Source organism: Ochotona princeps, chromosome 14 (assembly GCF_030435755.1).
Source record: "Ochotona princeps isolate mOchPri1 chromosome 14, mOchPri1.hap1, whole genome shotgun sequence".
In the NCBI taxonomy this organism is placed as follows: domain Eukaryota; kingdom Metazoa; phylum Chordata; class Mammalia; order Lagomorpha; family Ochotonidae; genus Ochotona; species Ochotona princeps.
The window spans coordinates 32,457,717-32,909,102 of NC_080845.1; the positions used below are offsets into that span (position 1 = coordinate 32,457,717).

The following is a 451,386-nucleotide window of genomic DNA, read 5'->3' on the forward strand; positions in this document are numbered from 1 at the left end:
GTGCAGTATGGTGGCACTGTAAGCTCTGGGATCCCATGAGGGCTTCCCAGTTGGACTGCTAGTTGTTGAGGTGTGACCTGCTGTCTCCAGGATAATGGATGGAATGAAAGTAAGCAGCCACATCCTTTCCAAAGATCTCTATCTGCTGCCTCGGGAAATGGGGAATGATGGTCTGCAGGCTAAGGGAGAATGGCTGAGGATCCCAGCATGTCTTCCCTCCCTTCTGGGGGTCTTCAGTAGGAAGGGATTGAGGGGAGAGTTGGAGAGGGGAGGCCTTTGGAGTTAGGAGGCCCAAGCCAATTTAGGGAGATCAGGAGTTATGTATAATTCTCTACTTCCTGCTTGCTCCTCAAGCCAATGCAGTGTGGCTGTGGCTTCTCCCCCCATCACCGTTCAGAAAAGGTTATGCCGGGCTTGGCAGCGTGGCCTAGTGGCTAAGGTCCTTGCCTTGATCCCATATGGCTGCTGGTTCTAATCCTGGCAGCTCCACTTCCTCTCTATCTCTCCTCCTCTCAGTATATCTGACTTTGTAATAAAAATAAAAATAAATCTTTAAAAAAAAAAAAAAAAAGGTTATGCCTTGGACAGCAGGACATGGAGACAGCTCTTAGAGCTAGTTGGATTGTGAATGGGTGGAGAGCAGAGTGAGAGCGTAAGAGGGCTTTCTGCCTTGTTTCGATTTTTAAATATACTAGCAGCGACTTGAGCATGTTTGTAGGTGGTTGGAGGAAGCCAAAAGGGAAAGATGAAAGCAGCAGAGTGGTTAATTATTGCAGGAGGTGGAAGCAGTGGGGTCCCAGAGAGCAGAGGAGAGCTAATTACTACAGCAGGAGGGAAGGAGTTGAGCATGGGTGTAAGGGCAGAGAGGGGTGGAGTTAAAGACAGGGCATGAGGGAGTTCAGAAGGCTATTGTTCGGGTGTAGTGGGTTAAGCCACTGCCTGCGAGTCTAGCATCCCATAAAGTACTGGCTCACAAACAAGGTAGCCTAGAATAGTAGAATGTATTGCCTCTATTCTAGAGTCTAAAATCAAGGTGTTGGCAGGGCCACTTGAAACGTGTGGAACTCCTTCCTTGCCTCTTTCCAGCTTCTAGAGGTTTGCCAGTTCTTGGTTTGTCAAGGAATTTGCACTGTCTTGATGTGGCGTTTTCCCTGCCTGTCCTCACAAGTCTTCCCTTTGTGTCTGCCTCTGTCCAACTTTTGCCTTTTGGAAGGACACCAGGGCCTAGTGAGGTGGCTCACATCCTCGCCTTGTATGCACCGGGATCCCATATGGACTCTGGTTTGTGTCCCGGCAGCTCCACTTCCCATCCAGCTCCCTGCTTGTGGCCTGGGAAAGCAGTCGAGGACAGGCCAAAGTCTTCGGGGGAGATGCAGAAGAAGCTCCTTGCTCCTGGCTTCAGATCACTTTAGCTCTAGCTATTGCGGCCACTTGGAGAGTGAACAAGCAGATGGAAGATCCTTCTGTCTACCTCTCCTCTCTGTAAATCTGACTTTCCAATTGCATGTAAAGAAGAGACACCAGTCATGACATCCTGTCCTAATGGCCTTCTTTTGATTGGATTGCTTAGGTAAAAACCCCATTTCCAACTAAAGCCACACTCTTGGTGTGGCATTAGGGTGTCCACATGTCTTTCTGGGCGGTAGAGACACGATTTGATCCATGACAGTGGCTAAAAGATAGGATGGAGGAGTCAGCAGGATTAAGAGGAGCATAAGATAGCTGGAAGAAAAGTCATTGAAAAGGAAGATGAGTTACAGGCAATAGAGGTGGCATACAGCCACTTCCTGCTTGTTACAGGGTTGAAATGGGGACCACCTCAGAATGTAGTCTGCAGTTACATGCCTCCCGTGTCCAAGTGACCACCAAGTCCTGCTAAGTTTGCATCCTGGGTCTCTTCCCAGTTCACTCGTGTCCCACATCTTGAAGTCTCCTCACTTATGGTACCCCTGCTTCCCCATGTGTACTCTGAGCTCACCCCAACCCACTGGCTGTTCCCTGTTTAGGATGTTCCTCCCTCAGACTCCTGCATGCTTACCTCCCTTCCTCCTTTAAGACTTTGCTCAATTGGCTAATTAGCTAATCCTCCCCTTGAAAGGATCAGGATCCCAAATGGGTGCCAGTTGTGTCCTGGCTGCTCCACTTCCCATCCAGCTCCCTGCTTATGGCCTGGGAAAGCAGTCAAGGATGGTCCAAAGCCTTGGCACCCTGTATTCACATGGGAGATCTGGAAGAAGCTCCTGGCACCTGGCTTTGGTTCAGCTCAGTTCAGGCAATTTGGGGAGTGAACTGTGGCTCTCCCACACGGGTGCAGGGTCCCAAGGCTTTGGGCCGTCCTCGACTGCTTTCCCAGGCCACAAGCAGGGAGCTGGATGGGAAGTGAGACTGCCAGCATTAGAACCCATGCCCATATGGGATCCTAGGGAGTGTAAGGCGACGACTTCAGCCGCTAGGTTACCATGCTGGGCCCAAAATAAAATAAAAAAGACTTTGCTCAAATGTCACCTTCATAAGCCATACTCTTGCCACTTCATTTAAAATTTGCAGTGCAGGGCCTGGTGCAGTAGCCTAGTGGCGAAAGTCCTCACCTTGCACATGCCAGGATCCCATATGGGCGCTGGTTCTAATCCCCGGTGGCCCCACTTTGAAGATCTTCCTCTCTGTCTCTCCTCCTCTCTGTGTATCTGACTTTCCAATAAAAATAAATAAACCTAATATATATATATATAATAAGTCTTTAAAAAATTTGCTGTACAGCACTAATTTTAAAAGATTTATTTACTTGGCCAGAGGCGAGCCGAGGGCTGCGGGAGAGGACGTCTAGCTCGGATCCCGAACCCAGTCCGCCATGTGCCCATGGCTCATGGCGGGCTGGGCCCGGACATGCCTGGGTGCGGCCTGCTTCCTTCTGGGGTGAGTACGCCGAGGGGGGAGGCCTCCGTGACTGGGCATGTCCGGGACCCACCCAACACCCTCATTGGGTGGTGGGTGAACGGGATTGGGGAGGGGCGCAACCTCGGGCCTGCAGGATTTAACTTCCGGCTGCCAGAGGCGAGCCGAGGGCTGCGGGAGAGGACGTCTAGCTCGGATCCCGAACCCAGTCCGCCATGTGCCCATGGCTCATGGCGGGCTGGGCCCGGACATGCCTGGGTGCGGCCTGCTTCCTTTTGGGGTGAGTACGCCGAGGGGGGAGGCCTCCGTGACTGGGCATGTCCGGGACCCACCCAACACCCTCATTGGGTGGTGGGTGAACGGGATTGGGGAGGGGCGCAACCTCGGGCCTGCAGGATTTAACTTCCGGCTGCCAGAGGCGAGCCGAGGGCTGCGGGAGAGGACGTCTAGCTCGGATCCCGAACCCAGTCCGCCATGTGCCCATGGCTCATGGCGGGCTGGGCCCGGACATGCCTGGGTGCGGCCTGCTTCCTTCTGGGGTGAGTACGCCGAGGGGGGAGGCCTCCGTGACTGGGCATGTCCGGGACCCACCCAACACCCTCATTGGGTGGTGGGTGAACGGGATTGGGGAGGGGGGCAACCTCGGGCCTGCAGGATTTAACTTCCGGCTGCCAGAGGCGAGCCGAGGGCTGCGGGAGAGGACGTCTAGCTCGGATCCCGAACCCAGTCCGCCATGTGCCCATGGCTCATGGCGGGCTGGGCCCGGACATGCCTGGGTGCGGCCTGCTTCCTTCTGGGGTGAGTACGCCGAGGGGGGAGGCCTCCGTGACTGGGCATGTCCGGGACCCACCCAACACCCTCATTGGGTGGTGGGTGAACGGGATTGGGGAGGGGCGCAACCTCGGGCCTGCAGGATTTAACTTCCGGCTGCCAGAGGCGAGCCGAGGGCTGCGGGAGAGGACGTCTAGCTCGGATCCCGAACCCAGTCCGCCATGTGCCCATGGCTCATGGCGGGCTGGGCCCGGACATGCCTGGGTGCGGCCTGCTTCCTTCTGGGGTGAGTACGCCGAGGGGGGAGGCCTCCGTGACTGGGCATGTCCGGGACCCACCCAACACCCTCATTGGGTGGTGGGTGAACGGGATTGGGGAGGGGCGCAACCTCGGGCCTGCAGGATTTAACTTCCGGCTGCCAGAGGCGAGCCGAGGGCTGCGGGAGAGGACGTCTAGCTCGGATCCCGAACCCAGTCCGCCATGTGCCCATGGCTCATGGCGGGCTGGGCCCGGACATGCCTGGGTGCGGCCTGCTTCCTTCTGGGGTGAGTACGCCGAGGGGGGAGGCCTCCGTGACTGGGCATGTCCGGGACCCACCCAACACCCTCATTGGGTGGTGGGTGAACGGGATTGGGGAGGGGCGCAACCTCGGGCCTGCAGGATTTAACTTCCGGCTGCCAGAGGCGAGCCGAGGGCTGCGGGAGAGGACGTCTAGCTCGGATCCCGAACCCAGTCCGCCATGTGCCCATGGCTCATGGCGGGCTGGGCCCGGACATGCCTGGGTGCGGCCTGCTTCCTTCTGGGGTGAGTACGCCGAGGGGGGAGGCCTCCGTGACTGGGCATGTCCGGGACCCACCCAACACCCTCATTGGGTGGTGGGTGAACGGGATTGGGGAGGGGCGCAACCTCGGGCCTGCAGGATTTAACTTCCGGCTGCCAGAGGCGAGCCGAGGGCTGCGGGAGAGGACGTCTAGCTCGGATCCCGAACCCAGTCCGCCATGTGCCCATGGCTCATGGCGGGCTGGGCCAGGGCGGCCAGTGCGCCATTTGGCGCCAGGCTGTGCCTAATGGCCGCCCGGCCGGGGAGCTCTGGGGTATTGGACATCTGAATCGCTGCTGAGATAGCTCTAGAGTGACCCCACTGTTTCTGGGATCTGAGTCAATCCTAAAGATTCCCAATGCCAGTAACTCTTCCTTTGAAGAACTTCCAATCCCTTAACAATGCTGAGCTTTGAACACCTATCAAGTAAAAGATAAGCTCCGACTTGTGTAGCAGGCTGGCACCTAATGGTCTTCGGAGCAACCACGTGCAGGTGTGTGATTTACAGCTAGGAACGGTCCCAATCTGGGAAGCCACAGCTGGGATGAGGTTCCCACCAAGGGGTGTATGTGCTGGAATGGGGGCTGCGTTCTATCTAGGAAACATTTGCAGTCACCCGAGGCACTAGTGTGGGCTGGGATTGGATGCACCAGGCCGGTTCAGATCCCAGCACCATCTGGTGTTATGGAGAAACAGGGTAGATGTGGGACTGACTAGGCTGGGTCTCAATCCCCTTCTGAGCCATGTGTGAGCTGTATGTGGGTATGGACGAGCCATGGCTGGGCTGAAACATCCAACAACAAGAGTCAGAATGGGGTGAAAGCCAGCCAGGAAAAGCCACTGTTCCTGCTAGGACAGGAGGTGAACTGAGTAGGGTTGGCTCAAGAACCCCCTGGCAAGCGCAAAATCTGGCATTGGGAGGGGTTCTGATGGAGGAGCCTGGGCAACTCCTCTGGCAGGACACAGTCCCTGCAGGTAAGCGCGAGAAGCATGATTGGAAACAGCCCAGAATAGGCCATGGAAAGTTTCCCACTGGCATGCATTCGGCATGGGTCAGGAGCAGGCCAGGCTGAATCAGTTCATGTCATCCTCTGGCAAATCCGATCACCAGAACAGAGTGTGGAATGGGCCGGGTTTGGTTGCGACAAAACCAGTACACATTCTGGAACGCCAGGGCGTGGTTGCCTGTACTGGATATGAATGCAACACCCATCCAGCACACGTGAGATCCAGGAAGGGAGGGGCAGAGCTGGCGGGGGGGTTAAGGGGCTGGTCCCCTCGCTGGACAACCACTCCCACTGGAGAGTGTTGGCTGGGATAGAGACAGACACGACTAAGCAAGGCTACAACACCTGTGCGCTGCATGTGGACAAGATCAGGGCCACAGCATCAGCTGGCAGAAGCTGGCACTGGGGACTAATTCTGTCGAGTCAAATCACAGGACCACCTAAAGAGTGCATAAACCGGGACAGAGAGACCTGGGAGGGAAAAAGTGGGTTCCCCCTTCTTGGGTCACTATTCCCGTGGGAGGGCATGAAAACTAGGACGGGGGCTGGGATGGCTAGACAGAGGCACTCAACAACATCTGTGAGGGCTGGATGGTTGAGTCGATTAGATAGAACTAAGCTTTAATACCCATTGACAAGTACCAGAGCCAAATGGGATGGGGGACAGACTGGTCTTCTGCTACACAAATTGGCAAACCAGGGTAGGGGGCAGGCTTGGTGGGGGTTATTGTGGGTCGCCCCGACTAGGCTGCAGCTCCCACTGGTTGATGTAAGGGCCGAACCAGACTGGACTGCAACACCCATTGGTTCCAGTGCAACTCGGGACTGAAAACAGAACCAACACAGCAATTGCAACCACCAGCTGATCAGGGTGATGGACTGTGCCGGGCCCTGTGCTTGCTAGAACATACAAGAATCTGGTCTGGGAATACCTCAAAGTATCTTTGGAGATCTCCCCACTTGAACTGCTGGACTCAGAATTCTAACCAAGAAAAGACAGAAGACAGAATAGGACAATCATTCATCTCAGCTACATGTTGGCAGCGAAATATGGGACAAATGGAGACTTCATGATGGACCATATCAATCAGTGGACCACCTCATCGAGCGAAACTGGCAGTGACTCATAACTGGAGAACTATTAACTCCACTTGAGCACATATCTCAGAGCATGCCCCACATATGGGACTTGGGGTGGGCGGGAAACCGGGTGGGGCTTCTCCCTCAATATCCCCTTTTACTTCAGATACATGATGGAAACAATATGGACATAATAGCATTGCCCACCTCCCTATCCCCCTGAACCTTTTTTTTTTTTTTTTTTTTTTTTCCCTTCTCTTTCTTGATTTTCCTTCAACTATAGTTAACTATGTAAAGATTGTCAACAACAATACAATAAAATGGATTATATAAAAAAAAAAAAAAAAAAAAAAAAAAAAGATTTATTTACTTATTTGAAAGGCGGAGTGACAGAAGGAGAGACAGATCTTTCATCTTCTGGCTCACTCCCCAAATACCCACAACAGTTGGGCGAGGCCAGGTTGAAGCCAGGAATGAGGACCTTCATCCCAGTGTTCCATGTGAGTTGCTGAAACTCAAGTACTTGGGCCATTGTCCATTGCCTCCCAGGTGCATTAGGAGGAAACGATCTGAAACAGAGTGGCCAGGAACCGAACCAGGCATTTAGAAATGGGATACAAGTCCCTCAGCAGAACTGAGGTGTGTCAGGCCGGGCTAGACTCCGGAACCCGCTGGTGCTCTCAAGAGCCTGGGTGAGTGTAGGCCAGTCAGGCAAGGCCATTGTACCTGCCAGGACAGGAGGTGAGCCAAGGACCCATTGGTGTGAGCGAGATCTGCCACTGGGAAGTGACCTGGTAGAGGAGCTTGGGGAACTCCTCTGTCAGGACGCAGTCCCTGCATGTGAGCGCAAGAACCAAGGCTGGGAGCATCCCAGCCCAGGCCAGGTTATAGTACCTGCCAACATACATGTGGGTCAGGTCGGGGGCCAGGCTGGGCCAGTTCATAACATCCACTGGCAGATAGATGTGAGAATGAGGATGGGGTGCAGGACGGGCCAGGTTGGGCCGCAACACGAGCCATTTCACGTTAGGGCCAGGACTGGGGGCAGTTCAGGCTGGGGTAGGCTGCAGCAGCCACCAGCATGAGCTGGAATTGGTAACAGGCTACAGCATCCACTGGTAAATGCTGAGGTGAGGCGAGCCATGCCAGACTGTGCCATAGCACCCACCAGCACACGTAAGACCTTGGGGGTGGGAGCAGTGAGCCTGGTAAGATGTTAGTGAGGACTCATCTGCTAGGCCATTGCTCCTGCTGGTGAGGTAGAACTGGGACCTGGGGCCGGCCAGGTTAGGCAGGGCTGCAACACCTGTTGGCCTGCATGTGAACTGGGTTGGGGGAGAGCCAGGCTGGGCTAAGCAGCTGTATTCACTGGTGCATGCATGACCCAGAGTGTATACAGGTTGGTTGGGATTTGCTGCAGCATAAGCTGGAAAGTGCTGGGCATTGAGGCAAATCCTATTAGGCTAGACCTCGGAACACCTGGGAAGTGCAAGATCCAGGGCTAGTAGGGAAACTGTGGGCACCTCTCTGATGGGCTGCAGCTCCCACAAGAGAACCAGGGCTGGGGGTGGCCTTGGCTGAACAGGCAGTAACACCTACCAGCGTAAGTGTAGGCTGGACAATGGAGTTGGTTGGGCTGAGCTAGACTGCAACACCCGTTGGTATGTACAAAAGCCAAATGGGATGTGGGACAGACCAGACCAGTCTGTTGTACATACTGGCATGTGCAGGAACCAGGGCTGGGGGAGGCCCAGTGGGGTTTTAAAGGTTGCTCCGACTAGGCTGCAGTTCCTGCTGGTATGCATGAGGGCTGAGTGTGTGGTGGGCATGGTTGGGCTGGGCTGCAGCCTCCACTGGTTTAAGAGATGGGGCTGGACCAGTACAGTAGCCTAGCGGCTAAAGGCCTTACCTTGCACGGGCCAGAATCCCGTATTGGCACCAGTTTGTGTCTCGGTGGCCCTGCTTTCCATCCAGCTCCCTGCCTGTGGCCTGGGATTGCAGTTGAGGACAGCCCAAAGCCTTGGGAACCTGCACCTGCAAGGGAGACCCAGAGGAAGCTTCTGGCTCCTGACTTTGGATTGTCTCAGCTCCAGCCATTGCGGCCACTTGGGGATTAAGTCAGCAGGCAGAAGATCTTTGTCTCTCCTCTTTGTATACCTGACTTTGCAATAAAAAATAAATAAGAAAGAGAGATGGGGCTGGAGACAGAACTGACTGGGTGACTACAACCAGTAGTGTGTATAGGCTGATGTGGGTGGTGGATTGACCCAGCCTCCATACTGCCGATGACACCTAGGAGTTGGGTCTGGGGTTGCCTCTGGTGAGGTTTCTTTGGGGACCCCCTAAACTGGACCTCTGGACTCCAACCATAGAGAGAATCACAGGATTTGTGGTCTGACCATGGAGTGCATGTTTCAGAACTAGGCCTCCTCAGTTGCTGAAGACAATGCAGTGGACAGCATGCCAAGACGCACATGGAGGACATGGCAGTCTATTGGGGCCTGCAGAGGACATCTAGTATCATAGCACAGGATGGAGGGCAGGACAACTCTCCCAGCCAAGTGTTGACAGCAAGTATCTGGGTGAATGGAGATTCTAAGGTGGATTGTGTCAGCCAATGGACCTTGAAAGGAATTCCTCATTCTTGGAGCAATGAAATCAACAGCATTTCAGAAAAATCAAAACCATTTGAGCAGTCGGGATACGGTTCTCGGTGTCCATACTGACAATCCTCGATGAAGTATCCATTACTTCTGTGGCAGAAGCACTTGGGAGGCCTCCGGGAGTCTCCGGGACGAGGATACAGACCTCCTTTCATCCTCCTGTTCCACCCCGAGATCCCCTCCTGCTCTGTACACACAACCTCCTTTTAAGAGGGTGTCAGGGTTGTTCTTGGATCCCACCACAAGTTTCTGTGGTTTTTCTAGTGTCTAAGGCCGTTAAGAATTTGTTATGTATAAATAATAAGTTACACTTAAAGTCTTCCTCAAACATTCTAAGAAGATGGAGAATTTCTACGCACCATATCCCGACTGCCAGGAGATCACAGGGAATGTGAATACCCTCGGAGGCCGAGAACTCTGGTTCAGTCATTTCCAATTGGATTTCCCACACAGGATGGTAGGAGTCCAAAACCCTCCGATGTCTGGTGACATCGGAGCTATAGCCAGGAACCCCGGGTGGCACTCAGAGATAAAAGGATTGTAAATTTCATTCTGGACTCAGGAGAGGAACTTTCTCTGGAACTTTCTCCTTATCTAGTTCCAGCCTTCGCTCCCAGCCCCAAAATTAGTTCATAGACAGAGACTAATAAAGGTGAGCTGGTTGATAATCACTCAGCTTGTACCTTACTGATCAGGCTTCCCATTTGGCTTTTCAGAAAAACAGAGACACTGATACAGAAAGTCGGGAACAGCCAGGGAAAAGGCCAACTAGCCTATAATCGCTCAGCCTGTACTTACTGGTCAGGCTCCCTATTTGCTTCTCCCGGACTTTACTAGGTAGGATGTAGAGTTAAATTCTTCCTCACTCACTAGGTTGTTAGGGATTTCCCTGCCTACCTGCCTAAAACTTGTCTATTCTTCAATTGTTAAAATGCAAAGTTCTGCAAAACTGTGCTTAATCACTTCATACTGCAAAGTTTAAATTGTGGCTTAATTTTTTCCCAAAAAACTTTATCAATAAAAAACAAACAAACAAAAACCACTTGAGCAGTACCCTCAGAGCATGCCTCCACATCAGGGACCCCAGGATGACATTGGGTGGCCATCCTCCATTCCCAGGTGTTGATGAGGTTAGAAAGCTGGGTACAGCTTCTCCCCTTCTCTTCCCCTCCCCCCAGATACAGAAAGAAGAAAAAGAAAATTTGGAAGCAATGGTCTCATCTACTTTCCCCTAATCCTCAACCCTTTCCACCCTAATCAGTGGTCCACATGGGCATGCACCCTTCTCAACAATGTAAACATCATCAAAAATAATTTTTTTAAAAAATGGAATATAGGTGTCTCAGGCTGAGGTTTAACTGCTGCACCAAATACTGGCCGCCACGGGATAACCTTAAAGTACCCTCTGGCTTGGCCTGACGAGGTGGCCTAGTGGGTAAAATCCTTGCCTTGAATGCGCCAGAATCCCATATGGACGCTGGTTCTAATCCCAGCAGCACTGCTCCCCAACCAGCTCCCTGCCTGTGGCCTGGGAAAGCAATGGAGGATGGCCCAGAGCCTTGGGACCCTGCGCTTGCATGGGAGACCCAGAGGAGGCTTCTGGCTCCTGGCCATTGTGTTCATTTGGGGAGTGAATAATCGGATGGAAGATCTTCCTCTCTGTCTCTCCTCCTCTCTATATATCTGACTTTCCAGTGGAAATGAATAGATATTTAAAAAAAAAAAGTGCTCTCTTAGCAGGTGTCTCTATCTTAGTACACCTTTGGCCTGTCTCAACCCTAGATTCTATGCTTTAGCTAATTTTTGTTAAAGATTTATTTATTTTTATTGCAAAGTCAGATATACAGAGAGGAGGAGAGACAGAGGAAGATCTTCCGTCCAATGGTTCACTCCCCAAGTGACCACAATGGCTGGTGCTGCACCAATCCAAAGCCAGGAGCCAGGAACATCCTCCAGGTCTCCCATGTGGGTGCAGGGTCCTAAAGCTTTGGGCCATCCTCGGCTGCTTTCCCAGGCCACAAGCATGGAGCTGGATGGGAAGTGGAGCTGCCGGGATTAGAACCGGCACCCATATGAGATCCCGGGCGTGTTCAGGGTGAGGACTTTAGCCGCTAGGCCGTGCTGCTGGGCCTGTTTTAGCTAATTTTATTGACCAAATTGTCAATAAAGACATATCTGAACTACACTAAGGCCTCACATTTCCCAAGCATTGCTACATTTTCTGTCTCTAAGTTTTTACTCTTGCCATCATGTCTGATGAGAAATCATCAGTAATGTTCGAAGAATAGCTATGTTGGTCTCTGAGCACAGGCTTGCCTCTAGAACATCTACTAGTTGCCTGGATCTCCGTCAGGCCTTATTTTCTTCCCATGCTGATCTTTATTATGGAGTAGCCAGGTTCTGGTTACAATTCTGGATCTGGCCACAAGGTGGCAGAGTTTACAAAGAGATTGCTCATCCTTTCCATTTTCTGGATCTGGGCACCTGCCCGTGATACCCAAGCTAGGGAAGTGCATTCTAGACTTGAAATTTGGCCCTCAGAGGTCTCTGTGACCTCTCTGTTATTCAACAGACAGCCACTGGTCATCCACGGTGTAGCAAATGCAGTCGCTGGCCTTGGAGCCTCCAACCCCATGAGTCCTATAGCCTCATATATGAATGGGCAATTTCACTGTGGTGTGATAAGCTGCACATTCATGCCTGCAGCAGTTCAGAGTGCCTAGTGCAGCCTTCAGGGGAAAGCAAGGCTTCCAAGAGCAGCAGGGAGGGGTGACTATTTAGCACAGCAGTTGAAATGCTGCTTGGAACACCTGTCTCCCGTACAGAATACCTGGTTAAGTCCTGACTCCCTTGCTTCCATTGCAGCTTTCTGCTGATGCAAACCTTGGGAGGCAGCAGGTGACGGCTCCAGTGCTTGAGCCTCTGCCATCCACAATGAGACACCAAGGTAGTGTTCTGGGTGTCTGGCTTTGCCCTCATCCAGTCCTAGCTCTTGGAGGCATTTGTGCAATGACCCAGTAGAGGGAAGATGTGTGTGTGTGAAACAAAATAAAAGTGATCAAATAAAAGAGGAAGAGAATCCTGAAGAACAATTAGCTAGGAGAGAAGTGGAAGGGACATTGCGGGTGAAGGGTGAGCCAAGGCATGGATATGAGAAGCAGCATGAAGCTTTGGGCAGAAAGTTTGAGGAATGGGACTCAGGTGTGAGTGGGGGTTGGGCTGGAAGGCCTGGGTGCCTGGAGAGAGAGCTTGGACTGGAGGGTGATGGAGCGTCACTGAAGGCCCTAAGGAGAGAGTGATGTAGAGCATTGATTGTGTTTTATGGAATGAACTTTGGCAGCTTCGGTGGGGAGAGTGCACTGGGAGCACAGCAGGGTGGAAAGAACAGAGAGGAGGCTAGTTTAGGGTTGCAGTAGGGAGAGGGTAAGGCCGATAAATAGCACAGGCCCTGGATGGCGCCTCCCAACCCCCAGCACATGTGGGCATGCAACACTTAGCACTCCAAAAGGATCCTTGGCCACATGAACCACCCCTGCCTCCTCTGGTCTGGGGGTTCCTTTTGGTCCTATTCTGGCTCCTCTGGTGATCCTGGGTGGAACCTGGCTCATTAATTAGTTTTCCATATGGAGGTCACCATGTTTGAGGCTCCTCTCTGTTGGCCTAATACCCCAGCCTGTCTCAGGGTGAACCTTTTATGAAACCAAAGAGAAGAGTGAGACTAAGAGGCCTCCTCCACCAGGATGACCAATATTGCCTGCTGTCTCCTGCCGACCCTGGCAGTCTGTGTGTGTGTGTACCATTGGCAGGACCACATCCCTGGAAGATAGAGGGGTATAGCCAGAAGAAAGGTCTGGAGGTAGGAAACACGCAGTAGTCTTGGGGGCACGGGAGGGGATGTTGTCAGCAGGTTCAGGTCATGGCTTTGCAAGGCCACACCTGTAGCCATGGCCATTTACAGAAGGCAGAAGCACCCTACACCAGGCTTTATGCAAGGATTGGGAGAGTCACCTTCATTCGATTCTCATGAATATGCACAGAAACCTGTTGAATTATGCAGCTAGAAAGGATGTAAATGTGTATGCAAATGTGGTGCTGCCCTCCTTGTTGCTATGGAAACCAGATACTAGCAAGGGGAGGGCCACAGCCTGGGGAGACCTGGAGCCTCTGGTCTGTTGCCCGCGATTCCCACTCCTGATGTTTTGATCTCTTCCTTTGCCTCACTCTGTCTTTGTCTTCCTCTCTATGTCCCCATGGCCGGCTTCGCTTTCGCCCCACCTCTGGCTCTCTTGATCTTGCTGTCATTGTCTTCCTATGTGTCTTCTCCATCTCAGTCTCCAGCTGTGTGCGTTTTTTTTTTTTTTTTCATCTTTTGGCTCCCGTCCCTGAGTTCCTGTGCCCATCTCTATCTATCTGAGTGCCTGAGATGCTGCATTTCTCAGACTTCACATCGTCCCTATCTCTGAGTCTGTGTCTCTGGCATTTCCTCTCTCTTGGTTTCTCTCCTGGTTCTCCTTTTCTCTGCTGCTCTGCTTCTGTCCCCAAACTAGCCTCAGTCTGACAGGAGGGACAGGAAGCTGCACATCTGTCCCTGCCCAATGGGATGCCCCATCCCTGAGTACAGCTGCCCACATAAAACCCTGCTTCGGGTCTGACCCCTGTCATGATGTTGGCACAGGATCCCCCTGACAGGCCCGGGCTGGAGGCCAGGCCACGAGGACTCCCAACCCAGGCCCTGTGTGTGGTTTGATTGGCCTGGCGGTTTTGCCTTCTCTGGGTCTATAGTCCCAGGCCCTTACTTCCTTGGAGCTAGAGGGTACTTTGGGGTGCTGATGTTGTTGGGAAGAGAGAAATGAGGGGGCAGTCTCAGTTGCTCACCTATTTGGCCCTCTGCCCAAGAGCTGACATGAAGATCTGGCTAGGGCCCAGCTGTGGGGGCGTCCAGGGCTAGTTGAGACCCATCCTGGCCTCCCGAGAAGACTTCACAGAGTCAAACCGCAGCTTCTGTAGAGTCTCTCCACATTGCTGCCTGCTAGGCCTCAGCCTGTCATGTCTTTGCTCGGGGCCTCTGTTTACCCCTCCTTCATTTGACTCATTTCATTTATATATATATACACATATATATATGAATATACATATATAATTTTTTTCATTTGAAAGGCAGAGTTAGAAAGAGAATCTTTCATCCACTGGTTCACCCCCTAAATGGCTACAATGGCCAAAGCTAGACCAGGCCAAAACCAGGAGCCAAGAGCTTCATCTAGTGCAGGGGTCGAAGCACTTGGAGCATATTCTGTTGCTTTTCCAGGTGCATCAGCAAGGAGCTGAACCAGAAATGGAGCATGCAGGTCTCAGACCAGCAGCCATATGGGATGCCAGCTTTGTAGAATGCAGCTTAACAGTTATGTCACAACACCAGTCTCCCAGCCCCCATTTGGTTCACCTTTTAAATGTTATTTTCTTCTTCTTGAAAACAGAACCAGAGAATCAGAAATTGATCTTCCATTTGCTGATTTCCAACCATGTCTCCCATTTGGGTAACAGGGACTCAAGCACTCAAGGCATCATTCACAGACCCCTGGGATGCATCAGGTAGGAGCTGGATTTGAAGTGGAGCAGCTGGAAGCTTGCATGGATAACCCACTGCACCACAATGCTGGCCTCTTATATTGCATGAACACTTATTCTATACCATGCCCCATGGGTCCACTACGACATAGAAATGACATTGGGGCTTCTTGTGTCCTTTTCCTCTCACCCTAAAAAGGAGCCATTTGGCTCTTTAACCATCCCTCACCCCTGCCACACACACACACACACACACCCCTACTTTTGCTTTGGGATGCAGGCTTATACATCTACCAAAGTTGCAGATCAAAATTGAGGGATATACCCATGAAGACGGACACAAGGGAACCAGGCCTGTGGAGGCAATGTATCTGCAGTCAAGGCTTGGGACAGAGCATGGGAAGCTGAGCGGGCCTTGAGGGGAGGCTGAGCCCTGAGGAAGCCACGCTATGGGGAGGTCCTGGGTTTTGGGCAGGATGCCTTACCTCCAGGCAGGCACAGTCATGGGGGATCTGGCCTGGGCCCAGGTGTGGAGGCGGCTGAAACCGTCAAGACAAGTCCCCCTCTCCGCAACATAACAGTAGACCAAGCCCCCAGCTCTCCCACCCTCCTCCCTGACACCCAGGAAGAGCCAGAGACACAGTAGTCTCCCCCACTGACTGTGATTCACTCTGTGTTCAGGCCTAAGGGGGAGCCTGCTGCCTGCCAGGAACTTTATTTTGGAAGTAAAAATCCCCGGACACCCTCATCTCCTCGTCATCGTGCCAGGGGATGGAAACAGGGGCAGTGAGGCTGGCTGGAGAGCTGGGAGACAGGTGATGGGAATAGAAACATGGGGAGAAAGACAGTGACAGAGAAGACCTGGAGACACGGATTGGGGCTAAGCCAACAGAAGCATGTGAGGGGAACTTTAGTGCCTACCAGACCTAGTGCTAAGCGCTTGACTGAATTATCTCATTTAATTTAATCTTCACAACACTCTTAAGAAACAGGCATGATTATGATCCCATTTCACTCCTGAGGTAATTAAGGCCCCATTTGATTTCTGAGGTAATTGAGACATTAGGTCACTTGCCTCAGGCCACAAAGCCAGTAAAGTGTGGGGTGGGGGTTTGGTAGTTGCACCCCTCGGTTGGCAGAGCCAGATCCAGAGAGAGAAGGAGACAGGCCAAGGGACAGATTCTCACACCAGCAATCTTGGGGAATCTGGAAATCCTGGGATTCGTGGGCCTTCCCCTCAGGCTGATGGAAGTATGGTTTCTGGTTCTTTCCATCAGAGACTTGGAGTTGGGGAAGGCTTGATTATTAGAGTAAGAAGAGACATGGAAGGGATGGAAAGGGAACCAGACCATGGAAGTTCTCTCTTTCTCTTTTTTTGTTTATTTTCTTTCTCTCTCTCTTAAGATTTATTTATTTATTTATTTTTATTGGAAAGGCAGATATACAGAGAGAAGGAGAGACAGAGAGACCTTCCATCCTGCTGCTCCACTCCCAAATAGCTGCAATGGCAAGAGCTGAGCCAATCTGAAGCCACAAACTTTTTCCTGGTCTCCCATGTGGGTGCAGGCCATCCTCCATTGCTGTCCCAGGCAATAAACAGGGAACCACATGGGAAGTGGAGCAACCAGGACACGAACCAGTATCTACATTGGAGGCTGGCGCTTGGAGGCAGAGGGTTAGCCAGTTGAGTCGCAGCACTGGTCCTCATGGGATTCCTTGTGTGACCTTTCTCTTCATACTACCCTGGTGTGCAGCTATTCTGTTCCTACTTCTGATCTTACCAGTCAAACTCTCTCTCTTCTTCCCAAATCCCCTGTGCACACCCCAGCTTTATTTATTGGCTTGTTGATTTGAAAGACAAAAAAAGCTGCCCCCACCACTAGCTCACTCCCTAAATGGACACACCTAATGGTGCTGGGCCAGGTCAAAACCAGGAGCACAGAGCACCATCTGGGTCTCCCAGGTGGGCATCAGTGGCTCAAGTACCTGAGTACCTTCTGCTGCTCTCCTGGTTGTATCATCAGGGAGCTGGATGGGAAGCAGAGCAGCTGTGACTTGAACATGCTGTGCCACAACACTGGCTCTGGGACCCAGGCTTTCAGACAGTCTTCCGTTGAGTACCTCCTGGTTGGTAGACACACCCGAATCATACTTTAGTTTCCCTTTTTCTCTTTCACTCTCAAAATCTGCTTTTCAGAGTTGCACATTAAGTCACCCCTCAAGACATCACATCCCAGTACTGGAGTGCCTAGTTCAAGTTCTGGTTCCTTTGCTTCTGATCCAGCTTCCTATCAATACATCCTGGGAGGCAGCAGGCAACACTCAAGTCCTTGGGTCCCTGCCACCCACATAGGAGACTTGAATGGAGTTGCAGTCTGGCTCAACCCTTGGCTGTTGCAAGTATTTGGGAGAATCAGCCGAAAGATGGGAGAAATACTTCTATGACTATCTTTACAATCAAATGAAACAATTTTTTAAGAGAGCAATTCTTCCTATTGTCTAAACAATTTCACTCCTCCTAGGCTAGGTTCAGCCAAAAGGGGACTGACACTAAAAGTTGGGATGCTTCAGTATCCACTGAGTTTTGTCTGAGCTCAGAGAAGTGGTCCCTGAAGGCTGGAGCTGGGTGCCTTCTGCTTGGAGGCCCCTTTTCATTGGTGTGTGTGTGTGGGTGGGGAAAGTCGGTGGTCCAGCGGGTTGGGGGCCTGGGAGAACTAAGCTGTCAGCAGCAGGGAGGATGGGGTGAGAAGGAAACCAGGAGCCCTCCTGGGGGAGCTGGGGAGTCAGCGTTATGGTTTCTAATGTCTTAGTCCTGGTTTTAATTACCCCCAATGTCCCTAGAGTTCCTGACCACCACATGCTCCCCAGCTTGAGGAAGAGTCAGGAGGTCTCCCGGGAAGATCAGAAACCAGGAGATGAGGGATGCAAGCCTAGGGGCCTTGGCAGGAGCTTTCTCATTCTCTTCTGCACTGCACTTGTCTAACAGAAACAGCCTCCCCTTCTTCCCCTCCTGGAGACCAAGCAGGGCTGAGGGAGGGGGACCACGGAGAGGCCGAGAAAGGAAGGGTCTATACTCTGTTCACAGATCCCCAAAGAGGAGTCTCCAGCTGTCAGCTTTCCAGGCCCAGGCTTGTCCTACTGTGGCCTCCCCTGTCCCCCCAAATCCTGGCTGCTAAAAACCCCAGGAATTTTTCCTGGCCCACCAGCATCTCTTTGGCCTCATGACAAACCTGCCTTCTGGCTCTCCTGCCTCTGGGACCACCAAACCTTCACTGTTTGTTCTGGGAACCCCTCATTTTCCCTGTCTTTTCATCCTTGTTCCCAGCATTGCAGCCCCAATACCCACCCCTCACACCCTGCTTATCACATCCTCTCCTGGAGGTCTCTGACCTGTCTCACCGACTGCCCAGGGCTGTCTGGGGCTCTGATGCATGCCCACACTGCCACAGAGAGCCAGCCACAGTTAGAAAGCCCTGAGCACTTTGGGAAGGAGTCTGCAACCCACCGCACTCCCCAGCCCTGACAACCAGCCAACCAGGCAAATCTCTGTTGTTTGCAGATTTCTCTGTTGTTTGCAGATTCCTCTAGCTGCCTACCTTGCCCTCCCTCCCAGCTGTCAGCTCACAGATCCTTCAACTGCACATGTCAAACTCCTCCCCAGTCCCTGGCTTGGTGAATGACACCATTATCTCCCGGCATCCCATGCCAAGAACCTGGGAGTCGCCTGTGCTTTTGTACATAATGTTCCCTTTGGGTCTGGCACACAGTAGGTGCTAATACATGGCTGTTGAGCTGAGTGTTGGTCAATGCTGTCTCTTGAACTCCCCTTCTGTTTCTCTGTAACTCGTTGCCTTTGATATTCAATCTCCAAATATTTGATTTTTCTCTGTCTTCCCAATCACCACAGTTGAGTTTCGAGGGTGGGGGGGAGGGAGGTGGGAGGGAACTGGGGCCTGTTTTCTTCCTTTCCCTGTAACTCAGTGAATCACAGACTAACCAGAAATGGAGCCTGGAACATGAAGCAACAGAAAGAATCCTGGGACATGGCCCTCGGCTCTTCTTGGAAATCCCAACCCTGTTATCAAGAAGGCAGTTCCACAACAGCAGAGGCCAAGGTGAGATTCTGAGTTGGCACTAGAAGGGGACAAGCCTCCGAGGACAGACTCCTCCTCCAGGAAGAATGGGGAGCGGGATCCGCGCCTGCTGGAGTGGGGAGGCAGGGAGGGACTTGGTGCTTCTGAGCAGGAATGAGTTTCACGCAAATTTTTGTAAAATGAAAAATCACATCTGTGATTTTGCAAGTCTGTGCCTCTGCTCTCTCCCTCAAACACACACAGTCCCCTTTCCCTGAGTTCCCCCCACCCTCCCTGCCCTTCTCTCCCCTACCCTGCCTGGATCTCCCATCCCCCTCTGTGCCTACTTGCTTCTCCTTTGCACCAGACCCTGTGTGTGTGAGGTCACATGAGGCTCCTCCATTCTGTCTTCTCTCCAACTGCCTCGCCTTGTCCCAGGTCAGGCTAAGGGTCCCTCCGTGAGTCTCTGCAGTACCTCCTGTCTGGCTACCCCACCTTCAGCCAGTCTTCCTCTCTGATCTCTACCCAGCAGTCCCCGTAAACCCAGTCACACTCACAATGCTGAAGTCCTTCCAGCGCCTCCACATCCTGGGCACCAAAGGCATTCAGAACATTGTCTCTGAGAGGTGTGGGCCACCTCAGTCTGCCTTCTCAGTCTCTGCTTAGCCCCTTTTTGGTCCCATTTAGCTGTGCTCCTCCTTACCCCAATGGTCTGGAGCTCCGGTTTACTGCCCACGTCAAACTTGCCCTATTTCCTTGCTTGCCTCATTCGTCTTTAGCATTTATTTAAATTTATTTAAAATGTTCAGAACACCTGATCTTTTTTTCCCATAAAAATTTTATTTATTTATTTATTTATTTTGAAAGCATTAATAAAGAGAGAGTGACAGAAAGAGACAGAAATCTCTTTGCTACTTCACTCCCCAGATGACTGCAATGGCTAGGGCTGGGCCAGGCCAGGCCAAACCTGGGAGCCAGGGCTTCATCTGCATCTCCCATGTGGGTGATCGGGGGCCAGCTACTTGGGCCATCAGCCACTGCTTTTATTAGACCATCAGCAGGGAGCCAGATGGGAACTGAAACAGCCAGGACATGAACCAGCACCCATATGATGGCATAGTAGCTGGCCCTCAGAGCACCAGTTCTATGCCAGGCCTGGCTTTGAGTGCATGGAGCTGGAGGCCACAGGGCTGCCCTCCCCGAAGCTTCCAGGCACCACCGCAGCCATGAGGTGAGCAAGCGTTATGCTGACTATTGTGAGTAACAAGATGCTGGCACTCTGTTGGGGACCCAGAGGCTCAGGGCAGGCACCCTCCCCACCCCCCAGGAGACATCTAGGCTGTTGCCTCTGGCCTGAGGGGACTGGGACTGTCACATCGACAAACCATATAATCATCTGCTTTGTTCACTATCCCTCATCCCTGACTAGAGGGCAGGGGACTCATAAACACTTTTTTTTTTTGAAAGCAAAAAGTCAACAATAAAGTATTACAAACTTGAATTTTAGTTTTGCCTGTTCTTGAGCTTTATATACATGAAATCATACAGTATATCTGCTTGTTTCCCCCTTTGCTCATTTTATCTGTGACTTACCCACATTGCTGTGTGCAGCTGCTGTTGGTTCTTTTTCATCACATTTGATTTGTTTCTATTAGTCATTTCCAGTTTGAGGATATTATGAACAAAGCTGCTGCAAGCACTCTTGGTGGGCATATTGGATCCTTGTTTGGGGGTGTATAATGAATGGCATCATTGGGTCCTGGGACCCGTAGTTGATCCTGCCTGACGGTGTTCCATAGTGATGGCACCAACCCATGCAGTAGTGGCAGTGTCTGCAGGTTCAGCTTAGAAGGGCGGGGACTCCCCCCCACCCCCCTGGGTCACCAACACCAGGCATGGAGCAGGCACTCAGGAAGTCCTGCTCTGGTCCTGTCACTCACTTGCTGTGTGGCTCTGGGCAGGTGGCTTCCCTTCTCTGGGCTGTTTCTCTGCTCATAGCACAAAGGAACCGACACTAAAGGGTTGGCCTTCTGGTGCCAGCTGTGTACTATGAAAGCTGGACACCAGTTTACTAATTTATTCTGCTTATATTGATTGAGGATGGCATTTATTAGGTGACCGGGTGGTGAAGGTAGGATCTTGTGACATACCGCTGACAACCTCTCTCAGGTCATGCAGGGCCAGAGGTCACTGCCCATCTTCGTCCCCAAGGCATCCTCCTGCAGCCCGCCACTCCTCCTCCATCTGTCCAGCCCTGACCCTAGGGGGAGGGGGTCTGGACTGAGCCTGTGGATGGAAAATATGATTAATAATCAAAAAAACATCCAAGAGGAAGAGACCAGGAAAACAACTTGGGGAAGGCTCCTTGCCCAGGGGAGGGGGGCCATGTCCTGGGCCTCGGGACAGCTCCGGCCGCCCTCCCGCCGCCCTTTCTGGGAAGCTGCCACAGGAGTGGGTAATTTTAGCCAAAAGTGGAAAAAAGAAAAAAAAGAAGAAGAAGCCATCCTAATTATTTGTGAGAAAAGATGCCCCTTCCTAATGTAGGTTGTGCTTTACCTTAGGGACCTCCCTTCAGTGTTACCCCCTCTTCCTAGTGGTCTCTGTGCTTGGTCAGCCTGGGCAGGGGGCGCATGGAGACACTGGATTGGGGGCAGAGGAGGAATTTCAACATGAAATGTTTTGTTCATTAACAGAGAACACAAGGGGGAAATTCCCTCTCTGCTTGAGCCTGGGCAGCCCAAGCGGACACTCAATAGCTATTGTGAAAAATCCAGCCTGGGCTGCAGAATGGAGTGGGGAGTTTATTGGGGGAGTGTGTGTGGGGAGGGGAGAATGCTCTCTCCCCCCCCAGACTTCTGACTTCCAGGGGGCTTCCTGAACCTTAATCCTTTCCTTCTTTCAGGGATTTGCTTCTTAATGCCTCAAGTTGCCCTCAGACTTCCTTCTTAGCAAAACTGGAGAAACTGGGATTACACTGGAGTTGGAACTTCCCCCCTGAGGAGGAAGAAATTATATCAAAAGGAAGAAGGGGGAGGTATCTTGGCCCCACTGAGTAATCCTGAATGCTGATAGAACATGCTGGCAATGATGGGCAGGTAGGTAGCAGATCCGAGGGGGGCTTGAAGCAGTGTTGAAAGCTCCTCTATCAGGGGGGATTTAAAGGGCCTGTTGAGGGGGAAGTAGCACCAAAGAATTGGAGAGGTTGAATTCCTCAGTTTTGACCTTAGCTCTCCCCCATTCTCCTCCACCTTTAGGGAATCTTTGCCCTTTCCTGGCGCTGGAGGTTGGAAGGGTCAGGGCCCAGGCGTGGGTCCAGATGATAGAATTCCAGGTCTGCAGAAGGAGGGTGTCGCCCTGGGTCCCAGGAGCCATCCCAGGACTCTGCTGGGAGCTATCTCAGAATTGGGGGGAGGGGCGCACGGTGAGTGCTCCCTGGGAAGCGGGGTTGGAGCCTGAGTGTGGGATCGGGAGGGGGTGTGTGTGCTCGGGCTCCCCCTCCCTGCTGGGCCCGGGGCAGTGTCGGGATCGGGTTTCTCGGCGCCTGGAGCCTCTGCGAGGCCGAGGCCGAGCTGTTCCCGGGCCCCGGCCAAGCCGCCCCGGGCGCTGGCACTGCGCAAGGAAGCAGGGGGGTGAGGGGGAGCGAGGGAGGTTGTGAGGGCGTTTACGTAACCGCCTCCCGGAGCCCGCCCCGACCCGCCAAACCCCACTGTGATTGAGAGCGTGTGCGACTGCCGGCGTGTGCCCGGGGTGACACGCGTCGTGCGTGGCTGTGTATATGTGACTGTGGAAGTGTGATTATAGGACTCAGTCCCGCTCCCTGGGGACGTATGGCTCCCGACCCAGCCGGTGACCCTGAGTGTGGTAGGGTCGCATATACCTGTTTCACTCTCTGAGAGACTGGCTGTGGGATTTTTCTCTGCCCTTCCGGTTGGTCCTTGTAAGTCAGACATGGAGCTTGCCAGCCTGCTTGTAACTGAAACTTTTTGATAGCAAGGCGGGTTAGATGGCACTCAGCGCCATTCCCTGTGGTTGGAGGGTCTCTCCTCCCTTAGAAAGAAATCAGGGAGAATGAGGGAGAGGACTCTTATTACTGGCTCTTATTATTACTGACACCTGTGTGTGGGGCAGGAGGAGGGACTTAGGGAGCAGGTGGTCCAGGTTTAGGACACCTGCTAGGGCGGAGGTGGAACCTCAAGCCTCCGCCAGATGCCCCTTTCACAGTGGGTGTAAACTTCCCCAAACTCAAAGTCAAAGAGAACGTTCCCCCAGTTTCTCCCCAAGGGTTTTAAGGCTTTCCAAAAGAAATCCCCATCACTGACAGGACGCAGGCCCTGACTTGGGGGTGCTACTTCCTGCGGCTCCCTCATGGGAGACCAGTACAGTACGCTGAGGCGAGAGGCTGAGGAGAGGGGGGCTTGCGTCATGAAAGAGGGGGCTGGACAGGCCAGGAATTGGGGCACCCACTAAAGGTGAAGAGGAGAGAGGGAGTCAGATCCTGTAGGATTTGAAGCGGCTGCTAAGAAGCCCAAGCTTTGCATCTCAGGCGGTGGGGAGCAGCAGGAACTGTTCCCACCCCACTCGGACCCTCACGAGTTAGCGGAGCCCAGATGGCAGGAAAATCGTGGCTGGGCCGGCGGGCGGGTAGGGTGGAGCATTGGTGTGGAGAGGACAGCACCCTGGGTTCTGGGTTCTGGCGAAGGGTTCGGCCAGGAGCGGGAGCGGCGGCCGGCGCCTGCGAGGAAACGCACGTCCCTCGGCCCCCGCCAGGTGTCGCTGCGGCCTCGGGGAAGCGCGAGAGGCGGCCGCGTCCCTGCGCCAGGAGGCGCTCCCGACGGGCAGACCCCTGGCCCGGTGCGACGAGCGCCTCCTCCCTCCAACCCGTGGCCGCCCTTGTGGCACACACGCCCTTATGGCACACACGCACACACACCGTCTCCTGGGCTTCCCCGGCTGTGGCCCCCTGCCCCCGTGGACCGTGACACTGCCGACGGCAGCCTCCGCGTCCCCTGGGAATGAGGGGACGTTGGTCTCTGGTGGGACGCCCCACTGCTCTCAACATGCGAGGAGACTGAGCCTGGGACACTGGGGCAGGCGGCGGCCAAGTCAGAAGCTCCGCCAACCTCGACGCCAGTCTCTCCCTGGCCGGTCAGGTGCGCGCTGCCCCAGGAGGGACGGTCCCTTGAGCACCTTGTCCAGACCTCGCTCCGGCGCAAGAGGAGGGGCAACCCCTGTCCCCCGGCCTCTCTCATCCCCACTACCCCAGATTCTGTCGTCGCGCCGGTCGGAGATTTCCACCGCGCTACTCTGAGCCGGGTCCTCGGCCTGCAGAGAGGCCAAGCAGCGGACATCTCCCGAGGTGGGCCGTGCACGGGACCGCAGCTGGGCACAACTGTCCCTGTGTGTGCGTCCCTAAACCCCAGTCCATCCTCCTCCTAGCTTCAGCCCTGGCTGACCCCTCCTGGTTACACGGAGGGCATTCCTTGGCCACGGAAGTGAAAGTGAAAAACCAGGACAGGGGCGGGAAGGAGGTTTTCTCCTCCGCCACGGGAGTCCCCGAGGCATTTGTTGGGAAAGGGCCCGGGCGCTCTAGGAGACCTGCTCTGGAAGGGTGTGAGGAAACGCTGACAAACGTCTCCCCTCCCCTTCCCTCGCCCGCAGCTCTAGAGCGGTTCCCTGCAGGGCCAAGGCGCGGGGATTATGGGTCAAAGGTCAGGTGAAAAATTCAAGGGGTGGACCTCTGGTTCCCTGCTTTTGGCATTCCTCCTGTGGGCTGCGCTCTCGCCTGGTCGCAGAAGTTGGTCAGGTTGCCTGACCTTCGTCTCCCATCTTGTAGCCAGACGGAGGCCCCGGGCATGAAGTGACCCCCGCCTCCCGCGCAGGGCTCTCAGAGGCCCGAGCTGCTGAAGGAAAGTTGCAGCAGTGAAGCTCCAGCGTCCAGTTCGCCAAGGGGGTTGCCCCGCGCTCTGGAGCTGCTGTCCGGGCAGGGAGGGCTCTCGGTCATCCCTGTGGCCGTTTCTCCCCAGGCCGTGGGTCCCCAGGGGCTGAGAAAGGAGATCGTAGTGGCGGTGGTGTCATCACAGACATGGTGGGAATGGAGAGCCTGAGCTCCCAGCCTGGTCCATCCCCGACCCTGGAAGCGCGAAGTCCCCTTTCCCCCTGCGCAAGGGGTTTATCTATTGGTGACTGGAAGGGTTGGGATTGGCGGTGGAGGGGGGGTTTGGGTCGTTGCTGGGGGGGAGGGGCAGTAGGAATAGGGGCGGAGCCCGCTAGCGTCTTCTCCCCAAAGTGGGGGTTGAGGGGGTCTTGACTCGCGCTTCTCTCCCGGTGATAACCGAGGGAAGGTTCCCGAGAGTTGGCCTCCCCGGTTGTGTCGGGGAGTCAGTGTAAAACAGCGAGGGCCTAAACATGCAGCAGTGTGCGCAGCGGAGACCTGGCCAAGGCGGAGTGAGAGAGTGTGAAAGGAGAGAGATCCCCGGGGGTGGGTGCGCGCCCAGCTGCCCTAGAGGACGGGGTGGAGTGGGTGTGTGTGTTGGGGGTGTGTGTGTGCGCGTGTTTGTGAGACCCGCCACCGGGACTAAGCTTGAAGTACCAGGGCCACAGCCGTCTGCAGGACGCGCTCGAGAAAGGGCGAACGCGCGGTGGCCACGCGTGCCAGTGCGGGCGAATGTGCCAGCGGGGAGTGGAGGGGGGAGCGCGCGTGCCTGCGTGGTGTGTGACTGGGGACTCAAGGCCTGCGCAGGGCAAGCGTGTCCCCGAGAGCGGGTGGCGCGTGCCAGGCTCGCGGGCCTGCCAAGGCGGGGGCGCGCAGGGGGCCGTGGCGGGGAGGGGTCGTGGCGCGCGGCCGCGAAGGCGCGGGGAGACAAGGCAAGAGGGGGAGGGGAGCGAGGGCGCGCGCGGCCGAGCGGGCGCCCGCGGTCACATGGGCGAAGGAAGGAGGGAGGGAGCGCGCGAGGGAGGGAGGAGGATGGGGGGGTTAAAGCCGCCGAGCGCCGAGGAGCCGGTGCAGAGCGGGCGGCGGCAGCGGCAGCGGAGGCGGCGGCTCCAGCCGGCGCGGCGCGGGGCTCGGCTGTGGGATCCGCCAGCAGTGCGAGCTCCGCGCTCCCTGCCTCGTTCCCTGCCGGGGGCGGTTGATCGAAGGGCGCGGCGCGGAGCCCGGGTGGCCCGAGGGCGCGGTGAGTACCCCCGTGGCGGACCGCGCGCGCGGCCGGACTCTCGAACCCTGGTGGACCTACGGACCTGGGGCCCTCGTGCACGCGGGAAGAGTGAGGGGACACACGTGGGCCTGCAGCCGGGGGAGACAGGAAAGTTCACGAGAAACTTTGCCAGCAAACTCGGGGGGCAGGGGCGCAGGAGAAGCGACCCCCCACGTCTGGGCGCGCCAGAGGTTGGGCGTGGTGGTGGTGGTGGTGGTGGGGCCGGACAATCGGTTGGAGGGAGGTGGCCAGTCGGCTAGTCCTAGTGTTCCTGTTCTCTTCACCCCTTAGCCGCACCGCGCAGGGTCTGGGAAAATTCCTGGGCTTGGGGCGGGAAGAGGGGGTGGTCTCAGTGGGGCCCCCCTATACGCCCAACGGTGGCTCTTTCCTGAGCAGAAATCTGGACTTCAAAGCGCTCCAGGGTGTGCACGGACCTTGCGCGTCTGCCAGTGCATGTGTGTCCGTGTGAATACGCGTGTGTGTGTCGGCATGAGCCTGCCTGGGTTTTTCTCGTGGGTCGGCCTGGATGTATCTCCATGCCACGACTCTCCTCCAGAGAGTGTGACTCTTAAGTCCTGGTTTGTGTAAGTCCGCCTGTGATATCTTCCCAAGTGTCTCTTTGTGAGTGTGCCCGTGGCTTTCTCCTCTAGTGCGGCTCTCGGCAGCCTAGCCAGCCTGGGTGTCCCTATGCCCCTACAAGTAGTGTGTCTCCCCGCGCCTGGGGGCTGGGCCCCAGGGAGGTCACCAGACGGACACTTCTCCAGCTGGCTCCTCTCGCCTCGCCTCTTCTGAGCCTCTCTTCTCCAGCGTCTTGCTTGCTTGCCTGTTCGCTTCCCGTGGCCCCCTCCCCCCCCCCAGTAGCTTCAGGCAAGCAGGACTATTTCACGCCTTGTTGAAAATTCTGGATTTTCCTTCTCATTCCGTCTCGTCTCTCTTTTGAGGAGCATCTGTGTGTGGCTGTGTGACTGGCAGCTTGTCTGCAACCCTGTGTGTGTCTGCATGCCGTTGTAGGAGTGTGTCTGGAGCATAAGTTCTTTCGCCTGTGATATTGGGGCATTTGTTGGGTTTGTGTCACTTGAGTGACACTCAGTTGGTAAGCATCCGGAATGCTAGGTGTGCTTGTGCCTTTGCAATTGTTGTGTGTCCCAGACACTGGATGTGTTCTTGTGTGTCTAATTTTGAGTGTGATGGTGTGCCATTGCATGGTGGGGGTGGGGTTCCTCCAACTAGATATTCCCAGGGATGGGAGATTTGGGGAGTCGTGGAGGGTCTGTGTCTCCAGGTCTGCACTGTCACAATCCACACAAATCCTCTCAGTTGGCTTCTGGGGCTCCTGATCAGGACTGGTTGGGTGGAGCTGAGGTTCTCACTCTGACTCTGGCTGAATCCCTGAGCCTGCAGAAAAGTGGGAGCTTAAAGTTCACTCAAAGGGGGCTCCGGGAGTGGCACTCAGATTCACACTGGGACACTTCAACTCATTCTGGGGGCTTGGGGTGTGCACTCCCGTGGGCTCACACTCAGGGTGATAGAAGAGTGGGATTGCCACTCAGTCACGCTTAGACGCTGGGGTTCCTCCAGTCCTGAGGTTTGTACAGGCTCACCCTGGGAGCAGGCAGGCTCACATTTCTACCCTGTTAGCTCATCGATTTACACTGAGGCTTAGAGTTCATGCGCAGAATCTCACAGTGGTCCTAGGACTCACACTTGGGTCACGGAAAGACTAGGTACTCACACCAGGACCTCCATGGGAACCTTTAGGATTCACACAGCACATGGGGGCTCTTGTCAGACTCACTGCCGTTTCAGAGCGGGTGCTCCCAGTTAGATTCCATGCTGGGGGTCATGTACAGATTCAACAGGGACCCTGTAACTCACTCAGATTCATACCAGGATCTTAGGGCTCATACTTAGATTCATGTGGCAGTACTGGGGGTCAGGTTCCCCTGGGGAACCTAGAGCTCTCACTTAGACCACCTCAGACTCACACAAGACACTGCAGCTCCCACTCTGATTCACGCTGGATCCCAGAACTAATTCACAGGCTCTCGTGAAGACTCAGGCTCATCTCCATCCTGGGATCATTGAAGGGGTGCCTGGGAGCCCACAGTCAGAAAAGGCCCCAGGAGTCACACCTCAGCTTACACTCAAAATGTCCTAAAGCCAGGTGTACACTGGAGCTCTAAAGGGGTACAGGGACTCATAGGGGCTCCTGATCTTCACCCCTCAGCCCGGGTACTCACATTTACATCAGATGACACTGCCGCTTGGCACTTGAGGTAAACTCACACTTTCATCCCTAGACTTGCGTTAAGACCCACACTCAGGATAACTGAGATAAAGACTAGAGAGAGACCTAAGTCCTCCAAAGTTGGGGGTGGGGATACACACACCTGGTCACGCCCCTCACTCAGATTCTTCCTGACTTGCCTTGCACAAGGAGGCTGGGCTGCTGGTGGAAAGATCTAGGTAAGTTGTTGATGACATGAGCCCTTAGAGTCTTCCATGTGCTACAGACATGCACATCCCCTCTACAGATTTGTGGACACTTTCTGTAGCATGGAGTGCCAGGTGTGGGGAAAGAAGAGTCATGTCCTCCCAGAACATCTCCTCCCAGCAGGGTCCCTGCCATCCTTAGGGTGAGGGAAGGTATGAAGGCTGCCCTGGCTCCAGTGATCACTCCAGAGTACTGAATCTGGGGCTGTAAGAGAGATGGAAGCCTTAAATCTGTGGGGAGAAGGTAGACTGGAGTGGGCCCCCTGTCTCTTCTCTGCCTAGTCTGGAGAGGGCTAAGGGTTAAGTTCTCGCCCACAGTGTCTTCTTATTCTGTCTCATGTGCATGCTCAAGGCTCCCTGGTCTGCTCTCTTCAAGCAATAGCCCATGGGTGGGGGTGGGGGCTGGGCTGCAGTCAGCCCTGGGCCTCCACCTGCCATGGAGACAAAGCCCTCTTTTGGGGGAGACCAGTGGATGGGGCCATGGCAGGTACACACTGTTCCTTCACCATGGTCCTCCCAGTGGAGTCACGGCCCTGCAGCAACTCCCATGCTGAGTTGCCTGGGCTGGAGCTGCTCTCAGTCCCTGAAGGGGGCACATGCTCTGCAGTCCCCCTATGGGGGTAGGGGGCTTGGGGAGGCATGCGCCCTGCTCTCTGCCCCCCCATGGCGAGTTGAAGTGTAAATGAATCGGAAACATATGGAGTGGATTTTCTTTGAAATGCAGATGGGTTGGTGGGGGGACCATGTGTGCCTGGTTTGGGGGGTCCTGGAGAGCAAGGAAGCTGAGAAGAGAGAGCTGACCCCTCCTACAGACCCACCATGGGGTGTGGGAGTGAGGAAGACCTCAGCTGTGTAAACTCCTGTGGCCCTGGGTGACCACACCCGCACCTGGCTCCCAGCTTCCTGTGGGGAGGGCTGGGGAGGCAAGTGGTCCCTGTGGGTGGAGAGTGCTGAGGTCATCCTCCTGCTGTACCTCTGCAAAGGGCAAAGAGAGCCCAGGAGCACAGGGCTGTGCTGGGTTGGAGGTCACCAGAGCCCTGAGCTGAGGACAACAGCAATGGAAAGAGAAGCTAAAGCAGAGGTGGGGGAGCAAGTCAGACCCTGCTGCTTCCAGGAGCCAGTTCCCAGAGGCTGGGGCTCCAGAGCTGTAGTAGGAGAGATTGAAGTTAGACTGGTGGTGACCTGCAGGCAGAGCAGGGGTCCGTCTGGCGTTTAGGAATGGACCAAAGAGTCCCCACTTTGTGCGGGGATGGGTTTTTTCAGACCCTGGGCACTCAGAATGCTGCAGCATGTCCTGCCTATTAGAATAGGCCCTGCACGACAGGCAACAGTATTGCAGAGTAATTCCTTCCAAGCCCTGTGGCAGCCAGGGCCTGGGTCTGCCTTGGTCACCCCTGTGTTCCTGCCTCTGGCGCATGTTTGGTATGCAACAAGAGGGGAATGTTGAGGGAATTGCACTTCTTTTTCTCTCCTGTCTCCTTTTGGGCACGCCTGTGTTCCTGTCTGCCTGCCCTCAGCAGGGTAGTTAGGAGATTCTGGGGAGTACACACAGGACAAGGAAACACTTTTGGGTTTGTGGCTTGAGACCCACCATGCCCTGGCTATACACCCCTGAGTGGTATGCAGGAGCCCTGAATGGTATGCAGATTACACTACAGGAATCACTTCCCTCCACTAAGGGAAGGGGTGCAGGGGTAAGAGTCTTGGAGAAGGTTTAGATGAGAGCAGACTGGGAAAGAACTATCATCTAGAATCTCTGACAGAGGTCAGAGGTCACTGGCATCTCGCAGCCGCAGGCTTTTGCAGCAGGTGGTATGAGCCTTTATTCCCCAGGTAAATGTGCCTGGGACCCTTGCTGTCCCTTGGCTTGGTCCCTTGGTCTGTAGCCGAGGGAATGCTGCCCGTCTCCGAGGCTCTGTAGCTGCTGCGGTTATTAATGACTGGCTGAGAACGTGGGGTTCAGATCCTAAAAATACTCTGTCCTGCCCAGTAGTAAATGTGGGTAAATGCAGCAGTGGCTGCATCTTGGAGGGACAGAGACACATAGATGTACCAGGAGCTGGAAGAGACTGGGAGAGCATGTGAGCCTGGGGAAACTGAGGAAGCAGGGATGGGAGAAGAGTCACTTCAGTGGTGTCAGTTAGTCACATTACAGCAACATTTGGCGTAACGTTATCCCATGCTGCAGAACATTTCCTTCTTCTAGTCTGGCAAGATTTCCCCATATCAATCCTATAAGTCAAGCCCTTCAGTAGGAGCCCTTTCAGTCCAGCTTCAGGATGTCCCTGAGAAGTGTGTGGCAAAGACAACAAAACCTCCCCTAAGTCCCCTTTTCTACACCGCAGGCCCAGCCCTGTCTCCTCAGAGCCAGCCCTTCCTTGCAGCCGGAATCCAAGCCCCTTTTGTAGTGGCCCCCATCTCACTCCTGATTCTCAGGCCTTTGTGTAAGGCCCCCTGCCCTAAAGGAAGAGAGCTGCACGGTGGTCCCAAAAAGGCCAGAGAAGCCCAGAGTCAGAGGGCAGATGCCACATGACCTTGGCCTGCAAGCTGACCTTTGTGGGCCCCTCCATGAAATCGTGGGATGCGGGTGGGGGGCTGGCTGGGCCCCGGCCCAGGCCTGGAGAGAAGGCGGTTTTGGCACCCATCCAGGCCCCTGACGTCAATGACTCTCCAAATAATGGAATCAATATTGGGGGTGGGGGGTGCAAGCGTGAACCAGGCCCCAGCGATTAGAAACAGATCAGCGCAAACCCGCAGCTGATTCTGATAGAGCTGCCTTGGAGTGCTAGGGTGGGAGGGCTGGAAGGAACTGAACCTGGGGGGTGGCTCAGGAATGAAAAGGCGGGGCCATCCAGTGTCCAGGGCTTGAGAGTGTAAAAGTAGGAAGGACCACAGGCTTCCAGGGATCAGAAGGATGAAGTGGAGACCCTTCACCCCTTTGAGTCTCTGGGGTTCCAAGGCTAGGTGACATTTATGGCTGGAGATTTCTTGCAGCAGCCAGTGAGAGGAGAAGAGTGAGCCAGGCAGGTTCATCTTCCTGCATCCAGACCTAGGCCCCTGGGCCATGTCAGGAGTCACAGTTACAGCTAGTTAACAGGGGAGAGAACTCTGAGTTGAGACCTAAGTGAGCTGACCGTGGCTTGGGCAGGGTTAATCCGAAATAGAGACATGGGGTGTCCCTGCTCAGACTGGGATTTTGGCCTCCTCCATCAGCTCACAATCTGTCAACCTCGGAGAAGGCAGCAGGTGAGGATGGAAGGGGCCGTAAGGTCCATGGGGGGCTAGTCTGGCGGCAGCTGACACAAAACAGGAAGAAGGACTCGGGGAGCGGCTGTAATTACGGGACATTTATTATTAATCAGATGAAATTGCTGGAAGCAGCTGGTGTAATGTACGTAGCGATATAGACTCTGCATGCTTCCCCCAACACACATGCACACATACACATGCCACATAGCCCGAGCCTTGCTTGCCAAGGTCAGATGGGACTACCTGTGTCTCTGTGCATCTCGGGGTAGATCTGTTCTTATAGACCAGCTGCCCACCCCTGCCTTTATGGTCTCCTTTCCTGATGATTTCTGTCATGCTTTGCCTTGATGTGTGTCTCTCCATCTCTGTCTTTTCTTCTGTCTTCCTCTTTTTGGGCCCGTCTGGATGTGTCAGCCAGCTTGGTTCTAACAGGTTAATTCTGGGATCTTGCCACCTGGGCAGTGTTGTCTTGACTCTGGGCAGGACTGGGTGATGTGGAGTCCCTGTCTCCTGTGTACAGATTTAAGCGCCTACTCACACATTTGCTAGATGCCCTTGGGACCTGCTTTGGGGGAGGGCCACTGGAGCCGGAGGATGTCCTGGAGACTTGCAGGAGGTGAGGAGTCTGACGAGTGGTGTTTTTCAGGACAGCCCTTGTTTCAGTGCTAACCCCCTTCCTAACTATAACTTGCGTAGCTTTGGGCAAGCTGCTTTGGTTTGTGAACCTTGGTTTCCTCATCCATAAAGCAGATGAACACTGGATTACCTCCAGAGGTGTTTGTGAAGATGCCATAGCAAACTGTAAGGTAAATGGTTATGAGAGCTGATCAAGGGTCTGGAAAGAGTGCTGGCAATCTACTATTTCAGTTGGCAAAGGCCCTGTGCAGGTGGGTGAGACATCTGCCAAGGCAGGCTGTTGTAGCTGGAGAATTTGGGAGCTAGATAGGGACTTCCATCTAGGTTCTGTACTTGATCAGCTCTAGAGTCTTGGACAAGTGACTTATCCTCTTTGAATCTTTGTTTTCTTAACTGTCAAATGGGAAGACTATTGGGTACCTATTTCATGGAGAAGTCATGAAGATTACATGAAGTAATGCATGTGAAGTGCCCAACACATTTCCTGGCACCTGGCAGGTGCTCAGGATACTAGTGACAAGGGAGAGCATGCTATGATGGTGAATGTGGATGTCATGCTGTGACATTTTCTGTGTGTGTGTACAAAATGTGTATGCTGTGGGGGCACTGCGTCTGACAATTGGTTGTGTGAAGGTTTGGAGTTGTCTTTGGGTGGTGTCAAGCCTCGGTCTTCTGGCTTCCCCTTTGTTCCAGTGGTTTCACAGATGAGGTTCGTGGCGGGATGCTGCAGGAAGTCTGTGTTGCTCTAACATTCATGTGCTGCCTGCTTCGGTATCCCCTTCTCACAGTGTGGTTGTGAGTCTGAAATGAGCTTTGAGTTGGACTGAGGATTGTGGCTCCTCTGTGACCTCTAATTTGTGCCCTTTGCCCTTCTAGAATTCAGCCTTGGCACATCCTGCTGTCCCCTTGGTTTTGGAAGTCCCAGGAAGAGTTTGGTCTGGAGGAGGAGGAAGAGGAGGAGGAGGAGGGCATTGATGCACTTGGTGCAGCCAGTGGTGAAGAGGTAGGTAAAGGGGGGCCCCAACAGGTCCCAGGACAGCAGACAAGCTATCCTGGAGCTGTAGATGTTAGGGGTGTGATTGAAGAGGACCCAAGAGCATGCTGTTCTTTCAAAAAAATTATATTTATTTATTTATTTATTTTTCTTGAAAGACATGGAGAAAGAACTATATAAAGAAACAGAAAAGGATCTTCCCTTCACTGGTTCCCTTCCCAGATGCCTGCAACAGCCTAGGCTGAACCAGACCAAAACCAGGAGCCAAGAATTTAATCCTGGTCTCCCACAGGGGTGGCAGGGATCCAAGTACTTGAGCCTAGCAAGTGCTGTCTCCCAGGGTGTGCTTTCAGAGGAAGCTGGACCAGAAGTAGAGTGGCTGGGATTTGAACCAGGCACTGTCATCCAGGATGTGGGCATGCTGAGTGGCAGCTAAATGTTTGCCCCAAATGCCTGTCCTCAGGTCCCTTCCTTCTGTCCAGTTGTTCCTTTCCTGAGGTTTTAGTGTCAGCCTGGCTGGGTCTTTTTTTAATGTCCCCATGACAGATCCAGAGAAGGGAAGAGACTCGCCCATGGTCACACAGGCAAGGGCAAAACTGAGACAGGAATCAGAGTTGTAGGATGAACAGGGTTGAATCCCAGATGTTATGAGTATGTTTCCATTTTAGTGTCCTCAGCTTCCCTCTCTGTCCCCAAAACAGCTCTCTGGCTTGATTGGGGGAGCAGCTGGGCTTGGAGGAGATGGGATAGGGGGTCAGAAGGTCCAGAATCTTCTGGGGCCAGCTGTGGGGCTGAGCCTGACTCTCACAGTCTCTCATTCAGGCCAGGCAAGGCCCCTGGATTGGCAGCCCCGGGGGTGGGGGCATCCAAGGAATCGAGGCACTGGAGCGGAACGGAAGGGTCTATTGTCCAAAACCCGCCAGAGGCCCACAAAGGCCGCCGGGCTTTTCATCTTTGCTCCCAAGCAGACTGGCCATTTTCCTGGCCTGGGGGCCCTGTGGTGGGGGGGCACTAACCCTTCTGAACTAGGACTGGGGCATTACAGAGGGTGCAGTAGTGTACCCCTGGCTAGCACTTGGCCATCAAAAGGGCTTAGGATGGAGTTGGGGCCCAGGAGAGGAGAAAGGAAGGTGTGAGGTGGAGGGTTGAGCTTTCCACCTCAGGGTCGCCTGAGGATCCAAGGGCAGAGAGTGAGCTGTCTGCCAGAGGTTCAGGTTAGCGTGAGGGCTAGGGGATGAACAAGAGGCACACCTCAGGGGAGTCTGATGGCTTGTGAGGAAAGCGGGATGTTGAGCTGTGAGGTCACCTAATCCTCCACTTTCATTGGGAATTCTGTAGGGAACTGGGACAGAAGGCTGGAGAAGTGAGGCCAGGACAAGGAAAGAGAATGAGCTCTCTGCAGCAAGAGGGATGGGGACCAGACAGCAGGAAGGACTTCCTGCCAGGGAACAGTAGCTCAGATGCCCTGACCCTGTCCCTGGGGAGCTCAGAGGAACGCAGAGAGCAGGGCAGCTGGAGAACACCTAAGGGGCTTGGGGCTGAGATGGCTTCCGTGGGGGCCCTCGGAAGAGGAGGCCCAGGAGGGAGGACTTGGCTGTTTTATCCATCCTCCCCTGGCAGCATCTCCAGCCCCACTATATTAAAACAAAACAAAACAAAAAACAAAAAAACAAAAAAACAAAACAAAACAAACCAGCTTTTTAATTTAACAAAGTGGATGAAAAACTGTTTTTAGAAATAAAAGATACCTGCTGTCTCCCAAGCTAGTGCTCGGCCCTTGCTGAGAAGCGTGCTCTGGGTATATCCCGCTGCTTGCCTGGCCTCGGCCTCTCTCCTTCTGATGGTTTCAGCCCCTCGCCCCCTCAGCCTCCGTCCCTCTGCCTCTGCCTCCTCCTGGGTCTCTCTCTTCCGGTTCATCTCTGTCTCCCAGCCTGTCTCAGTCTCTGTTGTCTCCCTCCACCCCCCCTCTCCCCCAACCCTAGCTCTAAATGGGTCTATTTAAAACGCCCGATGCTGCCAAGTCAGAAAAGCGTCTCCTGATAAAGCGCATTAGGCGGAGGGAGGGAGGGAGGAGGAGGGAGGAGGGAGCGGCGGGCGGATTGATCCAAGCCGTAACCCCATTAATCAGGCAGCATGGATCCCCCTCCCTCCCCCAACTTCAGCCCCTCTGAGCTAAAAGCCCCTGAAATATTTATCACCCCTCCCCCATGGGGCAAAGGGAGGGGTGTGTGGTCCTTGGTGTGAGCATCCCTTGCTGCCTCATGCCCCCTTCCCACTGGGGGGGGGGGTCGGTGGGGGTACCTGGGCATGCGTGAGCACACCTGTCAGGCCCAGGGCCCATCAGGGCAGCCTGGTCACGTGGGCAGTCCTCAGGGACTCCAGGGGTCTGGCCTGGCTCACGTTTGTCTTGAGGAGGGAGCTTGGCCACGCAGAATGAGAGGAGACCTCGAGCTTGCCTGGAGGTCCTCATTCCTTCACCCCCACACCCCTGCCTCCGGAGAGTATTACTCTATCTTTCTTTGAGGGCAGATCTAAATCCCCAGCACAGGAAACAACTGAAATTTGGTGGGGGGTGGGAAAAGGGGTGCTCGGAGGGACCTGCAAGGCCACTTGAAGCTCTCCCTTTATTCTCAGAGGGGGGTTGGAGGCCTGGGTATCCCAAAACTTCAGGAAGGCAACCAGGACTAGGGGGAAGTGGAGAGTCCCCATTGCCCCAGAGTGCAGAGACAGGATCGCACTTGGCACCGCTGCCTGATACTCCCAGGCAGCCGAGGTCAGCCCCTGAGACTGGCAGTTGTCTGCGGGGGGGCGGGGGTGGGTGGGGAGGTGGAGTTTGAGGGGTTGACTCTGGGCAACTTCACCTTGGGCGGGGGAGGGAAGCCCTGGCCACCTGTGGGTGTGAGAATGGGCTCGAACCTGGGCGCCGGAGGGTCCCTTCCCCCGCCCCTCCCCCAACATCAAGTGCCACATCTCCTCCTGACTCAGACAATTAGATTCAAAGGATGACCTCACTGCATGCCGTCCCTCACTCGCTCCCTCGGCTCACTAGCTCCGCTCGCTCTGCTCGCTCGTTCGCTCGCTTGCGGCGCGCTCCTTCCTCCCCTCCTCCCGGCCCACTCGCCACCTCGCCCGCGGCTCTTGGCCCGCGTCGCTCACGGTCGGGCCCGGCCCCTTGCCTGCCCACCCGGGACTCTCTCGGTGGGGGTGGGGGTAGGGGCTGCTCCGGCCCCAGCCCCCCGCCCCCGAGCCCCCGGGCATCCGATGCCTGCGGACGGCCAGGCGGATCCACGGAGCGCCGGAGGCATCGACGGGGCGCCTGCGCGGGGACCCAGGTCAGTGGCCGTGTGGTCGTAGGGCCAGAAGACTTGTCACCCCCCGCTGCCGCCGCCCACAGACGCGCCCGCTCACCCGCCTCGGCGCTTCCCGCTCCTTTCTCGGCCCCCGCCCCCCGCGGCTGCTCGGCTTGCTCCCTCTGCCAAGCGCGCTCGCTTGCTCGCTCTCTCTCTCTCTCTCTCTCTCTCTCTCTCTCTCTCTCTCTCTCTCTCTCTCTCTCTCCAGCCCCTCTGCCTCTGCAGCCGGTGGGAGGGACTGGGACTTCCTGAGGTCCCTGGGCCCCTTGGCAGCAGTCGAACCAGGCCTCTGACATGGGAGGGGTCTGTGGGGAATGGGAGGCCCCTCCCTGGGTGGGTGTAGGGGGGACATCTAGACAGGGGGCTGAAGGGAGATGAGCTCTGCTATCTTTCCTTTCTCACATCCAGTGGGCCTCTTGCTGGCCTCATTAGTCCACACCTTCTAGCTGACTTGAGTCCCCACTGCCCGCCCAGGTCCAGTGGGCTCCACAGCCTACCTCCACTGGGGTCCTGTCACCTGGCTTCTTTTAACTTCCTACTACTCTGTTTTGTCTCCCTGCATGCCTGCTTTCTGTAAGTCACTGTCCCCTGGTATGGTGGGGCTGTCCCTGCCTGACATCCTTAGGTCCGGCTGCCTGGTATTGTTCACATGCTTGGCTTCCACCCAGCCACACACATCAGGGCTTCTCTTAGAATGCGGGGTGGTGGGGTGGGAGGGCTCTACCTGGAATGGCAAGTGTTGTTCCCATGCCAGCCCAGCTTGGATTCCAGTCTGCCTGGAAAGGCCCACTCAGCCTGGGAGTCTGGAAGGAGCAGGGCAGGCTCAAGGGCTCCAGGACACTTTGGGACCCTTGGCCTCTGTGCTCAGTTTAGGGGAGCCCCCTCTCCACCTGCTGTTCTCCTGTCCGTCGGCCTGTTGTTGGGCATCTATCGCTACCTCTCTTTGGGACTGACAGTGATGACAAGGCTTTGGCAGGGGCTGGAGGGGATATTGAAGTCAAAACTCCACCTCTTTCTTCTCCCCTGCCTGTTCAGAGCCAGTGTTGACATCTGGACATCCTATGGATGGTGGTGGACACAGAGAGGCTTCTGAGAGGCCTGGGGTCACACAGCACAGGGCTGTTTGTGGGGAACTGTTGCCTGTCCTCCTCATACTGGAGAAGGGTCCTGGGAAGTGGGCTGTTTTCAAGGCTCACTGGCTCCTGCTGCTACTAGAGCCGTCATCTCTCACCCAGGGGCTTCCTCACCCCTGCTGCCTGGCCTGGATTTGCCTTCATACCTTAATGCTGTTGAAAGCAGTGTTAGGGGAAGAAGGAGCCGCCTGGGGAATTAGCCTCTGGTTTTTTACTTTCTAGGCACTGGCAAAGTTCCTCTTTTCCTTCCTGTCTAAGGCCACCTTGGACTTTCTCTCCCTCCCCCTAAGCCCAGCTAGGCCACCTGAGGTCTGAGGATGGATCTGGGGTCTTTCCCATTGCTGGGTATGGGGGTGTGGGGTGTGACAAGCCAAGGGTGACTGGGAGACTCTGTTTCTGGAGGGGTACAGCGGCGTCTGTGGAAGGCGGACTAGTCAGAGTGTGAAATGGTATCCATATGTGAGGCCGTGACTATTCTCTGTGTGTGTGTCACTGAAACTGTAATGTGTGTGTGTGTGTGTGTGTGTGTGCGCGCGTATGCACCCCAATGTACAGGAGCCTGTAGTAGTGGATATCTACATGCAAGGCTGTTGAAGCTGTCTGGGTGGTGTATGTCGGGACAGGGGGCTTAGGGACGAGATTTGCTGGGTACTAGTGAAAGCTCAAGTGTGTGTATCCTCAGAGCACTGGGTCCTGTGTGTGTGTGTGTGTGAGCACGCACTCATGCCTGTGTTTTCCCATCAGGAACAGATTGCTCTGGCTTCCCCCTGTGAGGAGGGGAGGAAGCCGGAGGAAAGATGGCTTGCTCTGGCCCAGCAGACCAGACAGTTCCTTAGAAGTAGTGTGTGCAGTGTGCACACGTGTTAGGGGGCAGAGCGAAAAGAGCACTGTTCATGAAACCATGCAAGCTTCTGCTCCCCATACTCAGCTCTGTTAGAAAGACCATCTTTAGTTCTGTTCTTTTCTTTTTCTTTTCTTTTTTTCACAAACCAATGCCTCACATGCATGGCTACCCGCCCCCCACAAAGTGTACTGGTGCACGTTCACGTGTGTGTATGTGAGAGAGAGAGAATAAGAGAGAGAGAGCAAGAGAGAGTGAGAGAGAGTGAGAGAGAGCTTGCATGTATGGGTCTCTGTGTGTCTGCACCAGAGTGGTGATGGGGCCAGGGCTGGGGTGGTGAGAGATGCCTAGGGACACAGACCTTTGTCCCAGCTGCCAAATCTGATGAGCTATTAGGCCCATCCTTCTGGTCCTGTTGTGGGCTCTGCCTTGCAAGCTTCTGCCTCTCCCTGCATCTGCTGTTGGCCTTTCCATGGCTCCCACCCCCACTGCTGCCCCAGGAGAGGGAAGTCATTTAGCACTGTTGCTCTGCTCACCCCCAGCTTTCCTGAAGTTCTTCTGGCAGTCTAACCTCCTCCTGTTGCAGCATTTGGTCCTTCCAAAGAGGGGAAGCACCTGTTTGCCCAAAGACTTAATCTGACTGGTGGATGGGGGCCTTTCTTGCTCTCTAGGGAGTCCTGATTCTTCTGGAACCTGGAGGAGCTTCTGGACTGGTGTTGGCTGAGTGGGGGGAAGGTGAGAGATTTGGCATTCGTGCCTCAGATTCTGAGGCTGTCCAGAGCCCAAGCATTCAAAGGGAGAATGTAAACTTACATATGCCCTTTCCTGCTCTCTATTCAGGGGGCAGGAGCAGAAGAGTTAGGTAGGAGGAACCTTAGGTCCTCTGCATCTAGAGGGCTGCCTGAGCACAGCACACTTAATGTGCATCCACAAGGCCAGGCCCTTGGTGAAGGTCTCTGTGGAGCAGGCCTGGCCTGTGGAGCAGGCGGGCTGGTGGGATGGATTCCCAGCTTCGCAGGATACCTCTGCAGGCTGCCAGGCCAGGCCCATCATAGGAGGGCCTGAGGCTCCCCTCCAGCAACATGCCGGCACACACGTGCAGCAGGGCACGCATATGCTGATCTTAGGGTCCCTGTAGTACAAGAGGCTGGGGGTGGGGGTTTTGAACACTCCGAGTCCAGGCTGCTGCCAAATTCCATCAGACTCTCATCTACCTCCCACCCCCCACCAGGCCCCTGCAGCACATGCAGGCTGCGGAGGTCACAACAGCAGGTGTGGATACCCCTCTTCCACCTCACACACATTGGGCCGCCTCCTTTTCCATAGCCTCAGCCAGCAGCTCTAGCTGGAGGACCATTCCCATTGGCTCCTCCCAGCCTCTCTCCCACTGGAGCTCAGCTTGTGCCATCCCCTTCTTGGTTGCGGGGAGGGCCTATGCTGGGGTGAGATCCTTCTTCCCTGGGCATTGAGACTTGCCTCTGTGGAGGGTGACAATTAGAGACCCAGGAGGAGAAAAGTCTTGAATCTTATACCCAGATACAGCGTCTGAGTACTGTGCCACTTGAGGGGCTGGCTGGGAAGCCAAGAGCTTAGAGAACAAGAAGGTCTGGCCTTGGGGGTGGGATGAGACAGGAAGGACAAGAGACTGAGAAATGAGGCAGGGAGACATCACAGGGAGTGGGAGTCTGCCCCTTGTGGCTAGTCTCAGCCCCTGACCTGGCCTACTTGGGGGTGGTCTGCTGGCCCAGCTGCCAGGGGCCAGCACCCCCCCCTTCAGCTGGATTCCCCGATCCCCAGCCTTTGGACTCAGGCCTCTGTCCCATCCCCCTCGCTGTCCGGGCTGTCTAGGCCTGCAGGGATCTGAGGACCTCCTCAGCCTCAGATCCTCCCCGCTGCCTGGAGCTTCCAGTCAGCCCTGACTGCCTACAGCAGGCTGATCTCAGTCAGTACTGTCCTTTCCTTGTGCCCATGTCTACCCTGTTGTATGTCATTGGCTTTCTCAACCTCCAAGTGTGTGTGACTCTTCTTGACTCCAACTTGGCACCTCTGCAGGTCGAAGGCCTCTCTGTTCCTACTGCTCAGTCCTAGGCGCTTGCTTCACTCCCAGGGATGGGCCCTTTCTGGGTGCTATTGGGGGAGGAGGAGAAGGGCAGGAAGCCCCAAGATACAGGGCATCTTTCCTCCCCACCCTTCATTGTCAGATTCTGCAGTCTGGAATTGCCAGGAGAGCCTGTTAGCAATGGGGAGTTGTGGACCCTACATTGAGCCAGATGCCCTCTAGTATCCAGCCCCACCCCCAGTCCCAATGATGGGGCCTTAGTTCCCAACCTTGGAGATGGAGTAGCCTTGCTTGAGGTCACTATACCAGACCTCCCACTCATTGGTTGTCCAGGCCAGATTGAGACTTCCCCACTGTCTGCTCACTTTGGCAACCTCAGAACGTAGTGTTGCAGGTCAGTGCTCACACAGTTACAGCTGAGACCCAGCTGGGGTGCTCATAGCCCCCACCCCTCATCTGGCTGGTCATCCCTGCACAGCATAAGCTACTGCTGCTGATTCTGCAGGAAATCAGTAGAGGCTGTCCAGCAATCACATTTCCTCCCAGGTTCTTCCCTAACAGGGATGGGGGATGAGGAAGCAGGACAATGGGACGTGGCTATGGCAGAGAGAGGTCTTGGGCCCTGGGTTCTGCAGTGGGCTGTGAATGGAGCCTGTCATTGTGTCTGTCACTGTTACTGATGAAGAGGGCTGGCCTCTCTGGGTGTATGACTCTACAGAGGTGTTATTTCCATGTGACTGTTACTAAGTCTCAGCATCCCTTTGTCACTGTGCTGATGTCACCGTCAGTGTTACTCTTTGTAACCATTGGTTTCATTGCATCTTTGAGGTGTTGGTCACAGGTCAACAGGTGTCACTGCCCTGATGGTAGACATCATTGTATTTGACTGCCAGCCACTGTATCATTCTTTGTGGTGACTGTCAAGATCCCTCCGTGTCACTCTTAATGGTGTCACTGTGTCATTTTTACTGGGGGTTCTTCTCATTGTGTGGTGGTGTCTGTGTCACTTTGGGGCAAGATGTTGGGGCCCTAGGTTTGTGTGGCCAAGACATACGTGTGTGTAACAGTTGATACCAGTGTTTCATGTCAGGAGAGGTGCCAGGCCCTGGTGCCAAAGGGCTGTCTGGGCCCCTTTCTTGCTTGTGAGGCCCCCCTCTATTCCCATCTCGCTCTGCGACTGACCTCTTCCAGCAGGGAGCCCGGGGCCCATTTGCATAGCCCTCATCTGGGCGGCTTTGGCAATTATCCTCCAAATCTAACCCACAGCCATGGGGTGTGGACTTGGAAAATTCCTGGGAAAGATGCTCTTTGCCCTGGGATGGGAGGTGTGAGGTAAACTAGGGCCTGCAGAGTGAGGGAAGTGGGTCCAGCTGGAACTTGGAGGAAGCGGGGGCGGGGGCAGTAGAGCTGTTCTGGGGATTTCTGACTCTGCAGAGTGCTCAGGTAGGGGTGGGGTTCTAGTGCGCCCTTGTCCCCTTGGAGCCAGGCTGCTGGATGGCTGGGAGAGTACTTCTGCCCCAGGAAGGCCCTGCTGTGGTCTCTGCCTGGGTCAGTGCTGCTACATCGGCCACCATCCTCTCTCCTGTCCACCCTGTGGTGCTCTGCTTTTATGGAGCTGCTGCCATGGTCTGTCATTCTCTCTGGGGCTGTCCCTTCTCCTGCCCTTGAGTGTCTTCTATAAGCCTCATCTTTCTCCTCTGACTCTCCTTGTCCCCCTAGGTGTCCCCCCTCCCCTTGTCTTTCCGTTTTCTGGGTGCCCCTGACCCTGTAGTGTCTGTCTTGCCACCCCACCCCCACTCTCTGCAGCACTTGCTGGTGCTCAGCAGCACCCGTCTCCCATGGCTGCAGCCCCGTTGGCCCAGGGCCCGGCCCTTACAGTAACTCATCGGGCTGATGGAGACGACTTTGATGAAGAAGCATCCCTTCCCCCCACGGCGGCCTGAGAGCACACACGCATGCATGCATGCGTGTGTGTGTATGCATGTGTGTGTGTTTGTGTGTGTGTGTGTGTGTGTGTGTGCACGTCTGTGTGCACTTGAGTCACCCTGTGAAGGGTGACTGGCCATCTTCTCCACCCTCACCTGACTGAGACCAGAAAGGAGCTGGGAGCAGGGGGTCATCCTGTTATCCGCGTGACATTCCTGTTTGTGATCTAACCTCCATCGACTCTGTCTGCTTGTGCCTGGTTTCTGTTCCTGCTCCCATGTAGTGGGCAGTGGACCTGGCATGGAGACTCTTCCTGACTGAGGAGAAAGGCATTGACAGAAGGCGCAGATGGTAAGGGAGGATCTAAGGGCCACCAACAGGGCTGGGGTGGGGAGCAGGTTGGCCTGCCGTGGCCTCTTGTCTCACTTTTCCTGAACTGAGCAGCAGCTCTGAATTCGTGCACTTTTGTGTTCACTTCCTGGCTTGTTGGATGACTTAGGACTAAGGACGTTGTTTTAGCTGCTTAGACCTGAAGAAGGGGGGTGTTAGCTGAAGATGAGTAAATAGCCATGCTTCATCTGTATGAGCCAGGCCAAGTAGTAGCTCCAGCTTGAGAAGGGTGGTAGAGGTCACACGGGACAGAAAGAGGAGAGCTGTGCCAGGGAGGGGCACCCAGAGCACTTATGGCTGTGACAGGGAGGGAGGAAAGAAGATGTGGGTGAGGGGACTTTCCTGGAGAGGTCAAGTGTAGCAAAGGGTAGGCAAGAGCTCTCTCCCACAGAGGAGTCCCACCCCCACCCCCAGCCACCCCCAGCTGCTACAGGCTGACACCCACCTCCAGGTTCCCCCACCGTTGCTGCTGCTTGCTGCTGCTTCTGCACTCTTTCTGGCACTTTCTCCGGGTGTATCTGGCAGCGCTTCTCGGCCGGTGTCTCTGGCTGTGTGTCTGGCAGGGTGTGTGACTGCGTCTGACGGTGCCTCTGGCAGCATGCTCTGTGCTGTGGATACTTCCTGACTGCGCATCTGGCTGTGGCTCTGGCTGTTTGTCTGGGTGGGTGCCTGTTTGTGTCAATCCATTTCTCTGCAGCTCCTTTGCTTGTGTGTCAGACAGTGTCTCAGGCGCTCTCCTGACAGTGTCTCCGGCTCTCAGGCTCTGTCGCCAGTGGGTCCGCTGCTTGCGCTGCCTGTTCCTCCTCCAGCAGAAAATCTGCCTGCCTCTGGCTGAGCCTTCTGTGGGGTTTCTGGCAGGTCCCCTGGTTGTGTCAGCTGTGCTCTTAACCATTTCCCTGGCTGGTTATCTGCTTCTGTCTGCCTGTTCCCTTGGCTTTGTTCCATGGTTCCTGTAGCACTCCCTAGGGAAACTGTTTCTTTGGAGTTCTTTCTTGTTGTTTGGGGCTGTGTGTTTATGATGGTGGTCCTGGGTGGGTGTATGGTGGTGTCCTCCTTGTCTCTCTGTGAATCTCTTCTTCAGTGGGACAGTTTCTCTCCCCCTTCGGATAGAGAGATCATTACATTGGGTGTCTGTTGTCCAGGTCACAGTTGCTCGCCTGCCTACAGGTGTGCGTGTGTGCTGGGGTAGAGGGTTAGAGCAGTCAGACCCACCCTAGGAAGCTGGACACTGGGCAGGTGCCCCCAGGTGTACCCTGGTTTCTGGGGACGTATCCTGAATGTGTGTGCTCACGTGGGGACTCTGGTGCACACCTGCCGGCCTTGGGATCCAAAGCCCTTGTAGGCATTGGGCTGGGATCCCAACAAGGACATATGTGAAAATCTCAATGTTTCCTTGGTCAGTAGTGCACAGTGCAGCAAAAGTCAGCTCTAACCTTGGAGCCCTGCTACTCTCAGTTCCCCAGAGTCTGTGGCCAAGCTCATGGCATGGTTGGTGGGGGACAGATGACCATCCAAGGGGCTCCTGGGGTCCAGGTTTCAGGCTCTGCCCTCAGGAGCATGGCAGGGGGCCTTTATTCAAGGTAATTTGGGGAAGTACAGACCTCCAATTACCCTTTCAGTTTGTGATGTTTATAGCTAATTAGCCAACCTCACCAGGAAAGTTGTTGTTTTAGAAAAATGACCCTGGCATTGCCAACGTTCTATAACTCATCTGTGCCTGACTGCACTGCAGCCAGCAGTGTTATCGAACAGAAAACCACCGTAGGTTGCCTTCTACCGTCATAGCAACCTTTTGCCTACAATGCCAATAACGTTACTTTCTGTTGCTTCAAGGAGGATCCTGAGCCCCATTAAGAAGGGCATTTGGGGTTAAGGTGCAATGACCTTAGGGATGGGATTTCCCAGTCTTGCCTGAGAATGGGGTATGGTGGGGAGTGTCCTCTCCAGGAGATCTCTGCCTAGGCCCATGCCACTCCTCCCCCACCTGTTTCTCCCATTTCTTCCAACAGATGGCTGCTCCTGTCCCGTGGGCCTGCTGTGCTGTGCTTGCTGCTGCCGCTGCTGTTGTCTACACCCAAAGACATAGTCCACAGGGTGAGTGCTGGGGCAGATGCCCGCCAACCCCCTTCCCAGAGCCTGCGACGAATCCGCGACACACAGCTGCACGTTGACACGGTCACACAGGAACACCCAGAGGGATGTGGGGTCTTGTGCTGCCAATTTGCAGGGTAACCCCCTGGTGTCCCAGACCGTGTCCTCCAGAATCACATTCCTGGGTGGTTACATGCTGATTGTCAGGTCTCCAGTTTGGATGATCTGTCTCCCTTCTCACTGGGCTGCTGGGACATGAGTTGGAGAGGGACTCATGTCCGATATCTGGGTGAAAGGGGATCTTCTTCTGGGGGGTTGATAGGAAAGTGGCTGGAGGCACAACAGGTAGGATTGCTGGTCACCTTCTACTTTCAACCTTCTCCTGGGGGGAGAGAGGAACAGAGATAGTGCACAGAGAACAGGTTAGGAGACAGGCAGAGGGACGAGTTGGAGGCAGGGATGGTGCCCTAAGGAAGGGGACATGTCATTTAGCACTCAGGGGCCAGCAAGTCCTTCCCAGGACCCACAGGACAAGCAGCAGTGCCCCTGCTGAGGAAACAGGTGCCCCCTCAGCTTGGTCATCAGCACAACTCAGATAGCCACATCAGTGGAAACTCTGAACTTGAAGCTTGCCTCAAATGAGTCTACCTGAACTGACCCACTTGGACAAAGCCTGCACGTGGGGCTGGGCAGAGGCAGCAAGGGTGGGGGCATCTCTGGAGCCCAGGCACAGAGCAGACCCTGATGGCTCTGCCACCCTCAAGAGCTGTGGGTTCAAAGAGGGCAGTAGGGCTGTGCTTCTCAGCCTGCTCTGCATGAGACCAGTAGCCCCAGAGAGAGCCTGACTGGCCCCAGGACTGCCAGGGTGGGCTCTGCCAATGTGTGCAGAGGTATCTGTCTTGTCCCTACAGATAGGGTCACATGTGACCAAGGTCCTGGGCAGACACATGGCTACATATCCGAGAGTCTGGAACTGTGTCCCATGCTGGTGAGCATGGGCTGTTTGGTTGTCTTTCTCTGTGGAGCTGGACTCTTGTGCTTCAGGCTCTCCCTCATTTGTGTTAGTATCTCTGTCCCATCTGTGCATTTGTGTCCCTGTTAAAACTGTTTCTGTGTGAGAGACCTGTCCCCACGTGTCACCATGCCTCTGGATGACAATGCTCCTGTGTCTGCCTGTGATTTTTTTTAAATAAAGACCTATGTATTTGAAATGCAGAGTACATAGATAAAGAGAGACCCTGCATTGGCTGGTTCACTCACCAGATGGCTGCCGTAACTGGAGCTGCGCCAGTCTGAAGTGAGGAGCCTGGAGCTTCTTGCAGGTCTCCCACATAGGTGGCAGGGTCCCAAGCATTTCAGCTATCTCCTGCTGCTTTCCCAGGTGCATTCGTAGGGAACTGGTTTGGAAGTGGAACAGCCAGGACTTGAACCTGTGCTGCAATATGGAATGCTGGTGTTACAAGTACTGGCTTAACTTGCCGCACCACAGTGTTGGCCCCATGCCTATGTTCTTGCATCAGATATTACCGTTCCTGAAATGGGGCAGTGTCCCTGGGTAGCTGGGAACTCATGTGTGACCATAACCTTGTGGATTACTAACTTGTGTGTGCATCTTCATCCCCATCCTCTTGTGTGTGTGTGTGTGTGTGTGTGTGTGTGTGTGTGTGACAATGTGAAGTTGCTTAGGATGGAGGGGGGGTTGGCTTCCGGCATGTGGTCCCCATGTGAGTCTGTGTGCAGGTGTGAGGGAGCTGTCAGCTCTGTCCCTCTGTGTTCTCCATGTCCATGACCTCATCCTGTCTCTGTCTCTCATCCTGGCTTCTAACAACCTTTTCACAGCTGATTCCTTTGGAGCATTTGTCACCGCGTCAGGGCCAAGAACCCCATCCTCCCCCTGCTGCTTGATTTAATTTTTGAAATGGACAGCACATCAGTAGGGGCACCCACGGGGCGGGAGGAGAGCTGTCCGAGACAAAGGATTAAATCATCGCCATCTTTGGCACAGTTGCATGCATGGCTCTGTGTCTGTATGTTGCGTTGCTGTTGTGGTGCTGTGTGATTGTCGTACTGTACTGTCCCCCCCTTCTGCCTTTGCATGTGGCCTCTCGTAGTCCTCTGTCATTGCGTGGTCATTTCTGTCTTCCTGGCCTGCCCTCAAATCCTTGGTTTGTCACTGTCGTCAGGTTGTGTTTCCGTTTCCTCTGTGAGGCAGACAAGGTGAAGTGGGGGAAGTGTGAGCCCATGGCCACCGTGTTTGTGGTGTGGCTGGCTGACCCTTGCCTCATCTTGTGGCTGTACCTGTCCCCAGTACTGAGGGCCATGCTGGGCCCATGTTCCTGCTGAGCTGCTATTGGTCAGCACTGATGCGTTGCCTCCGGGACCACGATGGCCACGCCCCCTCCCCAACGGTCAGTTTTCAGCCTCTTCCTCAGGCAGCTGGATGCATTCTCTGCTGGGGTGGGGGCGGGGGTGTGCAGGGAGAGAAAGGGGGGCTTGGCATGGTTCCTGGAAGCTCCAGGTTTTTGGAAGGAGGTTGGAGGGGGGCTCCATGGCTGGAGCTGGTGGACTGGGACAGCAGTGAGAGTGGGGGGGCTCAATGGCCTGAGCCTTGGACACTGGGGCCTCTTGGTCAGGGGGAGGCCTCCATTCAGTCTCTGGTCCAGCCTCACAGCTGTGGCCTCCAAGGCCCCCAGCCACCGCCCTTCCGCCCGTTCATCCTCTGTTCGGCTGGTCCCAGGCCCCACAGCCGAGTGGTCAGGGCTGGCCGGGTTTCCTGCCTCCTCTCCGCCAACAGGACTGAGAGGCGCAGAGAGGGGCAGGACAAGCGGAGGCTCCGAGAGCGACCCTGGCACAGGACGGACACATGTTGCAGCGCCGCGGAGGGGCTGCACCTGGGGAAATCAGTGTCCTGTGTTGGGGCGGGTCCCTACCTTCCCACCCCCTCCCCACAAGCCTAGTGGTGTTAACAAGTCTAATTAAGAGGCCACTGGCCCAACTTAATTGGCTCGTTAACAGGAATTGCTTCTGAAAATCCCCCACCTCAGCGGGGTGGCTCTATGGAGGGGACGTGAGCAAGTGTTAACGAGGAATCCTGCAGCCACCGCTCCCCCTCTCCCCAACCACCACGACTGCCCCTCCCCCGCCGCTCGTCCCCTCCCGCCAGCCCGCGCTCGCTCCACTGATCTGGCTGGGACAGGGGAAGCATCTGTCCCCAGGCTCAGGGGGCAGGACCAAGCGGGGAAGGGGGGCTGTCCTGAGATTCCGATCTCCCTGGCTTTGTCAGCCTGCTGCTCCGAGGCCCCGCCGCTGCCGTTCTCTCACGGCGCCGCCTCCCCCCACCTAGCGCTGCCTCCCGACAGGTGCTCCTTCCGCCCTTCCATCCCCAGTCTCCTGGGCTCCGTCCATCACGCCTGGGTTGCTGAGGCCAAGGCTGGCCTTTGCTTTTGGCTCTGACAGGCCCCTCCTGGGGGCAGGAGAGGAATGGTTAGAAGTGCTCACTCAGTCCCAGCGCCAAGCCCCCCAGGCCCTAAGCAGTTCCTGTCACAGAGTTGACAGCTGCCAGGAGCTCCCTAGGTGTCCTGACCTGCCTGTTCCCCCTCCCCCCTGCTGCTGTTCAAACCTGGATAGCTTTGAGGTGGGACTCTGGGCGCGGGAGAGGGGGGTGAATGGGTAGATTTGGGGCGAGGAGGAGGGTCAGGAAGAGAGAGAGGGGGAGATAGAGACACAGCAGCAGAAGAGGTTGTAGGGGAGAGAGGAGGAGGCCCTTTGCACCCACTTGCCTGGGTAACAGATGTCAGGGACTGGGGCTGGGACTGTTGGTAGCAAGAGGTTAGGGTCATGGGGGTCAGGCAGACTTTTTAAAGGACCAAGGGACTGGAAGTGAGCTGGGTTTTCAGAAAAAACTGAGTCTTCCGAGCATTACACAAACTGCCTCTCCCTGCCCCTCGCCAACCTCCCGTACAGTTGCCCACTGATATCGATATACACATGTGTATACAGACATAGAGATGTACCCACGCACTTGCAAAGCCACAGAGAGGTTTTGCACACACACACTCTCCATCTCACACAGCCTCACACCAAACCTCTCACCTGCACTCCTCACCCGTGCGCCCTCACAGGCTATCATCCACTCATCCACTCACTTTGGGGTGCTGGACAGAGCAATAACCTGTTACTTTTTTCCCTGTGTGCTCTCTGCCCCCCTCCCCTCCAGAGGCACCCCATGTGCAGTATGAGCGCCTGGGCTCAGACGTGACTCTGCCGTGCGGGACAGCCAACTGGGATGCAGCTGTGACTTGGCGAGTGAATGGCACAGACCTGGCTCCTGACCTGCTCAACGGCTCCCAGCTCGTGCTCCGTGGCCTGGAACTGGGCCACAGTGGCCTGTATGCCTGCTTCCACCGTGACTCCTGGCATCTCCGCCACCAAGTCCTGCTGCACATAGGCTGTAAGTGTTGTCCTCACTCCTCTTGCCACCTCACTCCTCCCTAATGCCCAGAACCCCGGCTCACATCATGTCGTCTTCCTGTTGGGGGACAGGGAGTGAGGAGGACAGCCTGACACTTTGCCCTCTCATTCTATTGTGGGCTTGTTCTTCTGATATCCCCAAGAGCAATCTTGCTCGCTTGAGTCCAGACTCTTGGACATTTGGCTGATGCATTTGGGATCCTGAAATCTCATCTCCTGTGACAAAATGGGCAGAGGAGGTTGGCAAGTCATGAACCACTTGGGGCAGGGGTGGGGAGGAATCCTAGGACCAGGGCTCTGGAGTGGACTCACTGTGTCTTCCTTCCCCAGGGGCTGGCCAGAGGGAAATGAGGGGATAGCAGATATGGTTATGCAGGTAGGGAAATGGGCATGAGGGGGTGGGGAGGAAGAAGGGCCTGGAATAGGAGACACAAGGGGACTTGGAGAACTCAGAATTTGCACTGGAGCAACTCCACTAAAGCTGAGTGTGGCTCTTGACTTCAGAGGTTGGAACTGGTGTCAAGGATGGAAGGAGGAGTTGAGGGAAGTGGGGTCAGGGTTGGGAGGAAGATTGGTTTCCCAGTGTGCAGAGGGGGATAAGGTTGGACCTGCAGTACTGATGGTGGATTAGGGAGTGGGGGTTCAGGAAGTGGAGTGGTAGAGATCAAGATAGCTGGAGGTTTCCCTGGCTGCAGCCCCAGGAGAAAGGGGAAGGAAAAGGAAAATGTGTTTGGGTAATATCTTCCTTTGAGTCCAATCCCAAGATGAAAACTGACATGCAAGTGGTCTCTGACCAGCAGTGGAGGCACCACAGGGAATAGGAAAGTGACACAGGAAAGGTAGAAGAGTAAGCTATCCAGACAGTACCTCTGGGCAGCTGGGGTCACCACCCAAGGAACTCTGGGTGCACATGCAGAACACACACCTCACAGTTCCCCAGCCTAAGCATGAGGGATCTGGATGTTTATACACAAACCATTGCCCCTCATTGGCTGAGGGATTCTCCTGGGATGGGGGTGGAGGAACTTTAATTCCCCAGCAGTTTTGGCCTGATGCCTCAGCAAGCGCAGCAGGCTTGGTGGCCAAAGAAAGCTCTTAGGCAAATAACTGCAGAAGTTGGCAGTGAGCAGAGAGAGAGAGAGGTGTGGGTGAGGGAGCTGCAGCTCCATGGACATCTGCTGCTACAGACAGGCGGGATTGGGGTCCTCAGGGGACAACTGGGGGCTGAAGCCTGGCAGCCAGCGGACCCCAAGGGCCGAGCAGCAGGGAGGCCTGTGCACGGGATGGGAATCTCAGCAGGTGTGTGTGGGGGGGATGTCAGCATGAAGGCTATGAAAAGTGGGGACATGGGCACGGGAGAGAAAAGTGGACCCAGGACGTGCAAGGGGTGGAAGGAGAGCCAGGAGCTACAAAAAAAGGAGAAAGTGGATTGAGCAGGAAGGAACAGGGAAGAGCAGGTGAGGTCTGGAGAAGTCAGGATGATGAGGTCTTTGTCAGAAGCACCCACCAACACAATGAATACAGTTGAGTTTTCTTCTCTCCTGAGCCAGATTCAAGCATCTTAGGCCTCTTTCCAAATGGTTGATTCACACGGTTGCTTAAGAATGGTCAGTGGGGCTGACGGAGGTTATGACAATGTATTTTGGGTGGGTTGGGACCTTTCCTCCCATTGTATTCAAAACTGGAGCGATGGCTTTCAAAACGTGACATTTTAGCTGCAAGGGTGGAGTGACCCCTTTTGGCCATCTTGAGAAATGCAGGACCAGCTTGACAATCCTCCCTGATCGCACCAGAGTTGGTCTGAACGGCAGCTCCTCAGCCTAGCCCTGGGAAAAAGTCCATTCCCGGTGTGTTGCCAAGAAAGGACGAGGCCATCCTATCAGCAGTCACACATACCCCTGCCTCAGGATGGGAAAAGCTGGCAGAGATGGCTTTGCCTTGGTGAACCCAGCCGCCCCCAATACCTTCCTCAGACACGATGGTTCTTTGAGAGGTCACAGAAGAGGAACTGGGTTTTAAAGAACCGTCTAGTTTGTAGCCTCCGGACATGGCCGCAGCTAATCAGGGCCCAGTTCTTTCATCTCCGGTGCTCACCGCTCCCCAGGCCCTGCCTATCAGAGGAGAGCTGGCCCTGAACTGGTTATAGTGTTAGTATCAGATACTTATCTCTCATTGCCCTATTTCCTTCTAAGGACCTGGTCAAGGAACAGGGGATATTCATCTTGATTGTCTCCGTCACTTTGTATTAGTCACAAGAGGCTGGGTTTGGCAACACTCAATATCATATTATCCTTCCTGCCAGCTCTCAGAGAGAAGCACAACGTTATCCCTGACATGTGGGTCGTTCAAACACAAAATTATTTACTATTTACCCTAAACATGTCAAAGTGTTAGGCCTCTATTCCCAGGGAAGCCTGATCCTAACAGTGTGCTGCCGAAAGTCTCCTTAACCAGGCCAGGCCGCCTTCCTCCAGCTCCACCTTCCTGCCCCCAGGTGGACGCTCACAGGCAGAGCACTGGGGACCCTCACCTAAGATGATGTAGGGAAATGGGGTTGCAGAGTCCCCTTTAAGTAACACTCTTTTGCACTCATTTTGCATTCTGATTTTCAGCTAAAACAGACTTAATTTTAACAGTTTCTTGTCCAGCTTTAATTTTTCTTTTCAAATTTGATTCATCAGGATGCCAGACCCTGTGGTTCAGCACTGCTTTCCACTCCTCAGCCCTGTTTGGCTAGGAAGGTAGGAATGATGAGAGCCAGAGAGAGAGAAAAAGCATGAGCAGTGATAAAAGATGTCTGGGGGAAAAATCATGAGTGGGAGGCCAGAGGGGAGTCCTGGATTGGTTTAACTCCAAGGATGCCACAAGGTAAGGTAGAGACCAACTCTGGACCTCAAGTGCAGGGCAGGAGGAGGAGCGTGGGTGGGGCATGGGCTGGGCTGCCGCGGAAGGGTCACCCCGCCCTGTCCTGGCCTGATCTGGCCTGGCTCAGGGTGTGGGCAGCCTGCCCCCCTCCTCCCTGGACCGGCGGGCAGGCCTCGTGCGTGCCGGGGGCTCTGGCCCAGGCGGGCTGGCGAGATGAGAGGAAAAACATGCGGTTTGGTGGGCTGGACATGGAAAAACAAGCCAATTAGGAAGAAAACAAACAAATCCCGGGCCAGCGGGGGCACACGCACTCACGCACATGCACACACAGCGCCGCGTGGGACCTGGCGCCACCCTGCTGAGGGCCTGTCCCCATGAAGGGGCACCTAGGAGCACAGCACACGCCCCCAGGAGTAAGGGCAGGGTATGCATGCCTACCAGCATTAGCTCGCACGTCTCCGGAAGCTGACCTCACACGCACGGGGTCGGCCTCGTGCCGGGAGCACCTTTCCACACTCACGGTTTGGAATGGTCTCTCCGGCTGAAGCCCTGTGACACGCCCCGTGTGTTATGCACGTGTTCTTCGCGGGCCTTCTACACACAAGGGTGCGTTTGCACGCACGCTCTCGGGACCCAGGCCACACACCTCACATGTAGAGACGATGTGGAGATAGAATGCTTCACCCTGAGTTCCATGCAGTGTCCAGCTCCATGGCCACCTGGGGGCCACAGCTGCACAGGAGACCTCTCAGTCACATATACACACAGCCTCATGATCGCGGTATCTTCAAAACTCTTGTTCTTCCTGGCTCACAGCCCGCCTCCCAACCCCACACTGTCCCGCAATCTCACACTCGGCCTTTCCCAGCACCCCCACCTCCAACCACCCGGCCCCTCAGCTGGGCTCCAGCTGCAGCAAGTCACTCCTTTTCTTCCTTGTCTTTGTTTTTCTTTCCTCCTTTTCCCTCTGAGAAACCTGGTCCCTGTCAGGAAACCCAAGCCTTCCCTGCTCAGGGCCCAGGGCCAGGCAGGAGTAGCCAGATGATAGACAAAACCGTCGCCCAGCCTCCTGGCTGCCCGTGACCTGCCCAGAGAGGGGAACGGCTTTGAGCTGGGGGAAGACTTGCCCAGAGGCTAGTCTGGGGGTGGGGTGGGCAGTGGACAGAGGAGATTGGCTAGTAGATGTAAAGGCCAGCCTGGGGAGGGGGCCGGGCAGCCAGTGCCATGGCCCACACTGCCCTCCCAAGTGTCCTGGGCACCAGGGAACTGACTTGGCAGACTTCAGTGCCCCCTCCACCCGCCTAGCACCCTTCTCCTTTGAAGCTGGGGCGGCGGGGCGGGAGGGGGGGTAGCGGCAGGAGGGGGGAGTGGAGGCTTCTCAGCCGACCTTGGAATGTCCTTTCCTCCCGGAGTGCCTGCCAACTCTGGCCTGGCCCACAGGCCCCCAGAAGGCACTTCCTGTGTCCTTGGCCACCCCCCACCCTACCTCCACGCAGAGCTGCACACCCATGGGCCATCAGGGAAGGGATACTAAAGGCACACGAGACGAACGTGGAAGAGACGCATGATGAACAACGGAGCCTGGAAGGCTGCCCAGGGCAGACCAGCGATGATGGTGGGCAGAATGCAGGCTTGCCTCTGTGTGATCACAGCTGGACGCTGGCTGTCCCCTGCAGGCATAGGGCATGTAGCCGCCACTGCCCCCAACATTGCCCACTCTTCCAACAAACTCATCTCTTCTACTGCAGAGCAGATCTGGGTACTGGGCATTTTGCCCTGGGCTCCTCTACAGCTTCACCCTAACCACACAGACACAGGCTGAGCACACACAATCACACAGAGCCACTCACGGTCACGTGCACACTGTGGCCAGCAGCCCGCGGTCCCTTGTGTGTCACCATGGCCACTGTACAAGCATAGACATGCACTCCATTACGCTGTCCCTGGCTTGCTGAGCTGCCCCCTCCCACTTCCTGTCCACCTGTCAGGCTGAGGGTGGGGGCCAGAAGGGGGGAGGGAGGCACAGGAGGGAGGTGTCAGTGTCCCTGGAGCCCTGGACGGACATTCCTTGCTTGGGTCAGATCACAGAAACTGCCTCCTTCCAGGAACCTGAGCCGCCTGTCCTCACGCCTTGCCCAATGCCTGGGGGGTGAGACAGCTGGACTAAGTGCTCACAGCAGCAAAAAAGAATGTGGTTAGACAGCAGAGAGTACTATGTGCACATGTGGTGATGGTAGTGGGTAACCCTCTCCCAGGGTTTGGCTCTAACTGCCTGGTTGTATGACCTCAGGCAGCCCGCTTCCCCCATCCCTCTTGGGACCTTCTTATTTCAGAGTTAAGGCAGCTGCTGACCAGGTAAAGGGCTTCTTCAAGGGTGTGTGGTGGAAGCTGAGGGCTGGAACAGTACGGAGAGCTATCCCAAGAGAGCAGGTGCTTCCTCCCCACAGGCACTTGGATACACAGAGTTGCACACCATGTGGCACTGAGAGCCTAACACAGACCTACAGTCCTCACATCCTCATGGAAGCGTCCCTGTATCCCCAGCCATCAGCCCGGTGGCCTGCTGACAGGCATGTAACCTACATGCTCGTGCATGCAGGCACCTGTGCGTGTGTACATGTGCTTAAGCGGCTGCCTGGTATTGCTGTCCTGCGTAGCCACCTGGCCCACCCTGCGGAAAGAAAGGCAGGGTGCCTCTACTCCAGAAAGTGCATCCTGCTCACCTCCAGCAACCAGAGGACTGGTTCAAGATGGGTCTCTTCGCTCAGCCTTCCGCTGGGGGTGGACACAATGAGGCAGGAGATGAGGCCGATCCCCCAGACATTGCCTCCATCCCGTGATTGATGAGCTGAGGCCCGCAGCCCCCTGCTCCCCACAGTTCCTGCCTCCACCAAGCAGGTGGGGGGGCTCCCTCCCCACACAGCCCTTGTTTTCCTTTAATTAAACATCTGGCTCTCTGTGGCCTGGGAAGCCTCAGACCCTCGCTGACAGCACCCCCCTCCCAACCTTTGGCATCCATGATGGGTTGAGGAGGGAGAGCCAGGGCTTGGGGGCCCACCTGTCTCCACACTAGTGCAGGCGGCCAGCGGCGCCAATACCACTCTGACCCTGCTCTCCTCACCCCCAGTGCCGCCGCGAGAGCCCGTGCTCAGCTGTCGCTCCAACACCTACCCCAAAGGTTTCTACTGCAGCTGGCATCTGCCCACCCCCACCTACATCCCCAACACCTTCAACGTGACTGTGTTGTGAGTAGCTGCATCTGTGACCCAGGTCTGGCCCCGACCTCTAACCCCCCTCCAACCCTTCCTCCCACCCACCACATACCTTGAGTCTACGCCCCAGTCTAGCCTTGGGCTTGACCTTCCCGCCACCTCTGTCCTGCCTGACCCTTGTTGGTAATGGTACCTGGGTCTCACCTCTTCCCAGGCATGGCTCCAAAATCATGGTCTGCGAGAAGGACCCGACCCTCAAGAACCGTTGCCACATCCGCTACATGCACCTGTTCTCCACCATCAAGTACAAGGTCTCAATAAGTGTCAGCAATGCACTGGGCCACAATGCCACAGCGATCACATTCGATGAGTTCACTATTGGTGCGTATGGTAGGGGGAGCCCTGCTGCGTCCTCTAGTAGGGATGTGTGCATTGGCAAGGATGTTCACATGTGTGCACATGTATCCCAGCACATACGTACATTAACATGTATATAATATGTGCCCCTCCAGACCTGGTATATGTGCACCTGTGACTATCAAAGTGAATGTCCTCTACCTACAGGTCTGAGGGACCTCTCCAGCAGCTCTGGCTATCATGTCTCTGGCTCCTAAAGCACGCAGCAGTGGAAGGGGGGGCAGGTTGGGCCAGACCCTTACGCAGCTGCAGCCTCCAACTTCCAACCCCCTCCCCCCGCCACTAATGGCTTCCTTACGGCCTGTGATGAATGAGGTGTCAGAACAGGAGACAGGACTGGGACAGATACCTCCCTCACCCTGACTCCCCATCCCAGCCAGACCCTCTGCCTGCTCCTATTCAAGGCAGACCTTCTGCCTGCTCCTGTCCCGTGCCAGCCAGACCCTCTGCCTGCTCCTATTCAAGGCAGACCTTCTGCCTGCTCCTGTCCCATGCCAGCCAGACCCTCTGCCTGTTCCTATTCAAGGCAGAGCTTCTGCCTGCTCCTGTCCCATGCCAGCCAGACCCTCTGCCTGCTCCTATTCAAGGCAGACCTTCTGCCTGCTCCTGTCCCATGCCAGCCAGACCCTCTGCCTGTTCCTATTCAAGGCAGACCTTCTGCCTGCTCCTGTCCCATGCCAGCCAGACCCTCTGCCTGCTCCTATTCAAGGCAGACCTTCTGCCTGCTCCTGTCCCATGCCAGCCAGACCCTCTGCCTGTTCCTATTCAAGGCAGACCTTCTGCCTGCTCCTGTCCCATGCCAGCCAGACCCTCTGCCTGCTCCTATTCAAGGCAGACCTTCTGCCTGCTCCTGTCCCATGCCAGCCAGACCCTCTGCCTGCTCCTATTCAAGGCAGACCTTCTGCCTGCTCCTGTCCCATGCCAGCCAGTCCTGCCTGCTCTTGCTCCACCCAGCCAAACCCTCTGATGCTCTCTACCCCACTGCAGGCAGACTGCCTACCTTCCTTGACTCCAGTCCTTTAGCTGGACCTTCCACCTGCCCCTGTCCCGTCCTCAGCCTCCCGACCCCCAGCTGGATCCCCAGGCAGACTTTTGTACATCAGTTGCACCCTTAGGTGTTCCTGCCACATTCCCAGCCTGCTCCTCACCCAGCTCTGTAACATCTGTGGGATTTTAACCTTAGCCCATAGAGTAGCTTCAAACCCAGACTCTTCCAGAGGAGGCTGTATCCCAGTTTGGAAATGGAAAAACTGAGTGAAAAAAAGCAGGCTTGTGTGTGTGTGTGTGTGTGTGTGTGATGCTGACACAGGAGGGGAGTGTCCAGGTGATGATGGCGCTGACAGTGGAGGCATTGCAGGGGCTTAGCTGTTGGATGCTGCTCATCGTGAAGAGAGGATGGGGATGGTAGGGTGACATTTGAGATGTCAAAAGCCTCAGTGACTTAGTGACAGCCTTCATGATGTTGGAGGTGTCATGGGCAGGCAGACGTAATGAGGTGGTTGTTAAAATAGTGGCTGCCCAAACTGACAGCAGAGAAGAGGAACAGCAGCCACCTTGATGGTAACAGCGGTTGGGTAATCTGAAGAGGTCAGCATGGGTGGTCAGGGTTGACTGAGTGGGGTTTTTCCCGGAGACGGGTGGTGACAAAGCTCTGTGTCCCAAACAGTGAAGCCTGACCCTCCGGAGAAAGTGGTGGCCCGTCCGGTGCCCAGCAACCCCCGGCGGCTGGAGGTGACCTGGCAGACCCCCTCCACATGGCCTGACCCCGAGTCCTTCCCTCTCAAGTTCTTTCTGCGCTACCGGCCCCTCATCCTGGACCAGTGGCAACATGTGAGTGCCCCACCCTGCCCAGACCACGAGGGCCCGCAGCAGAGTCACGTGGCACGAGGGGCACCTATATTCCTGGTGGGCCTGGTAGCTGTTGGAGAGGCACTGCGGAGAGAGAAGGGACCAGGGTCCCCGGGAGCATGGGTGATACTGAGTGAGGTGTTCTGAGATGGGTTGGGGCAGTGAGAACGCATGTGTCTTAGTGACTGTCCGGGGAGGCAGAGAACAACGCTGGGAGATGGGAAAAGGCAGACAGCATTTGCCTTCCCTGAATTCTGCTCTCAGCATCTCCCTCCTGATATCAGCCTGCACTATACCCAGCGGGCAGCACAGTCCTGAGGACTCACAGATAAATAAGGCTCCAGGGGGGGTCAGGAGCAGGAGGCAAGCTTAAGCCAGGCCAAGGAAGTGAGTCTGGGCCATGACTAACATCAGGGCTCAGCTTAAGGGTCATTTTAAAGTGGTGCGTCCAGCAGTAGCCAGGGCTGAAAACTGAGTGGTGATCGAAGCTAGGCGTGGGCTTGGGCCATGTCTGGATGATGATCAAGCCACCGCAGAGGACTCTGGGGAGCACCCAGGAGCTTGGAACCCACTTTGGGGTTCTTCTATATCCAGAGCGCCGTGCCCCTGGGGCTGGAGGGACTCTGAGCTGGCCGTGAGGCCTGCGGTTAAGGGTGGGGCTGTGAGACTGTTCCCAGGGGTCAGCCAGTATCCCCCCAGCTCCAGCTCTGTCTGCACCCCCTGCCCCAGCCCAGTCTGCCCTTTAATGTGCGTAATTCGATTCCTGGGTGCCTGTCTAGGTTGCAGGCCTGGCCCCCACCAAGGCCACTCACTCACACGCTCACATGTTCCCTGACAGAGTCCGGAGTCCCTCCCGCCTGGCTAGCTGCCCGCGCCTAATGCATTGCTAATAACCAGGGTCTCGTTTCACAAGTCCCCCTCCCCCGCTAACGAGCTACAGGCAGCAGCCCTGCGCGTTGCGGCGCACACGCCTTGCAGTGGACCTGGCACACTGCCCACCACACACACACACACACACACACATACACACACACACGAACATGTATGCACACAAGTGGCTTCCAGCAGGAACTCTTCCATGCCTGCACACAACGAACATGCCAAGACCACACACTGGCCGGCATGCAAGGGCAAGAACTGACCACATGGTGACGTGAGCGGTGCAAAGCGTGTGTGGCCCCGTGGCAAGGCCATGCATGGCCTGTGGTACATGCTAGCCCACTCCCTGTCTTGCCCATGTCAGGGATGGCTGGATTTACATCTCTTTTCAACTGGAGCTATGCTCTGAATGGAGTCAGTCCTCCCCTATCCTTGACGTCTCAGAGACAGGCAGGTGTACAATTGGGAGGGGGTGGCATGTGGAAGGCAGAGCAGAGAGAAACATCACTTAGATTTTCAGGAGGAAAATGCACACATCAGGAATTGCAAAAAAGCAAGGGCTCAAGAAGGGCTAGCAAGGGCTGACTCAGCATGTATGGACAAGGGGGAGGTGAGGACTGGGACTCAGCCTGGGTTTCCTGAGGCCTGGAGGATGTGTCTGACACCTGCTGCGGCTGACTGTATAGGGATCTGCAGGGCGAGATGGCTGTCTGCACCTAGGGAGTCCCTGCCAGTCAAGGAGCCCTTCTCTTAAGGGCGGATTAAGGGATCAGTGGCAACCCTGCAAGAATGGTCCCAGCGGGCAGGTGTGGAGCCTGGTGGCTAAGCCGCCACACTCTACATCCGAGCACCTGGCTGCCCTGGCACTTGACTTTAGCTTCCTGATAAAGCAGACCCTTGAAGGCAGCAGTGATGGCTCCAGAAACCAGGTTCCTGCCACCCACATGGGAGGTTCAGAACGTGTTCCTGATTTCCAACTTTGGCTCTAGCCCAGCCCCAGCCATGGTGGGCATTTGAGGAGTGAGCCAGGCAATGGGAGCTATTACATTCTCCCATCTGCATTTCCATGTTTGTCTCACTTTGTATCTCTCTGCTTGTCCAATAAATAAATGAAACATTTCAAAGAGAAGAAAAAAACCTGGTCCAGGTCTAGTGCAGATGATTGAGCTCTCGGGCCATATTCCCAGAAGGACAGGACCTGCTGTGATCCCACCAGTGAGGTGGCAAATTGATCTGCTGCCTGTGGCTCTGTGTTCCTCAAAGTCTTGCAAGCTGCAGTCCAATGGGAAGCAGAAGGGGTTGTAGGAGCTGGGGGCTTCTCAGCGTAGGGGATCTGAGCAGAACAGAACGTCCCTCACCACCATCCCAACCTAGATCAGTGTCCCTCACCACCATCCTTGGTCATTGTCTCCTGCATCTGAGCCACAGACTCAGCAGGAACTACAGGAGCTGCCTGCTCTACTTGAACCCAGCCAAGTGTGTACAAGTGCACACACATGCACGCACACACATGGCCCATCAGGTCAGGTAGCCCAGATCCGTTTTCTTGGCAAGCGGTAGGGAGAATCAGAAAAAGGACCCAAAAAGATCCTGAAGCCAGACACAGACCAGAGCGGCCCCCTCCTCCGCCCCTGCCGGCTGCCCCTGTTTACGAGGCGGCTTAATGAGGCAGCGGGTGCCGCTGAGATGAACCAGAGCCCAGCCTGGGCCTGGGAGGGATGCCGGACAGGCAGGCTGGCCTGGAGGTTCTGGGATGGGTGTGTGTTGGGGGGGAGCGGAGCAGAACAGCAAGATGAGGCCAGCTCAGCGGGGGTGGGGTAGCGATGCCTCCAGGAGGAAATGGAGCAGCTGTCCATTGTTTTGCCATTCAAGAGGCAGACTAGGTGCCACGGGGGGGGGGGGGGACAGCTGGCATGACCCGGTGGCTCTACAGGGCTTCTGGATACCTGAGCCCAGGGCTGGAACTCAAGAAAATGACGGTGCTGGCTGAAGCCATTCAGGTGCTCTCCCTATGCAGTAATCATGGTGACGCTAAGACATGACTACTGCGGTTGAGGCCTTTTTACAGATGAACACGGCAGGGCTCCGGGAGGTCCAGTCACTTGGTCATGGCACTAGAAGGGCGGAGTCAGCATTTGAATTAGGGCCGTCACCCAGCTCCAGTGTCCTGGCTGGTCGCAATAGAGGAGTGTTGGTCCTGCCTGCCTCATCCTGTGACTGGTCACCTTCCAGCTGGGCCTGTGGGAGTTGTGAGAGAACTAGGGTCACAGTAGAGGCCTAGGCATGGAGTTAATTCAACTCCCTGTCCCCTGTAGCACTGCCACTGTTCTTTTTAAAGATTTATTGAAAGGCAGAGCTAGAGAGAGAGACACAGAGAGATCTTCCATCCACTGGTTCACTCCTCTAATGACTGTAGCAGCTGGAGCTCTGAGCCAATCCAAAACCAGGAGCCAGGAGCTTCCTCTGGGTCTCCTATGTAGGCAAAGGATCCCAAATACTTGGGCAATCCTCTGCTACTTTTCCAGGTGCATTAGCAGGGAGCTGGACTGGCTCTGCTAGCAGAGGCTTAAGCTACTACATGGTACCTGCCCTGCCACTCTTCTTATATAAATATGAATATAAATATAAAATAAATATAAATATAAATATATATATTTTAAACTTTGAACTTTTGAATTTTGTGGTACAATTTATTTTTTTATTTTTAAAAAAGATTTCTTTATTTTTATTGGAAAGGCAGATATACAGAGTGGAGGAGAGACAGAGAGGAAGATCTTCCGTCCGATGGTTCACACCCCAAGTGACCGCAATGGCTGGAGCTGAGCCAATCCAAAGCCAGGAGCTCTTCCAGGTCTCCCACGTGGGTGCAGGGTCCCAAGGCTTTGGGCCGTCCTCGACTGTGTTCCCAGGCCACAAGCAGGGAGCTGGATGGGAAGCAGGGCCACCGGGATTAGAACCGGCGACCAAATGGGATACTGGCGCGTGCAAGGCGAGGACTTTAACCACTATGCTATTACACCAGGCCCTTGTGGTACAATTTCATATAGACTGGGATCCCCCCTAAATTCCCACCCCCTAATAAATTTTCCCTATGTTGCTACAATAGTATGGTCCTTCATAAGGAGTCATAATTCCATCAATCTCTTATTTAAGTGTGCCCTGACATTGCTGCTACAGACAATGTCAGACAGTCCAGCATCCCATTGTCTACACATTTCCAACACTTTCACTGGGAATCCATCTTTTGTTTGGAATCTGCTACTCTTCTTAAAGATTATTGCTCTTCAGCTGGGACAGGGTCTCCCAGAGATGTCCACCCCGCAACACCAGGGAAGCTGTTGCTCCCTCCAGGCTGTCTTCACTTCCCTTTCCCTGAGGGAATCTCTGCCCCTCCCGTGGTCTGGCTGCAGGTGGAGCTATCAGATGGCACCACGCACACCATCACAGATGCCTATGCCGGCAAGGAGTACATCATCCAGGTGGCGGCCAAGGACAATGAGATCGGGACGTGGAGTGACTGGAGCGTGGCTGCCCATGCCACGCCCTGGACCGAGGAACCACGCCACCTCACCACTGAGGCTCAGGCTCCGGGTGAGCCTTTGCCCCTTGCACTCTCGCCTGCTCCCTGCACCTCCCCTGGGGAGGCTGCACTGCCTCTGTTTGTATGGACCCCGCTATTTCCGAACCCTTGCTAACTGGATGCCCTTGGCAGGGGTTGCTGGGTGTGGAGGGATTATCCATGAGCCTTGGGAAGCAGGATCCACTTGCTGGGGGTGGGGAGCAGGGCACATTTGAGAGAGAAGTTGTGTATGCTGGGGCTGCCTGACACAGGAAGCAGGCCTGGGGGTGGTGGGACCTTGTGAAGGCTCCTCTGAGTCGGGCCTCACCCCTGGTCCTGCCCTGAGTTTCCCCCATGCTCCCCAGAGACCACGACCAGCACGACCAGCTCATTGGTACCCCTGCCCACCACGAAGATCTGTGACCCCGGGGATCCGGGCAGCGGCGGAGGACCTTCAGCACCCCTCCTGGTCAGCGTCCCTGTCACTCTGGCCCTGGCTGCCGCTGCTGCCACTGCCAACAGTCTCCTGATTTGGTGGGTGACGTGGGCAGGGCTGGAGTACAGGGGTGGGCCCAGGGCAACCCTCTGCACCTCTGGGCCCCATCCCTCATAGCCCTGTCCTGTTTCCTCCCAGAGCCGGCATCTGTCTGTCTGTCCATCCGTCCGTCCCATGAGGGCCTGCCAGAGCACCCGCCAAGGAGCAGGAGGCCAGAGCTGAGCCCGCACACCCGGCTCCTGTTTTGCACATGGGCAGGAGGACCTCTGGCATTCTCTTCAGACACAATTTGTAGAGACCCCAGCAGGCCCAGGCCTGCCACCCCTCCCTGTCCCCCAACTTCAGCCTCACCCCCACTACGCCAGCCCATCTCCCTCCCTCGCAGGAGCAGGGCTATGCAGCTAACCCACCCACCAAAGACCCCCTTCAACCCTGCCCCCTTGGGCTGGAACCCTCCAATGCCAGCGATTCCCAGGAACCCTCTGGGGGGCTTGAGGGGAGCCCCTCACACCCACAGTCACCACATCTCCTGTCTGTCCCCAGGGTCTTTGTGGCCACCATCAGATGATAAGCTCCTGACGCTGGGGGAGGGGGGCAGCCACCCCTCTCCATCCCCTCCCCTGCGCCCACACTTTTCAGTCCCCCTCCCACTTCTGCCCCGTTTTGTACGTCCCCTCCCTGACCCTGCTCTGCCCTACAGTATTTAATGCCCCGGTCGGTCCCTTCTAGTCTGACTCAGTGGTAACTTGCTGTATTTGAATTTTTTATAGATGTATATACGGGGGGAGGGGGGTTCTCATTAAACGTCACCATTTCATGAGTCCTTGGAGCAGACCCTACTTCTCCTCTCAGGACCCCTCCCTGCACAGGGCCTGGAGGAGTGAAGGTGCTAGGGTGGGGCTGGGAAACATTGTCACTTTCCTGAAGGTTCATCTGGGAGTTTTCTACCTGGGGGGTGAGGGGTGCAAGGCTTCCCTGGGGCCAGGGTGGAGATGTGTGATGTGAGGGACAGAGACCTTTCAAAGGTCATTTCCGGAGCCGCCTCCCTGGAGTACTGGGGCCCGAGATCCACCCCAGGAGCAGAGATGGGAGAAGATGTGGCCAGACCTTATCCTTGGAATAGAGGGGTGTGCTGGCCTGCATGCAAGTGTGCATGTGTGCCTGTGAGACCCCTCATGGCCAGGAGGCACAGTCCAGGTGTGCTAGCAGCTCGGGCCAAGGGCTCAGGGTACAGAGTATGCGGTCCTGGGCAAGCAGAGGGGCTGCCTGGAGGAGGACAAGAGATGAAGCACTGGAATTATGGAGTGCAATGTGATGTGGAGCCAGAGAGGGCAGGGCTCTGGTTGTCCAAGGCGCTTAGTCCCGGCTTCAGCTCCTCACCCAGCTCCTCACCCAGCTGGGAGTTCCATCCTCCCACTAGAGCACCAGGATCCCTCTGACCTTTCAGAGTTGGTCTGAGGGCCTCCCTGGGCCCCAGCCCTGCCTCACCACCACCTAGGTGTCACCTGACTGAGGTTCCTTAACTGAAAATGCCTGGGGCTGGGGCCAAGCTGGCAGACTCCCTGCCTGAGGATGTGGGTGAGAGGGTAGGGCAGAGTCCCAACCTGGGGAGCCAGGCCTGGCCTCACTCTGAGTGCCTGGAGCCAGACGCAAAAGAGCAGTGCAGAGATAGCCGGGTGCAGCCCAATTGCACATGGACACATTCACGTGCCTGTGGCAGGTGCTGCGCTGACCCAACAGCCACCAGCCACTCATCACACCCACTCCTGACTCAGACCCTCTGACCTGGTTCAAAGGATACATGCCGGGCTCGGCAGCGTGGCCTAGTGGCTAAGGTCCTCGCCTTGATCCCATATGGCTGCTGGTTCTAATCCCAGTAGCTCCACTTCCTCTCTATCTCTCCTCCTCTCAGTATATCTGACTTTGTAATAAAAATAAAATAAATCTTAAAAAAAAAAAAAAGGATACATGCCTTCCACATGGCATCATGCCCCTGGAAGTGGTTCACGGGCCTCAAGTACTGATGCGTCAAGCCCAGGTGAGGGGTTCCAGAGGGAGGTGGCTGACTCTCTTTTAGGTCACAGGGGCTTGCTAGGTGGGAAACAAGTGGCAGGTCTGTGGCATTGGGAGCTAAAGAGCCTCGGTGTGCAGGTTCAGGCTGCCTATACCTGCCCTGTCCCCCGAGCCCCCGGGCGTACCTCTGTTTGTTCCCCAGGTTCAGCAGGGGTAGAGGGAGTAGGGTTTGCCAGGGTTGTGGGAGCGGGGAGTCAGTGCTGCCAGCCCCTACCAAGGCTAGAATTCTTCTTGGGTTGTGTCAAGTCCTCCACCCTTCCCCATCCTTACAGAGGGTGTGCTGAAGTTAGGGGGTCTCTGTGCTAACTTCCTTCCCTGAGAGCCTTGGTCAGTTCTGACCCACCCACTGCCCACCCAGAGTTTGGGCATCAGCAATCTGGCCTCCATTAGCAACATGGGAAAGCAATTATGTGGGGCCTAGGGAGGAGGGAGCTGCTGGAGCCTTAAGAGGCTGATGGAGGAGGCAGGGGATGAGGGCATCTCCCTGCTCCCCATCCCAAGCCCAGGGCAGCTGCCAAGGCCCAGTCACCACTTCTTCACTGGGCTGGGCGAGTCCTGCTCCCCTCTCAGGGTTGTGGCCGTTGCCTGACATTGCCTTACTCCAGTCCCGTCCTTCCATAGCTGCTTCCCGTGCTGGTGTTGGGAAGATCCCAGTTCTGGAGTCACAGCAGACCTTGAAGAAAAACTGTGCAGGGGCAGTTTGGATCCCAGCCTTGAGGTGCACAGGTTGCCCAGCCTTCTAAGCCATTGGCTGTTTGCTCCCCCAAGGCTGCTCTCGGAATGCTCCCTCCATGGTGGCATGGTTCCATACAATCTTGGACTCTTCTCTTCCAGTCTCGCTCGGCCTGTATCTCCATCTCCAGCTCTGCTTCTCCTATCTGTCTCTCCTGGCTCTGCCAAATCCTTCTTTTCCGTTGCTTCCTTCTGTGTGTACCCGCCCAGGGGCCAGACCTTGGCCTGTGGCCGCTGCTCGGCTCTGGCCTGAGCCTGAGGCTGTCCTGGTTTCTGCTGCCCCCTCTCGGCCACCCGCCTGCCCGTCATTCCTGCTCCCAGGCTGGTGGACAAGCAGGATAAGGACACAATGAATCCCTGCAGGTGGGCAGAACCAGGGATCCTGGTTGGGGCGGCGGCAGGAGAAGGGGTGTTGAAGGTAGGGCGGCTTCAGGCCCCTAGGGGCATCTGGGCCATGGGTTCACTCCCTCTAGGACTGGGACTCAGGGTTCATTTCCACACTGAATACTTGGCTTCTACCCCCCAGCTCTGTTCCCTGTACCTGTGCCTCTTTATCGCCTGAAGTACCCCTGTGCACCAGATCCACAGCCTGGAGCCACTGGACCCTGGCAGGCTGACAGACTGAGAGGGCCTACGTGACAGGATTGGTCTCAGGACACTCTTCTGTCCACAAGCCCTAGCCCAATAGCACTGGTCTGAAGGGAGAGGCCAGTGGGGGGACATCTGAGGGACGGCTGCTCTGATGTGGGCTGGTTGGAGAGGCTGTCCTCAACTAGAAGCTGTGTGTGTGTGTGTGTGTGTGTGTGTGTGTGTGTGTGTCTGTAGGGGTGGGCAGGGACAAGGCCAAGAAGGGACAAGTTTGGATTGGGTCCTTTCTGGGGCAGTGGCCTGGGGAGTGACCGCCAGGGGGCAGGGCAGGTTCTCAGGAGTCAGAGGCAACGGCCCCAGGATGGGAGTGAGCAGCCAGGCTTCCCAGTTTGCACCTGCTGCTGCCCACCATGAAATTCCCTGGGAGTCTAGATGTGGGAACAAAGTGTTTGGGTCACTTCCAAGGGCAGCCCCTGTGGCAGGCTTCGTGCCTGAGCCCCACACACAACCCCTCCAGCTGCTCACCTGCTTCTCCAGCTGGCACTGCTCCTATGATCTCCCCTCCCCCACCCCACCCGCTGGTCTTGGGTACCTGTGCTTGAGCCTTCTCGCTTCCACGTGCTGGTTCACACTGAGCTTCGTCTAGCTGTGAAGCACGCTGGAAATGTGAATTACTCACTGCTCACGGCTGCTTTACTGAGGCCTGGTTCTATGGACCCTGTGACATCCCACAGACTTGAAGGTGCAGGGGGGCGGGGTCACCCAGGGCAGGAAGGAGGGGAATCTGAGGGCAGGAGTGGAGGGAGGCAAGACAAGGCACAGGTGGATTCTGGGTTAGAATGACCAAGTGACGCCATCACAGAATTACACCATCCCCGCCCCATGCTGCCCCCCACTATCAATGCCAACAGAAGCCAAAACAGTCAAAATAAAAAACATTGCCACAAGTGCTCTCAGACCAACCAGACAAGGAAATCTTGTTCATAAATGTGAACTAGGACGGCCAAAGGAAGCGAATCTCTACAGTGAAGGTCTGGATGCAAGGAGCAAGCAGTTCAGCTCCTATCCTGTCTTAAAAGTAGCTCTGAGAAAAAGCGTGCCCCAAAATGAGAAGATATCTTGAACAATATCCCAAATATCTTGCACAGGCGGAGAAGTACACCCCTGGGGTGTTTGGGCTTAAGCCCTCAGCAGAAGCAAGAAGAGCTGGGCATGTTCTGGGGTGTGGGTCATGAAGCTACCAGGGATGAGCTGCATTCACTGCCCCCCAGCCCCCGAAATTGGAGCAAGATGTCGGCAGGCTGTGGGAGCAGGGCGCGCATTCGGACTCCTGCAGGCAGCCCCAGTCAAGCTGTTCTCAGGTCACCACGTGGCAGCAGTAGGGCTTGAAAACAAGAGCTACAGCTTCTAGGGGAGACAGTGGTCCAGATGAGCGGGAAGCACCCACCCAGGTGAGACAGGGAGGGCCGGCCGGTTCCACGTGAGCCATAGAGGACAGAAGTGGGAGGAGAGGAAGTGGCCCTGGCCTCTGGACACACAAACCACAGCCAAAATGCAGGCAGGAAGCACAGAAGGAGGAAAAGCAGGTAGAGAGGTACAGAAGGATGAGCACCTCAATGTGGAAGGCACACAAGCCAAGGACTCTGTGAGACCTTATAGCGTCAACAGGACAAAGAATGATCAGAAAGATAAAACAGCAGAAGAAGAGCAAGGGAGAGATGGGAGAACACAGGGAAACGAACTGAGGACCAGACTAATACCTAACAGGTGCTGTGAACACCCCAGAAGCAGCAGTGCCCAGCACAGACAGAGCTGCACAGCCTGCGGCGTTGTGCAGGAGACGTTAGAGAGGCTGAGAGTGCATGTAGCAGAGAAAGATAAAGTTGTTAAAGCAATTAGGGAGCTCATGGCGAGCGAGGACAAAGACCGGCTGTGTTAGCATTAGCTCTTTGCAGCCCTAAAGTAGAAACTCAAACTAAGAAGCTACTAAAGCATGAAATTAAAATAAAATAAAATAAAATAAAATAAAATAAGAAAAAGAAACACCTTTCTTGGGAATAAGGAAAGAAATGAATGTTCACATCATATACCAGAAAACTGACATTGAACCACCAGCACTAAGCCATACTGAAGGATCCAGCACCGTGGTATATCAGATTAAGCCTCTGCCTGAGGTGCTGGCATCACATATGGATGCCAGGTTGAGTCTGGGCTGCTCCATTTTCAATCCAGCCCCCTACTATGCACCTAGGAAAGCAGTGGAGGATGGATACATGCTTGGGCCCCTGCACCCACACAGGAGAGCCAGGAGAAGCTCCTGGCTTACAGCTTCAGACTGGTCCAGCTCTGGCCATTGAGGGAAGGAACTTAGGGAAGGAATCAGTGGCTGGAAGTTCTCTCTGTGTCTGTCTCTTTTTCTCACTCTGTAAGTCTTCCTTTCACATAAATATAAACTTCTTTTTTCCAGGAAAAGGACATACAACAGTGTGGTGCTATGCCGCAGTGTGTTAAACACAACTTGGGACTCCTACATCCGTATCAGAGCACTCCTGGCTCCTCCGCTTCCAGTGCAGCTTCCCGCTGTTGCACCCTGGAGGCAGCACATGATTCTGGTGCCTGGGCTCCTGCCACCAGCGTAAGGGACCCCAGTGGATTTCCCAGCCCCTGACTCCAGCCTGGCCTAGCTCTGGCTGTTGTAGATGGTTAGGAAGTGAACCAGTGCATGGAAGATTTCTTTTTATTTCTCTCTTTCTCGTGGGTGCAGTCAGTCTTTCTGTTACTCTGCCTTTCTTTTTTTTTTTTTAAAGATTTATTTTTATTGGAAAGCCGGATATACAGAGAGGAGGAGAGACAGAGAGGAAGATCTTCCGTCCGATGATTCACTCCCCAAGTGAGCCGCAACGGCCGGTGCGCGCCGATCCGAAGCCAGGAACCAGGAACCTCCTCCAGGTCTCCCACCCAGGTGCAGGGTCCCAAAGCTTTGGGCCGTCCTCAACTGCTCTCCCAGGCCACAAGCAGGGAGCTGGATGGGAAGTGGAGCTGCCGGGATTAGAACCGGCGCCCATATGGGATCCCGGACGTTCAAAGCGAGGACTTTAGCTGCTAGGCCACGCTGCCGGGCCCTCACTCTGCCTTTCAATGAGATGGAAATAAACATTAAACAAGATGTTGATTTAGTTACCAAACTCTGATGATAAAGGCAACATATTTCAGGCATTTCAGCAGTAAACATATCACGGGGGGGGGGGGGGTGGTCATAGAGTCAATCTGGTCTTCACCCACTCCAGGGTGATATCTGATGAGGCTAACACAGCTAACAGCGTCAAGCATGCCACCCCAATCACAGCCAACAGGGTGGCTGATCTCAGTCGCAGATTTTGGGGAGATAGAAAACTCATGAACCTTTCTAGAGAGAACGACTTGGGGACAAAATCCAGCCAGCCTGGGAATTAATCAAAACCAGGAGTCGTGTTAAAAGGACTAGTGGTGACATTAATTCCATTTAGGTTAAGATCCAACTGTGGGAATTTCAGTTGCCGAACAGAATGTAAATATTATAAAACCTGATAAAACAACATTGGCTGCAGAATCCAGGGTGGAGAAGACAGCAGAAGCACTGATCACATTTGCTTTCATCGTTCAGCCTCAAATAACAGCACAGAAACCCAAAACAGGATGGTGGAGATCCTACTCCAACCTCTTAATCGAAACCATTTTTCTAGACTTCAGAGAGGTCTTCCAGAACTACCTATTTGTTGAGATGAAGAACTATCTAGCTGCAAGTCAACTATTTCTTCATTTCTTCACTTCAGTGTCTCTTCTCTCTATTAAATGCAAGCAAAAGTACATTTTCTACTTGTGGTGGTGGTGGTGAAAAAAATCGTTCCTATATTATGTCCTATTAGGATGTAAAAAATAGTCCTACTCTTACATATTCTTTCTACCTGTCTGGGGGAAGCTTTCTCTCTCTCAGGATTTATTCATTTTTATTGGAAAGGCAGCTCTTTACAAAGAGAAGGAGAGACAGAGAAAAAGATCTTCCATCCACTGGTTCACTCCCCAAATGACCACAATGGCCAGAGCTGAGCTATTCCAGAGTCAGGAGCTTCTTCTGGGCGTTTCATGCAGGTGCAGGATCCCAAGGCTTTGGGCCGTCCTTTACTGCTTTCCCAGGGCACAAGCAGGGAGCTGGATGGAAGTGGAGCAGCCTGAACATTAACCAGTGCCCATATGGGTTCCCAGTGCTTGCAAGATTTAGCCAATTGAGCCATCGCGCTGGGCCCTGGGGCTCCCTTTACACCTCTCTCTCTCAATACTTCCTTCTCTATATTTGTATATACTTACCAAATGTGATACAGAGCACTTCTGGGTGGTGATATTTCTGAATGATTTCTTATATTTCTCTTTGTATACTGTTGCATGGCTTAAAATTTTTAAAATTAAGCATGTATTTCTAGTTCTGTTATTTATTTTTACTTAAAAGGCAGCAAGATACCAAAAGAGATAGAGACATAGAGAAAACTTCCATCTACTAGTCATGTCCCAAATGCCAGCAATAGCTGGGGCTGAGCCAGGCCAGGGCCAGACTCAGAATCCCAGAGTGTAACAGTCTCCTACATGGGTGGCAGGGACCTAAATGCCTGGGCCATCACCCCCTCAGGGGGTACATTAATAGGATGCTGGAATCCGAAGCGGAGTGGAGATGTGAACCAGGCACTCTAGTGTGAGTGCTTCCCAGGCACTTGCCTTAACTGCTGTGCAGAACCCTCATCTTCAATCTGCTGTAAAACACCTGTCTGTCACACAGGCCCAAGGCAAAGAACTCCTCAGAGTCCTCAGCTTCAATCTAGGGATGACCAATAATAAGCCCCCTCCCTTGGGGTGCCCTGAGGAATAGTCAATCACATATTCATATCCTGGTCCTCAAAACCTGTGGATTTCAATTTTCATGGTCAAAGAAACCCAAAAAGGTACCTGGCAATGTGATTAAATCAAGGCTCTTGAATGGGAGCAGGCCAGACTAAGCCAGGACTACAACACCTGTGGGCCTCATGCGGACTAGATCAGGGAAAAGCCAGGCTGGGCTGACTGTTCCTACTGGTGCAAACTAAAATTAGAGTGGGTGAGGGTTGGTTGGGCTTAGCGGCAGCATCAGTTGGCAGAAGCTGGAACTAGGGTCTAATTCTGTCAAGTTAAACCACAGAACCACCTGCAGAGTGCATAATCCGGGAGTGGGAGTGGCCTGGGAGGGAAATAGTGGGCTCCTCCCTCTTGGGTTACCACTACCACAGCAGAGCACGAAAACTAGGACAGGAGCTGGGGTGGCTAGACATAGAGACACCCAACAACATCCGTGAGGGCTGTTTAGATGGAACTAGGCTTTAATACCCATTGACATGTATGAGAGCCGAACGGGATGGGGGACAGATTGGACTAGTCTGCTGCACATACTGGCAAACCAGGGTAGGGGGCGGGCCTGGTGGGGGTTATTGTGGGTCACTTTGACTGGGTTGCAGCTCCCACTGGTTTATTTGAGGGCTGAGTGTATGCTGGGCAGAGTCAGGCTGGACTGCAACACCCATTGGTTTCAGTGGAAGTCAGGGCTGAAAACAGAATTAACCAACCCAGCAATTGCAACCACCAGCTGATTGGGGCGATGGACTGTGCTTGGCCCTGTACTTACAAGTACATACAAGAATCTGGTTTGGGAACACCTCAGACAAAGTTTTTTTTGGGATCTCCCCAATAACTGCCAGACTCAGAACCCTAACCATGAAAAAACAGAGGACAGAACAAGTCAATCAACCACCTCAGCTATATGTTGGCAGTGAAAAACTGGGCAAATGGAGACTCTAAGATGGACTTTGTGAATCAGGGGATTCTTCAATGACCTCATTGTGCTTGGAGTGGTGAGATTGGCAGCGATTCATAACTGGTGATCTATCAAAACCACTTGAGCAAGACCCTCGGAGCATGCCCCACATCAGGGACCTGGGGTGGGTGGGAGACTGAGTAGGGCTCCTCCCCTTAATATCCCCCTTTACCTCAGATACATGAAGGAAACAATATGGAAATAATAGTCTTACCAACTTTCCTGTAGCCCTTGAACCTTTTTACCCTAATTAACTATTTAAAGATTGTTAAAAATATAATTTAAAAAATGGAAAAAGTTAAATCAAGGCTCTTGAGATGAGGAGATTATCCTGGATTATCTGGGTGAGCCTGATGCAATCTCCATGCATATGATAGGAATAAGGGAGGTGGCCGGGATTAGGGAGACACACAGAGAGAGAGAGAGAGGGAAGGCAGTGGGATGATGGCAGCAAAGGTGGGCGTGAGGCACCTGGACGATGGAGTGATGGTCCACAAGTCAAAGGGTACTGGCAGCCCCTGGAAGATAAAATGGCAAGAAACAGATTTCCCTGTCAGGGCTTGTGGTGAACCTAGCCCTGCTGACACCTTGACCTTGACACAACAAAGCTGACTGCAAACCTCTGACCTGCAGACAGAGAGCCCAAATCTGTGTGGTTCGACACCACAAAGTTCATGGCCTCATGTTCCAGTAACCACGGGACACTAATGCAAGCTCTGCCTAAGTTCCAGCTATTCTCCCATATGTCTTCCATTCTATCAACTCCTACTTGTTTGACTTAAATTTTCCTTAAAGATTTATTTTTTTTATTGGAAAGTCAGATTCACAGAAAGAAGATCTTCTATCTGTTGGTTCACTACTCAAGTGGCTGCAACAGCTGGAGCTGAGCCAATCTGAAGCCAGGAGCTAGGAGCTTCTTCAAGGTCTCCCACGTTAGTGCAGGGTCCCAAGGCTTTGGGCCATCCTCTACAGCTTTCCCAGGTCACAAGCAGGGAGCTGGATGGGAAGTGGAACAGCCAGGATTAGAGCTGGTGCCCATATGGGATTCTGGCACATGCAAGGTGAGTATTTTAACTGCTAGGCCTTTGCACCTGGCTCTGACTTAATTTTTTTTTTTATTTGTCTGAAAGGCAGAGACAGAAAGCTAGCCAGCCAACCAGAGCTTGCCTATCTGCAAGTTCACTGCCCAAAAGCCTGCAATAGTTAGGGCTGGACCAGGCAGAGGCTGGTAGCCTACTGCCTCCTAAGTATACATTAGCAGGAAACTGGAATTGGAAGTAGAGCTGAGACTCAAACACAGGCCCTGCGATAGGAGCTGTGGGCATCCCAAGTGAGATCTTTTTTTTTTTTTAATTGATTTATTTTATTGGAAAGGAAGCTTTATAGAGAGGAGAGACTGAAGAACCTAGATGTTTTCTGCCTTTTGTAATTCCCGCCTTAATGGCTTGGCTGGGGGCCGTGTGAACTCCAGGCATGATAGTCTACGTGACACCAGGTGACACCCGGCAGGACACCTGGCAGGTCACGTAGGCAGGGCACTCCTCAAAAAGGAGGTATTTGGTGTTTGATAAGATTCACCACCCTATAGTTCATAGATTTTTACTTTTTGAAAGTTGCTTGCTTCAAACCCACCAATAGAAGCCTGCTAAATCATGACTGTATAATTAATAGCCTGAAATGTATAAGAACCACTGGTCTGTTCAACCGGGCCCTCTCTGGCTTGCACTCTCTCTCTTTTTTGTCCTCCCTGCGGATCCTGTAGCAGCCCAGGCTGCGGCTGCCCCTTCCCAGCCCAGCCCTGCTGGGCTGGGAGAGGTGGCTGGGAGACCTAGGCTAACCTGAATAAACCACCTTTATGCCTTAGCACCAACTTCAGACTTGATGATTTTCTGGGGATATCAAAATCCGGCACAACAAGACAGAGAAAGATCTTCCATCCACTGGTTCACTCTCCAAATGGCCACAATGGCCAGAGGTGAACCAATCCAAAGACAGGAGGCAGGAACTTCTTCCAGGTGTCCCACGTGGGTGCAGGGTCCCAAGGACTTGGGCCATCCTTACTGCTTTCCCAGGGCATAAGCAGGGAGATGAATTGAGTGTGGAACAGCCAGGACATGAACCAGTTCCCTCATATGGGATGTGAATGTTTGCAGGTGGAGGATTAGCCTGTGCCGGCCCCTTAAGTGAAATCATAACCAACTGTCTACCCCGGGGGCCAGGATCATGGCTTAGCTTGTAGTGCCAGCATCCCATAGAAGTGTCTGGTAGAGTCCCAAATATTGTGCTTCCAATCCAGTTCATTCTTAAGTCCTTGGGCCCCTGATGCTTACGTGAGAGACCTGGATGGAACTGCTGTACATCCCTACAAGACTTGCCGCTTAAAGTGATGGTTGCTCAAACAGAGGGCCTTTGTGAGGCCTGTGTGAGGGCAGGGCAGGGCCCCCTCTTCATCTCTGACTTTCTCCAGTCATTGGACCCAAAACAAATTTAAACTTTAAAAAAAAAAAATGTGCTTGGGCCCAGCGGGCGGCGTGGCCTAGCAGCTAAAGTCCTCACCTTGAAAGCCCTGGGATCCCTTATGGGCGCCAGTTCTAATCCCGGAAGCTCCACTTCCCATCCAGCTCCCTGCTTGTGGCCTGGGAAAGCAGTTGAGGACGGCCCAATGCGTTGGGACCCTGCACCCATGTGGGAGACCCGGAAGAGGTTCCAGGTTCCCGGCTTCGGATCAGCGCGCATCGGCCCGTTGCGGCTCACTTGGGGAGTGAATCATCGGACGGAAGATCTTCCTCTCTGTCTCTCCTCCTCTCTGTGTATATCTGGCTGTAATAAAATGAATAAATCTTTAAAAAAATGTGCTTATTTTCATTTTATTCGAAAGTTCAAGGGAAATAGACTAGAAAGAGACCTTCCATCAGCTGGTTCCCTCCCTCAATGCCTGCGACAGCCAGGTCTAGGCCAGGCAGAAGCTGGAAAGCCTGAAAGCCCATCAGGTCTCCCACTTGCATGGCAAGGACCCAAGTCCTTGAGCCTTCACCTACGGCCTCATCAGGTGCACATTGGCAGAAAGCTTGTTCAGAAGCGGAGTATGGGATGGTGGCGCCACAGCTGGAGGCTTGGCCCTGGCTCTATCATGGGATTTCTGCCCTCAAGGGTGTTGGCACACCAGGATAACTTCCTGATGGATCTTAAAGTGCCGGCGCACTCCTTCCTATCCTGTTCCATGTAGAAGGCTTGGCCTTTGTTCTCTATCTCCTGTCGGGAGGACCTCAGGCTCAAGGCTGTGGTTAACCAGCTGCAGACGTGTCCCTGACTCTGGCCTACAGGAAGCCTGTGCTTCCCTTGAGGGGATGATGCTACAGAGAGGAGAGAGGTGGCAAAGTAAACAGCAGGGCTCCCCCAGCAGAGGGGCTCTGAGCTCGCAGGGCTAACAAGGATCCGCAGTGCTCTCTTATGGTGTTCCAGCAGGTTAGGACCACATGAACCAGTGTCAAACCCCTGGGTCACTGGTGCTCGCACTGTGGCCTAGTGGGTAAAGCTCCTTGCAGCACCGGCATCTCATGGGGGTGCTGGTTTGAGTCCCGGCTGCTCCACTTCCAATTCAATTCCCTGCTAATGGCCTGGGAAAGCAGCAGAGGATGGCCCAAGTGCTTGGGCTCCTGTACTCACATGGGAGACCCAGAAGCTCCTGGCTTCTGGCTTTGGATCAGCCTGGCTCTGGCCATTTAGGGAGTGAACTGGTGGAAGGAAGAGCTCTCTGTCTTTCCCTCTTTCTATAACTCTGTCTTTCAAAAAAAATTCCCAAGGCCCCATGCATAATTGAGGAGAGTGAGGTGAAGTCGGGGGTGGGGGCAGTGACCTTCCTACTTTCTGCCTGCTCCAGCGACTGCGTTAAGGGAAAAAGAGCCATCTTCTGCTGAGCTTGGATTTGTTATTATTTTTAGCATGGGAAGTGTATGTTTCTGCGGCTTCAGTGCACTCTTACTGCTGCCCAGTCACTTACACAGTTTCTATAAGCTGGAAAACATGGCACACCAACACTGCCGGGGTCCCTGGAGACATGTGTGAGCTACAGCAGTGGCGCTGGGGCTGTGGGGAGGACGGGGCTGGGGGGTGAGGAGGGAGGGGACTGCTGCGGCCCAAAGAGGAGGGCTGGGGAAGGGGGAGGAGGAGGGAGGGTACCAGGACTGCAGCGGTCTTCTGTGTTCTGCTGTGGGCGGGCTGGAAGCTGGGGCCCCGGGGAGCTGCGGGGTCCTCGTGAACCTCCTGTTTGGAAAGGCTGCTCCGGAAGCCACACACGTGAGGATCATGAGGGAAGAGAATGCAGAAAGCCTGTGGTGGCTGACAGTATGAGCAGGAAGAGGGAGGCTGGGAAGGAAGGTCTGAGAGCAGGCTCAGGCTACAGCCAGGCACAGGAGGATCTGCCCCCCCTGCATACAGAGTAGCCAGATGCAGACACGTCAGGTGTGAGGTGTTAGGGGCATGCCTGGTAGAGGGTATCCGGTCAATAGTGGGGATAGTGCTGTGGCTTAGTGGCTAAAGCTATCACCGGCAGTGCCAGCTTTCCATAAGGGCACTGGTTCAGGTCCCTGCTGTGCCACTTCTGATTCAGCTCCCTGCTAACATTCCTGGGAGGGCAGCTAAGATGACTCCAAGTCCTTGGGCTCCTGCACCTGTGTGGGAGAGCAGGAAGATGCTCCTGGCTCCTACTTTAGACCAACTCAGCTCTAGTTATTGCGGCCATTTGGGGAATAAACCAGTGGATGAACATTCTCTCTTTAAGTTTGCCTTTCAAATAAAAGAATAAATATTAAGGGGGTGTGTATGTGTGCGTGTGTGTATGTGTGTGTGTTTTAAGAGAAAGAATGGGGCCCGGTGCAATAGCGTAGTAGTTAAAGTCCTCGCCTTGCATGTGCTGGGATCCCATATGGTCGCCGGTTCTAATCCCGGCAGCCCTGCTTCCCATCCAGCTCCCTGCTTGTGACCTGGGAAAGCAGTCAAGGACGGCCCAAAGTCTTGGGACCCTGCACCCGCGTGGGAGACCCAGAAGAGCTCCTGGCTTTGGATCAGCATAGCACTGGCTGTTAGGGTCACTTGGGGAGTGAATCATTGGATGGAAGATCTTCCTCTCTGTCTCTCCTCCTCTCTGTATATCTGCCTTTCCAATAAAAATAAATAAAATCTTAAAAAAAAAAAGAAAGAGAAAGAATGACTGATATTAAAAAACTTGGGCTTCTGTTGATCTTGGGACAAGTCAATGAATCTCTCTGCTGCCTTGATTCTTTCAGTGGGAAGAGGATGCTGCTACGTACCCCACATGGTTGTGGGGACGGATTTACCAAGCTGATATATGTGAGGAAATCAGCACAGGGCCTGGCGTGTTGTAAACACCCATCAATCTTAGCTTTTTATAACAGCAGGAGCAACAGCAGGAGCAACAGCAACAACCGTCTGGAGCCTGGGAGGGAGGTCTGTCTGGCTTAGAGTCAAAACACCGTCCATAGCAGAAAGGGCACCGAGGCCCCAAGTGAGGATAGAGTGGGGACAGAGAGCACAGCCTGTCCAGAACACCATGGAAGCACATGAGCCCTGAGCCAGCCGAGAGCAACAGCATGAACTTGGTTCAGACCCAGACCCTCCCACTTGTGGTGAGGGAGCCTTCGGCAAAGCCCTGGGGTGGCCCTGAGCTTTGGTTTCCTGTCTGCATCTGGAGCTGTCTAGCAGCCAGGTGAGGGCTCTCTATAACGAGCTTGAAATCCCGACCCAGGCTGGGTGCGGAATAAACAAGTGCAGTTGTCTCGGGAGGAAGGATAGATGCTTGCAGCAAGGAGCTTCCTCCAGCCTGCCAACCACTCCACAAAGATCAGGACTGGTAAGTCTTCATTGGATGTGACAAAGAGGTGAATGTGACCTTGGTGAGCCAGCTTCGGCACTGGTGGTGTGAGAGGATTGGCAGCAGCTGAGGAGGCTGCGGGTGGGGGTGCAGGAATGGCACTGAGAACTGAGGTGCCGGCTTGCAGAGTTGAGGACAGAGCAGGTGAGTGAGGGACAGAGAGGCGTTGTTCTGAGTTGGGGAAATCAGAGCCCCGACTGCCTAGGTGATGGTGGTGCCCTGTCCCTGCTGCTGCCCAGCCAGGACCGGCTCAAGCCCTGAAACTCTTTGTTCCCTACACAAGGCCTTTCTGTCCCAGCCCTGTCCCAGGTCCCTCAGCGCTCCCTAGGCCACGACCTGGGTTACCCAACACCGAGGTCAGCAACCTCCTCTCTCTGCCCTATTTTCCAGTGTGGCCTGGGAATGGTGGAAATGGTTCACACCTTATTCCAAGGCTTTCCCTTCTGTCTCTGTCTCCCAGGGGAGATGGGCAAGGACAATAATCCGAGCTATCAGTTATGTCCTTTCTCCTCATGTCTTCCATGTTAACCAGGTCCACGTGAGAAACAAACAAACAAACAAACAAACAAACAAAGCTTCCTCTGACTGCTCACCATTTTGTGTCTCTTCCCCTTCCTACTAATTTGTGCGGTCACTTCTGGGAAAATTTCCCTTAAAGACCACTAAAATCCGGTATCCAGCCCAACTCCATTTCCTCTTCTCCACTGGAACTTCTCGCTACAGTGAGGTAGTCCCTAGGTGTGGCTTTGGGATGGGCTGAAGGAAGAAGGGCTGAAGGATAAGTTGATCACCACAGGCCAGTGGCTTAGTCGATCATGCCTGTGTGACGGAGCCTCCATCAAAACGCCAAAGGACAGCATCTGGAGAGCTTCCAGACAGCTGGACACGTGACCTGGAGCTCCCTGGAGGCTGGCACTCCTGGAAAAATGAGGGAAGCTTCGTGCCCCTCCCACCCGCCTCGCCCTCTTCCGCTCTTCATCTGGTGTTTGTCGTTGTACTTTGCACTCTTCGTCATGGGTCATAAAATGGGAGAGTCCGTGTTCTCAGAACCCTGTAGGGTGCACTAGCAAATTCATCAGTCCCTAAGGAGGGGATGTGGGAGACCCTGTCTACAGCCAGCTGACCTGAAGCACAGGCGGGACCATCTGGACCTTACAATCGACATTGCGAGTCCGGGAAAGGGAAGGCTTGGAGACCGGTGGAATCTGACCCTGCAGGGGGATGGTGTCAACCCTGAATCAGGTTAGAGGACACCAGAAGAATCAGTTGCTTGCTTGCTACCGGGGAGATGTCCCGCACCTCTCGGGTTGAATGTTTTGCTGAGAGCAAAAAAAAAAAAAAAAAAAAAGAGAGATTTTATGTCCCTACACACCAAGATAACCAACAATCCCTGCTCTTAAATCCAGTGGTTCAGTTTCGGTAAGCTAGTGGACTTATTATTTTAAAGGTTTTTGATTGGAGTCCACATCATGGTTTGTCATGTAAAGCTGTCACTCGCAGCACCAGCAAACCATATGGGCACCAGTTTGACACCAGGCTTTTTCACTTCCAATCCAGCTCCCTGCTTGTGACCTGGGAAAGCAGCAGATGATGACCCAAGTCCTTGGGCCTCTGCACCCACTTGGGAGACCCAGAAGAAGTTCCTGGCTTTGGCTTGACCCAACCCTGGCTGTTACAGCCCACTTGGGGAGTGAACCACTATCCCTCCCTTGCTTCTTGAACTTTCTTTTAAAAAATGTATTTTATTTGAAACAGTTATAGGGAGACAGAGCAAGAGCAAGAGATAGGAAGAATCTTCCATTTATTGCTTTACTCCCCAAAGAGCCTTGAGAGCTGACCTGGCTGAGGCTGAAGTCAGGAGCCCAGAACTTCTTCTGGGTCTCCCATGTGGCCACAGAGGTCTAAACACTTGGTCGTCTCCTGTTGTCTTCCCAGGTACATAGCCGGGAGTTGGGTCAGAAATGGAGCAGCCAAGACTTGAACCAGTGCCTGTATGAATGCCAGTATTGCAGGTGGTAGCTTTAACTGCTGCGTCATAAGGCCAGTCCTTCAAACCTCTGTCCTTTCTGAACTTCCCTGAATAGTCCCCTTTGGTTTTCCCTCCACCTGTGACAGACCCTTCCTTTATACTTTGTAGACTTATGTTTCCCCTCTGAATTCCTAAAAGTCCTTCGTTAACTGTAAGCAAAGAGGAGACAGATGCTTTGTTACCATGTGCACTGGAAGCTCTTGGAGCAAGACAAAAGGAGGGAGCGAGGAGCAGGAGAGAAAGACTTGCAGAAAGAAAGGATAGAGTGAGAGAAAAAAAGAAGGATAAATGGTGAAGAGTCTTGATGAGTTTCTCCCCCATTGCACAGGCAGATTTACACTGAGAAGGAAAGACTAAAAGTTCTTTCAAAGCTGGCTCACTCCCCAAGTGACTGCAAAGGCTGGAGCTGAGTTAATCCGAAGCCAGGAGCCAGGAGTTTCATTAGAGTCTCCCACATGGATGCAGGGTCCCAAGGCTTTGGGCTGTCCTTGACTTCTTTCCCAGGTCACGAGCAGGGAGCTGGCTGAGAAGTAAAACAGCCAGGATAGGAACTGGTGCCCATATTTCAGTTTTCTGAAAACCAATCTCCATTTTGCTTACTAGTTCAAGTTAGGTTTTTGTGACTTGTGACAAGGCGGTGACCTAGTGCAGTAGCCTAGTAGCTAAGGTCCTTGCCTTGCACGCACCGGGATCCCATATGGGCACCGGTTCCATCCAGCTTCCTGCTTGTGGCCTGGGAAAGCAGTAGAGAATGGCCCAAAGCCTTGGGACCCTGCACCTGTGTGGGAGACCCGGAAGAAGCTCCTGGCTTTGGATCGGCTCAGCTCTGGCCATCGCAGCCACTTGGGGAGTGAATCAGCGGACGGAAGATCTTCCGAAGAGGGTGGGAAGCAGCATCCCACACAGCCATGTCCAGCTGCTGTTCAGAAGCAGTTACTCGCTGCTGTATGAGGTGGCTCACTAACACAGACATTGAGCTCCCAGCAATTGAGACAGAGAGGTGCCTGAAGGCTCAGAGGAACTGGGGAGGCCTTCCTGATGCTCCCACCCCTCCAGGTACACAGGGTGACACCGCCCATTGTGAGGGATCCTGGGGTGAAATGGAGTGAGCGAGGCGAGGGCCCTGGAGGAGAGAGGTTCCCAGCCCCACCAGAAGAGCCTGTAGTTTCCTATGAAGCCACAAGGCAACCTCAGAGGGACAGGGAGGCCCCTGCTCCTGGTGTGGCAGGGCAAAGCCATTCCAAAGGCATGTTCAGGTGCTAGATCTTCATGCCAAACCTAGAGATCCAGAGCATGGCTCAGGGCCAGAGTTGTGGCAGAGTGGGTTAGGCCGCTTGTATGGGATGCCTTGCTTCTAGTCTCAGCTGCTCCAGCTCCCCACTCATGCACCTGAGAAAGCAGAGGAAAATGGACCAAGTGCTTGGGCCCCTGCACCCACATGGGAGACCAGGAAGAAGCTCCTTGTTCCTGGCTTTGGCCTGGCCCAGCCCTCACTATTCCAGCCATCGGGGGACTGAATAAGCAGGTGATTCTCCCTCTCTTTGGAAACCTTTCAAATAAGTGAATAAATCTTGAAAAAAAGCACCATGCTCCCAAATCCTGGAATTCATTATGATAGAACAAACCTGCTGTGTTCATGGAGGCCCTGAAGCTTTAAAGTAGTTTTTTTTCATATTGAAAAATATCTATTTTAAAATCTAGCCTGGGGCCTAGCGGCTAAAGTCCTCGCCTTAAACGCCCTGGTATCCCTTATGGGCGCCAGTTCTAATCCCGGAAGCTCCACTTCCCATCCAGCTCCCTGCTTGTGGCCTGGGAAAGCAGTCGAGGACGGCCCAAAGCTTTGGAACCCTGCACCTGGGTGGGAGACCCGGAAGAGGTTCCTGGTTCCTGGCTTCGAATCAGCGCGCACCGGCCGTTGCGGCTCACTTGGGGAGTGAATCATCGGACGGAAGATCTTCCTCTCTGTCTCTCCTCCTCTGTGTATATCTGGCTTTGTAATAAAAGTAAATAAATCTTTAAAAAAAAAAATCTAGCCTGCCCAGTTTAGAAGTTAGAATGAAAATTCCAGCATCCGTTGTAGCTTGTTCCTCACCCTTGTGAGACCTCCATTGGGAAGAGAGCACCACGGGTGAGGTTGACATCTCCATAATTCACCCAGGTGAGGTTCTGCTCGCCTCTTGTGTCCTCAGGGGATCGTGCTGCCCTTGATGCTAGCTGTAACCACAACTCTTAATGTGGTCAGTGCAGTGTGAGCCCAGGCCAGTGGATGCTGCTTCCCACTCTCTTCACCAGCTACAGCATACCCTGGTAGCATGTTGTCAGGAGGGACCTAGCCAGCCAGGCTCCTCGTCTCTCACCTGCTCTTCACATGGGAACTCAATTAGGAGCAAGAGACACATGTTTGTTATTTTAAGCCTGGATGATCTGGAGGTGGGTTGCTAGTTGACCAAGATAGGTAGAAGGCAAATTGGAGGCGGGGGTAAGCATGATGGCTCAATCAGCAATCTTCCCACTTCAAGCACTGCCATCCCATATAGATGCTAGTTCATGTTTTAGCTGCTCCACTTTCCATCCAACTCTCTGCTTGTAGCCTGGGAAAGCAGTCTAGGATGGCCCAGAGCCTTGGGACCCTGTACGTACATCAGAGACCCCAAAACTTCCTGCTCCTGGCTTCTGATTGGCTCCTGGATTCCAATTGGCTCAGCTCCAGTGTTGCAGCTACTTGGGGAGTGAACTGGCAGATGCAAGATCTTTTTCTCTGTATCTCCTTCTCTCTGTCAAACTGCCTTTCCATTAAGAATAAGTAAATCTTAAAAAAAAAAAAAAAGAAAGAAAGCGGGTTGGACACAGGGCTTTTCTTTATACTGTTGCCGGTGGCACCACAAAGGTCCAACTTTTGGGGGTAGAGGCGGCAGACTGTTGGCTGCCAGTCCATAGAAGTAGCACCGAGCTTGTCAAGCTGGCAGCCAGACTGAACCCTTGGTTCTCCCTGTGATCCTGGCCTCTTCACCAGGTTGCTGGTGTAGTCTGAGCATTGTTTCTAGAAGCCTTGGGTTCATTGCTTCTGCTTTCCTAACAACTTTAAGCTAAACAGTCTCCTTTAGCAAATTCCCTACCCACTTCAACAATCCAGAGTTTGGATTCTATTATTTATCAAATAGAACCCTGACTGATAACATTACTACAGGAGGCACGTCAGTTTATGAACAACCTGGGCAGGAGTGGGGATGGGAAACAGGCTAAAAATGATCATGTGCCATTCCTCTTACAAGATACATCCTGATTTTGGAGTTTAACCTGGGGAAAAAATATACTTGGAATCAATGAAAGATGGTATTGGCACATGGGAGTCCCCCAAATGAAATTGACAGGCAGCTGATCATGGTTTTACTACACTTGATCTTAGCCAAAAGGCCGAGAAGCTGATCGTGGTTTTAAAAGAATTGTCTTACCTATATTTTGTGTGTGTGTGTGTGTGTGTGTGTGTGTGTAGCAGGAGAATCCCAGCCCCAGTCCTCATAACACAGAGAGTTTTGCTCAGGCCCAGGATAACACTAAGCACCACGAAGTGTGGCACCCATCAGGATTGTGCCACACAGACAAATCCTCCACAAGAGCCATCTCAGAATCCCAGGCGGGAGACTCCATATAAATGGCAAAGCCAGATTGGCTGACCCAGCCAAAGAAGTCAGTCAACAAACAGAGGCCATGCGATTTTCTAGTCCCATTGTGTTGTTATTTGTGAGCAAACTCAGATGGTACTGTGAATTAGTGACCAATTTTCTGTATTTCCTTTTCACTCCATTTTGTTTTCCATTTCTTTCTTCTGTAAATACCAAGACTTTTGCGGGGCGATGCTGTGGCATGGTGCATTGGGCCTCTGTGACGCTGGCATTCCATCTGAGTACTAATTCAGGTCCCAGCAGCTCTGCTTCTGATCCAGCTCCCTGCTAATAATGTGCAGCAAAACACGGCCAAGTCCTCAGGCCCCTACACCCACATGGGAGACCCAGAAGCACATGGCTTTGGATCAGCCCAGTTCTAACCTTTGTGGCCATACGGGGAGTGATTCAACAGACAGAAGATCTTTCTGTCTCTTCTCTCTCTGTAAATCTACCTTTTGAAATAAAAATAAATATAACATATATATTTTTTAAAGAAACAAGACTCTTCTTTTTGGAGGAGGTCCCCTTGAAAAGGTGGTACAAAGGCAACTGAAAGGTAATGAAGAGTTAAGCCACCACTTGCAACACAGCATCCCACATGGACACCACATGGTCCTTTTGTGGCCACTTGCAGAGCGAACCATCAATGAGATCTGTCTCTCCTTGTAACTCTGCCTTCAAAATAAATATTTTTAAAAGATAATGGAATTTTTGGAAACCGTGCCCACATCTGCCCAGAGAAGGGCTGCTTGAAGAACAGAAGGCCTGCTTGAGGAAGAGGAGTCACCTGTGACAGAAGTTCCAGTAAGCATCTGACAGCATGGAGTCTGGAGTTCCAGACACATGCCAAGGCTGCATTTGGAAATTCTGGAATCCTTCAGGTTCTCCTGTCAGGGGTGTGACTGACCACAGGGCAGATGTTGAGTGAGATGAGAAGATTGGCCCAGATCAGGATTTAGGAATCAGCAGCTGCTGAGGGTGAGGGAGAGGAAGGCCATCCTTACCGCTGGCCCCTCTCCATGCTGCTGTCCATGGCAGTGACCAGGCTGGATGGAGTCAGGCCCTCATCATGGACCAGGGCTCCAGCGGGGGCTCCCCACTCCCTTCCTCTTTAGCTTTCCCCAGGGCACAGCAAGCCTGCCACCTGCGCCCGCTGGGAACTCCATACTTCGTGATCAGGGAACTTGGTGTGGCTGAGTGAATTTTCCCACCTCCCAAGGTGGGGGTGGGGATGTGGGCTCAACTGCAAACTCTTTCTAGCGGGTTTGCAGAGCAGCACACCTAAGTGGCAAGATGGGTGGGCCGGGCTACAGGAGGCTTCTCCTCTCAAGAGTGCGGACCCACACAGCCCCCTCCTTGAGAAGATGGACCCAAATACGGCAAGGTGGTCTCCTTGCGAGGGGCGGGCAGAGACCTCGGGCTTCCCTCAAGTGTTGGGTGCGCAGTTTTTCCAGATACTCCTGCAGGAAGATAGGCTTCGCCCCAGCCCTATCCGCTCTCCGGAGATGGATCTGCACAAAGTAGCCCCTTCAGCATCCCTCCCTCCCCGCCCCGCCCTAGCACAAGGGGGTGGGCCCGTCCCACCCCCAGCGCAGAGCCAATGGCGCCACAGCCCAGCGTGGCCAGCCAATCGCACGGCGGCAGCAGCGCGGGGTGGCGGCGGAGGGGACAGTCCCGCCCCGCACGGGGCCGCAGGCGACCGGCCACCAGGGAGGCGGGGCTCGCCGCTCCTTTCCGCTGCTGGCCGAGCCCAGCCGAGCTCTGCCGAGCGCCGCCGACCGGCCGCCGAGCCCGCCCGAGCGCAGCCGAGCCCCGCGCCCGCTCCCGCCGCTCCCGCCGCCGCCGCCCGAGCCAGCGGCCGCGCGGCCGCGGAGGAGGAGGAGGAGGCGCCCGCCCCAGGAGGAGGAGGAGGTGCCGGCTCGCCGCAGACCGCCCGCGGCAGAGGCCGCCCCGGTCGCGGCGCGGCGGGAGCGGCCGGCGGAGGCTGCGCGGCCGAGGGGGAGGGCCGGCGAGGCTTGGGGGGGTTGGCGGTGGTGGAGGAGCGGACGTCGCCTCTGCCCGCCTGCTGCCTCGCGCTGCCCCCCTGGCCGCAGGTGCCGGAGCATCCCGCTGCCCCGGAGCCTCCCGCGGGCGCGCTCCGGGCTCATCCCAGGTAAGGGGTGGAGAGATGGTGGTGGTAATGGGGCTGGCGGGGTGGGATCTCCCCCGCGGGCGCGGGGAACCGAGACCCAGAGGCGGAGATCAGAGAGGTGCACACCCACACGGAGGCAGAGATGGGCTGGGGAGACACACACACACACACACACACACACACACTCAGGAGCCCATAGACCCAGACCCACAGCGGAGGGGGAGGCACGTCCATGGGTACAGAGGGACACCCAGCCGGGCAGAGATGCATACCACCCAGGGATTGAGAAAGACACTCAGGAGATGGGGACACAGGGAGACACATCCAGAGGTGGGTATGCAGAGGCAGAAGCCGGCAGAGTAGGACACACACACCTGACCCAGCCTGTCCAAGTCCCTCAGGGAGGTGCACCGGGGTAGACAGCCTTGGCGCCACAGACCCCACACATGCCTGCTGGGGCCTCCACAAAGTTGTCTCTGTGTGATCTGGCACCTGGGGATGTCTCCTGGCTGGAGTTGAAAGAGAGAAAGGTGTCCAGGCCACACAGAAGCTGGACACACTCCTTCCTCCTCCTGAGGCTTTGGGCTGCCTCAGTGCCACCCACCAACAGAGTGCTTTGGAGGGCGCTGCCAAGCCCTGGATGGGCAGGTGTCTGGAGCCATGCCTGGGGCTGTGGGTGCAGGTTCTGCTGGGACCCAAGAGATAGCAGGGGTCTGGGAGCTGGGGTGGGAGGAATCTGCTTCCTACCTGTCTTCCAGGCCTTGCCGCACCCTACCCACATACTCACCAAGCTGTCCTTTGGTCTGACCACTTCCACACACAGGCTTGGGACCACAGGGAGACATCTCCAGGGGGCAGGAACCCCCGAGGGCGCTCGACAGGACAGCCTCCTTGGAAGGCCGGCCACCCTGCGGTCCCACCTCGGCATGGGCCTGGCCATCAAGGCAGCTCAGCTGTCTGTGCTGGTCTGAGAGGGGGGCGGGGCGCTGCCCGTCATGGGGGCAGCCATCTCCCAGGGGGCCCTCATCGCCATCGTCTGCAACGGCCTGGTTGGCTTCCTGCTGCTGCTACTCTGGGTCATCCTCTGCTGGGCCTGCCACTCCCGCTCCGCCGACGTCGACTCCCTCTCCGAGTCCAGTCCCAACTCCAGCCCGGGCCCCTGCCCTGAGAAGGCACCTCCGCCCCAGAAGCCGAGCCATGAAGGCAGCTACCTGCTGCAGCCCTGAAGGTCCCCAACCTGGCCTGGAACCTAAGCCCGCCCACCTGAGAGCCTGGAAACCAGGATTCCAGAGGCCAGCCTGTTCTGAGCTGGACCCAATAGTCTAGCCAAGCCCTGGCTACAAGACTGGCTCAGGAGGTCCTAGGAGATGGGCCTGGGCTGGGGGTTCCTGTGTTGATGCTAGGACCAGGGCCATCTGGACTCTGCTTCATCCCCAGGGCTGGCGGCTGGGTTGGTCCTTGCCCGGGGGCATGAGCACCTCTAGCCTTCTGGGTTTGGGAAGCAAACTGGAGCCCGTGGCTATAATAGGAGGGTGTCTAGGCTGGGCCCCTCTCCTGGTCCTCCCACTGTTTGCTGGATAATAAATGGAACTATGGCTCTACACTGAGACTTTCTCCTCTTCCTCAGGGCCCTGTGGTAGCAAAATTAAAGGGCTGGGTGGGCTTCCAGATACAGGTTTATTTGTGCAGAGTAAGGCAGTGGTGGTGGTGGTAAAGGTCTGGGGTCAGGGGCTGGGTCCTTAAGGAACAGAATGAGAAGGGCAGATGCTAGGACTGGGATAGAGGGTGGGGGCACATGGTGGGTGCCAAGGCCCAGCTGAGGGGCAGCCCAGGGTCAGGCACCAGGAGGATCAAGTTCAACAACTGGGATTGGGACACGGCCAGGCCCTCAGCTCTTAGTTTTGACTTCCCTCACCAGGTTCAGCAGTTTGTCCAGTTTTGCAATCTCCACAGCTGGACCCTTCTGCACCTCCTGCCCTTTCTTTTCCTGAGGACAGGACACAGACGAAGGAGAGATGGTGTAGGTCAGACAGCCACTTCCTCTGCCCAGCCTGCCCCCACTGTGTCACTTCTTCCCTCTGCCCTAACCTGGGTGACACAGGGACCGACCCAGATGAGGGCCTGTGAGAAGGCGTCCAGCTCTGCCTCCGCACCTTGTGTGGACATGGTCTTGATACCAGCACAAGTGAAACAAGGCATCCATCCCCTGACCTTCACCGACACTGGCCTTGCAGGCCAGGGGGAGCTGCAGCTCTGGGGAGGGGAGGGCCTAACTTGGTCCTGAACTGACTCTTACCACCAAACAGGTAATAGGTGTGCGCTTGGGAGCAGGTGTGCACGAAGCCACAGGTGCCCTCACCTAGTATTTGACTTAGTATGTTCTTGTTGGGCTGGGAACGGGGGGGTGTCATTCAGGGGCAGGCCTGCTATGTCATGGAGACAGAAGGCATAAGGGCTCCTGGGCATGCAGGTAGGCTGACATCCCTTGGGTCTTCAGATGCCCCTGTCTGGGACTGTCTCAGAGGAGCAAATGCCTTACTGTTTCTTACAGAAGCACTCAAAGGCTTCCCTGGTTGAATTGGGCCCTGAGTGAGGCCATTGGGAGGCTGGGCTGCACAGGGGGTGTGGTCTGTGCTAGTGCAGTCTGAGCAGCTGTTATTTTCTGTCTTTCCTCCACTTTTAGGCCTCCAACCTCGCAGCCACCTGTGCCCACTGCTCACTGGCACTGCTCCAGCCTGGCCTGCTGAGGCGCCCAGCCTGGCCTGTGCAATGGGAGAAAGAGTCCAGGGCCATCAGGCACCTTCCTGGCCCCATCCTGGCTACTGATGCTGGGCAGAACTGAGACTTTCTTTTGAGAACAGGATTTGAACACACCTGTCCCTGAATCTCTCTTCCCAGTTCCCCGCAGCAGATACACAGAATGGCATCTTTTTCTCTCCGCTCCCCATCCCCCCATTATATTCCATTTCTCTTCTTGGTCTCCTCTTGTCCCCAGGGAGTTGAGCGGGGGGATCCTGGGTTTTAGTTCAGCTGCAATGTCAGTTCCCCTACAAGGCTTTGGGTGAGTCCCTTGTTTTTCTGAGCATTGGGTCCCCATCCAGATGGTAGTTAGGAAAAGTCAGTCCCTGACCTGTGACTTGTTGGGCTTTGACACCAATCACTGGATACTCCTTGGGCAGGGAGTCCAGCCCCTGTAGGTAGGCCCTCTTGAGAAAGGCTGCAGGGACTTCTTTTTGCATGAATCAACCTGGCTACTGCGAGGGTCAGATTAGCAGTCTCCCAGGAATCTCTAGTTCACCCACATACCAGCCCCCTGCTGTTTTCTGCTCAGGATTCCCAGAGCCCCAGGTGCCCGTGCTGACAGGGGCTGGGGCTGAGGGTCCATAGATGCACAGAACTCAGCTCTCTTAGCCACGATGGGCCCTTGTGTGGAGAGAGTTGGAGTACCTGCCTGCCCGGGTCAGGGTGAGTATGCCAAGGCAGGCTCCCACTCATGCCTACCACACTCCTGGTGTCACTTTTCCCCAAAGAGTGACCGTCATTCTCCCCAGAGAGTTGTCCAGCTCTGCCAGCTTCAGCCTGCTGGTCTCTCTCCTTTATTAAATGAAGACCAGATCCCATCTGTTTCACAAATTGTGCTGCCTCTTTCCCTCTTCTTGAGGCCAAACGAGCTGGGCTCAGCAAAGAGATTCAGACCACGCCCGGCACCGCCACCCGCCAAGCCCCGCCACAGCCTCTGGGCCACAGCTGCAGGCGCTTAGCAGCCTTCCGAATATTTATAGCCAAGTCCACCCCCTCCCCCAGCTGGCTACAATTAGAGGCCCGGCCAAACTCCCAGTCCTTGTCTCCCTGGCCCATGGTGGGAAATCAACCAAACCCCACCAGGAGGATGGTGCGGCAGTCCATCTTGGTAGGGACACAGTAGGAAGAAGTCAGTAGTTGATAGAAACAGGCCCTTGCCCTTGTCTTAAACTGTAGCAAGTGCCTCAAATTGCAACCAGGAGGATCAGTCATCAGGGCAACTTGGCCTGGCTCTGATCCTGGCCCAGAACCTAATAGAAAACAAAGCGCCATTTCTACTCAGCTCCACAACTGAGCTCTGGGTTCCAAGGCCTAAGCTGTGAGGTGTGGGTTCTGGGCCAGGTCTAGTCTTGGAAGGCATGGCTCTGGATGCCAGGGCCTATATTTGGGGTCCTTGGGCTCTGAGCAGGGTCTGCTGAATACCCCCTGCCAACCCTGCAAACAGGAGCCAGAGCTCAGAAGGAGAACAGCTGACCTAGTTACCACCATCCTCACGGCTCATTTCTTTTTCTCCTATGTGGCTCCATAGCTCCCAGCTTGGGGACTACTGGGGCTAAAACCCTGTGTGAGCCTGCAACAAAACATTAGCTCAGTTCACTGCCTGGGGGCGGAGGCTTGTAGTGCCCATAGCATCCTCCACTCCCAATAAGCCCATATTACTTCTATATGCACCTGCTTCAGGGCACCTGCTCCCTGATTATCTCCATCAGCTCCACCTCCAGGTGACACAGGTACACTCCATGAAGTGAAACAACTGATTGCCCTGATTGCCGTTTCTTCACAAACCTGCTTTCTTCCCAAGTCCCTCATCTGCCCAGTGACACCATCTTTACCCTTGAGTCTGGGTCTTCCACGCCAAACTCCCAATGCTCATACCTTTGGCATCTTGCGCAAGTTGGGTGAGAGCTTGAGGCAGGTGACATGGCCACGGTCATCGCCCACGATGATGATGGGATGGATGGGGTTGAATTGCACGTGGGTGATCTTGTTTTTCTTTTTGGCCACCACGGGTTGGTTGCATATGGCCTCATATTTGTTGATGGCCAGGTCAAACACGTGGACCTACATCAAGACCACTGTTAGTGTGCCCAAGACCCCTGTTCCCAGCTGAACCAGTCCCTGTACATTCTGGAGACACTACAGGAGGCTGTTAGATGGCATACTGCAGCTGGAGGCATCAGCAAGGGGAATTTCATGTCTGTTTCTGCTGTGGTTGACGGAGTTACAATAAATAAAAGTCTAAGGGGAAGTTCTTAAGCCTATACCGAATTAACAACAATAGCAGCTACTGCTTATTGTGGATTTACTGTATTCCACACTCTTGAGAAGGCACATTGCATGGTTGTATCCCTTCGGTGGTTCTGTTACTATCCCCATCTTTTAAGTTTAAGTTAGAGGCTCAGTTAGTGAGTGGCGAAGCCAGCGAATGCAGTATGCCACTTACTATATACCACAGGCCTGGATGCCGCTTGCTCTGGAGGTGCTCAATGGACAGGGGATCTTGTCTTTGGTGCCCCCGATCCAGGCTCTGACCTGGACAACTTGGTCAGCCCACTAACCGGTTGGCTACAATCCATCCCTCATTGTCTCTTGGTACCATAAATACAATCCCACCTCCTTGCTCTCCTAGTCTGCCTTCAATCCTGACCCCAATCTTCACATGGCTGGCCTCTTCCCATCTTACCTCTCATCCTGAATGTCGTCTTCCAGAAAGCCTTCCCTGACCATTCAACCCACAGAACATGCAGTCCTTTTCTTTCCCTCTCTTTCCTGTGAAAGCTTTACTGAGATAGAACTCACCTACTAGAAAATTCACCTATTTAGAACACACACACATCCTGGTTTTTGGTATAATCACATATATGCAACCACCTCCATAACTGATTTTAGAACATTTTCGTCACATCAAGGAGAATCCTCGTGTCCAGCCACCCCCATTTCTCCTCAACCTCCTTCAGGCTTAGGTAACAACCACAGGTCTACCTTCTGTCTTGATCAGTGGCCTATTTTGGACCCATCAAGTAGATGGAATCTTTTAGTGTGTGAGGTTTGTAACTGACTTCTGCTGAGCTGTGTGCCCATCCAGGTGGTAGCACAGGACGGTGCTTCACGCCTTGGCACTGCTAAGTAGCCATCTTTTTGGCTGTGCTACACTTTCTTCAGCCATATATCACATGATGGACCCTGCATCTTTTTTTCCCCGCCCGTTGGTTATCAGGATAAGGTTGTTATGAATACATGTGTCATGCATCACTTTCGGTTCATCCTCTTTCTAGCATTTAACATGATGGGAATTTTGTTTGCTGCCTTTTTTCCTCCTGGCCTTCACTCTCATTCCCTAAGATAGATATCTGCCTTCCCTCCTCAGGGTTTCATGGGATGACTCATTGTTCTGCAGAATGGGGTCTTGGGTAGCCTGGCCTTGATGCTCCCACCTCTTCCCCACCTGCCCTGGATGCCATGGGTGCATACTGAAGACACCCCACCCTGTCTCCAGCAGAGCCTCAGCTGGTGTCATGAAGGGGTTCTCACCTTCCCGTCTGTGGTGACTGCCGCGAACACAGTGGAAGAGTATGGTGCCCAGGCTACATCGCCTACGGCAGAGTTGAGGTCATAGATGAACATCGGGGTTCTGTAGTGGGAGAGGGGTGGGTGGGAAGTGCCTGACTTAGGGCTCACTGTGCCAAGGTCCCAGGGCAAGCCCTTGGGCAGGGTGGGCTCCTCACTTGATCGTGTGGTCCCAAATCTTCACCGTCCAGTCAGAGCTGCAAGACATGAAGACCTTGGTGTGGTAGGGGTTCCAAGTCACAGCATCCACTGCCATGTTGTGGGCGTCATAGGTGTCAAGGAACTGGCTGGAGTAGGATTTAGAACACTGGTGCCAGGAGAGAGCGGGGGCGGGGGCGGGGGCGGGGAGGGGGAGAAAAGTCAGCAGGGAGAAGGCAGTTGGCTTCCAGTACCTCCCCAAGGGCTCTGTAGCATGAGAACCTGCCTGTCCCACAGCACTGTCACAGCACAGCTGGCCCCCCTGCTGGCTGCTTTTCCCAATTAGCACTAAATAGAAATGGAGGGCTTAGGGGGCTGGTATGGTTAAGGTTGGGCAGGGGCGCCTTCCAGGAGGGTAGCATCCCAGGCCAGGGTCCTATCATGGCCCAGACATCATCCTGGCAACTGTGATACACATCCCAGCTGGTCCAGGGAAGAGCAGGTGCAGAGCTGGGAGAAGACACTGATCTCCATGTGTCCCCTGTTCAGTCTCCTGTCAGGACCAGCAGGCTCTACTCTCCCTCCCTCCAGAGAGGGACTGCCTAGTCTCTCCTTCCCTCTGGCCTCTCTTCTCTGGGCTGCCTGCGGCTGGGAGGGCCGAAATGGGGGGTGGGGACCTCTTTTGCATTCAGCCCAGCTCTGTCTGGGCCTCTGGGGCTCCCAGGAGGCTGCCTGTAATTAACATTCTGAGTCTCTGAGCCTAAGAAAAGCCTGCAGCAGGGCTATTTCTGGATGGATGGCGTTTGGAAGGATGTTCACCTACTAACACTGAGACCTTGCAGAAGGTAGCCACAAGGCTCCATCCTGCCGGCTGGGATACACCCGCTAGTCACATATAAACATGCTTGTTACTGGCCTTCAAAGCTCAGCTTCAATTTCCAGTCTCCTCTGGGAAGCCTTCCAGGACTGTCCCAACATCCCCAGCCCGACTCCCACCTCTACCTTCACTCCTAGGAAGGGACAGCCCAGAGAGAAAGAGGCCGGGCTGGGTGGGTCACCCTCTGGATGCTCCATCCCCTTTCCTGCCTGTGGCCCCTCAGTTAAAGAAATGCATTCTTCTCTCCTGTGCAGCCTTCCAGAAGGGATGGACCCTGAGATCAGTGGCCAACAAGAAGTTCCCAGGATGCTCGGGTTGAGCTGGCCCCAAGGAGCTGGCACAGGGCAGACCTGCCTCACCTTGTAGATCTTCCCCTCCTCCGTGCCCACTAGGAACATGTAGTCAATCTCTTTGTGAAAGTCAAAGGCGGTGCCACAGCCTAGAGAGAGGGGGAGGGGAGAGAGTGGCCTTGGCCCAGCTCTGAGAGGGAGGCTCCTAGCACCTCCCCCTACCCTCTTGGCGGCAGCAGGGCTTGGCCAGGCCCGCTCCCTGGGCCTCGGTGCAGGACAGACAGAACCTGGGCCCCTGGAAGGGCTGGAGCTGGGCCAGACACTTGGGACTCTGCAAATGGCTAGGGTTTCTGCAGATGGGAATGGGGGAGTTGGGGGAGGCTGGGTAAACAAGGAAGGGATTGAGTTAAACAGGGTCAGGGTCAGGGTAAACAGGGACGGGGTCTGCAAACAGGGATATGGGCTGTGCAAACAGGGAGAGTGTCTGCATAAACAGGGTAGGAATAGAGTAAACAGGGACCCGATCTGCATAAACAGGGCTGGATCTGCAGAGCAGCACCTGACCTGCATACACAGGAACAGGGGCTACAGACTGGGACAGCAGGGCCCGGATTTCCCGTCACCACCTATCCAGGTTCTGGCAGTGGTACAAGTAGGGATGAGGGCCACCTGCGCCGTGAGAGTCCCCCATCTTGGCACGGAGGGCCTGAATGACCTGCCAGTCATGGGACTGAGTGGGCTGGGGCTCCTACCCACTGTGTACAGCGGCAACCCCTCAGGCAGTTCCGAAGTGCTGCCTTCCACCTTCAGCTTGATGACATCCGTGTGGACCAGCTCACTCTACAGTCACAGAGGGTAGGGTGGAGGTGGGGATGCACTGTATCAGCGGGGCTGAAGACTGCCTTCTGCCACTCCCCACCCACCCATCTGGGCCCCTCTTTGGCAGCCAGCTACCTTTACGAGTGTCCAAGACACGATTCTGCCATCAGAAGACACCGAGAAGAAGTTGAGGTTGTGGTCCATGTCGTCCTTCTGCCACTTGACCTGGAACGTTCCAGACTGTGAAGTATGGGCTGGGAGCTTGCCGGGACATCCCCAAGTGCCCCTCTGAGGCTTGGAAGCAAATTCCATGAGCCCATTCTTCTGAAGCATAGGATTTGTGCTCTCCACCCCTCTTGCATCTCCGAACCTCTCAGGCCAAGGCAGGGTCTCACTCAAATCCACAGCCTATGGCCAGAGGAGTAAGCAGGTGGATGTGGGCTTAACCTTACGCCAAGATACCCAGTAAGGACAGGACCCCTCAGCCAGCTTCCCCATTTACAAAACAGGAGGAGTAACCGCACGGGTGTGTTGATGAACCAATGAGATAATCTATGTGATGTCTCCAACACTGCCACAACATTGCCTGTACTGAGTGTGCAATAAGTGTTAGCTGACGTCCTCATTATTCTCATCATCCCGGCACTCTAGGAGCCAAGGTTCTATGAGGCCTTTTCCTGGTTACTAGGGGGCGGGGGATTGGGGAGGGAAGGGAATCATGAGAAGACACCCACCCCCTTCCCCTGTCCGCTGGGCTTGGCCCTTCTCCAGGCAGTGCCTTGTCTGTTCCCACCTTCGCTTTGTTGCCCCTGGCCCCTACTCCCAGGATCTTGCTCCCCCAACCCCAGATTTGAGTAGCATTTCCCCATCTGCAGATCGGGGTTAATTAGCCTGCCCCGCCCGTCTTCTCAGGGCTGGAAGCAAACATATGGGAAAGTGTTTTGGAGACAGAGCTGTTGTCTTACGAAGATGACACGCTTGAGGCTCAAGTTTCTATTGCCAGATGTGGAGGCCTGGCCAAGCCATGTCCCAGAGAGCTGGGGAGGGGCCGGGTGCCCAGAGCTTTCCATCCTCTAGCTCTCTCCAGGCCGCCCGTGCAGGGACCACTGTCCTGGCCCCTCCCCTTGTCACAAACAGAGGCTTCCACTCAATCCCCCTGCAAGGGATGCCAGGAACCCAGTGCTGTTGCTTGTAACCGCAGCTGTCACCATGGCTGCTGGGGGGAGTGCAGAGAGGGGAGTACCTCTTCCCAGACCCATGGCCAGGCCCCCAGAAATAAGGGCCGCCCACAGCTTGCCTGGATGGCCTCCTCCGTTGTCCCTTTCACTGGGGGCAGAGGATGGGGGGAAGGACCCCCATGTAACAGGCAGACCCAGGTCAGCAGATCCTGATTCTGGGACGACACCTGCTTCTGCGGGAAGGTGGTCCTTTTAAAGTGAGGAGGGGACAAGGGCTGTCAAAGGGCAGGCTGGAAGAGGCACTGGGGAGCTGCAAAGGGAAGTGTTTAATGAGCAGATGCCGGCACTCATGGAAATTGTATTTCACACCACGCTTAACAGCCTGATGTCCAGCAGGGAGTGGTGTGTGACTGTGTGCATGTGTAAGTGTGTGAGTCACATGGGCGCTTCTGCAGTGGGTGGCTAGGAAGCAAATGGGAGAGGATGCTAAGTGGGCTCCAGCAAATGCATGAATGCCCACAGTATAAGTGGTAGGGGAGGAGGTGGAGCCCACTTAACTGATTCCTCCTCTTCTGTCTTACGTGATTAAGGCAGTCTGCCTAACCCCAGTCTCTGTTCATACGTCCTTCCAGCTGCCTTCTTGGGATTGGATGTGTATACACACACAACCTTCACAGGCTGTTGCCGGTTGAGGTTTCACAGTCAGGCCTGAACAGGCCAGGCTACACAGGCCAGCTCCCCGGGAAAGTGGCCTGTGATGTGGGACAAGAGCCCAGTGTTCTTAGAACAGAAAGTTCTCTCCTTGGCTCCAAAACCTTCCATGGCTCCCAACTGCCAACAAACTCCTTCTGCCCTGGCTGGCCAAGTGAGATCCAAAAGATCACTTAAAAGAAGGACCTCTCAGGGCCGCTGTAATAGCTCAACTGGCTAATCCTCCACTTGCAAGCACCAGGATCCATGTGGATGCTGTTTCATGTCCCAGCTGCTCCATTTCCCATCCAGCTCCCTGCCTGTGGCCTGGAAATGCAGTGGAGGATGGTCCAAAGCCTTGGAATCCTGCACCCATGTGGGAGACCAAGAAGAAGCTCCTGGCTCCTGGCTTCAGATCAGCTGATGGGGCAATTTGGGGAGGGAACCTGCAGATGGAAGATCTTTCTGTCTCTGCCTCTTTCTGAAAAAAAAAAAATCTGCCTTTCCAATCAAAATAAATAAATCTAAAAAAAGAAGGACCTTGATTCTGACCTTCCCTGTCATCTCAGTGGTTCTCCTTCCAACAGGTGCATCTGCCTGAGAATACCTCTCTCTGGCGGCTGTCCTTCAGATTTCTCCCCTTGACTTCTGGGCCAGACATGTTCGTCATCTGCCATTTCCAGTGCAAGGCCTCCTGGGCACCCTGGAGCGAGGCAGCATGGCCACTTCCTTTTCCCTGTGTCCAATCAACCATTTCCTTCTATTGATTCCACTGCCACAACAGCTCTTGGCTCTGTCTTCTCATTTCTCTTCCACTGCCCCCACACAAGCTCAGACCTCAGTGTTTCTCCTGCTGCAAGCAGAGGATTCCTCTAAGACACAAGCAGACCTATACCATGCTCCTGCTTCAGACTCTCTGGTGGCTGGGCAGAGATTCTCACACCATGCTTAGAGGATATCTTAAGAGCTTTGAGGAGGTGCTGGAGGTGAGGGAGGGCATAGCAGGAGGAGTACTGGGGGAGCCTTAAGCAAGCACAGTGGCTCCACACTTCGTTTAAAACCACTGACCTACAAAGTGATGTACAAGCACACTCATCAAGGGGCGCCTGTTCTTTCACAGTCTGCTCCCCTCCGCTTGTCTCTCCCAGGGCATGGCTTCCCACTGGGCACTCTGCTTGATGACCCGGGTCACTGCACACTTCTGGCTACTCAGCACTTCCGCATCCCTTGCAATGCAGCACAGGCCCTGCTTCCTCTAGAAAGCTTCCTCCCGTCCCAGCACCAGGGCCTGAGTGCATTTCCTTTTTTTCTTGTAGCACTTAGGATCTCCTGGCCCTGTCCTGGTCAGCAGTCCCAGAGATGAGCCAACAGCGGGCACGTGCAGGGCGGAGTCACTGACCACATGAATGAACCAACAGACAAAAGAGTCGAAGGCGGTGGGGTGGGGGGTGGGGAGGGCGGAAAGACGGAAACAGCTCTCCTTGGGGGCTGACAGTCAGTGCCTGGGGTGGGTGTCCAGGTGGCTCAGAACACTTAGGGCAGGAGCAGGCAGGGATGCTGGGCCTGCCCACAGATCCTGTTAGCACAGGAGGACAGAGAAAGAGCAGAAGCCAGCCCCAGTGCTGCCTGATAAGCCCCGAGATCTGGGCAACTGGAGGCCAAAATGTGTCCTTAAATCCTCCCAGTTCTTCCCAGAATGGGCATATGCACAGCCTCGGGAGGAAGGGGAGAAGGAAGAGGAACAGCTCTGGAACATCGTGAGGCAGGGGCCTGCAGAGCCAGAGCTAAGAAACCCTTTGAGAGTGCAGCTGTGAAATCTACTCCCCAGAAAAGAAGAGGGGAGATCCAGAGTCAGTTGCAGTTTAGCCCCAAAGTCAAGGTGGTGGTTCCAGGTTGATCTGCCTTGGGCAGGGCCTGCACACCACTCTAGGCTCGTTTGGAGCAGCTACAGAGAGGCTAAGGACAGATCTCACCAGACAGCAGGCAACTGGCTGGGAGTTCTCCCCTGATTCAGCCCAGATGGCAGGGAAGAGCCTCTTCAGGGAGTTGAGGAAACTTGCAGACCAGGCTCTGGAGTTTCTAACACATTCAGGTGTAGCCTGAAGGCCTGGAGGTATCCAGCTGGAGCCGGTGAGTTACTGATGGTCGCCCCCATGAGATCCCTGGGGGCAGTGGGAATCTCTCCCCACCTCCTGGTTCTTACCTTCTGCTCTTCTCTGCCTCTTCTCACACCCAACTCCCTTGGTTGCTAAGCTGGCACCTTGTCCAGCCCCGGCCCCTTGCCTCCCAGACTGGCATCTCCCATCGTGGGTCTGGGCCTGACCTGCCATACGGGGTCCGTGTGCTTGCCAGACTTGGCTGAGCTGCGGAAGCAGGGCTGGGAGTGGGGCTTCTTGAGGTTGTAAATGGCCACGTTGCCGTCATAGTGACCCACCACTACGAGGTAGGGGTGGTCCATGTGCATGTCGAGACACATGATGCCGCTTTCGCTGCTGAAGATGTATTCGGGGAAGCTGGGGTTCTTCATGCTGTGGAGCAGCAGCATGCCTCGGCTCTGCTTCATGAAGTCATCTGTTGGGGAGAAGATGGGGGCAGGGTGGCTCTGGGCTGAAGACTCTTGGGCCCCGGGGGCTGAGGAAGCCCTCTACCCTGCCCCAATCCCAGCCGATGAACAAGCCCAGCCCTTCTCTGACATCACAGGGGTTTCTGCTTTCTGCGACTCCATCTGTGAAATGGGATTGGGAGAGTCAGCCTCCCCCTTCTCAAGGCCCATGGGAGGCTCCAACAACCCCTGAGATGGTGAGCAGGTGCACCCGAAGGGCAGATAGCCTTTCTCCCTTTTTTCTTCTTGGGGTGCAGGTTCCAAGAGCCGCTGAGTGCAGCCTGGGTGTGGTGCTGTGGGAAGGCACAGTTCCCTCAGCTGGGGGCTCACATGCCCCATCCCAGAAGCCGATAGGCACCCTGGGAGACACCTGCAGAGTGTCCATCATGTGCTCTGACCGCCTTCAGGCCCCTCACTCCCCAACCTGGCAAAGGACAGGTGTTCAACTTGAATCGACACAGAATTTCAAACCAGCCTCCAGTGAGCATCCTCCCATACCTCCTGTCTCCACAGACTCCAGTCACAGTTCCTGCTCTAGCTCTGGGCCAGCCAACCACTGCGTGAGGATGCCCACAGTCATCCTTGGCCTGGGCACAGCTTTTGATGATTGTCAACAGACCTCTTAGCAGAGGTTTTGAGCTCCCTTGGGACAGCACACACATCCCCTCCCCTTGCCGACCCCTACCCTGGCTGCCACCCAAGATAGAGCCTCTTGCTCTAACTTTACACACACTTGGCAGACAGGTGGTCACCAGATAAAACATAGCCCCGGCCCACAAGTCCAACTCCTTCCTTCCCTCTGTTCCAGTCCTTCCTTCCCCTTCTTCCAACCTACAAGAGCCAGTGCTGGAGAGGAGGAAGGTTCGGACAGTTCAGGGGTTTTTGGCCCTTTAATATGAGGGTCCTCTTCTTGGACCTCCCTGCTAAAAGGACAGCTCCTCTCTCACTGGCATCTGCAAGGTGTGGGACCTCGTGATAAAGTGGCCTCCCTGGGATCCCCCTGGGAGGCAGCCTAATGTGACTAATTTTTCTAAGTCATTCTCTATCTTATTCTAAGGCTTCACCTTTTTTCAGGAGAATTACGTGACTGAGTAGGGGTTGGGAACCATATGGGCTTTCTGCAAGAGTTCTATTACCATCACATCCCAGGCACCACCATCCTAGACGCTTGGCAAAGACCATGCTGTGTCCTGACCAGTAGCAGGTTTCCACTACGAGCCAGGCTGGCCTTAGAAGGCTGGGCGCCGGTGCCATGGTATAGTGGGTTGGGCCTCCACCTGTGGCACTGGCATCCCATAGGGGTGCCAGTACATGTCCTGGCTGTTTCAGTTTGATCCAGCTCCCTGCTGGAGTCTGGGAAAGCAGTGGAGGATGGTTTAAGTCCTTGGCCCCTGCACCCATGTGTGATACCCAGGGGAAACCCCTGGCTTCTTTCTTCAGATTGGCCCAATTTTAACCATTGCAGTCACTTGGGGAGTGAACCAGCAGAGGGAATCTCTCCCCCTGTAACTCCACTTTTTTTTTTTTTAAGAAGGGTTCTGCTGGAAGCTGGCATTCTCACCTCTTCTTCACAGGAACCCACCTACCATGGCAGGCACTAATCTTCACCAGCTTTGAGATGCCAGCCAAGAGCCCTGCCCTGAACACTGACAAGGGAGGCCACACACACAAGGAGTGGGCTGACATGCATGGAAGGTGCCAGGTCCAGTTTGAGCCACGTGATGACTCTGGAAGGAAACTGTTCCTGCTGTGAAGAATGGGAGATTGTCAGCAAAGAGGAGAAGCTTGTGGGGCTTCCTGATCCCCTAGGGCTGAAACTGCGTGGGCCTGCGACTGGCTCCATCTCAAAGCCAGTATGGACCTGACCTTAAGGTGGGTGAGGCGGAGCTGCCTGTTATCTCGCTCTGTGCAGCTCCAGGGAAAGAGCTTACTAAACAGAGCAAGCAAAGAAGGACAGGGGCTTGAATAGAGCAAGTGTGACCATCCCTTTAGTTTGTTTCGTTTACTAAGCAAGTCTGAGCACTTGATTTAGGTTCCCTCCTGGGCACAGGACCCTGCAATGTCATCAACAGCCAGGCCAGAGACTTGGATGCTCCTGAGTTCAATCTGTCCTCGATGTTAGTCCAGACCCACAGAGGGGAAATGGGTTATCCACCGAGTGGATGACTGGGCAATGGGTGCTCAGACCAAGAACTCAGATGCTCTCCTAGTGTCCCACAGGGCCAACGTGCACATGACCCTCACGCTTGGCTCTTGGCTGTGGCACAGGATCCAGCCCTCTGATGCCCAGCAGTTGTGACCCACTTTGTCTGGACAAACTCTAAGCACCCTGTGCCCCCGTATGCCTCACCAGGCATTATCAGGGACATCAGGAAAGCAGTGGCTGGCTCAGCACTGAGGCTCACGGCCTCCTGATTTTACGGCTGGGACTGCCAGGCCCAGAGAAGAGCCAGGGTGTGCACCGAGGTGCACTAGGCTCATCACGAGGTGTTGGACACATCCAGTGGAAATTGTCCTACTCTGGTCATGACACGAATCCCATCCTATGTTGAGGTGTGAAAGAGAAGGGGAGGAAGTATTATACTTAGTGTGATGGTCGGGACTGGCAGAACCAACGTAAGTTCTCTAGGCTGTGGACTAGAGAGTGGGTATGAGACTGGCCAGTCAAGCATGAGAAAAAGAATGTGCAGAGCAAAGCACAGATTTCACAAGAGTACAGAGTGACCAGTCAAGCTCCAGACCCAAGACATCACCTTCTCCCCTGGCTGTGCAAATGTGGGCAATAAGCCCACTGCCCTAATCCTGAGTTATCATTCTTTATTGCTTGCAGCCAAAAGAACCCTCCTGGATACCAAAATCATAGTTGCTATTTGTGACTAGGCACTATGTGTTTCCTGACTTCTAATTCAGGGCTCATTTTTTTCAAACCAGGGAAATAGAAAAAACAAACCAAACCAAACAACAACAAAAAACCCTCATTTAACTGCATCTTACTCTATGAATTTCTCGTCTCTGACTCCAGTGACCCCCATAAGACCTTGGTATTCTGGTCTCCGAGTACACCCAGTGTGACACTACACTGCAGTCCCAGTGTGACAGCGTCACCTTATTTTCCGGGGTCCTAAAAAGACCCCCTCCTATTGAGACCCACGGACTAGTATTGCCCAGGCTCATCTCGGGTGACATCACTGCCTAGGCCTCCAGCTTTCTTAGGATGATGTCACCAAGCAGGTGAGAAGCAACCTGATGATATCACTGCTTAAGCCCTCCAGCGGGGTGACATCACTAACAAGTCATCAGCAGCCCCTGGAAGCACAAAGGCTGGAGGCCACCCCAGCTTCCCAGTGTAGAGCCGTTCCCAGGGAGTGAGTGCTGGAATCCCATCAGGCTCAAAACTTCCAGAGCTTTGCATTCCCAGCTCTGTGTGTGGTTTGCACTGAATTCCCCTAACTCCATCCTCCTTTGTATGAAAGAGCCCAAGCTGGGGACTAGTGAAGGAATTTGAGGGTTCTCTGGGCTGCAGGTTTCTGTCAGTGGCTGTAATAGTGGGAAGAAGAAAATGGAGGGAGAGGGTTGTTGGCTGGGATGAGTGCCGCTCTCCTACTTGGTGCTTTTGCGAGCTGCCTCCTTCAGCTGCACTGAATTCCCTTTCACTGTGTGGACTACTAGCCCGTGGGAGCCTTTTGCAGGAGGCCTGCTCAGCCATTCGGCCACCTGGACTGTTTCCAGTGTGAGCCTCCTTGTTGGGCAGGCGTTCTTTCCCTCGGCCTCCCACACAAGATGTTGGGAGCCTGGCCTGGTGTGGCTCCCCGCGGGCTTCTCTCTCTGCGGATGGGCTTGCCTGCTGCTGCCCCTGCCCTGCAGGGTGATCTCTAAGCCCTCCCTTACTCTCACCTTCAGTGATCCACCAGAATCTGCGGGAGGAGAATTGACCCCACCCATGCAACAAGTGGGGTCTGAACTGGCACTTCTAAGAAAGCCTTGCAAGGGCTGTGTATGTGTGTGTGTGTGGGGTGTCACAGAGATGGCAAAGGCTTCACTCTACCATGGACTGAAGCTGTGCAGGCCTGTGGCTTCCCCTTCCAGAGCCCTGAAGCAACAGTGCCCAGTAAGGGACAAAGATTGATGTCTTCTGGAACTGGCAACAGTCAGCAAGGGGCCTAAGCTCCACAACCTTCACCCCTACAAGGTCATGACAGGACTGGATCACAGTGGGAACATGGGGGTGCCACTCTGGAGCATTCTACATGTTAGGAGAACCCTGGGCTCCTGGCTCAGCAGTTCAGGAAATGCCAGGCAAGGAGAGGGCATGTTGGGGCAGGAGACTAAAGCCAGGTCGGCAGTCAGGAGGAAGTAGGTGCCAGGCTGCCATGACAAGGGTAGCAAGCCAGCCTTGAACAGCAGGCTTCCTCTCTTGCTGTGGCATCCTAAATGAGTCCAGCCCAGGACCTGCTCCAAGGCAGCAGCTGTTTAATCACTTCCTTATTCAGTCATGCAAGAGGCACTTGGTGGGGGCATGTGGTAGGCAGAATAACGCCCCCCCCTCACCAAAACATCCACATCCTAATCCCCAGAACCTATAAATATGTCACTTTGCATGGCCAAGAGACTTTGTAGAGGCGATTAAGTTAAAGACCTTGAGATGGGGGGGATTATGTTGGATTATCTGAGTGGACTCCATGTAAGCACAAGGGTTCTTATAAGGAAAAAGAGGGAAGCAGAGGAGTCGGAGAAGGAGATGTGACGACAGGAGCAGATGTCAGCATGATGCGATTGGTGGCTGGAAGGGGGCCACAAGCCATGGAATGTGGGCAGCCTCTCCAAGCTGGAACAGGATAGGAAAACAGATGCCCTCCCTTCCTCCTTCCCCGGAGCAACCGGAAGGATCGAGGCCCCTGCTGACACCAGACTGCAGCTCAGTGAAACCCATGCTGGACTTTTGACCTCTGGAACTCTAAGAGGTTTGGGCATATTGTTTGTGGTAATTTTTGACAGCAGCGATCACACACTAATATGGTAGGCACTCCAAGAGGATTGACCCACACTCCACTTTTCCCAATCAGAGAGAGAGAGAGGGAGTGGTTCCCTTGGATGTTCTTCTTTCGTCCCCTGGGATGGTGTGGAAGCAGGCTCCTCTAGAAGTCAGGGAGATGGACTGTTGGATTCTATGACCCTCAGCTCCTCTGATGACCACAAGGAAATCTTCCTTTAGTTTCCCATATCCAACTTTGCCACTGATTCTGCCTGCCTTGAAGGCCAGGGAAGCAGCCCAGGTCTGCCCTGCCAAGGACTTGGGTTGCTAGAGGGCTCCAACGTCTTGTACTGTCTCGGGGCCATGGTGCCCAGTCGAGTTCAGTCCCCCAGGCTGATGGGCTTATCCAGGCGCTCTCATTCAATTAGAGCTCATATTTAAACAGTGTGGGAAATAAGAGCAAGGCCTGGGAGACAGAATACATCAAGCAGGACATTTAATTTGATTTAGGGAAAATGAGGCAAACATTTGAGAACCTAAATAACTAACCAGTAATTAAACTAACAACGGGAATGCTCTCGCACTTCAACCCAGCAAGCTCAGTGGCCTTTATGGACTGTATTTACAAAGAGACCTGACAACATAATTAGTCCTGTAAATTTTACACAGCCTGCAGCCGACGGGTGATGGATTTTGTGTGTGGAGGATGAACGGGAAGAAATGAGGTGGATGAATTTCCATTTTCAGCAAATGAAATTAACACTGCTTAATTAGTGAAGCTGACAAATAAATGATCAGGAGAGATTTAAACCCCCTAAAAATGTCATCTCTGGCCTAAGAAAGTGGCTCGGGGACCAGGCAAGGTGTGGTGGGACAGTGCGGAATGGGTTTGGAACTGGGAATTCAGGTCCTACCCTTGGACCCTTCTGAGGGGAGCTGGGACATGGTTTGACAGTGGGACGACACGATACCTGGCTCCCTGCCCCTCCAGTCCGTGGCCCAGTAGGCAGCTTCCTGTCCCCTTGCCCGCGGCGCCCTCCTTGACGGGTGGCTGGAGTCTCCACTTCTCTGTTGTGAACCGAACAATGAGCTGCTGACCCCAGTGTGCCCTAGAAGTCCCAAGGCCACCTCTTGTGTGGACTGAGCCTCCCCACCCCCATGTTTCTCCACCTGCTTTCACCTGCTGACAGCCTCTTTTTCCACTCTGGAACAGGGAGCCTGGCTGTGGGGCTCATCCAGGTCTGTGCCCTTTAAGTAGCCTGACATGCCCACCACCTGATACCCAGCAGCCACGGAGGAGAGGAAGTGTGAATGCTTTGCGCACCGTGGCAGGCAACTGCGTAGACTCACTTTTCCCCACCTGCTTGCTGCTGGACTGGCTCCAGACAACAGGGGTTGGCCCCAGGCCTGCCTGAGGTACATGCCTACCCCTGCCAAAGCTTTATGGTACCAGGTCACAGAATAGACAACCTAGAAATTGCAGGTAAAAGGTTCACGAGGTTTGGATTGAGCTCACCAGTGCCAAACCCAGCAACAAATCCCAGTTCTCACGGCAGTGTTTGCTTTTGTGAAGCAAATTCCTGAATATGAGAAGTCAGGATATGGGAGCGTCTGTGACCGATTCTGGCGAGGTCGGGCTGCTTCTCACAGTGACCCTTTCTGGCAACTAGGGTGCCCTCTGCCTACCTTTTTCTTTACTACAGAGGCACTGGGTACCCACAAGCATGGGACTTTCAGAGGTGACCTTGTGAGGCCTTTCTGAGTCTCAGACCGGCTTGGCTCTGCTCAGGCCTCTGCAGGTGGCCCTAGAGAATAGATGTTTGCCGGAAAGCAGGCCAACCAGTCCCATGCCAGGGACAGCAGCAGCAGCAGTAGCAAATATCGCTGCTATTGGCACGAGGCCCTGCTCACCCAGAGACATTTCTGCAAAAGCAGGGAGGGGGGCTGCTGGGGCACCTGGGAGAGCTGCAGGGCCACCTGGGAGGACACGACGGGACAGCCAGCAGGTGTTCCTGCAGCTTACCTGCACAGTTGCTTCCTCTGTCCCAGGGTGCCTTGCAGTCCCCCTGTGACAGAGCCTGGCGGGCTGTCAGCCTCTTTACATCCAGGTTTGGAGATGCTCCTGGCCCCAGGTACACATATACGGAGTGACCCTCGAGGAGTAGCTAATTGTGGGCACTACTCGGGCAATAGGACAAAGAGACTCTTCCTGGGTATGGAGGCTGTGGGGCTTGGGCAAGCTGAGATCGTGACCTTGTGGACCCTGTCCTGACATGTGACTCTGGCCAGCTGACCCCGCTTCTGCCCCTGGGTGGGAGGCTGATGGAGCTAGAACCCGTAGCCACTTCCTTCTCCTCTCACTTTCTAGGGGAGCCCCATGCCCCCACCTCTGTCCAGGGCAATGAGCCCAGGCTGTCAACAGTCTCGTGAGGGTCCCCGCCTGCTCCTGGGAGGGCCTGCCCGCTGCCCCCAGGCCCCGGTCCAGACCCAGTAGCTGCAGCAGAGGGAGGAATGTGCTTGGTCCCTGCCAGAGAGGGCGGTGTTTGCCACTTGGCAACTGCCCACTCTCACGAGTGGGGACACAAAGCAGGCATTTAGGGCATCCTCAAAGGCCGCCCAGAACCACAAGACCGGGAGCAGCTCCAAGGCCTCCTTCCTGAGAGGAATGACAAGCACGGGCTCCTCCTGGCCTGCCCCTATCTCCCTCCCCTCAGCCAAAAAACGGGGTGAGACAGGCGCGCTCCAAGGGGGCAGGGCCTGGGAGCTTGTGTGCCTGCCAGCCCGCAGCAGCTTGAGAATGGAAAGGTTTTATTGTCGGAGAAGCCGAGCCTCCCCGCGGCAGAAGCTGGTAGCTGGGTGGGCAGCGGCGGTTCCCGTGAGGTGCAGGGCCCTCTCCAGTCAGCCAGTGGAGCCAGAGCGTCAGGTCCAGCACAGCGGGAGGGGCTTCTTCTGGGCAGAGGGGCGAGAAGGGAAGGCAAATAGCCTGATAGACTCACTGCGTGGGCTGCCTCACTGCCGCAGCTTCAGGTGCACAGTGGTCCCCCCAGGGTGGCAGGGGGACCCAGAAATGAAATTTAAAGCCCATTCCACCCCACCCAGCTCCAGGGCTCAATCTAGAAGCCCTGATGAAGAGGCAGGGAGCAGCCACCAGGTCCTCTGCACAGCTGTGGGTGACATCCTGCCATTTGTCCTATGGGAGACCTGTACCAGGCTCCCAGCCAGCATCCGGGCCTCTAGCCCCAAGCACCCCATTCCTGCATGGGCCTGCTGTCTGCCCTTCTGTTCTTTCAGGGGCTGCCCCCTTGGAGGAGATGCCAGGATTCTTGGGGACGGCTTACTCAGCCTTCTGAGGGTCTTCCCCGGCCCCCTAGCCAGCATCATTTCCTGTCACATTTTTCCTGCCCAGGCCACCCCCTCTACCATCAGTGTTCTGCAACTTCCCCCTCACCCCCATCCTTCTCCACTGCATAATACATTAAGGTCCAGTTGGCACATTCAGCTTGGTACATTCGTTTGCCCAGCCACAACTGTCGGTCTGACTGTGGATCTTCCCCCACTGGACTGGGAGGCCCCTGAGGGCCATCCGTGACTGTGCCCTTCTCTGTGTGTGTCTCATGTCTTGGCGTAGGTTTCTGCTAAGGAAGGTGGTCACTTACAGGAGCCATGTCCCACTGCAAACAGATCCTTGTACTTCGGATTCCTGCAAAAAGAAATATGAACATCTTGGCACAGGCAGTGGTTACAGTCTGCCCACAGGCCTAGGTCTTCCCATGGGCACAGGTGCCTAATTATGTAGAAGATGAAAACATTCATGGTTCACAAACTGGTAGACTTAGGCTGATCTTGAAACCCTCCAGGAATTCTCCCCACACTCCTGGTTCTCCCCCATACCTCCATGTGTCACCCTCAAAGTGGTTCAGTGCAGTATAAGGGTCTAACTATTTCAGAGCCTGGGATGCCCCCGGCACCGTGGGACTCAGTCTCTGTTGTAATGCCTATACTCACCAGCAGAGGGCGGTGACGGCCAGGTGCTTGGCTTTGTCGTTCTGGAATTTCCAAAGCGGCAGCAGGGTGCCTTCCTGGTCCCGGTATTCATCAGCTGCGTCCTCGTAGTACTTAAAATCTTAAACACACAGACAGAATCAGGTCACCTCACTGGGGGTGAGGGTAGGTGGGTGGTGAGGGGCTGTGTGCCACATGAGGACAAACCCAAGTCCACAAACCACGGCGCTGTCTTGGCCTCATCCAGCAAAACGCCTGACCTCTCGTATTTGAATGGAAATAATGTAGTGCCTGCCTGGAAGCAAGGTTGCCAGTGTGTACTAGTTACTATACGCAGAGCGCATGGGGAAACGTCTCGTGCTTAGCAGGCTGTCCGCTGTGGTCACTGTCGTCGTTGGAGGTGAACGACCATGGAGTGGCCTTGTCTGCATGTCCGGCAGTACTGAACTCCCAGATTTGCATTCCTTGTGCCCAGGAGTCCCCCCACCCCCTGCACTCCAAAAGCTCAGATTTTGGGGGTGCAGCTGCCAGGCGCCCATTATTAGTTACATTTCTTGTGCTCCTGAGTTCCAAAAATGCAGCCCAGCTTCCTATCTACTGCTGAACCTCACTGAAACAACGCTGCATGGATTCTCCGTGGGTTCCCTGAACCCAACCTCATGCGTGCCTCCCTGCCTCCCGCTTCCTCCAAACTGGGGAAAGCCTCATCCATCTATTTGTCTACAGCAGACACCTGGGTAATCCTTGACTGATTTCCCTTCCCCACCTACCCCCATCCGTCATTTCTCTTATTTTCCTTCTGGTTGTCTTTCTAATCCACTGACTTCTCTCAAAACCCACAGCTACTGCCTAGGCTGATGCCCCAATATCTCAGCTGGGCTGTCAGAGCATTCTTCTCACTGTTCTTCCTGCCTTGAGCCACTCCTCCTTCAGCCCACGTTTTGCAGAGCTACCAGTGAGGACATAGGATCTTACCGAGCCCCTGCCTCAGCCCCCTGAAGTCCCCGCAGGCTCAGGGTCATTGCTGCTATATCATTTCTAACTCTGTCCATGTGCCTTCCACATCACATTGCGCCAGTGAGTCCAGCTGGGGTGTGTGTGTGTGTGCGTGTTTCTGTGCGCTTTTCCATGCCCACAATGTCCTGCACTTTCTGAAAAATCGCTGCTTATTCCAGATTAAAATCAGACTCCTCCGTGTTCTGTAAGATCTTGGTTTTCTTTGGAAGAGAGTTCCTTTCTTCCTTAATCCCAGCCCTGGTTTTCCTCTACCAAGACATCTCTCACACTGTATAGCCTCTGTTTCTCCTTTGTCCCATCTCTCACCAGACAGCTAACTCTCACAGAACAAGATATCTGTTATGTATTCATTTTCTGGATCCTCCACGTCTAGCACAGGGCCAACTCCAATGCAGACACTCAATGACTGCAATGAAATTGATCAGCAGAAGTCAAACAGTTCTTTGGTGGCCTTTCCAACCAAGGGTAACCAATTAGAAAATGAATCTTCTCATTCAACATGGTCAAGGACAGGCCCAGGCAGTTCCTCAGCCTCTCTCACAATGCCCCATACCTTGAGGTCGCCAGGCTACATTCAAACCTCAAAAAAAAAAAAACAAGGTCTCAGAACAAAATAAATAAACAAAGGATCCAATCCATCAGAGAAAACGTAAGCCATGATCACTTCGGAGTTTCCCAAGCTGGGGTGCTCTTTGAACATACCTCATTTCAGAGAGGAGGTTAATTCTGGGGTGCTCTTTGAACATACCTCATTTCAGAGAGGAGGTTAATTGGTAACACTTCTCTATTTTCCCTTCTCCTCCATGACTACACTCTCCCAAAGGGAAAAGAGTAAGCAATTAAACAAATCAAAGTTCAATGCATTTTTATGTGACTGCGTTCTTATAAATGAAAGTAGTTCACTCAGGCCAGCTTCTCTATGGATATTAATCAGGTTTGCAGCCCTTTGGTGGGCCACTTGCAGAAGCTGAGTTTCAGGAAGCCAAGCTGTGTGAGTGACAAATTCATTCATAGCTGCTGTGTACTTTGACAGCTTTGAAAAGCACTCAAGGTCGTTTTCTGGGCTGAATGATAACGAGGGGGGCTTGTTGAGGCTGCTGGTCTTGGCAGCCCTGGTTTCTATGTCCCATGGGTGAGCAATGAGCATCAAGTAACCAAGAAGGGCCCTAGGCTGTCAGCAAAGGAGACCAGCCAGCAGCCAGGAGCTGCCAACTCCGGGGAGGCAGCTGCTCCAAATAAATACACAACCTCTTAGGGAAAAACAAGCCACTTGGGAATGTGCTGCTCATGCCATGGGAAGGATTGCATTTCCCTGGCACTGTCAAAGACACGAGAATTTCCCAGGCCCCTCAGATTGAAGCATCTCTGAATCAATCTCTTTCTTCACCTCATCACTAATTAATCAGCAGGATAGATGTATTATTGAGTGTGTTCATTTGAACAACGTTTGAAAAGGTCTCTTCCAGCTCGCTGCCTTTGCAGCCAGTCTGCTGGTGAAGCGCTCAGGTCACGGAGCCAAGGGGCCCCCGCGTTCGAGTCCGGTCCCGCCACTCACAACCCCTGCTGGCTGTGGCTCTGAATGAGCAGCGGCATCTCTGCCTGAAGTTTCTCATCTATGAAATAAGGATCATAATGATATTCACCTCACAGCGTGGCTGTTGAGAAGAAATAAAATGCCCGGCACACAGGCCATTCCCAGTGAAGCCTGGCGCTTGTTTTTCATTAACATGACTGTCCCCCTCTCCTTTTTTTCAATCCTCTATGACGCAAGCAGGGGCAGGTGTGGCAAGGCCCATTGCACCACACAGCCAAACCTTGGCTTCTCCTCTGTCCTTTACTCTGCCCGATTGCATCCTCCTCCAACCTGACTCTCCTGGAGCTGTGTCCCTGCTCTGGAAAGCTTTACTATTCCTGACTCATCTACAGAGAAAACTCACAATTCCCTGCCTGCCATTCAAGGCCCTTGATTAGCTGGTTCCCACTGCTTCTCTAGTTTGAACTCTCAGAACTTTCCGACAAGGCCCTAGTCTGGGTCAAGGAGCTTGCTGTTCCTTGTCCACAGAAGCCATTCCTATTGGTTTTCGCCACAGGGTCAAGGATGGTGTTGTCTTGTGACCAGAATGCTCTCCTCTGCTCTCCTGTTGCTGAAACCCTTTCCATCCTGTGGGAGCTAGTTTCTAAAACCCTTTCTTTAGTGCGTACCTTTATCTCTCAATTTTCCTTCTTCCCTTCTTAAAGATCTTCAGGGAAGTTTCCATCCATCCTGCACATTCTTGCACTGACAGTATGCCCCTGCCTCAAAGCCAGACAGAGCAGTGGACGGAAGCAAGAAGCTCAGATCCTGGTTTTGGGTTACCTCTGCCACTCATTAGCCAGCCAGCCAGGTGATCGGTGGCCTTGGCCTTAGCCAAGTGTAAAATAGAGGGAACCATTTCTACACCGTTTCCCAGGACTGCTGAGAAGATGCCTTTGGGCCATTAAGACACAGGTATTTTTTGCCACCCTGTTACCAGATCTCATCACTAACATCCAGTGCTGCTTCTGTCATCATTCACAGCTGACCCGCGTAACTCCTGTCCTCCCAGTGACTCAGTGATGTCTTTTTCTTTCATTCCACTTACAGGACATAACTTGAGATCCTCAGGCACCAATCTTTCCTGAGGGATTTTTTTTTTTTTTTGGTAATATGGGGAATGATAGTGGTTGCCAGTACCTCAAATCTCACCTTGAGCGATGTCATCATATGTATTCTGATTGACCATGCGCTCCACAATTTTAGCAGCTTGAGTCACTTTGGTGATGTCGTCTGTCTGTAGGGAGGAAACAGAAGTCACAGGTCCTCAAAAGGCTGTATGCCTTCTAGCCACCGTCCAGACCTGCAGGTCATTTAGCAATGTGTTCCTGACACTGTCCACTCCAGAGAACTCTGCATGTCTCAAGGCTTACCTCCCCGCCACCCATTGCTTCCCAGGAACCCCATCTCACAAGTGACACAGGAGCCCTGAGCTGACATACCTAGAGCCGGGGCAGAGCTTACTTCCTGCTCTTTCACCCTGACCTTATTTAGGAGAAGGTGTGTTTCCGAGCACAAATGGGCACTGAACACGCCCAGGAAGAGGACTGGAGGGGAGAGCATATGCAGGCAGACTGCAGGTTTCACTGGCTGAGGATACAGAGGCTCTACCAGCTTGAAGATTAAGGCCTGACAGATCTCATGACACAACTCCCTAGCTGCCAACCCCCAACCCCTCTTCTCTAGTTACAGACAGAGGAAAACACAGAGGCCCAGAGAGGGAGACAGATGTTCATACACACGGAGTATGAGGCACAACTGTGATTCCCAACCCCACAACCCTACCTTGCCCACTTCTCAGACCAAAGAGAAGGCAACAAGTTTCACATGAGGAAAAAGAACTGATTTTGCACCCCCAAAAGCAGTATTTTTATTCTGTGAAATGCCACAGATCCACAAGAGAAACCACATGGCTGGTAAGTCAGGGAACAGAGAATTAGAGGCTAGCAAGAAAGACCCTTAGAGTTCAGGGCAGGTGGTAGGCATAAACTGGTTGAGCGAGAAGAACGCTCTCCTCCCTGCTCCCTCCCCATCTCCCCTCTCAAAGGGGTCCAAGCCAGAAGTGGCACTGACAGGAAGTGCTGAAAACGATGGGTTCTAGAAGCACACAGACACGCATTCCTATTATATTTCACTGACTAGGAGCCCGGTGGCAACCTTGAGCAAGTGACTTGAGGAGTCCTCGTGAACATGGTGGGGCAGTTAATGGCATCCAACTCACAGGATCACTGTGAGGAGTAAATGATTCGCACATGCTAAACTACTTAACCCAGTTCTCTGTGGTGTCAGAGGAAACACATAGACCAATGAGGAGGGAGGGGCTTGTAAAGCCACATCTGGGCAACGGCCCTGTGAGGGTCTTTCCCACACCTCAAACTCACTCTGAGGGTATCTCAGAAACCTGACCAGCAGCATGTTCATTGGACAAGTACAGCCACAGTCCCCAGGACTCCTTACCTAGTCCAGAGTCCATGCCTCACTTTAGGGTTCCAGGACCCAGGCTGGCCAGTGATCATGCTGGGGGCTAGCAAGGACTCAGGAGTGCTGGTCCATGGAATAACAGAGACATGCTTCCTATTTGTTCTGCCTAGTGAGGCTTGTAGGAGAGCTGGCTGGGGAATTTACCTAGGGTGGGAATGGGATGTGAAGATAAGGCCCGACTTCCCTGGGCAAGGGCTCATGGTTCTCTTGAGAGTGACAGGCTTTTCTGTCTTTTCAGTCCTTGGATTTATCTGTGCCTGAATTTTCAGGGCCAAGAGGCAGGCCAGAGATGACCACAGGCACCATAAATACTAGATACATAGATGTGGCCATGCTGGAATGGGTTTTCCATGAAGAATTGTGTAGGAATCACTGTAAAGGTCATGATTAGAGGGTTCCCTGGAAGTATTGGTAGGTCAAGTTAGATATTCAGCGCAGGAGTTAGAGTGATGCAATTGCAAGGAATCACCATAGGGAGGGTGGGCCACCACAGGGAGACGATGAATGACATTTGAAAAGTTTGGGTCAGGATCCAGACGTGCAGTGTGGAAATCAGAGTGAGTCTGGGAATGGGGTGGGAGTGACAAGGTCCGCGGGAAGCTGGAGGCTGGTTTCAGCACCTCGGAGAGCTCCCAGGTCGGCTCACAGGAAAATTATTCTGATCCATTCCAGGATGGAAGCCAGATACAATTAAAAGGGAGTTCTGCTTTATTTTTGAATGTTTATTTCAGGAATAGGGTATGAGAGTGAAAGGAATACTAATGACTAGAAAGCTTTATCATCTGCTATCTCACTCCCACAATGGCCAGCTGAGGTCAGGCTGAAACAGAAAGGCAATAACGCAATTCAGGTCTCCTACTTGGGAGACTCAGTCACTGGAGCCATCATCTGCCTCCCAAAGTGTGCATTAGCAGAAGCTGGAGTAGGAAATGGAACTGAGTTCTGAAACCAGGCACTCTGATAGGGGATGTGTGTAAACCAATAGGCACCCACCCTTCTGCTTTCTTTCTAAACTGTGTCCACTTCTGCTCACTTCTCTGTTCCATGACCCGAAAATGTTAGAAGTGTGAGGATCCCCTGCTCTGGGTTAGTATAAACTGTACTAATTTTGTTTCTCTCACTCACTGAGCATGATCACTGGCCAGCCTGGGTCCTGGAACCCTAAAGTGAGGCATGGACTCTGGACTAGGTAAGGAGTCCTGGGGACTGTGGCTGTACTTGTCCAATGAACATGCTGCTGGTCAGGTTTCTGAGATACCCTCAGAGTGAGTTTGAGGTGTGGGAAAGACCCTCACAGGGCCGTTGCCCAGATGTGGCTTTACAAGCCCCTCCCTCCTCATTGGTCTATGTGTTTCCTCTGACACCACAGAGAACTGGGTTAAGTAGTTTAGCATGTGCGAATCATTTACTCCTCACAGTGATCCTGTGAGTTGGATGCCATTAACTGCCCCACCATGTTCACGAGGACTCCTCAAGTCACTTGCTCAAGGTTGCCACCGGGCTCCTAGTCAGTGAAATATAATAGGAATGCGTGTCTGTGTGCTTCTAGAACCCATCGTTTTCAGCACTTCCTGTCAGTGCCACTTCTGGCTTGGACCCCTTTGAGAGGGGAGATGGGGAGGGAGCAGGGAGGAGAGCGTTCTTCTCGCTCAACCAGTTTATGCCTACCACCTGCCCTGAACTCTAAGGGTCTTTCTTGCTAGCCTCTAATTCTCTGTTCCCTGACTTACCAGCCATGTGGTTTCTCTTGTGGATCTGTGGCATTTCACAGAATAAAAATACTGCTTTTGGGGGTGCAAAATCAGTTCTTTTTCCTCATGTGAAACTTGTTGCCTTCTCTTTGGTCTGAGAAGTGGGCAAGGTAGGGTTGTGGGGTTGGGAATCACAGTTGTGCCTCATACTCCGTGTGTATGAACATCTGTCTCCCTCTCTGGGCCTCTGTGTGCAATGGCAGAGGCCGTTGTGAAGATGTTACAGCTCTCCTCACATTTACACTCACCCCGAGAAAATAACTATTTCTACCTCAACATTAGCCTTCCTTTTAAGCACCTGAGACACCCTCCCCAAGAGTCAGGCTTCTGTTTTGTTCGATGTTCTGGGACAGAGTTGTACCGACTGCACCAGACCTGGGACTCCAAGGATGTCAGCTTCCTCATGGCCATCTTCTCTGTTTTTTTAGCCACTGGGGTTTTTGCTTTCTCCTTCTCTTTGGTCTTCTCCTGTTTCTCAAGTTCCTCCATGTAGGCATCATAGATCTCCCACTAAATGAGAATGGGATGAGAGGGGTCATTACAGGGCACATGCCTCACTCAGCCTGATCCTCTTCTGCTTTTTGGGGCTTGAGAAGTTGGCCATGTTAACACCTGGCACAAGCCTCCATGACACCCTCTCTTTGCCCATTGTAACCATATACTCAGGGTCCATTTTCTTTTCTTTTTTTTTTTTTTTAAAGATTTGTATTTATTTGTATTGGAAAGGCAGATATACAGAGAGGAGGAGAAATAGAGAGGAAGATCTTCCGTCTGATGACTCACTCCCCAAGCAGCTGCAACAGCTGGAGCTGAGACAATCTGAAGCCAGGAGCCTCTTCTAGGTCTCCCATGTGGGTGCAGGGTCCCAAACTTTTGGGTCGTCCTCGACCACTTACCCAGTCTACAAGCAGGGAGCTGAATGGGAAGTGGAGCAGCCAGGATTAGAACTGGCGCCCAAATGGGATCCCGGGGCGTTCATGACGAGGACTTTAGCCAGTACGCTATCATGCTGGGCCCTCAGGGTCCATTTTCCTTGTTAGCTTTCAGATCTGCAGCATGAATGAAAGCAGGCAGTGGACATCTCTGGAATGGATTTATTCACCCTGAGGCTCATTGGATAGAGACAACATAGTGCTAGCTTGAGACCCCAACCAGACAGAACAAATGGGCAAGCATCAGTCTAGCTCACATTTTTGTTGATGATATATAGAATCCTGAATTGGGAACTTTTAAAATGGGTTTTTTTCCCCCAATGGAAAGAGAGTAAATATAATGGATCAGACTGCCTAGCTACAGCATTGACCACACCCTGGCACTAGAGGGAGATAAACAAAATGTAAAGGAAGGGCCTGGCGTGGTAGCCTAGAGGCTAAAGTTTTGCCTTGCACACACCAGGATCCCATATGGGCACCAGTTCTAATCTCGGCAGCCCCGCTTCCCATCCAGCTCCCTGCTTGTGGCCTGGGAAAGCAGTCGAAGATGACCCAAAGCCTTGGGACCCTGCACCGTGTAGGAGAACCAGAAGAAGCTCCTGGCTCCTAGTTTTGGATCGGCTCAGCTCTGGCTGTTGTGGCCACTTGGGCAGTCAATCATTAGGTGGAAGATCTTCTTCTCCCTTTCCTCTCTGTGTATCTGACTGTGCAATAAAAATAAATAAATCCTTTTTAAAAATGTAAAGGAAGCCCCAGGATGTCCCCAAAAGAAGTGGCAGGGTTCTAAGACCTAGTAAATGTCCCTGTGTCACTGTTCCCCAGAGCTGAGCAGTCACTGCCACCTGGAGGCCAGATAGGCATACCTTTCATTTAACAGTTGGCCCGCAGGCCAGAGCTCCCCACTGAAAACTATTACCATTACCTCATTTGGAGTCCTTTAACAACCCTGTGAAATAGCTTGCCATCTTCCTTAGGAAAAGAAACAGGAGCATTAAAGGTGACATGACTTTCCCAAGATCCTATAACAAGAACAGCACAGTTGGACCTGTGCTAAGGTCTCCTGATACCATAATCTGCCCAAGTCAGCATGGCCATCCAAGAAGAATTCATGGGGAGAAAGGAGGATCGACAGGAACATGGCAGCTTCTGGGAGGTCAGGGTCAGCATGCAAGTCCATCAGAGTCAACCACAGGCTCCAAAGACTCCATAAACCGATGCTCTCCCTGGGTCCTGGAAGAAGCTTCAGAAACCATTCCTGCTTCCAGCTAGGACAGCCTTGCTATAGGGATAGGGTGCATGTGGCTGGGCTTGAGCTCACTGGGTATAGCCCCCCTCATCTCATGGGTCTGGTGTTCAAAGGTTGGCTTGCACAGGACCATGAGCAAGGGAGGGCAAACTACCAGAGGAATTCTCGACCAAGCTCTTTTCTTTTGCTATTGAATGAGACAAGGCTGCATTGGAGAGATGAGGCAGGAGTAGGGTGGGGAGATGCATTGATAGGCTTCAGGCTGGCCCAGGTTCTTACCTGATTGGCTGTAGCTGAAAAGTTTGTCCTGGGAGGAGGCTCCATCTGGCATTCTCGATTCTAGAGGGCAATGGCAACAGGAAATTCCACAGAAAGCCCTCAATTCCTTCTCACTTAACTCAACAGGACATCTTTAGCAGTATTTTGGTGGAGCTGAGGGAGGTGCCAGACAGAGAGCTGGGGAAAGTAAAGAGGGGCCTGGGCAGAGGACCAAAGATGCATTCAAAGCCCACAGTAGGGGCAGTGAGCCCGATTGTGCCAATCTTAGCCAAGGTAAGTCGGGAGGTAAGCAGATCTGTAAGAAGGTAGACTCATAGGCAACTTCCAGATGCAAGGCATAGAGGTAAGCCTCTGATAGGCCATTGAGCTCATGTCCATCACCCTGAGAAGGCTTCTCCCTAATGCTAAGGTATCTGGCACCACCAAGGGAGTACACCTCTTCCCTATTGCATGTAGCCCAGATTACAATCTAAGGATCACAGGGATGATCTACTGCCAGAAGCTCACTCTGGCAACCCGCCCGACCCCCCATCATCAGTAGATTCATTTCTGTAGAACACTGCCCTCAGGAGGGCTATTCTCGCACCTGAAACCCTGAGAGTCTCTCTTGGCCTTGTTCTTGAGATCTTCCATACATATGTGCCAGAAAATCCTTACAGCTCTTTTCCAGTGGGACTACCAGAGACCACCTGGCTCCACCCAGGTCTACCTGGGTCCTAGGCCACCTCAAACTTGTGGTATACTGTGACTCCCTCTCATCTTTCTTGGACTTGATTTCTATTGCACCTTCAAAGCTCAGGTCAAGTTCCAGCCTCCTGCTGGAGTTTTGGGGACTCTACCCTCCTGGTCACTACCTCTGAATTCTTGCCTTGTTGGTTTATAGGAATCTGAATGCATGCTCCCAGATGTCCTTGAACAGCTGTGACATCTTCCCTGACACTCCTGCCAGAAAGAGGGCTAAGAAGTGAAGAGATTGGAGAGAGGAGGTGCAAGGAGCTGCCCTACCCGGAGAGGGTTGTTGAAGGTCTGTGAGGCCCTCTCACTGAAGTTGAATTGGTTAGTGAGTTTTCGCTCCTTGGGCTGCTTAGTAGTTACCAATTCTTCAGTCACGTTTTCAAGTGCCTGTGAATAATAATAATAAAAAAATAGAGAATGAGAACTCAGCTGTGAGAAGGAGGTGGTGGGGAATTGGGACTGACCAGGGGTAGACAGGGAGTCAAATCCTGGGACAAGGTAAAGGGGGAAGCCAGTGATGCTGCCAGATGTCTTGGCACCAGCGGCCTCTAACTTCTTGCCATGAGCCTCCTCCATCTCACCTTGAGTCACTCTGAAGCCTCCACCCATGGCTAGAGCCAGAAGAGGGAAGGATGGAGAATAAAGGCATCCTATACCTCAGTTGCAGCCATATCTGTTTGACTTCCAGCTTCAGCCTCGGCCTCTTTGGGTTCTTCATCTTCTTCAAGGTTTTCCGTCTCTGAGAGTGTCACTCTGGCAGATTCCACAGACCCTTGGTAGGATATTGTCAATGAGCTCAAGGTCCAGGCTGTCTTTCCCAAGCCACAGCAGCAAGGGCTTTTTTGGTTCCTGCTTTTCGGACCCTGCTTGTCCTGGGGTGTGTGTGTGTGTGTGTGTGTGTGTGTGTGTGTGTGTGTGTGTGTGTATGCTGCTGGTGGGGTTCTTCTTAGGCAGAGTATTATGGGTTGGCTCCCAGATAAGCCAAAGGACTTTGAACAAGTGGAAACTCTGAAGAGTTCTGGTTTAGGGGGCTACTCCTTCTAGTGAACAGAGAAAAAACCCAGGCTTTGGGCTGATGCTGCAGGCTGACCCACATCCTACCTGCTGCCCGCTCAGCGCGGTAGTTCTGTCGCCGTCCTTCATCTGAGTCCTTGGGAATCAGGTTCCCAACCTGGCTGAAGTGGATCGCCAGTTGATTCACAAAGCCAATAAGTTTATATGTGCCTTCCTAAAAAAGGAGGGGTGGGAGAAGTGTTGGAGTCAGACCATACTCTAGAATCTGAATGCAGTTTGCTTTTCTTCTGCCAGCGACTGACTGTTCATCCCAGTGTAAAAAAGGAAATATAGGGTCCATTGCATCAGCCCAGCAGCTTAATCCTTGCCGAGGTCCCATATGGGAGCCAGTTTGTTTTCCAGCTGCTCCACTTCCCATCCAGCTCCCTGTCCGTGGCCTGGGAAAGCAGTAGAAGATGACCCAAAGCCTTGGACTCTGAACCCATGTGAGAGGCCCAGAAGGAGCTCCTGGCTCCTAGCTTCGAATTGGCACTGGCTGTTGAAGCCACCTGGGGAGTAAACCAGTGGATGTAAATCTCTGTCTTTCCTTCTCTATGTAAATCTACCTTTCCAAGAAAAATAAATAAATCTTTAAAAAAATTAGAATGGGCCAAATCCTCAGCTGAACTGAAATTTTCACTCCTTTTCAGTTTGTCTTACATTTGTGTTAAAGATTATTTTATTTGAAAGACAGATACAGAGAGAGAGAGAGAAATATTGTATTCATTGGTTCACTCTTCAAAGGGGCAAAACATGCAGGTCTAGGCCAGGCTGAAGCCTGAAGTCAGGAACCCCACCTTGATCTCCCACAGATGGCAGGGACCCAGGTACTTGAGCCATTATCTGTGGTCATTCTAACCTCATCAACAGCAAAGTGGACAGAAAAGCTGGGACTCAAACCAGCACTTGGATATGGGACACTGACCTCCTAAGCAGTGGCTTTATCCATGGTGACATGACCCTGGTCCCTCATAGCATTTCAACTTAGAGAGAATCAAAGAATCCAAATATTTTTAAAAGTTCCTATGAAAGATTTAGTTCTCAATTCCTCCCCCTTCCAACCTGGAGCAGTTCCAGATGTATCGATTACCTTGTCGCCTACATCCGTGCCAAGGGACACCATTTACCTCCCTTGGCACAGATGTTAGGCTAGTCAGACACACTCATCCAACACACCTGGGGTGGGGCTGGCCCTCTCTCGTCTGTCCTCAGTAGAAGCCAGAGCTGCCTAGACTCTCAGAGACAACCAATCCCCAGGTCTCCTGTCCCAGAAAAGAAACCACAGAGATTCTGATAAGTTTCTGGGTTGGCACTAGGCCAGGTCATGCAGCAAATGAGAAGCCAGACTGGGTTCAACGCCCAGGTAGCTTTGGTCATTCATTCTTCAACGAACAATATCTGAATAATGTGACAAGTATCATTCAGGTCCTGAGCAAAAACCTGACACTACCCTGGCTTTCACAGCACCATCATCAGGTTCCTCTAGGCTGCTTCCTTGTAGATCAGTATCCTGGCAAAAACTAAAACTGACTTTGAAATCAGTGGTTCCTTCCTGGGTTTCAAACAGTTCTACCTAAAGCTTTTCAAGTCATATAGAGGGCAGTTAAACTTGGATAGCACACCGGAGTGAGCTTCCAGTAGAGGTGGGCTGGAGGGATGACTCTCACATAGTCCACATCACCACAAAATCCTTCCTCTCGCCACCTCCGCTGGATGAGGACAAGGGACGCTGCAGGGATCAGCAGCATGGTCTTTGGTGGAGGCACACAGAACTGGGGGGTGAATGATTATTTTTCTCCTCATTACCTGTATGCTGGGCTTTGCCACTCTAATTTCTTCATCAACTAAGGAAAGATAATCACATCTAGCTTTCAAGATAGTTGTAAATATTGAACATATGAAAAACAACCTAGTAACACAGTAGTTGATGCACACAGGTGCTCACTATCAGGACCTGATAAAAATTGCAACTGTTATAATGATGGTAGTTTCACAGAATGAATTCTCTGGAGTTGCCATTTGAGATTTCGCCTTCATCCTCTCCCAGGCAGTTCACTGGAACCTTGATCTTGAGTTTGAGAATAGAATTCAGACCCCATGGCTTTGGTGAAAGGAGGGGAGGCATGCTCAGACCAGAACCAGCTGCTTCCCCACTCCAGCACATCAAAGCCAAGTGGCTGGTTTTTTTGTAAGGTTCATTTATTTATTATTTGAAAGGTAGAGTTATATATAGAAAAGGAGAAACAGATAGAGATCTTCCATCTGCTGGTTCATTCCCCAAATAGCTGCAATGGCGGGAGCTGAACCGATCAGAAGCTGAGAACCAAGAGCTTCTTCAGGATATCGTACGTGGGTGCAGGGGTCCAAGGATTTGTACTATCATAAGCTGCTTTTCCAGGCAATAAGTAGGGAGCTGAATCAATCAGAAGTGGAGCAGCTGGGACAGGAAATGGTGCCCATGTATGATGCTAGTAATGCAGGTGGAGGCTTAGCCTTCTATGCCATGGCACTGCCTGCAAAGTGGCACTTTGGAGGATCGCTCAGGAACAATAGATGGTAATAAGCTCTAGAGGAGAATGCCAGATGGGCCTGGGAGGCGCTTTGAAGCTTGAGGAAGGTAAGTATTCCTGGGTGCTTGTGGCTATACAGCCAAGGCCATTTGACTCAGAGGATGGGTGAGAAGATTGCGCTAAAATGCAAAGCAGCACCAAGCCTGGGCCAATGGTCTGCCTCTGGGACAGGAGCTCTGTCTGAGAGATTCTCAGGTTTCAGAAGGACAGAAGCTGCACTCCAGCATCATCAGAGAGGGTAAAAGAACAACTTCAGGGCCCGGCACAATGGCTCAGTGACTAAATCCTTGTCTTGCAGGCACCAGGATCCCATATGGGAGCCGGTTTGTTTCTTCCATACATGAGAGACTCAGAAGCTCCTGGCTTCGATTGGCTCAGCTCTGGCCATTGTGGCCACTTGGGGAGTGAACCAGTGGATGTAAGATCTTTCTCTCTGTCTCTCCTCTTTATAAATCTGCCTTTCCAATAAAAATAAATCTTCAAAAAGAAAAAAGGGAAACTTCCCTGTGACTTAATAAAAAAATATTTCTTTCTTTTTTTTTTTTTTTTTTTGAAAGTCAAATTTACAGACAGAAGGAGATACAGAGAGAAGGATTTTCTATCTGCTGCTTCATTCCCTAAGTGGCTGCAATAGCAGGAGCTGAGCTGATTCGAAGCTAGGAACCAGGAGCTTCTTCTGGGTCTCCTATGCAGGTGCAGAGTCCCAAGGCCATCTTAGACTGCTTTCCCAGGCCACAGGCAGGGAGCTGGATGGGATACGGGCCTTCCGGGATCAGAACCGGCACCCATATGGGACCCCAGCGCTTTAAAGGTTAGGACTTTAACCACTACACTATCGCGCCAGGCCCGTTTTCCAGATGTTTTAAAATTTATGCTGTGGGCTTCCATAACACATGTATTCAAACATTTTTAAAGAAGTGATATAATGTTGAAATATCAAATTACTTGAAACCTTGCTTTGAATTCAGGCTGTGTGACTTTTCAGTTTGTTTTTAACTTAACCTTTCTTTCCATCAAATGAAGATAAGTTTCTGTATAGAAGAAAGATGAGTATTAATGGTGAAGTCCTGAGTGAAAGATCTCACATAGTGTCTGACACTGGTACACAGGAAACATAAAACAATTGGGTCTCAAACTAATGAAATACAAGCACACCTAATGAAATAAAAGATCACCCCTACTTTAAGTCAAAATGTGTTCAGAAGCTCCTACCCTCAGGAATTGACCTTGCTATGACTTAACAGTGTTGTCCCACATAAAAATACGTCACATACATGTTTACCAAGTGGGACTTCACATGTGTCCTAAAGGAAAGCCCTGTGGGTTCCCTACCTGCCTGGCTGTAATATCAAGACACTGAAAAAGGCCAGTGTTGTAGTGCATCAGGTTAAGCTACTGCATGTGACACTGGCACCCCGACATACTGGAGCACTTATCTGAGTCCTGGCTGATCTGCTTCTGATCTAGCTTCCTACCAAAGCACACCCTTGTAGGGAACAGGTGGTGTTTCACGTATTTGGGTCTTTGTCAGCCACATGGGAGACCCAGATTCCTGGTCTCCAGCTTTGATCTGGTCCAGCGCTGGCTGCTACAGCCATGTCAAGAGTGAACAAGTAGATGGAAGATTCTGAGTGTGTGTGTGTGTCTCCCTTTCTCAGTCACTCTCTCTAATAAATAGATAAATAAAACCTTAAAATAAAAGAAACATTGACATAAGAACTTTCTCCCAGTCAGGCATGCCAGGCAGCAGACCAACTCTTCTTGTCTAAACAAAGTTTTGTATTCTACCTAAGTATCTTGTGAGAGGCAAAGACTCAACAGTTTGTGTTTGTTTATGTTCTATGAGAGTATGTCAAAAAATTTCCAAAAAAAAAGTTTACAGAATATGGAACTGAGGGATATTACACTTAAAAATTCTCTATGGAAGCTAGTGCAAAGGCTCACTTGGCTAATCCTTTTCCTTCTAGCCCTAATTTCCATATGAGCACCAGTTTGATCCCGGCTGCTCCGCTTCCCTTACAGCTCCCTGCTTGTAGCCTGAGAAAGCAGTGGAGGATGGCCCAAAACCTTGGGACCTTGCACTCACATGGGAGACCCAGAAGAAACTCCTGGCTCCTAGCTCCTGGCTTCAGCTCAGCTCAATCCGGCCATTGTGGCCACTTAGGGAGTGAACCAGCACTTGAAAGATCTCTCTTGGTCTCTCCTTCTCACTGTAAATCTGTCTTTCCAATATAAATAAATAAATATTTTTAAAGTTTCTCTGTGAACTTTCTGAAGTTTTTTTTTTTTCACACAATTCATTCCAAGATTCTTGGGAAGGGTGGCTTTTCAAACCCGCTAAGACACTGTAATTAATAAGGCTTCAATAGAGGCAAGGAAGTTTCAAAAATCTTTGAAAAAAAAAAAAAGAACTGGATTTTGGCCAAGGACATCAATTCGAAAGTAATCTCTAGAATAGCTGAGAGATTTTCCCAATGTAGCGAGTCACTGGTGCTCCAAGAGATACTCAGGGCTCTGCCCAAGAACACTTACTTTGAAGTTGTACCTGACAATGTTCTGGGGTGCATGTGGGTTATTGGCTGTCAAGATCCGGGTGAACTCCTCCTTTAGCTCCTGAGGGACATAGGTAACAAGAGGGTTATACATGAATCCCCATGAAGTATAGGCGGACAACCCCTCTCAACTCCCTCTGCACCAAGGCCTATCACACCCAGGTCCTGGGCAGCTCTTAATATGTGTTACGTGTTACGTAAGAGCGCATCAGTGAAGCCACAGGCTCTAGAAGGAACAAGGATGGAGCTGCTCGCTCACCGCATCAGTCAACTCCAGCCGGTCAGGGGGCCTAACTGTGGCCTTGGACTGGTTCCAGTCATCTTGCCCTTCTGCTACTTCGGTTCCTGAATCTTCATCCTGAACAGAAAACTCACATGAGGGACAGGGTGCCTGATCTACTTGTAAAAGTAAGCAGTGCTAACAGAAATTCCCTTCATTAGGATCCTCCCCCAAGCCAAGCTCCACCTCTGTACATGGATACAGAAAGTACAACAGACTGCAAGTGCAGGAGTCCAAAGCAGCTGCTCAGGCCGTAGCTCTCACAGCTGGAAGCCTGCAGCCATCTCTGGACTTCTGGGGGCCCAGACTTAGTTGCAACACTGTGCTGGGCCTTTGGACCCAGGAGTGAGGCCAGAAGAACTGGTCCTTTCTACTTACTTCTGTGAAGCACAGAAGTCAAGGTCCAGGACCGGCTAGCTGCCAAAGGCAGGTCTCAACGCAAAGTTGCATAGACATCAGGAAATGATGCCAAGCTGTTCCTTAAACTACGTCAACACTATTTAATCTTTTAACTTGCAAAATATATATTTTATCTATCACTTTAAGGTTATTCTCAAGGTAACCTTCTCTGTACTTGGTTATTTTAAGCTTCACGTTCTCATTATGTCTATGGAGCAAAAAAAAAAAAAAAAGTGAGGATACAAGTTACAAGTTTTATCTTTTCCTGATATATATAAATACCTTGTCAAAGTGGCCTACGGCATTTAAAAAATGTTTATCATCATTAGCAATCAAAACTCTGTAAAATTAAGAGTATTATTATTTTTTTCAGTACAAAACTAGAAAACAACCAATCCAAAGAGTTAGCACACAGTAATGGTGAGGCTTTGGCAAAATGAAGACTCATAAATGAGTATAACTTGCCAAACAGCAATTTGGAAATATTTGTCAGAGCCTAGTAATTGTTTATAGTGTCTAGTTCAAGTTTCTATGCACAGGAATTTATATTAAAGAAATAACCAAAATGTGCCCAAACTTTTAAGCGTATGAAAGCTTGTTAGAGGATTGACCATAATAATGAAAAAGAGGAAATATCTAAATATTCAACAGTGTTATATGTGTGAACAAATTATGGTATGGCCTTAAGGAACATATGGTAATATATTAGGTCGTAATTTCAAATGATGCTATAAAAGCGTATGAATTAGCAATGAAAGACACTCTAATATTTTATGTGAAAAACAGGCTATAAAACAGCATATAACTATTTGATTCCATTTTAAAATAAACACATGCAATTATTATACAGAATATATAACATCTTAATTAAGAGGCAGTAGGTTTAAGGGTAATTTTAATGTTTTTCTTTGCACTTGCTTGATTTTTCTAAAAATATGTAGGTCACATTTTCAACAGAAAACAAAAAAAAGGTCTATTCACGTCCTGCTAAGAGAATATGGTGGTCTTGGCACTTACTCTCTTCCTGGCTCCTCTGCCCACGGTGATGCTCTGAAAGAGAAAGATACACAAAGTGAGGCCTATGCAAACTGACGTGAGGATCGGCGTGTACTGCATGATGGGGGGCGGGAGTGGTTTCCACCCAGGGGACCTTGCAGACAAGAAGATGGCTTTTTCCCAAGTCTCAGAAACACTCTGAGTGGCAATATGGGCTCCTTAGCATGGTCCAGGGGTTCCTGTGTCTGAGGTAACCCCGTTTCCGCATCAGAGGGACTAACCTAAGAGCAGCAACCACGTAACTGAGCACTGGGAGTGTCTCATTTGCAATCAGAACAGTAAATATTTTGAGAGCGTTTCTTAACTCCACAACTCTGCACTAGGCCATAGTGGGCTCTCAAATTCAGACTACATGCATGCACAGGTGTTTGGGATTAATATAAGCTTCTTAGTTGCAGGTACTTCATTTTCTTTGTACATTATTGCATCCTTAGACAGGTGTGAGGAACCTCTTTCTCTGCCAAGGGTCATTTGGATATTTATAACATCATTCACGGGCCATATGCAATTATCAATTTAACAATCAGCATGTAGTAGATGTGTTGAATTTTGAGTTCCACCTGTAGTTGCCTTGGCAAAGCCAAGTCAAATGATTTCACCGGCTTTTTACAGCCTGAGGTCAGACATTCTCCACACTGGAATTCCAGAACATAGTAGGTGTTCAAAAATACTTACTGAATAAATGAGCGAATACTATCAAGGCCTTTTAGTCCTCATGACCCTAGGAAAAGTGTTTTGTAGTCTCTGGGCGCCAGTTTCGATGTCAATAAAAAGCACAGAATTGGTTATGTTGACCTGACCATTCTGACATGCTCAAATTTTGTATTCCCAAGAGCAGCATGCTCAAGTCAATTTGACAGGCATTTGTGGAGCATCCATGCATCAGTGGGACAAAGACAAAGAAAGGTGTGGTCCTCCCTAGTTTGCTTGGAGTCTGTGGAGGACAGATGTGTGACCAGCACTCATCACTCACTCAGCATATATTCCTTCCAAAGTCTACTGTGCAAGTAAAGAGATTTGTGTGCAGGGTGCTCAGGGGTACATGGGGACACTTATTCAGCTTGGGGGCACATGGGAAAGGCAGCCAAAAGCAGCCAGGTGTCAAAGAACGAAAGGCATGCTTTGTTAGCACGAAGAAAATGTTTTCTGAAGGAGAAAAAAGCATGCAACTTGACTGAAAGAAACTGGTCACTAAGACAGCAGAGTCATCAAACACACAAAACTCCCACTGTGGATGTACAGAACAACAGGTGTTGCTGATGGAGTTAGGAAGATCAGCATGGGCTGATGGTATGAGAGAGGGGCTCTTGGAAGAAGCAGGCCTAGACCCCCCAAGCGAGGGGCTGAGGCAGCCGAGGAGGAGCCAAAGGGAAGGTAGAGGCCACATGGTGCATTAGAAAGAGACTTCTGCTTGTTGGTCTCTCACCGACCACCTGCGTCATCCTGGGATAAGACTCTGTCTCCCATAAGCAAAATGGAGGGGTTAGACAAGACCAGCTCTTAGATGACAGGAAAGATTAGAAATGGCAGAAGGGAGGAAGGGGATTGCAGGGGAAAAGAGAAAAGAAAGTCTTGTGGGTTGGGATTGTTGCAGGCAGGCCAGGCAGCAGGAGTCGGGTTTCTGCCAGGTTGCCAAGGTTTCCGCTGATGGGAACCCTTCTCTGAGGCTGAGCCACATGAGCCCAGAAAGCACTTTCCTTTGAAGAGCCTCTGCTCCCTAAGGTAACGGGTTGGAAGCATCACAAAGTCCAACAGCTTTCCGGGCCACAACAGAGCCCTGGGAGAGCCAATCACAACCCAAACCACCAGCCTTAAATAGAAAATGAGATCCAGTTACTCCTGCCCCCTGTAAATATGTCTGTAAAACATTTATCTGGCAATAAAAGAACTGACAAGGCAATTTGAGTGTAATTGTTTTTGGCAGTTGGAAATATTTCAATTAACACACTATAAAAGCCACACTATAATAAATGCAAAACAGGCCAATGAAATCAGCCACAGCCCTGACTTCCCAACCATGGCAAAGGAGATTGAATGTCAGGCTGCCACTTTGGGCCCTTGGTCTTGCAGAAGGAGAAGCCCGAGATAGACAAGCCTGAATTCCTGAAAAGCTTTAGATTGTTCCTCTCAGAAGCCACCAAACCACAGAAGAAGAAGGCCCAAACTCACATCCCTGGCCCTCCATTACATGGCTGTAAGTTTCCATCCCTGCTTGTGCTCCTACCTCTCATGTGTTAGGACTCTGAGCTGTGATGCACTGGACTACTAGTCCCTGAGCCCATGCTGTGCCTTGCCATCTTTCCAATTTTGCTTTTCCGATTCCTCCTTCCAGGAATGCCTTCTTTCAATTTCCCCTTCCTTGTCACAGGTATCTCCGCCCAACAGAACTCTACCAAACCAGCCTCTGCTAGTCCTTTAGCTCCTCCTGTCGTATTACCACCTTTCTCCTAGAACCCTCTGTGATGTATTTCTTCTCTTTGATCAAGGTTCCCTTTTCCCCTTCCATCATCAGCATGTGCACTGGCTGTTGTGGCCTGAATGAATAACTATATCTGGAAACACTATGCTGTGTCTGGGTTTTGGTCTACAGGAGGGGATGGTGTTATCAAGTAACACAGAACTGCAGTGCACATGGGAGGTGGTTAGGTAATGCCAGCAAGGGAGACTCACCATTGTTATGCTGTTGACCTAAGATTCTCTTTTCTTGAATAGGTCACACCATTTAGCCAAGGGAAAATGCCTATGAAGGCGTGAGGCAGCAAGGGGATACCAAAAAGGACTGCCACGGTGATTACTCGGGTAACTGATTTTCCAGTATGAACTCCTATACAACACAACATTTTCCTGTATTCATTGCCACACATTTTTGTGTGTGCATCCCAAGAGAGGGAGTTGCTTTATTCGTTCTTAGTGCATCATCTGCTTCTTTCCCAAGTGTATCAGCAGGGAGCAGGACTGGAAGTAGAGCAGCCAGGATTTGAACCGGCATCAATGCCAGCTCCCTGGATAATTTTTATAAGGGATGATCCTCCTTTCTGGCTTAGCCCCACCTTCAGAACTCTCCCTTTCTATAAGGGCAACCATTCGCAAGCTGTCCTGGACACTTGAAGAAGTCAAAGGGCAGAGAGTGGATTCCAAATAACTCTGGAAAGGGAGGATCGAACAGAGAGTGAGCTGGTTGACAAGAAACTTATGTCTGTATAACAGTGGTATCCAAAGAGCAGATGCTTCAAGTCTGTTAGTCTGGCACCATTTACAGAAGAGACAGAGAATAGGCAGAGACCAGCTGGCCACCATCACCATTCCTTGTGGCTAGTGAGCACTCACTAGTGGCTAAGCACTATGTAGTCATTGCATAGGCATTACATTACATACATAGGCATTACATAGTCAACATCCCCACTCTGCACAGTCTCCCTGCAAAGCAGGTGCAACTGACCATATTACAAAGAGAAAGATACTGAGATTTGTTCAGATCAAATAATACAATCAATAGCAAGTTGCTCTAAAGCAAAAATTCCTTGGTCAGTGTAAAGAGATGATGACTGCCTTCTACTGGGCAACATGGTAACACTTAGATTTATTTTGATTTATGATCCACTAAACTATGTAAGGGATCTATTTGTCCACGGAGCATATTTTAGGAATAAATATTTAGGAAGATGAGACATTCTTAAGTTGTTCCCTATCCTGAAGATGCAATATATTTTTTTAAAGATTTATTTATTTTTATTGCAAAGTCAGATATACAGAGAGGAAGAGAGACAGAGAGGAAGATCTTCTGTCCGATGATTCACTCCCCAAGTGAGCGCAACGGCTGGTGCAGTGCCAATCCGAAACTGGAGCCAGGAACCTCCTCCAGGTCTCCCACACGGGTGCAGGGAGCTGGATGGGAAGTGGAGCCACCGGGAATAGAATCAGCACCCATAAGGGATCCTGGCACGTTCAAGGCGAGGACTTTGTCCGCTAAGCCAAAGCGCCAGGCCCAGATGCAATACTTTTTAAAAACGAGTTTGTGGGGGCCAGCATTTTGACTTAACAAGTAGAGCTGCCGCCTACAATGTTGGCTCCCACATGGGTGGCCAGGGTCCAAGTACTTGAGCCATCTCCTGCTGTTTTCCCAGGTGCATCGGCAGAGAGCTGAATCAGAAGCCGGGCAGCCAGGACTCAAAACAAGCACTTCTGTACAGGATGCCAGTGTCCCAAGTGGTGATTTCACTTACTGTGCCACAACACGGGCTCAGTGTTCTTATCTTTAAAAGACAGTGGCTGAAGTACTCGCCTCACATGTGCCAGGATTCCATATGGCTGCCGGTTCTAATTCCAGCAGCTTCAGTTCCCATCCAGCTCCCTCCTTGTGGCCTGGGAAAGTGGTAGAGGATGGCCCAAAGCCTTGGGGCCTTGTACCCATGTGGGAGACCAGAAGAAGCTCCAGGCTCCTGGCTTCAGATTGGCTCAGTTCCAGCCATTGTAGCCGCATAGGGAGAGAATCAACAGAAGAAGGATCTTCCTCTCTGTCTCTCCTGCTCTCTGTGTATCTGACTTTCCAATAAAAGAATTTTTTTAAAAATCTTAAAAAAAAATCTCGGGCCCAGTGCAATGGGTCAGTAGCTAAATCCTTGCCTTGCACACCCCAGGATCCCATATGGGTGCCAGGGCTTTGGGCCAGAATTCATGCCCAGTGATTGATGGTTGGCAGCACTGCATTCCCTTTGATATGTCCTGTTGTGCCCTCAGCCACACAGAGACTATGTGACTCTTTGCTGTCAAGAAACACCTGCCCTAGAGATGACTTGCTTCCCTAAAGCATTCCGTGTAGAAATGTGACTTCCTAGAAATGGGGGTTCTTCAAAGCACAAAATCTACAAACATTTCATCCCCCTTTCTGCGGCCCAAGAGACTTTGTTTACCAACTCAGTAGTCTTGGTCCTTATTTTAAAACTCACTAACAGGTTTCCATTAAGCCTAACTGAAACACAATCCCTCACCAGCTTGCAGTTTCTATTTCTAAAAGAGGAGCTCTAGGTCCCATAGGACCAGCAATTCACCCACACATCTTCCTCTGGCTCCACTGAATGCACTTAAATCCATGAACCTAGGACAGCGCCTAAAGCACACAGAAGGAACATAATATGTGAGTATGGTAAAGTCATCTCAAAATCTTAAGGGTAACAGGCACTGTCATACATTGTTGTGGGAGTGCCAAGGGATGCAACTTCTTTTTTTGCAGAGTATTTTGACAATGTACACTGAGATGTAAATTGTATATACTCCTCAATGTGGCATCTCTTTGTTCTTGAATTTTTCCTAGAGAAACACATTTGCCTGAGATATATATACAAAACTGCAGCATTACTTATAACATTTTAAAATTTTTTTATTGGAAAGTCACATATACAGAGAGAATGAGAGACAGAGAGATCTTCCATTTGCTGATTCACTCCCTAAGTGGCTGCAATGGTTGGGAGCTGCGCCGATCTGAAGCCAGGAGTCCAGAACCTCTTCCGGGTCTCCCACGCAGATGCAGGATCCCAGGCATTGGGCCGTCCTCGACTGCTTTCCCAGGCCACAAGCAAGGAGCTGGATGGGAAGTGGGGCTGCTGGGATTAGAACTGGCGCCCATATGGGATCCTGGCACGTTCAAGGCAAGGACTTTAGACTCTAGGCTACTGCACTGGGCCCTACTTATAACTTAAAAAAAAAAAAAAAAAGATTTATTTATTGGCCGTTGTGGTCACTTGGGGAGTGACTCATTGGACAGATCTTCCTCTCTGTCTCTCCTCCTCTGTATATCTGCCTTTCCAATAAAAATAAATAAATCTTCAAACAAACAAACAACAGCTACAACGACCGGGGCTGATCCAGGCCAAAGCCAGGAGTCCGGGACTCGATTTGCATCTCCCACATGGGTGGAGGAGCCCCAGGTACTTGGGCCATTTTCTTCTGCCTTCCTATGTTAGCATTAAGTTGGATCAGAAGTAGAGCAATCAAGACTCAGACTGCTTTTCTGATATGGTATATGGTCACTTAACCCACTATGCCACAATGCTGACTGTGGGGAAAATGTCTTAATAATAATAATAAAAAGATTTATTTATTGAAAGGAAGAAAGAGAGAAGAGAGAGATTTTCCATTGGTTGGTTCACTTCCCAAATGCCCATTGAATCAGGGCTGGGTCAGACAGACGCCAGAAGCCTAGCAATCCATGAAGGTCACCCTCACGGGTGTTAAGAACCTCAGTACTAGGGCCGTTTGCTGCCTTCCCAGATGCATTAGCACGAAGCAGACTGGAAGCAGAATACTGGGACTCCGACTGGACACTCTGGTGTGGGATGTGTAATGTCCCAAACAGTGGCTAAACCTGCTTGAACCGCAATGCCTGCTTCCGTAATGTTTTTTCCCCCTTTTTTAGAATGCATTTTTTAAATTGGAAAGTCAGATTTACAGAGAGAAGGAGATACAGAGAGAAAGATCTTCTGTACACTGGTTCACTTCCCAAGTGGCCGCAACGGCCAGAGCTGAGCCGATCAGAAACCAGGAGCCAAGAGCCAGGAGCTGTTTCTAGGTCTCCCATGCAGGTGCAGGGTCCCAAGGCTTTGGGCCATCCTCTACTCTTTCCAGGCCATAAGCAGGGAGCTAGAAAGGAAGTAGAGCGGCTGGGATACGAATCAGTGCCCATGTGGGATCCTGGCGCACACAAAGCAAGGATTTTAGGCACCTGGTTATCATGTTGGGTCTTGTAGTAGTTTTTAACTGTAAAAAAATTAAACATTCATCAATAGAAGCCTAGTTACACAAGGAAAATATTATAGTAATTCAGTGGGATATTATGCACGCATTAAAAACAATGTCTTGTGTAATGCAGTGACAATGGTTAGTCACAATGTATTGCTTTCTTTAAAAATTGCTCAGAATAGATTTTAAGTGTTCTCATCTCAAAAAAGGATAAATATGCGAAGTAATGTATGTGTTAATTAACTCAATTTAGCACTCCACAATGTATACATATTTCAACATGTTGCACATTTTAAATATATACAATTATTGTCAAAAAGTAAATTTATAAAACAGTATAGTATTGGAAAAAAACAACAAAAATAGAAAGAATGAAGTAAATCCTTTGTACATGTTATTGAAGGCTCTCCAAGCTATACTGTTAAGTAAAAAAGGCAATTTATAGGAGTAGATGATCCATTGCCTAGTTTAAGAAAATGCATGCAAGTGTATTTGCATGGACGTAAACTATTAATTGAAGAATACATAGAATCTGTTAATGGTGGCTTTATACAAGCAGTGTACCAGGGAATTGTGGAGATAGGGAGTTATGCTCATTGCAATGTTTTTAGTATGTTTAATGTGGATGCACATTACTTTTATAATTTAGAGTACTCATCAAGAACTTAAAAATCAACAAATAGAACCCAACACTATGTTATAGCTGGCAAAGCTGCCACTTGCGGTTCTACCAGTTCAAAACCAGGCTGCTCCACTTACAATCTAGCTCCCTGCTATTATGCCTGGAAAAGCAGCAGAAGGTGACCCAAGTACTTGGGCCCCTAAATCCACGTGAGAGTCCTGGAAAAGCTCCTGGCTCCTGACTTTGGCCTGATTCAGCTCTGTCCCTTGCAACCATTTGGAGAGTGAGCCAACAGATGAAAGATCTCTCTCTCTCTTTATGTCTCTCTATAACTCTGTTTTTCCAATAAGCAATCTTTTTAAAAATCAAAAATTAAAGGTTTCCCTTGTTGCTGCAATGTTAGCACAATACTCTTAATGTAGGAAAAGGAGATACAAGATCAGCCCCATGCCTACCTGGAAATCCAAGAAGGCAGAGCCAACTTTAGGGAGCCCTTCCCAGATAAGGCTGTGGGAAGCAAGACAGCATAGGTTTTAAGAACTGGAGTCCCCTAGAGTAAGCCCTGGCTAATCTATGGGCTCTGTTATAAAGTTTTTGTGAGCACTTGGCCAAGGTATCTGGTCTCAAACCCTCACTCTCTTATCTGTAAAGTAGAATTACTTTGAGGATAAAAGAAGCAATGCATGAAGAGCACTAATTCAGAACTCAGTACACAATCAGCCTAAAGTACCAAGGCAATGTAGGAGTTGTGGCAGTCACTATTTCATTATTCCACATGGGCTGTCATGCAAGACAAGTGCATTCTATTCTGAGGTAATATAAGAAATAATTGAAAATGTGTTGCCCAAGTCCAAGAAAGTCCCTATCAGAAAGTAGCCTATAGCTCTTCAGGGTGTCACAGCAGAGGGATGACAATAAAGTGTTTTCTAGTTGCATATCATCTTTCAGGTTACATTATTTTTTTGAGTACATTATCTCATTTGACCCTTGTAACAATGATTTTGAGAGATGTTGAACTTCAAGTCATTTCTTAATGTTGAGCTACCTAGGTGTTCTTGAGATAAACTCCTTTGTTCTGATACATTATTCTTTTTTATATGGCACTGGAACATATTTTATATTTTATTTAATGATGTTTTGCATTTGTTTCTATGAAGGATATCAGTCTGTCATTTTCTTTATGTATACTAGCTTTGATTTTTGTATCAGGGTTATGCTAACATAAGATGAGTTGAAAATCATTCTATTATCTCTATTTCCTGAAAATTGCAATATTGGTATCATTTAGTCCTTGCACATTTGATACAACTCATTAGTAAAATTATTTCTTCTGGGGATTCTTTGCAGAAAATTTTTAAGATTTATTTATGTTGTGTGGGTGTGCAAATTTTTTTTAAAGATTTATTTATTTTTATTAGAAAGTCAGAATTACAGAGAGAAGGAGAGACACAGATCTTCTGTCTGATCATTCATTTCCCAAACGCATGTAATGGCCGGAGCTGAGCCAATCTAAAGCCAGGAGCCAGGAGCTTCTTCCTGGTCTCCCACATGGGTGCAGGGTCCCAAGGCCTTGGGCAATCCTCTACTGCCCTCCCAGGCTACAAGCAGGGATCTTGTGAAGTCTCTCAGTTGAGTTGGCTGTTGCTCCAGTCTAAGTCTTTTCACACACTGCCCCATGTTCCACATTGAGCTCTAGGGAAACTATGCTGCCAGAGAAGCTCGGTGGGTTCTTTCCTTAGCTTAACATAGTAATAACAAGGAACCCATTGAAGACAGAGAAGTTTTATTTACAAAGTGATCAGATGAATCTAGAAAGAAGAGGCAAGAGGAAAGCACCTCACAAGAGAGAGCTGGGAGTGGGGTGCCTCTTGAAAGGAGACAGGGAGAGACACCCTTAAGATTTATTTATTTATTTATTTATTTATTTATTTATTTATTTATTTATTTTGGAAAGGCAAATTTATATAGAGAAGGAAATTCTAGAAAGACCTTCATTCCTCAAATGGCCACAATGGCCAGAGCTGAGCTGATCAGAAATCAGGAGCCAGAAGCTTCTGGAACTCCCATGCAGATGCAGGGTCCCAAGGCTTTGGGCCATCCTCTATGGCTTTGCCAGGCCACCAGCAGGGAGCTGGATGGGAAGTGGAACAGCCAGGACACAAATCCGTGCCCATATGGGATCTTTGCATACACAAGGCAAGGATTTAGCCAGTGAGTCATCGCACCAGGCCCATGTGGGAATGTTTTTAATCATAAAGTTGTTTAGTAGGTATGGGATATTTTTTACTTTTTCCTGTGTCAGTTAAGATAAAAGTTTTTTTTGAGAAAAGTATTGCATCTAAGTTGACAAATTTCTTGGAATAAGGTTGTTTATAATATATCCCTGGTATTAAAAAAAAGTAAACTACCTTAGTACTATTTCTATCCTATAGAAATAGTACTATCCTATAACAACATCTCAGTTTTTATTTTTGTTACTGGGGTTTTTTCTCTTATTTTGATAAGCCTAGATTTTATCAATTTCATCATGCTTCAAGAACAAACTTATGAGGCCAGTGTTGTGGCACAGATGGTTAAGTATTAGCCTGCAATGCTGGATGGGCACTAATTCAAGTCCTGCCTGCTCCACTTCTAATCCAGCCTCTGCAAATGCGCCTTGGAGAGCAGCAGAAAATGATCCAAGCGTTTTGGGCCCCTGCTACCTACATGGGAGACCTGGATGAAGCTCCTGGCTCTCACTATGCCACAATAGTGGCTGCCCCACCACAAGTTTTCTTCATTTCTAACAAGCATCTAAAGCCAATGCTTAAGCATATCATTGGCAGCACCTCTATAATTTGTGATACACACATTTTCATCACAATTCAAATTAAAATATTTTCTAATTTCCTCTGTGATATTTTTAACCAATGATGTTAGAAGTAAGTTCTTTAATTAAAAAAAGATTTATTTATTTATTTTTAAGATTTTATTTATTTTTATTACAAAGTCAGATATACAGAGAGGAGGAGAGACAGAGAGGAAGCTCTTCCATCCAATGATTCACTCCCTAAGTGAGCGCAATGGCCGGTGCTGTGCCAATCCGAAGCCGGGAACCTGGAACTTCTTCCAGGTCTCCCACGTAGGTGCAGGGCCTACGTAAGTTTTGGGCCGTCCTCGACTGCTTTCCCAGGCCACAAGCAGGGAGCTGGATGGGAAGTGGAGCTGCCGGGACATGAACGGCCGCCCATATGGAATCCTGGCACTTGGAGATGGAGGATTAGTCAGTTGAGTGAATCAGCAGATGGAGGATCTTCCTCTCTGTCTCTCCTTCTTTCTGTATATCTTACTTTCCAATAAAAATAAAATAAGTCTTTAAAAAAAAAAATCACTGTCACTGTAGAACCTCTATTTCCCTTTAAGTTCTGCCAGTTGACTCAGAGACCTGAAAGTTTATTAATAGATCCATAGACTTTGTAACCTTGTGTCTCCCTCTTGAACTTACTTTTTGTCATTATAAATGGCCACCATTTTTCTATGAAATAATAAGGCCTTAAAGATTACTTCGTCTAACAACGGCAGCCACCTAGATTTCATATGCTTATTTCTTACATGGTACAGTTTTTCCATTCTCTCATTTTAAATGTTTCTGCATCTCTAAACTGTATCTAATATAGGCAACATCTAGTTGGAGCTTGCTTCAGCCTGATAAACTCTGCCTCTTGTGGAGATATTGATATTGTTGTGTTTATCATATTGCTCTTTGTTTTCTATTTTTCTCCCCTCTGCTTTTGTTCCTCTATTCTGGGTAAAGTGATTTTTTTTCATATTTCATTTTATTTTCTCTATTTGTTTGCTGTGCTTTTCTGTAGCACACACATGAGTGTGTGTTTGATCTCTTGTTTACCATATGTATCCACTGTTCTACCACTTCATATTTTACAATGTAATAACTTTCTGTTTTGCTTTGGCTGTAATTACCTTATAGCATCATAATTTCATTTGCCAACACTATCTCGTCCTTTGTTTTATTGTTGTCAAATATTTTATTTCTATATTCATTGTAACCTCCATTTGATAACGATACTGTTTTAGAAGAAAAAAAATTAGTCTTTTGTCTTTGCCCAATTATTGCATTACTAATATTTTTTGGTCTTTCCCATAGATAAAATTTCTACCAGATATAATTTTCTCTGAAACTGAAGAACTTCCCTCAGTATTCCCTACAGTGAAGATATGACCGTGATTGTCCGCACACTAGTTTTCTGAAAACATATTTATTTCACTCTCCTTTTAAAAAAGATTTATGTGTTTTTTGGCAGAGTTTAGAGATAGAGTGCTTCCATCTGCTGGTTCACTCCTTAAATAGCTGTAACAGCCAGGGCCGGGCTCTGCTGAAGCCAGGAGCAAGGACCTTCTTCCAAAACTCCCACATAGATGGTAAGGGCCTATGTACTTGGGCAATCATCCACTGCTTTTCTTACGCAACAAGCAGGGAGCTGGATCAGAACTGGAACAGCCAGGACTCAATCCGGTACCTATATGGGATGCCAGCATTATAGGTAGCAGCTTAACATGCGATTTTTTTTGGTGATTTAAATACGCCATTTAATTTTCTTTTGGTCTGTTGTCATTTATGGTAAGTCAACCATAATTCAAACCACTGTTCCTCTATATGCAAGGTGTTACTTTTCTCTATAAGATCTTTTTCTCTCATATTTTTGGCCTTCTATAGTTTGATTACTAGAGGACCAGATTTGATTTTATTTATATTTATTGTGTTTGAAAATCACTGATCTTCTAATTATCCTACATGCTTTCCATCAAGTTTGGGAAAATTGGAATCATTATTTCTTCAAACATTTTTCTTTTCCCTTTTCCTTCTGATATTCCAACTATATATATCTTCCAAACATATGGATGATATATTTCAACAGATAACTGTGCTTCTCTTATTTAAAAAAAAACTTGTTTCTCTTATTCAGATTGAATCATTTCTATGGATCCATCTTTACATTCAGCAGTTAGACCCATCCAATGACCTCTTCATTTCTGATATTGTATTTTTCTATTGTTTCCATTTTTTGCCTAGACTCCCCATCTGTCCATCAAAATATGTTCTTTAAATTCATAAATATATTTATAACAGCTGATAAATTTAATATCTAGGTTATCTTACTGTTACTATTATCCTTTCCGATTTTCCCAAGCCATCCTGGGAGATAGACATTTGGCACAGCAGTTAAGATGCTACTTGGAAATGTCTGCATCCCATCCTGGAGGTCTCCTGCTCACACAAATAAGAGAGGTGGAAGGTGCAGGTACAAATGGAGCCACATCATTCAAGTGGGACACTTGGATTGGGTTCTGTTTCCTGGCTTTGGCCTGGCCTAGGCTGAGCTACTGCAGGCATTTGAAGAATAGACCAGTAGATGAAAGATCTTTCTTTATTTCTCTACTTATCAAATAAAGAAAAATGAAATTTCCCCCAAGCAGACAGAGAGCGTAAATACACGGCTTATGTTGGGTGTTTTCCTTCCTATAGGAATCACTGACCTGTGCTGTCTACTGACTGATACCTAAACCAATTGGCTCATCTATTTTATCCAGGTTTGCAGTTTTTCACAGTTAGAGGGCAAGTCCAATATTAACTATCTCCCTTCATGGCCAGAATGTATGGCCCCTACATCAATGTCTTTAAGACTTGTATGCAAAGTATACTGTATTTTAAAATTCATTGCAGAAACATGCTATTTTAAAAATCTTACAATAAAGGCTTTTGTAAAGAAAAAAAAGACAGAAACTTTTGTAATGTAAATATTAGTTCTGAATGAAAGCATTGGACTGGAAGAAATCTGAGGCCCCTTTTCTGTACAATCATGAGAAAGAGATTTACCAGAATGAATGTGGAAGTTACTTCAGAGTAAAGCAAGTAATATCACGCCCTGGAGGAGACAAGGAAAAAGAGTATCTCCTCTTTGGAGACATTGCTCTGCTCACCTTCGGCTGCTGGGAGAGCCATAGGATCTTGTCTCTCACTGACCTAGCCTACCACAAACATATGTGCTACTGGCAATCAGACTCCCTCTATGAAAGTTTGGATTAGGGCAACAAAGTACACCAGTAGCTAAATGGAAACACTGATGGAAATGCTTGGGCCCAGCGACGTGGCCTAGTGGCTAAAGTCCTTGCCTTGAAAGCCCCGGGATCCCATATGGGCGCCGATTCTAATCCCCGCAGCTCCACTTCCCATCCAGCTCCCTGCTTGTGGCCTGGGAAAGCAGTTGAGGACGGCCCAATGCATTGGGACCCTGCACCCACGTGGGAGACCTGGAAGAGGTTCCTGGTTCCCGGCATCGGATTGGCGCGCACCGGCCGTTGCGGCTCACTTGGGGAGTGAAACATCGGATGGAAGATCTTCCTCTCTGTCTCTCCTCCTCTCTGTATATCCGGCTTTCCAATAATAATAAAAAATCTTAAAAAAAAAAAAAAAAAGAAACGCTTGTGGAGGGGGTGAGAGGTCAGAGTAGCTATGGTGTGCTAGAAACACACTAAAGTCATTAGGAAAACTGGTTGGCAAGGAAATGAGAATAGTGGGCGAAACATAATTGCTAAGAGAGGTGCAGAATTCATGAGAAATAAAGGAGAAATTAGCTGATCCCAACATCAGCATCGGAACCAATAGCTTTACAATTTCAATTCTAGGCTACCTCAAGAGTTCCAACACCACCTACAACTCCCCTCCCTGCCTTCACCGACATATACACCTTTCTCCTTCTCCCAGTCTCCTTTATTTGAAGCAATTTAAGTGAACCTCTATTTTTTTTTTTTTTGTTTTGTTTTGTTTTGTTTTGCAGCTTAAAATCTATGTGTTCTAGGAGTGGTTACTGTGGTGCAGCAAGTTAAGCTGCCACTTGCAATGCTGGCATTTCATGCTGAAGTGCTGGTTTCAGTTCTGACTACTCTGTTTCTGATCTAGATCCCTGTTAATGAACCTGGAAAGTTGAGGCTAATGGCTCAAGTACCTGAGTTCCTACCATCTGTGTGAAAGACCTGGATGGAAATTCTGGCTCCTGACTTCAGCCTGGTCCAGCCCTGGTTGTTGTGACCGTTTGGGGAGTGAAGGTGGGTAGATGGATCTCTCTCTCTCCCCGTTTCAAATAAATAAATAAATAAATAAATAAATAAACAAATAAATAATTTTTTTTTTACAAAAGGTAACATATATGTGCCTCATATATGCCAGTCCCATAAAGGGCAGGAAGACAAGACTTGGGTATTCCAGGCAGAAGGAATAAAACCATTGACAAAGGACAGAAGACAGGTGTCCATCTAAGGACCGGCAAACTGTTTTATCCAGTTTGTCCCTAAACAAGCTTTGAAGCTGAATACATGACACATTGAAAAATTAAGTGAAAATGGGTGTGTGAAGAAAAAAGATAAAATTAGAAAGCAAGGTTAACACCAAGGATAGGGCCCCTACCTAATTAACAGAGAGAACCTGCTTGGACTAGGGCGGGAGCACAAGCTGGTTTTCTGCTGGCCCAGAGGTCAGTACTAAAGCACATACCTTCCAGCATTCAACCAATTCGTTTAGTCACTGTTCACCTACCCAGTATTGATTTAACAACTATTACGTGTCAATCTCTAGGAAGACAGCTAAATAAAAAGCAACATTGAGTTGATTCCCACAGGCAGGGTTCTCAAATACAGGGGGTGAGATAGAAGGAGGACATAGCCCACAGTACAACCCAGAATCCAGACACTCCGTGAGTAGGACAAAGTGCTGTGGCACTCATAGCAGAAAACACTAAAGCTTGATCAACAGCTGTGTCCACCGCTTGCTTCTTAACACGCAGCTCTGTCAGTGCTCGCTGGCTGGGAAGACTGAACACTCCACAGAAATTCCTAACTGGCAGGAAACAATTTCATGTGGCTTGCTCACAGCTGGAGCCAGAGAATCAACATCACTCTTCAGCATCAGCTTGCAGGCTGCAAAGCCCAGTGATAAGCACAAGAGCCCTCTGCCATGATTTTTCAAGTACCTGGCATGTACCATGCTCTAACAATGTGCGGGGCTCCATAGTACACAGGGGAGGAGAGCAAATTCTGGCTTCAAATGCTCACAGCTGTTTCATAATCTGATAATTGTGCATGACAAACCTCAGACCATAACTCTGAAAATAGCATGACTGTAATCATAACAAAATGGAACAGCCATTGGCAAAATTTGTTTTCTAGTTATCACTTCCAGAAGGAATTCCATAACACTATTAGGGGAAGAGAAGAGAAAAACGCTCTCAACTTCCAGCCACTAAACCTCACAGTTATCATCATCTGCATCTATACTTTTCCTTCTGTGTTACAAAGTATTTCTCCTTCTGTCCGCAGCTTATCCAACCCACCTCCTCAGAGACTTGACTGTAATCACTATTGAATCTTTCCTTAATCTTCATCTTCTCTCTCCATTCAGACTTCTTTCCCTTTGGCATTTAATAATACAGTCAAGTTTTCCTTTCACTTAAAAAAAAAATTCTTGCCAATATAGTCTTAACTGCTCTCTTAGCTCAAGTCAGTCTAGTTTTTTGTTTTGTTTTGTTTTTATCCCTGAAATATATCTTTCTACATTCCCTAATGATATCTTACTGTTTCTTATTCTCCATTTTGGATTCTTCCTTTGTCCAAACCTCAAATGCTTATGTTCCTCCCAGAAATTGTCCCTGATTCTCCTGAAATAAAGTGCTAGCATCCCCTTCCCTGATCCCACATGCTTTCATAGGATTAACTTTTGCTAGTTTCCCTACCACATTCTATCATTTATTCAACAATCATTCATTGACTGCTTCTAACATCGTAGTTACCGTGTTTGAAGTTAAGACTATGGGGCTCATAAACTAATATGATAAACTACCATGATTAATAATAATCATCAAATATTTACATGTGGTAAATATCGGCACTGAAGTGCGGTGGGTTAAGTTGGGACCTGTCACGCAGGCATCCCACGTGAATGCCAGTTCAAGACCAGGCTGCTTCATTTCCAATCTAGTTCCCTGCTAATGGCATGGGAAAAGCAGCTGGAGATGGCTCAAGTGTTTGGGCGCCATGGGTGACTCAGATGAAACTCCTGGCTCCTGGCTTTAGCTTGGCTCAGCATTGGCTGTTGTCAACATCTGGAAAGTGAACCAGTAAATGGAAGCTTCTTTCTCTCTTTCTCTCTCTCTCTCTCTCTCTCTCTCTCTCTCTCTCTGTCTCTCTCTCTTTCTCTATCCCTACCCCCGCCCTTTCTCTCTGGAACTTTGACCTTCAAAAATAAATAAACAAACCTTTAAAAAATATGTATCATGAAAAATGTGACATCTACTTTCATATAAACTAAAACTGAGAATAACTCTCCATAGCAGACCAGGATATTAAAAAAAAGAAAAGAACTGAAACATTTGTCCCACCCATGTGCTTCCATACTTCTACCCTCCCCACTCCAATCAGAGGCCCACGTGCACATGCATCCCTCCCAACTATGTAAATGATCTTAAAAATTAAATTCTTAAAGCTAAGAATAACAAATTTAAAATATTCACACACATAAATGAATAATCACAAATGAGACTGATGCTTGCTATGGAAGAAAGGAACACAGAGCAATGAGACTGTATAACAGAGGAACTTTAACACTAAGTTCAGTAACAGGACAGGAGGCATTGGAACAGCTTGTGGGGACTAATGCTGTGGCTGAAATGTTAGCAGCGAGAGTATGTATGAAAGAGAATGCAGAGGGTGTCCCAGAAAGAGGAAACAGCACACAGAAGAAAACCACAGCAAGAGGGGGACGGTAATGCAAGTTTTTGAGACCAAGGCAGATCTTAGCCCACAACCTGCAGAGTTATAAAAAAAAAAAAAAAAAAAAAGCTAGTTTCTATCTTAAGAACAATGAAGCCATAAAAAGGCTCTGAATGGAAGATGGCCTAATCAGATCAAGAGTTTAAAAAGATCAGTGATGCTGCACTGTACAGAATGGATTGGAAAAGGCAAGAATAGGTGAAGGGAATTCCTGTTACAGGACTTCCACAGCATTCTAGGTGAGAGATGATTATAAGCTGTGCTAGGGAGGCAGCAGTGAATAAGAAAGAAAAATTAATTTGAGAGATATTTAAGAGGTAAAGTGATGAAAGATCATAAGGATGACACTGAGGTAAAAGGTCACAAAAGCAAGGTTCTCTTATTTGGGAATATAAAAGCATGTCAACTGGCCAGTGTCATGGCTCAACAGGCTTATCCTCGACCCTGTGGTGCTGGCATGCCATATGAGCACTGGTTGATGTCCTGGCTATTTCGCTTCTGTTCCAACTCCATGCTTATTGGCCTAGGAAAGCAGCAGACGATGGCTTAAGTCCTTGGGACCCTGAACCCACATGGAAGGCCCAGAAGAAGCTCTTGGCTCCCAGTTTCAGACCAGCTCAGCTCTGGCCATTGCAGCTATTTTTTGAGTGACTCAAAAGATTGAAGACCTTCTCTTTCTATTTTGCCTTCTCTGTGTAATTTTGCTTCTCAAATAAAAATAAATAACTCTTTGAAATAACTCTTTAAAAACAAAGCAAGTCAGCTTCCCCACATTCTGCTCATGTTTTATGCTATCTTCTGTGGCTCCCAGGCCCGATGCCACATTCAGAATCTCTGAATTACATTGAACTTTGTTTTCACCTTGCACCCAAGCGTGTCCCCTGCCCTGAATATAAGTCACCCTTCACTTAGAACAATATTTAGATTGTACCAGAGGGGCCTCTTGAGAGACTATAAAATGATCCACAATGTAAATCTTTGCTTTGTTGTTGTTATAGGCAACTGACGCAAAATTCCTGACTTTGATTTTTCTTTCATGTTAACCAACTGAGTTATAAAAGGGTACTAAAATTTGTTAGTCATAAACTAAAATTAGCTTTTAACTGGAATTCACAGAAGACTCTAATTCGGTTTTCTACTAAGAAGTCTGGCTGCCAGGCAATGTTTGGCAATGCTGCAAAGTCCCTCCTGCATATGCACACATGCAGCCAACTGGCATTCTCACAGTTGTCAGAAAGGAAAGGACACTTCGCTATTGGGGTATTACCAGCGAGGTTTGGAGCTTGTCATGCTTTATGGTGCCTGACATTCATGCACTTTAATTCTAAATTATGATTCATGGTGTTCCATGATGACCAATGTAATATGCCATGGGTTATTTGATTAACTCTACATGGTAAAGGGATGCCCCTCTCTGACCTTATCTCCTGCCACTTTCCTCTCCCTTCCTTGCTGGTCTACAGGATGTGTAGCAGGCTTCCATCTCAGGCACTTTACATGTGCTTTGCCATCTGTCTGAAATGTGCCTGCCACCAACCTGTCCCCATCCTCCCCCACTCTAGATCTTGAATAGCTCTCATTTCTTTTTAAGGTTTATTTATTTACTTGAAAGTCAGAGTTACAGAGAGACAAAGAAAGACTCCTTCCAAGAGGCAACAACGGCTAGGATTCAGCCAAGAGTGGAAGCTAAGAGGCTGGAACCCCATTGAGGTCTCCTACATGGGTAGCAGGGGCCCAAGCTGTCTTCCTGGGTGCATTGACATGGAGCTGGAGCAAAACAAGACAGACAGGACCCAAACTGGTGCTCATACGGGATGCTGGCTTCACAGGTGGCAGCTTACCTTGCTATTCCACAAAACTGGTTCCTAACTCCCACATTTCTTTCAAATCTTTGCTCAAATTCACTTATGTGATACCTCCCCTCGACCTCTGTTGCAGTCATAATCTTTTGCTTCCCTGAAGTTTCTAGTCCACTTCCCTGATTTATTTTTCTCTTTGGCATTTACCACCATCTGATAAACTCGGTTTTGAATTGTTTACTGACAGTTAAACTCCAAGTAAAAGATAAGCTTAAGGAAAGAAAGCATTTTAATTTTATCTCTTACTCTACCACCAATATCTAGAATGATGTCTGGCACAGAGTAGGTACTTGCATATAATTAGTAAGTTAGAAGCAGCCATCTGGCCTGGAGGTTAAGAAGTATTGAAGCACTGCTTGAGTCCGTTTCATTACCAATTTCAGCTTCCTGCTAGTGCGGACCCTGGGAGGAGGCAGGGAATAGCTCCAGGTATCGGCTCCCTGCCACCCTTGTGGGACATCTGGATTGTGTTCCCAGCTCCTGGTGTCAGCCTGTCCAGCCCCAGCCACTGCAGGCATTTGAAGAAGGAGCCAACAAGTGTGAGTTCTTTGTCTGCTAGTCTCTGTCTCTCTGCTACTCAAATAAACATTTTCTAAAACTAACTATTAAACTAGAATAAAAATTTACATCATCCATATTTTGTGTCTTACAGTCTCTAACACTTACTTAGCTTTTTATGCATGGACATATGTGGTTAACTTGAGTCATTCATAGCCCTATTAGCTGTGATATAAGCACAGACTAAGGAAAACATATTTATACGGTGACATTTCCTAAGCATCACTCTCCACTAGGAGCCTCATCCCAGGCTTACTGCTTTCTATCCTTTGAACTCACTCAGATGAAAATTTGCAAAGAAAAGCTCATTGCATTCAGAATTCAAATTTAATTCATTTTCTTAGAATTTAATATAACTCAAGCATTGTGCTAGGCATGAGAGAACCAATGATGAACCAGCAGGCATGATCCCTGCCATAACAGAGTTTATAGTCTGGGGGGATATCATCCTTTCTTGCTCCCGAAGAGGGCCTGAATCCCTTGGAGGAGAATATGAAAGCCAGCTGAGACCGGAAGTCTAAATAGCAGATGAAGGGGGCAGTTGCAGTAGAGGGGAATACAGCAGGTGGCAGTGAACAGAAAAGATGGTACCAGGCAGCTTCAAAGGCCCAGAGGAGAAGACGAATGTGGCCATCACTTTCCAGAAAGTGAAGGCAGCCGGGTGTGTTGCAGTTGTGCAAGCCTCATAGGACCTACACTCAAACAGGAAGGAGGAAAAGGCTAGACAACAGGACCATGTAGTCCATTCCAAGAAAGCTGGATTTGGGGGATTTTATTCTGAGAAAAACAGGGTGCTACCATGATGCCCAATCAATGAGTTACAAAAACAAACGGAATTTAAGCTCCCGTCTGTTCCCTAAGAAACTTAATCCTGGTCTTCCCTCACCACTGCAGGCCTCCTTCCTGAAGCTTTTCTATTGGTCCAACCTGCAGTCCTCCCTCCCTTTCAGCCCTAGGATCCCTTTTCTTTGTTCTGTCTTCATCATTAAGCAGAATTCCCAGAGGACAGGGACAATGTCTCAAACATCTCTAGGACATCACATACTTGCTTAGCAATGACCCAACCTGGACTTTATGGGGACTACAGGGTGATGCATACAGCAACCTCACACAACCCAGCCTTTTCTCACACCCCCATGTACCAACACTTATTTTGATAAATATTTTGTACTAAAACAACTGCTGCCTCCTGGGGATAGTGCTGATGTGCAGCAGATCCCCAGCTTCTCTGCTTCCTGCCTGCTATCCTCTGTCTCAGTGCCACCAGTCTCTGATATTTTCCCCTCCAAGTATAATGAAACTCATCCCCAGGCTTGTTCAAGCTGCAAGCTGACAGAAAAGACAAACGTGATCTGGTGATCTGGTGACAGAAAGCAGATCAGTGGTTCCCGGAGTCAGTGGGGCAGGAGGTAGGGAGAAATGATCATGATGAGGCAGAGCAAGGGAAAGGGAGAAATGACCATGATGAGGCATAAGGAATTTCTTGAGCTAGAGAAAGTACCCTGCACCTTGATTGTGCTGGTGGTTCACAGGTGTGTACACATTCGTTAAAAATTCTCAACCCATATAATTAAAATGGCCCATTTTATTGTATGTAAACCAAATCTGAATGATGTTGATCCACAAACAGGCTGCCAGAGTGGTTGTGTAGCCCAGCACTTAGGATGCTAGTTAGGACCTTGCATCTTAGAGTGGGAATTGTGGTACAATATATTAAGCCATGGCTTGGGAAACCCACATCTCCTCTTGGAAAGCCAGTTCAAATCTAGGCTACTCTGCTTCCATCCATCTTCCTGCTAATGCATCCTGGGAGGTAGGTGATGATAGCTCAAGTTCTTGGGACAATGCCACCCACATGGAAGACCTGGATGGAGTTCCTAGCTGCTGGCCAAAGTCTGACCCAGCCCTGGCTATTGTGAATAAATGAGGAGTGAACCAGTGATGGATGGCCTCTCTCGCTCTTTTTCTTTCTGTCTTTCAAATAAACATTAAAAAAAAAAAAAGAAAGAAAATTCTAGCTGTTATTAAAAAAATAAAAAACCAAACCCTTGCATCTCACATCAGAACACTTGGATTCAACATCAGTTCTAGCTCATGACTCCAGCTTCCCACTAATGTGTATGTCCCCTGAGAGGGAGCAGATGATGGCTCAAGTGGTTGGGTCCCTGACACCCTCAAGGGAGACCTGGATTGAATTTCTGCCTCCCATCTTCCAATGGCTCAGTCCAAGCTGTTTCAAGGCATTTGGGGAATAAACCAGTGGATGACAGTTTCTCTCTCTCTCTCCTCCTTCTCTCTCTGTGTGTCTCTTAAATAAATTAATAAATAAAATCTTTAAAACTGCTTGCCAGTTAAAGCTCAATATGCAGGAGCACCGCACATGAGTTTCAAACCACAGCTCAACCCCAACCTGAAACTAGGGCATAGCCATGAAGGAACAGCTAGCTGCCTCCCTGTGCCTGCAGAGATCCAAAAATGAGGTCTGTCTGCTACAGAAGGTTAAGTGCAAGAAGCAGAGATGCCAAGGCTGACATGAAGGAGGTCAGATCAAAACACAGGAACCTCAAAACAATTAAAAGCAAAGTTTACTTTGGTGCCAAATTTTGAAATCCCTACATAGGTTTTCTTTCTTTCTTTTTTTTTTTTTATAATACACATTTTCCATGAACTTTTTCAAGAACCCCCTCACAAACCGAGTCATAAACAGAATGGGCACAGATTTGCTCTCCAAACTTCAATATACCTAGCCTTGAGTGAGACAAACATAAAATAACAGAAGCCTTCCTTATTTTATAGAATGTGAAATTGCACCTTAGCCCTAGCGTAGTCATTCATAAATGTTTTGGGAAATCTGGTTCCTGAGGAACCAATGGAATCACCACAGAGAGTTTCTCAAGCAGCTGCTACCTGCCCTTCTACAATGATGCGGGGGAGGAAAGTGAAACTCTGGGCTTGGGAACTCTTGGGCTTCCTGTGAGAAGAGACACTGCCTGGCCAGGTGGCAAGAAGCATATAATGTTCACAGCGCTGAATGAATCACAAGAGTAGACTTCCCTGGGCCAGGAAAGACATACAAGGCAAACTGTTGAAACAGTTGGGGGCCTGCCTGTGTTTGCATTGTGTTGTTTGTGAGGGAGGGTCTCTCTCCTTTCTTGACTCTCTTCACAGCTCTCCTAGCACTGAAAAGCCAAACCCAGCTCCTGCACAGGACCTGCTCGGTGTTCCTCGCACAATTTCCTTGCATTTCCTTTTTGGACTCCCAAATGGGCAAGACCTGGATCCCCACTTGGCCCAGCGCTGGATACACAGATACCTCCTCTGAAACAGGAATCTGAGGGCAATGAGGAATAGACCGGAGGAAAGGAGAGGTGGGGGCTGAGAATGGGCCGCTCGGGTGGTTTTGTGGACTGAATAATGGGAATAGTAAAGGCACAGGGAGACTAAAAACCATGCGTTGAGGCAGTACGGGACAGGAGGCCAGGATTAATGGCAGAGAGCAAGACAGGGTCAGAGGTCAGTGAGAGCTTGGGCTAGGGTTCAGGGGGAAAGAAAATTGGGGTTCAACAGAGGAAATAAGAGCAGGTCTGTTGCAACAAAAGTCAGTGGTCACTAGGAGATCACTGAAGGCAAAGGTTAAAGTTCATCAAGAGAGGGCAAGTGAGGGTGTGAGTTACCTGCCTACGAGGCTGTTTTGGGGGCATCTTGACAGAAGCCAGGAGTGCCGCAACCCTTGGAGAACCTACAAAACACTCCTTCGCCTGACCACACGCAGGAAATCCGGACTCTCTTACAGTTCAATTCCCAGTCGCAGGGGTTCTTTGGGGACAGCGCCTGTCGTTTGGGTCCCGGTGCCCTTGTAGGACAGAATCAGCTCCTCCCTGACGCGGTTACCCAGCAACCGACCGGCAGCCAAGGCGCAGGCGCTTGTGGCTCCCCCTTTCGGTCCGTGAAGGAGGCGGGGCTGGGCCCGCGGGGACCCGCCTGCCCCGCTAGGCCCCGCCCCTGCAGGAATAACGCGTCGGATGGCTGCGCGCCTTTAGCACAGCGTGTGGGCAGGACCAAGGCGCTCAGATGCCGCCTCCTCATGAATAATGCAGGCGCCGGGCGGTGTCCCGGACCCGGAAGTGGAGTTGCCGAGTCACCGCAGTGGCTGAGTTGCTGACAGGAGGCGGCGGCGGAGGAGGAGGCGAGGCTGGACCTGCGGCTCGGCCTGGCCACGGCCGCGCCAGAGCTCGGCAAGCCCACCGAGCCACGCCGGCCTCACATCCTCCTGCCCCCCGCTTCTCTCTCCATCTGCCTGGTCGCCTGCCCGCCCGACTCGTCCGCGGCGGCGGCCTAACCTGCAGTCTCTGCCGGGCTCCTGGGGCCGCCGCCCCGTGCGGTCCCCTCGGCGTACCCGGCCGCGCCCGGCCCCCCGGCCCGCTCTCCCGCCGGCACCATGATGGAGGAGATCGACCGGTTCCAGGTGCCCACCGCGCACTCGGAGATGCAGCCGCTGGTGAGGGGGCGGGCGGCGGGCAGGCCCGGGCCGGGAGGGGATGCCGCCGGAGGGGGAGGAAGGAAATGAGGCCGTGGGGAGGATTGTGTGGAGCGGGCGTCGTCAGATGGGGCAGAGAGAACCCCGAAAACGCCTGGCCGGGGAAGGGAACTTGCAAGACAAGAAAATTGTGGGAGAATTAACCGAGTGGGAGCCGAGAGACCTGGAAGGGTGGAGCGCGTCGTGGCGGAGGCAGAACACTCCTGTCGGGTGGATGGAGGGGGGCACAATGGTGCCCGCCGCTAGCGGAGGTCCACCGCGGGCATGGCAGGGGTGCTGTCAGAGGGCACCACGGGCTGCAAAGCACAGGGGTTGGGGTGAGAGATGAGAAGGCCTTTAGCCCCAGAGGCCTGCCTGTGATGCTCTGGGCGGAGGAGGAGGAGCCATCAGGTTTTTAGGAGAAGGGCCTGCCCAGCGGTCGGCTGTGTAAGGACAGGAACGCACAGCCGAGGCCCGAGCCTGGTGGATGCAGGGGGTCAGTGCAGGACGTGGGAAGCGTCTTTTTCTCCGGAGAGGAGCCCAGGTAGACTAGGTTGAGGGAGTGAGTGGCTGTGCCGTGGAGGATCAGGGGCGCGCATGAGAGCGCTCTGGAACCGCCGGGAGAGGAGGTGGGGCCAGGCAGGAGCCGCACCGACTCGGAAGAGCCCCCATCCTTTCTAGGCCTACGTGCTTGCCCTAGTCAGCCAGGACGCGGATCCTGCCGCCTGTCCGCGGTCCCCGAGGCAAGGGAGGAATGATGTCATCGCTGCCAGCTCGGAGGGGATGGAAGGGGGAGGGCTACGCGGGTGCAAGGGAGGCCAGGCCTAAGGGAGACCATACCTGCAGGCCGCTGCCCCAGAGCTACTTGACTGATTGGTTTGCCCAGCCGCAGGGTGGGCGATGGCTGAGGCCCAACCATGTGATACCCAGATGGGAGAAAGAAAGCAGGAGGGCCCAGGTTGTTCAGACTCTTTCCTCAGCCGGAGCAGGCCTGGAACCTGAAGGTGTGGATGTCCTGTTGTCTGAGCGCTGCACTAGTGGAGTTCAGCTCTGAAAGTACTGAAGCTCCAGAGCTCCCTAGGTGTCCTTTCTCTGTCCATGTTAGGTGGTGGGGCCAGGAGCAGCTTCTAAAATCGTGAGGCCTGCAGCCTCCTGGCTGGCATTTGTACTTTGTGGCTTCCTGGGCAAATTAGCTAAGCAATACAATAGCCAGCATGAGTTGTATCAGGGACCAGTGAGTATCTCTATACCAGTATCTCTATACTGGGGATGGAAGGGTGAATCACTCACTAATGCTCACCTAGCCAAAGATGAATGGCTCTTCTTCCCTTTTTATGACCACCTAGAGAGCTCTAGAAATCAAAATACAGACATTTTATGGAAGTGCACATTATTAAAATAAGGAGCGCACTACTGTAGGACTTTTTTCTAGCATGATGCTGTTGTTGGATTACTTGAGAGTCATAAAATTCTGTAGACAAATCTGTCCCGTGAGCTTGAAGAAGGGCTTTGGGCTGGGTTCAGAGACCTGTCCTGTCTGGTTTCTCCATCCAGCCAACCTGACTTGTCACACTAGATAACCCTTTCAGTTCCAAACAGCTCATCAAGAACCTAAAGAGAGGGTGAGTGTGAGTCAGGAGAAGGCATACTAGTTGGTTTTTGTCTCTGCAGTGGGATTCCTGCAAAAGGAGACAACTGGCCAAAGAAGAGGGAGAAGAATCAGGGCCCTCAGGCTCTCACTTGTCCTCTGTGCCTCTGTTATTACCTGAAGTTCTTCCTAGTGATTTGGTTTGGAAGAGGACTTCTGAGCTGCTCCTGGTCTGAGTAGCCCTGAAGTAGAGATGCTTGTGGTGAGGAGGCCCTTATGAGAACAGCCCCTTTCCCCAAGGGCTAAAGTAGCCCTGGTCTGCTGGTCTGCAAGGCTATCTTTGTTAAAGTTGAGGGAAAAGTTTTTTTTTTTTTAATTACCACATGCTCATTACCTATCTGATGGTCATAAACATTATCCTGCCTTTTTTTAAAGATTGATTTACTTTTATTAGAAAGACAGGTTTACAGACAGAAAGATCTTCCATATGCTGGTTCACTCCCTAAGTGGCCGCAATGGCTGGAGCTGAGCTGTTCCAAAGCCAGGAGCCTCTTTTGGGTCTCCCATGTGGGTGCAGGGTCCCAAGGCTCTGGGCCATCCTCTGCTGCTTTCCCAGGCCACCAACAGGGAGCTGGAGGGGAAGTGGAGCAGCCAGGATACAAAGTGGCACCCAAATGGGATCCCAGTGCTTGGAGGTGGAGGTTTAGCCAATTGTGCTATCATGCTGGGCCCTATCCTGCTTCTTGACCTCTGTCTCTAGGTTGTAGTCTAGAGACATCCCCAAAACTGCGTAAACGTCTTGCATATTATTAAGATCAGGGACTTGAGAGATGAAGAAGGCATATCATTGAGGAGAAGGGCAGAAAAAAAGAGAAAGATAGCTCTTTATCTCCCTCACTTTCCTTTCCAAAGAATGTCAGCGGAGACCTGATACTTTCAGTTCAGGGAAATGATTCCCAAATGATTTTTGGGCATCTGTTCTGTGCCAGACTCTACCTTTGTCCTTAGAAGCGCAGTGGTTAGCACCACAGGCACAGATGTGGCCCTGCCCTAGAGCACAGAGTCCAGCGAAAGTTGTTTCTCTTGCTCTTTGCCTCAGTAGGGGCAGAGGAAGGGATGCCTCCTTCAGCCTCTATGGAAACAGACATGCTAGCATCAACATTATTGCCCACTTTAGGACCACGGTTTTATTTTGTTTTTTAGATTTATTTATTTGTTATTTTTATTTGAGAGGCAGATTTTACAGAGAGAAGGGTCTTTTCATCTAATGGTTCATTCCCCAAATGGCCAGGACTTAAGCCATTCTCTGCTGCCTTCCCAGATCATAAATAGGGAACTAGATGGGAAGTGGAGCTGCCAGGATATGAACCACTTCCAGCACCACAGCAGAGGCTCAGCCCACTATGGATCAAGTTGTATGGATAGAGGCCTGTCATTTGGGCCTCATCATCAAATAACCCTCTCCTATACCTGATGGTGGGAAGAACCCAAAGGATAATTCACACTTGAAAATATAAGCTGTAAGCATTCTTCTTCTTCTTATTATTATTATTAATCTTGAAACAAAACTTAAAAGAGGTCCAAGGGAGTGGCAGGAGCTGAGTGAGGAGGCGCAGGCAGCAGAAATGGGTGTTTCCAAGGTGCTAATTTAAGCCCTGCTTCTCAGCCAGTGGGAGGAAGAGGAAGAGATCCCTGCCTTGTTGCTGCTGCTGCTGCTGATGCTGCCACAGCTGCATGGAGCCTCCGCTCTGAAGTGGGAGTTTGCCTGAGGAGAGTGGCTATCCTGCTTTCCCCCATCACACCAATTATTTAATTGGCCTGGCTGCATCTCAGCAGCTGAACCAAACCTGAACGTGTCCCTGAGAGCTCCCCAGGGTCTCTTCCTGTCTCCTTGTCAAAAGGAAGGAGAACTCCTCTGGAACAGTTATTCCCAGGGCTCCGTTCTTGCCTGCTGGGTCTAGGCAATCCTGAATGTTTCTGAGCACAGATTCTCCTAAAGAAACTATCAGCAAAGGGTGCACTTCGTGTGTTAACTCTGTGTATGATCCATCCATTTTACTGCTCTAGGGAAGCTCATAGCTGCCAAAGGCTCTGGTAGCAGTTGGGATGGGTTTAGACTATTGTATGTATGAGTAACAGGGATAGGCTCTCTACCACTATTGTCTGTCTGCTTGGCTGATGGGTATAGACACACAGTCTGTCTTTTCTTCAGCTGCAGTCGGAGAGCAAAAGGTTTGCTGCAAGAAAAACAAATGGAGCTTTTAAGCACTTAATTGGTAACACTCTGCCTCCTGTACTGTTAGAGGCCAAAGAGACTTAAAAATGGCATATGGCAACAGATGGGGTCTCAGCACACTTGAGAGAAGTGCTAGTCTGGCCTTACTGATCACAGATTATCCATTAACTGATTTTGTTTACTTCATAATCATTTGCTGTGCATCTACTCATGTCCAGGTACTGTAAGGATATAGAGACAAAAGGAAATCTCTTCCAGTAGATAGCCAGGAGAAGGAAGGGATCAAACAATTACTAGAATGGTCTTAGATGTGTCAGAAAAGCGTATACATCAGTGGAGGGTGTTACTGAGAAAAAGTGATATCTTCCTTGGGAGAAAATGAGGCATGCCAAGGTTTGATTCCTTGTACTACACAAGATTGGAAAGGAGTTTTACTCCTAGATTCTGACATAGGGCTGGTATAGGGCTGGTCAATGAGTGGGCCAAAGCAGCTTTTGAAAATGGCAGAGAGCAATAAAGATACCAAGTAACTACCATAAAAATTGGCCTACATGGACTCTGTGGTCTGAGTACCTTTAGGGTGCTTCTTGTAGTCAAATGACTTCAATATACTGTGGATTCTCCTCATGGGTCCATCGGCTTGTAAGCCAGTGGTATTTCTCAGGCTCCTTTCTATTTTACAAATTGAAGATCAGGTTTGCTCAGGCCTTCAGCTCTTCACTACTCACCTGCTCATCCAGCAGATACCGTGTAAGAAATCACCAGAGCTATAGAAATCTGGAATAAGCTGAGTTACTACAGGGTAAGAAAAGCAAGAACCAGGTCCTGTATGGCCAGAAGAAGACAAGAGGATGACTAATCAAGTGGTCAGGGAAGGCTTCACAGAAGAGACATTGCTGCACTGGTTCTCAGAGGAAGATTGAAAATTTATAGACTGGTCAAAATGAGGCAAGGGAGATAATTCCAGACAAAGGGCATGGGAGAAGAAACAAAAGGATTCAGTTGGGGTGGCTGGAAATTAAGGAAATAATACAATCATATTTGACTTTGGTTGTCGTGTTATGGTGACTGGGGGATTGGGGAAAGTGGGATTACACATTGGAAGATTAACACAGAAGTGGATACAGTAATCCAGGCAAGGATAATGAAGGCCTCCATTAAAGCAGAAGTTAGGCAGGGGGGCAGCTAGAAACAGATACTAGTAAAGTGGAACAGGCAGGAAATGGTATAATACCTGCTTGATTAAGACATGGAGAATCAAGGATGTCTTCCAGCTTTCTGATGCAAACATCTGGATGGAAGAGGGGAACTTCATAAGACTTTAGAAACACATGTACCTCTTAGTCTCAAAGACTGCTGCTTATGACAGAGGAGTCGCTTTTCTTTTGCTCTACTACTGAAGCTGTATTCTTACGGTATTAGGGAACTCAGGATTCCTAGAAAATCAAAGGTCAGAATGGCATTAGCCCTACACTTTCAAAAGGGCTGCTGAGAAATGTGCCACTTCTCAGCGAATGCCTTCTACCTGCTTCCTGCTTTGATGAATATAACAGAATTTAAGGCAACAAGGAGCCTTGGTAAGTTTTTATTGTTGTTTCCTGCAGCACTTGGATGAAAGAAAAATAAAATTTCTTGTTGTCTGAGTGTTTTATGTTGTAGTTTCTGATCTGGTCTTTTGCCAGCTGATCAAGCTATGGGTTTTATTTTTAACTGACTAGCTGGTCCTTTCACTGATTTTTTTTTCTAGAATGGATATGTGTGTTACTGCATCATCTCCAAGTTAGAATGAAGAAAGAACATGCACCTCACTTTACTTTTATCAACCCTAAATGCTGCACTTGGGGTAAAATCCTGGGCACAGCTTCTTTCCAGAAAAGTATTCCAAAGGAGCAAGCTTTTGGGGTGAAATCACTCAGAAATGCCTTGGTTTCTCAGACCCCTAATACACCCTCTGCAGGTGCTTCATGGTAAGCTGGGGTTCAGGCTGCCTCACTCCCAGGCATCGGCTATCCATTGCCCTGGACTTCCTAATAGTCCAAAATGGAAAAAGGAAAAAAAAAAAAAAAAAAAAAAGAGCATCAGCCTTCTTCTCTTGAACCTGATTAGCCTCAGAGACCCTGCCCCCTTCCCTTTTTACAAGGGCAGGCAGAGACATGGATCTGGAAAAGGATCATGGGAAGCAGTTTCTTGGGCTCAGCTGCTTGTGTTTTCCAACAGGCTTTGGGAGAAAAGGCACAGGGAGCCCAAGAGGAGGTGAGGGGAAAAGGAGAATCGGATTAGTACCTAGAGGTGCACCACTTGATACCTACATACCCAAAGGCACTAGTTGAAGGAAGTAAGAGGTGTGGCTAGGCAGGGTCTCAAGTCATTGTTCCCTAAGGAAGGAGATTGGTGGGAAATCTGATTTTCTGGATCAGAGAAAGGAAGGAAGGAAGGCGACAGAGCTGAGAGCTGTTCTGGATCTGGCTGTGCTCTGGAGTTTACAAGCTACTGCATGACCCCAAGGCCTCTCTGGGACAGCTGAATGAACTCCTGGGCTGCAGGGGAGACTCTGCAGTGGGGAAAGTCAAATTGGGAGGCCCAGAGGGTCTGGCTCAGGGGAGGGGTGGACTCTAGCCTGCAGGAGTTTCTCTCAGTGTTTGACATTCTTAGGAACCAGTTCAAGCACTATGTACTTGTATTTGTTGTTATTCAAAGATGTTAAATTCAGAATCAGACTGTTGTGATGATTGAGGATCCATTTCACATTTCTGTGATAAAAGTGACTACAAGAGTGTGTGCATCCGTAAGAAGGGATTTACAGACCTAAAGAGTGTTCTGGTGACTGTTCCAACCCAAGGCCACATGCAGGCATAAACAAGTCCAGCTACTTTTTTTTTCACTTATTGTTTTACTACCTGCCTGGTTATGCCTGTTTTGGAATCCAGATGCTTGGCTGTCATAAACAGAGTCCTCTCCATTTATTCAGAGCAATAATACCTCAAGGGGTACTTTTGCTAAAATTTATTAGCTATATGCAAACTATGGATTGAGAACCATGTATATTCTATAATATGCCTAAATATAATTATGTAAATCTATAAATCATTTATAGTTTCCATATTAATTCCCAATTTTATCATTTTAAAGGAGTTATAAGGATGTAAGTTATAAGGATGTAACTCCTTTGTAAGTTATAATGGTGAAGCCATTAGCCAAACATGGTTTAGGTCAGGATTTCTTATATATACTATTGGAAATATTGATCCTTTGGGATATTTCATGGAAGCGGAGGCTCCACAGATAAATTCCTTTGGGAAACACCATATACTGTATATCCCATCATAATGTCCAACAGCATGTTAAAAGACTGAGAAATCCTTCTATAAAGAAACCTTTTCAATTAAGCTCAACTCAGTATTTCCCAAGCTTGTCTAGCTATAGAAATTTCTTTCATGTTACATACATCTCTTGACATCCTACAAAACAATTATATTTTGTGGAGTACTCCTTGGGAGACTGTCTTATAAATTAGTCTCTGTTCTGATCCAGACTAAATTATATTTTTTTCCAGTTCTTTTGAACCTCTTTTATAATCCACTTCATTTTGTCCCATGCTAACCTCTAATGAGATGTTGCTGATTTGTTTCAGAGTCTGAACTTGTCATGAGGAGTAAGTTCTTAATGAACTTTGGCTAGATGCAGAAGCAAATACTAAATGCCTTATTTTTCTCATGGTATTTTATAAGTTTTACTTTTCTCATGCGCTTCTACCAAATATTGGTTTGGTACTTAACTTCTCTTTGATTTGACAGCTCTATGGAAGTATAATTCATATGTTGTATATTTTATTTAGTCCTGGAGTAGTTACTCCATACCCTAGTTCTATTTCTCTTTTTTAACTGCTCTTTTGCGTTTTGCCAAGCAGTAGAGAGAATACAAAATATTGTAATCCACATATATTGTTATAAAGAAATCTAATCACAACTGGGAATTATTATTTTTTTTCTTATTTATTTGAGAGACAGAGATCTTTCATCTGTTGTTTTATTCCCCAAATGTCTATAATGACTGGGGCTGAGCCAAGTCAAAGCCAGGAGCTGGAACTCCGTCTGGGTCTCTCATTTGAGTAGCAGGAACCCAAACAATTGAGCTCTTACCTGCTGCTTCCCAGGATGTGCATTAACAGAAAGCTAGACTCTTAAGTAGAGTTAGGACTCTAATATGTGATGTAGGCAACCAAACTGTTGCAGTAAACACCTATTCCTCAACTGGGATTTAAGATGAAAAATAGATTTGAAGCTTATAAGATGTCTCAATATTTTGTCTGCAGTATCATTGAATACCCTAACTATTCACAAAAGTTCAAGAGGCATTCTTACACAATCATTTTATATCTTCCTACTCCATAAGGCTACATAAAGCCTAGATGATAAGCAGGTTTCATCCCTTATATTAGTGCCCATTGGTCAGTAGCATCTGCCTGGAGCATTGGGTTAAAAAAAGTAATATAGTTGACTTTCTGTGTCTGCCATGGTCCATCTATGTCTTCCATATTGAACCTAGGACATCTTCGCAGCCCTGAATCATCGTGGTTATCTGGGTAAAGAAATTAGGAAAAGTACACTCTTGGGGATTTAGCCAGCTCAGCAATTTATTTCACAAAACAGCTGGAGTATTTTGTGTTGTTTTAAATGTTAATTTATTCTTATAAAATAAAGGCAGGGAGACACACATAGAGAGACAGAGACAAGAATATTCCATTTGCTGGTTCACTCCCCATTTGTCTGCAACAGCCAGGATTGAGCCAGGCCAAAGCCAGGAGCTTAGAACTCAATCTGCCTTTCTCACATGAGTGGCAGGAACCCAAGTGCTTGAACTATCACCTGTTGCCTTCCAAGATGCATTAACAGGAAGCTAAGTCAGAAGCAAAGCAGCCAGGACTTGAGCCAGATACTCTAGTGTGAGATGCAGGCATTCCAAGTGGCAACTTACCTGTTGTGCCAAATGCCTGCCTCCGAGCTGCAAACTCATGATATGGCTCCTTAAAAAAAATTAATGTTGAAAATTTATCTTTCCTACCCTGGTCTTTAGTATTCTTTTTTGCATTATGAATTAATATAAAGTTAATAGTCCTTTGAAAATAAATGAGTTAGGTGAGAGAGGGTAGCCTTGATTCTGCTGAGTAGGTAGGAGAGAAGAGGCAGATTCAGAAAGCGATCTCATGAATATCATATGAGCAGTTGGCCATGCTTAAAATGAAACTGTAAGCCCTTGACCAAAGGAGCAAGAAGGACTATGCTGAGAAAAGGCTCTTGAACCAGTAGTTACTGGAGATACTTTGCCCATCCGGGCTGAATTGACCATGTTGCCTTTCTCTTACCATTTTCTTGAAGACTGATTTCCAAATCTCTTGCTATACTGGCAGACACTTCCAAGTTTCTCACACCTTTCCGTGTGATGTCACCAGCACAGATTACTGTGGCGCTGCCACTGCCCATAATATTCCTAGTATATACTGTTATTGTCACTGGAGATTTTATGATTCTAATAGCTATACCTGATGTTAGATGAGTTCAGAATGTTTATAAAATAGGGTGGCCCCTTGCTTTATCACTGTAAAATCAAGGCAAGAATCTGAAATCACAGCTTGATCTAGGCTGGTGTCAGTATGGGTAAAGATCCACTGGGACTAATGAGATAATGATTTTTTTCTTTTTCTCACATTTTTTTATTGATTATATTGCATTATGTGACACAGTTTTATAGGCACTGGGATTCCCCCCACCCTTCTCCACCCCCTCCCCCATGGTGGATTTCTCCACCTTGTTACATTACCACAGTTCAAATTCAGTTGAGATTCTTTCATTGCAAGCATCTACTGAGCATAAAGTCCAGCATCTTATTGTCCAGATAAGTTCAACGGTTTCTTGGGGAGACCATCTCTGGTCTGAAGGTAGAGCCGGCAGAGTATCATCCCGATCAATTAAAAGCCCCGACATTACATCAGTAACAATTTATAACGTTATGAAATTAGTTGACATGGTATTGAGTAACCAATATGTTAAAAGAGAGAGAGAAAAAAAAGAAAGAATGCAAGTTCTGAACCACAACCTGTGACTTCTACATTGACATTTCAATTATTAGTTTATATACAACCAGGTTCTATATACCTTAAAATGGCTATAGATTACTATTCAGCTGTCTCATGTCTATTTTAATTTTAGTGTTTAGCAGTTTATAGCGTTGAAGCATGATTTTTCTGAACCTGGCTGTTTTTCGGGTAGTCTAACTCTATAACTCTAACAAGACATATGTCAGCAGTTTAGGTGAACAGTTTTAGGAGGGGTGTACAGAGAAATCTTCAACACCCTAGTGAGGAGTAACTAATCTTTGTGTCCCACCCAGTGAGGTAGAAGTGCCTCCACGCCGACTGTTTCCTGTCTGTTTCTAAGCTTTCCTTGTTGTTCTTTGTCTATCTAGTCTAGTTTTTTGTTTGTTTGTTTGTTTGTTTTGAGGGGTTTCTGGAGCGATCCTGATGGTCATTACGAGAGAGAGTGGGGACCCAAAGTCGGAACCAGGCAAGGACCAGAGAAAACTCCTCTCCCTAATCCCAAAGGAAGTTTACTGTTCTTCTGTTTCTGTGGAGCGCTCAGTGCTCCTGGTTGTCATTCCGATGACCTTGGATCCTGCAAGGCAGGATTTGGGCTTCTTCCATCCCATGAGGTAGATCCAAATGGGGGTGGGTGACATCAGAGTTCTTGGCCTCTGAAGGCACTCCATTTCCCCGCGGTCTGCTTGGCAGTTGGAATGTAGTCCTTGGTGCTCGTACTGATAGTCCTTGGTGAGGAACTGGGAGTCTTCAGGGTTGGGATACAAGCCTCCTCCTGTCTGCCTGCTCCACTCTGGGGTCGCCCCCTGCTCTATGCATATGACCTGCTGTTAACAGGTTGTTAGGATTGCTCCTGATTCCCCCCATGAGATGATGATTTCATAGTTATTATCAACTGTATCCCATGTGTGTAACCTAAACTAATTCTCAGGAAAGTAGCTGGCTGGGGAAGGTGGTGCATCAGGTTAACCTGTCACTTGGGATGCCTTCATCCCACATCTAAGTGCCTGAAATCAATTACCTATATTTCTGATCTTTCTTCCTGCTAATACATACCCTGAGAGGCATTAGATAATGGCTCAAGTACTTGGGTCTCCGCCACCTACCTGAGAAATTTGGGCTGAATTTCAGATTCCTACCTTCGACCTGGCCCAGCCCCAGCGGTTGTAGGCTGTGATTGGGTAGGCTAGAGTAAACCTTCAAAGATAGCTATCCTTTGTGTGGACAAAAAATTTAATGTAAGCCCACACTGTATAACAGTACTACCCAGAAATGCTAATGTCCTGCTGGGCTGCATTCACAGAGGTATGGAGTTCAGATCCTAGGAGATCATAACTCAACTCTGCCCCGTTCTGTATCATTTGGACTATCTGAAGTCCTGCTTTCTATGATGATATCGTTAATTCGAGAGAGGGAGTGACTGGAATTATTAAAGGAGTCCAATTGTTATCATGTGAGAAAAGTTGGAAGAACCAAGGCTTTCAGTCAGAGAATAGACGCTCTCAGAGGTTAGGAAAGGAAATAAAGTAAAACTTTGTGTTGCTAGTGGTTCCCAGTGGGTGGGAGTGTGTACATACTCTTGCCTCCCATTCTCTGTGATGGCATTCTTAAACTGGGCCATCAGCCAGGGCACCTGGAAGACACATCACTGTTTGCAAAATGCCTCCTTTTTAAAAAAAACAAAAACAAAAACAAAAACAAAATAGGAGCTAAGAAGAATATTGTAGTAATAATATGTGTAAGATAAGTATGTTCAAAAAAATTCCATTGTGGAACTTAGTATGGACAGTTGTTTCCTAGTTTTTGATTAGTGTGTTTTTTAATCTCTTTTTAGTGGGTATAGCTACCTTCACCTCTTCTGGCCAGAGCTGGGCCAGGCCGAAACCAGGAGCCTGGAGGTTTTTCCAGGTATCCCATGTGGGCTGTCACAAAAATGCCATTTTCTTCATGCAACCCATTCTTTTCTTCAGTGAGAGTTAAACTCTCTGCTTCTCTTCCCTGTGGCTCAAATCTGTTGTTTTTGTGTAAAGTTTATGGGTTCAGTTGTCTTATTCTTAAATTCCCTTTTAAGGGGCACCAAGCCACCTTGAGAAGTAGATTAGGAAAAATCTCTTCCCATTTGATAGATGTGCAGGCAGACCAGAGAAGTAGACTTATTCATTACTCTGCTGGAGGTTGGCACAGCCAAGACTGCAACCCAAGGATCCTGTGAAGTCTCTTTCACAGCTTGGGTCCTAATTCTTCTGCATTGAGCTTAAACTGCTCCACTGGTTTTGAGGCATCTGCACTGATCTTTTGCCCCTAACAGCTGATCATATTTTCTACTATTCATGCCAACTTTCTTTTTTAGTGGGTATAGCTACCTTCACCTCTTCTCATAGCTTGAAGCCTCCTCTCTTATAAATACCCCTTCTTCAAGAAGGCCTCCCCGAATTCTCAACCAATCTCAAAACCTCTATTGCTTCCATAGTATAACCTGATACTATAGTATTGTGATAATAAAGTATCCATTTTAATGTGTTGAGAGTCTTGTCACCCAGCTCTGCTTTGATCTCTTTGGCAGATAACTTCTGCCTCCAGAAGTTTTATTCTGGTGAAGAATAGACTTGGTTCTTGTGCAACAGAGCTATAGCAGAATATGGCTGGCCTCTTTAAGGATGAGTAAGAATGGATATAAGGTGATTCTTTGTGATTTATTTATTTTTTTATTTATTTAAAGATTTATTTATTTTTATTGGAAAGTCAGATTTACAGATAGGAGAGACAGCAAGAAAGATCCTCCATCCACTGGTTCATTCCCCAAGTGGCCATAATGGCTGCAACTGAGCCAATCTGAAGCCAGGAGCCAGGAACTTCTTCTGACCTCCCACACTGGTGTAGAGTCCCAAGGCTCTGGGCCATCTACTGCTTTTCCATGCTACAATTAGGGAGCAGGATGGGAAGTGAAACAGCTGGGACACACACTGGTGCCCAGCACATGCAAGGCAAGGTCTTTAGTCGCCAGGCTACTGTGCCAGGCCCTATGTCTTATTTTCTTTTTTCTTTTTAAAATTTATTTTAAGGGCAGAGTTACAGAGAGAGGAGGAGAGCCACGTGGGAGTGGTGAGGGTTAGAGAGAGAAGGGAAGAACAACAGAGGGAAGAGAGATAGATCTTCTACCTGTTAGTGCATTCCCCAAATGGCCACAACGGCCAGAGCTGGGCCAGGCCAAAACCAGGAGCCTGGAGGTTCTTCCAGGTATCCCATGTGGATGTAAAGCCCCAGGCAGTTGAGCCATCTTCTGCCTTCTCAGGCACATTAGCAGGGAGCTGAATTGGAAGTGAAGCAGCCTGGTGTTGAATTGGTGCCTGTATGGAATGCTGGAATTGCAAAAAGAGGCTTAACTTACTATGCCGCAATACCAGTCCTGAAGAGATGACTCTGAAGAGGAAGGTTGAGCAGGTAGGATTTGGTGGGTGGATAGCAAGAACATGTTGGGAGAGTTGTGAGAGCTTAATGGAATATAGAGTTTGGGGCATACTATGTTCATTATTTCATAGACATATTTGAAGCATTTGCTGTATACCAGGCACTGTGCTAGACACAAGAATACAATGATGAATAAGGCAGACATAATTCCTTACATTTATAAGCTGACAGTCTAGTGGGAGAGACAGATACTAACCAAATAAAGCACACAACAAAATTATTAAAAATCATTAACAAGTGATAGAAAAGACAAGAACAAGGTGGCATGAGAGGGAGTCATAAATTGTCCTTTCATATTTAATTAAAGATGTCAGGTAAGCTTCCTGTGAGTAATTCATGCTTGAGCTCAGACCACAGAACGAGAAGGGCCTTTTGTGCTCTGACAAAGAGTCGCTTGCTTCGTGCTCCCCGGGGTGCAGGAGCTGCTAGCTGAATCAGTGGTCTGATTCCCTCACTGTTTGACCTTTCTTCATCCTCTTCATTAGCAGCATAGGTAGATTTTCAGCACTGAAGACCAATCCAATCCCTCTCCTGTTGGTAACAGAGTTGATAACTGTGCTGCCAGCTTTGTTGTTGGGCTGGAGAAGCTATTAATAGAGTTCTGATCTTTAATATTTAATGAGAACAAAACTTAGCTCTGCTGATGAAAAGCTCCTACCTGAGTCTTTTAACACTGTATGCTCACACTCATCCTCCTGGAGATTTAAAAAATATATATGTCTGGAAATCTTAGAGGGAGGGAGGCGGGCCAGTGTGGATGTCATATTCTTGGTATATCAGGTGTGGAATTCACGTTCCATTTACCATGAAAAACAAGTGCTACCAGTCATTCTGTCAGCAGGCAGGCCCGCCCATGGCAGGAAGACCAGTAGCCACAATGGCATGCAGATTGCAACAGCTGGTGAGACAGGCCTCCACTTAGATGCCTGTAAATCCTGAAGCTGTTCCATAAGGATTTTTAGCTCTCCCAGAGTCCACTCTGCTCTCAGCTGGCCTGCTGCTGCCAGCCCTGGCTTGGAGAAGATCAGAGACTCAGAGAAAGGCCAGGTGAGGGTAATTTTGTAGGGAAGCTGTGGTGGCTAGGGACTGGGGGAGCAGAGGGAGAATAATGTGAAGTCAGGGAGGGAACTCAAGCCAGGAGAGTGATGTTTAAGGTAACAAACCGTGTTACCAAAGGAAACTGGTCAGAAGCCAAGATTAGACCACCTGTCAGCCTCCCTGACAACTCACCAATATAACCTCATGTTTCACATCCTTCCAGCAGAGAGGCATTCTCTGGAAACTCCCACAAGAAGAATTGGTTTGAGTGTCCTTGTGGTGGAGACATCAGGATGAGCTGGTGAAGGGTACAGGCCTCATGGCTTTCTGTGTGTAGTGCTGGTAGGAAATCGGCTGAATACATCCAACTATCATGTTTGCCATGACGTCTGGCCAGCCTCCTACCCCTTTTCAGACTGTAAAATCAATGAGATATGTGTGTGAAAATGATCTTAAATTACTGTATCATTTCTTGCCTGAAGGTTGATCATGATAAAAGAGTTGTTGAAAGAGTCCTTGGCCTCCTTGACAGGACTTGGGTGAGGCTAAGCTAGAAACATAAAGTGGCTGATGCTCCCATTGATCTCCAGAGGAACTTCCCGTTGAGTGAGCCTGGGCTGGGGGAGTGGTAGAGTTCTGTGGGTGCCCTGTCCCTCCATGCCTTGGTGGAATGGAACTTTCCTGAAGAGCCCCCCATTCCCTATTGATGATGGTGGAGGGTGTCCTACTGCTATTTCAGTTTCTAAAAGTCAACTTTCAGGCTCAAGAAACATTTAGAAAGGTCTCCCCTCATCAATTGGCTGAAACAAGAGGCATTTCCGCTGAAACAAGAGGCATTTCTACTCTGCTGATTTCATATTTTTAAAGTATCTTGTCACAAAAAAACTTCAAATACGTACAAAGAAAAAGGTAAAATTGACCCCCTAATACTCATCACCCAGCTACAAACAATCCTAACATAAGGCTCCTCTTGTTTCACTGAGTTATTTTGAATAATTATTTCATCAGTAACATCCTGATGTGGTTCTCTAAGGAAAGGTTATCATGTTGGCTTGGGGCCAGCATGATGGCTCAACCAGTGAATCTTCCACCTTACATTGCCAGCATCCCTTATGGGTGCCAGTTCATGTCCCAGCTGCTCCACTTCCCATGCAGCTCCATGCTTATTACCTAGGAAGGCAGTGGAGGATGGCCCAAAACCTTGGGATCCTATACCCATGTGGAAGACTTCCCTCTGTAGATCTACTTTATGTAAGCTCAATACCATCATACCTAAAGATAACTCCGTAACATCCTAAAAATTTTAGTTGGTCTGTTTGCTTCTGATTTATATAATACATCTAGTTGCCATATCTCTTTTCATTGGTAGTCCTTCCTACTACATTTTCTTTTCTTACAATGTGTGTATGTGTGTGTACCATCTTTTTGGCTAGTAAATGGTATTTTATTGTTGTTGTTTGAAAAAGCTGAGTATACAAAGAGATTGGGGGAGAGAGAGAGAGAGAGAGAGATCTATATGTTGGCTCACTCCCCAGAAGGTCACAACAGCTAGGGCCGAGCCAGGCCGAAACCAGGAACCTGGAATTCCATCCAGGTCTGTTTTGGGTGACAGGGGCCAAGTACATGGACCTCATGCACTACCTTTCTGGGTACCTTAGCAAACCAATGCCTAGATAGGGTATGCTACTGTTACAGAACATATCTCCCTGAGCCATAGCATTGGCCCCTGGATTTTGTTGAGTGTGTGTGTATTTGAATTCTATTCTGTCTTCTGTATTCCTTCAAACTAGTAATTCAGTCTCAAAGTTTGATTGGAATTGATTCAACTCTTTGTGAAGAATACTTCTGAGAGGTGTTTGTGCTTCCTAGGGTGTGATGTATGTTTAATCTGGAAGAACGTTGATGTGTTTGTTCTACTTGTGTGATATCTAGATTGATTGGTGAGTGGGATAGTTGGCTTCATCTTTCCATTACAAAGGTTCCCCTTCAGCCTTACACCTAATGTTCTTAGTGGCCCTTGACGTTCATTGCTCCAAATGATGATTTCATCTGGAATTTCCTTCACATTTGTGCAGCATAAGAACCCCTGTTAGGGCCCGGTGCAGTAGTCTAGCAGCTAAAGTCCTTGCCTTGTACGCACTAGGATCCCATATGGGCACCGGTTTGTATCCCATTGCCCTGCTTCCCATCCACTACCTGCTTGTGGCCTGGGAAAGCAGTTGAGGACAGTCCAAAGCCTTGGGACCCTGCACCCGCGTGGGAGACCCAGAAGTTCTTAGCTCCTGGCTTTGGATCGTCTCAGCTCCAGGCATTATGGCTGCTTGGGGAGTGAATTATCGGACAGAAGATCTTCCTCTCTGTCTCTCCTCCTCTCTGTACATCTGACTTTCCATGAAAATAAGTCAATCTTTCCATTAAAAAAAAGGAAGGAAGGAAGGAAGAAAAGAAAAGAACCCCTGTTAATTCTCTGCCTTCATTCCCCTCAGGTATAACCTGATTCCTGGCCTCTTCTTTAGGCCTACTTTTCCAGCTACTGCCCTTATCCCACACCATCATTTCCTCATCAACCCAAGATGCCCTAGAGTGTCTTTAGACCACAGGTATCTGTCTGTGATTAGCTGAGGCTATATGATCTCTGAGGGGATTGTGCTCACGGAGATTGTCTTCCCGCTGACAACACTACCTTCCTCCATGAAGGTCCTGGGTCTTGACCCATCCTCAGGAATGAAGTAGCTCTAGTTTTTCCTTCCTCTGGGAGAGCTCAGCAGGGCCTGAGTTTATTTTTCCTTCCCAGCCTTTTCTGACAGCCTCCTTCCATGTTGAGCAGGGTCATTCTCACTCATTTCCTGAAACTTACTGCCCCAGCCAGGGTCTTGGCAGAGGCCCAAGCCTGGTTTCCTGTTTAGCTGTAAATTAGGCTGGGAGGGATTAGCAGGATAGCATGGGCAGTTCTAGAACTCTTAGGTCCTTTTTTTCCCAGCAAAGTTGAAAAACCTTTGAGGGAGACATTTTGGAACAGTGAGTTAAGTAATTTTTTGTGTTACTAGTATCATGAATCGAAGAGTTCAAGTCCCAGTCACTCCACTTCCAGCTTCCTGCTAATGCATCTGGGAAGGCAGCAGAAGATAGCCTGAGTTTTGGGGCCCCTACCACCCATGTGGCAAACCAGGAAGGTGTTCCAGGCTCCAAATGTCATCCTGGTCCAGACCTGGCTATTGTGGCCATTTAGGGAGAGAACCAGTAGATGGAAGATCTCTCTCCCTCTCTCTCTCTGCCACTCTGCTTTTCAAACAAATAACTCTCTAAAATATAAAAGCATCTCTATGAGGGCTGGAACATAGTTTTCACTTCTGGTAATGTAGCATTTCTGTGCTGCTTCAGGATTTCCACGTCTAGTTTTTCTTCTCACAGAGGAGAGCCTGTAGAGACGGCATATGTGTGGCCTATACAAACAATGCTGTGTGTGCCATGAGCACTGTGAGCCAGCTACCCAAGAAATAAACAGAAGTTGCAAACCTGTACTCACCTCAGAGCCTTCCTCTGCCCACAGGAGTCCTGCACCTCTAAGAGCTGTCGGTCAGTTGGTCATCGTCTCATATCCGGGTCTCACAGCCTGGGTGCCCCATGCGCATTCCTCTTTATGTCTGGTGCTTTCCTGGGCCTCATTTTGTTGTGAATAGGCACCTGTTGCCATATAGCAGAGACCTGGTGTAGGCCCTTGCAATAACAGCCTCCACTTACTCTTAATACTGAAATCCTTAGGATGACCTACAAAGCTATGTGGTCTGGCTCCTGTCTTCCACTCCCCTCCCCATCACTACATCTGGCCTCAATGCCTTTTCCTCTATTTTTCTAATTTTCCAGACTCCCTTTTTCAGGACATTTGCACTTAATATTCTTGTTGCCTGGAATACTTTTTCTGTACTTCCAGCCTTTTGTTGTTGTTGGTGGTGGTGGTTGACACTGACTCTTAGCTCAGCTATAATTTTGTCACAGAAGACCTCCTCCATCCCTATACTTGATTGCAGCCCTCTTCTTACTGTATCTTTAACATTTATAGTTTTCGGGCCTGGCACGATATCTTAGTGGTTTAAGTTCTCGCCTTGAACGTGCCGGGATTCCATCTGGTTGCCAGTTCTAATCCCGGCAGCCCTGCTTCCCATCCAGCTCCCTGCTTGTGGCCTGGGAAAGCAGTGGAGAAAGGCCCAAAGCCTTGGGACCCTGCACCCACATGGGAGACCCAGAGGAAGCTCCTGGCTTTGGACTGGCTCATCTCCAGCCGTTGCCGCCACTTGGGGAGTGAACCATTGGGTGGAAGATCTTCCTCTCTGTCTCTCTTCCTCTCTGTATATCTGACTTTCCAATAAAAATAAATAAATAAATTTTAAAAACACATAATTTTACATTTGTATGTATAGTTATTCTATTCTCTTAGTATAGATCCTGCTGAAGGCTGTGTCAGGAAAACAAGACCGTATCTGTTTTTACTTCCCACTAGTTCTCCTGAGCCTTGTAAGGTGCGTTTCACATAATAGTAACTCACTACAATATGGTGAATGTATGCGTACGTGAATGGATTTAATTAATTCAGACCTATATTACTTGGTGACCCTATAGCACACCCATCATAAGTAACCAAGCACCCTGCAGATAGATGTTAAATTCTGCTATTCATGAGTACTTATTACCTTTCTGCCATACAACCTTTCATTTAATTCTGTCAGTTCTATAAAGGTATCATACCCTTCCACTACAGAGAGGATAAGTGAGACCAAGGTCAGACGGCTAATAAATGGCTAATAGGTGTGTAATTGAAGCCCATACTTTTAACTATGACACTATACTGCCCCCTTTTGGTTTTTCAGAGAGTTGTCACAGTGCTCTGGTTAATTTCAACTGTAAATCGTAACTGAAAGCCCCAAGAAGCCATGATTCAGTTTCTACCTCTGATTCTAGGCCAAGATGTGGAAAAGATACTGGGAATGAAATTCAGTCGGGACTCTGCAGTGTCCTAAGGTGCATTTCTTTCAAGGATTGCCTCCCCATCCGTTTTCTGTGGACACTTTATAGCCTTCCGGTCATCATGTAGTGTACTGTTTTCAGGGAAGAAAGGCTGCTGTTCAAAGTGGCCTGATCAGCAGTGTCCTGGTGAGTAAGCATGGCCTGATTCAGATCCTAGTGATGATAATTGAGAGGGAAAGAGTACTTTGTGTTTCCTAGTGATTTAGTCACTAAAGATGGAATCTGGAAATTAGGAAGTTCAGACCCAGGAAGAGGGCAACATCTCTTGCTATTGATTTGCAAAGCTCAAGTTTGTCAACATCCTAAGGTGTATGTGTGTGTGTGTGTGTGTGTGTGTGTGTGTGTGTGAGAGAGAGAGAGAGAGAGAGAGATAGAGAGAGAGAGAGAGAAATTAGGACTAATGAATGTCTTAGGCTAAATCCAAGCTAAGCAAATGAAGAGAGAGCAGCATAAAACCAGAAACAGCTACCATTTGCTGTATGTACAAGGTATGCTGTAAAGCATTTGGCATACATCTTTTTATTTTATTCTAACATTTTTCCTTGCAAATTTATATTATGTCCATAAAAGGAAAAAGAACATTTTGAGAATGTTTAACATAGTAACCAATTAACTTGTTTTTTTTTTTTTTAAAGAAGGACAAACATTTGTTGCAGTGACTAAGTGAAACACCTGCATCCTGTGTCAGAGTGCCTGGTTTGAGCCCCAGCTATTCCACTTCCTGTCTACTTTCTGGCCAGTGTGCACCTTAGGAGGCAGCAGATGGTGGCTCAAGTCCTTGGTTTCCTGTCACAGATTAAGTTCCAGATTCCTGGCTTTGGCCTGTCAGGGCCTTGACTGTTGCCAACATTTGAGAGAACTAAACAGGCAGATGGCAAATCTCTGTCTAAAAATAAATAGTACTACAGAGATCAGACACACAAAGTATACTTAAGAGGCGCCAAAACTGTGGTGGAGTAGATAAAACCACCACCTATGGCACCAGCATCTCATATAGGTGTTAGTTCAAATGGCTGTTCCATTTCCAAACCCAGCTCCCTGCTAATGTGCCTGGAAAAGCAATGCAGAATGGCCCAAGTCCTTGAGCCCCAGCACCCATGTCTCTCCCTCCCTCTTTCTGTAGTTCTCTGTTTCATATAAGTAAAACAAATCTTTTTTTTTTTTTTTTAAGTGTACTGAGGATGCCGTTTTTTTTCCCCCAGACAGGGGGAGATAGAGGGAGAAAGAGAGAGACAGATCTTTCACGCACTGGCTCACTCCCCAAATGGTCCCAACTGGTGGGGATGGGCCAGGCCAATGCCAGGAACCTAGAATTCCAAACTGGTCTCCCTCATGGGTGATAGGGGCCCAAGTAGTTGGACCATCTTCCATTACTTTCCCAGTCACATTAGTAGGGAACTGGATTGGAAATGGAACAGTGGAGGCTCAAACCGATGTTCATGTGGGTTGTTGGCATCACAGGCAATAGCTTAGCCTGTTGCACCATGTTGCTGGCCCCAAGGGACACCAATCTTAAAAACAAAAAAGTGGAAGAAAGGTAACTTTCCAAAGGCCGAACAACCAGCTGGTTTTAGGAGGAATACGAGTAAGCCCACGCCTAGTTGGTGAGACTACACATGGTCATAGCCTCTCAACATGTCTCAAAACATCGTGTGTGCATGCCCATGGGCTCCCGCCTCAGCAGTTCCACTTCAAGAGATTTATTGAAGAAATAGACAAATATTTGAAGACTTTATTTTACTCAATATTATGATATTATAAAATATACAGTAGCTGCAACATTACAATAGTGAGAAAAAGAAAAGGCAGTGGGGCCCAGCACAGTAGCCTATCAGCTAGAGTCCTTGCCTTGAACGTGCCAGTATCCCCTATGGGTGCCAGTTCTAATCCTAGTGGCCCTACTTCCCATCCAGCTCCGTACTTGTGGCCTGGGAAAGCAGTCGAGGACGGCCCCAAAGCCTTGGGACCCTGCACCCGCATAGGAGACCCAGAAGAAGTTCCTGGCTCCTGGCTTCGGATTAGCTCAGCTCTGGTCATTGCGGTCACTTGGGAAGTGAATCAGCAGATGGAAGATCTGTCTGTCCTTCTCTGTATATCTGGTTTTCCAATAAAAATAAATAAATCTTTTTAAAAAATGTACAACCTAAACCTCCCTCTGTGGGGATTGACTACATAAAACATGGCTCGTCCATCCCGTAGTGTACGCATAATCAGGGTCTTAAGAGAAGGAGGTAAAATGTAACATAAAGTAACATGAAAAGATATTCATGATGTGTCATTTATTGTGGCAAAATACATATAACATGAAAGTTACCATTGTAAAATACACATGAGATATAGATAATCTGGTTCCATCTACATGTGTTTAACTTTAAATGTATGATTATACATTTTAAAAGTCTGGAACTATGAAATAAAGTGGAAACACCTCGAGTTACAAGATAACTTCCACAGTCTTTTTTATTAACCTCTATGTTTTTGAATTTGTTATTGCAAACTGCTACTATTACCTTTTTCTGTTTTTTTTTCCCCATTTTGGGCTACATACCATCCAAAATCATACCCTTTCCACTGAATCACACCTTCCAAGGTAACAGAGCATTGACCTCACAATTCCTGTATTTTTCAGGCAGGTTGTGCATACCAACAAATTCGTAAGACAAACCAAGCATGGAAATGCTGCCAGATGCCTGTGTGTTGTATGTCTGGTCAATCTTGTTCCTGTTGAGCACTCCCAGCTTGTACCTACCACTTTACTCACATCTTCTCACTTCCTCCTCCCATTTGGCAAAGCCCTGTTGCTTTCAGGAGGAAGGGCGTTTCTTTGGAAGCAGAAAGCCATCAGCATCAAATAGGTAACCTGTTTCTCACTGTCTGTTGAGGGATCACCTATGGTTGTACCATCATAAAGAGAAGGTAGATTTATTCTCACTTCCCTCAAGGTGAAGCCAGGCTGTGTTATGAATGGTTCTCTTTGGCCTGTGACCTCCTTCCTATTAGGGTTGCCACTTGTCACTGAGGTTTCAGGACCTTTTTATGTGAGAACATAGCAAAGGGGCCAGGAAGCCTGTAGCCTAGACCAGGCTAAGGAACATCAGAAGAATGGCTCAACTTTACAGGGTTTCAGATTTTTTTTCTATGAAGTTTGAATAAATAATACTGTTTCTCTCTCTTAGGATTGTCATGTTAAATAAAATTATGAGGAAAGAACTTTGAAAGTCTAAGTTATAACACCAATCTAAAGATTTACATTTTTTAATTTGACCTCTTCTAATGTATATAAGTAATTTCTATTTGAAGTGGGAAATGGAGGTCTGGAGTTTAAGACATGTCAGAGCTGCAGATACAGGTTTGTGAGTAAAACTCAAAGCAGTGTTACTTAACATAGTAAATAAATATGTGGAAAAAGAGTATCTAGTATAGATCACAAAAGGATAAAGTATGTGGGGGAGGAGGTGATCAAAATAGCTAAGGAAAAATATGGTTTTGTAAAGGCCAAGGGAAAAGCTTCCAGAAAGAGTTGGTGAGCATTATCCAATGATATCAAAAGCTAATGCAAGATCACCTAAGGAAAAAACAAACAAACAAACAAACAAACCCTGTATCTTCACTAGGAGTTCAGTGCTGACCTCAGAGAGAACAGCATTAGTAGAGCAGGTAAGAAGTAGGCCTGGTAGACATAGGAATCAAAGTTCTAGGACTTGGGCCAGCATCATGGCACAGCAGGTTAATCCATTGCCTACAATTACCAGCATTCCGTATCTGAGCACCAATTCAAGACCCAGCTGCTCCACTTCCCATCCAGCTCCCTGCTGATGCACCTGTGAAAGCAGCAGAGGATGGCCCACGTAACTGATCCCACCCATGTGGGAGACCTGGATAAAGTTCCAAACTCCTTGCTTCAGCCTCACCCAACCCTAGGTATTCTGGCAATTTAAGCAATCAACTAGCAGATGGAAGATCTCTTTTTTTCCCCTTCTGTCTCTGCTTTTCTCTGTTGCTGTGCCTTCAAATAAAAACTTAAAAGTAAGTATATGTGTGTGTGTGTGTGTGTGTGTGTGTGTGTGTATATATATATATATTTTTTTTTTTTTTTTAATTTCCAGGACTCAGTGTAAGCCAGCTTGTGAAAATCAGACAAATGGATTTATATAAAGAGCCCTTGAAGGGCACTGGGACACTCCTAGTTACAGAGGCACAAGTGAAAGCCAAAGTGAGTGGGCCCAAGGCCTCAGGCCCAAACCTCAAGATGAAAGAATTTTGACCACAGAGAAGCCCCTTCTATGTCCTGGCTGTGGCTGCAGATTTCACACTGAAAATGAGCATCCCTACATCAAGAAGTGTGTTTTTCCTTCCATAGTAACAAGACCAGTTTATTATCCCCAATTCCCAGCTTGTCCCCACTGTGCACTAAAAAGGCCAAACCGGAAATGAAATCAACTAAACTTACTCAGCTCTTTTTATCTGAGGTGAAAAATAAAATGTGTTTTTGAAAAATTATTGATTTATTTGAAAGGCAGAGTTGCAGGGGGTGGTAGAAGAGAGAAAAAATCTTTCATCTATTGTTCTGCTCACAATGGATAAGGCAGGGCCAGGATAAACCCAGGAGCAAGTCTCCCATGTGAATGCTAGGGCCCAAGCACTTGGGACAACTGCTGTTACTGTCCCAGGTATATGAGCTGGGAGCTAATTCACAAGTAGTTCCAACTGGTACCCTTATGGAATGCCATTGTTGTAGATGGCAGGTGGCAGCTTAACTCACTGCATCACAATGCCTGGACCCTAAAGTGTGTTTTCTAAAATAGGCATCAAATAGTATTAGCATGGTTTCTATGTGGATGTGTGTAGGTGTAATAAAACATATGCTTACCATATGTGTATGCTTTCCTCACTCTTAATCATGGCAGGGATTGTGGTAAACACAATATGTGTATTATCTCATTTAATCTTCACAATGGGTCCCTCTGGGGCAGATTATTATTTTCCTCATGTTTAAGATGAAAACGCCAGAATTCATAAGAATTGTGTCACAGTAATTATGCATTTGCTGTGACTTTAATAAGAAGCTAAATTATCAATAAATTCTTTTTTAAGAAGATGAAAAGCTGGCACCTAGTGAGGTTATGAACTTGACTGAGATTATACGAATAAGTTAATGGCAGAGGTATGACTTAATTCCAAAACCAGCAACTTTTTTTATTTTATTTTTGATGATGTTTACATAGTTGATCAGGGAGGGACGGATCAAGGGTTAGGGGAAAGTAGATTTTTTTTCTTTAATATTTTATTGTTATTGGAAAGCCGGATATACAGAGAGGAGGAGAGACAGAGAGGAAGATCTTCCATCCGATGTTTCACTCCCCAAGTGAGCTGCAACGGGCCGGTACTGCGCCGATCCGATGCCGGAACCAGGAACCTCTTCTGGGTCTCCCACGCGGGTGCAGGGTCCCAAAGCTTTGGGCCGTCCTCTCCTGCCTTTCCCAGGCCACAAGCAGGGAGCTGGATGGGAAGTGGAGCTGCCGGGATTAGAACCGGCGCCCATATGGGATCCCGGGGCTTTCAAGGCGAGGACTTTAGCCGCTAGGCCACGCCGCCAGGCCCAGGGGAAAGTAGATTAAACCATTGCTTTCAAAGTTTCTTTTTCTTCCTCCTGTATCTGAGGGAAGTGGGAGACAAGTGGAGAAGCTGAATCCAGCCTCTCAATCACCACAGTACTGGGATTGGGGAATGGCCACCTGATACCAACATAGGGTTCCCGATGTGGAGCATGTTCTACTTAAGGGCTTTCGATGATTCTGAAATGCTGTCGATCTCACTGACCCAAGGATGAGGAAATCCTTCTAAGGTCCATAATCCACCTTAGAGTCTCCATTTGCCCGTTTACTGTCCTCATGTGGCTGGGGTAGTTGTTCAATTTGTTCTGTCCTGCTTCCTCTGCTAAGGTACCAGATGTCCTCTGCAGGCCCCAATGGACTGCCATATTCTCCAAGCACATCTGGGCATGCCGTCCACTGCTGCATCTTTTCCACTGAGGAGGTCCAGTTTTGATACATATACTCTACAGTCAGTCCACTAATCCTGCAATTCTCCCCACGATTCAGTTGGAGGGAATCCCATAGAGACCTTATCCGAGGTGATTCCAGACCTGACTCTTGTATGTGCTTGCCAGTACAGGATCTGGCTCAGTCTGTCACCCACATCAGCCTACACATACACTGGTAATTGTAATCAGTTCTGACTCCAGCCCCATCTCATACGCAAACCAATGGATGCTGTGGCCTAGACCAACCCAGCCCACTACACATTCAGCCCTCACACACCAGTAGGAACTGCAGCCTAGTCAGAGTTATCCCCATAACCCCCACCAGACCTACCCCCAGCTCTGGTTGCTGCACATGCCAGTATGTGCAGCAGACTGGTGCAGTTTGTCCCACATTCCATTCAACACTCGTGTGCATCAGTGGGTGTTGGAGCCTAGTTCAACCCAACTGATCCCATAATCCACAATTTTTCTGCTGGTGGGTGCCACCGTCTGTCTAGCCAGGCCCTTCCCCAGCCCTGGTTCTCATGCTCACCAGTTGTAGTTGCAGTCCATCACAGAGATGCCTACAGTTTCCCTATGGGCCCACTCCCATTCCTAGATCTTGCACTATCCAGATGGTTCTACAGTCTAGCTTGACAGGATTTGCCCCTAGTGCCAGTATTTGTCAGCCGATGTTGCAGTAAAGCCCAACCAGCCTGCACTTACTCTGGATCATGTGTGCACTAGTGGATACAGTCAGTTAGCCCAGCCTGGCTGTCTCCCTAACCCAGTTCACATGTAGGCCAACAGGTGTTGTAACCTTGCACAGCCTGGTCTGCCCCTAGTCTCAATTCTCATGCTTACCAGTGGGATCAGTGGCCCAGTAGGGGAGCCTGTGTCACCCCACTACCAGGCTTGCACCACTCCCATCAGGTTTCATATGTACTGATGGGTGCTGCGGCCCATCTGCCATGGCTCACCTTTGGCGTTTGCCAGTGGGTGCCATAACCTGGCCTGGCCCAGTCTGCATCCGATTCCAAGTCATTCTGGTGGGTGCTGCTGCATACCCCGGGCCAGTCAGCCCCCAATCCCAGCTCTAATGTGGACTGGCTGGTGCTGTGGGCCAAACCATCCTGTCCTGCACCTGTTTCTCATATCTGCTAGTCGGTATTATGAACTGGCATATACATATGCCACAGGTACTGTAACCTGGCCTGGTCTGGGCTGCTCCCTGCCTTAGTTCTTGCACTCATCTGCAGGGACTGTGTCATGACAGAGGAGTTCCCCAACCTCCTCTATCAGGTTTCTTCCCAGTGGTAGATCTCCCACACACTGATGGGTCCTTGGCCCAGCCTGACTTAGACCACCTTCTGTCTTGGCAGGAACAGTGGCCTTGCTCAACCATCCCACACCCATTCCAGTTCTTACTACTGAGTGTTACAGCCAAGCCACACCTGGTCCACACCCAGACCCAGCTCTTACTTCGTTCAGTGGGAGCTGAGACCTAGCCCAGCCCATCCTATAACCATCCGGGTTCTCACAAGCACTGGTGGGTTTATTTATTTTTATTGGAAAGTCAAGATCTACAGAGAGAAGAAGAGACAGAGAAAAATCTTCCATCACTCTAGTTCACTCCCCAGGTAGCCACAGTGGCTGGAGCTGAGCCAACCCGAAGCCAGGCGCCGGGACCCTCTTTCAGGTTTCCCATGCGGGTACAGGTTCCTAAGGCTTTGGGCTATCCTTCACTGCTTTCCCAGACCATGTGCAGGGAGCTGGACAGGAAGTGGAGCAGCCCAGACCCAAACCAATGTCCATGTGGGTTGCTGGTACTGAAAGGAAAAGGATCAGCCAGTTAAACTATCACGCTTGGCCCACCTGCAGTTGTCATGAATGGACCAAGCAAAATGATTTTGCAGGCCTTATGTACCCAACAGGCCATATGTTCCCCACCCCCGTTCTCTAGATGGCACAATTAAAGCTGATTTTTTTTTCTTATTTTGTGTTTGTCTGGACTTTTTATAGTGACTTAGTATTCCTCTTGACTGTAGACAAATAATTATTTTACTTCATTATTATTTGGTGTTCTTTGACAGATTTCTGTAATATCTATGATGGGAATAAAGCAGGCACATTCTGCTCAAGTGTAGACAAAAGAGACGCTATCTTCACTGTACCAGTACAGGTTCTGCAGTGACAGGATGACAATCTGAAATGTGTGAATGAGTGAGTGTTCCTGTATGTTCAGTGGCCACTGAAAGATGAGCTGGTGAGCTGAGGATGCACCATATGGAGAACTCTCTTCCTCCCCTATGCCCACTTTGTCTCTGAGCGAGACACATTTTGTCCTGAAGTTGGCCTGTTTTGTCCTTTGCTTCTGGAGGGGACCAGGATATATTTTTTTCACATTCTTGTAAAAATCTGGCCAGGGAGCAGGCTACCGGCACAAAGCTGCAGCTGTAGGGAGTGATTGGAGTCATGTTGGAGTTACTTCAGTCCATGAGGCCACAGGTTCAAGCAAATAGTTGGTATCAGCATTGAGCAGAAGTGAGCAAGTGGCATTTAAGGTCAACTTTAGTCAGCAAGTGAATTTCTTTTCCGGAGCCTCCAGTTCAGAACCCTGGATAGCTCTCAAAAATCCTTCCCTGCCAGTTCTGAAAGGCCTGGATGCCAGGGTCTTACAGCCCTGTGCTTATTTCATTTTGAATAGCTTTTCTACACATGTCTCTAGCCTCTTCTCTTTGTAAGACTATCCCTGTGGGTCCAGGGATTCTCCCCTTTATTCCTCTCCTTTCCCTTCCCTACTTCCCCCAGCACATGTCTAGGCTGACTGATTGCTCCGTTGAGGTCTCTACCTCTCTGAAGATAAAGTAAGCTCGCAAGACAATCGTATAATATTCTAAGATATCCTTGATCAGAGCCCAACATTCTAACACCTCAGGGTTACAGAACTCTTGGTGGGAGGGTAAAATCAGAAGTATTAAAGGGCTTTTGTCATCACGCCTACACCTTCCTGTTCACTGGGGAATGGAGAACGTGAGAGAAAGAAAACTAAGTAGACAAATGGAAAAGTTTTCAACATTTCAAGAAGGAGTCTTTCAGGACCTTCGGCCTGGCAGAAGGAACACACTTGATTTAAATACACGTTTCTTAGGAGGAGAGTAATGACCTGGAGTGTGGGGGGGGGTATAGAAGTAGAAGCATGAATGAAATGAGCAGGGACTCATACGCTGCCAACCTTCCATAGCCACGCACATATACCTAGAGCACATGAGCAGAGGAAAGTTAAGTAAACACTGTAGAGGGATTTCCTCTCCAATTCCCCAAGGCAGATAGCGGGAGAGGTTGTGTGAGGACTCCAGAAGGATAGAAAAAAATCACAATCATCTACCTGGGATGAGATTTTCTGGTTTCAAGTGCCTTCTTCACCTCCAGGTCTCTTCCATGGCTAAGTGAATCAGAGCCAGCACATGTTCTCACTTAGTGAAGAAGGAAATCAAGTAAATTGTCCTGGAAGAGACTGGATGAAAGCACTCAGGATCCTGTACCTCCCAACCAGCCCTACTCCGAATCTTGTGCGAGGTCCTCTTCTTTTAAGACCTTGTTTTGATCACTTCTAGGTTCCTGAGTCCCTTATTAGATAAAGGAACTGTCTCACCCAACATTGATTTCAAACATTACACTACCAAGAACTTCTGGGTCAAAGAGACTGCTACTAAATAGTGAAGTCCCTGGAGAATAGGTACAGCTCTCATTCTTGGAATCACCAGTCATCATGGGAGCGAGAAGGGCATGGAGAAAAAACAAAATGGTGTTTGCTGAGTCATGAGTCAACCTGGCAGTTTGGGCTGGAAAAACTAGGGATGCTCCCATCCCATCTGAAGAGATGTTGTTGAACAGCACTTCCGGAGATGGGACCATTGAGGGTGCACTAATTAATATTTGGATTAAAATGCTCAGAGCCAGCATTGGGATGCAACAGGTTAAACTACTGCTTGAAATGCCAACATTTTACATTAGAGTGCTGGTTCAAATCCTTGCTACTCTACTTCCAGTCTAGCTGCCTGTTAATGTGCCTCAGAAGCAACATAGGATGGTCCATGTATCTAGGAGTTCCTGGATCTTGGCTTTGGCCTGGCCTAGCCCCGGGTCTTGTGGCCATTTGGAAAGTGAACCAGCATGTGAAAGATTCTCTCTCTCTTTTCCAACCCCTTCTCTGTCTCTCAGCTTTTCAAGTAAATACATAAATTTTTTTTTTTAAAAAAGAAAAGAATGCTTTGAGAATCCAGGCTGTCTCTCAGGCAGACTCTACTATTGTTTCTGGAAACTGCGTACTCCAGCTTGCAGCAGAGGCCCTTACGATGATTAAGCACAGGCTCTCTCAACACACAAGAATGCCCGAAGAAGAAAAAGGAATGGATGAGGGCTTTGCCAGATCCCAAGAGGTTTGTTTGTGTTGATTTTTGTTCCAGTAGAACAGACCTAATCTCAGCCACAGCGTGCTCAGTGTGTTTTCAGGGGCAAAGTCACCGCTGTTTGCCTTCTTCCCACAGATGCCCTGTAGTCACTGTTTTCTTTAGGAGTCATGATTATGTGACCACAAACCTAACTAAATTGAATACAATCCTGAGCATTCAGAAGAAACAATACAGGACTCAGGGGGAGGGTGCAGCTGGCTAGAAAGAAGGGCTTGTGAATTCTAACCCCAGGGCTGCCATCTGGCATTGACCTGGGACACCTCATTTACTCTCTGCCCAAAGAGGCTGTTTCTGGGATCTGAGGACCTGAATAAAAACAGACCAGGATCTCAAAGAGAGTGAAATAACCTGTCTAGACTCTGAAAATCAGACGGCTCACAGGCAAACTGGAATGCATTCACAGGCCCTGCTCTCTGGCTAGAGGTAGTGGTTACTGTTCCAGGAGATTTGTGTTTTCCTTTAATGCCTCCTTATCCAGCTCCTAAGCATTCCCATTCATTGGGTGAGTTCACTGCTTGTTCACTACAGTTGCAAGTCCCAGGTTATCAGAAAGTAGTTTGAACAAAGAGTTCGATCAGCCCCATCCCTCACTGAATTCCAAGCTGGTTGCCAATTCCTGTAAAACTCCATGATAAAAATTGGGCCATAATCCTTTGGTTGTGGCAGTATAAATCTGTGCAAGCAAGTAACTGACACCAGCTCTAAAATGACAGATCGTTGCAACTTGTGGTCAGTTCCCAGGAGAAGTAGGCCTGCGGCTGAGTTGCTGCTTTGGCCATGGACTTGAAGTTGGACTTAACTAGGCCAAGGCCTCAAATGAGCGAGTAAGTGAGAGTTTTGAGGGACTTCTGCTTTGGCTCTTCTCCATAGTAAATCTTTGAAAGGCAACCTTTGAACTCCTGGCCAGAGAGTTACATAGAAGCATTCCAAAAAAGATACATCTGTTTGGGACATCAGCTGACACAGCCTCCCCTAGGCCACCAGCCTTTTTCCACCTCTCTGTTGCAGATCCTTTAGTTGGCTATTTACCAGGAAAGGTTTGGCTACTGTTGAATTACAACCCTTCACTTTCTGTGCCAGGTGCTAGGATAAGACAGTGACAATATCCCTGGTTCCTACCTTCATGTTCATTTGTTTTTAAAATTAGTCAAGTTATTAGTTAAATAAAATTTGGTTAGTATATGAATAAATGTTTGGGGTGGGACATAAACAGGGACTGTGTGAGTATAGAGGAATCTAACCTAGTTTAGTGTTTCTGGAAGCTTCTTTTAACAGGTGATGAGTAAGCCAAGGCCTTGAAGGATGATCTAACCAGAAGAGAAACAGAGATAGGAAGGATTTTCACACTCCATTGAGAACAAAAAAGACCAGTGATGCAAACTAATGACTGGGGTAGAGTGGCACAAGATGAGGTTAAGGAGATAGAGTGGAATACAACTGCTCTTTTGACCCATTCTTAGTGTGATCTAAATAATTCTCTTATTTTTTTAAGATTTATTTTTTTAAATTTTCATTACAAAGTCTCATATACAGAGAGGAGGAGAGACAGAGAGGAAGATCTTCCGTCTGATAATTCACTCCCCAAGTGACCACAACGGCCGTTGCTGCGCCGATCCGAAGCCAGGAGCCAGGAATTTCTTTCCAGGTCTCCCATGCGGGTGCAGGGTCCCAAGGCTTTGGGCCTTCCTCTACTGCTTTCCCAGGCCACAAGCAGGGAGCTGGATAGGAAGTGGAGCTGCTGGGATTAGAACCGGCGCCCATATGGGATCCCGGGGCATTCAAGGTGAGGACTTTAGCCGGTAGGCCACGCCGCCAGGCCCCTCTTATTTTTTTTTTTAAAAGTACTGATTGAGACCCATCCAAACTGCTGTGGCTTGCCCTGGGGTAAATTGATTCCTATTTTATACTCAGACTCTCATAGGAGTTTTTAGATATAGGTGCTTCCAGCTGCAGTTTGGTAATCACACCCAGCAGCACAGCTAAGAGGAGGGAGGTGAGAGGACGCCAGAAACTCTGGCACTTTCTCTACATAGCCCTTCTGTATGTTTTTCCATTGCTTTGAACTGCTTATTAATACATGACAGAAGCCGCTTTCCTATTTATATGATTCCATAGGGAATTCCATATGACCCCCAGCCTCCTGAGGTGGATTTAAACAAAAAAAAAAAAGTCAGATTTTAAGATTTTATACTTGGATTTCAGACACTAAATTACATTACTACCTCCGGTGAGACGGCGCCATTGCCTGTTCCTATCTACATGCTCCAGGCACCATGGGGCTGATAACATCAGCATGTGGAAGCAGCTCGATCCAGACCATTTGCAGCTGGCTGGAGCTCGGCCAGACATGGTGGTGGTGGGGGTGAGGATGTAGAATTCTCTGAGTCCGGAGCAGCTGGATTCTGGCATCCAGGATTTTGGGGTTCTTTCCCTAGATCATCATTTCTCATATCTAAAATGGGAAAACTCACCTCTGTCCCATCTAAATGAGCTGAATTACTACCCTAAACATCAGAATAGGATAAAATGACTAATGATCCAGCATTTAGGAGGTTTTCATTGGAGTGGAAAACAGAGGGAGTGGGAGAATACAAGTCATAATATGAAAAGGAAGATTCCTATCGCCTATAAAATTAGGTATACATTTAAAAGCCAAAGAACCTTTGAAAATGGCTACTGTGTGCTTCCCTGAAACCCAGATGTGAAGGCTCTGTTACTAACCCTCTGACAGCCATAGTTGTGGAGTGAATGAAGTAACACTATTGTTCCCCTACAAGGGAACACAGGAACTTTGGAGTTTTCCTTCTAATTGTAACCAATATTTAACTCTATAGAACAAGCATTCCTTTCATAGCAAAAAAAAAGTTTCAGCTTATTGGGTTATTTCAAATGTACCAAATAGCACAAAGCATTCATTCAACTCTGGCAACATTTACAGACCTAGTTTTGTAAATAGTGCAACACAGGCTGTTCGTGCCCAAAACACGTCTATCTCAAAAATGCAGTAGGTCCCCAAAATCTGTGTTTTGGGAGAAGTTAGTATGACCTCATTGAGGTTAGCAGTCCTGTGCCCTGTGTAAACCTGGATTTCCTATATCTCACTGCCCTGCCTGCACACCCATAGGGTTCAGTCTTGAGAAGTAGGGGACAGAGCAAAGATCTACCCCCCACCAACTTTAATTGCATTTTTAAAAATACCCTGGGTAAATAAAGTTGACATTGTAAAAACAAAAACAAACAAACAAAAAAAAAACATTGGAATCCACCATTGGCGAAATAAAGTTGAAATTGTTTTAAAAAGGGGAGGGGGGCACCGGCACAGTGGCCTAGAGGCTAAAGTTCTCGCCTTGCACATGCTGGGATCCTGTATGGGCGCCAGTTCTAATCCTGGCAGCCCTGCTTCCCACCCAGTTCCCTGCTTGTGGCCTGGGAAAGCAGTAGAGGACGGCCCAATGCATTGGGACACTGCACCCGCGTGGGAGACCCGGAGGAGGTTCCTGGTTCCTGGCTTCGGATTGGCGCGCACCGGCCCGTTGCGGCTCACTTGGGGAGTGAATCATCGGGTGGAAGATCTTCCTCTCTGTCTCTCCTCCTCTGTGTATATCTGGCTGTAATAAAATGAATAAATCTTTAAAAAAAAATAATCACTTTACTCAATTTGTCTAGACATATTGTCACTAAGCTGCATGCCTCCACTCTACCCAGGGTATATATTTTGGAAAGTCAGATATACAGAGAAGAGGAGAGACAAAGAGCAAGATCCTCCATCCAATGATTCACTCCCCAAGTGACTGCAACGGCTGGAGCTGAGCCAATCCAAAGCCAGGAGTCAGGAACTTCTTCCGGGTCTCTCATGCAGGTGCAGGGTCCCAAGGCTTTTGGCAGTCCTCGACTGCTTTCCCATGCCACAAGCAGGGAGCTGGATGGGAAGTGGAGCTGCCGGGATTAGAACCAGCGCCCATATGGGATCCCGGGGCTTTCAAGGCGAGGACTTTAGCCGGTAGGCCACGCCGCCGGGCCCAAGTGATTATTTTTATAATCGTTTTGTTGAAGGTTATTATTGAAGGTTTTAAAATTGAAAAATACTGATTACCGCACAGCAGATACAGGTTCCAAAGTTGAGCCATCATCCGGATGATATTCCAAATTCAGAAAGAATTTCGGTACAGTACAGGCGCACGCGCACACACACACACACACACACATACAAACTCACTGAAGCCTACTCTTGCTTCTGTTCTCTGTATTGTTTGATGGCATCACAATTCACCTACTCATATATATCAGGAGAAAACCCAGGAATCATCCTTGCCTAAGTCTCTTCCCTCCAACCAAAACTGAATCACATTTGTACATGTTGCTTTTCTGCTTTGTTCCAGTACCACAAACACTGCTATATCCAAGCTTGGATCACCTCTTGGAATGAGACTGATTCTCATCTGGTCTCTCTGTCTCCATTTTCATCATTCCGGCCCATTCTCTTGGTACAACTCCTGGAGTGATATATCTTTATAAATGTGACTATGGGCTCCTGATTATTTTCAGTTAGAGTGCAAAACCTTCAAAGTAAAAACATCCTTCATAATTTTTAGAATTTCTCCCATTCTTGTGTCAATACCTGCCCCCATTATCCCCTAATATTGAAATGCTAGCAAAATTGAGCTGTTCTTTTTGCCTGCTACCTAATCGTGTGCATCTGCCTCCCCATTTCTTTCTCTGTCTAGTTCACTTCTATTTCTTACTTATGCTCCATGCTTCAGTAACTCATTAGGGTGGGGTAGGTGCTTCTAGCCTGTACACTTAACCACAGTTTTACAAATCTGTCACAATGCTTAGACTATTGTTAAAATGATCTGCTTATCCATTTGCCTCACTCACTGACCCATTATGCACTAGTGCTTCTTGGGCAGGGACCATATCATGTTATCTTTATCTATCCAATATCCAACACCATGCCTAAAATACAGATACTCCTAAAATGTGGGACGAGAACTGAATTTGGTGAACTGAGTTTTCCTGCACTGCTCTCTGCTCTTCTCTCTTGGACATCTCAGTGTCAATTCCCAGTGCTTTGTTTTCTTGCTGCTGGCCCTACTCCCATCCACCCCCCCACCCGGTCTTCTTCAGTTACTGACTGCTTCAGCAGCTCCATTATGCACCAGAAAGCATCCATGTCATTTTCTGAAGACGGGCTTCAAGCATGTGCTGAGCAAGCACTGGAGATATGGCTGGACCTGGATACCAGCCTTCCAGGTGACCACATTGAAAAACCACAGTCCCATGTAAGTTCCGGTGTGTTGGTCATCATAAGCTGTTATCTGATGTCTCTGAGAAGAGACTGGAGTATCACATATGAGCCAATTAGGTTCAATTCACCTTCAAGGTATGATTTCAAAAGTATTATCTTAGAGGCTGGCTTGGTAATATAGCAGGCTAAGCCTCTATCTGCAACACTGACATCCCATGTGACTACCACTCGAGTTCCAGTCTAGCTCCCTGCTTACAGCCTGGGAAGGCAGCAGAACCTGATCCCAAGTCCTTGGGACCCTGCACCCATGTGGAAGAAAAGAAACTCCTGATTCCTGGCTTTAGAACACTCCAGCTCAGGCCGTTGTCGCCATTTAGGGGATGACCAGCAGATGGAAGATATCTCTCTCTCCCTTCTTCCCTCCTTCCTTCTCTCTCTCTCTCTCTGGAACTCTGCCTTTCCAATAAAAATAAATAAATATTTTAAAATATATTGCCTTTAACAATCTACTCCAGTTGGGGGGGGGGGCAGGGAGATGGATTAAATGAGATGAAATAAGATAAAAGTGCCTAGCACCATGGATGAATAGCAAGTTAGCAAGTCTTCAAGAAATATTAACTAAACAGCTGGATGAATTGCAGAAAAATCACATCCTGAGGTTTGAGCAATCCTTCCTTCTCCTCTCCTCCCAAATGATTGTCCCCTCCTGGCACCAAGACTAACCAGGTTCGAGCCAGTGGACAAGGCTCTTTAGGGATGGCATAGGCTTGGCCTAGAGTCCTGTTATTCCAAGTGTGGTCCAAGTTAACAGCACTGGTATCAAGGACATGCAGACCTCACGCTAACCTGCACTCAAAATCCTCATGTGATTTGTATGCACACTAATGCTTTAGATGCTCTAAACTCAGCAGGAGTCAGCTATGCTTGTGTGTCTGAGCTGTCTGGAAGAGGGGAAACCTGTCCAGGTGGGGAAGGACCATGGCAGGGGCATGAAGTTAGTGTTTCCCAGAGGTGTGTGGGTTGCAGAGATACAGTGAAGCTTTTTGGGAGGATGTTTGGTTATTTGTTTTAGGGCCCCTTCCTGTAGAGTCCTTAAGCTTGAGATTGAATCGCCTTGAGTTAGTCAGTGTCACTGCACCAGCGAAGAAGAAATGGTAGACAGCGAAAGGGTCTCTACTATCTTGAACAAACTTTCCAGAAGGGACCCCAGAAAATCTAACTTAGTAATTGAGTATCATTTTCATTGAGATGTGCATGACAAGGAACTGTCTAGCTTTAAAATTTACCTTGAGCTTGTACTAGGCTGAAACCTCTCTTCTCCTTCCTCTACCCCCAACTGCTGCGCACTTGAACTTCAGAGACTCGGAAGGAGAGCCCCCATAGCCTTTGTGGAATTAACCCTCTTCTTTCTCTTCTCTGACTTCCTTCACTCCAGACCAGGCTCAGAATATTTCATAGCTTTCGTAGAAAACCAAAACCCCCCACAGCTTCATGAACCAGTGCAGGCCAGCCTCAGTTCCTTGAGTCATTGTCTGTTGACATTTCTCCTTTGCTTTTCTGCCATGTGCTGAGCTGTGAGGGATCAGTCTCAAGGACACACCCATATTGATTCCTAAGCAATTGTCAGCACCCACATCCTTATCTTGAGGAACTAGAATCCACTTCCTGGAAGAAAATGGAAATGTCCTCTGGACCATGCGCCCTAAATTTGTTAGCATTGACTATCTAGTTCCTGGTTTCCTGTCTTCTAAGGGGGCACCCCAGAAACTCAACCAAAAATCTCCAGCCCTTCCTGGTCCTCTCATCCTAGACTCATTGCCCCTTTCTCAAAAAACAAACAAACAACAACAACAAAAAACCTCATCTCCAATGTCTGTGTTAAATGAACCTGAATGAAAAAAAGAGAAAAACTGTTTCCCTTCCATTGCCCACCGTTCACCTCATCTTCTGCTTGCTGGTCCATTTTTCGTGTTTTATCATGATAAATAATATACAACCTAAAATTTACCGTTTTAGTCATTGTTGATCTTTTTAAAAAAGATTTATTTATTTTTATTGCAAAGTCAGATATACAGAGAGGAAGATCTTCTGTCGATGATTCATTCCCCAAATGACCACAATGGACGGTCTGTACCAATCCAAAGCCAGGAGCCAGGAACTTCCTCCAGGTCTCCCATGCGTGTGCAGGGTCCCAAGGCTTTGGGCCGTCCTCAACTGCTTTCCCAGGCCACAAGCAGGGAACTGGATGGGAAGTGGAGCTGCTGGGATTAGAACTGGCGACCATATGGGATCCCAGCGCATTGAAGGTGAGGACCTTAGCCGCTAGGCCACCTCACCAGGCCCTGTTGATCTATTTTTAAAGAACTTCACAGGTTTACCCCTTTCCCTATTAAATGAAGTAGCCTTTCTCTAAAGAGTCTTGAAATGGGGGCAAATGTGTAGTAATCTGAAGCTCAAAGATCTTACAGGTCACAAATTTATGTAGGCCAAGATATGTGTCTTTAGCTGGCCCAAGGAGCTTCCTCAACATCTGGCTCAGGGGATGGGGGTCAGGAGTTAGGCCAAGTTTCTCAGGATGAACCAAAGCAATTCACTTTCCGACTTTGCCTCATACCTTCTGACTCATGATGCTTGTCCTCTCAACCTTTATATACAAGCTACTCCAGTCAGTGGTAAGATATTTATCCATTATCCCAAATAAAGTCTTTTGGTCCCAGAGCTCCCAGGTGAATGGAACTGGGGATGAAGAGCAGAGCATAAACTTAGGACAAGAATCAGAGATAAGGATAAGAATTAGGGAAAGGAAACAGAATTTTAAGTCTTTAACTCTGGCTCTCTGTTTAGAAAAAACAAATCCAGCTCTTTACAATTTCACTACTTGCTTCATATCTTTTATCATGCTTTTCTCTCCCTGTTTCTGAAAACCAAATAGCAGGTAAGGGAGTAGGGCCTGCCACCCCAGTTGGAAAAATGCTATTTTGGTTCATTCTTCCAGCCAAAGAGCAGGAAAGACATTCTGTGAGGTTTGTTTCCTAACTGCAGTTATAGTCACAGTCCCTATAGCTGACATGCTGGCACAGGTGAGGACTGGTTAAAGTAGGGTGGCCAGCTGCAAGACTGTAAATTACCTCCTGTTGTTCTTCACTGGTATCCTCAAGTCAGGAGTATTTTGTCTGGCAGGTGATTCCCAGAGGAAATCCTGTTCTTTGAGAGAAGCTTCCCCAGAGGGAATCAGGTAAATGAGGACGGGAGCAGAACTGTCTTGGAAGATAATGGATAGCTGTGATGACCCCAAAATACCCTGGCACACAGTGAAAAATAAAATATTAAAACCTAGTTCATGGCTGGAGGTATTGTAAATTGGAACAATCCTTTGGGATTGCTTTTTTGAAAGCAGTTTGACAAAACATATCAAGATTCTTAAAAGCATTCGTGGTTTTTGACCCAATAATTCCAGTTTGTTTAGAAAGTGATCCTAAATGTGAATTTATATGAATTTCAATGTAGCATTATTCATAATAGTGAAAAATTGCAAACCTGAATGCCAAAAATAAGTGAATAGCTACAGAGTCACTGTATATTTTGGATATTATACAAAAAAAACCATGTAGGAATACAGAGAACTAATAATGTCCTGATGCTAATTTTTAAAATACAAAATAACTGTGGTTTCTTTAAAGATTTATTTTTTTCTATTGGAAAGTCAGATATATGAAGAGGAAGAGAGACAGAGAAGAAAATCTTCTGTTCACTGATTCCTTCCCCAAGTGGCCGCGACAGCCAAAGCTGAGCCAGGAGCTTCTTCCAGGTCTCCCATGTAGGTGCAGAGTCCCAAGGCTTTGGGCTGTCCTCGACTGCTTTCCTAGGCCACAAGCAGGGAGCTGCATGGGAAGCAAGGGTGCCAGGACAAACCAGCGCCCATAAGGAATCCCGGCATGTGCAAGGCAAGGACTTTAGCCACTGGGTTACTACACCAGGCCTGATAACTGTGTTCTGGGGTCAAATCCAGAAGCCAAGAGCTCCAGCTAAATCTCCTATGTGGGTGGTATCGACACAAGTACTTGAGCTATCACCTGCTTATGCATTCCAGGTTATGCATTAACAGGAAGTGGGAGTGGGACTAAAATCGAGGCACTCTGAAATGGTTGCTGTTGAAATCCCAAGCAGCAACTTAACCCACTGCACCACAGCACCTGTACTGTGAACTTTGCTTCTCTTGTGCTTGCTTCTTTCTGAACAATAGCTTTATTCTTATTTCCTTGCCCAGTGGCTTTCTCTGCTGCCTATATCCTTGAGCTTTACATTTCTTGGTCCCATTTCACAGTTTGAGGGAGACTCTGACTGGCTTATATTCAAAGACCACAGAAAACCTGGATGGTTCCAATGAGGATGGAAGCCACACCAGCTCCCTGTGCAAAGATGTACTGCTACAGTATGTCCAAATGACTCAGATATACCAGAACATCAACAGAGCTTACCTCAAGATGATGAACCTAAAGATTAATTTTTTTTTCTTTTCTTTTTTTTTTCTTTTTATTACAAAGTCAGATATACCGAGAGGAGGAGAGACAGAGAGGAAGTGGAGCTGCCGGGATTAGAACCAGCGGCCATATGGGATCAAGGCGAGGACCTTAGCCACCAGGCCACACTGCCGAGCCCGAGATTAATTTTAATATGTTATTCTATAATAGAAAAATCTATTAAACTTACGATGGCTACAGTTGTTACCAGGCTTGGGGTCAGCAACATTCTATTTCATTTTGGTTTGCCCCAGTACAGACACCATCAAGATACTAAGGCTTGGTAGTGCTTGTTTTTGAATTCTGTCCTCACAGCTATTTAAGATAACAGGAAATCCTCAGCTTCTCTCAGGACCAGCATCAGTTCCCAAGCTGTAGCTTTAGCATGAGAATCTCACTTCTTTCTTTTGAACCTCACTTTCTTCAAGATGTATAAAGAGTGCTCTCCTCGCCTGCATTCTTTTTTTTTTAAAGATTTATTTATTTTATTACAAAGTCAGATATACAGAGGAGGAGAGACAGAGAGGAAGATCTTCCGTCCGATGATTCACTCCCTAAGTGAGCTGCAACGGACCGATGCGCGCCAATCCGATGCCGGGAACCAAGAACCTCTTCCGGGTCTCCCACGTGGGTGCAGCGTCCCAATGCATTGGGCCGTCCTCGACTGCTTTCCCAGGCCACAAGCAGGGAGCTGGATGGGAAGTGGAGCCGCCGAGATTAGAACCGGCGCCCATATGGGATCCCGGACGTTCAAAGCGAGGACTTTAGCTGCTGGGCCACGCCGCCGGGCCCTCACCTGCATTCTATAGCCAGCTTGTAGTCCGGAGCTGGAAAAACAGTGGACATTTGATGGATTGTATTTGAATGGAGCTGTTTCGTAAAGAAAAACAAGATTTGGATGATTTAGATTAAAAGAGGCTTCCCTGGGCTAACCAGAACCCTTTGTTCGCTCTAATTTCATTTCACTTTTCTGCTCTTCTGTTATTCTTTCCTTCCTTGTAAATGTCACTAACATTTGGAGAAATTATTTCCCTTGTGTTTCCCTCTTTCTCCTGCAGATTTCTCCCAATACCTTACCTCTATGATAAATCTTTGTCTTCCCCTTTAAGTGGGACCCCTAAGCATCTTAGCATCCCAAAAGGATAGACATCCTAGCCAATTTCTTGGGACTATAGGCAACTCCTGGAGAAGGAGAGAGGGGGGAGTAAAAGGATATGACCAATGAATGTATTGAGGTATAACTTCAGATCATGCCACAAAGTAAGACCTGTTATTGGCCAGATAGTTCGGATGTTGAAGTGTGGAGCAAAAAATAATTTTCCAAACCATGAGAACCCAATGAAGTTGGATTGCATTTGTTGACTCCCCCTCTAAATGTGATATCTAAACATACTTATTTCCACCCACTGCCAACAGCTGTTTTGAGGAAGTGACTTAGAGAACCACAGCGTCAGGGAGTCTCTGAGGTGATCCCGGACAAATTCTGGCAAGAAACAGCTGGTCTTAAATGCCCCATCTTGCTAGGTTCACTTACCAGAAATCCCTTAGCTCACCTGGTTTCCTGTTTCTTTATAAGCAATGTCGTTCTGGGCCCTGCTTTTGTCTGTTTCGCTTGCTTCCTAATTTCATCCAAATACAGATATGACTCTGTTCTAAACGTAACAGAGACACTCCCCAACTCACCATTGCTTCCCCATCTCCCCCTAAAACTAGAAGAAAATCCGTGTGTGTTGTGTGAAGAAAAGTTAGATGTCAGTATGAGCACTTTACCTCTTCCTACCTCTCTCTAAATCGAGCCCTATGATCAAATTTCTGATATATAGTACCTGGAGAGGGGACAAAGATTGTCTTCCCCTATAGGAAAGCTAAAATCAAGTCAGGTTAGTACCCTGAATCATCCATGCTTAGTATGCAAAAAAAAAGGGGGGGGGGGGCAGGATTATTCAGCACCACGGAGAGCACCTCTCATCCTTATTACTAGATCATGAGCAGGTGAAAATTAAGGATACAACACATAGTCCAGACGGCCTAATCTCCTTCCACTCAGCCACAAAATATCCCCTTTGCTAATAAACTCCCTTAGATTCTGCCCATCTTTCCATTTCTACGTTATCTGTTTTTGCCACGTACTCATCTCCTTTCCATTTTACTAAAACTCTATCCACTAGTTAAAGGTTCTGGATCTACCTTTGATTTTTCAAAAGCTATGTTTCATCAAGCATTTTCTATCCATGTCCATTCCCCTTAGTCTAGCAGAGTGATCATATAATCCCTGCTCAAAATAAATCCTACAACTATAAAGTTCCCTCTGGTTGTTATCCAATTTTTTTTTCTTCCTTTCTCAGTCTAGCTCCTCAAAAGAATAATCTATATACAACATCTCCACTTTCTTCTATTTCCCATAACTCTATTGAAAGCTTGTCACTGTTGCTACCCTCCAACTAAAACTGTTCACTGAAGCTACTTATGATTTCCTTATGTCTAGGTTTTGTCTCTATCTTATAAACTGATCTGCTTCTTTAATTAACATTGGTGATTTTTTACACCTTGAAACTCTATTTGAAAAGTGTTATCAGTTTTGTTCCTCTCCACTCATCCCCTAAGGTTGAATGTTCCCCAAGGTTCCATTGTTGGTTCCTGTCTTTCTTCACCCTCATTCTCTTTCAGAAGGCTTATTTTCCTGTGTGATGTCCCTTAATATAAACCCACACCTCTTTCCAGAACACACAAAACATAAATCTACTAACTGGTGATATCATTTGGATATCCAAAAGACACTTAAACACTCAACATTCCCAAAATGAACTAACTGTGTAGCTGTGACTTTTATTGCATTTTTAAGGAAAGTAATTAGCACTCCTTTCCCGAATACTCCAGACAGAAAATTTGGAAAATCTGGACTCTTCCATTTATATTTTGTCTCTTAAGTCTGACAGATATATCCTCTTTAGCATCCTCCTTTCTGTCCTTTTTTGTTTTGCTTCTGTGTGGTTTAGGTCCCTGATATCTTTTACTAACACTTTTAGTAGTTCCTAGGTATCTTCATCTCCAGCCCCATTCATTTCCTACACACCTTCAAAATGGCTACCAAAGGGTCTTTCTCCATTTCCAGTCTGATCATGCTACTTTGTTGGTTCCCCCAACACCTTTTAAGTAAAAAAAGTTACAAAAATAAATTTAAAAATCAAAGCTCACCTCCTACCATGATCTCAACCCCCATGAAACTACCAACTTGATTTCCTAACATTTTTATCATATCTTTTAGTCTTCAATGGTGCTAAAAATCTCATTGTTCCTTGAAGGTTGTGTGCTAATTTTATACTTCTGAGCATTTGCACATGTTCCCTGACTAACTTTAAATCTGCCTGTTAAACTACCTGATGTTTAAGATCTTTTCAAGTGTATTTTCTGACCAACTTCATTTTGTCCCTCCACCTCTACTTTTTATGGTTCATGTTACCTTTATTGGTAATTATTAGGGGTTCCTTCAAAATAGGCTGTTTTCTGTTAATCTTTTTAAGTTCCAGACCTACCACTTTTTAAATACGTGAGAGAAATGTAGCATTACAGAGTAAGGAAAGAAGGATAAAGGATGCCCCTGCCAGGCCTCTCCCCAGCCTGTGGAGGGAACATGTATTTATTTATTTAAAAGGCAGGATTATAGAGAGAGAAGAAAGAGACATGGGAGGGAGGAAGGGAGAGGGAAAGAAGGGAGAGAGAGCCTTCATCTGCTGGTTTACTTCCCAAATGTCTACAATGGCTAAGGCTACAGCAAACTGAAGCTAAGAGCCTGTAACTCCTTCCAGATCTCCCACAAGGGTTCTGAAGCACTGGCTGGCTTTTTTCATTTTGAAAAAGAAGGGTTAGGGCTGGCATTATTATATAGTGGATTAAGCTGGCTCCCACAACACCAGCATCCCATATTACAGTGCTGTTTCAAGTCCTGGCTGCTTCACTTCTGATCCTTCCTCATGTGTGCCTGGGAAAATAGTGGAAGATGGCCCCTGTTACCTGTATGGAATCCTTGGATGGAGTTACAGGCTTTTGGCTTTGATCTGGCCCTACCCCAGCCATTGTGGCTGTTTGATGATGAACCAGTGAATAGAAGATCTCTATGTGTTTCCTTCTCTATCTGTTACTCTGCCTTTTAAATAAATAATAAAACATATTTTTTTAAAGAATGGATTAATAAATTGGTATTGGTTGAAGTTAGTGATGAGTACCAAAATCTCACATTGTTTTCTGTGTTTTCCATAATAAAAAAAAATTTTTAAAGACCAAAATCTTATGGAAAGGCTGATAATCTTGTGGAAGTAAAATAATGGTAGATTATCTACTGACTGAAAGGAAGCCAATCCCACTTATTGTTGCTCCACTTGCACTAAACCTTGCCAAAGACACAGGATTCAGAGAACACAATTAACATAATTCAATGAAAATCACTGGATCAGACTAACTCTAAAGAATCTCAACTTTGGCCCTCCTATAGCCTTACTGGCTTCACACTGGCCATTAACTTACATATATTCTACACCAGAAACAGTGAACCTAGGCTGTTCTTCACCTCCACAGTCTTTGGAGAATGTGTGTAAATGATTGCAGAGGTAAGGGTTACTATTGGAGTTGCATTTCAATGTCTGTCTCTGCTGAGTGTTTATTAATAATCTTGTTAAACTTCACTCTACTTCCCAAATCTGGCTAATGCCTGTGTGATGTCCTTGGGGAACATTTTAAATTCTCCTTAATTTCTTGATCCAGGCGTTTCTGCCTGGATTCCTCTCTGGTACTTCTCTGCATGAATATTTTATATTTAATTTCCCTGGCTACATCTCCATGTTATAGTCATGGTACATTGGCTGTTTCTCAGGGAAGACATACAGGAAGCCCAAAGTTAAAGATTTGCATTTGTAGGCACAGTGACAGATTTCTGGGAGACAGTTAGCAAGATAGTAAAGTTTAGTGAAAGAGAATCTACACTGCAGTCCAGGAAGGCATCCTAGCCAATAATTGAGAGCCAGTGTGAGACATCTTTGTGCTTTACCACTGAGATGACCTTCTATGGTAAACACAATGATGAAGGGAGGTACTGAATGGTGGTCCTTACATGAGACCTCTCAGCCTAGGGCTTTGCACCTTCAGATTGTCTCAAAAGATCTGATACTTTGACTCAACAGCAAACATCATGAGGAACTGCCCAGCGCAGGCCCCAAGGACCACATAGGTACTGGTGACAGGTGTTGGTCAGCAGCTTCCCAGGCCCTGTCCCTTCCTGTTCAGTCTACACTGTTAGCAGTGACAGACACCCAGCCTGAGAAAACAAACTCTGATGAACTCATTTACACTGAGAAGTGAACAATTAGCCCAAAATGTCTCAGGGTTCATGTTTTCAAAAATTAGCCAGTGAGGTTTAACATTCCATGTGATGCATGGGGTAGAAGGGGGACAGAGGAGATACATAATTGGAAGTCAGTGTAAAAATGTCACTCCAAGCTATAAGAGACATCAGGGTCCCCCAAGGAGAGAGGTGGACTGAGGGCAGAGCCCTGCAGAGGAGACAAATAGATGTGGAAGGACACAGCAATGAAGGTCAAACAAGCAAGAGATGAACCAAGTGAGCACAGTGTCCTGCAAGCCAGGAGAGGGAACCAATCCCAAACGGGCATGGCATGTGTGACTTCTGACGAACAGCACAGAAAGAGTGAAGAAATGTGATGAGGGAGCTGGAAATGTGCCAGTGCTTACCTGGTAGGATCCCCCCGCCCCTGCGTACTTATGGGCTTTGCCCTTAGAAAGCCCTCGGACTGCTCAAGGAATGAATCCTCCTTGTAGCCAGAAGTGGAAGCCAGAGCTCTTGTGTCAGGTCTCCACTCCCCATGTACAAAGAAACCCCCAAGGGCCCATACCTACAAGGCTGCAGGGAAGAGGTGCTGTCTGTAAGGGGTCTTCCCAGGGAGCTGCTATGCCAGGGATGAGGAAGGATTGGAAAGCCTATGGCATGGAAAGTTGCCTGAGATGCAGACTCTGTGGTGTCTGAGCTTTCTGAGGATAGCTTCCAGGCTCCATGCCCCTCCACCATAGCTAGGGATTTGGATCAGGGCAGGGAGGGATACTGGTTTGGCCCTAAGGATCCTGCAAACCCCTGTGGCAAGGTACACTGGACAACCTGGAAGAATACAGACAAGGCCAGGATCTCTCTCCCCAATATTCTAGACTTTGCCCTTTCCCCTTAGAGACAAAAACATGTTTTTATCCCCTCTGTCTCATTTTAAAGGATAAATAGAAGTCACCCTAAGGATTAAATGAGGATACTCCAAAGATGTATGGAAAATGAAATTAAAAGATATCTTTATTTGTGGCAAATATGTAGCACAGCAGTTAAGTCATCACTTATGATGCCCACATCCCATATCAGAGTGCCTGGCTTCCTGCTGGTATGCACCCCGGGAGGCAATAATGTATGACCCAAGTACTCTGCCACCCAAATGGGACTCCTGGACAGAGTTCCAGCCTTCTGGCTATGTCCTGGTCCAGGCCTGGCTGCTGCAGGCATTTGAGGAGTGACTCAGTTGATGACAGATCTCTTTCTATCTGCCTTTTAAGTACAAATCAAAAAAAGCTTAAATATGTTTATTATAGTAAAAATGAAATCTATGAATAATTGTTTAATAATACACATTTTTTCATTAGCTTTTTGAAGACCCTTTATACATCCTTCCCTTGCGGTCACCAGCATTACTCAAATCCCTGGACCTGACATTGTGAGGCAAGCCCTGGAATATTCTACCTGTTGATCTGTCTATTCTCTGCACCCCCAGAGGGAGTGCAGGCAGCAGCTTGGAATGCCCTTTGTAATATCTGTCCCTTAGGCTGCAGGCCCAGGTCAAAATCCAAAGATGGCAGCACCCATGTCAACAGTGGGCCCCAAGTTTCTCAGCAGAATGTGGGTCACTCAGCCCCTTCCAACTGACAGGAGGCAAGGTGAGCCAGGGCTCTAGATGTTTTAGCAGAGGAGAACATTCCGGATTCCATGGCAAGGCCAGTAAGTAGCACAGGGCCAGGTTAATTAGGAAGATAATGAGGGAGATGACAAAGGCTGCAAACCCTGAAAAACACACAGGATGTTTTCCTACTTTCCTGGTCAACTGTGGTACCAAGTATTTTCCACTCTGGGCAACATAGGACAGAACTGTCTGCCTACTGATTTGTCTTCTCACCTACCATACCCAACTAACCCCTCAAGTGTTCCCAATGGCTGCATCCTTAAAATCTGGCCTAGGTTGACCAGTTAGTTCTCCAGATCCTAGAAAGGGACCTGTCCAGAAATGGATGGACTTGGGGGTGGCGAGGGGGAAGAAGGGAGACAGACAGACAGACAGACATTGCAGGGAGAACTTACTCTGATCTTAATCCAGACTTAAACTCACAGGAATTTAGAAAGACTTTTCCAACAAAATGCCTGAGGAGTAGGACTACAAGTGTGGAATTTTGAGAAAGAAACCATTGTAGGCTTTCTGGAGGAGGCTGGATCACACAGGGCTTTTGTTGACAGACACTCGGTTGTAAATGACACCAAGATCCTTGGCTCTGCCACCAAACTCAGCATCTGTCCCATGATGGGTAGGGTTGGCCTCTCCCCTCCCCGGATGTCTGGCCTGCTGCCAGGGAAAGTGCGTCCAGAAGCCCTTGAGGGGTAAGAGTAGCCCTTCATGTACTCACTTCCCAACAGCTCCCCGTCTGTCTGCTTTCTCCCCACAGGACCCAACCGCAACCTCCATCTCAGACGGAGACTGTGACGCCCGCGAGGGTGAGTCAGTAGCCCTGAATTACAAACCATTCCCGCTTCAAATATAGCTGGGTGAGTGTGTCCCGGGGGTGACAGAGACTGTGGGGAGTGGACAAGCAAGGTGCTGTGGGCTAGCTGTGCCACGAGGTGCCACAGTTAAACCAACTCATGCTATATGATTCCAAGACTGAAGCCACCAGGACCTTAGCACTGTCAGACACCTTGTCTCCTGCAAGGTGAAGAGGGCAGAACTCTGGGAGATATCTCTGAAGCCAAGAAGGCTCTAGGTATTCCTGGGAATAGCCGCAGGGGTAAAAGCATGGAACCCACAAGAGAGGACTGTGAATCATGCCAAGAGAAGGCTGCGTAAAGGTGGAGTGTCAGTTGCTGTGCCAAGGAGACAGAAAGAAAGATTTCCAAAGCCTAGATCTGGGAACTTGATTGGCTTCTGTTTGAAGGCAGAGGTTTGGGGGGGAGTGGCAGGGAGGGGGTCTTTCCCTTATTTTCTTAAGAAACCCAATGTTTCCCTGCCTTCCCAGGTCATCTTAATCTTACAAGCATTATCTCACACCCACTGCAAATCCAGTTTACTGCCCACCCTTAGAGTTGTTCTCCTTACCTCCTCCTACCCTCAACACTGCCCCTTCCCCTCCAGGGAAGAAGTTTCAGGGCTCCAAGACTGCCATATAAAACTTTGACCAAGAAAATACTAGTTTCATGAAGCGAAATTATAGCAGAGCATACACAAGGAAGAGTTTGCCCCCAAAACAGGTCATCACTATCTTGCACAACTCCTCCACCTTCCCACTCACCTTGAACTCCAGCTGTACACCCCACTGCCCCTCGCCTCAGTCCCAAGGGCTTTGCCCTGCTGCTGTAAAGCCTTCTGCCTGTGAGGCTGCCAGGTCTCCTTTTCCAAGTCCTGGTCTTTTGTTGAATTTTTTTTAACCTTGCTTCTTTCCTGGCAGACCACATCCAGAGAGCCCCTCAAGCTGTCTTGCCAAACAAAAGAACAACTCTCTCAGTGGAATTGCTTCATTCTCCTAGCATATCAGGCTAACACTAAAACCAGTTTCATTTGTTATGTTTAAGAAAGCAAGTATTTTAACTAAAATGAACTCTCTTCTACTCTTCCCCCATCACATTCTCCCCTGCCCCGAGATGATCATTCTAAGCTTTTGTAGTTTTATTCTGTGCTTTAACATAAGTGGTACCATATTGCACATGTTTCCTGAAACTTGTCCTTCCCGCTTTAATGTCTTGCTACTGCTTCCAATGTCATTATATAGAGAGTGACTTCATTCTTTTAAATGGTTGTATAATAGTCCATAGTCTTGGGTTTGCCAGTTTATTGTTTGCATCTCTTTACCATTTCAAACAATTCCAGCATGCTTTTAAAATAACTTTTCCTCCCTCATTATATTACCACAAAGTTCATGAAAATTCACAAATTTGTCCCAGTTGCATGAGGGGAAAAAAATCACCACTAGGAACTTAAAAGCAAATTGCACCCCCTAGAGGCTAGAAGTGGTAATGACAGCGGCTTCTTGCTAGGAAGAGCTTGGGAAACAGCTGAAGGTATCAAATGCAGAGAGGGAAAAGAAACATGGTGAGAGTTGGCGATGAGCAATCCAGATACATGGAGCTCAGGAGAAGTTTCAAAGTGAGTCACAATGACTGTTAAGGCTCTTCTCATCCTGTACTGTGAGCCACATGTTTATTCTATGAAACAGCTTTCACCCTGCTGTGCCTCTCAGCCCACCAACCCCTTCCCCTAAATCTAGGCTTTACTTGAGATGAGTGGGAAGAGGCAGATGGGCCTCCTCTCGAACCCAGCTATTGCTTTTAAGAGTGGCATACTCCAGGAAGCATGTCACTTGGTGGCCAGCCCTGTGAGCTGGCAGGCTCTGCAGGATAGGAGGAATTTGAAAGCATCACTTGGGCCATGCCAGCTAAATAGACTCTCAGCCTCCTACCCACTTCCCTGTCAGCCCTCCAACCTCTCCCGCTCTGCAGCCTTCAGCGGCCCCACCTTTCTCCTGCTGTCTGCATTAATCCCAAATGTCTGGCTCGCAGGGCCTTCCTGCTCTGGGCTGGTAGCCAAAGGGAGTCTCTGGCCCCAGAACACAGTCCCGACATGTGATTTATGACACAGCATTTGCTAAATCAGGAATGGAATAGATGGCTCTTACTTTGTCCAACCTGCCCTCTCTCTTTATTCGCCGCTGCATTCTGTGTCAGTGCATACTTTGGCTCTCTCACTCCATCGCTCCTCTCCTAGCTCACGGTGTCACCAAAAGGAGGCCCTCCCTGATTACTCAGGCTGCTTTGTGAGTTCCCTTTCCACCCTTTCCTTGGTGTCAAGCACAGGCTAGTCATCCCACATGGGAGGAAGAAGACTGGGGTCGGCTTCCTGCTTTTACCTCCCACCATATCCCTCAGGCTGCTCAGGGCCAGTACTGTCTCCCTCAGCAGCAGGAGCCCGGAGTTGCGATCCCTGCTACAGACTCTAGAGGAGCATGGGGTTTCCCAGTGGAGGCCCAGCCCAGGCTGCCCTGAACGGTAAGGCAGGGTGGCCCTGGGAGCAGGACATAGCTTCCTTCCCCTATTCCCCTACAGAGAAGCAGCGGGAACTGGCCCGGAAGGGCTCCCTGAAGAACGGCAGCATGGGCAGCCCTGTCAACCAACAACCCAAGAAAAACAATGTCATGGCCCGGACAAGGTAGAGGCCCTCTAACTCCCAGGGACCTGCCAACCCCACACTCTCTGATGACACCCCATCCCTTCCAACCTGCCCCCTTTTCCCTCCCTCCACATGCCCAGTTCCTCCCTGAGAGGAAAGGCTCTCCCCAGGATCTAAGGTACAGAGGGAGGGAGAGAAAGAGAGAGGGAGAGAAAGAGAAGCAGTGGGCCGGGTCCTAGCCTGATCCCCTGCCAGGTTTGTGTGCTCCGGTCACCATGCCAACTCCCAGAATTCCTCACCCAGGCTGGTCGTCCCCAATAAAGGCTACTCCTCACTCGACCAGAGCCCAGATGAGAAGCCACTGGTAGCCCTTGACACAGACAGGTGAGTATGGAGACTGGGGGTGTGGTGGGGGTGGGAGATGGTGTAGCAAGCTGTAGGAGCCCATGGAAGCACAAGGGGTCTCTAACCGTCTGTAACAGGCCACACCTGTTACACGGTCAGAATTGTAGGATCTCTCAACCAGGAACTCTCCGAGGATGAGTTCTCCAGGGAGTGGAATTTGGGAAAAAAAAAAAAAAGCATAGGCAATGGGGACAGAGGGAGGAAAGGGGAACCTGGGCAGTCTGCTGCCCTCCTTGAACAGCTGATCCTAAATGAGTTGTGATGTTGCCTCTGGACAGCAGAGGCAGCAGTGAGTGCCCAGTCCCCTCTAAGGAATGAGTGAGGCCAGAAATCGGGAAAAGCAAAAACAATCAGAGTGATGTGACCCTAGAAAAAAGGAAAGGAGTGAAGACAAAAACAGCCTTTAAGAAGAAAATTTAGGGTGGCAATTTATTTAGAAATTTATTTAGAAAGGTCAGGCTAGAGAATCTCATTTTTTAAAAAAAAAAAACTGCATTTGCATGGCAAGCACAGGCTTTATTTCGGTCGCACTGTTTATTTGGAACGTGAGCCTTGGGAGGGATATTGAGGGATGGTGGGGGTGGGCGGACAGAGTTTTCTAACTTGGCTGAATTACTTCTTCTTACCTTCTTTCCTCCATGGCCAGCGATGATGACTTTGACATGTCCAGATACTCCTCCTCTGGCTACTCCTCTGCTGAGGTGAGGCCCCACTCCCTCCCACCCTACACACCACCGCCATCAAGGAGCCCAATGCCAAATCACACCCAGAGAGGGCTCTCAGGGGCGGGGTCACTGGGTTAGGGGAAGGGGCTTGAGATTGGACTGGGGCTGCTGGGATCCTGACAGAAGCTGACCTGAAGTAGGGCCTCCCACCCCCAACATAATCAGAGATGAGAGACAGACTAGAATGGGAAGGGACCCTGTATGCAGTGGGGCGGGGCCGCACGAGGAGAGACGGTTAAGGAGCAAGGCCTGCACAAGGGAGGCACCCTGAAATGGCAGAGTGACCTTGGCTGGGTTAGGGCTGCCTCGGGCCGGCTCTGGGGGATGTCTCCTGGCTGCCCCGAGCCTGACCTCCCTCCCCTTTGTCTACAGCAGATCAACCAAGATTTGAACATCCAGCTGCTGAAGGACGGCTACCGGTTAGACGAGATCCCTGACGACGAGGACCTGGACCTCATCCCCCCCAAGTCCGTGAACCCCACCTGCATGTGCTGCCAGGCCACGTCCTCCACCGCCTGCCACATTCAGTAGCGGGGCGGCTCGCCGCGGCGCCAGGGGCGGGGCCGACGCGGGTCAGGCTTGGACGTGGCAGGGGCCGACCCCTCCCTGCGGTCCATCCGCCTGCCCCCCGCCCCGCGCCCCAACAGCCGCCAGCCTCGTAACAGTCATTGCTTCCTCCTATGGTAGGACGTGTACCTCTGTGTGTTCATGGAGCCGGAGAAACCAAAACCGGGTCTCTCTCCACCCGGGGGGCTGAGGAGGGGTGGGGGCTGTTTGTTCAGTAACTTGGGGATCTTCACTCAGCCAGCTGCCTCCCTTCCCAAGGCTGCAGTCTGGTGGCGAGGGATGGGGGGACCATGGACAGCAGGGAGGCCAACAGTACTGAGCAGGAGAAGGAGTCACCAGGCTATGGGGCTTGTCCCCACCCCTGCGAAGCCATGAGTCTCCCAGCCCGGCTCTGAGGGAGAAGGCCAGAGGCAGCGGGGGACAGCACCTCAGTGCACCTCCACACGCCCCTGCCGGCCTGCGTACCTGTATGGATTTTCCCCTCCTCTGCAGATGGAAAGTCAGGCAAAGCTGCCCCAATGGGATACTGCCCCACTCATCAGATCACTGCCTCCCTCCTCGTTCTCTTTGCTCCATTCCCCCCTCCCTGCCTTCCTTGCTGTCTGTGGGGGGGAGGGTAAGTCAGCTTTGGAAGCTGGAGTGTCCAGTTCTCTGACCTGTTCTCACTGGCCCCTGCCCCTTCATCTGTCTTTGCTCAATGCTGTCCCCTTTCCGCGCTCCCAGCCCCATTCTTCCGTTTATTTTCTCTGTCCCAGGCAGGAGTCAGGGAGTAAGGCCAGCTTCCAGTGTTCCGTTCTCTCCCCAGATCTGCGAGGTTCCCAGGGAAGAGTCTTCAAGGAACAAGCTTAGAGTGTAATGGGCTGAGTGGTTGAATGTCTATGGGAGGGAGCACTTGGCAGTGTGTGGGTGGCTGACTGGCTGGCGGGGGCTGGCAGAGTGTGTGTGTCTGCCTTGGACTTGGCTCTCCAGGTGTCGGTTCCTGTTGTAGCTGTGGGAGACTGGCCTGGGGAAGTAACGGTGCAGCCTCTCTAGAGTGAGGCAAGCTGCTGGGTAGAGCCCTGAGAGGCCTGGCTTGGCAGTCAGAAGCCTGGGTTCGGACCCTAACACTGGCACCTCCCTGTGATCTTCAACAAGTCCCCTTGCTTTCTTTGGGGCGTAAGTCTCCTCCACTCTAAAACGAGCAGCCTGGAAATTGTCTTTAGGGTCTTTTATAATCTGAAGGAATGTCTACAAAGGGATCCCTGTGGAGAAGTTCAGGAAGTTCTGTGTCTTTGGGTACACCTAGGGGACACCCTTCCCCCTGCCCCCGTATGGAGTCTGTATGGAAAAGGGAAGCTACAGTTCCTGTCAAGATTGCATCTAGGTTCATGTGGCTGTTTGAAAATACGTATGTGTGTGTGAGGGTGTGAGTCTTCTCTTGTGTGGAGTGGCCTGACGGGATGTCTGGGTTGGAATGTGTGCGTCGCTGCTTCCATTGCTGTTCCGACTGATAGGAAAGCTGACAAGGATGAGACAAAGAGGTGAGCAGAGCCTGGCCTTGGGACTGGACGATGCAGACCTGCCCCCATGCCAGGAAAAGCGAAAATACAGACAGCCTAAGCTGACTCAAGTTGGTGAGCCCACATGCCAAGGTCTGAAAACCCCCTCCCACAGACACCACTCGCATGCTGTGGGCTGCAGTGCACGCACCCATAGGCCATTTTCTAGATACCAGGCCTGGGAGGAGGGAGTGAGAGTGCTAGCTTAGAAAGGGTAGCATCTCTCCCCATGGCACCCAGGAACTGTTAGCTAACTCCTCCAACCCAGCCCTACCTCCTGTGGTCTAGGGACCCTGGATGATGAGAAAATGCCAAAGCAAGGCAAGGACAGAGAAGGTAAATACAGAACCCATAAGACCCATACCTGCCCACATCTGAACCCTTCTCTCCCACCCTGGTAACACTTCTACTGCCTGTTCAAGCTCCCCAGCCCTGGGAAAGCAGGAAAAGCTCCCTCCCCAAACAACATACAGATCCCTGGCAGGCAAGGTCTTCTGATGGAGGCTGTAATAGTGAGGCCAAGAGGGTAGGGACCTAGCGGCAGCAGCAGCTTCTGGGTGGAAGGAAAGCCCGTGGCTCCCTCCTTCTCTGTCTGGGAGGCTGAAGAGGAGGAACCAAGGCCTCAGCTTGCCCCCTGCCACCCTTCCCTGTTGTAGATTCTGCCTTAACACCCCCTCTACCCTCAGCTGTGGCTACCACCCAGCCAGGTTTCTCCGTGCCCACTAATTTATTTCCAGGAAGGTGTGTGGAAGACATGAGCCGTGTATAATATTTTTTTTAACATTTCCATTGCAGTATTGACCATCATCCTTGGTTGTGTATCGTGTAACACAAATAACGATATTAAAAGCATCAAACAAGCTAGCCTCAGCTCCCTACCTGGGGTATGGGCAAAGGGCAGGGGAGCTGGGAAGGGGAGCAAACCAATCCTCCGGATGTACATACCACATCACCTCCAACCCACTGGTTCCCAGAGGTGCCACTAAACCTGTGTGACCCGGGTTAAGTCACAACCTCTTAGAACCTCTTCCTCTTCAGAGAAGTCTACAAGGTTTCCAGAGGCCTGCTGGACTCTTGGAAATTGAGCTCTTGTGAGAGACTTGAGGCAGGAAGGGGCCAGGAAGAGGGAGGAAATTGGACCTCCTGCCCAGGGATGGGGGCTAGGCCGGGTGATATCATAATGGGCAGTGCCCAGCTGGGAGGGGGAAGCAGGGCGGGGTGTGAGATGGAAGACTGTGGGAGAGGAAAGCTGAAGAATCCTCCACAGGAGGGGGTCACAGCAGCTAGGGCACCTGCCAGGCTGGAGGTGTGGGGGAAGAGGTGGTCACTGATGCCCAGCAAGAGCCCTTGGTAGGTAGAGCCCACTGCAGAATCTCCAAGACACCACCATGTACCTCTTCTCCCGGAAGACCAAGACCCCCATCAGCACCTACACTGACTCCTACAGGGCCCCTACATCCATCAAGGAGGTCTATAAGGACCCACCTCTGTGGGCCTGGGAGGCTAACAAATTTGTGACCAGGGTAAGTGGAGGTTTGCGGAGGGGCAGGCCAGAATCTGTGGCCACTTGTAACTGCATGACCAGCAATATGAGGTTGTTGTATGTTTGTTTGTCAATATTTGTAGCTTTGTATTTGTGTTTTTACTTCATTCACCTAGGCATGGACTTCACAATGATATATAAAATAATACAAGATCTTGACCTCATAGAATGACATCAGGGCAAGAGGTAGGGAGAGATAAACAAGAAATACGAATTTTTTAATCATCCAAATGCTACAAAGAAAATAGACTAATAGAAAGAGCTACTTAGAGAGGCCATGCAAGGCCTCTTCTTCTCAAGATGACATTGACTTGCTGCTAGAAAGATGAGAGAGAACTAATCACTTGAAGAGCTGCAAGTCCGCTGGTGATTAGAAAGGCTAGAAAATATCCTACAGGAATGCCTTTATGCATGCATATCACAATATCCAGGGATCTGCGTGTCTGTGCCTTAAGATGGATGACTAGGAGGGTCTGTGCAGCTTTCACAAAAAGAGGACATCTGGGATGTCTGTGACTGCCTAAGTCCATCTGGGTATACCAGTAACAAAGCTCTGCTGAGTATCTTCTTGCATAAGGATGCCAAAAGGAAGGACCACAGCCTTCTTCTATGGAGGATGAACAAACAAGTGAACAAAGAACGGTCCCCAGGATGGAGCAGACCCCAACAGTGGCAAGGGCTAAGAGGCTAGCCAGAAGAGGGAGCGCTCTACAGAGCTGAAGTGCAGGCCTACACAGCGACCCAGCAGAGGAGGCTTCCCGCAAAACCAAGTGGGCAGAGAAGGCAGGCTGGAGTGAGGAGTGGGTGGGGCAAGGTGAGGATTTAGCCACAGAACCATCACTCCAGGCCCAGGAAAGAATTTTTTTATGTATTTATTTATTCAAGCACCAGGATCCCGTATGGGTACTGGCTTGTGTCTCAATTGTTCCACTTCCTATCCAGTTCCCTGCTTGTGGCCTGGGAAAGCAGCAGAGGGTGGTCCAGTCTTGGGACCCTACTCCCACATGGGAAACCTGGAAGAAGCTCCTGGCTCCTGGCTTCACATGGGCTCAGCTCCAGTTGTTGTGGCTACTTGGAGAGTGAACCAGTGGATGGAAAGTTTTTCTCTGTTTCTGTGGATCTGCTTTTCCAATAAAAATAATCTTTGGAAAGATTTACAGAGAGAAAGAGACAAAGAAAGACCTTCCATCCACTGGCTCACTCTTTAAATAGCCAATCCAAAGCCAGGTACCAGGAGCCTGCTCCAAGTCTTCCATGCAGGTGCAGGTCCCAAGGACTTGGGCCATCCTCCATTGCCTTCTCAGACCCCAAGCAAGGAGATGGGTGGGAGGTGGAGCTGCCAGGACATGAACCAGCGCCCATATTGGATGTTGGCACTTGTAGGTAGAAGATTAGCATGCAGAGCCACAGCACCAACCCCCATGAAAGAAAAGAATTAAAGATCACAAATCTTGCTTTCTGTCTGGAGATTAAGAAGAGAGGGAAGGATTACTCCTGGGTTCTGGCCACTGGAGGTATGATACTGATACCTACTGAGATTTGGCATACAAGATTAGAGATTTGGAGTTCATTTAAGGAGAAAAACATTTGAGGATCTTAAGGAAAATACATGGGCGGTTAAATCCACTTACCTGAGGCAAAGGAAAGCGATCTGAAACACAGATACAAAGTGGTTGTTGAAGCAATAGGAGTGGATGAGATTGTCAAAAAAGAGTGAGAAAATGACCAAAGACAGAACTTTGGAAAATATAATTTTTAAGAAAGGCCACTTTTAATGAAAGAAACCAGAGAATTATGTTCAAAGATATAAAAAGACAATAAAAGAAACAGCTAGTAAAGACAGCATTATTATTATTAAGATTTATTTATTTTTATTGGAAAATTAGATTTACAGAGGAGAGACAGAAAGATCCTTCCACTGATTCACTGCCCAAGTGACTGCAAAGGCCAGAGCTGAGCTAATCTGAAACAAGGAGCCAAGAGCTTCTTCTCCATCACAGGTGCAGGGTCCCAAGGCTCTGGGCCGCACTTTACTGCTTTCCCAGGCCACAAGCAGGAAGCTGGATGGGAAGTAGGGCTGCCAGGACATGAACCAATGCCAACATGGGATCCCAGTATATGCAAGACAAGTATTTAGCCACTAGGCCATCATGCCAGGCCCAGCATTGTTATTTTTAAAGATTTATTTTTTGAGAGGCAGAGTGAAAGGGCTGGGGTAGAGGAGAATGCAAGAAGAGATTATGTTGTACACTAGTTCATCTCCGCTAACTTCTGCAGCAACCAGGACTGGGCCAGGCCAAAACCAGCATCCCAAAACTTGGTCCAGGTCTCCCACAAGCAGCAGCCCAAGTGCTTGACACATCTTCTGCTTTCGCAGGCACATTAGCAAGGAGCTGGATCAGAAACGGAGCTCGGCGGCGTGGCCTAGCGGCTAAAGTCCTCGCCTTGAAAGCCCCGGGATCCCATATGGGCGCCGGTTCTAATCCCGGCAGCTCCACTTCCCATCCAGCTCCCTGCTTGTGGCCTGGGAAAGCAGTCGAGGACGGCCCAATGCATTGGGACCCTGCACCCGCGTGGGAGACCCGGAAGAGGTTCCAGGTTCCCGGCTTCGGATCGGCACGTATTGGCCCGTTGCGGCTCACTTGGGGAGTGAATCATCGGACGGAAGATCTTCCTGTCTCTCCTCCTCTGTGTATATCTGGCTGTAATAAAATGAATAAATCTTTAAAAAAAAAAAAAAAAGAAACGGAGCAACCAGGACTTAAACTGGCTCAGCTATGGGATGCCACTGTAACACTCAGTAGCTTAAGCCTATGCATCAATAGATAGAGGTTGGTGTCAAGTGTTGCTGACACAAAAAGGGACTTCTTGGATGGTGTAACACCCTTGGTAACCTGACCAGACAACGTCAATGCCTGGACAGCAGTGAAAGGTAGGTAGCAGAGAGATTATGAATGCAGGAAAGATTTCTGTTCTGCCTTACGGTGGTTGAGAAATGCTACAGGGCACTTCTACTCCAAAACAACTAAATATTACATAAACATAAAATTGTATTTTGTTTTGGACTTCCATGGTGGTGAGTGGTAAGTATAATTACAAGACCAGTTTGCTTCAAGGTCAGTGCCCATATCAGCACTACAAGCAGAAGTGGTTGCCTTCAACTGGCTGAAGTGTAGGGGAATTAAATCTGGAAATTCCAAACTGGATCAAAAAGTTCAATGTCTCTGGCTCTTTCTCTGTCACACACACAGGAGATTAAATGTCTGTGGTGATGGCAGATTGCCTCGGTGTAGGTTCCTAGGCAACCTTCAGAGTAAGATCAAGCAAATGTGAGCTTGAAATAAATTGAAGAAAATAAAACACCATATTACTGAATTAGTGGAACCAACACACTTAAAAACCCCAAGGACTTCAGACATCAATATTAGCAGTTAACAGAAAATATGATTTTTTTAAAATGTGAAATTGGTTTTAAGCAAAAAATAAATTTTAAATGAGCAAATTAAAAAAAAACTTTGAAATGAAAAATATGTAAAGATCAAAGCTTCAATAAATGAGTTAAAAAGCAGACCAAACATGGCTGGAAAATATTAATGAAATGAAACATAAATTGAGAGAACTTCCTCAGATACAGCAGAGACAAACTGGAAAATATATATTTTAAGAAACTACTATGAAAGACAGAATGAAAGGTTCCCCACATATGTAATTGGAGTCCTGGAAGGAGAAAAGTGAGAGAAAAGGCATTCTCTAAGGATAAAAGGGCTCAAAATTTTCCAGAACCAATGAAATATATGAATCCACAGATACGGAAAAAAGAAAAGAAATTCCCCGGTTAAGTATCGCACAGCGAAACTGCAGAACACTCATTAAGAAATTACCTTGAGGGCCCGGCGGCATGGCCTAGCGGCTAAAGTCCTCGCCCTGAAAGCCCTGGGGTCCCATATGGGCGCCACTTCTAATCCCGGCAGCTCCACTTCCCATCCAGCTCCCTGCTTGTGGCCTGGGAAAGCAGTCGAGGACGGCCCAATGCATTGGGACCCTGCACCCGCGTGGGAGACCCGGAAGAGGTTCCTGGTTCCCGGCATCGGATCGGCGCGCATCAGCCCGTTGCGGCTCACTTGGGGAGTGAATCATCGGACGGAAGATCTTCCTCTCTGTCTCTCCTCCTCTCTGTATATCTGGCTGTAATAAAAAAAAAAAATTACCTTGAAAGCAAAAAAAGAAAATATTTTCAAGGTGTCATCCTTTCAAGAAAAAGAAAAAATGCAAATACATTTTCAGGCAAACAAAAACTGAAATGTTGACACAATTAGATCTAAAGGGACTTTTAAGGATATACTTAAGGGAGAAGAAAAATAGTCATGTAAGGAAAGCCTGGGCTGCAAGAATGAATGGGGAGAAACTGATGACAGACTCAGGTAAATTTCAGAAAATCTTATTAAAAATGGGTTTCAATTTTAAATGAAAAACTAAAATGATAGAAAACAATATTGTTGAAGGAGGAAAGAGTTAACGTGTTCCAAGATCCTTCCATTGTTCTAAAAAGGGTGTCAGATAATATAGATTGTAATTTCAACTAGGTAAAAGCTAAATTTCTTCTCCGGAATTCGCTTCCCTCTGTGGCTCCCAATTGACAGCACAAGTTCTAACAGATTTGGACGATGAATGAACAAACATCCATTGTTATCTGCTAAAGGTTGGCACAGGGTGCTAGGCACCGGGGAGCTTGTGCGTAGCCTTGTTGATTCTGCAGTTTCCCTTTTTGACACAGGGCAGCATCCAACTACAGCTCCTTCAGTCCCAGCTGGGCTTCCTCCTTCTGCTCCTCTGGGGCCTGGGCTAGGTGTGTGCATCCCATGGCAAAGAGCACCAGCTTCTCCCAAGGGAAAAGCACATTGTGAGAGCTGGAGGCAGTGAGACAGATGCAGGTTCCAGCTTGTCCTTGCTTTTCCCCAACAGGCGTGCAGAAATGCTAACTGGTTCCTGCAATGATATAAAGTCTAACCCTAAAATGAGTCTCTCAGATTGTATGACTCATAAAGGTTTTGCTTTCTAATGCTTTACTTTGATCCAAAGACTGATAACAGACACAATAACAAAAAGCTGAATAAGTGAATAAAGAACAAAAAGGACTTTCAAGATAAATGCAAGCACAGATTCTTTAAGTGGAGAACTACATAAATGATGCAGTTTTAACCCTGTAAGAACATGTTACACTTCTAAATGTGTATTGACCAGGCCTGGTGTTCAACTTGCTAATCTTGCACCTCCATGCTCTGGGATCCCTTATGGGCACCAGTTCATGTCCCAGCTGTTCCACTCCTATTGCAGCTCCCTGCTGTGGCCTGGAAAAGCAGTTGAGGACGGCCCAAAGCCTTGGGACTCTGCACCCATCTGGGGGACCCAGAAGACGCTCCTGGCTCCTTGCTTCAGATGTGCTCAACTCTGGCCGTTGTGGCCACTTGCGGAATGAACCAACAGATGGAAGATCTTTTTTCTCTGTTTTTCTCTCTGCAAAATCTGCCTTTCCAATAAAAATAAATAAATCTTTTAAAAAGTTATTTAAAAAAACCCAAGCAATAACAGCATAAGAAAATTATACATAAGTATAAAAGCCAAAATTCTAAGTGAATATTATTAGCAAACTATATCCAGTACTGTATAAAAATGATTCATGGTGCTTAAGTTGTATTTATTCCATAAATGCAAAGCAGGCTTAATATTAGAAAAATATAATTCATCATGTTAGCATATTTAAAGAGAGAGCTACAAGATAATTTTAATTATTCAGAAATAAAATCGGCATGAGAAATCTTTTTGGGGTGATGGCACTATTATAGGGATTGTGAAACAATTGTGGAATTCTTTTTTTTAAAGATTTATTTATTCTTATTGCAAAGCCAAATATATGAGAGAGGAGGAGAGACAGAGAGGAAGATTTTCCATCAGATGACTCACTCCCCAAGTGACCACAACGGCCAAAGCTGAGCTGATCCAAAGCTAGGAGCTAGGAGCTCTTCCGGGTCTCCCATGCAGATGCAGCGTCCCAAGGCTTTGGGCTGTCATCGAGTGCTTTCCCAGGCCACAAGCAGGAAGCTGGGTGGGAAGCAGGACTGCCAGGTTAGAACGGGCACCCATATGGGATCCAAAATGTTCAAGGCGAGGACTTCAGCCACTATGTCACGCCGGGCCCTGTACAATTCTACAATTGTAAATTGTAGAACAATTCTATAAACTTACTAAGAATCCTTGAATTATATGCAATAGTGAACTTTATGCAATGTAAACTATACTTCAATAGAGGTATTAGAAAAAACACAGAAATAGAAGGCTGCCAAAATTCAATGCCTAACCATGGTTAAAAAACAAAAACAAAAACAAAACCTTAAAAGACATAAATAGAGGGAAACTTCCCTAACTTGTTGAAGATATATGCACCAAATGTATAAAACCAACATCATTGTGATTGATTATATGGTAAAAGCATTCTTTTTAAAATGGATAAGGCACTATCATGACTTCTATTTAACATTGCACTGGAAGTCCCAGGCAGGGAAAAGAAGAAATATGGGCTGGCGTTGTAGCTCAGTGCATTAGGCCACTGCCTGTGATGCCAGCATTCCTTAGGGGCTCTGAATAGAGTCCCTGCTGCTGGCTTCTATTACAGCTCCCTGCTATCACTTCAGGATCCTGGCTTCAGCCTCGCTAAGCCTCAGCCGTTGCAGTCATTTGGGGAATGAAACAGCAGATGGAAGATCTCTCCCTTCCTTCCCCTTTGTAGCTCCATCTTTCAAATATATGAAACAAATCTCTAAAAATGAACAAATAAAACTGTCATTATCTATAAATTATTAAATAGGAGAATTTAGAAAGTTGGGCAAATGTCTAAAGAATTATCGCTTTTGTTTTGATAGGCAGAGAGGCAGAGAAGATCGGAAGAGGGAGAGAGTAGCTCTCCATCTGCTGGTTCACCACCCAAATGGCTGCCATATCAGGAACTTGGGCCAAGCCAAAGCCAAGAGCCAAGAACTCCATTTGGGCAGAAGCCCAAGCACTTGGGTAGCATCTTCCACTGCTTTCCCAGGTGCATTATCAGGGCGCTGGACTGGAAGGGAGCAACTGGGAATCCAATGAGTGCTCCAGTACGTGGTGCCACTGTTGCCAGGGCCATAAGCAGCAGCTGAGCGTGCTGCACCACAATGCTGACCTCTTAGGAGGCATAATTTTTTTTTTAAATATACATCATTTTTTAAAATGTTAAATGGGAATAAGTTAACAATGTACATAAAATAATGTAGATAGTTGAAAATTTTCTTGAATGTTTTCAAAAAAATACTTGTATCAAATGGAGAGATTCAATTTGCTCATGGATAGAAGGAGTTAGTATCATAAAGACTTGATGTACTTCTGATTAAAATCCAGATGGAACATTTTAACGAATTACTAGAGAATAGAAAAGCCCCCACAAAATAGACAAGATACACCTAAACAAGAGAACCTACCCAATCAGATATTAATATTTATTGCAGGATTACAGAACCAGACAAAGAGACAAATGGAAGAGTGTATCAGAAAGACCCATGGGCCCAGCACAGTAGCCTAGTAGCTGAAGTTCTCACCTTGCACACACCGAGATCCAATATGGATGCTGGTTCGTGACCCAGCAGCCGTACTTCCCATCCAGCTCCCTGCTTGTAACCTGGGAAAGCAGTCATGGATGGCCCAAAACCTTGGAATCCTGCGCCCACGTGGGAGACCCGGAAGAGGCTCCTGGTTCCTGGCTTGAGACCGGCTCAGCTCTGGCGCTTGCAGCCACTTAGGGAGTGAACCAGCGGATGGGGGATCATCCTCTCTGTCTCTCCTCCCCTCTGTATATCTGACTTTCCAATAAATAAATAGATAAATCTTTTTTAAAAAGAAATAAATCCACACAGATGCAGAAACAATTAGTATACAACAGACATAGCTGAAAATGAAGCTGCAGAAAAAGATGTGTCAGACTTACGGTAGCATTACAAATAAGAGGAAAGACAGACAAAAAAATTGCAAGAAAATTGGCTACTCATTTGGGTTAAAAAATTAAATTGATCCCTAAATCATACCAAACAAAAAGGGCAACTTTTGAGTAAATGAATATAGGAAGTAATACTATATAGCTTTTAGAAGAAAATCCCAATGAAGAGGATGGATAGATTTCTTGCATCAGTTTTTTAAAAACACTAACCCTAAGAGACTAGCAAATTGAAGTGAAAATAAAAATAATTTTATTAGTCATCTATTATTTATTCAAAAAAGAGGGGAAATATCCTCCACCCACTGGTTCACTTCCTAAATGCCTGACTGGGCTGGCTGAAGAAGCTGGGAACTCCATCAGGTCTCTCACGTGAATGGCAGTGATCATAGTGCTTGAACCACCACCTGCTGCCTTCTGCAGTGCCCATCAGCAGGAAACCGGAATCTGAAACAGAGCCAGTATTCAACCAAGACACGTTGATAATGAGATGCACATGTCCCAAGTGATGTCTTTAACCACCACACCAAATATCTATCCCAAATTAAGTGCTTATGTTCTGTTTATTGGAAGATATCATAAAGGAAAGTAGAGCGAAAAAACACGTGGTGGGCATTTTGGCACACTCCATTAAACCAACACTTGGGACACCCACATCCCATATTAGACTCCTGCCTCTGCTTCTGATCTAGCTGCCTGCTAATATATCTAGGAGCCAGCAGATGGTTCAAGGACGTGGGTTCCTGCAACTCACATGAGAGATCAGGGTGGAATTCCTAGCTCCTAGCTTCAGCCTGACCCAGCCCTGGCTGCTGCAGGCATTGCGGCGTAGACAAGCAGATGGGATTCTTTTCTCTCTCTCCACCTCCCTTCTTGTACACAAGTGCCCTCCTTCTCTGTGTGTGTGTGTGTCTCTCTCTGTCACTCTGCATTGAAAAGTATTTTTTAAATGTATTCATTTCTTTTTTAAAAAAGATTTATTTTATTTTTATTGCAAAGTCAGATAAAGAGAGAGGAGGAGAGACAGAGAGGATGATGATTCCATCGATGATTCACTCCCCAAGTGACCGCAACGGCCGGTGCTATGCCGATCCAAAGCCAGGAGCCAGGAACTTCTTCCGGGTCTCCCACACGGGTGCAGGGTCCCAAGGCTTTGGGCTGTCCTCGACTGCTTTCCCAGGCCACAAGCAGGGAACTGAATGGGCAGTGGAGCTGCCGGGATATGAACTGGCGTCCATATGGAATCCTGGCGCATGCAAGGCAAGGACTTTAGCCACTAGGCCACTGCACTGGACCCAAATGTATTCATTTCTATTGGAAATACAGATTTACAGAGAGAAGGAGAAATACAGAGAAAGGTCTTATATCTGCTGGTTCACTCCCCAGATGGCCACCAGAGCCAAGGTGATCTGATGCCAGTAGCCAGGAACTTCTTTCTGTTCTTCCATGCAGGTACAGGATTCCAAGACTTTGGGCCATGCTCTGCTGCTTTCCCAAGCAACAGGCAGAGAGCTGGGTGGGAAGTGGGGCAGCCAGAACATGGCCTATATGCAATGTCAATACTTAAAGACAGAGGATTAGCCATTGCACTGGCCCCCAAATAAACAAATCTTAAAATAAATAAAGGTAGTACAGACAGAGAATTGCAACATGCAGTATTTTTCACTGAGGATTAGGGTATACAATAAAACACAATAATTCTCTGAGTTAACATCAAACACAAATGTTTTGGCTCCCTCCTGAAATCTCTCTAAAACTACGGCAAGAGGATATTTAAGACATAAACTTACAATGAGAAGGAAGGGACAATGGCAAAAAAAAATTTCAAACACTGGATCTATGACAAGTAGGTAGTAACTGACAACAGATTTGAGAAAGCCGAACCAAAGCCAGCAGCAAGAAATTCAATACATAATTCACCTCCAAACTGTACAGTTTCCAAAACGTTCAGGAATTGGTAATCCCAGTCTTCTGCAGAACTGAAAACCAGCCAGGACCAAGGCTAAAAGAAGGATTATTGGAAAGCTTATTTAAGAAGGCACTAAACCCACGAATCTCCCTTCTACTCCATGCCAGAGGGTGAGTGCCTGCGTCCATCAGAGGTTAGTGTTTAGAAAGAAGCTGAGGGCCGAGGCTGCAGCTGAGGGCTGATGTCAAACTGAAAACAAGTGACCCACTGTCCCGCGGGATTGTGAGAGCCCCTGACCAGGCTCTGTCCCTGCACTAGGTTCTCAGACTACTGGCAGCTAGTCATCACCCTTGGGCCAAAGACCGAGAGTGTCTTTTACAGAATCTGATGAGCACAAGAGGAAAAGACCTGCAGATACTAATGTCAGAGTTTGTAGGGGAGAACACATAGTGCAATGACATCATCCTACAGGGACACTTGGGTTGACAAAGGCCACATGCAGCTCAAAGCCTCCACTATACTTCCACCCCATGAGCAGACAGCAGCAGCCAGCTGAGGAAGGCCTCCAACAGAAAAGCTGATGCTTCCACAAGACTGCATTTGCGTGGGGAGAACCCAAGTATCTATGTAACTGTGTCACATAAAATTAATAAAAAAAAAAAGACTGCATTTGCACTGGGAGTTCACATGTGCATTTCAGTGTTTAGTGTATGACAGAGTTATATTTGTGTACATACATATGGATGGATATCTGTGTGTTTATGAATGTGTGTGTGTGTGTGTGTGTGTGTGTGTGTGTGTGGCAGCTCAGGAAAGTGTTGAATCATGGGACTTCTGTACCCACTCTCACATGTTCTGCCCTTTACCAAAATGGGAGTATGACTGACTGCACAGGATTAGCTGGGCACAGGGGATCCCAGAAGCCCCTGAGCTGAATGGTTTCAGGGTAACTGGGACATCAAGAGGTATCAAGGTCTCAGCCCTGGACCAAAGAAACTTCTTAAAATCACGGAGATAAGTGTTGGGGGGCATCACCAAGCCAGCACCTCACTGCCATTATGAGGAAAACTTTTCTGGTGTGCCTGACTTGGCTGGCTGTCTACAGAGACCTGTGGGCCCACAACTGCCCTAGGTTGAGGACAAGGGAATCTAGAAGGGTGAAGACTTGAACTGGGCCACATCAGATCTAGCCAAACAAGGAGTGAGAGGATTGGATTAGGTAAACTCCTAGAAGAAAGACCCAGGGCCTAGACCAAGAACAAGACAAAGGTCAAGATAAGCATGAAGAGCAGGGGGTTGGGTGAAGATCAAGGGTCATAGTGATGCCAGGGTCAGAGCCACAGCAGAATCAGGATCAAGAGTTTAGGGACTTCAGTTTTAAAATAGGAGCCATATTCCTCAGCCCCTTCAAGGTGCCAGATTCCAAGACAGCCCTCCCTCCTGCAAGAGGTAGCCTTTCCTGTGACAGCATGAGGCTGGCTACCACTCCTGGCTTTGAATGGAAAGGAATAAGAGAGAGAGAGAGAGAGAGAGAGAGAGAGAGAGAGAGAGAGAGAGAATCCAACTGTACAAGGAACTGTGCAAAGGAAAGGCTGACCTGAGAGTCCATCTTGCACAGCCGAGGGGGTTGGGGAGCCACCTGGGCTGTTAAGAAGAGCTGGATCCAGGTCCAGTGAGGCTCCAGGGATGAGATCTCTCCACATCTACCGCCTCTTACTCTCTCCCCTGCCCAGGGTTTGACTCACACCACTGAACGCCACATGGATCCTGATGCCCTGCAGAAGATGGCCAAATGTAATAACCAGGACTACACTTACAAGAGTTCCATACTGGGACACCCCTATTTGCCTGAGAAGTACTGGCTATCTCAATATGAAGGTAAGACCCTCATCCCTCACCCATCTCTGACCCCAACAAGAACCTCAACAATGAGCTCCAGCCTGAATCAGACTTGGACCATGACCTCCATTCTGATCCTATAATAACTCCTACTTCACCCATGATCCTAAATATCTGCCCTTATCACTCTAGCCTGGCCACCAACCCACTGACCTGACCCTGGCCCCGGAAGAAACAACCTGGGTCCTGATTTGGGGGGAGCGTCTGTCTGGGGGGGGGCGCGGGTAATGTGTCAGAAGAAACCAAAACCTCATCCTTAGAGAGATGGAGAGACTATCATCCTCCCCAGATACCCTCCAGGTGTCATCCCCACCCCCATTCCATCAGCTCTCCCCTCTTTTGTATCTCTCTGCCCTACCACACATCTTTTCTGTCAATCCTTTCTTTCTCCGATTTCTTCATGCCTAAAAATCCCCTCCTTACTCCTCTCCTTCACCGCCAAGATTCTCCAAAAATGGTCTGCCCTCCTGACACCCCATCAGGAATCAGCTTTCTCATTTGGCTAGTTGTTTGCGCTATCTCCTTGGGCATTCCCAAGGAACAGAGAGGCTTGTCTTAGTCAAGAAGTGTCCCCTCCATCCTACATGACAACCAACATGACAAGTGTTTACTGAATGAACTAAACATTCCCAATTGAAGTTGGGAGGGCATCTGCATGTCCTACACTCGAACCCTCCCAGTGACCTTGTGTAGGTCTGATCATCCAATCCACGGAACCTGCAGTCTTTTCCCTAGGAGACCTGCCCTGACATTTCATTCAACCCAGAGTTCTCCACGTCTGGAAACTGCTTCCTTCTCTCATCTCTTACTTCCTTGGGTCTTGTGCACCATATGGATACATGATTTCATCTAAGTATCATCTTTTTTTCCTTCTATTTTATTTTTAATTTTATGTTACAATTCCATAGGCTCTGGGATTTCCCTCATTCCTTCTCCCATTCCCTCCCCCTTGGGTGTCATCTTGAACCCTCTTTTCTCCTTGCTCATCTCTCCAGGCCATTTTACCTAGCCCTCTCCTGGCTCCAGTTACTCACAGCTCCATGTCTTTATGTCCAGCATTGACTCCAGCCCAGAGGTCCACCCTCTCTCATCTGATCATGGTCACATTTACCTGGATATCCCCCAACACCTCAAATTTAATCTGTCTGACCCACCAGATCCCAAGATCCCACCTCCTCCCCACCACACCTGCTCATCCTCTAGGGCATCTTTCATGCTGTTCCTTACATGTTCTCTCAGACTTTGGGAGAGTAGAAGATGGGACGTCTTGTAAGACGGGCTTCAGTGACCATGGAAGTTTTTTTTAAAAAGATTTATTATTTATTTCTTATTTAAAGGTAGAATTACAGAGACATAGCGGGAGAGAAGTCTTTCAATCTACTGGTTCACCCCCTAAATGCCCACTATGGCTGGGGATAGACCAGGCTGAAGCCAGGAGCCAAATGCTTCTTCCAGGTCTCCCATGTGGGGACAGGGGCCCAAGCAGCTGGCTCATCCTCTGCTGCTTCTCCCGGAAGCAAAAGCGGAACAGTCAGGATTGGAACCAGCACCCATATGGGATGTCAGTGCTGGAGGCTGAGGCTTAATGCACTAATCCACAGCACGAGCCCTGTCTGTGGAGGTTTTATGTAGGAAATTTGTTTTGGACAAATTTTCAATCTTGAAAAAGTACTGCAGTTTCTGTGCTGAAGTTGGATTATAGGAATTCAACAAAGCAAAGAGCCTGGTATGCTAATCATAGTAACTTTTTACATGCCAAACACTGTTCTAAATTTTGTATACACACACACATAGACACACACATACATCTTCATTTAAACTGCGTAACAACCTTATTGCCCCACATTTTGAGGGAAATTAAGTTGGTCAAGGTGAGACCAACTTAACAGTTAACAACTTATAGAACTGAAGTTTAAACCCAGGCTATTTACAGAGCCTCTTTAACAAAGGCATTGTGTGTCTCCTGGTTAAGGCACTGCTGAGATTTGGGATACCGGTAGAGGAGACAGTCACAAAGCTTAGAGCCTGGGTGTGGAAGGTGATTAACAGAACGTGGAGCCAAGCTAAAAAGTGACCCGTGCAAGAGAAGGGACATGGCCGAAGTGGGACATGAGCTGCATCCTAGGGTCAAAAACAAGTGTGGGGCCACACGGGGCTTGGGAATTGGCCTGAAGGAGACCAGGGCCCAAAGGAGAAACACTTAAGGTGTCCCAGATTCGTGAGGTGAAGTCCCAAATAACACTGTGAGTGTGACATCTCCATCTCTATGATCAAGCAGATAGATGCAGCCCATGCTACCTGAGCAGTGACCGTTACAACACGTGGCGGACGCCACCTTACTACAGCAGCTACTGGAACAAGTTCACCAGCTGCCTTCCCCGGCTGCCCAAGGTATGCACTGCCCACAACACACACTTACACCCCGCCTCTCCCAAACCACAGAAGCTGCTGTTCCACCATTTGCCCCTAATTCCTTTTCCACCGACACAGGCCTTCTCCCCATCTGTGAAATAAGGGTTGGTGTTGTCTAGCTGAAAAGGGAACCCAGACTTGGGGCTTTGTTGGGCAGCCCCTATCCCAATGTCTGCCTGGCCCTATGGAATCTTAACAAAGCTTGCCAAGCGACCCATCGCATGTGTTTCTGACCCCCCACATCACTAGGTCTGTGCTCTTCCTTGCCCTCCTTTGTGAGGTAGTCGAGCACAGAGAGCAGGAGAGCAGAGTTGTTCAGCACAAGGACAGAACGAGCAGCGTCTTCCACGGAGGTCAGAGGGAGCCCTGCCTCAGGCCCAGGCCCGAGGAGCCATGGCCGGAGCCAAAGCCAGAGCAGAGGTTCTTTTACAAACTTATTTATTTGAAAGGCAGAGTTACAGAGAGGGAAGAGAGAGTGGCGGGAAGGGGGAGGGGGAGAGAGAGAGAAAGAACTTCCATGGCTGCAACAGCCAGGAGCTAGGCCAGGTGAAATTCAGGATCCCAGAGAACTCCATCAGCCCTCCGTCCCATGAGGGTGGCAGGGAACACAGGCATGTGAACCACCTTTCGCCACCTGGGTCTTCCAGAATTAACAGCAGGGAGCTGGATAGGAAGCTGCAGCAGCCGAGACTCTAACCAGCTATAGGATGCCAGGCCTTGCAAGGAGGGCTTAGCCCCACTGGTCCCAGAGACTAATTGTAAGGCAGATGGCTGGCCACTGATAGGATTCCTTTATTATTATTATTATTATTATTATTATCATCATCATCATCATCATCGTTGTTGTTGTTAGAACTTTCCCCAAGAATCCCACCCCCAGTTCCCTGGGGTAAACAATGGAAAAGCCCCTGCTAGAGAGACACGACTACACAGCCGTGTAAACCCGGGAAAACGGGACAACTCAAAGAACAGACCAAAGCGGGACTGTCAGAGGACCAGAGTCAAGCCCTCTCCACCACTCCCGCCCCCGGAGGCGGAGTAAAGGTGTTGCCAGGCAACAACCCCTAACATTGGCAGCCAGGGGAACTGCTGAGGGCCAAGGAAGGAGGCTGCCTGGGGGCCTGTCTGGATGTTCTAGGAGGACCCCCAAAAGGGGGCAACTCTTCCAGGTCAGAGTATGATGTAGCTTATGTGCTGGACTTCCAGGAGGCCGGGACCGAGACGGCAGTTCGAGGAATGCCCTTGGAGTACCCTCCTAAACCTGAGCGGCTCAACGCCTACGGTAAAGGGTGATGGGGCCAGGAGAGCAACCGGAAGTGAGAAGGGTGGGGAAGACCAAAAGGCGGGCAGGACGAGGGCCTAGTACAGTGGGAGTCCTGGAGAGGGTGTAACACTGTCTTTGTGTGTCTCCCCCTCTTGTTCTGACCCTTCCTTCCCCATCTCTGTGATGCACACACGCACACCCCGGGTTCGGAACCCGCCGCTGCCCAGAGCGCGAAGTGGTGGTGAACATGCTGAACTCACTGTCCCGGAACCAGCAAACCCCGCAGATCATGTCCCGATGCGGGTGTGTGGACCCGCTGCCTGGCCGCCTGCCCTACCTTGGTTACGAAAGCCCTTGCTCGGGCCGCCACTACTGTCTGCGCGGGATGGACTACTGCACCGGCGGGGCGCCGTCCACGGAGCGCCGCCTGCGGCCCCTGTGCGCCGCCGAGCAGCCGACTGTAAGGTTCGCAGGGCTCGGCCCGCCTCGGCCGGCTCTCACCCGACGGCTGAGGCGGAGGACCAGCGGCGAGAGACCCCCAAGTCCCCGACCCTGCCCCTCGAGAACGGGGCTCGCGGTCCGCCTCGGGATCCGCATGTCCTGAAGGAGGACACTTCCTACCTTAGTTATCCGATGCTCTAAGGATACGAGGCCTCACTGAGGAGGGTCGTGTGTTTTCTCAAAGATCCTCTCTTTCCTGGGCTTCTGGAACTCAAAGGGGGATCGTTACCAGGGGCTAAGGACTAGGGAGTGTTGAGTCAGATTGGGGCCTCCTCGAAGGCCCAAGTGACCTTTAGGGGAGCCCATGCCCTCGGGGTTCTTGCTAACAGCAACAGGCTAACAGCTAACAGGCCTGCGCCACAGGAGGGCATCCCGTGGGCTCCTAGGTCCTCCACCACTGATGTGCAGAAGGACTTGTGGGGAGGAGGGACGCTTCAACTGGAGTCTCGCCTCGCAAGGAGACGGGATCTCTGACACCCCAAGCGCCACTTGGGTGCTGGGGCAGATATCCCAAGGCCTGACCACGCCCTGTCCACTGCTTGCTTCTTTCAGGGCTGTGTCACCCTACGACCACCGGCCCGGAATGGAATGTGCTGTTACAACTCTCCCGCCATCATATTACCCATGTCCGAACCTTAGGTAGGTCTGGCCCTCACATGCCAGAGGCTAAATGAACTCTTGCATGGGCAGAAGGCTGCTGTGGGTGTGTGTGTATGGGGGAAACAGTTGGGGTGGGTGCCAACCCCTGCGGCGCACTGACAGAAAGTGCCACCAGGGGGAGCCGGTGCCATGCCCAAGTCAAAACTGGCAAGGAGCAGGAGGATCCCCAAAGAGGGCAAGGTGGCCGGTAGGGAGGGGTCATCATTGGTAGTGGACATACTGTAGCCCACAGTCCAGGGCATTGGGCTCAAGGCTTAGGAAAGGGTGAAGAAGTCCGCTTTAGGGAGCTGGTGCTGGGTATCAGAAACTAACAGGAGGGGCTGGGGAAGTGAGGGGGCGTGGTTTTAGTCAATGTTAGAGCCCAGGGTCAGTGTTAGTAAGTAGCAAAACATCAGAATGAGGAGAACATGGAGAAGTGCAGTCAGCTTTGACCCTGAGGGATGAGAATCTGAAAAGGCTGGTCCCATGTCTCCTCACAGATGGGATACAAGTCACTTCAAGAAGACCGGTGGTGCCCAGAGAAACAGCTTTGTCGTCCACCCTGAGTTTGTGTCTGAGAGCTATCCCAACTACCATTGCTGGTAAAGCCTGGGCTGGCCAGGTCAGGGGGGCAGAGCAAGAAATAAACTCTTGACTCCCCAAAAGGCTGCCTCCAGTGTCCTTAACCTGACGGGGTGCGGAAGTGGAGGGCTAATCCCTCAGGCCCTTGGCAAAGCTGCCTTGACCAAGGGGCAGATTGCCAACATCATGCTGCCCACCAGCTCAGTGCCTGCTGAGTGCCCTCCTAGCACAGCAGCTTGGTTTCCACCCACCTGGAGCCCAAAGTAATGAGTCCCTTGGTCATGCACAAAGATGCATCTACTTCCCTCCCATGAAGGCCTCTCCAGCCAACATTTCCCCAAACTTCAATGCCCTCCTGCATCTCAGGGCACCCAGAGTCCTTCCCACGATCAAAGCCATCTCCCTACACCCAAGTCTCCTGACATCTACTCTCAACACCTGCATCTCAGCCAATCCGACCCCTCCCCGCAACACAAAGACTGTGTTCAGGACCCTTGCTGCCCCCCTGTCTCTAGCCTATGGCTCCAGGAGGGACAGGACCCTATAAATAACCAAGGGGCTGCAGGGGTGCAAAATTCTGAGCAGAAACCCATCTTTTTGGGTCCTGTTTCCAGACTACACCAGTCTGGTGGAAGCAAGGAGGGGGATGGGGTAAAGAGCTTAAGCCCCAGGACTGGTTAGGTTTCCAAGCGCTGTCCGCTAGTTTCTGGGCTGGAAGAACTGCACCTGCCTTGGTCACTCAGATCTTCCCTGAATGCAGCATTCAGGGTCATTACACATAAGGCCTCGGCCTGACCAAAGGAAGCAGTCCCAAAGACCAGAGTTGCGGCTCTCTACCTCTCGTACACACCCCAAACCTGGCTTGGATTTGCAAGAAACCTGACTTTCTGCCGCTGCTGCTTCCTCCAGAACTACATTTCCCAGCTAGGAGGCCACGCAGGGGGAGGCGGGCCTGAGAAGCCAGGGGCAGAGCACAGAGCGGCGGGAGAGCGGCCAGGGCTAAGGGCGGGGCCTCGGGTCGGCGTGATGACATAGGAGGAGGGGTCGGCTGCCAAGGGGCGGGCTGGACCCCGAGAGGCCGGAGGAGAGACTGGGCAGCTGGGCGTGGCCAAGTCATCCAGAGGCGGGGCCCGAAGAAGGGCTCCGCTCTGTGCAGAGCCTGGCAGCTGCGCCTACCCAGGCGCGGTGGCCGCCCAAGTCCCGCTCTCATCAAAGGGGATCTGCGGGAAGCTCCCTTCACCCGCACTTCTGACGGGGCGTCCTTGCTGTCCGTGAGTGAGCCCAACGGGAGGACTTGGGGAGGAACAGAGGAGCTACTGAGGAAGCACGCTCTCTGAACTTTGGCTCCTCCGGATTAGTGAGTAAAGCGAGCTTGGCCACCTGGGCCGCGGTTCCCAGCGGGTGACAGGTCGCTTGACCTCAATCTGTCCCTTAGTTCCGCTGTAGCTGTCGGGCGCGGTGCCGAGGGCGGAGTATTCCCGGCTGTGTAGACGCAGTCACTCGATCCCCACGGATCCTGTCGCCTACAGGGGAGGAGAATGGACCGGATTGAGTTCCCTTTGACATTTCCACCCCACCCTCACCCACCCCCACGAACTGTGTCCCACAAACAACTATGCTGCATTCCCTCCCCCTCACTTGAGCTGGGCTGGGCCCTCACCCTCAGACAAGGCTAGGGGCTGGCAGCCAACAGGGAGGTCAGGTGTCCTGCGGGAAGAGGCTCCGCGAGGGCGGAGCACAGGATGTTGCGTCCTTGCAGACCCCACCTGCTCCCACAGTCCTGTGGTTGGTCAGGTGCTGGAGGTGGCAGATAACAGGGGTCTGTAAGCTCCATGGCCAAACCAGAGCCTCAGACACTGCCTCGATACTAGATGTCATTAAAATTGCCTCTTTCTCACCCCACGAGGCCTTTCTGGTCTGTCCAGAGCCAACCAGCAGCACCGGTCCTTCCAAAGACAGGCCTCACTCGCCTCCTGCACATCTGATGGAAACCTCTCCGCCACACAGAACTTGCTATCCCTGCATTCAGACAGCCAGGCCGACCATTAACACTCATCCTCTAAAACGTAACTTGCTTAGCGCAGAGGTAGGATTTTGGATCCAAGCAACTTTGCTATCCTGAGTAACTTTAGATGAGTTTTCTTTGGTTTGGTGCCCCTGTTTCCTCTTCGGTAAAAGCAGAACTGTGCCACTGCCCCACAAGGTTGATAGGGTTGGATGGTTATGTTGGCATTCGGGAAACCTAACCTTTGGCCCCCATAGACTGGATGCTCAGGCCTGAGTCCTCTGGTCACCAAAGAACCAAGTGTTGGTGAGGCCTCCAGCAGTGGTGGGACAGAATAACACGAAAGCTTTGCGAATGAGCGCTCTGTGTCCTACTTAGATATGGTCAATCTCTCTCTTTCTCCCTGTATCCCTCTTTGGTGACATAAGGCAGAGCATGAGAGCTACTGCCTTACATTACCCAAAAGGACTTTCTAACCTGTACTTTCAGGAAGTGGGAGGAAAATGAAGTGGTATAGTTTGAGAGAAAGTGGATATGAGATTGTATCAGATAAACAGGGACTTAAAAAAAAAAGAAACTGAGATAGTTGGAGGGAGGGAGCTCTAAGAATAAGGCTCTGGGGGTTGGCATTGTGGCCCAATGGGTAAATTACCACCTGCCCATTTGAGTCTTGGATGCTTTGTGTATTACCCAGCTCCCTATCAATGCACCTGGGAAAGCAGTAAAAGATGGTTCACTTGGGCCTTGAGCCCCTGCCACCCAAGTGAGAGACCTGGATGGAATTCCTGGCTCCTGACTTCAGCCTGACCCAGCCTTGGTGGTTGAGGTCATGTGAGGCAGTGAACCTGCAGATGGAAGGTCTCTGTTTCTCTTCCAAATAAATAAGCCTTAAATAATAATAAGGCCCTGGGGCACTAGTATCTTGGATTGGGGTATACAGTTGGAGGGGCAGTCTATTAATATCTAGAGTCAGCATTCTGATCTGCACATGGCATTCTTTGTAATCTCTGCATAGGAAGTGAGGACCCCCGAACAGTCCCATCCAGTATCTCCTTGGAAGTTGCTAAGGATTTACAGACATTGGCACCTGGGAGGAAGCTAATTACTGTTTGTCAGTCCCCCTCTGTTCTTCCTCCCAGCTGGAGCAGTTAGGCAGCTGGTTGGCTGGCAGTGTATGTGCCTGCGTGTGCACCTGGCTGGTGCGGCTGCTTTGCTGGACTCTGCCCTGAAGGCTGTGACAGGAGGGTTCGGTGGCCTTGAGCGGCAGGCTAGGACGCGTACCCTCCCCCAAGCCTGTGTTTCCCTAAGTCATACCTGCATGTTTAGCAAACAGTATGAGAGTTTGTGTGTATAGTGGTGGCTATCTGATCGATGGAGAATTGGAAGGCAGAAAAGAGACACTAGCCCAGATTGAGTGGGTGAAATCTCATGCAGAAGGTGTCTTGAAGGATTTTCACTGGGGGAGGACTGATAAGATGGGTCTGGCTGGAAAAGCAATTAGAATGAAGCTGAGACCAATCATGCCTGCAGCTTCCACCACCAAACTTGCCCTTCTGAATTGCATCATGGAGCTCATGAGTAGCTCAAGAAGCTCCAGACAGGGGTGACTGATAAGGTTTCCCAAAAATCACTATGGTTGCTTCCAGCAGAACGCACTGAAGAGAACGAGGTTGGGTGCAGGGAAGCGTATTGGAAGTGCTCCAGGAATACAAGGGAGAAGTGACAGTGGATGGGGGACAGAGACCGGGAAGGAGATAGCTGACCTCGGATGTGGTGCTGGGAGCACAGCAGGAAGGTGGCCAGGGAACGGAGCTTTTCGTGGTAGATGCCCAGTGCTTGGTGGAGTCTGACAGCAAAGGGAGACAGATGGGAGAGGCTACCCATACCAAACAGGATCCTGCCCCAGTGCAATGTTTGAACTCACCTACTCTCTCCAATACGGGGTCCTGAGATCGAGTCTGGTTGTGGTGTCTTTTTTTTTAAGATTTATTTTAATTACAAAGTCAGATATATAGAGAGGAGGAGAGACAGAGAGAAATATCTTCTGTCCGATGATTCACTCCCCAAGTGACCACAACGACTGGTGCTGTGCCAATCCGAAGCCAGGAGCCCAGATCTTCTTCCGGGTTTTCCACACGGGTGCAGGGTCCCAAGTCTTTGGGCAGTCCTCGACTGCTTTCCCAGGCCACAAGCAGGGAGCTGGATGGGAAGTAGAGCTGCCGAGATTAGAACCAGCGGCCATATGGGATCCCAGCAAGTTCAAGGCGAGGACTTTAGCTGCTAGGCCACGGTACCGGGCCCTGGGTGTCTTTAATCTCCAGATTCCATCTGCTTTCTGACTTTCTGATTCCATGTCATATTTATGTGAGCTGAAATATCCCTGAGCTATCCCCACTTCCCTTCTGCCTGGATCCCTCCTCTCCCCAGCCTACAGACCTGTTCAAAGTTCCAAGTTGCTGGAAGGACCATTCTCCTGATGTACCATGACCTTACCTCTAGGATACCCTCTCTGGTCCCTTCCCTCTTCAGTCTCAACCACACCCACACCAGGAGGGTCTGCCTTTGTGATCCTCGGTTTGTTTCTCCAGCAGGGAAATAAAGGAGGAGGACAGAGTAAATGCCATCTCCTAGTTGCATGCCACTCTCCATTCACATGGCTAGCACTGGGACCATGAGAAAGAATGTATAACAGAGACTCTCCTGGTAAGAGTCTCCCCTTTGCTGCCTCTCAAGCCCTTAGACCCCAGGGTACAACCTTCCCAAAGTACCCAATCTCCTATTGTGTGACAGCAAATGGTATATATGATTAAATGAGGAAGCTCAGTTCAATCTCTTTCTCCCCTTTCCAGACTACGCAGGCCAGGTTCAGAGGGGCGTGGCTGAGTGGTGCCCACCGCCCTCTGGTTCCTTAACCGCTGGGGACGGATGTCCCATAACCCCCAGGAGAAAAACCAGGCTTATCCCCGCCGCCGCCCTGGTTTCCACGCAGATCCTCAGCACACTGACGTGGCCGCCATGTACACCTTCCTACCGGATAACTTCACCCCTGCCAAGCCCAAGCCGTCCAAAGAGCTGAGGCCGCTGCTGTGCTCGGCGGCGCTGGGTTTGCTGCTGGTGCTGGCCGCCATTGTGGCCTGGTGCTATTACACCGCTTCCCTACGCAAGGCAGAACGCCTGCGCGCAGAGCTTCTGGACCTCAACCTCGGCGGCTTCTCCATCCGCAACCAGAAGGGCGAGCAGGTGTTCCGCCTGGCCTTCCGATCCGGGGCGCTGGACTTGGACTCGTGTGGCCGCATCGGTGCTGTGCTTAGCTGCTCCCGCACCGCCGACGGGCGCCCCCTGCACTTCTTCATCCAGACCGTGCGGCCCAAGGACACTGTCATGTGCTACCGCGTGCGCTGGGAGGAAGAGGCAGCGACGCCAGGGCGGGCGGTGGAGCACGCCATGTTCCTTGGCGACGCACCAGCGTACTGGTATGGCGGCGCCGAGATGAGGACACAACACTGGCCAATTCGCCTGGAGGGCCAGCTGGAGCCGCAGCCTTTTGTCACCAGCGATGTCTATTCCTCTGACGCTGCGTTCGGTGGCATCCTTGAGCGCTACTGGTTATCCTCCCGCGCTGCTGCTATCAAAGTCAACGACTCAGTGCCTTTCCACCTGGGATGGAACAGCACCGAGCGGTCGCTGAGGCTGCAGGCTCGCTACCACGACACACCCTACAAACCACCCATCGGTGGCCCCCAGGGGCCAGAGCTAAGCTACCGCGTGTGCGTGGGCTCAGACGTGACCTCCATCCATAAGTACATGGTGCGGCGCTACTTCAACAAACCTTCCAGGGTGCCCGCACCCCAGGCCTTCCGAGACCCCATTTGGTCCACGTGGGCGCTGTATGGGCGTGCGGTGAACCAGGACAAGGTGCTGCATTTTGCCCAGCAGATCCGCCAGCACCGCTTCAACAGCAGCCACCTGGAAATCGATGACATGTACACGCAAGCTTATGGCGACTTCGACTTCGACGAGGCCAAGTTCCCCAATGCCAGTGATATGTTCCACCGGCTGGGTGAAGCTGGCTTCCGCGTCACGCTCTGGGTGCACCCATTCGTCAACTACAACTCATCACGCTTCGGCGAGGGCGTGGAACGCGAGCTGTTCGTGCGCGAGCCCACGGGCCGGCTGCCCGCGCTGGTGCGTTGGTGGAACGGCATTGGCGCTGTGCTGGACTTTACGCGCCCGGAGGCCCGGGACTGGTTCCAGGGACACCTGCGGCGGCTGCGTTCGCGCTACTCAGTGGCCTCCTTCAAGTTCGACGCGGGGGAGGTCAGCTACCTGCCGCGGGACTTCAGCACCTACAGGCCACTATCGGACCCCAGCGTGTGGAGCCGGCGCTATACCGAGATGGCGCTGCCCTTCTACTCGCTGGCCGAGGTCCGCGTGGGCTACCAGTCGCAGAACATCTCCTGCTTCTTCCGCCTCGTGGACCGCGACTCGGTGTGGGGTTATGACTTGGGGTTACGCTCGCTCATCCCCGCCGTACTCACCGTCAGCATGCTGGGCTACCCGTTCATCCTGCCGGACATGGTGGGAGGCAACGCGGTGCCTGAGCGCACGGCGGGCGGCGGCACCGTGCCAGAGCGAGAGCTCTACGTGCGCTGGCTGGAGGTGGCCGCCTTCATGCCGGCCATGCAGCTCTCCATCCCGCCCTGGCACTACGACGCCGAAGTGGTGGCCATCGCGCACAAGTTCGCCGCGCTGAGGGCCTCGCTTGTGGCGCCGCTGCTGCTGGAGCTGGCGGGCGAGATCACCGACACCGGCGACCCCATCGTGCGCCCCCTTTGGTGGATCGCTCCTGGTGACGAGACGGCTCACCGCATCGACTCACAGTTTCTCATTGGAGACACGCTGCTGGTGGCGCCGGTGCTGGAGCCCGGCAAGCAGGAACGCGATGTCTACCTGCCCGCTGGCAAGTGGCGCAGTTACAAGGGCGAGCTTTTCGACAAGACGCCAGTGCTGCTCACCGATTACCCGGTCGACCTGGACGAGATAGCCTACTTCACCTGGGCGTCTTGACCCGGCCCAGAGCCCCAGAACCAACCCCCTCACACACACACACCACCAGCCTTAACTCCAGTTTCCTGCAGACCTTGGTCCCCTCCACACCCTTGCGGGGTGACTCTGGGGCGCCCCCACCCTCTGTACCACCCACTAAGGGGATGCTTACTTGCATTCCCGCCGCTGTAGGTGGGGCCTAGAGAGAGAGGGTGCTGGCCCAATGTACAAGGCAAACAGCCCCCTACCCTGCACACTCACTCCGGTCTGCAGGAACTTCCTCCCTTGGGCTGGACACTAAGGAACTGACTAGAAGAAGGTCAGATACGGTCACATTTGAGCCAGTTTTTCCAGCGCGAAGAGAAACCTCTCTTCATTGTGACCTTTGTAGCCACCTTAGTCCTTCTGAGGCAGGGACTTGATCCTCTTGAAGGTTCCTCCCAAAAGTCAAGGCCATGCTTAGAAAGTGTACGTTACTGGAAGCCAGGCTCTGAGTTTCCAGCACTGGCCTGGAGCATGGCTGACCACGTCTTCTCTCCAGCTGGGGACGAAGGCTTAGAGGGATTTGGCCAACTGACAAGGAGGTAGGAGGGTCCTTCCCAAAGAGTAGGAAGGCTAGGCTCAGTGCAGAGCATCCCTTTTGTGCGCTGTGTCTGAAGAAGCCCCTAAGCACTGCACTAAACCATCTGTGTGTACACAGGTGAGCCAAGCCTGACACCACATGTGCCTGAGCGACAGACTCGAAGGGCCACCATGCAGGTAGGGCTCCTTGCTTCATTAAGGAACATGTGTGTGTTAGGGAGGTGAGGATCACACCGTGGGTTCCTGAATCTGTTACAGAACGACCACATCCTCCTCAGGCTGAATGGGCCTGGAGGCAGAGCTCTGGTAGCCTATTTGAGAGAGAAGTGTTGAGCATACTGCCTCCCCCGAGGTCTTCCAGGGAGGCTCTGGAAGGAAATAAACAGTCCTTTCAAGATGCCTCAGCTGCTTGGCTCCCTGTGCGTGGTGGGGGCGTGGCCTAGACGGGAGCAGTGTTCTTGTGGTGCATGAGCTACACACACCCATTGCACCTGCAAACACACACACCTCGTAAGGTTTTTCATCCCAGTCGTTTTTTCCTTTGTGAGAATAACCTCGGTCTCAGTGAGTCTTGCCTGACTTTGCAGCTGAGTCTAGGCAAAGAGTGGCTTGTGAGGGGCGAGCAGGTGGGAAATGGAGTAGAGTCTGGACAATATGCACAACAGAACCAGTTCCGCACTCCTAGGAAATGCAACCCCTTGTCCACCCTTCTACCCTTTTTATTTTTTTTTTCTCAGTGAAAGCTTTCAGGTCTTCACAGATGCAAACCCTGAGTGCTGAATCCCTCATCTATGAACTAGGACCTTGAATAAGCTGCTTGTCCTCCGCTGAGCCTCAGTTTTCTTGTCCCTAAACTGATGTTACTGATGCCTACCTCCAAGATGATCGTGAGAATTGTAAGCACACACCTATGTGAAGTGCCTGGCACAGAGTAGGTGCTCAATAAAAGATAACTCTTATTTTCTTGCTTGAAAACCAAGATCCTTTCAGATCCCAGCTTCTAACAAAACAGGCTTCCCCTGGACTTGCTTGTGAAATCAGCTGTTTGCATGCAGCACCCAGTTGAACTGAGTTTTGTGCTAAAGGGCACTGTGGTCCAGGAGAAAGGGAAGGGAAGAGGTACCTAAAGATAGCACATCAGGAACCAGGATGCCATGTCCATGGGAGGTGGAGGGTGTATAGAATAAGTTTGTCTCTCCTTTTTACAAGAGTGTTTCCCCTCTGCCAATCATTACTGACCCTTGAGGGTCACCAGGTGTGGAAAAGTTAACTGGGAAGTTCTCTAACTGGATAAGGACATGACTTACACTTGAGTGGCCCTCGGGCTTTTTATGCAACTTGAAGTCAGTTTACCTAACCTTGATTTCTTCATCTTTTAAGGATTTTTAAATTTTTATTGGAAAGTCAGATATACAGAGAGGAGGAGAAATGGAGAGAAAGATCTTTTCACTGCTAGTTCACTCCCCAAGTGGCTGCAATGGCTGGAACTGAGCCAATCCAAAGCCAGCAGACAGGAGCTTCTTCCGGGTCTCCCATGTGGGTGCAGGGTCCCAAGGCTTTGGGCCATCCTTGACTGCTTTCCCAGGCCACAAGCAGGGAGCTGGATGGGAAGCAGGGTCGCCAGGACATGAACCGGCACCTGTATGGGATCCCAGTGCATGCAAGGCAAGTACTTTAGCGACTAGGCTATCACGATGGGCCTAGTTTCTTCATCTTTAAAAATTGAATCCCTTGTAACTGATTTAGCTGCCTCCCAGGAAGCCAAGCATCACATTTGAGCACAAGTTAAAGTCTTAGCTATTCACCTTCTCCAGCCCTGTGCTAAGGCAAATGGGAATGCAGTGGAAGATGGCTCAAGTGCTTGGGCTACCCCCACAAACTGGGTGACCCAAATGGCATTCCAAGATTCTGTCATCAGCCTGGCCTAGCCTAACAGTTATGGCTATGTAGGGAGTATACCAGCAAATGGAAGCTCTTTCTCTCTTTCCCTGTCATTCTGCCTTTCAAGTAAATAAATACATCCTTAGCAAAATAAAATGAAATTCTTGATTCATTGAGATGTGTTTGTAAAGCACTTAGGCAAGAGTTGGCAAAGAAAAAATGTTCAGTTAGTGGTCATTCCTAGTAACTCTTGTTATAAAAGGAAAATAAAAAGAGAACAGCTTTGGTGAGAACCTGAATTATCCAGTGTGGTAGCCACTAGACACATACGAATTCTTTCTTTCTTTCTTTCTTTAACTTATCTGAAAGACACACACACAAAGATACCTTCCATTTGCTGGTTCACTCCCTAGATGCTCACAAGTTAGGATAGAGTCAGGCCAAAAGCAGGAGCCTGAAATTAAATCCAGGTGTCCTAGGCAGGTGGCAGGGACTCACGTACCTGAGCCATCACCTGCTGCCTCTCAGAGTCTTCAGTGGCAGGAAGCTGAATAGGGGAGTAGGACTGGGACTCGAACCCACACTTGAACTCAGGCACTTCAATATGGGATGCAGGTGTCCCAGGAAGGAGCTTATCCCACTGTGCCACATGATGGAAGAGCTCTCTCTGTCTCTCCTTCTCTTCCTCTTTCTCTCTGCTTTTCAAACATTTTTAAAAATGAGTTAACATTTAAAATCCAGTTCTCTAGGCACGCTGGCCAAATGTCCAATGCTCTAACGCTGTATGTGATTGATGACTAAGATATTGGACAGTGCGGTTTACAGAATGTTTCCACAATTGCAAAGATGTTCTGTTGGACAGCTCTGGACCAAGCAGTGTGTACTGCCTGAGAAGGCATGAGTAGGAAGAAAGTAATCTATAGAGGCACCCTGGGGAAGGGGTATCCTTTAGATAGGCATTGCAGGCAGACAGAGCTGTCTTTCAGTCTGCATGGAGAGGGGACACGTGGTGTACTATGCTTACCGAGTAGCCTCTGTACCCTGGGGCAGGGACAAAGGCTAGGGTGTCCCTGTCTGCCAAATTCCAGAAAATTAGCCCTTGTCTTGGTATCAGATCTCTAACTGGGCCTTTGCCATTGACCCCATTCATCACAAATGTACAAAGGAACAAACTGAAGTTTGAAGAGAGGAAGGCTTTGGCCTGCAGACACAAGAAATATTAGTAAACAAGGTTGAGCTAGAGCCTTAGAGCCCTACTTTCAGCGGCCTGGACTCTCAGACCCAGCATTGCAATGACATGGTGCAGCTGCAACCTGTGCACTTCCAAGAATGAGAGCCAGCTGAAATGCGAATCACCAAAGCTGCCACTCAATTATACCGACTCCAGGCCAAGCATAAGAAGTTGAGAGGGGAGGGCTAAAATGTTAGAATCCTTAACAAACAGCCAAGTGTTGGAAGAAAGGAGAAGGATGTGGGCTGGAAGTTACCCCTGTCCCTGCTCTCCAGGTCACAAACTCTGGCCCCCTTGACTTGCCCCCAGCCCTGCCAGCACCTCTTGAGCATTCCAAGTTTCTCCCTTTTCGCCAGTATAACTGGATCTGGGGAGTCTTATGCTGTTCCACAGAGCTTCCAGAAGAATTGTCAAGAATTGGTGGCCCTTGGTGCTCTATGGCATAGCAGGTAAAGCCTCTACCTGTGGTGCCGTGCCATCCCATATGGTCCCTACTTCAAGGCCTGGCTGTTTCACTTCCAATCCAGCTCCCTGCTAATAAGCCTGAGAAAGCAGCAGACAGCCCAAGGACTTGGGTCCACACCCACGTGGGAGATCTGGAAGATCCTCCTGGCTCCTGGCTTTCTGGCCAGTCCTGCTCCAGCCAGTCCAGTCACTTGGGGAGTGAACCAGCAGATAAAAGATCTCTGTTGCTCGCTCTCATTCTCCTGCTATCTCACTCTGTCTCTCCTCCTAAGAATAATTCTTAGGAAAAAAAATGATGTCCCCTACTCCTAAGATTGGGGGAAATTGATATGCAGCACTGGGAAACTCATTTCACCCAAGGTTATAGGGAGGGATGGAGTAGACACTGCTGGAAACCTGGGGCAGTGACCTCGGCTCCTGTTCTGTGATCTGTGTTCCAGAGAACTTGCCCCCAACACCAGAGGAGTGGGCTGAGCCTCAGCTAGGCCTCTTCGAGTGTAGCATGTGGGTTTTCTAGAAGAATTGTTGCCCTTGTTTCCCAGGATCTAGGTAAAGCATCCCTGACCTCAGCTGACCGTCCTCACCAAGCTCCAAGTCCAAGGCAAATGGCGATCTCCCTACTCTGCATGCAGACCGATCGATTCCAGGCTGAACGATTGCAGTGGCCTCCTCCATCTTTTCCTTTTTGGACCCTTCAATCAACACGGCAGCCAAGACATCTTTCTGAAATTCAATCATGTCACTTGGAAAAAAAAATCCAAGCTCTGGCATTTAAGGTTGCTAAAAATCTGGATCCTTCTCACACCTCTGTCTGTTTCATATACACACAAGCATATTTTGCAAAGCATCTGAAGAAATATTACCTTCTGCTCTGGGAACAGCTGCACAGCCATCCCTGCCAGAAGTCTGCTTAGACTCAGCCTTGAAGAAAAACACAGTGGCAACTGTGTGCTTTTCCTTTCCTGCCATTGTTGGACCCAGTGGGGTTTCTGCTGACACCCTACCCTAGCCTGTACACACCCTGGCTCCCAAGGAACAGGCTGTTTTTATTTTAAGGCTAGTCACTGACTTCATCCTGCCCACAGATCTTGCCAGCAGTTTGAGCGGAGGGGAGAATATTTGGCTTCAGGTGGCAAGTCCCAAGTTTGGCTCTAGGTAGGGTCAGGGGAGCTTGGGGAGAAGACAGAAGAGGAGGACCTGTCTGTGGGTGGCTCTCGTAGGGAACAGAACAAGTCTGTGCCCAGGGTCCTTGGGCTAAGCTTCCTTCCTAGGCCCCTTTCCCCTCCCCAGGGAGCCCAGCTGGGAACTTCCTTTAACACAATCAACATAATTGCAAGTAGGAAAAGGGGTGAACGTGGGGGATGGGAAGCAGAGTAGGGGGGTTGATGGAAAGGCCAGAGAGTGGGTCTCTCTGGGCACCTATCCCCTAACCTTGAGGGGCAGGAATGGGGTAGCATGGTTCTCATGCCCTCTTCTAGAAAAGAAAGAGTAGGTTGGGTCAGAGGCTAGATAGCTGGAGAGGGCAGCCTCTACTCACCTGGGCCTACATTTGCACAGGAGTTCCAGATAAAGTTCTCCCTCAGTAACTACATTATAATTTCAATCCTAGAGGTCTTTGGCAGAGGTGTAATTGTTTTCAGGAGGGCATTTCGGCATATCCAGAGCCTCCATTACATGCCCTGAGGAGCAGGGGAACTTAATGCTACTGTATAGGGGTAAATCTACCGTGTGCTGCTTCATGCTGGGTGTTTGAGGTGGTGGTGGGGACAACAACTGCTACTCAGGAGAAGCCTGTTTGGGAGTGGGTGGGGCTGCCATCTGAATTTCTTCTTTGATCTAGGACCCCACATGTTCCAAGCATGGCACAGAATCCAGACAAGAATTTTGTGCCTCTTGTTCAAGGACAGAGAAACTTCCAGTTTGTATAAAACATGATTTTATTAAATTGTGATTTTGCTATATGTTGGCTTCTGAGAAAAAAAATCCAAAGAGCAAAATATATTTTTCTATTAAAAAGTGATATTCAACAATAAGCAATGGTTAAAGACATTTGATGTGTTTAATGAGATGTATCTGTCATTTCAAAATAAATGCGAGGAAAAGGGTTGGGACTGTGGAAGATCATCCTTCTGCTGGTTTACCCCTCAAATGACTGCGACAACTGGGTCTGGATCAGGCTGCAGCAAAAAGCCAGGATTCCCATCTCTCTCATGGAAATGGTCCAGCACGTGGGTGACAGAAGTTCAGACACTCAGGCTGTCTTTTGCTGCTTTCCCAGGCACATTATCAGGGAACTGGATCGGAAGAGGAGCATCGGGACTAAAATCAGAACTCCCACATGGGATGCCAGAATCATCAGCAGAGCCTTCACCTGCTGCGCAACACCAGCCCCTACAACTTGACACACTTGGAAGGAACTTCAATTATTATTATGATTTAGCTTAACTTTAAATTTGACGTAAAACAAACAAAAAGCTGAAAAACACATGGAGTGTAAACTGTCAAGATTGGAGAGCTAGACAATTCCACAATATTTGGAGACTTCAATGCACACTTTCTTTTTTAATATTTATTTATTTATATTTGAAAGGCAGATTTTACAGAGGAGAGGTAGACAGAGAACATTTGTCATCCACTGGTTTACTCTTCACATGGCTGCAATGAGACCTGAGTTGATCCAAAGCTAGGAGCCAAGAGTCTCTTCAGGGTCTCCCTTGTGGGTACAGGGTCCCAAGGACTTGGGAAAATCCTCTACTGCTTTCCCAGGCCATTGACGCAGAGCTGGCTCTTATATGGAATAGCCAGGACACAAATTAGCATCCATATGGATGGAAGATTAACCTGTTGAACCATCGTGCTGGCTCCAATACCACTAATGCATAGAACGAGTAGACAGAAGATGAGCAAGATCTGAATAGTACAAAACAACTAGTCCTAGCAAGCAGCCACAATATATTTGATGAATAACAGTAAAACATCCATTCTTAAGAGCACATGGAACATTTTCTAGGATAAACTATCTGTTATTCCATAAAACAAGTCTCAATACATTTAAAAGAATTGAAATCATACAAAGTATATTCCCTGGTCACAATGGAATGAAATTAGAAATCAATAACAGAAGGAAATTGGGGACATCAACAAATGTGTGGAATTTAAACAATACATTCCTGAATAACCAACGGTCGAAGAAGAATTCACAAGGGAAATTAGGAAATGCTTTGAGATGAATGGAAATGAAAATATACTAAAACTTATATGAGGTAGTGAAAGCATTAGTTGGAGGAAGATTTACTGCTGTAAACACCTATATTTAAAAAGAAGACGTTACATAAAACGGAATGAAGGGTCCTCAAAACATGAAAAATAAAACCCCAAATAGTCAGCAACCACTCTTCTTAATATATAGCCAAAGGACTGAAGTATGTCAAAGAGATCTCTTCAATCCATATTCATTCCAGTATCATTCACAACAGCCAAGATATGAAATTAACCTAAGAGCCCAGGGACAAATGAATGCATAAAGAAAATGTGGAATACATATTCAATGGAATACAAGTCAATCTTTTACATGAAGGAAGGAGTGGGCATTTGGCCAAACTAGTTAAGATGCCCACATCCCACACTGGAGTGTATGGGTTCCTGAGCCAGCTTTGATTCCAGCTTACTGCTAATGTGCATCATGGAAGGCTGCACTTAATGCATTGAATATTAAACTCATAGAGGGCGAGTTTCCAGCGTCTGGCTTTGGCCTTGCCCAGTCCCAGCTCTTGTGGGTATTTGAGGACTGAACCAGCAGATGAGAGTATTTTTCTCTCTCCCTCCCTCTTAAATTTAATAAATACAAGTTTTTAAGAAGGATGACAACCCATTACATATGGCAAATGCTGGAGGACATTAACCTAAGCTATAAGCCTAGCACAAGAAGACAAATGCTGTATAATCTCATGTTTATGTGAAATTTGAAAAAGTAGAAACCACACCAGCAGAGAAGAAAAAGATGTTTACAAGGATTCGGTGGGGGCGGGGATGGAGAGAAGTTAGTCAATGGTAAAAAGTTTCAGTTTGACTTAATGAATAAATTCTAGGAATCTATGATTGTAAGGCACGGTGACTACAGATAATAATGTCTCATAGTTGTATAGAAAGCTAAGAATCTAGGGGTGGGTGTTAGGCATAGCAGTTAAGTCATTGCCTAGGACGCTCGCATTCATGTCAGATTGCCTGGGTTTGAATTTTGCTGTTTCTGATACCAGATTCCTACTAATGCCTGCCCTAGGAGGCAGTAAGGAATGGCTCAAATGTTTGGGTCCCTGCTACTCATGAAGGAGATCCTGGATTGAGTTCCAAATTCTTGGCTTTCGTCTGTTCCAGTGCTGGTGGTTGTTCACATTTGGGAATGGGAGATCTCTGTCTTTTATCTTTATACTTTTAAATAAATTTTTAAAATAAAAACTTAATTAATTAATTAATTCAAAATTATGTAAAAAAAGGAGAGTCAAAGATTGAGAGAAGGCAGACTCATTGCTGATGCATCAGCAGGTTCCTCGAAACACCTGTAAAAAAAAAGGAATCCAAACCAAATAAATAAATAAAATTTAAAATACAAATAAAAAAATAAGGAATCCAGGGCCTGGTGCAATGGCTCAGTGGCTAAATCCTCACCTTGCAAATGCCAGGATCCCATATGGATGCCAGTTCATGTCCTGACTATTCTTCTTTCCTTCCATCTCCCTGCTTGTGGCCTGGGAAAGCAGTGGAGGATGGCCTAAAGCCTTGGGACCCTGCGCCTGTGTGGGAGACCTGGAAGAAGTTCCTTGCTCCTGGCTTTAGATCAGCTCAGCTCCAGTCATTCAGCCACTTGGGGAGTGAATCAATGAACAGAAGATCTTCCTCTCTGTCTCTCCTGCTCTCTGTATATCTGACTTTCCAATAAAAATAAATTTTAGAAGTGTTAGAAAAGGAGCAGCCAGGACACAATCCAGCAAGCCTATGAGATGCTGGCATTGTGGCATGCAGTGGCCTTACCTGTTATGCCACAATGCCAATCCTTATAATTTCTTAAGCAAGATATTTAGGCTATTATTTCACTTTTTTTTCTTTTTCTGGCTCAGCATTGTGGCACAATGGGTAAAGTCACCCATGCTAGATCATCATTCCATATGCCAGCTATCTTACCTCTGATCCAGTTCCTCGCTAATGTTCCTAGCACCAAAGTGGAAGATGGTCCATATGCTCAAGACTCTGCTTCTACATGGGAAACATAATGTGATGCTGGCATAATGATAGATATGTTGTTCAGAGGAACAAAATTGAGCATCCTGAAATATGGTCAAATAAATTTTTGATAAGGGTGCCAAGACCGGTCACCCCAATGTGCCTCCTGAGAGGCAGGTGGGACCCTTACACCTACATGAGGGACTTAGTTTAGGCTCCTGTCAGGTCCAATCTGTCATTGCAGACATTCAAGGAGTGAATCAGTACATGGGAGCTCTTTCTGTCTCTATCAAATAAAATAAAAAAACTCACAAGTGACACAAGGAAAAAAGTAGATCCACTTAAATTATTAAAATTGAAAACTTCATGACTTTAAAATGTATCCTCGAGAAAGAGAAAAGAAGGATTGGCATGTGTCAGAGCAGATTAAGCCAAATCTTGTGATGCTCAGCTTTGGATGCAGCGTCCTGCTCCTCACACGCAAGACCTGGTTTCAGCCTGGTCCAGATGTGTCCAATATAGTCGTTCGGATAGTGAAGCCGTGAATAAATTTATCTTTTTCTTCCTCTCTCTATCACTATTGCTTCCTTTCTTTCTTTTTAAGATTTATTTGTTTCTATTGGAAAGTCAGATTTACAGAGAGGAGCAGAGACAGAGAGAAATATCTTCCATCTACTGGTTCACTCCCCAAGTGACCACAACAACTGGAGCTGAGCTGATTCAAAGCCAGGAGCCAGGAGCTTTACCCAGGTCTCCCAGGTAAGGGCAGAGCACTGGATGGGAAGCAGGACTACTGGTGCCCCTATGGGATCCTGGTGCACACAGAGTAAGGACTTTAGCCACTAAACTACCACGTCAGGCCACACTATTGGTTTCAATAAATAAATACAGCTTTTTTGAAAAATTGAAAAGAGTCCAAAGAATGGAAGAAAATTATTGCACATTATATATCTGATAAGGAACTTGTACCTGGAATGTACAAAGAACTTTTATAAGCCGAAATAAAAGGACAAATTTTTTTTTTAATTTTTCTTCAAAAAAATTAAGAAAGGACCCAGATAGATATTTCTCCAAAGAAGTTAAACAAGTGATCAAGTGGCCAAAACACACATGAAAATATGTTCCAAATCATTAGTTATCTGGGCAATGTGAATCAAAAACACTATGAGGAGGTATCACTTCCCACTTTATTTTAGGATGGCTTAAAATAAAGATGTAAGAACAAGTGATATTGGAACCCTCATGCATTGTTGGCAGAAATGTAAAAGGTGCAGCCACTTTGGAAAACAACTTGGCAGTTCCTCCCGAGGCTAAACATAGAATTGTCCTACGCCACTGCCATTCCACTCCTGGGCATTGCATCCAAGGGCATGAAAACATAGCCACACAAAAACTTGTACACAACACTCACCACTGCGTTGTTCATTATAAGTAAAACATGAGAACAATCCAAATGTCCATTTTTTAGGCAGCAAGGAAAACATCAGCCTGTATTTAAAAGAAGGGCTGTAGAATAAAAACGGGAATGGGGTGTGTGTGTGTGTGTGTGTGTGTGTCTGAATGAGGGAAGTGTGGAAACATGTCTTGGAAGCCAAACAGCAAAAGCCAACCCTTATTCCAGCACTTTCTTTGGTGGGTCCCAGTGCTCTCCCAGGGGCAGTTTAGGGGCATCTTGCCTGTGTATCTAGGAATCTAATAGGCTTAATAGCACTGTGCTGATAAAGTCCTGGTGGACGGATTTCATGAATTGCAGGCCCAGAAAGTCCTCCACCCAGCAATATCCCAGCAGAGGGACGGGGAAGAAAATTAGTGGGCCACCACCCACATCTGTGAAAATTCTGATGTGAAGCTGACTAGGCTCTCAGTTCTTTCCTGAGATGCCCACCTGCTCCCAGGTGTGGTACTTTCATTACACTTTGCTGCTTTGCTTACTGCCACTTTCACATCTGAAATTATTGTGCTGTGCAAAGACAAGAACCTCTGTTACAGCCAACTCTGGCTAACACATCAACTGATGACTGTGTAGTAGGAAGGGGGTGATGTTGGGTCTTGTCCCATGCCAGAGTGTTTCCATACAATGATAGTGAGCAAACCAGAAGTTCTATTGAAAACAGCGAACCTCCTGATACAGCATTTGCTGGGGGCAATAAGATCCTCCAAAGGAGGCCAAAGCAGCTTGCAAGTGAGGACTCTTCTGTCCCACAAAGTGGAACCAAAAAGAGCAGTTGGTTCTATGTTTGACTGGTTTAAAGGACTGACATTGTGCCCAATTGCAGGGGCTGAAAGCGTCATGGAAGTTTACACTTTTGTTTGGTCTATGAAGATAAAGGAAGGCAGAAACAGAAATGATCGTCCAATCGGTGAGTATTAGGTCTCATTGATTATAAACTGGGGTCAGGGAAACATTTCTGGGCTGCTCTCTGCTTGACAACCTGGTCTGCACTCATCCTTCTTGATGTACTCAAGTTTTGCCAAAAGCAGTTCCCCAAAGAAGCCAGTGATGTCTTCTGTAACCTTGCTCCTTTTTCGCTTCCACATGGACCTTACCTAACTGCGTACTAACCCATGCCAAGCGTCACAACTGGCTAAACAAAATGTAGTGTATCCATACAATGGAATAATTTGAAATACTAATTCACACTACAACATGAATGAATCTTGAAAATCTACCAGGTGAGGGGCACTGGTCACTGAAGACCACACAATGCATGATTCCGTCCGGGTGAAATGTTCAGAATAGGCAAAATCATAGACAGAGTAGGCTGGTGGTTGCCTAGGGCTGGGGGGGCTTGGGGGAAATAGACACTGATTGCTCACGGGTATGATTTTCTTTTGGGGGTAATGAATATGTCCTAAACCCATTGTGTTGGTTGTACAACTCTGTAATTATATTAAAACCCTTGAATCATACACTTCACATTAAACAGGGGTTTTGGATGTTCTAGTAATTATATCTCAGCAAAGTTGTTATAACAAAAATGGAAAGAGGTAATAATACAGACAATGACAAGGATGAATCTTCAAAACATGATCCTTAGTAAAAAAAAATGTAAAATTTTAAAAAATTACCCTAAATCAAGGAAAACAGCCACAAAATGCATAAACATATATAATTTTTTAAAGATTTATTTTTTTTTTATTGGAAAGGCAGAGCTACAAAAAGAAAAAGACACAGAAAGATCTTCCATCTACTGGTTCACTCTCCAAGCAGCCGCAATGGCCAAAGCTGAGCCGATCTGAAGCCAGGGTCCAGCAGCTTCTTCTGGATCTTCCTTTTGGGCCGTCTTCTACTGCCTTCCCAGGCCACAAGCAGGGAGCTGGATGGCAAGTGCAGGATACGAACCGGCACCCATATGGGTGATGAAGATTTAGCCACTAGGTTATTGCACCAGATGCAAATCATATATGGTTTATATGATTCCATTCACATAAAATACAGAGAATAGGAAAATCCACAGACAGAAATGAAAACTAGCGGTAGCCAGGAACTAGAGGATAGCGAGGAGACTGAGGCTCATTGCTAATGAGTACAGGGACTCTTAAGGGGGTGATGGGAATCTTCTAGAATAATAGTGGCAGTTATGATTGCACAACCTTATGAGGAAGCTGAAAACCACTGACTTGTACTATTTGCAGGGGTGACTTTTACAATATATAAATTATATCTCAATTATTGTAAAAATAACCTTCCAGAATAAGCAGAAGCAAGGTTTCCTGATTCGAGCTGTAGAATTTGCCGAGTAACCTTTGTCACCCCCTGATTATTTCACCCTTATAATCAACAGACTTGATCCGTTGTTTGTTTCTGCCTGGGGCTTGGTCCAACCAGGCGAAGGAATAGCTGTGACCTGAATGTCCTTTTCCAACTGGAATAGATTTTACTTTCTCTTTGGCCCCTCCTTTCCTATCTCCCTGCCCTTTGAAACTTAAGTTCTGTTAAAAATTACATCTGCTCTCAAAGAACTGTGTTAGCTTTGAACATTTCTAGTTTTTACTCCCTTTGGAAGTCTGTTTTCAAAACTAGCCCTTTTTAATCACATGGTACAGTAAATAGAAATGAAAATGTTTTAAAAGTCATCTTTGTACAAAGGCAATCCATCATCATTCTAGAACATTTGGAAAATTCATAAAAGTACGGTAAGGGGGAAAGAGCAACCCTTAACTCAACACCCAGAAAAAAGCACTCTTTAAAAAAAGATTATTTGGTTATTTGAACTGACAGATACAATGGTGTACATCCACTGGGTACAGCACGTTGTTAAGTATACACATGTCTACGATGTGGAATGGTTTTAAATTTGGCCAATTAATAGGTACATATAAATAGTTGTTATTTTGGGGGTGATAACACCCAACTTGTACTCTTCACGTTTTTTTTGAAACGCTATATATCCTCATTAGACATAGTCACCACACTTTACAACAGATCCGGAAAGAACCATTCTTATTAACGCCCTTTTAGTTTTCTTAGCTTGATTGCCTAGTTGAGATCATACTCATATTCATTATTTCCAATTTTTTTCCCAGCAAAATTTCAAACATAGAGAAAAGTTGCAAGTCTAGCATAATGAACCTCCATATTATCATCATCTTAAGTCAACAGTTGTCAAATTTTTTAAAGATTTATTTTTATTGCAAAGTCAGATATACAGAGAGAAGGAGAGACAGAGAGAAAGATTTTCCATCTGATATTTCACTCCCCAAGTGACCTCCCCAAGTGACCACAATGGCTGGTGCTACGCCCATCCAAAGCAGGAGCCAGGAGCTCTCCAGGTCTCCCACGCGGGTGTAGGATCCCAAGGCTTTGGGCCGTCCTCGATTGCTTTCCCAGGCCACAAGCAGGGAGCTGGATGGGAAGTGGAGCTGCTGGGATTAGAACCTGCGAGTATATGGGATCCCGGCAAGTTTAAGGCGAGAACTTTAGCCTCTAGGCCACCGTGCCGGGCCCGAGTTGTTAAAGTTTTGGTAAATATATATATAAATATATATAAAAGATTTTTAAATTTATTTTTATTGGAAAGGCAGATATACAGAGAGGAAGATCTTCCATCCGATGATTCACTCCCCAAACGGCCACAATAGCTGGAGCTGAGCCAATCTGAAGCCAGGAGCCAGGAGCCAGGAGCATTTTCTGGGTCTCCCACACAGGTGCAAGGTCCCAAGGCTTTGGGCCATGCTGGACTGCCCTCCCAGGCCACAAGCAGAGAGCTGGATGGGAAGCTGGGCTGCTGGGATTAGAATTGGCGCCCATATGGGATCCCAGTGCACGCAAGGTGAGAATTTTAGCCACTAGGTTATTGCCCTGGGCCCCATGTGTTCTTTTTCTAAATAATTTCTGAGTAAATTGCAGACAATTATGACACTTAAGTCTAAATTTCCTAGCATGCAACTTGTATTTTAAAAGATTTTTCTACACTATTTTTCATAATTAAGGAAATCAATAATTCCCTAGTATTATCCACTATTCAATCCTTATGAAAGTTATCCTAATTCTCACACCTTTGAGAAAGAACTGTACAATAGTGCTTCAAATTGTAACTCTCCCACCAAAACAGCAAGGTCGCTTGAAAGGCATTCAACAAACTAGAGAAGGACATACTCCCATCTGTCCTAGGAAATAAATACCTTGGCTAGCTCTGAGTACAGGCCATGGGAGAAATGTGAAGGTCCCAGTTTTGGGGAGGTGCTTTTATGTTTGTTTGTTTGTTTGTTTGTTTTAAAGATTTTATTTATTTTTATTGAAAAGTCAGATTTACGGAGAGGAGAGACAGAAAGATATTGCATCTGCTGCTTCACTCCCTAAGTGGTCACAATGGCCAGAGCTGAGCCGATCTGAAGATAGGAGGCAAGAGTTTTTATGGGTCTCCCACGCGGGTGCAGGGTCCCAAGACTCTGGGCTGTCCTGGATTGCTTTCCCAAAACACAAAAGCAGGGAGCTGGAAGGGAAGTGGAACAGCCAGGCTATGAACCAGCACCTGTATGGGATTCTGGTGCATGCAAGATGAGGATTTTAGCTCCTCCCCTTTTTAAAAATAATTTTTATTTTTATTTGAAAACGAGAGAGAGAGGAAGGGGAGAGAATGAGGAGCAGGGGATACACAGAGACAATCAGAGACCTTCTGTCTACCAGTTCATTCCCTCAAAGGACTAGCACAGCTGGGCTGGACCAGGTCAGAGCCAGCAGGCCGAGACTAAATCCAGGACTGCCACACGGGTGGCAGAGACCCGACTCCTGGGGTCATCACTTGCAGCCTCCCAGGGTTCCTATTAGCAGGAAGTTGGAATGAGACGGGGCCGGAACTTGAACCCAGACACTCTGAGAGACAGATGCCCCAAGCAGCCTGTAACCACAGTGCCCGACGGCTGCCCCAAGGGCAGTGCTCACGCTCCTCCTGCCTTCCCACCAGCTTCAGTGGCTTCCTTGGGAAGGCAGCAGGAGGTACAAGAGGAAGCACAACTTCATTTTCTTCCTTATTGGCACTGAATGTCAGCGGCAGTCATGGCAACCTTATCCTCCTGGCTTGGTGTGTGCCCCTGGAGTCATCATGCTCGGCTCATCCTCTATTCAAACAAGCCCAGAGGAGCAGCACAGCTGGCTGCCCCATCCTCTGCTCATTCTGTGGACCACTACTCTGATCCCACTTGTGCTCTGACAGCCCCTCACACAGCATTTTGCTTTTGTTCTCATTTACATTGAAATATTTTAAAAGAATTTATATATTTATTTGAAAGGTAGAGCAAGAGAGAGAGATGAGATAGCAGACAGGGAGAGCAGACGGGGGGGGCGGTGTGAGAAGAAATCAATTTTCCATCTGCTGGTTCATGCCTCAAATCCCAGACAGGTCTGGGCCAAGAGCCAGGACCTCTTTATTCTGATTTCCCACATGGGTGACGGGGCCCAAGCACTCAGGCCACGTTCTGCTGCCTTCCCAGGTGCATTAGCAGGGAGTTGCATCAGAAGCAGAGTATCAGGAACTTGAACCTGCACTCTGATATGGGATGCTGGCGCTCCTAGTGGTGGCTTAACCTGCCCCCCACTAGTGTCCATAAACCCAGTGGTCATCTTGAGGTGGAGGCTAGTAGAGGTCCCTAAGTCAAAAATGGCCCAGCAAGACAAGACTCAGACTGAAGAGTTAAAAAAAAAAAAAGGAAGCATCGACCGCCTAAGTAAGGTGTAAGCAAAGTTTTGAAGAAGGGGAAATAGCCATATGTAAGCCAGAAGTTTTTGAGTATCCTGGGCATTTTTTTTTAAAGGAAATGGGACTTTAGGAGCTATAGAAATGATAACAAATACATAAATATTTAAGCCCTCAAGCCAGAGGCTGCTCCTCTCTCCAAACTGTGGCCCTGATCCGGCTGCTCCCTCAAGCCAGCCTTTGCAGAAACCTGAAGAAGGCCTTGCCATATTTCTTTCTGTACAAACAGACCAGAAGTCCCACTCCTTATTCTATGGATCTAACCCCAGGACAGAGCAAGACCTCCTTCCAGTGCCCCCCCCCCCCCCACTTGTTCCTGGGGAGATTCCTATGGATAACAAAGATGGCTACATCAGCAATGTCTTTGGTCCTGGTCACATCATCCCTTGTCACTCTACACACAGAACCTGGGGGTTGGGAGGGTCGGGGGAGTTGGACTTCAGAATCCTGAGACTTAGAGCCAAAGAGCCTGCTGGCTGCAATCCCAGAACAGCTCTGCCTCAGAGGGTTGGGCCTGCGCATCTCCCCATTTTAGATCAATCCTGCCAACCCCTCCTTCTGGAAGAAAACCTTGAACATGGAGACATTTCTTAAGCTGGCACAAGCCTGTTGAGGGGTCTCTGGTGAGCCCAGTCCAAGCCAAAGAAGAGAGAGAGAGCATTTCTCTCCATCGATTCACTTCTCAAATGTCTGGGGCTTGCCTGGAACTCTATCCTGGTCTCCCACATACGTAGTACTTGGACTATTTTCTGTTAACCTTCCCAGAGGCAATAGCATGGAGTTGATTCAGAAATAGAGCAGCTGGGACTCAAACGGACACTGATATGGGATATCGGTATTGCAACCTGTAGCTTAACTCATTGCACTACCATGGCAGGGCCTGGCAGGTGGACTCTGTAATACTCTGGAATCTTTTGAGTTCAGCTAGAATAAGCCCATTTGGCCCAAAGCAAAGTGGTAATGATGGTCTTTCTTACATCCCAATTCTCAGTACCACTCTGCCAACCTCATCCACCTCCTGTAACACACAGGGGTCCCACCCACTGCCACTTATTTCCACAAAGCCTATAATTTATGAGACACTCCTTTGCCAAAGTACCTCTGTTTTAATGTAACACCCCGTCAGGTCCCCCAGGAAAGACACCAAAGCTAAGTAAGACATTGTAAAGCCAAGCCTTTCCTCTGGCACCTCACCTTCAAAGCACCCCATATATAGACAACTCCTAGGGCCATCTCCCTTTTTAGGCCTCAATTTTCCCTGGTCATAAAAAAAACAAAAAGAGCAGCAAAATCAGGTCGTTTTTCCAGAGCTCTTCCAGCTTTGATCTACGAGGCTTTTGTCTCGACATTCCACCGCCTCCTGTTCTGAGAGCACAGGGCCGGCCAGCCCTTGTTAGGAGGCAGCCTGTCTGTGGTTTGGCACCACTGCCCAGCAGGCATTTATTAAATCAGTGGGATGTGGTCCCTGCTGGCCTGGAAAGGGAACATTAAGCTCCAAAAACTTCCTGCAGCAGGCCTCCTTCGGAGAGTACTGCTCTGAAGGGTGAGGAAAAAAACCATTCAGGTCGCTGGCTGTGCTCCATGATCCTATTCACTAGTGTTTTTTTTTTTTAACCCTGTTGCATGGAGCACCAGGGACAGCAAACATCTGGAGACTCGCTTAAGACCTGGGTGACTTCTCTTTCCTGTGGGGGTGGCAGTGCTTGACCCTGGTAAGCCAGGCTGACCTTTGCTCATACCCCTTCCCTTGTAGTCTTCAGCATTTTCCTGGGCAACAACCCTCTAATACAATCCACATGAACCCAGCTGCTAACAGCTCCTGGAAGGACTGTCAGATCTAACACCTGCCTCTGCCTTTCTTGAGCCCTATCAGCAAGGGGAAAAAAGAGCGCTGAGACCCCACTCTCGTACCTCCGGGTCTTGCAGGGTAAACTGTGGAGAAAGAAAAAGGAGGTGGGAAGACAGCAACATCCAGGAGGATGGTGTGTTGACGGTAGGAAAGGCAACGGTGGGCAAGCAGTGCACAGGTGTAGCAAGGTGGCTGCTGGTGGCCTGTGCGCCAGGGCTTGCCTCCTTTCCAGGGACCTAAGTCATGTTGACAAGATCCATCACCCAAGAAATAGGCTTGGGTTGAGAGGTCAGAGGGCATATATCGCAGATGATCTTGTGATCCAGGGTTGCCCATCCCTGCCCTCTCTGTTGTTGACTTGTGGAATACCAAATTCCCTGGATTTTTGATTAAGGAAATATTTGGTGAGCCCTTACAAGACGTGTGCCTGGTGCTGGGGAACAAATACATCAGTGAGTACAAAGGAGCCAGTTCTTGTGCTCCAGCTACACATGCTTGGGAATCCCAACCGTGGATCACAGAGTTTCAGGGACACCACTCGGTGGGGCGGGAGAGAGTGATGGTCTCCAGGGGCAGGAGGGTCCCACTGGCAGGCCTGGGTCTCTCCCACTGTGACTTTCTGGCTTCAGCTCCTCTGGGGTTTAGGGTCTGGACAAGGATTTCCTCTGGGTAAGGTCGGAGCTAGGATTCACTTTGGCTTTTATCTTCCCACCCATGATGGCAACAGACCAAGAAATAAAAAGCACTGGTAAGAGGGACTGTGAAGCTGCTTGAAGTTTACTGACACACTCACTGAGGTGAGATTTTCTTTTGTTTTATTTACTTCCATTGAAGAGGCCTTGGCTGATTTCACCACAGCGTCTGTTCTTTGCTGTGATGAGCCTGACAGCAGCACACTCTTCAGGGGGCCTGAGGATAGAAGACCCTAGCAAAGCAAAGGACTTCTGCTCTGGTGGCTTCAGGTCGCTGTGGAGCAGAGGAACTGGTGTCCTTCCCGGAGGGCCGCCTTCATCTCCTGGAACTCGGCCAAGTGGCAGGCCGCGTCCAGCCCCAGCCAGCGGTAGGATTGGTGCTCATGGGAGAGGCGGATCTCCGCATTGTAGTCCTTCACTTCTGCCAGCCAGTAAATGACTGTTTTGGGCTTCCCCCTGGCCACATAATTGAGCTCCTTTCTGAACCCTTCAATGATGGTCAGCTGGCTTGCTTCTAGGCCTGCTTCCTCTTGAGTCTCCCTTAGGGCTGTTTCCAGGTCATTCTCTCCTGGATCCACATGGCCTGGTTAGAAGAAAAAGAGGGAGAAAAATCAATCTTCAGGAGTCTCCCACTCCCCCCACGAGTGAACTTTTCCAGACCACAGAGGACTTAAAGACCGGCTCTCTGGGGACTTTTCTAAGGTGTTCCTAGGTTAAAGGAAGCCTGGAGACTGGCAGCACCTTCCCATGTCTGGGGAGGGATACAGAGCAGGCGGTGTCTGGGGCCTCCACAGTCTCCTTCCCATTCCTGCAGAGAGTGAAACACACCATGTGTCTGGCATGCCAGCTTCTTTGATGGTGAGCGGAATGGCCCCCTCAGCCCTCCACATTCTCATTTGGAGCTTTCCTCGTGCTGTGTTCTCAGGGACCACGTTCCCCTAGGAGATCTGAGTGGTTTTCCTTAGGAGGGGCAGGCTCCTTTGTTGGCAGGCTGGGAGCTAGCTGAAGAGGGAGTACTTTGCCTGCGATCCGGTGAGGACTTAACACTGTCTACGGTTTGGCCCCTTGTGTCCCAGGGCCAGCAGACAGGCTCAAAACCTTGCACTGCCGCACCAGCAGCTGTTTCCAAGTAGCTATCAAGGCATGTTTTCAAATTGTTTTCATCTTTCTGACTGAGCAAGGCCAGATTTCAGTTTCATAGGGAAACTGATGGGAACTTAGACGAAGGACGAGCTGAGAGCCAGTTCTAAGAAAATTTATTGGCAAGACCCAAAACCCAGGCAGACAGCTGCCAAAAAACTGTTGTAGCAGAACTTGAAGCTCTGCAGACCGCAACAGTCCTCGGCTTTACCCCGAGACCTTTCCCACAAATTCTCGGCTTGCCCGGCGGGAAGGCCCGGGGAGGGCTTGGCAGCCTCCGTCTACTTGTGGATCCAACAGATTTCTGGGGAGCCTTCTGATGTGGGAGCTGCTGGGGAGCAGGAACTCGTAGCTGTTCCCTTCTTGGCTTGGAGATGGAGTTACAGACCCTTGCCCTCCTGCTTCCCAGGGGTCCTCGCTCCTCCTGCCTAACGGTGCCCTGAGTCAGTTGGAGCTGCACAGAAAGCTACTTAGCACTTAGAAACTCATTCTAGCCACTGGCTTCTGGAAATTTTTCTCTGCACAGCACCTCTTACAGCAATGCAAAAACAGATAGGTAGGGCCTAGCACAGTAGCCTGGTGGCTGAAGTCCTCTCTTTGATGTGCTAGGATCCCACATGGATGCCCGTTCGTGTCCCAGCCGCTTGACTTGCCCTCCAGATCCCTCCTTGTGGCCTGGGAAAGCAGTAGAGGATGGCCAAGGCCTAGGGACCCTGCAACAGTGTGGGAGACCCAGAGGAAGCTTCTGGTTCCTGGCTTTGGATTGATTCAGCACTGGCCATTATGGCCATTTGGGGAGTGGACCAGTAGATGGAAGATCTTTCTGTATCTCCTTCTCTCTGTAGACCTGCCTTCCCAATAAAAATAAATAAATCCTAAAAAAAAAAATAATAATAGTAAAAGAGATGGGTAAAGCATTAGGAGAGAAAGGTGGGAGGGATGCTGGTGGTGACAAACAACATTGATTCTGGATGCCCCTCCCCCGCCATTCCCTGCAAGTATGGGGGAGTCTCTTAGCACACCCCTCCAGCAGCATCTATTTCAGTGTTCTGCTCATCAGTGTCAACAAGGTAACATCTCCCTCAAACCCAAGCAAGAAATGATGAGGGCATACTTCTGACATCTTTCAGAGGGGAACCAAGCAGTGTGACTGAGGTGATCAGGAGACAAGTGTGAAGGTTCCTATTTATGGTACATATTTGTGACACCTTTTTTTTCCAACTTTGTTTAATCCCTCGTGTTATCCAAATCTGTAAAATTTAATTCCTGTTCCCACTTCCTAGTTTTCCACCAGCCATAGATCATGGTCCTTTACTCCTTTTAAAACTACTCTCTTATGAAATTTCTATTCCCTTTTTTTCTGGGGGCTGTGGACTCTGGGCTCCATACTCCAACAGATGCCAGAGCCACAGTCTGTCCCTCCCCACAGGGTTCAGCTAAGGATGACTCCTCTTTCCCATTTCTCTCTACATGGTCTGGGTTCTCTTTCAGGAGCATCTAAACTCCATCTTTCACACTCTTGGAGTTGGGATCAGAAGAGCTGGTGGATGGAAATCAACCAGCTTACAAACAGATCTGGGTTTGGATTCAGCCCTCAGGGTCCTAGTTTTTCACTGTTGTACCCTCTGAAGACTTGGCCAACTCCACCTTGGGGGCTGGGTGATAAACCCAGGGCACAGGCGGCTGGTCCATCCACAATCCCCAAAGCCTCCTGGTCTGAGAAGGATGCTGCCGGAGTTGACAGATAAACGCCCCCAGGATCAAGGACCTCACCTTTTCTGTGTTCTGAAATCGAAACACAGCTAGGTTCAGAAACACTCCAGAAGTCATCCTCTGTGTGTATGGTTAGAAAATAAAACAAACCAAAACCTAGTGGCGGCAACGCTGAATGAAGGTGGGTGGGACAGAGACAGGGCCAGATGCAAACTTGGGCTTTTCTAGTAAATCCCTTATTTGAAAGGAGAAGCCAGTGATGTGGACATACTGCCCAGTCATGACTTGACCCCAGCATCCTCAATCCCCAGCCCAGCGGCTTTTCTCCTACCTAGTCATTTACTACAGAAGCTGGAGAGTTCTGGAAAGCTGGTGAATGACACAAAAACACTAGGTGTTGCTTCTGCCCTGTGATTCAGACGCACAATTCTATTTCCAGCTCAGCTTTGGCCTCAGAACCCTTTGTGAAAGGGCCCTATTCCCCCCGTCCCCTCCTTCTGCGCAGTCCCTGGGAAACAAGCCTTGTGGTAGGGGCCAGAAGCAGTGGGTAGGGGAGGGAGGTGGATTTTTTTTTTTTTTTTTATTTTAGGGAGGTGGATTTTTGAACAATATTTGGCATTTCCCCAAAACCCAGTCCCTCTGGCCTCGCACCTTTGGGAGGAGTCCAGTGATGAATGCCATCCGATGCCTGTAGCAGAAGAAACTCGATCGCACCGTTATCCACCTTGGGAGTGAGGCATCTTCGGAAGATGATCAAGCCGCATGCTCTCAGGGCCATGGTCTGTCTAAAGAACTCGGCAAAGAAAATGTGGGCCGTGGGCAAGTCATGCACAAAGCAGGAAAATGCATGCTGGGGGTGAGGGTACTCTGATGCTAGAGGGAGACACAGACTAGTCAACAGGGATCTCCCAGCACACAGGAAAAGGCAGCCTGCCAAGGACCAGTGGAGGGAGTCCAGAAATCCAAGGCAGACCTTTGTGTGTAACTACAGGACTCTGGCAACTACCCTTGGTCAGTGTAGCCTCTATTCAAACCCTGCCAGATTTCCCTGCAAAATGTGGGGCTCAGATGTATTTGTTAGGTGACTAGACGGTCTCAGCAACAAATCCCCTCTGTGACAGGAGGGAGGCTGCTGGCAACGGCAGCCTTGCCATGCAAGTCTTCTCATCAGCTCCTTCATTCCATTCCTCTCAACCTGAATCTTAACAGTGTAGCCCCCTGGTGATTCACAGGGGTCACCCAGGGAGGGTAGCCAGATGTCCTAAAAATGCTTTTGTCGTTGATTTTAGTCTTATTTTATCCATGTTGTAAAATATTTATTATACACTCACAAGGTCCAAATTCAAAGTACAGGAGATTATACACAGTGGAAAGTCTCTTTCTCAGTGCCTTAATGGCAAATTAGTATAGTCGTCAAGGGAGGCCAGTGTTATAGCATAGTGGTGGCTAAGCCACCAGTTTTTGTCTTGTTTTGTTTTGTTTTCTAAGACTTAATTACTTTCATTGGAAAGGTAGATTTAGACAAAAAGAGAGACAGAAAAAACTTCCATCTGCTGGTTCACTCCCTAAATGGCCACCACAACCAAAGCTGAGTTGATCTGAAGCCAGGAGCTAGGGGCTTCTTCCAGGTCTCCCATGCAGGTGCAGGGTCCTAAGATTTTAGGCCATTCTCTACTGCCTTTCCAGGCCATAAGCAGGGAGCTGGATGGGAAGTGGAACAAGCCAGGATATGAACCAGTGCCCATATTGGATCTTGGCACTTGACAGGGGAAGGATTAGTCAACTGAGCCATCACACCAGGCCCAAGCCACCACTTGGAATGTTGGCATCCCACATGAGAGTGCCTGTTCAAGTCCCGGCTGTTCCGCTTCTGACCCCGCTCCCTGCTTACGGCCTGGAAAAGCGGTGGAGGGTGGCCCAAGTGCTTGGACCCCTGCACCTGTGTGAGAGACATGGAAGAAGCTCCTGGCTCCCGGCAGAGTGGCACAGGCAGGGCAAGGCCTGAGTTGTGACAGTAGGGCTAAAGAGGAGCTGTGCATAAATGGCCGCCAGAGTGGGAGATGCTGTCCTCTGCCGCCCTCTCTGGGGGCTCCGTCACAGCAAGCTTGGGCCTGCCAAAGTCCCCGGCTGAAACCAGATCCAGGGAAACTGTCAGGGCTGCAGATAGATGGCCACGGCACTTTGGGGGATAACAGCTTTTCAACAAAGTAAAAGCAAACACCCCACACAGAGACCTTGCCCCTACCTTCTAAACTCGTCACAAGAGGTTTGTAAGGATTGGAAATAATCTCTAAGGGGGCTTTTGAAGTGACCTGTCGAAGAGGAACTTAGCCTGTCGCCTTTGGGAGGACATTTGGTAACAATTACCAAGATGTAAAGTGCACATTCTCTTGGATTCAGCAGTACTACTTTCAGCCCTCCCATATAAAGAAATACAGGTTTAAGATTTACACACAGGATGTTCACCACAACCTTGCCTGCAATCTAAAAAAAAAAAAAAAAAAAAAAAAAAAAAAAAAAAACAAAGAAAGAAAGAGAGAGAGAGAAAGGAAGGAAGGAAGAAAGAAAAAGAAATTCATTAACATTGGAACAGAGGAATGAAGTAAAATGTAATCTATCCACATGATGGCATAATATGAAGCCCTGTATCAAAATAAGGTAGAGCCAAATGTGCTGCTTCTAAGAAAAGATTTTTAGATACACCGAGTAGGAAAAATACAGTGCAGAATATGTATGTATAATGTGATCTTGTTTGCATTTAAAAATTCATATGTAAAGCAGTAGCAGGCTTTCACTAAACTCTGTGTTCTATTTTCCTACGCTCTTTGTTTTTGCAGAGAACTTTCATCATTCCGGAAAGGAAGTTCCACATCATTCGAGAACTAGTGAAAAGAGACTGGAGATTCTTATTCAAGGTTCAAGCAGAAACAGGGAGCTGGAATGCTGGTCTCCTTACCAAACTGCTCAAAACCTATGAGGAAGTTACAGGTATAGTGTACCTTGCTCTTGCCCATGGAATACACATTGGAATGCCTAGATAAACTCAGGGATTCAAGAGCTCCCCAGGACAGGAAATCCCGGAGTGTTTCTCAATACCATTATCACCACCAACACAGCATGAGAATACAAAGATGAGCCAAGAAAGACAAGCCTGGAGTGGCCATGCGGAAGAACTAGGGAGTGGACAGCAGGCCAAGATTTGTGTATATGTTTTATCCAGCTCCCTGTTAGAGCACATGGAAAGAGTGGATGCTGTCTGAATCTTGGCACCCTGCCACCTACTCAGGAGACCTGGGAAAGAGCTCTAGGCTCCTGGCTTCAGCCTGGCTCAGCCCCAGTTGTTGCAACCACTCAGGGAGTGAACCAGCAGATGGAAGATCTCTGTCTCTCTCTCTCTCTCTCTCTCTCGGTAACTCTGTCTTTCAAAACCAAAAGGTTATCCTTAAGAGGAGTAATCCTTGCTTTACGTGCACCGGGATCCCATGTGGGTGCCTGTTTGTGTCCCGACTGCTCCATTTCCCATCCAGTTCCCTGCTTGTGGCCTGGGAAAGTAGTCGAGGACAGCCCAAAGCCTTGGGACCCTGCACCCATGTGGGAGACCCAGAAGAAGCCCCTGGCTCCTGGCTTTGGATTGCCTCAGCTCCAGCCATTGCAGTCACTTGGGGAGTGGAGCAGCAGACAGAGGATCTTTCTGTCTGACTCTTCTCTCTCTCTGTAAATTTGACTTTCCAATCAAAATAAATAAATCTTCAAAAAAAAGTTAGAGTAAAGATCACTCCCCATCTCTGCTGTGTACTGGACTGCTTTTTGAGGAAGACAGAACTTCTTGAGTCACCTGTTCTCTAAAATCCTGCCCTTCTCCAGCCCCACTTCATACACACAACTTCCCACTTATCCTTTCTGAAGCAGCTCATCCTTCTGGCTTCTAATCACTCCATCGTCTGGGACCCTAACACTGTTAAATTGAAGCTTCTATGACAAGCTTCAATCGGAAAAGTACCACAGTATGAGATAGAAGATTAAGGATTTTCAAAAAATTTAAAAGATTTGTTTCTTTATTTTATTTGAAAGGCAGAGTTAAGAGAGAATCTTTCATCTGCTGGTTCACTCCCCAAATGGGCTCAGTTACTGGGGCTGGGCCAGGCTGAAGTCAGAAGCCAGAAACTTCATCAGGCTCTGCCACATGGGGACAGAAGCCCAGGCACATCAGCAGGAAGCTGGATCAGAAATGAAGCAGCCAGGACTTGAATTTGCACCCCATATGGGATGCCGGTACTGCAGGTGGCAGTTTTTCCCACTAGGCCCCAGCATCAGCCCCCGAAAATGAAGGATTCATTTTGGGGATCATTTCTTCAGCTATGATGGAAACTGGTGGAGATCCACACTGCTCCAATATCCTTGCATCTGGGGTTGGGTCAGAAGCTCATATAGCTCACTGAAGCCAGCAGTGAGAAAGAAGGTTGAACATGGAGTGAGGAAGTGAAAGGGCCAACTACGCCCTCTGAAGACAAGTGGAACTCAGGAGAACACACCAAAGCCTGACACGTCCTTTCACCGTCTCCAAGCTCAGTGTCCTAGGCGACTTTCAGGAGAAGGTACCCTCTATCAATACAGCCGAATGCGTACCTGACCCAGGACGAGAGTCAGCAGGAGCTGGGAGAACTGACGCTCAGCAGCAAGGCTAGGCAGCAGGTCAGAGCAACACACATGAATTGCCGCCATTCCTGTAGCCAGCTCTGCCCTTCACAGGGTACCCGGCTCCGCCACCTCACTTTATCTTTCCCAATCTTGCACTGTTTTCCTAACCTGAAACAATACAGGAAGGGGATCCTGTGTGGTGCAATCCCAGCTCTGTTCAACTGACACAGTACCTTGGCACCACAAGCACCGATAGTCATTATGGCAAATCTCGGCTGGATAGTACGCCAGGTAGGGAAGAGCCCAACCCGGAGCTCTATTTCCTTGGGAACCCACACGGTAGCTCTCAACAGATGTTCTTTGCCTGAACAGAACGCTCTCCCCACCTCCTGCGCAAACAAATGTTTGAGTACCTTCTGGGGCCCTGGGAAATAGCCCAGTGTTTTCCTGAAAAGTGCCATTTACATAAAAGTCAATGCAGCTATTGTTGGGAGAAAGGGGGTTGGTTTCTGTGTTTCTGGAGACCAAGGAGCTGAAACCGTCCAGGGGTTTAAAGTAGCCAGCTTTCACACTGCAGAATCCAAGTGGATGCAAACCTCAGGGGGTTAAAGAACACAGCATCCAGTATGCAAATGTGCCTGCAGCCTGGATTGCAGAGGTGAGAACTCCAGGCTGACAGCAGGCAATTCGCACTTCAGAAAAATGGCAGAGTGCCTGAGGTGGTTAGAAAAAAGTCTGAATTTAAAAAAAAGAAAAAAAAAAAAAAAACTCAATGTCATCGGAAGGTCCCGGAAGCTAAGGAAAAGTGCTCTTGGCTTTCTCTGTATATATATAATTTCCTTATAGCTAGGGAGGTTCAGGATCTAGGTACCAAAATAGAATTTACAGATAAAGGGTTATGTTGTTCTCTCCCAATGTTTTCATCAAATTAATCGCAGCACTATTGCATGCATAGTTCAACCTCAAATGCCCTCACAATTACACCTTTAGATACAGAAGGAGCTCCCCAAAGCCTGCCCTTGACTTGTTCCCTATAATCTAAAAACTCCTCCGGCTGAAATAGTGCTTTATGCCACTGTATCATCAAGCATCGATAATGGACCAGCTACGCTGTGCAAGGTTTCCGAAAACCATCATCTCTGATACTCAAGACAATCCTCAAGAGAAACATTATTATCTCCAGTTTATGAGGAAATTGAGACATTAAGACAGTTAAAAAATACTTGCCCACAGGCATAGCTAGCTTGTAAATAGTAGGATTTTAATCCAAAGCAGTCTAAATCCACAGTTTCTATTTTATTTTCTCTTAGAACTCTGCTCACTATGAAAGAATAGGACTCAGGACACAAACAGCTCTAGGAGCACACACAGGTGGTTTATAAAAATCACTTTCAGTTTCAAAACTCCTCATCTTTAATCTACACTCATATGGAGACTGAAGGTGTCCAACCAAAACACTTTCATGGCCTAGGTGTTAGCTGGGCATGAGAACGAAGCAGTAGATACTTGTCCTGGTGCCCATGGAAGATGCTGGAAGGATAATGCAAGCCAAAAGACCCTAAAAGTACCTATCCAGTAAAAGGTTTCAATACCTTTGATGATTTGCTCTTTTCTGCAAAGTCGGAATCAAAAATCACTCTTTAAAAGCCCAACCTAAAAGAAATAAAATGAAAAAAGACACCCCCCCCCCGAAAAAAAAAATAGAAAAAACAAACAAAAACCAAAAAAAGCTCAACCTAGAATCTGGACAACTGAGAAACAGGTGTTGGGAATGGGCCTGACTTAGGGGCCTGGCATCCTGAGAATCTGCCCAGAACTCCCCACTGTGAGCAGGGAGGACAAGTCTGCTGACCCAGTGGATTCTGCTCAGCTTTCCCTCACCTCCCAGTCTGTCTTGTCTTCATTTTGCTGGTTTCCTTCCTCCCATTCCCAGTGGACAAGTAGGAAGCACCCATCCATGAATAAAGCTCTGTTTTATAACAACGACAATCATAAAGGGAGGAACATTTAAAAATGAAAGAAAAAGAAAAAATAAAACAGCACCTATCTACAGGAATGAACTATAACAGACAATATTCCCTTTCTATCACCTTCCCCTGGACGTGTGACACTCCTTGTCAGCGAGACCAAGCTGCTAAGTCATTTTGCTCTTTGCTGTTTGGTTGAGGGAGGAAACAGGAGATGTCACCTGTAGTGGCATGGATACTGGCTTCCAGGATGACGCCAAAATCAGACAAGGTTGGGACAAAATCTTGCTTAGTGAAATTCGTTCAGTGGCCTCCTAGTGCCATCTGCTGTACAATTCTGGAAAGGAATTCATGCACTGGAGCCTGAAGGTGTCCTGTGCAAGAGGCTGTATTTTACAGGACTGAAAGGGAGAGGTGAAGCTGAAGCAAGCCCCAGTTTCCTTGGGGATCAAGGTCCAGTCAAAGCTGGAGATACTCAGACAAGTTATGGTGCATTTTGTGCATCCTAAGGCCTATGTACGATGGTAAGGTAGCAAAACAGGCTGTATAGGTCAAAGAGGTATGTCACAGGATTCTGAAGTTATGAAGGGTGGTTGGGGTTTACCATATAAAAATAAGGTAGGGGCCCAGTGCGGTAGCCTAGTGGCTAAAGTCATTGCCTTGCACGCACCAGGATCCCATATGGATACCAGTTCTTATCCTAGTGGTCCTTCTTCCCATCCAGCTCCCTGCCTGTGGCCTGGAAAAGCAGTCAAGGATGGCCCCAACGCCTTGAGACCCTACACCTATGTGGGAGACCTGGAAGAAGCTCTGGGCTCCTGGTTTTGGATTGGCTTAGCTCTGGCTGTTGCAGTCACTTGGGGAGTGAATCATTTCTGGCTTTCTTCTCTGTATATTTGACTTTGCAATAAAAATAACATAAATCTTAATTTAAAAATAAATAAATCTTAAAAAAAATAATAAGGTAGAGACCAGGAGTCCTCCAAGCGGAGGGCAGAGTGGGCAGAGACCCTCAAGTAACAACAAGACAACATTCCCTTAGTAAACAGCTTTGTTTTGATTCCACCATGAGGCTTTTTGATTGGCTTTAGGCAGGGCTGGGAAATTTGGTCATCTTGACGCTTCCCAAGCAAGGTATGGAAAATGAATTAGACAAAGTGGAAGTTCATTGCCAACACTTCAGGTGACACGCCATGGGGTCAGACTAAGGCAGAGCTCTGAGAAGGGAAAAGAGATGACTGAAAAAGAAATGTCAAGGTAAAACTGACAATACTGATGTTTCCTTGTTTAAAGGTCAGAGAGCAGTCTAAGGGAAAGGAGGAGAGATGGTTGGTTTAAGTCACTGGCTGGAGGAACAAGTAGAATGGAATGACTTCTGTTTGAGACAGAACAGGTTTATCCAGAGTTCCCTGATCATCCTATCCCATCTATTCATCTCTCCAAGAGGAAATTTTGCATTAGAGAAACAGTCTGTTCCCACAGTAGGGACCTCATTTTGTTCCATTCGGGGGGAGTAACCTGTCAAATCCACTTCATACTTGCTATGCCTAAGTATCTGTGCGCTCCTTCAGTGTGACATAGCACGGCACAACACTGAAAGCCTGGCTGACTTTGCAGGGAGAAAAACGCAAAGACACTAAATTTCCTCATAAGTAAATTAAAGATAACATCTACTTTTCTTGGGTGTTGTAGAATTTAAAACAAATGATGTATATGTAGGGTGTGATGTAGTAGAGTGAGCTACTCTTATTCTTGTATTATAGAAGGTAACTGGAAAGCTTTTCTACTTTTTTTAAAAATGTCTCTACTTAAGGAGGTTAATTTTTGTTTGTTAAAGAGAGAATTTTCCATCTGCTGGTTCACTCTGCAAATGCCCACACAGGTTAGGCCAAAGCTAGGAATCCAACCCACTTCCTCACATGGGTTGCAGGGACCCATATCTGAGCCAGCCCCTGCTGCCTCCTGGGGAGCACATTAGCCGGGAGCTGCAGCCCAAACAAGGGGGCAGGCCCTCCAGTATGGTTGGTGAGGCTTCCAAGCAGCGTCCTCACTGCGGGGCCAAACACCCACCCAACCTCCGGTTTTCATGGACATCTGAATCAAGAAACAGGTTTTTATATATTCTGCAAAGCTGCCAATGAATTCCTGTTCACCGCATCATGGATACGCCACATATGTAAGAACCAAGACAAAGTCCTTTTACTACTGAAACTTTTCTTCTGGACAATGACCTTTTCTCCTTCACTGACAAATTTCCAACTAAATTGAGTGCTCCACAGCAGCGACTACGCTGTGAGCAATATGCAAAGCTGGCCAGGAGATTGGCTTGTTTTTATTATGGTAATAGCTACTTTCTTTCTTTCTTTTTTTTTGGTGTAGTAATTACCTGCCAGGCATTCTGCCAAAAGCTTTCCCTTGGTATAATCTGCTGAGGCAAGCATGCAGGTCTCTTCAGAGGAGGAAAAAGGAAATGAAGACTTGGGGATGTGTCTAGCTAGTGACTGAAACACGGGTCTGCCGCCTCCCAATAGGACTGTGCTTAACCCTTGACCCTGGAGTGGTGTGTGACATTTGACTATTTGTATTCAGTTTAAGTTCCTTTTTCAAAAGGTGGTGAGATTCTCCTGTTTTTCTTCTGCTATAGCTGCCACATAACTTCCTCTGAGTCTTTTTTCATCCCCCCTCCTTCACTTCAGCCATTATTTGTAATTTGGGTTTTTTTGTATTCAACTAAAGGAAGTAATTAGAAAATACACAATCTGTTTTGGCAAGCAAGCATGACTTCAAGGGTATTAACAAGGTTAAACGGGGCTCAGCACTTTGGCTCAACGAGCTAATCCTCCCCTTGCAAGTGCCAGGATCCCATATGGGTACCAGTTCGTGTCCCAGCTGCTCCACTTCCCATGTGACGCCCTGCTATTGGCCTGGGAAAACAGTAGCGGACAGCCCAAAGCCTTGGGACCCTGCACCCACGTGGGAGACCCGGAAGAGGTTCCTGGCTCCTGGCTTCGGGTCGGCTCAGCTCCGGCCGTTGTGGCCACCTGGGGAGTGAACCAGAGTGATGGAAGACCTTTTCTCTTTGTAGATCTGACTTTGCAATACAAATAAATCTTTAAAACAACACAATCAAAAAATAAGGTTAAGCTGAGGTTGTGAAAAAGGAAGGTCTGGCACCCGGCCTCTGGGTCCTAAATCCGGACCACGCTCGCCTCGGGGATTCTCCTGACCCTTTCCATCATCAAAGGCAGGTGGCATGCAAGGTGCAAACCCTCTCCGGGTCCAGGAAGGAGAAACCAAACCCAGCTGAGCCCTAAGGACACTCACCTGCAGCGCACAGACAGAAGGCGGGCCTTGAGCGGAGACGGAAGTGCGCCGGCCAACCAGAAGAGCTCGGTTGGTCTTCAGGAGACCAATAGAATTGGCAGAAGGATCCTGGACCCGCCTCAAAGGGACCCTTCCCTCGCGAGATCTTCATTCGAGGAGAACGGTTGGTTGAAGGACTTTAGGCCGTCTGTTTCTGATTGGCGTTCAGCGTGGAGCGTCGATGGGTTCTTCGGATGCCCATTGGTGGGTGCTTTGGGACTGCCGGCGCGCGGACGCCGGCGCGGGCGTTCGAACTGGCGCTTGGTGCCGTTGCCATAGGGATGCGGCCTGGCCGCAGCCCGGAACGCTCCGGTTGACCCGGGACGCGCCGGTTGACTGGACGCAGAGCTCTCTCGGGTCTTGAGGCTCTCTCCAGGCCACGTCGTCTCTCTCCGTGCTCAGAGCTGACCGAGGAGGCGTTTGGAGGCGCCCAAGGTGAGAAAGCGGGAGGGGCCCGCGGCGGGACAGGCAGGCCTAGTCGGGAGCTGTGGTGCCCGGTGGTGGCAGAGGGTGACGGGGGCCGCCCGCCGGGAGTGCCGGGAGTGCCGGGAGCGCCGGGAGCGCCGGGAGCGCCGGGAGCGCCGGGAGCCGGGCGTCTGAGGGAAGTGAGCTTTGGCTCTCCGGCTCCTCTGAGTCTTCTGTCCTCCTCGTGTTTTACTTAAGCCATTATTCGTAATTGTGGGTGTTTTCTTTCACGTCACTTCTCTCTTTGAGTCCCAAAGGTGTTTCGGTGAGCCCCATTTTTCTCCCTTCTCCCACAGTCTGAAATCGTTGACGAAAAGCAAACATCTTTCACGACTCCCTCCGCGTGGTAAAACTTTACGGAAACAATTGTTGATTTGAATGTAATTCGCAAGTACGAGAGCACATTCAAAGCTTAATGGAAAACGGAATTACTGAGTTTTTTTTTTTTATGAAGAATGTGTAGTTCTACTTAATAGTGTGCATTTTCAGTATTTTATGAGAAGATTATATCAAAATTAACTCATGCTTCTAGTGCCATTCTAGTGAATGCGTTGGGTAAATTGTAAAGTGTCTTTCGCATTGCATTTGTATTCTTCCTTGAGCACTGGGTCTTGTAGTCCATTCTGTACTTGAGTGCGTGTGGCCGCTGCTCAGGCGGCCTCCTGTCCATCAGGTGTCCAGGACAGAGTCGTGTTCCCGAGGCTTGTTCCACTGTTAACTTCGGGACTTAGATAGTCTCATTGTTGATTCTTCCTTTTGGCAAATATCATGCCTCAGTGGTGATGTTAATAAAAAGGTTTCAGGAGTCAGATACTACAGTGGCTTTGTATTATCCTTGCATAGAAGTTTGAAACACTGCAAATCTACAACAGAGAGTGGAAACTGGGCTGGGGATTCGGAGTTCAGCCTTGGCGGTGTCTCTGACTCCTCCACTGTAGATGGCTTTCAAATGGCTTAAACCTCAGTGTTTCCGTGTGGAAAACTACAGGTTGAATAGGACTAGAATCCAGTAGCTCTCTTCAAGCAATTGATGGCAGGTGGACCTCTCACCCGCTAAAGACATGAAGTATTTTCTAGCAGCTGAGAGCAATAGCAACCATTTATTGAACATGAACTCTATGCAAAGCATTTCAAGAGTGACTGAAAGACATGTATTAGATCATATCCGTTCCTCACTTAAAAATCCTCCAATGACTTTCTCTTTCACTTAAACTCAGACACCTTTCTGTTTCTCACTAGATTATGTAATCTGGCCCCTACCGCTCTCTGTCCTCTTATACTCTCTCCTACCGTGCTAGCCACCTTGGCCTCCTGTTGACCCTTGGACCATTCCTCACTCTTTCTACCTCAGCAGTGATGGGTTCTCTTGTGTCTCTCGTCCTCTTTCGCTCACAGTATTTCAGGTTTTGCCTCAGTGTTCCCTTCTGACTGAGGCTTTCTGTGATCAATTAATAGTAAAGTAGGCCTCTTCACCCTGCATTTTTTATTGCATTTATCACTATCTGAAATTAGCCTGCTTATTTGCTTATTATCTTCTTCCACTAGAATAAGTAGTGTTGTGAAAGGCGTGATTTTTGTCTTATTTTGTTCACTGCTCTATCTTCAGTACCTACAACAGGGCCAAGCTCATAACAGGCTTTCAAAAAAGTATTTTTTAAAAAGATTTATTTATTTTTTATTGGAAAGGCAGATTTACAGAGAGAAGGAAAGACAAAAATCTTCTGTCTGTTGGTTCACTCCATAAGTGGCCACCACAGCCAGAGCTGAGCCGGTCGGAAGCCAGGAGCTCTTCCGGGTCTCTCACGTGAGTGCAGGATCCCAAGGCTTTGGGCCATTCTCTACTGCTTTCCCAGGACACAGATGGGGAGCTGGGTGGGAAATGGATCAGCTGGTACAGGAACCAGTGCCCACATGGGATCCCAGCAAGTGTAAGGTGAGGATTTGTGCTGGGCCCTCAGAAAATATTACTTGAATGGATGAAGGTGTTTTGTGGAAGTGACCATCACTGTATCCACAGCAGTTAACACAAATTTGCTTCATTTTGTTGTCCAGGAACAATGAGTTAGGGCAGTACCAATTCTGCCAGAATTTTCCCAAGTAATAAAATTACCCTGGTGAAAATATTTCTACAACCCATGGTTACAAATGGTATCAAATGCTTTTGAATTTTAAATATACTGTAGGCGTATTTGTTCATTAAATGACTATTGATGTGTATTGTTTCTGGACACTCGTAGATACTGAGTATAAAAAGGACAATGCATACTTCTTGAGCGTGAGGAGTTCATACTCTATTGGGGACATAGGCATATCCATAGATAATTATTAGAGAATGTGGTAACTAGTGGTAAAATATGCAAAAGGTATGATGTGAACACAGCAGAGACATCTGAGTATATCTGGGGAGTTCAGAAAAGGCCTCTTTTATGTTATAATTAGTGAGTAAAAGGTAAGTAGGTAAAATGAGGAAAGTGGGAGGAATCCATTTAAACACACAGTGTGGAAGTGGGTGTTTGGCCTAAAGACAAGGCACCCACGTCTTATAAATGTGAGTGCCTGAGTTTGATACCCACCTCCGATGCCTGACTCAGCTTACTGCTAGCGCACATCCTGGGAGGCAGCAGTGATGGTTCAGGAAATGGTTTTATTCTGCTCAGTGTGAGAAATCCGAATTAAGATCCAAGCCCTGGATGTTGAAGGCATTTCAGGAATGAACCAGTAACAGGAGCTTGTTTTCTGTCTTTTTGCCTCACAGCTAATAAAAATAAATAAATACAAACAGCGTGGGAGTTTGACACAACAATGAGGGTGCCTCGTAGAATGCCTGCATCTCCTAATGGAGTGCCTAATTGGAGTCCCAGCTCTGCTTCCCATTTAACTTCTTGCCGTTCCGTACCCGGGGAGCTGTAGATGACAACTGAGGTGCTTAGGTCCTTGCCATTCTTATGGGATATCAGGACTGAGTTCCAGGCCTTTGACTTAGCACCAGACCCATGCACTGCAAGCCTTAGAGGAGTAAGTCAGTAGATAGAAAATCTGTCTGTCTTTCCAGTATAAACTGAAAAAAAAGAACACCGTATGAATACATGGTCAGAAAAGCAAATGTGGGGCCCAGCATGATGGCCTAGTGGCTACAGTCCTCACCTTGAACAGCACCCATATGGGTGCCAGTTCTGGTCCCGGCTCCACTTCCCATTCAGCTCCCTGCTTGTGGCCTGGGAAAGCAGTCGAGGATGGGGCAAAGCCTTGGGTTTCTGTACCCGTGTGGGAAATCCGGAGAAAGTTCTAGGCTCCTGGCTTCTGACTGGCACAGCACCGGCCGTTGCATTCACTTGGGGAGTGAATCATCTCCTCCTCTCTGTATACCTGACTTTCCAATAAAAAAAAAATAAATCTTAAAAAAAAAGACAAATATGATCACTTAATTGGAGAGAGTAAGAAAGGGGTTAGATTATAGAAGGCTTGGGGAGAATGTGCCAAGGAGCTTGGACTTCTCTATGTATGTAGATAAGGTACCACTGATGGGTTTTAAAAAGGGAGGAGCTTGGTCATAACTTCTAATGTTGAGCTATTGTTTTTTTAATTTTTTAAATACTTTTTTTATTTGAAAGGCAGAGTTAGAGAGAAGGAGAAACAGGTCTTCAGTCCACTGGCTCACTCCCCAAGTGGCTGCGATAGCTGAGAATGGGCCAGGACAAAGCCAGAAGCTTCATTCTGGCTTCATCCTCCTATGTGGGTACAAGAGTCCAGTTACTTGAACCATCTTCCCTGCTTTTCCAGGCACATTAGTAGGGAGCTAGATTGGAAGTAAAGCAGCTGGGACTCAAACCAGCACCCATATAAAATGACAGCAATGCAAGGCAGAGCCTTAACATAACATGCCACAACTCTGGCCCAGCAGCTTGGTTTCTTTCTTTCCATCCTCTTTCCTTCTTTCTTTCCTTCCTTCCTTCCTGCCTTCCCTCCTTCCACTACATACTGAAGGAGCGCTGGGAAAGATCTGTCAGCTGGTTCAAACTCCAAAAAGTTGGGACATGGCCAGGCTGAAGCCAGATCACCATACAGGTTCTTACATGGTGGCAGGGACTCAAGTACTTAGGATCATCCACTTCCTTCCAGGTATGTTAGCAGAGAGCTGGATCGGAAGTGAAGCAACTGGGACTCAAACTGGCACACTAACATGGGATGCAAGCATCCTTAGTGGTGACTCAACTCATTATACCACAGCACTTGCCCCGGTAACTGTGCTTTGTAAAGAATGATCTGGTTCTGTAGTCTGGAGGACAGTTGGTGGGGGATTCAGGGAAGGAAACTGGAGGCAAGAAGATGAGTTAAGAGACAAACAGATCTTAGTGACAGAAGGTCAGGCCAAGTCATCATGGCAGTGGTGATCAGAATGAAGACAGAAGAAATCTGACAATATTTAGATTAAATTGGCTGGATCTGTTTGTTAGATTTGGAATTAAGGGAGAGGTAGGTGTTTAGAAAATGTTTTGTGGTTTAACCCTGAGTGACCACGGATGGTGTTGTCAACCACCCACCCACCTCCAAACTCAAAAACAAGGCTGGAGGGGCAGATTTTGTTAGTAGGTAATGAATACTTTAGGTACTCAGTTGTGGGGACACTTGGATAGTGATCCCTGCATATTTTGATGCATGCCATATCCTTGAGATTCTCTGTTTTACTATGAGATAAATCAAGATTACACTGGGATTACACTGGGATTCTGATATCCAGACCAAAAAGCCTTTAGTTGAGATTTCACCCTTCCCCTACCCTCTGCGCTTGAATCAGAGGCCCACATGGGTCTGTAAATCCTTCATCTTTGTAATAAATATTAAAATTTTAGAAGTAAATAAAATATTTAAATGTCCATCTGGATGCTTTAAATTTAATTATGCTTCTGTTTCTTCATTTGTAAGAGACAATTGCTCTTTATCACAAAAGTCTTAATTAGATAGCACAATTAATATTAATCATTTAGGTCACAGTGAATAGAATGATTGTTTTAATTGTCCTTTGCTTTCTCAAAGTCACTCCTTTTGAAATAATTCCTGGTTCCATGGTGGCAACAGTTCCCAAAAGGATGTAAGCCTGACTGAAAGATTTTTTTGTTTGTTTGTTTCTTTAATTATTATCTTAGCTTATAAAAACTGATTGTAATATTTTTCTGATTAAGCATGTGAGATATATTTTATTGAATATTTTATGGCTGTAAAATGACAAAAAAATGCAAATGACAGCTTCTTGCAGCTGGGTTAGACAAAAATTTTAAAAATAAAGGTGAATTCTAAATTAACCCTCTATATTTAGAGAGAGTAAAACTTGTGCTGTTCCAAGATGACTGAGTTCAACAGTCTTGTTATTTTTATGTTTAGGTCATTGCTCCCTGTGCTTTTAACCACACTTAATAAACTCATTGTGGGGATTTTAACGAAAATTGCAATTGCCAAGTATTAGCCACCATAAACTAACCCGAGACTTTTTAGGGCTTATTTTGACAGAAGCCATATTATAGGCATTTCCAAAATTCATGTCTTCCTTTAAGAATTCCAATGTGTATCATGTATTCTAATTCCATAGCAGCTGTTGTTTCAAGCAGTTGTCTAGTATCATTTGTCTTATGTCCAGAGCAATAGACTATAGATAGAATAATCCTTAGAGTTTGAAGTAACTGATTTCCTCTTAGGGAGGAGAGAATTTATTGTTCACCTTTTATGTCTACTGAACATACTGAATTTTATGTTACTAATAGTTGCATTATGTCTAATACAGGGTATGGAAACATGAGAAATGATTGTTGGATTATATTCTGCAAGACAGGGAGAGATTGCCTGTCTGCTGATTCACTCTCCATGTAGCTGTAATGACAGGAGCTGAGCTGATCTGAAGCCAGGCTCTTGGAGTTCGTCCAGGTCTCCCATGTGTTACAGGGACCCAAACCCAAAGACTGGGGGTTTCTGCTCTTTCCTCATGCACATCAGTAAGGAGTTGGTTTGGAAATGGAGCAGCTAGGACCCGAACCAGTGTTCATATGGGATGCTGGCACCACAGATGGAAGCTTAAGTTGTTACGCTATCACACTGGTCCCTCTTAATATTACCTTTTTTTTTTTTTTAAGATTTATGTATTTTTATTACAAAGTAAGATATACAGAGAGGAGGAGAGACAAAGAGGAAGATCTTCCATCCAGTGATTCACTTCACAAGTGACCACAACAGCCAGTGCTGCGCCAATCCAAAGCCAGGAGCCCAGATCCTCTTCTGGGTCTCCCACGTGGATGCAGGATCTCAAAGCTTTGGGCCATCCTTGACTGCTTTCCCAGGCCACAAGCAGGTAGCTGGATGGGAAGTGGAGCAGCCAGGATTAGAACCGGTGCCTATATGGGATCCCGGCGCGTTAAAGGCAAGGACTTTAGCCACTAGGCCACCACGCTGGGTCCAGTATTCCTTTTACAAATGATCTTACAAGGAGCCAGTGCATTGGCACAGCAGGTTAATTGCCTATGGCATCAGTATCCCACGTGGCAGTCGGTCATGTCCTATCTGCTCTGCTTCTGGTCCAGTTCCTGAGAAAGCAGCAAAGGATGGTGCAAGTCCTTGGGCCCCTGCACCCATGTGGGAGATTCACAGGAAACGCTTGACTCCTAACTTTGGATCATCTTGGCTCCTGCCATTGAAGCCATCTGGGGAGTGAACCAGTGGAGGGGAGATCTGTTTGCTTTTTCTCTGTATCTCTGCTTTTCAAATAAAAATAAAATAAATATATAAAGAAAGAAAGAATATGCTCTAATGCCTGCTGAATTTTCTATATATTCCTTCACTTTTGGACTATATATTCATTTAAAACTTACATGTTTGGAGCCCCCTCTCACTTTCTTTACCCTGCCACAGAGTGATCGGAGTTGCCAAACTCCCTGCCTCCCACCTGCGGCTGAGCACTAATTTAGGACACAGCCTGGAGAGAGGCCACTGAGAGCTGCTTGAGGGGTATAAAATAGCCGGCTCCTAGGGACTTTTTTTGCTTCTAGGCACAGGCCACAGCACATGTGAGTCAGTAAGAGAGCAGGCTGGGCCAGGAGTCCGCACCGATTGGCATGCACAAATGCCTAATCAGGGAGCTGGGTCAGTAGGGATTCTGGAGGGTGACTTTGTCCAGGCAAAGGTACTTGCCGGTGAGTGCAAGAGCTGGGTCTGGGGCCAGACTGGGCCAGACTGCTGCACACATAGGTATAAGTGACAGTTGGGATGGGTCACTGTTGCCGCAAGTGAGAGCCAGGTCTACAGACTGGTCTAGTCATGGTTGGCAGGGGTCTCCTCCACCAGCAGTTACACCTGCTGGTAAGTGCAAAAGCTGGGGGAGGGAAGGATTTAGCTGTAGCACCCACCGGTGCATGTGAGATCCAGGGGTCCCCTGACCAGCTGACACGGCTACAGAGATGTACAGAAGATAAGGCAGATGGTGGTCTGGACCAGACTGCAGCACCTGCTAAGGAGCAGGAGAACTGGGGCTGGGAAGGGTGACCTGGTCAGCAGTGGGTCCTATGAGTCACTTGGGTACTTTGAACTGATAGGATCCCCAGACTCAGGGAGCATTTATCCCATAGACGTGGTTCAATCATAGACCACATGTTGTGGAACTGCACTGCCTCCATTGTTGACTCCAGAGAGAGGATGAAGAACATACCCAGATGCCCATGAAAGACGACAACCAGATCCTTCCATCTAGTAGAAGACCTCAAGTACCTCTTCAAGGCTGAAAAACAAGTGTCAACACTTCAGTTTAACTTCTAGGGAAAGTTTGAGGGGCATAAAACAAGCCTGTGGGCACTGTGAGGCAGATGTGGACAATCTTACAATGTAAGAACAATGAAGTGTCCTTTTGAGGAGAAATGGAAGATGTCACCTCTTATACAATGACCTCTCAAGTAACACCCCAGGACATTCTTTCCACCTCTGCCTCGAGGCCCCTGAGACCCATCTGGCCCATTTCTACATTCCTACAACCCCCACTAAGGTGGGATTTTTTTTTAAAGATTTATTTTTATTGAAAAGCCAGATGTATGTGTGTATGTATATAGTGTATATATAGAGAGAGTTGAGACAGAGAGGAAGATCTTCCGTCCGATGATTAACTCCGCAAGTGACCGCAACAGCCGGTGCTGCGCTGATCCAAAACCAAGAGCCAGAAGCTCTTCCAGGTCTCCCACGCAGATGCAGGGTCCCAAGGCTTTGGGCTGTTGTCGAGTGCTTTCCCAGGCCACAAGCAAGTAGCTGGATGGGAAGTGGGGCCACCAGGATTAGAACCGGCACCCATATGGGATCCTGGCGTGTTGAAGGTGAGGACTTTAGCTGCTGGGGCACAGTGCCAGGCCCAGGAAAATAAATATTTTATACACATTTACCTAATCTATATAATTAAGTGAAGAGTGGAATATAGTAAGGTGTTTGAAAAGCCTGCAAAGTTTAACTGAGTTGTGTGAGCCTAGTTACCATATGCAGTGAGGTGGGTGGGCTAATCATGAGTCCAAATCTCAGATGGCCAATGATAGCCAATTCATGTATGTTAGTTATTTAAAAAGATGGTAGAGTCCTAGTTCATAGGATATTACGATATTATCCCGCGCAGCTAATTCCCACAACCTGGTTCTTTACCGTGAGCTGAAACGCATCAGACGCAAGGAGGTATCTTAGGAGGAGATTGAGAGATTGAGAGATTGAGACTTTAGCCACTTGGCTACCACACCAAGCCCTAGCCCTCAAACTTCTTTGGACAGTTTTTTTTTTAAATTATTTTTTAATAATCTTACTTAGTTGATTAGGGAACAGAGTGTCAAGGGCTACAGGGTGAAAGCCCCACCCATCCTCCCACCCATCCCAGATCCCTAACGGGAGGGGGAGGCGCGCTCTGAGGGTCCTGCTCATACAGTTTTGATAGTTCATCAGTTCTGGATTGCTGCCAATCTCTCAGTTCCAATCGCAATGAACCCTATTCAGAATCCACTGGCTGACAGTCTCTTCATGGTTGGGGTTCTAAGATCAGCAGTTCAGTTGGAGGGATCTCCAAAGAAACTCCATCTGAGATGATCCCAGGCCTGATTCTTGTGCGAGTTTGCTAGCACAGAGTCCGACACTGTCCGTCACACCAATCAGCTTATGCTCATGCTGGTCGTTGAGATTGCTGGGTTTGTTCTGTTTCCAGCTCTGTCTTCCTGGTGTTGTAGTCCAGTTCAATCCTGCCCACTTCATACTCGGTCCTCATGCAAACCGGTTGGAGCTGCAGCCTGGTTGGGGTGACGCCCCATAACCCCTACCAGTTCTGCCCCCTACCCTGGTTCCTATGCTTGCCAGTGCACACTGCAGGCAAGTTGGACAGTTTTTTAATACAATGTAATTTTTTTGGCTAAGTGACTCTATATTTGTTTCACTTTTTTTTTTCTCTCAGAATCACTTAAAAATTATTTTGACCAGCTTAAAATTTTAGAAATTCCTTCCTTTTCACTAGCAGATGTCATTTAGATCAATGAAGGAAAGATCTGTAAGAAACAATAGAAACATTTAAATGTGTTTCCAAACTCCTAAGAAAGAAAATTTCCACAAAGTAAAATTTCAACTAAATGGAGAAAAACTCTATATTTATTTATATTGAAAATGATGACATGCCATTTTATTTTAAGTGAAATTCTAGAAAATACAAACCCATCTATGGTAACAGAAAGCAGATAAGTGATTCCTTGGGTCAGCATAGAGGAGAGAATTGACTGTCAAGAAGTGTTAAGAACTTTTTAGAATGATTGGTAGACCTGACATGATTGTATTTTGTGTTTGTGTCAAAAATAATGGAACTATACACTTCAGAATCATTGTGCATAAAATACTCAATGAAACTGATTAAAAGAAAACCAATTAAGGCTTCACACACATAGACTTGTGTTTGTCTTTGATATATAGCATTATCTAATATCTCCGTATTATAAATGCTAATAAGGTATTTGAATCAAGCGTTTATCCAGTGAGGGAAAGGAGTACATATAAAACTGTCATTGATGAAAGAATTTTAATTTAGTAGAAGCCTACACACAAAATTAATATTTAAAAGCAGTGTATTTTGCAAGTATAATTTATCTATTTCGGTATTTGTAATCTCTTCCTTTTTTTGTATGTGGTACAATCACACTTCTTCATTATCCCTTATATTAGAATGTATCTTAGGAAGCTGTTGTAATCTTTTTGCTATGACTACCACCATAGGAAGTTTGAAGACTGAAACTAGCCTAGGAAACAGAATAATCTCTTATTTTGATGAAAAATATTTTGGTGCTAATACAAAGGTAAAAATTCAGGCTAAATTTTTTTTTAATTTTTATTGGAAAGTCAGATTTACAGAGAGGAGGAGAGACAGTATGTTAGTTCATTGATTCACTCCCCAAGTGTTCTCAATGACTGGAGCTGAGCTCGTCCGAATCCAGGAGCCAGGAGCTTCTTTAGGGTCTACCATGTGGGTGCAGAGTCCCAAGGCTTTGGGCTATCCTGGACTGTTTTCCCAGGCCACAAGCAGGGAACTGAATAGGAAGTGGGGCCGCCAGGATACAAATCGGCGCCCATGTGGGATCCCAGCGTATGCATGGTGAGAACCTTAGCTGCTAGGCTACCCAGGCTAAAAATTTTTATCGTTATCTCTTTCGGTATTAGCCTGTTGGGTTTCTATTTTTTATATGGTACCATTGGTAGGATTATGTAATAATAATAAAATAAGTAGACAAACTCCTAAAGTATCCATTCAGATAGTGGATTACCTATTAGATAATTAGTGAAATGTGTTAAAATGTACTGTGGGAAAAATCAAGTATATGAAGAATAATTAGTGTTCTTGCTTGCTTATTACTGCAATGACATTTTTAAAGATTTATTTATTTTTCATTGGAAAGTCAGATTTGACAGAGAAGAGAGAGAGAAAGATCCTCCTTCCACTGGTTCACTCCATAAGTGGCCACAACATTCAGAGCTGAGCCGATTCAAAGCCAGGAGCTTCTCCCGGTTTTCCACATGGGTGCGGGGCCCCAAAGCCTTGGACCATCCTTTTCGTTTTCCAAGCTGCTGGCAGGGAGCTGGAAGGGAAGTGGAGCAGCTGGGACACCAACCAGCACCCACATGGAATCCCAGTGCATGCAGGCGAGGTACCCAGCCACCAGGCTGCTGCACCAGGCCCCTCAATGACATTTTTAATTCTCTTTTATATAATACATATTTTCTTCAAAATAGGACATGGTCTCAGGCCCTTATGCCAACATGTTTCTTAATTTATAACCACCATCATGTCACAATTTTTTGAAGAGACTCAGAACAGATTAAAATATTGTATTCAATCCAAAAAAAAAAAAAAGTTAAAGCTGTAAGTAGAACTCTTGCTGAGTCTTTATTCAGTTCACATCCATTTGGTTGCTACTTAAATGTTTTCAAGCAAACTGTTTAATTACAGAACGAATTTATACAAATGGATTTTAAATTTATTATACAGCAACATTCAAAGATCTACTTAAACCTAGAATCCTTGTTGTAAACCTTGTTAAAGAAGATTCTATTGTCTTGTATCTGATAACTTGCATAAACAATAACTTCTTATAAAGAATGATTCAGCAATACATTAATACTTGTTAGTGCTTTTTTCTTTAAAGAAAAGATGTGGGGACTGGCACCATGGTTCAACAGACTAATCCTCCGGCATCCCTTAGGGGCACCAGTTTATGTCCCAGCTGCTCCGCTTCCCACCCAGCTCCTTATTTGTGGTCTGGGAACAGAGCAGAGAATACCCAAAGCCTTAGAACCCTGTACTCATGTGGAAGGCCGAGAGGAAGTTCTTGGCTGCTGGCTTTGGGTAGGCTCAGCTCTGACCATGTGACCATTTGGAGAGTGAGCCAGTAGATGGTAGAACTGTGTTTCTCTGTCTCTCCTCTGTGTAACCCTGCCTTTCAAATAAAATATAATGATTGTTGATGCTGCACAATCTTGATCTTACAGCTGTGATAACATCCATTTCACAGTAGCATCCAAGTAGTCAGTCACAATTTTCTCTTGTCTACAAAGACTTCTCAGCTGCTGCCACCACACACTGATCTGCAAGAAGGAGCTTTTGATTCTTTATATTCACCTTTGCTCAATTTCATGATAGAAAATGTCTTTTAATAGTGTTACAAGTCTTTCATACGGTGCACCATTTGTTTTTAATAAATTAGACAGTATGCCCCCATTCTTGAGTATATTGCAGTTTCAGAGTCATTATATGTATCTTATTTTATTCTCACAGTATGCTCTAAGACAGAAGTGGAACTCAGCAAAACTAAGTGACTTTGCCTAAGGTAACACAGCTGAAAGATTAAAAGCTTCTGGATGTCAAGGAGCCGGTTCAAGTAGGTAGAGTTCAAGTTTAGATAGAGGAATGGAGAGTTTGAGGGAGCATGTATAGTTGGGTCTTATCTACATCCTAGCTACATTTTGTTGTGTACTGTTTCTGATTGATTTCCTTTGCCATCAGGACAAAAAGTTGGAATTTCTGTCTGCTAGATTTCTTCCAAGACTTTCTGTTGGTTACTTCAGCAGTTGACACCTAGCAGTCACAGAGGAGACTGCTGTGTATTTGAGACACTGAATTCCAGTGGGTTCCACATGTAAAACCTTAGCCTTTCCTCTCTGGATTTTACTGATTTTTAGGATGTTTTCGTGGTAGTGACAAGCTGTGAGATTATGCAACATTACAGTGTGCCTAGCAGGGTAGTTGCTGAATCTGTTCGGGGGTTGGCACACTGGGGCTGCTTTTGGCACACTGCTTGAAGGAGATGACATAGCATGGAGATGTGGAAAGGACATGGAGAGAACATGAGAAGACCTTAGGTCTCATCTTAGGACTCACCTAAGGACTGTCACTTGGCAGATGTGATCTTGGTCAACTGCTAATATGTTGTAGATCTTTCTCCTCGGTAAAGGAGTGACACATCACATTTAAATTTAAAATCGCTATGCTAAGTCAAGAAAGCCAGATACAAAGTTGATATGTAATTCCATGTACTTAAAGTTTATTTATACTTACTTGAGAGAGAGAGAGAGAGAGAGAGAGCCCCCTCTAGCTAGTTCACTTTCCAAATGCTTGGAACAGCTGGGGCTGGGCCCAAGCCAAAGCTGGAGCCAGGAATACAATGCAGATCTCCAAATGTAGCCTAATTAAGCCATTACTGCTGCTTCCCAGGGTCTGCATTAGCAGGAAATAAGGAACCAGGGCCAGGAACCAAACCCAGGCACTCTAGTGATGGGATGCAGGCATATTAGCTGTTAGGGCAAAATGCCCATCACCTGTTTATATAAAGTTTAATAAATACAAATGACATGGAATGACAAATAATAAATTAGGAGTTGCTTAGGGCAGAGGGAAGGATGAAATGCAACAATATAGGAAGAATCTTTTGAGGCTAATTGTAATATTTCGTATTTTAATTGTGTTGGTTTCACACGTAAACACAGATATCACAACTCAGGGAATTGTATACAATCATGCACATACACCAAAAGAAGGGATGTTCTGAGGCTGGTTCAGGCTTAATTTAAAAATATCTGGGGTTGACACTGGGATATTAGGCTAAGACTCCATCTGAGGCACTGGCTTCCCATATGGGCACCAGTTTCTATTCTGGCTGCTCTACTTCCAATCTGTTTCCCTGTTGATGGCCTGGAAAAGCTAGCAGAGGATAGCCCAAGTCCTTGGGACCCTGAACCCACATGGGAGACCAGGAGGAAGCTCCTGGGTTTGGATCAGCTCAGCTCTGGCTATTGACAGCTATTTGGGGAGTTAACCAGCAGATGGAAGATCTCTCCATCTCTCCTCTCTGTAACTCTGCCTTTCACATAAAAAATAAAATAATCTTTAAAATGAAAATATCAAAATAGGGATCCTTTGTGGCACAGTGGGTTAAGCTATCACTTGAGATGTCTGCAACCCATATCAGAATGCCTGGAATCAAGCCCCACCTCTACTTCTGTTCCAGTATGCTGCTAATGTGCCTGGGAAGCAACAAATGATGGTTGAGGACCTGGGTTCCTGTCACATGTAGGGGGCTATGAAGAAGCTCCTAGATCCTGGCTTTGGCCTGGTCCAGTCTTGGCTGTTGGGGCCATTTGAGGAATAAATCATTGGATGGAGTATCTATCCTCTCTTTAGTCTTTTCCTCTGTCACTCTGCTTTGCAAATAAATCACATTAGTAAATAAGTAAATAAAACATCATAATTGAAATTATTTACCATGGGTACAGAAGAGAATAACAGCATGAATATTTCTCATTTATGATGTGTATTATTATATATTTGCTACCTTTCCTCTAGTATACTCATAGTCACTATATTATAAATACTCTAAGTAAAAAGTCAGCAATCATCAACATTGATTTCTAACTCTTCCTGTAGAATGAGAGACAGAGCTTCCATCTGGTGGTTCACTCCACCAACTGACTGCAAATGGATACAGCTGAGCCAATCTGATACCAGGAGGCAGGAGCTTCCTTTGGTCTCCCACAGGGCTGCTGGGGCACGAGGACTTTGAGCTATCCTCCATTGCTTTCCCGGGCCATAACCAGGGAGCTGGATGAGAAGCGGAACAAACAGGACACGAATTGGTGCCCATGTGGGATACCAGCACTGTACACGGAGGCTTGACAGCACTGACCCCAGTAAAAATATTTTTTAAAGGACAATATGTTAATATCTACTGCTGTGTAGCAGTCTACTCCCAAATCTAGTAGCCTCAGTTAACTGGAGCCATCATTGTGATTCAGCAGGTTAAGTTGTCACAACATTGGCATTCTATATTGCAATGCCTGAAGTCCCAGCTGCCATGCTTTCAGTCCAGCTCTCTGGAATGGTGCCTGTGAAAGCAGCAGATGGCCATGGTACTTCTGCCCCTACCACCCACCCACATAGGAGGCTCAGATGGAGTTTCAGCTCTATGGCCCAGTTCCAGCTATTGTGGCTATTTGGGTAGTGAATCAGTGGATAGAAGATATTCTCTCTGTCTCTCTCTTATAAATAAATCAGTAAATAAGTAAATCTTTTTAAGACATTGTTCAAAGTTCTGTGAGTCAGGTATTTGGGCTAGGCATAGGTAGTTTTTCTGTTTTCTCTTGGGATCTTTCATGTGACTGCAGCCCCAAGAGGGGCTGGCTGAATGTGTGGCTTTGGTGATGACTGTTGGGTGAACTTCTTCACATGACAGATTTTTTTTAAGATATATTTATTTTTATTCGGAAAGACAGATTCACAAAGAGACAAAGATCTTCTATCCACTAATTCACTCTTTTAAACTCAATCTTAAGAAAAATGAAAAACAGTGAAGTTTTACCAGCAGTTAACTAACTGAATCTTAAAAACAATTATAAAACAATTTTTAAAAACAAAATAAAATTTACTTAAGTATTGGGAACTTGAATTTTATTAATAATGTTTTAGAGAATTCAAGCTCCTAACTTTACCCAGCAGACTGATTATTATGACCATATCATTTATTAAGTATTTAAAAATTTTTAAATGGTTAAACATTTTAATGTGTACCCATTTAAAATACAGACTATATTTACTCCCTGGATAAATTATTTGATTCATGTTCTGTACATGTAGGCATTAATGGCCTGTTTTAAAATGGTCTGAAATCCTGAGTTAATTGATTCTGAATTGATGCTTCTATTTCAGCTTAACTGATTTTTACCAGTATTCAGCAGATATCCATCCAATGTCCCTTGGGTTATATTAGTTTATAATCCTTTGTGGTCTTTTATTTGATTCTACTTTCTATCCTGAAAGAGTTTTTAGCCTTTGTTCATTAATCACGGGAAACAGTTGTGCGACATGCCTTGACAGTAAGTTGAATATCTAAAATTAGTCCCTGTATAATCAGTAGTTGAGAACAAGGTTTCAGTAGTTGGTGGCATGTGTCAAAACGACTTTGCAAGATTGGAAGGAACTCTCCCTAGAAATAAGTAAGTATTATGTGTATTTCTGCTTATCTTTGTATCTAATTAAAAGGCTACTTTTGTTAAGTAGATGAATCATGTAGATGTTACTATAAAGCTTCATATGCTGTACAAAGTGCTTATTTGCTATGGTGTTATTCAGTCATTTCAAAAGAAAATACTTTTATTGAAAACTTAATATAAGGATGTCTTTCAACATGTTTTTTGGTTTTCATTGCTTCAAATGAACTCTTTTTTTCTCTCTCAGAGTTTATAAAAACCAATTCACAAAAATGGCATCCTGGTTATATGAATGTCTTTGTGAAGCTGAACTTTCACAGTATTATCCTCATTTTACTGCTCTTGGCCTTCAGAAAGTAGATGAATTAGCCAAGATTACAATGAAGGACTACACCAAATTGGGAGTTCATGACATGAATGACCGCAAACGTCTCTTCCAACTTATCAAAATCATTAAGATTATGCAGGAAAAAGATAAAGCAGCCATTAGCCCAAAGAATTCTCTTCAGACAAACAGCCTGTATACCAAGCCCTATGAATTCAGATCTGGGCCTCGCAGACAATTAAATTTTGATTCTCCTACTAACAAGGAAAGCAGAACTGCCAGCAGTATTGGTTTTGAAACGTGCAATTTGTCAAATTTCCCTACAACTGAACAGAAGTATACTCATCTGAAAGTTCTGGAACACATGCTGCCAGATGATTCGCAGTACCATACAAAAACAAGAATTCTGAACACCACAGCTGCTGATTCCTATGTGCAAACAAAAATCAACTCTTCATTCTTCTCATCAAATCCCTTTTCTCCAATATTGGGAGATTGTGACATTCCTGTTATTCAAAGAGTCTGTCGTGAATCAGGATATGACTATGGAATTCCTCATTCCTGTGTCAGGTAATTTTCTATGCTTTGTTTCTGTTTTAGAGAAACAGCAGCCTTGGGCGGGGATAGATCTGCCCTTTGTGACCAGAAGAGAGCAATTCCTTATTTACAGTAAATGAATATAACAAAAATGATAGTGAACAGCTTTGGAATTAATAATAGAAATGCCTGAATGGGAGACAGTGAGGTATTGAAGCTTTCCAGATGGGAGAAAGATGATATTGCTCGTAGGCATCAAACAGCTGCTGTTTGCCAGATCGGTTACTCCTATAGCAGATCTATTTCTATTATTTATTGTAGTGTAACATGATAAATCTGGTGCATCCGTGAAAGTGAAATGTTGACTGATTTTCTATAATGGAAACAGAAAGAAAGTGATTGCAAAATCCCCAGGATTTATTTATTTAATTATTTAGTAAGGCCATCAGATTCACTCAAACCAACCAGGAGACTTAAAACTTAGTTAAAAACCAAAGAGATACAGTTGAATGAAGTCAGTCTTTGGAGCAACTTACTTGCGTGCATTGTCAGATGATCCTGATTTTTGAGTGCTTTTCTGTAATTCCAGCCAAGGAAAACATGATACTTGTGATTACAAAGAATCAGAACATTTGGTGGAGATCTGAGTTTGAGAGTCAGAGTGATGATCAGTTATTTTCACCTAGTGCTTTGGGTTACAGTTTGAAATAAAGCTCCTAGAAAGGTGAAATATCAATCTGCTAGTAACAGTGGTATAACAGGAAATACGTTCTTAAAGAAAAAACTGTTGCTGGATTTATGTGAAAAGTTATCTGTGTAAGTTATGGGGAAATAAAATTATTAAGCTCTATTTTCTTTTTAAAATATCATTTGTAATAAGATGAAAGGTTTCATAGGATTTCATAACCAATTCTTTTACTCAAAAAAAAAAAGACGTGATTTTAAAGCTAAAAAATAGTACCCTTAGCAATTGGAAATATTTCTGAAAACTTTTTGTTTCTTCTAGTTAAACACAGAATATGTAATACTATTTTCTGTTAATTCTGAGAGAACTAGATTGCCACATGACTGTGAAAATGATTATTGCTGTCCTGTTGATTAGTTCATTGTGAAAGAACACTTTGACTACTACCATCTTTTATTGAGCAACACAAAAAATTAAATTGAAATGACTTACTAAGATAATACTTTGAGCCCATTATGGTAACCTAGTGGCTAAAGTCCTCACCTTGCACACCCAGGATCCCTGTGGACACCGATTGGTGTCCAGGCTGCTCCACTTCTCTTCCAGCTCCCTACTTGTGGCCTGGGAAGGCAGAGGGGCCCAGCCCAAGGCCTTGGGACCCTGCACCCATGTGAGAGACCCAGAGGGGGCTCCAGGCTCCTGGCTACTGGCTTCGGACCAAATCAGCTCTGGCCGCTGTAGCCACTTGGGGAGTGAACCAACGGATGGAGGATCTTTCCCTCTGTCTCTCCTTCAGTCTGTAGATCTGACTTTCCAATTAACCCCCATCAAGATTGAATGGATATTTTAGTTTAAAAATTGTCATTTTGTTTATTTGACAAAAATTAAGTACCCTCTCTGCTAGGCTCAGTAGTAGTCAGGGTTTTGGAATCATGCAAAATCCTCTTACCAGCTTGAGATTTACTGTTAGGAAATCATCCAAAGAAATTCTCTGGTTACCTCAAAGCAGATTTTTACTTTTTAGATACTCAGAAAGTTGAAAATAAATGGCTTGCCTCAGGACTCTAATAAAAATGCAACACATTTATATTCTAGAGAAGAGTAAGCATTAAAGCTGGCTTTTTTTATTTAAAGATTTATTTTATGATCCACTCCCCAAGTGTCCGCAACGGCTGGTGCTGCACTGATCCGAAGCCAGGAGCCCATATCCTCTTCTGGGTCTCGCACGTGGGTTCAGGGTCCAAGGCTTTGAGCTGTATTCGACTGCTTTCCCAGGCCACAAGCAGGGAGCTGGATGGGAAGTGGAGATGCCAGGATTAGAACCGGCGCCCATATGGGATCCCAGTGTGTGTAAGGTGAGGACTTTAGCTGCTGCTAGGCCACAGCGTTGGGCCCAAAGCTGGCTTTTAAAAGATGAAGAGGCATTCTTTCTTTCTCTTTGAATTTAAAAACTGCAGGTCTTTTTTTTCATTGACTGTACTTAAAACAAAAAATAATAAACAAAAGAAAGATGAAAGCTGGGATACCTGGGTATACGGGAGTTTTTTTGGTTGTGATTCTGGTTTTGTCTTCCAGTACCAGCTTCCTTCTGGTGCCAGCCCTGGGAGGCAGCAGGTGATGGCTCAAGTAGTTGGATCCCTGCTAGCTGTGTGGGAGGGCTGGGCTGTGAGCCTCTGGGAAATAAGCCAGTGGATCTCACACTTGTGCTCTGTTTTTCTGCCTCTTATTGAAAAAGTTGTAGGGTAAATAAAGGTTAATATTTTCTGTGCTCTTGGATTAGTTGCATATTATTAGATTATTAATGAGAGGCTTTGACACAAGAACCGCTTTTTAAGTGATGCATTAGGGGCTGGTGTCTTAATAGGTTAGGCTGTGGCCTGCGAAACTGACATCCTACATTGGAATGCTTTTAGTCCTGGCTACTCTGTTTCCAACCTGATTCCTGCTAATGTGAAAAACATGGCATGAATATTTGTGTCTCTACCACCATGTGAGAGATCAAGATGGAGTTCTTGACTCATAGTATTGGTCTGGACCTTTCTGTTACAGTGAGTAGAAGACCTCTCTCTGTCTTTCCCTCTCTATCATTTGACCTTTCAAATAAATGAATCTTTTCTAAAAAGCTCATTTTTAAATGATACATTAAATTTTCCTTGTGAAATTCAAATCTATAAAAAATTTTTAAAATATTTTAGACATGTTATTTGTAGGGCCCAGCAGCTGGAGTCCTCACCTTGCGTGTGCCAGAATCTCATATGGGCACTGGTTCTAATCTCGGCAGCCCCACTTCCCATCCAGCCCCGTGTTTGTGGCTTGGTGAGTCAGTCGAGGACGGCCCAAAACCTTGGGACCCTGCACCAGTGCCGGAGACCCAGAGGAAGCTCATGGCTCCTGGGTTTGAATTGGCTCAGCTCTGGCCATTGTGTCCACTTAGGGAGTGAATCAGTGGATGGAAGATCTTTCTCTCTGTGTCTCATTCTCACTGTATATATGACTTTGTAATAAAAATAAATAAAAATCTAAAAAAAATTATTTCTAGGGTTTTGTTTTTTGCTAATTTACATTCTGGCAAAAAATAATATTCCAGTCACTTGGAAGGTTCAGAAAACCAAAATTGACCTGAAGCAATTATATGGAACAGGAGCTTATATTAGCCCTATTATAAAAGGATTTTTAAGGACTGTTAATCAGATTTTATCATGTGAAAGAGGGAATAGTTTGTTTTGCTAAAGCGTTCTTAGTACATGAGCCAAAGGCATTGATCCTGATAAAACACCTGTTTTCAAGAATCCTGTTTTCTTGTTTCCTAGTTTTAGAGGAGTTTCTAATAAATGATCAGTTCTTAGATAAGACTGTCATTAGGTTCAGCAAGTAAATTTGGTGAACTTTGTATCCCTAACCAAAGGAATATCACTCTAAATGTTAAGGTTGAGTAATTCAGTGAAACCAATGAAAGAACGCATCTGAATAGAAGGTTGAATTATTGGTGAATAGCCATAAAATTTTTCTGGAAAGACTTGATTGTGTTCTAATACACACACACACACACGTATCAGGTGTGCATAAATAAGAGGAAATAGGAAACATTGAGAGCAGCAGAATGTATCTGAGAAGAACAGTAGAAATATTGACACTCAGCACCTACTTTATGGAATTTAACAAGCAGGATAAAAATTGCGCTACTAATTAAGAAAGTGGTAAATGTGAAAAAATAATTGGATTGAAAGGTAATAAAAGGCATGGGATTGGGTTGTGTAAAGGTCTTAGAGAGATGGTAACAACATATTGCATTAGATTTGGGGAATTAACCAACCTCAATTTTGGGAATGTAAGGAGCATTCACCATTAGCAAATCATGTGTAGAAGCCAAATATGTCTCAGAGCTAGAACAATTCCTGAAGGGATTTTTCTTTTGTGTTAGGTGTTTTGTTCTATATAAAAACTGATGAAGTAGGGATGGATATAGAAGTAATTGGGATTTAGCTAATAAAAGAATCTTCTGGCGCGAGAATCTGACCTATTAGAGTCCCATCTCATATTTGTAGTCTCTGTGTTTCAGCCTTAGTTTGAGTCCACTCCTGGTTCCTGATTCCAGCTTCATGCTAATGAATGATCTGGGAAGCCACAAGGGGCAATTTAAGTAACAGGGTCCCTACTATTCCTGTAGGAAACTTGAATTGGGTTCCCAACTCAAGCTTCAGCTGGGCCCAGCCTCAGCTGCTGCAGACATTGGGGAAGTGAACCAGCAACTAGGATCTCCTCCGTCATACTGCCTGTTTCTTTCTCTTGTCTCTACCTCTTAAATAAATGAACAAATATACTTTAAATTATTTTTAAAGTAGCTTTCTCAGTGGTACATTTTAAATACATACTTTTACTTTTTTTTTTCCACTCGAAAGGCAGAGATATTTTTTTCATCTATTGGTTCACGCCGCAAACACCTGCATCAGCCAAGACTGGGACAGGCTGAAGCCAGGAGCACTGAACGCAATCCAAGTGAGAAATCCAAGTACTTGAGCCTTTGCTTGCCACCTCCCCAGATGCCCATGAGTAGGGAACTTGGAATGGAGGTAGAGCCCAGAGTGGAATCCGACACTCCAGTCAGAAATGTGGACATCCCAAGCAGCATCTTAACTGCTAAGCCAGCTGATCACCCCCAATATGTAACATGTAAAATCTATCGTGCCCAGGGGTGAGTATTGTGGCACAGTGGGTAAAGCCACAATTGAGGATGTCCATGGCTGGTTACTCTGCTTCAGATCCTACTTCCTGCTAATGTATCCTGGTAGTCAGTGAATGGTGGATCAAATACCTGAACCCCAGCTACCCTTGTGGAATACCCAAATAGAGTTCTGGACTCTTGGCTTCACCCTGGCATGACCTTGGAAAATCGTTTCTTTGTCTGTCACTTCACCTTTCAAATAAACGAAAATAAGGGAATAGATGTTAAATATTACTCTTAATACTACAACAAAATATACTGTTATTAATTAAAGCCTGTTTACCAACATACCAGACAGAACACCTCAGAGAAAGAAAAAACTTGGACTGAGATGGAGAAAATCAGAGTTTGCGTTCGCAAGCGCCCTCTGGCTCTAAGGGAAGTACGTCGTGGAGAAATTAATATCATTACTGTAGAAGACAAAGAAACTCTACTTGTACATGAGAAAAAAGAAGCAGTTGATCTCACACAATATATCCTGCAGGTGAGATATTTTGGTTTTTGTGTTAGAAATTAATATCAGTTTTGCCAGTTTTTTGCTTTTTGTTTGAATAATAGCATACAAATTCTCAAATTTAGTTTCTAGTTTGAGTGTTGACATTCCTGTTATGAAATAATTGGTATCTGGGGTCTTCATTCTTTAACTATATGGTGCGGTAAGAAATACAGAAACATAATTCCTCTACTTCTGTCAGTAATGTATATATTTACTTAGCATACTGTATGTGAATTTATTATACATATTAAGCAAAAAGAAAAATGAGAGCATAAGAAGAATTTAAATGAAATAGTTGTCATAGGACCAGTCACTGAGTATACACCCAAGAGTGACTACTAAGTGATCCCTCTTGCCTGCACCTCGCAATGTGAATTTCTTACTCTGCTGAGTATAACTCTTGAGTTTAATGACAGACAGCAACAAGCTCCGAATTGCCAGCCAACTGCTTATTTTGAGTCTCAGCTGCTTGGGTTTAGGCTTGATTGGTAGAAATTTGGCTCTGATTAGGTTACCGTGCACAAGGCCAACTTGAGGTAATATAATCAAAGGATATGATTCCATACTTTGAGAGTTCAAATAAAACAGACATACAGTGTTCATTACCTGCTAGAACAATTGAAGAATCCACTGAAGGAGCTTACACCTTACTCAAACTGGTAAGTGCCGTGCAATAACTCTTCAATCTCCTAAAACAACAGGCAACTCCACAGATCATAATTTAGGTACTCCAAAATTGTTATTAATCTAGGAGGCTAGATAACCCACCTGTTAGATTCCAGAAATTTCTGTTACTCAGAATTTGCCTCCCTCAACATTGATACTATATTCTCCCCACTCCTAACATTCGCCTGCCTGGAAATGCAGTGTCTGGTAGGAAAAAAAAATAATACAGTATTCTAGAAATTCACTTTAGTCAGCTGAAATCTTACTCTACTGGAATAAATCTTTTAACACTGAAGTCAATTTGTTAACACTTTCCCCCTGTTTCAAACTTGGCATTGTTCTTTTTTTCTTTGGTTACCAAAATGCTGTTTCACTGAGACAGTCCAAATAATCCACTGATTCTTTCTATGGCAGTAAATTACCAGACTGGTGTAAAACCAATCCAGTCACTTTAACAGCTTTATTGATTGTTGACCAATGCAGAGCCTGTTAGGTCTCAGTGGGAGATATTTATTTTGAAGTTGGTCTAAATAACCAATTAGTTGTAATGCTGTTTAGTTCTATGGCTACTTATACCCATAAGATTAGCTATATCCAATCACTGGCTATCCAAGACTTCTTAATGATGCTTGTGTCACAGTAATTCCCTCAAGGAGACACCATCTTATCTTTTGTATTTTCCCATTATCTCTAAACACAATAACCGTACTACTTTGTCATTACCACTGCTCAATATTTATTGAATACCTATACTTTCCGTGGCACTTTTTCTGCTGTCTGAACTTTGGACCTTTGCTCTCATAGGTCAAAGTCCTTACCTGTCAATGTTATAATTAAAAAACACGTGGGAAGACTAATTTTCCCATTTTCCTTCCTCAAAGAGAAAGAAGAAAAGGTTCATAGCAAATGGGTGCTAAATAAGTATTGGTTCTATATTCTTTGGGTTTTATTTCTAAACTTATTTAGGAATTAGAACAATAGGTCTGTGTGCCTAATTAAATATTATATCTTTTTATAAAAAGGCATATTTATTTTTTTTATTTGAAAGGAATAGTTAAAGAGGAGAGAGAGATATCTTCCATCCACTGGCTTGTTTTCCCGATGGCCTCAAAGGTTGGAACTGTACAAGTCCACAGCCCAGGTCTCCCACATAGGTATAAGGACCCAAGTACTTGGGCCATCTTCGGCTCGTTCTCCGGCCATTAGCAAGGAGCTGGATCAGAAGCGGAGCAGATAGGACTTGAACTGCACGATGTGGGATGCTGGCACTGCAGTAAGAAGCTTACCTTGCTACACCATGACACTGGCCCCAATATTATGTCTTTTCAAGTCTTTTTACTTAGTAACATGTAATGTGCTATCCTATATAATATTAACATGAGTAAAAAATAACAATTATGTGTTTCAAGTTCTTAAAAATACATGCAGAAAGGCCCAGTAGCCTAGTGACTAAATCCTAGCTTTGTAACCACTGGGATTCCATATGGGCGCCAGTTTGTGTCCCAGCTGCTCCCTAGTTGTGGCATGGGAAAGTAGTTGAGGATGGCCTAAAGCCTTGGGATCCTGTACCCATGTGGGTGACTTGGAAGAAGCTCCTAGCTCCTGGGTTCAGATCAGCCTAGCCACAACCATTGTGGCTACTTGGAAAGTGAACCAGCAGATGAAAGATCTTTATCTCTGTGTTTCCTTATCTCTGTAAATCTACCTTTCCGGGGACTGGCGCCATGGCGTAGCAGCTAAAGTCCTCGCCTAAAATGCGCCAGGATCCCATATGGGCCCCGGGTCTAATCCCGGTGGCTGTGCTTCCCATCAAGCTCCCTGCTTGTGACCTGGGAAAGCAGTCGAGGGTGGCCCAAAGCCTTGGACTCTGCAACCACGTGGGAGACCTGGAGGAAGTTCCTGGATCCTGGCTTCGGATCGGTGCAGCACTAGCTGTTGCACTCACTTGGGGAGTAAATCATCGGATGGAAGATTTTTCTCTCTGTCTCTCCTCCTCTCTATATCTGACTTTCCAATAAAAATAAATAAAATCTTTTTTAAAAAATCTGCCTTTCCAATAAAGAAAAAAGCTTTAAATATATATATTATATTTGTAATATATATTATATAACATGAAAAATGTTATATACTATTTATATATTTGTGTGTGTGTGTGTATGTAGAAAAAAGATTGAGTTGAAGGATATAAAAAAATTAGCAAGGCAAAGAGATGGGACTGGTATTGTTGGCACAGTGAGTTAAGCTGCTACCAAAATCCCATAAAGGCTCCAATTTGAGTCTCAGTCACTCTATTTCTACTCCGGCTCCCTGCTACGGTACCTGGAAAAGCAGTGGAAGACAGCCTAAACACTTGGGATTCTGCCACCCATCTTGAGGACCCAGATGAAATTTCTGGCTCCTGGCTTTGGCCTGTCCTAGCCCTGGCCATTGCAACCATTTGGGGAATGGAACAGCAGATGGACAGTTACTCTGTGTCTCCCCTTCTCTCTGTAACTTTGCCTTCTAGATAGCTAATCTTCAAAAAAGAAAAAAAAATTACAGGTAATTTTGTTTTCATCTCCATTTTAGTCCATATTTTTAATATTTTCTACTGTTAATTGAGTTCTAAAAAATTTTAGTGCTGAATTGGCACAGCAGGACAAGCTGCTCTTTGCGATGCCAGCATCCCTCTTTGGAGCTCTGGCTTGAGTCCCCGCTGTGCTGCTTCTGATCCAGCTATCTGCTAGTGTACTTAGATTGGCAGCAGCAGATGGTTGGGCTCCTGCCACTCGCGTGGGAGATCCCAATAGAGTTCCTGCCTCCTGCCTTCATCCTGGCCCGTGTCCGTCATTGGAGCTGCTTGGGGAGCGAGCTAGCAGAGGATATGTCTTTCTCTTCTTCTCTCTCACCCTGTCTCTTGCTCTGCCTTTCAAACGAAAAAAAATTTTTAAAAGAAAGACACTAAAAAATTTTGAATAGGATAGATTCACCTCTTTTAAAATTTAAAAAAATAAAATAGGTTGATATACACACACAAAACAAAATCAAAAGGTATAGAAAGATAGCAGTGGAAAATGTTCTTCTAATCCCATTTTCTTCTTTGAAAGCAATCAATATTCTCTATTCTAAGTGTATTTTCCAGAGGTATTCTATAAATTCATAAGGCAATTTATGAAACAGACTTTTTAAAAACTATTAAATTTTGACCATATCAAAACTAAAATGAAGTTCAAAATTGGTTCAGCCTCATTGATAAAATGTAACCAAATAAAACTATATGATGCAGAGGAAATTATGAATTATATACACGTTAACTACATTAAAAATCTTTCAAGTTCATACATCTCATGAAGGATGTTTGAAGCACTGGAAAAAACAATGTCTAAACCCTGTTGAAAGATATCAATTTCTTTGATTAGTAAATGTTAAAGTTATTTATGAGCATTTACAGGAGAAGAACTGCCATATACTGAGTGAAATAGTAATAAAAATAAAATATTCATTCTGACACTTACTTTTTGAGACATGTTAAATATTTCTGTCTATAGAAATCTGTAGATAATTTTGTTTTGATATCATATTTAAGAATAAAAACCTATTATGATATTTGAACAATAATTTGCTTGCTTAGAGACCAGATATGAATTCTACATAAATTATGTTTATTAAAGCTAGATTTAACAAATACATGTAACTTATTTATCTTTTGAAAGCTTAGTCACAAGTGTAATGAACTCTCACCTGTCTCTCAGCTTCAACAGTTAACATTTTAGTGGTCTTAAAATAATACATTTTTAGAACACTTAAGTTCACAGATTAGTACCAATCTGCATAGAGTCATTGTATCTCATTTTTTTTAAAGACTTACTTATTTTCATTACAAAGTCAGATATACAGAGAGGAGGAGAGACAGAGAGGAAGATCGTCTGTCCGGTGTTTCACTCCCCAAGTGAGCGCAACAGCCGGTGCTCTGCCGATCTGAAGCCGGGAACCAGGAACCCCCTCTGGGTCTTCCACACGAGTGCAGTGTCCCAAGGCACTGAGTTGTCCTCGACTGCTTTCCCAGGCCACAAGCAGGGAGCTGGATGGGAAGTGGAGCTGCCGGGACCAGAACCGGTGCCCACATGGGATCCCGGCACCTTAGCCGCCAGGCCACGCTGCCGGGCCCTATCTCATTTTTTTTTTAAGATTTAGTTAGTTTTTATTGGAAAGTCAGATATACAGAGAGGAGGAAAGACAGAGAGGAAGATCTTCCATCCATTGATTCATTCCCCAAGCGGCCACAATGGTGAGAGCTGAGCTGATCTGAAGCCAGGAGTCTCCTGCTGGTCTCCCACACAGCTGCAGGGTCCCAAGTCCTTGGGTTGTCCTCGACTGCTTTCCCAGGCCACAAGCAGGGAGCTGGATGGGAAACAGTACCGCCGGGATCAGAACCGGCATCCATACGGGATTCCGGCACATTCAAGGCAAGGACTTTAGCTGCTAGACTACCACGCTGTGCCCTGTTTTCTCAGTTGGTAACTTGGACTCTGTAATTGGTGAACTTGATTTTGTGCTCCCAATTCGTTCTCAGATGCCCCATTAGATTTACTTTCTATTGTAATGGTACACAAGACAGAATGAACTTAGGGTACAGTGAACCACAGTAAATTGACACAAGTTCAGTTTTCTGAATCTTCATATAATCCAATAAAGAATTCATTCTTAGGCTGACCCTGTAGCATAGTAGCTTAAGCCTCTGTCTGCAGTGCCTGTATTCCATGTGGATACCAGTTCAAGTCCTGGCTGCTGCACTTCCAGTCCAGCTCCCTGCTAAATGGCCTAGGAAAGCAGCAGAGGATGGCCTAGGAAAGCAGCAGAGGATGGCCCAAGTGCTTGGGACTCTGAACCTACATGTGAGTCCTGGAAGAAGCTGCTGGCTCCTGGCTTTTGCCCTGGTCCAATCCTGGCCGTTGTGGTCATTTTGAGGAGTGGGCCTGTAGTTTACTCCTTCTCTCTTTCTATATAAAGTTGCCTTGCAAATAAGAATTTTTAAAAAAATTCATTTTTTGTCTAATTTGTTTCAGAAAGCAGAGATACAAATAAAAGAGACAGTCATAGATGGAGAGAGAGACACACAGAGTTGCCATCTACTGGCCACTCTCTAAAATGAAAAATTCTTTAAATATTTAGAGAGGGCCTGGGCCCGGCGGCGTGGCCTAGCGGCTAAAGTCCTCGCCTTGAAAGCCCCGGGATCCCATATGGGTGCCGGTTGTAATCCCGGCAGCTCCACTTCCCATCCAGCTCCCTGCTTATGGCCTGGGAAAGCAGTCAAGGACGGCCCAATGCATTGGGACCCTGCACCCGCGTGGGAGACCCAGAAGAGGTTCCTGGTTCCTGGCTTTGGATCGGCGCGCACCGGCCCGTACCGGCCCGTTGCGGCTCACTTGGGGAGTGAATCATCGGATGGAAGATCTTCCTCTCTGTCTCTCCTCCTCTCTCTGTGTATCTGACTTTGTAATAAAAATAAAATCTTTAAAAAAAAATATTTAGAGAGGGCCAAAAGATGGCAAGGGTCTTACCTCTAATTCATAGTGTGTGGACTGTCATCATGCCTCAGTCAAACTTGAAATTATTGTTTCCTAATGAGATACAGTTAGGCTGTCAACACAGTAACCCTCTAAATTATGTGACTAATTATGGCCGCTGAATTAATGCTTTCCAGACCAATCAATGGGGTCTCCTATGTCTTTCTTCTGGATTATCACTATTTTTCATGTGCAAAGCATCGTCAACCCCTTTCTCTCTCTAGGTCCACATTTTCAGTTAGTTGTAAAATTTCTCATGTGTCCATCTCCTCATTTCTGTTATTTTCATCCAATTTAGACTTTTTGTACCTCATTACTTTCGCTTGAGTCCCTGTTCCTACTTCATTCAATGTGAAGTCAAATTAATGTAGTAAAATGGCTCAGGGTATCCTTCCCCTTACAAAGTACTTCACTGTTTCCCCACTATCTACTTAATTAAATGTGAACATTATATACACTCCCTTGAGGTTGATGATGAAAAACCTGTGACATGTCCTAGCTCATTAGTCTAGCCTTACTACCTCACTCTTCTTCTTTCCCACCTCCTCTTTTGTAGCCGCATTAATCTTTACTTTCCCTAAACATTAATAGTTAACTCCTTCTCCTTAAATTCCTTGTTCATGCTTCTCCTGTCCTATCTATCTGTCTCCTTCCCTACTTTGCTTCCTGGCCCAGTCTCGGTACAGTCTTTCTCTTGGTGTCTGCCAGTCTGAGGGAATATGTTTTCCCTTTGAATTCCACCCATATTTTACCTGGTCTGCTTGTAGTGATTCGTATGCTTATATAGATTAACATCCTTAGAGTCATATCTTGGGCTCCCAGTGCCTATTGCTAACATTCTTTTTTTGTTTTTTTTAAGATTTATTTTATTTTTATTACAAAGTCAGATATACTGAGAGGAGGAGAGACAGAGAGAAAGTGGAGCTGCCGGGATTAGAACCAGTGGCCATATGGGATCAAGGCGAGGACCTTAGCCACTAGGCCACGCTGCTGAGCCCTATTGCTAACATTCTAGCAGTTAGGCAATAAATGTTCATAGGATTAAAAGCTATGTAATTTATTTTTTTAAAGATTTGTTTATTTTTATTACAAAGTCAGATATACAGAGAAGAGGAGAAACAGAGAGGAAGGAGAGGAAAATTTTCCATCCGATGATTCATCCCCCAAGTGACCACAACGGCTGGTGCTGTGCCGATCCAAAGCCAGGAGCCAGGAACTTCCAGGTCTCCCTCGCGGGTGCAGGATCCCAAAGCACTGGGCCGTCCTCAACTGCTTTCCCAGGCCACGAACAGAGAGCTGGATGGGAAGTGAAGCTGCCGGGATTAGAACTGGTGCCCATATGGGATCCCGGGGCATTCAAGGCGAGGACTTTAGCCGCTAGGCCACACCACCGGGCCCAAACTATGTAATTTATATAGAATGGCAATCTTCGCCTAAGACTCCCCCAAATTTTCAAATATGCTGGCATGAACTGGGCCATGTGAATAATACTCATAGCATTTCCTCTCCTGTATCTAAGGGGACTCAATTTAATACCAATTTGCATCCCTTAAGAATGAACAAATATTCTGTTTTTATATTCTAAGACATGTCTGCAGATAGTTAAGCAAAAGAGAATCCTGTTGAATGCCTGTTTATCTTGAAGTTTGTCATAGTTACAATTTTGTTTTTAAGATTTATTTTTATTGGAGAGACAGATTTACAGAGAGAAGGAGAGACAAAGGGAAAGATCTTCTGTCCATTAGTTCACTCCCCAAGTGACTGCAATGGTGGAGCTGAGCCAATCCGAAGCCAGGAGCCAGGAACTTCTTCCAGGTCTCCCATGTGGGTGTAGGATCCCAAGGCTTTAGGCCATCCTCCACTGCTTTCCCAGGCCACAAAAACAGGGAGCAGAAATGGAAGTGGAGCATAAATGGAAGTGGAGCATCCGGGATATAAACCAGTATCCATATGGTATTGTGGTGCTTGCCAGGGGAGAGGATTAGCCAGTCGAGCCATTGTGCCGGGTCTAGTTAGTTATTATTAGTTAAAATGTGTTTAAGCTTTTATCACATATTAACTAGAATAGTGGTGAAGAAAATCCATAATGTATTTCTTTCTATTAAAATAATTTTTTTTTCAGCATGTTTTTTATTTTGATGAAGTCTTTGGTGAGGCATGTACCAACTGGGATGTCTACATGAAGACTACTCACCCACTCATTCAACACATCTTTCATGGGTATGAAAATCATTGTGTGCTTCTCTTTTAATTTTCTATATTTTGTAAATATTGCTTTGTAAATATTATTTTCAGTTTGAAATTAAGCTAATTTATGTTTTGATCTAAATTTAAATTAAATTGGACTTCTAAAAAATGCAGTGTCTACTTAAATGATTTACCGAGTATAAATTTGCACAGAACTTTTTTTACATCAATATTATTCCTAAGAATTCTGTAGGCTAACTAGCTCACTTGATTTTTTCATTGGCATAGGATAGATAATTAGATATTACTTACAAATTCTTAGAGATGCCTTTTTATTTGAAGTTTTTTTTTTAACATTTTCCTTTTTTTTATTATATTTTTTACAATCTTTACATAGTTAATTAGGTAAAAAAAGGTTCAAGGGCTATAGGAAAGTGGGTAAGGCTATTATTTCCATATTGTTTCCTTCATGTATCTGAGGTAAAGGGGGATATTGAGGGAGCAGCCCCACCCAGTCTTCCACCCACCCCAGGTCCCTGATGTGGGGCATATTTCGAGGGTCTTGCTCAAGTGGTTTTGATTGTTCACCAGTTATGAATTGCTGCCAATCTCGCCACTCCAAGCACAATGAGGTCATTGAAGAATCCCGATTGACAAAGTCCATCTTGGAGTCTTAATTTGCCCAGTATTTTCATTGCCAACATATAGCTGAGGTGGTTGATTGACTTGTTCTGTCCTCTGTTTTTTCATGGTTAGGGTTCTGAGTCTGGCAGTTATTGGGGAGATCCCCAAAGAAACTTTGTCTGAGGTGTTCCCAAACCAGATTCTTGTATGTACTAGCAAGTACAGGGCCTGGTACAGTCCATCGCCCCAATCAGCTGGTGGTTGCAATTGCTGGGTTGGTTCTGTTTCCAGCCCTGACTTCCACTGGAACCAATGGGTGTTGCAGTCCAGCCTGACTCTGCCCAGCATACACTTAGCCCTCACATAAACCAGTGAGAGCTGCAGCCCAGTCAAAGCGACCCACAATAACCCTCACCAGACCTGCCCCCTACCCTGGTTTGCCAGTATGTGCAGCAGAGTAGTCTAGTCTGTCCCACATCCCGTTCGGCTCTCATACATGTCAGTGGGCATATGTCAATGGACTTTAGCCTAGTTCCAGCTAAACAGCTCAACTATCCAGCCCACATGGATGTTGTTGGGTGCCTCTCTGTCTAGCCACTCCAGCCCCTGTCCTAGTTTTCCTGCTCTTCTGTGGGAGTGGTAACCCAAGAGGGAAGAGCCCACTATTTCCCTCCCAGGCCACTCCCACTCCCAGATTATGCACTCTGCAGGTGGTTCTGTGGTTTAGCTTGACAGAAAGTGAAACAGACCATAGATTGATGTGACTTGTCTAAAGTCATATAATGGCAGGTCAGAGACCAGAACCCAGGCCTTTTTTCTCTCAGTATTTGGTTTGCCTGCCACCCCCTCTGTGGCTGTGGCCTCTGCTCACACTATTCCTGCACTACAGTGGAGGCTGTCTGCACTCTTAGTTTTTGTCTTTAGAACTCTTCTTCAAGTATGTTATTTATACTAATCTCACCTTTTTCTCTGTTTTCATATGAATGATCACTACCATCCTGTTTGTTACAGCATGATATCATTTATGTTAATTGTATTTTTCTTCTAGTATTTATTTATTTTTATTGAAAAAGCACATTTAATGAAGAGGAGAGACAAAGACCTGCCATCCACTGGTTCACTTTCCAAATGGCTACAACAGCAGGAGCTGAACTGATCTGAACCCAGGAGCCAGGAGACTTTGGGGTTTCCTATGTGGGTCCCAAGGACTTAGGCCATCCTCCTCTGCTCTCCCAGGCTGCAAGCAGAGAGCTGGATGGGAAGTGGAGCAGCCAGGACAAGAACCGGCACCCATATGGGATGCCAGCACTTGCAAGTAGAAGATCAAGCTGTTGAGCCACCACACTGGCCCCAATTCTTTTAAATTCATTCACCAAAGTTTTCCATTTCCCAAGAATAAGACAATATTTTCTAGGACCTGTTGAAGCACTTACTATGGAATTCAGGAATTCAGTAAGTGTCTGTTGGTCAAGCTGTTTCTTAAAAAATCCTTGTTTACGGGATCCAGCGTCGTGACATAGTGGGTTAAGCTGCTGCCTGCAATGCCGTGCCATCCCATAAGAGCACATGTTCAAGTCTTGGCTGTCCCATTTCCCATTCATTTTCCTGCAGATGCACCTTGGAAAGCAGCTGAAGATGGCCCAAGTGCTTGGTGGGCCTCTGTACCCATGTGGAATACCAGGAAGAATCTGAGTTCCTGGTTGCCGCCGTTTAGAGTGAAACAGTGGGATGGAAGATTGATCTCTTTTTGTCTCTCTGTACTCTGTAACTCTGCTTTTTCAATTTGTGTGTGTGTGTGTGTGTGTGTTAAGTTCTTGTTTACAGAGCAGGTATTGGTAGTGGTTAAGATGTTATTTAGGACACCTGAATACCTTATTAGAGTACTTGGTGTAGGAGGACATTGTGACCCTAGAAGGTCAGGGAGCACAGGATTACAGTTGATGGGACAATATTTGTATGAAAACAACTGAATGGGTGCCGTTTGTGTGACTGATTGGATAACCTTTGCATGAGAACAGCCGAATGGCTACCTTTTGTATGCCTGATGGCATTTCATTTGTATAAGAACAGTTGAGTGCAAAGCATGTGTATGAGAACACTTGATGGAATATACAAGACAAAAGGAGTTCCAGACAAAAGCATACAAACAGTTGATGGGTTTGTTGATAAGCTCAGTACCTCCACCCTTATCCTATATGACCCTCAGTGTAAAGTCTGTTGCCCTGAATAAATTTTGGCTATTGATCATCAGTCAGTAGTCCATGCGTGTTATTATTGGCTCCATGCACCAAGTCCATCGCTGCAGGACAGCGACAACTTGGGATTGAATCCCAGCTCTTCTTCCAATCCAGATTCCTGTTAATGTATACCTGAAAGCAACAAATGGTGGCACCTGTATGCCACCCAGAATGGAGACCTATATAGAGTTTCAAGGTCTTTGCACTGGCCTGAAACCCCAGCTGTTGCAGGTGTTTCAGGAGTGAACTAGCAGATGGAAGACCTCTGTCTCTCTCTCTCTCTCTCTCACTCAGCCTTTCAAAGAAACAAAAATAAGTGAAAACTAAATATAATGTAATGTATGATCTTGCACTGACTTTATTTTGTTTCCTTATTTTCTAGTATTGTCTTATGTAGTGTTATCACTTCTGTAAAGAAAAAAAAATCATGAAGGAAGACACTGCTTTGAGAATGTTTTTTTCTTTTTATGTTTTTCTCTTTTAAAACCCTCCCTCTCCTTAAAGGGTTGTTTATTTGTAGTTGAGTTTTGTCAAGTATTCTGTATTTCCACTTGACTTTGTTCATTAAAAACCTGTGTGTAGGTTAGTAGTTCTTTATTACACATAAAGGATATAAATTGTTCTTTCCCTAGAGGCAATGCCACTTGCTTTGCATATGGACAGACAGGTGCTGGAAAGACCTACACCATGATAGGAACCCATGAGAACCCGGGACTTTACGCTCTGGCTGCCAAAGATATCTTCAGGCAACTAGAAGTTCCTCAGCCAAGAAGGCACCTCTTTGTGTGGATCAGTTTCTATGAAATCTACTGTGGACAGCTTTATGATCTCCTAAATAAGAGGAAAAGGTACTGGGATTTGCCTGGGCAGCTGTACATCTGTTCCTTATGGTTAAAAGTCAAAGCCTCACAGAATCACTGACCGTTAGGCCTTACTGACAGACTTTGATACGTTAGTTTCATTTTTGTGCATGAAGGCTTCCTGTATTTGATGTTTTTTAAGTCGGCTAAATAAGTTTTTAAACTTTTTATTTGGAAGGTGGAGCTACACAGAGAAATTTTTCATCTACTTAACTGTTTCACTCCCCAAAACACCTGTTGTGGGGGGAGCCGGGCCAGTGCTAGGAGCTCAGAACTCCATTCAGATTTTCCATAAGGTCGTAGAGACCCAAGTCCTTCAGCCATGACCTGCTATTTTCCAGAGAGTACATCTCAGGAAGCTGGATAGGAAGCAGAGATGGGACCTGAATCCAGGTACTTCAGCAGGAAATGCAGCATCTAGAATACTGTGCCAAATGCTTGCCCCTGAATTTTATTTTTAATTTTTCAGTTCAGCTAGAGAAAAACATAAGCTAGCCTTCTAATATTTTAAATGATCAATATCTTTATTGTGTTAAAAAACTTTCTAGTCTGTGAAAACATAATTTCAGGAAGTCAAAAAGCAGTATCCATCATGTACTTATTATATCCTGTGCTATTCTTTTGAGCCATTTTTCTTTTCAATTTAAAGATTTATTAAATTGAAAATCAGAGTTGGAGAAGAAGTAGGGAAGAAACAGAGCATCCAACAGAACCATCCACTGGTTCATTCCCTAAATGACCAAAATACTGGAACTGGGCCAGTCCAAAGCTAGGAGCTTCTTGTGGGTCTCCCACATGGGTGCAGGGTCCCAAACTGCGGGCATCGCCCGCGTTGCCGCGTACCCCCAGCCGAGCGGAGGGACTAGGGTTACAAAAAGACAACACACAAGACAACATGCAGTGGGTCACTCTTGTAAACAGAATGCCATTTATTTGGGGTCAGCCTGCATCTTTTATAGTCTGGCTAGTCCCTCCCAGTATTATCTCAATGTTCAAGCAACTCCTAAGATTCCCCTGGGGGCATCTTAACAAAGGGGAAGTAAGGAAGAGGAACTTGCATTCAAGCCAGGGGCTAAATGTATCAGGCCAAGATTGCCCATTCTGTTACCCCTTAGAAACAAGCTAAGCTGTGGAGTTAACCCTTGGGAGACCAGGGCCTACACCAAACACTTGGCCCATCTGCTGCCACTTTCCCAGGTATGTTAGAAGAGAGCTGAACTGAAAATGGAACAGTTGAGACTCAGACCAGCATCTCTATGGATGTCAGTGTCACAGGTACCTCTTTATTACGCCTGCTGTGCCACATGCTGGCCCCAACAGTGGCTTTTATTCTCATGCCAAATGTCCTTTGACGAAATCAAGTATTGACTGGAAAGGACTCCTAATGAGGGTGTTGGGACTTGGAAAGTCAATCAGTGAGTTAACTTGAGGCTTCAAAATCAGCACATGGAGGATAAAAAAGAAAGTGGGTCAGACTGCTGTTGTGGCATAGTGAATAAAGCTGCCACCTCAGTGCCAGCGGCCCCACTTCCAACCCAGGTAACTGCTAATGGTCTGGGAAAGCAGCTGAGGATGATTCAAGTGCTCCAATTTTTTTTTCAAGCTTTATTTATATTTTTTATTAGGAAGATTTATAGAGAGAAGGAATTACAGACAGAAAGATCCTCCTGTCTCCTGGTTCACTCCCCAAGTGGCTGCAACAGCTAGAATTAAGCCTATTTGAAGTCAGGAGCTTTTGTTGGGTCTCCCACACAGGTGCAGGGTCCCAAGGCTTTAGGTTGTCCTCTGCTGCCTTCCCAGGCCAACAGCAGCAAGCTGGAAGGGAAGTGGAGTATCCAGGACATGAATTGACACGAATATGGAATCCTGGCACATGCACGGTAAGGATTTAGCCATTGAGCCTTTGTGCCAGGTTCAAGAAAAAAATTTTTTTTTTCAGAAGGGCCCAGCGCAGTAACCTAGTGGCTTATATTCTTGCATTGCATGCACTGGGATCCATAATGGGTGCCGTTCATGTCTCAGGTACTGCACTTCCCACCCAGCTCCTTGCTTGTGACCTGGGAAAACAGCTGAGGATGGATGGCTCAAAGGCTTTGGGACCCTGCATCCACGTGGGAGACCTGGAAGAAAACTCCTGCCTCCTGCCTCCTGCCTCCTGGCTTCAGATCAGTTCAGCTCCAGCTGTTGCGGCCACTTGGGGAGTGAACCAACAGACAGAAGAGATTTCTCTTTGTCTCTCCTTCTCACTGCAAAATCTGTATTTCCAATACAAATGAAATCTTAAGTTTTTTTGGTTTTTTTGTGTGTATTTTCCAGAAAATTATTTCTGGTGACTAGCACTGTGGTGTAGTGACTAAAGCTGCCGCCTACAGTGCTGGCATGCCATACAGACCCCAGGTTGAGTCCTAGCTATTCTGCTTCTGATCCAGCTCCCTCTACTGGCCTGGGAAAGCAGCAGAGGATGGCCTAAGTCCCTGGGTCCCTGCACCCATGTGGGAGACAATGATGAGCCTCCCAACTCCTGGCTTCAGTCTAGCCTAGCCCTAACTTTTGTGAATGTTCCAAGTGAGCCAGCAGCTGGAAGATCTATCTCCTATCTCTGTGTATATGTGGTACACTCTCACTCTCTCTTAAAAAAAAAAAAAAGCTCAGTGGCCTAATGGCTGAAGTCCTCACCTTAAATGTGCCGGGATCCCATATGGGTGCCAGTTCTAATCCCTGCAGCTCCACTTCCCATCCATATTCAGCTCCCTGCTTGTAGCCTGGTTAAGCAGTGGAGGATGGCCCAAAGCCTTGGGACCCTGCACCGGCATGGGAGACCTAGAGGAAGTTCTTGACTCCTGGCTTTGGATCAGTGCAGCACTGGCCATTGCGATCACTTGGGGAGTGAATCATCGGACAAAAGATCCTTCTCTCTGTGTCTCTCCTCTTCTCTGTATATCTGACTTTGCAATAAAAAAAAATAAGTCTTTAAAAAATATATATACATATATATACACACACGTGCATACATATATACGTATATAAAATATTTTCTGTATTTGGCAATGAAGTGGAGTTCCATTGCTAACCTTCACATTGTACTAAAGGAGAAGCACTCTTAGTGCTTTAATAGATCCAGCACATAGCTCTGAGTGCATCTGGCTTAATGATGATGGTAGACCTTAACCATTCATTACCTCACTTGCAGCCTGAGGCATCCAGATGCAGCCCATTCCTTGCTCTGTTGGAAGATATGTGAGGACTCCTTATGCTGAGAAAAAAAAATGTTATTACCATTTAGGAAAATCATTGGCTCAGATAACCAAAAAGCCCAAAGGACAGTCTGTCTTCAGGGTTGGTTTGTTTCAACAGCTCACGGATGTTTTTATTCTGCCCGTACCTCCCCCCAAGATTTATTTATTTGAAAGCCAGGGTTAGGGAGGGAGGGAGAGACTCAGAGCAGCTAGGACTCAAAGCTGTGCTCATGGGCCCGGCGCAATAGCATAGTGGTTAAAGTCCTCACCTTGAATGCTCTGGGATCCCATATGGGCACCAGTTCTGGTCCCGGCGGCCCCTCTTCCCATCCAGCTCCCTGCTTGTGACCTGGGAAAGCAGTCGAGGACGGCCCAAGGCCTTGGGACCCTGCACCCATGTGGGAGACCCGGAAAGAGGTTCCTGGCTCCTGGCTTCAGATTGGCGCAGCACCGGCCGTTGTGGTCACTTGGGAGTGAGTCATTGGATGGAGGATCTTGATCTCTGTCTCTCCTCCTCTCTGTATATCCGCCCTTCCAATAAAAATAAATCTTAAAAAAACAAAGCTGTGCTCGTGTGGGATGACAGTGTTGCAGGTAACAGCTTTACTCACTGCATCTCAACACTGGCTTCAACAGCTAATGGATGTCCTAAGAATCCACTTTTTTTTTTTGGGCCTGGCGGCATGGCCTACCGGCTAAAGTCCTCGCCTTGAAAGCCCCGGGATCCCATATGGGCGCCGGTTCTAATCCCGGCAGCTCCACTTCCCATCCAGCTCCCTGCTTGTGGCCTGGGAAAGCAGTCGAGGACGGCCCAATGCATTGGGACCCTGCACCCACGTGGGAGACCTGGAAGAGGTTCCTGGTTCCCGGCATCGGATCGGCGCGTATTGGCCCGTTGCAGCTCACTTGGGGAGTGAATCATCGGACGGAAGATCTTCCTCTCTGTCTCTCCTCCTCTGTGTATATCTGGCTGTAATAAAATGAATAAATCTTTAAAAAAAAAAAAAAAAGAATCCACTTTTTTTTTTAATCTTAGGAGGTTTATTCCAGTGGGACAGGAACGGGGGTGGAGGTGGTAGGGAGGCAAGGAGGAAGGGGAGGAAGAAGGGGGGCGGGAAGCCAGAAGGAGAAGGAGAGAGGATCCACTTTTAATGCTTTTTTTTTTCCTAAAGATTTATCTATTTTTATTTGAAATGTGGAGTCATAAGTCACAGAGAAAAAATTAAAGAGATTTTGCATCTGCTGGCTCATGCCTTGAATGGCTGCAACAGCCGCAGCAGAGCTTATCATGAGCCAGGAGCTCCCCCTGGGTCTCCCACATGAGTGCAGGGCCCCAAGGACTTGGGCCATCTTCCACTGCTTTCTCAGGCTGTTAGGAGGGAGCTGGATTGGAAGTGGAGTAGCTGGGACTCGAACCGGCGCTCAAAGAACACCTTGGCACTGCCCCTCTGCCCCACCCCCACACTTTTACTGTCTGAGAAAGGAGGGAAGCTATCTTGCCACCAGGCACCTGATAACCACACCAGGTCTTTGTTTTGACTGAACTGGCATAGATCCCATATCCATTACTGAACCAATCACTATAGCCAGGAAAATGCCATGTGTTGATTGGCATATGTTTTGCTTATGTGCTCATTTTTAAATTATAGCCGAAGATGCTTGATTTGTTTTAAACAATCAAGGGCTGTGCCTGTACCCTGAGTCTGAGATCAGGAGGGGGAGAAGGGGAGGTGAACACTCTACTGACCATGCTTTTGCCCCTGCAGGCTCTTCGCAAGAGAAGATAGCAAGCATACCGTGCAGATAGTGGGACTTCGAGAGCTTCAAGTGGAGAGTGTGGAGCTCCTCTTGGAGGTAACTCTTCCTCTCTCTTGCTCCCCGCTCCCTCGTCACCCCCCGTAGCAGTGTAAGGACAGAGAAAGAATTCATTTTGTCTTCTAGCCAGTGCAGTGGACTCACAGTTAAGCCAAGGTCAGTAGCAAGCATACCACTTTGCAGTTGTAAAATGTGACCTGTTTTGAGAGGCTAACTTGTTTCTCTGTTGGTTAAGGGGCAGTAGGACATGGTGGAATTTCAGCACGTTGGCAGACACACCCTGGCAAGTTTTAAACACTGTTACTGTATTTTTCTATGGTAGTGGACTCTGGGAAAAACTGCTAGAGACAAATATTTAAAATGAAATGTTACATAAGCATCTATTTCACTGGGGTTCAAGTCAAAGACTATGGTGAAAATGTCCTTTTCCTGAGTCAACCATTTTTTTTAAAAAGATTAATTTTATTTCAGAGTGACAGAGATCATTCATTACCTGGTTTAGTCCCCACGTGGGCGTACCAGCCAGGTCTGGTCCAGGCCAAAGCCAGAGCCAGAAATTCCATCTTGGTCTCCCACAGTCTCCAACAGGAATGATAGGGGCCCAAGCACTTGAGCTGTTGTCAGCCATTGTCTCAGGCACATTAGCAGGGAGCAAGATAGAAAGTGGAACAACCAGGATTCCAGCTGCCATCCCAGTATGGGACGCCTGTGGCACACAGCCAACCCCTGAGACAATAGTTTTTTTTTTTGTTTTGAAAGGAATTTTGAGATCTTTTATTAAAGGATGTTAGTATGAAAAAAGCAGTACTTGTTCACTGTTACACCTAAACATTACAGAAATATACAAAAAGAGAGAAAATAAAGGTACCCTAATATATATAAAACCCCTCTGCCTGTGAAGTTAACATAACTGTTAACATGATATTTAGGGTTTTCCCCCCCTGATTGGACCTTTAATAACTTCTGTATAAATATGTTTCTAATGAACCATCCTTTAATGCAGTGTTTCTTAACCTTGGCTTTATATTAGATATTTGGGAGATTTTTTTCCCCCTTACTTAAAAAATGTTGTAACCTGTTTTATTGTGAAAACATTGCACTATACAGAGGTGTGCATGCAGCAGGAATGTGTAATAGTAAGGAAATAAGCACTACCTATCTGGATCAAGAAATAGAGCATTACAGCGCACCACAAGCCTGGCTGTGCAACTTGCTATTGTACTGACTTTATGCTAATCACCTTCTTTGTTAACAGTTTCAGCACCTGTGCTTTCATCCTGAAATCATGTAATTTTGTTTATTTTGTGAATAGAGCCACACTGACTATATACTCTTTTGTGTCTTACTTCTTTTGTTCAACATTGTGCTTTTGAGTTCTATTTTGTATTTTTGCACATTGCTGTTATTCTGTTCATTATTATTTGCTGTGGAGTGTTCTGTCATAGGAACATTACCGCAATTTATCATTCTCTCACTGATGGACAGTTGGAGTGGCTTCTGTTCTGGGAATGTTCTGAACAATGCAGCCCTGAGTGGCCTCATCTCGCTCGTGTGTTTCAGTAAGAGCGCCTGGCTTCTCTAGGCCCTGCAGTAGTTGTGAATGGTTGGGGAGAACTGCAGGCTGATCTTCCACCACACTGAAGGTCACCTGTTTTCCAAGGTGGAATCCTTCCCCACTTGTACTAGATGGCCAATCCCATTGTTCTTCATCTCACCAGTTGTTTTTATTAATAGATTTTTGAATTTTTACCAGACTAGGAGTTTTTAAGTTTTACTTCATTGTGATTTAAATTTGCATTTTCCTGAATGAGAATAAAGTTAAACATGTTATCTTTAGTATGTCATTGGGATTTCCACTTTTAGGAATGCCAGTTTAAGTCCTTTGCTTATTTGGAGGTTTCTATCTTTTCCTTAACAATTTGTGTAGCCTGGATATGAGTTGTTGTCCTTTTTTTTTTTTTAATTGTTTATTTGAAAAGCAGAGTTGCAGAAAGAGAGGGAGAGACTGGTTCACTTCTGAAATGGCCTCCGTGGCTGGGGTTAGGCTGGATTGAGCTAGGAGCTTGCAGCTCCATCTAGGTGTTCTGTGTGGATGTAAAGCTCAAGTACTCAGGCCATCTTCTGCTGCTTTCCCAGATACATTAGCAGGGAGCTGGATTGAAAATGGAGTGGGGGGCTGGTGCCATGGCATAATAGGTTAAGCCTCCACCTGTGTTGCCAGCATCCCATATGCTGTTCCACTTCTTATCCAGTTCGCTACTAATAGCCTGGGAAAGCAGTGCAGGATGGCCCCATGTCCTTAGGCCCCTGCATCCCTGGCAGGAAACCCAAAAGAGGCTCCTGGATCCTGGCTTTGCACAGGCCCAGTTCCAGCTGTTGTGGTCACTTAGGGAGTGAACCAGCAGATGGAAGACCTCTGTCTCTTTTGTAACTCTGCCTTTCAAATAAATAATAATAAATCTTAAAAAAAAAAAAAAAAAAAAAGGTGGAGCAGCCAGGACTTAAACTGACCAGCATTGCAGGAAGCAGCTTAACCCACTGTATCCCATTTGTCCAGATATGAATGTTTTGTTAGGTGTTTGTGTCAAAAGAGTGTTGTCTCATTCTGTGGCCGTCTTCCCAGTTTTTATGTCTTAATGCCTGAGTCCTCATGTTATTTAGATCAGGCTCTCTTAGGGATGGGGCCCAGGCATGGGTTGTATTATTTTAAGTGGAAATATAGTTCATAGACTGTAAAATTTACTCTCTTCAAGAGTACAATTCAGTGATTTCTATAGTATATTCATAAAATTGTGCAACCTTTGTCATTAATTCCAGAATGAATCTCTGTAGCTTTTGTTAGTCACTCCCTATTTCTCCCGTCCACAGTGCAACAATTAATTTTCCATTTCTATAGATTTGCCTATTCCAGTCATATAAATAGACTTATACAGTAGGCTGCTCTTGTCTCTGGCTTCTTTTATTCACATAATATTTTCAGGTTTACTGTGTATAAGTGTTTCATTCCTTTTTTGTGGATGCATAAATACTGGTGTATGAATAGACCCTAAATTATATTTATCCACTCACCAGTCAATGAATTGTTTTCATTTTTGGTTATTATGAGTAATCCTGCTATGAACATTCATGTAGAAGTTTTTATGTGGATTTAACTTTTTCAGGTTTTGGGGGTATATGCCCAGGAGGAGAACCGCTGGGTCATACTCTGAGTTCTTTGAGCAACTGCCACACTGTTTTCCAAAATGACTGTACTATTATTTGCTGCCATCAAAAAAATATGATGGTGAGCGTTATTTTATAAGTACACCTGTTAGGGGATAAGGGAAATCCCATGGAACTGTATCATAAAATGATGATAATAATAAAAGATTAAAAATGAAAAAAAATACACCTGTTTCTGACCTGCAACCATCATAGTCATTCGGATGTAGTATAGATAGCTGGCTTAGTGAGACAGAATAAACAAATAATTGACTTCGGCCAGAAACCTGGTATGTGGCATTAACAACATCAAACCATCTCTTGAAAAGAAACAGACCCTTACCATCAGTAATTAATTAGCCAGATGCAACCATCTCCTTGCACTGAGCAGATAAACAAAAAACTGGTTTTTACCGGTTTGAACAGCTGTCTTGACTGCTGATCAACTTTTGCTTCCTTATAATAATAGTTAAAAAAATATATAACTCTTGAGATCTGAAATGCTGATAAAACATAGTATATTTAAGAGCATGTTATGCCAATTGTGCATGCTCAGAGACACCGCCCACCCCGAACATGGTACATGGCTCTGCTCTGAGTTCAGAATAAACTTCAGGCCTTGGACACTCAATGCAGCTCATCTCTCCAATCCTGGCCATACTCTGACTATAGAGTGGGTACTTTCACTGTCAATAAACATAACAAACTTGATCTTACAAAGGAGAAAACATGCTAAAAACTTAGGTTATAACCCAAGGACACATAGCTTTTAACTGAAAAATCTGATTCTAGTTTAGAATTTTTTTTAAAGATTTATTTATTTTTATTGCAAAGTCAGATATACAGAAAGGAGGAGAGACAAAGAAGATCTTCTGTCTGATGATTCACTCCCCAAGTGACCGCAACAGCCGGTGCTGTGCCATTCGGAAGCCAGGAACTGGAATCTCCTCCAGGTCTCCCACGCGGGTGCAGTGTCCCAAGGTGTTGAGTCATCCTCAACTGCTTTCCCAGGCCACAAGCAAGGAACTGGATGGGAAGTGGAGCCACCTGGATTAGAACTGGTGCCCATATGGGATCCCAGTGTATTCAAAGCAAGGACTTTAGCTGCTAGGTCACCACGCTGGGCCCTGGATTCATTTTTTAGCCATAGTGAAACTACCCATAGTGCATAAGTAGGAATCACCTTTTCTTCTTAAGGAAAAAGACACTTGGTGAATTAGTATCTTTATAGCAGTTATCGTTCATAATTGTTTGATTAAAAATAGGTATTTAGGGCCCGGCGGCGTGGCCTAGCGGCTAAAGACCTCGCCTTGAAAGCCCCGGGATCCCATATGGGCGCCGGTTCTAATCCCGGCAGCTCCACTTCCCATCCAGCTCCCTGCTTGTGGCCTGGGAAAGCAGTCGAGGACGGCCCAAAGCTTTGGGACCCTGCACCCGCGAGGGAGACCCGGAAGAGGTTCCAGGTTCCCGGCTTCGGATTGGCGCACACCGGCCCGTTGCAGCTCACTTGGGGAGTGAATCATCGGATGGAAGATCTTCCTCTCTGTCTCTCCTCCTCTCTGTATATCTGACTTTGTAATAAAAATAAATCTTTAAAAAAAAATGGGTATTTAAAGAAGGTATGTTTAAATTTCAGATAACAGTGCTCATAGGAAATTCTTCTGTTACTTTTTCAAACCTGATAGTTAAACTAGGGTGTGTAAAGTGGCAGTGTATCCCACCATGGACATAAATATTTTCTAATAGCTTCTTTTTCCTAAAACAAATAGGAAGTTTTTCTTAAAGTTTGGGGTCTCATGTCTAGGTGTTTCTTTCTTTAATGTGGAATGCTTCACAAGTTTTCATGTCATCCTCAAACGGGGGCCATGCTAATCTTCTCTGTATCGTTCCAGCTATAGTGTATGTGCTGCCAAACCGAGCACATGTCTGTGTGTTTCTGACTCCAGCACTCTGAGATCCAAAACCCAAGGACAGCACTTGAGTGTGTCTGGTTTTTGTTTTTCTGGTTTTTTTTTTTTTTTTAACGATTTACTTATTTATTTATTTTTATTGGAAAGGCAGATATACAGAGAGTCGGAGAGACAGGAAGGAGGATCTTTCATCCGATGATCACTCCCCAAGTGAGTGCAATGGCTGGTACTGCGCAGATCCGAAACCGGGAACCAGGAACCTCTTCCAGGTCTCCCACGTGGGTGCAGGGTCCCTAAGTTTGGGGCCGTCCTCGACTGCTTTCCCAGGCCACAAGCAGGGAGCTGGATGGGAAGTGGGGCTGCTGGGATTAGCGCCGGCGCCCTTATGGGATTCCAGTGTGTTTAAGGCGAGGACTTTAACCACTACGCTATTGCACTGGGCCCGAGTGTGTCTTTTATAGGGTTACTTTCTAGTGCTTGTAAAGTCAAGTTGGGGACAGCACATGTTGAAAGAGCTCCCCTGAATCCCTGAACTTTTTTTTTTTTAAGATTTATTTTTTATTGGAAAGTTGTATTTACATAGAGGAGATGCAAAGAGAAAGATCTTCTATCTGCTGTTTCACTTTCCAAGTGCCCGCAGTGGCCAGAGCTGAACAGATCCAAAGCCAGGAAACTGGAACTTCTTCCTGGTCTCCCACATGGGTGCAGGGTCCCAAGGCTTTGGGCCACCCTTACTTGCTTTCCCAGGCCACAGGCAGGGAACTGGAAAGGAAGTGGAGCAGCCAGGATATGGACCAGTGTCCATATGGAATCCCAGCTCATGGAAGGGGAGGACTTTAGCTGCTTGGCTGCTGCATTGGGCCCGCCGTAAGCATTCTTACACTGCCCAGAGTTTCCTCCATTAGGACTTGCAAAGAAATTGTTTCTCAGAAGCTTTTTTTCTGTGGTCCTTTTATTCATGCCTCGAGCCTCAGGCAAGTTTGGTCCTCGTGATTTCTTTGTTCCTGGAAATTAGACCGATTAAATGAGGAAGAAACGAACACTGGAAGGAAATTCCTTTACCTTGACCATGGGCCTTAGCTGTGCTAATACAGTTAGGTGTCTAGTCAGCTGCTCTGTTTTGGTAGAGCTTATGGTACTGTGTTATCCTGAAATATGGTTCCAAAGAAAAACAGAAGTTACTCAAGAACATCTTGTTGAATTGCCATTGATACCCTCAGTCTACAACATAGGCAGTGTTCGACAAGCAGGAAGCCAACTGAGATGGAGGTGGAAAGCCGGTTTAAATTATGTATGTCTGACACAGTTGTCCTCAGGGGCTTCAAACAGCAGCACTTGCTGACTTAGGTGTCAAACGTTCTCTCTCTCAGGTGTCACTGTGGGTATCACCTGTGTGCTGGCTCCGGTGTCCTCTGCCAGTGCCTCCCACCCCCGATCACCCTCAGCATTGCTCGGACATGGCCACTTGTCGCCTGCCTGCACGACTGGCAGCTTCATTGTTCACACGTAATTGTTGTGTATTTCCTTCAGGGTTTTTTTTTCCTTCTGATATTTGTTTCCTTATTCTTTCCCGTGAAGTAGCAGGACAATTCCTTTGCAGAGTACTCACCACCTCATCACATTCAGAATCCAGATTTTGTTAGGCAATTAAATGGGCACGTTCTTGTTTTCAGTATTAGCTATTTATAAGATTCTAAGCCATTCTTTTAGACATTTTACATAATCTTAGGCATGCTTTCCTCGGATTTTAGACAAACCTGCTTCCTGGACGTTGCCCACCCAAGAGCTTCTCCTAGTTGGGCCTCGCAGGTGTATACAGATAATAGAGATGTTATACACGAAGCCAGACTGATGCAGTGCTCTGGGTCCTCCTTTGATATTCATGCAGGAAGCTTGAGACGACTCCAGCCTTGCAACCAGAGGGTGCTGGCTGCCAGCACTGCCTGTCTTTAAGCATAGCCTCTACCTTTCTAACTGGAACACATAAATGGGAGTAGATAATTGAATTGGATGACAGAGAGAAGGACATGAGATCCCATACTAAAAGGCTTAGTGTGATGCTAGCCGGGTTTGTCACATGTACTAGTAAGTCTCTGAATGTTTCCTAGAACCATGGAATTCGGAAGTTTTACCCAGATCCCTGCTTCACCACTCACAGAGTATGTTCTCTAAAGGACCTAGACTTAGGAGCTCTGATATTCTAGTTAAGGAAAGAGAAGTTTGGGAAACAGGAAAACGATCCCTAATGATTTTTAAGATTATTGCATTCGTTTTTCTCAGTTGCTGGATTTGCGCTTCTCCAAATAGATTGTCCTTCCTTGCTTTCTCTCTCTCTTTCCTCCCTCTCTCGCTCTGTTTCCTCCCTCTGTACCTCCCTTCATCCTGTCTCTTTTTGGCTTATACTGGGAAATGTGTGTTATTTCATATTGATCTGTTAAGTTGAATTTTCCCATGGAACTCTTTATTATTTTGAATTTATGAAAAATAACTTAATATTGGTATCCTTCTAAAATTGTTTTGAGAACTTGCTGTGTGCCAACATGATATTGAATATTTTAAATGCATTTTTTTTTAAATCCTCAGAACAAACTTACAAGAGTCCCATTGAAAAACTGAAGCCCTGAAAAATCAAGTGGTTTACTGAAATTTCACAACGATTTGTAGCACTGGTGAATTAACCCTGACAGTCTGACCTTACTTAAAAGACAGAGTGACAGATCTTCCATCCAGTAGTTCACTCCCCAAATGACTGGAATTGTCAGAGCTGATCCAAGCTCAAGCCAGGAGCCTGGTGGAAGTCCATCCAGATCTCCCATGTGCATGACAGGATCCCAGGTACTTGGGCTGTCTTATGACCTGGGAAGGCAGTACAATACGGCCTAAGTCCTTGGTACCCTGCACCCACGTTAGTGACTCGGTCTGATTAAATCCACTCTAGCCATTGAAGCTGTTTGGGGAGTACACCAGCAGATGGAAGGTCTTTCTCTGTAAATCTGATCTGCCTTTTATAATAAAAATAGATAAATCTTAAAAAAAAAAGAAAGAAAGAAAACCTGGGCCTGGCATGATGGCTCAGTGGCTAAATCCTATAATCTATAATCCTATAATCTATAATCCTAAAAATCTATAATAGGGACTTTTAAATTTTTTTTCTTTTTTATTATTTTTTTTTCTTTTGGGACTTTTTAATTTTTGATGATGTTTACATAGTTGATCTGAGTGGGAAGGATCGAGGATCAGGGGATAGTGGGTGAGACCATTGTTTACACATTTTCTTTTTCTTCTTTCTGTATATGGGGGAAAGAGGAGAAACCACACCCAGCCTCCCAACCACTGCATTACCCCGGGAATGGGGAACTGTCACCTGTTGTCATCCTGGGTTCCCGGATGTGGAGCCTGTTCTGAGGGTTCTGAGATACTGTTGATACTGCTGTTCCGAGGATGCAGAACTCATTCCAAAGTTGATTGGCTATCATAGTCCACCTCCAAGTCTCTGTTGACCTAGAAATGTGCTGTCAAGCTTCACTAGGCTAATGATCAGTTTGTTCTGCCCTCCATCCTCAGCAAACCAGTGGGTTCTACAGCCCAACCCAGCCCTGTCCACCACATGCTTGGCCCTCATGGACACCAGGGGGAGCTGCAGCCCAGTCAGAGTCCCCAATGCTCCCACTGGACTGGCCCCCCGCCCCCAGGTTCTGGTTCCTGTACCTGCCAGCATGTGCGGTGGACTGGTTCAGTCTGCCCCAAATCCCATCGAGATCTCATATACATCATTGGGCATTGAAGCCTAACTCAGCCAACTCCGCCCTCGGGCCCACACTCATGCCAGCACGTGCCACCTCCTGTCCAGCCAAGCACATTCCCAGTCCTGGTTCTCATGCTCACCAGTGGAAGTTGCAGTCCATCAGAGAGGAAACTTAATGAATTTTTGAAAAGAATCTGTAATAGGGCCTGGCACAGTAGCCTAGTAGCTAAATTCTCACCTTGAATACACAAGGATCTGTTGTGGGCACCGGTTTATATCCCGGCTGCTCCACTTCCCTTCTGACTCCCTGCTTGTGGCCTGGGAAAATAGTCGAGGTCGGCCCAAAGCCATAGGACCCAACATCTGCACGGGAGACCCGGAGGAGGCTCCTGGCCCTGGCTTTCAGATCAGCTCAGCCGCAGCCATGGTAACCACTTGGGGAGTGATCCAATGGATAGATCTTTATATATCCCCTTCCCTCTGTATATATCTACCTTTCCAATAAAAACAAAATAAAAATTTTTTAAAAGATTTATTGTATTTTTATTGCAAAGTCAGATATACAGAGAGGAGGAGAGACAGAGAGGAAGATCTTCCATCCGATGATTCACTCCCCAAGTGAGTGCAGTGGCCGGTACTGCGCCGATCTGAAGCCGGGAACCAGGAACTTCTTCCAGGTCTCCCACACAGGTGCAGGGTCCCAAAGCTTTTGGCTGTCCTCGACTGCTTTCCCAGGCCACAAGCAGGGAGCTGGATGGGAAGTGGAGCTGCCGGGATTAGAACCTGGCACGTTCAAGGTGAGGACTTTAGCCGCTAGGCCACGCCGCCGGTCCCAAATAAATCTTTAAAAAAAGAAAAGATTCTGTAATAGAATTCCAGGAAATGACTATTCTTGGCTCCCCTGGGGTGACCCAGCAGGTATCCTCAGTTTCTTTCTGGGCCTGGCCTGGAGTATCACTGAGCTCACTGGGTCTCCGCAGAAGTAGCATAATTACTCACATATGAAAGAAGGGACCTCATTTTCCTTCCTGGTCTGAACATATTTTACTTATGTGACTGTAGATGAGTCATTTAGCTTCTCTGTGTTCCTTCCTTAATCTGCCAATCATATTACTTATACAAATGGGCAGGTGTTTGTAACAGGTTTGTTTTTTAGTGGAGCTTACGATAAAAGACTTTCTTAAAGGCTCCTGGAAGGCTCCTGGCTCCTGGCTTCAGATTGACTCAGCTCTGGCCATTGCAGAGTGAGTCAAGGGATGAACACAAGATCTTTTCTCTCTGTCTCTCCCCTCTGTGTGTCTGCCTTCGTAAGAAAAAGAAAGGCAGATTTATGGAGAGAAGAGAAAGCGACCTTTTCTATCAGCTGGTTCACTCCCCAAATGGCCACAGTGGCTGGAACTGAGCCAATCCAAACCCTGGCGCCAGGAGCTTTTTCTATGTCCCCCACACAGGTACAGGGTCCCATCCTCCACTGGTTTCTCAGGACATAAGCAGGGTACTGGATGAGAAGTGGAGCAGCCAGGACATGAGCCAGCACTCACTAGGGATCCTGGCGCTTGCAAGGGAAGATTAGCCAATTGAGCCCTTGCCCCAGGCGCCCTAATTTATTTTTAGCAATCTACTTTTCCTACTTGTCCTCTTACGAACTTTGATCCTTAACTTTTAAATTAAGGATTTATCCTGAAAACTGGCTATGTTCAGTATGGTATAAATTAAAATTCTGGGAGATTGAGGAAAAAAGGACAACATTCCTTTACTTAATTCCACTCCCAATCAATGAATTTATCATATCTGTCCCACAGTGTGGTAGAAACAGCATGGAGTCAGGCATACCAGATGTGGAATTTGGCTCTGGTGCTCAGCAGGCTAAGAGCAAATCAGCCTCTGAAGTTGCTCCTGAGCTGTAACTGGGATGGCAGTCATGCTTACTACTCACCTTAGGCTGTTGTGGGGATTATATCAGATCATGTTTTTAAAGTTCTTTACCTTTTTAATTCCTAGTAATCAAGATGTTTCCCCCCGTCCAGAATCTGCACAGTGTGTTCCAATATGGCTGTGTTTTCAATGGCTAGAGTCCTGTTGTGGGGTGTCACCTCCCCCCTCCCCTTATTCTTGTGTCCAGAGGAACTTGTTAGTCTTGACTCCCAGTTAGGGTAGGAGAAGGACTTCTCTCCAGGGAAATCATGGGCTCGGGGTAATTACAATAACTCATCCCTTTCATGTTCCTGTACACATCGGGCCTGGCCCCCTTTATGATTCCGTCCTGGGTGAACAGGTGGATGTGATCAGTCATTCCATAATACACATTTCTGTCCTTTGCTTCAGTTACTAAGATAGATGGGTATTAAGAGATCTTGCTTGAAGCCAAGTTATGCCCTGGGGATTTTAGTTGGTCTAAATCCATCGAAGATATTAAGAGGAGTGTATGAGATCAAGAAGTAAATTAGCTCTTGAGCTTTTGAATGTTCTCTGACAAGATTAGTATTCCATATTGTTTTCATTGCCTTTGGGTACTTACTTTGTATGATTTAGAGTTTGGGCAGTTTTCCACCTGGACAGGAAAAAACTGCAGTGTGACTGATCAGATTGTGTGTTTGATCCTTATGGCTCCCAGCCAACTCTTAGGAGCCTGAGGGTTTTGTTTACTCCTTGGGGAAGTCATCCTGTGGATTTTGTTTTCAGGTCATCTTAAAGGGCAGCAAGGAGCGCAGCACTGGGGCCACTGGGGTAAATGCCGACTCCTCCCGTTCCCATGCCATCATCCAGGTTCAGATCAAAGATTCAGCCAAGAGGACATTTGGCAGGTGAGCTGGAACTGTGTAGGGAATTGCATCGTCTGCCTTTCCTTACTATGACTTTGAAATATGTGTTATCAACAACAGAACACCCTCCCTCTTCAGAGTTTTTCATTACAGGGACACAAAGTTGAGTTGTTAGCCATGAAATAAATCATTGTACTAAAGTGCCATCAGTGATTAACCATGAAGTAATGACCTATTGTTGGTCAACCCTAAGTTATTAAAAGGGACATTGATTGCTTCTAACATAAAACACAGTATCAGCAGAGAAACAGCAGAAAATGCATCTTTGCAAGCTCACAGACCATAAAGAAGAGGGGTGGGCGGTTATTAATTCATTCTTCTTGAAAGAAACCGTGAGACAATTGGATAGGTCCATGGCTTCACTTGTGCTATCTTAGCAAACTCTCTGCCATGCTGATGGATGAGCCTGTCTCACCTTTGAATAATGAGTCCTTTTTCTTTCTTTCTCTCTGTTTTTTTTTCCTCTAAGCTGGAAAGTAGCCCAAAAAAGTTCTTATTTCATTATCTAAGTGGTCACATAAGTGATTTGCATTGTGATGATTTAGCCTTATGGAAAAAATGCTTTGTTAATTTCACTTCTTTTGTTCTCAAAATAATTAAAGCCAACAGAAGTGTCTGAGTGAAGGGTGCCAGCAGCAGCTGACAGGTCAGAATCTTGTGCTCCTTCTGGAATGCTGACAGTAATGTTTTTTTCTTTCCCGAGGATGAGCCAGAATTAATCTCTTCCTGAGGTCGCAGAATGTCAACAGCCCCCAAGAAATCATTCCTGCTGTTTCTCTTCTCCAGGATCTCTTTTATTGACTTGGCTGGCAGTGAAAGAGCAGCAGATGCCAGGGACTCAGACAGACAGACCAAGATGGAAGGCGCAGAGATAAACCAGAGTCTTTTGGCTGTAAGTTGTTCACAATATTTACTCTAAAATTCCTTCTTGAGAGACTTTTGCCCTTTACCTTAAGCTAGAGGAGATAAGGGTGATGAGGGTGGAAGGGGTTGGGGAATCCAAGCAGCAGGCAAGTTCTTACCTGGTCGTGGAATTCTGGGTTTGGCCATGGAAGCCACCCAGTCAGACTTTTGACAGTCTAAGCAATTTTTTTCCCCTCCCTGTCTTTTCTTCCTCTGGTCAATCCCCATCAGGAACAGAAGTATTTCTGCAGTCACTGAATAGTTAATTTAGTAAACTCCCCGCCCCCTTCCCCCCCCCCCGAAAGAAAACCGTGTTAGTTTTTCAAACAGTAAAACAAATAGTGTAACAATTTCAGTGTCTTTTTTGCGCAACTAAGCTCTCTTCTGAATAAGTTTGCCATAGCAAGCCAAAATACCAGACTCAGTGAGGCACCTAGGAGGTCCTTTATTCCAGCAGGGTGAAGACAAGCATGGAGGCAGAGGGAGAGAAAGGGAAGGAGAGTGTCTCCTGCCACAGTGAAGGGTGAGAGAGGCAGAAGGAAGGCAGATGGGGCAGGAGTCGGGCAGGGGCAGGGGCGGCACACAAAGGGAAACACGCCTGCGGGAGTGTGTCTTTTTGGGGGCAGGGGCGGACAACACAGTCCTTGTGGGATTGGTGGATAGGTTTGTGGCAGCTGAGGGGATTAGGGGGAAGGACCACGAGGGGTTGGTGGAAAGGGCTGTCAGGTATGGCGCCATGAGGTTACAGCAGATTGGCAGGCAACAAAATTTGAACCTGAAGGGTCCACGAATCTTGGAAGCTGACCTAGGGGAAGCTGATATTAAAAATAGCACTGAGTTCAAAATGGCAGGGGCCTTCAGGGTCAATGTTTGAGTCACTCCTCACAATCAACATTAGGGGGGAAAAAATCTAGCCTTCTCTGGTTGGGATATTTTAAAGTCCAAGTTATCTTATCATTTGTTTTACCAGGATTTCACTCTATATCTAAAAAGATACGAGGTCTCTTATTTTTAATATAATCTTAATACTGTTTTCTGGAACTGGCATTGTGGTGGAACAGGTTAAGCTGCTCCCTGCAATGCCAGCCTCCCATATGAGTGCTGGTTCTCATGTTGCTGCCCCACTTCAGAGTCAGCTCTCTGCTAACGTGCCTGCACCAGTCCTTCAGCCCCTGCACTCATGACGGAAGCCCAGATGAAGCTCCTGGCTTTGCTTGCCCCAGCCCCAGTCCTTGCAGCCATTTTGGAGAGTGAACTAACAGATGGAAGATCCCTCAATTTTTCCATGTCTCTCTCTTTCTCTCTGTAATTCTACCTTTAAAATACATACATATTTTTTCAAAATTCTTTAATGTTACCTATTTTCTAGTAAATATTATAATTTCTCTTATTATCTCATAAATATCTTTTTTTATTTCCCAGAAATATCTGTTTACAGTTGACTTGTTCAAATTAAGATATGAACAAGGGCCCTGCACAATAGCATAGTGGTTAAAGTTCTCGCCTAGCACACACCACTAGGATCCCATATGGGTGCCAGTTCTAATTCTGGCTGCTCCGCTTCCCATCCAACTCCCTGCTTGTGGCCTGGGAAAGCAGTCGAGGACTGCCCAAAGCCTTGGGACCCTGAACCCGCGTGGGAGACCTGGAAGAGGCTCCTGGCTCCGGATCGGCTCAGCTCCAGCCGTTTCAGCTGCCTGGGGAATGAGTCATCAAATGGAAGACCTTCCTCTCTGTCTCTTCTCCTCTCTGTATATCTGCCTTTCCAGTAAAAATAAATAAATCTTAAAAAAAAAAAAAAGATATGAACAAGATCTTGACATCAGCTCTTCCCCCTCCTTTTTTTTTCTATCAGTGTGTTTGCTGGAGAAAACTAGATCACGTGTTGTATTTCTCATTTTTTTTTTTTTGAAGATTTATTCATTTTATTACAAAGTCAGATATACAGAGAGGAGAGAGAGGAAGATCTTCCATCCGATGATTCACTCCCCAAGTGAGCCACAACGGCCGGTGCAAGCCAATCTGAAGCCGGGAACCAGGAACCTCCTCCGGGTCTCCCACGCAGGTACAGGGTCCCAAAGCATTGGGCCGTCCTCGACTGCTTTCCCAGGCCACAAGCAGGGAGCTGGATGGGAAGTGGAGCTGCCGGGATTAGAACCGGCGCCCATATGGGATCCCGGGGCGTTCAAGACGAGGACTTTAGCTGCTAGGCCATGCCGCCAGGCCCTGTATTTCCCATTCTTGATTTGGCTAACAGCATCCCCATCATGTTACTGTATACACATTTCCTATGAAGTGGTTAAGATCTGTATTTCTGCTGTCCAGCATGGTAGCCATCAGCCATATGTGGCTGTCAAGCACCGGAAATGTATCTGGACTGAGTGGAGGCATGCTGTAAGATAAAAGACACATTAGATTTGGGAGGCTTATTACCAAAAAAAAAAAAAAAAAAAAGCCATTAATAGTTTTTTTCATATGTATTACATGTGGAAGTAATTTGTTAGATAAAGTAGGTTATACAAAATATAAATTAACAATAATTTGCTTTTTATTTTAAAAATAGAGCTGTAAGAAAATTGAGGTTTTAACTTTGTATTTGTTTATGTGAGAAACAGCATTCATTTGCTGGTTTATACCCCAGATGCCCACAACAGACAGAACACAGTCCAGGTCTTCCATGTGGGTGTCAGAAACTCAATCACTTGAATAATCACTCTTTTCTCCCCACAAGGTCTGCCATAGCAGGAAAAACTGGGGTCAGGAGCGAACGTGAGTAATGAACCCAGATACTCTGATACCAGACACAAGTGTCTAACTCTTGGCCACATGCCTAGTCCTGCTACAGGACTAAATTATGCATATGATCTGCATCTGTGGCTCACATTTCTATTGGGCAGAATTGACTAGAGGCTAGATCAGGTTTGGGCGCTTTTTTTTTTTTTTTTTTGACAAGAATAATCCATGACTTCCTGTAGTAATACATCAGAAGATATAGAATCTCTATGTGTCCCTTTTTGTAATTTTAAGACCAGAGAAATTTAAGTATTATCGGACTAATTCCTCTGTTGGAAAGTTTACCATCAACCTTTTTTGTATACATAATTTTTGAAAGATTTGTTTTACTTATTTGTAAGGCAATTATATATAGAATGCACATGCCTCCATCCTCTGCTTCACTCCCCAGATGGATGCCTCAAGCCGGAGCTAGGCCGGACTGAAGCTTGGAACCAGGAACTTTAACTGGGTCTTTAATGAGGGTAACAAGGGCTCAGGCATTTGAGCCATCTCCCACTGCCTTCCCAGGGACATTAAACAGGAACCTATATGGGAAGCAGATTAGCCAGGACTTGAACCAGCACTCTGATAGGCAGTGACAGCATTTCAAATGGTGGCTTAGCCCATTATGCCACAAGCCACGCACCCTGCCCAGCGAACTTTTAAGATTTTTTTTTTTTATTATAGAGAAACACCAGCTCCCCATCTGCTAGCCCCCTCTCTAGATGCCCACAATAGCTGACAGCATCTGGGGTCAGCTACGTGAGCATTACAGCTGCTTCCCAGAGACCCCACCTGAGCAGCAGTCAGGAGCCAGAGCCAGGAACCAGATCCAGGTGTGCCAACACAGAACACCAGCACCCCGACTGGCATCTCAACCAGCGGGCCAGATGTCCACACCTCCCCGCTCACCTGCTGCCTTGAAGTTTTTGAAGATCTCTCATATCAATGGATAGATATTTGCTTTATTCATTGGATTATGATCTGTTTCAACCACATGGTACCAGATTCGGCTATTTGGAGCTCTTTCACGTTTCTTTTTAACTTCAATTTTAAAAAAAACAAAAAGGCACCTCCCATCTCCTGGTCCAGACCCTAAATGTCCTCAACAGCTAGGGCTGGATCAGTTTGAAGGAGTCGGGAACTCACACTTCTCCCATGTGGGTGTCAGGGACCCAACTACTTGAGTCGTCCCCTGATGCCACCCAGGGTACACATCCCCAGGCCGCTGGGATCAGAAGCAAAGCCAGAGCTTGACCCCAGGAGCACTAGTGTGGAACGTGAATGTCCACAAAAGCATCCTAAACACTGCACCAAACTCTTGCCACCACCCTCCCTTGCTTAAGAAAAAATAGCTTGCTGTGGATGGAGCACCTGATCTCCTAGTCTCTGTGCATGTCATATTTGATTTGCTTATTGCAGCTGAAGGAATGTATCCGAGCCCTGGATCAGGAACACGCCCATACTCCCTTCAGGCAAAGCAAGTTAACTCAGGTAAGCTAAATGTGAGCCTTAAGCTTATTCTGGTGGATTCATTTATTCGTTCCGTTTTCCACTCTAAGAAATGCTTCATTCAGACAGCATTCATTGCCAACAAGGCATGCTAGAAAAGAGAAGGGGAGGAACCAGGAGCTGTCAGTCTGTGAGGGCTTCCACGAGGGGCTTGCTCCGGTAGAGCTGTCCGCAGTACCCGGTAGCTGGGGCCCCACTGGAATGGCCACAGTGCTGTTGCTGACGTGGTAGGGTCTCTGAGGAGGGGGTATGATTGTAATGGGTACTTTCTTGGCTGTGTTTCAGTACAATGGCTGCAGTTCAAAAGAATGAGGTAGATTTTCTACGTGTGCTGAAAGATAACCAAGCTCTATTATGTTATACACAACAAGCCACAGAACAGTGTCCCAGTGTGATTACCTGCATAATTTTAAAGCATTTGCTTGATTATATATGTAGCTGCCCTAAACGTTTTAAAAGGATGAAGAAGAAATGGTTAGCATCAGATATATCCAGCAGAGCAGCAGAGGGTAAAAGTGAAACTAACTTTTCATGTTATAAAATTAGGACTATAAAACTAGCTCTTTTGTAATCTGAACAAGATGCAATAAGAGAAGCTACACCCAAATTATGCACATTATGACTGTTCTTGAACTACATACAGGTAATTTTTTTTTTCATCATGAAAATGTGCCTGTTTATCATCACAGCAACTGTGATGGCTGCAGGAGAGTGACCCGGCGAGCCGTGGGTCTAGGCTCACCCCACTGCGAGGATGGTTACGGGTGCCCGGGGCTCCTCTCAGCACCATGTCTGGTGTGTGGTACAGGGCATCTGGAAGAGCTTCCTGTGCTGCAAAGAGAAGGCAGCCTGGCCTGCGGGAGGGATTTGACTCTGTGTCGCCTGACTGATGGCCTCCTGGGCCCTAGAACAACTCAGTTGCTCAGGACCGGCAACGTGGCACAGTGAACTAAGCTGCTGCTTACAACGCCGGCATCCTGGCTAAGCACTAGTTTGAGTCCTGCCTCTCCGCTTCTGATCCAGCTTCCTACTAAGGTCCCTTCCAGCCATGTGGGAGACCCAGATAGAATTCCATGTTCCTGGCTTCAACCTTTGGAGAGTGAACCAACAGATCTGCCCCTCTCTGTGTTTGTCTGTTGCTAATTCTGCCTTTTAATAAAATAAAACTTTAAAACAAAACTAACTCAGCTGCTTGCTGATCTTTACATTAGGTTTTGTCTTTTTGAACATGATTTCAAAACTTACATGGCTAGTCCCAAGCCTGCCTTGACTCTATTTTTGTTTATTTATTTTTATTTGAAAGGTAGATTTTACAGAGAAATAATTTCTGTCCACTGGTTCACCCCTCAAATGCCCACAACAGCCAGAGCTGTGTTTATTTGAAGCCAGGAGTCAGGAGCCTCTTCTGGGTCTCCTACCGTGGGCGTAGGGACCCAAGGATGTGGGTCATCCTCCACTGCTTTTCTAAGCCATAAGCAGGGAGCTGCATCAGAAGTGGAGCATCGGGATGTGAACTGGCACTCAGATGGGATGCCAGACCTCAGATGGAGGATTAGCCTACTTTGCTACCCTTGCTTTATTATTTTTAAAATAGGTTTCTCATCTCTAGAAAATGTGCTTCTATCTAATTTTAAAATAACTCCAAAACAGTATATACAAAGACAAAGGTACCTTCAAATCCTCCCTGCCACCCAGTAACAGCTGTTGCCGCACTGCAGTGAGCATCCATTGGGCATCTCTCTGCCCTGTAGCCACAGGATTGTGGAGTCATACGTCTTCTTCACGGAAAGATTTCTTTTTAGGATTTATTCATTTGAAAGACAAAATTACAGAAAGAGGAAGAGATGGAGAGATGTGTATTCCATCTACTGACTCTGAGTGCAGCTCACAGTGTTGAGGGCTAGGCCAGGCCAAGACCAGGGCCCTGGAACTCTACTCAGGTCTCCCACATGAGTGATAGGGGCCCAAGCACTTGGGCCATCTTCCTTCTCAGGTGCTTTGTCAGGAAACTGGAATGGTTAGGATTCTACCCAGACTCAGGAGCTGTCATGCCAGCACTGCAGGCCGTGGCTTAACCCACTGTGCTGTCGAAGATTGAAGTTTCAGATTTCTTTACATACTCTTATAAACACGATCAGTTTTAAATTTTTTTGTTTGTTTGTTTTAGTTTTGAAGATGTTTACATAGCTAATTAGGGTCAGAAGGACCGAGGATTAGGGGAAAGTTCGTAAGACCATTGTTTCCAAATTTTCGTTTTTTTCCTCCTGTATTGTGGGAAGTTTTAATTGTTTTATAGTTGTCTGTTGTATGTGTATGGACTCCTAAATTTTATATAATTTTGTAATGAATATCCTGTGTATACCTTTTTTTAAAGCAATTATCTGCTTAGGATAAAGTCCTAGTAGTGTAATTGCCAAATCAGTAATGTGTATTTATTTTTATATTTGAATACATATTACTTATTCCAGTAAACTTTTCACAGTACATGGCCCATAGTTCACAGCCATGTATTTCTTTGGGCCCTCACAGTATACAGGATCATCAGTCTTTTTTAATCCTGCTTGCAAAAATTGCTAGCTTTTTTAAAATGCTGTTTTTGTAATTCTTTGGTAAAGGGTGAGTTGAATGCTTGTTGATCCTTGGTGTTTCTGCTTGTGATTGGACTCCTGTGCACAGAGGGGAACCTCAGCCCAGGGGTTCTGCGCATGAGCAGCAGGCACCGTCTGTTGTTAGTTGACTTTATGCCCTGCCTTCTGTGTCACAACAGGTCCTGAAGGACTCTTTCATTGGTAATGCTAAAACCTGCATGATCGCCAACATTTCACCAAGCCATGTAGCCACTGAACACACCCTGAACACCTTGCGTTACGCCGACCGGTAAGTCAGCTCCCGTGCCACAGGCTTTGAGCGTGTGCGTGTATCTCACACATGTGTAAGGTTCTGGCCTGAGCTCTGTAACCCTGTCCTTGGAGCAGGTATGCCTATTGAGAATGCCACCTGCTCGGCCCTGCGGCTGCCACTGTGACAGCAGGAAGAGAGCACATCCTCCTCCAGCTGACGCCATCAGTGGCTTCTCGGTGGCTAGTGGAAACCGAGTGGTAGAGAAGGGGTGAGAGACTCTGTCCAAGGACTCGTCAGGAATTGATGGCAGAGCTGCCATGTCTGACTCACTGATCAGGATTTTTCTGGGTTGACTCAGGTGTCCGCCGTCGTCTGCTTTCTCACACTATGGTTCCATGTGTTTTGTACAGCAGGGTGGGTAAGAAATGATTCTTGGTTGAGATGGAAGGGAAGTGCTACTGGCATCTGGTGGGTGGTGGTCAAGGATGCTGCTAACCACCCTGCTGTACCCAGGGCAGCCCGGACAGCAGAAACTGTTCAGTGCAAAGTATCAGTGTTGCTGCAAAACTTTGTGTATTCAAGTCATTCTTCCCTTCGCAGAACTATCTCAAGCCAGCTGATTATTTCTGGAGGTTTTGCTTCCTGAAGGACCAAGTAGAGTTGAAGAACTCATTTTCCCAAAAATGACTGAAAGGGGGTTTGGTTTGTAGAAAAAAGAAGGTTCTCACTGTGGAATTGCAACTAAGTGTCGAACATGAATTCCTGAGTTGGTCCACCTGCAGGAGCACAGACTGGGCCCTGCATGAATATGAAGGGACTTCAAGGTCAGAGCTGCAGTACAGTAGATGAAGATGCTGCTTGCAACACCAGCATCCCATATGAGCATTGGTTGAAGTCCTGGCTGCTCCGGGTCCAGTCTCATGCTGATGTGCTAGGAAAGCAGTGGAAGATGGCACAAGCACTTGGGCCCTTGCTACCCAGGTGAGAGACCCAGATGGAGTTCCAGGCACCTGGCTTCAGCCTGGATCAGGGCCAGCAATTGTGGCCATTTGGGGCATAACCAGCCGGTAGAAGATAGGTCTGTTCCTCCTTCCTGTTCTAACCTGTTTCAAACAAGTAAATCAAATTTCAAGTAAATTAAATTTTTAAAAAAATTTTATCAGTTACAGGAGTCTGGGAGAGAAAAGGAAAGGAAGGAAGAAATGGAAGAAGAGATGGATTTTTCATCTGTTGGCTTCCTTTCTAAATGACCGCAGTGGCCAGGATGGGGCCGTGATGACTCCAGAAGCCTGAAACTTCATCTGAGTCTCATGTGGGTGGCAGGGGCCCAATCCCCATGTCATCCTTTCCAAGCATACCAGCAGGCAACAAAATTGGAATGGGTGTGGCCAGAACCCAAACTGGTTCCCATATGGGATGTTGGCACCACAGATGGTGTGCCACAGCACTGGCCCCATAAGTAAATCTTATTTTTTAAAGATTTATTTTATTTTTATTGCAAAGTCAGATATACAGAGAGGAGGAGAAACAGAGTGGAAAATCTTCCATCCAATAATTCACTCCCCAAGTAACCGCAAAGGCTGGTGCTGCGCCAATCCGAAGCCAGGAGGCAGGAACTTTCCTCTGGGTCTCCCACACGGGTGCAGGATCCCAAGGCTTTGGGCCATCCTCGACTGCTTTCCCAGGCCACAAGCAGGGAGCTCGATGGGAAGTGGGAAAGCCGGGATTAGAACCGGCGCCCATGTGGGATTCCAATGTGTTCAAGGCGAGGATTTTAAACCACTATGCTATCGCGCCGCTCCCTGGTTTTTAAGAATTACTTATTTTAAAGGTAGAATGACAAAGAGGGAGACACACACACACACACAGATCTTCCATCCACTGGGTCACTCCCCAAATGCCTGTACTTCCCAAGCGGAGCTGTACCATGCTGAAGTCAGGGACCTGGAACCCCATTCAGGTCTCCTGTGTAGGTGACAAGGGGCCAAATTTTTGGACTGTCATTTGCTGTCTCGGGTGTATTTGCGGGGAGCTGGATCAGAAACAGAGTCACTGGGATGTGTACCAGCACTCTGTTTTAGGATGCTATCTCTGTAAGTGGTGGCTTAATTAGCTGTGCTGGAACACTGCCCTGACCCTGTATAACTCAAGAGCCAAGCACGTATCTCATGCTGAAGTAGAATATCCCTTTCCTCTTGCTCTCTCCCACCGTATTTAAAAAAAAATCTGCCAATGCTTGTAATACACATCTATCATAAAATGGTTTATTTGCAGTGTCAAAGAACTAAAGAAAGGCATTAAGTGCTGCGCTGCAACCCCCAGTCGAAATCATTCACCGGGAAACTCCTCTCCAAAACGAATTCAGAGCTCCCCTGCAGCCCTGCCAGGGGATAAGTGTTCTCCAAAAAAAGTCAAGCTGGGCCTTCTGCAATCACTTCCGGTGGCCTATGGCTCCACAAGAGGGAAGGGCCACCCTCTAGCCAGCCACCCACCCAACGTCCCCTTGGCTTCTGGGCCTAAAGTCCCTGGTAAAAGGGGTGGCTCCAGAGAAAGTCCTCCCCAGGAGTGGGGCATACAGACTGGCCCTGTGAAAGGAGCCCCACGGCCTGGACATCTGGCTAAGAAGAGGGAGGAAGAGTCTGTACCGCTGTACTCTGAGAGAAGTCAAATGGGCAACAAAACTAGCCTGGCTTGGGGAGGCAGGACGCCTTGCCCAGAAGGCCTAGCACAGGTTAAGCTGCCCGCCAAGTGCAAGAAGGTGCAGACCGTGCAGCCAGTGCAGAAGCAGCTTATGTCCCGAGTCGAGCTCTGCTTTGGAAGCACCTACCACTTAGCAGAGGACAGTCAGTGCAGCCAGGAGGCTGTGTCGGCCTGGCCTGCTTCCGGAGCCTGGACAAACATTCCCCCACACCAGAAGGAAAGAGAGGAACATTTGCGCTTTTATCACCAGCAGTTCCAGCAGCCACCTCTCCTGCAGCAGAAGCTCAATTATCAACCGCTGGAAAGGTTTCTGTGCCAGTACAGGCCCCCAGAGTATCAGCTCCCTAAGGAGGGCCCGCTTCCACTGCAGTGTCATTCCGAGAGCTCGGAGGGAGCCCAGGCAGAGGAGCCAGATGACAGCGACTTCAGTGAAGATTCTTTCTCCCATGTGTCCAGCCAGAGGAGCACTAAGCAGGAGCACACTGCGGAGGACAGTGAGGGCTCGTTCTTCCTCCATCAGAGTCAGGGCCTGGGGCCGGAGGAACTTGTGACTGAGAGGCAGCAAGGACTCCTTTTTGGCCCCGAGCCAGATGCTGAGAAGAAGGCTGGAAGCTGGGTGTGCTCCAGAGGATCCCAAAGCCACAGAGGAGCAGCACTCAGCCCCAGCCCAAGGAAGGTGCCCGCGGACTGGAGCAGAGAGCGCTGCTGCTTGGGGCCCTCTCCAGGGGACAGCCTGGCTGAGAGAACCTCCTGCTCCCAGGCCGATTTTATGGTCAGCCAAGATAGAAGAGGAAGTCCAGCCTTTGCTTGCAGACAGGATGCATTGAGGTGTGGACTTGCTGGGCAGGCAGTGGACAGCGCACCACCCCCTGGGGCAGATGCTTTTGCTTTCTCTGTATCCCCAGACCAAAGAGGCTCAGTCACCTCCCCTCTGAGTGCTGGCAGCGACTGCCCGGCTCACGTGGATCGGACCGTGAGAAGCAGCAGCCCTTTCCAGGAGTGTTCTGGAGGGCAGTCAGAGACGGGCTCTGAATACGCTTCCGGCCTAATGGCTCCACTCACCGTGTCCCTCCTGGAGACCCCAGAAGACGAAGCCACCTTTCCCTTGGAACAGCTGGCCTGGGGTGGGGCCGGGAACACAGGGGGACCAGCTGTGGGCTGCACAGCGTCATCTGATGAACAGGAGGCAGCCCTGCCTGTGTCTTCAGCAACCGCCCGCCTGTGGCTGTCCTCGTCTCCTCCTGATGACAAGTCCAGTGGCAGTCTGCCAGCTCTGTCCCCATCACCCATTCGTCAGCACCCACCTGACAGGCTGCCCATCACAGAAGGCAGCCTGGGAATGGCCTGCCAGAGCAGAGAGACCGCATGCTTCTCCCCCCGGGACAACACGGGTAGTGAGTGCTATGATGCAGATGCTGAGAGAGAGCTAGATGCCTCCTGGCATCTCCTGGGAAAGCCCTTTTCTACCTTACATATTGGGGTGCCCTGTTCTGAACCTGCACCGACAGGAAGAAACGAAGCGGCTGAGCAGTACTGGGCCCAGGAGAGAAAGCCACCTGCTGGGCTTGGCTGGCAGGAGCAGGTTCCGTCTGCAGACTCCATCAAGGTGCCTGGCTGCGACAAGGACATCATGTGGCTCAAGCAGAGGCCCATCTCGAGGCGCTTCACGACGCCCGACTCTCCCCTGGTCACCAGCTGCTCTCCCACGACGGCAGGGACACTCCACCAGCCCACTGTGGAGCAAGCACAGTAAGCTGGACTTTCTCCCCGAAACTGGAGCCCCACTGGCATTCTCCCCCTACCCCAGATCAGTGCTGAAGGCCACCCAAGTGGAATCTTGTTGCCCCATAGTTTCTCTTCATACTTAGAGTCTGGGAAAAGGCAGCTCCTTCCATTTTTAGTCCAAATTTGTCTTTGTATCCCCCACAGGAAGTAGAAACATGAGCAGACTAGGCAGCAGGCCCCCAGCTGGTGTCACACATGCCAGCAGTGCTGAGTATAGCCATGAAAGCCTTTCCCAGCGCAGCCATGAGGCGTGAATAGCACCTTTGGAGAAGCAGCACCCAGCCCCATCCCTCACGCTGCCAGAGGGGCAGGGACAACTGAGGAGCCTCTGGCGTTTCTCTTTTTTTTTTTTTTTTTAATTAGAAAGGCAGGTCAGATTTACAGAAAAAGAGATAAGAGAGAAAGATCTTCCATCCACTGGTTCACTCCCCAGGTGGCCACAATAGCTACAGCTGAGCTGATCCAAAGCCAGGAGACAGGAACTTCTTCCGGGTCTCCCACATGGTACAGGGTCCCAAAGCTTTGAACCATCCTCTACTACTGTCTCAGTCCACGCAGGGAGCTGAATGGGAAGCAGAGCAGCCAGGATAGGAACCAGCTACCAGATGGGTGAGGATTTAGCATTAAGCCATAGCACTGGGCCTGCTTCTCCTTGTCTTGCTTGGTACTCCTTGATCCCTTGACTAGTCCTGAGAAAAGAGTAAATGAGGAAGTGATAAGCTGGGTTTGCTCAAATCCTTGAGCCCCTCCCTCATGGCTGGACAGCTGTCCAGAAGAGGATGGGAGGCCCAAAGCAAGATGGTGTCCCCTCTGGTGTTCCCAGGCAGGTGGTCATTCAGGCACACCAGGAACAGCTGGATGAAATGGCCGAGCTGGGACTCAAGGAGGAGACCCTGATGAGCCAGCTAGCAACGAATGTAAGTGGCCTTGGCCGGACACTTGATCTGTTAAGAATCGGTCTGTAACTCGTTTGGATGGTCATCCTTGTTTGCCATGGTCATGTGTAGGGAAGGGTCACTGTTGGGGCTTTGTGCTTCTCTTGCCACTCCGACGGGACAGGTACTGCCAGAACATGCTGCTGCGCTCCCCACTCCCAGGCTAAAATGGTTTCAACCTGTATCCTCAACGACTGCCTTCCTAGTGGTTTGTTGGGGACCCTGCATGTGACTCTAAAGTGACCACACGTGGACTAGAGGCACTGCTCTCTGTCTCAGACGGGAAGTGGCCCATCCTGCACTGTTGCCACATAGTTTTTCAGGGCAGGAGTAGGGGGCAGAGAGCGTAGTTCTGAAATCTTGAGGGAAGCAGACGATAGAGATCTGGCAGAGGGCAAAAAAAGAGCAAAAAAAAATTGTCCTGTTTCCTTTCTCAGGATTTTGAAGATTTTGTGACCCGGTTGGATGAAATCATGGCGCTGAAGTCCAAGTGCATCCAGAGTCTGAGGAGCCAGCTGCAGCTGTACCTTGCCTGCCACAGGGCGGCTGCAGCGCCAGAGAGGACAGTGGCGTCTTAAAGCAAGGTTCTGGTGGCCCACAACGCAGTGCAGGTCGCTGCACTGGACTCCTAGTGGCTGGAGGCGGCCTGTGTCAGGCCCACCCTGCACATACCAACATCCACTGGCACTGTCTGTGCTGGCCTCATCTGAACACACCGGCCTCGGATGGACCCCCCCACTCCTCTCAGGGCCAGACTGCCATCCCTCCCCAGTTCCAGGTACAGGAGCCAGAGGAAAAACCAGATGGGAGACTTGGTTCTTCCCCTCAGAGCTAGGAGAACATTGTTCTGCTGAACCTTTGGAGGATCATACTTGGAGCAGACATCCTGCAACTGCTCTAAGGTTGAGGACTGCAGGAGGGGCAGTCAGCAGCCTCGAGCCTCTGGAGGTCAGAGGTCACAGTAGGGAAGGACAGCACGCTGACCCGCTGACCCAGGAGCTTTGTCAGCTCCATTCTGCGCCTGTTTTTGAAGACTAAAACAATGGCCACGGGCTAAAATGGCATTGCTAGTGAAATTTCTCAAATTCAAATAAACTTTATTGTGTCTTCAGTAGCAGATGTGACAGGTTTTTGCTTTACAGGTCCCTTCCTGCAATCTAGCTTTGAGACACAAGAGGGTGCTGGTGACACTGCATTCTTTTCCCATTGCTGGCTTCTGCAGGGGGTGATAGGCTATGTAATGCCCTCACTTTTCTGATTCCACAGTCTCCGTGGAGCACCTGAGGAGCTAGAGGGCCCCAAGTCTCCTCCCCGGGGCACCCTAGCCACCTGCCTCTCACAGGCCTGTATTCTGTATTTTGGCACCAAGTACTGTCAACAGTCTGAGGCTTCCGACTCAACTTCCACCCAGCTCTGCATTCTACTTGTACATTTTTCCAGGAGGAAGAAGCTCAAGACGAGAGGAGGCCTCCAGGTGCCCATCAGTTTCCCAGGCTGCAGAGGGACAAACTAGTATTTGTACAGCCTGGACCCTGATGCCCATTACCGTGTGACCTCTCATTTCCTTCAGGTAAACAATAACTTTTTTTAAGGTTTTATTTTATTATTGTTTTTTTAAAGATTTATTTATTTTACCACAAAGTCAGATATACAGAGAGGAGGAGAGACAGAGGAAGATCCTCCATCCGATGATTTACTCCCCAAGTGAGCCGCAACGGGCTGGTGCGCGCCGATCCGAAGCCGGGAACCAGGAACCTCCTCCAGGTCTCCCACGCGGGTGCAGGGTCCCAAAGCATTGGGCCTTCCTCAACTGCCTTCCCAGACCACAGGCAGGGAGCTGGATGGGAAGTGGAGCTGCCGGGACTAGAACCAGCGACCACATGGGATCCCAGCACATTCAAGGCAAGGACCTTAGCCACTAGGCCACGCCGCCGGGCCCTTTTTTTTTTTTTTTTTAAGATTTATTCATTTTATTACAGCCAGATATACACAGAGGAGGAGAGACAGAGAGGAAGATCTTCCGTCCAATGATTCACTCCCCAAGTGACTGCAATGGGCCGGTGCTGCACCGATCCGAAGCCGGGAACCTGGAACCTCTTCCGGGTCTCCCACGTGGGTGCAGTGTCCCAAAGCATTGGGCCGTCCTCGACTGCTTTCCCAGGCCACAAGCAGGGAGCTGAATGGGAAGTGGAGCTGCCGGGATTAGAACCGGCGCCCATATGGGATCCCGGGGCTTTCAAGGCGAGGACTTTAGCCGCTAGGCCATGCCGGGCCCATTTTTAAGGTTTTAAAAGGCAGAGTGGGGGCCCGGTGACGTGGCCTAGTGGCTAAGGTCCTCGCCTTGAATGTGCTGGGATCCCATGTGGTCGCTGGTTCTAGTCCCGGCAGCTCCACTTCCTCTCTATCTCTCCTCCTCTCTGTATATCTGACTTTGTAATAAAAATAAATCTTTAAAAAAAAAAAAAAAAGGCAGAGTGGTTTTCTCCAGCCCGCAGCAATCTGGCCTGAGCCACCCTTTGTCCACCAGAGGGCGTCCTGCCTCCAGCCCTAAGTCTACAGCCTCTTCAAGGAGACCCACGCCCAGTCAGGAGTATAAGGACAAAAAACTGTAGGGATGCATCCAGGTTCGACAGATGTTGAAGTCCAGCACACCTGGGACACAGAGCTCACAGGGACCTCTTCCTCATTTCTTGGGTGATTCCTCCGAAGGTCCAATCCATTCCACTTCCAGTCAATCTTAGAGGAAATCCTGTCTCTTGCCCAGACTGAGTTAGGTCAGACCTAAACAGACCCTTATCTGGGCCTCCTGGCAAACCACAAACCAGGGCTGCAGGCCTGCAGTGGGAAGAAAGGACTGAGGTGACAGCCCCACGCCAGCAAATCTCAGCCCGCAGTCCCTGCGCCACCCACTCACCTTCAGTAAAACAGCCCTCGGCAATAAGGAGATCAGCACAGCGAGATAAACCTTTTAGATTTTTATTAGTAGTACTCTCTGAAGAATCAAAATAGTTAGCAAATTATTTTAGATTCAAGACTGTATATTCTTTGTATTTAGGTTTTTAATGATGTTCAACATAATACAAAACAAACCAAAGAGACTGATTTTTATGACTAGGTGTTACTAATTGTGTCATTCTAAAGCAGTGGGCTGCAGGGAGATGCTGTCCAGGGAGAACAGAAGTGCAGTTAGTACTGGGCAATATCACCGTGGCCTGTTGTCCCACCCACCGAATGTGCAGGAAAGGGGCCAAGGATCAAACTGATGGCTGCTTCCTACAATGGGGGCTCTACAGCCTTGGGCAGCAGACTGGCCCAACCACACCAGCACGGTGCCCATCAGCAACTGCCGCCTGGAGATGCTTTCAACTTGGGGCCCCTGGAGAAAAGCGCATCCTTCACACCTCAGACATCGCAGAACCAGTGTAACACTAAGAGGCCTCGGTAAGGGGGAAAAGGAAACTCCAGAGGAACATTTCACTTGCACTCAACATGGATTAGAGTTCAGTCCACCACTGTGGGGACAGGGGAGATCTAGTCCCAGAGCAGCACTGAGTTTGGCCCTCTCACCCCTTCTCCCGGATTCCTCTTGGCAGCCAGGCCAGGGCTAAACACAGAAAACCCCAGAAAAGACCAAGGTAGACTTTCTGGAGGGCCAAGGGGGGAAGGACACTTCTCAAAATATAAATACATGTAAGATAGAAGGAGCCAGGCCAGTTCTAGGAGCGCTCACACACCCATTCCTGCCCTTTCCAGCTCAGGCCCTAGGCTCGGACACTGTCAAGCACAGTCTCCACACCTGACCCGCTAAGCCCAAAGGAAAATTCAGCAGTTTGTGCCCCTTCGCCTTCCCACAGGTGGGCTCTGCAGGGTTTCCTGGGGGTGCTGGTTCCGTGGCAGGGCCAAGTCTCAGCTGGCTCCTGCCCGGGCCATGAGGTCTTCCAAAGCATTGTCCTGGTCATTGTTGTGTAATACCAACGCTTCCTTAATGTCCTTCAGTTCAAAGCCCATTTCCTTAAATTTGCTCATTAACTGAAGAAACTCCATCATCTAAGGGACAAAAGAGAACAGAGATTAAAGAAAAAGATCCAGCCATCCACCAGAGCAGAGCAAACAAGCATTTCTCTCTGCAAAGGGATCCCACGTCCTCTAGCCAGAGCCACCTGTTTCCAAGAGGTCCCTTTGGGAGCGGCAGTCACACAGGTTTGACACCTCAGCCTGTCTGCTCACCTGCTGACCTCTGGGTCCCTCCACCCATGCAGGCTCCCAGCCTCCCAAACAGCTGTTCCCTGGGGACAACAATGAGACCAGCAAGCTTCCCAGACATCCAAAAGTTTGGCTAAACTTTTAGCCCGGGGTCAATTTTCCCCTTTCCCTCAGTGGGATTCTAGATAAGGCTAGGAGACTTGGCAGTTCCTTAGCCTGAAGGTTCTCACCTTTTCTTCTGAACACTGGTGCATTTCCAAAGCCTCTTCCACCAACAGAGGGTCAAAGCCCTTCTCACAAAGTTGTCCATGTGCAAAGAGATAGTCGAGAATCTAAGAAAACAGAGGTTTCAACATCCACTACCGCTGCTTTCCAAGTCTTACACAAACTAAAGTCTGCTCCCCACTTGACCCATGCTACCAGGTTCTGGAAGGGACCTGACTTTGTGCCCTGAACTGGATCTGCTGTTATTTGTTGAATGGAGAAGCATCTTCACTCTTTCAAATACAAGTAGTCACTGCTCAAAGGCGGCGTAGCCACAGCTGACACATTTCTTAGAATGTCACCTTCACAGCACCTCCCCGTCACTGTGTCACTCAGCTGGGTAGGGTTTCTGTTGGATGCCCACTTGGGCGGACCTACAAAAGGCCCACTGATGGCCTCTAATCAAGTAAGAAATGGCTGGGCGATTCCTGCGCCGCCCACACAGATGTGTTATTTTCCTGGCCACCTGGTGAAATGACTGGACAAATGGTGAGTTTTCCAACAAACACTTCCCTTCTCACAGAGTTGTCAGGCTTCTCAAGAGTTAAACAATATCCTGTTTGCCAATACTTGTGGTACATGCAAAAATGGGGCAATCAGAGGGCAGCCCAGGGAGAACGTCCTCAAAAGGCTTGCCCTAGACCTGACAATTTTAGCGAGCATGGACAGTCTCACTATCGGGGACAGAGAGGGGGAGAACTGGGTAACTTGAGTTTCTAGGCACCCCAGACTCTCCTTACACCGGGGCTCCAGAGCAGCCCTAGAAGGGAAGCTCTGCTGGGCAGAGTGTTGGTTTCCCTAACACAGCCCCATCAGTCCCAGCAGAGTCACACAAGAGGAGGCTGGGGTGAGGAGTCCGAGGGCTTTCCAACTGAGGCCCCAGTCACTCCTGGCCAAGCACCCCTTTCCCTGGCCAGCCACTCACCTGCTCAATATTCTCTCCTTTCTTCTTCATAGCTCTCAGGACACAATCGTAGGAGTAGCCCATGTTGACCACTGTCTCCACACATTGCCGCTCACTGGGGGACAATGTCTGTAACTCAGAGTAGGCCTGGGGGCAGCTGGGCACTTGTGACATTGAGAAATTAGGAGGGGCGACCTGGAGTTGGAGAAATCAGAGATCAAGGCATGAGGGAAAAAGACATGGCACTGTGGTGGCCATGAGGCTGGCCATTCCTAACAAGTCAAATCCCCAGTCAAGCAGTCTGCTGGCTAGATCCGAAGAGGGGCAGAAGTACCCGCGGAGGGACCCAAATGCCGGAGGCACCTGCAGGTCCCACTTGATTTACATCTTGCCTTGCAGAATGAGAAGACACAACAGCCACGCAGGTCCAAATCCCCTGGGCTTGAGCTGGAGAAGACTGAGACTGTCCACTGACAGGACACAATGGTTTCTCCCCAGGCTCCATTATCTGTCCCCTAAGCCACTGTCCTGAAGGGCTTGTTCACTTGCAACACTCCCAGTGGAGCTGATCTGTTTCAATCTAACTCCTTGTCTGTGGGCTGGGTAGAGTGGGTAGAGGCAGCAAGTGCTGCTCCCACGTGTGGCCAACTCACTAGGATGCCAGCGCTGAGGAAGCTCCCCTGTGCCCCACCCCACGTACTCACAAAACTGAGGCAAGACTAGCAACACCAAGCTGAGTCCCAAGGACTACAATGGAGACTCGAGGGCCCTGTCATAGTGTACTACATGGGCCAGGTAGCCTGCTTTCAACCCCTGGGCCTCACCCTGATCTGATGGGTGTACAAGTTCTTGGGACTAACTACTCCCAAACATTTCTGAGAATCACTAACCAGGCCTGAGCCACGGAGGCAGCTCTCCCAGGCCAAGAACCCATCTACCATGGGAATAAGGTCAGGCAGTTCTACAGCTTGGCCCACAGCCCAGGAGCCAGAAAAATATGATTTGGAGTTTTATTTCTTTTTTTACAAGAAGCGAGATGGGGGGAGGTTATGCAGTAGGGAGCTCTCTGCACTAAAAGTTCCAAAAATGAAGTAGCTATAACCAGATGTTCTCCTCAAAGCAGCCGGCTGAGGAAAGCCAGGAATACAGGCCTTGAAGCACTCATTCTGGGAACCAGTTCATGTTCTGGCTGTTCTGCATCAACCCAGCTCCCTGTTAATGGCCTGGGAAAGCAACAGAAGACAGCCGGGGGCTTAGGCCCCTGCACCCACTGGGAGACCCAGGAAACTAGCTCTGGCCTGGTCTAGTCCTAGCAGCTGTGGCCATCCGGGGAGTGAAAACGTGGATGGAACATCTCTACCTCTGACTTTAAAATAATGTTACTTCAAACAACAACAAAAACTATTTCCACTTAATCACCTTACACAAGACGCCCTAAGCACCCCAGTCACAGGGTTACAGAGTCGGGACTGGGCCTAAGAAATGAGTCCTACAAGTCTTGCCCCACTGAGCAGACCCAAACATTCTCTTCGGAGATGGGCTCCACCAGGGCTCAAGAACATCAACAGCCAAACGGCAGTGTCAGCTCTCCTGTGACCAGCCCCAAGCAAGAAGTCACAACGATCCACAAGCTTGCTCTTCTAAAGTCTCCTAAAGGCCTGGTGGGATATGGGCATGCACTTCTAAAAAGTCACGTTACAAACAGTAAGACTGTTAGTGATTTTCAAAACAAGTACTGAACTCTGACACACCCTGCTAGTGGAAGCTATTCTAGAGAAATCTAGCATATATAAAGCTTGGAAATGTTCATATTTTTATTTATTTTTTTTTTTTTAAGATTTATCTTATTTTTATTACAAAGTCAGATGTACTGAGAGGAGGAGAGATAGAGAGGAAGTGGAGCTGCCGGGATTAGAACCAGCGGCCATATGGGATCAAGGCGAGGACCTTAGCCACTAGGCCACGCTGCCGAGCCCAAGGAAATGTTCATATTTTTTATCTACTTTTAATGATAAAAATAGTAAGATGCTAGCTAATATTAATTTCATCATCATTTGTATAAAACGTTGGAAGCAACCTAAATAGCCAAGATGGGCTAGCAGGTAAGAGAACAATACAGTGTGACCATTCTGAAGTGATGCTTAGAACCACTTACTATAAGGGGCTAGCACCATGGCAAAGTATGCTAAGCTTCCACCTGTAGTGCCAGCATCCCCTATGGGCAATGGTTCATGTCCCAGCTGCTCCACTTCCCATTCAGCTCCCTGCTTATGCTCTGGGAAAGCAACAGAGGATGGCTCAAGTCCTTGGGTCCCTGCACCCATGTGTGAGAGAACCGGAGGAAACTCCTAGCTCCTGGCTTTGGACCGACCTAGCTCCAGCCATTGGGGCCATTTGGGGAGTGAACCAGCAGATGTAAGATCTCGCGCTGTCTCTCCTCTGATTGTGGGTCTTTCAAATAAAGCATATCCTTTAAAAAAAATAAACTTAACATTGAGTGGAAAAAATAAATCTAAAATGACCTCAAAGTTTACAGGAATATTAGAATTAAAAGGTAAAAATGTATAAACTATTTCTCAATGTAAGCTCCTTCAAATTCAATATATAATGTAAGCAGTTTAGTCCATGCCAGTGTTTGTTACATTATAATCTGAGGAAAACTGAGTGGCCTTTAAAGATCTTTTGGAAGCATATGCAATAGTCAGTGCAGAACCATAAGTCAGATGACTAATATTTCCCACTAAAACTTGCAAAATCACCTTTGTTTTGATGACAGGAATGTCCCCATAATTTCTATTTTGTAGAATATAAGTGGCTTTATTCCCACAAGGTCCATTATAAAACTGCTGCTTATTCTTGCATCAGTGCTGGTCGAATCCATGTTGCTCTGACGGGCTCTTTTCAAACTGATGTCTTATCCTTCGTAATGCCTTTAACTAGATGTGGTTCGGACATGTTGGAACTAACGTAAGTTTATTTTGTGGCAAATAAATTTGGAAATCCATGCAGTTTTCTCATTACAAAAAATTCTACAAAGCCTTTTTAAGACCTCAAAATATGAAGATTTAAAAAAGCACAAAACTGGGCCCAGCGGCGTGGCCTGGCGGCTAAAGTCCTTGCCTTGAACGTGCCAGGATCCCATATGGGCGCCGGTTCTGGTTCCGGCAGCTCCACTTCCCATCCAGCTCCCTGCTTGTGGCCTGGGAAAGCAGTCGAGGACGGCCCAATGCATTGGGACCCTGCACTCGCATGGGAGACCCGGAAGAGGTTTCAGGTTCCCAGCATCGGATCGGCACAGCACCGGCCCGTTGCGGCTCACTTGGGGAGTGAAACATCGGACGGAAGATCTTCCTCTCTGTCTCTCCTCCTCTGTATATCTGACTTTGTAATAAAAAATACATCTTTAAAAAAAAAAGCACAAAACTGCCTGGATTTCAAATAACAATCTTTTAATTCCATTCTGACAGAAACATTTTACAGTATCTTTTTTTCCTGGAAAGGCTCATTCAATTACTTGAAAGAATTTACGAAAACAGGCCCAGTGCGGCAGCCTAACAGTTAAAGTCCTCACCTTGCACATGCCAGGATCACACATGGGTGCCAGTTCTAATCCCAGCAGCCCAACTTTGCATGCAGCTCCCTACTTGTGGCCTGGGAAAGCAGTTGAGGATGGCCCAAAGCCTGGGACCCTGCACCCGCATGGGAAACCTGGAAGAGTTTCCGGGCTCCTGGCATCAGATTGGCTCAGCTCTGGCCATTGCAACCACTTTGGGAGTGAATCAGCAGAAGGAAGATCTTCCTGTCTCTCCTCCTCTCTGTATATCTGCCTTTACAATAAAAATTTTAAATAAATCTAAAAAAAATTTACAAAAACAGAGTCTTCCATCCCCTGGTTCACTCCCCAGATGGCCACATCAGCTGAAGCTGGGCCAGTCTGAAGTCAGGAACTTCTTTTGGGTCTTCCACTGGGGGGCATTAGGGGCAGGGAGCCGAGCACCTTGGCCATCTTTTACTCACATTGGCAGGAAACTAGACTGAAAGCAGAGCAGCAGGACTTAATAGTACCAATGGGATGCCAGTGCCTCAGGCAGCAGCTTCACCCACTACACCACAGTGCCCCCCAGCCATATTTTTCTAAAGCTACGTGAGACATGTAACTGTTAAGATAATGGCTAAGATCAAGTGTAAGATAATGGCATTTTCCATGACTAGGGACAAAATAAGGTATAGCCTTCAAATAAGTGTTTGTTGTTTGTTTTTGGCAAGGCAGATCAGATTTACAGAGAGAAAAGAGACAATTATCTTCCTTCTGTTAGTTCACTCCCCAAGTGGCCACAACAGCTGGGTACAGCGTCCCAAGGCTTTGGGCCGTCCTCAACTGCTTTCCCAGGCCACAAGCAGGGAGCTGGATGGGAAGTGCAGCAGCTGGGACATGAACTGGCGCCCATATGGGATCCTGGCACTTGCAAGGTGAAGCCATCACGCTGGGCCATACATGAGTGTTTTGTGATTCAAACAGGCACTAGACTAACCCAGCAGGTCTCAAATGGACAGCATTTAAAAGGATATCACATCAAAATCACAATAAACAAAAATAACAAAATAAAAGAAAAACAAAATCACAATACTAGTGTTAGGGTTCTTGGATCATTTACCACAGCTATTTAATCCAGAGTACTAGTCTCAAATACATACCACGCCCCGTGGTTAATACAGACAGAACTTTTCTCATACCATTACTGCATTCACGGTCGTCCTTTGCCACTATTTCAACAAAAGGAGGCTAAAGGTATTTCCCAAGAACAGGCTGACTCCAGCACAGAATTTTGATTTGCATATTCAAACATTAAAAATACTACATAGTTAAAATGACCAAAAAAAAGGAGAAACTAGAGAAAAGTAAGAAAGATTAAAGTATCTCCAAATTCAATACTGGAATCTGTGGAATAGTAAGCTTGAGAGGACACAAGCATGACTTTTTTTTCTTTTCTTAATCTGGGGACCAGTGTTGTAGTACAACAGATAAAAGCCACTGCCTACCATGCAGCCTGCATCCCACATGGGCACCAGTTTCTACCCCAGCTGTTCTTCTGATCCATGTCCCTTTCTCAAAGGCCTGGCAAAAACAGCAGTAGATGGCTTAAGTGTTTGGACCCCTGCATTCACATGTGAGATTCATACAGCCCATGGCTCCTGACCATGGCCTGGGCCAGCAGCTGGCCACTGCAGCCACCTAGAAGTCAACCAGCAGATGAACAATCTCTCTGAATCTCAATATCTCTCCCGTTCTCTCTGACTTTCAAATTAAATCTTTTTTAAATTTTTTTTATAGAGAAGTCAGATCCACAGAAGGAGAGACAGAGAGAAAGGCCTTCCACCCACTGGTTCACTCCCTAAGTGCCCACAACAGCTAGAGCTGAGTTGATCCAAAACTAGGGACCAGGAGCCTCTCCCTGGTCTCCCACGCAGGTGCAGGGTCCCAAGGCTTTGAGTCATCCTCTGCTGCTTTCCCAGGCCACAAGCAGGGAATCTGGAAGTGAAGTGTGGCAGCTGGGACCTGAACTAGCACCCACATGGGATGCCGACGCAGATACAAAATGAGGACTTTAGCCACTAGACTATTATGCCAGGCCTGAAATAAAAAGTTTTTCTTTCTTTTTTAAGATTTAATTTGGCCCAAATCAACAGCTGTGGAATAAATGAAATTTTTTTAAGATTTTCAAAGAAGGTATTTCATTTAATACAACAAATTGACCAAATTTCTCTACCTTCCAAAATTTACTGTTACGACTTGGCTATCAGTTTTGGTATGTCCCAAAGGCCATGTAGTACGGACTTGATCCCCAAAATCTTATTTTAATGGTTCCTGGATTAGTGTCAATGGTTAACAGATTACGGGTAGAAGGTGGCGGCGGAGGGTCTCTCGGTGTGGTTAGGTTAAACTGGGTTGCTGGGTTGCAGGATAGAATCGTGCAGGCTTTCTGCTTCCCAGCACATGATCCTTCCGCCCCCTTCCACCATCACTGCCCTCATCAGATCCCATATCAGTAAGGCTGCGTCATCTCAGGCTGTGAGTCGCTGAAGCCACAAGCGGGAAATAAACCTTCCACCAGTAACTTCTCCCTATTTACAGTTACAAAAGACTAACTACTACACCCACCACAATGTCTAACTAGCCTTCTCAACTTCTCAGCGTTCAAACAAAATTTCTCTGGAGAAGGCCTGGCACAACGGCTAAATGGCTACATCCTGGCTGCTCCACTCTCCATCCCGCTCCCTGCTTATGGCAGGACAAAGCAGAGGATGGCTCAAAGCATTGGACCGGACCGTGCACCCGCATGAGAGACCCAGAAAAAGCTCCTGGCTCCTGGCTTCAGATCAGCTCTACCCAGCCGCTGCAGCCATTTGGGGAGTGAAACGGTGAACAGATCTTTCTCTGTAAATCTGATCTGCCTTTCCATCAAAAATAGATCTTAAAAAAAATTCTCTGGAGAAAAATCAACTCCCAACACCCTTATATGTTGACAATTTAAGGAGTTCTCAATGCCAACTTTCAGCCTATAGCAAAGCTTAATGGTCAGCAAGGATGCCAATACATATGCCCTTAAAAAACAAAAGATTTATTTATTTATTTTACTTAGAAGTCACAATTAGAGAAGGAGAGAAAGAGAAGAGAGACCTTCCATCTGCTGGCTCACTACCCATCTGGCTACTACGGCCAGAGCTGGGCCTGTGCAAGCTGAGAGCGGGGTCAGAAGTGGAGCAGCCAGGAAATGAACCAGCACCATAAGGCACGCCAATGCCACAGGTGGAGAATTAGCCTGTGAGGCCACTGCAGCCAACCCCACACCCCGCCTTAAACCTGAATAGAAAACATAGAAACTCAAAGCCTCCATTATAAAAGACAAAGCCAATAGAGGAAATAAACAAAGTAAAATGTAGTAAAAGCTGCAGGAGTCACTACAGGAAGTAGACCATCCACTACTATGATAACGGGAAATATAAACCACCCAGAACTGACATGTAGAATAGGAACCAGCATTGTGGCACAGCGTGTGAAGCTACCACTGGTGACACGGGCATCCTATATGGGCACAGGTTCGAGTCTTGGCTACTGTACTGATGCAGCTCCCTGCTAATGACCTGGGAAAGCAGCAAACAATGACCTAAGTGATTAGGTCCCAGCAACCCATGCAGAAGACCTGGATGAAGTTCCTGGCTCCTGCTTTCAACCTAGTCCAATGCAGACCGTTGTGGTCTTCTGAGGACTAAGCCAGCAGATGGCAGATATCTCTCTCCTCCGCTCCTTCTCTATAAGTATGACTTTGAAACACACAATCATAATCTTAGGGGGAGAAAAAGCAAAGTAATCATTTTTAAAATACTGGAAAATGCTAATAGAGATAGCTTAAGGAGTTGATGTGTCTGACTGGAAAGCAAAGCTGAGTAACTGGTGGAGCTGAGACAGGGACTACTACTCCTCAGTGTAAGCCTCTTCCAGAAGTTATTTAAGGGCCAGCGTTTGCCCCTGCCAGCTAGGAGGCTCACATCATTTCAATTCTAGCTCCACTCCATGCCAGCTTCCTGCTAATGCAGACCCAGGCAGGCAGCAGATAACGGCTGGGTCCCTGCCACCCAGATGGGAGACCAGAGTCTCACGCCCTGGCTTCTGCCTGGCCCAGCCCTGGTTATTCCATTCATTTGGGGAATAACCCAAAAGATAAAAGATACTTCTGTCTCCCTCTTTGTCTTTAAAATAAGTAAAATGAACTAATTTTTTAATGTTTTATAACTATTTGGTTTTATAGACGTGCATTTTTTAAAATACACAGCTGAAGAACTCTTAAATTATTTAAAAAGACAACAAAAATTAATAAAGTAAGAAATTATCAAGAGATATACTTAACACCTAAAGATTTTGATATGTCAAAATTAAAGGGGCTGGTGTTGTGGCACAGTAAGTACAGCTACCACCTACAACACCAGCATTCCACATGGGCACTAATTTGTGTTCAGCTATTCCAATTCTGATGAAGCTCCCTACTAATGGCTTAGGAAAAGATGGCCCAGGTGTTTAGGCCCTTGCCACCATGTGGGAAATCCAGAGGAAGCTCCGCGTCCTGGCTATCCCTGCCCAGCGTAACGCCACAGTAGCCATTTGGAAATGAACCAACAGATGGTTCATCTTTGCCTCTCTAACTTTCAAAAATAAATAATATATGTGTGTATATGTGTGTGTGCATATAAACTGCATACATATGTAATTTAAAGGCCAGCCAGTGCTACTCTACACCGTGCTGAGTGAATCCGAGGAGTTAAGCAATGCATCCCCTTTAAAGAGAGGAATCTGCAGCAGAAGCAGCTTGAGCGCGAAAGGAGCTGCAAGGGACCCTAAACAAGGGCCCATTCCAAGGTGCTCTCAAGATGACGCCCCTCACACACAAACACACAGATTTCCCATTACTCACAGTGAAAGATGAAACTGAAAAACGAGTTCCAGGCCATACAAGGCCTAACCAAAGTTGTTACAAGAAAACGCCCCAGGAGCAGTCCCCCGAGAGTTCCCAGATCACTGCCACCCCTGCCTTGCTCACTAGCAGTTCCTGAATAAGTGGTGCTCCCACTGCAGCCCTGAGACTGGGGACGCACACTGCAACCAGGGAACAGGAAGAACACACAGCCCCAGCTCTAACTACACCAGCCCAGCTCCTTCCCACCCTGAGACAAGCAGGCAAGAAAAACTCCACAATCAGGTCAGGCAAAAAATGCCAAGCGTTCAAGATCTAAGAAAGATCACTGCTGTTAGTTAACAATTTGGTCTCTAAATGCTTATTCTTTTTTTTTTTAAGATTTATTTATTTTTATTACAAAGTCAGACATACAGAGAGGAGGAGAAATAGAGAGGAAGATCTTCCGTCCGATAATCAGTGAGCGCAACGGCCGGTGCTGTGCCGATCTGGAGCCAGGAGCCAGGAACATCCTCCAGATCTCCCTCACGGGTGCAGCATTGGGCCGTCCTCGACTGCTTTCCCAGGCCACAAGCAGGGAGCTGGATGGGAAGTGGAGTTGCCGGGACTAGAACCAGCACCCATATAGGATGCCAGCGCGTTCAAGGCAAGGACTTTAGCCACTAGGCCACTGCGCCAGGCCCGAAATCCAATAAAATGAAAATAAATAAAAATACTGATATTTGTTATAAGATACCCACATCCCATATCAGAGAATCTGAGATCAATTTCCAGCTTCTGACTTCAGCCTCCTGTTGATGTGCAGCATGGGAAGCAGCACTGTTTGATAATGCAAGTGCTGGGACTCCTGTCACCACGTGGGGGGCACCCAGATGGAGTTTCAGGCTCCTGACTCTGGTCTGACCCAACCCTGGAAGCTGTAGCCATCATATTGAGAGGAACTAACAGACGGAAAACCTCTGTCTCTAACTCTGATTTTCAGATAAATCTCTGCGCTATTTGCCACAGTAACTCATACAGACACCGGTTCAAGTCCCAGTTGTTCCACTTCAATCTAGCTCCCTCATAATTTTCCCGGAAAAAAGCAGCACAAGATGGTCCAAGAGCTTGGGTCCCCACAACCATGTGGGAAACTCACAAGAAGCTCCCGGGGCTTCTAGCTTCAGACTGGTCCAGGTCTGGTCATTGCAGCCACTTGAATGAACTAGCAGACGGAAGCTCTCTCTCCTTCTCTCTGTGTCTCTCCTCTAAGATCCAGCCTTTCGAATTTAAATAAATAAATCTTAAAAAAATAACAGCAACAACACCTCCCGCTTACTAAGGTATCACCCAATCTAAACAAATTAACTCCAAGTTACAAAACTATGGTTAAAAAAAAAATACACATGTGCCAGCATTGTGGCACAGTGAGTAATGCACTGCCTTGCAGCACCGGCCTCCCATATTGGTGCTAGTTTAAGTCCAGACCCTGCCTTGCAGCACCGGCCTCCCATATTGGTGCTAGTTTAAGTCCAGACCCTGCCTTGCAGCACTGGCATCCCATGTGGACTCCAGTTCTAGTCCCAACTGCTCTACCTCCCTTCCAGCTCCCTGCTTGTGGCCTGGGAAAGCAGTCAAGGATGACTCAAAGCTTTGGGACCCTGCACCCACATGGGGACCCAGAAGAAACTCCTGGCACCAGATCGGCTCAGTTCCTGCCATTGTGGCCACTTGGGGAGTGAACCAGCAGATGGAAGATCTTTCTATCTTTCATTTTTTCTGTAAATCTGCCTTTCAATCAAAAACCAAATAAATATTGGGCCACGCACCATGGCCTAGCAACTAAAGTCCTTGCCTTGCACACGCCAGGATCCCATACGGGTACCGGTTCTAATCCCGGCAGCTCTGCTTCCCATCCAGCTTCCTGCCTGTGGCCTAGGAAAGCAGCTGAGGATGAACCAAAGCCTTAGGACTCTGTACCCATGTGGGAGACCCTGACTTCGGATCGACACAGCTTTGGCCTTTGCGGCCGCTTGGGGAGTGAATCAACAGACGAATGATCTTCCTCTCTGTCTCTCCTCTCTGTATATCTGACTTTGCAATAAAAAATAAAATAAAAAATCTTAAAAATTAATATAAATAAATCTTAAAACATACATGTATATAAAGGAGGCAGCAGCTAGGAATTTACAAATCTCTCGGACTCTGGCAGGATGGGGAGGGGTTGGATTTAAAACTCACCGCGGAGCCTGCCTGTGGAGGTGATGACTCTTCCGTGCACACAGACAAGACTGAATGGGAAGGCGTCTGGGAGGGTGCAAGGGTGGGCACCTCAGTGCCACTGTCCAAGTTCAAAGCTGAAAGCCCAAGAGTATGATGCCCATTGAGCTCACTGGCACTGCTTTGGGTGGAAGGCTTGAAGGAGTTCAGGAGCGTGCCACTGCGGAGGCAGGATGTGCTATGGAAAGTGCTTGCCAGTTTGGCTGTCTTCTGATTGCTGTCATCAGAGTCAAGTTTGGGGAAGGACAGGGATTTGATATTGCTTACTGCAGGAATCGGGGGGAGGGACACTTTGGAAGACAGCGACATCTTTTCACAGTTGCCCAACTGTGGTAAGGTTATAAAGCCATTGGGTTTGTGAAGAGGCTTGAAATCCAGGGTTGCCCGCTCCAAGGATGCCAGGACCTCCTCATCCTGTAACACCGACCCGGAGCCGCCTCTGGGCAAGTTACTGTCCAATAACTGAGCCATAATGGGTCCCGTGGCTCCTACCAGAATGTTTCTCAGCTCTTCTTTCTCATCAATGGTTTTTAACTCCAGATTATCAAATGGGTCCTCTTCACACTCAAAGTCGGCAGGATTGAAATCTGCCTTTGTGTGTGGGGGGCTGAGGGCTTTTTGCTTCGTGGCACTACTGCTGACCCGGGTTGGAGTGAGGATGCTGTTGTGCTGCAGGCTGGCAAGGATGGGGTTAATAGGAGGTGGCATTGTGGCTATACTTTGAGTCTTGGAGAAGCTCATTTTGTTATCGCCCTCTGGGCCACTCTTGGAATTGACTTTGGCTTCCGCCTCCTGAGCCTTGAGTTCTGCTTCCCGCTGGGCGTCCTGGATCTTCCTAACGTCCTCGGCCCACTCGATGGTCTTCTTTTCCAAGGAGAAGTCATACTGCAAAGATGTGGCAGAGAAAGGAGGTGTGAATGCAGGTGGCCACCCTCTCCCCACCCAGTTCCCTCGTCACTCAGGTCTGCACAGGGGAGACCCCGGGCAGGCAGTTAAGGACTTGTGAGACAATCCCCATTCAGCAGGCTGAGGTATCCAATGTCCTTACAGTCTGACCACACTGGGTTCCCAGGTGACTTGTTAGAGAAACAGAAAGCACTCCCACCACCTGCAGCCTGACACCCCAGGCCACACAGAATGCACGGCCTTTGCTGCTCTCCCTCAGGTCATCTCCAGTCCCAGAACTTTCCATCTGTGGCTCCAGCACAGCTCATCCCCCTCCTCTACCAAGTCTCCCAGATGATCAGGTGTTTCTTTTGAATTTGGTCAGCCACCTGGTACCACACGTGTTCCCACCAAGAGGTCTACTCCCTAACCCTCGCCACGGACATCAGAAACCTGTGGCCAGCACCTCTGTTACAGCCCGCTTGGTTTCTACTGCCTAGTCCAGTGTTCTAAACAGCCACATGCTCAGCAATGACACCTCCAACATCTGAGAAACACAAGACGCCATGCATCTCCAAGCACCTTCCGCGTATTACCTCGGGGGTTTCCTTGACAGTCCTCTGAAGTAAGGAGTTATCTCCATTTGCACAGGCAACCCCCAAGATTACAACACTAGTAAGCACGCTGGTGTGGCCTGAATCTGATTCTAGGCCAAACAACTACAGATACTGTCAGATGATAGTGAGCATGGTGCATCAAGTTAAGCTACTGCTTCAAACACCTGTGCCCCACAGCACAGTGCCTGCTTCAAGCCCCAGAGAGTGTAAACTTTCAACAAAACTCCCTGAAGCACCTCAAAGGCAGAAGAAATGGCCCAAATATCCAGGTTCCTGCCAACCTCTTGGGACACTGGAATGGGGTTTCAGGCTTCTGGCTTCTGCCTGACTCAGCACTGTCCGCTACAGGCACTGAGGGAGTGAACCAGCAGACAGAAGATTTCTAGCTGTTTCTCTTTCCTAACATTAAAAAAAAAAAAAAATACAACTTTAAACCAACACTTGAGATTTTAAGACAAAAAAAAATTTTTAAATGGAAAAGAGAGGGCCCAGCACAGTGGCCTAGTGGCTAAAGTCCTTGCCTTGCACGAGCTGGGATCCTATATGGACGCCGGTTCTAATCCTGGCAGCTCCACTTCCCATCCAGCTCCCTGCTTGTGGCCTGGGAAGGCGGTCAAGGACGGCCCAAGGCCTTGGGACCCTACGCCTGTGTGGGAGACCTGGAGGATGTTCCTGGCTCCCGGCTCTGGATCGGCACCGCACCGGCTGTTGCGCTCACTTGGGGAGTGAATCATCGGACGGAGGATCTTCCTCTCTGTCTCTTCTCCTCTCTGTATATCCGACTTTGTAATAAAAATAAATTTATATTTTAAAAAAATAGAAAAAGAGAACTATTGCCCAACTATATAAAAAAAAAAAAAAAAACACCACCTTGTGGACTTCCCACAAAGCAAGGAAGGATGAAGTGACAGTTCAAGCTAGGAGATCCGGACTTGTGAGCATCTAGAGGGTGAACCAGCAACATTGGCGTGGGGAGCTTTTCCTCCCTCCCTCCATGTCTCAGATAAACACAGTTTTCGGTTTTTTTGGTTTTTTTTTTTTAAGATTTCATACAGCAAACTGTATTCACCTCATCATTCCTTTACAATCTCTTAAAGTATAGCTCAATTTACAAGATTTTCATTTGCATGCTTAGAAAACATTAAGCTAAAGCAAAATTTACACTGGACAGGGGAAAACACATTTTAGAATTCACTCTAAAGTGACCGACATAAACAATGTTGGTGTATCAAGATTGGAGCCACATCAACGGTTTAAAAAAGGATGAGAGGAGAACAGAGGAAAGAATTATTCCACAATAAGATAAGCATTTCAGAGCAGAAGAAACAAAGATCTTTGGCCATCCCAAGCCCCTCAGTTTCTAACAAGAAGCCTACAACTGATGCATGTCAAGAAGTTCACTGGTCACTGAGCCATCTAGGGTGCCCCAGAAAGGCTCCAGGGGAATCCCCTTGCCTGCTTTCTGCCACTACAAATGTAAAAAAGCAGCACTGGGCAAAGACTTTACTGCTTCTATTTGCGAGGGGCGGGGAAGGGGATGCAATACAATTTGGCAACTGACCAACAGCAATTAAAAATAGAAACTGTGAGGCCAGTGTGGTGATGTAACAGGCTAAGCCTCCACCTGCAGCACCAGTATTCCATATGGGCACCAGCATGAATCCAGGCTGCTCCATTTCCGATCTAGTTCCAGGCTTATGGCCAGGAAAAGCAGAAGAGGCTGGCTTAGGTCCTTGGGTCCCCATACCCACGTGAGACGCAGAAATTCCTGACTCCTTGACTAGTTCAACTCTGGCCATTCCAGCCAATGGAAGATCTCTGTCTCTTCTCCTCTCTGTTAACTCTGCCTTTCCAATAAATATAAATAACTCAGAAAAAAAATAAATGTTGTAACCAACTTCGCATGGTCTATCAACACAGATCTCTAAAGTTTTGTTCAAAGAACAATTACAAATTTCTTTCCTTTTCTAGCAAATTTTATGAAGCTTTTAAGAAAATTAAAGTAATGCAGAATACTTGGAACATGCAAGCATCTTAGCCAGCAATTCCTTGTGGTTTAGCTTTCCATGACTTTACTTACCTGTAGTCAATCACAATCCTTAAATATTAACTGGAAAATTCCAGAAATGGGATCAGGGCTGTGGCATACTGGGTAAAAGCTGCCACCTATGGCACTGGCATCATTAATGATACTTCAGTTCAAGTCCTGGCTACTCCACATCTGATCCTACTCCCTGCTAATGGGTCTGGGAAAGCAGCAGAAGAGGGCCCAGGTGTCTCCTATATGAAGACCCAGAAAAAGTTCCTGGCTCCTGGCTTCAGACCAGCTAAGCTCTAGCCATTGCAGCCATTTGAGGACTGAGCCAGCAGATAGATGGTTGTTTTTCTTTCTCCCTCTCTTTCCATAACTGTACCTTTCAAATGAATAAATATTTTTTTAATTCCAGAAATTTTAATTTTTGAGCTCTGTTACATTCTGAGCAATATGATTAAATCTGGCACCTTCCTGCTCCATCTCACTCAGAATGTAAATCACCCCATTGTCCAGGGTAGCCAAACTGTAAACACTACTCTCTCATCATGGCTATCAAATCAATTGCCTGGGTATTACAGTGCTTATACACAGAGTTTAGCACAATCTGGGGTCTCAGGCACCCACAGCAGGGTTGGGAACCTAACTGTGCAGGATGAGGAGACTGCTATGATTTGGATGGCATTTGTCCCTAGAAAACTCATGGTGGCAGAGGTGGTGGAACTTCGGACAGGTGGGACCAAATAGAGGTGATTAGGAGATACAAATGAAGGAGTGCTTTCTTGCTGTTCAAAACATGATCTTTTTTCCCCCACATTATTATTTCTTCCTTCTCTAAACCCCTAAACTGTTTTAGAAAAAGCCCACAAAACCACTGGTCACAATCTGGAAGCTCCCAGGAGTCTCCTCTTGGCTCCTGTTTCACTCTATGATCTTCCCCTGCTGGAAGTCTTCTGCATGCATGTGGCCAGCGGCAGAGAAGGCCACAGCACCAGAGACTAAAAGGAACAGTGCAGCCCCAGACTTACAGCCTCCAAAAGTGTGAGCTAAATAATCCTATGTTCTGTATGAAACATGTATCCTCTGGTGCTTTGTTAATAGCCACACAACACAGACCAACACAGGATTATTTTACCATTTTAATCTTTATGGACAACTATACAAGTTCATTATTGCCATTTTAGATAATGAAATGGAGGCCTGGAGAGTTTAATAAATCTTTATAAGATTACATAACTATTTCACAGCCACTATATCCACTGTACATATGTAACCCGACTCGGTTCTAAACTGTGACACAAAGCACTTCCATTCAAATGGAAGCTTTCTAGACACCAAGATACAAAACACCAGATATGTTGTAACAGCTTCTCCTGATGGAATTTTAGCTGACAAGTTTTTACTACTGGGGTCAGCACCATGGTATAGCAGGTTAAGCCTATGCCTACAGTATCTGCACCTCATGTGGACTCCAGTTCTAGCCTCAGCTGTTCCACTTTCGATCCAGCTCCCTGCTGAATGGCCAGAAAAAGCAGCAGAAGATGGTGTAAGTATTTGGACTCCTATACTCATGTGGGAGACCCACAAGAACCTCCCGGCTCCTGGCTTTGCACTGGCACAGCTCCAACCATGGCAGCCATTTGGGGAGTCAACAAGCAGCAGATGAAAATTTTGTCATTCTCTCTCTGCATCTCAAATAAAAATAAAAATTACAGGAAGCTTCAAGCCAGTCCTCTAGGGCTCTCATTCTGATCAGGACCACAGCCAAATCCCTTAGAAAGTCAAGTTTAAAGGTGCTATGTGAGTGACTGGCACAGTGGTACAGAGGCTAATCCTCCATCTGCAGCACTAGCATCCTATACAGGCACCAGTTCATGTCTCTATTCCTCCACTTGCAATCCAGCTCTGTGCTGATGTGCCCAGGAAACAGCAGAAGACGCTCCAAAGCCCTGGGCTCCTGCAACCCATAGGAGAAGCAGGAGCTCCTGACTCCTGGCTTCAGATCAACCCAGCTCTGGTCATTACTGCCATTTGAGAAATCAATCAGTAAACTAGAAGATTTTCTCTCTCTCCCTCCCTCCCCCCCTCCCTCTTTCTGTATCTCTAACTTTCAAGCAAAATAAAACAAATAAATCTTAAAATTTAAAAAAAGGGGCTATGTGAGAGACTGTCATTGTGGTACAAATGGTTAAGCCTCCACTTGCGATGGAGCAAGCAATGCTTACAATGACCAGCAATCTACATTGGAGTGCCAGTTCAAGTCCCTGAGAAAAAAATTTTAAAAAGTAACTAAAGTTCTATTATGATTCATCAAAGCATACGAACTCTAGAAAGGGAAGACCAAAAATACTTCCTAAAATAACAACAGGATAGCTTAGTAAATCCCCAGAAACAAAACTTCTTTTTAAGAAAGTCATATTTAAAGAAAGCTTCAGTCACAGGAGGAAGTATTTCCAGGGAGCGCTGTGCTTTCCCGGTTCTCTGTTCTAAACCGTAAGCACCAGGAGACAGTGATCCAGGCAGGCAGCTCTGTGTTCTGGGCCAGCAGAACACCCCTCCAAAGCAGGCCGCCAACAAGTGCACACGAAAGGAAGCAAATGGCACAGGACTGCTTGCTGCTTTCTGCCAGGATCCGTGCAGTAGGTGTGAATGACACAAAGGTGTGAAGAGAACAGCTCCCTGCATGGCAGGGCCCAGGGAGCTTCCAGCTACTTGGCAGGGCCTAGCAGATTCATCTCTGACCACCTTGACGCAGTTTTCACTCCCTTTCGCATGGGCACTCAACCACCCCACTAAGAATTTTGTATTGAGGCATTGTCTGCCCCTGTGAGATGGCTTTTACAACCAACATGAGCTTAAGAGTTAATGTTACTGATAATGTCCTGGTGAGTGGGCCTTTAACTGCACACAGGAGTACAATCAAGCCCATGCTGTTTCCAGACACCTTATTGTGTACCTACCCATTGCCATAAAATCTGGCCCGGACATTTAGCATGCTTCCTGGGAAATGGCTTGATAAGAATTTTACAAGCTAATGGAAATGATGGGAGTATGGGTTAAGACTGTCAGGACAAAAAATATAGCTACTGGGACCCTAAAAGCTATCTTGTTACTGGGACCCTAAAAGTTATCTCGTTACTCTGACCCAAAGGCTATCGTGTTACTGGGACCCTAAAGGCTATCCTGCTAAAGCAAAAAATATAGTTACTGTGACCTTAAGGGTTAGCCTGTCCGTTCAACTCTTTAGAACATAGAAACTGTAGTTGCTTTAGCTGCTTTCATAATTTCTAACTAGAGGAAATATAGGCTGATTTCACTAACATCACAAAGATATACTTTTGATTATTGTTTGATCACTTATGAGGTTGTAGAACCTGCAGTTGTAGAGGAACTTAATGTTTGGAACCTTCTGTCTTAGACCTTTGTTTTTTCTCTTTTGATGTATTTCTCCCATTAAGTGATGGATAAGTTGTAGAATAAGAATTGTAGTAAGAGTGTATTACTGAATAAGATGTGTTGTCTACTGAGAAATTCTTGGCTGCAACGTTGGAATGGATAATGCCCTGTCTTGAGGTGAAACAATTTGTAGAATTGTCTTTGGAAACACTCACTTGTCCATTGCAGAATTGAAACTTAAATGGAGTAAACTTGGCTCATTGCTAATTACAATTCTTTCCGCCGTTATAACTCTTGCTTTACTTATTCAGTTAAACTGTGTGAGTTTGCTGACCTAATGGCCTTTAGTGCCAATGGCCCATAATCCCCATAGACCAAGACCCCGGACTTACTAACCCATACATAATTCAAGGTAGGGGCCTGGTTGTCACAGGTGGCGCCAAGGTTAGAGCCCAGACCTGAGGAGAGCGGATGAAGACTGGCAAACCAAGATAAGCAAGGAATGTGGGATCCTTCCTCAGTCATCTCTCAGGAAGCTGTAAATTGTGCCCCCCTGAAGCTATGTCAAAATGCCCCTAAAAGAAAACCTTGTACTGCTTCTGTATAAATAAAGCGGACAGCTTTCTCGCAAGGTCCACAATCATCAAGGAATCCTAGTGGTCCGTCTCTCCTTTCTTTCTCTCTTCTTCTTTCTACGCCTATCTCACGCACCCTTCCCGAGCTCTGAACTCTCGGCTGGAGCTGGACTCTGGCAGCTTTCCAGAACTAATTCAGTACATTTATCATGCAACTGAAATTTAAAGATGAGAGGGTTGAGAAAGAAGTCCTGCGGAAATAATATTTAAGCACAAGTCTAGAAGAATAAATAGGTAATGATAGCTTTTAATAAGGCAAAAAGAGAGGAATATGCCAGGTGGAGACAGTAGCTCCTGAGAAAAGGCAGGGCACAGAGAGGTAAGGTACAAGATTTGTGCAACAAAGTACATTTTGGAGAAAATGTGGAGACGATGAGCTAAGGTGCTCTGCCACAATCTACACTGAATTCAATAAGGACTGGTGATTCACTAAGCAGTTTAACACGGGTGTAACAATTTAAAATGTTAAGGATATTATTCTAGAAACAAGATGGAAAATACTACTAGCAAAGGGGCCAATTAAAGAGGCTAATGCATTAGCATATGTGTAAAGTAAGGCAGGGCTGGAACGTGCAACACCTCAAGACTGTTAGTTGAGTGACTGAGAAGATAAGAAGGACATGGGCAGAGAAGGGAGTAGGAGCAAACATGACAGTTACAAGGGCAATGGGAGTTTGTTCTGTGCAAGGCAGAGACCCAGGAATACACAACCCACCATATTACACAAAATACATGCGCCTGAGTGTATAAAACAGATTTATGTACATATGCGTGCAGTCATGTGAGCCAGGAGCTATCAGGAATATAAATAAGAGATAAGAAAGGTTGTTCTATTTTACTAAACATAAAAATGCTTATTTTTAAAATCTTAAATGTACTAAACTTAAACTAAAAATCACCACTTACCTGTACTTCTCTGACAACCTGCAAACAATCAGGCAAGGAGAAGCCAATAGGTAGACCAACTTTAGCTGGTGTTTTGAATTTGTCTCCTATCTTAAATGGGACATCATCAAGGTAACTGAAAGTCCCTATAATCAAAAATAAAGTAGAAAATATCAGCAAAGAACTTTATAATATCTTCCTATAATCTTTATGTCTACTGGATATGCATTAGTTATGGTATCCAAAGACTCGACTTTACAGACAGAGCGTTCCTCTGACTGCTTACCTTCTCCTGACCTGGATCTCTGAGAAGGAAACCCTGCAGCAGTTGCTCTTACCGTTTACTTGCAGTTACACCCAAGTACTCAGTGTCTAACAGGCTTCCACACAGCCCATGAGCCCTGCCTTCATCTCCTAGAAATCATTTGGCTGCCCCAAGCTATGGTGACCACTGTTCCTAACATCAACGGATTGAAAACTTCTGTACTGGCTGTTCCCTCCATGAGAAGCTCCTCCCCAGATACTCAGGTGACCTGTCCCCTCCTCCCAGTCCTGGTCAGCAGGATAGCTCTCAAGGAGCCTCAGCCCGCCCCACCCTCACTGTAGCACCCTGGGGCCACTATTTGTCTTTACCCCACAGCAGTTCCCATCACCCAACAACCATGATTTATTTCTTAGATTACACAATGGTATTTCAAAAAAGTTTATGGAAAACGGAATTAAAAGTTAAGGTTATTTTTGGTACAGTGATTTTTGAAATCCATGCATATAACGAGTCTTTACAAAGTTCACAAAAATGTGTACTCTGAAAAAAACTATGCATGGATTTCAAAATTTTACCTTCGTATTTTCCTATAAATTTTGAAGTACCATCAGGTTTATTATTTCCTTTTCCCAGTGGAATTTAAGTTCTTTTCAGGCAAGCATTTACCTTGAATATACCTTATTCAATGGTATATTTCTCAAAACCTGTAATCTTGCCTAGCACATATGGGACATTTAATAAACATTACTAAATTGGTAGACTTTCAACAAAAGAATTTCCCTGATTAGTATTCCTCTATTTCATAAAGAATCATTTTTTATTTAAAGAAGTGCTCTAGATCGAAAAACACTAATACTACCACATTCAGGAACAGCATGGAAATAGGTGAACATCAGTACTTGCTGACAAAGGAAAACCAGGTAAACCATGAGAACCAGCATGGGGTAACAAGGAAACAGAAGCTAGACACAACTGAACTGCTTTAACTCCCAAAGGATTCTTCGCTTATCATACATAACCAAACAAAACAGAAGGTCCATGAAAGACACAATCATTATCAACTCAGAGTCAGAAAAGCAGAGTGCCTCGTGTGATACTCTCAGGGGCCACACAATCCCACAGGTGCACAGTTTCTCTTCGGGACAAGTTCTGGAGGGCCAGCTTTCCTGACAGAAACATCATGGACCATGAAACATGGCTGATAAAAATAAATTTTACATTTTCATTTTTAGCAGTAAGTAAATTAAGGCTTATTTATGGACCACACACAAGTGTATTTTCATGGACACATATGGACATGAATAGTCCAAATATAATTCTACACAGAGACTGCTTTTCCTTCTAAAATCCATTCAAAAATCCACCCTTATCAAGGTCAAAAATACACCTGTAATTTTGCCATCAGTCCAATTTCCTGAAGTTGGTATTCATTCAGTATACCTGAAATATGTCATCTGGAAGAAGGTTCTCATGCTCATCCTTGTGGGGGAGAAGGGGGAAGGGGTCAGACTTAAAACACATCTGCAATTTGCTCAGCCAAAAACTAAATCCATTATAATGCTCAATTTTTTTCCGAGGAATAACCATAACCATTAACACTCGAGAAAATTTTTCAAGTATAGTTATACTTTTACATGTGCTGTTTCCTCAGCTGACAAGGCCTATCATAATCTTACCCACACTACTCGAGTATCTATAGTCATTAAGAATAAACTCACGGCAACCACTTTGGTACAGTAGATTAAGCCGCCTCCTGCAACAATGGCACACCATACAGGTGTGGGTTCAAGCCCAGGTTGTTCCATTTCCATTCCAACTTCCTGCTAATGTAGCTGGGAACACAGCAAAAAAATGACTCAAGTACTTAGACCCTTGCCACTTGTGTGGGAGACCTAGAAGGATCTCCTGGTTTCAGCTTTGCCCACTATTGCAGTTGTAGCCATTTGGGGAGTGAGCCAGCAGGTGGAATCGCTCTCTGTAACCCTGCCTCTCAAATAAATACATAAATCTTAAAAAAAAAAAAAAAAAAAAAGGAAAAGAGAAAGAAAGAAACTCAGGCACAGCACAGTAGCCTGATGACTAAAGTTTCTGCCTTGCACACACCAGGATCTCATATGAGCATCCGTTCATGTCCCTGCTGCTCCACTTCCATTCAGCTCCCTGACTGTGGCCTACAAAAGCAGTTGTGGACAGCCCAAACCCTTGGAACGCTGCATCCATGCTTGAGACTCAGAAGAAGCTCCTGGCTCCTATCCTTGGATCAGCTCAGCTCCAGGTGTTACAGCCACTTAGGGAGTAATCAGCAGATAGATGATCTTCCTCTGTTATCTCCTTCTCTCTGTATATCAGATTTTCAATAAAAATAAATAAATATTTAAAAAAGATCTTGTGCTCTCTGGCACTTGGAAAATATTAAAAGGTTTCAAGAAAAGCTCTTTTTAAAGAATTTTTACATGTTTTCTCCCATCCAAGTACTAACCAGGCCCGACCCTGCTTAGCTTCTGAGATTCGGGCGCGTTCAGGGTGGTATGGCCAGAGACAATCTTTACATGTTTTCTTTGAAAATAGGTGCTCTGGGCGCAACACAATGGCTCAATTAGCTAATCCTCCCCTTCAAATCCTGGGATCCCATATGGGCTCCAGTTCATGTCCTAACTGCTCCACTTCCCATCCAGCTTCCTGATTGTGGCCTGGGAAAGCAGTCAAGAATGACCCAAAGGCTTGGGACTCTGCAACCTCAAGGAAGACCCAGAAGAGGCTCCTTGCTTCAGGTCACCAGCTCCAGTTGTCGCAGCTTCTTGGGGAGTGAAGCAGTGAATGGAAGATCTTTCTCTCTCTCCTCTCTTACAGATCTGCCTTTCCAATAAGAATAAATCTTTAAAAACAAAGAGGAGAAGAGAAAAAAGAAAAGAAAATGCTCCAATATTCCTGAAAGAATTCTACTTTGTCTAGTGCCCTGACAAATGAGAAGTTGGAACTTGAGCTTTACTTAAGATTCACTAGCAAACTGGAGTGGCAAAAATGGCAGCGATTCATAACTAATGAACTATTAAAACCACCTGAGCAAGGATCTCAGAGCATGCCCCACATCCGGGACCTGGGGTGGGTGGGAAACTGGGTGGGGCTTTTCCCTCAATATCCCCCTTTACCTCAGATACAAGAAGGAAACAATATGGACATAATAGTCTTACCTACCTCCCTATAGCCCCTGAACCTTTTTACTGTAATTAACTATGTAAAGATTGTCAACAATATAATTTTAAAAATAAATAAATAAATAAAATTCACTAGCAAAGTATAGTTAACTCACAAAATTAACTCTTTTGCTTAATAAAACACTCCTTAAATAGAATTGTGTAATATAGCTAATTACAAAGCAGCATTAGAAAAATCCTTTCCATAACACTAATAAGTACATTTGATAGATACAAAGATACAAGAAAATCTATCCACATTAACGATACTTAAATTGTCTTAAATCAACAGTTCTGTTGCAGGTACCCCTTATGATGATAAAGCTATCTAAGCCAAAAAAAAGAAAGTTGCTTGGTTCTCTTGCCTACCTTTCAGTTAGGTTCTGGCATGGGTGTAAGGATTCTCAAGGGTTCTGGCATGGGTGTAAGGAGTTATTCGAATATCCCACCCTGGACCCAGCGCCATTTCTTCTTCCTTACAGCTCACGAAATTTGTGCCAGTCCAGCCACTGACCAATCAGAGGTAACCTGGCATTCCACCTGAGAATCCCTCCCCCAATCTTACAGCCCCTTCCCCAACCCCGCCCACTCACCAATCATCCCTAGGCATTCACCTGCAGTTGCCAATCCCCTGGGGCCTGCCCTCAATCCCTCCCAATCCCCACCCCCCACACCCGGCAGACAAAAAGGTCCCCAGGTGCGGCTCGCTCTCCCTTTGCTCTTCCCCCTCTTCTCCCGGCTTCTCTTACCCTCCTCCCCTTCCCCTTTTCCCTTTTTCCGATCTCTACCACCTCCACCCTGTTCCTGCCCCGCTGGAATAAACTTCCTAAGATACCTCGTTGCGTCTGGTGTGTTTCAGCTCACGGTAAAGAACCAGGTTGTGGGAATTAGCTGCGCGGGATAATATCGTAATATCATATGAACTAGAACTCTACCATCTTTTTAAATAACTAACAATGGGGACAAGCTGAAGTAGAATACCTTGAAACAACTGCTTTCTTCCCTTGCTGAGCACCAATTACAGATACCTGCTTGAAAAGGCAGTGTCCTTTTCACTGATAAAATAAATATCCCTAAACTTCCACAGTCCTCGATCTTTGCTAACGGAATGAGCACCCAACTGAGGAGGAGATGGAAAAACAGGACAAAAAGGTCCTCAAGGAGATGAGAACAAAAACCGGTAACCTTTGAGTAACAGCGCCCACCGTAAGTATTATTTAATGATGATGTGGTAAGGATTACAAAAATATTTTTCTTAAATATACTCTAAGTGTCTTATCTGACATATCAGAATACCTACTTTAAAATATCAAGTGTTTTTACTACTTAATGCGTTCTATTTTTTAAACAAATTAAATAAAAATTCAACTCACCACATGACCCAGAGCATTAAGTATTATAGCTACTGATTTTATGGATCACCCCAAATACTTTTTTAATTTCAGTCCCTGTAACTGAAAAATCTCCATAAAATTAGGCCATTTTCCCAAAATCCATTTAGAAAAAAGACACCATGTGCGGCTCCCATGACTGCAGCTCCAGCAGTTCCTTGACCCCAGGGTCACCTCAGGCCACAGTGGAAGAAAATGGCTCAATGTGTAATGAATGACTCAGGATAAATTCTGGGAAGACGTCATTGGGGGAGGGGGGAGCAGGGGAAGGTACAATTAATCCCAGGTAGAGAGGGAAACTCCTAATGAGGAAAGCAACTGGATTATGCTTAATTAAGGTGTGAAGTAATTCAAAATATAAGATTTTTTTAAAAATCAAAATCACACTTAAAATAAGCAAATTAACTACAATTCTATGATAAGTAATCACTGTCTTAAAGCCATATGCCAGGTAACACTTGAAAAAGTGTTATAAACATCTTCATATGATATGAAGTCAAAATGTTAATCACAGATTAACAACTACCCCACAAAACCAGCCTTTTATAGGTAATACATGATATTCGAGTTTAAAAAAAAAAAGTGTGATACACAAACAAGAAAAATCAATCCATCATCAAGAGAAAAACAGCCACCAGACCAAACCCAAGGATAGCCAAAATACTGGAATTACCAGACAAGGGAACTTTCAAATAACTATTACGAATTAGTTAAAAGAGCTCACGGAAAAGATAAACATGTGTGGGCAGATGGGGAATTTCAGCATAGACAGAAATACAAAAAGACAAACAGTGGGAAAAATCATCATAGAAAATATTGTTGACTCATAAGCCAGCATATGCTAATCAGAAAACAAGACTGAACAAAGATTCAAATAACATGAAAATAAATAAAAAGAAATAAATAAAACAGGAAAAAGTTTTTTAAATACTGGATCCAAATTAAGAAATGTCTGGAACAGTATTAGCCTCCTATATGCCACTAGAATCTCAAAAGTAGAAAAGATGAAGAATGGAGAAAACAACAACAAAAATAATGGCTGAGAATATTAACCAACCTACAGAAGTTCACTAAACCCAAGCAGGATAAATATATAGATAATCATACCAAGGAATGTTGAAAACAAAAGATAAAAAAATCTGAAAACCAGCTGAGGAAGTGTGGTGGAATGGCAAGTGCCAGTTCCAGAGCTGCCTACTCTGGAGCACAAGAGTGCCAGTTCCAGAGCTGCCTACTCTGGAGCACAAGAGTGCCAGTTCCAGAGCTGCCTACTCTGGAGCACAAGAGTGCCAGTTCCAGAGCTGCCTACTCTGGGGCACAAGTCCTCCAATTCCAGCCACCCACCTGGGAAACTGCAGCCTGTTCAACCCCAATTGTTGTAGCCACATAGGAAGCAAACCAGCATATGAAGATGTCTCATCTCTCTGTCATTCAAACAAAACAAATTCTTAAAAAAAAAAAAACAAAGACATGATGCCCCCTTGGGAGTGGGCTAGCAAGGAGGAGGCTCAAGCTGCCACTTGGGAAACCCACATTCCGCATCAGAAGTCCAACTACTCGTGATTAAATCCATCTTTCTAGAGATAAAGTTTCTGGCTCCAGGCCTTCACCTGGCCTGCCTGGGACACCTGCATCCCATTATCAGAGCACCTTGTCTGGTTCCAGCCCTGCTTCCACATCCCAGCCCAATTTCCGGCTAATGCAAACCCTGGGAAGTTCCATCGGGTGCATTCCTGTCACCCACAGGGAGTCCCGAATTGCATTTCAGGATCCTGGCTTTGGACTGACTGGCCCCGGCCATGGCAAGCATTTGAAGAGTGAACCAGCAGATGAAAGCTCCTCTGTCTCTCTCTTTCATATTGAATGATATGAAACGCCCTGGCGTGGAATGGGGATGTCAGGTCTTGTGGCTCAGAAGGTTAACCAACTGCTTCCAACAACAGCATCCCATACTGGAGTGACAATTTCCAGTCTAGCTACTTTGCTTGTAATTGAGCTTCCAGCTATTTCAGCCTGAGAGGTAGCAGATGATATAGTTCAAGTGCCTGGACCCCTGTTACACAGATGGTAGAACAGACGGAGCTGAGTTCTGGGCTCCTAATTTGGTCTTTGCCAATTCTAGTTGTGGTAAGCTTTTGGGAAATGAACCAATTGATAGAAAAATCAATCAATCTCAGTCTCTCTCTGCCGTTCAACTAGATGAAAATAAACAAGCAAAAAAAAAATCTGGGTGGGGTGATACATTACATAGAGAATAATACTTAAAATTATGTTGACTTCTCTCCAAAGCAAATTACAGATCAACTTTAATACATTCTAGAATAAAATGTTTATTCTATCCCTCCACAGAAAAAGTATAAAGAGTAAAATGAACCCCTCTAGAAATTAGTCAACTGGTCATAAACTGAACAGTTTAGTTTGAAAAGGAGCAGCTGTGAGGAGGTGATAAAGCTTCAGAAGTTACACAAAGTTCTGGGATCTATTTCACAGTATAGTACCTACAGCTAATAATACCATCCCACACACTGAAAACTGCTCAAAGTGTAGATTTTAGTTAATGTTTCTAGCACCCTCCCCACCCCAAAAGAAACATAGTAAAGGGTGTGTAAAAATACGTTCAGCAGGGCCCAGCACGGTAGCCTAGTGCCTAAAGTCCTCACTTTGTATGCACCAGGATCCTATATGAGCACCGGTTCGTATCCTAGCTGCTCCATTTCCCTTCCAGCTCCTTGCTTGTGGCCTGTGAAAACAGTAAAGGATGGTCCAAAGCCTTGAGACCTGGCACCTGCAAGCCAGAGCCAGAAAAAGCTGCAGGCTCCTAGCTTCAGATCAGCTCAACTCCAGCTGTTGTGGCCACTCGAGAAGTGAACCAGCAGATGGAAAACCTTTCTCTCTGTCCTCTCTGTAAATCTGACTTCACAATAAAAATAAGTAAAATCTTAAAAATATATATACATTAAGCAGCCACTTGCAAGGCCAGCATTCCAAATCAGAATGTGGGTATGAACCCTGGCTATTCTACTGCTGATAGTTTCCTGCTAATGTACCCAGGAAAGCAGTGGAAGAAGCTTTGTACATGTATCCCTAACACACACTAGCAGACTTTCACGTTCCTGACTTCTGCCTGCCAGAGCCCTGGCCCCAGACACTGCAGCCATCTGGAAAGTGAACCAGCAGGTGAAGATCTGTACCTCTCACCCTCTCTGTTGCTCTGCCTGTCAAATAAATAAATCTTCAAAGGAAAAAACTCACACAATATAATTGGTTCTCCAGATCCATGAATAGCACATTAGTCAATTCAATCAAAGATTAAAAATATTTTGGGAAAGCAATGGTGTCTCTACTAAATAACTATGCCTTTCTTGTTATTCCCTTAACAGTATAATACTGCAGCATAGCATTTATGGTCTATTAGGCATTGTAAGCAATCCTAAGAGCATTTAAAATATATGGGAGCATATGCATGGGCTACAGGCAAATATTACGCCGCATTTGATCAAGGAACCAGGCCTCTTAACAGGCACCATTAGAGGAAAACGGAGAGGAGATAGGTAGTTTTATGCTTTGGTGAGGATACTTTCATGGGTATACATTTATCCCCAAATTATCAAGATGCAAACTTTAAACCTACACAGTTATTTATGCTATCAGTCATATCTCAGTGAGGTGGCCATAACAAGGGAAGGGAGGGGCACAGCAAGTTAAGCCATCACTTGAAACAGTGCCAAATGCTCTGCTTCCAAACCAGCTGCCCTGCTAATGCACCTGGGAAGCAGTGGACAATGCATCAAATAATTTTAGCTCCTGCCACCCATGTAGGAGACCCAGATGGAGCTCCTGGCTTTGACCTGCTCTGGCCCCAGCTATTATGGCCATTTGTTGAGTGAACCTGCAAACAGTTCGATCGATCTCTCCCTCTGAGTGAATCAGCACACACACACAGATCTCTCTCGCTGTCACACTGCTTTTCAAATAATAAATCTCCAAAAATAATACTACAAAGGAGATGGTAGTTTACTTTTATTAAGTTCCATTAAAAAGCCCTATTTTTTCCAGAACTAAATCTCAAGGCATTTTGACCAAAAGAATAATTTATTTTTTTTGGAAGAAACAAGTTAAAATTCAAACACACAAAGGTTTTCATTGTGGCACAGTGTGCTAAGCAGCTGTTTGAAATGTCCCTATTATCTACCAGAGTGCCAGTTCAAGTCTTGACTATTTATTTCCTAACTCCCTCCCTGCTAATGCATCCTGGGAGGAAGAAAATGATGCCCCAGTTAGGAGACCCAGATCTCCTGTCTCCAATTGGCCAGCCCTGGCTACTACCAGCATTTGGACAGTGATCCAGTAGGAGGAAGGTGTACCCTCTCTCTACTTGACTTTTCAGATAGGGATTGAAAAAAAAAAAAAAAAAAAGACATGGGCTTAGGGAGAGAAGTGGTATGACGGCTCAGTGGCTAAATCCTTGCCTTGTAAAGAAAGAAACAAAAAAGATTACTTCCTTTTTGGAGTGAAGACTAAACCAGACATCTTAAAGCATTTTCTACAGGGTGATTTTAAGAGCTATAATATTACAAAGAATTATCTCAAAGGTTATAATTTTTTTCACACCACCAGGGACACTAAGGAACAGGTCAGGGAATAACAGACTTCTTCAAAACACTGCTAAAGATGGACAAAAGTGGGTAGGCCCTTTAACCTATCCTTAGTAATTTCAACTACAATAACCAGAAAGATTCTACCACTTAGCCTAAAATACTTGAAAATTGAAGATCTCTGAATATATATGCTACGTTGCTACACAATTTCATTTTTCTGAAACCATTCATTTAAAAAGAGAAAAAGGAGCACTTAAAACTATACTAAGTGGTTTAAAACTTTGATGAAATCATAACTTAACTCATGATACTGAGCAGTTCACTTACCATGACTATCTGCACCCAACTTCTTAGAAGCCATTTAGAACCTGAAAAAAAAAAAAAAGGAAATTTACTTAGGTGCATGTCATAGGTATAAATGAGTAATTCAAGAAAACTGAGACTACAAAAAAACTGACATAGCCCTCACCTTTTTTTGTTTTTAAGATTTTTTTTTTTTTAATTTAAAAGATCTACACAGAAAAGAAGTGACAGAAATAGAGATCTTCCATCCATGGACTAACTCCATGCCACAACAGCCAGAGCTGAGCTGATCCGGAGCCAGGGACCTCCTCCAGGAAGCCCAAGTGGGAGCAGCATTCAAGGATTTGGACCATCCTCCGCTTCTTTCCTAGGCCACAAGCAGCGAGCTTGATGAGAAGTGGAGCAGCTGGGACAGGAGCCAGTGTTCACCTGGGAAGCAGTGGGAGATTAGCCCATTATACCACTGCACCAGTACCGCACTTCTGTAATTTTTTTTAATGTTTATTTATTTTCATCTACTTGAAAAGGAGAATGACAGTAGCCTAGTGACTGAAGCCCTTGCCTTGCAAGCATCAGGTCCCATATGGGCACCAGTTTGTATCCTGGCTGCTCCACTACTGATTCAGCTCCCTGCCTGTGGCCTGGGAGAGCAGCTGAGAACAGTCCACAGGCTTGGGACCCTGCACCCCCATGGAAGACTTGGATAAGTTCCTATACCTCCTGGCTTCAGACAGACTGAGCTCCAGCTGTTGTGACCACTTTTATCTCCTCCTCTCTGATTATATGTCTTCCATTAAAAATAACTAAATCGTTAAAAAAAAAAAAGGAGATTGACAGAGAGATAAAAAGACAGACCTCCTACCCATTGGTTCACTTGGCAAATGGCCACAACAGCCAGGATTTGGCCCAGCCAAAGCCAGGAGCCAGCACCTCCATCGTGGTCTAAGGGGTAGAAGTAACCCAAAGTATTTGGGTCATTTTCTGCCTTCCCAGGTGGATTCGGCAAATAGCTAAATCCAAAAGCCAGTTTCTGGGTCTTGAACCAGCAATTGCTGCCATCAAAAGAAGCAGTTTAACCAGTTACACCACAGTATTGGTCCCAACCTCCAAAAAAAAACAGGCATTTGGGCAGAGACAATAATTTATTAAACAAAACATGTCTTTTTTAAGTCTCCATGTTTACAAAGCATACTAGTGAATAAACAATTTATATGCTATCAAAATAATTTGAGTGTGTGTATTCCTGACATAAACTAAAAGTATGTCAAAAGCAGATTAAGAGACTTGACTTTACTCATGGAAGTAAATATTGCTTAGATAATAATGATTGGTAAGATTTAAATTTCTGGGCCCAACAACCAGGCTGGACTGCAACACCCATTGGTTCCAGTGGAAGTCGGGACTGAAAACAACCAACCCAGCAATTGCAACCACCAGTTGATCAGGGCGATGGACTGTGCTGGGCCCTATACTTGCTAGTACATACAAGAAGCTGGTCTGGGAACACCTCAAAGTTTCTTTGGGGATCTCCCCAGTCGAAATGCTAGACTCAGAACCCTAACCAAGAAAAGACAGAGGACAGAACAGGTCAATCAACCATCTCAGTTATAAGTCAGCAGCGAAATACTGGACAAATGGAGACTCTATGATGGACTATGTCAATCAGTGGATTCTTCAACGACCTCATCGTGCCTGGAGTGGCGAGATTGGCAGTGATTCAAAACTGGTGAACTATCAAAACCACTTGAGCAAGTATCTCAGAGCATGCCCCACATCCGGGACCTGAGGTGGGCGGGAGACTGGGTGGGGCTTCTCCCTCAATATCCCCTTTACCTCAGATATATGAAGGAAACAATATGGAAATAATAGTCTTACCCACTTTTCTATAGCCCTTGTACCTTTTTAACTACGTAAAGATTGTCAAAAATATAATAAAAAATTTTAAAAAAAATAGTGCCATAGAATGAAACTATAAAAATAAATAAATAAATAAATTTCTGGGCCCAGCGTGGTGGCCTAGAGGCTAAAGTCCTCGCATTGAACACACCAGGATCCATATGGGTGTTGGTGCTAGCCCCAGTGGCCTCCACTTCCCATCCAGATCCCTGCCTGTGGCCTGGAAAAGCAGTCAAGAACGGCCAAAAGCCTTGGGACCCTGCACCCACGTGGGAGACCCGGAAGAGCTCCTTCCTGGCTCCTGGATTCAGACTGGCTCAGCTCCAGCCATTGCGGCCGCTTGGGGAGTGAACCATCGGACGGAAGATCTTCCTCTCTCTCTCTCTCCTCCTCTTTGTATATCCGCCTTTCCAATAAAAATAAAATAAATCTTTAAAAAAAAAGACATTGTGGGCCCGGCGGCGTGGCCTAGCGGCTAAAGTCCTCACCTTGAACTCCCCGGGATCCCATGTGGGCGCGGGTTCTAATCCCAGCAGCTCCACTTCCCATCCAGCTCCCTGCTTGTGGCCTGGGAAAACAGTCGAGGACGGCCCAAAGACTTGGGACACTGCACCCGTGTGGGAGACCCGGAAGAGGTTCCTGGTTCCCGGCTTCGGATCGGCGCACACTGGGGAGTGAATCATCGGACGGAAGATCTTCCTCTCTGTCTCTCCTCCTCTCTGTATATATCTGACTTTGTAATAAAATAAATAAATCTTAAAAAAAAAAAAGACATTGTTAAATTTGTTTAAAAAAAATCTAAAACATTTACAATGGTTATCTCAAGTTGAAGAACTGAAACTAATTCATAAACTGCTTGTTTCTAAGCATTCTACAGCAAGATATTCTGATTTTAAAATGTATTTCAAATCCCTACTTCAAGTGCCATTTTCTTTCCCAAAGGGATGAAGTATACTTGTTAGTCATTTTAGTTAACAGAGGGTTAAAATTACAAAGCACAATGACATTCAGTTTTCAAAGACTCAAAAAGCACAAAGAGAATCAGCTTCTCTTCTCTCTATATAAGATATATTATAGGCTCCTACATGGGAATCAGGATCACTGTGATGGTTACAAACCACTACACTACACTGCCACTCACAAGATTCCTCACTGCATCAACCCTCCCACACAGCCACACACCGCACATTTGTTTTCACAATTCTCTGCTGGGAAAGCAGCAGCATCTAAGAGCCCAGCAGTGACAGCTGTGAACATGCTCACAGACAGGTGCAGGAAGCCAGTGTTTTCATTTCTGTGTCCCTAATTTACTGATTTTGTAGGATACCAGCAATGTAAAAAAAACCATTCTTTCCATTCAAGAATTTACCTATTCATTCATTTGAAAGGCAGGGTGAGAGAGCAAGGACAAGAAACAGAAACAGAGAGCTTCCATCCACTGGTTCACTCCCCAAACAGTCCCCAACAACCAGGTCGAGGTCAGGTCAACCCAGGAGCCAGAAACTCAGTCCTGGTCTCCCACGTGAAAGGCAGAAGACCAAGCACTTAGGCCATCCTATATTATCTTGCAGGCACACAGCAGGAAGTTAGACTGAGCAAGGTAAGGGAGAGCACTATGACAGAGGGTTAAGCTGCAGGCCACCATGCCGGCACTCCACTTTCCCTTTTGTGCCTGTGTGTGTCTGCAGGGAGGAGGCAGAGCGGGCTACTCCTTGCTGCCACACAACATCAGCACCCAGGCATGGGGGACAGTTGTTTGATGACGTCTTAGAGAGCCCAATGTGGGGAACAGTGTTCTGTGGATGTTGCTTGAGTGGTTTTGATAGTTCTGAGAAATTACTGTTTTAGTTGCTCCAAGGCTGAGAAAATCTTTCCAAGGTCCATTGGTTGACAAATTGAAGTCTACCTTAGTGCATCCACATACCCAAGAACATGGTGCTAGCTTGGCCAGGAGAACTGTCCAACCTGCTCTGCTTTGTATCCTCTTACGAAGCAATGACGTCCTGTACTGGCTTAGATGATCTGCCCATCATGTTCCCCTTGGACATCTGGATATGCTGTCCACTGCACAGGCATCAGTAACTAAAGAGGCCTAGTCTTGATACATGCACTCCAATGTTGGATTATACATCCTGTGTCCAGTTGCTCCACTTTCAGTAAAGTTCCTTGATAATATGCCTCAAAAAGCAGCAGAGGATGGCCCAAATTCTTGGGACCCTATACCCACATGGGAGACCCGGAAGAAGTTCCTGGCTTCAGAATGGCCCAGCCCCAGCCATTGCAGCCATGTGGGGAGTGAACCAGCAGATGGAAGATCTTTGTATCTCCTTCTCTGTGTCTGCCTTTCTGATAAAAGTAAATCTTTAAAAAACATATACAGAACTAGGGTAGCATTAATGGCATTGCAGCCCTGTGAATTAGGCTGCCTATTGAAAAACTAACATCACATGTCAGAGTGCTGGTTTAAGTTCTGACCTCTTTGGTGCTTGCTTTCTCTGTTTCTCTTTTCCTTCCTTCCTTTCTCTTTTTTTCCCTTAAATTTCATTTTATTTGTTTGAAAGGCAGAGGGGAGTATGTAAATAAAGAGATCTTTCTACTGGTTCACTCCCCACGTGGCAACAATGGCCAGAGCTGAGCCAATCTGAAGCCAGGAGCTTCCTATCCCCCACCCCAAACTTGCAGGGTCCCAAGGCTTTGGCCCATCCTCCACTGCTTTCCCAGGCCACAGGCAAGGAGTCAGATGGGAAGTGGGGCTGCCAGGACATGAAGCAGTGCCCATACGGGATCCCAGAAGATGCAAGGCAAGAATTCAGCCACTAGGCTATCATGCCAGGCCCAAATGCCTTTTTAAATTTTATTTGCTTACTTTACATAGAGAAAGAGAAAGAAAAAGAGATCTCCCACCCTGTAGCTGATTCTCCAAACCCCAGTACTAAGGTTTTCCCATGTGCATAGCAGGCATCCAAATACCAGCACCACATGCTGACTTGGGGTATTCATTACCAGGAAGCTGGAACCAGAAGTGGAGCTAGGACGGGAACCCAGGCACTCTAATAGGTGATGTAGGCATAAAAACTGGCAGCTTAATCACTAGACCAAGCACTTGGCCTGACACAGCTCTTTTCATGAGGCAATGCCTTGGAGATGCTGCTGAGCCTTCGATTTAAGAAATAATTTCCAAAAGAAATTCAATATAAGCTGTCACTAGAAAGAATTCGAAGCTGTATCCTTTCCACCTAAATTTAAAAGGACTTTTTTTTTAAGGCTCAACCAAAAGATACCTGACAGAATGGGAGGAAATAATTGCAAATATTGTCTGGGTTGAGGGGATGGCTGGGCTAGGCTACACCACAGCATTCACTGGCACATACAAGAGCCAGAATAAGAGAGGGCAGGCATGGCTTTGCTGTAGCACTCACTCACTAGCAAGTGCCAGAACTGGGTTCAAGTCATGTCAGGCTGGATGGTAGTACTCCTGGCAAGTACAAATCTGGGGCTGGGAGTGGGCCTAATGGGGAAACTATGGGCACTCCTCTGCTATGCTGCAACTCCCACGGGTGTGTAAAACAGCCAGATGGGATGGGGGGGGACTGGACTAGTCTCCTGCACATGCCACCAGCCTAGTGTTGAGCCTGGAAGGGTTTATTGGGGGTCACTCCATCTAGGTTGCAGTTCGGACTGGTGTGTAAATGGCCAGATTTGTGGCAGGCTGAACTAGGAAGATCCCACAGCACCAATCAGTTTGCATAGGTGACAGAGCTGGGGGCGGAACTGACCAGACAACTGCAATCACTGTGTGTGCATAGGTTATGCGAGTTATGGACTGAACTAGACCCTGCACTAGCTGGTGCACAAAATGTCTGGGGTCACCCCAGGCAAGGTTTTTTGGGGGACTCCCCAACCAACCAAAGCACTGGACTCAAACACCGATAACAAGGAAAAATCACGACATATATGGCCTGACCATCCAGCACATGAGTTGGGACTGGGCCTCCTCGGTTGCTGATTGGCCAGATCATCTATGCAGCAGAGGACATCAATTACCTTGTAAGAGGATGGAAAGCAGAGCAGGTTGTGACACCTCTCCTGCTCTCCTGCCTAGCACTGGCAGCAGGTGTCTGAGTTGTGGATGCACTAAGATGGACTTCAATTTGTCGACCAATGGACTTTGGAAAGATTCTTTCAACCTTGGAGCAACAGTATCAACAATGTCTTGGAACTATCAAAATATCTCAAGTAATACCCCGAGCATTCTTCTTCACGTGGGGGTCTCTAAGATGATATCAGGTGGTCATCCCCCATCCCTGGATGCTGATGTAGTTTGGCAGCAAGGAGCAGCCTCCTCTCCTTGCCTATTCCCATACCACTACATGAGAAAAAGCAAAATTTTGGAAACATTTATCCTACCCACTTTCCCACATGCCTCGACCCTCCCCATCCTATCAGTGGCCCACATGAGCATGTATTCTTCTCAACTATGTAAACAACATTAAAAAATAATTTTTTAAAAATACTTGCAAACATACATCTGGCTAAGTGACTTACATCCAGAATATGTAAAACCTGCAACCCATAAAAAGACAATACACTCCATGATGGACTGTGACAATCAGTGGATTCTTCAATGACCTAATCGAGCTGAGAGGGATGTGACTGGCAGTGATCCATAACTGGAAGACTATTAAGACCACTTGAGCAAGTATCTCAGCATGCCCCACATCTGGGACCTTGGGCGGGTGGGAGACTGGGTGGGGATTCTCCCTCAATATCCCCCTTCACCTCAGATACATAAATAATATAATAAAAATATATATTAAAAAAAAAGACAATACAGTTAGAAATGGGTGAGGGGAGCCAGCACTGTGGCATAGCACATAAAGCCACTGTCTGTTACACCAGCATCCCATATGGGTATCTGCTGGGTCCTGACCACTCCACTTCCAATCCAGCCCCCTGCTAATGAGCTTAGGAAAGCACCAGCAAATGGCCTAAGTGCTTTCGTTCTTGCTACCCCCCTGGAAACTCCTGGCTCCTAGCTTTGGTCTGACCTAGCCCCAGCCATTTATGCCACTGGGGAAATAACAAATGGAAAGACTCTCTCTCTCTCCCCTTTCCATAACTCTTTAAAATAATCTTTACCAAAAAGGGAGGGGAAAGGAAATAAGCATTGGCGAAAAAAAAAAAAAAAGGAAATAAGCATTGAGTAGTCATTTCCCCAAGAATATGTAAACAGTCAAGACACACATGAAAACATGCCCAACATTGTTAGTCATCATGGAAACACATATCAAAACCATGAGTTCTGAATACAGATAGAGGTATGGGCTGCACAACACCATAATATGCTAAATACCAGTGAATTGTTCACATTTATATAATTAATTTTGTTAATCTCACTGAATTAATAAATTACAATGAGATGTCATTCATTTCTGCGAGGATAACTATAAGCAGACAGAAACAATACTTCTTAGCAAAGATGTAGAAAAATCAGAACCACTATACCATTGCACACTGCCAGTGGGAACATAAAATAAAGCAGTTTCTTTAGAAAATAATCTGGTAGTTTCCCCAACATGTTAATCAGTTACCATATGACTCAGCAAGTCTTCTTGTACATGTATACCTAAGAGAAATGAAAATCTCTGTCCACACAAACATGAATGTTCACAACAGCATGATTCTTAGCAAAATGCCAAATGTCCACCAATGGTTAAGTGCTATAACCATACAATGGGATGTTATTTGGCCACAATGTATACGGAAAGGAATGAAATACAGAAACGTGCTACAACATGGAAACAGAAAGAGCTGCTTGCCTGCTTTCTGCAGACATGGGATAGAACATAGAAAGATTTCTCTCACCTTTCTCCTCCTGCCCCACTTTATCCCTGAACATGGCCTAACTGTGCTGTGGTCTTCCCACCTTTTAAATAAACATTAACAATAATAATTTTTTTAAAAAGCACAGGCTCAAGTTCTATTTACAACCCAGCCTCCCAGGTGTTCTATTTATAATCTAACTTCCTGCTAATGCGCTCAAGTACTTTGGCCCTTTCCTCCCACGTGGGAGCTCCTGGCTCCTGGCTTCAGGCTAACCCTGTTGTGCCTGCTGTAACCATTTGAGGAGTAAATCAGTGGATCAAAGATGTCTCCATCTCCGTCTCAGGCATGCACTGTAGTCCTACTTAATTGTAAGTTAAACCTCTGCCGGCGGTGTTGGCATCCCACAGATACTAGCTGGAGTCCCAGCTGCTCCACTTCCCATCCAGCTCCCTGCCTGTGGCCTGGGAAAGCAGTCGAAGACAGACCAAAGCCTTGGGACTCTGCACCCATGTGGGAGACCTGGAAGAGGCTCCTGGCTTCAGATTGGCTCAGCTCCAGCTGTTGCGGCCAACTGGGGAGTGAACCATCGGATGAAGATCTTCCTCTCTTTCTCTCCTCCTCTCTGTACATCTGACTTTCCAATGAAAATAAATAAATCTTTTTTAAAAAGTTATTTAAAAAAAGAAAACAAAATGTGTTACATACCTTAGGTTAACTGAACTGGCCAAATGAAAATTAAAAATACCTCATTACATAAATTAGCTGAAACTTGCTACTTGATCAACTATCAATACTCAGCATTCAATCAAAACCCAGCTTCAGGGTGACAGAAAAGGAAAAGAAAATTTTTTTTAAAAGTGCAAAATATTGGACCACAAAGACTTCACAATTTAATGTAAAACAAAGCTTAGCTCAGTGAGTTAAGCCATAGCCTGTGAAGCAACATCCTATCTGAATGCTGGTTCAGTCCCAGGTGTTCCATTTCCGATCCAGTCCGCTGGACTGGAAATGCAACCGGGAAAGCAGAGAGTCTCCAAATGCTTGGGCCACTGTCACCCAGATGGGAGACCCAGACAAACTGCGGCCCAGCACTGGGCACTGAGGCTCTTTGGGGAGTGAACCAGCACATGGAAGCCTGTTTCTCCTTTGCTCCACAAATACTGACCTTCCAAAAAATGATTAAAAAAAGAAAAAACTATATAAAAATATATTAGCATAAACAAAATTCTGACTAAATAGAAAAGACAACGTGACACAAATGTCAAAGAATAGAAACCTAACCACCTACAGAAGAAATTCGAGATACAGTACCTAAACAAAAACCCAAAAATAATGGATAATTACATGTTTTAAAGGCCATGTGGAGGGGCCAGCACTGTGCTACAGTACAGCCTGCCTGTAGCACATATACCCCATGTGGCACCAGTATCAGTCTCAGCTATTCCACTTCTGATCCAGATCCCTGCTAATGGCAGCAGAGGATGGCCCAAGTCCTTGGGCCCCTGCATCCACATGAGACCAGGATGAATTTCCAAGTTCCTAGTTCCTAGAGTTGGACCTACCCAACTATAACCATCACAGCCATTTAGAAAGTGAACCAGAGGATGAAAGGTCTCTCTGTGTCTCTCCTTATCTCTGTAACTCTGCCTTCCCAATAAAACTGAACATTTTTTAAGATTTATTTATTTTTATTAGAAAGGCATATATAGGGCCCAGCGACGTGGCCTAGCGGCTAAAGTCCTCGCCTTGAAAGCCCCGGGATCCCATATGGGCGCCGGTTCTAATCCCGGCAGCTCCACTTCCCATCCAGCTCCCTGCTTGTGACCTGGGAAAGCAGCTGAGGACAGCCCAATGCATTGGGACACTGCACCCGCGTGGGAGACCAGGAAGAGGTTCCAGGTTCCCGGCTTCGGATCGGCGCGCATCGGCCCGTTGTGGCTCACTTGGGGAGTGAATCATTGGACGGAAGATCTTCCTCTCTGTCTCTCCTCCTCTGTGTATATCTGGCTGTAATAAAATGAATACATCTTTAAAAAAAAAAAAAAAGAAAGGCATATATACAGAGAGGAGGAAAAACAGAGAGGAAGATCTTCCGTTCAATAAATCACTCCACAAGTGATCACAACGGCCGGGACTGAGCAGATCCAAAGCCAGGAGCCAGGAACTTCCTCCAGGTCTCCCATGCAGGTGCAGGGTCCCAAGGGTCCCAAGACTTTGGGCCATCCTCGACTGCTTTCCCAAGCCATAAACAGGGAGCTGGATGGGAAGCACGGCCACTGGGATTAGAAACTACACCTATATGGGATCCCAGCGCATGCAAGGCAAGGACTTTAGCCGTTAGGTTCCCGCGTCGAGCCCTAACATTAAATATTTTTTAAAAAATAATAATAATAATAAAAACTGAGATGGATACTGGGGACTGCAACATCAACATCATATAGGTAAACATCTGAGTCCTACTTGCTCCACTTCAATTCAGCTTCCTATTAACATGCCTAGAAAAGCAGAGGAACATGGTCCCAGTACTAGGGACCCTTCTCTCATTGCACCCACCCCTATCGTGTAGGAGACCTGGATGGAGTTCCAGCTCTTGGCTTCAGACAGGGCAAGTCCCAGCAGCCGTAACCAAGTAAGGAACAAACAAGTGACTGCAAGCCTTCTCTCTTTTGTCTCTCTATCTCTCTCTAAAACTCTGCCCTTCAAAACAATTTTTTAAAGATTTTTTAAATTTTTTATTTGGAAAGTGAGATACACAGAGAGAAGGTGATACAAAGAGAAAGATCCTCCAACTACCTGGAAGAGACTCCTGGCTCCTGGCTCATTCCCCAAGTGAACACAACAGCTGGAGCTGAGCTGATCCAAAGCCAGGAGCAAGGAGCAAGGAGTTCCTTCTGGGTCTCCCACGCGAGTGCAGGGTCCCAAGTCTTTGGGCCGTCCTCGGCTGCTTTCCCCGGCCACAAGCGGGGCCACCAGGACACGAAGGAGCACCCATGTGGAATCCCAGCTCGTGCAAGGTGAGGGCTTTAGCCACTAAGCTACCACATTGGGCCCGGAAATTTTTTTTTTTAAATGAAGTACTCATGGTGAGAAAAAACTAAAAATCCAGAAAAACAGAAACAGGAAAAAAAATTCCACCACCCAAGGCAATCATTGCTTTTTACAAAAATGGCATATGGACCTGGCGCAATGGTTCAGTGGTTGACCTCACCCTGTATGAGCTGGGATCCCAGATGGGCGCTGGTTCTAATCCCACAGCAGTTAAAGCCACTGAGTGCAATACCAGTATCCTATATGGATGCAGGCTCAAAAATCCCAATGCTCCACTTCAAATCCAGCTCCCTTCTAATGTTCTCGGAATGCAGTAAGGATGGTCCAAGTGCTTGGGCACCTTCTAGCCACATGGGAGACCTGGAAGGAGCTCTGAGCTCCTGTGCTTAGCCTGGCTCAGTGCTGTCCATTGTAACCATTCTGTCATTGTAACCAATGGATGAAAGATCTTTCACTCTGTGTCTCTCCTTCTCTCTGTAATTCTTTCAAACAAATAAGTATATTTTTTAAGAAAAATCAAAATCTCACTTAAGTAGTTCTTCCCCTTAGTTTCATGTAATTTTTCCAAATAAATAAAATAATTAAAAGTTAAATTCTAGGGCCCGGCGACGTGGCCTAGCGGCTAAAGTCCTCGCCTTGAAAGCCCCGGGATCCCATATGGGCGCCGGTTCTGATCCCAGCAGCTCCACTTCCCATCCAGCTCCCTGCTTGTGGCCTGGGAAAGCAGTCGAGGACAGCCCAATGCATTGGGACACTGCACCCGCGTGGGAGACCTGGAAGAGGTTCCTGGTTCCCGGCATCGGATTGGCGCGTACCGGCCCGTTGCGGCTCACTTGGGGAGTGAGTCATCGGATGGAAGATCTTCCTCTCTGTCTCTCCTCCTCTCTGTATATCCGGCTTTCCAATAATAATAATAATAAAATCTTTAAAAAAAAAGTTAAATTCTATTCTGGTATTTCATTTTTTAACCATTTATTTATTTGAACAAGTTACAGAGAGAAATATCCTCCATCCACTGTATCACTCCCCAACTGGCCCAAAAAGACTCAATGGATGAGCCGAGAGCCTGAATCACCATTTCTACCTCATGGATCAGAAGAGGATCAGCCAGTATTTGAACCAGCACCTGGATGAGATGCCTGGTATTGCAGACAGTAGCTTTACATACTGTGCTACAATGGAATTCTTGAGCCCACTCCTCCACAAACAAGATCTGATTTTCAATAAAGTCAATTCATACCAAGGAAACATTTTCAAATAAAAACTTAAGGGAAAAATTTTGATACTATATAAATTAAGATTGATGAGTTGTTTGGACTATCAATTATTTAGAAGTTCTATCTAAAAATTATTCAGCAAAGTCTGTCAGGCCTAGTAACCAGAGTGACAGAGCTGTACGCTGAATGTGATTTACATGGTAAATATCAGGTCCAACACTACTGACAGCAAGAGTCAGTGACTAGTATTTATATGCTAGCTATAATCAGTCATCTCTGATAATCCTTTACATTAACTATAATTAAAGACATGGTCATCAGAATGCCACATTTTCAGCTAAGTCTATTTACATGAAAATTAAAGAAAAAAGAGAGAGAGAGAGAGAGAGAAGGGTGTGGTACGGTAGCCTAGTAGCTAAATTCCTTGCCCTGTACGTGCCGGGATCGCATATGGGTACCAGTTTGTGTCCTGACGGTCCTACTTCCCATCCAGTTCCCTGCCTGGGAAAGCAGTCCAGGACAGCCCAGACCCACACGGGAGACCTGAAAGAGGCTCTTGGCTCCTGGCTTTGGATTGGCTCAGCTCCAGTCATTGCAGTCACTTGGGGAGTGAGTCAACGGAAGGAAGATACTCCTCTATGTCTCTCTTCCTCTCTGTATATCTGACTTTACAATAAAAATAATAAATATATACTTGAGAAAAAAATCAACAGTGCCAAACAATGAATATTACCCTACAATTTAACTGTTATATCTCTTGGACTAATTTTTAGAGCACTTAATCCAATATCTGGGCACCACCCAGATACTAACTTGCTGGAGGATAATATTGTCTTTCCCATTTCCAAAACAAATCATTTCTGTTGGCAATTGCTCAAAGGGTTCATTTTTCTAACAAAAGGCTTATTTAGAGATAAGGAAAATAGAATAAACAGCAAAAACATGTTTGAACTGCATTTCCTGCCTCCTAACCCCAAAGAATGAAATTACATCCTAACCAAACCTTTCAGGCCAGTTCTGATTTATCCAGTGACATGTTGCCACATGGCTAGAAATCATAGTAATCAGAAGAAATCTGATGTACATTTTCAAATCTTGTTATGTGAACTCCTTATAATTCTATTTTCCGCCACCTACTATGAGCCATATTCTTAAACCTATGCATCAATGATTTCTGTACCCACAAACAGATCTCATTGTCATGTTCAAGATTCTTTGTTTGTTTTATTTTTTCATTTTTTTAGTTTTTTTATTCAAGATACTTTCTAGCATTAAAAAAAAAAACTGTACACAGACAGAGACCTTTGTTTATAAGGTCAAATGCCTTCTTAATGACCAGAGGGTAAGAAAAATCACTATATTTATAAGTATTACATATTAAGTATTTGGCATTGTATCATGAAGTAGAATCTGAATATGCCCTACCCCCCCCCAGGCAGTGTTTTAGATTTTGGGATTTTCCACTGGCTGAGATTACTGGTTCAGCCCCCTAATCCAAAAATCTAAAATCTGAAATGCTCCTAAATCCAAAACTTCTTCAGTATCATACAGTCATGTCAAATCACACTGCACCCAATCACACAGCCCAGCCTCCAAACTCCCCCAACCAGGGAGCCAGGCAGCACCCAGTCCAGGCAGGGAACTCAGTCAGCCGCAGCACTGCCAGAATGTAGAGGCTGGGGAACCAACAGGCTCCCCTCACTTCAGAATCCATCCAGGGACCTCACGTGCCCTCCAAGTACAGTGACTAGGTACAAGCCAGGATGCTGACTGCAGGCCCTGCCTGCACACAAATGGCAACAGCTGGGCCATCCAGAACCCCGGGTTAGGCCGACTGCTGACGGTCTTTCCTTGCCAAAATTAACCTGTACAGACAGAAGCAGTGTCCACTTCTTCAAATGCCCAGAAAACAATACAACAATACGAGGAACATGACAAATAATGCCATTAAAGGAAACTAGTAAAACTCCAATTACCAACCCTTAAAGAAAACAGAGCTCGGGCTGGCGCAATGGCCTAGAGGCTAAAGTCCTCACCTTGAAAGCACCAGGATCCCATATGGGCACCGGTTCTAATTCCGGCAGCTCCACTTCCTATCCAGCTCCCTGTTGTGGCCTGGGAAGGCAGTTGAGGATAGCCCAAAGCCTTGGGACCCTGCACCCACGTGGGAGACCCAGCAAGGAGCTCCTGGCTCCTGGTTACTGGCTTTGGATCAGCGCAGTAGTGGCCGTTGTGCTCACTTGGGGAGTGAATCATCAGATGGAAGCTCTTCCTGTCTCTCCTCCTCTGTATATCTGACTTTGCAATAAAAATAAATATTAAAAAAAAAAGAAAGAAAGAAAACAAAGCTCTCTGAACTTACAAAGAATCCAGAATTGCTTGGATTTGAGTATCATCAACCTCTGACCCAAATATTTTAGCCAGGCACATGTGGGAAAGCAGAAGAGGGTCATGATCAGAAAAGCAGTAGCGAGGGCCCAGGTAACACTCAGTTCCTACATGGGCAGCTGTCACGATGTCAAAATAGTTGGAGCCCTCCTAAAGCCTTGGCAATTAACCTGGACAACCAGTGACACACTCCTGGGAAAATGGTGCATCACTGCACTATCCAATCCAAACTGCCATAGCATCTGCCCCTTATTTAACAAGTTTGGGTGGAAAATCTAAGATCTTAACTGGGCAATTAAGACAAAATTCATTATGGATCAATTAATTAGGCAACAAAGATAATCTGCTTTTCTTTGTTGTTACTAAAACATATTACACCTTTAAAGGTAATGTCATGCTTCAGGTAGGATGCCCTGAGTTCTAACTCCTTGAGGGTCCTGGGAAAGGAATCCACTACCCAGCCCTGGATACTGTAGGCCTCTATAGTTAGGCTTCCCAAACCTCCTCAGAGATAGGCACCCTGCAGACAGACCCACAGGGATCCAGGTGAAAGGGCTCACAGAGGATCCTGCTATTTGAAGAATTGGACACCACTTTTGCACAGGTTCACTTCGGCAAGAAAGACCGTCAGCAGTCGGCCTAGCCCAGGGTTCTGGATGGCCCAGTTGTTGCTGTTTGTGTGCAGGCAGGGCCTGCAGTCAGCATCCTGGCTTGTACCTAGCCATTGTCTGTACTTGGAGGGCAGGTAAAGCTGCTGGGTGGGTCCGGAAATGAGGTGGATCAGTGACCAGCAGGGCTGCAGGTGATGGAGGCCAGGAATAGACATTACAGACTTTGAAGAGCCAGGAAATGATGCTGGTTTGGGGGAGCCAGGTGCTCAATCCAGGGTCTGTGGTTTTATAGGTAAAGGTCGAGCATTTGAAGAGTGATAGAGGAATGGGTTCTGGGACGAGAAGCTCTCTAAATTGGCTTTGGGTAGGGACACACAAGAATGTGTGAAGGAAGGAAGTGTGAAGCTGGTTTACTTAGTAAAATCACATATTCCCCAAAGGTCACATTTCCCATTTGACCAGAGTTCTACACACCCCTACACTACTACAAGCAGTGGCTTAACCCACTTCATCACAACGCTGGCACCATGGGATTGCATTTAAATATTTGTAAACACAGAGTAAAAATGAACATCAGCACAGCTTAGACTTTAAGCCCTGGACACTATTTTGTATTGATTCTGGAGAAACAGTTACTTTCAGATGGGGAAAAGAAAGGCACAAGATGAACACAGGCCATATGTTACACAACAAAAGTCTTTCAGAGATTCACCGATCATATCACAGAAACAACAGTTTGAAACAGCTCCTACTGATCAGAGAGGAGATAATTCAGGCATTAAGAAGAGTGACTTTGGGGCTGGTGCTGTTGCACTATGGGTTAAGTCACTACTGTAGGGCCAACATCACTTGTAGGTGCCAGCTCAAGCTCCAGCTACTCCACTTCAGATCCAGCTCACTGCTAATGTGCCTTAATTAGCTTAAAAAAAAAAAAAAAGATTTATTTAGGGCCTGTAAGGTTGGCTCAACTAGTTAATCCTCCACCTTCAAGTGCCAGCGTCCAATCTAGGTGCCAGTTCGTATCCCAGCTGCTGCACTTCCTTTCCAGCTCCCTGCTTATGGCCTGGGAGACACAGGACAGTCCAAAGCCTTGGGAACCTGCACCCGCGTGGTAGACCTGGAAGAAGCTCCTGGCTCCTGGCTTCAGATCAACTCAGTTCCGGCCATTTAGCCACTTGAAGAGTGAATCAGCAGATGGAAAATCTTCCTCTCTGTCTCTCCTCCTCTCTGTATATCTGACTTTCCAATAAAAACTAAATAAATCTTAAAGAAAGAAAAAGAATAAATAAGTATTTAAAAAAAGAAGAGCGGAACAATTCAATTCAATAAAATTACAAGTTTTCTGACCAAAAATAGATATAAAGAAATGGAAAGAAAGCCATGGGCCCGGCATAATAGTGTAGTGGCTAAAGTCCTCGCCTTGCCTGAGCCGGGATCCCATATGGTCGCTGGTTCTAATTCCGGCAGCTCCGCTTCCCATCCAGCTCCCTGCTTGTGGCCTAGGAAAGCAGTCGAGGATGGCCCAAGGTCTTGGGACTCTGCACCCGCATGGGAGACCTGGAGAAGCTCCTGACTCCTGGCTTCGGATCGGCACAGTACTGGCCATTGTGCTCACTTGGGGAGTGAATCATCGGACGGAAGACCTTTCTCTCTGTCTCTCCTCCTCTCTGTATATCTGCCTTTCCAATAAAAAAAAAAAAAAAGCCATAATGTGGGACAAGATACTTGCAATTCATAAATTAACATATAATTAAGTCTCTAGGATATATAAAGAACTCCTAAAAATCAATCAGAAAAAAAAATCCATAATTAAAATAGACAAAGAATTTGTACATCTCATGGACAGAAAATAGCCAATAAATATTTTAATGTTGTTCAACTTAAGGAATGATAATAAAAGCACAACAGATATTCTTTGAAATTCACCAGATTAGAAAAAAATCCCAAAGTCTGATAATATCAGGTCTTGGAGAGACCCACCACATCACTAGCTCTTGACTCAATAACCACAAGATTTCCAATTACCATGAGTCAAACCAGTGACTCACATGCTGGAAGTGTACACTAACCATTAAGTAACTCACAGACCAATGCAGCATCCTGAGAAGGCATGCAGATACTCGCCAAACACAAGTTAGCCCCTAATGGACCAGTTCCAATTTGACTCAGCAATAAAGAGGGTCCAATTTGACTCGGCAATGCAAAAAAGAAAACTTACAATCCCTGATCTCATATATCCTGACAATTTTCTTAAGTACAAAGCATTCAAGTATTCATTTCCTCCTTCAATACTGATGACATCATAATGTCTAAAATCTCAATAAACTATCATTCCAGTAATACCAGTATTTCAACTGAGAGCAAGGAGTTTAAAACGGATTATTTGGGACAGATAGGAGTTCCTGGCTCCTGACTTCAACCTGGTGTAGCCCTGACTGTTACAGGCATCTGGGGAGTGAACCAACAGATGGAAGTTCTGTTTCTCCTCTCTGTTCTCTGCCTTTCAAATAAATAACTCTTAAAAAGTAAATAAATAACTCTTTCAACATTTACATTCAGGACTAACGACAATACATCTCTAACGTTCAGAATATTTTATCAGGATTCTCATTTTAAATGCCATGCCATGAGCATGAAAGACAAAATACCCAAGTACATTGCCCATACCTCCAGTGTTAAAACTTGTCTATAAACTAACAACGCTAACTAGCTACTGTTCTCTTAAAAAATCACAACAAATCAGATACACCTCATGATAAAGTAATGCATCTCAAATATTAATTGAAAGAGAAACTGAGGAAGTGTCAATATTCATAAACTTCATTTTCTTCCTTGGTTTCTGTTTCCAGAACAGCACTTTTTTCCCAATGAGACCACAGCTGGTTAGCAAGTTATTTGCTGTGTAGTGATAAGATGCTCATTAGAGAAATATCATTTGCCCATTTCAACATTTACAATGATTTTTATTAATGTAATATAGTAAGTATTAAAAAACAGAATAAAAAACTGAATGGGTATAATCCGACTTATAACAAGTTAGTAGAAGTAATTAAGATTTGTCATTCCACACACTTCGCTGTAAGATATGATAGGAACTTTCAGTTTAACTAGGCTGGGACACTAACTGCAAAGAGCCATCACTAAACTCAAAGTGCACATCTTCTCCCACGACCAAATCTGACAATGCTCCGAAGGGATACACCCATCATACTTAAATTCTCAAACACCAATAATTAAACCAAGGAAAAACACAAAATATTGGTATGTGTTCTTAGAACATAACATGTTTGGTAGTTAACCCAAACTACCAAATCTAGCGTTGCAACATTACAGTGTTTCTAAAAAGAATCAAAATTTTGCTTGGTTAACATCAAATATGTTTGTATGTGCAGCCACACTTTCAGGAGACTAGCCAGGAAACAATTACATGTGGCAACCACACAAAGGTCAGAGATCGCTGATACAGACCATATACATATCTATAACTTGGCCTCGCAAGAAAAGACGGTAGCCTGTGTCCTGCGGCCAAGGTGGACTGTACAGGTAAGTCTCCACACAAGGAACAAACAAACAAACAAAAAGCAGAAGACCACACAACGCAAGGATGCCCCCAAAAAGCGCTCACCCCGGTCTGTTCTGCTTTCTCCCTAACCTCGGGGCCTCAGGAAGCACTACAGAGGACAGCCCCAGCGCCCCCATCCTTCACGCTCTTCACCTGAGTCCCCCGCCCCGCTCCGACCAGCTCTAACTCCCACCCGAGAGCCGTTTTTGGTGCCCAGATCCCTGAAGGAAATCAGCACCCCTCCTCCCAACTCACTCCCCCGCACCCTCTGTGCCCTCTGTCCCTTCAACTCGGGTCCCCTCACTCTAACCCCCTCCCAGAATCTTCCCCAAGTCACCGACCTCTAGCCCTTGCCCCTTCCACTCCTAGCTCCAATTCTTTCCATTCCTCTCGGGTTCCAGCCCCTTTCTCTGGCGGCTCCGACACCGGTCTGTCGGTACCGGCCCCCTCCCCCAACTCCGCCCCTCTTCCGCGTCCCCCAGGGGGAGGCCCCCTCACCTGAACGACGCTGTAGCCGCCGCCGTCCCGCAAGCCCAAAGGTGCTGGCACCGGCCGGCCTTCCAGGCTCAGTCCCCCACCCCTCTAGCTCCCGACAGCCCCTAGGGAAAGCGAACTCCACCACCTCCAACTCTGCCTGCCCCGGGCCAGGTCTTCACAGTAGCTAGCACCAGTTCCCCAGCCGCCATGTTGAAGCCCTACTTCCCCACTCCTTCCCTCTCGGATCCGCCCCTATGGGCGTCCGACGTCATGGCGCCGCGCTCCACCCGCCCGGGCCAATGGGAGGAGCCGACGGTGACGTAACTGATCCTCTAGTCAAGCGCTGTGCAGGTCTGCAACCTGGAGTTTTTTAAGCTTGGGAAGGATGAACCCGACTGACCCAAGGGGAGGGTGGAAAGAAAGGAGTCGCCAAGAGGTTAAGAGACTGGACAGAAAGCAAAGGCCGTGAAATCGCGAAAGGAGGCACCCAGACTCAGCAGTAATTCCTACATGGGAATGAGGACATCTGACACGTTCCTGGTAATACTCGTTCCGGGCCCGGCGGCGTGGCCTAGCGGCTAAAGTCCTCGCCTTGAAAACCCCGGGATTCCATATGGGCGCCGGTTGAGGTTCCAGGTTCCCGGCTTCGGATCGGCGCGCATCGGCCCGTTGCGGCTCACTTGGGGAGTGAATCATCGGACAGAAGATCTTCCTCTCTGTCTCTCCTCCTCTGTGTATATCTGGCTAAAATAAAATGAATAAATCTTTAAAAAAAAAAAAATACTCGTTCCCCGCAAGGGCCTCACTTTCCCGGTTTGTAAGTGTATTGGTTGAAATGTGACCCCCAGAATTCCCTCCAGTTCTGACACGGAACAGTTTGAAACCTCATAAACCAAACCTACATCTTCACTGCCTTCTTTCTAGATGTCTGCTGGAATTAGGCCCGTGACTGACTAAAATAAATCTTTAGCCCCAAAAGTTCCTCCTAATCAATGACACTAAATAGAAGCAAAAGCAGTTGAATTAGAGAAAAGAAAAAAAAAAAAACAGGAAGCATCATGCTATAACACAGGTGCATCTACTGCTTTGGAAAAATCTAAGCCAGGAGTCCATCCTGTGTTATTTCTTCCACTGTTTTCTCTCCTGAGCCTAATTAGGCAGGAGAGAATTTTTTGCGCTTTGAAGGGTGTGGCGGTTTTAACTCACAATGAGTGGGCATTCCAGAAAGGGGGATGGAAAAGAAAAGCATGTCACCAGTTCTGGATTGTTTGCCTGCTTAGTTCAGGACATGGAAAGGCGCAGCCTTGTAGGAGCACAGTGAGCTGGACAAAGCTTTTCATCACGAGAATTCAAATGATAGCAGTGAATAAAGTGAGGCTGCAAGCTTTCCCCAAACAGAAGCAGTGGCTCTTTAGTCATTGACGGAAGAACTGGAGCAAGATGTTAGAGACAAACTCAGCTAGATTTAAATATCTACTGTTTGTAAGGAGAAATGGGTTCTAAGTTTAAGTTTTTCAGAAAAAAATTTTTATTTTCTTTCTAATATTTACAGAATTGAGAGGGATACACGCCCATGTGGGTTTCTGATTAGGGTGAGGGAAGTTAAGACAAGTGTTTTACTTGTTTTTTTGTTTTTTGTTTTTTTCCTCCTGTTTTTTTTTTTTTTTTTTGAGGTTTCAAATGTATTTTATTTCAATAGTACAGTATTTTAACTGTTACAGTGCTTTTTCTTGGCATCATTTATGAGTTGGTTTGAATCAATTCAGCATTACACCAGCTGGAATGATTACTGATCTCTCCACTCCTTTGGGGTGACTCTGCCAACAGGGGACAGGTTCCATTCTATTCCAATCTGTGTTGCTGTATATGTCCGTACAGCAATACAGAACGTGGCTGCGCCAGCCAATACAATATTACCATATTTGTCATGAAAATCAGGTATACGTTTCTGGTGGCTCTGCCTTGCCATTGCTTGCTGAATGCTTCGAACTTGCAGACAACTTAGCGCGTTTCTGACCAAAGGAAACATTGTGAAACAGAAATACAACTGCGACAATCGCAACTACTGTTTCGTTGCCAAGTTTGCTTGCGGTACCCTTGCAGAGAGCCTGAAGAACAAAATTCCTCCTGTGTTTTCAAGGAAAGAGGGAGGGGGGGTCTGCTCCTTGATGTCAAACTATATTAAGCTTCAGGGATGGGGGACAGTCATTTGGTGATGCATTAAGGACCCTGACGTGGGAAACAGTGTTCCGAGGCTGTTACTTGAGGGGGTTTGATAGTTCTGACAAGTTGTTGGTTTTGTTGCTCAAGGATTGAGATCTTTCTAAGGTCCATTGATTGACAAAGTCCACCTTAGTGCATCCACAGACCAAGGAACATGCTGCTAGCTTGGCCAGGAAAGTTGTCCGACCTGTTTTGCTTTCTATCCTCTGATGAGGCAATTGACATCCCCGACTGGCCTACATGAGCTGGCTGTCATGTCCCCCATGTGCATCTGGGCCTGCTGTCCACAGCACCGGCATCAACAACTGAGAAGGTCCAGTCCCAACACATGCATTCCAATGTCAGAACACATATCCTGTGATTTTTTTCCCTGTGGCACAAATCTATATAACATTCTAAAAAAGAAAGAGGAATAACATTGTAGTCTTAGAATTGTGTCTGTGAATTGCATTGCATTTTTGCTGCTTCTTTTAATATCACATTAAGATAAAAAAATCAGATGATTAAAAATCTGTTGGGGACAATGCCGTAGTTTAGCAAGGTCGTGCTCAGCCTGCAGCACTGGCATCCAATATGGGTGGCAGTTCATTTTCTGGCTGCTACACTTAAGATGCACTCCATGCTTATGGCCTGAACAAGCAGAGAGGTTGGCAAAGTCCTGGGGACCCTGTACCCACATGGGAGAACCAGAGACAGCCCCTGGCTCCTGGCTTCAGATCAGCTCAGCTCCAGCTGTTGTGGACTTTTGGGGACTGAACCAAAGGAATGAAGAACTTTTCCTTTCTGTAAATCTGCCTCATATAAATCTGCCTTTCCAATAAAAATAAAATAAATCTTTTTTTAAAAAAAAAGAAAACTTGGCAGACATTTTAAAGAACTACCTATTATTTTCTTATAAATCTAAAACTGTTCCAAAGGAAATTTTAATTTCCTTCAAAGTAAACTTTGTTTTTTAAAAACTTTAGAGGGAGGGCCCGGCAGCGTGACCCAGTGGCTGAAGTCCTCACCTTGAGCGTGCCAGGACCCCATATGGGCGCCGGTTCTGATCCCGGCAGCTCCACTTCCCATCCAGCTCCCTGCTTGTCGCCTGGGAAAGCAGTCGAGGATAGCCCAGTGCTTTAGGACCCTGCACCCGTGTGGGAAACCTGGAGGAAGTTCCTGGCTCCTGGCTCTGGATCAGCACAGCACCAGCCATTGCGGTCATTTGGGGAGTGAAACATCGACTGGAAGATCTTCCTCTCTGTCTCTCCTCCTCTCTGTATATCTGATTTTCTAATAAAAGTAAATAAATCTTTAAAGAAAAAAAAAAAAAAAGCAAAGAGGGAACCCAATGCAATAGTCAAGTGGCAAAAGTCCTTGTCTTGCACGTGCCAGGAATCCATATGAGTGCCAGTTCTAATTCCAGAGGCCCCGCTTCACATACAGCTCCCTGCTTGTGACCTGGGAAAGCAGTCAAGGACAGCCCAAAGCCTTGGGACCCTGTATCCATTTGAGAGGCCCGAAAGGAGCTCCTGACACCTGGCTTCAGATTAGCAGTTTTAGCTGTTGTGTCCGTTTGGGGAGTGAATGAACAGACAAAAGATCTTCCTCTTTGTCTTTTCTCCTCTCTGTGTATCTGACTTTGCAATAAAAATAAAATCTAAGGAAAAACTTTAAATGTTATTTAGACAAATATGAACTGATCAAGAGGAGAAAATTTTATCTAATGTGTGGCCTCTAAATCATGCCATATGACTAAGTGCGGTCTGAAGTGACTAGGCCAGGGGACACAGAAGAAATATGAGCATTTCCCAGATTCTAAAAGGGTCAGATGACTCAATAGAATGAATGTCTCCAAGGTGGGGGAGGAGGAACTGGGAATAACTCACTTAATAGTCACAGGCTTCCTTCTGGAAAAAGTTCTGGAACTACATAATGGAGATGATTGTCCTTAAACACCATTGGAATGCACTTAACACCCCTTGAATCATAAACTTGTAAAGTTGTGAGATATCCATGTGTGTAAATATTGCCACAACAAAATATATTTAGTTCAATGGTTTTAAAAATTAAAAGAGGAGATATGTTGAAGAACAAGTCAAATTTTGGGAGTTCTTGTCAGAAATAATACAGACCTAAGCTTTAGTAAAATTCTGAGGAACAGGGCTGGCACAATGGCTCAACTAGCTAATCCCCCACCTGTAAGCACAGGGATCTTATATGGGTGACAGTTCATGTCCTGGCTGCTCCACTTTCCATCCAGCTCCCTGCTGTGGCATGGGAAAGCAGGAGTGGATGGCCTACAGTCTTGGGGCCTGAACCTGCATGGGAGACCTGGAAGAAGCCCAAAGCTCCTGGCTCCAGGCTCTGGATACACTCAGTCCATGCTGTGGAGGCCACTTTGAGAGTGAACCAGCAGATAGACGATCTTTTCCCCTCTCTCTCTTCTTCTTTCTGTATATGCCTTTCTAATAAAAGGCAAAATAAATCTTTAAAAAAAAAAAGTTGACTGGGGCCGTCACAATATCCTAGTGGCTAAAGTTTCTCGTCTTGAATGTGCCAGGATCCCATGTGGTCGCCGGTTCTAATCCTGGCAACTCCACTTCCCATCCAGCTCCCTGCTTGTGGCCTGGGAAAGCAGTCAAGCACGGATCAAGGCCTTGGGACCCTGCACCTACGTGGGAGACCTGGAGGAAGTTCCTGGCTCCTGGCTTCGGATCCGCGCAGCACCGGCCATTGCGCTCACTTGGGGAGTGAATTATTGGACGGAAGATCTTCTTCTCTGTCTCTCCTCCTCTCTGTATATCTGACTTTGCAATAAAAATAAATAAATTTTTTAAAAAATGGATCTGATAGCAAAATCTGTTTGAGAAATGTGGGCTCACTCCTGTGGAACTGCAATCTCTCCTGGCTAGCCCAAGAACTGCAGATGGGGTCAGGCCTTGCTGGGGAGTTAAGAAAGCACCCCAGCTGCGTTGAGGTTCCCACTGGTGAGGAAGAAAGTAAGATTGGGAGCAGCAGGTGGCTGGACATGGCTGCTGCCTGCACTTTCGCGGGTGTGCACTGGGACTGTGGAACATCAGATTGGGCTACACTCCAGCCCTCACTGGTACTGGTGAGAGCCAGGTTGAATATAGAACAGGCCAGGCTAGGTCTTGACTCCTGCTGAACTATGTGAAAGCTTTCCAGGCACGGACCAGTTATCATTGAGCTGCAACACTGAGCAACAAGAACCAGAATGGGTGTGGCCGGCTGAGCAAGACCACTGTTCTTGCCAGGGCAGGAGGTGGACAACGTCAGCCTGGGCCAACGATCCACTGGTGTGCGCAAGAACTGTCACTGGGAGGAGACTCAATAGAGGAGTTTAGGAAACTCCTTTGTTGGGAAGCAGTCCCTGCAGGTGAGTACAAAAAGCAAGACAAGGAGCAGCCCAAACAACGCCAGTTTACAACACCCAGCAGCATACATGTGGATCACGTCTGGGGACAGACCAGCTGGGCCAGCACATAACACCCACTGGCAGATCTGAGAACAAGGGCAGGGGGCAGGAGGAACCAGATAAGGCCACAATATCAGCCAGTTCATACTAGGACCGGGACAGCAATCAGACTGGGCTGGGATAGGCTATAGCACCCACCAGCAGAAGCTGGAACAGGGGGCAGACAAGGCTAGGCCAGGCTGTACAATAAGATTGTGGATGCTGAGGTGAGGTGAGTCATGCCAGCCTGGGCCCAATGGAGGCCAGGTTTGTGAGTCCCAGGGATGGGCAATCTGACAGGACTTGCGCCTCATGGACAGGGTCCTGGGGTCTGCCTACTAGGTGAGTGTGGGGTTTGTGAGCCTCAGGGATGGGGGATCCAGTGGGACTTGGGTTGCCTGGCCCGGGTCTCAGGATCTACCTACCAGGTGAGTTCTGGGTTTGTGAGCTCCAGCAGGGCTTGGGTCTCCTGGCCCAGGTCCTGGGGCCTGCCTACTAGTTTGATGTCGGGTTTGTGAACCCTAGGGTTGGAAGATCTAGCAATGCTTGGGAAGCCTGGCCTGAGTCTTTGAACTTGCCTGCTCTTCTCTCTCTCTCTCTGACCCTCCCATATAACTCTTACAAATAAGTAAAACTTCTAGAAAACTAGGAAGGGACAAGTGATTGGAAGATATCTCTCTCTCCCTCCCTGCCTGCCTCTAACTGTAACTCTGACAATCAAAATAAATGAATAAATATTTTAAACAAGTGTATAGAAGAATTTCTTAAGTCATTGGATGGCAGCTCTCTGCTGTGGCCTGGGAAAGCAGTCAAGGACGGCCCAAAGACTTGGGAGCCTACACCCGCGTGGGAAACCTGGAAGAGGTTCCTGGCTCCTGGCTCCTGGCTCCGGATCGGCACAGCACCAGCCGTTGTGGTCACTTGGGGAGTGAATCATCGGATGGAAGATCTTCTACTCTATCTCTCCTCCTCTCTGTATATCTCACTTTGTAATAAAAATAAATAAATCTTTAAAAAAATTTTTTTAAAGTAAATAAATTATTGGATGGAAAGAATTTGTATTAAAATAATTCAAGCTGACCAAAGCAGTACTATGTGCACTTAGACATAAAATAGCAATTTAAGGATCCAGCACAATGGATCAATGACTAAATTCTAACCTTGCAAGTACCGGGATCCCATATGGGCGCCAGTTTATGTCCTGGCTGCTCTGCTTCCCTTCCAGCTCCCTACTTGTTGCCTGGAGGATGACCCAAAGCCTTGGGACCCTACACTCCTGTGAGAGACCTGGAAGAGGCTCCTGGCTTCAGATCAGTTCAGCTCAGGCCACTGTGGCCATTTGAGAAGTGAAACAGCAGTTGGGTGATCATTCTCTCTCTCTCTTCTCTGTACACTGCCTATCCAAAAAGATAAATATACCCTTCAAAAAAAAACCCAGCAGACTTATTGGGGAACTGTCTCATGCAATTTTGACTTTTAAGAGGTTCCCACTCAAGATCACCTACAGGTCAAAATCCCTGGAATAGCAGGAGCATGGCTCTGTTCAAGCCCAAAGGTCTCAGAACTAGGATTGCCAAGGATGTAACTGTTGCGAGTTGACCAAATCTATCCCAGAAATGAGTCTGAGGCCAACTCTTATATATATGTATATATGTGTACATACATGTGTGTATATATATACATATACGCACAGTATAATATCAAGTATATATTTGTATATTGTATGTAGATTATATATAATATATAGTGTATATATAGAACATATATAGAGTGTGTATATATATGTATGCATATATATATATTCACCTGCTGGTGCAAACCAGTGCACTGTCCCATTCCACCACACATGGAAGAAGGGATCAGCCCCAATCAGTCGTGTTCAGGAGTTCTTAAGCAATGATCATCCTGTCAACTAAGAGAACCCTGGTACATGATATTAATCATTCAATCAACCAAGTTTACAACAGTGTACAATACAAATGATACAATCAACTGTAGCAGCATGGAACAGAGATACCCAGTTTAAGCATCCTGCACTTTAAACTATCCAATCAGCAAGAGTCGCATCCCATCTAGTAGCAGACAACAAAACCAGGCAAACAGATCCTTCCTATTCTATTTACAGAAAACAATTTGAGTCAGTCAGCTTATTACCTGAGCTGTGAAAGAAAAGCAAGAACTCATCCTAGAATGAGATACAGTCCTGTGCTAAGCACTGTCACTTTCCTTTCGGGACTTTTCAAGGACCCAGGAAATGGACATGTCCCAGAAGTTTTCAGAAAACCTAGCCTACCTGTGACCATTTCCAATTGTATAGGCTGTCACAATTCAGCCTGAGACTGAAAGTCAGACTATCAGCAAGGGAGCCAACAACAGGAGTCCTGGAGTCCAAATGCCAACAAACCTGATATGCAGGGCAGAAAAACAACACGTCTCTGTTCTCAGTGGAAGAGACTAATCAACCTATATTTGTTTCCTCCGGAGCACAAGCCAATTAGATGGAGTCCATTCACAGTACTGGGGGTAGGAAGTTGAGGGGATGTTCCCTCAAAGCTCACTCAGACACAGAGACTCCACAGAAACTCTCAAAAGAATGCTCTTTCATGTCTTTATATATTCCTTAATGCAATGAAATTGACAAAATTAGTCTAATGGTGACATCAAATCCAAAAACCATAATAAAGGGAATACTTGATAAGCTTGACGATGGCAAAGATCCTTTATACAAAATGAAAAGAGGAAACAGTAGAAAATATTTGTGATCCATAAACTAAAGTGAGTTCATTTTGTCAATACACAAAGAACCTTGTGAAACAATAAAAATAAAAGATTATAGGGCTCAGCACCGTGGCCTAGCGGCTGGGGTTCTCGTCTTGCATTCTCCGGGATCCCATATGGACACCGGTTCTGGTCCCAGCAGCCCCACTTCCATCCAGCTTCCTGCTTGTGGCCTGGGAAAGCAGTTGAGGACGGCCCAGAGTCTTGGAACCCTGCGTCCACGTGGGAGACCCAGAGGAAATTCCAGACTCCTGGCTTCGGATAGGTTCAGCTCTGGTCATTACTTGGGGAATGAATCATCAGATGGAGGATCTTCCTCTCTGTGTCTCCTCTGTATATATGCCTTTCCAATAAAAATAAATAAATCTTTAAAAAAAATTGAGGGGCAGGCTAAGCTTCTCCCTACGGTGCCAGCATCACACATGGGTGCCTGTCCAAGAGCTGTTGTACTTCCAATCCAGCTCTCTGATTATAGCCCTAGGAAACAGCAGAAGACGGCTCAAGACCTTGGGCTCCTGCACTCATGTGGAAGACCCTGAAGAAGTGCCTGACTCCCAGCTTTCCATCTGCCTTTGCATCCACTTAAGGAGAGAACAACAGTTGGAAGACCTCTCTCCTTCTTTCTATAACTCCGCCTGTTGAATAAAAGTAAAACAATCTTTAAAATTTGAATTACAGACTAGCATTGTGGTACAAAGTCTTAAGCCACCATTTGAGATGCTGGGATCCTGTACAGGAGTGTTGGTTCAAGTCCACATTACATTCAACTTTTTAAAAAAGATATATTTATTTTTATTGGAAAGATAGATCAGATGTATGAAGAGAAGGAAGGACAGAGAGAAAGATCCTCCATCTGCTGGTTTACTGCCCAAATGGCTGTAACGGCCTGAGTTGAACTGACCCAAACCCAGGAGCCTCAAGCTTCTTCCAGGTATCCTAATGCAGGTGCAGGGAGCAGCCACATATAACACAAACCAGAGCCATATATGATGCTGGTACATGCAAGAAGAGGATTTAGTCATTGAGTCATTGTGCCAGGTCCCACATCCAACTTTCTGCTAATATGCCTAGGAAAGCAACAAGAGATGGTCCAAGGGTTTGGCACCTGTCACCATGTGGAGGACCAGGATGGAGTTCCTGGTGCCTGGCTGCTGCTTAGCTCACACCTGACTGTTTTGGTCATTTGAAGAGTGAACCAGGGGGTGGAATATTTCTCCCTGTAGCTCCCTCTCTGTCTCTCTGCCTTTCAAATAAATAAATAGACCTTGAGCCCATTGGTCCTCAGGCACTACAGGTGACTTCAGGGGCTTGCTGGGGTCTTTTTGCCCCCGCCCAGCTGGCGGCAGTGGCAGAGGTGGCTCTGGGGTTTGCGGTCCAGGTGCCAATGGCACTAGGTGCAACTCACAGGCTACCTGGCAACATTCTCTGGGAATTTGGGATTGAAGATTTGCAGAGAGATTGGGGAACCTAACAGGGGAGTGAGAGTGATGACCTGTGGATTCACACCCAGGTAAGGAATTACTGCTGAGAGACATCCCTGGAAAGAAACACCGTAAATGCAGGTGAGGAATGACTCTAGAAGGACTCCTAATGACATGTTCACTGTACTTGCAGGTAAGCAAGAGGACTGAGACCTGGTGATTTGAAGGGGAGAGACCCAAGACTTTCACAGGTCAGACTGATGCTCCAGTCCAAATGGGAGTTCTGAGATAGGCTTATTAGCATAGAAAATTGCTGACCACCACATGCCACCCCACATGAAAGTTAGGGCCGTGGGCATATATTGCAGGGCTAGATCCCAGTACCTGACTGTGATTGTCAGAACAGAGGACAAGTCACATTATACTGGGCCATGACACCAACCAGCACTCAAGAGAACCAGGTCTGGTGAGTAGATCCTGTATGGGATATGTGGGCCTAACCCTGTGGAAATACAAGTCCAGCTGATTAACTTAAGAGTTGGGGTGGTGCATGTTTGCCTTAATTTAAGATGATATGATCTTATGTATAACATGTTATGTTTTGAATGTTATATGTTGTGTATAAACTAAATTGAAGTATAGGTGAGGTGGTCACAGAAGGTGGCTGGGAACTCGCATTTACTTTTAACATATTGGTTACTCATTACTATGTCAATTAATTCCATAATGATGTAAATTTTTGCTGATGATATGTTGGAGCTTTCAATTGACTGGGATGATACTCTGCTAGCTCTGTCTTCAGACCAGAGAGGGTATACCTAAGAAGCCGTTGAACTTGACTGGACAATAAGATGCTGGGCTCTATGTTTGGTATATGCTTGCAATGGGGGAATCTCAACTGAACTTGAGCTGTGGTTATGCAACAAGGTGGAGGCATCCACCATGGTGGGAGGGTTTGGGGAGGGGTGGGAGAACCCAAGTATCTATGTAACTGTGTCACATAATACAATGTAATTAATGAAGTTAAATAATAAATAATTAAAAAAAAAAAAAAGAGTTGGGGTGGTGGACCTGGCGCTATACTGTAGTGGTAAAAGTCCTTGCCTTGAACGGGCCAGGATCCCGTATGTGCGACGGTTCTAATCCTGGTGGCCCTACTTCCCATCCAGCTCCCTGCTTGTGGCTTGGGAAAACAGTCGAGGACGGCCCAAAGCCTTGGGAACCCTGCACCCATGTGGGAGACCTGGAAAAAGCTCCTGGCTCCTGGCTTCAAATTGGCGCAGCTCTGGCCATTGCGGTCACTTGGGAAGTGAATCAACAGATGGAAGAACTTCCTCCTCTCTGTATATCTGCCTTTCCAATTAAGATAAATAAATCTTTTAAAAAGATGTTAAATAATCTCAGGGACTTGGAGGGCAAGGACTGCCTTTGTACAAAATAGCAAAGTGTCCTCTCAGAGTTGATGCATTACCAGAGCATACAGCTTAACAAAGCTGAGTGCAGCTGGACTTCAGCCCTTTCCAGACTCCTCAGCAAATCACAAAGGGTACATCCATACATCTGCTTTGCTTAAGGAGAAGAGATAGGTCCGTATGAAAAACCCAATTGGTTAACCCTCCACCTCCGAACGCTGGAATCCATATGGGGTGCAGTTTATGGGTTCTCACCAATGTGGGAGATCTGGAAGAATTTCCTGGCTCCTGGTTTCAGATTGCCTCAGCTCTGGCCATTGCGGTCATTTGGGGCTATAAACCAACAGGGGGAAGCTCTCCTCTCTTTACATCTGCCTTTCCAATAAAAATAAGTGAATCTTAAAAAAAAAAAAAGGCAAAGGCATGCTTAGATCATGTATACCTGTGCAGCAAGAGAATCCTGGAGCCCAGCCTCCTAGCCCAGAGCATCATGAGAAACTTCAATGGCTCCACTAATTATGACTAGGAGCTGGCAAAGGAACCTCCTGGAAATTTGGAAAGGCTTCTTTGGAAGGAAACGTTAACAGATGGTGTTTATATTTTTATTTGGTTCTCCCATCACACAGAATGCCAGATGTGTTCTGGTTTCCAAGATAGTGTGGGAGGTTTCAAAGGCTCCTGTATACACAATGAAGTGTCAGGCCTTGAGGAAGAGAATTCTGTACCAGCTCAGCCAAATTTGATTTGCTGCTACATGAATCCAAGGTTTTCAATTACTATTCTAGTCTTCATGTTAGATAATTTGTGCATCTCAGTATCTGATAATAAGGGATTGTCTAGATAACTCTAAGGGACAAGGTTATGTACCTATTAAAGAGTATGCTATAAAAGACAATATTTTAGGAAGTGAGAAGTGTAATGATTACAAGCAGGGAGTTGGATGGGAAACAGGACCGCCGGGACACAAACCAGCACCCATATGGGACCCTGGCACATGCAAGGCAAATGCCACTAGGCTACCACACCATGCCTCATATAGGGAATTTTTAAGGTTGTCAGATCATGCTACATGATATTTTGATGAATACATGACAGTATGTGGTTGTCAAACTCATATTTATGTATAGGAGGGAGGGAACCTTAGCGTGAACAATGGATTTTAGTTAATGTTAAACAAAAAGTGTAACAGTTCACTATTTTGGACTAAATTCCTGCACTAGACTTCAACAAATCAGACTAAAAATTTTAATGTAATCATCATTCTAAAACTAAGCTATTTTAAAAAAAAAGGAAAAACTAAGCTGTTAACTGGCCTTCTGTAAAATCAGGCAAAAGAGATAATCAACCAATTATCCAGACTGTTCATGGAGCCTAATAAAGAAGTTCCTTCTGGGCCCCATGCAGTAGTCTAGTGGCTAAAGTCCTCGCCTTGAACACGCCAGGATCCCATATTGGCGCCGGTTCTAATCGCATCTGCCCCACTTCCCATCCAGCTCCCTGCTTGTGTCTTGGGAAAACAGTACAGAATGGCCCAAAGCCTTGGGACCTTGAACCCACGTGCGTGGGAGACCCAGAGGAGGCTCGGGCTCCTGGCTTCGGATTGGCTCAGCTCCAGCTATTGCGGTCACTTACGGAGTGAATCAGCAGACGAAAGATCTTCCTCTCTGTCTCTCCTCCTCTCTGTATATCTGCCTTTCCAATAAAAAGAAATACATCCTTTAAGAAAAACCATGTTGGCTGGTAAAACTTAAAAAAGTAAAAATAAAAAATAAATATTTCTTCCTCTTTAATACTTACAAGAATATAACCTGAAATAGCCTGATGTTAGCCAGTGTTATATTCTTATTTTGTCTTCGTGTCCTTGCCTTACAAGAAAAGTAATTTTGAAATGACCAAGCTGCTTTTTGCCTTGTTTTTCCCCCCCAACCCATCTCTGTCTATAAAACCAATCTCTTTTGCTTAACCCAAGGCAAGATTTACTTATTGGGACTTGAATCATAAAACCAATGAAGATATCTAACTTTGTTACAGCTTCAGCCTTGGGCACTAATAAGAACGCATCAACTCTTCTTCAGGAAGTATAATAAATGTCCTATATTAAAGAAAATGTCAATAAGGGAAGCTGAGAGGACAGGTACAATACGGAAACTCTGAATTAACTACTTTTTTTTTTTTTCTGTAAATCTAAAATTGTTCTTAAAAAAGGATGCTATAAGGGCAGGCCTTATGGCACAGCAGGTTGAACTGCTACTTGAGATACTCACGTCCCATGTTGAAATGGCTTAGAGCAAGTTTAGCTCACTGCTTTCAGTCTAGCTCTCTGCAAACAATCACCCTAGGAGGCAACAGATGGTGACTCAAGTACTTGGGCCGATGCCACTCAATGGAGGACTTTAAAGGAGTTCCCGGCTCCTGGCTTTGGCCTGTCCCAGCCCCAGTTATTGCAGCTACTTGGTGGAATGAATCAGTGTTTAGAAGATATCCCCCTCCCACTTTCTTTCTATGGCTCTGCCTTTCAGGTAGGTAAGTAAACTTTAGAGAAAAAATAAATGCCCTTTATAATTTTTTTTTTACTATTTCTTTTTAAAAGATTTATCATTGTTTTTTATTGGAAAGGCAGATATACAGAGAGGAGGAGAGATAGAGAGGAAGATCTTCTATCCAATGGCTCACTCCCCAAGCGGCCGCAATGACTGGAGCTGAACCAATCCGAAGCCAGGAGCCCGGAGCCTCTTCTGGGTCTCCCACGCAGGTGCGGGGTCCCAAGGCTTTGGGTTGACTGCTTTCTCAGGGCACAAGCAGGGAGCTGGATGGGAAATGGGGCTGCTGGGATTAGAACAGCCACTCATATGGGATCCTGGTGTGTGCAAAGTGAGGATTTTTGCCTCTAAGCTACTGCACCGATCCCCATATTTTCTTTTTCTAAATGTATCTATTTTTATTTATTTGAAAAGTAGGCAGAAATTTCCCATGTGCCCATAAGAACCTGGGTTGGATCAGCCTGAAATCAGGACGAATTAATTCTGTCCAGATCTCCCATGTGGATGACAGAGACTTAAAATCTTGAGCCATTATGACTGCCTCTCATTATAGCAGGAAGCTAAGATCAGGAGCAGTCTAGACTCAAACCTAGGGACCCTGCTTAAGACCACGCAAGGTGTGTGCAGTCAGCGTTTCAAAAAAGATAAAGAGAAAATATAGACCACTCTAACGTCATGATCATAATGGAAAATGCAAGAAAGTTGCCCCCTCTATTTATACAGAAGAAGTCACAAGCTTTCTCAGGCTTTTTGTGTCATGGTCAAGTGGGTGTTTCCAAAGATAAGTCTGCAAATTGTTTCACCTTAAAGAAGGGCATTATCCATTCTGACCTTGCAGCCGGGAATTCCTCAACTGGCAGCACGTATTAATCAGTAATACACTCCCACTACATTTCTCATTCTACAACTTATCAGTTACAGGAGAAAATGCATCACAGAGGGAAAAACATGAAGATCAGAAACAATAAGTTTTATTTTTTAAAGATGTATGTTTTTTGTTGCAAAATCAGATATGTACAGAGAGGAGAAGAGACAGAAATATCTTCCCTCCGATGATTCACTCCCCAAGTGACTGCAACAGCTAGAGCTGAGCCAATCCGAAGTCAGGAGCCAGGAGCTTCTTTCGGGTCTCCCATGCATGTTCAGGGTCCCAAGACTTTGTGCCATTCTCGACTGCCTTCTCAGGCCACAAGCATGGAGCTGGATGGGAAGTGGGGCAGCCAGGATTAGAATCGGCGCCTATATGGGATCGTGGCTCATTCAAGGCGAGGACTTTAGCCACTATGCCATGGTGCCAGGCCCAGAAACAAAAAACCTTAAACATAAATTCCCACTGCAACAATCGGCTTAAAAAACTCTCAATTAGTTTGAAAACTTGTTTTTACAATGTTAGTGCAAACATCCTTAAGCTCTTCCAGCCAAAGGGTCATGGGAGTGACCAAGACCATAAATTGTTAAAGGCCTGCTCACCAAGACGTTTTTAATGACATTAGTTCATAAGCTCTTATCAGCAGAGATCATTTTATAAGGGCAAGCAACAATGCATCAACAGATTTCAAGGGTAGTTGAGTGTTTATGAAACTGCACTGAAGTAGCTGAAGGGATATATACTAGGCCTTGCCATTCAGCTGGGGAGCTCCTTGCAGCCTTGCCAGCAGGGAAGTTGTTCTCTTTGCAACTTTGTGTGCCCCAATGACACAAAAGCTGGGAGGCACAGGCTCCCAGCAGGACCCCAAAACAGGATGTAGCTATCCAAATAGTGTCCTATTTTTTTAAGTTTTTTTTTTTTTTTTTTAATTTATGGAAAGTCAGAAATACAGAAAGGAGAGACTGAGAGGAAGATCTATCCACTGACTCACTCCCAAACTGGCTGCAATGGCCAGAGATGAGCCAGTCTGAAGCCAAGAGCCAGGAGCCTCTTTCGAGTCTCCCAGGAGGGCACAAGGTCCCAAGGGTTTGGGCCGTCCTCAAACTGCTTTTCCAGACCACAAGCAGGGAAATAGATGGGAAGTGGGACCACTAGGATTAGAACCAGTGCCTATAGGGGATCCCGGCGAATGCAAGGCGGGGACTTCAGCCACTAGACTACTGTGCTGGGCCCCCAAATAATGTCTTAACCACCAAGTCCAACCTCTGCCTCAATATTTTCTCTTGCTTCATATTTCTTTTGATTCTTTTGATTTCTTCTGATGAACAATCTTACTTAGATTCTGGAAGATAACAGTAGACTATGACAAGCTCAAAATAATATTAAGGGTCAATGCAGTGGCACAACAAGTTAATCCTCCAACCTGTGGTGCCAGCATCCCATGTGGGTGCTGGTTTGCATCCCAGCTGCTTTACTTCTCATCCAGCTCCCTGCTTATCGTCTTGGAAAGCAGCGGAGAACGGCCCAAGTACTTAGGACCCTGAACCAATGTAGGAGAACTTGGAGAAGCTCCTGGCTCCCCAGTTTGGATGAGTTCAGCTCTGGTAATTGCATCCATTCGTATTTTTCTCCTTCCTTTATTACCACCCGATTAAATTAAATGGATGAAAACTTTATGGGAAAGGAGATTCTAACTTCACTGGAATGAATAATTGGTACTGACAAGCAACCAGATAAGTGTAAGAACCGTTTTCAGGCTCTGGACAACAAGGAGTGCATGACTATGATTCCCTGAGAAGAGAAAAGATGAGCTCAACAGCAAGGCTTTCTGTCTTGGGACACTTGTCCAACTTCAAGTCAGAGTGGGGAACTGAAACTGAACATAGCAGTGTTGGTGAGATGAAGAAGCCAGGATCAAGCTTGAGAAGTTCAAAGGGAACTAAAATTTGCCAGGCAATTTGCCAGAGAAGAGCCACAAGGAAAAGGAGAATCAGAAATTCAAAGTGGTCACATTGAATCTGATGCAGAATAATGTAGGTAAACTGCAAGTGAATAAACTGAAGCTCCATAAAGCTGGCCAAAACACCTCTCAAATGAAAACAACGACACGTTCAAGAATGGTAAAGAAAGCTATTAATGAACGGTGTACTATTACAGTAAAGAAGACAATCATGTGAATTAAGCTCAACTTCACTGTATAGGGGTGACTCGGTTGTTGTTTTTCTTTTTTTATTTTTAAAGATTTATTTATTTTTATTGGAAAGTCAGATATACAGAGAGGAGGATAGACAGAGTGGAAGATCTTCCGCCTGATGAGTCACTCCCCAGGCGGCCACAACACCTGAAGCTGAGCTGATCTGAAGCCAGGATTCAGGAACTTCTTCCAGGTCTCCCATGCGGGTAGAGGGTCCCAAGGTTTTGGGCCGTCCTCGACTGCTTTCTCAGGCCACAAGCAGAAAGCTGAATGGGAGGTGGGGCCACTGGAATTAAAACCAGTGCCCATACGGTATCCTGGCACATGCAAGACGAGGACTTTAGGCCCTAGGCTACCGTGCCAGGCTCAACTGTTTTGTTGTTGTTGTTGTTGTTTTTACAGTGAGTAGTGAGATGATGGTATAGTGATAACCACCTCCTGTGACGTGACGTCCCCATCCCATATGTCCACCAATTTGTGTCCTTACTACTCCACTTCCCATCCAGCTCCCTGCTAATGTGTCAGGAAAAGCAGCTGAAGATGGCACAAGTGTTTGGGACCCTGCACTCAAGTGGGAGATCTGGAAGAAGCTCCTGACTCCTGAGTTCAGCTTGGTTTTGGCTATTGCAGCCATTTGAGGAGTCATCAGCAAATGGAAACTCTCTAATTGTAAATTTCAAATAAATAAATAAATCTTTTAAAATGTTGGGGCTGGTGCTGTGGCATAGTAGACTCAGCCTCCACCTGTGACACCAGCATCCCATATGGGCACTGGTTCATGTACTGGCTGCTTCACTTCCAATCTACTACCCTGCCTGTGGTCTGGGAAAGTAATCCAAGATAGCCCAAGTCCTTGGGCCCCTCCACCCATGTGGGAGACCTGGAGAAAGCTGCAGAACCCTAGCTTTGGATCAGCTCAGCCCTGACTGTTGGGATTGAATCAATATATGAAAGATCTCTCTCTTTTCCTCTCCAATAACTCCACTTTTCAAATAAAAAATAAAGTAGATTTTTTTGGAAACAAACTAATAAAATAAACAAAATAGAGAGGGAATGAGGGAGCTAAAAGGAGACTAGAAGAGGTTTTTTAATAGTTAGGAAACAAAAATTTCCTGAGTGAGCATTTAGCACAGTGGTAGAGATGCTCAAACCAAAGTGTGGAGTACAATACCTGGCTTCGCCTCCTATTCCAGCTTCATGCTAACGTGCACCCAGGAGGCAGCAGGCAATGCCTGCAACACTTTGGTCTCAGCTATCCACAGAAGCAATGCTAATAGAGTTCCAGGCTCCTGGCTTTGGCCTCTTACAGCCCTAGCTATTGCAGGCATTTGGGGAGTGATCCAGTGGATGGAAGATCTCCCACTCTCTCTCCTTCTAATCAACTATAAATGAAAAATTCCAAACATGTTGTCAATACAAATATTCATTAGGCCAGCTGTACCTGTTAGTTGGTTATTATCTGTTTCTCCTCCCCTCTGTATATCTGACTTTGCAATCTTAAGCAAAAAAAAAAAAAAAAAAAAAAACAGTTAGAGAAATTGAACCCTTTACTTGCTACTTCACCCCCTAAATACCTCCAGCACCTCAGCCTGGGGTGGAAGTCAGGAATCTAGAACCCAATGACTTGAGCCATCAATGCTGCCTCTCTGGGTGCACATCAGCAGGAAGTGGGAGTTGAGAGCACAACTGGTCATTAAGCCCAGGTACTCACTTCTGGGATGGTAGCATCGTAATTAATGGCTGAATTGCTAAACCAAATGCCCACCTCTATACTTTATCATTTCACATCACATTGTTATACAAGGCAAAGTTATCTCTACCCTTCCTCAGTTTCTCCTCCAGTACAAAGAATTAACGACTTGCCCTAGGTCTCATGATCAGCCTGGATATCCTAACTAAATAACTTGGGTTAGCAGAGCAGCTAGAGCTCTCTTGGAAGCAAGACTTCCTAATTCCTTTATTCTTCTGCCACTGCTTAGAAAGTTAGGGGATGAGGAGGAGGGTGGGAATGGAACCAGCGCAATGTCTTGGTGGACTAATCCTCAACCTGCAATGCTAGCATCCTATAGGGTACTGGTTCTGGTCCTGACAGATCCATTTCCAATCTAGCTCTCTGCTTATGACCTGTGAAGGCAGTAGAGGATGGCTCAAGTCCCTGGGTCCCTGTACTGTGTGGAAGACCTGGAGGAGGTTCCTGGTTCTTGGCTTTGGACTCATCAGCTCAGTTCCAGCTGTTGTGACCATTTGGGAAGTGAATCAGCAGATGGAAGATCATTGTGTTTTCTCTCTAGAAATCTACCTTTCATATAAAATGAGTAAATCTTAGAAAGGGGGGACAGAAATGGTGTGTAATGAAACACAGGATAGCAGCCATTTTCCAGATGCTTACTTTATTCCAAGCCTAGAGTTTTTATATACATCTTTACATTAAATGGTCCCCAAAAGCAAAACATACTATTATTATCTCCAATATGCAGCATAGGTCATGGATTTAGAGAGAGGAAGTTTTTATTCAACATCAACAGATTTTAAACCGAGTTGATCTTACTCCAAAACTGGGCTTTCTTTTTTAAAAACTCCTTTTTTTTTTTTTTGTAATATCTTAGATGATGTTTACGCAGTTGATCAGGGTGGGAAGGATCTAGGGTTAGAAAGAAGTGGGTGTGATCATTGTTTCCAAACTTTCTACTTTTCTTCCCATTTCTGGGGTAAGTGGGGGACAGATAAGGGAGAAGCCAAACCTAGCCTCCCACCATCCCAGTACTCAGGAATGGGGAATGAGCATCTGATATCAACCCAGGATCACAATGTAGCACATGCTCCATAGTTCTTCCCAAGTGAATGCAATAGTTCTGAAATGCTGTCAGTCTCGCCGATCTATGGATGAGAAATCCCTTTCAATGCCCATTGGCTGACACAGTTGACCTTAGAGTCCACATTCGCCCAGATATTTGCTGTCATAGTTTGGCTAGAGTAGTTGTTCACATGTTCCGTTCTCCATGCTCTACCATAGTACCAGATGTCCTCTGCAAGCCCCAGTGGGCTACCATATTCTCTAGGTACACCATGATCTGCCGTCCAGCACTCCATTTTTGCAGTGAGGAGAACCAGTTCTCATACGTGGGCCCATGGACCTGAGCCAAGTGACATGGACCCAGCCAGACTCCCAACCCTGGGGCTCACAGACTCGGCACCCACCTACAGGTGGGCCCAAGAACCTGGAGCAGGTGACCCAAGCCCATCCAAACATACAGGCAGGCTCAAGGTCCCAGCTAGGTGATCCAGGCCCTGCTGGACCCCCCATTACTGGGACTCACAGACCTGACACCCACCACACAGATGGGCCTAAGACCTAGGTCCCTCTGGAACCCCCATCCCTGGGGTTCTTAGACCTAGCACCCATTGTGCAGGCGGATCTAAGGCCCCAGGTCATGCAACCCACCCCTAGATTTGACTTATATGTATGCCAGCTGGTACTGTAACCTGGCCTGGTTTGGGCTGCTCCTTGCCTTGGTTTTTGTGCTTACCTGCAGGGACTGCAACCTGACAAAGCAGTTCATCAAGCTCCTCTATCCAGTCTCTTCCAGTGGCAAATCTTGCACTCACTGGTGGGTCCTTGGCCCAAATTAATTTTGTCCACCTCTTGTCCTGGCAGGAATGGTGTCCCTTTTCAATTGACCCATACCCTTTCTGGTTTTTACTTTTGGGTGTTGCAGCCCAGCCACAACTGGCCCATGCCAAGACACAGCTCTCACATGGTTCAACGGAAGCCGAGACCTAACCCAGCCTGTTCTACACCCACGCTGACTCTCACAAGTACCAGTGGGTGCTGGAATCTAGCCTAGTCTGGTGCTCTCCAGACCCAGTCCACACCCATGCTGAGGGAGACTGCAGCCATGTTCAGCCCAGCCCAATGCCCCCATTCCAGCTCTTCTGCTCACCAGTGGGAATTCCAACCCAGCTGAGGTGTCCCCTTAGCTCCCCAACCAGGCCTATTCTAAGCCACAGATCTTGAACATGCCAATGGAGAATGCTGTTCCTATGGATGAGCCCACATATTCCCCTGCAGATTCTACCACCAGACCTGATTCACTCACATGTTTGTTGGCTTCATGGCCCAGCTTCTCAGTACCCAATCCCTTTTCCAACCCTCGCTGGTGGGTTCCATGTTCTAGCCCTTCAAGTAGCGTGACCTTGTCTTTGGAAGTCCCACATAAGTCATTCTTCACCTGGATGTGAACCCTCAGGTCCCTGTTCACTTCTACCTGTGTCATCCCCCAGACTCCCTGCAGCCACGCAGCCAGGGGAGCAAAGCACCGGAGTCTATAACCCCAGATGTGGGCTTTCAAAAAGACTACACCATTTTACTTATATCTGGAGCTCAGCTGGCTTTTTTGCCACTTAGGCCCCAGGACAATCATCCAGTGTTCCCATCTTGGTGAAGGCAAGACAGGTCTTTGACTCCTCACCTACATATAAAAGGAGTCAGATTTGTTTATCTTCAAAGGTTCCTCCCCCTCTGATTTCTGCTTCTACTGGCTGGCAAAAAGTTGAGTTTCTGTGTTAATCAAAGAAAAGAGTAATGCATCGCTTCATAGACTTTGAACCCCAAATAGCTAGGAGTCCTGAACTGAAATATGTGACTTATTCCAATAAAGAAGGGGTATTCAAGACATATGAGGGTGAGGAGATAGGTTGTAAATAAGTCACAGAAATGGCTGGGTAAGCAAACAGTGAGATAAAACAAAGAAAGTTGATAATAGAAGCAGGTCACACTCTTATCTTTAGTTATTTTCTCTCTCCCAATATTCTTGGTTGAGTGGGGAGGAATAGATGAGGGTGAAGGGAAATTATTGCTCAAAAGGAAAAAAAAGCATAAAAACATAAAAAGCATCCCTTGCCATGCTGGTATTACATATCAGAGAGCCAGTTTAGGTCCAAGCTGCTCCACTTTCCATTCAGCTTCCTGCTAATGTGCCTGGGAAGGCAGAGGAGGACAGCCCAAGTCTTGGATCTTTTCCACCCACATGGGAAATCTGAACAATATTCCGGGTTCAACCTGGTCCAATCCTGGCTATTTTTTTAAAAGATTTATATTATTTTTATTATTACAAAGTCAGATATACAGAGAGGAGGAGAGAAAGAGAGGAAGATCTTCCATCTGATGGTTCAATACCCAAGTGACCGCAACGGCCGGTGCTGTGCTGATCTGGAGCCAGGAGCCAGGAACTTCCTCCAGGTCTCCCACATGGGTTCAGGGTCCCAAGGCATTGGGCCGTCCTCAACTGCTTTTCCAGGCCACAAGCAGGGAGCTGGATGGGAAGTGGAGCAGCCAGGATTAGAACCAGCGCCCATATGGGATCCCGGGGCGTTCAAGGAGAGGACTTTAGCCGCTAGGCCATGCCGCTGGGCCCAATCCTGGCTATTTTAGATGTCTGGGAAGTAAACTAGTGAATAGAAGATTTTCTCTCTCTCTCTCTTGTCTCTCTCATTCTGTCACTCTTCCTTTCAATTAAATAAGGTTAATTTACAAAATTGAAAAGATTCAGTAACTTACACTTTCTTTTCTTCACAGTCCACAAAAGGAAAAGTCTGTTTTTAGACAAAAAACAAGAATCTGAAAGACCCATTTTTCCTCATGATTTTTCATGATAGAAAATACTTTTCAATTAGACCAACATGTAGTTTTTACCAAAATTCTGCCATAATGTCAACAATGTATGTTTAAGTATAGTAAAAACATCCCAGTGCTCACCCTGATGACTCAGCCTTGAACTTGAGTAAAATCTGCTAAGGGGAGATAAAGCTCCAAGTCTCCAGGCTGCGGGGAGGGGCACTTCACCCTCTCAGCCACTGCAGGCATCTACCAAGAGGCATCTCTGGGCCAGGGGTGGCTGATGTCAAATGGTCTTCGGATGTTTGCCTGTCCCCAGGGTACCAGGGGAACAGCTGTGCAGGGAGGCTTTATGTTTAAAGCTCCACCTCCCAGTCCCACTCTTGCAACAAAAGTGATTCCCAAGGCCAGATGGCAGAGATGCAGAAGAGGAATGCTGGACAAAGGAAGGCCTGGCAGAGCAGCACATGGTTCCCTGGTTAGAGCAGGAAGGAGTGCATGCATCAAAGCAGGGCACAGATGGTCTTTTGTGTAATTGGAGAAATTAAATCTCCAGCATATTTGAATCCTTGTACAGCTAGAATGGAAGGAGCAAGAGATATTGGGAAACACATGGAATGTGTGAAAGAACTTTTAAATCTCAAACTCTGGTTTGCCTGGGCAAAGCGCTTCTGTTCAATGTTCCTTTCAGAAGGTCTAGGATTTCCCATCTCCCTCTTTTGTAGTTTCCTAAATCATGAGTCAGTTTTTGCTGCTTCCCTGTGGTCCGCTATCTCTCAATTGTCTCATATAATACAGAAATTTGGCTTACCTAAGATGGCGTGCCTTGGCCACAAATTACTCTCTTATGGACTCTTACTAACCCTTTTAGCTAAATTCCCATTAAAAGAAGAAAATTTTGATTATCAACCTATTCCATACATTAAGACTTGACCTGTAAGCCTGACAGAGTGCTTACTGCTTGGGGGAAGGGGGATGGTGTAGGCCATTGTTGTTGCCTAGAGCATAAAATCATTGCCTGCAATGCCAACTTGCAATCCTATATGAGTGCCAGTTCATGTCCTGGCTGCTCTACTTCAATTCAGCTCCCTGAAAAGAGCCTGAGAAAAGCAGCATAATTGGGCCTCTACTACTATATAGGAGACTGGGAAGAAGTCTCTGACTCTAGCTTCCATCTGGACCAATCCCAACAATGTGGTCATTTTGAGAGTGGACCAGCAGGTGGAAGATCTCTGTCTCTCCACAGTTCTTTCAAATAAAAGTAAATCTTAGGGCCCGGCTGCGTGGCCTAGTGGCGAAAGTCCTCACCTTGAACAAGTCAGGATCCCATATGGGCGCCGGTTCTAATCCCGGCAGCTTCACTTCCCATCCAGCTCCCTGCTTATGGCCTGGGAAAGCAGTTAAGGATGGCCCAAAGCCTTGGGACTCTGCACCTGTATGGGAGACCTGGAAGAAGTTCCTGAATCCTGGCTTCGGATTGGCGTAGTGATTGGGAGTGAGTCATAGGATGGAAGATCTTCCTCTCCGTCTCTCCTCCTTTCTGTATATCTGACTTTGCAATAAAAATAAAATAAATCTTTTTAAAAAGTAAATCTTCATTAAAAAAAATAGCTATAAAGGATTCAGGACTTCCATGGTTACTGACTCTATAATAACAGATATTGAAGATGGTTCTTGGGCCTGGCGCAATAACCTAATGGCCAAAGCCCTCACTTTGCACATGCTGGGGTCCCATATGGGCTCCGGTTCTAGGCCCATCAGCCCCTCACATCCAGCTCCCTGTTTGTGGCCTGGGAAAGCAGTCAAGGATAGTCCAAAGCCTGGGACCCTGCACCTGCATGGGAGCCCCAGAAGAGGCTCAGAGTTCCTGGCTTCAGATCAGCTCAGCTCCAGCCATTGTAGTCACTTGGGTAGTGAACCATTGGATGGAAGATCTTCCTCTCTGTCTCTCCTCCTTTCTATATATCTGAGTTCCATTAAAAATAAAATACTCTCCTCCTTTTTGTATATCTGAATTTCCAACAAAAATAAAATAAATCTTTAAAAAAGAAAAAGATGGCTCTTGGCACTGAGTAAGGAGATGGAGCATTACAAAGGACAACAGGAATACCTGGCCTTGACAAAGCTGCCTATTCCTGAAATGAAATTCCTGTGTGCGGTGGACTTTGGTGAGTATTGATCTCCCCATGACAGGTGACCCGTGTCCTGATGGTGTGTTGTAAAGGAAGGATCACTTGGGTGAGTAATGATGTAGTTTTAGTCCTGCTTCTGTTACTCATTTGCTGGTTGGCTTTTGCAAGTTCCCTTACCTTTCTGAGCCTCAAATTGCTCCTCTGAAAGATGGAAATAATACTGCTTATTTCTTAGGGATTAATGTATTCATTCATTTATTCATGGTTTTATTTGAGCAATAGAGAGACAGAGACAGACAGAGTTCCCGTCCACAGGTACACTCTCCAAATGTCCAGTAGCAGCCAGGGCACAGTTGGGCCAAAACCAGGAGCTGAGAAACTCAATCCAGGATTGTCACAGAGTGGCAGGAATTCAATTGCTTTTTAAAAAAGATTTATTTATTTTGGGGCCCAGCGGCGTGGCCTAGCGGCTAAAGTCCTCATCTTGAACACCCTGGGATCCCATATAGGCGCCGGTTCTAATCCAGGCAGCTCCACTTCGCATCCAGCTCCCTGCTTGTGGCCTGAGAAAGCAGTCTAGGACGGCCCAAAGACTTGGGACCCTGCACCCGTGTGGAAGTTCTTCTTCCTGGTCTCCCCCACTGGAGCAGATCCCAAGGCTTTGAGCCATCCTCTGCTGCTTTCCCAAGTGGAAACTCTGTATCTATATCCCAAGCCATAAGCAGAGAGCTGGATGGGAAGTGAAGCAGCTGGGATACATACCAACACCTACATGGAATCCTGGTGCATGCAAAGTGAGGGACTTTAGGCACTAGGCTATTGCACCAGGCCAGGAACTCAATTACTTGAGCTTTCACTGCTGTCTGCTAGGGTCTGTATCCATAAGAAGCTGAAGTCAGGAGCCAGAGATGGGAATTAAATGCAAGCACTGGGATAGGGGATGCATGTGTCTTAAGTGCCTGTTCGTCTCAGGATTTTGAAAATGCTCAAATAGGGCCCGGCGGCGTGGCCTAGCGGCTGAAGTCCTCGCCTTGAACGCCCGGGGGTCCCATATGGGCGCCGGTTCTAATCCCAGCAGCTCCACTTCCCATCCAGCTCCCTGCTTGTGGCCTGGGAAAGCAGTTGAGGACGGCCCAATGCCTTGGGACACTGCACCCACGTGGGAGACCCGGAAGAGGTTCCAGGTTCCCGGCTCCGAATCGGCGTGCACCGGCCCGTTGCGGCTCACTTGGGGAGTGAATCATCGGACGGAAGATCTTCCTCTCTGTCTCTCCTCCTCTCCGTATATCTGGCTGTAATAAAATGAATAAATCTTAAAGAAAAAAAAAAGAAAAAAAGTAAATGCTCAAATAGGGGCCTGACGTGATGGCTCAGTATCTAAATTATCGTCTTGCAGTCCTGGCATGATAGCGTAGTGGTTAATGTCTCACCTTGCAAGCGCTGGGATCCTATATAGGCGCCGGTTCTAATCCCAGCAGCCCCACTTGCCATCCAGATCCCTGCTTGTGGCCTGGGAAAGCAGTTGAGGACAGTCCAAAGCCTTGGGACCCTGCACCTGCATGGGAGACCTGGAATAGCTCCTGGCTTCTGGCTTCGGATTGGCTCAGTTCCAGCCGTTGTGGTCACTTGGGTAGTGAACCATCGGATGGAAGATCTTCCTCTCTGTCTCTCTTCCTCTCTGTATATCCACCTTTCCAATAAAAAATAAACAAACTCTTTAAAAAAAAAAATCATCGTCTTGCACCAGGATCCCACATGGGCACCAGTTCATTTCCCCACTGCAACACTTCCCATCCAGTTCCCCACTTGTGGCCTGGAAAAGCAGTGGGAGATGGCCCAAGGCCTTGGCACCCTGCACCCAGAAGAAGCTCCTGGCTTTAGGCCAGCTCAGCTCCAGTCTTTACAGTCATTTGGGGAGTGAACCATCAGACAGAAGATCTTCTCTCTGTATCTAAATTCTGTATCTGTATCCAGGAAACTGGATTGGAAGTGGAGCACCTGGGACTCAAACCCATACCCATATGGAATGCTGGCACAACAGGGGAGAGGTTTAGCCTGTTGAGTCACAGCTCTGGACCCTGCTGACTTCATTCTTCAGAGCACGTCCTACATGGGCTGACACTCTGATCCCAGCAGCCCCAACCTAAAAGTCTTTTTCCAGAACTAAGAAAAACAACCAATTTCATCACAATAGCCAGGTTAGTCCCAGTCACACCGCACAGATGGAAATCAAGGGGAACATCAGAATTCTGTTCCCAAAAGAAGGGTGCGTGAATACAAGGAAGACCAAAAGCACAGTTCCCCACTGCATACTCTAGAAATGTTAGACCTTTTGATGGAAAAGGGAATGTTTGGTATTTATGATTCTCATAGGAAGGCTTCCTGAAAAGAGTAAAACCTTCCATGAACAACACAGCTTCTCTACTACCTTTGAGGACAATTATACCAAGAAGCAATACTCTTCTGTGACACAGAGCATGTGTCCCCTGTCCAAGCAGCAGCCTATGGGTTCACCGTGCTCAAGAGAAAGCTTCTTGGGGAGGAAACAGTTTCCATTTGACCTGGAATTATCAGCGAAAAGAGAAGACATAGATCCATTGGTATACCTGAAACTAAAAATCTGGAGCCAGTGGAACATAGAAAAAGTAAATAAATCTACCTCTGTCTTGTTCTTGTTCCTGCTGTGTATATGTGTGTATACATTCATTTCTGTATTAATATAGAAAGACCAAGCTTTTTAAAATAAATTAGTTATTTTTATTAGAAAGGCCAACTTACAGAGAGGAGACACGGAGAAAAGATCTTCCATCAGCTGGTTCACTCCCCAAATGGCCACAACAGCCAAAGCTGAGTCAGGAGCCAGGAGCTTCTTCTGGGTCTCCCACATGGGTGCAGGGTCCCAAGGACTTGAACAATCCTCTACTGCTTTCCCAGGCCATTAGCAGGGAGCCATATTGGAAGCAGAGCAGCCAGGACACTAACTGGGATGTCAGCACAAAGGTGGAGACTTAACCTACTAAACCATGGCGCCAGCCCCAGAAAACTATGATTAAAGGACAAGAAGAGAAGGAAAAGGTGGAGAACTTGGCTTTCATATGCTTAGGTATCAAGTTCCCATTGCCTTTCTTTTTTATTGGTTTTAGGAAGGATAAACTCCTGTTGCTCTTTGTGTGTTTCTTATGGCCCTCCCTAGGCTCCCTGGTATTTTAGTTATGAGTTCCTTATGATGTCACATCTCTGCCCCTCACCACACCTATCACACAGTAGAGCCTAAGGAATGCTTGTTAAATTACTAAGCTTTCTTCTGTTTCAGAATCTGTAGTCAGTGATTTGGAAATATCACTAAAAGGTTGGAAAGTTGTAAACACCTAAATAATTCAGTGAGGCACTTCCCAAAAGCAAAGGCCTTTTTCTTACATAATTTTATTTCTTGTTTTAGCTAGAGAGATTTCTTTAAATGCCTGGAGGAAAGAAGGGAGAAAGAAGGAGCCAACGCAGTGGTATAACACACTGATCCTCAACCATATGGACACTGGGTTGTGTCTGGCTGCTCCACTTCCAGTCCAACTGTCTGTTTATGGCCTGGAAAAACAATGGAGGATGACAAAAGGCCATGGGTCCCTTCACCCATGTGGGAGACACGAAAGAAGGAAGGAGGGTAGCAAGGGAGGGAGGAAGGGAGAGAGGGATGAAGAAAGGAAGGAAAACAGAATTCTCCTGCTCCTTGGTGGGTCTCTTCTTGCTTTGCCTGGTTGTTGATGACTCTGTCTTACCCTCCACATCCTGCTCGTGTGGAGCCTGACAGTCAGCCAGAGCTGAAAGTTTGTGCTCAACTCTTTCCTAAGTATGTGCCCTTCCCTTGAAGTGTGTGTGACTTTCTACATTCCCCATTTAACACCTGGGGCAGGAGTTCAGCCTAGCTGCCAAGACACTGGTTAAGATGTGTATATGACTAAAGGAGAAGAAGAGAAGAAAAAAGAAGGAAAAGACATTGGTTAAGATGTGTATATTCCATTACTGGAGAGCCTGAGTTCTAGTCTCTATTCTGCTCCCCATTCCAGTTTCCAGCCAATGAACATTCTGGAAAGCAACAGTGATGGCTCAAGTGGCTGAGCGCCTGCTGTCTATGTGACAGACTCAGTTTAAGCCCCCAGTCTGGCCCACCCTCGGCTGTTACATATCCCTGGGGAGTGAATCCATGAATGGGATCTTTCTTTCTGCCTCCTCTGTGTCTGCCTATGAAATAAGTAAGTGGAAACTTAAAATCACATGAATATTATAAAAGCTTTATTTGTCCGCAGATCTCACTGTTTGCATTTCCTTCTCAAGCTTTCAGCATGTGTGCTATTTGCTCCAACTGTTATTTAATTGCCTTTAACCAGGCAGTCACAATATGTTTACTTGTCTTTCGGTGTTATTAGACGGAGTCCTCTAAATAGCTATTCTGTTCTGGAAATCCCTTAGGAAAATCCCTATCAGGTACAAAAGGTAGACACTCTTCCTTGAAAACAAGACCTGCTCTATTGCCTCAAGAACCAATATCCAGCCAGGAACGCAGGCTACCAGCTTTGAAACCTCTGCTCCACTGAGATGAGGAGGGGTGTGGGTAAGTTAAACAACCACAAAAATCTCCTTCTGGGCTTCAGCAGCCTTCTTTCTGGTTAAGTACTTGCTTGATTACCAGAAGCTGTTGACTACCAGCCCAGAGTTTAGGTAAGGTTCATTCCAACAAGTTTTGCCAGATTTTTCAGTGTTACAATGGAGGGATGAAACTACTACTCCTATCCTACTATGTCTTTTTGCTCTACTGAATCTCCAGGTAACTTCTTCAGAACCATCACCTGGATGGGAGGAAGGTAGGGATGGGGCAGGTGGTCTGGCATTGTGGAGCAAGGGGTTAGGTTGCTACTTAGTACATCAGCGCATTATATATAGGATTGCCTATTTGAGTTCCAATGCTCTGCTTTCAATACCCCTCACTGATAGTGCCTGGGAAAACAGGAATGTGGCCCAAGTACCTTGGACCCTGCTACCACATTAGAGCATAGGATGGAGTACTAGGTTCCTGGTACAGGCTTTGTGCAGGTCTGGCAGTTGGGGCCATTTGGGGAGCGAATCCAATGACAGATGCTTGCCGACTGTCCCTGTCTCTGTCTCTCTCTCTGTTGAGCTCTGTCATTCTGTCTTTTTTTTTTTAAAGATTTATTTTTATTACAAATTGTCAGCTTCCTGTTTGTATGAACTTATGCTCTGTTTGTCTGGGACTATTTATTTATTTATTTATTTAATGTTTTATTGGAAAGCCAGATATACAGAGAGGAGGAGAGACAGAGAGGAAGATCTTTCATCCAATGATTCACTCCCCAAGTGACCGTAACGGCCGGCGCTGCACAGATCTGAAGCCAGGAGCCCAGAACTTCCTCCAGGTCTCCCACGTGGGTGCAGGGTCCCAAGGCTTTGGGCCATCCTCGACTGCTTTCCCAGGCCACAAGCAGGGAACTGGATGGGAAGTGGAGCTGCTGGGATTAGAAGTGGCGAACATATGGGATCCCAGGGTGTTCAAGATCAGGATTTTCGCCACTAGGCCATGGCGCTGGACCCTGTGTGGAACTCTTAACTCCATTGGGACGAACTCTTTCACTGGAGAAACGATAATGTCGCCATTGAACTAGAAGTTAAGACTGCCCACATATCTACTTTGGGTTCCTCAGGTCTTTGAATCAAACAAGTGAAGGAGGAGTCACTGAACTGGTAATCGAGCTCAGGTGATTGATCCTGCTTACCAAGGGCCAACTGGGCAGTTGACTGTACAGTGGAGATAAGCAAGAGTATGTCTAAAATACAGCAGTTCCCACTAAGTTTCATTTCATGACCAAGCCCTGAGAATAAATAGAAAACTGAATAAACTCGGTCCAGGCAGGAATACTTATCTTCAGGAAGAAAGATTAATGCTCTCTATCAGGCAAGGGCCATGGCAATGGAAGTACTTGCTTACTGCAAAGGAAATATTGAACGGTAGAGAAAGGAGTTATCTGTTCCAACCACATGACCAGTTGCTGAGATTAGGAGTATGAGGATGTATTATGAATATTCCTCTTTTTTTAAAGGATTTATTTTAATTGGAAAGTCAAATTTACAGATTTTGGGCAGTCAAGGACAGCCCAAAGCCTTGGGATCCTGCACCCACGTGGGAAACCTGGAAGAAGTTCCTGGCTCCTGGCTTTGGATTAGAGCAGCACCGGCTGTTGTGGTCACTTGGGAAGTGAACCAGCAGATGGAAGATCTTCCTCTCTGTCTCTCCTCCCTGTGAATCTGACTTTCCAATAAAAATGAATAAATCTTTAGAAAAATAAGTGAATAAATCTACCTAAAATTTTGGATGCAAATTATTGCAGCTTTATTCTCATTATAGGCTCTTCCCTACAGTTTTTTTTTTTTTTTTGCAAACCCCTAGCATTAACACCCTAGAGAACCACACAAAACAGATGCTTGACTTACTCTTCAATTATTCAATATTCAAGGAGAGTGTAAAATATATTGAGTGCCTTTTCCAAAACACTAGGGAAATGGAGATGCATAAAGGTTGGCCATTGCCTTCTAGTACCTCCTAATTAGTGGGAGAAACATGAGAAAAGAGATCCCTGAGAAGTTCTTGTGTGAAGACAGATGTGAAGTATCTTAGCCAAGCTGAAAGATGGGTGATGCGGTGGGCGTTGTGGCACAGCAAGCAAAGCAGACACTTGGGACACCTGGAAGTGCTAGTTCAAGTACCAATTACTCTAATTCTGATTCAGCTCTCTGCTGACATGCCTGGGAAACCACAGTTGATGGCTATGTGTGAATGAATGATTACTATCAGATCTCTGGACAGACGTTTCTTAGTCTTGAGAGAAGATTTTAAAGACCTTTGGTTCATTAATTCATTTATATACTTACTGAGCAAATTTTTGTTGGGTTTCCACATGCACAGATACAGTGATTTAACAATAGCTATCATGCTGGGCCCAATGCAGAAGCCTAGCGGCTAAGCCCTCACCGTTTACATGCTGGGATCCAATTTGGGCACCAGTTCTAATCCCAGCAGCCCTGCTTCCCATCCAGCTCCCTGCTTGTGGCAAACAACAGTAGATGACAGTCCAAAAGCTTGGGACCCTGCACCCGCATGGGAAACCCTTAAAAAGCTCCTGGGTCCTGGCTTCAAATGGGCTCAGTTCCGGCCTTTGTGCCTGCTTGGGAAGTGAATCAGCAGACAGATCTTCCTCTCTGTCTCTCCTCTCTGTATATCTGACTTTCCAATAAAAATAAATCTTAAAAAGAATAGCTATCATGCTGTGGTGCAACAGATTAAGCTATGGTCTGTAGTGCCAGCGTCCGAAATGGGTGCTCATTTGAGTCCTGGCTGCTCTACTCCTGATCTAGTTCCCTACTAATGTGCCTGGGAAAGTGGCTAAGAATGGCCCAAGTCCTTAAGACCCCGTACCCATTTGGAAGACCTGGAAGAAGTTCCTGGCTCTTGGCTTTGGACTAGCCCAGCTCTGGCCCTTGTGGCCATCTGGGAGGTGATCCAACAGACAGATGATCTCTCTCTTTCTCCAAGTCTTTTTTAAAACCCTTTTTTTTTTTTTTAAAGATTTATTTTATTTTATTACAAAGTCAGATATACAGAGAGGAGGAGAGAAAGAGAGGAAGATCTTCTGTCCGATGATTCACTCCCCAAGTGAGCCGCAACAGGCCGGTGCGCGCGCCGATCCGGAGCCGGGAACCAGGAACCTCTTCCGGGTCTCCCACACAGGTGCAGTGTCCCAAAGCATTGGGCCGTCCTCAACTGCTTTCCCAGGCCACAAGCAGGGAACTGGATGGGAAGTGGAGCTGCTGGGATTAAAACCAGCGCCCATATGGGATCCTGGGGCGTTCAAGGCGAGCACTTTAGCCGCTAGGCCACGCTGCCAGGCCCTTTTAAAACTCTTTTAAGTAACTAACAAAAAAGGTGGGGCCAGTGTTGTAACTCAACCGGCTCATCTTCCCCCTGCAAGTGCCAGCATCCCTTAGGGGATCCTGTTTATGTTCCAGCTGCTCCACTTCCCATCCAGCTCTCTGCTTAAAGTCTGGGAAGGTAGTGGAGGATGACCCAGGTCCTTGAGCTACAGCACACACATGAGAGACCCAGAAGAGACTCCTGGCTTTGTATCAGCTCAGCTTTGGCCACTGTAACCATTTGAGGAGTGTACCAGCATATGGAAGATCTTTTTCTGTGTCTCTTCCAATAACTCTTTCAAGTAAAATAAATATCTTTTTTAAAAATGCCATTCTTGTTATTCACTAAAACTTTATTATCACTTCTTTGTGTGTGTGTGACTATGAACTTTTAAACTTCCAAATGTGTCTTATCTCTGTTCTCACAGAAATGCGGAGCTCTGCTTTTAGAGAGTGTTCCTGGAATGTCAAGGTAAAGTACACCACTTCTGGAAACTAGTCTGCAGCAATGCACAGCAGACCATCTGTCTTCAAGCTCAGCCCAGCCGCAGCCTGGAGGTTCTCAAAGGATTCCAGACACTAGACCAATGGGATCTTCAAGAGCATTGTGAGGCAAGACAGAACCAGAACAGACTCATAAAAGGAAAGTGACCCGATCCTGACCCGCTCACTGTGTGCCTGCTGCTCAAATGACAGGCCTGGCCAAGTAAGATGGGGATGCCTTTCCCAGGATGGCATTATGGGTTAGTGACAGTGGTGACTTGGGATGGTGGAGGATCCTGTCTGAATCTAGCCTTTGGTTTGGAGAACACATCCAAATCTCCTTATAGGTAGAACTTGAGATGGACCAACAGTGCTTTCTGGGGTTATGAGGCCTGAAGGCTGAAGGGACCATCAGCAAACCAGACACCAAAACAGCTTCTGCTTCAAGGCCTCCTCCTCCAAGGGTTCCTTTGCCTCAGCAAACTGGAAGGTTGTCACTCAAATTCCCTCAGGATCTTCTGGAAATGGAGGCAAGGGTGATCTTGGAGGGGGAAAAAAAGCCGTTTTTTCGGTGCCCAACGCCAGCCCCAACTGGAACGAGAAACCAAACAGCGGCCACTCTTTTCTGTGATTTAGATTTTCGCCCAAACGCCCCTGCCCCCACTGGAGACTCAACCTGGGATCTCAAAGGCAGGCAGTGACCAAGGACAGGACAGCGCGAGGGCTATTTCACAAAGCACAAAAGACTGGCTTTGACGGCAAGTCATGGGACTATAAAGGGACCCGAGAGGCAGTCGCGACCCGCCCGGGGAAAGAGGGTCAGGCGGCGGGGGTGGCGGGGAAGAGGACCGCAGCGGCGGGAGATGTAGGACACAGCGCTTTAACTGAGGGAAGAGGACAGCCTGGGCGGGTGGTGTCTAGCGGTGAGCAAGTCTGATCATGCGCCCTGACTTTCAAGCCAGACTCCTCCCCCTCGAGGGGCTGAGCAGGTGTCTGCCTCCTAGTCTGTCCAGCATTTGGCGCCAGGGCACGGTTTGTGATTGGCTCGGGGAAACGTACGGGGTTACATGGGAGGTAACTACAGGCTTTGGTCGGGTGAATGTGGAGGTGGGAGGGATTTCTATTCTAGCACGAGCTGGGCAGCCTCACTTCCTAGTGCCCCGCGAATAAGACGGGCTAGGCTCCTGAGTGGGGCGGCCCGAGGCCTGATTTCGCAAGCCCCTGCTCGACCCCCTCCATCAGCGGTCAAAGAATGTTCGCTAGAGCCAGGAACTCTACTCCAAGCTCTAAGTCCCGCCCCCCTCGTCCCGCGCCGGTGTCTCCGTAGCGACGCGACGCTGAGTGCGCCTGCGCAGAGGTGACGCCGCGCGGCCGAAGGGGAGGGGGTGTTTTGGTTCTAGTCGCTCGCCGTCCTTTCCAGACTAGGTCGTCGGAAAGCTTTCTGGTTCCGGCTTCCCTTTCCCGTTCACTTCGCCCGGCTTCCCTGATCTTTTTCCCCCTTCTTTCCTTCCCTTCAGTCCGGCTTTTTTGTTTTGTTTTGTTTTGACTACTGCTGCCCCGGGTTCTGGGCCATATTCCGGGCCGGACGCACTGAGCTGCGCGGCCCCGGGGGCCCGGTCTATGAGCCGCCGTCCTGCTCCCCCTCGCTTCCGCCGCCCCATGTGGCTGCGGGGCCGCGGCGGCGCTGCCCACTATGGCCCGGAAAGCAGTTAGCAGGAAGCGGAAAGCGCCTGCCTCACCCGGAGCTGGGAGCGACGCGCAGGGTCCGCAGGTGAGGGCTGTGAGGCCGAAGCTGAGGTCTGCAGGCCTGGGCGACAGCAGTGGAGGACCCAGGGCTGTAGGCAGGTGGGGCAGGGGTGGCGCCTGGGCCTTTGGAGCTAGCCAGGCCTTGGGGTGCCCCCCAGGAGTTGCTTGGGTGGATGGGGGGTGGCGGTGACCAGCTAGGCAGGATGAGGGAAGAGCAGGAGAAGGAGGCCAGGGGGCACTCAGAAGTGGGGCCTGCTTCCGCGGGAGGCCTTGCAGCCAGGAGAAGGAGTGGTTTAGAATCTTCAGGGAAGAGCAAAACGGAATTCGAGGGGGACTCGGGAGCACAAAACGAACGTCGCAGAGTGTACCGAGAGGGGCCGTGCAGCGTCGTTCAGAGGTCCCCGGGGGCGTGGGCATGGTTGCGCCCCTCGGCGAGGAAGAAATCCCCCACTGTGGTTAGTAAGCTGGGCCTGTTAGCACTGGGACCCTGCAGTGCAAACAGCAGTTTCCAGGCATAATCCTCATACCCACCCCCTTTGGAGAGGAAGTCTTCCTGGGTTATGTGTTTGTGATTCCCACCCTACTGGTATTGCATTTTTTCGAATTTTGCAACTAGCTGGAGCCCAGTCAAGGTGACCAGAGGAAGAGGAGGCGCAGCCATTGATTGTGGGGCCCTTGGAGGACCGTGACTCCCCCACCCCCTTGGCCCCCTGAGCTGCAGGAGGGTATTAGACCTGGACACACAGGAAGGGGCTGGGTGGAGGTGATGTACCAAGGATATGGAAAGAGGAATCTTAAAAAAGAACTAGTCAGTGCGTCCTGTTCTTTTTCTGTTCCCGTGTGCGTATCTCTCAGCCCTTGCTGTTCCCCATACGTCGATTTGACTGTGAACAGCAGCAGCTTTGCAGGTGTTGGGAGAGTTGAACTGTGATCTCTGTTGGATGTGCATCCTGCAGGATTTGTTCTTGGTGACAGAACTTAGTACAGTGGGAGTGCTGGTTCTGAAGGTAGTCATAGCAGAGGCCTGATTTCTGATGTTGCCTTCTGCAGTTTGGCTGGGACCACTCGCTTCACAAAAGGAAGAGACTCCCCCCAGTGAAGAGATCCTTAGTCTGCTATCTGAAGAACCGAGAAGTCAGGCTGCAGAACGAAACCAGCTACTCTCGGGTGTTGTATGGGTATGCGGCACAGCAGCTGCCTGGTCTGCTGAAGGAGAAAGAGTTTCACCTTGGGACCCTGAATAAAGTGTTTGCATCGCAATGGTTGAATCACAGGCAAGTGGTATGCGGCACAAAATGCAACACGGTGAGTGTCCAGGGTGGCTGAGCTCCCCCTAGGTCATGCCTGTTTGGCCCCGTGTGCTCCACTGTCTGAATGTTTTCCAGATGAGTTTCTTAGGGGAGGGAATTGCCTGGTTTCTTTCCATTCCCTCTTTGTTGATGACCTCTGTCTTTCTCCATTCCTTTTCTCACTTATTTATTTCACTTTTTAAAAAATGAAATGTAAATCATCAATAAGAAAGCTTCCAGAGACATCTTCCATCTGTTGGTTCACTCCCCAGATGGCTGCAGAAGCCTGGGCTGGGCCATGCAGAAACTGTCATCCGGGTCTCTCAGATGGGTGGCCAAGGCCCAAGCACTTGCTAAGCCTTCCTCTGCTGCCTTCCAGGCCTGTTAGCAAGGAAATGGATAGGAAGAAGGGGAGCCAGAACTGGAACTGGCCACATGATACGGAATGCTGGCATCGCAAGTGACAGTTTAACCCATTCTACCACAATGCCTGTTGCTAGTGTATTTTCTGGTATTCTTTGGAGTATATTTATTTACTTACTTTTAAGATATGTTTTTATTGGAAAGGCATATTTACAGAGAAAAGGGAAGACGGAAAGATCTTCCATGTGCCAATTCACTCCCCAAATGGCTGCAACAGCCGGAGCTGAGTCAATCTAAAGCCAGGAGCTTCTTCTGGGTCTCCCCGTCTGGGTGCAGCGTCCCAAGGCTTTGGGCCATCTTCCAGTGCTTTCCCGAGCCATAAGCAGGGAACTGAATGGGAAGTGGAGCAGCCAGGACATGAACTGGCGTCCATATGGGATCCTCACGCATGCAAGGTGAGGACTTAGCCGCTGGGCCATTGCACTGGCCCTGGATGAGTGTGTTTAGTTCCTTTGTCCTGGAAGAATCTTCTTGAGATTTTGGGGGTTTTGTGTAGGGAGGAGGAAAGGCTTCACCGTTTGCATGCTTTTACTTCAGTCCTCAAAAGACTTAAGGGAATAGTCATGCTGAGAACATCGTTCAGGATATATGATAGTGAAAGCCTAAATGTTACCTGTCAGCACAAGGACATAGAAGTATGTGGAAGTGTTTAAGATAGTACTTGACTGGAGATAGGAATAATACTTCTTTTAATGGAAGAGAATCATGTATATATATATATGATTGATTTGTTTTTGCACCCAGAGCAGTAGCCTAGTGGCTAAAGTCCTTGCCTTGTACATGTCGGGGTCCCATATGGGCGCCGGTTCTAATCCCGGCAGCTCCACTTGCCATCTAGCTCCCTGCTTGTGGCCTGGGAAAGCAGTCAAGGACAGCCCAATGCTTTGGGAACCTGCACCTGTGAAAGTTAATAACTCTTTAAAAAGAGAAAGAAAAAAAAAAAAGACAGACATAAACCAGTTCCTGTACGCAAAGTAAGGAATGTACATCTGATGATAAAATTCAGGATATTAGCATTTGTTCTTTGGAGAATAACCCGAAAAGGAATCAGAAGAGAAGGAAATTAAGTGATCTGAAGAGGAGAATGTTTATGACAGTGACATGAAAAGTTATAAATAAATGAGAGGGGCAAGTTTTAATCAGTATGTGCTGTACTCAGCATGGCCATGGGCAAGGGTGAAAGTAAGATAACGAACATGGTTGGTACAGTAGAGCGGAGACAGCATAACATCATTTTACACTATAAAGCCAGCTGCAAAAAGGCAGGACTTTGAGGTAGGAAATGGTTAGACCCAGCTGATTCCTCCATTTGCACCTCTCACTGTTATGAATGCCCAAGAAATGTCATGGTGGCTGAATAAATTGACGATGGACAGAAACACTTCTTGGACTGAGTGAACAAAAAGTTGCTCTAGATACAGAGATGGGGAATCTTTGTTCTACCTCGAGCTTTTTGGATATTAATATCATCTGAGCCATGCAAAATTATTGACTTAAAAATTAGCCAGCTATTGATTTTGCAGACCGTTTGTGACCCATGGGCCAGACGTTCTCCACTCTTACTTTTGATCAAAAAAATCTCAGATATTAGGAGAATTGCTTGTTAAAGACAATACACAAAAATTCAAAACAGGTTTAAGGAAGGAAATAAAACCCTGGTGGTTGCGGTCAAGCTTTCATTTCCTCTTCTGTTGAATGTTGCTTGTCTTACACAGAAGCCTTTCAAAACCAAATGATAGCCAGCTTCTACAAAACTTCCTTGTCTCCATCTCTCAGGCTGCCCACTCATGGTCTAAAAGAATTGTTATAGGTGTTACTTGGAAAATTTTAAGGTCTTCGTTTTGTGAGTATTCGTGCCACTCCCCACACATGGATCATGGCAGCTTCTTGAATTTACTGATGCTGTTTTGAAGGCAGACATGTTAATTAATTTTTTTAAGGTTAATTTATTTGAAACAGAGAGAGAGAGAGAGAGCTTCATCTCCTGGTTTGTTCCCCAGATGGCCACAGTCTCCTCCAAGGGTCAGCCTTGGGCCAGACTGAAACCAGGAGCCAGGAACTTCATCCAAGTCTCCCATACTGATGTCAGGGGCTCAGATCTTTGAGCCATCTGTTTTTCCGGCCATTGGCAGGGAGTTCTATCAGAAATGGGGCAGCTGAGAAACAAGCTAGGGCCCATAGGGGATGCTGGTGTTTCAGGCTTTACCTGCTATGCCATGGTGCTAGTCCTGAAATCTGCTCTTACTACCTACCTCTTTCTGTCTTACTGCATCTTTACGACCTCATGTGTTTGGAGGTAGGGGAGCAATTCTCTTTTCTCTTTATAGTTAATGTTTGTTTTTTCGTTGTTTAGCTTTCAGAACCTAGTTGGGAACCAGGAACACCTCTGTTCTGAACTCTGACATTTGGCAGCTTATTCTCTTCTTTATTGCCTTTGTTTTTGCTTTGTTAACATGGAGTGATGTCTAGTGAAAAATGTCATTTATGAGCAATATTGAGAATCCAGTATGACAGAATCTTTTAGTTGGTCATTTTAATTTGAAAAGCATATTGACAGATATAGATGTTGTTAACTGCTCACATTGTGATAGTAGCCATGTGTGGGTCAGGCTAAAGCCAGGATCCCGAACTCCATCCGGTTGCCCATGTGGATGCCAGGGAATTGAGAGTGCTTGAGCTAATTATTTATTGCTTCATCAATGGAGAGCTTGATTGGAAACCAGGATTCAAACTGGCAGTCTGATACAGGAAGCTGGCATTCTTACCTTTTTTTTGGCTGTGTGTGAAGATTTATTATTATTTTACTGCAAAGGCAGATTTACAAAAAGTTCTTATATCTGCTAGTCAATCCTCAAATGGCTGCAATGCTCAGAGCTGAGCCATTGCAAAGCCAGGAGCTTCCTCTGGGTCTCCTATATGCGTACAGGGTCACAAAGTTTTATTTTTTATTTTTTTATTAAGATTTATTTTTATTGGAAAGGCAGAGATACAGAGAGAAAGATTTTCCATCTGTTGGTTCACTGCCCAATCACCTGCAAAGGCCCAGAGCTGAGCCGATCAGAAGTCAGAACCAGGAGCTTCTTCCCAGTCTCCCACATGGATGCAGGGTCCCAAGGCTTTAGGCATAGGACTGGACTGCTTTCCCAAGCCACAGGCATGGAGCTGGATGGGAAGTGGAGCAGCTGGGGTTAGAACTGGTGCCCATATGGGATCCTGGCACGTGTAAAGCAAGGACATTAGCCAGTAGGCTACCAGGCTGGGACCTGGTTCCAAAGTTTTAGGCCATCATCCTAGCACTTGCAAGAGGAGATTTAGCCAATGGTGCCATCATGCTAGGCCCAAGAAGTTGGCAATTCTTTTTTTTTTTTTTTTTTTTTTTTTAAGATTTAATTATTTTTATTGGAAAGTCAGTTTAACAGAGAGGAGAAGAGACAAAAAGATTTTCCATCCACTGGTTTATTCTGCAAGTGGCTGTAACGGTGATCCAAAGGCAGGAGCCAGGAGCTGCTTCCAGGTCTTTCACACAGGTCCAGGGTCCCAAGGCGTTGGCCTATTCTCAACTGCTCTCCCAGGACACAAGCAGGGAGCTGGAAGGGAAGTAAAACAGGATATGAACCGGCACCCATATCGGATCACAGCAGTTGCAAGGCAAGGACTGGAGCCACTAGGATACCACGCCAGGCTAGGAAGCTGGCATTCTAAGAGGTGACTTAGCCTGTTTCCCCGTTTAACATGAGCTTTTGATGTCTAGAAGAGAAATGAAAGGATCAAATCTTGGAAACACTTGTATGTCAAGCATTTTAAAAGATTTCAAAATTAAAAATTTCAAAAGATTTTATCTTTTAAGGAGACAGTGGCCAGGGGAAGTAGTAAAGCATCTTGGGGATGGCATTGTGGTGCAGTATGTTAAGTCACTATATTATCATCAGCATCCCGATTAGAGTACCAGTTCTAGTCCTAACTACCTTGCTTTCAATCCCACTCCAGGCAGAAGAAGATGGCCCAAGTACTTGAGCTGCTACCACCTATGTTGGAAGACCATGATGATTTTTTGGTTCTTGACTTGGGCCTGGACAGAACTGGCTCTTGGGGCCATTTGGGAAATGAACCAGCAAATGGATAATCTCTCTGTCTGACTCTTCCCTCTGTTGCTCTTCCTTTCAAATAATTCTAAAAATTGCATCTTTTTTTTTTTTTTTTTTTAAGATTTTTATTATTATTGGAAAGCCGGATATACAGGGAGGAGGAGAGACAGAGAGGAAGATCTTCCATCCGATGTTTCACTCCCCAAGTGAGCCGCAACGGGCCGGTGCGCGCCAATCCGATGCCGGGACCAGGAGCCTCTTCCGGGTCTCCCACGCGGGTGCAGGGTCCCAAAACTTTGGGCCGTCCTCGACTGCTTTCCCAGGCCACAAGCAGTAGAGCTGCCGGGATTAGAACCGGCGCCCATATGGGACCCCCGGGCTTTCTTTTTTTTTTTTTTTTAAGATTTATTTTATTTTTATTACAAAGTCAGATATACTGAGAGGAGGAGAGACAGAGAGGAAGTGGAGCTGCCGGGATTAGAACCAGCGGCCATATGGGATCAAGGCGAGGACCTTAGCCACTAGGCCACGCTGCTAGGCCATTAGACCCCCGGGCTTTCAAGGCGAGGACTTTAGCCGCTAGGCCACACCGCCGGGCCCAAAAATTGCATCTTAAAGGTAGAGCCTATGGTTGACGGCGGGCTCAGATTTAATGTTATGAAAGACTTAAGTAAAAATTGATACTGATGTAATTTATTTATTTATTTTAACGTATATTCACTTTGACTGGAAAGACAAATACACAAAGAGGAGGAGAGACAGAAAGATCCTTTGTCCAATGGTTCACTCCCCAAGTGGCTGCAACAATCAGAGCTGAACCCACCAATCTGAACCCAGGAGCTTCCTCCAGGTCTCCCACACGGGTGTAGGGTCCCAAGGCTTTGTGCCATCCTCGAGTGCTTTCCCAGGCCATAAGCAGGGAGCTGGATGGGAAGTGGGGCTGCTGGGATTAGAAGTGGCGCCCATATGGGCTCCCAACACGTTCAAGGCAAGGACTTTAGGTGCTAGGCTACTGCTCCGGACCCAATACTGATGTCTTGAACCTGAATAACTGGAAGAGATTTGAACAAAAAAAATTTAATTTTTTGTCTCCCAGAAGTAGTTGTAATTTGGGAGAGAGTAAGGATTGAATTTAGTAGTTTGGGGGTCATATGTAGAAGGGATTACTATAATTGTTGCTTGGGAGAGAGAAGGAGAGAGTGAAGAAGTCTGTCTTGACCTCTATAAATCTTCCGTAAAATTCTAAAACTGCTATAATATGTGTATTTTCTGGGCAGTTTTAAGATGTATTTTTGGGGGCCATGCACAGTGGCCTAAGCAGCTAAAGTCTCGCCTTGAACATACCGGGATCCCAAATGGGTGCTGGTTCTAATGGGCTCCATTCTCTCCAGCTCCCCGCTTGTGGCCTGGGAGAGCAGTTGAGGATGGCTCAAAGCCTTGGGACCCTGCACCCGTGTGGAAGGTCTGGAGGAAGCTCTTGGGTTCAGATTGGTTGGCTCAGCTCTGATTGTTGCAGCCACTTGGGGAGTGAACCATTGGATGGAGGATCTTCCTCTTTGTATATCTGACTTTACAATAAAAATGGATAAATCTTTTATTATTATTATTATTATTATTTTATTGGAAAGTCAGTTTTACAGGAAAAGGGATCTTTATCCACTGGTTCATTTCCCAAGTGGCTGCAATTGTCAGAGCTGAGCTGATCTGAAACCAGGAGCTTTTTCCAGGTCTCCCACACTTGTGCAGTGTCCCAAGGCTTTGGACCATCCTCAGCTGCTTTCCCATGTCACAAGCAGGGAGCTGGGTGGGAAGTGGAGCAGCCAGGACACGAACTGGCGACCATATGGTGTCCCGTTGCGTTCATGACGAGGACTTCAACCAGTAGACTACCATGCGAAGCGTATACTGGGCAGTTTTGTGGGAGGAATAGTTTGGGAAGTAATTCTTAATTTTCATCAAATTTTGAAAATGGATACTGTGAGCCAGGAGATGGTTATGAGTTACTGCTTTTGAGGGATTTGCCTGCATCTCATACTCGAGTTCCTCGTTGGTACCTAACTCCTGCTTCTGACTTCAGATTCCTACTAATGTAGATCCTAGGAGAGAGAAGGTTTTGCCTGAGTCATTTGCTTGTTACAACTCAAGCACGTGGGAGACCTAGATTGTGTTCCCAACTCCCAGCTTCAGTCTCGGCTGTTAGGGGTTTTTGAGGAGTGAAGCAGTTGGGAGTTTTCTGCATATCTATCAAATAAAAAATTAAATAATCACTGATACAGAGGCTAAGAGCTTTAGGGAGTGCCTGCCTTTATGGCACAGGAAAAACGGGAATGGGATTAGCAGAGAGCTCAGGAAAGCAAAGACTACAGGGAGCAATTTTAAAAGAGGGGAATGTTGGGCCCGGCATGGTAGCCAGCAGCTAAAGTCCTTGCCTTGCATGCACTGGGATCCCATATGGATGCCAGTTCGTATCCCAATAGCCCTGCTTCCCATCCAGCTCCCTGCTTCTGGCCTGGGATAGCAGTCGAGGACAGCCCACATGGGAGCACCCACGTGGGAGACCCAGAAGAAGGTCCAAGCTCCTGGTTTTGGATCAGCTGGTCTCCGGCCATTGCGGCGTTTGGGGAGTGAATCAACACATGAAAGATCTTCCTCTCTGTCTCTGCTCTGTGTATATTTGACTTTCCAATAAAAATAAATCACTAAAAAAAAAAAAAAGGAAAGCAAGATGGAGGGGGGGTTGGAGACCTGCATTGTGGCACAGCAAGATAGCCACCCATTTGCAACACTAGTATCATGTAAAAATGTCAGTTTACAGTCCAGTGCAGTGGCTCAGTTAGCTAAGCATCCTCCTTAAAGCACCGGCATCCCATATGTGTGCCGGCTCCTGTCCTGGCTGCTGCACTTGCCATCCAGTTCCCTGTTTATGGCCGAGCAAGGCAGTGGAGAATAGTCTAAATCCTTGGGATTGTGCACCCAGAAGAAGCTTCTGCCTCAGAACAGCCTAGTTCTTGGGGTTGCGGCCCTTTTGGGGATGAACCAGTGGATGGGAGATCTCTGTCAATCTGCCTTTCTGGGGAAAAAAAAAAACTATTCAAGAAGGCTAGTTCACACCCTGGGCCTTCTATCTGATCCATCTTCCTGCTGCTTCTGGGAAGGCAGTGGAGGTTGGTTCCTGCCACCCACATGGAAGATCATGTTCGTGGCTTTTGGCTTTGGTCTGGCCCAGCCTAGCCTGTTGCAGCTTTGAGGAGTGAACTAGCATGTTTGCCTGTCTCTCTGCCTTTTAGCTCTTGGGCGATTTTTGTATACATTTGAGAATCACTGACTTGAAACTATTCTGAGGAACAATACATTTACTTTTGCCACCTTGTTGAAATGATAAGTTGTTTGCCTCATTGTAAACCACAAAGGGCCCAGGTGGACCTGAGTTAGTGGATCTGAAAGTTTCTTTACAGGTACTTCAGCTGATGTTTGTTCAGCAGCCAGCAGAGTGTAATGATGTCTTGAGCATTTTGGGGGAAGCTCTTAACAGTTGCTTTCCTGATTTGCGTATTGATTTCCTTCATCAGTCATGAAGTAAGGGCAGAGAGCTGCCAGTTTCCTTTATTTTTAGATCGGAACTAAGCTTAAGCTCCTACTTTTTGAACTTTCTGGTCTGTCACATTTATACTAAAAGATTTGAATAAGTCATTTTAATTTATGTATTTGTGTTCCTTGGTGGGTTGTGTGTCAGTTTTGTGTCATTTGTCAAGCCAGGTATTTTCTGTTTGTTTGTTTAAGATCTATTTTTTATTTTAAAGGCAGATTTCCAGAGAAGAAGACACAGAAAGGAAGATCTTCCATCCACTGGTTCACTCCCCAAGGGACTGGAATGACCAGAGGCGATTCAATCCAAAACCAGGAGCTTCTTCCAGGTCTCCCACACGGGTACAGGATCCCAAGGCTTTAGGTCGTCCTCGACTGCTTTCCTAGGCCACAAGCAGGGAGCTGGATGTGAAGTGGAGGACCTGGGACACAAACTGGTGCTTACATAGGATGCCCAGCACTTGCAGGTAGAGAATTAACCACTGAGCCATAGCATAGGCTCCTTGGTGGTTTTTTAATGTCTGTTTTTATCTACTTAAGAGAAGAGTAAGATGAGGCCAGTGTAGTAGCCTAATGGCTAAATCCTCCCCTTGCATGAGCTGGGATCCCATATGGGTACCAGTTTGTGTCCCAGCTGCTATTTAACTTCTGATCCAGCTCCCTGCTTTTGGCCTGGGAAAGCAGTGGAGGACGGCCCAAAGCTTTGGAAGCTGCACCCATGTGGGAGACCCGGAAGAAGCTCCTGGCTTCAGATTGGCTCAGCCATGCCTATTGTAGCCATTTGCAGGCGAGAACCAGCAGACAGAAGATCTTTCTCTTTGTCTATCCTTTGTTAGGGCTGGAACTGATACTCTAATGTATAGTTTGCTCATTCAAAGTAATGGCTTAACCTGCTATGTATGCCACAGTATTCGCCGGTGGGACCTGTTTGTCTAAATTATAACAGTGAATTATGATAAATCAAATGTACATGTTATTGTGTAGACATTAACATAATTATGAAGATTATGGCAGATGCATTTACCGTAATTGGACATTTACATGTATGGAAACATCACATGGTACCTCTTGAGTGTGTCTTAATATGTCAGTGAAAAATGAAAAAGTTTAATTTTATTTCTACAAAAGGCCTATAAAGATATTTTCCACCAACTTATTCACTCCTCAAATGCCTACAACAGCAGGGGCTAAGCTATTAGCAGGAAGCTGAATCATAGGTGGAGGCAGGGTGATCTGAGAGAGGGCAAAAACATCCCAAGTGGCAACCTAACTGGTTTTTGTTTTGTTTTGCTTGAAAGATTTATTGTTATTTTTTTGTTGGACCGTCAGATATAGAGAGAGGAAGATTTTCTATCCACTGAATCACTCCCTAAGCGGCCTCAATAGCTAGAACTGAGCCAATCAGGAGCCAGGAGCTTCTAGATCTCCCACACTAGTGCAGGGTCCCAAAACTGACAGAAAGCTTGTGAGGTTTCTCCTGCCTTTTTTCCTAAAGCCACCTTTATCTTTGTGGGTATTCATTTACAGGCATCTATGGGCACATCTGCGCATGCACAGATGTGCTTACTCGCCCTGTGTCTGAGCCACTGCTTCAGCGTTCTTTCCTCTGTCTTGGAGTGTAGCTGCAGGGAGCATGCAGCTGCAGCTTACCTGGCCCTTTGAGCTAGTTTCTAACAAGGATTGCAGGAAGTTAATGCAGAGCAGTCCTGCTCTGGAAGACACCAACTGGTGCTGCATGAAACCTGGATGACCCCTTGTCAGAGCACGTGACTGATTTCTTTAGCCCCTCTTCCACATCCCTGTCTCTCCCCATTCAGAGGCAGGGAGATTGTCCTGCGCACAGTGTCTTGTCAGTCCTTGTCTAGGACCAGGAAGGTTTGGGCCTAACTGATTGATTTCTAGAGCCCCTGGCTGTCTCAGCCATTTGGGGAATGAATCAGTTAATGGAAGATTTTTTCCCTCTTGATCTGTCAGTCTCTTTCTGTCTCCTTCTATCATTCTGCCTTTCAACAAAATCTATTTTTTTCTTTTTTCTTTTTTAATTGTATTTTATTTATATTTAGATAATATAAATTTATATATTTATATTTATATTTATTTTTGACAATCTTTACATAGTTAATTCGGGTAAAAAGGTTCAAGGGTTTTAGGAAAGTGGGTAAGACTATTATTTCCATATTGTTTCCTTCATGTTTAAAGGGGGAAGGCCCACCCAGTTTTCCACCCACCCCAGGTCCCGGATGTAGGGCATGCTCCGAGGTTCTTAAGTGGTTTTGATGGTTCACCAGTTATGAATCGCTGCCTATCTTGCCACTCCAAGTACGATGAGGTCTTTGAAGAATCCACTGACTGACATAGTCCATCATAGAGTCTCAGTTTGCCCAGTATTTCGCTGCCAAATAATAGCTGAGATGGTTGATTGACCTGTTCTGTCTTCTGTCTTTTCTTGGTTAGGGTTCTGAGTCCAACATTTCGATTGGGGAGATCTCCAAAGAAACTTTGAGGTGTTCCCAGACCAGCTTCTTGTATGTACTAGCAAGTACAGGGCCCAGCACAGTCCATTGCCCCAATCAGCTGGTGGTTGCAATTGCTGGGTTGTTTCTGTTTTCAGCCCCGACTTCCACTGGAACCAGTGGGTGTTGCAGTCCAGCGTGGTTCTGCCCAGCACATACTCGGCCCTCGCATAAACTATTGGGAGCTGCAGCCTAGTTGGAGTGACCCACAATAACCCCAACCAGGCCTGCCCGCTACCCTGGTTTGCCAGTATGTGTAGCAGTAGTCCAGTCTGTCCCGCACCCCATTTGGCTCTCATACATGTCAATGGGTATTAAAGCTTAGTTCCATCTGACCAGATCCACTATGCAGCCCACACAGATGCTGTTGGGTGTCTGTCTAGCCACCCTAGCCCCTGTCCTAGTTTTCGTGCCATCCCGTGGGAGTGGTAACCCAAGAGGGAAGAGCCCACTGTTTCCCTCCCAGGCCTCTCCCACTCCCGGATTATGCACTCTTCAGGTGGTTCTGTGGTTTGACTTGACAGAATTAGCCTCTAGTACCAGCTTCTGCCAGCTGATGCTGCGGCTAAGCCCAAACAACCCTTACCCACTCTAATTTTGTTTGCACCAGTAGGAATAATCAGCCCAGCCTGGCTTTTCCCTGATCTAGTCCACATGAGGCCCACAGGTGTTGTAACCCTGCTTAGTCTGGTCTGTGCCCCATCCCAGCTCCCACTCTCCAGTGGGAGTAGCTGTCCAACAGGGGAACCCCCCTTATTCCCCTGCCGGCTCCGCTCCCTCCCTTCCTGGTTCTCATGTGTGCTGGTTGGGCACTGTGGTCAGATCTGGTACAAGCAATCTCACCTTGGCATTCTATATTGTGCACTGGTTTTTATCGTGACCAAACCTGGCTCAACCCACACTGTTCTGGTGCTCGGATTTGCCAGTGAATGATGTGAACTGCAAAATCAATTTTTTTTTAAAAAGATGATTAGTTAAAAGTTGGAGGAGGGCCCAGCACGATAGTGTTATGGCTAAAGTCCTCGCCTGAACGTGCCGGGATCCCATATGGGCGCCGGTTCTAATCTCAGCAGACCTGCTTCCCATCCAGCTCCCTGCTTGTGGCCTGGGAATGCCGTTGAGGACGACCCAAAGCTTTGGGACCCTGTACCCACGTGGGAGACCAGGAAGAGGCTCCTGGCTCCTGGCTTCAGATTGCCTGAGATCTAGCTGTTGCAGTCACTTGGGAAATGAATCATCAGATGGAAGATCTTCCGCTCTGTCTCTCCTCCCCTCTGTATATCAGCCTTTCCAATAGAAGTAAATAAATCTTTATTAAAAAAAAAGTTTGATGAGGGACAGATCTTGTACCTGCTGGTTCATTCCACAAACTACCACACTGGATGGAAGATCTTTCTATCTCTTCTTCTCTCTGTAAAATCTGATCTGCCTATTGAATACAAATGGAAGAAATCTTTTTAAAAACACTAATTTATTTGAGGCCTAACGCAGTGGCCTAGCAGCTAAAGTCCTCGCCTTGAACACACCGCCGGGATCTCATATGGGCACTGGTTCTAATTCCTGCAGCCCCGCTTCCCATCCAGCTCCCTGCTTTTGGCCTGGGAAGGCAGTCAAGGATGACCCAAGGGTTCCTGCACCGGCTTGGGATACCCAGAAAGAAGTTCCTGGCTACTGACTTCAGATCAGCTCAGCACCGGCTGCTGCGGTCACTTGGGGAGTGAATCATCAGATGAAAGATTTTCCTCTCTGTCTCTCCTTCATATATATATATATATATATATATATATATATATATATATATATATATATATAAAATCTGACTTTGCAATAAAATAAATAATTTTTAAAAAGCATTTATTTATTTGAAAAGTAAGCACACAACTTGCTAATCCTCTGTAATCATCAGCATCCCATGTGGGTGCTGGTTCATATCCCAGCTGCTCCACTTCCCATCCAACCCTTGCTTATAGTCTAAGAAAGCAGTGGAAGACGGCCAACAACCTTGAGACCATGTGCTGTGTCTGCATGGAGGACCCAGAAGAGGGTCCTGGCTCTTGGTTTAAGATCACCTCAGGTGTGGCCATTGCAGCCACTTAAGGAGTGAACCAGCAGATGAAAGATTTCTCTGTAAAATCTGCCTTTCCAATAAAAATAAGTAAATCTATAATTTAAAAAATTTTTTTTTTTTTTATTTTAAAGGCAAAGCTACAGAGAGGGGAAGAAAGAGATAAGATGGAGATCCTCCATCTGCTGGTTCATTCTCCAAGTGGCAGCAAAGTCAGGGTTGAACCAGGCCAAAGCCAGGAACCAGGAGCTTCATCTGGGTGTCCTATGTGGGTACAGGATCCCAAGGCTTTGGGCCATCCTCTTTGGTTTCCCAGGCCACAAGCAGGGAGCTGGATGGGAAGTGGGACTGCCAGGACACGTTCTGGCACCCATATGGGATCCTGGCACATGCAAGGAGAGGATTTAGCTACTAGGCTATCACTCCATGCCCTAAATAATATAAAATGGTAATTCCCAGGCCTTAGCCTGTACTAGCATTAATTATATGTTTGGTCACTGAGCAGTTAGATGTTTGTGCCAAATGTCATCCACGTTATATGGAAACTATATTCAATTTCTGTGTGCCTTTTCTCTTACAGTTATTTGTCGTGGATGTCCAGACAAGCCAGATCACCAAGATACCCATTCTGAAAGACCGGGAGCCTGGAGTCATGACCCAGCAGAGCTGTGGTATCCATGCCATCGAGCTGAATCCCTCTAGAACATTGTTAGCCACTGGAGGAGACAACCCCAACAGTCTTGCCATCTATCGCCTGCCTACACTGGATCCTGTGTGTGTGGGGGATGTAAGTTTGTATATATTTGACAAAGCAGTCAATAGCCTACTCTGGGGCCAACAGCAGTGTGTTTCTGTTGGAATCAAGTGTCTGCATACCTTCTGCTGCCCAGAGTTAGCAAAGTTTGCAAAATCATTCATCCAGCGATTATTTATTAAGTCATCTGTGGCCAGGCATTGCTTCAGACACCAGAGACACAGCAGTAAAGGAAACAGATTAAGTCCTTGCCTCTTGTAGCCTGTGTTCTCATGGACTGTGACATGTAAGCTAATATGCAAACTATATAAACCAATAAACACTTCCCTCTTCCCCAGTACCCTGTTGGTGTGAATGAAGAATGAAGGAATAGAGAGAGTGAAGTGGAGGATCTTCAGAGAAAACCTCATTGATGACATTTGAGCAGGGAGTCAAGGAAAGTGACAGTACAAGCTATGTAGACGTGTAAAGGAGGCAAAAACAGGGAACTCCTAAAGACCTCCCAAGGTGAAGGCTAGAGCTGTGTCTCCTGGACGTATTCATCACCCACGGCAAATCTGCTCATTCCAGCCTTGAGCTTCAGACAGAACATAAAGATGATAGGATCATGTCCTGTAGGTTGAGATTAGCATTCTAGGTTGTAATTTTTACAAAGGTATCTTCAGTCAGGATTAAATACTTTCTATAAAAAAAAAATTGTACACTTTCTAGTATATAGCCCATATTTCATTAATTCCTTATTTTTCCTTCCTGTACCTGTCACTTCTCTCCCAGGACGGACACAAGGATTGGATCTTTTCCATCGCATGGATCAGTGATACTATGGCGGTGTCTGGTAAATTTGTGTTTTTATAGGGAGCTTTTGGTGTGGCAGGTGGGAGGGTTAGAATTTGAAAGCGGATAACCGTACAATAGGAAATAACTCAGTAAGTTGAGAGATCCATTGGTCATGCATCAGGAGACCTTTTTTCCAATATTGATTCTTTCTGTCATGTACTATGTACCTTTTTTTTTTCTTCCAGCTGTGTTCCTAAATGAAAGGTAACTGACATACTCCCTTGTTTCCTTGTTTCTGCTCTGCCCTGTTCCAGAAAACATCTGGAGGAACATGTTGGCCACAATGTTTTTATAGAATTTCACTGAATTAATGGTTGTGAAAGTTTTTCAGAAGAGTTATGTTCTCTGAAATATTAGGAGCAATTATTTTCTATACAACTGTAAACCATGAAATTTATCAATACAAATTCTAAAAAAAAAATTGTGTGAGGATTTCTAGTATAATGATTAGAACAAACATTAACATTTAAAAAAAAAAAAAAAAAACAGATTAATGTGTGTAGAGAAACTAACCTAGACAAATGTAACCCGTAGCAGTCTAGAAAGTCGGCTCACATTGCCTGGCAGATTTGCTGGGAACCCATATATAAAAATTTATTCCAGAGGACCACCAAAGATACTTTCTTTTGGATTGTTGGCAAAGCAGTAGAGAGCAGTCAAAAGGGAAGTTGGGTCTAATTAAGAAACAGTCAAAATTGAGATTGCCTAGAGGTATTCAGGAGCTTCTGATCTCCCCAAGGAATGAGAGCCCCTTGAAGGGTGAGGGTTGAGTCTCTCCTCTTTCTCAGGACTGTGCCTCTGAGCAATGGCACTGAAAATTTTATTGTTTCGAGACATGTGTTCAACTTTATTGAGGAGCCTTCTTTCTCTTCTGGATACCCTGCTAGTGTCCTGTGTTGGGCTGAGAATTCCATGTCTGCATTTTCTGAACAGTCAAGCTGGTGTTAAAATACTGGTGGTGGCATAGGCTAGCCCTCTGTCCTCTGGCACCAACATCCTATATATGGCAGCTGGTTTGTGTCCCAGCTGCTCCATTTCTGATCCAGCTCTATGCCTAAGGCCTGGGAAAGTAGTGGAGGATGGCCCGACTCCTTGGGATCCTGCACCCACATGGGAGACCCAGAGGAGGCTCCTGGCTCCCAGCTTTGTATCAGTTCAATTCTGGCCATTGCAGCAATTTTGGGAATGTACTAGCAGATGGAAGATCTTTTTTTCTCTATCCAATTCTGTAAAAGTCTGCCTGTCAATCTTTTTAAATTTTTCTAAAGACTTGTTTTTATTGGAAAGGCAGATTTATAGAGAGAAGGAGAAACAGAGAGAAAGAGCATCCATTCATCTGCTGATTCACTCCCCAAGCGACCGCAACAGCCAGAGCTGAGCCTGTCTGAAGCCAGGTGCCAAAGGCTGCTTCTGGTGCGGGGTCCCAAGGCTTTGGGTCCTCCACTGCTTTTCCAGGCCACAAGCAGGGAGCTGAATGGAAAGTGCAGCAACTGAGACGAACCAGTGCCCATATGTGATCCCAGCACATGCAAAGTGAGGATTTAGCCACTGAGCCATTGCACCGGACCCAAAATGAAATGGATCTTTAAGAAGATAAAATATTGGCTCTGATAGTAGTGACATGAACATGAATCCTGATCTGACCATTAGTTAGACAGTGACTTTAGGAAAGTTACTTAAGCTTTTTGAGACTTGGTTTCCTCACCTGCCACATGGAAAATGATTGTACGTGCTATAAATTAATGAGATGATAGTGGCTGCCAGGGTAGAACTGCTTAGTTGTTGCAGCCTTTGCAAACTTGGTGTCTCCCTTGCAAGACTCATCCCTCTCTGGCACTGACCTCTGTTGGTGAAGGCTTCCATTGCCAACCAGCTGCTCAGCCAAAGAACAGAGACTCATCTAGGCTCTTATTACTGAGCTGTGTTACTATCTCCTGAAGTATCTGTTTTGTTTTTAAAGACTTACTTTAGTTTTATTTGCAAGGCAGTTAGAGACAGGGAGAGAGAAAGATCTTCACTCCCCAAATAGCCACAACAGCCTGAGCTAGTTCTCTCTGAAGCAAGGAGCCAGGAGCTTCTTTCGCATCTTCCACGTGAGTGACAGGACCAAAATTTTTGGGCCATCTTCTACTGCCTTCCTGTGCCACTAACAGGGAGCTGTGTTGGAAGTGGAGCAACCAGGATTCATCTGGCTCCCTTATGGAATGCCAGTGCCAAAAGCAGACTTAACATGGTATGCCACAGCACTGGCCCCCAAGTATCTCTTGAATCCAGCAGTTTGCTTTTTGTTTTTCTCAAGTGCTCATTATTTGTATCTTGAATTATCTGCATATCCTTTAAATAACAACTCTTCTTAGTTTAACACTTGGGGCTAGACTTGGCACAAGTTAAGCCAGTGCCTGTCATGTCGGCATCCCATATAAGGGGCAGTTTGGGTTCAGGCTGTTTTCCTTGTAATTCAGCTCCCTTTCACCCTCATGGGAGACCTGGATGTAGTTCCTGGCTCCTGACTTCATTCAGCCTGTCCCATGCCTGACCTTTGGGACCATTTGGGGAATGAACTAATGAATGGGAGGGGAGAAGTGTGTGTATGTGGGTTGTTTCTTCACTGTTATGTTTATTTACTTGAAAGAAAAAGCTAGATCTTCCATCTGCTGGTTTACTCCCTAAATGGCCACAATAGCTGGAGCTGGGCCAGTCCAGAGCTAGGAACTTCTCCCAGGTCTCTCACATGAGTGCGGGATCCAAGGACTTGGTCATCTTCCTCTGCCTTTCCAGGCACATTATTAAGGAGCTGAATCAGAAGCAGAGCAGCTGGGACTTGAACTGGCGCCTGTATGGGATGCAGCATTGCAGGCAAGCAGCCTTACTCAGTATGCCACATGCCAGCCTCAAGAAAGAAGTATAGATTTAAAAAAAAAAAAAAAGAAGTGTTGGACCTAGTGCCTCAGATACCTTCATCTTACATCCCAGTACCCTGGTTCAGTACCAGCTTCTGTTCCTGACTCCCACCGTGTTTTAATACCGATGCTGGAAGGTGGAAGTGAAAGCTCAAGGAATTGGGTTACTGTCTTCCGCTTTGGGGATCAGCCAAGCCCCAGGCATTTGGGACATGAGCCAGTGGTAGAGGGTACTCTCTCTCTCTCTCTTTTTCTTTTTTTTTTTTTTTTTTTTTTTTTGAGTACTCTAATTGTCATATAAGTTTTATAAAAGGTGAGGTCACCACCAGTATTCTAACTCATTCAAATCAAAGTTCAGATTGGAGAAATCCAATTGGCTGTGTGTGCATGCCATGTGTCCTAAGCATTTGGCCTGGATAGTTATTGAACCTTATCAAACTGTACAAAATTCTATTTTTTTAAGAATCCACCAACCGGGCCCTATGCAGTGGCCTAGCAGCTTAAGCCCTCGCCTTGAAAGTGCTCTGGGATCCCATATGGATGCCAGTTCTAATCCCGGCAGCTCCACTTCCCATCCAGCTCCCTGCTTGTGGCTAGGAAGGCAGTTGAGGACGGCCCAAAGCCTTGGGACCCTGCACCCATGTGGGAGACCAAGAAGAGCTCCTGGCTTCGGATTGGTGCAGCACTGGCCGTGGCGGTCACTTGGGGAGTGAATCATTGGACGGAAGATCTTCCTCTCTGTCTCTCCTCCTCTCTGTATATCTGACTTTGCAATAAAAATAAATAAATCTTAAAAAAAAAAAAAAAATGCACCATCTATGTTAAGCTTAAAAGTATTTTAACTCCTAGAGCTTAGTTGAGTTGTCCTCTTAGTGTGGCTATTAAAATGTCCACTGCTGGGCCTGGTGCAGTCGCCTAGTTGCTAAAGTCCTTGCCTTGCATCCACAGGGATACCATATGGGCACTAGTTCATAGCCCAGTTGCTCCACTTCTCTTTCAGCTCCCTGCTTGTGGCCTGGGAAAGCAGTTCAGCATGGCCCAAGGTCTTGGGACCCTGCACCTACATGGGAGAGTCAGAGGAAGTTCCCTGCTCCTGGCTTCAGATTGGTGCACAATGGCCTTTGTGGCCGCTTAGAGTGTAAATCGACAGACAGAAGATCTTCCTCTCGGTCTCTCCTTCTCTCTGTATATCTGACTTTCCACTAAAAATAAAATAAATCTTTTTTAAATAAAGGAAATAATGGATCCAGCACAGCAGCCGAGTGGCTAAGTCCTCGCCTTGCACACGCCGGGATTCCATATGGGTGCCAGTTCTAATCCCAGTACCCCAACTTCCCATCCAGCTCCATGCTTGTGGCCTGGGAAAGCAGTGGAGGATGGCCCAAAGCCTTGAGATCCTGCACCCACATGGGAGACCCAAAAGAGGCTCCTGGCTTCAGATCAGCACAGCTCTGGTAGTTGCGGCCGTTTGGGGAGTGAATCAACGGACAGAAGGTCTTCCTCTCTGTCTTTCTTCCTCTCTGTATATCTGACTTTATGATGAAAATATAATAAATCTTTTAAAAATAAATAAATCTTGTTTTTTTTAATTGCCCACTGCTGTGTTTGGAGTGGGCCACCTTAGCAAGCTTTACCACATGGGAGGAAGATTTATAGGCAGCCAGACAAAGCAAGGCCAGCCTGACCAACGAGGGATTGTCCCATGGAGGGTCAAATGTCTCTAACATGTGTGCTCTCATCTTCAGGCTCACGCGATGGTTCTATGGGACTCTGGGAGGTGACAGATGAAGTATTGACCAAAAGTGATGCAAGGCACAATATGTCACAGGTCCCTGTGTATTCCCATATCACTCACAAGGCCTTAAAGGACATCCCCAAGGAAGACACAAACCCTGACAACTGCAAGGTCCGGGCTCTGGCCTTCAACGATAAGAACAAGGTATGAACTCAACAAGAGAGCCCTGAAGCCTTCTCGTGGCTTATTTCTGCAGACACACACACCCCTATTTTTCCCCAAAGCAGTGTTTCCACCATAGCTTGTCATAAGCCCACAGACCAGGCTGAGGGGTGCAGCTAAGGAATTATAATTAAGAGCAGACAAGCTCTACCTTGGGTTGGTGTCTGCAGTATTTGTCAGGGTGGTCTATGCGTGTGGATCAGCCTCACAGTTTCCCCAGGGAACCCCTGATTTGACTATCTCATTTGCATGTGTCTTAACAGGTGCGGTATTTGGAACACAATTTTCATACTTTCCTCTAAAAACAATCACCTTTTCTCCTCTTTGTATGTGGTTTCCCCTCCCCCCCAAGGTTTATTTCTTTTTATTTGAAGGGCAGAGACAACCAGAGACAGATCATTCATTTGCTGGTTCACTCCCCAAATGTCCATAGCCACTGGAGCTGGGCCAATCTGAAGCCAGGAGCCAAGAATTCCCTCTGGGTCTTCAACATGGGTACAGGGTCCAAAGGACTCGGGCCATCCTCTACTTTCTCCCTGGGCACTTACATAGCATTGGATTGGAAGTGGTACAACCAGGATTTGAACTGGCCCTCCCTGACATCCCCAACCCCCCACCTTTTTTTTTTTTTTTTTTTTTTTTTAAGAATCCTTTTATTGCAAAGTCAGATATACAGAGAGGAGGAGAGACAGAGAGAAAGATCTTCCGTCCAATGATTCACTCCCCAAGTGACCACAACGGCCGGTGCTGCACCGATCCAAAACCAGGAGCCAGGGGCTTCTTCCGGGTCTCCCACATGGGTGCAGGGTCCCAAGGCTTTGGGCCATCCTCGACTGCTTTCCCAGGCCACAAGCAGGGAGCTGGATGGGAAGTGGAGCTGCCGGGATTAGAACAGGCGCCCTTATGGGATCCCAGAGCATTCAAGGCAAGGACTTTAGCTGCTAGGCCACTGCGCCAGGCACCCCAACACCTTTTTTTAAAACTTATTATCTTCTTGCTACTGCCACCAGGTCTTGCCTAATCATGGAATCAGATCTTATCCAATATAGGTTTTCAGTGGCATATTGGGATACAAAAGCAGAAGGAAAGAATAAGCCTCCAAAATCTGAAGCAGGAGTTGCACAGTGGGTAATATTCCACCTGAAAGTGCCAGCATCCCATGTGGGCACCCGTTCATGTCTCAGCTGCCCCACTTGCCATCCAGCTTGCTCCCTGCCTATGTCCTGGGAAAGCGCATAGGATGGCTTAAGTCTTTTGGCTGCTACACCCACACTGGGAAACCTAAAATTCCTGGCTCCTAGCTTTGGATTGGCTCAACTCTGGCTCTTGTAGCTATGTGGGAAGTGAACTAGCAGATGAAAAATCTCTCTGTCTCTGTCTCTCCTCTATAAACTTGCCTTTCCAATCTATTTTTTTTTTTTTTTAAGATTTTATTTATTTTTTTTGGAAAGTCAGATATATAGAGAGGAAGATCTTCCATACGATGGTTCACTCCCTAAGTGGCCACAACAGCTGGAGCTGAGCCAGCCCAAAGCCGGGAGCCAGAATCTTCCTCTAGGTCTCCCACGCGGGTGCAGGGTCTCAAGGCTTTGGGCCGTCCTCCACTGCTTTCCCAGGCCACAAGCATGGAGCTGGATGGGAAGTGGGGCTGTTGGAATTAGAACAGGCACCCATATGGTATCCCAGCGCATTCAAGGCGAGGACTTTAACCACTATGCTATCGCACCGGGCCCTCCAATCTTTAAAAAAGGAAAAGAAAACAAAATTGAAGCAGACCCTAATTTGAAGGATAGTTCTCTTAGCCCCTATCTTCCATCATCCTTTTGGCCTGCGGTAGATTTCTCTCTCCTAGAATAGACCCTTCACTCATTTGTGGAAGCTCCCATATTGCAACTTAGTGAAACTACTTCACATATGTGCTCCGTTCTAGACGTCTAACAGGGTGACATGAAAATGATTGATTAATTGATTAGTGAGCACTTTCTGCGACATGGGTAGATGTGCTGCACCAACCACCTAGACTTGCTGCTAGAGTTCTATCAAGCAGCAGCCTTGCCTTGGTTATTGTATAGCTGCTCAAGCTGCTGCTTGGGGTGCCTATGTCTCCTGTCAAGTCCCAGTCAGCCACCCTCCCTCCCATCCAGCCCCTGCATGACAGGAGATGGTGCTGCACATGTTTGGGTTTGTGTTGCCCACATGGGATACCCAAATGGAGTTTCTGGCCCCTGGCTTTGGTCTGGCCCACTGCTAACTCTTGAAGGCAGTGAACCAGTAAAATAAGGATCTCTTTCTGTCACTCAGCCTTTCAGTTTAAACTTAAAAAAAAAAAAAAAAAGGCAGCCTTTAGTTAATGTACTGTCCACCTAGAATCATTGAAATGGTGAGCTAATAATTAGCGGCACTCCTGCCGTGATCTCTGTGGGATTCCCTGACCCTCAGTGTCCTCCCCTGCTCTCTCTGGGCTTTGGTTGCTGAGAATTAGAATTTAACCTGTGTTCACTGCTATTGTAGGAACTGGGAGCAGTGTCTCTGGATGGCTACTTTCATCTCTGGAAGGCTGAAAATACGCTTTCTAAGGTGTGGTGAACTTGACTCGTTGGCTTCACTTATAACTTAGCTTTAGGGTTAAAATACTCTTCATTCTGCCTGAGACTTTTTGTTCCTACCTAAAACGTGCCCATTCTCCAGAGGTCTCGTCATGTTATTGCACTAGGCATGAAAGTTAATCTCACGTGCCTGCTTCGAAGGAAAGTCTCAGAGGAAGTTGGAGTCGCTGGGTTTCAGATGGACTTCCATGAGATTCCTTCTGTCAGTAGTGCTCTGACCTGCAGTGCCCTGGCGAATTGGCAGGTTTTGAGGGCAGTAAAACCTACTGTTAGGAATCGGTGACATCTGAGGATCAATGAAAATAAGAAAATCAGCTGTGAAATAATCAAGTCACAAGGGTGCACATGTGATACTTAGCAAGCCACTCTTGTGTAATGAGCCGCCACCTGAGTCATTTGCGCTCCTCGTCCTGGAGGCTTCTGCTGCTGCTCATTTCCATGGTAGGTTCTCCAGGAGTACTGATGGCTTCGTGCCACGGCAGCCTTTGTGATGCCTTAGCTCTGGTAGGCATCAACTGAGGACCTGCTAACTGACAGGGACTCTGGTCTGATGCACCCTCTGATGTGCCTCGGCCAGTCCTGTGTGTGTCTGTGCTTTCCCTGATGTGCTGCTCTCATGCAGGTTGGGAGTTGGGCTCAGGGTGGCTGGCAGTCAGCCCCTATCGCCTCTCAGCCTTTTGGCTAGTAGCAAGAGTGGAAATCAGTCCCTGCATTTGAAGAGCAGAGAGGAGGGGGACAAAATGCATTTGTGGGACTGTTCTTGGAAATAATTTGTAGATGTTGGCCTTTCTCAATGCTTCTGATTTTATAATCCCATGTGTGCCTGGATCTTATTTTTGTCACCCTCTCCTGTGTACCTAGGGGTGGGCTGGATGCTTACTTCCTTAATATCAGAACTCTGGCCTTCTCTGACTCTCTGGCTAATATAACAGGGAATCCCCCAGTGCCCTGCCTTACACTCATGATGCCATGCTTCTCTTCTTTCCCTGTTTTTAGCTCCTCTCCACCAAACTGCCGTATTGCCGAGAGAATGTATGTCTAGCCTATGGGAGTGAATGGTCAGTGTATGCAGTGGGCTCCCAAGCCCATGTCTCCTTCTTGGATCCACGTCAGCCATCATACAATGTCAAGTCTGTGTGTTCCAGGGAGCGAGGCAGTGGTAAGCATCTCTCAGAGTGTTCATCAAGCTTGCAGCTACACTGACTTTCATTTCCTGTGCTGATTTCCAACAAGTACAGTCAAACATCACTTAATGATGGGGATGTTTTCTGAGAAGTATGTGATTGTACAAATGTACAGTATTGCCACAGACTACCGTACAGGTGGACTATATGTATAGAACTATAGAATATATAGAGTAGATAAGCTAGATAGTATATGCAAGAGTGAACGTGATGTGTGTATAGCATGGCCTGTTGCTCCTTGGCTATGACAAACAGTACTGAGATTAAATCTTAACATAGGCGAAACAGTGCAACAAGAAATAAAAGACCCAAGATACACAAGGCTGCTGCTGACATCATATGATTACTAATTCATAGTAGACTTTTTTCTAATAAGTAGGAGTACACTTTAAACATCACAGTAGGGGAAGGTGCTTGGAGGCATTGCTTCCACTTAGGAGTGTGTAGTTGAGATTCCGGACATTCCACATCCAGTGCAGCTTGACCGCGAGAGGCAGCAGGTGATAGCACAGATATTTTGGTCCCTGATACCCACAGGCGAGACCTGGATAAGTTAGGGCACCCGGCTTCGCAGCCATGGCAGTGGACTGGGCCAACAGGTAAAAAGACATCTCCATCTTTCTGTCTCTGCCTTGCAGATAAAAAAGTGAAAGTTAACACTAAATTAAAAGTATAGAAGAATAAAGATGTAAAGCACAGTGTTGTGATTGGTTGTTATCAGCCATCTTGTATTGTTCTTAAAAAGAGAAGCTGTACTAATTTACACAGTTGGTGGAAAATGTGTAGTTATAGCAGCTGCATTGTGAACACGTAAATCAGAGTGAAGGTGCCATCAGCAGCTAATGCAGCACCAGGAGACGTTGTAACCTTTGGGACACTGCTGTGTGTGTGTGCAGCTGTTGGCCGGAGGCATCACACAGCAGGCGGTGATGATCATCTGAATGCAGCATGTGGGGACCATAAGTGCATGCATATGGCAGCAGGGTTTCAAACATTACAGACAAATGTGTGGCCACCAAGCAAGATGTTAGCCTTGGTTTCTGTCCTGTGGTCATTGTTCACTGGTACCTTGCCTCAGCTACTGTTCTGCTATGGTCAAAGGACATGGGAGAACATTTAGGGGTGGTGGATACGTTTGTTACTTTGATTAGTGTTGTAGTCAAAACTTCGAATTTATATTTAATGTGCAGTGTATGCTATGACAGTGGTACTACACTAAAGCTGAAGCAATGAGTTCTGTCATCTGGACAAATTGGGCTTGAGCCTTGGTCTCTTATAATAGCATATTCCGCATAGAGCACCCTTGTTTATTGCAGGGAAAAAGAGAAATGTAGGTTCTTTAAGATTTCAGTGTGCTTTTTCCTGACATTTCATCCTACCAGCAGCCCTGTGGGAAACAGGTAGGAACAGAGATTATTAACCCATTTTCAGGTGTGACTTAGCCCCAGTATGGTTACATAACCTGACATAAGGTTGGAAAAGGAAGGATAGGGATCAGAATTAAGGTCTTCCAATTTAGCAACCTATTTTTTATTTTTTAAAGGAAGGGCACATTTACAGAAGGAAGGAGAGACAGAAAGATCTTCCATCTGCTGGTTCATTCGCTAAATGTCTGCAACAGCTGGAGCTAAGCCAATCCGAAGGCAGGAACCAGTAGCTTCTTCCGCGTCTCCCATGTGGGTGCAGCATCCCTCACACAGGGGACGGGTCCCAAAGCTTTGGGCCGTCCTCCACTGCTTTCCCAGGCCAAAAGCAGGGAGCTGGATGGGAAGTGGAGCAGCCAGAACATAAACTAGTGCCTTTATAGAAGCTCAGCACTGGGCCCAGCATGGTGACCTGGCGGCTGAAGTCCTCACCTTGCATGCACCAGGATCCCATATGGGCACCGGTTCTAGTCCCAGCGGCCCCGCTTTCCATCCAGCACCCTGCTTGTGGCCTGGGAAAACAGTATAGGGCGGCCCAAAGCCTTCAGACTCTGCACCTGTGTGGGAGACCTTGAAGAGACTCCTGGCTTCAGATTGGCACAGCTTCAGCCACGTGGCCACTTGGGGAGTGAACCATCGGATGGAAGATCTTGCTCTCTGTTTCTGCTTCTCTCTGTGTATCTGCTTTTCAAATAAAAATAAAATAAATCTTTAAAAAAAATGCAGCATTGCAGACTGCAGCTTTGCTGACCACAATCCTGTCCCCTTATTGTATTTATATTTAAATGAGTGTGTGTATGTGTGCATGCGCACACAGGACTGGGCCAACCCAGAGCCAGGAGCTTCATCTGGGTCTCCAACATGAATGTAGGGGTCCTAGTGTTTATTAAGCTACCCTCTGCTCTGTGCCAGAAGGCATCTTCAGGTCCCATGCAATTGTTTCGTTCCTGGGTGCAGCAGTTGCTGTCTGTACTCTGTGGTGATTAGATATCTAAAGTTCACCCTGTGCTGAGGGAGAGCACTCTTGTCAGCTGAAGATTTGGGATCTTTGTCACCTTCCTAACACACCTAGTACCAGCCTAAGACCTCTGCAGTGCCTTGTTAATGATTTTAGGTCGAATGTAAGGCCATCCTTATTGATTTGGTGATGTTTTAATAGGCAGATTGTTCTCAATTACAGTTGAGACTGGAGACATACAGTGGGGAGGAGCTTAGTTAGGAAAGAGGAGTCCAGAGTGGAAGCCCGGAAGATGCAGGGGCACGCCTGTGGTCTTTGGCCACCGGCTTCATCAGCAGTGCAGCATTAACCTGGTACATGATGCGGCAGCATAGCCCCAGGCTTCTCTCCTTTTGCAGGAACTATGCTTGCTCTTGGAGAAGCATTGTCTGCCACGGGAAGCCTGGATGGGTGGGTCCCACGTGGTGTTGCAGTCAGCCGTAGACAGATTCAGGGCCAGCAGCCACGCTGCCGAGCTTACCCTTTGCCTTCCCTCCTTCTCTCCCAGGGATCCGGTCAGTGAGTTTCTATGAGCACATCATCACCGTGGGCACAGGGCAGGGCTCCCTGTTATTCTATGACATCCGAGCCCAGAGATTCCTGGAAGAGAGGCTCTCGGCTTGTTATGGCTCCAAGCCCAGACTGGCAGGGGAGAATCTGAAACTAACTACTGGCAGAGGCTGGCTGGTGAGTAAGGCCTACCTGTCCCTCCCCCTTCCCCAGCACCCCAGGCCACCCTGTAAGCAGAAAAGGATTTTGCTCTGATTTTACTTGATGTTGTGTTAACTGTGGTTAAACTGAGGCCCAGGAGAGCAAGTTGCCTGGTTAGTGTTCCTCCAGCTGTTCTGAGAAGACTTGAACTGTGCACAGTTCCTCTCTATGTTCAGTTGAAAACACAGGCCCCACTTTCCTTCTGGTTACAGATACAGGACCCCCTCCTCTTCAGGAGACCAGAGGCATTGTTGTCCCTGTGCCCCACGTCCCTCCTGGCCCCATGGCCTAAGTGTGCTGACCCGTCTCTGTCCTCCCACAGAATCACGATGAGACCTGGAGGAATTACTTTTCGGACATTGACTTCTTCCCCAACGCCGTGTACACCCACTGCTACGACTCGTCCGGCACGAAACTTTTTGTGGCAGGGGGGCCCCTCCCCTCAGGGCTCCATGGAAACTATGCTGGGCTCTGGAGCTAATGATTAATGACAACTAACTCTCCCAAAATGCAGAGATTTACACTAACTTCCCTCCTCGGTTTCCTTGTTTCTTTTGATTTACTTCCCAGTAGTGTGAGACTCTCATATTTCAGTGAGAACACCAGGGTTTGTCCATAGTTTAGGCGCTTGATAGGAAGACTGTACACAAATCTGAAGGGCTTTTCTTTTCTTTTTTTTTTATTTTCCTCCTTTGGTAATCAGAATTGTATTGTTTGTTTTTCTTTCTTTCTGGCTTCTCAACCAAACATTGCTGATCCCTGGTTGGTTGTTTTCTTTAAGTGACACACACTCTCCCCTCTAGCAGCTTCTTTAGGCTAAGATGACATGTCATTCTCACCCTTACTTCACTCTTGAGAGGTGGGGCTTCTTTATAATTACGTGATTGCTATCAGACTTTCTGTGAAAGTTTGAGAGCTGTGTGTGTGAGTGTGAGAGAGTGAGTGTGTGTGCCTGTAGGTGCAGTGTGTCACTGAAGTTACCTGGAGTGAGGATTCCTTGTAATTAAAATATTTATAAAAGAAACAACTTTATTCACCAAGTCCAGCTTTGGAGCTATTCTGTATCTTGTGTGTTATCGAGTCTAACACTGAATATAGGAAGGAGAAAGAAAGAAACATGCATCACCACTGGGAAAAAATCAAACTTTTTGGCTGGGAGCGCAGCCTTCCTGGAGCCTCCCATGCCAGGAATCCAGAATGATCCAGCCCTACCTGTCTTATTAGCTGTGTGTCTCCCAGGTGTGGACACTTGTATACAGGTGTCACTTCCGCTTCCCATCCACTGAGCCGGTGACTACTCCCCCAAAATGTCCGAGTCTGTATCCAGAGGCAGCTGTTGAGACTGCAGGGAGCGACTCAGGACTTCCCACTAGCATCCTCCGTCTCTCCAGCAAGACCTGACCTGTGTTTTACAGGCCAAGGCTAGAGGTCAGTGGTCTGCCAGTATTCATCTAGGCCCGTGAGCTTTAAGGGAATCCTTTGCCATTCTCCCCGATGGCTTCTGCTGCCATTTTCTAAATTGGGTCCAGTCCAAAAGGGTGGATGTGAGCGAGGGGCTTGCCTGTGAGTGCTTCATGTGTAGAATATTCATTTTCTGAGTGCTAGGTTGGTGATGAGATGGCCTTCAGCCAGGAGCTTTGTGCTTGTGGTAAAGCCTCAGTGTGATTAGCACTACTAGTCTGTTCCTTCCTTGGACTGTTTCCATCTGAGGTTTTAAACTGGGGGGCATCTGGCTCAGAGTGTCAGGTTGCTCCTTGTTTGTTATGCATCATGAGGAAGAGGACAGCTGCCCCCACCCGCACATATACCCTGCTTCTCTCAACAGCTTGTTCCAGGGAAATAAAAAGTCACTTAGTGCTGCCCCCCAAACTGTGTTAACTCTCCCGGTTATTCCTGCTTCTGGGGGAGCGGGGAAGCGGGCAGCTTGCTGGAACAGAGGCACGGCACACAGCAAACCCCACAGGTTCTGGAATGCTCATCTTCTAATCTACAGAAATAGGTGCTATAAACAGGGAATTAAGCAAAATGCTGGATGCTACAAACTTTTTAATTGTCTTAATTTTTTTTTCTATTATTATACTACAGGCTGTAGATTTCTTAGTTCTCACAGAACTTCTATCGTTTTAAACTGACTTGTATATTTAAAAAAAATCTCAAGTAGGATGTTTTGTACTGTTTGCCAAGACCCTCTTCTGCGATGGGTAATGAGTTTGATTGTTTTGAGATTTTTCTGTTTTTAAAAATGTAGCACTTGACTTTTTGCCAAGGAAGAAAATAAATATTACTCCAGTGCACAGTGACTTTGAGTGACTATGTGTAGTCCAGAGGTTGCAGGGGAGAGGGAGAAGGTCTCAAATGTTTGGTGGGAGGGTTGGTTTAAGGTGGTGGGATTGCTTTGGGAGGGAAATCAGGAAGTACTAAGATAGTTAGAGGTAAGTCCAGCTCAGAGAGGAATGCCAAAAGCCCTGGCTTCTGGCTTCCCCACCCAGTGCAAGACACAGAGGATGAGAGCCAGTGCCATTGCTTGCACAGACTAGAATTTTTTTTTTTAAGATGTATTTATTTTTATTGAAATGGCAGAATTACGGAGAGGAAGATCTTCCATCTGTTGATTTACTCCTTAAGTAGCTACAACAACCAGAGATGAGCTGATCAGAAGCCAAGAGCCAGGAACTTACTCCACGCAGGTGGAGGGTCCCAAAGCTTTGGGGCTGTCCCCTTGCTACTTTCCAGGAAAAAAGCAGAGACCTGAACAGGAATTGAGGCTGCCGGGACACGAACCAGTACTCATATGGGATCCCGGGGTGTCCAAGGTGAGGATTTCAGCCACTAGGCTACTGTGCCAGGCCTGACTAGAATTTTGAAAGGCAAAAGTCTCGCATCACTGATTCAATCCCCAGATGCCCTGCGACTGGGCCACATTGGTCAAGCTAGGAGCCCAAATCCCCAGCAGGGTTTTTCATGTGGGTATCAGGGAATCTAAGTGTCTGAGCTGCCTCCCAAGGTTTGCATTAGCAGGAAGCTGGATCAGAAGCAGAGGTAGGGCCTGGTACAATAGCATAATGGTTAAATCTTGTGCTTGCAAGTGCTGAGATCCCATATGGGTACCAGTTTGCATCCCAACTGCTCCACTTCCCGTTCAGCTCCCTGCTTATGGTCTGGGAAAGGAGGAGAGAATGACCCAAAGCCTTGAAACCCTGCATCCACATTGGAAACCAGGAAGAAGCTTCTGACTCCTGGCTTCAGATCAGCTGAGCTCTAGCCATTATGGTCATTTGCTGAGTGAACCTGTGGATGGAGGCTCTGTCTCCTCTCCATAAATCTGCCTTTCAAAAAAAATCTTGGGCCCAGTGCGGTGTGGCCTAGTTGCTAAAGTCCTTGACTTAAACACCCCAGGATCTAATCCGATAGGTCCCACTTCCCATCCAGCTCCCTGCCTGTGGCCTGGGAAAGCAGTCAAGAACAGTCCAAAACCTTGGGACCCTGCACCCATGTGGGAGACCCAGAAGAAGCTCTGGTCTCCTGGCTTCAGATCGGCACAGCTCCAGGCATTGCAGTCACTTGGGGAGTGAATCAACGGACAAAAGACCTTCCTCTCTATCTCTCCTCCTCTCTGTATATCTGCCTTTCCAATAAAAAATAAATAAATTTTAAATATATATAGAGAGAGAGATCTTTAAAAAAAATCTTAAGGGTCCAACACAGTGGCCTTAGTGGCTAAGATCCTCGCCTTGCACATGCCAGGATCCCATATGGATTCTGGTTCTAATCCCGGCAGCTCCACTTCCCTTCCAGCTCCCTGCTTGTGGCCTGGAAAAACAGAGGAGGACGGTCCAAAGCCTTGGGACCCTGCACCCGTGTGGGAGACCCGGAAGAGGATCTGGGCTCCTGACATCGGATTGGCGCAGTGCCGGCCGTTGCAGTCACTTGGGGAGTGAATCATCAGATGGATCTTCCTCTCTGTCTCTCCTCCTCTCTTTATATATCTGACTGCAATAACGAATCTTTGAAAAAAAAAGATTTCTGATTTGCTGGGATTGTCTCGTGGTTCATGCTCAAAGAAAGGTAGCTTAAGGAATGTAGGGTGGGCCCCACTTAAGCCTCTGACCTTATGGAATCTTGGCCCTGTTCCCATTTTCCAACCAGACTTCAGCTAAGTATCAACAGAAGGGCTTTGTGGACTTTATGAGGCCCCATTCTTGCCAGCAGTCCCTATTCCCAAGTCATAAAAGAACTTCCTTGTGCCTCTCATGCCACATACCTCATTACAAGTGGTGTGCTGGCCCCTCCCATTATCCTTGGGGTCCTTTGACAGAAGGCTTTGGAAGTGAATTCCTACCCTTCAAGATTCACTTACGCTCCAGGTCCCTAGCCCCCAGTATCCCTAGTGAAATATCCCTACTTAACTAACCCAGTCCTCTGCTGCAGATGCTACCAGCAGTTCCTACTGCAGGTACCAAAATAACAGAGTGTCGGGGGCAAGTTGCATAGGCATTGGCCTATAATCCAAGGTTCTTTCCTTCTCGTCCAGTTGACCTGTTATCTAAAAGATAACAGTGGGGGAAGAGGGCAGCATTGTGGCCCAGCCGACTAAGGTACCACCTGTGACGCTGGCATCCCATACATGCCAGAGTGCTGCTTGGGGTTCCACTGCTCTGCCTCTGATCCAGCTGCCAGCTAATGTGACTGGGAATGCCACAGATGACTCCTGCTACCCAAATGGGGGAACCTGATAGAACTTCTGGCTTACCATGGCCCAGGCTTGGCGTTTTCAGCCATTTAGGGAATGAACTCGTGGATGGAAGATCTTTCCATTTCTGTCACTCTGCCTTTCATTAAATATTTCCCAAAAAAAAGTGGGTGGGGTCGAGGAGACTAATGGGAGACTCACTGTTAGTTGCTCCGTGCTAGTTCATATGGATTTCTTACTGCAGGAGTTTTTTGAACTGGAAGCTTAGGGAGGGTACAAGCCTGGGCTTCTAATTCTAGAAACGCTGTTGCCACTGGAAGGTTCTAGTTTCTTGGTTTGGCCTCAGCTCCTCCAGAGAGCCAGGAATAAGGCCTCAGGAGAGCAAGGTGGGACTGGGCTCAGAGCTGCTGCTCCCTCACGACTCCGCTCTCCAAGGCAGAAGTGTGAGCTGGCCTCTTGGGTTGCCCTGGGTTGAATATCACCACTGAACACTCCTCTTGATTAGTGTGTAATTGCTGAAGCCAGCATTTTTAAAAGGATAATAATACTCATTAAGTGAGCTCAGAGTCACATGTTTACCGGACTTCTGATGAGGCTGTAATTAACGTCCCTAGCACCATGGGCAGGAAGTAAACAGATGATCAAATTCTCTTAAGTAAACTTCCCTCTCTGCTTGTTATCCTCCCGCCCCCACCCCCGCCCCCGCCTCCATCTGATGGCAACCTGGACAGAGGACTGAAAGTGGTAACCTGGCTTCTTTATTCTTTTTTTTGTTGTTGTTAGTTCAAAGTAGCTTTATTTTTAATTGATGGATAGTATTTGTGTAAACATTATAGATTTGATAAATCCAGAACCTCACTACATGGCTGAGCCTTCTGTTTTTTAACTCTTCAGTATTCCACAAAGAAATTCTATTTAATGCATCACATTCACAACTTCTGTTAGCCGCAGGTCCAGGGTAACGTAATTCAAGAACTGAATATCTATATGATGCTTTGTGGTTTATAAAATACTCAATGACAATTTCTCCTTTGCTGCTCAAAACAGTTTGGTAACTTGCTTTGGGGGTAACATTGAGATCAGTTCATTCAGCAACAGAATGAACATTCTTTTCACGTGCCCTTGCATGAAACAAGAACTCCGGCCCCTGAAACTTCTCTTGAAGTATTTCTAGGAGTGCTTGGCGTATCTCACATGTGTTCGCCATGAGTGCTCACACAATCTAGATGTCAAATTCCATCATTAGGGTCATTTTATCCTTGTCGACTCTTGGCTTGGGTCTTGCTGAGTTGATGTGCTGAACCCAGGGAGTGGTCTACAGCTCTTTCCGGTTCCCCAGTTCTAGGAATCTCCTCTGACTCCGGGCCCTTGCAGGTGCCGGTGTTGTGAGATACTTGACGCAAAAAAAATCAACAGCAAACTCGTCTCTTGTCTCACATGAAAGCATTTTCATGCAGACAAGTCCAGTTTGCAAAGCAGGATTTATTTAGGAAAAAAAGGGAAAAGGGCTCCTGCCATGGTAGCAGGAGGGTGCTCCATGTGTCCAGAGGAAAAACCCCCAGACCTTCTGCCATAGTGACAGAAGGACGGAAAAAAAAGAAAACAGCTTTTTTTATTCTTTTTTTTTTTTTTTTTTTTTTTTTTTTTTTTATTACAAAGTCAGATATACAGAGAGGAGGAGAGATAGAGAGGAAGTGGAGCTGCCGGAATTAGAACCAGCGACCATATGCGATCCTGGCGCATTCAAGGCGAGGACCTTAGCCACTAGGCCACACCGCCGGGCCCAGCTTTTTTATTCTTGAGGGTAAAGGACATATGCCAATAGCATAGAAGACCACTGAGCTGGGTACCTTGGCATGACACGTGGAGGTTTGAGGCTTGCCTTGTGTAACCTGAGAAGCACTCCTCATTTGTACACCAACCCCTCTGCCTTTCTGTGCCCTGAAGCTAAAAATAGAAAATTATTGTCCCCAACTGTTGTACTTAAGGTGCCATAGTGGGAGTCAGGGGTGTTTGTGTTGTTTTGTTTTTAAGATTTATTTTATTACAAAGTCAGATATACAGAGAGGAGAGACAGAGAGGAAGATCTTCTGTCCGATGATTCACTCCCCAAGTGAGCACAACTGCCGGTGCTGTGCCGATCCGAAGCTGGGAACCAGGAACCTCTTCCGGGTCTCCCACACAGGTGCAGGGTTCCAAAGCTTTGCGCCGTCCTCGACTGCTTTCCCAGGCCACAAGCAGGGAGCTGGATGGGAAGTGGAGCTGCCGGGATTAGAACCGGCGCCCATATGGGATCCCGGGGCGTTCAAGGCGAGGACCTTAGCCGCTAGGCCACACCACCGGGCCCGTGTTTGTGTGTTTTTAAAGATACAGTTGGTTCAGGCCCGTTGCGGTAGCCTAGTGGCTAAATCCTCACCTTGCATGCACTGGGATCCCATGTGGGTGCTGATTCATATCCTGGCTGCTCCATTTCCTGTCCAGTTCTATGTATGTGGCTTGGGAAAGCAGTGGAGGTTGGCCCAAAACTTTGGGACCCTGAACCAGTGTGGAAGACCCAGAAGAAACTCCTGGCTGCTGGCTTCAGATTGGCTCAGCTCCAGCCGTTGCAACCACTTGAGGAGTGAAGCAGCGGATGGAAGATCCTTCTCTCTGTCTCTCCATCTCTCTATCTGCCTTTCCAATAAAATAAATAAATAAACCTTAAAAAATTAACAAAAAGGGTAGTAGTTTAGTAGCTGAAGTCCTCATCTTGCATATACCAGATCCCATATGGGTGCCAGTTTGTGTCCCAGCAGTTCCACTTGCCTTTCTTCTCCCTGCATGGGGCCTGGGAAAGCAGTGGTGGATGGCCCAAAGCCTTGGGACCCAGCACCCATGTGGGACACCCAGAAGAAGCTCCTGGCTCCTGGCTTTGCATCAGTTGAGTTCTGGCCATTGCAGCAACTTGGAAAGTGAAACAGTGAATGGAAGATGTTACTGTCTCTGCTTCTCTGTATATCTGCCTTTTGAATAAAAAAAAAAAATCTTAAATAATTTAAAAAAAGGTTGGTTCCAACACGCCTGGCGTAGTACCTGGCAGCTAAAATCCTCACCTTGTATCCACAGGGATCCCATATGGGTGCCAGTTCTAATCCCAGCAACCCCGCTTCCCATCCAGCTCCCTGCTTGTGGCCTGGGAAAGCAATGGAGGATGGACCAAAGCCCTGGGACCCTGCATCCGCTTGTGACACCTGGAAGAAGCTCCAGGATCCTAGCTTCAGGTGGGCGCAGCTCCAGCCACTGCGGCCAACCACTGTACCAGCTGTTTTAGACATGACCTACAAATGGAAGAACTGGGTCCTGTCTAGTTCTGCCACTGCTCATGGCCACATGATACTAAACAACTCTTTGTATTTTTAAACAATGTATGTATCTGAAAGGCAGCTACAGAGCACTTTGTTGATCTGCCAGTTCAGTCCCCAAATGGCCGAAACAGCTAGCGGGGCTAGGCCAGGCCAGCATCGAGAGCTTCATACAGGTCTCCCAGAGGTGGCAGGAGCTCAAGTACCCAGGCCACCATTCTGTGCTTCCCAGGCACGTTAGCAGGCAGCCATATCTGACGTGGAGTAGCTAGGACTTGAACCACTCAGGATGGCTGAGGTCATCCCAGATGGCAGCTTTACCTGCTTCACCACAGTGCCAGTCCTGAATGGTCCTTTTCCCTCTGTGGACAGTAATAATTTCATTTTATCATGAATAGTTTAAATAGGTGCTTTCCTGGACTCTTTAAAAAAAATAATAACTGTCTTTAGGAATTTTTTTTTTAATTTTTAATGGAAAATCAAATATACAGGAGGAGAGACAGAAGAAAATCTTCCATCCACTGATTCACTCCCCAAGTGGCCGCGACGGCCAGAGTTGAGCCAATCCGAAGGCAGGAGTCTGGAGCCTCTTCCAGGTCTCCCACACGGTGCAGGATCCCAAAGCTTTGGGCCGTCCTTGGCTGCTTCCCAGCATAAGCACAGCGAGCTGGATGGGAAGTGGGGCCATCAGGATTAGAACCAGTGCTCATATGGGATCCTGGCACATGCAAGGTGAGGGTTTGAGCCGCTAGGTTGCTGTGTTGGAGCACCTTTTCTGGACTCTTAACAATTATTTCCTCCTGCAGAGATGTCTGAAAAGAATAGAAAGTAATTCCTATCTTCAGCGGATAAACATAATGGGACTTATTAAATTTTTGCATGAGTCTTACTTTCCTAATGATTTTCAGTAAAACGTTGGGAATCACAGAGGGTTGAAAAGTGCCCTCCAAAATCACAGCCTAAGAATATGACCGTATTTGGAAAGAGGGTCTTTACAAATGTGTTAATGATGAAGATCACAGTGCAGCCAGCATTGTGGCGTAACAGGCAAGATCACTGCCTGCAACACTGACATCCCAAATGGGCAGCTGCTCCACTTCTGATCTAGCTTCCTGTTAATGTTCCTGGGGAGGCCATGGAAGACAACCCAAGTACTCAGAGCTCTGCCATCCTCTTGGGAGACCCAAATTCAGCTCTGGCTTCTGAATCAGCATATAGAAAATCTCTCTCTCTCAAACTCTTTCTTGTAATGACTTTTCAATAAATTAAAAAAAAAAAAGTTGGGGCTTGCACCATGATATAACTTTTCTTCAAAGATTTATCAATCTTTATTGCAAACTCAGATATACAGAGGACAGAGAGGAAGATCTTCCATTCGATGATTCACTCCCCAAGTGAGCGCAATGGCCAGTGCTGAGCCGATCCAAAGCCAGGAGCCAAGAGCCTCCTCCAGGTCTTCCATGTGGGTGCAGGGTCCCAAGGCTTTGAGCCATCCTCGACTGCTTTCCCAGACCACAAGCAGGGAGCTGGATGGAAAGTGGAGCCGCCGGGATTAAAACAGGCGCCCATGTGGAATCCCAGGGCGTTTAAGGCGAGGATTTTCGCGACTAGGCCACCGTGCCAGGCCCCATGATATAACTTTTTAATAGTCCAGCTGAAAATCATTGCAGCCAATTTGGAAAGTAAACCAATGAATGGATGATTGTCTCTCTCTTAACTCTGGCTATAAAGTAAATAAGTAA

At 47.7% G+C, this 451,386-nt stretch overlaps 11 protein-coding genes and 1 non-coding gene across 24 annotated transcripts; 7 read left to right on the forward strand and 5 right to left on the reverse strand.

The window, feature by feature from the left end:
• Positions 1-25,859: 25,859 nt before the first annotated feature.
• Positions 25,860-63,792, forward strand: CNTFR (ciliary neurotrophic factor receptor). Its single transcript, XM_058672624.1, has 10 exons — positions 25,860-26,043; positions 33,319-33,445; positions 45,145-45,229; positions 49,443-49,676; positions 55,689-55,806; positions 55,988-56,154; positions 57,857-58,020; positions 62,328-62,508; positions 62,842-63,010; positions 63,111-63,792. Coding segments are annotated over exons 3-10 (1,119 nt in total). The 5' UTR covers positions 25,860-26,043; positions 33,319-33,445; the 3' UTR covers positions 63,112-63,792.
• A 21,923-nt stretch (positions 63,793-85,715) lies between these two features.
• ENHO (energy homeostasis associated) lies at positions 85,716-87,553 on the forward strand. Its single transcript, XM_058672675.1, has 2 exons — positions 85,716-85,973; positions 86,776-87,553. The coding sequence occupies exon 2, from the start codon at positions 86,948-86,950 to the stop codon at positions 87,176-87,178; it is 231 nt and encodes a 76-aa protein (XP_058528658.1). The 5' UTR covers positions 85,716-85,973; positions 86,776-86,947; the 3' UTR covers positions 87,179-87,553.
• Positions 87,554-87,610: 57 nt separating this feature from the next.
• On the reverse strand, positions 87,611-149,344 carry DNAI1 (dynein axonemal intermediate chain 1). The gene is made up of 20 exons (XM_058672668.1): positions 149,081-149,344; positions 125,775-125,807; positions 124,338-124,436; positions 124,059-124,139; positions 119,005-119,131; positions 118,560-118,675; positions 118,174-118,290; positions 117,169-117,228; positions 115,087-115,221; positions 111,632-111,716; positions 107,893-108,010; positions 107,544-107,587; positions 98,637-98,884; positions 94,581-94,670; positions 94,379-94,466; positions 93,696-93,775; positions 92,480-92,628; positions 92,286-92,385; positions 90,630-90,815; positions 87,611-87,939 (listed from the first exon to the last, which is right to left on the reverse strand). The coding sequence occupies exons 1-20, from the start codon at positions 149,105-149,107 to the stop codon at positions 87,841-87,843; spliced, it is 2,082 nt and encodes a 693-aa protein (XP_058528651.1). The 5' UTR covers positions 149,108-149,344; the 3' UTR covers positions 87,611-87,840.
• A 370-nt stretch (positions 149,345-149,714) lies between these two features.
• FAM219A (family with sequence similarity 219 member A) lies at positions 149,715-204,191 on the forward strand. Of its 3 annotated transcripts, none has more exons than XM_004581035.2 (6): positions 149,715-149,904; positions 197,386-197,434; positions 200,033-200,135; positions 200,400-200,480; positions 201,148-201,202; positions 201,599-204,191. In XM_004581035.2, exons 1-6 carry the CDS (start codon positions 149,845-149,847, stop codon positions 201,755-201,757), a joined length of 507 nt encoding a protein of 168 aa, XP_004581092.1. In that variant the 5' UTR covers positions 149,715-149,844; the 3' UTR covers positions 201,758-204,191. The 3 variants fall into 3 exon arrangements, with proteins under 3 accessions (XP_004581092.1, XP_004581093.1, XP_058528657.1); XM_004581036.2 differs by having other exon boundaries at positions 201,602-204,191; XM_058672674.1 differs by having other exon boundaries at positions 149,715-149,871.
• Positions 204,192-204,546: 355 nt separating this feature from the next.
• Positions 204,547-222,177, forward strand: SPMIP6 (sperm microtubule inner protein 6). 5 transcript variants are annotated; one of them, XM_004581037.4, is made up of 7 exons: positions 204,547-204,854; positions 216,531-216,675; positions 218,972-219,087; positions 220,315-220,390; positions 220,600-220,837; positions 221,426-221,512; positions 222,013-222,177. In XM_004581037.4, the coding sequence occupies exons 1-7, from the start codon at positions 204,720-204,722 to the stop codon at positions 222,116-222,118; spliced, it is 903 nt and encodes a 300-aa protein (XP_004581094.2). In that variant the 5' UTR covers positions 204,547-204,719; the 3' UTR covers positions 222,119-222,177. The 5 variants fall into 5 exon arrangements, with proteins under 5 accessions (XP_004581094.2, XP_058528654.1, XP_058528652.1 ...); XM_058672671.1 differs by having other exon boundaries at positions 204,550-204,854; positions 220,600-220,832; XM_058672669.1 differs by having other exon boundaries at positions 204,550-204,854; positions 218,975-219,087.
• Positions 222,178-222,924: 747 nt separating this feature from the next.
• Positions 222,925-229,768, forward strand: MYORG (myogenesis regulating glycosidase (putative)). Its single transcript, XM_004581039.2, has 2 exons — positions 222,925-223,365; positions 226,949-229,768. Exon 2 carries the CDS (start codon positions 227,025-227,027, stop codon positions 229,164-229,166), a length of 2,142 nt encoding a protein of 713 aa, XP_004581096.2. The 5' UTR covers positions 222,925-223,365; positions 226,949-227,024; the 3' UTR covers positions 229,167-229,768.
• An 18,554-nt stretch (positions 229,769-248,322) lies between these two features.
• On the reverse strand, positions 248,323-261,176 carry NUDT2 (nudix hydrolase 2). Of its 2 annotated transcripts, none has more exons than XM_012925792.2 (3): positions 261,041-261,176; positions 251,763-251,896; positions 248,323-248,841 (listed from the first exon to the last, which is right to left on the reverse strand). In XM_012925792.2, the coding sequence occupies exons 2-3, from the start codon at positions 251,887-251,889 to the stop codon at positions 248,525-248,527; spliced, it is 444 nt and encodes a 147-aa protein (XP_012781246.2). In that variant the 5' UTR covers positions 251,890-251,896; positions 261,041-261,176; the 3' UTR covers positions 248,323-248,524. The 2 variants fall into 2 exon arrangements, with proteins under 2 accessions (XP_012781246.2, XP_012781247.2); XM_012925793.2 differs by having other exon boundaries at positions 251,763-251,904; positions 261,041-261,108.
• Positions 261,177-261,311: 135 nt separating this feature from the next.
• KIF24 (kinesin family member 24) lies at positions 261,312-326,795 on the forward strand. Of its 2 annotated transcripts, none has more exons than XM_004581216.2 (13): positions 261,312-261,514; positions 277,800-278,447; positions 283,616-283,805; positions 292,152-292,249; positions 295,710-295,925; positions 300,940-301,027; positions 312,527-312,648; positions 313,453-313,558; positions 317,767-317,838; positions 320,624-320,733; positions 322,972-325,146; positions 326,006-326,099; positions 326,555-326,795. In XM_004581216.2, exons 2-13 carry the CDS (start codon positions 277,825-277,827, stop codon positions 326,693-326,695), a joined length of 4,035 nt encoding a protein of 1,344 aa, XP_004581273.2. In that variant the 5' UTR covers positions 261,312-261,514; positions 277,800-277,824; the 3' UTR covers positions 326,696-326,795. The 2 variants fall into 2 exon arrangements, with proteins under 2 accessions (XP_004581273.2, XP_058528650.1); XM_058672667.1 differs by lacking the exon at positions 261,312-261,514 and adding an exon at positions 277,417-277,558.
• Positions 306,005-306,111, reverse strand: LOC118759921 (U6 spliceosomal RNA). Its single transcript, XR_004996462.2, has one exon. It is a non-coding gene; the product is annotated as a U6 spliceosomal RNA (small nuclear RNA).
• Positions 326,796-329,079: 2,284 nt separating the features above from the next.
• On the reverse strand, positions 329,080-379,689 carry UBAP1 (ubiquitin associated protein 1). 3 transcript variants are annotated; one of them, XM_058672943.1, is made up of 7 exons: positions 379,463-379,689; positions 360,441-360,481; positions 350,687-350,811; positions 342,177-343,100; positions 331,510-331,683; positions 330,551-330,652; positions 329,080-330,164 (listed from the first exon to the last, which is right to left on the reverse strand). In XM_058672943.1, exons 2-7 carry the CDS (start codon positions 360,472-360,474, stop codon positions 330,024-330,026), a joined length of 1,500 nt encoding a protein of 499 aa, XP_058528926.1. In that variant the 5' UTR covers positions 360,475-360,481; positions 379,463-379,689; the 3' UTR covers positions 329,080-330,023. The 3 variants fall into 3 exon arrangements, with proteins under 3 accessions (XP_058528926.1, XP_058528928.1, XP_058528927.1); XM_058672945.1 differs by lacking the exon at positions 350,687-350,811; XM_058672944.1 differs by lacking the exon at positions 350,687-350,811 and having other exon boundaries at positions 379,587-379,679.
• Positions 379,690-381,117: 1,428 nt separating this feature from the next.
• Positions 381,118-381,541, reverse strand: LOC101519995 (cytochrome c oxidase subunit 7B, mitochondrial-like). The gene has a single exon (XM_036496745.2). The coding sequence runs from the start codon at positions 381,468-381,470 to the stop codon at positions 381,228-381,230; it is 243 nt and encodes an 80-aa protein (XP_036352638.2). The 5' UTR covers positions 381,471-381,541; the 3' UTR covers positions 381,118-381,227.
• Positions 381,542-412,770: 31,229 nt separating this feature from the next.
• DCAF12 (DDB1 and CUL4 associated factor 12) lies at positions 412,771-442,653 on the forward strand. Of its 3 annotated transcripts, none has more exons than XM_058672947.1 (9): positions 412,771-412,797; positions 415,334-415,588; positions 428,824-429,030; positions 429,772-429,832; positions 434,480-434,673; positions 437,203-437,268; positions 438,294-438,456; positions 441,411-441,589; positions 441,936-442,653. In XM_058672947.1, the coding sequence occupies exons 1-9, from the start codon at positions 412,786-412,788 to the stop codon at positions 442,092-442,094; spliced, it is 1,296 nt and encodes a 431-aa protein (XP_058528930.1). In that variant the 5' UTR covers positions 412,771-412,785; the 3' UTR covers positions 442,095-442,653. The 3 variants fall into 3 exon arrangements, with proteins under 3 accessions (XP_058528930.1, XP_058528929.1, XP_004581098.2); XM_058672946.1 differs by lacking the exon at positions 412,771-412,797 and adding an exon at positions 413,462-413,569; XM_004581041.3 differs by lacking the exon at positions 412,771-412,797 and adding an exon at positions 413,947-414,308.
• The last annotated feature ends 8,733 nt before the right edge of the window (positions 442,654-451,386 follow it).

What these genes read in the sequence shown, in the direction of transcription:
- CNTFR (XM_058672624.1), top strand. Translation starts at nt 45,145, where the DNA reads ATGGCTGCTCCTGTCCCGTGGGCCTGCTGTGCTGTGCTTGCTGCTGCC. An exon ending in ACCTTCAACGTGACTGTGTT is followed by an intron (nt 55,807 to 55,987) that starts GTGAGTAGCTGC and finishes ACCTCTTCCCAG; the next exon opens with GCATGGCTCCAAAATCATGG. An exon ending in TCCTGGACCAGTGGCAACAT is followed by an intron (nt 58,021 to 62,327) that starts GTGAGTGCCCCA and finishes GTCTGGCTGCAG; the next exon opens with GTGGAGCTATCAGATGGCAC.
- ENHO (XM_058672675.1), top strand. Translation starts at nt 86,948, where the DNA reads ATGGGGGCAGCCATCTCCCAGGGGGCCCTCATCGCCATCGTCTGCAAC.
- DNAI1 (XM_058672668.1), bottom strand. Translation starts at nt 149,107, where the DNA reads ATGCCCCCAAAACAGCCTCGTAGGCAG. An exon ending in TGACATCCTTGGAGTCCCAG is followed by an intron (nt 111,717 to 115,086) that starts GTCTGGTGCAGT and finishes TCCTCCCTACAG; the next exon opens with ACAGACGACATCACCAAAGT. An exon ending in TGCAGTGGGACATGGCTCCT is followed by an intron (nt 98,885 to 107,543) that starts GTAAGTGACCAC and finishes TCTCCCCAACAG; the next exon opens with ATGACTTCATGAAGCAGAGC.
- FAM219A (XM_004581035.2), top strand. Translation starts at nt 149,845, where the DNA reads ATGATGGAGGAGATCGACCGGTTCCAGGTGCCCACCGCGCACTCGGAG. An exon ending in ACTCGGAGATGCAGCCGCTG is followed by an intron (nt 149,905 to 197,385) that starts GTGAGGGGGCGG and finishes TTCTCCCCACAG; the next exon opens with GACCCAACCGCAACCTCCAT. An exon ending in AGACTGTGACGCCCGCGAGG is followed by an intron (nt 197,435 to 200,032) that starts GTGAGTCAGTAG and finishes ATTCCCCTACAG; the next exon opens with AGAAGCAGCGGGAACTGGCC.
- SPMIP6 (XM_004581037.4), top strand. Translation starts at nt 204,720, where the DNA reads ATGTACCTCTTCTCCCGGAAGACCAAGACCCCCATCAGCACCTACACT. An exon ending in CTGGCTATCTCAATATGAAG is followed by an intron (nt 216,676 to 218,971) that starts GTAAGACCCTCA and finishes TCTATGATCAAG; the next exon opens with CAGATAGATGCAGCCCATGC. An exon ending in GCCTTCCCCGGCTGCCCAAG is followed by an intron (nt 219,088 to 220,314) that starts GTATGCACTGCC and finishes CTGGACTTCCAG; the next exon opens with GAGGCCGGGACCGAGACGGC.
- MYORG (XM_004581039.2), top strand. Translation starts at nt 227,025, where the DNA reads ATGTCCCATAACCCCCAGGAGAAAAACCAGGCTTATCCCCGCCGCCGC.
- NUDT2 (XM_012925792.2), bottom strand. Translation starts at nt 251,889, where the DNA reads ATGGCCCTGAGAGCATGCGGCTTGATCATCTTCCGAAGATGCCTCACT. An exon ending in TCACTGGACTCCTCCCAAAG is followed by an intron (nt 248,842 to 251,762) that starts GTGCGAGGCCAG and finishes TCTTCTAACCAG; the next exon opens with GCCATGTGGATCCAGGAGAG.
- KIF24 (XM_058672667.1), top strand. Translation starts at nt 277,509, where the DNA reads ATGTGTCAAAACGACTTTGCAAGATTGGAAGGAACTCTCCCTAGAAAT. An exon ending in GGAACTCTCCCTAGAAATAA is followed by an intron (nt 277,559 to 277,799) that starts GTAAGTATTATG and finishes TTTCTCTCTCAG; the next exon opens with AGTTTATAAAAACCAATTCA. An exon ending in GCCAAGAGGACATTTGGCAG is followed by an intron (nt 312,649 to 313,452) that starts GTGAGCTGGAAC and finishes TCTCTTCTCCAG; the next exon opens with GATCTCTTTTATTGACTTGG.
- UBAP1 (XM_058672943.1), bottom strand. Translation starts at nt 360,474, where the DNA reads ATGGCTTCTAAGAAGTTGGGTGCAGATAGTCATG. An exon ending in GTTGGGTGCAGATAGTCATG is followed by an intron (nt 350,812 to 360,440) that starts GTAAGTGAACTG and finishes TTTTGATTATAG; the next exon opens with GGACTTTCAGTTACCTTGAT. An exon ending in AGGTTGTCAGAGAAGTACAG is followed by an intron (nt 343,101 to 350,686) that starts GTAAGTGGTGAT and finishes ACATCTTTGCAG; the next exon opens with TATGACTTCTCCTTGGAAAA.
- LOC101519995 (XM_036496745.2), bottom strand. Translation starts at nt 381,470, where the DNA reads ATGTTTCCTTTGGTCAGAAACGCGCTAAGTTGTCTGCAAGTTCGAAGC.
- DCAF12 (XM_058672946.1), top strand. Translation starts at nt 413,477, where the DNA reads ATGCGCCCTGACTTTCAAGCCAGACTCCTCCCCCTCGAGGGGCTGAGC. An exon ending in GCATTTGGCGCCAGGGCACG is followed by an intron (nt 413,570 to 415,333) that starts GTTTGTGATTGG and finishes TGCCTTCTGCAG; the next exon opens with TTTGGCTGGGACCACTCGCT. An exon ending in TTCCAGGGAGCGAGGCAGTG is followed by an intron (nt 438,457 to 441,410) that starts GTAAGCATCTCT and finishes CTTCTCTCCCAG; the next exon opens with GGATCCGGTCAGTGAGTTTC.